At 47.3% G+C, this 524284-nt stretch overlaps 1 protein-coding gene across 1 annotated transcript; it reads left to right on the top strand.

Annotated features, from left to right (window-relative positions):
* Positions 1 to 40958: 40958 nt before the first annotated feature.
* LOC146813683 (solute carrier family 22 member 7-like) lies at positions 40959 to 509499 on the top strand. Its single transcript, XM_085610178.1, has 10 exons — positions 40959 to 42086; positions 290564 to 290667; positions 332714 to 332868; positions 376709 to 376877; positions 411606 to 411729; positions 470021 to 470130; positions 470228 to 470442; positions 473917 to 474025; positions 506962 to 507168; positions 508988 to 509499. The coding sequence occupies exons 1-10, from the start codon at positions 41541 to 41543 to the stop codon at positions 509061 to 509063; spliced, it is 1815 nt and encodes a 604-aa protein (XP_085466304.1). The 5' UTR covers positions 40959 to 41540; the 3' UTR covers positions 509064 to 509499.
* Positions 509500 to 524284: the final 14785 nt, after the last annotated feature.

The raw sequence follows: 524284 nt of genomic DNA, 5'->3' as shown, positions 1-524284 counted from the left end.
TCCTCCCACGCACGAGGGATACCAGATGACACGTGTAAAAAGTTTTTTACACTTTTTATCTTTTTCACACTGATAACCTCAGGTTAGGGTGGGCCTTAGCGCGCCCACACCGCCGGGGTTTACATCTTATGGTGCTGAAGAATGCCCGTTAAAATTACAACACATAGGCAGAAACATTTTGACCACCTCTTAAGCGGACTCTGCTGAACAATCTACTCAGCTAGTCCCACACTTTGTTTTTACTGTGTCGATTGGCCTTTAATAAAAAAAATTCTGGACACAATCGTGATACTTTGAACATTCACTTCTTCACTATTCACCCCACACGAATAACCAGCTCAGCAGTAATTCTGGCATTGTAGCACACCAGGGTGGCACTCGGCCTCTCCTGGTGGGGCCCAATGATGAAGCATGTCACCAACCAGGTTGGTGAGTGAGGGCTTCATAAAGAACCAAATTTAGTTTCTCCTGTCGTGCTCTACATACTTTGTTTCAAGGCACACTCTTTTGTTGTTATGACTAGATTTACCCTGGGGGACTAAGAGTGTTTCCTGATCTATTTCCCTCCCTCTCCTGTTGTTTACAACATATATTGGGAGCGCACAGCTGTGAGAGTTTCCTTAGACACCTCCTTCTCCTTTATTCTCTATTTTTCCACATTATTTTTCATGATGGAAAACCTGGGTCTCACCTATCCCGACTCAGAGGTGGATGCTATTTTGGCACGCCCTTCTCTCTTTGCCGATCCTGCAATCTCGCAGGCTATAACTCACACGAGTGAATGGGACAAATTATCAGAGCAAAAGAAAAACAGAATTCGGACCATCTTACATGGGACAATTTTAACAGAATACCTTTGCACTAACACCGCACCGAAGGGTCTTCTAGTTACTAACGCCCCACGTATCTTCCTAGAAGATGCCACCTTTAGGAACGAATGGGCAATGATCACGTGGCATTGCACACGCGATTGACTGGTGTTAATTATTAAAACAGCAGTGAGACTTTCTGAGAAACTCATGATCGAGATTCAACAAACACTTTAAAACAACCCTCATGGGCTATAAAAAGAGATTGGATGAAATCAACAAAGATATCACAGAGTATAAGGAGGGTCTGAAGCAGGCAAAAGTAACTAAGTTCCAGAAAGATCTGAAAAAATTCACTTTTACTAAGGCCTATCCATATGCCGACCCCACATACACTCCGTCAAGTAGAAATAGTTCAAACTCCTATATCTCTGATGAAAACGCTTCAATATCAAGTGGTTCCAGCAATGGTAGTTACAAACAAAGACAGTGGAGGGGAGGAGCCAGAGGGATGACAAGACCAAACTTCCCACAACCAATATGGCATCCATATGAAATGCCTGGGGGTGGGATACATCCGATGCATTTCCAACCCCCTCATGTCCCAATGATGGGATGGAACCCAGGCTACATGCAGGCACCACCCTTCCAACAAAATACCTACCGCCCGCCTTTTTTAGACAGAGGTCGGAGAGGAAGAGGCAAGAGGAGAGGATCCAACCAAGTCCGGTGGGAACAGGACGACCCAGTGGGCAACATCTCTCGCAGCAAGTCCCAAAAGGCGAGCACGAGTGCCCAGGGAGTCTAATTGTCAACCTCTCCGATATAATCCTTTCCCCTCTAGAGACATAGGTCCTTGAGAAAGGTTTAGGCTTTGTGCCAACAGCGCGTCTGGACAAGTTCAGTCTTCAGTGCGAACTTGTTAATTTCTTCAGAAAGCTGAAACTAAAGGCCTTTTTTGAAGGAAAAGAAGAAGGAGCATCTAACCCTGCTAAAGGAGATACCGGCCTGAGAAATAAATCTACTTTCATACCGCCCCCTCACACAATACCAGCAGAAATCACTGCTTTTGAGCTGGCGGTCTTTTTAGAAATCGAGACCGTTGATGAACCTAGACAATTCAAAAATCTGAGTGCACATGAATACAGGGCACTACATAGTTTAAAATCTAATTCTACTATCACGATTAAACCGGCTGACAAAGGCGGTAGTATCGTGATACAAAACACAGTTGATTATGACAATGAGTGCAAACGCCTGCTGAGTGATAGGACTAACTACCAACCACTCATGACAGACCCTTCTATAGTACTCAAGACTCGGATCACCAATCTTGTGAGGGAGGCAGAGGATAATGGCCGCATGAGTAAACACGAGGCAGATATTTTGACAGCAGGGGATAGCACAGTGCCCTATTTTTACACTCTGCCAAAGATACACAAAAACAAAATGCCTCCCCCAGGACGCCCGATTGCCTTGGGCATTGGCTCTCTACTTGTCCCTCTGTCTCGCTTTTGCGACCACTTTCTCAAACCTTTACTCCAGAAAACTCCCACCTATCTTAAGGATACTAAGAACCTCCTTAATTTTCTTCAAGAACTATCGATTGACACTGAAGCCACTATACTAGTGACCTTAGACATCGAAAGTCTTCATACCAGCATTCCCCCGGACGACACCATCACAGTCTTGGGAGAAGCCCTCGATGGCATAAATTGGGAATACCAAACACCCAAGGAATTTATTCTGGAATGTGCCACCCTGGCACTTAAAAAAACTTGTTTGAATACAAGGGGGACATCTACTTACAGTCAACCGGGACTTCTATGGGCAGCACTTTTGCCCCCAGTGTAGCGGGCCTCTACGTCCATGATTTTGAACGTAGATACATCCTAAGTGCTGCAAATCCCTACTCCTCTTCCATTATCTTTTGGAAGAGCTACATAGACAATATCCTCCTTATCTGGAAAGGTGTGGAGATCGACCTAATGATTTTTTTACAATGGTTAAATACCTTGGATCTTAACTTGAAATTTACTCACACCTGTAGCTCACAATCAGTCGTGTTCCTGGACGTTGTGATCTCGAAGGCCAATGGGTGTCTAACAACCAAAACTCACTACAAACCCACTGCCAGGAACAACCTTCTTAAATTCTCAAGTTTTCACCCAAGACCTTAAGAGAAAACCTACCCTATGGCCAATATCTCAGGGTACGGAGAAACTGTAGTAATCTGGAAGACTTCCACAAGCAGTCCACTGATCTCACAACTAAGTTAAAACATAGGGGTTACCCAGACAAAATTCTAAACAAGGGTTATAAAAGAACGCGCAACCAGCCAAGAGAGGCGCTCCTTGAAGATAACCCCAAAGTAAATAAAGACCTACCTTTGACATGCGTAACAACTTACAGCAGTGCTTCTAATTCAGTGAAAAAAGCAATCAATAAATATTGGGGTATCCTCACGAGCAATAACCGCATCTGGGAAAAAACGCTTTTTTCATTCAAAAAAGGACATAGCCTGAAAGACACTCTAGTCCATACACGTCCTAGAGAAAATCTCACCAAAGATGCAACTATCACTGAGGCATGGGGATTACCCAAAATCATGGGCCACTTTCCTTGCACCAACTGCAGCGTCTGTCACCTGACTAAGCATACTAAGGTCCTTAATTTAGAACCTGGAAAGACGTGGACAGAGCAAGCCCACACCAACTGTAACTCGACCAATGTGGATTACCTGATAATGTGCCCATGTGATTTATGTTATGTGGGCATGACGACTCGGAAAGTGAAATTACGAGTTGGTGAACATCGCAGCAATATCCGTTGTGGTAGAATTTCCACCAAACTTAGTGAACATTTTATACAGCAGAATCATACTGCCAATGATCTCAGATGGACAGTCATCGAACATGTGCACACACAACGCAACACTCAAGAAATCCTTTTTGAAAAAGAACAAAGGTGGGTGTCCTCCTGATTACTTTCAGATGTCTCAAATGTAGCTAAGATTTCTTGTCTCAAACAATTTATCAGATCCACCAGCTGGGTCCCTGAAGTAACTTCTTCCTGTACGGCACGCGTCAGGCCCGAACACACAGCGCCATTCAAAGCTGTTTCAATTGCGTCATTATTTTCAGGCCTTATACCATTTTGAAAATTACCGAATATCTTTTCATGAACCTCTGCAAGTGGAGAAAAACGATTGTCAAGCCTCAGTGGGTTGCCCTGATTTAATGGGGATATCGTTTTCTCCGCTGGTTTTGATAAACTCAGACAATTATGCTAGATGAGGCTGTGCAACTTAAGATGCGAAAGGAGGTCGTAACTTTCTTTAATGATAATAATGGGTCAGCAAAAATTCCGGTAATCTAGGACGCCTTCAAGGCTTTTTTGAGAGCCTTGGGATCCTCGATTATGGCTGGGAAAGATCGTAGCTCGAGGCAGCGAGAGAATTATCTCTTAAAAAACATTCAAAATAAAGAGCTAGAGCTGCAAAAGGCATTGTTAGAATGCTTTAGTAAGGTGTCCGTTTTGACTAAGTAGTTAGAGCACCTCCAACAAGAATATCAGAGTGCCTTGGATAAAATCTTATTAAACAGATGGTAGGTCAGTAAACTTCTGAATTTTTCATATGGCGAGAAGAGTGGTCGTCTTCTTGCCTGGAAAGCTAAAAGCGACAAAGCTCGAAACCAAATAAGTAGCTTAAAAGAGAGCTCAACAGGTCATATAGTAGACACCAACATAATGATAGGAGCCGAAGTATGCAGATATATGGCTAAGTTATATAAAGAGGATATTAAGCCAGGGATGGAAAATATCGAGGAGTTTCTGGAAAATGTTGAACTCCCCCACTTGAATGAATACCAAAGAGAGTCTCTTGCCTCTTAGATTAGCGAAGAGGAGATTCAAGCACAGATGAGAAAAATGGCAAGAGGGAAGGCGGCCAGGCCAGATGGCCTTCCGATAGAGATGTACTTGTCTCCAGGGGCGGCTGGTGACATTTGAAAGTGGTGAGACGTAAAATGATTGTGGTACTGCACTGCGGACCTGATCATGTATCTGATCTTTATTTTAAAAAAAAATAAAAATTCCCATACTAGGCACTCTTCTATTCAATTGATGGGAAAAAATCAAGCCCTGAAGCTGGCACTAGGGCGCAGGTTCCGTTCCTTCAAGTTATGATTATATTTCACTGCATGGTCATTCACCCGGCTCATAGTGCACGCTTTGGAGAGATGTGTCCCTTCGTGTCCCGCGGTTCAACTCCCCACATGAAGCCAACAAGCAACCCCTTACACGAGAACGCGTGCACTGAAGCCTGGACATCGATCACTCAATATTGATTTGTATAGTGCTGCTGGACACCCGTGAGGGTATCCAGGCGTGTGGAGGGGTGGCTGCTGCTGGGGGTGCCTTAGAACTCCAGAACAGGGGCAGCAGGGGTTACCAAGGCATTTGTGGGGCTACTAGAGTCACAGAAGTACCAGAAGAGTTGCAGACATTTAAGACACACGGCCTTCTGCGTGTCCTCACTGAGCTGCTCATTAATAAACAGAACCAGCTGTGGGTTCTCCCATGGCGGGAGCGGGGAGCGCCGAGCCAGCGCCTCCAAGGCTTCCAGGCGCAGAACCTTCAGGGCCCCACTTAGGAGTTTATTCATTTTGTAAACACATCCTTTGTGCTTCCATGTTAACTGAGAGCTGCCGAAGGGATACCAGAGATCCCTGTCTACACCCCTGCACCCCTCCCAAGGTCCTCCTCCCTGTCCACACCCCTAGCCCCCAAGGTGCCCCCTGGCACAGTCAACTGTGTGTCATCTCTATTCTGCCAGTGTGCCAGTCACCACCTTCCCAGCACTGTATGTGTCGAGCGGACCTCCGATGTCAGCAGGGAACGCTAAAATGCCCCAGGAAATAACCTCACAGACGGTCTTCTGTAGGAAGCTGCCCTGGGGTATGGGGGTGGATAGGTAGAGTTACTGCCGGCATGCCGGCAACCTATTCACATTCCCTGCACATGCCACCCCTTTCACTCATCCTGTACAATACTGCCTATAATAAATTAATTTAGCTGGGTGGGAATATTACTCCCACTTGAGGCGTTTTACAGTTTGTGTGGCAGGTTACCTTAAAGTTACTTTAGTTGTCTGGAATTATTCAGGGTGTTAAATCTGTTCGAATCTATTTCAATACATTTTCTCAATCTTACTGACTTTTAATGCCAAAGAAGTACATCGACAACCCCAGGCTCTAATGTGAGCAGGACGACTGGCCACGGAGGTAAACCCCTGGCTCTTTCGGGTCAGAGGGCATTTGCTGGACATCTATTTCATGCGGTGCGGCCTATTAGTGATAAATTTAATTTGTATTGCAGGGTTGATCGGTGCACATTCTATAGATGTGAAATGTACATATAGACTGTCCCCCGATCACCTCTGCATTACAAATTTTAGCATGTCCTTCACTATATCGGGACTATTGGCAAGCCACACACAATAACAGAAGCCAGAACTAGAACCAGCACAGCACTGAGGGTTCAAGTAGTACTCACTGTTTTCAGCTTGATCACGGGGTTTCTCTCGGACCGGGTTGAAGCTGGTTCAAGGAAGGAGGGAAATGCGAACTCAGCGCAGGAAGCAGTACTTGAAATCCCGCCTCTTGTCATAGGGTGACTGTATCAACGCCATCCAGTCAGGGGAGGAGGCGGGATCCTAGAACTAGAAGAATGTTCTGAGTCTACGTCAGAGATCCGGGCGAGCCGAAAATCCGACCGAAGTCCTGGAAAGCCAGCTGCTTCAGGTAGCACCTGCTTGCCCTCACCACTGCCTCACAGACACACTCTGCACATGCGTGACTTGGGCGATATTGAAGACGAACGACGTCCACCACACGTCATGCCCAGAGTGTGTTTGTACACGGCCGTGCTGCACTGCTACCAGAGTGACGCAGCCTCACCAGTCTCCTTTCAGTTTCAAGGTGTCTCTCTAGTCTTCCCCCGACCCCGATCCTCGTTCGGAGGCTGGTGGGGCAACGCATCCGGAGGCTGGTAGGGCAACACCCCATTCGCCCCTATGCACCAGCCGCCACTGCTTGTCTCTTGTAGATAGCATTTTATCTGTTTTTAAAAAGCTCTTTAATACTATCTTGATGGAAGGGGAGGACCCCTCATCATCTTGGGCTGAGGAAACTGTAGTATTAATTCTAAAACCAAACAAGGATCCGTTGCTCGTAGAGTCTTATAGGCCTATATCCCTGTTGAACACGGACTATAAAGTGTTCACAGGGATATTGGCAGCAAGGGTTTCTAAGATAATCAAGAGAGTAGTGCATAAAGATCAGAGGGGTTTCATCCCTGGAAGGCAGCTCAAAGAATTGACCTTTACAATGCTTGGAGTAGTTGGCCTACTTTCGGATTCCCTAACAATCTAATAAAAGCTGTACAGTCATTATATCGCATACCCAGAGCTAGGATTTTAGTAAATGGGGAGTTAACAGACTGGTTCAGTACTATGCGAGGAACAAGACAGGGATGTTCGTTGTCCCCCCTGTTATTCAACACCTACATCGAACCCTTTGCGGCTTTAATTAGACAAGATACCTCCATTGTTCCATTCAGCTATAGAGACTTTAAGGTCAAACTAGCTCTATATGTGGATGATCTTATTTTGTACACGCCTAATCCCAAGGATGCTATCCCCATATTGATGGCTAAAGCAGAACTATTTGGGAAGATATCGGGGTATAGGGTAAATAGAGATAAAAATGAAATTATGGAGTTGAACCAACTGTCTCAGACCTCCAGGGTAAAACATCAGATGTGCTATCTCGGTATTATAATCACCCAGAAGTTAGCCAATGTCGCCATTGTTAATTGGAGAAAGATCAGTCAGGAGGTAGGGAGACTCTTGGTCAGGTGGGCAAATCTCCCCCTTAACCTAGACGTTAGGGTCAACTTGATCAAGATGATCGTTCTCCCAAAGGTCACTTTTCTTTTTAATACTATACCCCTCCCATTCGATAAAGGTGAGAGAGCAAAACTACAGGGTAAGATTGGCAGCTTCATTTGGGCCTTGAAGGGTCCCCGGTATATCGTGGAAAAGGCTAAGGAGAAAGCTGGAGAGGGGGGACTGGCTCTTCTAGACCTGTGGGTATATGGGCATGCTTTTCAATTTAAGAACTTTTGCATGCTGTTAGACAAACCAGATGATTCCGCATTAGGTATCCTTTACGCGGCAATGCTTAGCGATTTGGGGGACGAACAAGAGCAGTTCCTTTTCGAGTTTGGGGACCCAAAATTTCTTTTAATGTCAGACTGAAGATTTTGCTGCAGGCAGTGAAGAACTGGGTTTATATACGGAAAAAAACTTGGAATATGCTACTATTCGGACTATGCACCAATTTGGGGCTCCCCAGGAACCCCAGACTGTTTAGATGATCAGCTTAGCCTAACATTGAGGCAAGCGGGTATCTTACGTTGGGGAGATTTGAGAATAGGCACGGATCTGGTCACCTGGGAAACTTTGACAATATGTACACAGGGTCAATTAACCAGATTTAAATTCTATCAGCTCTCCGCTAGGTGGACTAGGCAAAATTGGGAGGATCAGAGGGATGATTCCTGGTTAAATCAAGCCATGAAAGTTGGTGTTATTAATAAAGAAATTGCTTTGTGGTATCGAACTTTGGTGGAAGCAGAAGATGATATAGATCAGGATATCCAAAAGCTCTGGAGTGATGATGTTGTTAACATTAATTTGAGTGAAGTTTGGATGGGTTCATTTGAATTGCTTCGGGAGATAGTTAAACCTGCCTTTTTTAAACGTAACCATCTTTTTACCCTATATCGGGTCCCCAGCAAAATTAGCAGAATTTTCTGGAACTCAGTATGTTTGTTCAAGGTGTCAAAATCCTTTAGCAGATGACCGCCATATGTTTTTAACCTGCTCAGAGATCCCTAAATTTTGGATGGACCTTTGTGAATTCCTGTCGGATGTAATTGGAATACAGATAGAAGTAAGTCCCTTACTTATATTCTTCGGAAGATGCCAAGACAGTATTTTCGTCTCAAATAAAATGGCTGCAAGACTAATCTTCTATGTCGTTTTAATGGGAAGATGGGAGATTTGTAGAGCCTGGAAATCAGCTGTTTCACCCCTTTTCTTGGAGTGTAAAAACAATGTTATATACATAAGTCAACAGGACATGGCATGTGACCCCAGAAGTCGGGAAAAGATATGGGATATGTTGGTTGATTGGTCTCAAAGAACTGGGGTCCAATGATTAAGCCAATACAGAGCTGTCGGTCCTGGTCCCCTTCTTCTGTATGTTATGCTGGAGAAGGGTAGGAGTGGAAGCAGCTAGATTTCTTGAGTGGAACGACTTCATTCCCGTCCGGCTCTCGGTAAGGGAAAGGGAGTATTGCCAACAAGTAAATTGGCAGAATGAGGACTAAAAACAAGAAAGCTAAAATTAGAGATCCGAGCCTCGGCGGCTGTATACGCTAATTCCCCCTCAAGGAATTCTTTACAAGCACTATTGGATAATAAACTGAAACTAAGGGACATATTTATGAGCCTTTTGCTTCACTAGAGTGTGACTTTTTCTGGCACTCAGGCAACGCAAACTACAAAAGCATATCTATAAGGCCATGCAAAGCCACTTTGCGTGGCTTTAAATGGCCTCAGGGTAATTGAGTAAGGCAAGGCAATAGAAATCGCCAAGTTGTCTTTCACTGCGCTCAGGAGGCGTTCCATGGGCGTTGAGGTGGGTGCATCCACGCAACACCCATGGATTTAGATGCTTCCCCATAGTTACAAAACCATCTGAACCTTACACCTCCCGAGGTGAGTCGTAACAAGGAGTGCTGCCCTAGACCAATGTGAAAGGGCAGAAATGCACCAAATGTATCCAACACGGTGCATTCCTGCCCTAACCCTCTCCTGACACCGTTTCAGAAGCCTAGCGCCAAATGCAGGCACCCTTAGGGTGTCTGTGTTTTTGGCAGCATTGATTGAAGGGGCACCTTCCTGCACAAAAACAACCCTGAGAGGTGTTTCCTTCTTTCTATGTGTGCCTCAGAATGCATCTCTGCCTCACCTTTGGATGCGTAAGGTTTTGGTGCTTCATTTATATGGTTTTGTAAATCAGGGGAAGCGTCGAAATCCATGGGTGCTGCATGGGAACACCCATCGCAACGCCCATGGAAAGCCTCCAGAGCGCAGATTAAGGAAACGCAGTGATCCGCACTGCCTTGCCTCACTCCATATCTTTGAGGCCATTCAAAGCTACGCAAAGTGGCTTTGCAAGACTTCATAGATATGATTTTGGCGTTTGTGCCGCCAGAGCATTACAAAATATGCCCCTTTATTTCACCTCTTTTTTTTCATAGAAAGGAGGAAATATCTCTCAGGATCTTTTTTGCAGATAAAGGGGCCCCTTTTGCACAAAAACAATCCTGCTGTCAACACTTGCACCACGGTGCAAGGGTGCCTGTGTTGACGCTAAGCTGCAAAAATGACGCCAGACACTGCAGGGGGAAATGACAGGAATGTATGTATAAATACAGTGCCTTTCTGCCCTTTCACTTTGTCAAAGGACAGCGCAGCAAAAGGACTTGCTGAATTGTTTTACAGCAAATTACTATAAATGAGGGTCCAAATAGGTTGCTGAAGATGGCTGCGGAGAAGTGTGTTGAAATGAAGACGAATGTAAGGTATGAAGGTACTTCTTCTTTATTTGTCTTCTCACCACCACTGGTTCCAGGCAGCTCTCTGGAGGGCACCTTGGAATGTTGGCCACACATGAGGGAAAAGACCAAGGGATGTGCAGGGTAGGGGGGAACAGAGCGTACCAAGTTAAATAGATTACAACACACCTCCCTGCATAGGGCGAAGAGAGAGCAGAGGGGGGAAGAGAGAGGGGAAGGAGGAGGGAAGAAGCAAGGATGATGGGCAAGAGCAGGAAAGCAGGGATAAGGTCAAAAGCATAAGATACAAAAACCCTAGATCAAAAGCATTAAATACCGTAACATGGAATAATAAACAAGGCCTGCAAGGGAATGCAGGAATACAAGAAAACAGCGTCTTTTACTTAATACAAAAGTCTCTGGTTACACAGGTGAGCTTCTTGTTCTCAGAGATCTCCTGGGACCAAGAACCTCTGTCTCACTCTCTAGATTCATACTGTTGCCGAGATCACCCCCTTGTTCATGAGGGAATATTCTGTCCATGCTCCATGTTTGACCGTTGTCAAGATTGACTACATTCTTCCCTACCCTTGATTTTCTGTAAGGATCAGAAACTCTGGACGCTTCTTTTCTGCGCGCTTTGGGCAAGTCCACACGGACCCATTCTCCTTCTTTGAACCTTTGGTTTTTGGCATGTTTGGTCCGGTCATATCTGGCCTTGTATTTAACTTGATGTTCACCTACTCTCCTGGAGATTTCGCTGTGATTAACCACCCATGTGTCTTTCCTTAGCAATACAGGTGGGGTAAGTTTAGTTTTGGGGATCCTCCCTTTGAGAGAGGTGAACGGTGAATAACCAGTTACACTATTGGGCGAGGTGCGATAGGCCCAAATAGTCTCCATTAAGGCTGAACTTGCTGGTGTCCCCATTACTTCTGCCCTCTGCAGACACTCTTTGAACAAACTGTTGATTCGCTCGACTAATCTGTTGGCACGGGGACAATACAATGCAGACTTGTGATGAATAGTGCCCCTGTGAGAGAGAAACTCTTTCACACTGTCCGAAGTGAACTGCACTCCATTGTCTGTTATGAGGGTGTCAGGTATTCTCTCCTCAAAGAATACGCTTTCTAAGAACTGAGTGAGAATTCTTGTTTCGATTTGATGGACACATTTGTACACCACCCATCGTGTGTGATAATCCACTAGTACTAGAATAAAACGTTCCTTCAGTGTTTTCAGGTTGAGGGGACCTATTATGTCCAAGGCTAACTCCGACCATGGCCGATCGGGCACTTCAACAGGAGAGAGTGGTGGCTTCCGGGTCTGGTGAATTTGTCACTAGGGCTGCAGTCCAAACAATTTTTAACTACATTCTCCGTCATGTCATCCATCCCTGGCCACCAGTATTCCAAACGGATTTTGTTCTTAGTAAGACTGCATCCTAAGGGGCAGATTTACAAGCCCCTTGTGCCTCTTTTACGCCGGCGTTGCGTCACTTTTGTGACGCAGCGGCGGTGCAAAACCAGCGCCATGCTGCGGGGTATTTACAACATGACGCATCTGGGAGATGTGTCACGTTGTAAAGCCCTGCGCCAGAAGTAGGCGTTCCTGTGCAGGGGGAGTGTTCTGTCGCAGCAACGCCAAGATTTCACTCAGTCACTTTTGAGCCCATGCTGTGTCAAAACCCTGCGCCTGCTTGAAGCAGGCGTGAGGATTGACGCAGCATTGTAACAAAAGGGCCCCCCAGAGCATTGCTGGAGCTGCCTCGTGCTTGCAACGCAACTCCAGCAATGCGCCACTTTAACCGGACAGATGCGTCACACATCTGTGCCGTTTTTTTCCCTTGGTACGCTGCATTGTAAATGCGACGCATCCATGGTGGTGGAGCCATGACGCACAATAACTGGCGCATCCCTGCTGATATGCAGCGATGCGCCAGTTATTGTAAATATACACCCTAAGTGTCCTATGTGTGCTAACTCCACTATTTTTTTTCTTAGGTTCTCTGGTGGAATCACTTTTTCTCCCCTGCAAACCAACCCTTCTTGTATGTTTAATTCCAGTCTTACGTCCCAAAACTTGCCCAAATTTGTAGGAACATTACTTTTGTTGTTAGGCCAACCACTTATGATGAGTTCTTTGATGGAATTCATTTCTGCATCTGCCTGCATACAATTTTCCCATTCCTCTTTGTTCAAGCAAGTGAGTTTCAGAATCACATCATCACAGTCACAAGAAACAGAACTGCTTTCCCCCACAGAGGGAGATCATGATAGGAAGTCAGCGACTGTGTTTTGAGCACCTGGCACATAGTTGTACCCTTCAAGTCCCAGGATCCACCTGGTTATCCTGGGTGTGTTTTTTTTGCCCCTTTGTGGTAAATGCAAACATTAATGGTTTGTGGTCTGTCTTTACCGTAAATGGAATGCCCCACAAAAAAATAAAAAAGTGTTTGATCGCCCAAAAGCAAGCAAGTGCCTCTTTCTCTACCACCGAATAGTTGAATTTGGCACCCTTTAGAGAATGTGAGGCAAATGCCACAATCTGTTCCTTTCCATCTACAATTTGGGAGAGACTGGCTCCCAGTCCTTTCTTGCTGGCATCAGTGCAAAGGATTGTGGTTTTGCTGGGGTCAAATCTACCCAGGGATGGGGCAGCAATGATCCTCTCTTTAACAGTTTGAAAGGCATCTTGACAGTCATCAGACCACTCAAAGGGAGCTCTGGCTTTGAGTAAATTCCGTAGGGGTTCAACTTTGGAGGCATAATTTCGAACAAACTTAGAATAATATTCAGAAAGACCTAAAAAGGATTTGAGGTCTTGAACGCACTTGGGGGTCACAGTGTTACGAACCGCCTCCACAAGGTCCAGTTTGGGTTTGATACCATCTTGAGAGATGATGTGCCAGAGGGACTCCACCGATCCCACTCCAATGCGACATATTTCCTTTTTGAGGGTGAGACCCGAATTTCCCAAGTTGGTCAATACAACAAGTACCTTCATACCCTACATTTGTCTTCACTTCAACACTGGCAACTTTTTACTAGTTGGGGACGGTTCACCACCACCCCCAACGCTTACTCCAGGTCAGCAGTTCTGATTCTACGAGATTTAAGTGCGTAATCCCCTCACTTCTTCATCCTATGCTCCTGCCTCACCTTCTCATCTGGCTTCGCTGTGCCTAGTTATGTGCCTTAAGGACTTCCAGCGTCCTCCTCTGCCTGCTCGTTTCATCATTTGGCCCCAGCTGACGTGAATGTGTGTCTATTACTGGATTATGTTAACAGCGCTTGTTCCTGTGGTGTGTTTGCATTCCTCAGAGGCGTCTGTTTAATTTCCTCCTCTCACAATTGAAACTGAGGGGCAGATTTACAAGCTCCTTGCGAGACAATTACGCTGCCGTTGCGTCACTTCTGTGACGCAGCGGCGGCGTAAACCATGCGCCATGTTGCGCCTTATTTACAACGTGACGCCTCTAGGGAGATGCGTCACATTGTAAAGCCTTGCGCTACATTAAACCTGCATCAGGTTTAATGTATGCAGGGTGGGCGTCCCGTCGGAAAAAACCTCGGAAAAGTGACGCAGTGAAATCTACAAGATTTCACTGAGTCACTTTTCCGACACTGCTGCGTCAAAACCCTGCGCCTGCTTGAAGCAGGCGTAAGGCATGACGCAGCATGTTCAGTATTGGCAGCCCTTGAGCATTGCTGGAGTTGCGTCATGCTTGTGACACGTCTCCAGCAATGTGCCGCCGTTACGCCATCAGATGCGTCACGCATCTGTTTATCCTTGCGCCACGATGCGCTGCATTGTAAATGCGGGGCATGTGTGGTGGCGCAAGGGTAAACTTGCGTGACACATCTTTCTTGGCGCATCCCTGCTGATTTGCAGGGATGCGCCAGGAAACATAAATCTGCCCCAGTGTATTTTCATTCTATAGGAGTAGCGTTTGGTTATTAAAGCGTGTGGGGCGCTAAACTATCAACCTGCTTTCAGAGCACCGTCACACTCTTGGGCACATGAGGATATTTGTCAAAAATAGTGAGGACTCACCGAAGTTCATTAAAGCGGAGAAGCCTATCTCGATATTGGCAGCTTACTAACGTTGACGAGCGTTTCTGACTAAACCTCTGTTATGGAATGCTGACGCACTCGATCGATCTACTGTTACCGGTGCAGCTGACAGAAACTTCAGCTGAAGAGAATTGTTGCGCGTTTTGCGTTCTCTCCACTGGGTGGCAGTGTGGCTCCATTGTTCCTTCTCTGCTTTCCAAATTTCAGTGAGAGCGATATCCAAATCAGCTTTGCTTCTTCCTCTGTGTAGCCAAGCATTTCCCGGTGGCTATTGACACTACAATTATTTCACTGTATTCCAGCACATCATTTCAACCCTGACTTCCAGATTTATTCACTTGGTTGCCATTTTGAGAACTTCTACTGTTGTGCTTTCACGCTAAAGGAGCCTATTATTTCCCTTTCTTCTCCATCGTTTCACTGATGGGCACAGGGGACCAGCTCTGCAATGTATAAATTACACTGATGGGCGCAGGTATTTTCATCATTGTCTTGCCTGTCTTTTCACGCTGACAGGCTCAGCTCTGCATATTTCGGTTCTCTCAGCCCTGTTCATCTACAATTGCAGTATGTACTTTGTTGTCTACGTGCTTTGAAGCTCTGCCACGAAATGTTCAGTTATTACTTTATATACGGGCACATATGCAACGTTTTTATTACTTCTATCTTGATATACATTTCCCTGTGAACTGCATATCATACAATTGTACGTTTTATCCAGCTTTGTGCACATTTCAAGTGTGGCAGCTGCTAACATGTCGCAACCCCCACCTTTCCTGAATGAGGGGGGGAACCTTTACTGCCATGGAAACAATGGTTTGGATTATTCGAATCTTACCTAATTGCTATAGGGGGAGAGAAATATTCGCACTTACGTAAACTACACACCCTTTTGCACAACTTGGGCACTGAGGGACATAAAGTTTATGATGATATTTCTGTCACTGCAGAGGGCGAAAGTGATAGTGAGGATGATGAGAATGTATATCTTGTAGCTGGTAACAAATTAGAAAGACATTTCAGCAAGAAAATAAATGTGGTGTTAGAGAGGCATAAGTTCTTTTCAAGGGCACAGGGTAAAAGTGAAAAAGTTAAACCATTCATTGCTGCGTTAAAGGGCTTAGCGAACAGGTGAGTTTGAATCTCTTCAAGAGTCCCTCATCAGGGACCAGTTGGTCGGATGCACCAACAATCCCAAGATACAAGAAAGGCTTCTAGTGGCCAACACTGACCTCAAGGAAGCCGTAGACATAGCGGTTTGTATGGGGGCTATGAAAGGAGAAGGGGGCAAATCCACGGAAGTGAATGCCATAATAAACCTGATACAGGTAAAGATAACAAAATCAAACCGGCCAACACGTTCCCACCCGGGACTAAACTCAAGTGTTATAGGTGTGTGACCCCAAGCCGTCTTGCCAACAACCCCATATGCCAAGCCCGCTCTGCCATTTGCCACAAATGTGGTAAAAGGGGACATTTGTCAAGAGTCTGTCATGATCAGCGCACAAAATCTGTGTTGTCCATTGAACCTGAATCGTCCCCTGGGCCCAAATTTATCTTCCAACTCACTGATAGTAACGATACTGCCAAATTTCCAACGTGCAACATCACCTTAGACAACAAATCCGTAACAGTTTTTGCTGATTCTTGTTCCCCATACACCCTAGCTGATGCCAAGGTATTTTCCCAACTTTTTCACTCATGACATGAAAGCATACAGCCTCCAGACATCCAACCTGGTGGTTACAATGGGGATCCCTTACCCTAAATTGGGCATGACCACCAAGGAGATAGGGATTAAAGGTAGGAATACTGTAGGCAAAATTTATATCACCCAGAAGGGATCCAATTTGTAGGGGTGGAAACACCAAAGGGAACTAGGGATTAAGTTAGATCCCAACAGTACTGATCAGGTTCCGTTGGTAGATCCCTAAGTAGGAGGAATGGAGGTGTGCAATGATTTCCCTAAAGTATTTTCGAAGGAACTAGGCTTACTTAAGGGTTACCAACACTCCATCAAGTTAAAATCCAACGCAAAGCCGGTAGCACACAAAGCTAGACCCATACCCCATTTGATGCATGCTCCACTTAGTACGGAGATAGACAGGTTCCTGTCTCTGGGGGTGATTGAACCCATTGAGTGCTCGCAATGGTTGGCCCCCATTGTCCTCACAATGAAAGCATCTAGTAAAGATATCAGGCTATGTGTTGACCTCAGGGACCTTATTGAGAACATCTGGGTGGACAGGCACCCTCTTCCATGCATTCATGAGGTCTTTACTCTTATCAAAGGTGCAAGTTGTTTCAGTGTTCTTGACCTATCATCAGCCTACCACCAGGTGGAGCTTCACCCTGACTCACGTCTCCTCACCTCATTTGTGACACCTCTAGAAGCATTCCAATTCCTTCTAATGCCTTTCGGGTTGGCATTTGCGGCGGCTGCATTCCAAAGAATCATCTAGCATGTTCTGAAGGACCTTCCCAGAACACTTTGTTTTCAAGATGACATACTCATCAACGGTAAGGATCTGGAGGAACACAATCCCACCCTCGTCGCCAGTGTTGAAATGAAGACAAATGTAAGGTATGAAGGTACTTCTTCTTTATTAGTCTTCTCACCACCACAGGTTCCAGGCAGCTCTCTGGAGGGCACCTTGGAATGTTGGCCACACAGGAGGGGAAAGACCAAGGGATGAGCAGGGGAGGGGGGGAACGGAACATACCAAGTGAAATAGATTACAACAAAGTGCTTTACAGAAACATTATGAAAGAGGGTAGAAAGTGGGCCACTTGCAGGCTGTGTAACTTCACCAAAATTAGTTGTCTAGAACAATCTGTGCAGTTCTCAACACTGAAGGGAAACTTCTCATATTCCCAATGGATATAGCCACAAAATATCAGAAATATTATGAATCGCTAAATACCTGTGAAACCTGTTCTATGCAAACTGAGCTGGACACATTTTACGACTGACTCCACTTGCCCAAACTTGCAGTAGACCAATCTAACACATTTGAAGGAAAGATTATCACAGATGAAATAGCTAGGGTAATTGACAGTATTTCAACTGGCAAGGCACCCAGCGTTTGTGGTTTTGCAGAGGAATTTATTAAAAAACCTAAGGGGTCCATTACGATGGCGAGCAGACAAAGTTCACCTGCCATCACAAAAGAGCCAGGGACCAACTGCCGAAGTTGCGGCGGTCCCGCCATGAGTATTAGGATGCGCCCGTAACACTGTCGGGTGCATCTTGGTCGTTTTACATTGCAGGTGTTTTCATTATGACTTTGTTGGAGCTACATGTCTGTGCGGATGCAGAGCTTGAGGTTGTTGAGAAAAACTCTGTTTCCTTGATCTGTGAAGTGTACTCCATCACTTCTATAGATGTCATCCATATTAATTTTTTTATTTTTTTATTTATTTATTTCAGTTCATGGTATACACGTTGTCTTATACAAAATACATTAGAATCAAAAGATAAGTTATCAGTATTTGAAATTTTACAAAGTCGAGTATAGGCGGATGCAGATATAATAACGAGTTAGCAGCAAAGAACAGAATAAAGCAGTGTAGTGTCGTAAAAAAAAATAAAGAAATCATACCGCAAAACCAAATTACAGAGGGAGAATAAAGTTCTCAGTCTTTCATATAATCAATTACTAGCCCCCAGATTTCCTTACCGAGCTTTTGTTTAGTCAAGCCTTTCACAGCATATAAATTATATTCTAAATAAAAAATATTAAAGAATCTTGCCCGCCATTGTTCGAACATTGGTGCCTCTTTTTGAAGCCACATAGAGGCAATACATAGCCTAGTAATAGCAGTGGTTAAGAAAATTAAATAACGCATTTTATATCGGGGATGTGTTGGTGTAACTTCTGTGTCCATCCCTAGTAGCATGTCCACCACATGGTTACTCCTGATATTTCCAGTAAGAACTGTTCGATATGAAGAAAAAAAGTGTCGAATTCGCTGCAGGTGTAAAAGATGTGCACAATGTCAGCAGCTTCACTACCACACCGAAAACATTTTCCATCATTTAAGCTTCCCCATTTGGCAATTCTAGCAGGTGTATAGTATAGGTTAAACATTGTTTTATAATATTGTGCTCTAAGCTTGGCTGACACAAACACCTTTGCCGCAACGTTAATATATTCTTCAAGGTTAGTGCCTATTCTCCCTAACCTAATATCCCAGAGTAGGTTGTGCTTGGTGAGATCATCCACTTGGGTCTGTTGAAGAATTTTATATAGCACCCCAATGCGAGCCCGCTGTCTTATCCCTTCTACTAAGGGATTAGGTTCGATTATCCCTCCTTTTTTAGAAAGGAAGTCCCGCAATTGCAGATATTTGAAGAAGTCATTTCTGGGTATATCATATTTCCCGGAGAGATCGGTAAATGATGATATAGCCCCATCCAAGTATAAATCCCTGTAGGAGAGTAGGGTCTGCTATCCTATAGTCACCCCGAATTTTTGCTTTTGCTTCGCTGGTTTTTGACGTAGTGAGGCTGTGGATCTGCTAATCAGACCCCCAGCCTGCTGTTCTCTCTGCTAAATTGACACGATGCACTCTAGGTGCATAACCCATTGGAACTGGATCACCCTGTAAGCCCCTGTACCGGTGTACGCTAGGTACCCAGGGCATTGGTGTATCTAAGGCCTACCCGGGGCTGAAGCATGTATTATGCCACCCCGGGCCGGGCCTAGCAATTTGACACAACTGGCTGATTACTCAGCTGGGGTAAGTTGGTGTAACCACTGCTTGCTTAGGTGTAGTATACCTACACCTAACCGTAAATGGAACACGTGGTAACCTCTAAGTCACTCCTATGGCAGGCCTTGACAATACTGAAGGCAGAGTGCTCGGTTACATGTGAGATGGTGCGTTGGCATGAGCTGGGCCCGTCTGCCGTGGTCGGAACTACTTCCTTCTACCGTTTCCAGATATCGTCATACCATGTACCCTCGCGGGTAAATGTTAACTATGGTTTGGCTTTATCAAGACATGTCGAGTAAGGTGTCATACGAATTGGGACGTGGACCCCTAGGCAGTTCCGGCGACGGGGTTAGCATTCCACCCTCCTAGAGGGACACGACATGTATCGATCCTGAAACCCAGGTAAAATCCGACAGAGCCTCAGCTCCACAAAATGGACGCTGCCACCACCGACACAAGTCTGCCCTCCTGATGCTGGGAGTCCTTCCAGCTTGGGAGACGTGGACAAAGGGTTTCCTGCCAGGGGAGGTGCGAGCACCACCCCAGACAGGATTTTGTGTATTGGTCAGGTAGGGCTTGAATAGAACCAGACATGCCGGAGACTCACAAGGAGCCTCGGTGCATACGCCGTTCCAAACCGGTCCTGGGGGCACACCAGTCCCGGGCCTGGGGCGGGCTGAACAAAGGATTGGGGGTGTAACTACCCCCCTTCCTGGATCCACCCTTAGGGAGGGTCCTAACAGGTGTCCGGCCCCTAGAATTCGTTTAAAGGTAGGAGCTGTGTCCTTAGACTTCAGACATCCTGAAATCAACTTAAACATTAAGAAGAAGACGGGAACTTCGACGTTCTGCTGCACAGAAGACTGAAGGAAAATCTCCCCTATGGTCAGGGAGTGACCATCTTGCTAACGCAAGCACCACTAGCGAATCGACGTCTGCTTTGCCGCCGCCTCCCGCCGGAGACCGAGCCCAGAGCCCGACAAGAACTGGACCTCCAGACCTCTCACCACCCGATCCACAGCCCTTACTGAGAAGGAGCGAGTGGAGGTATCGAGATACGTGGAGCCAGCTATCCTGGAAGACACTCGACGAGCTACAAGCGCGACATCAGAGGCTCCCTCCGAGTTGTGCTTTGGGTACTAAGAAGCCCAACACCCGAGCCGCATCTGCACCAAAGGCGAGCCCTCCAGCATCTCCACGATCTGCGTGGGGCCCTTCTGCTTTTGCATCTCGACGCGCCTGCCGGCTCTTGGCCCGTTGGCTAAGTGGCCTCTAGTGGCGCACCACTTTTGAAACTCTACGACGCCGATCTGGTTGCTCCAGATTGGCCCCTGCTGCCCTCCACAAAGAGCAGCCCCTCTGACCTTGCTGGTCAGAACCACAAGCTTTCACCACCTTCCACGACTCTAGCTTTTGCCAAGGTTTGTGGCTTCCTCCAAGTCGCCAACGCCGCCGACAGCGAGAGCCTGCGTGGGACAGCTCGTGACTCGACTCCTTGACGTCATCGACCTTCAGGGACCACGTGGCTGCGGAGACAAGCTTCCTCGCATCACCTGTTTGCTCCCGACATTGCCGATACCTCCCTGGTACCGCGCCGGTCACTGGCTAGTGACTGTGAACATTGTCCCCTCTGCTTTCAGGTCTTCATCACTTCCGGTCCATCCTTGGACCCACCTCATCTCTTCTGGGCCGACCGCCTGCAGCATCCTTGTCGACAGGCACCATCGAGCTAAGAGGCGAAACCCGACGTACTGTGAACCCTGTACCCCCGCTTCCCGTGGGTGAGGTAACATTGGCACTCCGGTGCCCGAGTCTAGAGAACCTTCTCTAAAATGTCTGTGTTTCAAGTCTGAGTTCACCAGTCGTTCAGAACATCATTTTTAACTTTCCTAATCCAGTATATGGTTCGATCGGCCACAAGGGCCTATCCATATAACGTGCAACTTTTGTGTATCATTGTAATAACTTGTTTTAACGATTTGTGCTCCCGTGCTCATAAAGAGTCTAGGGGTTACTTTGAGAAATAAATAACATATATATTTTTAATATATATCTGTGTGGTGTCCTTTCATTGGTATAAAAGGAGGTTACGTATGGTAAAACAGCTCGCTTTACATGCCAAAAAGAGTTTAGCCTAGAAGACTGCTTAGCCTACGCTACCACTAGGGCAGCTGGTCCGAAAAGGTTGACTTTCAACCACACCATAAGGGTCGCTTGGCATGGTACAAGGTGGTCACTTTAATTAGCGAACATCATATACCAGGCCAACTTCTCACAATCCCCAATGCAGGCTATGCCAAGTTCCCTCCATTTCTTAGCAATCATGTCCCAAAAAACAGGCGGAAGAAGTAGAGATGCTGTTGGTGGTGTATAATGCGAGATTTTTGTAATTTTATACCGTTTCCTTATAATTCTCCAAATTTTAAAGGCTGCCATTAAAACTTTAAATCTTGTCCGCTTGTAATAATTAAATTCGAGAGATATAAAGAAACGTTTATTGGCATCTGTGCCTAGCAGAATTTGAAATATTGATGGATATTCTGCAATGTTTGCCACCTCTTCCCCAGATAATAATATACGCATATGTTGAAGCATACAGGCGTAATAATATAATGTGAAATCTGGGACCCCCCATCCTCCTCTTTCTCGGGGGAGTGTCATATAGCGCATAGCTCTGCGGGCTTTCCCTTGTGCCCATAAAAATCTGGCACATATTGACTGTAATTTTTGAAGTTGTGTACGAGTAATTTCAAGCGGGACAGATCGGAAAAAATAGAGAACTTTTGGTAGAAACACCATTTTCAAGACGTTACAGCGACCAACTAGAGAGAGGTGAAGACACTCACATCGATCTAATTGTGTTTTAGTCGCCCTCTCAATGCCAACCCAGTTAGCCTCGACCATTGATTTTAGGCAAGTGCGAAGTTTAATCCCCAAGTATGTTACTTCGGTCATATTTCTTGGGTCGTTAGTAATTGGTTGATTTAAGCTCAGGATTTGAGTTTTGGCCGTATTTAACTTGTAACCAGACGCGGTGCCAAAGTTATTGGCTACATTTTCAATTACCCGTATTGCAGCCATAGGGTTAGGTGTGACAACCGCTATGTCATCGGCATAGGCAAGTACTCGGCAGGATTCCAGCCCACAGGCCATAGAGTCTATTCTTGGGGAGCGCTCAAGCATATTTAAAAATGTGTCTATATATAAAGAGAATAATAGGGGGGAACAGGGACAGCCCTGTCGTGTACCTCTAGAGATGCGATGCAGATCTTTGCCGTTGGGGTTTGATACAGCACACGAATGGCCCTGATGAAATCCGGGTTCAAGCCCACATGTGAGAGGGTTGCCCAAAGAAAGTCCCATGTCACCCGGTCGAATGCTTTCTCTGCGTCGAGAAGAATGAGTCCAAATGCAGCGTGTTTTACATTGGCCCAGTCGATCATTGTTTTTTTTTTTTTTTTTTTTTTTGAAAACCTTTATTGACAGTTCAATAGAGAACAAGTATGGGCCTACAACCCCCCGGGGCCGGCCGCTAAGCAATCAGAGCAAAAACAGGCAAGTGTAAACACAGGCAGCACATCGGGGAGCAGAATCGTGATGCTAATACTGTGAACAGCGTAAGTAGGGCACCAGGAGAAAAAGGTTTTCGTTTTATAATGAAACGAGGCAGAAGGATCAGGTGCAAGACAATTTTCAAACAGCAATTACAGGTATGCAGAGTAATAGACGTAAACGATTTACAGCAATCTATTAGGTCAATGGCGCAAACACAAGAACATCAGGATGAGGAAGAATATCATAAGCAGTTGCGCCTGCAGTCCCCCGCCAGAACTCCCGGAGAGCACCCCGGAAATTGTGGTACACATGGAGCGGCAACGAGTCATAGCAAAGGAGGTGTATCACACTGATCCCAGAAAAAGAAAAACAAAAAGAATCAGAGAAGAAAAAGGAGGCCATAGAAAAAGAGATAAAAGACGAAAGAATCCCCTCCCCCAACCCCCCACCCTGCACCTCTGCAGATGAGTACGGCCCCCCCCCCCAGCAGTGTGCCTGTCGCCCTGGAACCAGACCCGAAATATAGGAGAATAGGGAAAAAGAAGTAGGAAAAGAACCCCACCAGACGGGGGGGTAGAGAAAGTATTAATAAACTGGAGGAGGGCCTTCAAAACATACCCCCGGCTTCTCCCTCCCGCACGGTAAGTTTCCCCCAAAGTGAACAATAAACAGCACAAAAGCGATCTTCTCAAAGAAAGATGGGGAGCATTATGCACCTATTATGCTGTTAGCTATGCCAGGAGAGCACGCGACCCCTGAGCCCGCCCGTCCACTAGATGACCACCCCTGAAGGATCAGCCTTATCCCTGACCACTCTTTGGAATTCTGCCCATGCCTACCCCTCGACCCAGCACCATATCCGACGTTCCAAGGTAGAGGATTGTCCAAAAACGTCCGAGAAACGACGCACACAGGTGGGGTGGAAGTCTCTGAGCATCAACACAGTCCGCAGCATGGAGAAACAGGCTTCCCAGTGCTGCCCCAGGATATGCACTGCACTCAAGGTCCAGGAAGGCAGAAGCAGCCAAAGCAGACAATAGTTGCTGGAGTTGTCCCTGGGTCGCAGGAGGGCACGTACGGGGCGAGGCTACCACATCCCACTCAGGTCCGATGCCTCCAGGACAGATCAGGCCCTCAGCTGGACGAACACATTGTAGCATACTGGCCTGAGTGTCCAGCCGTGCACTAACCTCAGGGGTGGCCGCCAAAGTGTCCTACTGTGCGCAGTGTGGGTAGTCCCTGTGTACGTGCGGACAGGCGGGCCGCCATTGCCCCAACGCCGACGCCACACCGTCGAGCTTACCCCCCAAGACCCCGACACCATGAATCAAGGAGGAGTGAAGAGCACCAAGGGCCTCGAGGAGGTCGCCGTACCCCGGCACAGCTCTCTGCGATCGCGCCGCCACACTCCCAAAAGTCGCACTCTCACAAGCCCGCTGCGACCCAGCAGACAGGATGGTAGGCTTCATCGCAACAAGATGGCCGCCAAGTATGCCCGCCCCTCACCGGGGCCGGGACCCTGGGACAAGCGTCTCGATGGCCACGTCGCTGGTGACCGGGTTCCGGGGGCAGGCGAAAAGTTATCCGTTGCGTGGTCACGGGCAACAGTCGTCCCCACTACGGACCCGCTCCCGTAAAAATCCAGGGGCGGCCCGCAATGATCAGGGCAGGATACGGGCGGCGGCCGGGCAGCTCACCATCAAAGGCAGGGGCAGCCACCGGAGGATCTGAGAATTGCACCCACGGGCATGCACTCGGTCCACTACACTTGACAGTAGAAACGACCACGACGAAATGTAGGCCGAGTTTGGCACCGCTCCGGTGGACCGCCTCCGCCCAGTCACAACAGGCCGCTGTTGTTGAACTTCCACCCGGCCACAGCGTCCACTTGAGGTCCCGGCTCCAGGGCCGCACAGGCCGCAAAGTTCAAATGAAAGTTTCTCCGGCGATACCGCAGCCAGAAACCTCGGAGTCACACAGTCGGGTGCCACTCTCCTTCAGAAACACGACCACGTAGCACAGGTTGAGGATCTCGTGCAGGATATCCGTGCGGGATGCGGAGGTTCACGGAGCCAGGAGTCTACGCTGCCTTCCCGGTCGCCATCTTGGCTCCTCCCAGTCGATCATTGTTAATACACGGTTAATGTGGTTAGTAGTCCCCCGTCCTGGTATGAATCCGTGTTGTCTAGGGGATACCAAAAATATTATGACCTTCGCAAGTCTGTCGGCCAGAATTTTGGCATATACTTTACCATCCACATTAACCAATGATATAGGTCGGTAGGAGCCAGGGAGAGTTGGGGGTTTATCCTTTTTCCTGAAAATTATTATATTAGCTTCCTTCCAAGAAGGCGGAGGGGCACCTTTTTGTGCCTGAAGTATGGTAGCAAGTAGCTCATCTTTAATTTCGGCAAAGAATATCTTATAGAATTCTAAGGGTATTTTGTCTGGTCCGGCAGCTTTACCCGAAGCTAAATTGTTAACCGCCCCTTCTAATTCATCAAGAGTGATAGGGGTGTCCAAAGTAGCAGCCACGGTGGGATCTAGCTTTGCTACGATGTTATCCCGTAAGAGCCGTTCCCCATTGAGCACATCAGGGGCCTCCCCAGTATATAGTTTAGTGTAGTAGTCATGGAATACTTCAAGGATCTCTTTTGATGTTTCCCGAATGATGCCCTGTGTATCTATTATTGTGTCGATGCGTTGCGCTCTCTCTTTTGTTCGTAGTCTCTGTGCAACACAATGTCCCACCTTTTCACCGTATTCATAGCTGATTTCACAATTAAGTTTATGTTTAATTGCTATATCCTTGCTCCATTGGAGATTGATTTTGGCCTTACACCTAGCGACCTCCGTCTGCAGAGGATCTATCAATGAGCCCTGGCTTATACCCTGTGCTAAATTTACCTCAGCATTAACCAAGTTAGTGTACAATATGTGCATAGCTTGTTTTATCTTTTTTTGTCTATATAACCCAAAACTGAGGGTCTCACCCCGTATCCCAGCTTTAAATGAGTCCCAAACTATCCCACAAGGGGCAGAGTTATGATTAATAGTCAAAAATTGTTTTATCCATTCCCTCATATGGCTCACATATTTTTCTTCCATCAATATTTTACGATCAAAAGTAAAGGACCTGGGTTTAACATCAGTTCTGGGGACAGATATATTCAGAATTAAGGGTCCGTGATCTGAGGTAATTCTTGGTGATATTGAGGTTCTGTATTGATCCGAACCTGTGTTTTCGGTATCAAAGTACTGACATGATCGTTGTACCAATGAACCGCAAATGAACCATTTAGTATGTGACAGTGTTTTTCGCTGCGTTACGAGCATGGATTTACTGGGAAACAGGGCATTCTGTTGTTAATTCGTGGTCTCCATTTTAGATACGGCATCCATTTTGTTTCTTGCCCTCACATAGTCAATGGACGATCGATGACCCCGGCTGAGTCACCCTGTCAAGGACACGTAAGCTTTAGTCCGAAGAAAGCTGACGATACATGACTAGGCAGAATCAAGCTGCCTCCTCTGCCTGAGGCCAGTCCTGCTATACTGGTTTCCGTGTCCATTGGCCCGATCATGATTAGGAGGCCGAAAACAGTAGCCCTGCCCGTTTATGACCCACAAGCATCTCCTATCCTACGTTTCTATCTTTTACACCTGGCTCTGCTCCTCTCCTTCTGGGCTTTTACTATGGGGAGGATACAATTTTTATGATGGGGAGGAACGGTTAAAGAATGGAAAACTGTCACAAAGACCTGATCGAATACCGAAACCTTGCAAATAATTATTGTTTGATGTGTGTTTTATTGACTGTTTGGGATACCGGGTTGGGCATGAAAAATATGTGTGTAATGTTGCCTGAAGACATATTTATTGTATTTAAGGAGCGACCCACTTCGTCCAAATCTAACAGTCTCGTAGATTCTGCCTTTGTGTGGTTCCTATGATATCTGTGTCCCTGCAGTAAATAATCCTTGGTCTCTGACGCCACCATCGAGAAGCCCGTGTCTCTGTTTATTTGTGCACCGAGACAGGAAGGAACTCAGGGGTCTTTTGGGTGTTGTTCCCTGACACCTCTGGACTCTAAAAAGTCCGGAACCTCAATTTGGCGCCCAACGTGGGGCGACGTCATCCGGTACAGGTCCAAAGCCTGAAGATTTCGAGGAGCTTCGTGTGAAGATTCCGAAGGGAGGTACCCCGCTTCATCGATCCCTGCATGTCGTAAAAGTGGTCCGACGATCTCTTCCACGAGGGTTCCCACTCCCAGACGGCTACAGAGGACCGCTGCCTTGACTGTTGCCCTGTCTTGGACCCGAGGTGCAGACCTTAGTACGGCGAGACGTAGACGGGTTTTCCTTGGTGACGTCTTCGACATTTCAGTTAAGTATTAAGTGGGTCGCGTTCAGTTTGGTTGTTCTTAGTTGCTCTTGTAAGGATTTATCATTGGTTGCTCTTGTTCGGATAATCCTTTTGTTCTCTGGATACGTTTGTTTTGAGTTTGTAGATTATCACTGGTTGCTCTTGTTAAGATAATCTTTGATTTGGTATTGGTTCATTTGGTAGGCCTAAGTTCTCTGCGCATTTTGGTTAGAATTTGTTTTTAGGTAATAATGGCTAGCAGTAGTAATAGTTTCCTGTCCTGTTTTAGTTGCAACAGGGATTCCCGGTTGGAGGATTCGTGTCTGGTTCCTCCGATTGGAACTCCTACATATGAGCTCTATTGTAAACATGGTGTGGGCCCTATCACTTATAATGCAGTATGGGTCCGTTACACCAGAAAAGATGGTGTCCTTAGTTGGCCACCACACGGTAGCTTTGAAACCGAAATTCTAGACAATCTAGAAATAAAGCTGTTTAAGAAGAAAGCCCGGCCGGCAATGTTTGATTCTTTTCGCATTTGGCGTAAAGAAGCCAAACAGAGAGAAATTAGAAAGACGAAGAAAGAACAGAAAGAGAAAGGGTTAACGTTGATAGAATCTGCTAGCCAGTTGCATGTCAACGAAACCGAGAAAGCTATAGAGGTAGAAAGTAGAAAACATAGTTTGGCGATTGATAAATGCTACCCTGTATTGCCATCAGGACCTGTTAAGCCGATAGAGGATTCTGAACAGGATCCACTGTTGTCTTACTTGTTGAGATCACCTCCACCGTATGCACAGGGTATTACAGTACCGCAGTTACCACCTGTCGTACAGCCAGCTGCTGGTCAGCCTGGAATAGTTGTTCCTTTTCCTTTGATTCAAGCTCCTGTCCTTCCTGTGGTTAATGTTCCTTCGGCACCCCCTCTTCCTGGGTTGCCCATTCCGCCTTTGCCTGTCGTTTCGCAAACTGCTTTACCTACTACTCCTACCCTTACCATTTCTTCTGCTCCAGCCTCCTTGTTCCCGAACTCTGGAAATGTTCTAACTCCACTTTCTGTTCGTCGGAGAATTACTGACTCTGTAACTAATATCTTGACTCCTCTCTATGGGTCTTTATCTGTAACCCCCGTTTCTGACTCTATACAGAGACATAGTCAGCTTCCTGGTCCTCGGGAACGAGAAACGTTAGAATCGACAGCTCTTAGATGGATGTCGAAAATTGTGAAATATGATGCACAAAGAGTATTGGATACATTTATGCAATGGAATGAGCCAACTCAGCGTTACGTCTTTGATGTGATGTGTTCCCTTTTGCGTGAGGAATGGGATGATGATGATTTAGATTCTGTACCAACTGACTTGATAAATATTCAGCAGAAGTTCGCCGCAGGAATGGTGATAGGTTCAGAAGTAAGAAAAGCGGTAGAACTGGTTCTAGCTTATAGAGATGATTCTTCTCTTCGATCTCCGAGAAATTCAGATGGTTCTCCAGTTACTAGGAAAAGGAGAGGACAGTATCCGATGAGGGAAGTTCCGCCGATATGGCGCGAAGCAGTCCAAGCTAATGCAGGACTTGGTATTGCAGCTGCTCCAGCACAGTTCCAAAGAGTGTGGATACACATCCCTTGGAAGCGAGCTGAAGTATTAGCGGTAAAACAGGCATTACCGGATCCGCGTAAGAATCCTGCCGGTTATTACAAAGAATTGACTCAGACAGTTCAAGCATGTATCATGAATTTGGCGGACATCGAAATGCTATTTGGCAATGTAGTGCCACAGCCTATATGGGCCAAAATTCGTAATGAAAATCATCAAGTTGCCTTAGGAGGTGATTGGGCAGCTATTGTAGCGGCAGATACGCAACAAGTTGGTGGTGCTAAACCTGAGCCCCTGATTGCTGAATTACCTGGCAGAATAATCAATTTGATGAAAACGTTGATGCCAGCGTTAAGGGTCAACTGGGATAAACTATCAGCATGCAAGCAAAAGAAGGACGAAAGTGTCTCTGACTTCTTCACTTGGTTTGAAGAGGCTTTTGTAGATCATAGTGGGCAAGATATGAGTACTGAGGGAGGTCAAAGATTGTTTGTTGACAAGTTTGTGTTTAATTTAAGGCCTGAGCTTAGTAATAAGTTGAAGGATTCCGAGAGTGCATGGGCGGTGTCAACGACAGCACAAATAATAGCAACTGCTCAGTATTATGAAAATAGAGAAAAGGAAGAAAAAGAGAAATCAGAAAAGAAAACAAAGGACTTGAAAACTAAAGTCCTTTTACAACAAGCATATCCGCCTCGCTCGAATCAGTCAGATTTGCAGCAGCGAACCCCGTTTCAGCAGCAACAGCCACAGATTCAGCAAGGGATGTCCCAGAGATTCGACTATGGTATTCCTTGACAACAGTTAGCATGGAATCAGTGTGCCTATTGTAAAAAGGAGGGTCACTATAAGAATGAGTGTCCAGTACTGCACCCACAAACTAGTGGTGTCCCAGCTCAGAGAGGTGGTAGTGGGTTTGTGCAAGCTCCTAGAGGTAGAGGATGTGGTACTATGCATCAGCAGACTGATCGTCCATCTAAATATTTTGACCAGCGAAATGTACAATCTATGCAGCCAGGTAGATCTCCACAGTACCATGTTGAGGATTATTATGAAAATAATGAAGAAATTCAGAAAAACGAGTACTAGGACAGCCATAGGCAAAGAGAGGGAGTAGTATCAGTTCCAGTTGATCAGAGTGGACCTTATGTCTCGGTAGCTACATTAGGCGTGGTTGAACCGTTTCTGTTGGATACTGGTGCGGCAAAAAGTTCAATTATGCATACGAAACTCCCTGGCGCACCTTTGTCTGGCTCAACGAACACTTCAGTAGGTTTCTCAGGCGCCCCTGTTCACAACCCTGTTTCTGATCCTTTGCCAATTTCTGTTGGGCCATGTCAACTAGAAGCACCTCTTATTCTAACAACCGGTTGTAATGAAAATCTGCTTGGTTTAGACCTGTTAAAACGCCTACATGCGACATTGTACTGTTCTCCTGCGGGAGTACAGCTCACGTTGGGTAAGAGAGTCATCTCTCCAATGTACATGTCAATGGATAAGCTCCCACCAGAGCTGCGTTCTCTCCCTGATACTCTTTGGGCGACTGGTCCTAATGATGTAGGTCTTTTGGAAATTCCCCCTTATGTAGTGAGTCTGAAAGCGAATGTTAAAATGCCACGAATCCCACAGTATCGGATTTCAAATGAAGGTGAACATGCGCTTTTACTGATTGTAAAGGATTTGATACAAAAAGATGTTGTAGAAGAGACTAGAGGAAATGTCTGCAACAGCCCTGTCCTGCCGATTTTGAAACGAACTGACCCTTCCAAACCTCCAATCTACAGATTTGTGATTGACCTCAGAGAGGTTAATAAAATAGTGATTCCACAATTTCCTGTGGTACCAGATATCACTGCATTATTGACGTTGATTCCTGCCTCAGCTACATGGTTCACAGTGATTGACTTGAAGAATGCCTTTTTCAGCATTCCGATAGCAGAGGAAAGTAGGGATATTTTTGGTTTCTCCTTAGGTGGTCGTAGTTTCAGATTCAAGCGCGCTCCACAAGGTTATTGTGAGAGCCCTTCAATTTACAGTCAAGCATTAAAAAGTCAGTTAGATACCTTTGTACTTCCTCCTGGTGTTGCCTTGATCCAATATGTAGATGATCTTTTAGTGGCTGCTGATGACAAGGAAACTTGCAAAACAGCTACAATTTCTCTACTGCGACATTTGTCAGACTTACATCACAAGGTGTCACCTTCTAAACTGCAATATTGTTGCCAAGAAGTGACCTACTTAGGTCATCTTTTGTCAAAGGAGGGAAGAAGGTTGACCCCAGAGAGAATCAAAGCAATTTCGCAGATGACTGAACCAAGCACACAGAGAGAAGTGCGTGCGTTTTTGGGTATTACGTCATACTGCAGGCAATGGATCCCGAATTTTTCTCTCATAGCAAAACCATTGGTGGCTCTGACTGGAAAAGGTGTTCCGACTCCTCTGCCTTGGTCTGATGAATGTCAAAAGAGTTTCTCTGATTTGCGTGATGCGCTGTGTTCAGCTCCTGTGTTGGGTACTCCTGATTACAGTAAGCCGTTTACACTATATGTTCATGAAAGAGAGGGTTGCGCGTTGAGTGTTTTAATACAACAATTTGGTGACAAACAGCGACCTTGTGCATATTTCTCATCCATGTTAGATCCGGTAGCCAGAGCATTACCAAGTTGTTTGAGAGCTACAGCAGCAGCTGCAGTGTCCATTCGACAGTCTGCTGGACTAGTCATGAACAACATGTTAATAGTTATGGTTCCACATGCTGTGGATACACTCATGAATCGAACGAAAACTCAGCACCTCACTAGTGCTAGGCTATCAGGCTATGAGCTGACGCTTTTGGCAAGCCAGATTCAGATTAAACGATGCAACATATTGAATCCAGCAACGCTGTTGCCGACTACTCAAGAGTCAAGTGATTCAGAGCCCCATGATTGTTGTTTTAGAACTGAGGAAGAGACAAAAGGTAGGATTGATTTAAAGGACACTCCGTTACAAGATCCAGATGGCACTTTATATGTCGATGGCTCGTGCTTCAAGCTCCAGAATGGTGATGTGACGGCCGCGTATGCAGTTACGACTTTGAGTACGATTGTTGAGTCCGCAAGAGTGAGTCAGAATTCTGCCCAAGCTGCAGAATTAATTGCATTTGACAAGAGCGTGTGTTTTAGCTGACGGAAAGAGAGTGAATGTATTTACTGATAGTCAGTACGCCTTCGGCGTCGCACATAGTTTTGGACGTCTGTGGAAAGAAAGAGGGTTTCTCACGTCGCATGGAACTAAGATCCAACATGGACAGTTAGTCAGTGATCTGTTGGAATCTCTGACCTTACCGAATGAAGTTGCGATTGTGAAATGCGGCGCACATCGGAAGATTACGTATGATGTTGGCCGTGGGAATGCGTTTGCTGATGAGGTCGCCAAAGAGACGGCCAAGAATATGATGAGCCGAATGTACGTTGCCACGTCTGCAAGGTGGATTGCTGAATCGGAAATGTGTGAGAATACGATTGAAAGTGTGAAGGCAATCCAGAATGAAGCAACTGAGAATGAGAAGAATGTATGGAAGGAGAAAACGGGTAAAATGGATTCGAATGGATGTTGGATTGATTTGTCTGAGCATCAGCGGTGGATGTTACCTGATGCGTATGTACTTGCGGTAGTTACAATGGCACATGGAATGGCGCACATCAGTTCGAAAGGAATTTGTAAAATGTTAGCTCCAGTGTGGAAGAATGATGGAATCACTAAGTGTGCGGAAAGAGTGGTGAAGAATTGTATGATATGCCTGATGCATAATCCTGGCAAGGGAACCCCAACTCCAGCTGGTCACTTTGCTCCCCCTTCTTGTCCCTTTGAAGTGATTCAGTTAGATTTCATCCACATGGACAGATGTAATAATCTTAAATATGTCCTAGTGGTAGTCTGTGCTTTCTCAAGATGGATTGAGGCATATCCGTTAAAGGATAACACTGCTATGTCTACTGCCAAAATCCTCCTCAAAGAATATTTCTCCAGGTATGGTATGCCACGGATTGTATGGTCGGACAATGGAAGTGAGTTCGTAGGGAAAGTTATGAAGAGTGTGTGTGCTGGTCTGGGAATTTTACAGAAATTCCACAGTGCGAATCACCCACAGTCAGCAGGTTTGGTTGAAGGGTACAATGGTACCCTGAAGCTGAAACTCGCTAAAGTTCAAGCTTCCACTGGTTTGTCCTGGCCAGACGCACTGCCTTTAGCTTTATTGTCCACCAGAGCAACTGTACACTCTCGAGTAGGGCTCAGCCCATATGAGATTGTGTTTGGTCGCCCTGCTAATGTTTGGGGAGTCCCTAGGCCCAAGGAGTTCAAACAAATTGAATATCCAATGTTGATTGATTACCTTTTTGATCTGACTGCTAAATTGAGTCTTATTCATCAACAGGTATTTGAGTCCTTGCCTAAACTACCAGAGAGTCCAGGTCATACACTGAAGCCAGGTGACCAGGTTGTAGTACGGAACTTCGATCGTACTCGGAACCTGCAACCAAGATTTGTGGGCCCGTTTCAAGTACTCCTAACCACGAGAACTGCTGTACACCTAGCTGGAAGGAAGAATTGGGTACACGCCAGCCATACGAAACGTGTCCCTTTTCCACTCCCCTACAACAACTGGGTTAGACAGGGAATTGGTGCATCTGAGACCGAACCTGTTCCTAGGCTTGTCCCCTTCAGTGATGCAGAGTACATGACGGACAAACAGACTGAAAAACAGACCTTTGACACTGCACTACAAACTGTTTCTTTGAACCCTGAACAGAGCATTGCATCAAGTGAACATTTGTCATCTGCGGATTTGAACGATACTGCACCTACCGAACAATTGTTCCAAGATCAGACGAGACCAAATAAACATAAATATAATTTACGTTCTAATTTTAGGAACAATAACATTGCATAATTACCTTTCTATTTGAAACCGTTTTTTTTTTGGTCCTATCACATTTTATTCAGTCAGGAAGTTTGCTCTATAATTTTTGTCCTTCTTGTTTTTCCTTTTTGTTCTCTCACCTTGCCATCTGGGTTACCGTAGGGTCGTAACGTGTGCCTTGTTTTGATTTGCAGGGAACCAGACACAAGGTCGGTTCTTTCTGTTCATTTTGGGAACTCCCAGGGTAGACAGAAGCATTTTTTAACAGGTACAAACCATCCGTTGCGAACGGTAGTAGAAGATGGAGCTTCCTGAACGGCGACGAGTTGATGTTATAAATGCTCGCAAGGCAAAACTGTATAAAATTTCGCATAACAAGTGTTTTATGATGCATTGTGCTCTGACATTTTTAATTGTTTTAATAACTTTGATATGTGGATTTATTTTCGGTATTCAATTGATTTTTGCACCTGTCACATCTACAGTACCTCCCCAAGTTTCTGTTTCTCCGACTGTTGTTTCTCTTCATTCTTTTCATCCTTTTTCTGCCCATGAACAAGCTTGACGCTCTAAATTCATAAATAACACTTTCATTCAACTCTTGCACCAACACCAACTGGTAGTAAACACTACGAACTGCTGGGTGTGTGGTCTGATACCACATACCATGGACAAGGGTATCCCCTATCTGGTTCTACCTTTTAGTTACAATGGATCATTTTGGGCCTTTCAGACCATGTTCGTCTATGCTCTAGAGACCTATCCCCCGCGACCTCCGCGTTCCACTAGATATGACTCTGCTAATAAAGCCTTGATAAAGGGAATTACTGACATGGTTAGAGATGTCAATAACACTCCGTTTATTCCCAAGGATGAATTGCGAGTTTATATGGGTTGGAATACTACAGAGTATGGCATTAGTTTGGGTGACAACAAACGTAAGAGCTCAACTCCGATTTGGGTCGTACCCCACCAAGGTCAGGTCTGTTTACAGGGAAATGGGAGAAATCCGAGAGCTCGACTGGGGAAGAGTGACTGTACTGAAACATACGTTTTCCCATCACAGTCTTCCCCTGCATTCTTAGCTGCTAAGGGTACCTATTTTGTCTGCAAAGACAGAGCGTATACATGGCTGCCTGCTGACTTTTCAGGCTCATGTTATATTGCCCAACTGTTGCCTCCGACATACACTGCTGCACCGGATTATCACAGAACTAGAGTTGTGAGAGATGTCTTTGATAAGGAAGACACCGCTGGCCAAGAAGCAGGAGACTTTTTCAAAGGTTTCCTTCTGTTCTGGGGGCCTATGGCCAACAGTAGAAATTTACGTCAACTAACACGGGTAGTTGAGTCCACCATTACTGAAACTACCGGTGCCCTTGGTAACCTAACAGCTGAGCTTCAAGCGGATCGCCTCATGACGTTACAGAACCGCATGGTCCTTGATGTATTGCTCGCAGATCGGGGTGGGGTATGTAAGATGATCCAATCGAGTTGTTGTGTTTTTATCCCAAATAATGCACCAACAGTATATGAGACCATTTCCAAGTTACATAAGATCGCTGACTCTATTCATGTAGACGAAGGTGATTGGTCACTAATGGGATGGTTCTGGAATCTGTTATCCGCGTGGGGATGGAAGGTTCTGATAGTCATTGGTGTTGCGCTGATATTTTTATTCTCATGCTGTCTCATTGTTCAGTGTGGCCCTGCTTTATGTGGCCTCTGTGCTGCAACTTGCGTAAGAAGACCACCTGTTCTAAGAGACATGCCGCGAGATAGAATAATGCTCCAGCAACATATCAGTGACCTGATGAATATAGAGATGGACTCTGACATAGAGTAAGTTATTGCCTATGTAAGGGCAAAAGGACGGTCTGAGGTTCTGTAGCGATCCGAACCCGTGTTTTCGGTATCGTAGTACTGACATGATCGTTGTACCAATGAACCGCAAATGAACCATTTAGTATGTGACAGTGTTTTTCGCTGCGTTACGAGCATGGATTTACTGGGAAACAGGGCATTCTGTTGTTAATTCGTGGTCTCCATTTTAGATACGGCATCCATTTTGTTTCTTGCCCTCACATAGTCAATGGACGATCGATGACCCCGGCTGAGTCACCCTGTCAAGGACACGTAAGCTTTAGTCCGAAGAAAGCTGACGATACATGACTAGGCAGAATCAAGCTGCCTCCTCTGCCTGAGGCCAGACCTGCTATACTGGTTTCCGTGTCCATTGGCCCGATCATGATTAGGAGGCCGAAGACAGTAGCCCTGCCCGTTTATGACCCACAAGCATCTCCTATCCTACGTTTCTATCTTTTACACCTGGCTCTGCTCCTCTCCTTCTGGGCTTTTACTATGGAGAGGATACAATTTTTATGATGGGGAGGATCGGTTAAAGAATGGAAAACTGTCACAAACACCTGATCGAATACCGAAACCTTGCAAATAATTATTGTTTGATGTGTGTTTTATTGACTGTTTGGGATACCGGGTTGGGCATGAAAAATATGTGTGTAATGTTGCCTGAAGACATATTTATTGTATTTAAGGAGCGACCCACTTCGTCCAAATCGAACAGTCTTGTAGATTCTGCCTTTGTGTGGTTCCTATGATATCTGTGTCCCTGCAGTAAATAAACCTTGGTCTCTGACGCCACCATCGAGAAGCCCGTGTCTCTGTTTATTTGTGCACCGAGACAGGAAGGAACTCAGGGGTCTTTTGGGTGTTGTTCCCTGACACCTCTGGACTCTAAAAAGTCCGGAACCTCAATATCGCAATTGATGCACGATTTAACAGCTCAGGGGAAAGGATAAAATAATCTAATCTAACCAGCTTACGATGTGGGTGAGAATAGAATGTACCTCCTGGTTCTGACCCGCGAAGTGTTCCCCAAGCATCAACCAAGCCGTGATCCAACATCAGATTAGACAAGGCCTTAAAGACTTTAGGCTTCCTACCGCTATATTGTATACCCCCCATGCATAGGCCTTGTGATTCTCTGTGTATGTTGAGATCTCCACATATAATCAAGGGAGCGGGCCAGAGAGCCAATTCTATATTTAGTGTGTCTAGTATCACATCCTCATCAAAGTTAGAGCCATAGATTGAGCATACAGTGTATATCTGAGCACTAATTATTACTGCTGTAATGGCCCATCTACCATGTTTATCTGCCATGGTTCTGCCAGTGCCCTGTATTGTAGAGTTGGCTAAAATTGCTACTCCCCTATTCGTTGTAGATTGCTGTGTACATACTAAAATGGAAAATCCAATCTCAGTTATCAAGTGCTTCCGCTCCCAAGGAATATGTGTTTCTTGTATACAAAGCAGGTCAGGGTGTAACATCCTTACTTCAGTTGCGACTCGCTGGCGTTTGTCGCGGTTGTTAAGACCACATACATTAAAAGAACAAATGCGTAAGCCAGTCACTCCACACCTAGTTGCTGTTGCTGCCATAATCATTCCAGAGCTGGAAATGCTTTAATTTCAGTAAATCAAAATGGTTTGCCATAAGTCTCGTTCTTACCATCAGAATCATCATTAGATTATGTACTATTTGTTTCTCTCTATTCCAACCATGAACTTTTTTATACATTTTCACCCCCCCCCACCTCACTCCCAGGTCCCCACCCAAAGTGCCAGCCCTCTCCCGCAAGGCTTCAGCCGAAGCCCTGTCCCTCCCCCCCACCCTCCCACCCTCCTTCCCCAAAAACAGGGCTATGGGACACAAAGTCCCGGCGATGGAGTTGAGATCCAGCTTCCTCGACCAGCCCCCGGTTGGACATACATAAACTAACTTCTCATATAAAATGATAGAGGTAAGCAAGGGTCGTGCTGTATGTAATCATCCTCTTTTCTTTTTTTTCCCCCCTGTTATAATAGTAGCTAAGTCAGCGGTCAACAATCATTAGTTGAGTGAGTGTAAGTATGTTTTCGCGGCAGCCTCTGAGGTGAAGTATCGTACTTGATCTTTGTTGATCACTTTCAATTTGGCTGGATTTAGTAAAAATGCCTGTGCCCCTTTATTCCTGTATGGAGTGATCAGTTGGCGTAGCTGCCATCTAGCCTCAACTGTAAGTGGGCAATAATCTGGTCTCACAAAAAATTCAATGCCCTTGCCTGTCTTCTTACGATCAGGGCGGGCCAGATCATAAAGAGCCTCCCTTGCTAAAAAGTTGCTGACAAAGATTAATATTGCTCTAGGGCATGTATTGCTAGACCCGGGTCTAGTGCGGGGGGTAAGGGGAAACCTGTGGGCCCTCTGTATTTCAGATTTCCAATTCCAGTCTGTTAGTGTTGGGAAAGCTTCTGTAAATAGTTCAATAATGAATTGCCGCACCTCAGCCCCTTCAGCCCCCTCTGGAATATCAATAACGTGTAAGTTGTTCCGGCGGAGTCAATTTTCCAAGTCCGTTAATTTCCAGAGTGTGTCGTCTTTTGTAGCTTGTAAGCACTCAGTGGTAGCCTGTTGGGTAGCCAGTTCGTCCTCCAACGATGATATGTGAGTCTCGGCTTCTGAGAAACGAGTAGTGAATTCGGTGCAGGATTTTTCAATTCTCCTGACAGAGTTTTGTAGTTTGCGATATGCACCTTGCATGCGCTGGCCCTCGGTTCTAGTTTCTTCCCTATGGCATGAATGCTTTGATAAATATCCGCTAATGATATATTTTCAAGATTGACCGTACTACTCCCAGGCATGGATGTAGGTAGCAGTATTGACATCTCCAAGTTGTGTATTGAAAGAGTAGTCCCAATGTAGGCCCATAGCTGCATCATCCCTTGGGGGGTGAGGATTAGACCTTTGTTCTCTCCCATCTTTCTTCCGTACTGTTTGTGGACTCCTTTTATGTGGCTGGCATGACCTTGATTCCTCTACCGCTTGAATACACCCCCCTAGTGTGCTCATATTGTCTGAAAGTTCATGTTCACCCTCCGAGGCGTCTGAAGTATCGGATAGCGAAAAAAAATCCCCAGAATCAACATCCTTAGCTGCATCCCAAATATTGGAGTTGGCGATTTCTGGGAGGTTAAGTACAGGCTCACGGGAGTGATCGGCTATATTCGTCTGTGCAGCAGTAAGTTCCAACACTGATTGCAATCTCTCTACAGTAAGCAGATCCCTGAGGGGGGTTACTATTGAGGTCAGGGTATTTGCTGGTGATGTAGATAGTGTCCCTGGGTTCAGAATATTGTTAATTGTGTCATCTGTAGGGCTCTGTTGTAAGGATACATTGCTGCGCCCCGTCTTTGTCTTTGGTTGCAACTCACCCTGTTGTGAGTCGTCATGGCAGAGAGTTTCAGAGTCCGCATTCTTTCTAAGCTTTGATTTGCTGGCCAAAAATATGTTAGGAACAGTTTTTTTTACCCCCCCTACCAGGTTTTTCTTTTCAGTCACAGGCAATTCTTTAGTTTTTACCTGTCCACGGCCCCCAGTTCTGGGCGAGTTCTCGTTGCCAGCAATTCCGTCGTTCCCATTGTTTCCAGCTTCAGCAGGACCGCGGGTTCTGCCGCGACCAGCGCGAATCGGCATCCTGGTCTCGTTCCAGTCGCCTCCGCCTCCGCCTCCGCCTCCGCGGTGAAACAGCCTCGAGGGACGCCAAACAGGTAGGCAAAATCGCCACGAAATTGCCGAAGGGATAGTGCACAATCTAAATAGCCAAAGCATCCCGTTGAGATCGCAAAATAATTCTGATGTTTGGCCACAGGAGGGGGAGATTTAGTTAGAACCCAGCCAGCGCCACATTTACAGCCGGGAGCCGAGAAGCTGTAGTCTCACTCAGCCGATACGACCGGCCGCCATCTTGCCCATCCATATTAAAACGTAGATTGTTGCTATAGATGGACCGCATTCTATGATCTCTGAGGTAAGCAGAAACAGCTTTATTGACATTCATCCCAGCTTTCTCAATCAGAGGACAGAATTGATTTGACCACTTCCATTTCTGTCTTTGGCATATATTAGAGTATACAAAGACAGTTTGAGGCAAAAGCAACATCAACTGTGCAAAGGTGTCCTTCATTTGCATTTCCAGCTCAACCCCGGTCAATGTGCCTAGGTCATTGCCACCACAGTGTACAATCATGAGGTCAGGGGGTTGGAGATGCAAAATGTTTTCAACCAAAGGTATCAATTGGTGCCACTTTAATCCTCTCTGTGGAAACCATTTAATATCCACATTTTGCAAACCTAGGTTTTTGTCAATATATCTGTATTCAGCATTCCTTTTGCACCAGAAAACATAGCTGTGCCCTACGATCCATACAGTAACCATTTTGAAGGGATGTCTGGAAGGAATCAAAAGATGTCTGCAGCTGATGTAGCCCAAGTAATTAACAGTGGCTGAGGTGAATGCAAGTATTCTACCCATCACTTTTTTGTATACTTTAGTGTATCACCCCAAGTGGGATGGGTATGCACAGACCTGGGTCCTGTGCGAACTCTGTGATTTAGAATCAAACTATACCCTGCTGATGAGCCCATAAGAAGAGTGAAGTTGATCCTGGGGTGGTTGCATTTCGGCTCAGGGAGGACCTGGCTTGGCAGTTCATGCTGGACTGTTTCTACTTGAAGAGAATCAAGACTGATTTGCACATAGCTGGGTCCAAACGGAAGTGACATGGTGTGACAAATAGTAATGGAGTGCGATGCGGTCGGAGTAATTACCAGTGGCTGAAATTAATTCAAGCATTTGATTCATCATTGTTAAAAATACTTTAGTGTGCGCACACAGCCGGCTTAGTTAGCAAGATGCATGTATACAGCAGGCTCAGTCAGTGAGCAGTGTGGACGCAGCAAGCGAGCAGTGTGCACATAGTAGTCTTAGTGAGGTGTTGTGTGCATACAGCAGGCTCAGTCAATGAGTTGCGTGCAAGCAAGAGGCTCAGTCGGCACCCTATGAGAATATAAGAGTCTGTCAGTGGCTTCTGGGAATAGGTTTAGTGAGTGAGCTACATATATGCAGCACGCTTAGTCAGTGAGCAATGTGCACACAGCACAGCGCTCCCACAAAGGTGATGTTTTTGTGGTGGAGCTGGTTTCACCCTCCTCCCTTTGTTTAACTTGAGGAGCTCTCGAGGCTGGAATGAATTATAATCAATTAAATGTTTGACACACCTGTAGGTTTAGCTTGTCTGCCTGAGGTGTGAACGTCCTTGTTTGTTACCACTCGGCGAAGTCATTAAAATGCGAGGATCCTCTCTGGGGCACTCAAATATATGAAAACCTGCCTGGATCTCAGAGGCAGGGCAGCTCTCTCTGGCATATAATCCCTCCATCACTCCCTTCGATAACCAGACCTCTTAGGGCAGCCCCTCTCGGTCACTGGAATCTCCGCCTCCCATCAGGACTTGGAGCTTCTTAACTCACTGCTGCTCATAGTGATCTCTGACCCCAGTTGTGCAGTGCTGCTCATGGGCTCCGCATCCTCTCCAGACAGCTCCCTCTATCTGTCCTCCTTGAAGCCTACATATGTGCCAACAGGTACTGGCAGCTCTTCCTCCATTCTGCGCTCCTTCTCACACCTAGTACTTACCATCCCTCCTGCTGCTCCTGCCTCACTGTCCAGGGGGTTGAGGGAAGTCCCCTCACCCATGAATGCACCTCTGATTCCCAACTAAGGTCAACCCTTTCAGCTTCTGTCCTCTCTACATCTAGCATAACGTGTTATGCTTGGGATCTTTCACCCCTCCCTAGCCGGCTCTTCCTTTCTTGCCACAGTGGGGCTCTGCTTATGATAAAGTTCCCTAACCTTTCACTGATCCCTGCCACTGCCTTGAGCTCTCCTTCCCTCTTCCCAATCAGAGGCAGTGCAGCTCAGGATGAAGTTTGATGACCTCCTTCTTGATGCAGGAGGCTTTGGAAGGTTTCAGGTCTTGATTTTGCTTTTCTTGGGCTTTGCCCGAACCATCGTCCCTCTCAACTTCCTGCTGAACAACTTCCTGGCTGCGGTGCCCCCCCACCACTGTGCCCTCTCTGATCAGGGTGAGTTTGGGAACCTCACAGAAGAGGATCTGCTCCTCATCAGCATCCCCAGAGAGCCAGATGGGACCTTCAGCTCCTGCAAGATGTACAGAGAGCCCCAGTGGCACCTGCTGGAGAATGCTACCTGGAAGCAACCCCATGACTACATAGGGGGACCACTCAACACTTCATCCTGGGGACCACTCAGAACCTCCACCTGGGGACCACCCAATCACTCAACCTGGGGACCAGCCAACAACTCTCTCTGGAGACCACCTAACAACAGCACTGTGGGACCAACCAACACCTCCAACTGGGAATCAACCAATGCCTCCTCCCTGCTGAGCTGCCAGCATGGCTGGGCCTACGACCACTCACAGTTCACCTCTACGATAGTCACACAGGTAAGAGATGATTAGATGCTAACTGTTATCATATAGTCAAATTAAGGGTGAGATTGTGAGCAGTAAGGTCAATAATGTGAGCATAACAGCTAAAGTCTGAATTAAAAAGTAACACTGCCTGAGACACTAAGGACCTGATTACAATGTCGGGCGGAATCACTTCCGTCTGACACTGCATCGGTCATGGGACCCACCGACACCCAGTCGGCGGTCCCGACCAGCCCATTATGATGTGACCAAACACTGTTCGATCACGATCTTATATATTACAATGGGAGCATGCATTCCGGCCTTAAACCTCCAGAATGCATGCTCCCATTCTAAAATGGGAGATGCAGTTCATCCCTGCACCCTGTGGGAGGCACCACAAGGTGCCTGCCACAAGTTAAAGGGATCAACAGGGGTGCGTACTTGGCCTCCACCCAGAGGCTGTACAACAAAGGGGGCCCTGTTAGACACCTTCCGGCATGGTTTTCATGTCAGATGGACCAGCCTGGATATCATGTCGTAAACCATCATTGTAATCTCAAGGGTGGAAAGGCCCGCCTTTAAGATTATTGACTGCATTCCGACTGGCGGACGGGCTCTTTAAGCCCGTCGAAAGTCAGCCGGAATGACTGGTCAGATTCCTTTCAGACTGCCTCCATTATATTGAGGCGGTAGGAACGGAATCCGAACGGCACATTACGATGCGATTCTAAAGGCTCCGACTGATGGTCGCATTGTAATCGTACCCTAAGTCCTTGTTGAACGTACTGGAATGATTTTACCGCATGGTAAATTCAAATATAGTTTCTACTCCATGTGTCTTGCGATTGCAAGCAAAATCCCTTGAAATAAGGAATTACTGTGTGAGGCTGATTTTGCAGAGGTATAATAGCACCAAATTCCATGCAGCTATCCCATGCAGTTTTACTGCATGCATTTGCCACCTCTTTCGAGCATGTGGTAAATGTCAGTGAGAGCTGAAACATGGGGTAGTGGTGAGTGAGGGGGTAAAGGTAGAGAGTAAAAGAGATAAGGGGACATTTTAACCGGTGGAAGCACGCTTCCCCTTGTTGGAAATAAAAAGTGGCAATAGATGTAATTGCTGCTGCAGCAGAAGTTATGTGATTTTTCCATTCAGAATCTTTGGCTCAGTTTCTTCCAAACCTGGTAAATCAAGGTGCAGAAAAACCCTAACCCTTAATAATCAGGCAGAGCAAAAGTAACGCATGCAAACATGCATTCATTTCACTCTGCTTCACTGGGAAGACACCTTAAATGCCCAGAATGAAGATAGACGGTGTGACACCAGAAAATAATGTTTGAAGAGAAAAAACATGAATTGAAGGATGAGACTGCATGAAACTGCTAAGCCTGGCCAAGAGTGAAACTCATGCTCAATGAACGAGGTCATACTGAAAGGAATGACATGTACACCCAGTGAGTGAGACTGTAATTCAAAGAGTGAGATTTATATTTAATGGGTGTGGGATTGACGCCTTTTCCAAAGAAAAGAAAGCTGAGATCTGTTCACGTTTTACGATTCTGAAAAGGCCCAGACATGATGCTCAAACAGAACGTTTTTTAAACTATCTGCATTAATGTTTAAATGGCCTTTTTGTCATTGTTTACTTCCATTAAGGGAGCTCCAAAACACATTTTAAAGTGTTTCCTTCTTTCATCTACTGTTTAAAGTACATACTGATAAGGGGAAACATTTCTGACCTTAGATGATCTTTCTAATTATTGGAGGAGCAGGGAGATTAAAGTGCTGGTCATGACGCTATAAACCCAGCCAGCTGGCAACCTTAAATGAGTGAGACTCTGGTACAAGGGGTGAGACTTGTATCCAACGGGTAATACTGTGCTCAGCAGAGTGATAATTGTATAATTGTATTCAATGGGTGAGATGGTGGTCCAAGAATGAAACTTATATCCAACAGCTAAAACTTGTTCCAGGAATTAGAGTCAGGCCCAATTCATGTAACTTTGTATAAAAGAGAGAAACCCCCAAACATTAACAGAGGCAGGGCTCCTGGAAGTGGCATTCGCACCTATTGAATATGATAGCGCTCCAAGGGGTTAAACTCAAACCCATGACTGAGATGCTACTTCAAGATGAGAGATTCACTCCCAATGAGGACAGCTGCACTGGACACCCATTGTCTAAGACTGTACTCCAAGGACTGAAATTCCCACAAAATGAGTGAGGCAGCAGACAAGTGACATGGACTCGTAATCATAGCATCAGACTGTAGAACGTGGAGAAGTGTGGCTCAATGGTTAGAGCGGCAGACCCTGATGCAGAGGTCTGGCCCGGGACCAGGGTTCAATTCCTGCCTCGGTGGGTCTTGAACTCATAATTCCTCGACCTGATTTTGCGCCTCGGTGCCTATTCTAATCATGGGTCCCTCATGGGTCCCACACTGCAACTCTGGGCAATAGCTTGCTTAATCTCCACAACAGCCCCAACAGCACTGGGATGCCTGGCTTCACTCTGGGGGTGCCCGGGAGTGGACATTTCACAGGGAAAAGCCAAGAAGAGTTCCCTAGCGTTATGAGTATGAGTACAGCGCTGGGAAACCCTGAAATGGGGCAGCTGTGCGCTATATAAGTGCAAACACATTTACATTTATAACGTCCTGTTAATGTTTTTAAAGTTTGGACATCACACTGTCAGCTGTAGAAACATCAAGGATTAAGACTCTGTGACTGTGCTGCTAGGATTGCCTGAGCTTTCAGGAGTGAGACTCATACCCAGTGAGTGAGTCGTCATACCTAATGAGAACCCTGTGCTGATTCATTCATACTCAAAGCCCTTGTTCACCATGTGTCCAAGGCCAAATACTTGTGACAGATTTCATTCTGGGAGGCAGTAGCTAAGCAACCAGTAAAAAAACAACGTCAATATGGATGCCAAATTCTCCCGAAATCCCAGACACTGTTCTGGCATTGTTCATGAAAGAACTGGCAAATATTAAGGATACAAAACCAAAGGGGATGATGAACGGAGTGTTGAACATTGCAAGCACTCACCCCCAGTTATCTGATCTGGATTTAATCCGCCACCCCAGTTCAGACATGGCCATATGCAAATCAGTCCGACCCTGTGCCTCATGGGAACAGTCCAGCCCGAACTGCCATGCCATGTCTTCCCTGGACTGCAAACAAGCATCCTCGGACCAGTTTCCGGCTAATTAGCCGTCATCAGCCAGGCTAGCTTGAATCCGGTGGCAAAGTGAGCAAGGGACGCACGTCTGGGCATACCCTGCCAACTTAGGGCGAACAAAGCGGTACAAAAGGGGGTGGTGATGGACAGAGCATGAGAACCAATCAAACACTCACACCCAGTCAACAGATCTACTGCTAACCCTCAGCGAAGGACTACGCTATGCTTGCGTAGTTTGCGTAGTTTGAGCAACTACGCACTATGCGAATTGCACGTAGCACAGTGCAAAAACGCGTAGCGTAGCGGTCATTTTTTGCTTGGTCGGGGCCCTCAACGTCAAGTTGGCGACCGCGAGCGAGCAAAATAACATCCCGGCGAGACTTTTTCCTCGTTCGCGATCGGCAACATCAAGTTGCCGATCGCGAGCGTGAAAAATAAACCTCCTGGCGAGATTCTCAACGCGGGGAGGTCAGGTTTCTCATGGCGAGTGGTCGTGTATGCACGCGACCGCCCGCGATGAGAAACTACCAGTCCGCGTTGAGAAAGCTGCAGTTCAAGTACAAATCTACTCGAGTGGCTGAAAACGACCGCTTGCACTGTGCAAGATGCCGTTTGCAATGATTGCACACTGCGGACATGCATCCGGCACTGTGCAATCAGTGCGAACAGCATTTTGCACAGTGCACTACGCAGTTCGCGTAGCTTGCGTAGTGAGAAGTGCACTTTGCTTAGCTACGCGTAGCGCTACTAGGCGAACTACGCCCAGGGTTAGCTACTGCCCACTCCTGTGTATATGCATGTTTTAGGTGAACGGGAACGTAGTTGGAAAACGCAGGAAAAATTATACTTTCTCCCCTGGGGCACTCAATTTCAAATATAAGCTGCGGCCAATCTTGTTCTGCTAACCGGAAGTCATAACCAGATGATAAGTTTTTTCAAAAAAGAGCTTTAACTTTCCTGGGCTTGTCCCCCTCCAGCAGGAGTGTTATTTCATATAACTTATGTGGGACGCTCACCCTGGTGTCTGGTGATTTCACCTTGAGGTAATCATTCAACTCCGCTGTCACGAGAAATTCCTTCAGGTTCAGGCAAGCTATTGTTACTTCTGCCACACTGTCTAGCATCGTCAGAGTCCATTCCACGCTCAGAAGTTGTGTCCTCAGAATTCTGGGCATGTCTGATTTTCAGACCAGCAACTTTCTTTTTCTTAAATTGAGGTTTTGGATTTTGCTTATCTTCTTTTTTAGAAGTAAAGTCTTGAGCGTGCTGCTTGTTTCTGGACTATGTGTGCTCCTCTCTGTGTTCTGAGCCTTTCTTCGAGCCCTGAAATGAACAAGAGGATTGTGTATCAGTATCCTGATACCTGTCAGGTTTTCAAATATCGTCCCTATTACTAATGTTGTACCTCTTTTCAGAGTGCTCCTGTTGAGGAGACCTACCTCAGGACTGAGATCTCTTGTCTTTAGAATTTTCTTTTTTATCCCACTTCTTTTTAGAAGAAGTAGGTGTCAGCCATGTAGTTGAGGTTTCAAAGCTTTTCCCCCCAATCTATCCCTGCCTAATTCTGCATAGGCAGTGTCAATTATTTTGGGTAGTTCATTCTCCTGTTCTAATGGAGCGAACTCCCTTAGCCGTTGGCGGATTGCCACTGATGCTGCTTCCCCTTTAATGTTAGCTAGCATTATTGCTGATACCTGATCGTAGTTGTTTAACCACTTCATCCCTAAATTCGGGAAAGTTCTGCTCCATATTCATTTTGTATTTGTCTTAATACATCTGGTACTAGTGCTAATGAATGAATACCATGTGTTCTGGTATATATGGCAGCAAAGACTGTACCCCATGAGGTGTAATCTTCTAACTGTGGTGTAATCCCCATGGGCAAACAGATTGTTAACATTCTGTGTTTTTAAAATGGTGTTGTATTTGGAAATACTGCTTCTAACTGGGTTATTTTCTGAGCTACCCAGAAAGGAATTTGTTCACGTTTTGTGGGCACTATGCCCATTACCGCGTGTAATGTTTGTTGGGTAATTGTAGTACCTGAGCTCTGTGTTGGAGCTGCAGTAGGTGTGATTACTGCTGGTTGTACTGCGAGTGTCCTCAAGACAAAATGGTCATGTTTCGGTAGAGTTTTATCAACTCTTTGTGTTGAACAGGTAGTTCATCCTGTGACATTGTGTCAATGTCAGGATGTGGTGCATAGGTCGCTAATATCGGCCATGTTGCTCCTGGAATCCCTAAAGGACCAAGCCTTTCTCGTGTTTTTATGTGGGGTAGGGCGCCATTAAACCAGAAAATATGTTCCTGGAAAGTAAGCGGAATCTCAGTCTCCTCAAAAGGAGTGTGGACCGCTGGAATGTCATCATGTGTGTAATAATGAAAAGTTATTGCTGCAGCATCGGCTGCTGGGAATATAACCCATGAGTAGGATACCTCTGTTTTGAAATCTTCGTGTGCCTCGACCCAGTGTTCTCTAGTCTAGATGACCTTACAGGGACTGACCCCGCCCCACTACCATGGTCAGATCACTTCCTGATAAACCTTTCTTGGTCACCACAGACTACCAGACCTACGACGCAATCTACCTGGGCCCTTGGTCGCTCCTGGAACAAGCTCCCCTTAGAGAAATGGTCCCATGAGCTGGAAAGGACTAAACCTATCTTGAACCCGTGCCCGGTCAAAACCAACGAGGATTTTCTGAGTTGGATAGAGGAGTCACTTAACGTTGTCCTCCCAAAGACCAGGATAAAAAAGACTGTTGGGCCCCACAAATCCCCATGGTTCTCTCCTGAACTGCGCACCTTAAAGCAGCGCTGCAAAGTTAAGGACAGACAATGAAGGAAAGACTTTCTACCCTCCAAAAAGCTGGATTACAGGGTAGCCATCCTTGCCTATAAAGCAGAACTAAGAAGAGTCCAGGCATCCTATTGCGAGGGTAGGATTCTAGCAGGGGCCAACTCGCCCAAAGAAACCTTTAATATTATCAAAAAACTACTCAAAGCCCCCCCCCCCCATGAATAGCTCCCGACCCTTATGGCCAACGGTGCAACAAACTTGCCGAGTATTTCAACAGCAAGGTTCAGCATATCTTGGAATCCCTTCCATGTAAGGGTGATGAAGGCAACTCCTCTCACCCTCACACAGACTCCTACCCTGGCCCCTTGAACACATTCTCGAGGCCTTTCCCCCCTTGTCTCAGGAAACTCTCCTCACCGTGGTAAAGAGCGGTTCTCCTATTGATCCAGCATCACTTAACATTCTGAAACAGGTCACTTCAATAATAGCCCCCAATATGACAAATCTGATTAATGCCTCACTGTTCACTGGAATAGTTCCCATTAAATGGAAAGGGTCGAGGGTTAAAGCTCTACCTAAGAAGCCCAATCTGGACCCGGCAGACTTGGGCAACTACCGCCCCATATCCCTTCTGCTAGCAATAAGCAAGGCAGCAGAGAAACACGTCAATCAGACCCTCTACAGATTCCTTGAAACCCACAACCTGCTCCACTCCTCTCAAAAGGTTTCCGACCGTGCCAAAGTACCGAAACAGCACTACTGACAGCAGTAGAGGAAAGCAGGAAAATTCTTGACTCAGGAGGTTCGGCAGCCATACTACTCCTAGACCTGAGCGCCGCATTTGATACGGTGAATCATTCGATTCTGATCCGGCTTCTCAGGAGTATAGGAGTAAATGGCACGGCGCTTCATTGGCTATCCTCTTTCTTGGATGGTAGATCCTTTCAGGTTTTTGAAGAGAACATTGCATTTCAACCCACCTACCTGCTGAGTGGTGTGCCGCAGGGCTCGTCACTCAGCCCTACTCTTTTTAATGTTTATATGGCCCCTTTGGCAGCCATAGTAGCACCCTATGGAATCTGGACGATTGCCTACTCCGACGACAAGCACACCTAAAAACCCATACCCTCTATACCTGCCTAGAGGACATTTCTAACTGGATGGACGCATCCCAGCTCAAGCTTAACAGAGGAAAAACCGAGATTATGATACTGGCCAATATCCTTAGTTTTAAACCCAGTTCCATGTGGCCCCCCAGCATGGCTCCAGCCCCGGTCCCGAAGTTAGAAATTAAGAGCCTGGATATATGGTTGGACCAGGACTTGAGCTTTAGGACGCAGGCTAGGAAGACGGCAGCCCTCTGCTATGGCCTACTCAGAATGGCTCAAAAGGTTCTGCCTCTCCTCCCCTCCGAAGCTAGGAAAGTGCTTGTCCAATCACTCATACTCTCGAGACTGGACTATGGGAATGCTGTGTACTTGGGCGCCCCCAGCTCAGCTGATAACGAAACTCCAATCGGTTCAAAACAGCACCGCCAGACTTCTGACTGGAACCACCAATAGACTATCAGCAAAACCTGCTCTTTGTTCCCTCCACTGGCTCCCAGTGCAGGAACGTATTAGATTCAAGGCCTTGTGCCGAGTACATAAGTCAATGCAGGGAATTGGCCCACCCATTAACTCTACCATGATAATTCCTTATAAAGCCAATAGGAATCTCCGGTCATTATCTAGCAGAGATCCCTAGGATCAAGAGGTCCAGAAGTGGCAGTCGGCTATTTCTTATAACGCCTCCAAACTCTGGAACTCTTTACCTTTACACCTTCGCACAGTTTCCAACCACCTGGCTTTCCGTAAGCAATTAAAGACCATGCTGTTTCCTTAGCTTCTGTCTCCTCTGTGTCAGTTCGCAGAGCTGGGATGCTTCCGGGTATCCATGCACTCTACAAATGTCCTTCCATTCCATTCCATTCCTCTATCACGAATATTACTACACCTCCTCTGGATTGTATCCCATGTTTGAGTAGTTTAACTGTTAAAGTTTGTCTTACTTTGGGTGTAATTTCTATTGCATCCGCATCGACCTCACCAGTCTGATTAGGTCCTTGGTTTAAAACTCCTTCCTCATCCGCCATCGTGTTTAAGACACAGAATAATTGTCCAAGGAAAGGGTAAAAAAGGTGTTATGCACAATTTTGGGACGTAGTCCTTTCAAGCTTGAATAACCAACAGCAAATACATAGGATATCTCGCCTACTCAGCTGTGGTGGAGTTTTTGCCCACTTACTCCAGACGTCTCTGGGTTTTGTAAGTAGGATCTCTAAGAATAAGCACGACTGAACTACTCAGTTTCTACTGTTTGAGTAAGTGCGCCATCAATATACCACGTTGGGCGCCATGTAGTGTAGTCCTAATTGTACCCTGTCATGCAGGACCTACGCTGGCTACGGATAACATATACTGTGGGCCTGGTGGCAGACTGACTCTGTGCACCCCCACCGCATATGTTTGGCCATGGTTTGCATTAGCTAGCTTGCAGTTCTGTTTTCAGAGATATTCGTTTTTGACAACCTTAGAGCACAATAATCTCAGACTCGTGGGAACAATATACTACTTTTCACCCAGTCACTCGTGCATGCTTGTTTTTCTCAGAGAGATACATTGAAGAAACGGTTGAGCGTTCTTACAATAAGAATGTATTGTACCGTTGTTCTTCTCATGTAGAATAAGTGCGCTGTTACAACTGTAACACAGTAGCAGAGATATAGAACCAGCAGTACAGTGAATAAAAAGGAATAGTATTGTTCTACCATTTTTCAATAGTCATGAACACATATATGAATATGAAATTAATTTATAAAATAATGTGCGTACTCCTAAGATGCCTGACTAGATGTACCTAAGTGTACCTAGCATGTGAGTAGGTGCTACAGAGCCTAAGCCTAAGAGCCTATGAGCCAAGAATCTAAGAGCCAAGAATCCTGCTGGGCTTTAGTTGGAACCCCATACCTGAATAGTTAGAGTGTGGGACTTCGTCCTGGACATGAGATGGACACCCCGCAAGGGATCGTCAGATGACTGTCAGCTGGAGCGATGGCATGCTGGAGCCGCTGCGTCTCTGGTCAGTGTGTCGGTCTTGAAGTCTCGGTTCCCTCCTGCTTTCTGATAGCAAGAGGTACTGTATTTATACAGTCTATGTATGTGTGTTACCCATTCTGCAGTATGAGGATGACGTTGGGGATTAAACCTTGTGCGTCGATGGGAGAGGTGAAGTATACCTCCTGGAGAGTGTACTCATTAATTATTCATATGTGCGAAGGATGACATCTTAGCAATATCGATTGGGAAAAACCCACCCTCGGCATGGAACTAGGTGAAAGGTTTAGTCCATAAAAGGCTGCAGTCCTTATAAGGCGTGATGTCGCTATAAAGCATTATGTCCTTATTTGGAGTTCTGTCCTTATAAGGCTCGTTCATATGAAATAACGGGAGCTGATGTAGGGAAAGTGTACAATGTTTCCTGGATTTATATTAGGGTACCAATATGAAATATAACAAACCGGAGACATGAATTTTTCAACAATAAACCCTTTCTAGTGCTTAAAAACCTATAGCCCAAATTGGGATAACTGGTCACCCTTGACAGGGACAAAGTCAAAGTTTGAGTCCAACTGCGGTGAAGCTCCAGTTCGATACACTAAGTGGGAAGCCTCAGTCAAAATTTTACCTTCGAACTAAGGGGCCAATTACAATGTCGGGTGGAGGTGGACCGTCCGACAGACTGGTTCTCGGATGCCATTGTTCCGAGTGACGCATTATGATGCCCAAAACCCATTGCTTACTGACAGACTCAGTTATTCCGAATCCAACTGGATATTCCGATTGGGAAGCCATCGGAAACATTGAATGAAGCCCTTTGGAGCCCCTTCAGAGTCCAAAACTGCCGCCCCATTGCGGAGCGTATTTCCTATGCGCCAAATCTTTCGAGCCAACCACCTCATCAAAGCAGGCGAAAGGGGAGTATTTCAACCCCGAATCTTGTCACACCCTTCCTGCGACCGATACTGTGCAGCTATGGAATCCATTGCGCATTTCATTCCTCTACTATACATCTATGATGAATATTACAACCCCAACCAACACGGTCGTCGCCGCCGGTAAGTAAGACACCTACCCCTGCAGATTAACGTAACTACTCAGCGAAAGTCAATACAGTAGAAAGTGTTCCGTAGCATGTTGTGCACGGCAAATGAGAGAATATCATCATCAGGTAAGTACAGTCAGACTGCCTAATCATGGTAGAAAAACATATTTTAAGTTGGAACAGGAATGCCCATAGCTACATATATGTATGTATAATGACATGAATGCATGAGTACACTACAGCACACAACGAAACATCGCAGGGCAACAGAACTTCATGGTACTCGCAAACGTATGTTCACAGAGACATATGCACTTGCACCATGCCCACACCTACATGCATCCTTTCCCAAGGCAAAATCCAAATATCTGAAATGCATACAAAGACCACAACTTATGTCATAGGAAGTCACATTGCAGGAGATGACATCATTTATCCTAATTACCTTCCCATTTCCCAAACACTGTAGCAAGAGGCACATTATCTAATCTGTGTAGCTTGAAAATCAAACCAACAATACGTATAAACCACACAGGAAAATGAAGCCAAATTATATGGCTGATCAACCAAGTAGTAATACAATCCATCCACTCAATCAGATGGTAAACCTAGGCCTAGCGTATTTACTATCTCACACCTCACTTTACCTGATGCACCATTTGTTGACTGATCAATACATGTCTATCAACAACAAATTGACTACTACAGTCTAACCTGTCCCGCCACTCCCCCATCAGCCCAATCGTACAGTCACATATTCTGCATCCTGATGCGTTCAGCAGTGCCCGAGCAGGTATCCACTAAAGCCTGCATCCACCATTATCTCAGCCTCACCGCAGGGCACGTAGCCAGGTCATCATAGGGAATCACAACTAGAATGAGATGTTGCATGTGTCGAGAATAACAACATGTGAAGGATCCAGCACAGTTCCAGAGCAGGACCCAGGCAGATGAATCCCTTACATAAAACCCCTAGCATGCACCTAGGTCTTCTAGCACGCACACCCAGCTCAAATACATTGGGACACTACTTTCTTGAGCACCCTATGCTTTTCCAGGCCAGGTCTACACCCCCCTGGGGGACCTGTGCCATTTACCCACCATTGTTCACTGAGGCTAGCCAGCAGGGCATGGTATAGGATACCTACATATACAGTCAGGACATGGTATCAAATTATCCCACTTGGAGCCAAAGCACTCAAAAAGGGACAAAGTGATAACAGTCCACACAGAGCAGGCATCAAATCTTCAGGTAAACAAAGGATGGTTCATCATGCAAAACCTTGGAGAAGGAAGACACATATCTCCAAACTAAAACAAGTTCTCACATATAAAAGAGAGAGACAGGGAAATGTGTTTGCAGGTACAATGAATGTCTCTGCACAAAAGTCACAACTTCAAGACATTTCATCATCCAAACCAACACCTTCTATCAGATCATCATCATGTCCTGGACACAAATTGAAATGGATGTAAATCATCTTTAATCAAGTAGGCAATGCATATCTGGTCAGATGGGCATAACGAACATTCATCATTGAGTCAAGCATACCACAACAGGAGCATATCGAACAAAATTGAAAAACACGATAACCACAACAAGATAGAAGATCACAGCGGGATCATGGGCATTTAGAAGGTCAGCAACCCTCATACCTCACAGGCCACCGATGGGGAGTGAGACCGTGGTCTCTAGTACGATAGCCATTTTAAACAATAGGCATTGAAGCATATGTTAACTCTAAAAGACACCCCCACATGTGAACAAAGGAGGAAATGTCCTGCAGACAGTGCAGCTGCCTCATCTGGCAATGTCCGAACCACCTCTGATAGGTCCATGGCCAGGTGTCTGTGACCCTCACCCTACAAAGTCCTACACCACTCCAATGGCTCTTCATGTAACAAATCATCCTACAGCTTAGCCTGTGGAGGCACGCAACTCACTCCCTGTGCTGCCCATTGGAGAGTTGCTGCGCACAAGTGTTTCAGTGTTGGGACGGCAGTGGCCCAGCAATGCATGCAAATGGCCTGGGGTGTGATGAGCATTTACACAGCCATACTTTCATTGGATACTTTGAAAAACATCATCTGCAGGAATATCCCTCTATGCATCCCCTCCAGTGGAAGGAGGTTGAACCAACCCCTCACTGGGCCAAGTACATCTGTAACTCCGCAGCACAGGTTTGCAGCTTACAGCCATGTCGAGAGCATACGTGTCAAATACAAAATAGGTGCATCACATCGTGTGCACAGAGGGCAGGACACTAACATTTGCGCTCAGAAAGCTGAGGTGAGACACGCCCTGAGCCAGAGGTCAAATTGAATGGACAGGATATCGGTAGTGCCCAGTCTATTCTCACTCCTCTCCCGTGGAGGGCTCATAATATATCAGTGACACATAGCCAGCGAGCAGGTGACAGTGGCTCATTCTTCATGTGCTCAAACACATCAATAAATAGGATAACCAGTCTCTGAACTCCGGCCATGAGTTGCAGGGTGTGCCGATTCAGTGTCTGTCACTCTTCACCTGTCCCATCTCAGCCAATAGTGTGCCATGTGCCAGGAAATGGACCCCTTCAATGTCAGGATCTTCCCGCAACTAGAAAAAAGTAATGTGCTCCCAGATCCTGATTAGATCTCCCACTGAGCTCAAGCCTGTGTCTCTTTATGCTGTCAGTCCCTCCCAACAATGCTTCTATGCAAATGAACCAGGATGTGCAGAATAGGAGAGGGAGAGTACAGGATCATGTCCCACAGTAGCCACAGGCCCTACTAGCCCAAAAGCACACTTTCTCCAGGCTGTCAGCTCTGCAGGGGTGCTGTGCTTCAGGGAGCAGCATTGATCCTGCAATCTCATGTGCCCTGCATTTTGGAAACATGCCCTCTTTGTACAACCGCTTACCAAAAAACGGAACACTGGACATTGCAGTGGTCCTGCCAATTAACATTTCTCTTAAAATGCACAGCCTGGACAGCCTACACTCTGGCAGATGCAGCCTCCAAAGAGACACTTATCATGCAACTATTGCAGAACAACCCTCACAGCATGATATCAAACTCCCTGGAGGTGGCACCTGGCCCAGACAAAGCTATGTGATGCAAAAACACAAGACGCAGGGGATCATTAACTTCTCAGAAAGTGAAATACAACCTTGGCATTTAGCTTGAAGAGTGATAAAAAAAACATCTCTGGATGTAATGGGGATATGGCCCTGCTAATATTCACACATATTTTGCATCATCACAGTCACAGATCCATAAGTGCCAAAAAACATTAGGTTCACGCATCACACTATGCTCATCTGCCATCACCTCTTGGGGAGGATAATCTACACAGAGGGCAAAAATACAACACTTGGCCCAGTTATCACGCACACTCAACACACCCTGCAAATCTGATTGTCTCACAGAGATATCTGGAATGTCCCTGCAGAAAGACTGAATATAGAGCAGCATTTCATCTGCATAAATGGATACTACATGCACCTCATTGCCAAGTGGAACTCACCATGATTAACACCCCTGACAGATTTGTGGCAACGTGGCAACATTGTATGGGCAAAGAGAAGTGGGTAAAGGGGACAGCTCCAACAAGTTCCCCTGCACAATCTAAAAAAGGGTGACACTTGACTTGGGCATTTAGCTTTGCATGAAAAAGACATGTGTGTTGTTGCAGCTGCCATGCAATGTTCACTCTTGACAGAGTGGTAAGCATGCATACACAATCATCGGTATTGAATGCTTTCGCCATTTCCAGCACTAAACAGGCTACATAGGGACATCTTCCCTGGACCAGCTACAACACCCTCTTTTGCATAAGAATGTTGAGCATCGTGGATCTATCTTGGATAGAATCCTTTTGGACACCATGCACTAGATGCTGTTGGTGTACCAGCAAGCGATGCCCACTATTGTACTAAGGATTAACAATTCCTTGCCAGCAGGGACACAGGATTTTGTGGCCATAAGTTTAGCTAGGTTACTTTTGTGGTTTACCAATGTGCATCAAAAAGATTGCTGCATTGCTTGTGGGTGTCTCCAATCACACGAGGTGACTGGAGGGAGATACAGTCACCTGTGTTCAAGTACAAGCTCATAGACATAATCAAGACTGGGCAGGAGGCTGTCCAATGCATGAGTGGTCAACATGGCAGTGCACAGAATCTTTCTGAGTATCTCTTGTACCAGTCAATGGGTTGTTGATCACTGGATGTGCAACCATATCAAGTACAGGTAGATTCAATCCAGTCAGGAATCAGGAAACATCTACCTTGCATTCAGATTAGGGGGAACGCATAGGTCACAACAACACACCGTGAAGGATTCAAGGATGGCTGCCTCACTATTGTGCATCTGGAGGAGGGGATCCCTAATCATAAACATCTGCTGGGTTGTTGTTAACCAACAGAGGAGGCAGGACGGGAGTTGCCCTAACTTATCTCCCTCCGTGTGCATTCTAGTTTGTCATGTTGTAAAGTAAAAGCAACGCAGTTGCTCAATCAGATGGGTGTAGTAAGCATGACTAACATCACAGCCTGCAAAAACAACAAATGATGGACAGAATGCAGAACAATGTCATACATTCACCCCAGTACAGAGATCTGGGCCTAAATCCATCGTTTTTTTGCTCAACATGCCGTTCCAGTTTGAACCTAGCCATATGCAAATCAGTCTTGACCCTGTGCCTCATGGGAACAGTCCAGCCCGAACTGCCAAGCCAGGTCCTCCCTGGACTGGAAACAAGCATCCTAGGACCGGTTTCTGGCATTTCAGCCGTCTTCAGCCAGGTTTGCTTGATTTCCAGTGGCATGGAGAGCAAGGGACCCACGTCTGGGCATACCCTTCCCACTCGGGTGACAAATGCAAAAACAACAAATGATGGACAGAATGCAGAACAATGTCATACATTCACCACAGTACAGAGATCTGGGCCTAAATCCATCGTTTTTTTGCTCAACATGCCATCACAGCCTGAACTGAACCATAGTCTTTTGATGACCTAGTGATGTCTCTGTTCAAAGCAAATCCCAGTGGATATTATAGGGATATCCTCGGTGAGTTCACCCCTGGGTCCCCATCTGACTTTAGCATAGTTGTCTTCATGCAATCTAGTTCCAAAGAGAATCTCTGGGAATAAGATCAAAAGCGGCCTTCAGGAAGCTATGTACAGGTGTCCTTTCGTTAGAGTAGTATATTTCCAACCTATATAGAGGAGTCTGAAGACCTGAGTGATTGTGCTTGTTCTTGCTCTAAACCCAGCTCGATGCTGTGATAAATTGTTAGTTTCCCTCTATCCAGTTATTAGGTTTGGATACAGTCTAATTAGCATAGATCTTTTGTAAAGTGTTGATTAGGCTCATGGGCCTATAGTTAGCAGGATCTTGTCTGTTTCCCTTTTTAAAAGATAATTTCAGCCCATTTCCCTGACTCTGGTAATGGGGCTCTTGCCGCCACAGCCTTGCAAAGAAGATTTATGTAAGGTCCCGATACTGCCTTGTCGTGTCTCAGCAGGTCGCTAGGCATTTTATCAGGACCTGGGGCTTTCCCTGGCTTGACAGTGTCAATAGCCACCATGGTTTCTTCTAAACTAAAATACGGGGCAAGATTTTCCGCTTTGGGCGGATGCAAGGGGGCATGTTGTCTGTATTGAATATTTACTTGTAGGTTCAGTAATGGCCTCCGAGTACAATTTAAAACAATAACTATACCATGTACCTGAATCCAAAAAGATATCCATGCTGGTTCAGCATGTTTTTTTGCCCTTAGCTGGCAGTCTCCAGAAACCTGCATGGTCCTTATTCTTAGCTGCGATGATCAAGCCACCCCCCACGGGATCATCCCAATCTCTTTTTGTGTGTGCTAGTAATTTTTGATGTCTTGCCGTTTTATCCCTTAATGCTTCGATATCATTAGATCTCACAGACACTAGTAACTCACTCTTTGCTTTGCGACAATCACGATCCACCACCACCAGCAACAGGTTGCACGCAGAAGCTGGAACAAGATCACAGCCGACCAGCTCGCGACCTCCCTGAGCATGAACCCTTCCACCAGCGCAACGAACCCAAGCCAGGCGGCCACCAACCTCGCGAAGTGGATCAGCAACTGCACAGACGACCTCGCCCCTCTGAAGACCCCGCCTAGCAGACCCGCTAGCAAGAAAGCCCCATGGTTCACCGATGAACTCAAGAGCTCCAAGAAGAACTGCCGAGCCCTCGAGAGAACATGGCGCAGAGACCCGACACCAGACAACATGACCACCCTCAAGCTCGCCACCCGAAAACACCACCAACTCATCCACGCCACCAAGAAAACCGCATTCAAGGAACGACTGGACAACAACGCACACAACAGCAAGGAACTCTTCACCATCGTCAAAGAGCTCTCCAACCCCAACGCCGGAAAGAACGACATCACCCCTTCACAAGACCTCTGCAACTCCCTCGCCTCCTACTTCCACAACAAGATCGCTGACATACACAACAGCTTCAGCACTCAACCGATGCACTCCACGACCGAACCACCGCCCCCCACCACCACCCTCCGCGCCTGGACCCCGATCAGCACCGAAGACACCGCCCGCACGATGAACTCCATCCACTCCGGATCTCCTACCGACCCCTGCCCTCACCACGTCTTCAACAAGGCCAACGCTGTCATCGCACCCCACCTGCGGGACATCATCAACTCCTCCTTCGACACCGCCACCTTCCCGGAGAGCTGGAAGCACGCCGAACTCACAGCTCTACTAAAGAAGCCATCAGCCGACCCCACCGACCTCAAGAACTACCGCCCCATCTCGCTGCTCCCGTTTCCTGCAAAAGTCATCGAGAAGACCGTCAACAAGCAGCTGGCCGCCTTCCTGAGGAAATATGAATTTTTATGGTCAATTGTGTCCCCTATCTTAGACCCCAACGGCTCCATGTACATGCTACAAGTACATGTATGTTCCCTCCAGTTCCAGCTATGAAGACGCAAATACATGTGCGTCCAACGTCAACATGTCCTCTTTCAGATCCGCCATGAATGGGTCGAATATTCCATTCCTAAGTATGATTGGCCACCGACTTTATATGGTTCACTTTTCACATTTTACAGTTCAGGCGAGTAGGCCCTGAATACTGCCATCAAGCCTTTTCCTGCTTCTGCCTCTGAAATGCTCCAGCTTGGACCTGCATCCGTATCCATGAACTTTGTCCTACTCCCTGCGCGGCCAACGGTGCCTGACGCGGCCTGTTGCCTGCCAAAAAACTGTATTCAGCCTTCAAGTTATCTGCTCCGCTCCTCATCCAATGCATTCCTGTCTAATAGTTTTAGGTAAACATCCTTCCAGCTACCGAGCAAAGGGCCCGGCCTCGCTGTCTTTATGCAAGTAATTCATAGCCCCTGTTACCATGGAAGATTCCTGCCCCCTCGCATCTCATGTAGACACATAGACGCTTGTACATGCACTAACAGTTAGTATAGAATAGATTCCGTCCGAGAGACCTTTCCTTTTGGATAAAACAGTTCCTTAAACAAAGATATTAGATACGATTTGGGATTAGGTTGACCTGACCCCCAGACTTCTGTCTCCACATGTAGAGCTAAATGTCAATTCCCCTTCACCCTTTAGTTGCACGTCAATCACACGTCATGCGGCTGCGCGCGCATTTCTGCCAAACATTTCTGCTGACACTGCAGGATTCTCTTATGGATCCACCCACTTGTGACATCATTTTAAATGACGTTTCTAGTATACGCCTGTTATTACGCCCATTTTCATTACGTATGTGTATTCTTATCTGTATAATCAGCTGTTACGCCTCCTGCATCTGTCTTAATGCAATGCTTTTCATATATATATTGTTACTTGTCAATAATGTATTGCTTATCCCTTCCTGAACCTTCGTGGTGATGGAATAAGATTGCCTGGTTCGAACTATGATTCCTTTGTAAGGAATAAAGCCCTTTTCAGAACCTCTAATACCACGGATTCTGCCTCTTATTTTGACTGAGTTATTCTTACTAGACTTTACCGCATAAAAAAATAGTACAGGTAATTTAAATATTTACCACATAAATTGGCGCCCGAATAGGGACACTTTCTCATCTCACGCGCCGGAGGTGCGTTGCAGGCCCGGTCCCCTGCCACAGCTGAACGGACAAAAACGCGTACCCGCAGGATTTCCTGTATCTCCCTCCGGCCAAGCGGGGGTGACTGAGGCTGCGATCAACACCCAGACGAGGCGGTGAGAAGTGCGAAGTATCCCGACCAGAGCCTAGCTGAGAGAGCAAGATCCGAGGTATACAGAGGCCCACCAGGTTCCGAAGTTTCCGAGTCGAGTCGAGTCCAGTCCGGTCCAGTTCAGTTCAGTTCCGAGGCCTTCCGTTCCGTGCTACCCGGTGAGTACCATTGCTGGGGAGGCATTTAGACGTGCACATTAATTTGTGCCGGTCCTGACGGGTTTGGGTACACAGATCCGGTCTGCACTGTTTTAGCAGTGTATCTGTACTGTTTAGCAGTATATCCAGTATGTTCATGTATATAATCCAGTATTATCTAGTATTAGTATTATGTCAGTAGTTAGTTTTCTCTTAATTATCATTGTTCGTTAAATGTTAAATGTCAAATGTTTTAATGTATTTAAAAATTGTGGTATGAATGAGTGTTCATTATTGTGTTTATTGTATTAATTGTGTTCAAATCCAGTTCAAGTAAGAATCAAGTAGCAAGGTTTAAAGATGCCGTTCTTTTCAAAATTGAGACAGATTAAAACTAGAAAAGGAGTACTCGAAGAAGCTGTTCCCATTCCACCTAGGAACACTCCAGGGTATTTTATGTATCATAAACATGGCTTAGATGCCGTGTTATATCTTGACTTATGGGTGGACTACACCAAGGATCTAGCAGAAAGTCAGAGATGGCCCGCAGCTGGGACATGGGATGCAGATTGCATCATGAGAGTAGAAGAAGAATTATGGAAAAAGAAAGCCAGACAGTCACAGAAAGATGCCATTGAACTATGGCGTAAAGAATCGCATAGGCGCACAGAGAAAGCACTCAGACTGGAAGAGAAAAGTAGGGAGAACTCAAATAAAGCCCGAGAAAATATATTAATTGAGGAAGGTACCCGAGTAAAAACAGAACAAGTAGACAGGCAACGAAACACTCTTATGAATGGTATGTATCCTCTCTTGGCCGAAGGTTTACCTAAGGCCACCCCGGAAATACCGAAAGATTTGCCACCCCCATTACTCCCGATTAAAGCACATCCCAAGACCGCAAAAGATATTTTCCTTTCCTCCTATTTAGACGATGTAGCTCCAGAATATGTTAATGTTCCACCACACACGCCACCTGTCGATGGTGCTCAACGCCGAGATCATCCGCCCCCAACTCCGCAACCACAAACTCCTCCGCAAAATTCAACTTTTCCTGCATCCACAGTTTCTACCTTACATCCCACAAATCCTTTTATGCCTAGCACCTCAGAAGGTGCGACAGGAGGTGCGGCAGCAATTTTCGCCACACCACCATTACGAAGCAAATCGTCTCTTAGGGATTTAGCAAACCAACGTACACCACAAATAGCAACGTCCGACATGTTTAAGGAACATCTTGTAGATTGTAGATATGATCCAGTGCCCGGTAAAAATGACAGAATGCTGCTATCATCACTACGTATACGACGAGCTTCAACGTATTTAACGACATTACCAGGAATGATTAAACATTTAGACAATATATATCGCTTTGTCCAAACAGGGCAAGGCCCTGAAAGTATTGACGAAGCCATGGAATACCAGAAAGTGGATGTACAGAGACTACTGTTACGCTTCTTCATAAACTGCTTAATCAGAGACAGAGATAAGTCCGAGGTAGATCAGGATGAAATGCAAGTACTTACCCGATGGGGTCAGAATATATCAGAGGGAAAACATGATAAACAGACATGTATAGTAGCTATGTGCTGAAAGATCCGCAAAGAAGTAGAACGAACACATAAAGCCAGATCGGAGGCAGACAAAACTGAATCAGAGGGAGAGGAGGAGGAAGAATCAGAAATGCCCACAGGACAATTAGAAACGATAGCTTATGTAGGTAGGGGAAGACCTTGTAACAATACCAGATACCTTAATGATCCGATACGTCCGATACGCCCAGAATATAACAGACATTTTCAAGCCCCTATGTTAAATACGAAGTCCCCTGAACACTTATTCCAGGCTGCTGATAAATTACTCCGAGACCGAAGGGGGTATCATATGCTCGATTCTATGGATGAACAAGAATTAGCCAGGTCAGCAGTGCAATGGGCTGACAGTTCTGAAAAATACAGTGATGATGCGTTAGCACACACGTTTTTGAATCTTACCCCAGACGAACAGCGTTTAGCTGGTATATACATGATACAACACCTCGTTATATTGTATAGAAGCCAACGTTTCGATCCTGGTCCCCTACCTGATATATTGATAGAATTACTCACGAATAAATGGAGAGGTTCAGGTACTGATTTAATTAAAGAAATTCTAGAATATCGACACCAGTACATTGTCTTCGTATGCCCAGAACATGTTTCAGTTCCCCCCAAGTTGGAAAGAAAAACGTATCACATAGACAGACAGAATCCCTTACGCGAAGTACACCCAATCAGAGGTGAAGACAATACTTTTAAACGCGTGTTTGTGTACACGCCCATAACTAAAATTGAATTACTAGAAATGAAGAAAGTAGTACCTAGCCATGACAAAGACCCAGCAGGTTTCCACCGTGAGATAAAAGACATGTTACTCATGGGAGAGTATACTTATCCTGACATTATGAAAATATTAAAAGTTTTATTGCCTGCCGGTATTTACGAGAAACTCAAAGAAAAGGAATGGGAGGTGGGAGACCAAAAGATAGAGTGGACAGCATTAGAAAACGAAGAAAAAGCCCGAGCTGCAGGTTCAGGGCTTGGGGAAAAGACTACAGCATTACCAGGATTATTAGTGCAGGTACTACCACGTTTATTAACTACGAAAAAGGAAGACTGGGGTGCAATTTCAGCCTGTAAACAGAAACAAGATGAAGACACTAGTGATTTCTATTCCCGATTTGAAAAATGTTTTGGTATTAATAGTGGCATAAAAGCAAGTAGTGAGTCGTATCCACATCTGTTTGTGACAAAATTAGTTGAGAATTCCCTGCCCCAAGTTAAGAATAGAGTATTAAAATTCGAGAGTACCTGGCAAGGTAACACACCGTCACAAATGTTACAAATGTTACAATATCATCACAATAGAATTAGAGAAGAACAAGAACATGAACAAAGACGTATGAAAGACACGAAAATGAAAATGCTTGTTGCTCAGTCAGTTCCAGCTGACGGTCATAAAAAGGGTACGACACAGTCCAATGATTCAGTAGGTCCTGTTAGAGGGACATGCAACTATTGTAAACAGCCAGGTCATTATATACACGATTGCGCAGTTCTAAAACATAATATCTCTACGGGTATAACGAAAGAGAGACCACGTCCGCCTAGACAGGATCAGATCCAACAACAAGTACCTCAGAATATACAGCCTATGCCAGTTCCACAACAGACCGCTCCACAACCACAACAACAACCACAACAACAGCCACAGCCTATTGCTGCAACGCAAAACACGACACAACAGATGTACCAGTATGCACAAAATGACTATCCAGAGTATCAGCGCTACACATGAAATAGCCTAGAGAGGGAAGTTGGCCTACCCCTTATTGAGGTTCCCATAGATCAAGAAGGTCCTTACGTACAGAGTCAAGTATTAGGGAAAGACAGAAAGTTTCTACTCGATACAGGGGCAAGCAGAACCACTATCCGTCACAGCGAAGTCCCAGGGGTACCCCTCTCAGACTCACAAAATATTTCCCTTGGTTTTTCAGGAAAACCCACTATTAATGAAGTATCGCAACCGCTTGCATTAACAGTCGGTCCATTAACACGGACTACAGATCTATTGCTCACAAAATCATGCCCAGAAAACTTGTTAGGTATAAAAACATTGAAAGCTCTAGGAGCTGTAATATGTTGTTCTCCGGAAGGAGTACGACTATTTTTGCGTGACTTTAAAGATCACTACGTGTCTAGAGACATGGATCATCGGTTACAGAATCTACCTGCACATTTATGGGCGCAAGGCCCCACTGATGTAGGTTGTATGCACATTACACCATATCGAGTCACACTTAAAACAGGAGTAGTATTACCACGAATACGACAATACAAGTTACCACCAGATGCTGTTGTGGCTTTACTGCAAATCGTTGATGAGCTCATTGCACAAGGAGTGGTTGTGGAAACTGACTCCAATGTATGTAATTCCCCGATAATTCCGATTCTTAAACGAACTGATCCAAAAGCACCACCAGTATATCGATTAGTTATTGATCTGCGAGAATTAAATAAATGCATTGTACCACAATACCCCGTGGTCCCAGATATCTCTTCATTGCTAACAGCCATAGATTCAGAAGCAACGTTCTTTACTGTAATTGATCTCAAGAACGCTTTCTTTAGCGTCCCAATTGATCCGGAAAGCCAATATTTGTTCGGATTCAGTTTAAATGGACGAAGTTTTAAATTCGCACGCGCACCTCAAGGATTCACAGAAAGCCCCAGCATCTATAGCCAAGCACTGAAAAGAGAACTTGACAGTATCCACATGCCAGCTAACACTGCCTTGCTTCAATACGTCGATGATCTGCTGATCACCGCCCGAAGCGAACCTGAATGTGAAAAAGCATCACTGACGGTTTTACATTTCCTAGCCGACAAGGGGCACAAGGTGTCCCCTTCAAAGCTGCAATTCTGTGTCCAGCAAGTTGTGTACCTTGGGCACTTGCTGTCCAAGGGGGGAAGACAGCTGACACCCGACCGTATCCAGTTAATTGTTAACATGCCGCCACCCAAGACACAAAAGGAGGTACGGGCATTCATAGGCCTCACTTCGTACTGTAGGCAGTGGATCCCTCAATATGCATTTCTAGCGAAACCACTCATTCAGTTGACAACACAGGAGGCAGCGACATCGACTGTCCTCCCTTGGACTCAGGAACATACGCAAGCTTTTGAAAGTTTAAAGAAAGCTTTATGCCAAGCACCTGTTTTAGCAACACCATGTTACAGCAAACGTTTTACACTTTTTGTTACAGAACGTGAAGGTACTGCTTTGTCAGTACTCACGCAGGAACAAGCAGGATCACACAAGCCATGTGCTTATTTTTCCAGTACATTAGATCCCGTAGCTCAGGCTCTTCCTGCGTGCCTGAAATCAGTCGCAGCAACAGCTTTAGCAATCAGACAAAGCGATGCCATAGTGTTAGGACATCAATTGACAGTACAAGTACCACACGCAGTAGAGGTTCTCTTGAACCGGACCCAAACACAACACTTGACCATAGCAAGACTGACGGGTTATGAATTGACATTGTTCCAGCCACACATAGAAATCAGACGTTGTAGTACATTAAATCCTGCCACACTTTTGCCAGTAAGTGGAACAGACCCATTGGCACATGATTGTATTGAAGTCATTACTATTACGACGAAACCCAGACAAGACTTGACAGATATTCCATTATCAGATCCAGACCTGACATTGTATGTAGACGGTTCATGCATGAGAACAAGTACAGGAGAGTTAGTGGCCGCTTATGCAGTCACAACAGACACTGAAATTATTGAAACGAATTGTATCGATACCTTGTCAGCTCAAGCAGCAGAGCTCATCGCTCTGACACAAGCCTGTATTCAAGCTAAAAATAAGAAAGTCAACATATACACAGATTCACGTTATGCATTCGGAGTCGTCCATGACTTCGGCGTGCTTTGGCGAGAGAGAGGTTATTTAACTTCTCACGGTGCCCACATCCAGCACGGTCCCCTTATTCAAGCTCTGTTAGATGCAATACATCTGCCAACTGCAATATCGATTATGAAGTGTAAAGCCCATACAAAAGTGACTGACATTATTTCTCAGGGTAACGACCTAGCTGACAGAACAGCTAAACAGACTGCTCAGAATCAGACTCATCCAACTGACACGACAAAGACAATAGTTCCGACACCAACACACTGCATGACAGTTAAGGATCCCACCCTTGATGTAATTGATATACAGACACATGCTACACCAGAAGAAATAAAGAGATGGACTGAATTAGGAGGGATCCAAACGGATCAAGGATGGATGACGAAGGGAAAATCTATATGGTTTCTCCCCGACTCAATGGTTCAAGTCATCATTAACACAATACATAGTCCAGCGCACCTAGGAGAGAAAGCTATGCTAGACAGTATTCAACACATTTGGTTCAATAAACACTTGCGAGCAGCAGCTAAACAGAAAGTACGTACCTGCATGATTTGTTGTCAGTTCAATCCAGGAAAAGGCGTACCTGTAGAACAAGGTGGATTTCAAACCCCCGATCACCCTTTTGAAGTCCTCCAGATGGATTATATCCAGATGGAACGATGTTGAGGATTCAAATATGTCCTCGTAGTTGTATGCGCTCTTTCCCGGTGGACAGAGGCGTATCCCGTCTCAGATTACACTGCCCCGACTACTGCCAAACAGTTAGTTCGAGAATTCTTCCCACGGTATGGTTTGCCCCGTGTCGTGTACTCAGATAATGGCCAACCGTTCTCATCCGAGTTAATGAAACATGTTTCACTTTTGTTAGGCTATCAATGGAAATTCCACTGTGTCCGACATCCCGAGGCAGCAGGTCTCGTGGAGCGGCATAATCAAATTTTGAAAATTAGACTGTCCAAAGTATGTAGAGAAAAAGGTGTCGACTGGATAGTAGCTTTACCAGTTGCGCTCTTTTACATGAGAATGGTAGCACACTCTCGAACAGGGCTATCCCCGTATGAGGTGATCTTCGGTAGACCACCAAATATGTGGGGGACGCCTATATCCCGTAAAATAACTGATGTTGATTGTAATATGCTGACAGATTACCTGGCTTCCTTGATGTCTGCACTACAATCTTGTCGTTCACAGGTAGCTGCAGCTTTTCCCGATAACACTGAGGTGAAGCCCCATGACGTGGTTCCGGGAGATCTTGTGCTTATAAGGAACTTCGACAGAAGGAACCCGCTGGAGCCTCGCTGGCAGTCGCCTAAACTCGTCTTATTGACCACAAGGACAGCTGTGAAGATTGAGGGACGTAAAGGGTGGTTGCACTCGAGCCATATCAAAAAATTTCATGGACTATCATCCGACTTGAATTATCAGCCCTGCATTCCCTCACAGACTGATTCAAAACTCCCCCTGGTTGACAAGACAGAAAAAGAAGACTATAAACTGAAACTAAGGTCTAGCAAGTCAGACAATTTGATTGTTTAAGTCCTCTCCAAGGTGAATCGGTTGAATTTGTCTCTGACATGTATCCTCTAGACCGAAATAGAGAGAGAAATAGACAGAAACAGCTCAAGAAACATGCGTACTGTAAATCACTTCGTAGTCACTGCATAGTGACATTGTTAATTATGTTTTTTCTAAGTCTTCTGATTATCATTACCAGTATATTACTACACATGTATTACCCTATTTCCAAGCGTGCTTTCAATGCTACTGCCGAACATTCTTTTAGCGAATTACCCCCGCATGAGTTGTCCTATAGATTTGCGCTGCGCAACAACTCATTCATTAGTATGTTACATCATTCTCATCAGACCAGCAATGCTACAAATTGTTGGATATGTGGTCGACTCCCTCCCTATCAGAAATACAAGGGAGTTCTGCCCCTCTTTCCGTATCCATTCACACACAATGGCTCCTGTGGAGCATGGTTTAGTTTGATTAATTCCCTAGATTCAAATTCAGTAGTTTATCAAGACAACTGGGTTTGGGGAAACCTAAACCTAGTTTTACTTAAAGTCTGCTACCCTAACAAGGAGGGACTTCCCAAAAGAACAGGAACTGATCTAGAAAATGAAGTATATGGATTAGGTAACTTTACACTTAATCTCATGATCCTGAATGTTGAATCCGAAGCCACACCAATCTTGCCCGCTATGTCAGTATTTCCTGTTAGAGGCGAATTATGTGTAAGAAAGAATGGTTCAATACACATGGGCCATAGTAAATGTACCACTGTAATAGAATTCAGTGATAAAGGCAAATCTACGTTTAGAGCTTCTCGTCACTCCTACTTCATCTGTGGTCACACCGCATACATACGCCTACCCCTAGATTGGGATGGTACCTGTTACATTGCATTCCTTCTGCCACCTGTTTTCCTAGCCCCGCCTGATTACCATAGGAATACCCATTTAGTACACAATAGACATCAGAGAGATCTCCCGATTGTCGACTACACCGAAACAGCATGGGAGCAATACACAGATTTCAATAAAGGTTTCTTTCCCTACATAGGTACAGTCACTAATAGTAAGCTGATACGTAGATTAACTAGAACCCTTGAAGCAGTAGTGAATGAAACTACTTCCGCTTTAGGCAACTTAACAGAGGAGCAGTCTGCGATGCGGACTGTTGTTCTTCAAAATCGTCTTGTCCTTGACGTCATCCTGGCCGATAGGGGCGGAGCTTGTAGGGTCATCGGATCAAGTTGCTGTGTTTTCATACCAGAAAACGCGCCGTCAGTATATAAAGCCATAACCCGACTTCATAAGATCGTAAGCCAGATACACCAGAATCCAGGCACCTGGACTTGGTCCGGTTGGTTCTGGAGCGTGTTGTCAGCCTGGGGATGGAGGATCCTATCCTTCCTAGGTATTGGCTTTCTCATTCTATTCAGTTGCTGCTTGTGTCTACAATGTGGGCCAGCGATCTGTGGTCTGTGTGCCACATCGTGTATCCCGCCTTCAAATTTTTATTCAAGATCCCGGAAGAAGAAAGAAGAACAAATGATGCTATATGAACAGATTGATGGATTGATGAAGATGGATATTTCATAAGGGTCCGTAGGGGACAAGGAGGGAATGAGGAAATATGAATTTTTATGGTCAATTGTGTCCCCTATCTTAGACCCCAACGGCTCCATGTACATGCTACAAGTACATGTATGTTCCCTCCAGTTCCAGCTATGAAGACGCAAATACATGTGCGTCCAACGTCAACATGTCCTCTTTCAGATCCGCCATGAATGGGTCGAATATTCCATTCCTAAGTATGATTGGCCACCGACTTTATATGGTTCACTTTTCACATTTTACAGTTCAGGCGAGTAGGCCCTGAATTCTGCCATCAAGCCTTTTCCTGCTTCTGCCTCTGAAATGCTCCAGCTTGGACCTGCATCCGTATCCATGAACTTTGTCCTACTCCCTGCGCGGCCAACGGTGCCTGACGCGGCCTGTTGCCTGCCAAAAAACTGTATTCAGCCTTCAAGTTATCTGCTCCGCTCCTCATCCAATGCATTCCTGTCTAATAGTTTTAGGTAAACATCCTTCCAGCTACCGAGCAAAGGGCCCGGCCTCGCTGTCTTTATGCAAGTAATTCATAGCCCCTGTTACCATGGAAGATTCCTGCCCCCTCGCATCTCATGTAGACACATAGACGCTTGTACATGCACTAACAGTTAGTGTAGAATAGATTCCGTCCGAGAGACCTTTCCTTTTGGATAAAACAGTTCCTTAAACAAAGATATTAGATACGATTTGGGATTAGGTTGACCTGACCCCCAGACTTCTGTCTCCACATGTAGAGCTAAATGTCAATTCCCCTTCACCCTTTAGTTGCACGTCAATCACACGTCATGCGGCTGCGCGCGCATTTCTGCCAAACATTTCTGCTGACACTGCAGGATTCTCTTATGGATCCACCCACTTGTGACATCATTTTAAATGACGTTTCTAGTATACGCCTGTTATTACGCCCATTTTCATTACGTATGTGTATTCTTATCTGTATTATCAGCTGTTACGCCTCCTGCATCTGTCTTAATGCAATGCTTTTCATATATATATTGTTACTTGTCAATAATGTATTGCCTATCCCTTCCTGAACCTTCGTGGTGATGGAATAAGATTGCCTGGTTCGAACTATTATTCCTTTGTAAGGAATAAAGCCCTTTTCAGAACCTCTAATACCACGGATTCTGCCTCTTATTTTGACTGAGTTATTCTTACTAGACTTTACCGCATAAAAAAATAGTACAGGTAATTTAAATATTTACCACACGGTTCCCTCGACCTCTCGCAGTCTGGCTTCCGGGCCAACCACAGCACCGAGACCGCCCTGATCGCAGCCACCGATGACATCCGAGCACTGCTTGACAACGGAGAGACAGCAGCCCTCATCCTCCTAGACCTCTCCGCGGCCTTCGACACTGTCTGCCACCGTACACTAGTGCAGCGTCTCAGCAACGTCGGAATCCAGGAAAAGGCATTGGAGTGGATCACCTCCTTCCTCGCAGGAAGCACACAGAGAGTCCGCCTCCCCCCGTTCAGATCTGAAGCCACCGAAGTCTTCTGCGGCGTTCCTCAAGGCTCCTCGCTCAGTCCAACCCTCTTCAACATCCACATGAGCCCTCTCGCAGACATCGCACGCCAGCACAACCTCAACATCATCTCCTACGCCGACGACACCCAGCTGATTCTCTCCCTCACCAACGACCCCGCCACCGCCAGAGCCAACCTTCACGAAGGGATGAAAGAGGTAGCCGAATGGATGAAGAACAGCCGCCTGAAACTGAACTCGGACAAGACGGAAGTCCTCATCCTGGGATCCTCACCCTCCGCCTGGGATGACTCCTGGTGGCCCCCCGCCCTAGGCAGCGCACCCAAACCAACAGACCACGCACGCAACCTGGGCTTCATCCTGGACTCCTCCCTCTCCATGACCAAGTCAACGCCGTCTCCTCATCGTGCTTCAACATCCTGCGCATGCTACATAAGATCTTCCGGTGGATCCCCACCGAGACCAGGAAGACGGTCACCCAGGCCCTCGTCACCAGCCGTCTGGACTACGGCAACTCCCTCTACGCCGGAACCACTGCCAAACTCCAGAAGAGACTCCAGCGGATCCAGAACGCCTCAGCACGTCTCATCCTGGAAATCCCCCGTCGCGGCCACATCTCCGGACACCTGAGAGACCTGCACTGGCTCCCGGTCAACAAGAGAATCACCTTCCGACTCCTCACCCACGCACACAAAGCCCTACACAACCAAGGCCCAGGATACCTCAACAGCCGCCTCAACTTCCACGCTCCCAAACGCCAGCTTCGATCGACCGGCCACGCCCTTGCCGCCGTCCCCCGCATCCGAAGAGCCACCACAGGGGGACGGTCCTTCTCCTACCTCGCCGCCAAGACATGGAACTCCCTCCCGACCCACCTCCGCCTGACCCAGGACCACCTCGCCTTCAGGAAGCAGCTCAAGACCTGGCTGTTCGAGCAGTAGCGGACCCCCCTCCCCCAGCGCCTTGAGACCCTCTGGGTGAGTAGTGCGCCATATAAATGCTTGATTGATTGATTGATTGTTATACCAGTGGTTAGTTGAGGGGTAAATAGCTGCCCTGGCTGCCTCACGTTCTCTGGGGAGTTTACTCAGGATCTGTTTCAGTTTATCTATCATGGTGCCCTGGATCGGCACTATAGGGATCTCTCATGTAGATAAGTCTATATAATGGGCTAAGACGTCTGAGAAAGTATTTTAGATCCTTGTCATAGCTTTACAATTGCCTAAGATAGACAGCCATTTTAGAGCTATGCGATTATTGCTGACCATCGGTTAGGTTGGGAATTTAGTACTAACATTGTTTCTCAGGGTCCTGGTTTCAAAGAGGGATTCCACTATTGTTAGACACAGTGGAAAATGATCACTATCATCTCTGGCTTCTACTTTTATATCGAGTATATTTGCCCAAGAGTTAACACTAGCCATTATATAGTCAATTCTACTCTTGGTAAGTCCTTTATTAAATGTATGTTCACTTGGTCTTTGGTCCCTGTCCTGAAACTAGTCAGATCAGTTATGCCTCTGTAATTGTGCAGGGTCTGGTAGAGCCAGCCTCCAAAGGCAGGACACCATTTGCCATATCCTCCTCCTCAAAAATAGTTTCCAACCCCACAATCGGTTAAAATTTACAATTAAAATCTCCTCCTACAATTACTTTTGCCCTGGGATCGATAGTACTTAAGAATTCATCAAGTAACTCTATCACTGGAGATTCCTTACTAGCTGGTCCTCTTCTGTTATGAATATTTAGTAAGTAGACTTCAGGTGGAATCACAAAGTTAATGACAATCTACTGCAGCTCTAGGAACTTTAAGGACCTTCTTATCCAATTAACTTAGCCAGGACCAGGGTGCGGAGAGTGGACACTCTCACTGCGGAATAACACATGTCTACCATATTGGTTATAACCCTTTACACAGTATCTTTGAATTTTTCCTTTTGCAATATCATTGCAGTACACAGACTAAGAGGATTGTTAGACATCTTTGGAGAGTTATCTTTGAATATACCCTCCCTGGTGGGGATAGACATACATATAATTTATAGAGATGGGATTGATCCTTCGTCATTGAGGAAGGTGGGCTTTCCAGTTTTTCCTTTAATGTGATAGTAGGAGAGGTCTTTATGAGCTCTGATCTGATGCATTCAAATTTAAAAGAAATGTATCCATTTCGTCTGGAAGTGAGGCCATCATACATTCGTAGATTTCTCCAATTTTTACTGATCTATTTTTACTTACAATTTCCATGGTTTGGGTTTTTTGAAATTTAGATCTACCACCCCCTTTCCTTGATAGAAAATCCCTAATTCTGAGGAATTTAAAGAAATCTCTATAGTCTAATGTATAGTCATTTTTCAATTCCTCAAAAGATTTCAGCCCAAAAGTTGAATAAAAACACCCTAATTGTGTAACCCTGCACTTATCCATCTATTCATACAAACATCATTGAATATCTCTGGTAGATTATTGTTTTTAGATAATAATGTGTAAAAAGATAGCTTCCTAATTCTCAGTAGTTTACGCACGTTGTTCCAAGCTTTATGATTACCAACAAGGGTTTTGAAACGTATTTTTTTTTAAATAGCTATCATATGAGTGCCGCCATAAGTACCCGCTAACTTCATTGCTCATAATAATTTCTTGCGGTGTTGGTATGACACTGTTTGTCCTATTATCTCTATTTATAGACAATAGTTCATTACAGTAGTTCAAAATTGTGGCCCTGCAATACAGTTCAAAATTGGGGAGGGCTAAACCACTTCTATCTTTAGACAAGGTAATAAATCTGAGTGCTCTGCGAGGTCACTTATATCCCTATATAAACCGTGAAAACATGCTTTCTATGGCTTTAAAACATTGTGGTGTACACTCCAAACAAATTGTCCTGAAAAAATATAAAGATTTGGGAAAAAAAAGCTTTTTAATCACATTACACCTACCCCAATAGATAAATGCAGATTATTTAGTCTACTAAGATCTTTTTCTGTATGTTGAATTAATGGATCGAGATTAGCCTTCATTAAATTATCCAAATTTGCCGTTATGCTGACACCCAAATACATAGCTTTCGCCACTACTCGATCATCTCTCATCTTGAGTTCCTCCAAAGAATTTAGCCTCTTCTTCTATTGCCTTTATCGCGGCGACTGGATCACTAGTAACCAACGCTATGTCATCTGCATAAGCTAGTGTTTTAGTGTCCCAAATTCGTGATCATATTGGTGGAATTAACATATTATTTTCGAGCCTGCAGATAAAGGGGTCAATAAATATCGCAAATAGTAGGGGAGAGCATGGGAACCCCTGTCTTGTCCCTCTGGTAATAGCTATCTTCTCTGAGACTGACCCATTTACCATCAGTACAGCTTCTGGTGCTGTATGCAACATTTGAGTTGCTGTAATAAAAGGCTCCCCTATACCACTTCTTGGCCTGGAATACTTTTGGTTTCCTTCCCTTATACCTAAATCAGATGGGAGCGGCCAATGAGCCAGTTCATTTGAGAATTATTCCAATACACTCGGGTCATCCATAACACTTTCGTATATTGTACAAACTGTCATTTTGTTATCATTGTTCTATTGACATTCTGTAATTGCCCCTCACCCATACTTATCAGCCAATGACCTGGCAAACTGTATCTCGCTCCCTTTTGCCAGAATGACGACCCCTCTAGTCCTTGTTCCCTGTGTTGTTGCCGTAACCAATTTATACCCCAGGGTTTTAAGTAGGTGCCGTTGTGACCCCACGGTGTGTGTCTCTTGAAGACAAATAATATTAGCTCCTATCGCTTGTAATCCCACAGCCACTCTTTGTCTTTTTTTCCGATCGTTAAGACCACAAATATTGATGGTGAGAATCTTCAGCCTAACCATTAAAATCTGTATCTTTACCTGTCTGTTTATTATTCTCCTCTAGGGTTACCATCCATTTATGCCATTCCTGGCCTTTAATTTGAATTTTATACCATGATTCAACTTTCTTAGTTGCACAACTTATATCTGCCAGCTGAGATCTCCCTTCCCCCCCACCCACACTCCCACCCTCCTCCCCCACCCGTCTTAGGGCAATCAGGCTCAATCCTGAGCCTGCATGACAGAGTCTGGAAAACTCTCCACCCCCCCACTTCCTCCCGTGCTCATAATCAAAAAGAAAAAAGAAAAACTTGTTGTACTAAGAAAGCAATTCTCCCAAAACAAAAATATTTTTCATATTAAGGCCTTCATAAGAAACTAAACAGTTCAGCCAATAAATATATATACATCCCATCCCATGGACGAAGACAGTCTTGTTTCCAAAAAGATAATTCCTCAATACAATACATGAGATATCTTAATCTCTGCTTCCTTAAACCCTCAAAATGGTATGTCGGATATTATTTACTCTCGGTAGTCCCGGCTTTCCCTGATGTAATCTCCTCTAGCAGTTTCTGTGCTTGTATTTCAGATGTAAAATAATAGTTCCGCCCTTGAGAGATGACTTTTAACTTAGCCGGATTCTGTAGAAAGACTTAAGCTCCTGCTTTTTGAAAAGGAGTTATGAGTTGTCTGAGTCTCCATCTTCTTTCCACGGAGGCATGCACAAAGTCTGGTTTCGCGAAAAAGGAAAAGTTCTCCCGCTTCCTCTTCATTTTGGGGCTAGCCAGATCATACACGGCCTGTCGGAACAAGAAGTTCCCAAAATATATTAAAATAACGCAAGGGTACACCTGAGTATTCGTAGAGCATTTGGATATTGACAAAGGAAATCTATGTACCAGTTGAATTTCCTTATCCCACTCCCAGTGTGCTAGTTCTGGCAAGGAATGTTTCATCAGGGTTATTGTGAATTTCCTAATGTCATTGCCTTCACTATTTTCTGGTGTCCCCAACAGCCTCAGGTTGTTGCGGCGTTGGAGATTTTCTGATTCTTCTAATTTCCATATTACATCCTTCAGCATATTTTCTTGTGAAGAAGCCTGTTCTTTCAGAGTGTCCACTGTATTTTCTAGATCCTCTGTGTGTTTTTCCACCATACTTAGTCTCTCTGCAATCTCTGTGCAAATTATCCCAATTTTATGCATTGAACCTTGTAGCTTCTTCGAGGCTAGCCGTGCTTGGCGGTTTTCAATTTTGACCTCATCTTGGAACGATCTTAGGGATTGAAAGATCGGCAAGAGGGAAGGCTCTGCGGCGTCATCATATGCTTTTTGTGTGGCCAAGCCTGTTGTCTGTTCTCTAGCGAGTTTTCCTTTCTCATTCGAGCTGTTAGAGGGTAACAGCTGTGTTGCTGAGTAGTCCCATCCTAGTTCTCCTTCTTCTCCCAGCGTTTTCATGCGGTTGCTCCTTTTCCCTTCCGACACCCGTTTTGTTCTCTTGGGTATCCTTCTCTCGCCTTCCTGGCTGTAGTTACTCGTGGCAGTGTCCCCACATTCCACATCTTCACTACTACTTGAAATCTCAATATATGATTCTTCAATCAGCGAGTAAAATTTTTCCATTCGTCAGGAAAAAGATATCCCGCCTCTTGGCTCTTTTTCTGAATAGCCCCTTCAATGAGAGCATGTTGCTGCCCTTCGCACATTTGCTCAGGTAGGCTTACCAACTCTGTGGTCTCTCCAGTTGGGTTACTTACGCTTCCCTTGGTGGATCTGTCTTTATCCGGGGGTTTTTCCTTGTCATTATCCCCTCTTTGGTGGGCCCTATGGAGTACTTCAGGCGTTCCTAGTACAGTATTATCACAGCATGACCCCCCAAGAGGGCCTTCCCTCCTCCAATAATCCCGGTGAAATATTCAAAGGAATATTCTGAGGATTCTTTATATTAGCTAATGCTTATGCTAGCAGTTATTACTCATGAGTTGTACTAATATAAATACTCGGAGGATTGTACTACGAGTTAAATCTCTTGAGGTCTAGCTTGTTTGAGGGATGTTATATCGGAGAGTGGGATACTCTGGAGGAGTGCGGCATTAGTTAATAGTTTTGAGGTCTGCACTTCTAACTATTGCTATGGAGTGCCTGCACTACACTCAACTAGTACTATCTGTGGGAGGTGGTGCGAAATGTCATGCACTCATCTGGTCCCTACCACAGAAACAGTGGAGCCGATGCTGGACTTCCTATGCCTCTCAGAGATGTGAAAGATAAACAGAGCAAACTCCTTTGATGACACACAGCATCCGGAGTAAATGTGGTTGGGACAAAATAAGATGAGGGAGACTTGCAGCATTTGATCTGCTCAGCCGCTGTGCAACAATGCATAACAGGATCTGTCACTTCTGAGACCATCTTAGATTGTGAGGTAGATGTGCACTGGACCTGAACCTCAGTTCTTGCGATAACGTGATGCACCAGAAAGAAAAACATCCTTTCACACGCAGTCACAACCACGACCTGCCTTTATAACACAGTCACTACCCAACTGCAACGTTACTATGCATTCCTTTACCCCGAAGTCGTTACAATGACTTCCTTTATGGGGCCCCTTGTTGGACTGCTGTTGGATTTCAAGTCCAACACATTCCATATTGGTGCGTAGACTGGAGTTGGAATATTAAATTATACTATTGCAAAGTCCAGCACTCCCCCTAAGGCAAGTTGTTGTAGCGATTTGCGTGGTAAAGGAATACGTGGTGATGAACGCTGTTGGGATAGTGGCTGTTGTAAAGGCATGTGTGGTAAATGCATGTGGGATTCCATCATACAACCAACTGGAAATAACTAGAGGAGCAATTAGTACACTAATAGATCTCTACATACAATGAACATGCATTAACTTTAGTGACAATACTTGCAGGTTCAGGTTTCATCAGCAGCATGTCATGAGAGCTGAATAACCAAAATCAAAGATTGGAGTGTGTCACTCTCAAGGATCCAACCGGAGCAAGGGTTGGAGTTACTTGAACTCCCAAGGATAAACTCAGAACAAGGGTTGGAGTTACTTGAACTCCCAAGGATAAACTCAGAACAAGGGTTGGAGTTACTTGAACTCCCAAGGATAAACTCAGAACAAGGGTTGGAGTTATATGCACACTCAAGGATTTACTCAGAACATAGCGTGGGGTGCAAGCTTCATGCATTTATCGAGGACTCTGAAGTGCTTTCAATTGGCATTGCTGTTCATCAAAGAAACACAAAGCTTAAGTCTTTAATCCTTGTGCAATAACAGTTCTAGTACCAAGGTTGCAGGAAGGGTCCGGAATATGAACACCAAAGAAGTGCTGGATTAAATCGCAGAGTTCATGGAGGAAAGGTCTCTGAAGGCCTTGCCACTCGGTCGTGCTTACTACTATAGGAGCTTTAGTACCCACTAACCTGATATCAAGTACTTAGCCTAGTTCTTCCACTTCTCATGTTCAAAGAAGGTCTCAAGACTTTGACTCAGGGAGTCATGGGGGTCCCGAGTAGCTGTGCAGGAGGGAGAGAGTAGGAAGACGCCAAGGGAGCTGGAGCTGAACCACTGGTTCAGATGGACTTGGAAGAGACTAGAGCGCTTCTCTGTTCTGGCAGGATTCTTCAAGTGAGTGGCAACGGTGAAGCTTGTTCTGCAGGGAGTGAGGCCAAGCCACGATTCAGGGTTGGGCGGGGTTTATATACCCTCTTGAAGGCTCAATGGATGTAGCTAGATCATGTGTGGCAAGTGGGGCACATAGCCATCTGGAAGGTTCTCGAACCTTAGAGAAAACTCTTATTAATGCACTTGCTTTGACCTTACGGAATAGGCAGGTGCAACTTGTTGATCTGAACCAAATAACAGGAAACAAATGTATTGCTTTCACTCAAACGCCTAAGGCCCCAGTGACAGCAGGGGCAAGGCTTGCCATTGTCTCATGGGATTTGGGTGGAAGCTTGCAGGATTCAATGGAAAACCACACTAAGACCCTGGTAACAGAGCAAAGAGTTCAGATAAGTTATTGGTTTATTGATTTTGAGGACACTTGCAAATATTCAGATGCAATGCAAGCAATGGGGTTGGGGGACACTAAATACTCATGCATAATGGAATCACTGGTTGTTTTGGGGAACATCAGTTGTGGTATCATAGCATGCCATAATGCACGACTGAGGTAATACAACATGAGCCCAATGTGCTAGACCACTTTGCAGTGGTTGCAGGAAGGGGTCATGGCAGGGAGGACGCTCACAGGGGTCATGACACAATGCATGGGAATAAGCCAGAGGTTCGGCAAATAGGTTGAATTACTCTATGAGCAACCCACAGCCAGATCATTCTGAGCCATCCTCTCCTCAGAGAAGTATCCTCCTCCATCCTGCCGCTCTGTTCATCTATACTTCCCCCAATGTAGCTCGGAGTCTACATGAGAAGGCACCCCCCTGCACCAAGAAATTTTTGAAGATCAATAGTGAGGGGGCGCTTGCTAAATACCTGCAGCTTTAAGGGGCCCTGAAAGACAGTTGAGCATTGCAGCACATACCCAAATTGTGCAGACAATGAATGAATGAATGAATGAACAGAGACCTTTAGCACAGAGGAGAAGAGTCAAGTTTTTAATCTGCTCTGCATGTGAAAGGTAAATATTGTGCATGTACAATAACATCATATGATAATCTTTTGCGTTGAACATGTACTTACCTCAGGTAGGACGATGATATCCTTGTCTGAGGAATGCAAGCTGACACAAAGCCTTACCTGCTAGTTACAAGGCCACAGGCGGGGCTATTTGAATTGCCTTGTCTGCCAATGTGACCAAAGGTTTTTTGACAAAGACAGCACATAGCGAAGGCTTGCCTTTCCTTACACCATGCAGCTATTCCAAGAGTGGACTAGGGGGGTTCTTATACATCCGCAGATGGATTGTGCCAAATTTCCAGACTAACATGTAAATGTCCGTCGCATTGTCGGCAAGTATTTAATCCTCTCCAACTATGCAGGAGAAAGTAACCGATATTCATTAATGCAGATTACTTGTCATTTGTATGTGTGATGCATTCAGGTTTGAACATATGACTAACATTCACATTTCAACAGATTGTAATAGAATATGCAGAACAGATAAGTCATTATCATACTACCACTATTTGCCTGGTTCACAAAGGTATCTACACATTTGTGTAAGTTTACACTTATTCATTATGCATTATTCATAAAACTGCATTCTAATTGTAGGTGTACAAGCGTGGAAACTCCGTAGTCTGGGCGGAGAACTATAGACCAGCCTATCTTTTTATGTGAGGAGTTCTCTATGCTGAGTCTGGTGATTGATCCCGCCAGTGCAGAGATTCCGAACCAAGTCCGGCTATTCCACCCCAAGTGAGGAGACTCAATGGTCGTGAAGATGCTACCCATATGTGCCGTTGTGGAAATCGAAATAGTAGTAAACTAAGGGGCATATTTACAAGGAATGTCGGAGCATGGCGTTAAGCACAAAATGCTAATGCCTCACCTGCCATTCCAAAAATGCTGGGATGAGCTGTATTTACGAAGATACAGCAGAACCCTGTGCTTTCCATAGCGCTGGTGGTAAATTAAGCTGCCTAGCGCCAACGCAGGCACCCTTGCACTATAGTGCAAGGGTGTCTGCATTGAGGTAATGATTATTTAAATGCCGGAAGGTGTAAAAACAGTGATACATAAAGGAAATGAGATAGATCCCTTAGATCCATTTAGTGACTGGATCCCAAATTTTCAGACCTTGTTTTTTTTTCCTTATCCCCTTGAGCTTATACATAGCCAATTCTAAATGATAGATGGAGATTAACTTGCATTGCCAGTGATGAAAGGTCGGAGGTTCCATATCAATCCACCGAGAAGTGATACTAAAACGGAAGACGGACATAGAGATAAACAAAAATGCTTCTTCAGGAAAAGGTCTTTTCCCGAATTGATCTGCTTGGACACCAAAAATTACCAACTCAGGAGAAAGTTTTACGAGAATCCGTAGATTATTATTAATAAAGAATTCGATATCTGTGATATAACGAAGTAATTTTTCACATTTAAAAAACATATGGATAGAGTCCGCATCCACCTCATTACAGCGAATGCATCTAGAATCACCGCCGACCTTCCACTTGGCGAGCTTAGCGGGGGAATAATAAAGATCAAAAACAGACATGTAATGCTGGCTTTGAAGGGACCCATTGAAAAGTACCTTCATGGATATTTCGATGGATCTGCCTATATCGACATTTAGTATATCTAGTCTCCTTTGCCATTTACTCTCGACAGAGAGTAAATCATCTTCGGAGTGATTAATAATCATTTGATAGATTGAGCCTATTTTTTTTGTTTTATTAATAGTTTCTAAGATCTTATGACGGTGCATGCATGAGTTAATAAGAAGTCCTTTTGATTCCAAAAAGCTACGAATCTGGAGATACTTGAAAAAGTGATGCTGTGGTAAGCCATATTTAGCTCGGAGAGCCGAGAATGAGAGAAATTGAGCTTTTTCATATAAATCACCTAGAGTCTGTATTCCAGAAAGAAACCAAATTCTGATAGTTTGATCGTGAAATATCAGAGGCAGGGCTGGGTTATTAATGATTGGAGAATAATAAGTAATTTCAGCTAGGCATAAAATTTTATTCCTAAATTGTCGCCAAATTGTAAAACATGCTAAAATAATCTTAAATTTGGTCTTTTTATAGTAGCTGGGTTCAATAATTTTGACTAAGCATTGTGGGGCGGCCTTACCTAAAAGTAATTCATAAACTGAAGGATAAATAGATTCCTCGGTAATAGTGTCCACGAAAAGAAGTGCCCTCATAGATTTTAGACAAATGAGCCAATAATACAGATGAAAATTAGGTACACCCCACCCCCCTTTCAGCCTTGGCAAGAAACACCATTTTAACGCACGTCGAGAGCGGTGATACCCCCACAAGAATCTAGAAATCATTCTATCAATTCTTGTGAAATAATGTGCCTGAAACAGAAGCGGTATGGTGCGAAATAAATACAGAAACTTTGGTAAAATTAACATTTTAATGATATTAACGCGGCCAAAAAGAGAGAAATGGAGGTTGTTGAGTCTCTCTAAGGTTTTATTAGATGAATTCAAGACGGGCTCGATATTTAAGCGTACAATATCATCCACTTTGGATGATATCGTTATCCCCAGATATTGGGCTTCCAAATCGAAGACCATTTCTTTAGGTCGACCAAAACCAGAGTGGATCAGTTGGGTTTTGGCGACATTTAATTTGTAGCCGGATAGCGAGCCGAATTCTTCTGCCAGAGATATAATTTTTGGTAATGCACGGCTAATATCCACGGTGGTAATGGCGACATCGTCTGCATAGGCAAAAATTTTAAATGAGTTGGTATTAATTTTGACAGGTATAATATCTATCGCGAGGGATAAATTACGGAGATACGGTTCTAGATAAAGAGCGAACAACAAGGGAGAACAAGGACAACCTTGTCTAGTCCCTCTTGTTATCGGAAGGCCCTTCGAGACAGAATTGGTTAATCTGATGGTAGCTTTAGGCTGGACATAGAGGGCTTTGACGGAATTAATATATGAAATAGGGAAGCCCATCCAGAGCATGGTGGACCAAAGAAACTCCCAGGAGACCCTGTCGAACGCTTTTTCTGCGTCCAACAGGGCCACCGCAACAGGAGATTCAGATGTCTGAGCCCAGTCTAATAAGGCAATTATTTTCTTAACATGATCTGTAGGGTCTCTTTTCAAAATAAAGCCATGTTGTCTGATAGAGACAAGAGTAGGCATCAATGAGTTCAATCTGTTAGCTAATATCTTTGAATAAAGTTTACTATCGGTGGGAATCAGGGAGATAGGGCGATATGAGCCTAATTCTTCGCTATTCTTACCTTTTTTTAAAAAAATTACAATGGTTGCAATGGACCATGAAGGAGGTGGATTGCCAGCGAAAGCTGAAGAAAAAATCTTCATTAGCTCTGGTTTTAAGATTCCTCTAAATACTCGATAAAATTCTAGAGGAATAGAGTCAGGGCCCATAGCTTTCCCAGTCGCCAGGCCAGTAATAGCGAGTTCAATCTCGTCCCAAGTAACTGGGGTACTGAGACACTCCGCATGTTCTGGTGACATTCCTGTAGTTCGGATCTTATCAAGATATTTTTTTATATCGAGATCCGGAACACTATCCGATTGATGATAGAGCAATTGATAGTATTCGTTGAAAGCGGCAAGTATGTCTTCTTTAGAGGTTTTAGAGACTCCATAGAGATCTTGAATTTTGAGAATCTCATTTACAGTAGCTTTTTGACGTAGTCTGATTGCTAAAATTTTCCCAGTTTGTTCACTCAGTTCGTAGCTTTCAGTGCGATGTTGATTGTGGAGTAAAGCTACTTGATCAGCAATATGGGTGTAAACAAAGCTACGTTTAAGTGATAGATCCAGTTGGGATTCCTCTATGTCACGATTGAGTTTGATACATTCAGCTAGCCGAGTCTCTGCAGATAAAACCATGTCACAATCCTTTTTGAATTTGTTACGCTTTTCTTTTAATTGAAAATTAGAATATTTTAGTGTCTCTCCCCGTACCACAGATTTAAATGTGTCCCAAACTACTGGGACTGAAGCTGATTGATTGTTAAATTCAAAAAAATCCCGGATGACTTTAGACATAAATTGAAAATAATCTGGTTGTAAAAGTAAATTCCGTTGGAAGGTCCAGATTGATCTGTGCCTTTGTTCGGTTGATGGAATGCTAAATTTTAAACAAAGGGGATTATGATCCGACAACAGCCTAGGTAGAATTTCTACCACAATTTTACCCAAAAAGAACTGAGATAAGAAAAAATAATCAATCCGAACGTGTTTCTTGTGGGGAGCAGAAAAGAAGGTGTAGCCATACTCATCTGGATGGAGAGTGTGCCAAGCATCAGATAAAGCATTGTCTAATACCAAAGATCGTAGAGCCTTGAAAGACCGTGGCTTTGATCCTTTATACTTTAAATTTTGTCTAATGTTGAGGGCAGCGTTAATATGAATGTTTAAATCCCCACAGAAAATAATGGGCAAGCTGCACAGGGCGAGTTCGTGATTGAGATGATTAAAAAGCTCGGAATCCTCGAGGTTGGGGCCATAAACCGAATAAATCAAAAACCTGTTCTGAGAAATTAAGAGTTCTGCCATGGCCCAGCGACCCCATTTGTCAGCAACAGTCTTAATTGATATACCCAGATTCCTACGCATGAGTATGGCAACACCACGTTTGATACCAGTCTGCCGGGAAGCCACTACGAGTTCCAACCCTAGGCTCTTTAGCAAGTCTTTTTTCTCCCATGATAAGTGCGTCTCTTGGAGACAAAGTATATCTATTTGGAGCAAATGGATCATTTTGGACAAGATACCTCGCTTTTTCACATCATTGAGACCATTAACATTAAAAGTACAGATATTAATTATCTTATCCATTAGAATTTAAAACATAAGGAAAAAAAAATTGGGAGGCTAGACTTTATCGAGCAAGGCTCTGAGTATAATTGAATTCGAGCCAGGTTGGCAAAGAAGGTAATTGTTGTCCCTAGTTTTGAGGCATTAATAAAGCAATCTGAAGGACATAATATAGCTTGCAAGTAGCGGAACATTTTCATTGTGATTTGCTCAAATTGGACTGAAGTTGAATTACACCACCACCACCACCACCACCACCACCCCCCCCAAACCCACCCCTAGAACCTTCCCCTCACCCCGACACCACCCCCCACCCCCACCCGCCATATGAGGCACAGGGATAGCCAATCCCTGGGGTCAGCGAGTGCCCTCCTGCCCCGCTCCCAGATGACCCGAAAAAAAGAAAGAGAAAAAAAAAAAAAAAAGAGAGAAGAGAAGAAAGAGAAAAAAAAAGAGGGGGAGAAAATTACAATTCAGAGATGAGTTTAAACCAGCTGGGAGAGTCAGCCCAAAATTACTAGGTCGAAACTATAATATTAGAAAGTCATTCTTTTGAGAGTAGTCATTAATCATAGAGAGTCAAGATAGTCTTTTGCGATAATTTCGGAAACAAAAAATCTGGTTTGGTTTTTGAAAATGACTTTGAGTTTGGCTGGATTTTGTAGATAGACCGTAGCACCTTTGTCTTGGAAACCAGCCATTAATTGTCTTAATTGCCATCGCTTAGTGACAGTGGACTGACAAAAATCCGGCCGAACAAAGAAACAACAGCCCTTAGCGGAGCGTTTTTTGTCTGGTCTGGCGAGATCAGAGATAGCCTCTCTTGCCAAAAAGTTATTAAATCTCACCAGAATGGCTCTCGGATAGTCTCCCTCTTTTGGTCTGGATTTAATTTGAAACGGGAAACGATGAGCACGTTCAATGATCAGAGGCCAGTTCCAAGATGTGAGTTCGGGAAATGCCTCTGAGAAGAGATCGCAAATACATTTCCGAATGTCTGAACCACCTAAATTCTCAGGAACTCCAAGCACATGCAAGTTATTTCTCCGAGATTGATTTTCGATCTCGGCGAGCTTGAAGCTGACGTCATCCCGTTGTGCTTTGACTGCAGCGAGCTCTTTTTTTTGTGAAGCAACTTCATCTTCGAGAGAAGATATCCTGGTCTCAGCTTCGAGAACTCTGGCCGTCATGTCAGTACAGATTTTGGAGATTTTGGTGATCCGAGAGCACACACGGAATCGGGGGAGCCTAATGGAACTAAAATAGGATCAAAAACAGAGTTTAAGGAGGTATCTGCAGGTGCTATGGAAGGAGACTGTACCATTACGCTCGAGTTCGTAGCATTTTTGACAGCTTGTTTGTTGAATAATGCAGGGACAGTTTGATTAAGAGCCTTTCTCACACCTCCTTTTTTTGCCAACAAAGATGTTGATAAGGATATGGACTCACCGGGTAAAGCAGAGCTTCGAATTAGATTACCAGCCTCCAACTCCTCTGTCCCGGCATTTTGAGCAGTCTTGTTCTTACCGCTGCGTGTATTGAGAGACTTCACCGGCTGATTGGAGGCTTTCGGCGGCATGATGTATGCGGAGCAGAGCGCTGACTGTCTTGCCCAACAGACCGAGAGATGCCGGGTGAAATCACGCAGCCGAGGTAGCCGGATGACAAGAGGCCACATAAACAGCAGCAGGAACGAATGCAGGCAATCCGGTGCTAGCAACGCGAAACAGAGTCAGGTCAGGCAAGCGGGAAGCCGAGCCAAAATCCGCAAAGGAGGAGGAGAGCTCCGAAACACAGAGGCAGGACCAATGGCACTGAGCAGAATCAAAGTTCAAAACGAAGACAGCGGAGTCGTGCCGGTAATACTACACACTGCTTCGCGCTTCGTGCCTCGCGTCAGTGAGTTATGCGAGTCATGAGAACCATTGTAGAATCAGCCGCAGAGACCACGAACAAAATCGGGTAGTCAACTGTTCTCCCGTCGATGTCAACTCACATCGGGTCAAAAGGCTCTGGGAGCGGGACGGCAGGCAGCTCACACCGCTAGAGTAGCGGTCGCCATCTTGCCTTTCTTTTTTATTAAAGGTGTCCTTTCCTATACAACAACAATCACAAATGGCGATTTAAAACTTCTATGTGTGCTGTATTGTGCAGCTGACAGAAGTTGCAAATTGTCATTTTTTCAATGATAGTTTATGGGCAGTAAGGGACACCTTCCTGTACATAAACAATCAAGCATTTCTCCTCATTTCTCCATGTTAAGGACAGATTTTCCCTGTAAATAGTGGCAGTATTAAAATCCATGGGTGTTGCAGCGGAACGCCCACCGCAACACCCATTGCTCACCCCTTTCACGCTAAGTATAGCATAAAAGGGAGTCTTATTTATAAGGCAGCGTTACACCATATTAAGTGGCTTACCTCTGCCTTAGAAATAAGGTGAAGCCCCTATCTCCACAAGAACCTCATTAAAAGTGACGTTGCTGTGGCGATAGGGGCTTGTAAATATATCCCGTACACCTTAGTCTACTTTTACCTTAGTGAATAAGATCCACTGTCACTGGAACCCAGCTTTCCCCTGCAGATGAGCGCATAAGAAGGACACAACATGTCCTGGGTTGCTTCTGTTTCGGTTCAGAGAGGAGCTGGACCTCTCCCTTTGGAACAGGATTAAGACATTTGCATAAAGCTGGATCTAAAACTGAGGTGGCCATGTGTGAAAAATAACGATGTGGCTGCAATTAATTCAGGCATTCCATCCATCACTTTTTTTATGCTTTAGTGTGTTGGCCTATGTGGGATGAGTATGCCCAGACATGGGTCACATGCATTCTGTGTCATTGGAATCAGGCTATGCCCTGCTGATAAGCCCATAAGAAGGGCAAAAGCAGTCCTGGGTTGGTGTTTTTCCGGTTTGTGGAGAGCCTGGTTTAGAAGTTCGGGATTAACTGTTCCTGTTGGAGCAGGGTCAAGAAGGATTTGCATATAGCTAGGTCTAAACTGCATGGTATGCAAAAGAACAATGGTTTGGGATGAGCCCGAGTAATTACAAGTGGCTGAGTTTAATGCAAGCATCTCATCCATCATTTTTTTTTAGGTCGAGCCTGAGCCAGTGCGCAAGCGCTGATCCGGGGATGATCTGCGGTAGTTCAGTAGGGGAAGGAAGCCCCGCCCAGTCCCCCGCCCATATTTTTCATTGGCTTGTGTATTTGTAAATTCTGTCTTCTGATTGCTTAATAGGCATGTTAGTCCCTCCTTAGTATGGCCATGTTGTAATTTATAACCTCCCATGGCTACTGCCCCTTTACTTCAGTTCTTATACCGTAAGCACTATGGGCCAGATGCATCAAAGGGTTTTGCACATTCTGGTGCCGATCACGATCCGGTAAAAACCGGGTACGAACCGTCGGACGGAGCATATTCTCCGTCCGACGCGTACCCAGTCGTAGAAATGTACATTGAATTACGATTTGCACGGAAACACCATTTCCGTACGAATCGTGAAAAACCCCGACCGAACAAAATAAACCTACAAATGCGATCCAGGAAAGCGCCGACCTGACGTCGGGACGCTCGCAGCCTGCCATTCACGAACCAGGAATTACGATTCGCACCGACGTCATCCCGCACGGTGAATATCTTCTGGCTGCCAAAAACTGCCGGGAAATCAGGACGACGCGAACAAGGACGACCAGTACGCGACGGACAGACAGGACGACGCGAACAAGGAGTACCAGTACGCGACAGACAGACAGGACGACACGAACAAGGAGGAACAGTACGCGACAGACAGACAGGACGACCCGAACAAGGGGTACCCGTACGCGACGGACAGACATGGACCCGAACCTACGTGTCATCCCGGCCCTCATAGCAATCGACCTCCTCTACAGGTTACGACGCAGACGCCGCAGAAGGTCAGAACAACTAAGGGAGGGGGAAAGGGGGGGGGGGGGTGGCAGGACCAGGGCAGGCCACAAGCCCCCCACCAAAGTCACACAGCACACATGCCCTGGACATACCTGACTCCCAGGCCCTGGTCACTACGAGGGGGTGGGGGCATGTCCAGCTAAGCCAGCGACCGCCACAACGGAAGTCCCTCACGACGCGAACCGGCAACACAACCAGACCGGTAGATCCCGTACCCACGGCTGAAGAGCGTGGGTACGAGTCGTACCACGCCCACACCTACGTCACCCCAACAATGGCGGGACGGATCGTACCCACGTGGCAAAGGCCTGGGGACGGGCCGCACAAGCATCACATAGCGTGGGGACGGATATGTACGGACCGTACCCCCACCCAGTATGCATGGAGCGTACCCCCACCCCAACAGTGTAAGTACGACCCGTACCCCCACCTCGAATGCATGGAGCGTACCCCCCACCCCAACAGCGTAAGTACCACACGTACCCCCACCCGCGGTCTCATGGAGCATACCCCCCACCCCAACAGTGTAAGTACGACACGTACCCCCACCCGCGTATGCATGGAGCGTACCCCCCACCCCAACAGCGTAAGTACCACACGTACCCCCACCCGCGGTCTCATGGAGCGTACCCCCCACCCCAACAGTGTAAGTGCCACACGTACCCCCACCTGCGTATGCATGGAGCGTACCCCCCACCCCAACAGCGTAAGTACGACCCGTACCCCCACCCGCGTATGCATGGAGCGTACCCCTCACCCCAACAGTGTAAGTACGACCCGTACCCCCACCCGCGGTCTCATGGAGTGTACCCCCCACCCCAACAGTGTAAGTACGACACGTACCCCCACCTCGAATGCATGGAGCGTACCCACATCCGTGTATGTAATGAGCGTACATATTGTCAAATCGGAGAGGTGGGTGCAGAGTCCACCCAGCAGTGCCCTGACATGAGAGGGGTGGGTGCAGAGTCCTCCCAGCAGTGCCCAGACATGAGAGGGGTGGGTGCAGAGTCCTCTCAGCAGTGACCAGACATGAGAGGGGTGGGTGCAGAGTCCTCCCAGCAGTGACCAGACATGAGAGGGGTGGGTGCAGAGTCCTCCCAGCAGTGCCCAGACATGAGAGGGGTGGGTGCAGAGTCCTCCCAGCAGTGCCCTGAGACAGGAGGGGTGGGTGCAGAGTCCTCCCAGCAGTGACCTGAGACAGGAGGGGTGGGTGCCTATCACTCCCAGCAGAGCCCTGAGACAGGAGGGGTGTGTGCAGAGTCCTCCCAGCAGTGCCCTGAGACAGGAGGGGTGGGTGCCTATCACTCCCAGCAGTGCCCTGAGACAGGAGGGGTGGGTGCAGAGTCCTCCCAGCAGTGACCAGAGACAGGAGGGGTGGGTGCAGAGTCCTCCCAGCAGTGACCAGACATGAGAGGGGTGGGTGCAGAGTCCTCCCAGCAGTGACCAAAGACAGGAGGGGTGGGTGCCTATCACTCCCAGCAGTGCCCTGAGACAGGAGGGGTGGGTGCAGAGTCCTCCCAGCAGTGCCCTGAGACAGGAGGGGTGGGTGCCTATCACTCCCAGCAGAGCCCTGAGACAGGAGGGGTGTGTGCAGAGTCCTCCCAGCAGTGCCCTGAGACAAGAGGGGTGGGTGCCTATCACTCCCAGCAGTGCCCTGAGACAGGAGGGGTGGGTGCAGAGTCCTCCCAGCAGTGACCAGAGACAGGAGGGGTGGGTGCCTATCACTCCCAGCAGTGCCCTGAGACAGGAGGGGTGGGTGCAGAGTCCTCCCAGCAGTGACCAGAGACAGGAGGGGTGGGTGCAGAGTCCTCCCAGCAGTGACCAGACATGAGAGGGGTGGGTGCAGAGTCCTCCCAGCAGTGACCAGAGACAGGAGGGGTGGGTGCCTATCACTCCCAGCAGTGCTCTGAGACAGGAGGGGTGGGTGCAGAGTCCTCCCAGCAGTGCCCTGAGACAGGAGGGGTGGGTGCCTATCACTCCCAGCAGTGCCCTGAGACAGGAGGGGTGGGTGCAGAGTCCTCCCAGCAGTGCCCTGAGACAGGAGGGGTGGGTGCCTATCACTCCCAGCAGAGCCCTGAGACAGGAGGGGTGTGTGCAGAGTCCTCCCAGCAGTGCCCTGAGACAAGAGGGGTGGGTGCCTATCACTCCCAGCAGTGCCCTGAGACAGGAGGGGTGGGAGCAGAGTCCTCCCAGCAGTGACCAGAGACAGGAGGGGTGGGTGCAGAGTCTTCCCAGCAGTGACCAGACATGAGAGGGGTGGGTGCAGAGTCCTCCCAGCAGTGACCAGAGACAGGAGGGGTGGGTGCCTATCACTCCCAGCAGTGCCCTGAGACAGGAGGGGTGGGTGCAGAGTCCTCCCAGCAGTGACCAGACATGAGAGGGGTGGGTGCAGAGTCCTCCCAGCAGTGCCCATGGGACGCAAAGGGTGGAGTAGCCACAGATACCATGGCCACAAATGTCAGTCAGGTGCACAAAAACCCTGCAGTACACGTACCACATGTGTGCGAGGCTGGGAGTATACGCACGCATTGGTCCAAAAACAAAACATGTCCACATGAAGTCATGTCAATAGTCCACAAACACAAGTACAATGACTACCAAGGATGCCACGAATGATAAAGGTGGAGAATGGCCCAGCATGCATGTGCAAAGTTGAAGGACTCCGTCACACACCCAGCTAATGTACACACAGCTCCGCGCCAAAGTCAGGGGACACCCTGCAGGGAAGAAGTCAGGGTACACAGAGGAAGGAATACACCTTGCGGCAATAGCACCATGCAGCAACTGCTTACATGAATGGAGAAAGCTAGCTAACACCGTGTGATGGCACACAGATCCCAGGGTCCCCCCATGACCAGCACACTACTACATTTCCCACACACCCAACACATGAACACCACCCACAACCATGTAGCAACCCCAACAACAGCAATACCAGCAAAGCAGGATTGTTCCAAGGCAAAAAAACAATAGCTTTATTCAGCAGGACCAAATAACTGGTATGTAGAAAGTTCAATATGTACAAAGCCCATAGGGCAGTCCAGGAGTCACAGCTGGATGGGGGACACAGTGGGATGCGTGTCCCCTAGCTTGCCTGCACAGTTACATTCCGTCGTCTTCCACAGGGGTGAGGGCATGATGTGGGGGGGAAGAAACAGGCACCGCAGGGACAGGAGGGCTAAGGGTAGGCGACGTGGGTGCAGGGATGGAGGACTCCACGACAGAGGGTGGGGCAGGGCCAAAGGCGGAGGCCAGGATCTCGCTGCACACCTTAGCAAGGTCCTCCAGGGACTCCCCTGCACCCGAAGGAACCACAGGCCCCAGGGAGGGGGGTGGGTCAGAGGGATGGGTCGCAGCGCCACTGGGGGAGGGTGTGGACAGGGGGGGGGACTCAACCACCCTGACCGGGGACTTCCTTGACCTCTTGCGGGGTGGTGTCACTGTGGGGCTCAGGGACAGAGCGGCCATGAAGGAGTCTTTGGGGGAGATGTGGCCAGGAGAGCTGAGGGGAGGGGATTTGGAGGGAGTGGATTTTGTGGAATGCGGACTCCCACTCTGGCTGCGTGTCACACGTTTGCCCCCCGACCCAGTGGGTGTGCCTACTTCACCCTGTGTGTGCGTGTCAGGAGGTGTGCGGCGGACCTTCCCTGCTGGTGTGGTGCCTGTGTCTGTTGTGGTGGGTGCATGCTTACGTCTGTGTGTATGTGGGACAGGCATGGGAGTGGGAAGTGTGGAAGGGGCAGGGGTAGGGGGTGGGACGTAGCGCTGCAGGAGACCCACTGCTGCAGTCAGTGTGGAGTCTATGGACCTCAGCAAGTTGCGTTGGTCAGCCTGCGATGAATGAATGCCCTCCAAGTATGCCTCCATGTTGTTGAGGGTCTGGCTGTGGGCATGGAGGACATTAAGGATCGCAGTCTGACCAATCTGCAACTGCCGCTGGATGTCCACAGACTCAGCATTGGTGGCAGCAGTGGAGACAGGGGCAGGGGGTGCGGTGCCTGGCAGGAAGGAGACATGCGGTGACCGGGCACGTTGGGAAGGGACACGAGCACGTGGGAGGCGGCTGATGCCAATGGAGGGGGCGGTGACAGGTGTAGGGCTTCTGTCAGATGGTGGTGCAGCCACCGCCCACTCGGAGAGATCATCCTCGGACCCGTCAGCTTCATACTCTGTTGTGCCAGTCGACAGGTCCCCGGGGTCACTCTCCACCGCATCAGTCCCACTCGATGTGCCAGGCGCGATGTCACCGCTGGCACTGGTGCTCGGTCCCTCCGCGCCATCTGTGTCAATGTCTCCAGCGTGTCCCCCGACGATGCTGTGGGCAGGGTGAAGAGACAGAAATTAATCATACACCTGTATACATATGTGACATGAGTCCAATCTACTTAGGGTACAGTGCATAGGCTATTCGGGAGCGCTTTGAATGCACGCTGCACTGAACGCGATCTTCCTAGCGTATTGCTTGCAGTTGCTCTGAGCGGCATTTTAAATCTGCCTGGTTTTGTATCTTTGTTTATTATCTGTTCATTTTATCCCTGATTTTAATGACCTGCCCCTCACTTGCACCTTAAAAACATTTCAAACTCACCGCTGTTTTGCGGACTCCTTCACTGAGACGCCGAGATTATCGAGCGGCCATATTGAGTGTGTATTGGGGTGGACTGTGACGCCTGGCGGCGCCATTTTGGGAGGCTTGACGTTCTAGTCGTCATAAGGACGCTAGACGTCTACATAAGGGGGATGATTTTAGGTAATGGTCTTTGCTATTCGGGAGCGCTTTGAATGCACGCTGCACTGAACGCGATCTTCCTAGCGTATTGCTTGCAGTTGCTCTGAGCGGCATTTTAAATCTGCCTGGTTTTGTATCTTTGTTTATTATCTGTTCATTTTATCCCTGATTTTAATGACCTGCCCCTCACTTGCACCTTAAAAACATTTCAAACTCACCGCTGTTTTGCGGACTCCTTCACTGAGACGCCGAGATTATCGAGCGGCCATATTGAGTGTGTATTGGGGTGGACTGTGACGCCTGGCGGCGCCATTTTGGGAGGCTTGACGTTCTAGTCGTCATAAGGACACTAGACGTCTACATAAGGGGGTCATGCTTGCGCGCAGCGGTATCGCGCAGCGGGGTCGCCGGACTGACGCTGGAGTTACGCCTGAGTTCGGCCCGTCTGCGCCCGTCCGCGCTGAGGACGTGCTGCAGGGCGGGCTGGACTCAACGGGTCAGGTAAAGTTCGCGTATTCATTTTCTGATATGCATGCTCTGAAGCCTCGGCCAGAGCCCTGTCATTACCGATTTTCGCCTAATGGTATTCGACATGCCATAGCATGTCACTCGTGTAAGGTATGTCTGACATTCTGCCGCCCCAACTATGAGGTTAACCATATCCCTCGCACTTCGCCTAATACTCTACCTCTGGGTAGTGGGTTCCTAATTAATGCAAGATCCCTAATTAAAAATAACGTTGCTTTCCATGACTTTGTGACTGCTAGGGATCCCTCTTGGGTATTTGTTACCGAAACATGGGCCTCGGATTCTTCGGGCCATGATCTGTTGTTGGCAATTCCTGATGGTTATGCCCTCCAGAGACTTGATAGAACTAGATGTAGAGGGGGTGGGCTGGCCATTCTCTACAAAAACTCACTCACCTGTAATATAAAGGTCTTATCCGAGTCCTTGGATTCCTTTGAAGCTTTATATTTTTCTATTTCTTGTTCTGCGTCGGCTTCCTTTACTGGCATCCTCATATATAGGCCTCCGGGACCTAGATCCAATTTCAGTAATGAGTTGCTCAGGATCCTAGAACCTTATTTTGGCAGGCCCTCTTTTACCATACTCGGGGACCTGAATTTTCATCTTGAGGATAAGGGCTGTAATGATACTCACGCCTTGCTAGATTCGCTTAACGCATGTGGCTTTTCCCAAATGGTCAGTAGCCCTACTCATCAGGCCGGTCATACTCTTGACGGAGTATTTACCAGTGATCTGAGACTGTCGGTCGATCTACCTGTTCGCCTGGCCTGGTCTGATCATCTGGCAGTACCACTGGAGCTGAAAGCCCCTCTAGCATGTGTGGCCTTACGGAATACCTGTAACAAACAACTTAAAAGGAATTTCAAGAATATTACTAATGAATCCTTATCCCCTTTTATAAGGGCTGGGCCGTCTTCCTCTTGTGGGGAAGCTGAGGAAGCTGCACAAGTACTTGCTAACTCTATTTCTAGAGCAGTAGAAGCATTGGCACCTGCTTCTTTCCGGTATATAGCAAGGCGCAGCCCCTCGGCCCCCTGGTACACTGACACACTAAGACTCCTGAGGCAGTCCTGTCGGAGGCAGGAGAGAAGATGGCGAAAGACATGGGATCCTTCTGAAGGCGAGGCTCATAAGCGCTTGCTACGAGGTTATAAGGCTAGGCTAATAAGTGAAAAGCAGGAGTTTTTCACCAACCTTACTGCCTCCCTTACCTCATCTAGGGAGCTTTTTAAAATTGTGGACTCTCTTTGTTCTCTACAAATGCCTGATCCGGTAGTTGGATCTCAGGAGCTCTGTAATAACATCTCGGACTTCTTTCATAACAAAATTGAGGACATATTCATTGCCCTGGAAGTTCAGAGGAGCACTTTGGGACTCCAACCTCCTTCGGCCCTTCTAAGCTCAGAAGTCTGGACGAGAGATCCTTCTAAGACTCTCTCCTGTTTTCCGCTACTATCCTCTGAGGAGATGGATCTTCTCTTAAATAGAATAAAATCGGCCTCTCCTTTGGATCCCTGACCTTTGAAAGTGCTGAAAGCATGTAAGGAGACCTTAGCACCCCCTTTGATGGAGGTGATGAATAGTGCGTTAACGCAGGGAGTCTTTCCGGCGGTCTGGAAAAAGGCAATTGTAAAGCCCTTGCTTAAAAAGCCCACCCTGGACCCGGAAACGCTTAAGAACTTTCGTCCGATATCTTTGCTTCCAGCACCGGCAAAAATGCTAGAACTCCATCTTAATATGCATTTGTCGGCCTTCCTAGATCTTTCTGGATATCTGGATGACTCCCAGCATGGTTTTAGGAAGTGTCACAGCACTGAGTCAGCACTCACTATGGTGACGGACTATATTCGAGGAAAGGTGGATCAGGGCCAGACCACTCTCTTGGTCCTCTTAGACCTCACTGCAGCATTTGATACTCTTTCTCCCTCGACGTTAACATCTCGTCTGAGGGAGTTAGGAGTGACGGGTACTGCCTTGAGTCTTTTGTCCTCCTTTTTAGAGCAAAGAGAACAAAGGGTTAAGCTTGGCGAATTTCTCTCCCCTGCTAAAGCCTTGCAATGCGGGGTTCCACAGGGTTCGGCTCTCAGCCCGACCCTGTTTAATATCTATATAGCCCCTCTAGCAAGGCTTGTGAAATCGCAGGGGATGGAGGTCGTGTCATACGCCGATGACACCCAAATTATGGTGTCCCTAACCCACTCGAAGGATATCTCAGCGTTCAACTTTAGGAGCTGCATGCAGGCAGTCTCCGAATGGATGATTTTAAACTCTCTGAAGTTGAGCGGTGATAAGACCGAAGTCCTGATTTTTGGGAACAATCAAGATTGTTGGTCTGATGAGTGGTGGCCCCCTTCTTTGGGTTCTTGTCCTATTCCATCTAAATCCGCCAGGAACCTGGGCGTCATATTTGACACTTCATTGTCAATGACCCTCCAGGTTAACAGAACGGTCTCTACTTGCTGGGGGATCATTAAGATTTTGAGGAGAATTGCCCACTATCTCTCTCCTCAATCACGTATGCAGATTGTGGTGGCATTGGTTGGATCAAGACTAGATTACTGTAATCCCTTATATGCTGAAATTAATAAGGGCTTGATCCATCGCCTTCAGGTGATACAAAATGCGGCAGCGCGTTTTGTTCTATCTTCTCCTGCTGCATCTTCGGCCACCTTAGCCAGGAAAAGCCTCCACTGGCTCCCCATCCAATAGAGGATTTCTTTTAAACTTCTGATTCTGGTCTTTGGAGCCTTAAGGGCAGATCCTTCTAATGCTCTGGGATCTCTCTTGACTTCCTACGCTCCCAGCAGGGCTCTTCGTTCTGCAAATATGCACTTGTTGGTAGTTCCTCGTTTTAGGAAAGTCAGATGGGGAAGTAGGCTTTTTCTGTTGTGGCCCCACGGCTGTGGAATGCTCTCCCCTTTGATATCAAGGTTCAACCCTCTATGACCATGTTCAAAAAAGCACTCAAAACCTGGTATTTTTCTAAGGCCTACCAGTAAGCAACTGTGACTGAAGATCCTATATTTGGTTAGGCGCCTTGACGCCCATTGGGCTAAGTTGCGCGTTATAAATCAATTTTCATTTCATTTCATTTCATTTCAAACAAAGGAAGAGTCACAACTACAAAAAAAGGTACACATGTAGGCCCTGCAAGACACAGTTGTGTGACCCACCATGCCATGGAAATAGCAATGGAGAGCATGACACAATAGCAAATGAGATGACATGGAACTTTGAATGAGGAGCAAGGCCCTGGGGACAATCCAGCACTGCATCTGCACCACACAGCGTGGCAGGCAATAGGGATGAGCAGGGCCCACATCCATGAACTAGAGGCACATGCTGCATAGGTCATCATGATAACATGCCCACCCTGACTGGCACACTGCACCTTGAGTGTATGTCCAGACAAACATCACACACTGGCCAGTCCTAGCAAGGAGATATCAGGTCTTGACATGTAGGCCATGCCCTCACCACCCACCCCCTACATGAGACAAATCTGTGGAGACACAGGAAGCACTTACATCTCTTAGTCTGGCAGAAATACACATGGGATGCAAAAAATCAGGATTGCACACAAAATACCCAAGGTGCGCCTGTCCATATAATCATTTACAAATGGGCATCATCAGATGATTGCAACAAGAAACACAGGCAATGGCCACCGTGAGTATGTACTTTGAAAATCAGGTCAGGATGGACAGTGGACACTTGTAATACAGCTCACGTCAATATACATGGTGGAGGGGAAGGGAGGCAGGAGAGCACTGCAATACTGTGGGTATCAGGATCTGCACAGCACCATAAACCCTGGAAGTGTATCCATGGAACAGTGCACTCACAAATGCTGGTGAAACACAACAAACACACATGTACCTACCCCCTTCCTGCTGCTGCATCTCCTGTAGACGCCTGTCCATGTCTGGAAACACCACCGCCAGCACACGTTTCTGGATGTGGGAGAGACGGCGGCGCCCGCGGTTCTTGTGGCTCTCAGGTGAGTCCCCCAGCAGGACCCGTGCGATCCTCCGCGTCCAGCACCGGATATCCTGCCAGCGTTTCCTCACCTGGGACATGCGCCGCCTCCGACCATCCGCACTCCTCACGGCGCTGACGGCGTCCAGCCATATCTGTGCCTTGGCTGAGGCGTCTACCTGTGAGGATTAACAAGTGACACTACATCAATACACCTGGCACATGTCACAGGGACACAGATTAGAACACATTAGCTATTCACATCAAGGCATAGTATGCATCCACCGCATTGCACCTTTGTCATAGGGACAGGATCCTCTGGGGGAAGCCTAAAGCAGGACGTGCCATTGAAAGGACACAGGTGGAATGAGGGCAACCACACTATCTCTTATCCAGGCCCACACTGTGCATCACACCCACCCCTCCTGTCTCAGGGCACTGCTGGGAGGACTCTGCACCCACCCCTCCTGTCTCAGGGCACTGCCGGGAGGACTCTGCACCCACCCCTCCTGTCTCAGGGCTCTGCTGGGAGTGTTAGGCACACACCCCTCCTGTCTCAGGGCACTGCTGGGAGGACTATGCACCCACCCCTCCTGTCTCAGGGCTCTGCTGGGAGTGTTAGGCACACACCCCTCCTGTCTCAGGGCTCTGCTGGGAGTGTTAGGCACCCACCCCTCCTGTCTCAGGGCACTGCTGGGAGGACTCTGCACCCACCCCTCCTGTCTCAGGGCACTGCTGGGAGTGTTAGGCACACACCCCTCCTGTCTCAGGGCTCTGCTGGGAGTGTTAGGCACCCACCCCTCCTGTCTCAGGGCACTGCTGGGAGGACTCTGCTCCCACCCCTCATGTCTCAGGGCACTGCTGGGAGGACTCTGCACCCACCCCTCCTGTCTCAGGGCTCTGCTGGGAGTGTTAGGCACACACCCCTCCTGTCTCAGGGCTCTGCTGGGAGTGTTAGGCACACACCCCTCCTGTCTCATGGCACTGCTGGGAGGACTCTGCACCCACCCCTCCTGTCTCAGGGCACTGCTGGGAGACATCAGGCATTCCCCCCCCGGGACCCCCCTACAGTACATGGCATGTGTGTCACACCTGGACACAATGGCAGAAGTCACAGTCACGAAAAAGGGAGACAGTCTGTGCCAGTGCACACTGCACTCACCTGATAACCTGGTCGCCCATACAGCATGGGGTACCGTGGGAGGATCACATCCACCAAAGCCATGTTCTCCTCCAGGGTGAATGGCTGTGACCTCTCCACAGCCCTTGTCATGGTTCCAGGGAATCAGTAGCAGCAGCTGGGTCGTGGAATACAGAGATGTGCAGGCAAGTGCTCCCTCATGGTACCAGGCTGCCTTATATCTGCCTTGCTGGCCCATCTCATGCACAGGAGTACAGGGTGATTGGTCACTCACATTTGCATCCTATGTTTCCTCCAATCCCTTCAAACCTAGCAGTCTGTAGGTTCTCAATCTGTTTTTTCTCCGGCATGATGTCAGCCCCACAAGCACATTGCAACAAAGTAGATTCATTCCAACTGACTTCTGCTGTGCACCTTCCTGAACTTGGTCTCCATGACAACCAGCATGCATGTAGGCCTTAATGCTTGTCCCTCATGGTCCCCAATGTAATTGTGAGCTTCACACACAGGTACGGTGCGTTCCGGGGCCCTAGGGCACCCCAAATGCATAGCAACGGCCCGTACACGCGTGCCTACGTTCACTATCACTATGGGTGTCCTCGCGTATGCGTACTCATTGTGGTACGGGCCGTACACACGCCTGTACGCTCCCTATCACTATGGGTGTTCTCGCGTATGTGTACCCATCGTGATAGTGAGTGTACAGGCGTGTGTACGGCCCGTACCACAACGAGTACGCATACGCGAGGACACCCATAGTGGCAGGGAGCGTACAGGCGTGTGTACGGCCCGACCGCTATGGGTGTCCTCGCGTATGCGTACTCGTAGTGGTACGGGCCGTACACACGCCTGTACGTTCACTATCACGATGGGTACACATACGCGAGGACACCCATAGTGATAGGGAGCGTTCAGACGTGTGTACGGCCCGTACCACAACGAGTACGCATACGCGAGGACACCCATAGCGGTCGGCCCGTACACACGCCTGTACGCTCCCTGTCACTATGGGTGTCCTCGCGTATGCGTACTCGTTGTGGTACGGGCCGTACACACGCCTGTACGCTCCCTATCACTATGGGTGTCCTCGCATATGTGTACCCATCGTGATAGTGAGCGTACACATGCCTGTACGCTCACTATCACGATGGGTACACATACGGCAGCACTCCCATAGTGATATGTGAACGTACACAGGCCCTCCCAGCAGCAGTATGGCGGATTTCACACATCACAGTGGTGACAGGCAGCACACAGGAAGGAATAGGGCGGACATACTTGTCCATGGATGGACATACTTGTCCATGAATGGACATCAAGGCATTGTCTGTGCATTACTACATGTGTGGGCCACAGGTGTGACAGGCTGTGATGTGGAACATTACTCCTGAGTCGAGAAGGCACCAGATGTATGATGAGATGTGTACAGATGTAATGTGTGACGGTGCTATGTGTGCCAGGCATGCCCTTGACTCATTTTACATGTGTGCATGTTGTACTGCACACTTGGGATGAGCGTCACTGGCATGGCACGGTCAACAACACACGCAAGTGTCCCCTGATGCCCGCTACAGGGGTTACCACACCAGACATGTCACTACCCACGTTGCACGATGTGACTATGTCATGTATGTGTGGGGGCTTCCCAGTATGTTGATGTTGTAGCACCCTCATGAGCTGCAGCTGTTGCAGAAAAAACATGTGTCTGTGTGTAGATTGACATTGCACACTGTTCCGCACACCATGCCACATGTGGTATCGGATGTGAGGTGCGCATGTATGCATGGGACACGGAGTTGCGTGACAAGGACATGTCTGCATCCTCTCAATGAATGCGTGGTGAGTCATGGCATGTGCACCTTCATGGCAAGGTGTGTGGGCTGTCCTAGTGGAATGTCATGTCACCTGTGGCTCTAGTGTTCCGCTACCAGTCTCTGCAATCGCCATCCTACTGCTGCTGATGTGTGGGTGTAGGTCACTCCTGTCTTGCGTCTGGCTGTTCACTTGCACTGGGACACAGCTAATCCCATGGCATGGCATGGGGAGGTTCTCAATCTCCGTGTGTATCTGGGTCTTGGTAGGAGTGTCACCTGGCAGCCATACGTGTCCAGGGCATGTGGCACATACCTGACTCCCTATGTAGCATATGTGTATTAACAGATTAACATGTGCTCAGTACATATAATTTGTTGTCGTTGTGCACTCACTCTTCCTTGTCACTTCCTCATTACTGCAGAGCGCCGCCTCTTGCCCGACCAATTCCGGACTTGGCTGACATGCGGGAGAATGACAGTATCCGGTGCTACCGCTTCCCCCAACCGTTGATTCTGGAGTTGACGGCGAGACTGGCACCACACCTGCAACCGCAGCACAGGTATCCTACGGCACTGACACCCCAGGTGAAGGTAATGGCAGCCCTACATTTTCTTGCCACGGGTACCTTTCAAAATACCATAGCTCATGTTGGTGGTATGTCCCAGAGCATGTTCTGCCGTGTGCTGCATGATTTCTTAGAGGCCATGTTGATTCACCTGGATGACTTCATCAAGTTCCCAAGCCCTGAACAGTTGACTGTGGTCAAGCGTGGATTCTATGCCCTGGGAGGGATGGCCCATGTCATTGGGTCCATAGATGGGACACATGTAGCTTTTGTACCACCACACGCACGGGAGGTAGCGTACTGCAATCGGAAGCACTACCACTCCATCAATGCCCTTGTGGTGTGTCTGTCCAACATGGTGATTTCACATGTCTGTGCTCGTTTTCCAGGATCAGCACACGGTGCCTACATCATGAGGCGTAGCAGGATGCCTGAAATGATGATGCAGCTGCGCAACGAACGAGCATGTGTTGTTGGTGGGTACAGTCTGCCTGTCCTGTATTTTGCTTTGCCTACCAGCATGACCGCTTCACCAGTTCTAACGCTGTCCATGTGCTTCCCATGTAGGGGACGCTGGCTATCCCAACATGCCATGGCTGCTCACACCTCTCCGCAACCCCATCACGCCGGCCCAGCTCCGCTACAACACCGCCCATGGCCGGACAAGGCGAGTGATAGAGAGGACGTTTGGCTTGCTGAAGAGCCGAATTCGGTGCCTCCACAAGACCGGCGGCGCGCTCCCATATGCCCCTGCGAAGGTCTGCAAAATCTTCATGGTCTGCTGCATGCTGCACAACATGGCAGTTGAGAAAGCTGTGCCACTCATCCTGGATGAACATGACCAGGACCATCCACCCGTGGAGGACGAAGGGCTTGGCAATGGGGCTAGTGATGTGGAGGATGTGGAGCCGCAAGAAGACATCCGGACTCGGCTCATACGCGACTTCTTTGCTTAGTGGTGAGTACCAGTGTCTGAGTGTGCACGCATTGGTCCCCGTGTGGCATGTGTTGTGATGTGTGTCTCCACCTGCATGTATGGCATGTGAGTCAGAGGTGTGTGTGGGTGTGTCACTGGAGTGACGGTGGCAGTGATGGTTGTATTTCCCCAGTCATAATTGTGACCTAGCATGTTGTCATCCATACATGTGTCAAGTTAATGCACATGCAAGTGTCTGTGCTTCTTGTGGCTGACTTCTTGTGTGTCTCTCTTCCCCAGGTACTTGCGCATGCCGTCTGCTGCTGGCATCGTTGTGGCACTGCTATTCCTCATGGACACGTCATCGTGTGCAGACTCAGCGTTACAGGCACGGACACGTTTTGAAGTCTCCATAGGGTAAGGGATGCATCAGGGGTGTATTGGGTGTGGCAGTTGTTCACGATGTGTGCACACTGCCTCTGTCGATGTTTGGTTCCTCTGCAGCCATGTGGCATCACCATGGGACACGACATGCAGCTGTGTACACCTGAATAGATGGTCTGACCGGTTGACAGTCATCAGTGATGGGATGGTGGATTGTGATGGTGGCATCAATGTGTGTAACACTGCCCTCTGACACATACGGTTTGCATTGGCTTGACATGGTGTGGGACTTCTACATCAGCGGATCAATGGTGTATGGCAGTCTCTCCGTGAGCAGCTGTGGGTGTTTAGCTGTTGGCCGACAATTGTGTGCCAGTTCCATGGCTATCACGCATTTGTGCTGCTGAAGGGGGGTGCCAGTGTTGGACCCACATGTTACTCCACATGAGGTGTACATGTGGACTTCAAGTTGCCTCTGCAATCCCAAATACATGACTAATAAAGGTGTCCCTATGCCTCCAAGGTGCCTCTTCTCGGTCAATGCTGGTGTGTTGCCACGGTGCATCCAGCATGTCTGGCAGGGTTTCCCCTGCTAGTGGCTATGTGTCTATGTGTCGAGTAGCAAGATGCAAGCTGTGTGTGTGGGCTGAGCCTGTGTATTATGCATGATGTCCATGACTGTGTGGGTATTGTGACATGTGTCATCCCCATGCATCCAACGTTGGCCAGGCCCCCATTCTCTGCATCCACCGGACTCAAGCTTGCAGGACATGCTTCTGCCACCTGTCTACACATACCTGGGTGCACCACAGGACACTGGCCTGGATCCCTGACCTCTGTGCATGACTGTTGCTGTACTCAATGTGTTTGTCAGCACGGTTGTGCGTCCACCCCCTCAGCTGGTTGGGCCCATCACGGGTGTGTATGGTGCTCCATGTCTGTCTTGCCTAATACACTGTGGCCCATGTGTCCTGTGCCAGACTCAGGCCCCAGGGTGTGGATGGTTGAAGTCTAAAGGGAACTCAGGCATGTTAAGACTTTACGACACACATGTAAGGTAATAATGCAACCAGCAGGCTTCTTCTCTTAATGGTGTGAATTTTAATTTTGTTGGGGGGTTGGGGGGGGGGGGGTTATGAAGTGAGGGGCTTTCAGGGAGTTTTGAATCCAAAGTTCAGTAGGGGAGTTGGTGTCCTTGCCATTGGGAATCCTCAGAGTCCATGCCACAGTCTTTGTCAACATTGGTCAGACAGTGACCAGCAGGGCCATGTGGCATAGAATGTCTCTTGATGCTGTGATGCTGTTGCTCCAGTGGGCCAGGTGCCAGGCCAGGTGTCCTGGGAGATGGTGATGTAGCGCCGACCCTCACGGTCCTTTCCGTGGCCGACCCGGCCTCCTGCGGGAACCCTCGGAAGCAGGCCGTGACGATGCTTGGGAAGCTCCGTCGGATGTTTCCTCCTCCCTCCCTGTGGGTGGTGATGTTCGACACCTTCTGGCACAGGGAGGGTTGCCCATTTTGTCGGCCATCCGACGGAGTGTATCGTGAATTCCCCTGTACACCGTCACGAGCTCAGCCTGTCCGTCCTCCATCCTCCGTTGGTGTTGCAGTAGACAGGCATGTAGCTCCGCATGTTGCTGGGCCTGCTGGGTCTTTATCCCCTCGAGGACGGACACAACCTGGGCCATGCCCGTGGTGTCCTGCCGGTATGAGTCCCGGATGTTTCGGACATGGGAAAAAAACGGCTCTGCAGCCAACTGGTCAGGCTCGCGCCTCCGCCGTCCTCCACTCCCACCACCCCTGCCCACTTGCGCCTGGCCTGCCCTTGTGGGCACATCGGGTCTCCGGGACCCCTGAGGGGTGGCATTGGCATTGTCGCCTGCCTCCTCCTGGGTGCCCGGGACACCGTGTCCCTCCTGGCCAGCCTGGCTGCTTGGTGGTGGTGGGGTAGGGATCCTGGGTGTCTCCTGGGATGTGGCAGGAGTGGGGGTGGTGGTTGGCCCAGTTGTACCTGACGCAGGTGCTGCAGGTGGTTGGACACCAGAGGGGCCAGGTTGGTCGGGGTCGTCCACAGAGTGGTGAGAGTCGTCGCTGCTGGTGGGATCGGGCCCCCGCAGATCCGGGTCCTGTGAGTCTTCCCCCCCAGTGTTGGGGAGTGAACCACGACGTTGACCTGTGTGTGAGAGAGACAATGTTAATTTTGAGCCATGCAACATCCATGTTTCATCAGTTTCAACGTTGGAACATTTCCTCTTGCAATTAGGATCTGTCTTGCATTCCACTCAGAGTGCACTTGTGCATGGGTGTTTCCCTTGGGCACCACTTTGTCCCCTTTAACTATGTGTGGCACAGTCTTACTTGCTGCGTCAAGTGTGACTGCAGTCAGCAGTGGAGTGGGCAGGTGTGGCGAGCCATGCATTGGTGCCTTCCGTGTAGCACTGTACATGTGCACATGGAGTGGATCCACACACTTATATATTGCAGGTAGCTGTCGTTGTGCTCGTGAACAGGTTGTGACATGGCCCTGTGTTTTGCCATGGGGAAGAGGGGGGGTTCTGCCACTGGCCACCCTTGGCGACATGCACGCAGTCTACCTGCTGACGAGCAGACATTCCCACACACCACACGGCTGATTTGCTCTCCCTGTGTCTCCCTCCCTCTCTGTCCCCCTCTCCCTCCCTCTCTGTCCCCCTGTCCCTCCCTCTCTGTCCCCCTCTCCCTCCCTCTCTGTCCCCCTGTCCCTCCCTCTCTGTCCCCCTCTCCCTCCCTCTCTGTCCCCCTGTCCCTCCCTCTCTGTCCCCCTCTCCCTCCCTCTCTGTCCCCCTGTCCCTCCCTCTCTGTCCCCCTCTCCCTCCCTCTCTGTCCCCCTGTCCCTCCCTCCGTGTGTCAGCCTCCTCCCTCTGTCGGTGTCCCTGTGTGTCCCTCCCTCTGTGTCCCCCTCTCCCTCCCTCTGTGTGTCACCCTCTGTCACCTCAGCCCAGCTTCCTGGACACACACTGTTAGCAGATCTTTGAATGGCCCTTGGCTTGTTGATGTGAGTTTGTTTCTGATCTCCAGCCACCCATTGGGTGTAGTGTCTGTCTCTGCGCTGCTGCTGTGGTGGTGTGTGCTGCCACTCTTTGACAATGTTGGCTGTTCATTAGCTGCTGCCATGTGCAAAACAGTGCCTTCACCCCCATGTGTTGATGCAATGCGTCCGCCATTTGCTGGCGAGTCTTTCCTGTGTGGGGACACAGTGTTTGTATGGCTATGACCTAGGCCATATGGGCAGAGAGCATTGTTGTCTGCTTCTGAGTTGCACTATGTGAATTTTGGGGCCCACCCTCCCGCCATCCGTGTTACCGTGTCATGTGTTGGTGTCGTCGGTGGCCTGTGACTTGCCATTGTCCAGCTGGGTGCATGGGGCATGGTGGCAGCAGTGGCATGTGCGTGTTCATGGAGTGTGGTTGAGTCATGCGATAGCTTGGGGTGGTTGCGTGCCTGTTAGTGATTTTGGTTGTGGATGACGTTCCCCCCATGTGAGGTGCGTTGTTTGTGCACTCACCCGGGTCTCGGATTCCTCCTAATCCTTCGACTGCCTCCACCGGCTGTATGGCCATCACCCTCTCCTCCCAGGGCTGTTGTGTTCCTCTGTCATCTTGGCTCGGACCCTCCTCCGCAGATCGTACCACCTGTTCTGGCATTCCTGCCTGGTCCTTCTGGTGTCGGCAACAGCATTCACAGCATCGACGATGGTCTGCCACAGGGCAGTTTTTGCTGCAATGCTGGTCTGTCTGACCAGTGTTCCAAAGAGCTGTGGCTCGACTCTGAGGATTTCATCAACAAGGACCTCCAACTCTCGGTTACTGAACTTTGGATTCTTGTTAGTGGGCATGGTGAGGGGTGTGGGGGTGGATGGGGGGGTGTGTGGATGGTTGTGGGTGTGTGGGTGTGGTTGTGCAGGTGTGTGTGTGTGTGAATGTGATGAGGGTGTGTTTGTGAAGGTGGTTGTGTGAAGGTGTGCAAGTGTATGGTGTGTTGAAACTTCGAGTTTGGTGCTGTGGGTTGTCTGTGGGGTCTGGCAGCAGTAAGTCTGTTGCAAAGGCTCATGGTTTGTGTGTGTGGGCCCTTTTTATTGGTCCATTGGTGGGTGTGGCTGTGTTTGAAGTTTGGGTGGGTGTGTTATAAGGAGTGGTGGTGTTTGGGGCCTCTGTTTGTTTTTGGCAGTTGCAGGTCAGTGAATGTGTTTTTTTAGTGTTTGTTGGCCATATTTAGTGGCTTAGTGCCATTCGAATGGTGTATTCTTGTGTTGTTTTGTTTTGTCCTGGTTGTGTACGTGCGTTTTTAGCGTGTGTACGGTGTGTACATGGGCCATTTGGTTGTACAGTGCTGTCCTTGTGTGTGGCTTGGTACAACTCGTACATGCGGTTGTGATGTTGGGGCCTGGGGTGCACTCCGTACTTAGGAGGTTGTGGTGGGGGTGCGACTCTGACGTACTGGGGTGTCCATACACGGTGGTACGACACGTACAGGGGTGGGGGTTCAACTCGAACGTACTGGGGTGTCCATACACGGTGGTACGACATGTACACGGGTGGGGGTACTACTCGAACGTACTGGGGTGTACATATACGGTGGTACGACACGTACAGGGGTGGGGGTTCGACGCGAACGTACTGGGGTGTACATACACGGGTGGAGGTTGGACATGTACACGGGTGTACATACAGGGGGGGGTGTACATACACGGGGAGTACGACTCGAACGTATGGGTGCTGGGGGGAGTGTTGGTCGCGTATGTGGGCACATGTCTCCATGGTTGCTGTGGGAGTTCGGTGCGGACGGTGTTTTTACCATACGGTTGTGAGGTCGGACGCACGGGTAGGATCGTGATTCCTGGGTCGGACTTGACTTTTCACATTTGTACGGTGAATCGTCCGAGGACGTGCCGGACACATTTTCCGACCCGAGGAAGTGTGGGGAATTATTCCCGAGGCGGTTCGTATGGACTTTTTACCATGCGAATCGTGATTGCCAGTTTGTACGGCACTTGTCCGATTCGTACGGTAAAAAGACCGGATACGAGTCGGACGGGCCTTTTTTTTACCGGATCATGATCGGCACCTCTGTGTCTATGGGAAAATGTGTTCATGCATATGGCCCTATATTATTTATTGAGTTTGTCCTGCTTGAGTCACGAGGACGTGCTTTGTTTACTTTTAGTGCGCTGTGCGCGCTTTCATTTTTGAAGGTGCCAGGACAAACCCGACCACTTGTGATGTCTAGACAGCGGTTTTACATTACCTTTCACTTTAGCCCACATAGCGCTTAAAGTTAGACGTGTTGCTTTGCAGCTGCTCTGTTTACTAAAGCGCATCTCTTGAGTTGTACAAAGATCTTGGGAGCCTCTGCCAAGGATGTGTGAGGGAGGCAGGGCAAACGGCTTTACTTCCATGGAAGAAGCAAGGATGAGGTGTGTGCATTACAGGGTTATTCCCGTTCAGGAAGCCGAGCAGGATGCGAGCAGGGCATGTGCACAGTTTTACTCTTTCACTGCAGGCAGGATCGGTCTGTGAAAGAAAGCCGGGGTGTGGGTGCACCCCAGATGTGTAACAATAGCCCCTGCAGCCCCCGCACTGTGCGGGGGAGGCCAAAACTCCAGGGAGCCCCCTCCGGTACCGTACACCGTGGAGGTCCCGGGAGGCTACGACGGCGGAGACCGGTTTCGTTACTGTTGGCCAGTTTTGCATGTTGCAAAATCGGCCCCAAGGGTCAGTAACAAAATCAGCAGCCCAGGGCAGTGCAGGTGTGTGTCTGAGACAGACAAATCGAAGTCTGTCTTTCATTTCCACGACATCAGTCATTGTGGCGATTAAAGACCTATTGACGCGTGCCATCAAGGTCATTTGAACGCTGTTCTTTTACTCTCTCTGCGCCTCGCTACATTTGCACAGCCCCCTTGCTAGATGAAGCCATCCGTAGTGTCACGTGGGAAAAGCCCTGGATACTCCCTTGTGTGCGCTGTGTGGGGTCGCAGATAAAGGGTGGGCGAGCCAACAACTTAACGGAGTGAGCCGGGTCAAGGGTCTTGCTTGGCCCTAGGAGCTCATATACGAGCCAAGCCTTCAAAATTTTTCCTTGTAAATCATGCCGTAAACCTCACGTAAAACATGCCGCTGACCGCGGCCCCCGCAGGGGGCCAATTGGCGGTCGGCGCCTTAGTGCCCCCGGGGCACTGGTCACCCCTCCCCACCCTCTCCCATAGGGAGGGGGCGGGGACGCCGACCGGAGCCCCCCTCCTCGGGCTGGCCAGCAAGTGACGCGCAATGCGTGTCACTTCCTGGCCCTGGTGTGAGAGGGAGACTATTTAGCCTTCCCCCACCCTTCCTGGCGACCTCTTTGTCCCCCACCTCGCCATTTCCCTCCCTACCGCTTACCCGGCGTAGGCGTTGGGTGGGGGGGTTTTCTGCGCGTTGTAATGTTTTCTTTTTTCGTTGCAGGCGGAGTTACAGGGCGATCTGGAAGCAGGCCGGTACAAAGGGTACCTCTGCGCGGCACCATAGGGGGTGCCTGAGCCAAAACCGAGGAGCCTCAGGGGAGGGTCCCGGAAGCCGTGTCGGCGCCCCACTAGTCCTGCGGGCGGTTGTGGGCCTGAACAACCGGGGGCTTGCTAAGCGACGCTCCACCCCGAGAGGGGGGGCGTGAGTAGAAGTTACCAACGGCACGTGATCGTAGAAAGAATCACCTGGATGGCAGCAACGGCGGGCATCGCTCCCGCGCTGCCCGGCTCATCAGGCGGGCAGGCGACCCAGTTGGTTGCCTGCCCTTGGATCGCCCGTAAAATAACCCACCCATTACATATTCTGGAATTATGTAATAAACCTGCAGCATTGTTACCCAACAACAACTGTCTTGTGTGTCATTTGGGTAACCTACTCTGGGGGAGGGGGGACAGCGGGGTGCCCCTGGGGGTACTATGACAAAGTCTTTTCAGAGTTCTAAGACGTGTATTTCTTTAACTTGCAGTTCTTTTTACATCACATTATCTCACTGCACTGACAAAGGTACTTATTTAAATAGATGTTTTTAAAGCACTAACCTAGGAGCGTTCCTGCACAACCCTCGAACTAAAAGGCAAGTTAGTTATGTGCACCCAGTGGGCCGCCCAGATTCTTACAGTTAATGCAACATTATTGTCTAATAAATAAAACACAATTATGTTCTGCTCTGCTGGTATTCTGAACCTGTGCATTGAAGGTGCATTCATATGCGGCAAGGATCGGGAACATGGCATATTTGACAAAGACCGCACAATTTGGTTTAGTGGGGAAGCCAGGATTAATCCCGTGTGTTCTAGTTTCGCTTTTACAAATCAGCCACTGAATCGGTGTCTGTTGCTCCTTTTACCTCAAATCTCAATGCTGTGCCTTCAACTCTTTTTGCAAGAGGATATAGCGAACACGGAAGGCCGAAACAACATGAAAACTCAGCTCATTTTGGGCTCAAGCTGAGCCGGAGCCTTGCATGTGGCTTGAGCCTCGAGTTGCTCGCCCACCTCTAGCAGCAGTTGTGCCGCTATGTTCGTTTGTGTTGCGATGACCCTCACCCCAGCCCTCACGGATCGAGCACGCGCTTCAGAGTCGCACGCAGCGCCGGACTGGCAGTAGCAGGTACCGGACCTGACCCTGGGAGGCTGGAAGGGTGGTGGGCTCGGTTTCATGACGAGGGCTGACTAAACAGAATGGGGGCCGATGGGTGACCGCCACCATTGGCTTTCAGCCTCCAGAGGACTCGAGTGAGTCGGGCACAATATAATCCTGCCACCCCGGGCATATTTACAACCAAGGTCCAGCTTGGTGTAAAAGCGGTCATTACATTGAACATTCAGACAGCGCGCACCACTAAATGAACTCCTTATTTGTCATGAAAAAAGATGCTATTGCTCCCCACGTCAAGTCACTCAATCCTCCTGTGCACGTGCCATTGTGTAACGTAACTGGTGCTCGTGGAAAACGCTTCAATTGGAGTTGAAAATGCCTTTGTAAAACTGCGAAAAAAGGAGGAAATGATCATAAAAGCCTGCATACTAGTTTCGATTTTAAAACCTTCTTCTTACTCACAGATTTCTAGAGAAGAAACCCTCCAGCTCTCTACGTCCCCCCTAGGCCCGGACTGCATGTGACGCGGGCTCCCTCAGTGGTATATGATTGCATCACATATACATTTCCGTAAAGAAATGTTCACCATAATCATTTTGCTTATTCATCGAGTGCACCAAATTTCCCAAATGCGATTCCTGTTCAAGAGACACTAAAACATTGCAAGCCACAAGTATCAGTCCCGCAAGACAGACCCTTGCATTTATTTGTAAACCCATCTCATGCAAGGGGTAGCAAACACCACTAATCCTTATTTGTTCAAACATTTTTACTGATTTTTAAAATATTGTGTATACTGCCTCCCCATTGTATTAAAATGTACATTAATAATTCTTTTGTGCTACATACCTAAACAATGAAAAGGTCCCAAAGGCGAGACCTATTGGCTATGCCAATGCTTGTTTTAATTTACTGTGTGCACGCAGCAGACGTACATTGCAAGCAGTGTGCATACAGCAGGCTCAAGCAGTGAGCAGTGTGCACACAGCGAGCTCAGTCGGCAAGAAGTGTGCATGTAGTAGGCTCAGTTGTGTGCACACAACAGGCTCAGTCAGAGTTGCCTTCATGCAGAAGGTAAAGTCCGCTTTCAGTGTACATGCAACAGGCCGTCACTGGCTTCTGTGCATGGACTCAGTGAGCGAGCTACATGTGTGCAGCAGGATCAGTCCGTGACCAATGTGCACACAGCCGAACTCTCCCACAAAGATGGTGTTTCTGTGCTGGAACTGGTTTCACACTTAGCCACCCCTCCTGTCTCTGTTTAACTTGGGAAGCACGCAATCCTAGCATGAGGCTGGCATAAATTATAATCAATTAAATGTTTGACACACCGGCAGGTGTTGGGTGCCCGCCCCCGGCGCAAATTTAACACGCGCACAACTCAAGATTAACGGATATCCTTGTTTGTTGCTCCTTGGTGAAGGCATCAAAAGGAGAGGATCATCTCCGGGCCACACAAAAACATAAAACCCTAACCAGACCTCTCTGCACATTATCCCTCCATCCCTTCGTTCAATAACCAGACCTTGGATGGCAGTCCCTCTCTGCACATTATCCCTCCATCCCTCCCTTTGAGAACCAGGCACCGGAGAGCAGTCCCTCTCTGCACATTATCCCTCCATCCCTCCCTTCGAGAACCAGACCTTGGATGGCAGTCCCTCTCTGTCACATTATTCCTCCATCCCTCCCTTTGATAACCAGACCTTGGATGGCAGTCCCTCTCTGCACATTATCCCTCCATCCCTCCCTTCGATAATCAGACCTTGGATGGCAGTCCCTCCCTGTCACATTATCCCTCCATCCCTCCCTTCGATAACCAGACCTTGGATGGCAGTCCCTCTCTGCACATTATCCCTCCATCCCTCCCTTTGATAACCAGACCTTGGATGGCAGTCCCTCTCTGTCTCATTATCCCTCCATCCCTCCCTTCGAGAACCAGACCTTGGATGGCAGTCCCTCTCTGTCACATTATTCCTCCATCCCTCCCTTTGATAACCAGACCTTGGATGGCAGTCCCTCTCTGCACATTATCCCTCCATCCCTCCCTTCGATAATCAGACCTTGGATGGCAGTCCCTCCCTGTCACATTATCCCTCCATCCCTCCCTTCGATAACCAGACCTTGGATGGCAGTCCCTCTCTGCACATTATCCCTCCATCCCTCCCTTTGATAACCAGACCTTGGATGGCAGTCCCTCTCTGTCACATTATTCCTCCATCCCTCCCTTTGATAACCAGACCTTGGATGGTAGTCCCTCTCTGCACATTATCCCTCCATCCCTCCCTTTCATAACCAGACCTTGGATGGCAGTCCCTCTCTGTCACATTATCCCTCCATCCCTCCCTTTGATAACCAGACCTTGGATGGCAGTCCCTCTCTGTCACATTATTCCTCCATCCCTCCCTTTGATAACCAGACCTTGGATGGTAGTCCCTCTCTGCACATTATCCCTCCATCCCTCCCTTTCATAACCAGACCTTGGATGGCAGTCCCTCTCTGTCACATTATCCCTCCATCCCTCCCTTCGATAACCAGACCTTGGATGGCAGCCCCTCTCTGTCATATTATCCCTCCATCCCTCCCTTCGAGAACCAGACGCTGGAGAGCAGTCCCTCTCTGCACATTATCCCTCCATCCCTCCCTTCGAGAACCGGACCTTGGATGGCAGTCCCTCTCTGCACATTATCCCTCCATCCCTTCCTTCGATAACCAGACCTTGGATGGCAGTCCCTCTCTGTCACCTTATCCCTCCATCCCTCCCTTTAATAACCAGATCTTGGATGGCAGTCCCTCTCTGTCACATTATCCCTCCATCCCTCCCTTTGATAACCAGACCTTGGATGGCAGTCCCTCTCTGTCACATTATCCCTCATCCCTCCCTTTGATAACCAGACCTTGGATGGCAGTCCCTCTCTGCACATTATCCCTCCATCCCTCCCTTTGATAACCAGACCTTGGATGGCAGTCCCTCCCTGTCACATTATCCCTCCATCCCTCCCTTTGATAACCAGACCTTGGATGGCAGTCCCTCTCTGCACATTATCCCCCAATCCCTCCCTTTGATAACCAGACCTTGGATGGCAGTCTCTCTCTGTCACATAATCCTCCATCCCTCCCTTCGATAACCAGCCCTTGGATGGCAGTCCCTCTCTGCACATTATCCCTCCATCCCTCCCTTCGAGAACCAGACACCGGAGAGCAGTCCCTCTCTGCACATTATCCCTCCATCCCTCCCTTCGAGAACCAGACCTTGGATGGCAGTCGCTCTCTGCACATTATCCCTCCATCCCTTCCTTCGATAACCAGACCTTGGATGGCAGTCCCTCTCTGTCATATTATCCCTCCATCCCTCCCTTCAATAACCAGACCTTGGATGGCAGTCCCTCTCTGCACATTATCCCTCCATCCCTCCCTTCGATAACCAGACCTTGGATGGCAGCCCCTCTCTGCACATTATCCCTCCATCCCTCCCTTCGATAACCAGACCTTGGATGGCAGTCCCTCTCTGTCACATTATCCCTCCATCCCTCCCTTTGATAACCATATCTTGGATGGCAGTCCCTCTCTGCACATTATCCCTCCATCCCTCCCTTTGATAACCATATCTTGGATGGCAGTCCCTCTCTGCACATTATCCCTCCATCCCTCCCTTTGATAACCAGACGTTGGATGGCAGTCCCTCACTGTCACATTATCCCTCCATCCCTTCGTTCAATAACCAGACCTTGGATGGCAGTCCCTCTCTGTCACATTATCCCTCCATCCCTCCCTTTGATAACCATATCTTGGATGGCAGTCCCTCTCTGCACATTATCCCTCCATCCCTCCCTTTGATAACCAGACGTTGGATGGCAGTCCCTCACTGTCACATTATCCCTCCATCCCTTCGTTCAATAACCAGACCTTGGATGGCAGTCCCTCTCTGTCACATTATCCATCCATCCCTCTCTTTGATAACCAGACCTTGGATGGCAGTCCCTCTCTGCACATTATCCCTCCATCCCTCCCTTTGATAACCAGACCTTGGATGGCAGTCCCTCTCTGTCACATTATCCTTCCATCCCTCCCTTTGATAACCAGACCTTGGATGGCAGTCCCTCTCTGCACATTATCCCTCCATCCCTTCCTTCGATAACCAGACCTTGGATGGCAGTCCCTCTCTGTCACATTATCCCTCCATCCCTCCCTTCGATAACCAGACCTTGGATGGCAGTCCCTCTCTGCGCATTATCCCTCCATCCCTTCCTTTGATAACCAGACCTTGGATGGCAGTCCCTCTCTGCACATTATCCCTCCATCCCTCCCTTTGATAACGAGACGTTGGATGGGAGTCCCTCTCTGTCACATTATCCCTCCCTCCCTTTGTTCAATAACCAGACCTTGGATGGCAGTCCCTCTCTGTCACATTATCCCTCCATCCCTCCCTTCGAAAACCAGCCCTTGGATGGCAGACCCTCTCTGTCACATTATCCCTCCATCCCTCCCTTCGATAACCAGACGTTGGATGACAGTCCCTCTCTGCACATTATCCCTCCATCCCTCCCTTTGAGAACCAGACACCGGAGAGCAGTCCCTCTCTGCACATTATCCCTCCATCCCTCCCTTTGAGAACCAGACCTTGGATGGCAGTCCCTCTCTGCACATTATCCCTCCATCCCTCCCTTTCATAACCAGACCTTGGATGGCAGTCCCTCTCTGTCACATTATCCCTCCATCCCTCCCTTTCATAACCAGCCCTTGGATGGCAGTCCCTCTCTGCACATTATCCCTCCATCCCTCCCTTCGAGAACCAGACCTTGGATGGCAGTCCCTCTCTGCACATTATCCCTCCATCCCTTCCTTCGATAACCAGATCTTGGATGGCAGTCCCTCTCTGTCACATTATCCCTCCATCCCTCCCTTTGATAACCAGACCTTGGATGGCAGTCCCTCTCTGTCACATTATCCCTCATCCCTCCCTTTGATAGCCAGACCTTGGATGGCAGTCCCTCTCTGTCACATTATCCCTCCATCTCTCCCTTCGATAACCAGACCTTGGATGGCAGTCCCTCTCTGCACATTATCCCTCCATCCCTCCCTTTGATAACCAGACCTTGGATGGCAGTCCCTCCCTGTCACATTATCCCTCCATCCCTTCCTTTGATAACCAGACCTTGGATGGCAGTCCCTCTCTGCACATTATCCCTCCATCCCTCCCTTTGATAACCAGACGTTGGATGGCAGTCCCTCTCTGTCACATTATCCCTCTATCCCTTCGTTCAATAACCAGACCTTGGATGGCAGTCCCTCTCTGTCACATTATCCCTCCATCCCTCCCTTCGAAAACCAGCCCTTGGATGGCAGTCCCTCTCTGTCACATTATCCCTCCATCCCTCCCTTTCATAACCAGACCTTGGATGGCAGTCCCTCTCTGTCACATTATCCCTCCATCCCCCCCTTCGATAACCAGACCTTGGATGGCAGTCCCTCTCTGTCACATTATCCATCGCTCCATCCCTCCCTTCGATAACCAGCCCTTGGATGGCAGTCCCTCTCTGTCACATTATCCCTCCATCCCTCCCTTCGATAACCAGACCTTGGATGGCAGTCCCTCTCTGCACATTATCCCTCCATCCCCCCCTTCGAGAACCAGACCTTGGATGGCAGTCCCTCTCTGCACATTATCCCTCCATCCCTTCCTTCGATAACCAGACCTTGGATGGCAGTCCCTCTCTGTCATATTATCCCTCCATCCCTCCCTTCAATAACCAGACCTTGGATGGCAGTCCCTCTCTGTCACCTTATCCCTCCATCCCTCCCTTTGATAACCAGATCTTGGATGGCAGTCCCTCTCTGTCACATTATCCCTCCATCCCTCCCTTTGATAACCAGACCTTGGATGGCAGTCCCTCTCTGTCACATTATCCCTCATCCCTCCCTTTGATAGCCAGACCTTGGATGGCAGTCCCTCTCTGTCACATTATCCCTCCATCTCTCCCTTCGATAACCAGACCTTGGATGGCAGTCCCTCTCTGCACATTATCCCTCCATCCCTCCCTTTGATAACCAGACCTTGGATGGCAGTCCCTCCCTGTCACATTATCCCTCCATCCCTTCCTTTGATAACCAGACCTTGGATGGCAGTCCCTCTCTGCACATTATCCCTCCATCCCTTCCTTCGATAACCAGACCTTGGATGGCAGTCCCTCTCTGTCATATTATCCCTCCATCCCTCCCTTCAATAACCAGACCTTGGATGGCAGTCCCTCTCTGTCACCTTATCCCTCCATCCCTCCCTTTGATAACCAGACCTTGGATGGCAGTCCCTCTCTGCACATTATCCCTCCATCCCTCCCTTTGATAACCAGACCTTGGATGGCAGTCTCTCTCTGTCACATAATCCTCCATCCCTCCCTTCGATAACCAGCCCTTGGATGGCAGTCCCTCTCTGCACATTATCCCTCCATCCCTCCCTTCGAGAACCAGACACCGGAGAGCAGTCCCTCTCTGCACATTATCCCTCCATCCCTCCCTTCGAGAACCAGACCTTGGATGGCAGTCACTCTCTGCACATTATCCCTCCATCCCTTCCTTCGATAACCAGACCTTGGATGGCAGTCCCTCTCTGTCATATTATCCCTCCATCCCTCCCTTCGATAACCAGACCTTGGATGGCAGTCCCTCTCTGTCACATTATCCCTCCATCCCTCCCTTTGATAACCAGACCTTGGATGGCAGTCCCTCTCTGTCACATTATCCCTCCATCCCTCCCTTTGATAACCAGACCTTGGATGGCAGTCCCTCTCTGTCACATTATCCCTCCATCCCTCCCTTTTATAACCAGACCTTGGATGGCAGTCCCTCTCTGTCACATTATCCCTCCATCCCTCCCTTTGATAACCAGACCTTGGATGGCAGTCCCTCTCTGTCACATTATCCCTCCATCCCTCCCTTTGATAACCAGACCTTGGATGGCAGTCCCTCTCTGTCACATTATCCCTCCATCCCTCCCTTCGATAACCAGACCTTGGATGGCAGTCCCTCTCTGTCACATTATCCATCCCTCCATCCCTCCATTCGATAACCAGCCCTTGGATGGCAGTCCCTCTCTGCACATTATCCCTCCATCCCTCCCTTCGAGAACCAGACCTTGGATGGCAGTCCCTCTCTGCACATTATCCCTCCATCCCTTCCTTCGATAACCAGATCTTGGATGGCAGTCCCTCTCTGTCACATTATCCCTCCATCCCTCCCTTTGATAACCAGACCTTGGATGGCAGTCCCTCTCTGTCACATTATCCCTCATCCCTCCCTTTGATAGCCAGACCTTGGATGGCAGTCCCTCTCTGTCACATTATCCCTCCATCTCTCCCTTCGATAACTAGACCTTGGATGGCAGTCCCTCTCTGCACATTATCCCTCCATCCCTCCCTTTGATAACCAGACCTTGGATGGCAGTCCCTCCCTGTCACATTATCCCTCCATCCCTTCCTTTGATAACCAGACCTTGGATGGCAGTCCCTATCTGCACATTATCCCTCCATCCCTCCCTTTGATAACCAGACCTTGGATGGCAGTCCCTCTCTGTCACATTATCCTTCCATCCCTCCCTTTGATAACCAGACCTTGGATGGCAGTCCCTCTCTGCACATTATCCCTCCATCCCTTCCTTCGATAACCAGACCTTGGATGGCAGTCCCTCTCTGTCACATTATCCCTCCATCCCTCCCTTCGATAACCAGACCTTGGATGGCAGTCCCTCTCTGCGCATTATCCCTCCATCCCTTCCTTTGATAACCAGACCTTGGATGGCAGTCCCTCTCTGCACATTATCCCTCCATCCCTCCCTTTGATAACCAGACGTTGGATGGGAGTCCCTCTCTGTCACATTATCCCTCCCTCCCTTTGTTCAATAACCAGACCTTGGATGGCAGTCCCTCTCTGTCACATTATCCCTCCATCCCTCCCTTCGAAAACCAGCCCTTGGATGGCAGACCCTCTCTGTCACATTATCCCTCCATCCCTCCCTTCGATAACCAGACGTTGGATGACAGTCCCTCTCTGCACATTATCCCTCCATCCCTCCCTTTGAGAACCAGACACCGGAGAGCAGTCCCTCTCTGCACATTATCCCTCCATCCCTCCCTTTGAGAACCAGACCTTGGATGGCAGTCCCTCTCTGCACATTATCCCTCCATCCCTCCCTTTCATAACCAGACCTTGGATGGCAGTCCCTCTCTGTCACATTATCCCTCCATCCCTCCCTTTCATAACCAGCCCTTGGATGGCAGTCCCTCTCTGCACATTATCCCTCCATCCCTCCCTTCGAGAACCAGACCTTGGATGGCAGTCCCTCTCTGCACATTATCCCTCCATCCCTTCCTTCGATAACCAGATCTTGGATGGCAGTCCCTCTCTGTCACATTATCCCTCCATCCCTCCCTTTGATAACCAGACCTTGGATGGCAGTCCCTCTCTGTCACATTATCCCTCATCCCTCCCTTTGATAGCCAGACCTTGGATGGCAGTCCCTCTCTGTCACATTATCCCTCCATCTCTCCCTTCGATAACCAGACCTTGGATGGCAGTCCCTCTCTGCACATTATCCCTCCATCCCTCCCTTTGATAACCAGACCTTGGATGGCAGTCCCTCCCTGTCACATTATCCCTCCATCCCTTCCTTTGATAACCAGACCTTGGATGGCAGTCCCTCTCTGCACATTATCCCTCCATCCCTCCCTTTGATAACCAGACGTTGGATGGCAGTCCCTCTCTGTCACATTATCCCTCTATCCCTTCGTTCAATAACCAGACCTTGGATGGCAGTCCCTCTCTGTCACATTATCCCTCCATTCCTCCCTTCGAAAACCAGCCCTTGGATGGCAGTCCCTCTCTGTCACATTATCCCTCCATCCCTCCCTTTCATAACCAGACCTTGGATGGCAGTCCCTCTCTGTCACATTATCCCTCCATCCCCCCCTTCGATAACCAGACCTTGGATGGCAGTCCCTCTCTGTCACATTATCCATCGCTCCATCCCTCCCTTCGATAACCAGCCCTTGGATGGCAGTCCCTCTCTGTCACATTATCCCTCCATCCCTCCCTTCGATAACCAGACCTTGGATGGCAGTCCCTCTCTGCACATTATCCCTCCATCCCCCCCTTCGAGAACCAGACCTTGGATGGCAGTCCCTCTCTGCACATTATCCCTCCATCCCTTCCTTCGATAACCAGACCTTGGATGGCAGTCCCTCTCTGTCATATTATCCCTCCATCCCTCCCTTCAATAACCAGACCTTGGATGGCAGTCCCTCTCTGTCACCTTATCCCTCCATCCCTCCCTTTGATAACCAGATCTTGGATGGCAGTCCCTCTCTGTCACATTATCCCTCCATCCCTCCCTTTGATAACCAGACCTTGGATGGCAGTCCCTCTCTGTCACATTATCCCTCATCCCTCCCTTTGATAGCCAGACCTTGGATGGCAGTCCCTCTCTGTCACATTATCCCTCCATCTCTCCCTTCGATAACCAGACCTTGGATGGCAGTCCCTCTCTGCACATTATCCCTCCATCCCTCCCTTTGATAACCAGACCTTGGATGGCAGTCCCTCCCTGTCACATTATCCCTCCATCCCTTCCTTTGATAACCAGACCTTGGATGGCAGTCCCTCTCTGCACATTATCCCTCCATCCCTTCCTTCGATAACCAGACCTTGGATGGCAGTCCCTCTCTGTCATATTATCCCTCCATCCCTCCCTTCAATAACCAGACCTTGGATGGCAGTCCCTCTCTGTCACCTTATCCCTCCATCCCTCCCTTTGATAACCAGACCTTGGATGGCAGTCCCTCTCTGCACATTATCCCTCCATCCCTCCCTTTGATAACCAGACCTTGGATGGCAGTCTCTCTCTGTCACATAATCCTCCATCCCTCCCTTCGATAACCAGCCCTTGGATGGCAGTCCCTCTCTGCACATTATCCCTCCATCCCTCCCTTCGAGAACCAGACACCGGAGAGCAGTCCCTCTCTGCACATTATCCCTCCATCCCTCCCTTCGAGAACCAGACCTTGGATGGCAGTCACTCTCTGCACATTATCCCTCCATCCCTTCCTTCGATAACCAGACCTTGGATGGCAGTCCCTCTCTGTCATATTATCCCTCCATCCCTCCCTTCGATAACCAGACCTTGGATGGCAGTCCCTCTCTGTCACATTATCCCTCCATCCCTCCCTTTGATAACCAGACCTTGGATGGCAGTCCCTCTCTGTCACATTATCCCTCCATCCCTCCCTTTGATAACCAGACCTTGGATGGCAGTCCCTCTCTGTCACATTATCCCTCCATCCCTCCCTTTGATAACCAGACCTTGGATGGCAGTCCCTCTCTGTCACATTATCCCTCCATCCCTCCCTTTGATAACCAGACCTTGGATGGCAGTCCCTCTCTGTCACATTATCCCTCCATCCCTCCCTTTGATAACCAGACCTTGGATGGCAGTCCCTCTCTGTCACATTATCCCTCCATCCCTCCCTTCGATAACCAGACCTTGGATGGCAGTCCCTCTCTGTCACATTATCCATCCCTCCATCCCTCCATTCGATAACCAGCCCTTGGATGGCAGTCCCTCTCTGCACATTATCCCTCCATCCCTCCCTTCGAGAACCAGACCTTGGATGGCAGTCCCTCTCTGCACATTATCCCTCCATCCCTTCCTTCGATAACCAGATCTTGGATGGCAGTCCCTCTCTGTCACATTATCCCTCCATCCCTCCCTTTGATAACCAGACCTTGGATGGCAGTCCCTCTCTGTCACATTATCCCTCATCCCTCCCTTTGATAGCCAGACCTTGGATGGCAGTCCCTCTCTGTCACATTATCCCTCCATCTCTCCCTTCGATAACTAGACCTTGGATGGCAGTCCCTCTCTGCACATTATCCCTCCATCCCTCCCTTTGATAACCAGACCTTGGATGGCAGTCCCTCCCTGTCACATTATCCCTCCATCCCTTCCTTTGATAACCAGACCTTGGATGGCAGTCCCTATCTGCACATTATCCCTCCATCCCTCCCTTTGATAACCAGACATTGGATGGCAGTCCCTCTCTGTCACATTATCCCTCTATCCCTTCGTTCAATAACCAGACCTTGGATGGCAGTCCCTCTCTGTCACATTATCCATCCCTCCATCCCTCCCTTCGAAAACCAGCCCTTGGATGGCAGACCCTCTCTGTCACATTATCCCTCCATCCCTCCCTTTCATAACCAGACCTTGGATGGCAGTCCCTCTCTGTCACATTATCCCTCCATCCCCCCCTTCGATAACCAGACCTTGGATGGCAGTCCCTCTCTGTCACATTATCCATCGCTCCATCCCTCCCTTCGATAACCAGCCCTTGGATGGCAGTCCCTCTCTGTCACATTATCCCTCCATCCCTCCCTTCGATAACCAGACCTTGGATGGCAGTCCCTCTCTGTCATATTATCCTTCCATCCCTCCCTTCGAGAACCAGACGCCGGAGAGCAGTCCCTCTCTGCACATTATCCCTCCATCCCTCCCTTCGAGAACCAGACCTTGGATGGCAGTCCCTCTCTGCACATTATCCCTCCATCCCGTCCTTCGATAACCAGACCTTGGATGGCAGTCCCTCTCTGTCATATTATCCCTCCATCCCTCCCTTCAATAACCAGACCTTGGATGGCAGTCCCTCTCTGTCACCTTATCCCTCCATCCCTCCCTTTGATAACCAGATCTTGGATGGCAGTCCCTCTCTGTCACATTATCCCTCCATCCACCCCTTTGATAACCAGAGCTTGGATGGCCGTCCCTCTCTGTCACATTATCCCTCATCCCTCCCTTTGATAACCAGACCTTGGATGGCAGTCCCTCTCTGCACATTATCCCTCCATCCCTCCCTTTGATAACCAGACCTTGGATGGCAGTCCCTCCCTGTCACATTATCCCTCCATCCCTCCCTTTGATAACCAGACCTTGGATGGCAGTCCCTCTCTGCACATTATCCCTCCATCCCTCCCTTTGATAACCAGACCTTGGATGGCAGTCTCTCTCTGTCACATAATCCTCCATCCCTCCCTTCGATAACCAGCCCTTGGATGGCAGTCCCTCTCTGCACATTATCCCTCCATCCCTCCCTTCGAGAACCAGACACCGGAGAGCAGTCCCTCTCTGCACATTATCCCTCCATCCCTCCCTTCGAGAACCAGACCTTGGATGGCAGTCACTCTCTGCACATTATCCCTCCATCCCTTCCTTCGATAACCAGACCTTGGATGGCAGTCCCTCTCTGTCATATTATCCCTCCATCCCTCCGTTCGATAACCAGACCTTGGATGGCAGTCCCTCTCTGTCACATTATCCCTCCATCCCTCCCTTTGATAACCAGACCTTGGATGGCAGTCCCTCTCTGTCACATTATCCCTCCATCCCTCCCTTTGATAACCAGACCTTGGATGGCAGTCCCTCTCTGTCACATTATCCCTCCATCCCTCCCTTCGATAACCAGACCGTGGATGGCAGTCCCTCTCTGCATATTATCCCTCCATCCCTCCCTTTGATAACCAGACCTTGGATGGCAGTCCCTCTCTGTCACATTATCCCTCATCCCTCCCTTTGATAGCCAGACCTTGGATGGCAGTCCCTCTCTGTCACATTATCCCTCCATCTCTCCCTTCGATAACTAGACCTTGGATGGCAGTCCCTCTCTGCACATTATCCCTCCATCCCTCCCTTTGATAACCAGACCTTGGATGGCAGTCCCTCCCTGTCACATTATCCCTCCATCCCTTCCTTTGATAACCAGACCTTGGATGGCAGTCCCTATCTGCACATTATCCCTCCATCCCTCCCTTTGATAACCAGACATTGGATGGCAGTCCCTCTCTGTCACATTATCCCTCTATCCCTTCGTTCAATAACCAGACCTTGGATGGCAGTCCCTCTCTGTCACATTATCCATCCCTCCATCCCTCCCTTCGAAAACCAGCCCTTGGATGGCAGACCCTCTCTGTCACATTATCCCTCCATCCCTCCCTTTCATAACCAGACCTTGGATGGCAGTCCCTCTCTGTCACATTATCCCTCCATCCCCCCCTTCGATAACCAGACCTTGGATGGCAGTCCCTCTCTGTCACATTATCCATCGCTCCATCCCTCCCTTCGATAACCAGCCCTTGGATGGCAGTCCCTCTCTGTCACATTATCCCTCCATCCCTCCCTTCGATAACCAGACCTTGGATGGCAGTCCCTCTCTGTCATATTATCCTTCCATCCCTCCCTTCGAGAACCAGACGCCGGAGAGCAGTCCCTCTCTGCACATTATCCCTCCATCCCTCCCTTCGAGAACCAGACCTTGGATGGCAGTCCCTCTCTGCACATTATCCCTCCATCCCGTCCTTCGATAACCAGACCTTGGATGGCAGTCCCTCTCTGTCATATTATCCCTCCATCCCTCCCTTCAATAACCAGACCTTGGATGGCAGTCCCTCTCTGTCACCTTATCCCTCCATCCCTCCCTTTGATAACCAGATCTTGGATGGCAGTCCCTCTCTGTCACATTATCCCTCCATCCACCCCTTTGATAACCAGAGCTTGGATGGCCGTCCCTCTCTGTCACATTATCCCTCATCCCTCCCTTTGATAACCAGACCTTGGATGGCAGTCCCTCTCTGCACATTATCCCTCCATCCCTCCCTTTGATAACCAGACCTTGGATGGCAGTCTCTCTCTGTCACATAATCCTCCATCCCTCCCTTCGATAACCAGCCCTTGGATGGCAGTCCCTCTCTGCACATTATCCCTCCATCCCTCCCTTCGAGAACCAGACACCGGAGAGCAGTCCCTCTCTGCACATTATCCCTCCATCCCTCCCTTCGAGAACCAGACCTTGGATGGCAGTCACTCTCTGCACATTATCCCTCCATCCCTTCCTTCGATAACCAGACCTTGGATGGCAGTCCCTCTCTGTCATATTATCCCTCCATCCCTCCCTTCGATAACCAGACCTTGGATGGCAGTCCCTCTCTGTCACATTATCCCTCCATCCCTCCCTTTGATAACCAGACCTTGGATGGCAGTCCCTCTCTGTCACATTATCCCTCCATCCCTCCCTTTGATAACCAGACCTTGGATGGCAGTCCCTCTCTGTCACATTATCCCTCCATCCCTCCCTTCGATAACCAGACCGTGGATGGCAGTCCCTCTCTGCATATTATCCCTCCATCCCTCCCTTTGATAACCAGACCTTGGATGGCAGTCCCTCTCTGTCACATTATCCCTCCATCCCTCCCTTTGATAACCATATCTTGGATGGCAGTCCCTCCCTGTCACATTATCCCTCCATCCCTCCCTTCGAGAACCAGACCTTGGATGGCAGTCCCTCTCTGTCACATTATTCCTCCATCCCTCCCTTTGATAACCAGACCTTGGATGGCAGTCCCTCTCTGCACATTATCCCTCCATCCCTCCCTTCGATAATCAGACCTTGGATGGCAGTCCCTCCCTGTCACATTATCCCTCCATCCCTCCCTTCGATAACCAGACCTTGGATGGCAGTCCCTCTCTGCACATTATCCCTCCATCCCTCCCTTTGATAACCAGACCTTGGATGGCAGTCCCTCTCTGTATCATTATCCCTCCATCCCTCCCTTCGAGAACCAGACCTTGGATGGCAGTCCCTCTCTGTCACATTATTCCTCCATCCCTCCCTTTGATAACCAGACCTTGGATGGCAGTCCCTCTCTGCACATTATCCCTCCATCCCTCCCTTCGATAATCAGACCTTGGATGGCAGTCCCTCCCTGTCACATTATCCCTCCATCCCTCCCTTCGATAACCATACCTTGGATGGCAGTCCCTCTCTGCACATTATCCCTCCATCCCTCCCTTTGATAACCAGACCTTGGATGGCAATCCCTCTCTGTCACATTATTCCTCCATCCCTCCCTTTGATAACCAGACCTTGGATGGTAGTCCCTCTCTGCACATTATCCCTCCATCCCTCCCTTTCATAACCAGACCTTGGATGGCAGTCCCTCTCTGTCACATTATCCCTCCATCCCTCCCTTTGATAACCAGACCTTGGATGGCAGTCCCTCTCTGTCACATTATTCCTCCATCCCTCCCTTTGATAACCAGACCTTGGATGGTAGTCCCTCTCTGCACATTATCCCTCCATCCCTCCCTTTCATAACCAGACCTTGGATGGCAGTCCCTCTCTGTCACATTATCCCTCCATCCCTCCCTTCGATAACCAGACCTTGGATGGCAGTCCCTCTCTGTCACATTATCCATCCCTCCATCCCTCCCTTCGATAACCAGACCTTGGATGGCAGTCCCTCTCTGTCATATTATCCTTCCATCCCTCCCTTCGAGAACCAGACGCTGGAGAGCAGTCCCTCTCTGCACATTATCCATCCATCCCTCCCTTCGAGAACCAGACCTTGGATGGCAGTCCCTCTCTGCACATTATCCCTCCATCCCTTCCTTCGATAACCAGACCTTGGATGGCAGTCCCTCTCTGTCACCTTATCCCTCCATCCCTCCCTTTAATAACCAGATCTTGGATGGCAGTCCCTCTCTGTCACATTATCCCTCCATCCCTCCCTTTGATAACCAGACCTTGGATGGCAGTCCCTCTCTGTCACATTATCCCTCATCCCTCCCTTTGATAACCAGACCTTGGATGGCAGTCCCTCTCTGCACATTATCCCTCCATCCCTCCCTTTGATAACCAGACCTTGGATGGCAGTCCCTCCCTGTCACATTATCCCTCCATCCCTCCCTTTGATAACCAGAACTTGGATGGCAGTCCCTCTCTGCACATTATCCCCCCATCCCTCCCTTTGATAACCAGACCTTGGATGGCAGTCTCTCTCTGTCACATAATCCTCCATCCCTCCCTTCGATAACCAGCCCTTGGATGGCAGTCCCTCTCTGCACATTATCCCTCCATCCCTCCCTTCGAGAACCAGACACCGGAGAGCAGTCCCTCTCTGCACATTATCCCTCCATCCCTCCCTTCGAGAACCAGACCTTGGATGGCAGTCGCTCTCTGCACATTATCCCTCCATCCCTTCCTTCGATAACCAGACCTTGGATGGCAGTCCCTCTCTGTCATATTATCCCTCCATCCCTCCCTTCAATAACCAGACCTTGGATGGCAGTCCCTCTCTGCACATTATCCCTCCATCCCTCCCTTCGATAACCAGTCCTTGGATGGCAGCCCCTCTCTGCACATTATCCCTCCATCCCTCCCTTCGATAACCAGACCTTGGATGGCAGTCCCTCTCTGTCACATTATCCCTCCATCCCTCCCTTTGATAACCAGACCTTGGATGGCAGTCCCTCTCTGTCACATTATCCCTCCATCCCTCCCTTTGATAACCATATCTTGGATGGCAGTCCCTCTCTGCACATTATCCCTCCATCCCTCCCTTTGATAACCAGACGTTGGATGGCAGTCCCTCACTGTCACATTATCCCTCCATCCCTTCGTTCAATAACCAGACCTTGGATGGCAGTCCCTCTCTGTCACATTATCCATCCATCCCTCTCTTTGATAACCAGACCTTGGATGGCAGTCCCTCTCTGCACATTATCCCTCCATCCCTCCCTTTGATAACCAGACCTTGGATGGCAGTCCCTCTCTGTCACATTATCCTTCCATCCCTCCCTTTGATAACCAGACCTTGGATGGCAGTCCCTCTCTGCACATTATCCCTCCATCCCTTCCTTCGATAACCAGACCTTGGATGGCAGTCCCTCTCTGTCACATTATCCCTCCATCCCTCCCTTCGATAACCAGACCTTGGATGGCAGTCCCTCTCTGCACATTATCCCTCCATCCCTTCCTTTGATAACCAGACCTTGGATGGCAGTCCCTCTCTGCACATTATCCCTCCATCCCTCCCTTTGATAACCAGACGTTGGATGGCAGTCCCTCTCTGTCACATTATCCCTCCATCCCTTTGTTCAATAACCAGACCTTGGATGGCAGTCCCTCTCTGTCACATTATCCCTCCATCCCTCCCTTCGAAAACCAGCCCTTGGATGGCAGACCCTCTCTGTCACATTATCCCTCCATCCCTCCCTTCGATAACCAGACGTTGGATGACAGTCCCTCTCTGCACATTATCCCTCCATCCCTCCCTTTGAGAACCAGACACCGGAGAGCAGTCCCTCTCTGCACATTATCCCTCCATCCCTCCCTTTGAGAACCAGACCTTGGATGGCAGTCCCTCTCTGCACATTATCCCTCCATCCCTCCCTTTCATAACCAGACCTTGGATGGCAGTCCCTCTCTGTCACATTATCCCTCCATCCCTCCCTTCGATAACCAGACCTTGGATGGCAGTCCCTCTCTGTCACATTATCCATCCCTCCATCCCTCCCTTCGATAACCAGCCCTTGGATGGCAGTCCCTCTCTGCACATTATCCCTCCATCCCTCCCTTCGAGAACCAGACCTTGGATGGCAGTCCCTCTCTGCACATTATCCCTCCATCCCTTCCTTCGATAACCAGATCTTGGATGGCAGTCCCTCTCTGTCACATTATCCCTCCATCCCTCCCTTTGATAACCAGACCTTGGATGGCAGTCCCTCTCTGTCACATTATCCCTCATCCCTCCCTTTGATAGCCAGACCTTGGATGGCAGTCCCTCTCTGTCACATTATCCCTCCATCTCTCCCTTCGATAACCAGACCTTGGATGGCAGTCCCTCTCTGCACATTATCCCTCCATCCCTCCCTTTGATAACCAGACCTTGGATGGCAGTCCCTCCCTGTCACATTATCCCTCCATCCCTTCCTTTGATAACCAGACCTTGGATGGCAGTCCCTCTCTGCACATTATCCCTCCATCCCTCCCTTTGATAACCAGACGTTGGATGGCAGTCCCTCTCTGTCACATTATCCCTCTATCCCTTCGTTCAATAACCAGACCTTGGATGGCAGTCCCTCTCTGTCACATTATCCCTCCATCCCTCCCTTCGAAAACCAGCCCTTGGATGGCAGTCCCTCTCTGTCACATTATCCCTCCATCCCTCCCTTTCATAACCAGACCTTGGATGGCAGTCCCTCTCTGTCACATTATCCCTCCATCCCCCCCTTCGATAACCAGACCTTGGATGGCAGTCCCTCTCTGTCACATTATCCATCGCTCCATCCCTCCCTTCGATAACCAGCCCTTGGATGGCAGTCCCTCTCTGTCACATTATCCCTCCATCCCTCCCTTCGATAACCAGACCTTGGATGGCAGTCCCTCTCTGTCATATTATCCTTCCATCCCTCCCTTCGAGAACCAGACGCCGGAGAGCAGTCCCTCTCTGCACATTATCCCTCCATCCCCCCCTTCGAGAACCAGACCTTGGATGGCAGTCCCTCTCTGCACATTATCCCTCCATCCCTTCCTTCGATAACCAGACCTTGGATGGCAGTCCCTCTCTGTCATATTATCCCTCCATCCCTCCCTTCAATAACCAGACCTTGGATGGCAGTCCCTCTCTGTCACCTTATCCCTCCATCCCTCCCTTTGATAACCAGATCTTGGATGGCAGTCCCTCTCTGTCACATTATCCCTCCATCCCTCCCTTTGATAACCAGAGCTTGGATGGCCGTCCCTCTCTGTCACATTATCCCTCATCCCTCCCTTTGATAACCAGACCTTGGATGGCAGTCCCTCTCTGCACATTATCCCTCCATCCCTCCCTTTGATAACCAGACCTTGGATGGCAGTCCCTCCCTGTCACATTATCCCTCCATCCCTCCCTTTGATAACCAGACCTTGGATGGCAGTCCCTCTCTGCACATTATCCCTCCATCCCTCCCTTTGATAACCAGACCTTGGATGGCAGTCTCTCTCTGTCACATAATCCTCCATCCCTCCCTTCGATAACCAGCCCTTGGATGGCAGTCCCTCTCTGCACATTATCCCTCCATCCCTCACTTCGAGAACCAGACACCGGAGAGCAGTCCCTCTCTGCACATTATCCCTCCATCCCTCCCTTCGAGAACCAGACCTTGGATGGCAGTCACTCTCTGCACATTATCCCTCCATCCCTTCCTTCGATAACCAGACCTTGGATGGCAGTCCCTCTCTGTCATATTATCCCTCCATCCCTCCCTTCGATAACCAGACCTTGGATGGCAGTCCCTCTCTGTCACATTATCCCTCCATCCCTCCCTTTGATAACCAGACCTTGGATGGCAGTCCCTCTCTGTCACATTATCCCTCCATCCCTCCCTTTGATAACCAGACCTTGGATGGCAGTCCCTCTCTGTTACATTATCCCTCCATCCCTCCCTTTGATAACCAGACCTTGGATGGCAGTCCCTCTCTGTCACATTATCCCTCCATCCCTCCCTTTGATAACCAGACCTTGGATGGCAGTCCCTCTCTGTCACATTATCCCTCCATCCCTCCCTTTGATAACCAGACCTTGGATGGCAGTCCCTCTCTGTCACATTATCCCTCCATCCCTCCCTTCGATAACCAGACCTTGGATGGCAGTCCCTCTCTGTCACATTATCCATCCCTCCATCCCTCCATTCGATAACCAGCCCTTGGATGGCAGTCCCTCTCTGCACATTATCCCTCCATCCCTCCCTTCGAGAACCAGACCTTGGATGGCAGTCCCTCTCTGCACATTATCCCTCCATCCCTTCCTTCGATAACCAGATCTTGGATGGCAGTCCCTCTCTGTCACATTATCCCTCCATCCCTCCCTTTGATAACCAGACCTTGGATGGCAGTCCCTCTCTGTCACATTATCCCTCATCCCTCCCTTTGATAGCCAGACCTTGGATGGCAGTCCCTCTCTGTCACATTATCCCTCCATCTCTCCCTTCGATAACTAGACCTTGGATGGCAGTCCCTCTCTGCACATTATCCCTCCATCCCTCCCTTTGATAACCAGACCTTGGATGGCAGTCCCTCCCTGTCACATTATCCCTCCATCCCTTCCTTTGATAACCAGACCTTGGATGGCAGTCCCTCTCTGCACATTATCCCTCCATCCCTCTCTTTGATAACCAGACGTTGGATGACAGTCCCTCTCTGTCACATTATCCCTCTATCCCTTCGTTCAATAACCAGACCTTGGATGGCAGTCCCTCTCTGTCACATTATCCATCCCTCCATCCCTCCCTTCGAAAACCAGCCCTTGGATGGCAGACCCTCTCTGTCACATTATCCCTCCATCCCTCCCTTTCATAACCAGACCTTGGATGGCAGTCCCTCTCTGTCACATTATCCCTCCATCCCCCCCTTCGATAACCAGACCTTGGATGGCAGTCCCTCTCTGTCATATTATCCATCGCTCCATCCCTCCCTTCGATAACCAGCCCTTGGATGGCAGTCCCTCTCTGTCACATTATCCCTCCATCCCTCCCTTCGATAACCAGACCTTGGATGGCAGTCCCTCTCTGTCATATTATCCTTCCATCCCTCCCTTCGAGAACCAGACGCCGGAGAGCAGTCCCTCTCTGCACATTATCCCTCCATCCCTCCCTTCGAGAACCAGACCTTGGATGGCAGTCCCTCTCTGCACATTATCCCTCCATCCCGTCCTTCGATAACCAGACCTTGGATGGCAGTCCCTCTCTGTCACCTTATCCCTCCATCCCTCCCTTTGATAACCAGAGCTTGGATGGCCGTCCCTCTCTGTCACATTATCCCTCATCCCTCCCTTTGATAACCAGACCTTGGATGGCAGTCCCTCTCTGCACATTATCCCTCCATCCCTCCCTTTGATAACCAGACCTTGGATGGCAGTCCCTCCCTGTCACATTATCCCTCCATCCCTCCCTTTGATAACCAGACCTTGGATGGCAGTCCCTCTCTGCACATTATCCCTCCATCCCTCCCTTTGATAACCAGACCTTGGATGGCAGTCTCTCTCTGTCACATAATCCTCCATCCCTCCCTTCGATAACCAGCCCTTGGATGGCAGTCCCTCTCTGCACATTATCCCTCCATCCCTCCCTTCGAGAACCAGACACCGGAGAGCAGTCCCTCTCTGCACATTATCCCTCCATCCCTCCCTTCGAGAACCAGACCTTGGATGGCAGTCACTCTCTGCACATTATCCCTCCATCCCTTCCTTCGATAACCAGACCTTGGATGGCAGTCCCTCTCTGTCATATTATCCCTCCATCCCTCCCTCCGATAACCAGACCTTGGATGGCAGTCCCTCTCTGTCACATTATCCCTCCATCCCTCCCTTTGATAACCAGACCTTGGATGGCAGTCCCTCTCTGTCACATTATCCCTCCATCCCTCCCTTTGATAACCAGACCTTGGATGGCAGTCCCTCTCTGTCACATTATCCCTCCATCCCTCCCTTCGATAACCAGACCTTGGATGGCAGTCCCTCTCTGCATATTATCCCTCCATCCCTCCCTTTGATAACCAGACCTTGGATGGCAGTCCCTCTCTGTCACATTATCCCTCCATCCCTCCCTTTGATAACCATATCTTGGATGGCAGTCCCTCTCTGCACATTATCCCTCCATCCCTCCCTTTGATAACCAGACGTTGGATGGCAGTCCCTCACTGTCACATTATCCCTCCATCCCTTCGTTGAATAACCAGACCTTGGATGGCAGTCCCTCTCTGTCACATTATCCATCCATCCCTCTCTTTGATAACCAGACCTTGGATGGCAGTCCCTCTCTGCACATTATCCCTCCATCCCTCCCTTTGATAACCAGACCTTGGATGGCAGTCCCTCTCTGTCACATTATCCTTCCATCCCTCCCTTTGATAACCAGACCTTGGATGGCAGTCCCTCTCTGCACATTATCCCTCCATCCCTTCCTTCGATAACCAGACCTTGGATGGCAGTCCCTCTCTGTCACATTATCCCTCCATCCCTCCCTTCGATAACCAGACCTTGGATGGCAGTCCCTCTCTGCACATTATCCCTCCATCCCTTCCTTTGATAACCAGACCTTGGATGGCAGTCCCTCTCTGCACATTATCCCTCCATGCCTCCCTTTGATAACCAGACGTTGGATGGCAGTCCCTCTCTGTCACATTATCCCTCCATCCCTTCGTTCAATAACCAGACCTTGGATGGCAGTTCCTCTCTGCACATTATCCCTCCATCCCTCCCTTTGAGAACCAGACGCCGGAGAGCAGTCCCTCTCTGCACATTATCCCTCCATCCCTCCCTTCGAGAACCAGACCTTGGATGGCAGTCCCTCTCTGCACATTATCCCTCCATCCCTCCCTTTCATAACCAGACCTTGGATGGCAGTCCCTCTCTGTCACATTATCCCTCCATCCCTCCCTTCGATAACCAGACCTTGGATGGCAGTTCCTCTCTGTCACATTATCCATCCCTCCATCCCTCCCTTCGATAACCAGCCCTTGGATGGCAGTCCCTCTCTGCACATTATCCCTCCATCCCTCCCTTCGAGAACCAGACCTTGGATGGCAGTCCCTCTCTGCACATTATCCCTCCATCCCTTCCTTCGATAACCAGAACTTGGATGGCAGTCCCTCTCTGTCATATTATCCCTCCATCCCTCCCTTCCATAACCAGACCTTGGATGGCAGTCCCTCTCTGTCACCTTATCCCTCCATCCCTCCCTTTGATAACCAGATCTTGGATGGCAGTCCCTCTCTGTCACATTATCCCTCCATCCCTCCCTTTGATAACCAGACCTTGGATGGCAGTCCCTCTCTGTCACATTATCCCTCATCCCTCCCTTTGATAACCAGACCTTGGATGGCAGTCCCTCTCTGTCACATTATCCCTCCATCTCTCCCTTCGATAACCAGACCTTGGATGGCAGTCCCTCTCTGCACATTATCCCTCCATCCTTCCCTTTGATAACCAGACCTTGGATGGCAGTCCCTCTCTGCACATTATCCCTCCATCCCTCCCTTTGATAACCAGACCTTGGATGGCAGTCTCTCTCTGTCACATTATCCCTCCATCCCTCCCTTCGATAACCAGCCCTTGGATGGCAGTCCCTCTCTGCACATTATCCCTCCATCCCTCCCTTCGAGAACCAGACACCGGAGAGCGGTCCCTCTCTGCACATTATCCCTCCATACCTCCCTTCGAGAACCAGACCTTGGATGGCAGTCGCTCTCTGCACATTATCCCTCCATCCCTTCCTTCGATAACCAGACCTTGGATGGCAGTCCCTCTCTGTCATATTATCCCTCCATCCCTCCCTTCGATAACCAGACCTTGGATGGCAGTCCCTCTCTGTCACATTATCCCTCCATCCCTCCCTTTGATAACCAGACCTTGGATGGCAGTCCCTCTCTGTCACATTATCCCTCCATCCCTCCCTTTGATAACCAGACCTTGGATGGCAGTCCCTCTCTGTCACATTATCCCTCCATCTCTCCCTTCGATAACCAGACCTTGGATGGCAGTCCCTCTCTGCACATTATCCCTCCATCCCTCCCTTTGATAACCAGACCTTGGATGGCAGTCCCTCTCTGCACATTATCCCTCCATCCCTCCCTTTGATAACCAGACCTTGGATGGCAGTCTCTCTCTGTCACATTATCCCTCCATCCCTCCCTTCGATAACCAGCCCTTGGATGGCAGTCCCTCTCTGCACATTATCCCTCCATCCCTCCCTTCGAGAACCAGACACCGGAGAGCGGTCCCTCTCTGCACATTATCCCTCCATACCTCCCTTCGAGAACCAGACCTTGGATGGCAGTCGCTCTCTGCACATTATCCCTCCATCCCTTCCTTCGATAACCAGACCTTGGATGGCAGTCCCTCTCTGTCATATTATCCCTCCATCCCTCCCTTCGATAACCAGACCTTGGATGGCAGTCCCTCTCTGTCACATTATCCCTCCATCCCTCCCTTTGATAACCAGACCTTGGATGGCAGTCCCTCTCTGTCACATTATCCCTCCATCCCTCCCTTTGATAACCAGACCTTGGATGGCAGTCCCTCTCTGTCACATTATCCCTCCATCCCTCCCTTTGATAACCAGACCTTGGATGGCAGTCCCTCTCTGTCACATTATCCCTCCATCCCTCCCTTCGATAACCAGACCTTGGATGGCAGTCCCTCTCTGCATATTATCCCTCCATCCCTCCCTTTGATAACCAGACCTTGGATGGCAGTCCCTCTCTGTCACATTATCCCTCCATCCCTCCCTTTGATAACCATATCTTGGATGGCAGTCCCTCTCTGCACATTATCCCTCCATCCCTCCCTTTGATAACCAGACGTTGGATGGCAGTCCCTCTCTGTCACATTATCCCTCCATCCCTTCGTTCAATAACCAGACCTTGGATGGCAGTCCCTCTCTGTCACATTATCCATCCATCCCTCTCTTTGATAACCAGACCTTGGATGGCAGTCCCTCTCTGCACATTATCCCTCCATCCCTCCCTTTGATAACCAGACCTTGGATGGCAGTCCCTCTCTGTCACATTATCCCTCCATCCCTCCCTTTGATAACCAGACCTTGGATGGCAGTCCCTCTCTGCACATTATCCCTCCATCCCTTCCTTCGATAACCAGACCTTGGATGGCAGTCCCTCTCTGTCACATTATCCCTCCATCCCTCCCTTCGATAACCAGACCTTGGATGGCAGTCCCTCTCTGCACATTATCCCTCTATCCCTTCCTTTGATAACCAGACCTTGGATGGCAGTCCCTCTCTGCACATTATCCCTCCATCCCTCCCTTTGATAACCAGACGTTGGATGGCAGTCCCTCTCTGTCACATTATCCCTCCATCCCTTTGTTCAATAACCAGACCTTGGATGGCAGTCCCTCTCTGTCACATTATCCCTCCATCCCTCCCTTCGATAACCAGACGTTGGATGACGCTCCCTCTCTGCACATTATCCCTCCATCCCTCCCTTTGAGAACCAGACACCGGAGAGCAGTCCCTCTCTGCACATTATCCCTCCATCCCTCCCTTTGAGAACCAGACCTTGGATGGCAGTCCCTCTCTGCACATTATCCCTCCATCCCTCACTTTCATAACCAGACCTTGGATGGCAGTCCCTCGCTGTCATATTATCCCTCCATCCCTCCCTTCGATAACCAGACCTTGGATGGCAGTCCCTCTCTGTCACATTATCCATCCCTCCATCCCTCCCTTCGATAACCAGCCCTTGGATGGCAGTCCCTCTCTGCACATTATCCCTCCATCCCTCCCTTCGAGAACCAGACCTTGGATGGCAGTCCCTCTCTGCACATTATCCCCCCATCCCTTCCTTCGATAACCAGATCTTGGATGGCAGTCCCTCTCTGTCACATTATCCCTCCATCCCTCCCTTTGATAACCAGACCTTGGATGGCAGTCCCTCTCTGTCACATTATCCCTCATCCCTCCCTTTGATGGCCAGACCTTGGATGGCAGTCCCTCTCTGTCACATTATCCCTCCATCTCTCCCTTCGATAACCAGACCTTGGATGGCAGTCCCTCTCTGCACATTATCCCTCCATCCCTCCCTTTGGTAACCAGACCTTGGATGGCAGTCCCTCCCTGTCACATTATCCCTCCATCCCTTCCTTTGATAACCAGACCTTGGATGGCAGTCCCTCTCTGCACATTATCCCTCCATCCCTCCCTTTGATAACCAGACGTTGGATGGCAGTCCCTCTCTGTCACATTATCCCTCTATCCCTTCGTTCAATAACCAGACCTTGGATAGCAGTCCCTCTCTGTCACATTATCCCTCCATCCCCCCCTTCGATAACCAGACCTTGGATGGCAGTCCCTCTCTGTCACATTATCCATCGCTCCATCCCTCCCTTCGATAACCAGCCCTTGGATGGCAGTCCCTCTCTGTCACATTATCCCTCCATCCCTCCCTTCGATAACCAGACCTTGGATGGCAGTCCCTCTCTGTCATATTATCCTTCCATCCCTCCCTTCGAGAACCAGACGCCGGAGAGCAGTCCCTCTCTGCACATTATCCCTCCATCCCCCCCCTTCGAGAACCAGACCTTGGATGGCAGTCCCTCTCTGCACATTATCCCTCCATCCCTTCCTTCGATAACCAGACCTTGGATGGCAGTCCCTCTCTGTCATATTATCCCTCCATCCCTCCCTTCAATAACCAGACCTTGGATGGCAGTCCCTCTCTGTCACCTTATCCCTCCATCCCTCCCTTTGATAACCAGATCTTGGATGGCAGTCCCTCTCTGTCACATTATCCCTCCATCCCTCCCTTTGATAACCAGAGCTTGGATGGCCGTCCCTCTCTGTCACATTATCCCTCATCCCTCCCTTTGATAACCAGACCTTGGATGGCAGTCCCTCTCTGCACATTATCCCTCCATCCCTCCCTTTGATAACCAGACCTTGGATGGCAGTCCCTCCCTGTCACATTATGCCTCCATCCCTCCCTTTGATAACCAGACCTTGGATGGCAGTCCCTCTCTGCACATTATCCCTCCATCCCTCCCTTTGATAACCAGACCTTGGATGGCAGTCTCTCTCTGTCACATAATCCTCCATCCCTCCCTTCGATAACCAGCCCTTCGATGGCAGTCCCTCTCTGCACATTATCCCTCCATCCCTCCCTTCGAGAACCAGACACCGGAGAGCAGTCCCTCTCTGCACATTATCCCTCCATCCCTCCCTTCGAGAACCAGACCTTGGATGGCAGTCACTCTCTGCACATTATCCCTCCATCCCTTCCTTCGATAACCAGACCTTGGATGGCAGTCCCTCTCTGTCATATTATCCCTCCATCCCTCCCTTCGATAACCAGACCTTGGATGGCAGTCCCTCTCTGTCACATTATCCCTCCATCCCTCCCTTTGATAACCAGACCTTGGATGGCAGTCCCTCTCTGTCACATTATCCCTCCATCCCTCCCTTTGATAACCAGACCTTGGATGGCAGTCCCTCTCTGTCACATTATCCCTCCATCCCTCCCTTCGATAACCAGACCTTGGATGGCAGTCCCTCTCTGTCACATTATCCCTCCATCCCTCCCTTTGATAACCAGACCTTGGATGGCAGTCCCTCTCTGTCACATTATCCCTCCATCCCTCCCTTTGATAACCAGACCTTGGATGGCAGTCCCTCTCTGTCACATTATCCCTCCATCCCTCCCTTCGATAACCAGACCTTGGATGGCAGTCCCTCTCTGTCACATTATCCATCCCTCCATCCCTCCATTCGATAACCAGCCCTTGGATGGCAGTCCCTCTCTGCACATTATCCCTCCATCCCTCCCTTCGAGAACCAGACCTTGGATGGCAGTCCCTCTCTGCACATTATCCCTCCATCCCTTCCTTCGATAACCAGATCTTGGATGGCAGTCCCTCTCTGTCACATTATCCCTCCATCCCTCCCTTTGATAACCAGACCTTGGATGGCAGTCCCTCTCTGTCACATTATCCCTCATCCCTCCCTTTGATAGCCAGACCTTGGATGGCAGTCCCTCTCTGTCACATTATCCCTCCATCTCTCCCTTCGATAACCAGACCTTGGATGGCAGTCCCTCTCTGCACATTATCCCTCCATCCCTCCCTTTGATAACCAGACCTTGGATGGCAGTCCCTCCCTGTCACATTATCCCTCCATCCCTTCCTTTGATAACCAGACCTTGGATGGCAGTCCCTCTCTGCACATTATCCCTCCATCCCTCCCTTTGATAACCAGACGTTGGATGGCAGTCCCTCTCTGTCACATTATCCCTCTATCCCTTCGTTCAATAACCAGACCTTGGATGGCAGTCCCTCTCTGTCACATTATCCCTCCATCCCTCCCTTCGAAAACCAGCCCTTGGATGGCAGACCCTCTCTGTCACATTATCCCTCCATCCCTCCCTTTCATAACCAGACCTTGGATGGCAGTCCCTCTCTGTCACATTATCCCTCCATCCCCCCCTTCGATAACCAGACCTTGGATGGCAGTCCCTCTCTGTCACATTATCCATCGCTCCATCCCTCCCTTCGATAACCAACCCTTGGATGGCAGTCCCTCTCTGTCACATTATCCCTCCATCCCTCCCTTCGATAACCAGACCTTGGATGGCAGTCCCTCTCTGTCATATTATCCTTCCATCCCTCCCTTCGAGAACCAGACGCCGGAGAGCAGTCCCTCTCTGCACATTATCCCTCCATCCCTCCCTTCGAGAACCAGACCTTGGATGGCAGTCCCTCTCTGCACATTATCCCTCCATCCCGTCCTTCGATAACCAGACCATGGATGGCAGTCCCTCTCTGTCATATTATCCCTCCATCCCTCCCTTCAATAACCAGACCTTGGATGGCAGTCCCTCTCTGTCACCTTATCCCTCCATCCCTCCCTTTGATAACCAGATCTTGGATGGCAGTCCCTCTCTGTCACATTATCCCTCCATCCCTCCCTTTGATAACCAGAGCTTGGATGGCCGTCCCTCTCTGTCACATTATCCCTCATCCCTCCCTTTGATAACCAGACCTTGGATGGCAGTCCCTCTCTGCACATTATCCCTCCATCACTCCCTTTGATAACCAGACCTTGGATGGCAGTCCCTCCCTGTCACATTATCCCTCCATCCCTCCCTTTGATAACCAGACCTTGGATGGCAGTCCCTCTCTGCACATTATCCCTCCATCCCTCCCTTTGATAACCAGACCTTGGATGGCAGTCTCTCTCTGTCACATAATCCTCCATCCCTCCCTTCGATAACCAGCCCTTGGATGGCAGTCCCTCTCTGCACATTATCCCTCCATCCCTCCCTTCGAGAACCAGACACCGGAGAGCAGTCCCTCTCTGCACATTATCCCTCCATCCCTCCCTTCGAGAACCAGACCTTGGATGGCAGTCACTCTCTGCACATTATCCCTCCATCCCTTCCTTCGATAACCAGACCTTGGATGGCAGTCCCTCTCTGTCATATTATCCCTCCATCCCTCCCTTCGATAACCAGACCTTGGATGGCGGTCCCTCTCTGTCACATTATCCCTCCATCCCTCCCTTTGATAACCAGACCTTGGATGGCAGTCCCTCTCTGTCACATTATCCCTCCATCCCTCCCTTTGATAACCAGACCTTGGATGGCAGTCCCTCTCTGTCACATTATCCCTCCATCCCTCCCTTCGATAACCAGACCTTGGATGGCAGTCCCTCTCTGCATATTATCCCTCCATCCCTCCCTTTGATAACCAGACCTTGGATTGCAGTCCCTCTCTGTCACATTATCCCTCCATCCCTCCCTTTGATAACCATATCTTCGATGGCAGTCCCTCTCTGCACATTATCCCTCCATCCCTCCCTTTGATAACCAGACGTTGGATGGCAGTCCCTCACTGTCACATTATCCCTCCATCCCTTCGTTCAATAACCAGACCTTGGATGGCAGTCCCTCTCTGTCACATTATCCATCCATCCCTCTCTTTGATAACCAGACCTTGGATGGCAGTCCCTCTCTGCACATTATCCCTCCATCCCTCCCTTTGATAACCAGACCTTGGATGGCAGTCCCTCTCTGTCACATTATCCTTCCATCCCTCCCTTTGATAACCAGACCTTGGATGGCAGTCCCTCTCTGCACATTATCCCTCCATCCCTTCCTTCGATAACCAGACCTTGGATGGCAGTCCCTCTCTGCACATTATCCCTCCATGCCTCCCTTTGATAACCAGACGTTGGATGGCAGTCCCTCTCTGTCACATTATCCCTCCATCCCTTCGTTCAATAACCAGACCTTGGATGGCAGTCCCTCTCTGCACATTATCCCTCCATCCCTCCCTTTGAGAACCAGACACCGGAGAGCAGTCCCTCTCTGCACATTATCCCTCCATCCCTCCCTTCGAGAACCAGACCTTGGATGGCAGTCCCTCTCTGCACATTATCCCTCCATCCCTCCCTTTCATAACCAGACCTTGGATGGCAGTCCCTCTCTGTCACATTATCCCTCCATCCCTCCCTTCGATAACCAGACACCGGAGAGCAGTCCCTCTCTGTCACATTATCCATCCCTCCATCCCTCCCTTCGATAACCAGCCCTTGGATGGCAGTCCCTCTCTGCACATTATCCCTCCATCCCTCCCTTCGAGAACCAGACCTTGGATGGCAGTCCCTCTCTGCACATTATCCCTCCATCCCTTCCTTCGATAACCAGACCTTGGATGGCAGTCCCTCTCTGTCATATTATCCCTCCATCCCTCCCTTCCATAACCAGACCTTGGATGGCAGTCCCTCTCTGTCACCTTATCCCTCCATCCCTCCCTTTGATAACCAGATCTTGGATGGCAGTCCCTCTCTGTCACATTATCCCTCCATCCCTCCCTTTGATAACCAGACCTTGGATGGCAGTCCCTCTCTGTCACATTATCCCTCATCCCTCCCTTTGATAACCAGACCTTGGATGGCAGTCCCTCTCTGTCACATTATCCCTCCATCTCTCCCTTCGATAACCAGACCTTGGATGGCAGTCCCTCTCTGCACATTATCCCTCCATCCCTCCCTTTGATAACCAGACCTTGGATGGCAGTCCCTCCCTGTCACATTATCCCTCCATCCCTCCCTTTGATAACCAGACCTTGGATGGCAGTCCCTCTCTGCACATTATCCCTCCATCCCTCCCTTTGATAACCAGACCTTGGATGGCAGTCCCTCTCTGTCACATTATCCCTCATCCCTCCCTTTGATAACCAGACCTTGGATGGCAGTCCCTCTCTGTCACATTATCCCTCCATCCCTCCCTTCGATAACCAGCCCTTGGATGGCAGTCCCTCTCTGCACATTATCCCTCATCCCTCCCTTCGAGAACCAGACACCGGAGAGCGGTCCCTCTCTGCACATTATCCCTCCATACCTCCCATCGAGAACCAGACCTTGGATGGCAGTCGCTCTCTGCACATTATCCCTCCATCCCTTCCTTCGATAACCAGACCTTGGATGGCAGTCCCTCTCTGTCATATTATCCCTCCATCCCTCCCTTCGATAACCAGACCTTGGATGGCAGTCCCTCTCTGTCACATTATCCCTCCATCCCTCCCTTTGATAACCAGACCTTGGATGGCAGTCCCTCTCTGTCACATTATCCCTCCATCCCTCCCTTTGATAACCAGACCTTGGATGGCAGTCCCTCTCTGTCACATTATCCCTCCATCCCTCCCTTTGATAACCAGACCTTGGATGGCAGTCCCTCTCTGTCACATTATCCCTCCATCCCTCCCTTCGATAACCAGACCTTGGATGGCAGTCCCTCTCTGCATATTATCCCTCCATCCCTCCCTTTGATAACCAGACCTTGGATGGCAGTCCCTCTCTGTCACATTATCCCTCCATCCCTCCCTTTGATAACCATATCTTGGATGGCAGTCCCTCTCTGCACATTATCCCTCCATCCCTCCCTTTGATAACCAGACGTTGGATGGCAGTCCCTCTCTGTCACATTATCCCTCCATCCCTTCGTTCAATAACCAGACCTTGGATGGCAGTCCCTCTCTGTCACATTATCCATCCATCCCTCTCTTTGATAACCAGACCTTGGATGGCAGTCCCTCTCTGCACATTATCCCTCCATCCCTCCCTTTGATAACCAGACCTTGGATGGCAGTCCCTCTCTGTCACATTATCCCTCCATCCCTCCCTTTGATAACCAGACCTTGGATGGCAGTCCCTCTCTGCACATTATCCCTCCATCCCTTCCTTCGATAACCAGACCTTGGATGGCAGTCCCTCTCTGTCACATTATCCCTCCATCCCTCCCTTCGATAACCAGACCTTGGATGGCAGTCCCTCTCTGCACATTATCCCTCCATCCCTTCCTTTGATAACCAGACCTTGGATGGCAGTCCCTCTCTGCACATTATCCCTCCATCCCTCCCTTTGATAACCAGACGTTGGATGGCAGTCCCTCTCTGTCACATTATCCCTCAATCCCTTCGTTCAATAACCAGACCTTGGATGGCAGTCCCTCTCTGTCACATTATCCCTCCATCCCACCCTTCGAAAACCAGCCCTTGGATGGCAGTCCCTCTCTGTCACATTATCCCTCCATCCCTCCCTTCGATAACCAGACGTTGGATGACAGTCCCTCTCTGCACATTATCCCTCCATCCCTCCCTTTGAGAACCAGACACCGGAGAGCAGTCCCTCTCTGCACATTATCCCTCCATCTCTCCCTTCGAGAACCATACCTTGGATGGCAGTCCCTCTCTGCACATTATCCCTCCATCCCTCCCTTTGATAACCAGACCTTGAATGGCAGCCCCTCTCTGCACATTATCCCTCCATCCCTTCCTTCGATAACCAGACCTTGTATGGCAGTCCCTCCCTGCAAATTATCCCTCCATCCCTCCCTTCGATACCCAGACCTTGGATGGCAGTCCCTCTCTGCACATTATCCCTCCAACCCTCCCTTCGATACCCAGACCTTGGATGGCAGTCCCTCTCTGCACATTATCCCTCCATCCCTCCCACACAGATTCCAGAACTTTCCACCACAGAAATGTGAGGAAAATGTGGTTTTTTTGTAAATTTTTTAGGTTTACAAGGGATTCTGGGTAACAGACCCTGGTGGGAGGCACTCAAGCCACCCCATCCTGGATTTCCCTGGGTGTCTCATTTTTAAAATATATAGGTTTGCTAGGTTTCCCTAGGTGTAGGCAGAGCTAGGGTTAAAAATCGATAGCTAGGTATTTTGCAAAAAAGGGTTTGTTTTAACTGTGAAAATGTGGTGTGTCCCCTTTGCGTTTTGGGCCGTTTCCTGTCACTGGCACTAGGCCTACCCACAAAAGTGAGGTACCATTGTTCTGGGAAGACTTTGGGGAATGCGGGGCAGGTGGAATTTCGTGTATCCACACAGATTTCCGAACTTTCCACCACAGAAATTTGAGAAAAAATAGATTTTTGGGACAAATTTTGAGTTTTGCAAGGGATTCTAGGTAACAGAACCTTGTGAAAGCCAGACAATTCACCCCATCCTGGATTTCCCTGGGTGTCTAGTTTATAAAAATGTATAGGTTTGCTAGGGTTCCTTAGGTGCCCGCAGAGCTAGGGTTCAAAATCTACAGCCAGGCACTTACAAAAAAAAGGGCCCGTTTTCAATGTAAAAATGTGATGTGTCCACATTGCGTTTTGTGCTGTTCCTTGACGCGGGCACTAGGCTTACCCACACAAGTGAGGTACCATTTTTCTCATAAGTCTTTGGGGAATGCGGGGATGGTAGAATTTTGTGGATCCATGCAGATTCCCGGACTTTCCATCACAGAGATAAGAGGAAATGGGTTATTTGGACAAATTTTGAGGTTTGCAAGGGATTCTGGGTAACAGAACCTGGTGAGAGCCAGACAAGTCACCCCATCCTGGATTCCCCTGGGTGTCTAGTTTGAAAAAATGTATAGGTTTGCTAGGTTTCCCTAAGTGCCGGTAGGGCTAGGTTTCAAAATCTACAGCTAGGCACTTTGCAAAAAAAATTTCAGTTTTCACTGTGGAAATGTGGTGTGTCCACGTTGCGTTTTGGGCTGTTACCTGTCGCAGGCACTACACCTACCCACACAAGTGAGGTATCATTTTTATTGGGAGCCTTAGAGGAACAAAACATTGTAGAGCAATTGTTATTACCTATTGACTTTCAATGCATTTCTGCCTTCCAAATGTAAGACAATCTGTAAAAAAGAAGTTACTTTGAAAAATGACCTATAATGCAAATGCTTGTATGGGTACCCACAATTTCGGAGATATGCAAATAGCTACTGTTTCTAATCTCTATATTTTGATCCCATTTCAGAAATACATAGATGACTTTCATACCAATTTTTCCCTGTTTATATTTTTCCAAATGAATAAAAAACCATTGCAAGATGCTGCTCAGTTATTGGCTCTGGGTCCCTCTGTCAGGGATGGTCAGTCAAGTACTAGAGCCTGTCTTGTAGGGAGAAGAGGTCTCCATTACCTGTGTGCCAGGATGCGTAGAGTCATCCCAATCAGGCAATTGGCATTGCTGCTTTGTAGAGTTTCCGCTCTCAGATCGCGGAATTTCAGGATGGCCGCCACTGAGGAGTGAGAGGTTGGCGGTCTAGTGTTTTGGGCAGCCTTCGCTCTGCGGCTGTTTAGCTCGCGCTCCTGATCTGCGCGGTGCACTTCAACCGTCTTTTCTGAGGAGAGCAGTCCGCTTTGGTTCCTCAGTCCTGCTCCTCAGCCTAGACCCGTTTTTGGCATTGTTTCGACAATTCTTTTCGTGCTGCTCCATTTATAGAAGCAGCAAGAGTTCCAGAGCAGTGTAGCTTGAAGTTGGGGAATAGTTCACAGAAGTTCCAGTCATTCCCACTTCGAGTCTTCGTTCTAAAATTTGGTGAGAAGTGTCGGAAGGGGTTCCAGTATTCCAAGTAAGTTCGTTTTATTATCTAATAAGGATTCTGGGAATTCCCAAGAGAAGGAACTACGATAGTGTGACTTGTAGCTGTCATAAGAAGTTACTACAAGGAAAGACGACGAGAACTGTATCTTCCAAGATATAAGGTTCTAGAGGTTTTTTAGTAGCATAAAGGAGGACTGGTAGTCACAGTGAATTGCACTATTTCAGTAAAAAGAGGAACAAGCAGTTCAGTGCATTTTGGAAACCAGAGACACAAGACCTGATTTAATCTTCTATGTATGTATGGTTATATGTATAAATATATATATATATATATGAATATAAGGGTACTTACCAACCTAGTTGAATAGGACATCCTGTTAAAATAAAAAAGAACTATAGATAAGAAACTATTTTTTTTTATCAAAAGAAAGAAAGAGTGTGAAGACAACGTAGTTACTGGAATCCTTAAATTTTAAGAGAAGAGCTTCGCGACTGGTGATACAGGTAACGGGCATTTCTGGTAGATGAAAGATGTACATATGAAAAATATCTACAGTAATTTGTAACATCTTACTTTTAATATATTGCAGGAGACAAACCTAGTAGCGCACCAATTAGCGAAGCAAGAGCAGCGTGTTTCAATGCAAGATTCACAAGAGAGCAGCTAGGCACTGTAATTAGACAGGTACTCCTGAGAGTTGCTGTTAGGAAATAAATATTAACTTAATAAGAAGTTGTTGCTATAATCTGCCTTTTGGTTTTAGGTCTATCAGAAGATTTTAGCACAAGACCAGACCTAGAGAAGTGAAGCAGTGCTGTCTCTCTCTTTTTCTTCCAACTCCCCTTTCCCCTCTCTGCTCCTAGTGAATATATATATTATTCGCGGTAGCGGGGCAGGGGATTGAGGAACTGTCGTCTGCTCCTGTGGAACGTCTAAGTTCTTGCTGAGGTACTTGACAGATTGAAGTGTCCGCGAAACTGTATTCCACCTGAGCAGAATGGCAGAGGGGATAGATGTTAAGGCATTAGCTGTGGTGTTAGATAATATACAAAGACAGTTGAGTGATTCTCTGGAAGAGTATAAGTCTCTTAGAGAAGAGGTAAAGAAGTCACAACAGGAGGCCCAGATCCTTAGACAAAGGTTTGATGAGTTTGCAGGGGGTACCAGTTCCGGAGTTAAGGAAGACAAGTCCCCATCTTTTTCCTACGCCCCCTCAGCTGCCGAGTTAACTACACAGGTGATTCATGCCATTTCACCGACAATTCCTTTAGGAGCTCCAGAGAGGTTTAGTGGGGATCCCAATAAGGCCCATATTTTCTTGACACAATGCTCCTTAAATTTTTTATGTAGACCCATAATTTTTAAGGAGGATCAGTCTAAGGTGGCCTTCGTGTTGTCCTACCTGAGCGGAGATGCTGCTGCCTGGTCAATGCCATTGGTGAACAATAATGAACACATTCTTTATGACTTTGAGAAGTTTAAGACGGAATTTTTACGAATCTTCAACAGACGATCAATTTCACAAACTACTGACAATGAACTTTTAGATCTAAAGCAAGGCAATCGGGAATTGGTAGCCTATTTAGCTCAATTTAATAAGTTGATCGTTGAAACCAGCTGGCCTAAAGCTAAGAGAGCCGCCATCTTCTATAGAGGACTGAAAGATGAACTGAAGGATGGGCTGGCACAAATTCCAAGGAGACCTACAGAAATCTCAGAGTTAATCGACTTGGTTCTGCAGATAGACCAACGCCAGTCAGAAAGAAGAGGAGAACGCAGGAAAGAAGTTAGAAGTTTTCCACCTCGGTTTGATAGAAGTAGGTCGGAAAATGTTAAGTCGAAGGAGGCAGTGATAGAGGAAGGACCCATGCAAATTGGTTCCATTCGAGGTCCTTTATCAAAGGAAGAAAGAGAGAAGAGCAGAGTGGGCAAGCTCTGTATGTATTGTGGAGCTTCAGGTCACTTTGTCAAGGATTGTTCTAAGAAGCCCAAGAATAATTCATGGGTAAAAGACCGGCTCCACCAGTAGAAGGAGTTGCCCTGGTGGAAGCGAATCAAAAGACAACTTCCGACGTCCAGCATTTAGCAAATACCTTGCAATCTTCGGCTCCCCATTTAATCCTTTCAGGTTTGATTAGTTTTGGGAACTCAGTAGTTGACAAGATCTCTGTGATGATTGATTCCGGTGCTACAGGAAACTTTTGCGATATTGGATTTGCAAAGTCATTAGGAATTGAATTTCTCAAGAAGGAAAGGCCTGAGTCGGTTCGAGCAGTTGATGGAACCAATCTGTCTTCAGGTCCCATTGTATTTGACACGGAAGAGATCACCTTGAAAGGGGCAAGTCATCATGTGAGTGTTTTGAAGTTCAGTCTCATTGACGCCCCGCAATTCCAGCTTATCTTGGGGTTGCCGTGGCTCACAGAACATAATCTGAAGATAGATTGGGCTAAGAGATCGATAGTCATGGATTCTGATTATTGTAAGGAGCACTGCCAAGAAAGGATTGGTAAAGAGTGTATTTCCTCACCATCTACGCTTTTGGCCAATCAGATCAGTTCCGCATGTTCTGTGGAGGTTCAGGAAATTCCAAAGGAATATTTGGATTTAGCTGCTGTATTTGACGAACAGGAAGCCCAGAAATTACCCCCTCATCGGGACTATGATTGCAGGATAGAACTGATTCCGGGTGCTTCTTTACCCTGTAGTCGAATATATGCCCTTTGTGAGGCTGAAAATCAACATTTGAAGGACTATGTGGAGAAATACTTAGCAAATGGCTTTATTCGTCCCTCTCAGTCGCCCGTATCCTTTCCGCTTTTCTTCATTCCGAAGAAAGATGACAATTTGAGAACGTGCATAGACTATCGAGCTCTTAATTTGGTAACAAGGAAGAATCGTTACCCCTTGCCCTTAATCTCAGAGTTGCTAGATCAAGTTAAGGGAGCAAGAGTGTACACCAAATTGGATTTAAGAGGGGCCTATCATCTGGTACGCATGGCCGAAGGCGAGGAGTGGAAAACGGCTTTCCGAACGAGACTGGGTCTTTTTGAATATCAAGTCATGCCATTCGGGCTTTGTAACGCTCCGGCGGCATTTCAACATTTTGTTAATGACGTGTTGAAAGAATTTTTAGACCGTTTTGCAGTGGTCTACATTGATGACATTCTCATCTTTTCTTCCAACATAAAAGAGCATGTTCAGCATGTGCGAGCCATTTTAAAGAAATTGCTGGAAAACCAGCTGTTTCTAAAACTGGAGAAATGTGTATTTCACTCTACCCAAGTGGAATTTTTGGGGTTTGTATTGACACCTGAAGGAGTCTCTATGGATGGAGCTAAGGTGAGAGTCATTCAAGAATGACCATCTCAGAGGAGTGTGAAAGAGGTGCAGAGCTTTATTGGTTTTGCCAATTTTTACCGGCGCTTCATTCTGCATTTTTTGGAAAAGGTGAGTCCACTCACTCGGTTGCTGAAAAAAAGAGTCAAGTTTGAGTGGAATAATGACTCAGAAGAAGCTTTTCAAGGTTTAAAGAAGGTTTTTACCTCCGCTCCTGTGCTGCAACATCCAAACCGAGAAGCACCTTTCGTTGTGGAAGCGGACGCCTCCAATTTGGCCATTGGGGGAGATCTTTCACAAAGGCATGAGAACACGGGCCAACTTCATCCGGTGGCATTCCGATCTCGCAAATTAACAGAAGCAGAGGCTAATTATTCTATTGCAGATAAGGAATTGTTGGCAGTTAAGGATGCCTTCCAAGAGTGGTGACACTATTTGTTTGGGGCAAAACATGAAGTAACATTGTTTACAGATCATCGCAATTTACAGTTTTTGAAATCTGCTCGAACACTTACCCCTAGACAGTTGAGATGGTCGTTATTTTTTGCTGACTACAATTTTGTCTTGACTTACAAGCCTGGATCTGCCAATGGGAAAGCAGATGCACTATCTCGATTGGGTGTAAGAGAAGAAGTTCGAGTGGAACAAAATGGATTGATAATTCCCTCAGACAAGATCATCGGAACAATTCTGTACCCAGAGTTTGAGAATAAATTGACGAATGCCTTTTCCGAAGAAGAGATGAAGAACTGGATTAAGGAAGGAAGCGAAAGGGAAATGAAAGATGGAAAACTTTATTTCAAGAAGAGATTATTTGTTCCAAGTGATGAGCTACAGAAGTTGGTAATACAACATTTTCATGATGGATTGATGGCTGGCCACAAGGGAACCAAGAAGACCTTGGAGTTGATTCAAAGAGAATTCTGGTGGCCGGCAATGGACGCTCAGGTGGGACAATATGTGGCTTCCTGCGAGCAGTGTGTTAAGGGTAAACCTTTACAGAGGGCTCCTCAGGGGTTACTGCTTCCTATACCCCCAGCTCCTTATCCGTGGCATACCATTTCCATGGATTTTATTGTGGACCTTCCTTCTAGTTAAGGGTACAACACCATTTGGGTAGTGGTTGATCATTTTCTAAAATGAGTCACTTTGTGCCATTGAAATCTGTTCCAAGTGCTACTCAGTTATCTGCTCTATTTACCCAGCATGTTGTGAAGGCACCTAGGGCCCGATTCACAGAACTAACTTAAGACAAAATCCTAAACGTACTACCATTTTGGTATTCACAGAAGGCACTTACTCATTTTGGTATTCACAGAAGTCAGGAGTCCTAACTTTAGGACTCCTAAATGCTTTCTGTGAATACTGAAAGTCTTAAAATTAGGATTTTTCTCAGTTTAGTAGTAGTATAGTTAGGACTCCTAACTTTAGGACTCCTAAATGCCTTCTGTGAATACCGAAAGTCTTAAAATTCGGATTTTTCTCAATTTAGTAGTAGTAAAGTTAGGACTCCTAACTTTAGGACTCCTAATGCCTTCTGTGAATACCGAAAGCCTTAAAATTAGGATTTTTCTCAGTTTAGTAGTAGTATAGTTAGGACTCCTAACTTTAGGACTCCTAAATGCCTTCTGTGAATACCGAAAGTCTTAAAATTAGGATTTTGCTCAATTTGGTAGTAGTAAAGTTAGGACTCCTAACTTTAGGACTCCTAAATGCCTTCTGTGAATACCGAAATCCTTAAAATTAGGATTTCTCTCAGTTTAGTAGTTGTAAAGTTAGGAGTCCTAACTTTAGGACTCCTAAACTGAGAAAAATCCTAATTTTAAGACTTTTGGTATTCACAGAAGGCATTTAGGAGTCCTAAAGTTAGGACTCCTAACTTCTGTGAATACCGAAGTGAGTAAGTGTCTTCTGTGAATACTGAAATGAGTAAGTGCCTTCTGTGAATACGAAAATGGTAGTAAGTTTAGGATTTTGTCTTAAGTTAGTTCTGTGAATCGGGCCCATGGTATTCCCAAGGTGGTGATCTCAGACCGAGACCCTCAATTTGTGTCCCATTTCTGGAGATCTTTTCTAAGGAGATTAAATGTAGACTCCCGTTTGTCTACTAGTTTCCATCCCGAGACTGATGGACAAACGGAGAGGGTTAATCAAGAATTGGAGCAATACCTGCGCTTGTTTCTGATGGATCAGGAGGGGGAATGGCCTAATTTAATTTGGGCAGCTGAATTTGCTTATAATAATGCTGAGCATTCCTCTACTGGTTTTTCCCCCTTTTATTTGAATTCCGGTAGACATCCAAACACGTTGGTAGGAAAGCAAGGGAGGGACTCGCCAGCAGTGGAATCAGTGGTCCAAAGGTTACATAAAGCTTATCAAGTAGCTGCCAACAATTTAGTTAAGGCAAAGAGTTCTTACAAGAAGCAGGCAGACAAAAAGAGACGTCCAAATCCACTTTATGAACAGGGGGACTTGGTCTGGATATCTACTCTAAATTTTCGCTTAAAGGGAAATCGAAAATTTCAGCCTCGATTCATGGGTCCTTTTCGTGTAGAGAAGATGGTGAATCCAGTCAGTGTCAAAGTAAGAATCCCTCCCAAATTAAGGGTGCATTCAGTGTTTCACGTTTCTTTGCTCAAAAGAAGTCCATCAGATTTGAGATCCAAGGGTCCGCCAGTTCCCATTAACATTCAGTCAGAAGAAGAGTTTGAGGTAAAATGAATCTTAGATTCCAAGATCAAGAGAGGCAAGTTGTTCTATTTGGTGGATTGGAAGGGTTTTGGCCCAGAGGAGAGATCTTGGGAACCTAAAACTAATTTACATGCTCCCAGATTGATTAGAGAATTTCACCATAGCTATCCACATAAGCCCCGTGAGGATGAGAGGGGGGTTTTGGTGGGAGGTACTCAGGGATGGTCAGTCAAGTACTAGAGCCCGTCCTGTAGGGAGAAGAGGTCTCCATTACCAGAGTCATCCCAATCAGGCAATTGGCATTGCTGTTCGTAGAGTTTCTGCTCTCAGATCGCGGAATTTCAAGATGGCCGCCACTGAGGAGTGAGAGGTTGGCGGTCTAGTGTTTTGGGCAGCCTTCGCTCTGCGGCTGTTTAGCTCGCGCTCCTCATCTGCGCGGTGCACTTCAACCGTCTTTTCTGTGGAGAGCAGTCCGCTTTGGTTCCTCAGTCCTGCTCCTCAGCCTAGACCCGTTTTTGGCACTTTTTCGACAATTCTTTTTGTGCCGCTCCATTTATAGAAGCAGCAAGAGTTCCAGAGCAGTGTAGCTTGAAGTTGGGGAATAGTTCACAGAAGTTCCAGTCATTCCCACTTCGAGTCTTCGTTCTAAAATCTGGTGAGAAGTATCGGAAGGGGTTCCAGTATTCCAAGTAAGTTTGTTTTCTTAACTAATAAGGATTCTGCGAATTCCCAAGAGAAGGAACTACGATAGTGTGACTTGTAGCTGTCATAAGAAGTTACTACAAGGAAAGACGACGAGAACTGTATCTTCCAAGATATAAGGTTCTAGAGGTTTTTTAGTAGCGTAAAGGAGGACTGGTAGTCACAGTGAATTGCACTATTTCAGTAAAAAGAGGAACAAGCAGTTCAGTGCATTTTGGAAACCAGAGACACATGACCTGATTTAATCTTCTATGTATGTATGGTTATATGTATAAATATATATATATATATATATATATATATATATATGAATATAAGGGTACTTACCAACCTAGTTGAATAGGACATCCTGTTAAAATAAAAAAGAACTATAGATAAGAAACTATTTTTTTTATCAAAAGAAAGAAAGAGTGTGAAGACAACGTAGTTACTGGAATCCTTAAATTTTAAGAGAAGAGCTTTGCGACTGGTGATACAGGTAACGGGCATTTCTGGTAGATGAAAGATGTACATATGAAAAATATCTACAGTAATTTGTAACATCTTACTTTTAATATATTGCAGGAGACAAACCTAGTAGCGCACCAATTAGCGAAGCAAGAGCAGCGTATTTCAATGCAAGATACACAAGAGAGCAGCTAGGCACTGTAATTAGACAGGTACTCCTGAGAGTTGCTGTTAGGAAATAAATATTAACTTAATAAGAAGTTGTTGCTATAATCTGCCTTTTGGTTATAGGTCTATCAGAAGATTTCAGCACAAGACCAGACCTAGAGAAGTGAAGCAGTGCTGTCTCTCTCTTTTTCTTCCAACTCCCCTTTCCCCTCTCTGCTCCTAGTGAATATATATATTATTCGCGGTAGCGGGGTAGGGGATTGAGGAACTGTCGTCTGCTCCTGTGGAATGTCCAAGTTCTTGCTGAGGTACTTGACATCCTCAGGTTCTTGGTGAATCTACAAGTCCCATATATCCCCACAACCAGAACGGTCCACCAGATGTAACCGTATATTGCTTTTAAACATCTGTCATACTTATTTTAAGTTACAGGTGAAAACGTTTGCACAAATGTCTGTTTTTTTAAAACTAATTTTCAATCTTTTCTGTTTTCAACTGTTAATTTCCATACAAAAACCTTGAAGGATCTACAAAAATGACTGCTTTCTGAATCCAAAATGTTGTCAACTTTTCAGAAATGTATAGCTTTCCAGGATCCATTATTGCTTTCATACCCATTTGCCATCGTCAGACAGCATGGGCTCAGCATTGTATCCTACGCCAACGACACCCAGCTCATCCTCTCGCTCACGAAGAACCCCGCAGACACCAGACTCTGCTTCCACGAAGGAATGAAGGACATCGCAGCTTGGATGAAAGACAGCTGCTTGAAGCTCAGCTCAGAGAAAACCGAGGTCCTCATCCTTGGCCCCTGCACCTCCACATTGGACAACACCAGGTGGCCCTCTGCCCTCGGAAAGCCACCCACCCCTACAGACCACGCAGGAAATCTCAGCATCATCCTCAACTCCTCCCGGTCCATGAACCGCCAGATCAACGCCGTTGCTTCCACCAGTTTCAACTGCCTGCGCATCCTCCACAAGACCTTCATATGGATCCCCCCGATTGCAGATGGACCGTCACCCACGCGCTCATCACCAGCAGATTGGACTACGGCAACGCCCTATACGCTGGAATCAACAGAACTCTTCTATACAAACCCCAAATTATCCAGAACACCGCAGCCAGACTTGTCTTCCGAACACCAAGTCACGAGCACATGACCCAACACCTACGAGACCTCCACTGGCTCCCAATCGAGAAGAGGGTCACCTTCAAGCTCCTCATCCACACCTACAAATCCCTCAACAACATTGGACCCAAATACCTCCACAAGAGAGTCTCCCTCCACGTACCCAAAAGGAACCTCGGCTCCGCCGACCTCACCCTGGCAGAGGTCCCTCGCATCCGCAGACAAATAGCAGGCGGGAGGGCTTTCTCCTACATCGCAGCCAAGACCTGGAACAAGCTCCCTGTGAACATCAGACGCTCAAGACCTGGCTCTGCGACTGATCTAGAGCTGCCCCCCCAGTGCCTTGAGACCCTCACGGGTGAGTAGTCCGCTTTAATAGCCCCTGATTGATTGATTTATTGATTGATTGAGATTGAAAGCACAAACAATAGCAAAAATAGGCTATGTCCCAGAAAAATGCCAAAACTGTGCACATTTTTTTGTTTTTCTGACAAAATTCTGCTTGTCCTTGAAAGCTGGGAAAATGTTGATTTCAGCACAACAACCTCCTTGTTGATACCATTTCCAGGGGAAAAGCCAGACATTTTTATCTGTAGCCCTTTTTTCCCATTTTTCAAAAAAAACAAATTTAGCTGCCTTTTGTCTAATTTCTGGGTCCCATCCAAGGGAATCAACAAACCCTGAGTACCTTTAAAATCCCCATGATGTTGGAAGAAATTATTTCGTGTAGTACAGCACAGCAAGGCACCTTGATTCACTGCCATACGTCAAAACAAAAGGAAAGGAATGCAATATAGTGTATTCCTGTCCTTTCTCCTTGCATGGGTGCAGTTTTTGCACCCTAGTGCCAACATAAGCACCCTTGCACCATGGTGCAAGGGTGCCTCCCTTGCATGCAGGATTGAAGGGACACTTTCCTGCACAAAAACAACCCTAAGAGTTGTCTTCTTTCTATGAGTGCTCCAAAATGCAGCGCACATAGAAAGAGGAAAAAACTAGGAGAAATAAACCTATTTCTCCGCACTGCACCTCACCTCGGGAGGCATGCAGATTTGGGGCCTACCCAGGTTTACATAATTTAGTAAATTTTGGGCAGCGCCAAAATCCATGAGTGTTGCGTGGGAAAACCCACTACAACACCTATGGAATGCCTCCGAAGCGCTGAGTAAGGTGACTTGAGTTGCGTTGCGTTGTCTTACTCATGATTTATGAGGCAACTCAAAGCCACGCAGGGTGGCTTTCCGTGGCTTCTTAAATCTGATACAGAGCCCTGCGTCACGCATGTACCACTTTAAGTGGTGCAAATGTGATGCAGGGCTCACACTCACAGAACAAGACCTTGCTGGGTTACAATTGAGTGACATATACTAAATGTAAGGGATGATCTTGCAACCCTGAATTACACCATCAAAAACACCATCAGTAGGCATGGAAGAAGTCTCACAAACTGCCGAAGTGCCCAGGTCAGATCCATTCCAAAGCACTGGAGATTGATTAATTGGTCAGTCAGTCAGTCAGTCAAAATAAGTTTATTAGGCCAGTTGATAAAAACGGCTTAACCTCTTCAATGCCTATGACGAGCTGGTCTCGTCATGGGCCGCGGTTGCGCTGTGCCCATGACGAGACCAGCTCGTCATAAACCCCGCCCGCTAATGAAACGGCCGGCACAGGGCGGGGAAAGGGGCGGGCACTGAAGGGGTTAAAAAGTATTCTGTATTGAGTAAAATCATGGTAGGCTTTAAGACAATGCTTAAAAGAAGATCCAATAAAAACTATAAAACAGTTAAAACATAGTACAAAAAGAGCAAGGATTTCAATTTTATAGTTACAGATGATGCTTGCGTTTTTTTATGGTGAAATGAAAAAACAGAGCCAAACAATAACAAGTAAAGGGATCGGGCAATTGTTTTAAAAGGGATAGGGCTGGTCAACATTGCCTCGTCCCATATGCCCGCAGGATTGGACAAACAAATCTCTTCCTCTCCTCACTATAAAATTTACAAATAAACAACAAATGGAGATCATATTGGATTGATAAAGAATCACATGGGCGAGGCGACAAGGCGTTCATAGAGTGAGTATTGGCAAGATAGCTAGCCAAGCATAAGGGAATATATCATTCATTCATTCAATTTATTTTAGGGTCTAGGTGGTATTGTCTCACCCTTGGTTTGAAACGGTTGGCTTCCCAACTTATTTCTCTCTGTTTTACAGTTAGAAGTTTTTTAAGTTCTGGCCTAGAGATGGTAGTGCAAGTAATTGGGTCGTCAAATAACTTTGGCAAACCCACAGTATACAGACTATTCTTGACAAATTTCAACCATTTATTCTATGAGACCCATCAAGCTTTTGACCATCCAATAGGTTTTCATGCTTCAGTGTTTCTCTCCTCCATTCTGAATGTCACAGAAGAGGGGGGGCAGCATGAATCTGGTCTGTTATAAAAGGGACATCCAGCTCAGAGTGGCAGTTGTAGGAGATAAAAGTTCGGGGAACACCTGTCAAACATTTCCAAAATGTGTTCTCAATTGATTGGAGACACCCCAAACTGCTGCTCCATATGTTGCCACAGAGATTACTTTTTCTTCGTATATCTTTTTTATAGTTTCTATCGGTTTAGACCCCAATTTCTTGACAAAGTTAAAGATTGCCCCTTTGCTTCTTTCCATCATAAGACCTCTATCAATCACCAGGTTGTGCCATGTATGTTTTTTAATCAAAAAGTACCCCAAGTGACAAAATGATTCAACTGCTTCCAGTTTCCTCCCTTCTATATGCCAACTAGGTGGATTTCTCAATCTAGCCCCAGACACAAGCACAAATGATTTTGTTTAATTTACTTTCGGGTCTAGCTTATTCACAAATCTTGCATAGGTGTCCATAAGCATCTGCAGCACATTACCGGTCTGAGCCAGCAATACTGCATCATCCGCATAAAGGAGTAGGGGCACAGGAGCAGAATTTATATTAGGAAGGTCACTGGTGGACCCCACCAGTGCAACTTCCACACCATTCGTATAGAGGGAAAACAAAAAGGGTGCGAGTAAGGGGGAAGGGTCTGTCATGTCCTTTAGGCTAGTTCTGTCATGTAGACCCCCAGCTTTTAATGTTCTACCATAATCCCTGTACCTGACGTACATAAACATGTCCCTAGGCACGGCAGAATTATTCTGTATAAGGGTCACCACTTTTTCATCGTTGGCCAACAGCCAGCTGTGCATGATCACATTTGTTTGGAAAAACATCGGTGATTGTTTTCAAAACAGTTATGATTGTTTTAAAAACATATCGCTTCTAGAAACAATCCTGGAGTGACCACTTTAGTATAAAGGAACCTCACTCCCCCTTACAATTTAGAGGAGGATTCCTGCCAAGCTGGGATGGGGTCCTGCATGCTGAATGTTCGAAACGCAGCAGTCTGACATCCCTTGCGCGGTGTCATCCTCGAAGCAGAGACGGGGTCCTTCGTTCTCTAGCATCAGGTGAGGGGGTTGGAGCTTCCCTACGGGGTTCTTGGCTACATACACATATGCACTATCCATGCTACATGTACAGATCTAGGCTAGGTACATTTAGGCAAATTACTTAGGGTGTGCCTTTTATGAATATGCAAGTGCCACTGTTTTTATCTGAACTGCTTATGTTCATCTTATTAGCACTATGGGAGAAATGAATCTACTATTTACTATATTCGTAATAGCAATCTCTTTCATACGCTTCTCTCTACTGATTCTCGCAGCAAATATGTTTTACACAAGACTTTTGCTGGACTGATAAATACTTAATGAAAACGTACCAAACGCCATCTTGTGTATTTCCTGAGAATAAGCAAGCACGAGTGACTGAGCGAAAAGTACTGTACTGCTTTCCACGATCCCCGAGGATTAAGGGTTGTCATGTTCTGTGATTGCCAGAAACTACCTACACCACTGTGAGATACAAGGGGGGGAGTGGCACTGTAGAGCTTGCTGGTATTATGGCTGACTTAATTCCATGGGGGTGTCCAGAGTCTGTCTGTACACCGAACCCTCAGTTTAGGACATCCAAAATTTGCAGGTCCTGGGGACTCCTAGGAACTACACGACAGCATGATCACTAAATGGATGGATTGTTGTCTTGGGAGAGGAAACCTGTGATCTTATATTTCCAGAGACCAAGATAAAGTCGATTGTTGACTTGATAGATCGAGCAAAAATGTATAATCTAATTGGCCTGTACTAGGATCTACTGAATTTATTATCTCCAAATTATGGATCACTAATATTCTGTTTAGTGCAGTGCCATAGCCATTATGGATGAAGTGACAACTTGGCTCACCTAGGTTGTCCATCATGCCACAGACAGGAAGCTCTAGCCTATTACAAATATGGATGTTAAAATCACCCATCCATAAAATATCTAAGGGAATGCGATGGCTTTCCTGTAGATAGTCAATGTCTTTCTCAATTAGTTCTATTACCCCAGCCATATCTCCTGCAAAGTTATTATTATATAGGTTGATTAAGAGCCAATCACTTCAATGCCGGCCTTCACATAAAAGAATATCGTAGCATGATGATATAGTTGTAAACTTTCTTAACTTAACCCCAACTTTGCATGCTATTAAGGTAACAAGCCCCCCTTTTGCACGGCCTGCTCTGGGCGGTACTGCGGGTGTCTGAAAGGTGCTATAGCTATCTATACTAATCATTTTGAGTTGCCATGTTTCTTGTAGACACAAGATATCATAGTTTGATGCAAGTCATAGCCAATCATGCTCCTGAGTTTTCTGCCTATATTCCACTATATTCATCGAGATGAGTTTTAGGTTGTGCCACTCTGGGCCCGGAGTGGTAGTTATATTAGTAGAGGGTGCAGTATTGGGGGCCTGGGGTCCAGTTTCAAAAGAAAGTCAATCACGGGCTTCTATGTCTAGGTTAGTGGCTCACATCTGTTTTCTATTGGGACTACTAGCCAATCATCAAAATGGCACTTTGGATTTAATGTGGGGTGGGGGCCTGCCTAGATGAGTATTAGTGTGCCCTTAAGGTTTCTAAAAGAAGGCAAGTGGTAGTGCAAAGATCTGGGATTCAGAATGAGGGGCGTCTGGCAATGCATTCAAAAGATGCTCCACCTTCCTATGGTTATTAAAATGTATAACCACACAGTCCCTCTCAATACATTTTGTGCCATGGTCCACCCATTTTACCCGTCTAGCCATTATGATGTGTTTATAAAGCCTGAGATCCGCCATGCTAAATTTAGAAGCCAGTGCAGGGCCTTGTCCATTAGTTGCGTTGTCGACTCATACTGGTGCAGTTTAGGTACGGGCATATTGGCTAGGATAATGACTTATGGGCATGCTGCCAGGAGTAAGTCCAGGCGTGCGCCTCTCGATACGAACTTTACTCTTTCTATAGCCGTAGTTGGTTCCGCGGTACTCCTCTGATGGTCCTCCTCTCCTCACAGCTGAATCCAAGCCTCTCGTGACCCCATCTCCCCTCTTGTGACAGACAGGGCACATGTTCGGTATGATAATTAGCATCGCCATCACAATGGCAATTCAAGGTAGGGTTACCTGATTGGGGTCTGTCTTGGGCTCTGGGTGGCAGTACAAGAGTGGAGACGATATCCAGTATGTGGAAATGTGGATTTTCCTGATCAGTTATGTCCCCTATCTTGGACCCCAACGGTTCTATGTGCATGTTACAAGCACATGTATGTTCCCTCCAGTTCCAGTTTCGAAGACGCAAACACATGTGCGTCCACCATCAACATGTCCTCTGTCAGATCCGCCATCAATGGGCTGGATATTCAATTCCTAAGTATGAAAGGCCACCGACTTTTTATGGCTAAGTTACTCCATTTTTACAGTTCAGGCAGAGTAGGCCCGATTCTGTCCTCAAAACCTTTCCCTGCTCTCTGCCTCTGACAGCTTCAGCTTGAGCCCGCATCTGTATCCATGAACTTTGTCCTACTTCCTGTGCAGCTAACGGTGCCTGCCTCGGCCAGTTTTGCCTGCCTGCCAAGAAGCTGTATTTCACCTTCAAATTATCTACTTTGCTCCTCAGCCGATGCATTCCTGTCTAGTAGTTTAAGTAAACATTCTTCCAGCTACCAAGCAAAAAGGCCCATCTTCTCTGTCCTCATGCAAGTAATTCATAGCCCTGTCACCATGGAATATTCCTACCCCCTCGCATTCAGTGTAGACACTTAGACGCTTGTACACGCACGCACAGTCAGTATAGAATTGATTCTGTCCGAGAGTCCTTCCTTGTGGATAACATAGTTCTTTAAACATAGGATGTTAGATATGATTTGGGATTAGGTTGACTTGACCCCCCAGACTTTTTGTCTCCACATGTAGAGCTAAATGTCAAGTCCCCTTCACCCCCTAGTTACACGTCAATTACACGTCATGCCGCTGCGCGCGCATCTATGCCAAGTATTATCTTATAGATCCACCTATGCATAACATCATAACCAATCATGTTTCTTTTTACTCCTTATTACGCCCATTTTCGGTTACGCACTTACAGTATCGTTTCTCTTATCAATTGTTACGCCTTCTACATTGGTTTCATTGTAATGTATGTTCTATAAAAGCAATTTCCTGTCAATAAAGTATGTACTTCACTTCCTGAACCCCCGTGGTGACGGAACCTGAAGGCCGCGACTCGAGTCGGCCATTTTGGAATAAAGCCCATTCAGAAACCTCTTATACCACGGATTCTGCCTCTTATTATTCTGAGCTATTTTATTTAAGATTCCGTATGAAATTCAGTCCAGGTAAAAGAATATTTACCACATAATGGCGCCCGAACAGGTACACTTTCTCATCTCACGCGCCGGCGGTGCGTTGCAGGCCCGGTCTCCTGCCACAGCTGGACGGACCATAACGCGTACCAGCAGGATTTCCTGTAGCTCCCTCCGGTCAAGCGGGGGCGACTGAGGCTGCGATCAACCCAGACGAGGCGGTGAGAAGTGCGAAGTATCCCGACCAGAGCCTAGCTGAGAGAGCAAGATCCGAGGTATACAGAGGCCCACCAGGTTTTCGAAGTCCCGATGTCCATCGAGTCCAGTCCATTCTCCGAGGCCTTCCGTTTCAAGGAGCTACCCGGTGAGTACCATCGCCGGGGAGGCGTGTTGACGCGCACATAGTTTGTGCCGGTCAAGACGGATTTGGGTACACAAATCCGGTCTGCACTGTTCAGCAGTGTATATGTACTGTTTAGCAGTATATCAAGTATTCCGAAGTATCTAGTTATTGTCGAGAATTCTGCTTGGTGATTAGTTATGCAGACTGTCATCATTGTTGGTCATTTTTTTAATAATGTTTTAATGTTTAATGTTTAATGTGTTAAACGTCTTGCATATTGTGGTATGAGTGATTGTTCATTATTGTGTTTTTCGCATTAAGTGTGTTCAAGACCAGGTATCAGATCAGTTGTCAATATGCCGCTCTTTTCGAAGTTAAGACAGATTACTACTAGAAAAGGGGTGCTTGAAGAAGCAGTCCCTATTCCTCCTAGGGACACTCCAGGGCACTTTATGTATCACAAGCATGGCTTAGATGCCATATTATTTCTTGATTTATGGGTAGATTACACCAAAGGATTGCCAGAAAGTCAAAGGTGGCCCGCAGCGGGAACCTGGGATGCAGAGTGCATCATGAAAGTCGAGGAAGAATTATGGAAAAGAAAGGTCAGACAGTCACAGAAAGACGCTGTTGAGTTATGGCGTAAAGAATCTCATAGACGTACAGAAAAAGCACGTAGACAGGAAGAGAAGAGTAAAGAAAGTTCAAATAAAGTTCAAGAAAATCTATTAATTGAGGAAGGTATTAGAGTGAAATCAGAACAAGTGGATAGACAGAGAAATGCCCTTATGAATGGTATGTATCCCCTTCTAGCCGAAGGATTACCTAAGGCTGCTCCAGAGATACCAAAAGACTTGCCACCCCCATTGTTTCCAATCAAGGCACATCCTAAGGGGCACCCTAGAACAGCGGAAGATGTTTTTCTTTCCTCATATTTAGATGACGCAGCTCCCGAGTATGCTAATTCCGCCCCACATAGACCGCATACCAGGGAGGTCCAACGCCAAGATCCAGCACCCGTATCCCTACAGCAACAAGTCGAGTCACAAGTTCCGGCAAGCACATCTGTCTCCGCATCTGTCCCTACAGGTACTTCCATGGCTGTGTCCACACCTATAGTTGCTGTGTCACGTTCGACGAATCCATTCACACCCGACGCCCCAGATGGGGCCACGGGAGGTGCTAGCAATACTTTTACGCCACCTAGAATAAATAAACTTGTTTTTCAAGAGTCAGCGCATTCACGTACACCCAAATTCGTAAGTGAACGTGCGCTTAAGGAACTTCTTATAGATTGTAGATATGACCCAGTGGTCGGTAAAGAGGACGAAATGGTCCTGGCATCATTACGCATCAGACGAGCCGCAGGATATTTAGCGAAGTTACCAGGAATGACTGCGCATCTAGAGAAAATATATCATTTTGTTCAAACAGGGCGAGATCCAGAATGTATTAATAGAGCTATGGAATTCCAGAAAGTAGAGATACAGGGGGAACTGTTACGTTTCCTCATAAACTGTGTGATCAGAAATCAAGACCGACCGGGGGTAGACCCGAATGCAATGCTTATTCTTACAAGATGGAGCCAGAATATATCAGAAGGGAGACACGATAAGCAAAATTGTATAATAGCCATGTGCCGAAAGATCCGTAAAGAAATAGAACGTATTCATGAAGAAAGATTGGAAACAGACGAGTTCGAGCAAGATGAAATGTCCGAATCAGGGGATTCCGTAAGACAATCGGACACCATAGCCTATGTAGGTAGAGGAAGATCCTGTAATAATACTAGATGTTTTTCTGATCCAATACACTCTGTATGTCCAAATAATAGCAGGACGTATCCGACGCCAATAATAAATCTGAAGTCTCCTGAACATTTGTTTCAAGCCGCAGATAAAATACTCCGAGAACGAAGGGGTTACCACCTCCTCGATTCCATGGATGAGCAAGAATTAGCCAGATCAGCCGTCCACTGGATTGACAGTCCTGGAAAATACGGTGATGAGACCGTAGCACACACGTTTTTTAACCTCAGTCCAGATGAACAACGTTTAGCTGGAATCTATATGATTCAGCAACTCCTTATATTATATAAGAGCCAACATGCTGATCCTGGTCCTTTACCTGATATATTAACTGAACTACTCACGAATAGATGGAGAGGTTCTAGTAACAAGTTAATTAAAGAAATATTAGTGTCACGTAAACAGTACGTCCTTTTTGTAAGCCCAGATCCTTTCTCGCTGCCCAGCAAGGAAAGAATGCCGTATTACATGGATAGACAAAATCCCTTACGAGAAGTGCACCCAATAAAAGGCGAAGACAATCAGTTTCACCGTGTATTTGTATACACACCCATAACAAAAATTGAATTGTTAGAAATGAAGAAAGTAGTACCCAGTCATGACAAAGACCCAGCGGGTTTTCACCGAGAAATTAAAGACATGTTACTGATGGGAGAGTATACCTATCCTGATATTATGACGATATTAAAGGTGCTAATGCCTGCTGGCATTTATGAAAAACTGAAAGAAAAAGAGTGGGAAGTGGGAGACCAAAAAATAGATTGGACAGCATTAGAAACAGAGGAAAGGGCCCGAACTGCAGGTTCAGGGCTCGGGGATAAAGTTAAAGCATTACCAGGTTTACTAGTACAAGTACTGCCACGTTTATTAACTACGAAAAAGGAAGATTGGGGTGCAATCTCAGCCTGTAAACAAAAGCATGATGAAGACACAAGTGATTATTATGCCCGATTTGAAAAATGTTTTGGTGTAAATAGTGGTATAAAAGCAAGTAGTGAGTCGTATCCACATTTATTTGTGACAAAATTAGTGGAAAATGCATTGCCTCCAGTGAAGAATAGGATATTGAAATTTGAGAGTACCTGGCAAAGTAACACTCCGTCACAAATGCTACAAATGTTACAGTATCATCACAATAGAATTAGAGATGAACAAGAACACGAACAAAGACGTATGAAGGATACAAAAATGAAAATGCTAGTTTCCCAGACAGTACCAGCGGATGGTCACAAAAAGGGTGTGACACATTCCGGAGATTCAGCAGTTCCTGTAAAGGGAACATGCAATTACTGTAAACACCTAGGCCATTATGTACACGATTGTCAAGTCCTGAAGCGTAATATAGCTATAGGTATTGCGAAAGAAAGACCACGACCACTCAGACAGGATCAGAATGAACAAGGAGCTACGCAGCATGGACAGTCCATGCCAGCTCAGCAACAGTCTATGCCAGCCTTACAACAACCCATACAGTTTGTGCCAGCTGCACCACCGATGCCTGCTACTGCCACACAAACCACAACACGACAAATGTATCAGACTGCACAGTATGAATATCCTGAGTATCAGCGTTACGCATGAACTAGCCTAGAGAGGGAAGTTGACTTACCCCTTATTGAGATTCCTGTAGATCAAGAAGGACCTTATGTACATAGTGAATTATTAGGTCAAGACAGAAGATTCTTACTCGATACGGGGGCAAGTCGAACAACAATAAAGCGTAGTGAAGTTCCAGGGGCACCCCTCTCAGGCTCTCAAAATGTTTCCCTTGGTTTTTCAGGAAAGCCTATTGTTAATGAGGTATCACAGCCACTTCCACTTACGATTGGTCCTTTGACACGAACTACTGATTTATTGCTTACCAAATCTTGTCCAGAAAACCTGTTAGGTATAAAGACATTGAAAGCCCTAGGGGCTATTATCTGTTGTTCTCCGGAAGGAGTAAGATTGTTTTTACGTGATTTTAAAGGTCATTGTGTATCCAGAGACATGGATCGCCGATTACAGACTTTACCAGCACATCTATGGGCACAAGGCCCTACTGATGTTGGTTGTATGAACATTACACCATACCGAGTCACATTAAAGGCAGGAGTGGTACTACCACGAATGCGACAATACAAGTTACCGCAAGATGCTGTAGTGGCTTTACTACAAATCATTGACGAGCTAATTGCCCAAGGAGTAGTTGTAGAAACAGACTCCAATGTATGTAATTCACCGATAATTCCGATTCTTAAACGAACAGATCCTACAGCCCCGCCAGTATATCGATTGGTTATTGATTTACGCGAATTAAACAAATGCATTGTGCCACAATTCCCTGTGGTCCCCGATATCTCATCATTATTGACAGCCATTGATTCCGAAGCAACATTCTTTACTGTAATTGATCTCAAGAATGCCTTTTTCAGCGTCCCCATAGATCCGGAAAGTCAATATTTGTTCGGATTCAGTTTAAATGGGCGCAGTTTTAAATTCTCACGCGCTCCTCAAGGATTTACAGAAAGCCCCAGCATCTATAGCCAAGCACTGAAACGAGAACTCGACAGTATCCACATGCCAGTTAACACTGCACTGCTTCAATATGTCGATGATCTGCTGATCACCGCGAGAAGCGAGCCCGAATGTGAAAAGGCTTCTCTGACAGTTTTACATTTTCTAGCCGACAAGGGGCACAAGGTGTCTCCTTCTAAGCTGCAATTCTGTGTCCAGCGAGTTATTTATCTTGGTCACTCGCTGTCCAAGGAGGGAAGGCAGCTTACACCAGATCGCATTCAGTTAATTGCTAACATGTCAATACCCAAGACACAAAAGGAGGTGCGGGCTTTCATAGGCCTCACTTCATATTGTAGGCAGTGGATCCCTCAGTATGCATTCCTAGCAAAACCACTCATTCAGTTGACAACACAGGAGGCAGCCACATCGACTGTCCTCCCTTGGACTCAGGATCACACACAAGCTTTTGAAAGCTTAAAGAAAGCTCTATGTCAAGCACCTGTTTTAGCGACACCATGTTACAGCAAATATTTTACACTCTTTGTTACAGAACGCGAAGGTACTGCCTTGTCAGTACTCACTCAGGAACAAGCAGGATCACACAAGCCATGTGCTTATTTCTCTAGTACATTAGATCCCGTAGCTCAGGCTTTGCCTGCGTGCCTGAAATCAGTGGCAGCAACAGCTTTAGCAATCAGACAAAGCGATGCCATAGTGTTAGGACATCCATTGACAGTACAAGTACCACATGCAGTAGAAGTTCTTGTGAACCGAACGCAAACACAACACCTGACCATAGCAAGACTTACCGGTTATGAACTGACATTGTTTCAGCCACACATAGAGATCCGACGTTGTAATACATTGAATCCTGCTACACTTTTACCTGTAATTGGAACAGACCCACTAGCTCATGATTGTGTTGAAGTTATTGAAATAAAGACGAAACCCAGACAAGACTTAACAGACGTTCCATTGTTAGATCCAGACCTGACGTTATATGTAGATGGATCGTGCATGAGAACAAGTACAGGAGATTTAGTGGCCGCGTATGCAGTCACAACAGACACTGAGGTTATTGAAACAAACTGTATAGATACTTTGTCAGCCCAAGCAGCAGAACTTATTGCTCTAACACAAGCCTGTATTCAAGCCACAAGTAAGAAAGTTAACATATACACTGATTCACGTTATGCATTCGGAGTTGTACATGACTTCGGGGTGCTTTGGCGAGAGAGGGGTTATTTAACTTCTCATGGGACCCATATTCAGCATGGGTCTCTCATTCATGCTTTGTTAGACGCAATCCATCTGCCCACAGCTATATCGATTATGAAATGTAAAGCACACATGAAGGTTACTGATATCATTTCTCAAGGCAATGATTTAGCTGACAGAACAGCTAAACAGACTGCTCAGACTCGCACATCCGACATGACAAAGACAATAGTTCGGACACCAATACAGTGTATGACGATTAAGGATCCCGCACTTGATATAATTGACATACAGTCACATGCCACAACAGAAGAAATAAAGAAATGGACTGAACTGGGAGGGATCCAGACAGATCAGGGATGGGTGACAAAGGAGAAATCTGTATGGTTTCTTCCTGACTCTATGGTCCAAGCCATTATAGCTACAATTCACAGTCCGGCGCATTTAGGAGAAAAAGCTATGCTAGACAGCATTCAACACATTTGGTTTAATAAACATCTACGAACCGCAGCTAAACAAAAAGTCCGTACCTGTATGATATGTTGCCAGTTCAACCCAGGAAAAAGTGTTCCCGTAGAGCAGGGTGGATTTCAGCCTCCCGATCATGCTTTTGAAGTCCTCCAGATGGATTATATCCAGATGGAACGATGTCGAGGATTCAAATATGTTCTTGTAGTTGTCTGCGCTCTTTCCCGATGGACTGAAGCGTACCCAGTATCGGATTACACTGCCCCGACTACTGCCAAGCAGCTAGTTCGAGAATTCTTCCCACGGTACGGTTTACCACGTGTTGTATATTCGGATAACGGCCAGCCTTTTTCATCCGAATTAATGAAACATGTTTCACTTTTGCTGGGATATCAGTGGAAGTTTCATTGTGTCCGACACCCCGAGGCAGCAGGTCTCGTGGAACGACATAATCAAATTTTGAAAATCAGATTGTCAAAAATATGTAAGGAGAAAGGTGTTGACTGGATAGTAGCCTTACCAGTTGCATTATTTTACATAAGAATGGTAGCACACTCTCGAACAGGGCTATCCCCTTATGAGGTGATCTTTGGTAGACCACCGAATATGTGGGGGACGCCTATACCCCGTAAAATAACTGATGTTGATTGTAATATGCTGACAGATTACCTGGCTTCCTTGATGTCTGCACTACAATCTTGTCGTTCACAGGTAGCTGCAGCTTTTCCTGACAACACTGAGGTGAAACCCCATGACGTAATCCCGGGCGATTATGTCCTTGTGAGGAACTTTGACAGAAAGACTCAACTGGAGCCCAGGTGGAAGACACCTAAGCTGGTCCTGTTGACCACAAGGACAGCCGTGAAGATCGAAGGAAGAAAGGGTTGGATCCATTCAAGCCACATCAAGAAATTTCACGGACTTCCTTCGGATATAAACAGTCCTCCTCGTGTGTCTTCACCCATTGACTCAAAGCTACCTTTGGCTGAGGCCAGTAGCACAGACCTTTATAAATTAAAACTCAGACCCAGGCCGTCGGCCGATTTGATTGTTTAAGTCCTCTCCAAGGTGAAGCGGTTGAATCTGTCCCCGACATGTATCCCTTGAGTCTGAATCATGAACAATCAAGAACAATGTTGAAACGACATGCATACTGTAAAACACTGCGTAGCCACTGTATAGTGACATTATTAATTTTGTTTTTCTTGAGTTTTATAATAATTACTGCAAGTATATTGTTGCATATGTATTATCCTGTTTCTAAACATATTTCCAATATAACTAATGAACATTCTTTTAGTGACCTACCCCCACATGAATTATCCTATAGACTTGCGCTGCGTGATAACACTTTCATTAGTATGTTACACCATTCCCATCAGACTAGTAATGCCACTAATTGTTGGGTGTGTGGCCGACTCCCTCCCTATCAGAATAACAAAGGAGTTCTGCCTTTCTTCCCCCATCCGTTCACACATAATGGCTCCTGTGGAGCATGGTTTAGTTTACTAAATTCCATAGACTCAGACACAGCAGTTTATCAACACCATTGGATATGGGGAAATCTGAATCTAGTTTTATTCAAAGTCTGTTACCCTGATAAGAAGGGTCACCCCAGTAGAACAGGAACTGATCTAGAAAATGAAGTGTATGGATTAGGTAATTTTACACCTAATCTTATGATTCTGAATGTCGAATCCGAAGTTGAACTAATTCTGCCCACTATGTCAGTACTTCCAGTTAAGGGTGAATTATGTGTAAGAAAAGTTGGTTCCATACATATGGGCCATAGCAAATGCGTTACTACAGTAGAATATAGTGATCAAGGTAAATCTTCATTTAGATCTTCTCGCCATTCCTACTTTATATGTGATCAGACCGCATATATACGTCTGCCTCTAGATTGGGATGGTACCTGTTACATAGCATTCCTTTTGCCACCTGTTTTCCTAGCTCCCCCTGATTATTATCGAAATGTTCATTTAGTACACAATAGAGAGCGAAGAGATCTCCCCATTGTCGATTACACTGAGACGGCATGGGACAAGTATGTAGATTTTAATAAAGGCATCTTTCCCTATATAGGTACTGTTACTAACAGTAAGCTGATACGTAGATTAACTAGAACCCTTGAAGCAGTAGTGAACGAGACTATTTCCGCCTTAGGCAATTTAACGGAAGAGCAGTCTGCTATGCGGATTGTTGTTCTTCAGAATCGTCTTGTCCTTGACGTCATCCTGGCCGATAGGGGCGGAGCTTGTAGGGTCATCGGATCCAGCTGCTGTATATTCATACCAAAAAAAAAATTCGCCATCTGTATATAAAGCTATAACACGCCTTCATAAGATTGTGAGCCAGATACACGAGGATCCAGGCACTTGGACGTGGTCCGGGTGGTTTTGGAGTGTGATATCAGCCTGGGGATGGAGAGTTCTGTCCTTCCTAGGTATTGGCCTTCTTATACTATTCAGTTGCTGCTTATGCCTGCAATGTGGACCAGCGATTTGTGGTCTGTGTGCCACATCGTGTATTCCACATCAAGGTTTTCGTTCAAAATCCCGGAAGAAGAAAGAAGAAGAAATGATGCTCCATGAGCAAATCGATGGATTAATGAAGATCGATATCTCTTGAAGGGCAAGTAGGGGACAAGGAGGGAATGTGGAAATGTGGATTTTCCTGATCAGTTATGTCCCCTATCTTGGACCCCAACGGTTCTATGTGCATGTTACAAGCACATGTATGTTCCCTCCAGTTCCAGTTTCGAAGACGCAAACACATGTGCGTCCACCATCAACATGTCCTCTGTCAGATCCGCCATCAATGGGCTGGATATTCAATTCCTAAGTATGAAAGGCCACCGACTTTTTATGGCTAAGTTACTCCATTTTTACAGTTCAGGCAGAGTAGGCCCGATTCTGTCCTCAAAACCTTTCCCTGCTCTCTGCCTCTGACAGCTTCAGCTTGAGCCCGCATCTGTATCCATGAACTTTGTCCTACTTCCTGTGCAGCTAACGGTGCCTGCCTCGGCCAGTTTTGCCTGCCTGCCAAGAAGCTGTATTTCACCTTCAAATTATCTACTTTGCTCCTCAGCCGATGCATTCCTGTCTAGTAGTTTAAGTAAACATTCTTCCAGCTACCAAGCAAAAAGGCCCATCTTCTCTGTCCTCATGCAAGTAATTCATAGCCCTGTCACCATGGAATATTCCTACCCCCTCGCATTCAGTGTAGACACTTAGACGCTTGTACACGCACGCACAGTCAGTATAGAATAGATTCTGTCCGAGAGTCCTTCCTTGTGGATAACATAGTTCTTTAAACATAGGATGTTAGATATGATTTGGGATTAGGTTGACTTGACCCCCCAGACTTTTTGTCTCCACATGTAGAGCTAAATGTCAAGTCCCCTTCACCCCCTAGTTACACGTCAATTACACGTCATGCCGCTGCGCGCGCATCTATGCCAAGTATTATCTTATAGATCCACCTATGCATAACATCATAACCAATCATGTTTCTTTTTACTCCTTATTACGCCCATTTTCGGTTACGCACTTACAGTATCGTTTCTCTTATCAATTGTTACGCCTTCTACATTGGTTTCATTGTAATGTATGTTCTATAAAAGCAATTTCCTGTCAATAAAGTATGTACTTCACTTCCTGAACCCCCGTGGTGACGGAACCTGAAGGCCGCGACTCGAGTCGGCCATTTTGGAATAAAGCCCATTCAGAAACCTCTTATACCACGGATTCTGCCTCTTATTATTCTGAGCTATTTTATTTAAGATTCCGTATGAAATTCAGTCCAGGTAAAAGAATATTTACCACAAGTATTCCCATCAGGTTACCTTTGTTGGTCCGGTGGGGCATACCTTTAATCACCTTTCAAAAGGAGCTGAAGGCCTTCTTCTATATTTGTTAGCATGTCTGAATTGTAGTGCGAATACTTTGGTCCATTTCTTGGCAAATAACATCCTCTAGCTGGCCAGGGGGTGCTGCTGGTGGAACGGTTTTTTTTGGGATGTCCCTTCCCGCGGGGTTCATCACCGTATTTTTGCAAGGTTTAGGGGCCTTTCGATTGGTGCTACCAAAACTATTAGTACCTATTTTAGCCCTCCCTCTCTTCTGTTCTCCAGGGGGTTCCATTACCGGTCTGCATTCGGTTCCAATAGAATTGATCTCAATAGGGCTCTCCCTCAGGTCTGCCAAAGTTGGGGTGATCTGCTATCAGGAACCCTCCTAGGAGTCGGGGAACCCTTCCCCATGTCCTCATGGATATTTTTTAAGTAACCCGACTAAGAGGATTGGTAGAAGTCTTTGAAAAATAATCTTAGATTATAACCATCCAGGTGGGAATAGCCATGCATATCATTTATAGAGATGGGATTCATCCTTCCTCATTGAGGGAGGTAGGTTCTCCAGTAGTGCCTATAATGTGATAGTAGGAGAGGGTTTATGGGCACTGCTTGGATACCTTCAAAATTGCAGAATTTCATAACGCTTTTTTAAAGGTTAGAAGTCTGCAATTGTTGTGTATGTTAAAAATACCAATAAAGAATAGGATATAAAAAATAGAATCCCCTGTGCTCTAGTGAGATTCCAATTGCCTGAAAACTTGCTGCTAGTACCAGCTCCTTCTGCATTTGGGAGTCAAAGATTCTTGGTTTTCAGTAAATGTGCTATCTGTAAAATCAAAGCAGTAGGTGTGCGTTAACATCAATATTGTGGAGGCATATGCTGCAGTAATAATATTCGGGATGTGTATACTAGTAGCTATTACTCTTGAGATGTACCATTATTATCAATACTCTGGGGACTGCACTAAGAGGTAAAACTCTGGAGCTCTGTTTGAGGCCTTCCATACACTCAGCTGGGAGTATCTGTGGGAGGTGATGAAAGACGCATGGGGGCCTTCCATACACTCAACTGGGAGTATCTGTGGGAGGTGATGAGAGACGCATGGGGGGCCTTCCATACACTCAACAGGCAGTATCTGTGGGAGGTGATGAGAGACGCATGGGGGGCCTTCCATACACTCAACTGAGAGTATCTGTGGGAGGTGATGAGAGACGCATGGGGGGCCTTCCATACACTCAACAGGGAGTATCTGTGGGAGGTGATGAGAGACGCATGGGGGGCCTTCCATACACTCAACAGGGAGTATCTGTGGGAGGTGATGAAAGACGCATGGGGGGCCTTCCATACACTCAACTGGGAGTATCTGTGGGAGGTGATGAGAGACGCATGGGGGCCTTCCATACACTCAACTGGGAGTATCTGTGGGAGGTGATGAAAGACGCATGGGGGCCTTCCATACACTCAACTGGGAGTATCTGTGGGAGGTGATGAGAGACGCATGGGGGCCTTCCATACACTCAACAGGGAGTATCTGTGGGAGGTGATGAGAGACGCATGGGGGGCCTTCCATACACTCAACTGAGAGTATCTGTGGGAGGTGATGAGAGACGCATGGGGGGCCTTCCATACACTCAACAGGGAGTTTCTGTGGGAGGTGATGAGAGACGCATGGGGGGCCTTCCATACACTCAACTGGGAGTATCTGTGGGAGGTGATGAGAGACGCATGGGGGGCCTTCCATACACTCAGCTGGGAGTATCTGTGGGAGGTGATGAAAGACGCATGGGGGCCTTCCATACACTCAACTGGGCGTATCTGTGGGAGGTGATGAGAGACGCATGGGGTCCTTCCATACACTCAACAGGGAGTATCTGTGGGAGGTGATGAGAGACGCATGGGGGGCCTTCCATACACTCAACTGAGAGTATCTGTGGGAGGTGATGAGAGACGCATGGGGGGCCTTCCATACACTCAACAGGGAGTATCTGTGGGAGGTGATGAGAGACGCATGGGGGGCCTTCCATACACTCAACAGGGAGTATCTGTGGGAGGTGATGAGAGACGCATGGGGGGCCTTCCATACACTCAGCTGGGAGTATCTGTGGGAGGTGATGAAAGACGCATGGGGGCCTTCCATACACTCAACTGGGAGTATCTGTGGGAGGTGATGAGAGACGCATGGGGGGCCTTCCATACACTCAGCTGGGAGTATCTGTGGGAGGTGATGAAAGACGCATGGGGGCCTTCCATACACTCAACTGGGAGTATCTGTGGGAGGTGATGAGAGACGCATGGGGGGCCTTCCATACACTCAACAGGGAGTATCTGTGGGAGGTGATGAGAGACGCATGGGGGGCCTTCCATACACTCAACTGAGAGTATCTGTGGGAGGTGATGAGAGACGCATGGGGGGGCCTTCCATACACTCAACTGGGAGTATCTGTGGGAGGTGATGAGAGACGCATGGGGGGCCTTCCATACACTCAACAGGGAGTATCTATGGGAGGTGATGGTTGGGGTGGGCCCTGGCCAGTTTCTCCAGTACGTGAGGCTGTCAAGGAAAGCCAGGGATATTTGGACTAGTTTTTTAAAGCACATGTAAAGAGTGCTCAAAAGTGATAACTTCCATGCAGAGTCAAAGAGAAAATCTGACAGGGCAGTTGATATAGGGGGCCAGTTCACAGGCAAGGCCTGGGACAAGTCGTGCGCACAGGTGAGCGCGGTCTCGGGCAATGCACAATTTAAATTGTTAAATTGCTTGTACCTTACTCAGTTGGTCCTAAGAACAATTTGCCCTGGGAGAAGTGCTGCCTGGCCTAGGTGCCAGACATAGAGGGCCCCATTTCTGCACCTGGCCTGGGACTACCCCCATATGAGGCGTCCCTAGGACTTTCTCTTTTACATTTTAGAGGCAGTAACTTGGATCACATTCGAACTTGGGTCACTACAGGGCATACTAGAGTGATTCCCAATAAAATAGGTAAACAGATGGACCATAAATTTCTGAACCTGGCACTGGCACATAGAAGATTCGCAATGTGTTGGATCGTTAACAAGACCCCACACATTCACTTATGGCACAGACGACAGACCCTTGCGGAAGAAAAGCATATTAAATTGAATAGACAGGATGAGAAGGCACAGGAAGACCTGCAAATATGGGCTGACCTTTTGGACAGCTTTGCGGGCAGGGAGGAGGGAGTGCCGAGTCCCACTGAAGGAGAGAGACCCTCGGGAGGCAGGCAAGCCGCAGTCACTTCTGGTGCCCCCTTCTGGGGCCCAGCACACATGGGAGGTGCTCTGGAATTGTAATCCTGACACTCAGAATTCTCCCGGGAGGCAAAGATGTGCCTTTGGGTGCATGTGGGGGGATGGGTAACTCGCACCTCCGTGCTGGGGATTCTTAAATTCGACTTTAGTGGGGTTTTATATTGGAGGCAATTGTAGCGTCATGTGATCAATGCTATGTGATTGCTGTGCAAAACAAGCATTTGCAATACAGTCGGTCTCACGTCTGTGGAAGTTAGAGCTAGTGGCGTTGTAAATTAATGTCTTTTTTTACTTAGACCGCATTTTACTTACAGTAGACAAGAGCGGTGCAAGTATTTAGCACTAAAGTAAGTGAAAGTGACAGGTGGAGCAGGAAAATACAGGAATTTATTAGGAAAGGAGGAGTTGGGGCATGAAATTGCCGGCAGGAAATAGTAAGAGTTAAGCAAAACAAAAAAGTCGCTAGGAGGGGATATGAGATGGGCAGTAAGGTATGAGATGGAGCAGGAAGTATTTACCAGTGGATATGAAAGGAGAGTAAAAAATACTAACATGAGGTGGGGAGAGCAGAAAGTTTGGGTTAAGAGGGGATTATGGATTTGGGCAAAAATGACGGAGTTAATATTGGATGAACTGAAGAAGGAAAAAAAATGACAAAAAGTGCAAAAAACACAGTCTTTTTAAAAATATAATGCGAGGCTGGAGTAATTTATTTTGCGGCCGGGATTACTTTATAGCCTTATAGCCTGCTTCGGTATGGGCCTTTAACAAGGGAGTGGGACTTTAATAGCCGGTATAGCCCAGCTACGAAGGGCTATGAGGCTATTAGAACATTCTGCCACTAGTGGGCAGACTGTTCCAACAAATAAAACAAAGGCTTCAGGGAGGTTGAGGGGTTTAAATTCCCTTGGGCTCCAAGAGGCCTTTGAAAACAACATTGGAATATTGCTTTGCGGGCCTTCTCCGGTCCGTAAAAGCATGGAGCTTGTCATCAATGGAACTCCCAAAATTCCTATGTTCTAACAAAGTTTAAAACTCTAACTAAGGTGTACAACCGACATAAATAGAAAATATAGGCTTCAGGCACACTTTAACGGCTAATTACACTGGAAGGCTTGTAAGCTACATCTAAAAAAGAAGTATAATGAGGTCACACAACAACGCTGGGAAAACAACTGGAGTATTCCTATCCTGAAGGTGAGCCGTACATTAGCAACGTGCACTTTTTTTAAAGCCTCAACTATTCATATGATAGAAAAATAATGTAGAAGTTTTTTTGACATTGACTTTTTTTACTGCAACATGTGACTATAAACATATCATCCATAACAGACATTAGTGTGTCTTTTTGAGGGGAAAAACGTATTGATTACATTAAGTTCACAAATTAATCATGAGGTATTTTAACATTCGGCAGCATACAAAAATACTTTGCCGGCCAACAACACATGTTTTATTGAAACGTGGACCTAAACCGAAGTACAGTAGCCATCTCATCTCCTGCCTACAGAAAACTAACTCCTCAACCATACTTCTAAAATGCTTACCGGTTCTAGCGGGTGGGTCGGCCCACCCAAACATGAGCCTGGCCCACCCAAACATGAGCCTGGCCCACCCAAACATGAACCTTGGCCGTCACAGCGACGTCAGGGCCAACAGAAAATCGGCACTATAATTTAAAGCGTTCCTCTGAACGTAATTGTTCTTCTTCTTCTATGAGTTGAGTGATTGGGCCTGGGTTCTCTCACAGGCACCCCCAATCACGCATTTCCTTTTAGGAAGGTGGGCTGTGCCCCCGCCCACTCGTGCAGGTAGAGTAGGGGCATAGCGAAGGGGACAAATCCTTTCTTTGGCACCAGGTGACCTTTGCGCGCTGCATGGATAGTTCATACTTCTCAGCGCTGGAGATTAACGGATCGGGCTGTGAGACAGAGTTCCAACGGAGCACGTGAGAGAATGTGTGGCTATTCCGTTTTTTAAAAAAATCTGCAAAGGCCCAGCAAGATACATACTTCATGTATGTACAAAGTTGCTAAGGTCTAGCGGTCCCAATTCCAGAGAGGATTGCCCAATATATGCCGTTTATTTCTTAAGAAGGTTGATTCGAGACACTGGACCTCTATAGCCTCAGAAAAAAGTACATACTTAAAGTTATGAGTAAAAAATGCAGTTAAGGACCAACCTCAATTGAGTTTCACAAGAAGCAAAAACCTTTGTGACTCTTTGAGCCCTTTATTTTTTCAAGCACAACAGAAAACTATGACTTTCTTACAGAAACCTAACGGCTTCTAAACCTGTGCCAACTGCTCGAGATGTAAATTGGGAAAATCAAAAATTCAGAACATCATGATAATCGGTCATTGCCATCATATCAAAGATTTCATAAACTGCGAGAGCAAGAATGTGATCTACCTAATCACCTGTCCATGCGGACAACATTACATAGGGAGCACTTTTCGACCGCTCAAAATACGGATTCAGGAACATTACTGGAATATCCATAAATCTGATGAAAGAAAACCACTGGTAGAACATTTTGTAACAAATCATCAACATAATCGTAATTTCTCTTTCTGCGGCCTGGAAAAAGTAAAACAACATGCAAGAGGTGGCTATCTGCAACGGCGATTACGTCAAAAAGAAAATGCCCTTATCATTCGCTATGGGACTGTGGAAACAGGATTAAATAAGGAGGTATGACGTTACAACGCATGCTTTTACAACGCATGCCGTTATAACGCATTTTTTGCAACGCAAGATCTGTTATAACGCAAGTCCTTACAACGCATGCTTTTACAACGACATACACTAGATGGCGTGCTGACATTAGAAATGTATAATTTACTATTCTAACTCCAGTCCACGTTGCAGTAGGGAAGGTGTTTGGATAGTAAAACTACACTATTTCTAATGTTAGCACGCCATCTAGTGCATTTCGTTGTAATGTCTTGCGTTGTAATGGCATGCGTTGTAACAGATTTTGCGTTGTAATAGTTTTGTTGTAATGGTAGTGCGTTGTAAAAGTTGCGTTGTAAAGGTTGTTCACCATTAAATAAAGATCATGAGTGGCACCACTGGTTGTAAGACTCTCTGGTTCATGGAACTGATATAGGTGATATTTCACTGAAAGGAGATGAATTACAATACACCTGGAGAAGAAGATATCTCGTTGACATTATATTTTCTGTTCCCTCTTCAAAAAATCTTTATAATGTAATTCTGAGATATGAACTCTAGATCTTTACAATTTCAAGTAATTACTTATTCCACAGCATTTCTTTATTTTTGACTTTCTTATGGTTTGTTCGTTACTTTTTTTCTTATGTCCTTTTTCTCTTTTTTTCTCTTTTAATTTGAGACGACGGACCAATCCCTGCTCCTGACTGGACCATCTCCTTTTTTAATGAGTACGATCTCTTTTTTGCTCGTCTGATATTGGCTACCTAAATGAAATATATAAACAAAGTTAGCTTCAGCTGAAATAGTTACATGTTATAACAAATAACGACGGACATAAGCATAACTACCGGCATGGAATGCCATGCCAAGGCAGAAAATCCAAATCTTAGCCTATCTCGATCTACGTGCGGGATAACGTATTAATCATGCAAATATAAAAACGTAGCCTTCCTCCTGCCTTATATATAAGTGTACCCTTCCTGGGCAAATACATCCCCCAAGGTTTATGGTTTGACCTGAGTTTAGCTTCTATCCCCCATTGCTGGTTTTTTGAAATATTACTGCTTAGGGACTACTTTAAAATATCTGGGACATGAATAAACTTCTTGGTTCCCGCGTCTTTTAAAATAAAGAACCCATAAACTATTACAGTATAAAAATCCTGCCATCTATCTTTTTATTTCTATATAGGATGGACGTAATATGTACTATGCCAACACATTTAAAGATGGCGCTTCCCTGTGAGGATGTACACTATTCTGTATGCCCTAAACATGTGATCGGACTTGGTAACCCTTTTTGAGATGGCCGCTGTTTACAACGCCGACTTTTTAGTGAGAAGAACCGTGCTGGGATTACCCCGGGATTACGCCTGTTACGAAGAGACTAAAAGTAAGCGTTTTAAAGGTTTGTCCCTGAAAAGCCGCACACTGCACTTAATAGCACTTTTAGAGAAAACCGTTAATGCTCCTCCTTGTGTTCCCCATTAATAAAAGAAAAGAAGAATACAGCGCATTGCGGTCTTTTCCAAGGTTACTATACTCGGTTTTCCGAAATAAGGCGTGAGCTTGCACCGCACTAACAGGCTCTGCGCCGTGAGGCCCGAAGACAAATACCAGGCTTCTTGGGCTTTTGCTTCCTGTCCGTGTAAAACATGTACAAACCAATCTGGGTAGTAAATATCTTTCGTGCCTAGGTCAGAACGCAATGAATAGCTTACAAACCAGATCGTAAATATATCGACTCTCTGGTTTTTCTCTTAATGTTTGATATCGTTGGTGTAACAAACCAAGTGTATATGCCTTTCTTGCTTAGGTCAGAACGAAACAAATAGTTTATAAATCAGACCGTAAACCTATTGACTCCTTGTCTCCTTTTCGGTTTGTTGTCGTTGGCAGAATAAATTGAGTGCACATACTTTTCTCAAGGATGTTAGGATCTACATCCGTCCTTTTTCTGCTTTTTTCGGTTTAGATATCTGCGCTTCTTTATTGTGAAGTATTACTGAACATAAGACGTCAATATTAACATGATGTGCCTTTATTTGGAATTTTAAGTTATATTTTTGATATGAAAAATGTGCTATGACCCTTTGTATTAGTTTTACTGAAGCATGAATACAATCTAGAAAACAGCATGCTATGAAATTATCACGGGTAGGCCCAAGTCACCCTCTTGTAGACAAAAGTATGTATTAACACAAAAACTTGCTAACAAACACTAAGATGTCACATAGGTTGCCTCTCTTCTGAAACCTGTCTCAGCTTCTCATATAGTATAAACAAAATTACTGTCTAGTACCTCTAATCTCCCCTAAATAGAGAACAAATTCTCTTCTGTTTACTATTGGGAGCACTTTCACTTCCTTTTTTCACATTTCTCTGAACACTTTTATAGTGTCATTGTTTTTTAGATCACGTTTATTTATCCCACATACCACTGGGTGCATGTGGTTAACACACAGGGCCCGATTCAAAGAACTAACTTAAGACAAAATCCTAAACTTACTACTTTTGGTATTCACAGAAGTTAGGATTTTGTCTTAAGTTTGTCTTAAGACAAACTTAAGACAGACTTAAGACAGTCTTAAGACAAACTTAAGACAGTCTTAAGACAGACTTAAGACAAACTTAAGACAGACTTAAGACAGACTTAAGTTAGGATTTTGTTTTAAATTTGTCTTAAGTCTGTCTTAAGTCTGTCTTAAGTTTGTCTTAAGTCTGTCTTAAGTCTGTCTTAAGACTGTCTTAAGACTGTCTTAAGACTGTCTTAAGTCTGTCTTAAGTTTGTCTTAAAACAAACTTAAGACAAAATCCTAACTTCTGTGAATACCAAAAGTAGTAAGTTTAGGATTTTGTCTTAAGTTAGTTCTGTGAATCGGCCCCTGAGATCTTGATAGAAACCTGTCTAACACTGCTTAACTAATATCTTTTTCCAGCCTTGAAAAAGCCCTGGCCCAATTATAGCCACTGGGTGAAACACGTGTCGGCTGTTAGCTCTGTTCAGTGTGAAGAAAGAAACAACACAACAAATAAACAAGAAAGGATAGGATTTGTTTGTTGGAACACCTGAAAAAGAACGTTTTATGCTGTAACAAAAACCTATACTCATTCAAGTACTTTGACCATTCTTACTTCAAATTAACAAAAGGAGGAGGTTTTGACTCATAACTTTACGTACGTACTTCATGTATGCTTCGAGAATGTGTGGTTATTTGTTCATATTTTTAAATTCTGTGAGGGCCCAGCAAGACACATACTTCGTGTATGCTGTGTATATTTAATTTAAATCGTTTGCATCATTTTCATAACTGGCTCTGCCACAAATGCAAGAGAACTACTAAAATGTCCAGATAACTCTTGTGATTAATGATCCTGCTGGAGAGCGATCTTTTGTTTGTTTGTAGTTTTGAAATGCAGATGAACTGTATTTTATGTGGATAGCTCAGTGGACTACTGCCATTGTCACAGAGATTCTTGTGTTACTTGCAGATCAGAAGTTACAGTCCTAACATAGGACAGTGACCAATGAACTGTCATCAAAGAGCTGCATACAAACATGGATGGCCTAATTAGAACTTTTTTGTTTGTGTTGCTATATAGTTAGAAGTTCCTCAGTCTTTCAATAATCTAATGTTGCATAAAAGAGTTTGTTTGGGCAGATATATATTTTAATCAGTAACCACTGGGTATGCTTTGACTGCTGTGTTTGTGCTTCTTCAGACCTAACCCTGTTAAAACATACTGCCCACCAGTATGGATGACGTGATTCCTACACCTGGTAATCCTCATTGGTTTATGTGACATTCCCTATAGGCTGATTTACATACTTGTATGATTCATTGTCTCTGTATAATGTGTGCGTGATGTAAAGTACTGTGAAACCCTATACTACGAGTAGTGCTATACAACAAATTAAATGCATATGAGATCGGGGCTACGGAGAGATGATGGGCACTGTTGGAGGGTGGCAATGAGGGCATCCGAAGAGGAGGTGAACAGGGGGAGAGTTTATGGAGATATGAGGGGCACTGTTGGAGGGTGGCAGTGAGGTAATCCGAGGAGGAGGTCATGGGGGCTACGCAGAGATGAAGGGCACTGGTGGAGGGTGGCAGTGAGGGCATCCGAGGAGGAGGTCATGAGGGGAAGGGTTTCGGAGGGATGAAGGGCATTGTTGGAGGGTGGTAGTAAAGATATTGAGAAAGCGGTCAAAAAAGACTTTCACACCAGCGCTAAAGCCGGCCCTGTCATGGCCTTTCTGTTTTTGTTTATTTAATTAGAAGTCGGGTCATTAGGGCCACCGTGGAACATATTTTAAAGTGTGTGCTAATTATATTTACTGTTATATTTAATGTTTTAAGTTTGAGAGGGATTTAAATAATGTTTTTACCTCGAATGATGAAAAAGGAGCCGGATGGTGGCTGATACGGGGCTGGGGCACAAGGTGCACGAGAGATGGATGGTAGAAAATGGATAATCAGGCATGGAAGGGTGTGTGCTGCAAAGTCCTGGGTCAGGTGGAGGTAGTAATGAAGAGAGATTCTCTCTGAAGGCTGCCAACGAGGGAGGCTGAGTAGTGTTACTTGCCTGATACTCCCAACTCAGTAACCTCCTATTGCCATCAAAGGGACCTTACATGGGATGCATTTCAAAAAGAAAAATGAAATGTCTGTTTAATTTTTTAAGAGTAGGCAGCGGTCCGTGGGACCACTGCCTGCTCTTAAAAAATATTTTCACATCCTTTCCGAGTGGCTTACCACCTATTTGAAGTAGGTGGTAAACTGCAAGTGTTTTGCGGCTTGCTATTAGGAAGAGACGCCCCTTCCTAATACTGTCTTGCACAATAGCGTTTGTACATGCGAGCAGGGCAGGAGAGGAGTGGTGTGCCGACTCCTGAGGGTGCAAAGACTGTTGAGCCACAAAAGCCCCTGGCTGGGCAGCGTCCTGACCAATCACAACGCTGCTTGCAGCGTTGTGATTGGCTTTGGGGAGAAGGCCTGGCTGCCTGCTTTCTGTTCCTGTTTTTTTAAATGAATAAATTAAATTAAACTCCCCCGCTCGACCTCCTCGCGAGACCACCTGCCCAACCCACCACTCCTGTCCCCCACCCCCTCCTGTGAGTCGCGACTGCCACAGTGGCCCACCCGAATGCACCCTTGGCCCACCCAAATAAAAATTCCTGGAGCCGGGCCTGCTTACCACACTCCAGCCTAAAGAAACAAAAAACACATTTCCTTGCAGGGCTGACCCCTTGATGTAGCTCCGGTCTGCAAGGAGCCTATCAGCAGGGGGTTTTATATGTCCAAAGACTATGGTCACAGCAGCTCGGCTGCACAGTAAACGGCCTGGGTAAGGTCCACGGAGTCTGTAGAGTTGATGTGGGGCACAGGGCTTTGGTGACGTCTGGGAGGGGGCTAGCTGGGGGTCCCCACAGACCGGGTTAATGTCACTGCCAGGCTCCTCATGTGGATCCGACGCCATACCAGTGTGTTTTCCGGAGGATTGTTCCACTCCCCGGAGCTCAGGCTGTGAAAGAACCGCTTCTGGTCTATGTCTAGGAGCAACAGGCACGGGTACTGCCATGCCAGGGCCCAGCGAGTCTAGCCGAGTGGTGGACGAAAGTCGAGTCTGGAAAGCAGCGCGGAACCACAGAAGGGCATGCGGCAGCCATTGTTAAAGTTAAAGCGCAGCAAGGCGCGGGGAGGCCGCAGGTCACATGATGACTGTCGATCCCCCTTGGAGGGTGTATGTGTTAGTGCCAATATCGGCAACTGTTGTCACATTACACATAAGTACATAAATAAACCACACGACACATATGTAGGTGGAGAAATATTGCTGCAGGTTTATTAGCATAACCAATATGCAAACATGGTGGGTTATCTTACAGGCGATCCGATCCCAGGGCAGGCCAACCCCTATGCCGCCTGCCCGTCTGATAAGCCTAAATTACACCGTGGCAGTCGCCAATTGGTGCATACCAAATCTTGGGAGGGGCCACCTCTCCCATCAGTGGACCACCAGTCCACTTGCTTACTCACGCCCCCCCCGAAAGAGGTGGGTGGAGCCTCCCGGAAGCGTATTATGGCAGCCCCCGGTGGCTCAGACCCACAACCGCCCGTAGGACTAACGGGGCGCCGTAGTTCTTCCAGGGGACAACGCTAAGACATCCCTGGGTATCCTGGCTTAGCACCACGCTGTGCTGCTGCATGAAGTACCCCTTGGTATCTGCAGACTCTGTATCGCCCTGTAACTCCTCCAAAGCCTTGGGAGTGGCCACCGTCACTACCAGGGCCCCCCACCAAGGTAGACCTATTTACTTACAATCTGCTGCAGCCAAAGCTTCCCCTAGGTCCAGTAGGAAAAGATCCATGCCTAAACTAGAGAGGTGCACCCCATCTCCCTCCAGGCACCCTGTGGACTTGGCGTGTATGAGACCATGCCTGATGAAGCCAAAACCTCTTTGCTCTGTGAAACTGCGCATGGCTCGATTAACTTTCCTCCTTGACACCTCAATAGCTTCCCCCGAACGTGCTCCCCTCCAAACAGTACGTGGTGTCATCTCTGACCACCACAGTTCGCATGACCCCATGATGCTGCTTAGCTGGCATAAGGTGTCCCTCATGTTCTGGAGCAAGGCTCTTCTGCCTAATGTGGTCAGGTCGTTCCCCCCAGGTGAATCACCAACAAGTTCGGCGGATGCCACCCCCCCCCCGAGTCTCTGCCTCAATTTCCTTGTCAGTTCACTTCAACGCATGCCTGGGTAGCCCAACTACGTGATGTCCGTGGCTAGGAAGCCATTCCGCCGCTCTCTGACCTCCGCCCACTGAGCCAGTCTCGCGATGCTTGTATGGCCAATTACCCACACCTTGGTTCCAGATAAATAAAGAAATGAAGTTTTGAACGTATTTATTGACAAATACCACACAGCACAACACTTCAAAATACACACAAAATCCTGCACGGCACACAAGGTGGTGTGGCCTGGGCGCCACCCACAATCCTACTGATCCCAACACTGACTGCGCCCCGGGCAGTGGCCCTAGTCCCCTCATGTAGGGCCGGATATATTGTTTGTAGCACTGCGACTCCCAGCGCCCCACTTTCTTGATCCCTTCTGCTGGCATCCCTTCTAGAAAAGCCGTGGTCGCCGCCCCTATCCTAAAGGAGTGGCTACTGAATTTCTTGTTCCCGTCCACCTGCCCTGATAAGCGAAGGCACGCCTGCATAATGTGATCCACCTGAAATCTAGTGACCCCATCAGAATGTACCAGTAGATAACCCGCTGTCACCGGGCGAAGAGCCAAGTACGCTCTGAGCCTGACTACAGGGCAATATCTGTTATCCCCTAGGCTATGCAACACAATCAACCTCCCCCGCCCGCATTGGTCTGTTTTGGACTGTCTCATGCTAATTCTGATACTTTCAGAATCCAGGTATACGTCCTTTACGTTCAGGGCCACCCCTGAACTGTCTGTCTTAGATCGCGCCACCAGTTCCCCGATCCTGAAAGCCCCAAAGAAGGCCAGGGCGAAACAGGCCGAGAACAGCGTAGCTTCATAGTGTGTGGCCCTGAACATGCAATATATCATCCCCTGAAGAATAGGATACCCAATAGGCGACCTGGAGTCCGGCACGCGTGGCTGCATCCTGGCCCACCCTTGCAGCGCCGCCTTGATCACAAAGGCTTTGGTGGGGTCTGACTGTCCCATTAACTTGGCGTGGTGGCTGATGGCGGACAGGTGACCCATGATCCATGGATGCGACTTCCCCCATCCTTGGCCCACAAGAGGAATTGTTGCACCCTAAGTTCCAACCCAGCCTGTTCCCCTTCCCACGCCCCGGTGATCGCGCAAAACTTCGCCACACAGCTCCTATAACATCTCGCTGTCCTAGGGGCTAAGGACCGTTCCCCCAGTTCCCTCATCCGCAGTCCCACTTCAGCAGCAGCCACAAGTGTGGCGGGAAAGGGGTCCCCTCTTCTCTCGCCTTCGGCCAGGCCTCCCGGAAGCGGTGCCACTGAAAACGAGAGAGAGAATCAGCGGCTACATTCAAAACCCCCTGGATGTGCCTGGCCCTACACTCTATATTGTTTTTTAGGCATGCCCTCACCAGTTCGCGCAGCAGACACAAGACCAGGGGACAAGTGGCTGAATGAGTGTTTATGGCCTGCACCACAGCTAGGTTGTCTGACCAGAACAAGACCCGTTTCGCTGACAAGGCCCTAGGCCATAGATGAAAGGCTACGACTATAGGGAAGAGTTCCAGGACAGTGATATTGGACGTCACTTTCTTCGTGTGCCAAGCATTCGGCCACTTCTTGTCCATGATCACGCCGAACCCTTCCCGTCCTGACGTGTCTGAGAAGAGCACTAGCTCTGCGTTGCTGCACCAGGGGTCGCGCCAGATGACCGACCCGTTAAAGTCGTTCAGAAAGTCCGCCCACATCAGTAAGTCTTCCCGCATGCCCCTGCTCAGCTTGACCATATGATGTTTCTTTTTGACCTGGGATGTAGCTCAGGCTAACCTTCGCGCAAAGACCCTACCTGCGGGGATGATTCTGGCAGCGAAATTGAGTTTACCCAGAAGCCCCTGAAGGGCACCCAGCGAGACCTTCTCTTTCCCTACTGTAAGCCCAATCTGCTGACTCAAGTCCTGCACCTTATCTCTGGGCAGCCTAGCTTCGCCCGCAACAGTGTCTATTTCAACGCCTAGGAAGGTGAGGACCTGCGCTGGGCCCTCAGTTTTCTTGGGGGCCAAGGGAACGCCGAGCTGCTGCATGAGGGATTGGAACTTTGAAAGGGCTGCCCTGCACTCCTGAGAGTCCTCTACCCCTATGAATAGAAAGTCGTCCAAGTAATGGGAGACCCCCATCACCCCCGAGAATTGCTGGAAAGCCCATTGTAAGAACGAGCTGAAGGCTTCGAAGAAGGCACAGGAGACTGCGCACCCCATGGGCATACACTTGTCAAAATAGTACAGGCCGTCCATCTTGAAGCCAAGCAGGTGTTGGCTGCTCGGGTGCACTGGTAGCAAGCGGAACGCTGATTCAATGTCAGCCTTTGCTAACCAGGCTCCCTTGCCAGCCCTCCTGACAAGGTCCAGAGCCACGTCCAGCGTACAATAGGACAAAGAGCAAGCACCCTCTTGCAGCCCATGGTTTACGGAGTAATGAAAGAGGAAGGTCTACATGTCCAATGGGGAGTGAGGAAGGCGCGCTGCTAATTGGCACGATCGGGCTGGAGATGGGTGGGGAGGGCGCAATTGGGGGAGCCAGAACTGACTCAACTGGCCTGCTTAAAGGACTCAGCCGGTTTCCTATCTTGCTTGGCCTGGCACGATGACGCTGTGTGACGACCTCCGCACTTGCTGCATGCATGCTGAAACTTGCATTTGAACCCCCACAAGCATGACTCTCTTGCCTTCCCCCCTGCCACTTCCCCTGCGCGCCCCCCTAAAGGACTGCCTAAACGGTTTAGTGTTGGGCTGGCTGTTCCCAGACTGAGCACCCCCTTCCCCTGTGACATTAATCGGAGCGACTGGGTTCTGTGCTCCCTGGGAACCCATGTGGTCCATCCACAACTGTACTTCCTTCTGGTCCCATTCCATTTCAGGGCTTATGGCCATCTTTTTTCGAAATTCCCTGTCGTAAGTGAGCCACCCTTCTCCCCCCCACTTCTGTGCCTCAGTGTGAATCAATCTTTGGTACAATACCAGTGCCTTGCCCTGCTCTGGGAATTTCTCTAAAATGACAGATTGAAGGATGGAAAAGGCCGACAGCCAGTTGTCTATCGATTTCTCCGGCCACTGCTGGAATCTAATCTTCTTATCCTCTTCTTTCCCCCCTAGCCTGCGCGCATCTTGGCCATGTTGGCCCAGCAGAAGTAACGAAAATATGTCCAGGAATTCTCGCCTCCAAATGAATTCCTTCACTGCAATAGGCACTTCCCAGGCCAGTGAGCTGTGCCCTGACAGTAGTGGGGCGTGTGTGATAGCCTTCTTAGATGTCGCTGTCTGAACCGGTCCTACGTATCCACTTGGACCGGGACGGCCCTGCCTCGTCTAACGGCTCTTGGCCCATGGGCGGGCCACCAGAAATGACCCCCGAGTCGTCCGGGTTCCTGGCTTTCAAGAGGTCCGCAGCCCATGACAGGCCCTTCGTCTTGGCCAGTTCGATAATGGCCGCTAGCTGAGCGTCCTGGGCGGTGCCTTGCTGCGTATCCTCCACCTGGGACGTCATAGAGAAGAGCACCGGGGTACCCTCGCTATCCATCACTCGGGAAAGGGACGCCTGACTGAAAAAGAAAGCCAATGTGAGCTGCAGCCTACCAACACATGCCCGGCCCCCACACCCCCAGATGCTCTTCCGCCGCGCACGCCCCGCACCTACTTACTCTCTGACACAAGGTTAGCGCGACTGTCTGGTCCGTACCAACGAAAGTTCCAAATCTGAATCAAAATTGGGAAAATATTAGCTGAACAGCCCTGGCGTGATTCCCCCGTGCCAAATAGCCATAGGCTAGCTCTACGTGCCCCTTCTGTTCTCACCGGCCTTACGTACACTCGAACTCCCTAGCGATGGGATCCCGCGACTTAGAAGGTCACCGGCAGGATCTGTGTGAGAAAAAGAGAGGGGTTAGAGGCACGAGTAAACACGCCCCCAAATCATTCCGGCTGATCTCAAGCAATTAAGATGGTCGCGAGGGGATCAAGGATAAGGCCGAAGTCACAAGGGGAGCCACGCCCCCCCTGAGGCGTGCCCCGAACCCCCACCTGCGAATTCGGCCACCCCCGCCAGTGTGCCGCCTCCTCTCCCCCAAATGCTGCTCCACCGACCTACGAAAGCAAGCAACCTCCGGCCAGCGGCATCAGCGTGGCAGCCCAGCTAGCCCTCAGCTGCGACCTGCTCTAAGCGCCATCCCACTGCCGCAATGGTGACCCCACATCGCGGACTGAAGCCTGTCACTGCGCTGCCGCGCCGTCGATAGCCCACCGGAGCGCCCATAACATGAGGGGGGTGGGGTGAGGGGGCAACGCAAGAGTTGCACCGAGGGCGCAGCGTGGAATGCTAGCCCCCCCGACCCCACCGCGTGGGGCCTGCCGCTGGTGCGCCCTCTGTGTCGCACCTCGCCCCCACATTTCCGTACTCACCACCAGGAGCACGCATGCCGGTTGCGCGAGGTAAAGGCTGGCGTATGAGATCGGTTTATCCCCCACCCCGGCACTAAGGCGTCCGCACTATTAGGGGGGGCAGCTGCGCAACCCCCCCGGGCAGCCTTGCAGAGTTGCTCATTTCGATTGAGGTTGCCGTCGAATTTATCAGTGGAAAGCTCTAATCCAATCAGACAACCTCATGTTAGATGAGGGAAGGGTCATATTTATCCACCAACAAACTGACACCACAGCACGAAGAAGCTGGATAAGGTGCAACAGAACGAGGTGTATCGGGTCGTGACGTGAGTGAGATACCAATCGGACGTAAATAGTTAGGGATCGAGGCGAAGCCCAACCATTAAGGGGCCTGGGACAAAGCGATCCCGGGGGTGTAGCGAGGGGCGGGCACTCAGCAGCCTGCGAAAATGCGGGAACAGGATTGAGCCGAGACTTATAAAGTGCCCTATGGCCGGGGGGCGCTTTAGGATTTGAGTACCAAAAGGAGCCCCCCCGGTAACAAGTGCGCACCTATCGCCGGCAAGAGTGGGCGGACATTTATATTCGAGGCCCTGTCTTTGGCTATTTTTACGTCAATGCAATTCATCCACCGAGACTCAGGGTGGCAGGCTTCGTAGCACCGGGTGCCAGAGAGAAGCGCGTGACCCCGGGCTTCCCCCCAGACGTGCACAGAGCGGGACCCGCCAGGGGGGGGGAGGAGAGGGAAGGAGCCCGGGCGCGAACGCGAACACCGGAAGCCAACACTCTTGCTCCCAACCCCGATCCGAGTCGCTGCCGGCGGCCTAGCGCCCAGCCGCCCACCCGGGGCACGGGGGCGCAACCCAGGGAGGTGAGTAGAAGGGGGCCTGTGCGAACCCGGCTGGCCACCGGCTTGCCTGGTAGAACAACACTGCCAGGCCATCCCTATTCCGCGAGACCCCCAGGCAATGGCATACCGCCCAATAAATGCACTCGTGCCCCCCACCACACACGCCCCGCGACCGACACGAAAACTCTAGCTCCGGGCACGCCCCCCCCACCCCCTGCCCGTGGTACGCCGACCACAGGGCCCTGTCGCCTGGGCCGGGGCGGGGGGATGCTCACCGGCAAACTCACCGCAACAGATGACTGGACAAGCTGGGCACGCGACGAACAAGCTGCGACCAGCGATGACGAGACGATCGAGCTGCGACCTGCGCAAGGGGAGACAAGAGGGACAAGAGGGCGAGGAAGGGGCAGGGACAGCCTAAATACCCCTGCCCCCTCCCCCCTCTGCCGGAAGTAGCCTTTTGCCAGACGTCTTCCCTGGCCAAGACCCAGGGACTAGACCAGCTACCCCCAGTGCCTTCATGCGGCACTAAGGCGGCCGTCCTTTAAGGGGGGCTGCTGCGCAACCCCCCCGGGCAGCCTTGCAGTTCACAGTGTTTCAGGCCCTGCCTGCCGAACATGCCCGTGGTGAGGGGAAGGGGAGGAGGTGAAGCAAGGAGAGGCACCCAGATTGACCATAGAAAGTGTGCAAGCCACAAATCTTAAAGATGATCAGTGCATTGTTTGCCCTGTGTTTGAAAAGTAGAAGTGCAAGGCACAAAACAAAAAGCTTAAAAACTAAACATGATAAGCATATCGTTGGCCCTGCGTTTGGAAAGGCAAGAGGGAGGGAAAACTGTTGTCAAAGAGAGGAAGAAAATGGGAAGGAGGAGAGCGAGCAAGCCCAGCTGCGTGCATTTCCTGAGCTACAAATAGCAATAAATAACATAAGGAGTAACAATTTTTTAAATCCTCCCTTCCCCAAAGGAAAAAAAACACCTTTTCAAATTATGAGAACATTCAATGCGACTATTCGATTTTTTAAAATTCTATTTGCCTTTCAAAAAAATCTGCAAAAAGGAAAATCATTTTGCATCATTTCAATATATATCAGATATGTCTTTGTCATGTACTTTTTAGGGATGCACCCTTGAAAATAATTTGCTCACTTTATGAAAGCACATTGCACAGACACTTCCCAGGGGCTATTTTAAAGAAATCTGTATCTATTTTTGAAGAATCGTTGTGCACTAGAGTGAAATTTACAGCAACCATCAACAAAACAATGTTCTAATACTTTCAACAACTTGCACAATTTTAAATGCAAGGAGACAAACATTGGGTCACAGTTGTATGTTGCTTTTTTTTCACTGAGATTATGCACGTTTTGACTCATTTCTCAGAGATCAGTATTGTTTTGTTCAGAGCAAGAAAGCCTGTAGGTTTTGTTTTGACGTAAACACATGTTGTTCAAACCTAGATTTTAGTACCAATTCTGCATAGTTCAACGTAGACATTCCAAATGTGCCATCTTTGCTTTGCACAAATTTGTCTTCATTATATACTGAATAAATTGCTAGATGCAAGGCATGGGTAAGGCACCAAGGCATTTATGCAGAGTGACTGACCATGAAAAGAGTTATTAACTCACTATGCTCAATATACCTCACATGGGGAATGATCCACAAAAAAAGACACTCCGGGGCAGAAAGTGGCAATAACTGGCGGCAATGACCGTGTTGATGGTCATCAGTAAGTACAAGAATATGAGGATATTGTCACCCCTTTTTCAGGGGCGTAGCCAGGCCTAAAGCCCCTGCGTTTGCCTCCCGCGGTGGCCTGATCGAAAAAAGAAGGGGAGTGGTGCTGGCGATTCTTGTGGCAGCGACGGCCGTAGGTAAGAGCGGGAGGGAGCGGGGGCCGGCTGCTGGCCCAAAACTCATGCCGCCTGGAGCGGTCCACCCCCACCGCCTCCCCTAGATATGCCACTGCCCTTTTCACCATCCTCTTTTTCTTTTGTTGGATATCTGTTTTGAGAGATCTTCCATGGAGAGGGGATCAGCTGCCGTTACGGGCTGGATTCTAAGGAACCTAGGGGCATATCAGCAACACCCGGCGATAATTTTCGCTCAGCGCTCTTAGCGTGAGGATAATTATCGCCGGGTAACGTGGATTTTTATCGCTGAGATAGCGTGCTATTAGCAACGCTTATCTCCTCAGCGATAAAAATCCTCACGCTAACTGCCTAACGTGAGATTATCGCTGGAAACCCAACGATAATCTCACGCAATGTGGCGTTAGCTTGCTGATAGGGACTCACAAACTTAGCCATGATATCCACCTTCCATAGGATATCATGGCTAAGTCAGTCCTGAAGCAGGCGTAAGGAAAGTAGCGATAACAGGGGTTATCGCTACTTTTCCTGACGCTATGCTTCATAGCGTGGGGCTTGATTATAGGAGAAATGTCGCTTAGCGACATTTCTCCTGTCATGCCAGGTCAGGAACACCCACTTTGCATTTCATTAGAGATGCAAAGCTGGGCATAAAGAATCTCCACGCTAAAGCAAGGTTTCACACGTTAGCGTGCCCTTGCTAATTAGGCGATAAAATTATCGCCGCTTTTCGGCTGAATACGGCCGCAAAAGCGGCGATAATATTTTATCGCCTGCTTGTAAATATGCCCCCTAATTGGCTGACCTGCACTTTAAGTTCCAAAGAATTTGCCTGTCAATTATTTAAATGTTACTCCGTATACCGGTGCAACGCTGTTGTTTCCTTCCATTGTACTTAGCACAGCAGTTTCACCAAAAGGTAAACAACTTAAGTGGGGGATGATTTCAACATATTATTTATAAAGCTTGGTTCCGTCTGACTGGAGGCTGTATGAGCTCAGTGCAAAACTCTCAGGGCCCGATTCACAGAACTAACTTAAGACAAAATCCTAAACTTACTACTTTTGGTATTCACAGAAGTTAGGATTTTGTCTTAAGTTTGTCTTAAGACAAACTTAAGACAGACTTAAGACAGACTTAAGACAAACTTAAGACCGACTTAAGACTGACTTAAGACAGACTTAAGACAGACTTAAGACAGACTTAAGACTGACTTAAGACAGACTTAAGTTAGGATTTTGTCTTAAGTTTGTCTTAAGTCTGTCTTAAGTCTGTCTTAAGTCTGTCTTAAGTCTGTCTTAAGTTTGTCTTAAGTTTGTCTTAAGTCTGTCTTAAGTCTGCCTTAAGTCTGTCTTAAGTTTGTCTTAAGTCAAACTTAAGACAAAATCCTAACATCTGTGAATACCAAAAGTAGTAAGTTTAGGATTTTGTCTTAAGCTAGTTCTGTGAATCGGCCCCACACTGTGCTCCGAGCAGCTCCTCCTTATAACTGCACCTGATTCATCTCCCTCTTTTTGAGATGCATGAGTTCTGAATTAATGCTTGCCAGTGACAAACGGAAGCAAAACAAGAATGGGAGAGTTTTTAATAATACACATTTAATTTAATCATTTTTGATGAAGGTTACAGTGCAAAGAAAAAAAAACCAGCCTGACGTGTTTTCGGGTGCAGCATCAGCTGTGTTTTCTTTTAAAAGGAGGCTGCTTTTTTAAGTCTCGTCTAGCGTTGCAGCGCAAGCTGCTCGCTTTGCGAGGCAAGCAGTATACACTATAGCGTGGAAGCTTTGTGGAAGCTCCGCCCACTCTCCACCCATATTTTTCATTGGCTTAGGTCCTAAATGCTGCCTTCCGATTGGTTTTAAGTTAGTTAGTCCCTCCTTATGACGAGAATGTCATCATCAGTATCCTTCCACGGCTACTACCTTTACTCCTAACGCTATTCTCTTCCTGTGGCTCCCCCCTCCCCTCCCATAGTCTGTGACTTCTCGGTCCCCCCTGAGGGTTTGCTTCACTCTGCACATTTCAGGTTAGTCAAAGTGAAAGTTGCTGGCTTGCAGAGAGAGTGTGCGCAACTGTGGGGGTGAGACCGAGCACTGAAAGCGAATCCGTTTCGCCCGTGCCGTTTCTTTCCCTCTCTTTTGTGTATTGAAGCTCTAAGTATGTTTTTATCAGGCCAGGAGTGTCGGTCGTAGGGCCTCTGAGCTCAGCTGTCGAGACTCAGCCTGGCTCGGCTGCAGAGGCATTCACATGATATGATGTCATCTGACTGCACCAGTCCGTCGGTGTGTCTCCATTTGCCAGCAAGTGAAGTCGGGTGAGTGTAGCGCGGCCATTATGAGTCTTTAGATATTGTCGTCCTGCAGCCTGTTGTGCTGTAGAAATATGGTGCCTAGTCTTAATAGGTACGATAGCATGCAGCATTGCCGGGTGAACGTCGCACAGTCAATGCACTCGCAGAGGCAGGATCATCAAGAGATCATCATACTCCGACTGCCTTTGGTGCGTGTTTTAAGACTCGTCCTCGCGGCTCACTCAGTTCTGTGTGAATCGGTGTTTTTAAAATTTACAAATAATGTGCCAGATGTAGGTAAAAGCACTTCTGTGAGTCTGTAATAGCGAATTTTAGGGAATCGCTATTAAGGACTCGTAAAATGCCATGTATGTAGGAATCGCAGTATTTTTTGCGATTCCTTAATAATCCTTAATTGCGAATTGCAAATTGCGATTCGCAATCAAGGAATACCTTCCCATTCATTCCTATGGGCCAAGAGGCCCATTGAAATGAATGGGAATTGCGCACGCAATTTGTGAGTACCCAATTGCGCAATTTCAAGGGAGCAAGGGTTCCAGAGGGACACCCTGTTGCACCCCTGAAATGTGCATGAGTGCACATGTGCCGCACATACATGCCCTAAGGGCATGAATGTTTGCCATTTTTAAAAGAAAAACGCAAATTACCACCAACTTGAAGTTGGTGGCAATTTGCGATTACTTAAGGCCAAATCGCACTTTCTTTTGTGCTTCTTACATTACATTTAAGGAATTGCTATTTGTGATTCCTTAAATGCAATCGCAAAATAGGGAATCTCAAATTTTGAGATTCCTTATTTTGCGAGGGGGTTTTTGTGTGCTACATTGCACACTGCTACTTTTCGATGGCAAACGCTGAAATTCTGCGAATATCGGCGTTTGCGATCGCATATTGCCTTACTACATCTGGCCCAATATTGTTGAGCATATTTAATTCACAACCTGAGCCTGTAGCTCATTGCTTACCTTCGGCTGGTGCCAGCGGTTGGCTAAACTCAGTTCACATGCAGATCGCCCTGACTGGCAGACATACTGGCAGGCGGCAGCTTTGTGTTTTTAATTTCTTAGCTGCTTTCAGGAGAGATGTAGCAACTACCCTCGCATGGCCCCTCGCAGTGCTCTCTACTGTGGTGAGGGTGTCTTGTGGCACTGCACGATATTGTTGATTTCCGCACCCGGCCGGTCGGATTTCAGGCGCCCTCCACACTCAAGCCAGCAGCCTGGCCTGCAATGGCCGGGCCGAGCCCCATCTGAAATGATGCTTGTTCAGTGACAAACAGTCTTTATTACAGACCTCTTGTCCTCCAGTTACATGTGTTTGTTTTGGGAGCCCGGGCACAGTGTTTGTCCAATCGGAGCTTGGCTACAACAAACGGCGGAGCGCATGAGTTTTTAAGGGTGCCCACCAGCCAGCTGGGGCCCTGCTGACCCCTTTTGAGCTCCTCTGCCAGAGGCCCTACTCCAGTATGGATAACTGGGCCCTTGGAAGAAAAAGGCTGTCTGCACAATTGAGTCAGAAACAGCAGTCTGCCTAACAGAGCTTGACAGCAACGATATATAAACTTCTTTTTTTTAAACGTGTTCTTTTCATTAAGGGCAACTTAAAATAACAACGTGCAGTTACTATGGCTTCAATTGAAATTCCATAGAGCATATTATCAAGCCCATTATCGCCGTTTTAGCTGCCGTTTTCTGCCGCTAAAGCGGTGATAATTTTATCTCCTGTCTTGATAATTTGCCCCTTAGCTTTCCTAGTATTGAAGCCGGCAAGGAAGGGTTGCACCATATCTGTGCAGAAGGCACATTAACACTTTAAGCCATCTAAGCAGGACCTGACACTTTGACTTGCGGATTATAAGTAAATATTCCCAAATCCGCATTCACAAACTGAGTTTGTGACATGAAAATTCTGCACTAGTCTTCAAGGAAGGCGATTTAACCCTTCGTATCCTTGTCAGGTTTCAATCTCGTAACTGCAATTTACACGCCCACACACAGATGCATCACAGCAGCACTTGAATTAACCCACTGAGCTACTAAAACCTATTACCTGCAGAAGGCACAGTAACTCACTGATCTGTTTTACCACCAGCGCGGATATCTCTGTTGCACTAACTCGCAACTTAATTTTGGAAGGGTTTTATCATGTGCCTAGCAGGATGCACACATATATATCTCTGCAGCAGGCATTTTAACCCACAGAGCTATGTCACCAGGATTCCCCAATAAATACATAATCCATCCTGTGGACAGTATTTTAAGTAGATATTTATCTGCAGCCCTTTTCACCTGCTGTTTCTGCTTTTCCTTCCTTTATTCCCTGGCCAGCAGATTAACAGACTACCACAGGCACATACTGGCCGAGAGGAGGTGCCCACTGCAGCCCTAAGGAGAAGGACCTCCATGACAGACATTGGCAGAGCGGCAACCTCGAAGCCCTGAGGCCTGCTGACACCTGAGATAACTTGGTGGGTCAGGCCTCATAACACAATTTATTTTGTTGGGAATTATTGTAATCATGTGCCTAAAGCCTCTGGAACCCTCCTTTGAGGCTGAGTGTACATTCTCTTGCTATTCTACTGTGTATGGATGTCATAGAGAATCCCAGGACCGAGAAGGAAAAGCTGCTTACATGTCATCTCAGTTCTCTGTCATAACTATGACTTCTCGTCCCGCGTCTCCATGGGCACGCGTTCAACGGAGGTGCAACAAACATAGGCGATCGACACACATTCACACACAGTGGGAGAAGAGAGGCACACTCCCCCTCACACACAGCTCACCAACATTGGCCCTCACACATGTCTACATTAAACATCCCTTCCCTTCTTCCAGGCATCCTTCACGAGCTACTCTACTTGACAGGAGTAAATCCAGGCGATATGATACTTTACTTGCAAAGGTGCGCCAATTTACCCCAGTGAATGTCTGCTAATGACTTATTCATGGAGATGTTCCCTTTCCAAGTGCATATTCAGGGCCGGCTTTAGTGCTGGTGGCGCCCTGTGCGACAGTGTTTGCTGGCGCCCCCCCCCACCGAGTGACCACCTCCACCACCGATTCTCTCACTAACACCCTTTAACAGTGACTCGGGGGCATATTATCAAGGACGGCGTTTAAATTATCGTCAGTTTAGCGGCAGAAAACTGCCGCTAAAGCAGCGAGAATGGGCTTGATAATATGCCCTTTAAAATTCCAATAGAAGCCCATGTTCACACCAGAACATGGGCTTCTATTGGAACTCTCAAGGGCATATTATCAAGCCAATTATCGCCGCAGTTTTCTGCCGCTAAACCAGCGATAGTTTTTAAAGCCATCCTTGATAATATGCCCCCAAGTCTCCATAACCACACTCTCTCAGATGCATTTAATTAGTTATAATGCGCCACTCATACCAGTGTAGGGTGTCCGAGCACTTTGCATCACACACACATTACACAAAGACAATCAATCATACCTGTGTAAATCAGTGTATAGGAAATCTTACATAAGCCAAAGGACTAAGGGGCATATTAACTGGCCCCACATAGTGGTAGAAATATTATCGCTGAAAATTATCGCCATGATAACGCTATATTAACAATACATAGCACTATGGCGATAATATTTCAGCGATAGCGGTGTTTACAATGGAACATCGCTGGTTTTCCAGCGATGTTCCACGGAAAACAGCAATAACATTGCTGATACGACCCTGTGGTCGTATCAGCATAATCCACCTACCATTATTAGTATGCCTTAGCCTGGAATTTAACAGACGTTAAATTCCAGCGTTAAGGCCGAGGTAGCGTGATATTTTTTATCACTGCACCTCCTTGTTAATATTGCGAAGCTGCCTTCGCGATATTTTCATGTGTTGTTTTCACAGCCACGCCTTCTTTGCATCTCATTAGCGATGCGAGGCGAGGCAGTGAAAAAACGGGCTCTCCATCAAAGTAAACGCGCTAGCGTGTCCTTGATGATATTGCGATATAATTATCGCCCGAAAACGGACGCTAAAGCAGCGATAATTATATCACCAGCCCTTGCTAATATGCCCCTAAAAGTGTAGGAGTCACATGTCATCCATACTGGTAGGCAGTATGGTTTAAGAGTGCTTGGTGTGGAGAAGCACAAACTGAGTCGAAAAAGAAACAGCATAGTTGGCAGTTTTCTTTAATAATAAGAATCGATTTCTAGCCAAATTAACCCTTTTTGCAACATTAATCAATGTTCTAATAATGTATACTTTGCAGTGGATGTATGACGTTACAACGCATGCTTTTACAACGCATGCCGTTACAACGCATTTTTTACGACGCAAAATCTGTTACAACGCAAGTCTTTACAACGCAAGTCTTTACATCGACTTGCAGTAGATGGCGTGCTAACATTAAAAAAGGGTAATTTACTATTCTAACTCCAGTCCACGTTGCAGTAGGGAAGGTTTTTGGATAGTAAACTACCTTATTTTTAATGTTAGCACGCCATCTAGTGCAAGTCGATGTAAAGACTTGCGTTGTAATGGCATGCGTTGTAACAGATTTTGCGTTGTAATAGTTTTGTTGTAATGGTAGTGCGTTGTAAAAGTTGCGTTGTAAAGGTTGTTCCCCCTTTGCAGTGTATATGCAGTTCTAGGAGGAAAGTTAATAGTTTAATAATTCTATATTAGGACTTTAAATTATAAATTGCAAGTAACAAAAAGATGTCTCTTTTGAAAGCAGTAACCTGCTGATCTGTTTACATCATACGCACTCTGTAATCTAATTGGTACACGTTCTTTGCAGCAGGCATGTTAACCCTCTGCACTAACTTCACCTTAAAGTCAAAACCTCAACTGTACAAAATGCTCATCTCTCTCCAGGAAGATAATCAATCACACGAGTTATCTTGACAGTTTTGTGAGGCCTGGTAATTGCCGGGGGAAAGAAACGCTGCAGCAGGTGCTTCAAAAGCATAATAAACTTTCAAACACGGCGCACCCAGGAAACCAGCACCCGGTGCGGTGGCACCGGTCGCACCGCCCTAAAGCCGGCCCTGTGCATATTTAAATTATATAAGTAATGCACGCTATAAAAACCCAGGCTACATGATACTTTAATTGCAAAAGTGTGCCACTTTCCACCTCTGAATTTCTGCTACTGGAGTATTTGAGGAGATGCTATCTTTCCAAGGGGCATATCAGCAACACCCGGCGATAATTATCGCTCAGCGCTCTTAGCGTGAGGATAATTATCGCTAGATAACGTAGATTTTTATCACTGAGATAGCGTGCTATTAGCAACGCTTATCTCCTAAGCGATAAAAATCCTCACGCTAACTGCCTAACGTGAGATTATCGCTGGAAACCCAGCGATAATCTCACTTAGTGTGGCGTTAGCTTGCTGATAGGGACTCACAAACTTAGCCATGATATCCACCCTCCATAGGATATCATGGCTAAGTCAGTCCTGAAGCAGGCGTAAGGAAAGTAGCGATAACAGGGGTTATCGCTACTTTACCTGACGCTATGCTTCATAGCGTGGGGCTTGATGATAGGAGAAATGTCGCTTAGTGACATTTCTCCTGTCATGTTAGGTCAGGAACGCCCACTTTGCATCTCATTAGAGATGCAAAGCTGGGCGTTAGCAATCCTGACGCTAAAGCAAGGTTTCACGCGTTAGCGTGGCCTTGCTAATTAGGCGATGAAATTATCGCCGCTTTTCGGCAGAAAACGGCCGCAAAAGCGGCGATAATTTTTTATCGCCAGCTTGTAAATATGCCTCCAAATTACTTATTTAAATGATGTGAGTAATCCAGGCAGTGACAGAGAGCAACACGGTTTCCATCTAAAGACAAAGTAACATGATGGAAGCTTTCGATGTAGGTACAAAATGTGACGCGCGCCGTACCCATATTCCTTCTCTGCCACTTACAATGCAAGATAATACTTGATATCTGTCTGTACCGACTTAATCATTTTATTATTTTTGTAGGAAGGTGGAATCTGACTATATGGTTGCCCCCAACTTTTTGCCTGGTATTTGAATGGTTTTGACTAGTCTGGCTGGGATCCTGCCATCCAGGACCCCAGCCTATCTGCTTTCTCCCTTAAACAACTTGGTGTGCATATTAGATGCACTAGTGATTGGATACTGTAATACCTTATGAGCCCCTAGTATATGGTACCTTGGGTACCTAGGGCATAGGTACTTCACAGGCCTACCAGGGCTGCAGCACTTATTGTGCCACCCTGGGACAGCCATACAAACTGACACCACCAGACCACTACTGTTGTCTGGGTAAGGTGGTGCTAGCACCCCTTACAGGGATATAGGTCCCCTGTATCCCACCTATGTACAACACATATACTCTCATAGGTCATCCCTATAGCAGGCCTTGGTAATCCTACAAGGCAGGAGGCTGAGGTATGTGTGAGGGGGGACCCCTACCTGAGTAGGGCCCCTCGGCAACCCTCGTAAAATCATTGCTGGGTTGTTTGTAGTGTAGCCATACCATATACTCTTAACCGCATTATAAGTCTATCGCGATAGCGTGATAACTTGAGACTGGCTACACAGAACCATATCGTGTTTGGTGTCAAACATGTAGGAATCATACCCCCAGTCCAGCCATGGGCATGAGGGCATGATTCCCCCCTGCTAGAGGGGCGATATGGGAAAAGCGGCAGAATTTAGACACCAATTTAAAAGTGCACACGCAGTACAAAATGGATGCTACCCGCCACCCACACAACTCTGGCTGCCTGTTGCTGGGGAAAACCCCAGCCTCGACAGCTGGACAATAGGGCTCCTGTGGCAGGGAGGTGCCAGCACCTCCGCAGACAGGATATGTGGATTGGAACTGGGTGGGTGCACCATAGGATGCCTTTCAGAGTTGCACGTAGGCTGCTACAGCGCCTACATTCTGCATACACCGCCTGGAACCGGTTCAGGGGCATCCTGCCCCTCGCCCAGGTGGGAAACACACAAAGGGGAGAGGGTGTAGCCACCCTTTCCTGCCTCACCTCTCATTGGTGGACACTACTCTGGACACTCTCCTAATCTTGGGGATAAAGGTGAATAACGTGGCCCCAGAGCCTCAGATTAATCTTGGACTTCACAGACTTGACCTTCGACGAGCTGCTGCCCAGCTGACTGAAGAAATCTCCCTTGGGGTAAAGGAGTTACCCCCCTGCTTGGCAGGCACCTGAAACACTGCAAGTGACCCGGTTGGAACTTTGCTGCTCCCACGGACTTCGTCAACGTTCAGCAACCTTGAGGTGGGTTTTCCAAGCATCCCAGAGACCAGTGAGTGTGCACAGCAAGTCTGAGCACCATGGACCGCGTAGGTGCCGAGATTCTCAATACCCCAGGACGGACACCAGCCACCTCTTGCATAGCACACGACCCTGACCAGTGGGGAAGTTGTGCTTTGACCCATTATTTAGCCAACCTCTCAGCAGCAATTGTGCCAAAGATCAGTGCCCTAGCCCCCTCCGGTGACCCGTGGGCTCCCTTTTACACACTCCAAATTGCTGCCTTCCGCGGTCCCTTGTCTTTCGAGTGGTGGGCCCTAGCGGAGGTCAATCTCAACATTTAAGAATTTCTCTGGTTGCTCCAGGCCTTCTCTACCGTCTCTCCAAAGGAGACCTCTCACAGACCTTGTGGGTCTGCACCAGTAGCTGATTTGTTCATCTTGCGTGGGTTGCGGTTGCCAAGGCTTAGTGGATCCAAACTGGACACTAGCACCGCAGCGACCCTCATCCTTTGTGGGAAAGTCGCCCTCCAGAAGCTGGCCTTCCTTGAAGCCTCCCGGAGCCCGTGGCTGCAGATCCAAGCAACACCTCTTTCCACTTGAAGCACCCAACATTGAAGGGCTCTTTCCTTTGAGCTCCCTGGTCACTGTGCCGTGACCCAGACGCTCTCCCCTCTGCTTTCAGGTTTCTCTCTACAAGATCTACAACTTCATTCTTCACGACATCATCGACGCTTTGGCTAGCTGCAGTTTTGTACATTTTCCCATTGAAAATCAGCCCGCGACCCGGCATCGAAAACGACCTATGCACCCGGCTTCCCTGGGGCAGGTAACAGTGGTACCTCGGTACTCTCGTGGTAGTGGGCTCCTCAAAAGCTTAACTCTAAGCCCTTAACTTTGAACTCCTGCTAGAAGTGTCTTTAATCTTTTAAAATCAAACCGCGACATTCTCCATAGGCTATAATAGAGATCCCGATAGCAGCTATTTGCACTGCACGCATCTCCCGGGGGTCCCCTTCCTCATAACCTGGGGTGGATTCTTAAGGGGTCAGCGATCCTAAATGCCCTAGGCATTGTCTGTAGAATTGTCGTTGTTCTTATACCACTTTTTTAATATATGGTTTGATCCCCCCCTGGGGCCCTGTGATTCCAGTGCTATTTATTGTATCTAAAAATGCTTGTTTGAATTGTAACTTTACCTCAGCCTCATAAAGAGACGTGTGGGATTCTGTCTAGAATAAATACATATATTTTATATATATATACCTGTGTGGACTACTCTTTCATTTGGTCATTCAAGAGGTTATCTATGGTAAAATAATAAGCTTAACACTCCTTCAAGACTTAGCCTGAAGGCTGCTCTCCACAGCTACCACTAGGATAGCTTTCTTTAAAGGTTGTCTTTTAAACCTATCACCATAAGAGTCGAATTGGACTGGTACAAGGTGGCCACTATAACTAGTGACCAGTCTATGCCAGGCCAACTTCTCACAGCTGCTCTCCACAGATACCACTAGGATAGCTTTCTTTAAAGGTTGTCTTTAACCTATCACCATAAGAGTCGAATTGGACTGGTGCAAGGTGGCCACTATAACTAGTGACCAGTCTATGCCAGGCCAACTTCTCACAATTTTCTCTTCACCTGCTCTCCCAATCTGTACTATCTTTCACATCTTCCGTCTTCTCAACCAGCTCACCCCTTTTGTACTATTATTCCCATTGTCACCACTCTGTCATCTCTCCTTCTTTGTCTTTCACTGGTCTCTCATCTTACTCGTCTTAACTTATTTTCGATCACTGACTTTTACATTAAAAACAGAGCTTTGGACTGTGCCATTTCCCGCTGAAAGGCAATATTTCTCTCCATGTGTTCCCATACCTGGTGTGTCATGCAGTTTGGTGCTTACTCTCCCTCCATATTAAAGAACATTAGATGTTTCAGCACCCAGGTTAATGTGTTGCATAGCTAAATACATATAGGGTCCCAAAGGTGAGACCGATTGCATTGCAAATGCTAGTTTTTGTTAGGGTCAATGGTTTCTTCTGACCTTATTTTTCCAAGGGTCTTTGATGCAGGGGAGGAGGCAAAAAGAGCTGCAATAAAAGAACTCCACGAGGGGGGAGGGTGCAGCAGAGAGAGAACAGAATTAGCCTGCAAGGAATTTTATGGCACGACCGGAGGCTCCTATTATGCTTTCTTATCTTGCTTTATTTAAAACAGCAGCCAAGATAAGTGAAACACTACAGTTCCCGTGGGTCCAAGCGCGAAAGCTGGCCAATGGGAACTCATGAAAAACGAGATCGAATAACCAGTCACCAAATAACCACTCATAAAACGTCACATCTTACTGCGGAGCTTCCTCTTTTCTTGCTGCTCGCTGTCAGATAAGTGACTTATCCTTTTGCTCCTGTATTATTCACAGTGGTTGTGCACGTATTTTCGAATTACTGCTCAACTGTTATCTCCTGTTTAGCGGTGCTCACGCGCCCTATAGGCTCGCTGATTTCAGCGCGTTTCTCGCTCTCCTCTCCGCCCCCCCCTCCTCGCGAGTGCTTTCAGTGGTTCGCGCTGTTGCACGTTTCGAATTTCGAGCGCTCACGCTCGCGCTTACCGGTCGCCGCCTCAGTCTAGCGTCCTGTGTGCTTTTAGCCTGCCTTTTGCTGCCTGCTTCGGTCGCACGGCCCGTATTTCTCTGCGCTCCCGGTCTCCTCCACACGACCGTCTTACAGAGCTCCGGAGTGTGTCTCTGACTAAACACGCCCCCAGGAGTGTCTTTCTCCTCACGCCCCTCCCTTCTATTGCTTAGTTAACCCTTTGCTGCCTCACTGGTGCTTTTCTTTGCCTTACTATGGATGTTGACAGTTCTCCTGAGCCTATTCAGCTCAATGAGGAAGGCGAGGCTTTTAAAAAGGACCTAAATAAATGTATTAATTGTTCTGTTGAGAATGCAGTGGAAGTGTCTATGAGACGTATGTCCAAAGGTATGGAATCCTCCATGTTAAGTCTCCTGTCCAGAGCTTAGGCCCAATCTGCGGGGGATAGCAGAAAAAGAAAGGTGGTTTCCTCTGCTTCTTTACACGCTTCTCATTCTGCGTCAATGTTGACTGGCGGGGTTTCCTCACGCTCGACTGAGAACTTATAGGCACATGCATCAAGAAAAGCTTTTGCGAGTCCTTAATTGCGAATATTAAGGAATCTCAATTAAGGACTCGCAAAAGCCTATGCATGTAGGAATCGTTATTAAAATAGCGATTCCTTAACATTCATTAATTGCGACTCACAAATTGCGAGTCGCAATTAATGAAAGGCTTCCCATTCATTCCTATAGGCCTCCAGGCCCATAGGAATGAATTGGAGATTGCGTGAGCAATTTGCGGGTACCAGTAGGTACTCGCAAATTGCTCACGCAATTTCAAGGGTGCAAGGGTGTCAAAATGACACCCTATTGCACCCCTGAAATAGTACTGTGCACATATGTTGCACACACACATGCTCTAAGGGCATGTGTGTGCGCAACATGAAACTTTGAAAGATGCAAAAAAGTGCATTTTTCTAAGTTTTAGCAAATTACCATGAAGTCCAGCTTCATGGTAATTTGCTCCCGCTAATAGCGAAATCGCTATTTTTTAAACTTTAATACATTGCATTTAAGGAATCTCAATTTGGGATTCCTGAAATGCAATCGCAATTTAAGGAATCGCTATTTTGAGATTCCTTAAATTGCGATTTTTGCATTTGGGATGATGCATCCCAAATGCAAAAATACCGGTCGCAAAGGGGCAGATTCTGTTTGCGACTGGTTTTGTCGTTGATGCATGTGCCTGTTAGTGCCTCCCAGGCCTCCTGTTCAGGAGGGGATTCTAGGTTCCGAGGGCAAACGCAAACATAAACTGAAGCACGCAGAGTCACCAAAAACGTTGGTTATAGCCACCATTTTGGACACGGATGACGACATGTATGACGCAGATGACCTTTTTGATGTTTTTGATGTCTCTGACCCTCCCTCTCCTCCTCCCAAGAAATTTAAATCAGATTCTTTTACTTTTGACCCAGTATGCGATTCCGAAGGAGTACCCATGTTCGACCCGGCTTTAATTCGCCATCCCAATTCCACTGAATGGGTGCCCTCCTCTCATGTGGGAGAATACATTGCGGCAAGGTTACGCCTTCCTTTGGAGGCTTCGGTTAGATCCAGATTAAAGTCGGAGTGCCCCAAACCCTCTTTACCTGACAAAGTTACCTTGGTCCCTTTCATCGACCAACCCCTTCTTACCTTTTTCTCAAAATTTGGCAAGGACCCTCGCAAAGGCGTGGACAAGGCCTGGTCCACCTGCCAGGATAAATTACTCGATGTGGTGGGTCCCTTGGCTCGCATCTTCGACATGGCCGAATCCGCTCGTTTGGATGCTTCTGAACTTTCTGCAGAGGACGTCTCCATGTGGGTCCAACGTGCTTTTTGTTTACTTGACAATGCTAATGCCGCCATAACTCACGAACGTCGCAAAGGACTTTTATTCAAATTGGACCCTAAATTGGCCAATTTAGCTCCCCAAGACCCCGGTGCTAAGGCCAATGGTCTTCTCTTCGGGGAGTCTTTAGTTAAGGATTTAAGCAGATTCGTGTCTACCTTCGCTTCTTTGGACAAGGCGTAACAATCTATGAAGAAGTTTTTTTCTCCACGGGTTTTTGGACGGGCCGGCAGAGGCAGGAGTCGCTCTTCCGGCCGTTCCTTCAACAACCAAGGCTCCAGAGGTTCCTTCAATAATTATGCCCAGGAGTACAAGCCGCAGTTCTACCCTCAGCGGGGTAGAGGTTCCAGGGGGCGCGGCCAAAGATGCTATCGCACCAACAACTCCAACCAACCAGGTATGTCCTTCTTCCCCTCCCTCGGTGGGAGGGCGCTTATCTCTGTTTCTCCAAAAATGGCAAACTATCACCTCAGACCTTTGGGTTCTAAACACCGTGCTAGGCTATCTTATAGAGCTCTATTCGCCGCCTATCCAAACTGCGTTTCCTCCTCCGCTGGTTTTTTCAAACGACATGGCCGCCCTCATCTCCTCAGAGATTCGGACCCTTCTCCGAAAACAGGCCATTCAAATATTCCCGTTCGATCCTACAGGTTTCCTAAGTTCCATCTTTCTTGTCCAGAAAAAGAACAAAAAATTGCGTCCTGTGATCAATCTGAAATGGTTCAATCAGTTCGTGGTTTATCGCCACTTCAAGATGGAAACTATCTTACATCTAAGAGATACTCTTCGTCCACGCGATTGGATGGTTCGTCTAGACTTACACGATGCTTATCTCTCCGTTCCTATCTATCCGTCCCATTACAAGTTCCTCCAATTCCAGTGGCTAGGCACGACCTACCGCTTCACCTCTCTGCCTTTCGGTCTTTCCTCGGCTCCATGGTGCTTCACAAAGCTCCTAAAACCAGTAGTAGCCTTTCTGCGCTCTCTGGGGATCAGAACGATAATTTATCTAGACGACATTCTTCTCATGAATACGGACAAACAACTTCTACTCTCCCAGCTTGGCGTCACTCAGTCCCTGCTCTTGGATCTAGGTTTCTTACTCAATCTCGAAAAATCTATGCTTATCCCTTCTCAGAGCATCGAGTTCTTGGGCTTCCGGGTAGATTCCGTCGCAGCCTCTCTTTTTCTTCCCCAGTCAAAAGTCTCTTCAATCAAGGCAGAAATCTCCCACGTCCTTCAGACTTCTCTCATTTCTCTGAGGTCTCTGGCAAGAATTGTCGGCCTCCTCTCAGCATCCATTCAAGCCATCTTTCCAGGTCCCCTGCATTACCGAGCCCTTCAACGTCTAAAAATCAGGCATCTTCGCCTTGGTTTAGCTTACTCCGATCTTATCGCTTTAGACCAAGAATCTCGCACAGAGCTTCAATGGTGGATAGACCATTTAGATGCGTGGAACGGGCGAACTATTTTCGCTTCGGCCCCAGATCTTGTGTTAGAATCCGATGCCAGCCTGTCGGGTTGGGGCGCCCGGTGTGGTCCAATATCGACTGGAGGTACATGGTCGCGCGAGGAGTCGAGATTGCATATCAATTGTTTAGAGATGCTTGCGGGCTTCTTTGCAATCCAAAGTCTTTCAAAGAACAGGGTTCGCTGTTCTATCCTCCTTCGCATGGACAATGTTTCTGCGGTCCGCTACATCAACCATCTCGGTGGCACAAAGTCCAAACCTCTTGCAGAATTGGCAAAGAGCCTTTGGGAGTATTGCCTATCAAATCAGCTTTCCTTGACGGCGGAATATCTGCCGGGAGACCTCAATTCCGTGGCAGATTGGCATTCTCGGTTTCTTCGAGACTCCAGCGACTGGAGGCTTCTTCCATCTGTTTTCCAATCCCTTTCCCAAAAATGGGGCCCTTTCTTTATCGACCTCTTCGCTTCTCGTTTCAACACTCAGTTGCCCCGCTTCTTCAGTTGGCGTCCGGATCCTTCGGCCCTGGCTACAGATGCTTTCCTTCAGGATTGGTCACGTCACCTCAACTATACCTTTGCCCCTTTCATCATGATCAACAGGGTTCTTTCCCAAGTACGTCGTCAGTCAACCTCTCTGGTCTTGGTGGTCCCATTCTGGCAATCTTAGATTTGGTTTCCGTCCCTGCTGGAGATGGCGGTGGACTTCCCGATTCTTCTCCCGTCCTGCAAGGACTTGCTTCTCAATCCTCAGGGCTCACAACACGTTCTCATTCTCAACAATTCCCTAGTCCTTTCGGCCTGGAAAGTTTCCAGCCTTTCTCTCCTGACATCCTCATTTCGTAAGAGGCTTCTTTCTTTATCAGTAAAGCCTGGGCCCCCGGGACCTCAAAAGCTTACAAATCCGCTTGGTCTCTTTGGGCAAGCTGGTGTCTGGAACGGCATATCGATCCCCTTTCAGCCCCTCTGAATTTTGTGGTCAATTTCTTGGCCGCCGAAGCAAGTGCAGGTAAGTCCTACAGAACGGTAAACTTATATAGGTCTGCTATTTCTCTCAATCATTCTCCCATCGACGGCAAGCCTGTAGGCGATCATCCTTTAATCTGTCGTCTTCTGAAAGGAGTTTGTTGTTCCAAACCTCCGTTGGCTAAGTATTCTAGTTTATGGGATGTTTCTGTTGTTCTCAAACTGTTTTCTGATTGGCCAGACAATGATGCTCTCTCTCTAAAAATGTTATCCGCCAAACTTACCATGCTGTTGTGCCTGGTTTCCATTAAAAGGGTTTCTGATGTTAAGGCTTTAGATATTTCTTCCCGTCAGTTTTCCCCTACCGGGGTTCTGTTTCACATACATAGACGAACCAAAACAAATTTAGATTCAGTGTTTTACCCTTATTTTCCCTCTCACCCTAAGTTATGTGTAGGCCAATGTTTAAAAATGTATGAAAAACGACTTCTGATCTCAGATCGCCCTCTCATTCCCAACTCCTTATCTCCTTCCGCAAACCCCACCTCCCTGTCTCCTCCGCTACCCTTGCCCGGTGGGTGCGTTGGGTTATGTCCCTTGCGGGTATTGATGTGTCCGTTTTCGGAGCCCTCTCCACAAGGGGGGCCATGGCTTCTAAAGCCTTTTGGGCAGGCTCTCGTCTGGAGGACATTCTGAGATCAGCAGACTGGACCAACGACAATGTTTTTTGTATGTTTTATTGTAAGCTTATTGATAAAGTAGCTACCTTGGTAGTAGATATGCTTTGAACAAGCATAATAGGAGCCTCCGGTCTTGCCATAAAATGTAGATTTTCCTAGTTATTATGACGGAAAGTCTTAATTTTATTAAAGACACGGAGGCGAGTATTATCCCACCTCTTCACTACTAATTTGTGTTTCTCCCTCCCTTCAGCGAATCCGGCTTTGCCGCCTGCATCCTCGTGATGGTCCGATTTCTCAACAGAGATGGTCTCCTACCCGAATCCTCCTTCCTTCAGGTTTGGACCTGTCCTCTACAAATCCTGAAGTTCGTTCCCCCTGGATGGATGTGGCGCAACAACTTTGTTTCTGGACTTTGGCCTTTTCCATTGTTGTTTTGATTCCTCCTTTGTTCAAAGACTTTATCTGATCTGCTCGTCAGCGAAAAGAGGAAGCTCCGCAGTCAGATGTGACGTTTTATGAGTGGTTACTTGGTGATTGGTTATTCGATCTCGTTTTTCATGAGTTCCCATTGGCCAGCGTTTGCGCTTGGACCCCTGGGAACTGTAGTGTTTCACTTATCTTGGCTGCTGTTTAAAATAAAGCAAGATAAGAAAGCACAATACTCGCCTGCGTGTCTTTAATAATATTAAGACTTTCCGTCATAATAACTAGGAAAATCTACATTTGCCTCGCACTTTGTACCACTGTTTCTAGTAAATGAACAGACAGCCTGTTTAAAGAATGCTAAAAACACAGTTTTAACTCCTTGTTCTGGAAAACGCAGCCAAAGCAGCAGTTAAAGTACGGCATAAGTTCAGAACAAAAACATTTATTTACACTGGGCAATGCTGGCTGCAACTTGTTATAGATGACTAAGTTTACACAAATGAAATCAGCAGGAGGGAAGGCAATAGTGATTAGAAGAGGCGAGACCACACCCTGGAATTCCATGCCAGAAGGAGCAGCTCTTTAAGGAAATTAGAAAGATGCAAGAGTTTTAAAAAATACATGATAAAGGTTACACCAGAAATGGCATAAGATCATTGAAAGGAGTGGGAGGCACAGCATGGGAGACAGTAGTAACACAACTGTGGCATTAAGAGGAGTTGAGATGCTATATTTAAATGAAAGCAGCTAGGGCACTGAAACTGAACACACACACACACTAACATAGCAGGAAACCGAGAAAAAAATAGTCCCCCAGAGAACAGATAAAGAACCAGAGCGGAATGAGATAGTACTAAGTCCCTGCTCTTTGGGAGGAACAGAAAAGAGAAAGGAGGGACAGAGAGGCAGGACAGACCACTAGCAAGCAAGGATTTTTAAAGGAGACTTAGATAGACTAATTAAAAGAAATTGCAAGAAAGGGGATGTCAACTTGACAAACGAATGCTTTTTTCGTAAAAGTGCCCCATACTGTGGTTTCACTTTAATAGCGGCCATGCACCTTTCTTTAGACAAGCCGCGTCTAAAGAAAGGGGCGTGGCGGCCATTAAAGTGAACGCAGCATATGGGGTGCTTGTGAACAAATATCAATAAAAAAACATGTGGCGGCATTCGGGCCACAAATAACAAACTAAAGGTTGTTTGAAGAGTTCCACTCAAGGCCAATTTCATTGCATATTAACTGCAGTGATTGATAGCTTTTTTGTCAGCTGGTTATGAGGGAAAGAGACAGGGAAACCTCCATGTTTATCAGCTGCTTATACATCAAACCGGGTGTTTGCTGCAGGAGATGAAGGGAAATTGCATCATTTGGAGAAAGTGGTGAAAAGACAGAATTTCGCCTAGATTTATAAAGAGAGGAGTCGCAGCCGTGAGCGCAGATGGTTAAGAATGGAGCATTGGAATGCAGTCTATAATTTGTCATTCAGCACATTAAGAAAGTGTAATGTGTCATTTTCGATTGCATGCTGCTCAAATGTGTTCTGGAGGTTTTTTCACACAGGCAAAGTTGAGAGATATTTGACATTGGTGAGTCACTAAGTTTATTTGTAGGGGACATTTTCAACAAGAGACAGGTAACAACATGCAGCGCTAGGTCGAGGGTGGGAGGGTGGTATACAAGTGAGAAACACAGCGGTGTAGGGCAGTTGCAGGATGAAGACAGGGGAGAGAACTGGAAAACACGTGCACTCTTGAGTGCTTAAGAAAAAAAAACAATTTCCAATAAAAGTAAGCAGTGGCAGCATAGAAGCCAGCCAATCAGAGAGATGATGAGGTTATGCTCCAGGGGCAGGATAAACACAAGATGGATGAGCTGGGACAAGGCAGGCTAGCAGTCGAATAAAAAGAAAACAATGAGTGACAAAGCCAACCATTAGTAAGCAATGGGAGTGATCCAGCGGTAATTTCACAGTAATTTCTCAATGCAAAACCTCATTTACCTCTAATTTACCGCTGTAAAGGTGTTGGACCCTTGCCACTGTATATTACCTTCAGGAGACTTTACATAAACATGAAAAATCAAAAATGAAATTAATATTTAAGCTAATAAAGAGAGTTGTGAGTATTTTTAAAGGGTTTTATTTTCTAGCTAAAAGTTAAAGTTCTCTGACCCTTTATTCATTAGTCAAATATTAATCAGGTTACAGAATTGAAAATAGGAAAAATAGAATTAATACAAACATATTATCGGTTGCATACAGGAGGAAAAATCCCTAATTCTATGTCAGTCAGAACTCTTTAAAGAGTTTCAGGAAAAATATGATTCAAGAGTGAGTTTGCAAGGCTAATCAATAATTAATAATTGGCAAAAATCTCCCATAAAGAAAAATAAATACATAAGACAAATACATATTTTCAAAACTAGTTAATTAGTCAAAGCATAAACTTAGAGTTTTAGCATTTAAATCTAAACCTTTTCTATTAGCTGCACTCTCTGCCCTGGTCTGTTAATCTGCGCCTCTGTGCTTCAAAGAGTGAGACAGCCCGCCCTTCACAAGAACACAGAGGAATGTGATCTGCCTTGCCAAAATATGACGTGCAAGGACTCTATGAAAGAATATGAGCAAAGGCCCTCACCTCCCTCTGTCTCTCCTCAGACGCAATCTCCTCCCAGGCTGCACCCGCGACGTTCACGTACATAACCCATATGATGTTTGGCCTCATCTGCCCCCTCTCCTCCTCCTATCTTTTCTAGTCCCAAAAAGCTCACACTCCCCCTAAAGCTTCCAAAGCTAACACGCCCCCGAAAGAGGTCATTATTTATACTCTAATTCTTGGCTGACTACACTAATAATGTTGCAGTTTCAGTAGAAACTCGCACTGTGATTGGTTAGCATAGATGCCATGAGGGTCTCACCATCCTGTTCTCAATGCAAATCCAACCCATACCAGTTTTACCACAGGAAGCGTTAATGTTTAATACAGTCTTATTGTTTTACCATCAATAATTATACAAATACGCAACATTAAGGCAGAAGAATGTATCAGTTCATTTCTTCCTTCCTTTCACATCGAAGGATACTTTCCAAAATCACTGGTACATTGGCACGATAACAAGAATTTACAGTTCACTGTGGCATTGACCCATTGTGTCTTCACTTGAGGCACTTGGCAGTATGTAGCTGGTTCTGCGCATGTGTTTCTCATTCAGTACAATTCTCAGCCATGCTGGATTGCCAGGCAGCCATTTTATGGTAGGCCAGAAACAAAACAGACACAAAAAAGTATTAATTCATGAAATAAAATCCATTATGTTTACCTCTCCCATACTAATACCTTGTATTACCTAGCAAAAGTTATTAGTTCAAAGCAGCTTTTCTATTATTTGTGCAATCATGCAAAAATGTGCACTGTACAACATAGCATAACACATGCACCAGTGCAAAGTTTCAAAGCGCATGCAGTTAATACATATTCATAGCAACTTGCTCTAATGTTTTAGATAGCTTTTCATGCTAAATGCTTTTGCACCACGTGTAGTGTTGGTGCATTAATTAATTCACATTATAAAAAGATGTGTTATGAACTGAATATGTATTGTCTAAATATGCAACAAAGCCAAAGTCTCTTGAGACGGAAACAGGGAGTGTAGATTATAAGGGAAAGGAGCTGGGAGGAGAGAACACATTTCATTTTATCTTCAAAGCTAAAAAAGAAAACTGCACTCACAAGTTTCTCTACACTGCAAAAACACATGCTAATTCAGCACAAGCATTTCAGACTGTAAGCATTTTGACCAGGGCTCATTTTGTTTGTCTTTCACTTTGCAAGCACCAAAAGTGCCCCTTTTAAAATGCCTTTGACTAGGCCTCATTTCCTATTTCATGTGCCATGTGTTTTAAATGCAGTCTGTCTGAAACACAAAACAGAGGAATGCTTGATCTTGAGAAATCTAGCTCTATCAGGAGCCCCTGTAAATCATGGATAAAGCCACAGTAGGGGTCTTTTGTAACCAGGCAGTATGCTTTGTCTGTTAGACTTGACCTCAAAATGAAGTCCCAAAATGTACAGCAATCCTCCCCCCTTATCCTCCACTCCTCTTTTCTCCTGTCTCACTGTCTCACCATCCCTCATTGCTTGTACTTTATGCCTTGCTCTTCTTCGTTTGTGCTTCAACTTCGAATCCTCACTCAGCATTCATTGCTTAACTCTCATTCCTCGACTTTCAGTCATCATTTCTCCCTCTTCCTCCCTCACACTTCATTGATCAGGCATCAGGGCTTAGGAGTGAATCGAAAAAAATCAGGACAGAGGAGGGAGTGACCAACTGTGGAAACTGAAGGCTGAGGGGTGAGGAAGGAGGGATAAAGTTTGAAGGAAGTGGCGTGGCGAGCTCCTAAAATCAATGCTATACATGCCTGATTATTGAGCCTTCTACGCATGCTTCGACTTGGAATGCCATCTTGATGATGAGAAATGTGACACTACAAATCCCAGAAACCTTCAAGGTGCTGAACGTTGTCAAGCCTGTAGCCACCCCTCATTACGTAGGCCCATTTTCTCTTTTTCTGTACCCTGTCTGCATTGGAACTTTGATGGAAAGCGTCCAGCTGCACTGACGCACTTAATGCCTCACCTGGGGCGCATGCCGCTACGCGACGTCCACAGGATATTGTCCCTCAGAAGCGCGCGCTTCATTGTCCTCGTGTGGGCGCTTTTGAAATGATGTATTTTAGTGCAGTTGTTTATTAGGCTCTGAGGCGCGTCGCATTTTATGGGGGAGGGCAAGAGTGGCTTCGACACTACAGGTGCAGATGTCCCTATGCTGTGCACGATGCTCAGCCCAAACAGAAAGATTCTTAACCGCTTGGTTCCAACACATGGAGCAGATATCGCTTCCTAGTGGTTTGCTGCTGTTTTACTTTTTTTTTGTATTAACAGCGTATCATCATGTCCTCTTCCCAGCAACAGCAACAACGGCAGGGCTTTAAGTCGGATGAAAAAACTGGGGGTCTCTCAAAGGGGCGTGGTCAATGTAATTGAGGGCGTGGCTTAAAAACACGTAAACTAAAAATCTGTGTTTGCACAGTGTGCCGCCCGACTTGTATTTTGCTGTTCCTGTCATTGCGTCCAGATATTTGATACAACAAGTCACATCATGCCTACAAGTCAAGACTATTGGCTTTGTCAATGGTTTCTAGTTGCATAAGATAAATAAGCAGCAACTATGGCTTGTACATAATATTGAAAAAACTTCCACTTAAAGCCCTGGTAACACCACAATAATGTTGCTGCTCCTAAGTTTCAAAAAGAGAAGGGAAATCCAGAGAGAAAATGACTCTTTAAAGGATTTCTGTTCGTCTACAACGCTCACCACGCGCACATCGACGTGCCTTCTGTCACTGCAGTCCGGAAAAAAAAACGGACCGCCTGTGCCATGGCACAAAACAGAGCCCGATAGAGACCCATTTCGAGGCCCCCATAAAAAAACTGCCGGTGCTCAGACCCGGTGAGACCCGGCCCACTTAGAGCCCTGAACAACGGAAACTCCCATCTATCTAAATATAGAGGTGCCGATCACGATCCGGCAAAAAAATTACCCGTGCGACTCGTATCCGGTCTTTTTCCCGTACGAATCGTACAAGTGCCGTACTAACTGGCAATCACGATTCGCATGGGAAAAAGGCCATACGAGCCGCATTGGGAATTAAACCCCACATGTCTTTGGGTAGGAAAATGTGTCCGACACGTCCTCGGACGATTTACCGTACAAATCTGAAAAGTCCGACCGCGGAATCACGATCCATGCCGTGCGTCCCAAGTCACAACCGGATGGAAAAAACACTGTCCGCACCGAACTCCCATAGCAGCCATGGAGACATGTGCCCGCATACGCGCTCAACACCCCCCCCAGCCCTCCTATGTACGAGTCGAATCCCCACCCGTGTATGTACGACCCGTACGCCCACCGGCGTACGTATGGAGCGAACCCCCACCCCAAGCGTGTATGTACGGACCATACCCTCACCCGCGTACCTATGGAGCGTACCCCCACCCCACCAGTGTATGTACGGACCGTACCCCCACCCCCGTATGTATGGAGCGTACCCCCACCCCAACAGTGTACGTACGGACCATACCCCCACCCACGTATGTATGGAGCGTACCCCCACCCCACCAGTGTATGTACAGCCCGTACGCCCACCCGCGTACGTATGGAGCGAACCCCCACCCCAAGCGTGTATGTACGGACCGTACCACCACCCCTGTATGTATGGAGCATACCCCCACCCCACCAGTGTATGTACGGACCGCACCCCCACCCCACCAGTGTATGTCCGGCCCGTACGCCCACCCGCGTACGTATGGAGCGTACCCCCACCCCAAGCGTATATGTACGGACCGTACCACCACCCCCGTATGTATGGAGCGTACCCCCACCCCACCAGTGTATGTACGGCCCGTACGCCCACCCGCGTACGTATGGAGCGAACCCCCACCCCAAGCGTGTATGTACGGACCGTACCACCACCCCCGTATGTATGGAGCATACCCCCACCCCACCAGTGTATGTACGGACCGTACCCCCACCCCACCAGTGTATGTACGGCCCGTACGCCCACCCGCGTACGTATGGAGCGAACCCCCACCCCAAGCATGTATGTACGGACCGTACCACCACCCCCGTATGTATGGAGCGTACCCCCACCCCACCAGTGTATGTACGGACCGTACCCCCACCCCACCAGTGTATGTACGGCCCGTACGCCCACCCGCGTACGTATGGAGCGAACCCCCACCCCAAGCGTGTATGTACGGACCGTACCACCACCCCCGTATGTATGGAGCGTACCCCCACCCCACCAGTGTATGTACGGCCCGTACGCCCACCCGCGTACGTATGGAGCGAACCCCCACCCCAAGCGTGTATGTACGGACCGTACCACCACCCCCGTATGTATGGAGCGTACCCCCACCCCACCAGTGTATGTACGGACCGTACCCCCACCCCACCAGTGTATGTACGGCCCGTACGCCCACCCGCGTACGTATGGAGCGAACCCCCACCCCAAGCGTGTATGTACGGACCGTACCCCCACCCACGTATGTATGGAGCGTACCCCCACCCCAACAGTGCATGTACGGACCGTACGCCCACCCGCGTACGTATGGAGCGAACCCCCACCCCAAGCGTGTATGTACGGACCGTACCACCACCCCCGTATGTATGGAGCGTACCCCCACCCCAACAGTGCATGTACGGACCGTACGCCCACCCACGTACGTATGGAGCGAACCCCCACCCCAAGCGTCTATGTACGGACCGTACCACCACCCCCGTATGTATGGAGCGTACCCCCACCCCAACAGTGCATGTACGGACCGTACCCCCACCCACGTATGTATGGAGCGTACCCCCACCCCAACAGTGCATGTACGGAACGTACGCCCACCAGTGTACGTATGGAGCGAACCCCCACCCCAAGCGTCTATGTATGGACCGTACCCCCCCACCAGTGTATGTACGCACCGTACCCCCACCCCACCAGTGTATGTACGGACCGTACCCTCACCCGCGTACCTATGGAGCGTACCCCCACCCCACCAGTGTATGTACGGACCGTACCCCCACCCCCGTATGTATGGAGCGTACCCCCACCCGCGTATGTAGGAAGCGAACACAAACCCCACCAGTCGAAGTACAGATCATACCCCAGGCCCCAACACCAGCACCATCACCCAACCTCGCGCATGTACGAGTCGTACCAAGCCACACACAAGGACAGCACTGTACAACAAAAAGGCCGATGTACGCACCGTACAGACGCTAAAAACACACGTACACAACTAGGACAAAGCAAAACAACACCAGAAGACTCAATTCAAATCGCACTAAGCCACTAAACATGTCCAACAAGCCCAAATACAACCCAGTCACTCACCAGCAACTGCCAAACACCTAAACAGAGGCCCAAAAAACTACCACTCCTTATAACACACCCACCCAAAGTTCAAACACAGCCACACCCACAAATGGACCAATAAAAAGGCCCAACACACACAAACCATGAGCCTTTGCAACAGACTCACTGCTGCCAGACCCCACAGACAACCTACAGCACCAGACTTGAACCATTGATATACCTTACGCTTGCACACCTTCACACACACACCTTCACAAACACCCCCTCATCACATTCACACACACACACAAACAACCACATCCACACACCCACAACCATCCACACCCACACCCCCCACAACCATCCACACCCACACCCCTCACCATGGCCACTAACAAGAATCCAAAGTTCACTAGCCAAGAGTTGGAGGTCCTTGTCGATGAAATCCTCAGAGTCGAGCCACACCTCTTCGGAACATTGGTCAGACAGACCAGCATTGCAGAAAAAACAGCCATGTGGCGGACGATCGTGGATGCTGTGAATGCTGTTGCGGCCACCAGACGGACCAGGCAGGAATGCCAATCCAGGTGGTACGATCTGCGGAGGAGGGTCCGAGACAAAATGACCGAAGACAACACCCAGGCCAACATCACTGGAGGAGGGCCGCCCCGCAGACCGGTATACTACCAGCCCTGGGAGGAGAGGGTGATGGCCATACTGCCGGTGGTGGCAGTCGACGGAGTAGAAGGACTCCGAGAGCCTGCTGAGTACAAAAACAACTCACCTCACATGGGGGGAACGTCATCCACAACCAAAATCACAATCATGCACGCAACCACACCAAGCTATCGCATGACTCACCCACACTCCATAAACACGCACATATCACTCGCGCCACCATGCCACATGCACACAGCTGGACAATCCCAAATCACAGGCCACAGAAAACACCAACACAAGACACGGTAACCCGGATGGCGGCAGGGTGGGCCTCAAAAATCACATAGTGATACTCAGAAGCACACAAAAATGCCCTCAGCACATAGGGCCTAGGTCACAGCCAGACAAACAGTGTGTCCACACACAGGAAAGACTTGCCTGCAAATGGTGCACGCCTTGCATGAAGACATGGGGCTGAAGGAACATTTCGCACATGACAGCAGCTAATGAACGGCCCACACTATGAAAGAGTGGCAGCACACACCACCACAACAGCAGCGCAGACACAGACAATACACCCAATGGGTGCCTGGAGATCAGAAACAAACTCACATGAACAAGCCAAGGGCCATTCAAAGAACTGCAAACAGTGTGTGGCCAGGAAGCTGGGCTGAGGTGACAGAGGGTGACACACAGAGGGAGGGAGACGGTGAGAGAGAGGGAGGGAGACACAGGGAGACGGACAGAGGGAGGAGGCTGACACAGGGAGGGAGGGAGGGAGAGGGGGACAGAGAGGGAGGGAGACACAGGGAGACGGACAGAGGGAGGAGGCTGACACAGGGTGTGAGGGAGGGAGGGAGAGGGGGACAGAGAGGGAGTGAGACACAGGGAGACGGACAGAGGGAGGAGGCTGACACAGGGAGTGAGGGAGGGAGGGAGAGGGGGACAGAGAGGGAGGGAGACACAGGGAGACGGACAGAGGGAGGAGGCTGACACAGGGAGTGAGGGAGGGAGGGAGAGGGGGACAGAGAGGGAGTGAGACACAGGGAGACGGACAGAGGGAGGAGGCTGACACAGGGAGTGAGGGAGGGAGGGAGAGGGGGACAGAGAGGGAGTGAGACACAGGGAGACGGACAGAGGGAGGAGGCTGACACAGGGAGGGAGGGAGAGGGGGACAGAGAGGGAGGGAGACACAGGGAGACGGACAGAGGGAGGAGGCTGACACAGAGAGGGAGGGAGGGAGGGAGAGGGGGACAGAGAGGGAGGGAGACACAGGGAGTACAATTCACCCTTGGGTGGTGTGGGAATGTCTGCTCGTCAGCAGGTGGACTGCGTGCATGTACACAAGGGTGGCCAGTGCATGAATCCCCCTCTCTTCTCCATGCCCAAACACTAGGCCATGTCTCAACCTGTGCACGAGTACGACAGCTACCTGCATCATATAAGTGTGTGGAACAACTCCATGTGCCCACGTACAGTGCAACACGGAAGGCGCCAATGCATGGCTTGCCACACCTGCCCACTCCACTGCTGACTGCAGTCACAATTGGCGCAGCAAGTAAGACTGTGTCACACATAGGTAAAGTCTCCAAAGATGTGGACAAGGGACATACCCATGCACAAGTGCACTGTGAGTGGAATGCAAGACATATCCAAAAACCTAGAGGAAATGTGCAAACTTTGAAAATAATGAAACATGGATGTTGCATGGAAAAAAATAACATTGTCTCTCACACACACAGGTCAACGTGGTGGACCACCCCCTAACACTGGGGGGGAAGACTCACAGGACCCGGCTCTGCGGGATGTCGACCACACCGACAGCGACGACTCACAACACTCCGTGGATGACCCCGACCAACCTGGCCCCCAGTTGGCTGGGGACCCGGTATATTCCCAAGTAAGAACCATCCTGAGCACATACCGGCAGGACACCACGGGCATGAGCCAGGTTGTGTCCACCCTCAACCAGATGCAGGTGACCCTCAAGGAGATCAAGACCCAGCAGGCCCAGCAACATGCGGAGCAACATGCCTGTCTACTGCGACACCAAGGGCGGATGGAGGACAGACAGGCTGAGCTTGTGACGCTGTTCACGGGAATTGACCATTCACTCCGTCGGATAGCCGACAACATGGGCAACCCTCCCTGTGCCACCAGGCGAAGAACATCAATACCCACAGGGAGGGATCAGGAGGAGGAGGAAACATCCGACGGAGCTTCCCAAGCATCGTCACAGCCTGCTTCTGAGGGTTCCCGCAGGAGGGCGGGTCGTCCACGGAAAAGACCGTGAGGGTCGGAGCAACACCACCATCTCCCAGGACACCTGGACTGGCACCTGGCCCACTGGAGCAACTGCAGCACAGCAGCAAATGACATTCCCTGCCACATGGACTTGCTGGTCACCGTCTGACCAATGTGGCCAAAGACTGTGGCATGTACCCTGAGGATTTTCTATGGCAAGGACACCAACTCCCCCAGTGAACTTTGGATTCCACACACCCAGAAAGCCCCTCTTGTCATACCCCCCCCCTACCCCCAAAAAAATAAAAACTAACATGCTTAAGAGATGATGACTACATCTTGCATTATTACGTCACATGTGTGTTGTAAACTTTAACCATGCCTGAATTCTCATTTGACTACACACAACCACACCCTGGGGCCTGAGTCTGGCACAGGACACACATGGGTCACATTCTATTAGGCAAGACAGACATGGAGCAACATACACACCCGTGATGGGCACAACCAGCTCAGGGGGTGGCCGTACAACCGTGCCGACAGACATATTGAGTACAGCGACAGCCATGCGCAGAGGTCAGGGATCATGTGGAGTGTCCTGGGGGGCAGTCAGGTATGTGTGGACAGGTGTCAGAACCATGACCTGCAAGCTTGAGTCCGGTGGATGCGGAGAATGGTGGCCTGGCCAACGTTGGATGAATGGGGATGGCACATGTCACAATACCCACACAGTCATGGACATCATGCACAATACACAGTCTAATCCCACACAAACAGCTAGCATCTTGCTACTCGACACAGAGACACATAGCCACAATCACGGAAAACCATGCCACACATGCCAGATGCACCGTGCAAACACACCAGCATTGACTGAGAAGAGGCACCTTGGAGGCATTGGGACACCTTTTTTAGTCATGTCTTCGGGATTGCAGAGGCAACTCGGAGTACACATGAACGGGTCATGTGGAGTAACATGTGGGTCCAACACTGGCACTCCCCTTCTGCAGCACAAATGCCTGATAGCCATGGAACTGGCCCACAAGTGTCGGCCAACAGCTAAACACCCCCTGCTGCGCACGGAGAGACTGCCATACACCATTGATATGCTGATGTTGAAGTCCCACACCATGTCAAGCCAATGCAAACCGTATGTGTCCGAGGGCAGTGTAACACACATTGATGCCATCATCACATTCCACAATCCCATCACTGATGACTGTCAACAAGTCTGACCAGCTATTCAGGTGTCCCCAGCTGTATGTCATGTGTACCATGGTGATGCCACATGTCTGCAGAGGCACCAAACATCGACAGGGGCAGTGTGCATACATCGCAATCAACGCCCACACCCAATACACCCCTGATGCATCTCTTACCCTAAGGAGACTTCCAAACTTGTCCGTGCCTGTAACGCTGAGTCAGCACACGATGACGTGTCCATGAGGAATAGCAGTGCCACAACAATGCAACCAGCAGACGCCATGCGCAAGTACCTGGGGAAGAGAGACACACAAGAAGTCAGCCACAAAAATCACAGCCACTTGCATGTGCATGTACTCGACACATGTAAGGATGACAACATGCTAGGTCACAATTATGACAGGGGAACTTCACATCACTGCCACCATCACTCCCGTGACACATCCACACACACCTGACTCACGTGGCATACATGCAGATGGACACACACATCGCAACACATGCCACACGGGGACCAATGCGTGCACACACACACACTGGTACTCACCACTAAGCAAAGAAGTCGCGTATGAGCCGAGTCCGGATGTCCTCTTGCGGTACCACATCCTCCACATCACTAGCCCCATTGCCAAGAGCTACGTCCTCCACGGGTGAATGGTCCTGATCATCTTGATCCAGGATGAGTGGCACAGCTTTCTCAACTGCCATGTTGTGCAGCATGCAGCACACCATAAAGATTTTGCAGACCTTCGCCGGGGCATATGGGAGGGCGCCGCCGGTCTTGTGGAGGCATCTGAATCGGCTCTTCAGGAGGCCAAATGTCCTCTCTATCACTCGCCTTGTCCGGCCATGGGCGGTGTTGTAGCGGAGCTGGGCTGGAGTGATGGGGTTGCGGAGAGGTGTGATCAGCCATGGCATGTTGGGATAGCCAGCGTCCCCTACATGGAAAGCACATGGACATAAGTAGGACAGGAGAAGCGGTCGTGCTGGAAGTCAACGCTAAATACAGGACAGACAGAGTGTACCCACCAACAAGACATGCTCGTTTGTTGCGCAGCTGCGTCATCATTTCAGGCACCCTGCTACGCCTCATGATGTAGGCATCGTGTGCAGATCCTGGAAAACGAGCACAGACATGTGAAATCACCATGTTGGACAGACACACCACAAGGGCATTGATGGAGTGGTAGTGCTTGCGATTCCTGTACGCTACCTCCTGTGCCTGTGGTGGTACCAAAGCCACATGTGTCCCATCTATGGACCCAATGACATGGGGCATCCCTCCCAGGGCATAGAATCCACGCTTGACAACAGTCAACATTTCAGGGGTTGGGAAATGGATGAACTCATCCAGGTGAAGCAACATGGCCTCTAAGAAATCATGCAGCACACGGCAGAACATGCTCTGGGACATGCCACCAACATGAGCAATGGTATTTTGAAAGCTACCCGTGGCGAGAAAATGTAGGGCTGCCATTACCTTCAGCTTGGGTGTCAGTGCCGTAGGATACCTGTGCAGCGGTTGCAGGTGTGGTGCCAGCCTCGCCGTCAACTCCATAATCAACCCTTGGGGGAAGCGGTAGCACCGGATGCAGTCATTCTCCCGCATGGCAGCCAAGTCCGGAATAGCTCGGAGAAGAGGCGGCGCTCTGCAGAAATTTGGAAGTGACAAGGAAGAGTGAGTGCACTACAACAACAATTTGTTGGTGCTGAGCACATGTTCATATGTCAATACACAAATGCGACATACGTAGTCAGGTATGTGCCACATGCCCTGGACACGTATGGCTGCCAGCTGACACTCCTACCAAGACCCAGCTACACACGGAGATTATGAACCTCCACATGCCATGGCATGGGATTAGCTGTGTCCCAGTGTAAGTGAACAGCCAGATGCAACACAGGAGTGACATACATCCACACATCAGCAGAAGTAGGATGTCGATAGCAGACACTGTATTTGGAACACTAGAGCCACAGGTCACATGACAGTACACTAGGACAGCCCACACACCTTGCCATGAAGGTGCACATGTAATGACTCACCACACATTCATAGAGAGGATGCAGACATGTCCTTGTTACGCTACTGCGTGTCCCATGCATACCTACGCACCTCACATCCGATACCACATGTGGCCTGGTGTGCGTGACAGTGTGCCATGTCCATCTACACACAGACACATGTTGGTTGCTGCAACAGCTGATGCTTTTGAGGGACCTCCAACATAAAGCAAATGGGAAGCCCCGACACATACATGACATAGTCACATCGTGCACCGTGGGTAGTGACAGATCTGGTGGGAGCACCCCTGTAGCGGGCATCAGGGGACACTTGCGTGTGTTGTTGACCGTGCCATGCCAGTGATGCTCATCCCAAGTGTGCAGTACGACATGCACACATGTCAAGTGAGTGTTGGGCATGGCTGGCACACAATGCACTGTCACACATTACATCTGTACACATCTCATCATACATCTGGTGCCTTCTCCACTCAGGAGTAATGTGCCACATCACAGCCTTCACACCTGTGCCCCACACATGTAGTACTGTCCAGACACTGCCTTGATGTCCATCCATGGACAAGTATGTCAGCCCTATTCCTCCCTGTGTACTGCCTGTCACCACTGTGATGTGTGAAAGGCACCGGACATTCGCTAAGGGTGCCTGTGTACGTTCCCTATCACTATGGGAGTTCTGGCGTAGGCGTACTCATAGTGATAGTGAGCATACAGGCGTGTGTACGGTCCGTCTCACTATGGGTACGCATACGCGCGAATACCCATAGTGGTACGGACCCTACACACGCCTGTACGTTCCCTATCACTATGGGTGTTCGCGCGTATGCGGACCCATAGTGATAGTGAGCGTACAGGCGTGTGTACGGTCCGTCTCACTATGGGTACGCATACGCGCGAATACCCATAGTGGTACGGACCGTACACACGCCTGTAGGCTCACTATCACTATGGTGTTCGCGCGTATGCGTACTCATAGTGGTACGGACCGTACACACGCCTGTACGCTCACTATCACTATGGGTGTTCGCGCGTATGCGTACTCATAGTGGTACGGACCGTACACACGCCTGTACGCTCACTATCACTATGGGTGTTCGTGCGTATGCGTACTCATAGTGGTACGGACCATACACACGCCTGTACGCTCCCTATTACTATGGGTGTTCGCGCGTATGCGTACTCATAGTGGTACGGACCGTACACACGCCTGTACACTCACTATCACTATGGGTCCGCATACGCGCGAACACCCATAGTGATAGGGAACGTACAGGCGTGTGGAGGGTCCGTACCACTATGGGTATTCGCGCGTATGCGTACCCATAGTGAGACGGACCGTACACACGCCTGTACGCTCACTATCACTATGAGTACGCCGACGCGCAAACAGCCATAGTGATAGGGAACGTACAAGCGTGTGTACGGTCCGTCCCACTATGGGTGCTCGCGCCTATGCGGACCCATAGTGAGACGGACCGTACAGGCGTGTGTACGGCCCGTTGATGTGCATTTGTGGTGCCCTAGGGCCCCGGTACGCACCGTACCTGTGTGTGAAGCTCCAAATTACATAGGGGAGACATGAGGGACAAGTCTAAAGGCATACATGCATGCTGGTTGTCATGGAGACCAAGTTTGAAAATCGAATTATTCCAGAAGGTGCACAGCAGAAGTCAGTTTGAATGAATATACTTTGTTGCAATGTGGTCCTGGAGTTTACATCATGCTGAAGAAAAAAACACTTTAAAAAACAAATGACTGTGCTAGGTTTGAAGGGATTGGAGGAAACATAGGATGCAAATGCGAGTGACCAATCACTCTGTACTCCTGTGCATGAAACAGGCCAGAAAGGCACATATAAGGCAGCCAGGTCCCATGAGGGAGCACTTGCCTGCACATCTTTGAATTCGTCGACCCAGCTGCTGCTACTGATTCCTGGAACCATGTCAAGGTCTGTGGAGAGGACACAGCCATTCACCCTGGAGGAGAACCTGGCATTGCTGGATGTGATCCTCCCACAGTACCCCCTTCTGTATGGGTGACCAGGGTATCAGGTGAGTGCAGAGGCTACTAGCACAGACTGTCCCTTTGTTGTGACTGTGACTTCTGGCATTGTGTCCAGGTGTGACTCACATGCTATGTACTGTAGGGGGTGTCCCAGGGGGGGGAATGCCTGATGGCTCCCAGCCAGAGCATGCTGTGGTGCATGTCTGCTCTCCTCACTTGCATTGTGTGTACTGTGACAATCACTGCATGTGGCATTACACATTATGCCTGTCTAATCCTCCAGGGTATGTAGCTTCTACAGTCCTCCTGTGATTCTGTGGTTACCCCAGTGTGACAGGGGACTGTACCCACAGATGTGTGTTTGTTCACTGTACCTGTGCTGAGAGTGTCCACATGATGTGTTTGGCCCCTGGACATCGGTGTGTGTGTAAGTCCACTGTCCTGTGGGTGGGTGCATATGTGTAGTGGACCACCCCAGATGCATGAGGCCTTGATATACCCTGGCCATCTGATGTGAGCAGGGAGCAGTGCTGTGTGTCTGACGTGCAGAGCCAGCCCCACACCTGTGAGCCCCCCAGTCTAGTGGCACATGTGCAGAGTGAGGTTTGTAGCTGCATTTGGCAATGACAGGTGAATGTCCTGTGCCTGTGTGTGTCTGTGTACTCTGCTGAGGTGGCGTCAGTGGCCTGTGGCATGTGACTGCTTTGAGGTGCTGCCCAGACGCAGGAGGGGTGTGTGCCTAACACTCCCAGCAGTGCCCAGAGACAGGAGGTGTGTGTGCAGAGTCCTCCCAGCAGTGCCCAGAGACAGGAGGGGTGGGTGCGATGTCCTCCCGGCAGTGCCCAGAGACAGGAGGGGTGGGTGTGATGTCCTCCCAGCAGTGCCCAGAGACAGGAGGGGTGGGTGCAGTGTCCTCCCAGCAGTGCCCAGAGACAGGAGGGGTGGGTGCCTAACACTCCCAGCAGTGTCCAGAGACAGGAGGGGTGGGTGCCTAACACTCCCAGCAGTGCCCAGAGACAGGAGGTGTGTGTGCAGAGTCCTCCCAGCAGTGCCCAGAGACAGGAGGGGTGGGTGTGATGTCCTCCCGGCAGTGCCCAGAGACAGGAGGGGTGGGTGTGATGTCCTCCCAGCAGTGCCCAGAGACAGGAGGGGTGGGTGCAGTGTCCTCCCAGCAGTGCCCAGAGACAGGAGGGGTGGGTGCCTAACACTCCCAGCAGTGCCCAGAGACAGGAGGGGTGGGTGCCTAACACTCCCAGCAGTGCCCAGAGACAGGAGGTGTGTGTGCAGAGTCCTCCCGGCAGTGCCCAGAGACAGGAGGGGTGGGTGTGATATCCTCCCGGCAGTGCCCAGAGACAGGAGGGGTGGGTGTGATGTCCTCCCAGCAGTGCCCAGAAACAGGAGGGGTGGGTGCCTAACACTCCCAGCAGTGCCCAGAGACAGGAGGGGTGGGTGTGATGTCCTCCCAGCAGTGCCCTGAGACAGGAGGGGTGGGTGTGATGTCCTCCCAGCAGTGCCCAGAGACAGGAGGGGTGGGTGTGATGTCCTCCCGGCAGTGCCCAGAGACAGGAGGGGTGGGTGTGATGTCCTCCCGGCAGTGCCCAGAGACAGGAGGGGTGGGTGCCTAACACTCCCAGCAGTGCCCAGAGACAGGAGGGGTGGGTGTGATGCACAGTGTGAGCCTTGATCATTGATTGTGACGTTGCCCTCATTCCACCTGTGTACTTTCAATGGCACGTACTGCTTTTTCCCTCCCCAGAGGATCATGTCCCTATAACAAAGGTGCAATGCGTTGGATGCATACTATGCCTTGTTGTGAACAGCAAATGTGTACTAATATGTCTCTGTGTGACATGTGGCTGGTGTATTGATGTGGTGTCACTTGTTCATCCTCACAGGTAGGCGCCTCTGCTAAGGAGCAGATCTGGCTGAACGCCGCCAGTGCCGTGTGGGGTGTGGAGGGTCGCAGGCGGAGCCTGTCCCAGGTGAGGAAATGCTGGCAGGATATCCGGTGCTGGACGCGGAGGATTGCACGGGTCCTGCTGGGGGACTCACCTGAGGGCCACAAGAACCGCGGGCGCCGCCGTCTGACCCACATCCACAAGCGTGTGCTGGCGGTGGTATTTCCAGACTTGGAGAGGCGCTTACAGGAGATGCAGCAGCCGGAAGGGGGTAGGTACATGTGTGTTTGTTGTGTGTCACCAGCATTTGTAAGGATACAGTTGCATGGATACACTGCCAGGGTTTAAAGGGGCTGTGCAGATCCTGTTAGCCACAGTATAGCGCTGCTCTCCTGCCTCCCTTCCCCTCCTTGCAATGTGTTCCCTGGTCTGTGTGTAGTCACTCCTTCACAAGGTAATGTAGGTTGGCGCTTTGTCCACGTAAACTATGCCTGTAGCATCATGTGTGGGGGTGGTGTGTAACAGGTTTTGGGACCTTGCCTGTGCCCTGTCCAGTTCACTGCATGTGGGTTCCATGTCAGTTGGCACTGATGCTGAGTCCAGACATGGGAGTTAGTCTCTCAAGTGTCATGCCTTACAGCGCGCATGTCCTATGTAGTGGCCTGTGACATGATGTGCATGAGTGTGCGATACGCATAGTGCAGGGATGGTGGCGTGTGTTGCAGTCATTACCATTCAGGAGCATGGAGTTGTGTGGCCACTACTGTCCCCTGGGGCATCTTTTCCTAGGTGTCATGTGTGTCATCACAAAACGTGGACACTCTCAGTGTCTACAGCATAGGTGGTGCTCTGTGCCATTGTCCCCTGGCACCATGTATATTGATGTGAAATGTAGTACAAGTGTCCACTGTGCAGCCTGACCTGATTGTCCTTCTTCATACTCACAGTGGCCAGTGCCTGTGTGTCTTGTTACAATCATCTGATGATGGGCACTTGTACCTAATTATTTGTACAGGCGCACCTTGGGTGTTTGGCGTCCAATCTTGCATTTAGGCTGCCCCTGTGTTTTTCACCCAGACTAAGAGATGTAAGTGCCACCTGTGTCTCAACAAATTGCCTCATGTAGGGGGTGGTTGGTGCGGGCCAAGCCTACATGTCAAATCCAGAATTCTCCTTGCTAGGTCTGGCCAGTGTGTGATGTTTGTCTGGACATACACTCAAGGTGCAGTGACCCAGTCATGGTGGGCATGATTTCAGTATTACCTATGCAGCATGTGTCTCAAGTTCATGGATATGGTCCCTGGTCATCCCTATTTTCGGCAACGCTGTGTGGTGCAGATGCAGTGCAGGATTGTCCCCAGGGCCTGGCTCCTATGTCAGACTCCATTTCATGGCATTTGCTATTGTGTCATGCTGTCCATGGTATTTCAGTAACATGGTGGGTCAACGAACTGTGTGTTTCATGCCCTACATCTGTACCTTGTTTAGTAGATGTTACAGATCTTTATTTTCAGGCTATGCACTGTAACCTATGTAGATTGGACTAATGTGACAGATGTATACAGGTGTATGATTAATTTATGTCTCTTCACCCTGCCCACAGCATCGTCGGGGGACACGGAGGGAGACATGGGCACAGACCAAGCGGAGGGACCGAGCACCAGTGCCAGCGGTGACATCGTGGCTGGCACATCGAGTGGGACAGAGGCGGAGGAGAGTGAGGCCGAGGACCTGTCGACCGGCACGTCGGAATATGAAGCTGACAGGTCCGAGGAGGATCTCTCCGAGTGGACGGAGGCTGCACCAGCAGCTGACAGCGGCACAACATCTCGCCCCGCCCCCTCCATTGCCATCAGCCGCCTCCCACTTGCTCGTGTCCCTTCCCAGCGTGCCCAGTCACCGCATGTCTCCTTCATGCCAGGCACCGCACCCCCTGCCCCTGTCTCCACTGCTGCCGCCAATGCCGAGTCTGTGGACATCCAGCGGCAGTTGCTGGTTGGTCAGGCTGCGATCCTTAATGTCCTCCATGGCCACAGCCAGGTCCTCAACAACATCGAGGGATACTTGGAGGGCATTCATTCATCGCAGGCTGACCAACGCAGCTTGCTGAGGTCGATAGACTCGACACTGACTGCAGCAGTGGGTCTCCTGCAGCGCTACCTCCCACCACCTACCCCTGCCCCATCCACACTTCCCACTCCAATACCTGTCCCACGTACACCCAGACGTCGGCATGCACCCACATCAACAGACACAGGCACCACACCAGCAGGGAAGGTCCACCGCACTCCTCCTGACACGCACACACAGGGTGAAGTAGGCACACCCACTGGGTCGGGGGGAAAACGTGTGACACGCAGCCAGAGTGGGAGTCCGCATTCCACCAAATCCACTCCCTCCAAATCCCCTCCCCTCAGCTCTCCTGGCCACATCTCACCCAAAGACTCCTTCATGTCCGCTCTGTCCCTGAGCCCCACAGTGACACCACCCCGCAAGCGGTCAAGGAAGTCCACGGTCAGGGTGGTTGAGTCCCCCCCCCCTGTCCACACCCTCCCCCAGTGGCGCTGCGACCCATCCCTCTGACCCCCCCCTCCTTGGGGCCTGTGGTTCCTTCGGGTGCAGGGGAATCCCTGGAGGACCTTGCTAAGGTGTGCAGCGAGATCCTGGCCTCCGCCTTTGGCCCTGCCCCACCCCCTGTGGTGGAGTCCTCCATCCCTGCACCCACGACGCCTCCCCTTTGCCCTGATGTCCCTGCGGTGCCTGGTCCTTCCCCCCCCCATGATGCCCTCACCCCTGTGGAAGACGACGGACTCTGACTGTGCAGGCAAGCTAGGGGACACGCATCCCACTGTGTCCCCCATCCAGCTGTGACTTCTGGACTGCCCTATGGGCTTTGTAAATATTGAACTTCCTGCAATCCACGAACATTTGGATCATGCTGAATAAAGCAATCTATTTTTTTTCCTTATAACACTACTGCTTTGCCGGTATTGCTGTTGGTGGGGCTGCTACATGGTGTTGGGTGGTGTTCATGTGTTGGGTGTGTGTGAAATGTAGTAGTGTGCTGCTCATAGGGGGGACACTGGGATCTGTGTGCCATCACAAGGTTGTAGCTAACTTTCTTTGGACATGTAAGCAGTTTCTGCATGATGACATTGTCCCAAGGTGTGTTCCTTCCTCTGTGTGCCCTGACATCTTCCCTGCAGGGTGTTTCCAATGTTTTGTGCTGAGCGGTGTCTACATGAGCTGGGTGTGTGACGGAGCCCTTCAACTTTGGCCATGCATGCAGAGCGATGTCTCCACCTGCATCATTCGTGGCATCCTTGGTGATCACTGTACTTGTGTATGGAGTCTGTTGACATGAGTTCATGGGGACATGTTCCCTTTTAGGCAGTATGCATGTGTGTACTCCCAGCCTCGCACACATGTGTTACATGTACTGCAGGGTGTCTGTGCACCTGACTGACAATTGTGGCAATTGGATCTGTGGGTACTCCACCCTTTTTTTTCTTCCATGTCCAATGCTTGGAGGACTCTGCACCCACCCGTCCTGTCTCTGGGCACTGCTGGGAGGACTCTGCACCCACCCCTCCTGTCTCTGGGCACTGCTGGGAGGACTCTGCACACACCCCTCCTGTCTCTGGGCACTGCTGGGAGGACTCTGCACCCACCCCTCCTGTCTCTGGGCACTGCTGGGAGTGTTAGGCACCCACCCCTCCTGTCTCTGGGCACTGCTGGGAGGACTCTGCACCCACCCCTCCTGTCTCTGGGCACTGCTGGGAGGACATCACACCCACCCCTCCTGTCTCTGGGCACTGCTGGGAGGACTCTGCACCCACCCCTCCTGTCTCTGGGCACTGCTGGGAGGACTCTGCACCCACCCCTCCTGTCTCTGGGCACTGCTGGGAGGACTCTGCACCCACCCCTCCTGTCTCTGGGCACTGCTGGGAGTACTCTGCACACACCCCTCCTGTCTCTGGGCACTGCTGGGAGGACTCTGCACCCACCCCTCCTGTCTCTGGGCACTGCTGGGAGTGTTAGGCACCCACCCCTCCTGTCTCTGGGCACTGCTGGGAGGACTCAGCACCCACCCCTCCTGTCTCTGGGCACTACTGGGAGTGTTAGGCACACACCCCTCCTGTCTCTGGGCACTGCTGGGAGGACTCTGCACCCACCCCTCCTGTCTCTGGGCGCTGCTGGGAGTACTCTGCACACACCCCTCCTGTCTCTGGGCGCTGCTGGGAGGACTCTGCACCCACCCCTCCTGTCTCTGGGCACTGCTGGGAGTGTTAGGCACACACCCCTCCTGTCTCTGGGCACTGCTGGGAGGACTCAGCACCCACCCCTCCTGTCTCTGGGCACTACTGGGAGTGTTAGGCACACACCCCTCCTGTCTCTGGGCACTGCTGGGAGGACTCTGCACCCACCCCTCCTGTCTCTGGGCGCTGCTGGGAGGACTCTGCACACACACCTCCTGTCTCTGGGCGCTGCTGGGAGGACTCTGCACCCACCCCTCCTGTCTCTGGGCACTGCTGGGAGTGTTAGGCACACACCCCTCCTGTCTCTGGGCACTGCTGGGAGTGTTAGGCACCCACCCCTCATGTCTCTGGGCACTGCTGGGAGGACTCTGCACACACACCTCCTATTTCAGGATATGTATGCTTGGAACATACACGGGTGTGGGTTAGCTCCATGCATTCCAGGTGTCGGTACGGGTCGTACTTACACTGTTGGGGTGGGGGTACGCTCCTTGCATTCCAGGTGGGGTACGGTCCGTACGTACACTGTTGGGGTGGGGGTACGCTCCATACATACGGGAGTGGTGGTACGGTCCATACGTACACTGTTGGGGTGGGGGTACGCTCCATACATACGGGGGTGGTGGTACGGTCCGTACGTACACTGTTGGGGTGGGGGTACGCTCCATACATACGGGGGTGGTGGTACGGTCCGTACGTACACTGTTGGGGTGGGGGTACGCTCCATACATACGGGAGTGGTGGTACGGTCCGTACGTACACTGTTGGGGTGGGGGTACGCTCCATACATACGGGGGTGGTGGTACGGTCCGTACGTACACTGTTGGGGTGGGGGTACGCTCCATACATACGGGGGTTGTGGTACGGTCCGTACGTACACTGTTAGGGTGGGGGTACGCTCCATACATACGGGGGTTGTGGTACGGTCCGTACGTACACTGTTGGGGTGGGGGTACGCTCCATACATACGGGAGTGGTGGTACGGTCCGTACGTACACTGTTGGGGTGGGGGTACGCTCCATACATACGGGGGTGGTGGTACGGTCCGTACGTACACTGTTGGGGTGGGGGTACGCTCCATACATACGGGAGTGGTGGTAGGGTCCGTACGTACACTGTTGGGGTGGGGGTACGCTCCATACATACGGGGGTGGTGGTACGGTCCGTACGTGCACTGTTGGGGTGGGGGTACGCTCCATACATACGGGGGTGGTGGTACGGTCCGTACGTACACTGTTGGGGTGGGGGTACGCTCCATACATATGGGAGTGGTGGTACGGTCCGTACGTACACTGTTGGGGTGGGGGTACGCTCCATACATACGGGGGTGGTGGTACGGTCCGTACGTACACTGTTGAGGTGGGGGTACGCTCCATACATACGGGGGTTGTGGTACGGTCCGTACGTACACTTTTGGGGTGGGGGTACGCTCCATACATACGGGGGTGGTGGTACGGTCCGTACGTACACTGTTGGGGTGGGGGTACGCTCCATACATACGGGGGTGGTGGTACGGTCCGTACGTACACTGTTGGGGTGGGGGTACGCTCCATACATACGGGGGTTGTTTTACGGTCCGTACGTACACTGTTGGGGTGGGGGTAGGCTCCATACATACGGGGGTGGTGGTACGGTCCGTATGTACACTGTTGGGGTGGGGGTACGCTCCATACATACGGGGGTTGTGGTACGGTCCGTACGTACACTGTTGGGGTGGGGGTACGCTCCATACATACGGGGGGTGGGGGTACGGTCCGTACATATGCGTCCCCACGTGATATGATGCTTGTGCGGGCCGTACCCAGGCCTTTGGCACGTGGGTACGGGCCGTCCCGGCATTGTTGGGATGACGTGGGTGTGGGCGGGGTACGACTTGTACCCACGCTCTTAAGGCGTGGGTACGGGACGTACCTGTATGGTTGTGTTGCTGGTTCGCGTCGTCAAGCACTTCCATTGTGGCGGCCGCTTGCTTTGCTGGACACGCCCCCACCCCCTCGTAGTGACCAGGGCTTGGGGGTCAGGTATGTCCAGGGCATGTGTGCTGTGTGACTTGGGTGGGGGTTTTGTGTCCTGGCCCTGCCCCCCCTCCCCCCCCCCTTTGCCCCAGGGTGTTGTTCTGACCTTCTGCGGCGTCTGCGTCGTAACCTGTAGAGTAGGTCGACTGCTATGAGGGCCGGGATGACACGTAGGTTCGGGTCCATGTCTGTCCGTCGTGTCCAGGTACTCCTTGTTCGCGTCGTCCTGATTTCCCGGCAGTTTTTGGCTGGCGGAAAATATTCACTGTGCGGGATGACGTCGGTGCGAATCGTGATTCCTCGTTCGTGATTGGCATGCTGCGTGCGTCCCGACGTTGCGTCGCCGCTTTCCCGGATCACATTTGTTTGTATTTTTTAGTCGTTCGGGCTTTAGTACGAAGCGTACGGAACTGTTGCGTCCGTGCGAATCGTATTTCCATGTTGGTATTTTGTTGCGAATGGGTACGCGTCGGACGGAGAATATGCTCCGTCCGACGGTTCGTACCCGCTTTTTACCGGATCGTGATCGGCACCTTAGTGGTGCCTCTAGCCCGTCTATTGGGGCACGTCCCAAGGCCTCCTGGCAGAATGAAAGAGATCATTGGAGCAAGATGTGGTCTATTTATTGAATCGCGTTCTTTACATTTTAAAGGCATGAAGTTGACATTTCCCTACGGTACTTGCATTGGGCTCGCCCTATGGCAAAATGGAAACGCCTCTTTGGCTTCTAAGAGAAGCTTGGTTAAAGTTCAGCTATTCGACTTCGCTCAACTACTTCAGATTGACCTTGTCAACGTTGAACAGTTAAAAGGAGCGTTCTCATAGGTAATTCAATTAAAAAGAAACCCTTCAGGTCTGAATTAGGCGTTTCACAAATTAATGTTGGTCGTTTGGTGGTGATAGAATTTTTGGCTTTAGTAGCAGATCTGTGTGATAACCAGGAGCGTCTTTCTGAGGAAAAATACATATTAAGAAAATCCCATCTGACAAACCTGGTCTAAAAGCAGGTTTTGTAATGCACTAGGACTCGCATTTACGTGAGAACTCTTGCATTGCAAATGGGAGTGTGGGTGGGCGCAGAGCAAGAAGGCGCGAACAATTGGAGTGCAGTCAGGTGGGGTGCGGGAAAGCAGGGGAAAAAAATAGTGCTCAAAATCTAAATAACACATACATTGCAACACTCGAAGTAAAGGGGCCAGTAACCATGGAAGGATACAAATGACGACATGGCCGTCATAATGAGGGACTAACAGCCTATAAACCAATCGGAAGGCAGCATTTAGAAAAGACAAAGTCACAAGCCAATGAAAAAGATAGACGGCGGAGTTGGCGGAGCTTCCAGTCCATTCTCCATTACTGCATGCCTCGCAGAGCAAGAAGCGCATGCGCACTGTCACTATAGACTCGACCTAAAAAAATTGCAAGGTCTGCTAATCTTGTCTTGTGTGGACTGCTGCACTGATAAGCCAGCAGCCTTCAATAGGAACTAAAGATATGATTCTGTACTGTCTTACCCAGTGACCCCTGCTGTTAGGAGTCCTCTCTGAATTAATTTCTTTGCTCAACCTTTATGGCATAATCTCGTTGTTAATAATCTCGTTGTTAAGAACTCTTAGCAGAAAAGTAACAACATTTGGTTTTAATTATTTTCATTCTGCAAGGCTATGTTCTTTTGAATATCAACAACAATGAGAGGCAGTTGTCAACTTTTAAGAAACTCTTGGAAATAGACAACAAACTAATGTGAAACAAAACAGTCAGCCTTTGAGATTACTCCCTATAAATATATAATAACGTAAGCTTTATTATCACATTGCAGAACCTACTAATGTAAACCAAAATGCGTCACAGGAATAATGCCTGTTCTGCATTGAGATAAATTGACTAGCGCATGTAACTCAAGAGAAAAACACAATATTCATAACAGGAAGATGTGAATTAGAATGATTATACTTAAATATTTTATTTCAACTCCATTTTACATGATATTATTCAACTTGGGATAACAACATATTTGTATCTGCTTTAATAATCTATTTCATCATTGTTAATAATTTGAATGTCTTTTGACACATATTTCGACCTTTTATGAAAATTACTCTTGCTCCTAGCAGGCAGAACTTCTCTGTGGTGATTGCCAATGCTTGAAAGTCTTCCCTACTTCAGACATCCAATGCCTCAAGCACTCCCTGCCCATCATCCTGACCTGGATCTCCAGGGATTGTATGAAGCTCATCCTAACCAAGATACAGTTCCTATTATTTGCCAAAAAATAAAAACAAAGAAAAAACAGTACAAACCCGGCTGAATGACAAGAATCTCGACAACTTCAATACCCAACTTTCACCTAATGCCCCGTCACTTGGATTTGCCCTGGACACCAACATTGCCCTCAAGGAACACATTTACAATAAACAAAGAAGTCCTTGCGCCAGCTCGCCCTTCTAAAGTTCATCTGGGAGTTAATTGAAAGCTACTTTCAATTGGGAGAAGTTCCCCATAAATGTAAGCAAGCATAGGGTGCCCACTAAAAAAAAGCCATCAATAGATTACACTGTGTTGGAAAATCTTCACCGCATCTCGTTACTACGCTCTTATGCAAAAATTGAAGAGAAAGTAACGAATAAAAGCATGACCAATCATATTGACAAGAATGACCTACTCCACCCCTCACAATCGGGCTTCAGAGCTGTGCACTCAAGCTGCTCTTGGCCACTGAAACGATAAGAAAATATGCAGATGAAGGACAGACAGATGCACTGACCCTGTTGGATCTAAATGCGGCTTTTGAGACCGTCTCCCACGGCCTCCTGCTCCAAAGGTTAGAGACATGCGGTGTGAGGGGCTTGGCGCTGCGTTGGATGACATCTTTCCTTTCTTCATGGTGTTTCCAAGTGACTCAACACTCGCACACATTCAAGAGAATTCCCCTGTACCAGGGAGTCCCACAAGGCTCAATCCTGAGCCCCACATTATTCAATTTATATGTGGGTCTGCTTGCAGAACTAGTAGAAGGCCATAACATGACCATTGTATCATATGCTCACGACACTCAGCTAATTGTTACACTGTCTCAAAATCCAGAACGGACAGCCCACCAATTCTCCCAATGTTTGGAGGAGGTAGCAGCATGGATGTCCAACCACTGCTTGAAGCTCAATGGAAACAAAACTGAGGTGCTGATCGTGGGAAAGGCCCCATCCATATGGACATCAGCTTGGTGGCCTGAGAAATTAGGTCAACTACGAATGCAGAATGCAGAAGTTAAAAACCTGGGAGTGTGGTTCGACTTCAAATAGATATGTGACAGTCAAATCCGGAAAGTGACAGGTAAATGCTTCGGGACCCTTAAAGCCCTGAGGAAAATCCTCAATCTATTACCTGTCAATGCAAGGAAAACAATAGTACATGCCTTGGTCACATCCCAGATGGACTATGGCAATGTCCTTTATCTAGGTTCATCCAAGAAAATGCTAAATAAACTGCAATCGATACAAAATGCGGCAGCCAGCCTCGTGATAAATCTCCCAAAAAGAACATCTACAATGAAAGCTCTGGCAAACCTGCACTGGCAACCTATGGAGAAAAGAATATTGTTCAGAACAATGTGCTACTGCCACAGAATCCTGTCAAAAAAAGGTCCACGGTATCTCCACATATTGGTAACAGCCTGTACACCAAGCTGGAACATTAGATCCGAAGGTAGGGCACTGGTAACTGTACCGAAAATACAGAAAGCAAGGATGGGTGCACGCTTATTTTGATATCTGGCAGCCAAGCACTGGAACACATTGCTGGCATACATAAGAGTTGAACCCTGTGAAACCACCTTCCCCACTATCAAACCAGAGAAGATCTTCTAGAACTTCTGTCATTTGCCTCTTGGGCTGAGTGGGTTTCTCTATACTGCCTATCTGAGTCTGCTTCCAGCACGGGGACACACCGGTGGTGTAACTAAACGCTTTAAGAATGGATAAAATAAAAAATTAAAATTAAAATAAAGTGAAACCATTTCTTTCAGAAAATGACTTCAGAACTGCTGGTCAAGACTTCTGACACTCATTTCTGAATTGTAGAAATGGGCAGGGCATTTTCAGACTTCACACTCGCACCCCTTGAGGTCATTCTGCACACTGCACAAATCTCATCCAGGGCCTGTAGAATTATGATCGCATCCCCCCATTCTGAAGAACCTCCATTGGCTCCCCTCGTCAGCCCACCATCTTTAAAACCAGCAGCATCATTTATTTCTCTGAAGTTTACATTTAAGAATGAATTCCAAACAAAAGGAGAAAAATTACATTTTTGTTAAGCATTAAAAAAAAAAATGTGATGTACAGAATTCGGATGTATGACGTAACAACGCGAGTCATTACAACGCGTGCAGTTACATCGCGGTCGTTACAACGACTGCGATGTTACTACGCTATGCCATTACAACGCAAGTCTTTACATCGACTTGCGCTAGATGGCGTGCTAACATTAGAAAAGCGTAATTTACTATTCCAACTCCAGTCCACTTAACAGTAGGGAAGGTGTTGGGATAGTAAACTACACTATTTGTAATGTTAGCACGCCATCTAGCGCAAGTCGATGTAAAGACTTGCGTTGTAATGGCATCGCGTGGTTACATCGCGTTCGTTGTAAAAGTTTCGTTGCGTTGTAAAGGTTGTTTACCACAGAATTCATTGAAAGCTATGTAATTATATTTTAATAAAAAGAAGCATTAAATACAATTATATATTCAGAAACTTTTGTTTAATTCTGAAATACTTTTACTTTTAGACTATTAACATTAAAATATGTGGGCCCGATTCACAGAACTAACTTAAGACAAAATCCTAAACTTACTACCAGTTTGGTATTCACAGAAGGCACTTACTCATTTTGGTATTCACAGAAGGCACTTACTCATTTTGGTATTCACAGAAGTTAGGAGTCCTAACTTTAGGACTCCTAAATGCCTTCTGTGAATACCGAAAGTCTTAAAATTAGGATTTTTCTCAGTTTAGGAGTAGTAAAGTAAGGACTCCTAACTTTACTACTCCTAAACTGAGAACAATCCTAACTTTACGGCTTTAGGTATTCACAGAAGGCATTTAGGAGTCCTAAAGTTAGGAGTCCTAACTTTACTACTACTAAATTGAGAAAAATCCTAACTTTACGGCTTTAGGTATTCACAGAAGGCATTTAGGAGTCCTAAAGTTAGGACTCCTAACTTCTGTGAATACCGAAATGAGTAAGTGCCTTCTGTGAATACCAAAATGGTAGTAAGTTTAGGATTTTGTCTTAAGTTAGTTATGTGAATCGGGCCCTGTGTATTTATATTTTTGACTATTTTAAATAATTCAATTGAATGCAACATTATTTTCTATCGTTTTTTAATTCCCTACCTCTAAACTTTTTCTATGGAGGGGTGTAGCAGTACCAGTGGTTGGCCACATGTGATGCTAAATTTACTCCACCTCTAAGCTGCAGTAATTTCCTACTGTTTTGGGTTTCTTTGGCTGTAGTAACATGAGAAATACAGGTCAGTTTGTGAATATCAGCGGGTTTACTCTTTTGTAGGTGGAGGCATGTCCCTTCCTAAATACCTCCCTAAACCTCTCATTACTCATCTGCATGAGGTGGGTGTTGCTGCAGGGTGAGAGGTAAAGCTGGGTGTAGTTGATGTATGAAAATGTTAATTCCTTATGAGTAGGTGAGAAGTGCCATGTAGACATTGAACAACCTGGGGCTGAGTGATGATCCTTGGTGTACTCTGCATATAAGGTTGGTGGCAGTGGCGTTGTATGGTGCTAAGCTGACAGAATGGCTACACACTGTGAGGAAGCGGCTGTTCCGTTGGAGAATGAGTCCTTGTGTGGTTGGATTTGTTGAGGCGTTGAATGATGATGAGTTCGGAGATGGTGACAAATGTGGATGAGAGGTAAAGCGAATGTGTGGCTGTATCTCCTCTGTCTATGATCAGGCAGATGTTGTTGGTGGTGGGAAGAGGGCAGTCTCAGTCCTATAATTGGGTCTGAAACCAGATTGTGAGGGGTCCACAATCTGTTTGCTATTGAGGTGGTCAGACAATTGCTTGTTTAGGAGTTTTCCACTACTTTGGCTGGGTAGGGAGTCGGAAGATTGGTCTGTAGAGGTCATCGTGCTCAGGTGTGCTGAGAGCTTATTCAGAATGGGTAGTATGGTGGCATGTTTCCAGGTCCTTGGGAAAGTGTCTGTGGTGAGGGAGCTGTTGAGTATAGGAGTCAGTGTGGAGCAGATGAGGTGAAGATGATGTGTGGGCAAGTATAAGATGGGGCTCCTGAGTGAATGGATTGAATGGTGGTGGCAGCCTCTGTCAGGGTGACGGTGGGCCAGCAGGTCATCAGGGTTACTGGGGTGTTCATCTTGTTGGTTTGGAGGGTAGTGAGGGTGGATGGACACGGTAGGGAAGCAAAGTTATTGTAATGGTACTGATTTTGTCACCGTAGTAGTGGGAAAGCTGGGAGACGAGATCCTATGATGGAGGACTGTCATTGAGCCAGTGGCAGGGGAAATTAAATCCTTTGCTATGTTTAAAAAGTTATTTGGCATTGGTGGGGAAGTTCTCAATGTATTCAATTAGCAATGAGCATTTGGTGAATCTAAGTCGCTAGTGGTGAAGCCTGAGGGTGGTCAGTGGGTGCGTCTGATGTTTATATTATGGGTTTGTCTCCACCAACATTCTAGTTCTTTCCAATGTGTTTAGAGAGTTGCAGTTCTACCGTGTACCACATAGCCTGAGGTCTTGGGTTGGTGATGGTTTGGAGCAGGGCCAGAGAGCCTATGCAGGAGGTGATCTAGGCATTGATGATGGATTGGGAGTGGTCTTGGTGCAGCAGACATCAAGTTTGGTGCTCTGATGTTCATGTTTCTTTAGGGCCTTGGATCCAGCTGCATTGAGCAGCATTGTAGGGTACTGTTCCGAGTTGGTGGGTAGATGCAGGAAATAGTTTTTCAGGTGAGAGGGTGGGCTTGTCCATCATGATGCCAGAGAAGGTGGTAAAAACAGGGTCAATGAGTTGTCCAGCAGTGTGGGTGGGTTCCTTCACGTGTTGGGTGAGTCCTAGTGTATGTAGGTCTTCCCAGTGGTTCTTGATGTTTTTGTCAGTGTGGTCTTCTGGATCAAAATTAAGGTCTCAGAGGAGGATCAAGGAGCTGTAGTCATGCCTCAATGGGGTAATGAAGTATTTGATGATCTTTCTGGAATTGGATTTTGGACAAGGAGGTGGGTAGAGCTAGAGATGTTGCTGGAGATTTAGATCTTAAAGGCCATGTATTCCAGGAGGTCGCTGGAGTTTGCTGAATTGATAGAGCAGTGGATGTATTCTTTATAGACGATGGCTAGTCCTCCTCCAGGTTTGCAGGTTCTGTACTATCTTTAAGTAATAGGGAATAGCTAATACATTTCCAGCATTTTCATTGTCAAAGTCTCAGTGAGCCATGCTTTGGTCAGGAAGAGAAGGTCCTGGGAGAGGTGGTGCCGGAGACTTATGCTTCGATGGTGTGTTTGACAATCTTGCAACTTGTAAGTGTTTGGAGTGGTAATGCTACTAGGAATATGTGGTAATACCACTTGGGGCAATTTGTAATGAGGGCCTAAGATGGTGCCAGGTGCAGATGCATAGTGTGGAGTTCTACACCCTAACCCAGACAAAATCTGTCTTTATCCTGTTTCTTCCCCATCTGATGGCTGCAGTCTACGGAGGGCTAAATGGGATTTTAGCGCTTCTTGAGTCGGGAGCACTTGCCGGCTCTGGGGCCTCTGATATTGTGACAGTGCTGCTTCGGGCTGCTGGGGTCTCGTGCAATGCAGCGAGTTGAGACTAACGCTGTGAACCCTCCCTTGTGTTACGAGGCTGCTGGCGGTGGCTCCTGATTGTGGGAGTAGCAGAGCTGATGACCCGATGGAGGGCTCCATGGTATTGTGAGGAGTGATGGAGGATCGGCGACCATCTGCAGGCAGTTACCAGGTGAGCCTTCCCTAGACTGAGAGAATGAGGATTGTAGCCTGAGACGATCCGGCACTGTGTATTCTGAGCATGAAGCCCTGATGCAGTTAGCTGTAATCGACGTAACATTCGGCTGGTGGGCCTGCCCGAAAGGGTGGAGGGCCCCAGTATGAACCTGCATGTACAACACTGGTTGGAGACCTCAGTTCTTGAATGTAAAACATCTACATTTTTTCACCAAAGAGGGGCCACAGAGTTTCCAGTCATCTGCCTCCACCAGGTTTTGCACCCTGCGAGGTGGTGGTGGGCATGTATAACTAAAAGGACAGGGACAACATCCTGCAGATAGCACACACTAAGGGTATCTGGCAAGTTGAGAACAGCAAAGTGATAGTGTTTCCTGATGTCACTGCGGACGTGCAAAGGAAATGGGAATCGTTCATGGAGATCAAATGCCAACTATGACAATTAGATAGCAAATACACATTATTGTTCCCAGCGTGCCTTTGCATACGGGATGATGAAAAATCATTCTTATTTCAATCATCTCAGGAAGTGTGGGATTGGTTAAAGTCTGTGGTAGTAGTGCCACCACTTCGGAAGGCACACAATGAGGTGTTCACTTCCTGTGAGGGCTCGCCGTCACACTGACAGAATGACCCGCCACAAACAATCTAAGGAACAGGAAGGGTGCAATTAAGCACATGTGGTGGTGGAGATGGGGCTCGTCAGAGGATCAGGACTCAGGGGCGGGTGCACCCCCGACGACAGATCAACACACCATTGACAAGCTGGTGGAATCCTTGAGAGTGGGACCTGATGTCACCCCATTGACAGCTGACAGGGCAACCTAATGGGGCTGGTGAGTCAGGCGGTGTGTCAGGATGATCTGGAGTATTTCTGCTGTGGCCTTTCATGCTAGTGATATGCTTACTTTAGTGTTGCCATCTGGAGTTTACAGAACATTTGGGGATTTGGCTGAAGTGTTGGTGAAATAATGGAAGGGATCTTCTATGCTGCATATGTAGATTTGAAACATATGTTGGTTTGCAAAACTGGATGCTTGGTGGACGGGGTGCCGGGTGGGCAATGAGGCAGGGATCCCACTGGCTGGGGAGGCACCATGCAGTGAAATGCTGAATGACAGAATTCTCTTCCTGACGTGGAACATCCAAGGCATGGCCACAAACCTAAAATAATACTGAATACACACATACCTTAAAATCAGGCATGTACATTGTGCATGCCTGCAGTAGACACACTTGTGACACACGAACTGCAGAAAATGGTGAAGTGACGGCAGGGCAATGCTAATGAAACCACTTACTCAGGCTATGTCAGGGGGTATTGAATTGTGTAGCACATAATGTACTGTTTGCTGTGAGACATACCAGGATAGACCTAGAGGGTCCGTTTGTGATAATTGAGGGTGACATAGATGGAGCACCTCTGGCATTGGTGACACTATACGCTTGGAAAACTAACCAGTCCCCTTTATTTGCATCGCTCAACCCACCCTCTTGACCATGCTGCACTTTCCAACTATTTAATGCAGTGACTATAACTGAGTCCAAGATCTGGAGCAGGATAGGTCCCACCTTTCGGTTTCAGGAGCACAGGTGTCAGCTAACACTTGAATGCTACAGCAGTGGGCTGTACACGTGCAGGTCACAGAATTGTAAGAAGTACTCCGTAGTGAGCTTACACTTATTGAGGACAGCCTCGGGACCTGGATGTATTTGGTAAGATGGGTAAATGAGTGCTGATGGCTCTGAGGGAGTAGTATAAGGATCCCACTAGGGCAGCAGGCCAGCACAGTAAAGCAGGAATCCAAAAGAACAAGAGTTCAGCAGAGTGGCAGTCCTTCATCAGCACAGCAGTCCTTTGTCCTGGCAGAGTATTCACAGGTCCACAGTGAACTGTCTTGGTGGTGTCTGGCGTCCAGTGCTTATACCCAGTGTTGCCTTTGAAATGGTGGAGACTTCAAAGACATGCCTATGAAGTGCACAGAGGTCATTCCATGCTGCCCTGGCTCCAGACTCACTAGGGTGGTATGCAGCCATTTATGTGTGGACAGGGCACAGTCTATTCCGATGTAAGTGAGGTAGTGTCTAGCTCTCCCTTCCCATCCTGCCAGAGATAGCCCATTGAGACAAACCTAATCTTCTATGGTGTGTAGTAGCTGTGTAGGAGGAATACACAAAATCTGACTGCCAACTACACCCAGTCCTGTGATCAGAGACAGGCTACAGGTACCAAATGGCTGTAGCAAGAAAATGCAAACTTTCTGAAAGTGGCATTTTCAGAATTGCAATGCAAAAACTAACTTCACCATAGGTTTGAATTTTAAATTGTGCTTCCAAAGACCCCAGACTTGAAGGGCCTATCTCTCCCCAATTGGAAATTGCACTTATAAATATGTAATAAGATAATACCAATGATATCCTATGAGAGAGATATATATTGCAGTAGTGTAAAATGATTTTGAGAGTTTTTCACTACCAGGATATATAAAAGTTAAACGTACATTTCTTGCTTTTTAAATACGTTTCATCCTGCCGCCTTGGCTGCTCAGGGGCCCCCTTAGGGTTGATTTATATGTAAAAAAAAGGGAATGTTGGGCCTGGCATGAAAGTTTATTTTATCTGGTTGAAGTGGCAGTGTAAACTGCACACACAGACTCTGCAATGACAGGTTAGAGGGGCTGCTTAAGAGGGTGGCACAATCAGTTCTGCAATCCCACTAGTAGCATGTAAGTTATGGGCTTTGGGCATATGTGGCTCAATTTACTAGAGACTTATACATAAATGAATTATGCCAGTTGGGTATGAGCCAATATTACCTTGTTTAGGGGAGAGAGCACACGCATGTTAGCATTGGTTAGTCCTAATACCAGCAAATTCAGGTCAGAAAACAATAGAAAGAAGTCAAAAGGTTGGGATGCAGACCCCCTAAGGCTGTCAGGTCTAACAGCTGCTGTTAGTTATGGGAGAATTATAATCTCCAAGATGTAGCTCCTAGCCCAGCTCTTATATCTTTTCTCGACCCTGTCGGTGGTATTGCGCACGCCTTCTTTGGGGATCTGCACTCACTATTAATTTAATTAATAGGGGGGGTGATAGATGCAGAGTGATCCTGTCAAAGTTATATGCTCCTCTGTATGAGAGGGATCAGGGAGCACCCAACTATCAACTCTACTACGCTATGGCCCAGATACAATAGGTTGCACATTGGCTGGTGGGCAGGAGAGTAAGGAAGTGCTGGGGGAACTGGGATATGTTGGTATCATACACTACCTAATTTGTGAAACCTTGGTTGCTGGGAAAAAAGATATCTTTACATGGGGTAGAGCCACCATACTCATCGGACCTACCTATCTGGTTCCTCCCCCAGATACCGATTGAAAACCCAACATCCAATGGAGGTCTGGAGGGAGTTTGGGGGGGACGTCCTGGGACATCTTGGGCAAGGACGGTCACTGGTGCACATTTGATAATGTGCACAAAACGTATGGGTTGAGCCTGGGACACTTCCTCTTATTTGGGGCTGTTGGACTTGGCCCTTCTTGCAGGGTCATCCCTAAACTTGTTGCCTTCCTCCTGCATTTTTTCTGACCTGGTGTTGGCTGTTTTATGACTCCGGGCACCTTACCACTGCTGACCAGTGCTAAGGTGCATATGCTCTCCCTATGGTAAAATGTATTATGTGAATTGACTTCCACGATTGGTTTATTTGGTTTACTGTCAGCCCCTAGTAAAGTGCACCAGGAGTGCCAGGGCTTGTAAATACAAATGCCGCTAGTGGGCTGCAGCACTGGTTGTGCCACCCACAGAAGCGGCCTAGTAAAATGTGTCTAGGATCTGCCACTGCAGAACCTGCGCGCAGTCTGGTACTGCCGCGCTGACTGCGCAAGTGCACCCACTTGCCAGTCCCTGAACCTTCCCTTAACTACATTTTAGTCACCCCTTTGGTAGGCCCACGGGCAGGGTGCATAGTAGGCATAAGGTAGGACATGCCCTGATGTGTGTGGCATGTCTTAGTAGTGAATTACGGCCATTTTCGTTTTTCACTATTGAAGGCTACCTGCTCTCCATAGGCCAGAATGGGCTGCTGGGATCGCTACACGCTATGACCCCAGTGGACTCAGAGAGCATGGTAGAAGGTCATGTTTAGTATGCCTGAACTCAGGATAATAAAATACTTCTTTTAGCAAAGTTTATTTTAATATCCTGTGTTTGTAAATGCTGCTTTTAGAAAGTTAGTATTTACTGATCTGACCATCCAGTCCGCCTCTGCGTGTGTGGGTATTCTGCCTAGCAACAGTAAAGGAGCAGGGCTGGGGGATTCCAAGAGACAGGTTGGCTGCCAGGTGGTGGGTAGAGAGATTACCCCCGGATGGGTGGGAGGAGTGCACCTTGACTCTTGAATAGGCCTGTGCTCTGCCACCACAATGCCGGCTCCACCCCCTGTGGAGCGTCTGATGTCTCTGCCCTGCTGCTGAAAAGAAAAAGCAGAGTCACCACAACAAAGTGCTCCAAGACTGGACTGAGCCAGACCCAGGCACCCTGGCGACAGGGAACAAAAGAATTGTGCTATAAAAGAAGGAGCCCTGCTCCTAAGAAATCAGATCCAGATTGAACCACGAAGGAACTCTGCCCGACTAGAAGGACCTGAAGGAAGCTGAAGGAGGAGTAACTTTCCCTGGGGGATTGGCCTGCAGTAGGTGCCTTTCTGAGGAAGGAGAGGAAAAGACTGAAAGAGACTTTGCACTTTGTTTTTCAACTATCTCCAAGGGCTTGGAAGAAGAGCTTGCCCCCTGAACTGAACCCCAGGACCAGTGGGTTCACCGTGTCTCCACTCGTCTGAGAACTCGAGCCGTGTGCTTTCTCCCGCCGGAGTGCTCTGTGCACCTTCGCATCCCTCCTAGGGCCGTGACACCCAGAAGCCTGGCCGCCTCCACTCGCCGAGAGCCCCGCTCTACCTGAGTCGCTCTGGACCCATCGAGTCTGGCCGCCCCGCTTCCCTGTCACCTGCCTGCCACTGGAGCGTGCCCGGTGCCCTCTCGCCCTCCCGCCGGATTTCTAATTGGGAAGTGAACTCAAGCCCCGGACGGCCGCCCGTACGTCGTGACGTATCCGGCCGCCCCGCTTCATCTCCCAGCCTGAGTCGGACCGTGCCGCCCTCTGCAGTGACCTCCCACACAGTCCGTGTCGGAGGCCCTGGGCCGCACCTGTCTACCGAGAGCCGCCCGCTGAATTCTTGATCCGGAGACCCACGAGGTGCAGAACCTGCATCTCCCCCGAAGACTCGTCCAAGCACATCGCACGTTCCCAGGTACAGTGAACTCTCCATCGGACTCGGGGTCCGCAACGTTCTGATTTCCCCGTATCACTGTACCCCGGGTGCACTGCGCATCATAGTGACTGGACCGACTCAACCGAGCACTGTGAAGCGCTCGTAATAGAACAATTCATCAAAGAAAAGGACAGTGCCTAATTATCATCTTGTGGCTCCCATTTCGCAACCGTTATTTATGGTCTTGTACATGCCTGCGTAACAAAGAATCTTTTATATAAAGTCTACGGGCCCGATTCACAGAACAAACTTAAGACTAAATCCTAAACTTACTACCATTTTGGTATTCACAGAATGCACCTAGTACTTCTGGTATTCACAGAATGAACTTACTACTTTTGCTATTCACAGAATGAACTTAGCACTTTTGCTATTCACAGAATAGATTTACGACTACTAAACTTACGTCCGCACTCGGGCCGGAAATTCCGGCCCGGAGGCGGAGCTTCTGGGCCGGAGGTGGAGCTTCTGGGCCGGAGGCGGAGCTTCCGGCCCAGAGGTGGAGTGCGGACGTAAGTTTAGTAGTCGTAAATCCATTCTGTGTCACACTTGGTGACAGTCATCTATAATGTGATTGTGGATTGTGATGAAGCCATCACTGTGTGTAACACTGCCCTCGGAAACATACGGGATGCACCGGGTTGACATAGTGTGGGACATCCCCATTAGAGGCTCAATGGTGAATAGCAGCCTCTCCGTGAGCAGCAGGGGGTGTTTAGTTCAAACCCGTCACTTGTGTGCCAGTTCTATGGATTTCCAGCATCTGTGGTGCAAAGGGAGGTGCCAGTGTAGGTCCCACATGTTCATCCACATGACCTGTGCATCTGTTAATATAGATGCATTTGCCTTGCGGCGAACATGACTAATAAAGGTGTCCCTCAGCCTCCAAGGTGCCTCATCTCTGTCAATGCAGGTCTCTTGCCACTGTGCATGCGGCATGTCTGGCATAGTTATCACAGATTGTGCATATGAGTCTATGTGTAGAGTAGCAAGATGCAAGCTGTTTGTCAGGGATTATAATATGTATTATGCATGATGTACATGGCTGTGTAGGTATTTTGGCATCTCAGTCCCCACAACGGCCACTTTGCTGCATGTGCATCCATTGTCTGTGTGTGTGCCATGTTGAACCAGACACTCCTTCCTTAACATACACCTTTTGCAGTAGTCCTTTCTGACATCCTTGTCTTTGTGTGCAACTTGTGGCATGCTTTTCAGGACATGGCGCCTGCTGCTGCAGGCCCTGCAGCAAGGGCACACAGAGTTTCTATATTTTGCCTCACACACACGCCTCTAAGATGCACCCCCCTTCCTCCCTCCACCCATTCATTTGGGTGTAATCTGCTTGTGTGTGACACAGTTGCGGTGGCAAAGGCTGGACCGTCTGCACATGCTACGTGCACATTGCACGTGCCTCATGTCCTTGCATGTGCCACATCACGCTACGCCATGATGTTGAGGCCACCCACCAAGCAATGTCCATCCAATACATCTGTTGCATGCACTCAGGCATGCACTCATCACCCACACAACACCTTTGCATAATGAGTGTGCAACTCCAACTGCCTACACAGCGCTGGCACGCCTTCCAGGCCCTGTCACACCAACCAGGTCATGTCCCTCCTACTCCCCCCCGGCTCTGTACCCCAACAAGGTCATGGGAGTGGTACTCCAGGCCTCTGCATGTAGTATGGTGTCATTGTGGGACACATGGCACAGGTATCATGTATCAGCGTGTCAGTCTACAATGTGTCCAGGATCCCCCTCTACACCATGACATGCGCACTGCATCTCATCATCATCTGGTGTCCCATTGACAGCCAGGTGCTCCTCACCCTCCCCAAAGACGCAGTCCTTGCCAGTTCTCATATTGAATAATGCATGGTATCCATTGGCAGATGGCTGAACATCGGCCACCTGATGCTGTACTTGTACACGACTGAGGTGTTCATCTGCGGATTGTCCCCTTACAGCTGTGTCCCACCCGCAAGGGCCCTGCACAGGCGCACAGTGTCCACGCACACGAGCTGGTGTGCATCATGGATTGCTTGCTCACATGTACTATGCTGATCACCAGCATCTGTACCTCAGGCTTCAGCACACTCTGCATTATGCACAAGATCCATAGTTCGATCCACCTCAAGGCAAGACAGACGATCCCCCAGGTCAACTACAACATCCGTGTCTAATCCTACCCTGCACTCTACGGACAAGTACGTTACAACTCCCATGATACTTGTCCACATCCAGGGTGCATCTGCACAGCTCTGCTTCAACATCCGGCGACCCAGCCACATCACCGTCCAACAGAGATAGCTGCAATGGATCACTGTCAGCTGCAGGATGACCTTCACAATCCACGTCCACACTCAGGATGCAGCCCACGACCACAACACAACCTTGTGGCACTGTCATACAAGACCCCATTGTGCCATCTCCATGCATCCAACCTTGGCCTGGCCACCATTCTCCACATCCACCTGACTCCAGCATGCAGGACATAGTTCTCCCACCTGGCAACACATACCTGGGACTCCCACCCCAGGACACTCCACATGATCCCTGACCTCTGCGCATGACTGTTGCTCTTCGAAATAGGTCTGTCCGCACAGTTGTGCAGGCACCCCCTCAGCTGGTTGGGCCCATCACGGGTGAGTATGGTGCTCCATGTCTGTATTGGATGATACATTGTGACCCATGTGTGTCCTGTGCCAGACTCAGACCCCAGGGTATGGATGGTTGGAGTTACTTCAAAACTCAGGCATGGTTTGACATTACAACACACACATGTTATGGAATAATGCGAAATGATGGCATCATCTCGTGATTTTGATGATTTTTATAAGTGGTGGGGTATGTGTTTGGGGGGATGAAAAGAGGTGCTCGCCGGGTGTCTGTAATCCAAAGTTCACAGGGGGATTTGGGATCCTTGCCATTGGAAGTCATTAGAGTCCATGCCACAATCTTTGTCAACATCGGTCAGACAGTGACCAGCAAGTCCATGTGGCAGAGAATGTCATTGGATGAGGTGCTGCTGTTGCGCCAGAGGGCCAGGTGCCAGGCCAGGTGACCTGGGAGATGGTGATGGTCTGCTGACTCTCACGGTCTTTTGCGTGGACGACCCACCTTCCTCCGGGGATCCTCAGAAGCAGGCCGTGATGATGTCTGTGATGCTCCGTCGGACGAATCCTCCTCCTCCTGATCCCTCCCTGTGGCTGGTGGTGATCTTCACCTGGTGTCACAGGGAGGGTTGCCCATGTTTTCGGCAATCCGACGGAGTGAACGGCTCATGTCTGTTTGCACCGCCACGAGCTCAGCCAGTCTTGCCTCCATCCGTCCTTGGTGTTGCTGTTGACTGGCATATTGCTCAGCCTGCAGGTTCTTAATCTCGTTGAGGGTCTCCACTACCTGGCTGATGCCCCTGGTGTCACGCCGGTATGTGTCCAGGATGTTGCGGACGTGTGACATAACGGGTTCCTCAGCTGTCTGGTCAGGTTCGCACCTCCGCTGTTCTCCACTACCACCACCCCTGCCCACACTAGCCTGGCCTGCCGTTGTGGGCACATCGGGTCTCCGGGACCCTTGAGGGATGGCATTTGAGGGGTCGCCTGCCTCCTCCTGGGTGCCTGGAGTACCTTGTCCCTCCTGGTCAGACTGGCTGTGTTGTTGTGTGCGAGCAGGGCTCCTGGGTGTATCCTGGGATGTGGCAGGAATGGGGGTGGTGGTTGGCACAGTTGTACCTGACGCAGGTGCTGCAGGTGCTTGGGCACCAGAGGGGCCAGGTTGGTCGGGGTCATCCACGGAGTGGTGAGAGTCGTCGCTGCCGGTGGGATCATCGTCACGCCGAGCCTGGTCCTGTGATTCTTCCCCCCCAGTGTTGGGGGGAGATCGACGGCGTTGCCCTGTGTGTGAGAGAAAGACAATGTTAATGGTGTTTCATGCGACATCCATGTTTCATACATATTCAAGTTGGCACAGTTCCTCTGGGTAGTTGGATATGTCTAGCATTCCTCTCACAGTGCACTTGTGGATGGGTATGTTGCGGGGGACAGATTGATATGTACTCCTGGTTATTTGGCCTGTCTAATGAGTGTTGGGATGCTTATTTGGCTATGCATTGGTCTTGTTGTGTCACATGTCCATTGTGGGAGTGGCAATTTGAGTTGGCTGCCCCGGGGGTGTGTGCTTGTGTAAGGGGGGGTGTGTGACCGGGCATGCTATTGGGTGTGGTGTGATTTGTCATTGGGTCTACCAGGTGATGTGTCTATCCCCTCATGGTGCATGCTGGCATGACAGTGAATGTGAGTTCCTGTGGTAGGTAGGTGGCATGTGGAGTTGGTGTTTGAGTGTACAGTGGTCACAGGATTGCCTTGTGCTGTCTACAGCAGGGCTTGTTCATGTGGCTTTGTTTAGAATCTCCCGGCCCCCATTGGGCAGAGTGTCTCTGAGTCTGCGCTGCTGCGGCGGTGTGTGCTGACACTCGTTCACAGTGATGCCTCTTCATTAGCTGCTGTTATGTGCAAATTGGGCGTTCATACCCATGTCATCCTGCGACGCGGCCACCATTTGCAGGCGACACAGTACAGTGTCGGGACACACTGTTTGTATAGCTCTGCCCTAGGCCATATGGGCTGAGGGCATTGGTGTCTGCTTCTGAGTTGTACAATGTTTTTTTTTAGGCCCACCCTCCCGGCATCACAGACATCCTGTCTTGTGTTGGTGTTTTGTGTGGCCTGTGACTTGGCATGGCCTTGCTTGGTGCATGGGGCATTGAGCCGCTACTGGCATGTGCGTGTTTTTGGAGTGTGGGTGTGTCCGGTGATGGTTTTGGGGTAGTTGCGTGCATTATTGGGAGTTGGGTTGTGGATGAGGTTCCCCCCATGTGAGGTGAGTTGTTTGTGTACTCACCAGGCTCGGCGACTCCTTCTACTCCATGTACTCCCACCGGCAGCAGCGTGCGCATCACCTTCTCCTCCCAGGGATGGTAGTGTACCGGTCTGAGGGGCGGGCCACCTCCAGTGATGTTCCCCTGGTTATATTTGTCAGTCATTTTGCGGCGGACCGTCCTCCGCAGATCGTACCACCTGGCTTGGCATTCATGCCTGGTCCTTCTGATGGGCACAACAGCATTCACCCTTTCGACGATCCTCTGCCACATGGCTGATTTTGCTGCTACGCTGGTCTGTCTGACCAATGTTCCAAAGAGCTGTGGCTCGACTCTGATGATTTCGTTGACAAGGATCTCCAGTTCCTCCCTTGTGAACTTTGGATTCTTGTCTGTGGGCATGGTGTGGGGTGTGGGTGTGGATGGTTGTGGGTGTGTGGGTGTGGTTGTGAAGGTGTGTGTGTGAATGTGATGAGGGGGTGTTTGTGAAGGTGGTTGTGTGAAGGTGTGCAAGCGTAAGGTGTAGTCAAGGTTCAAGTATGGTGCTGTGGGTTGTCTGTGGGGTCTGGCAGCAGTGGGTCTGTTGCAAAGGCTCATGGTTTGTGTGTGTGGGCCCTTTTTATTGGTCCATTTGTGGGTGTGGCTGTGTTTGAACTTTGGGTGGGTGTGTTATAAGAAGTGGTTGTTTTTGGGGCCTCTGTTTACCTGTTTGGCTGTTGCAGGTCAGTGTATTGGATGTATTTGGGCTTGTTGGACGTGTTTTGTGGTGTTGTGCGATTCGAATTGACTCTCCTTGTGGTGTTTTGCAGTGTCCTGGTCCAGTACGAGTGTTTTTCGCGTCTGTAAGGTGCGTACATCGGCCATGTTGTTGTACAGTGCTCACATTTGCTATGGCTTGGTACGACTCGTACATGCGTGAAGCTGGGTGAGGGTGCTGGTGTAGGGGCCTGGGGTAGGGTGCGTACAGGCACGGGCAGGGTGTAGGGGCCTTGGGGTACATGCCGTACATACGGGAACCAGGGGTACAGCGCGTACATAGGGGGGGGCTGGGGGTACGGTGCGTACATATGGGGGGGACTGGGGGTACGGCGCGTACATACGGGGTGCTGGGGGTACGGTGTGTACCCCCACACCCGTATGGACGGTGCGTACCCCCACCTCCATATGGACGGTGCGTACCCCCAGCCCCCGTATGTAAGCACCGTCCCCCAGCACATACCCCCAGCCCCCCCTGTATGTACGCGCCATACCCCCAGCCCCCGTATGTACGCACCGTACCCCCAGCACATACCCCCAGCCCCCCGTATGTACGCGCCGTACCTCCAACCCCCGTATGGATGGTGCGTACCCCACCCCCGTATGGACGGTGCATACCCCCACCCCCCGTATGGACGGTGCGTACCCCACTCCCGTATGGACGGTGCATACCCCCAACCCCCTATGGACGGTGCGTACCCCCACCCCCCTATGGATGGTGCGTACCCTCACCCCCGTATTGACGATGAATACCCCCAGCCCCCGTATGTACGCACCGTACCCCCAGCACATACCCCCAGCCCCCTGTATGTACGCGCAGTACCCCCAGCACATACCCCCAGCCCCCTGTATGTACGCGCAGTACCCCCAGCTCCCGTATGAACGCACCGTACCCCCAGCACATACCCCCAGCCCCCCGTATGGACAGTGCGTACCCCCACCCCCGTATGGACGGTGCGTACCCCCACCCCCAATGGATGGTGCGTACCCCCACCCCCCTATGGACGGTGGTACCCCCACCCCCCTATGGATGGTGCGTACCCCCCGTATGGACGGTGCGGACCCCCACCCCCGTATGGACGGTGCGGACCCACAGCGTACATACGGGGGGCTGGGGGTACTGTGCGTACATACGGGGGGCTGGGGGTACTGCGCATACATGGGGGGGTGTTCGGTGCGTATGCGGGCACATGTTCAGACGTGTACATGAGTGCTATAGACGCTCGCTCCGTACGGTGTTTTTTCCATACGTTGTACATTCAGACGGACGGGACGGATCGTACTTGCGCGCTCGGACTTCAGTTTTCTGATTCGTACGTAAAACTGTCCGGGGACGTGTCGGAGACTTTTTCTGATCTGAGGACGTGTCGGGGAATTTTCCCAATGCGATTCGTATGTATTTTTTCACATCCGAATCGTACTTGCCAGTTTGTACGGGACTTGTACGACTTGTACGTAAAAAAATACGGATGCGATTCGTACGGGGAATATTTTTAATGGATCGGAATCGGCACCTTAGTTGTTAATTTATATTAATTAATTGACTGAAAATTAATTGTGGAAATTGTGTTGTTAATTTTAGGTGTGGGTTCTGGGGTTTATACGAGTAAAGGGTGGGAAGTAACTTTTGTTTAATTAATTAATAATTTGGGGCCCATTGCCATGGCGGGCGGATGGCCACCGTCCGACCGGCGGTGGTGATGTGCCCGCCAAAACACCCCGTATGGCGGGGGATACCGCGGCGGATGGAAAGACCATCCGCCGCTTTTCCGCCAATAGGCAATCATCATGATTGCCTGCCGGGTGGAAAAGTCCTATAATATGGAGGTGGTGCCATCCATATTATGATGTGGGCGGAGACTCCGCCATGGAATGGAATGCGGAAATCGCTTTGGGGGCCCGTTGTGGGCCACTGGGCGGGGTGGGGCTGCACTTGGGGGTACCTATGATACCCCCCTACATTGGCAAACACAAGGTGGCAGGCACCGTGCGGTGCCTGTCACGTTGTGCATGCCAATGCACGACATGCATTTCCTACATTGTGGCGGGTGCTGCTGACAGCACCGCCCACCACAAAGTTGGATATGTGGGATGCGACCGCCAGGGTGGCAGTCGCATCCGAATTGGCGTTGCGGGACCGCCGCACCACTGGCAGCCATGTCCCAGCACCGCTAGGGTGGCAGGCGGACTGGAGTCCACCCACCATCCTAATGGATCCCTTAGTTGTTAATTTATAATAACTAATTAATTGATAATTAATTATGGTAATTGTGTAATTTTTATAGGTGTGGGTTGTTGTGTTTATGGGATAAACGGTGGAAAGTAATTTATGTTTACTTAACTATTAATTAATTAATTAAATATGGAATTTGTGTTATTAATTTTAGGTGTGGGTTGTGGGGTTTATAGGGGTAAAGTGTTGTAATTCATTTTTGTTTAATTAATTACTTGATAATTAATTATGGTAATTGTGTAATTTCTATTAGGTTTAGATTTTGGGGTTTATAGGGGTAAAGGGTGGGAAGTAATTTATTTTTGAATAATTAATAATTAGATCTTAATATTAAGTAATTGATTGAAAATTAATTATGGTAATTGTGAAGTTAATTCTAGGTGCAGGTTGTGGGGTTTATGGGGTAAAGGGTGGGAAGTAATTTATGTTTAATTGAGTAATAATTAGTTGTTAATTTAGATTAACTAAATAATTGATCATTAATTATGGTAATAGTGTTATTTTTTCAGGGGTGGGTTGTGGGATTAATATGAATTAATTAATTGAAAACTAAATATGGAATTTGTGTAATTAATTTTAGGTGTGGGTTGTGGGTTTTATAGGGGTAAAGGGTGGGAAGTAATTTTTGTTTAATTAATCAAAAATGTGTTGAACACTAATATTAATGAATTAATTTATATTTAATTAGGGTATTTGTTTATATTTTTTGTGTGTGAGTTTTATTTTTATAGGGGGACCGTGTGGGAAGTAAATTCATTTTACTTACTTTGTTGTTATATATTGTTAGTTTTTTAATTGAAAATAGATTGTAATTGTGTAACAATTTTTTTATAGTTTAATTTTAAATGTGGGTTGTCTAGATTATAGAGGTATAGTGTGGTAAATTAAATACATTTTATGAGTTTTCTTTTTTTTAATTAATAATATTTCTTTAATTGGTAATCAATTATGTCAGATGAGGAAGTACATTTTTCTTAAATGTAGATGTGTGTTGTGAATGTTGTGGTATTATAGGGTAGGAAATTTAAAAAGTAAATGTATGTAATAATTAATGCTGTTGTTTCTAATTAATGTTTAATTAAAAATATTTTTTTGTTTGGAAATTGTTTTTTTTATTTTTTTTTATTTAATATTTGTAGGTATTTGCTATATGTATTTAACACTATAATATTGTTTATTTTTTAATATTAAATATATTTGTATTTGAATTTCTAACATATTTATACATTTTTTACTTTATTTTGTTTTCTAAATATCTTTATTGTTGTTAAAATTTAGTTTGTTTTTCATTTTGAACTGACTGGAGTGAGAATATTAATTGTTACTCCTCTGAAATCCAACACTTTCCCTACTTTTGCACTCACTGGGGTGGGAATAGTAATTTTTACCCCTCCGCTATCCAACACTTTCCCTACTGCTGCGCTCACTGGAGTGAAAATACTTATTTCTACCCCTCAGCTATCTAACACTTTCTGTACTGTTGCACTCACTGGAGTGGGAAAAGTAATTTTTACCCTTCCGCTATCCAACAATTTCCCTACTTTTACAATTATTGGAAAGGGAAGAGTAATTGTTACCCAATGGCTATCCAACACTTTCCCTACTGTTGCACTCACTGGAGTGGGAATAGTAATTTTTACCCCTCTCCTATCCGACACTTTCCCTACTTTTACATTTATTGGAGAGGGACTAGTATTTTGTACCCCTCCGCTATCCTACACCTTCCCTACTGTTACACTCACTGGAGTGGGAATAGTTCTTTTTACCCCTCCGCTATCCACACTTTCTCTACTGTTGAACTCACTGGAGTGGGAATAGTAATTTCTACCCCTCCGCTATCCAACGCTTTCTGTGCTGTTGCCCTCACTGGAGTGGGAATAGTAATTTTTACCCCCCGCTATCCAACACTTTCCCTACTGTTGCACTCACTGTGTGGTAAATATTTCGTTACCGGTACTATTTTTTATGCGGTAAAGAGTATTAAGAATAACTCAGTAAATATAAGAGGCAGAATCCGTGGTATTAGAGGTTTTAAAAGGCTTTATTCCTATACAAAGGAATACAATTCGAATTGTAGGCATTCTATTCCATCACCACGAAAGTTCAGGAAGGAAGGGCATACTTTATTGACAGATAGGCAGTTTTATAAAAAATACATTACAGTGAAACAGATGCAAGAGGCGTAACAGCTGATAGTATAGATAAAAGGTGCATACGTAGCTAATAGAGGCGTATACATGGGTGTAATTTAATAAACGAGTGATGGTGCAAGTGAAAGACTCTTGCTACGGAGCAACCTACCCAGAATGCAAATGCTTTTTATATATATATCTAGTTCACATAATCAACCTTATTTGTTGAATCCAATAATTTACATAAACATATAAGTTACACAAACAATATTGTTCGCAATAGGATGAATTTTGCAAAGCAACATTTAATTATTGTTCAATTCAATTTTCACAGAAAGTGGTTTACATATGGTCAACAGGTACGCTGAGTCTCAGTTTTTCTCTCATACACACAAACGTTCGAGTATACTATTTTTATCACCAAGGGTGACTGGGTTTTATAATGGTATTCCTTCTTTACCAGTTCGTTCTGATTGAAATAATTCATTAGCAATGTCATTTTCTAAATATACAATGTGATGAAGAGATAACATGGTATAGTTAAATTTAGTATGTTTTCTCTTGATGTATCTGAGTGTTTGTCTGCACTTATGAAGAAAAGATTTTTGGATTTATTGTTATAATTTCGTTTTAGATCTGCCCCTGAAGAAGGGCCACCATACGGCCCGAAATGCATTGGGCGAACATGAAAATGATCAAATTTTTGACCTATGTATAAATTGTTATGAATCAAGTATTATTGTGAATTGAACAATAATTAAATGTTGCTTTGCAAAATTCATCCTATTGCGAACAATATTGTTTGTGTAACTTATATGTTTATGTAAATTATTGGATTCAACAAATAAGGTTGATTATGTGAACTAGATATATATATAAAAAGCATTTGCATTCTGGGTAGGTTGCTCCGTAGCAAGAGTCTTTCACTTGCACCATCACTCATTTACTTCAGGGTCTGCCCAGACAGTCAGCCCCTTTACGGAAGCACCCCTAAAAATTATTAAGAAATTTTTTTTTTAATATTTGAGTGCCTTTCATACAGTCACATTAATTCATGTAATTTAATAAACGTCATCATACATGATGTCACAAGTGGGTGGATCCATAAGAGAATCCTGCAATGTCAGCAGAAATATTTGGCAGAGATGCGCGCGCAGCCGCATGACGTGTGATTGACGTGCAACTAGAGGGAGAAGGGGGCTTGACATTTAGCTCTACATGTGGAGACAGAAGTCTGGGGTTATGTCAACCTAATCCCAATCATATCTAATATCCTATGTTTAAAGAACTGTGTTATCCAAAAGGAGAGGTCTCTAGGATAGAATCTATTCTATACTGACTGTTAGTGCGTGTACAAGCGTCTAAGTGTCTACACTAGATGCGAGGGGGTAGGAATATTCCATGGTAACGGGGCTATGAATTACTTGCATGAGGACAGCGAGGCCTGGCCCTTTGCACGGTAGCTAGAGGAATGTTTACCTAAACTACTAGACAGGAATGCATCGGATGAGGAGCGAAGGTGAAATACAGTTTTTGGCAGGCGACAGGCTGGATCAGGCACCGTTAGCCGCGCAGGGAGTAGGACAAAGTTCATGGTCACAGATGCAGGCTCAGACTGGAGCTTTCAGAGGCAGAAGGCAGGAAAAGGCTTGATGACAGAATTCAGGCCTACTCGCCTGAATCTGTAAAATGTGGAAAGTGAACCACATAAAGTCGGTGGCCTTTCATACTTAGGAATGGAATATCTGACCCATTCATGGCGGATCTGAAAGAGGACATGTTGACGGTGGACGCACATATATTTGCGTCTTCAAAACTGGAGCAGGAGGGAACATACATGTACTTATAGCATGCACATGGAGCCGTTGAGGTCTACGATAGGGGACATAACTGATCACAAAATTCAGATTTCCTCATTCCCTCCTTGTCCCCTACGGACCCTCAGGAGATATCGATCTTCATCAATCCATCGATCTGTTCATATAGCATCATTTGTTCTTCTTTCTTCTTCCGGGATCTTGAGCGAAAACTTGGATGTGGGATACACGAGGTGGCACACAGACCACAAATCGCTGGCCCACATTGTAGACATAAGCAGCAACTGAATAGTATGAGAAAGCCAATACCTAGGAAGGATAGGATTCTCCATCCCCAGGCTGACAACACGCCCCAGAACCAACCGGACCAAGTCCAGGTGCCTGGACTCTGGTGTATCTGGCTTACAATCTTATGAAGGCGAGTTATGGCTTTATATACTGACGGCGAATTTTCTGGTATGAAAATGCAACAACTTGATCCGATGACCCTACAAGCTCCGCCCCTATCGGCTAGGATGACGTGAAGGACAAGACGATTTTGAAGCACAACAATCCGCATAGCAGACTGCTCTTCTGTTAAATTGCCTAAGGCGGAAATAGTTTCGTTCACTACTGCTTCAAGGGTTCTGGTTAATCTACGTATTAGCTTACTATTAGTGACTGTACCTATATAGGGAAAGAAACCTTTATTGAAATCTGTGTATTTTTCCCATGCTGTTTCAGTGTAATCGACAATTGGGAGATCTCTCTGCGGTCTATTGTGTACTAAATGAGTATTTCTATGATAATCAGGAGGGGCTAGGAAAACAGGTGGTAGAAGGAATGCTATGTAACAGGTACCATCCCAATCTAAAGGTAGACGTATATATGCGGTCTGGCCACATATAAAGTAGGAATGGCGAGAAGCTCTGAATGTAGACTTGCCTTGATCACTGAATTTTATTACAGTGGTGCATTTACTATGGCCCATGTGTATGGAGCCATTCTTTCTTATACATAATTCCCCTTTTACTGGGAATACTGACATGGCGGGCAAGATTGGTGTAGCTTCAGATTCGACGTTCAGGATCATAAGGTTAAGTGTAAAATTACCTAATCCATATACTTCATTTTCTAGATCAGTTCCTGTTCTTTTGGGAAGTCCCTCCTTGTTAGGGTAGCAGACTTTAAGCAAAACTAAGTTCAGGTTTCCCCATACCCAGTTGTCTTGATAAACTGCGGAATTTGAATCTAGGGAATTAATCAAACTAAACCATGCTCCACAGGAGCCATTGTGTGTGAACGGATAGGGAAAGAGGGGCAAAACTCCCTTATAGTTCTGATAGGGAGGGAGTCGGCCACATATCCAACAATTTGTGGCATTGCTGGTTTGATGGGAATGATGTAGCATACTAATGAATGTGTTGTTGCGCAGCGCAAATCTATAGGACAACTCATGCGGAGGTAATTCGCTAAAAGAATGTTCTGCAGTTATATTGTAAGCACGTTTAAGAATAGGGTAATACATGTGCAATAATATGCTGACAATGATGATCAGAAGACTTAGAAAAAACAAAATTAATAATGTTACTGTGCAGTGACTACGAAATGATTTACAATACGCATGCTTTTTAAGCAGCATCTGATGATTTCTTTCTCTATTCCGGTCTAGAGGATACATGTCAGAGACAAATTCAACCGATTCACCTTGGAGAGGACTTAAACAATCAAATTGTCTGACTTACTAGACCTCAATTTTAGTTTGTAAAGTTCTGGTTTTGTTAATTCAGCCAAGGGGAGCTTTGAGTCTGTCTGTGAGGGAATACAGGGTTGAATATTCACACTGGATGGTAGTCCATAAAATTTCTTGATATGACTCGAGTGCAACCACCCTTTCCGTCCCTCGATTTTCACGGCTGTCCTTGTAGTGAGTAGAACCAACTTCGGTGACTTCCACCTAGGATCCAGTTGGGTCTTTCTGTCAAAATTCCTGACCAAAACGAGGTCCCCAGGAACCACGTCATGCGGCTTCACCTCAGTATTATCGGGAAAAGCTGCGGCTACCTGTGAACGACAAGATTGTAGTGCAGACATCAAGGAAGCCAGGTAATCTGTCAGCATATTACAGTCAACATCAGTGATTTTGCGAGGTATAGGCGTCCCCCACATATTTGGTGGTCTACCGAAGATCACCTCGTACGGGGATAGCCCTGTTCGAGAATGTGCTACCATTCTCATGTAAAAGAGCGCAACTGGTAAGGCTACTATCCAATCGACTCCTTTTTCTCTACATATTTTGGACAATCTAATTTTCAGAGTTTGATTATGACGTTCCACGAGACCTGCCGCCTCGGGATGTCGGACACAGTGGAATTTCCATTGGTAGCCTAATAGAAGGGAAACGTGTTTCATCAGTTCGGATGAGAACGGCTGGCCATTATCTGAGTAGACAACACGTGGTAAACCGTACCGTGGGAAGAATTCTCGAACTAACTGTTTGGCAGTAGTCGGGGCGGTGTAATCTGAAACCGGGTATGCTTCTGTCCAACGGGACAGAGCACAGACAACTACGAGAACATATTTGAATCCTCGACATCGTTCCATCTGGATATAATCCATCTGGAGGACTTCAAAAGCATGATCGGGAGTTTGAAATCCACCCTGCTCTACGGGGATGCTTTTACCTGGATTAAACTGACAACATATCATACAGGTACGAACTTTTTGTTTAGCTGCGGCTCGCAAGTGTTTGTTGAACCAAATGTGTTGAATGCTGTCTAGCATAGCTTTTTCTCCTAGGTGCGCTGGACTATGTATTGTGTTAATGATGACTTGAACCATTGAGTCGGGAAGAAACCATATAGATTTTTCCTTCGTCATCCATCCTTGATCCGTTTGGATCCCTCCTAATTCAGTCCATTTCTTTATTTCTTCTGGTGTAGCATGTGTCTGTATGTCAATTACATCAAGGGCGGGATCCTTAACTGTCATGCAATGTGTTGGTGTCGGAACTATTGTCTTTGTCATGTCAGTTGTGTGAGTCTGATTCTGAGCAGTCTGTTTAGCTGTTCTGTCAGCTAGGTCATTACCCTGAGAAATAATATCGGTAGCTTTTGTATGGGCTTTGCATTTCATAATCGATATTGCAGTAGGTAGATGAATCGCGTCTAATAGGGCTTGAATGAGGGGTCCGTGTTGGATGTGGGCACCGTGAGAAGTTAAATAACCTCTCTCTCGCCACAGTACGCCGAAGTCATGGACGACTCCGAATGCATAACGTGAATCTGTGTATATGTTGGCTTTTTTATTTGTGGCTTGAATACAGGCTTGTGTCAGAGCGATGAGCTCTGCTGCTTGAGCTGACAAAGTGTTAATACAGTTTGTTTCAATGACTTCAGTGTCTGTTGTGACTGCGTAAGCGGCCACTAACTCTCCTGTACTTGTTCTCATACATGACCCATCTACATATAATGTCAAGTCTGGATCTGACAAAGGGATGTCTGTCAAGTCTTGTCTGGGTTTCGTCGTGATAGTAATGACTTCGACACAATCATGTGCCAATGGATCTGTTCCGCCTACTGGTAACAGTGTGGCAGGATTTAACGTATTACAACGTCTGATTTCTATATGTGGCTGAAACAATGTTAATTCGTAACCGGTGAGTCTCGCTATAGTCAAGTGTTGTGTTTGTGTGCGGTTCAAAAGAACCTCTACTGCGTGTGGTACTTGTACTGTCAATTGGTGTCCTAACACTATGGCATCGCTTTGTCTGATTGCTAAAGCTGTTGCTGCCACCGATTTCAGGCACGCTGGAAGAGCCTGAGCTACTGGATCTAATGTACTAGAGAAATAAGCACATGGTTTGTGTGATCCTGCTTGTTCCTGAGTGAGTACTGACAAGGCAGTACCTTCGCGTTCTGTAACAAAGAGTGTAAACTGTTTACTGTAACATGGTGTTGCTAGAACAGGTGCTTGGCATAAAGCTTTCTTTAAGCTTTCAAAGGCGTGTGTATGTTCTGGAGTCCAAGGGAGGACAGTCGATGTGGCTGCCTCCTGTGTTGTCAACTGGATGAGTGGTTTTGCTAGAAATGCATATTGAGGGATCCACTGCCTACAGTATGAAGTGAGGCCTATAAAAGCCCGCACCTCCTTTTGTGTCTTGGGTGGCGGCATGTTAGCAATTAACTGGATGCGGTCGGGTGTAAGCTGCCTTCCCTCCTTGGACAGCGAGTGCCCAAGGTAAACAACTCGCTGGACACAGAATTGCAGCTTAGAAAGGGACACCTTGTGCCCCTTGTCAGCCAGAAATTTCAAAACCGTCAGTGACGCTGTCTCACATTCAGGTTCGCTTCGGGCGGTGATCAGCAGATCATCGACATATTGAAGCAAGGCAGTGTTAACTGGCATGTGGATACTGTCAAGTTCTCGTTTCAGTGCTTGGCTATAGATGCTGGGGCTTTCTGTAAATCCTTGAGGTGCGCGTGTGAATTTAAAACTTCGTCCATTTAAACTAAATCCGAACAGATATTGACTTTCCGGATCTATTGGGACACTAAAGAAAGCATTCTTGAGATCAATTACAGTGAAGAACGTTGCTTCTGAGTCAATAGCTGTGAGTAATGAAGAGATATCTGGGACCACAGGGTATTGTGGTACAATACATTTATTTAATTCGCGTAGATCAATAACTAATCGATATACTGGTGGTGCTTTTGGATCCGTTCTTTTAAGAATCGGAATTATCGGGGAATTACATACATTGGAGTCTGTTTCGACAACCACTCCTTGTGCAATGAGCTCGTCAATGATTTGCAGTAAAGCCACTACAGCATCTGGTGGTAACTTGTATTGTCGCATTCGTGGTAGTACTATTCCTGTTTTCAGTGTAACTCGATATGGTGTAATGTTCATGCAACCAACATCAGTGGGGCCTTGTGCCCATAAATGTGTAGGTAAATTCTGCAGTCGGTGATCCATGTCTCTGGACACGTAGTGACCTTTAAAGTCACGTAAAAATAGTCGTACTTCTTCCGGAGAACAACATATTATGGCTCCTAGAGCTTTCAATGTTTTTATACCTAACAAGTTTTCTGGACATGATTTAGTAAGCAATAAATCTGTAGTTCGTGTCAATGGACCGACTGTAAGTGGAAGAGGTTGTGTTACGTCATTTATTATAGGTTTTCCTGAGAATCCAAGGGAAATATTTTGTGAGCCTGAGAGGGGTGCCCCTGGAACTTCACTGCGTTTTATAGTTGTTCTGCTTGCCCCTGTATCAAGTAAAAACTTTCTGTCTTCCCCTAATAGTTCACTATGTACATAAGGTCCCTCTTGGTCTACAGGAACCTCAATAAGGGGTAAGCCAACTTCCCTCTCTAGGCTATCTCATGAGTATCGCTGATAATCGGGATAATCTGTTTGTGCGTACTGATACATCTGTTGTGTCGTTGCTTGTGTTGCAGCAATAGGCTGCGCTTGTGGTGGTGCTACGATCTGTTGTGGAGCTGCCTGTTGTGGAGCTAATTGTTGCGGAGCTAACCGAGGTTGTGCATGCTGAGGGATTTGTTGTTGATTCTGATCCTGTCTAGGTGGACGGGGTCTCTCCTGGGTTCTACCTGTGGCAATATTATGTTTCAGGACTGGACAATCGTGTATATAATGACCTGGTTGTTTACAATAGTTGCATGCCCCTTTCGCAGGACCTGCGGAATCACCCTTTTGATGACTGTCGACTGGAACTGACTGTGCCACAAGCATTTTCATTTTTGTATCTTTCATACGTCTTTGTTCATGTTCTTGTTCTTCTCTAATTCTATTGTGGTGATATTGTAACATCTGTAACATCTGTGATGGGGTATTAGCTTGCCAGGTACTTTCGAATTTCAATACTCTATTCTTGACTTGCTGCAGAGAATTTTCAACTAATTTTGTCACAAACAGATGTGGATATGACTCACTACTGGCTTTTATGCCACTATTTATACTAAAACATTTTTCAAATCGGGAATAGAAATCACTAGTGTCTTCATCTGGCTTTTGTTTACAGGCTGAGATTGCACCCCAGTCTTCCTTTTTCGTAGTTAATAAACGTGGCAGTACCTGTATTAGTAATCCTGCTAGTGCTGTAGTCTTTTCCCCAAGCCCTGCTCCTGCAGCTCGGGCCTTTTCTTCGTTTTCTAATGCTGTCCAATCTATCTTTTGGTCTCCCACCTCCCATTCCTTTTCTTTGAGTTTCTCATAAACACCGGCGGGTAATAGGACTTTTAATATTTTCATAATGTCGGGGTAGGTATACACTCCCATGAGTAACATGTCTTTTATCTCACGGTGGAAACCTGCTGGGTCCTTGTCATGGCTGGGTACTACTTTCTTCATTTCTAATAATTCCAGTTTAGTTATAGGCGTGTACACAAATACGCGTGTAAAATTATCGCCGGCACCTCTGATTGGGTGCACTTCGCGTAACGGATTCTGTCTATCTATGTGATACATTCTTCTTCCCATTATGGGAACTGGAACGTGTTCTGGGCATACGAAATTTAAATATTGGTTTCGGGATTCTAGAATTTCCTTAATCAAATCAGTACCTGACCCTCTCCATGTATTCGTGAGTAGTTCTGTCAATATGTCAGGTAAGGGTCCTGGATCGGAGTGTTGGCTTTTATATAATATAAGGAGGTGTTGAATCATGTATATACTAGCTAAACGCTGTTCGTATGGGTCAAGATTCAGAAACGTGTGTGCAAGTACATCATCATTGTATTCGCCGGGATTGTCAGCCCATTGCACTGCTGACCTGGCTAACTCTTGTTCGTCCATGGAATCGAGCATGTGGTACCCCCTTCGATCTCGGAGTAATTTATCAGCGGCTTGAAATAGGTGTTCAGGGGATTTTGTATTTAACATAGGGTTTGGAAAATGTCTATTATATTCTGGACGTATTGAACGTATCGGGTCGTTAAAACCTCTGGTATTATTATGGGATCTTCCTCTACCTACATAAGCTATCGTTTCTAATTGCTCTGATTCTTGCTCCTCCTCCTCTTCTGATTCTACTCTGTCTGTTTCTCGTCTTTCTTTATGTATTCGTTCTACTTCCTTGCGGATCTTTCGACACATGGCGATTATACACGCCTGTCTATCATGTTTCTCTTCTGATATATTCTGACCCCATTTGGCAAGTCTTTGCATGGTATCGTGATCTGCCCCAGGTCTGTCTTGATTCCTAATTACACAATTTATGAAAAAACGTAGTAGTTGTCTTTGGACATCCACTTTCTGGTATTCCATAGCTTCGTTAATACTTTCTGGACCTTGCCCTGTTTGGACAAAGCGATATATTTCGTCTAGGTGTTCACCCATTCCTGGTATTGTCATTAAATATAATGTAGCTCGTCTTATACGTAGTGATGATATGAGCAATTTATCCTGTCTACCTGGTACTGGGTCGTATCTACAATCCACAAGCTGTTCATTAAACATGTCGGATGTCGCTAGTTGGGGTGTACGTTGGAGTGCTAAATCTCTAAGGGTCTGTTTATTTCGCGGCGGTGTGGCAAACATGTCTGTCGTACCTCCTGTAGCACCTTCTGAGGTGCTAGGCACGAAAGGATTCGTTGGGCGTAGGATAGAGATTGTAGATGCGGGAAAAACTGTAGAAACGGACGGACCTGTGGGAACTTGTGTAAGAGTTTGTAGTTGCGGGGATACAGACGAATGTTCTTGGTGTTGAACACCATCGGCAAGCGGTGTGGGTGGTATGGCATTAGCATACTCGGGAGCTGCGTCATCTAAATAGGAGGAAAGGAAAACGTCCTTTGCTGTTTTGGGATGTGTTTTGGGATGTGCTTTTATCGGGAGCAATGGAGGAGTTAAGTTTTTTGGTATTTCCGGGGTAGCCTTAGGTAACCCTTCGGCCAGAAGTGGATACATACCATTCATAAGAGCGTTTCTTTGTCTATCTACTTGTTCTGATTTTACTCGGGTACCTTCCTCAAGTAATAGATTTTCTCGGGTTTTATTTGAATTCTCTCTACCTTTCTCTTCCTGTCTGAGTGCTTTTTCTGTACGTCTATATGATTCTTTACGCCATAATTCAATGGCATCCTTCTGTGACTGTCTGGCTTTCTTTTTCCATAATTCTTCTTCTACTCTCATGATGCAATCTGCATCCCAGGTCCCCGCTGCGGGCCATCTCTGACTCTCTGGTAATTCTTTGGTGTAGTCCACCCATAAATCAAGAAATAATACGGCATCTAGGCCATGCTTATGATACATAAAGTACCCTGGAGTGTCCCTAGGTGGGATGGGAACAGCTTCTTCGAGTACACCTTTTCTAGTTTTGATCTGTCTTAGTTTCGAAAAGAGCGGCATTTTTAGACCTTATAACTAGAACACAGTTTATACAAGAAAACACAATAATGAACAGTCATTCACACCACAATATATAGAACGTATTTAAAACATTTAACACTTAACAGTTTACGAACAATGATAACTAATAGAAAACTAGTTACTGACATAATACTGACACTAGATAATACTTATTTATACTTATTTATATGCAAAACATACTATATATACTGCTAAACAGTACAGATACACTGCTAAAACAGTGCAGACCAGATTTGTGTACCCAAACCCGTCTTGACCGGCACAGACTATGTGCACGTTAAATGCCTCCCCGGTAATGGTACTCACCGGGTAGCTCGGAACGGAAGGCCTCGGAACGGAACTGAAACTGGACCGGACTGGACTCGACTCGACTGGACTCGGAACTTCGGAACCTGGCGGGTCTCTGTATACCTCGGATCTTGCTCTCTCAGCTAGGCTCTGGTCGGGATACTTCGCACTTCTCACCGCCTCGTCTGGGTGTTGATCGCAGCCTCAGTCGTCCCCGCTTGGCCGGAGGGAGATACAGGAAATCCTGCAGGTACGCGTTTTTGTCCGTTCAGCTGTGGCAGGAGACCGGGCCTGCAACGCACCGCCGGCGCGTGAGATGAGAAAGTGTCCCTGTTCGGGCGCCAATTTATGTGGTAAATATTTCGTTACCGGTACTATTTTTTATGCGGTAAAGTCTATTAAGAATAACTCAGTAAATATAAGAGGCAGAATCCGTGGTATTAGAGGTTTTAAAAGGCTTTATTCCTATACAAAGGAATACAATTCGAATTGTAGGCATTCTATTCCATCACCACGAAAGTTCAGGAAGGAAGGGCATACTTTATTGACAGATAGGCAGTTTTATAGAAAATACATTACAGTGAAACAGATGCAAGAGGCGTAACAGCTGATAGTATAGATAAAAGGTGCATACGTAGCTAATAGAGGCGTATACATGGGCGTAATTTAATAAACGTCATCATACATGATGTCACAAGTGGGTGGATCCATAAGAGAATCCTGCAATGTCAGCAGAAATATTTGGCAGAGATGCGCGCGCAGCCGCATGACGTGTGATTGACGTGCAACTAGAGGGTGAAGGGGGCTTGACATTTAGCTCTACATGTGGAGACAGAAGTCTGGGGTTATGTCAACCTAATCCCAATCATATCTAATATCCTATGTTTAAAGAACTGTGTTATCCAAAAGGAGAGGTCTCTAGGATAGAATCTATTCTATACTGACTGTTAGTGCGTGTACAAGCGTCTAAGTGTCTACACTAGATGCGAGGGGGTAGGAATATTCCATGGTAACGGGGCTATGAATTACTTGCATGAGGACAGCGAGGCCTGGCCCTTTGCACGGTAGCTAGAGGAATGTTTACCTAAACTACTAGACAGGAATGCATCGGATGAGGAGCGGAGGAGATAATCTTGAAGGTGAAATACAGTTTTTGGCAGGCGACAGGCTGGATCAGGCACCGTTAGCCGCGCAGGGAGTAAGACAAAGTTCATGGTCACAGATGCAGGCTCAGACTGGAGCTTTCAGAGGCAGAAGGCAGGAAAAGGCTTGATGACAGAATTCGGGCCTACTCGCCTGAATCTGTAAAATGTGGAAAGTGAACCACATAAAGTCGGTGGCCTTTCATACTTAGGAATGGAATATCTGACCCATTCATGGCGGATCTGAAAGAGGACATGTTGACGGTGGACGCACATATATTTGCGTCTTCAAAACTGGAGCAGGAGGGAACATACATGTACTTATAGCATGCACATGGAGCCGTTGGGGTCTACGATAGGGGACATAACTGATCACAAAATTCAGATTTCCTCAACTGGAGTGGGAATAGTCATTTTTATCCCTCCACTCTCCAACACTTTCCCTACTTTTACAATTATTGGAGTGGGAATAGTAAATTTTATCCCGCCACTATCCAACACTTTCCCTACTGTTGCAATCACTGGAGAGGGAATAGTAATTGTTACCTCTCCACTATCCAACACTTTCCCTACTGTTGCACTCACTGGAGTGGGAATAGTAATTTTTACCCTTCTGCTATCCAACATTTTCCCTACTGTTGCACTCACTGAAGTGGGCATAGTAATTTTTATCCCTCTGCTATCCACTACTTTCCCTACTGTTGCACTTCCTGGAATGGGAAATTTAATTTTGGAAGATTTTTAAATAGTTCAATGTTTTGATTTATAATAGATTTGTTTTATTAGATTTTATGTTATTGGTACACACATATATATATATGTAAATGTTTATATAATTTTTAAATTATAAAATAAATAAAAATAAATAGTTTATTAATAGTTTTAAAGGAAATATATATGAATTATTATGTATGTATGTTTAACTTTTTTTTATTATTTATCAAATTTAATTGTTTTAATATTTGGGTGCCGATTCCGATCCGGTAAAAAAAATTCCGTATGACTCGTATCCGTATATTTTTACGTACGAATCGTACAAGTCCCGTCCCACCGGTGAAGTACGATTCGTACGTGAAAAATACATACGAATCGCTTTGGGAAAAGGTCTATGAAACGTACCCGGACAGTTTTACGTACAAATCGTAAAACTGAAGTCCGAGCGCACAAGTACGATCCGTACCGCCCTTCCGAATATACAAGCATATGTAAAACGTCCTGTACGGAGCGAACTCTATACCACTCGCATCCCGGGTAAACTTGTGCCCGGGATACGAGTCGTACAGCCCCCCGCATATGTCCGCATGTCCCCCGTATGTCAGCACCGTACCCCCGTATGTCAGCACCGTACCCCCCCATGTCCGCACCATACCCCAGCCCCATACTTGGACGCACCGTACCCCAGCACTGTACCCCAGCCCCATACTTGGATGCACCGTACCCCAGCCCTGTACTTGTATGCACCGTACCCCAGCACCGTACCCCAGCCCCGTACTTGGACGCACCATACCCCAGCACTGTACCCCAGCCCCATACTTGGACGCACCGTACCCCAGCACCGTACCCCAGCCCCGTACTTGGACGCACCATACCCCAGCCCCGTACTTGTACGCACCGTACCCCAGCACCGTACCCCAGCCCCGTACTTGGATGCACCGTACCCCAGCACCGTACCCCAGCCCCGTACTTGGACGCACCGTACCCCAGCACCGTACTTGTACGCACCGTACTCCAGCACCGTACCCCAGCCCCATACTTGTATGCACCGTACTCCAGCACCGTACCCCAGCCCCGTACTTGTACGCACCATACCCCAGCATCGTACCCCAGCCCCGTACTTGGACGCACCGTACCCCAGCCCCGTACCCCAGCCCCGTACTTGTACGCACCGTACCCCAGCCCCGTACTTGGACGCACCGTACCCCAGCACCGTCCCCCAGCATCGCGTATGTACGGACCTTACAACTACATTGCGTATGCGAGCACGGTACAACAACATCGTGTATGGACACATCTTACATACGCGAAAATGACTCGTACTGAACCAGGACACTGTAAAACAGCACAAGGAGGGTCAATTCGACTCGCACAACACCACAAAACACATCTACAGTACAAAAAACATCAAAATGACTGACCTGGCACATCCAAACAGGTAAACAGAGGCCCAATGAATGCCAAGCCGGGTGGTACGATCTGCGGAGGGCAGTCAAGCAGAAAATGAACGAGGACTATGCCCAGAGCAACATCACTGGAGGTGGGCTGCCCCGCAGACCGGTACATTACCATCCCTGGGAGGAGAAGGTGATGGCCCTGCTTCCGCCGGTGGGAGTACACGGAGTCGAAGGAGTTGCAGAGCCTGGTGAGTACACAAACAACTTACGTAACATGGGGGTAATGGCATCCACACCCCAACTACACCAAATGCACACAGCTACCCCCAAGCCCTCACCGGACACCACCACACTCAAAAACAACGCTCATGCCACTAACATGTGTATGCCCCATCCACAAAGCAAGGCCATGCCATGTCCCAGGCTACACGAAGCACAAACCCTAGACTGGATGTTGTGAGGGTGGGTCTCACAAAACACATTGTTCAACTCTGAATCAGACACCATTGCCCTCAGCCCATATGGCCCAGGGACATACCCATGCACCATGCTCAATGCACAGGGACTGGCAAAGTACTGACAAGGTAGCTGACACTTGGCCCTGCTGTAGGCAGCACAAGGCCCTCCTGTGACCACTGTAAACTCAAACACCAACACCGCAAGCTCAGATATCTAGGACAGGAACTCACACTCACTGTCATGGCAGCATGCTCCATGAGGGGACAGATACATCACCTGGGAGACCCACGGCCAAATCACACTACACCCACCAGCAGGCCCTGTCACACACACCCCTTACACAAGCACACACCCCCGGGGCAGGCAATGGATTTACCCACTCTCACAATGGACATGTGACACAAAAAGATCAATCCATAGCCAAAGAAGCATCGAAGCCAAAAATCTACATGTCAAACACTCAAGAGAACATATCAATCTGTCCCCCGCAACATACCCATCCACAAGTGAACAGTGAGGGGAATGCTAGGCCCATACAACTACCTGGAGGAACTGTGCCAACTTGAATATGTATGAAACATGGATGTCGCATGAAACAGCATTAACATTGTCTCTCTCTCACACACAGGGCAACGTCATGGATCTCCCCCCAACAATGGGGGGGAAGAATCACAGTCCCAGGAACCTGATCCCACCGGCAGCGACACCTCTCAACACTCCGCGGATGACCCCAACCCACCTGGACCCTCTGGTGTCCAAGCCCCTGCAGCACCTGCTTCAGGTACATCTGTGCCAACCACCACCCCCATTCCTGCCACATCCCAGGGGACACACGGGAGCCCTGCCCGCACTGAACAACTGAGCCAGTCTGACCTGGAGGGACAAGGTTCGCCAGACACCCAGGAGGAAGCAGACAACCCCGCAACTGCCATCCTTCAGGGGTCCCGTAGACCTGATGTGCCCACAACGGCAGGCCAGGCTCGTGTGGGCAGGGGTGGTGGGAGTGGAGGCAGGCGGAGGCGAGAACCTGACCAGCCAGCTGAAGGGACCAGTATGTCGCACATAAGCAACATCATGGACGCATACCGGCGTGACACCAGGGCCATCAGCCAGGTAGTGGAGACCCTCACAGAGATTAAGAACCAGCAGGCCAAGCAACACGCCAGTCAACAACAACACCAAGGACGGATGGAGGCAAGACTGGCTGAGCTCCTGCGGGTGCAAATGGACATAAGCCGTTCACTCCGTCGGATCGCCGACAACATGGGCAACCCTCCCTGTGCCACCAGGCGAAGACCACCACCAGCGACAGGGAGGGAGGAGGAGGAGGAGGATTCGTCTGACGGAGCGTCCCAAACATCGTCAAGGCCTGCATCTGAGGGTCCCGTGAGGAAGGTGGGTCGTCCACGGAAACGACCGTGAGAGGCAGCGGACCATCCACATCTCCCAGGTCACCTGGCCTGGCACCTGGCCTTCATGCGCAACAGCAGCACCTCATTCACTGGCATTCTCTGCCACATGGACTTGCTGGTCACAGTCTGACCAATGATGACGAACACTGTGTTCTGGACTCTGATGACTTCAAATGCCAAGGATCCCATCTCCCCCTGTGAACTTTGGATTCTAGGCACACTGTATAGCACCTATTTTTCCCCACAATACACGCACCCACCGAGAATAAAACTAAATTTCTTTAATTAGATGTTGCTGTCATTTTGCATGATTCCACAACATATGTGTGGGGAAATGTCAAACTATGCCTGAGTATTGAACTAACTCCAGCCATCCATACCCTGGGAACTGAGTCCGGTACAGGACACACATGGGTCACAATGTATCATCCAATACAGACATGGAGCACAATACTCACCCGTGATGGCCTCAAGCTGCTCAGGGGGGGCTTGCAATACTGTGCGGACAGACCAATTTGGAAGAGTATCATTAAGGTGTAGAGGTCATGGCTCATGTGGAGGTCGCCGGGGAGGGAGTCCCAGGTATGTTTAGCCAGGTGTGAGAACTATGTCCTGCATGCTGGAGTTCGGTGGATGTGAAGAATGGTGGCCAGGGCAAGGCTGGATGCACGGAGGTGGCCCAACGGGGTCTTGGATGACAGACGCCCATGGTTGGTTTGGGGTCTGGGGTTGTGGACTGCCTCCTGAGTGTGGGTGAGGAGTGTGAAGGTCATCCTGCAGCAGACAGTGATCCATTGCAGCTATCTCAGGTGGACGGTGATGTGGCTGGGGTGCGGGATGTTGAAGCTGAGGTGTGCAGATGCACCCTGGATGTGGCCAAGTTTTCCGGGAGTTTGGCTGTACTTGCTCCGTAGAGGGCGGGGCTGTAGTTGACACGGCTGGTGTCGTGGACCTGGGGGATGGTCTGTCTTGCCTTGGAGTGGATCTATCTGTGGGTCATGTGCATCATGCGGAGGGTGTTGCAGCATGAGGTACAGATGCTGGTGTGTTGCATGGCAATTGTGAGCGACGAGTCCATGATGCACAACATCTTGTGTGCGTGGCCACTGGGTGCTGGTGCAGTTCCCTGGCGGGTGGGACACAAGGAGTTGTCCCAGCTGTAAGGGGACAATCCTCAGATGATTAACTCAGTCCTGTACAAGTCCAGCCTCAGGTGGCTGATGTTCAGCCATTCATCGACGGACCTTATGCCTTCTTGAAGGTTGGAACTGGCAATGGCTGTGTCTTTGGTGAGGGTGAGGAGCAGCTGGCTGTCAATGGCATACGAGATGATGATGAGGTTGTGTGCTCATGTGATGTTGGAGAGGGGGGTCATAGACACAATGAAGATTGACACGCTGAAAGATGAGCCCTGGGCCATGTGCCAGATGACGCCACTGTACTACATGCTGAAGGCTTGAGTCCCACTCCCATGGCCTTGCTGGTGAGCTACTTGGTGATTTCATCCTGGTCCATCCCCTGGATACCAGTGTTGGAGATGTGTGAGCTGACAGTGTGTGAGCACATCGTGCATAATGCTGTGGAGAGGTCAAGGGGGTGGCCTCGCCATTGTTGAGTAGGGCAAAGTTGTCGGTGTTGGTGGCAAAGATGACGGTTGCAATGGGGTGATTACTGTGGAAGACGGTCTTGTGCAGGTTGCCTGGAGCTCTTTGCGTGGAGGAAGTTTGTCAGTTGCTCATTGACTGTCTTCCTGATGACATTTGCTGGCTAGGGAAACACGTTGAGGTTCCTTGAGAGCCAGCGTTCCTGCTGTCCATTATCTAAGAAGGGCCTGGGTCACTGCATGCCTCTATCTACCATGGAATGTGGCTAACTCCAATGATACATACATGACGTGCTGGACAGGGGCTACAAGGATGGGGAATGATGTGGTTGAGATGTTGTGTGGGAAGGGTCCTGATGGAGATCCCCAGGGGATGTTGCACATGAGCCGGGTGTTGTATCTGCTGATGATGGAAGTCCAAAACCTGAGGGTGGTTGGTCCCGTGTATAATAGTGCGCTCTGCCTCTGTGTGCCAAGGCTTGCATGTATGTCCATGTGCTTGCAGTGGTAGAAAGTTGCAAGGGATTGGCTCAGCCTTGCAAGGGTGGAGTGTCTTTTGGATGGCGAGCTGATGTCAGTGCACTCACAATGCTGATGAGCTCCTTGATGTCGTGCGTTTTTTTGGCCTCGGCCCCATCTGAAGGATCTCCAATTGTCCTTGCTGATGATATGGTGATGGCTGTGTGTGCCGTTTTCCAGGGTTGTAAGGCCACTGATGGTTATTTGTGTTGCAAGCTGTGCACAAGAGTCCTGCTAGACGTGTATGAGTCCAGTAGGTCTGCCTTGTCTCAGGTGGCTTAATTGTTGATGTGCGTCACAGAAAAGTCCGTCAACGTGGCTAGATTGTTGGATCAGTTGCTGATCTAGTGTGTGAGGTTGCAGGGTGTGGCGGTGGTGTTGGTTCCAGTCTCCCACACAGCATGTCTGTGTTGATTTACATTAAGCATCTTTGGGGGATTGGTAGCGGGGTGTGTGGCAGTGTGTGGCCCGTCGGAGATGTGGATGCTAATGTGGATGGACCAATGATGGATGCTGGTGTTGTTCTTCTCATCCAGCCAGAAGTTCCTGGCCCACAGCCACATGTATCCTGTGGATGTGAGGGCGTGTGTGATGATGGACGTGTTGATGGCTTTAAGGAATTGTGGATGTAGGCCTGGAGATCTGTAGATGAGTCTTACTCTGAGGGTTTGCCGGGGGTTTGTGCCAAACCGGATTTGTGACCCTGAGTGCGTACTTGGGAATAGATGTCAATTCATCCTCCAGGATTGTTAGTGCCGTCCCTGCGGGTGCTCTTGTATCCGTCTGAGATGGCAATGAAGAAGTAGTGTGCTGAGGATGCTTTCATCCAGGTCACTGTCATGAAGGTGATGTGTGGGCCTGTTGTTTTGAGGAGGTAACAGAGTCCAATGGCGTGCTGGTGGATGGAGCCGGTGTGGAGTAGGAGGGACATGACCTGGTTGGTGTGACAGGGCATGGAAGGCGGGGCAGCGCTATTTAGGCAGTTGGAGTGGCACTCTCAGCATGCGAAGGTGTGGTGTGCGCGTTTAGGGTATGCCTGAGAGCAGGCGGTTGATTTTCGCTTGGGCATTGCTTGGAGGGTGGCTGCAACATGAGACTGTTGTGTGATGTGGATCATGCAAGGACATGAGGGTCGTGCAATGTGCACGTTGCATGCGCTGACGGTCCTGCCTTTGGCACTGCGTGGCCGCAACAGTGGCACAGACAAGCTGATGACAGCCTAATGAATGGGTGGAGGGAGGAAGGGAGGAGCATCTTGGAGGCGTGTGGGTTGCAGAATCTGGGAACTTGGTTGGCCCTTGCCTCAGGGCCCGCAGCAGCAGGCGGCATGTACTGGAAACTAGGCCGAAAGTAGCACACAAAGACAAGGATGTCAGAAAGGACAACTGCAACAAGCGTATGTAAAGGAAGGAGTGTCAGGTTACTCATGGCTCACCCAGAGAAAATGGATGAACAATCACCAAAGATGACTGACACAGGATCAGGAAACAGAAGGCCGAGCTGCGCACAGGAGACACACTCTCAGCAGGCGTTGACGGCCTGTTGGTGGGAGCAACCTGCCCAAATACATACACAACCATGGACTTCATGCACAATAGAGATTATTAGCCATGAAGAACTGCATGCATGTTGCCGAACTACACATACACTCATATGCACAATCTCTGACAACTATGCCAGATATGACGCATGCAAAGTGGCAAGAGACCTGCATTGACAGAGATGAGGCACTTCGGAGGGTGAGGAACACCTTTATTACTCAAGCTCACACTAAGGGAAATGCATCAATATGAACAGACTCACAGGTCATTTGACTGAACATGTGGGACCTACGCTGGACACCCCCTTCACAACACGGATGTTGTAAATCCAAATGAACTGGCACACAAGTTAAGGGGATGAGCCAAACACCTCCTGCTGCACACGGAGAGACTGCAATTCCCCATTGAGCCTGTTATGGGGATGTCCCACACTATGTCCACCCGTAGCATCCTGTATGTTTCAGAGGGAAGTTTTACACACATTGATGCCTTCATCAGAATCCAAAAACCATTACAGATGACTGTCACGAAGGGTGACTGTCAATTCATGGGAATCATGCTACATGTTATGTGCCCCATGGTGAGTCGACATGTATGCATGGTAACACAACATGCACAGAAGCAGTCCTCACACATTCCAAACACGTACCACCCCCAAAATGTCTTGCTGCAATCCTTACCCAAAATGACATTTCCCCATGTACGTGCATGGAACGCTGATTCAGCACATGTTGCAATACTCATGAGGAATAGCAGGAGGACAACGAAGATACGAGCAGACAACATGTGCAAGAACCTGGGAATGACAGACACACAAGAAGTCAGCTAAAAGATCTTTCTCCGCATACATGGTAATATACTAAACATGAACAATGTTGTCACCATGCTAATGTAAAAGAAAGTGTCTCAGTTAAAATGTGTGGAATGACATCATCACTCGAGTGACACATCAGAACACACATCTAAGTCACTTAGCATACAGTCAGCTGGACACACACATTGCAACACATGCCACACAAGGCTCCAAGTGTGCACACTCAGACCCAGTGACTCACCATTATGAGAATAAGTTGCGTATGAGCTGACTCCGGTTATCCTCCTCCTCCTCCTCACTTGCCTCGTGACCAAGCCCTTCATCCTCCACGGGTGGATGTTCCTGCTCATCCTGCTCCAGGATGAGTGGCACTGCCTTCTCCACTGCAATGTTGTGCAGCATGCAGCACACGAGGAACATTTTGCAGACCTTCGCCGGTGCATATGGGAGGGACCCGCCTGTCTTGTGAAGGCACCGGAATTGGCTCTTCAGGAGGCCAAACGTCCTCTCAATCACTCGCCTGGTCTGCCCGTGTGCATTGTTGTACCGGTGATCTGCAGCTGATCTTGGGTTGCGGAGAGGCGTCATCAGCCATGGCATGTTGGGATAGCCAGAGTCCCCTACATGGAAACATCATGTAAATAAGTGGGTCAGGAGATGCCGTAAGAGCCAAAGATACCGCAACACACAGGACAAACAGAGTATACCCACCAACAATACATGCTCATTCGTTGTGCAGCCGCAGCATCATTTGTAGCACCCTGCTACGCCTCATGATGTAGGCATCGTGTGCTGACCCTGGAAAACGTGCACAGACATGGGAAATCAGCATGTTAGCAAGACACACCACAAGGGCATTTATAGAGCGGTAATGTTTACGGTTGTGATAGGCTACCTCCTGTGCCTGTGGTGGTACCAAAGCCACATGTGTTCCATCAATGGACCCAATGACATGGGGCATCCCTCCCAGGGCATAGAAATCACTCTTGACACCTGTCAACTCCTCAGGAGTCGGAAAATGGATGAATTCATCAAGGTGCTCCAACATGGCTGCCAAAACATCACGCAGGACACGGCTGAACATTGTCTGCGACATGCCACCAACATCAGCTATGGTAAATTGAAACGTACCTGTGGGAAAAAAATGTAGGGCTGCCATCACCTTCATCTTGGGGGTCAGCGCAGTAGGACACCTGTGTCGCGATTGGAGGTGTGGTGCCACCTTGGCGGTCAAGTCATCAATCAACTGTTGAGTGAATCTGTAACGTTGCATGGAGGCACGTTCCCTCTTGGCACCCAAGTCTGGCTTTGGTCGGGGGACAGGCGGTGCCCTGCAGAAAATTGTGATGAATGACGAAGATTGAGAGCATAACAACATAAATGTCAATGAACAGAGCACATGCTCAACTGCTACTACACATCTGCTAAATACAGAGGGCCTAATTTATGAACAATGACGCATCACTGCGTGAAAACAGTGATGTGCCACTTTTCACTGCGCTCTCCCTGCGACTCCAAGGATGCGTCATATTTACAGTATGACGCATCATGTCGCAAGGAGTCACAGATACGTCAGTATTTCTGACGTATCTGTAGGCGCAAAAGTGACGCATTGCTGGAGTGTGTCACAAAAGTGACGCAACTCCAGCAATGTGTCCTTTCACATGGGGCAAGCCCCATGTGAAAGGGCCTGCGTCAGTCTTACGCCTGCTGTGAGGCAGGCATAAGATATTGACGCATTTGCACCCTAGAAGTGGCACAGTGAAATCTCGTAGATTTCACTGAGTCACTTCTACGATGCTTACCTACGTGGGAACGCCCACCCTGCATACATTATACCTGACGCAGGTATAATGTAGTGCAGGGGTTTACAAAGTGACGCATCTAACTAGATGCGTCACTTTGTAAATATGGTGCAACAAGGTCCAGTTTTTACGCCGCTTATGCGTCACAAAAAGTGACGCACCGGCGGCAAAAAAGTGACGCAAGGACTCATAAATGAGCCCCTGTGTCTGGTGTGTGCAATACATCCAGGACAAGTATGCTAGCTTGGTGATACACCTATGAAAAGCAAGATACACCCGTTGTTAGAATTGGTGATCTCTGGTTGGCACAGGTAGGTACTTGTGACAAGCAGGAACCCTCTCCTCTAGTCAGGGTAAGGGGTTACACTCCTAAAATAACCCCTGCTCACCCTCTAGGTAGCTTGGCGCGAGCAGACAAGGCTTATCTCAGAGCGTTATAGGTTAAGCATTTGTGACCACATACAGTAACCAAGTGACAACACCACAAATGGACACCACACTAGATTTATATCAAAAACAGTGATCTTTTATATAAAGGCTTAGCACAAGACCAAATAACGACAAAAATGACATACACAGTTCAAGAATATGCTTTTAGAAAGATTTCTTAGGTTAGTGACAAAATCATTCACCTTAGCGTCCGTTTTAACCCACAGTACCTTATGATGCGATAAAAAGTTCCTAGCAGCACTTCAGCGTTGAAAATCAAGGTGTAGCTTATCCGGTAGAAATTTACTCGCTAAGGCACAATGCAACAAAATTCGGCCCGCTAACGAGCGGTGCGACAATTTCACCAGCGGGTATCTTGGTTGAGTCTGCAACGATTTTCGCAGCGATAAAATTACTCACGCTAACGAGCGGTGCGATGATCTTGGCTTGGTCTACGACGATATCACACAGCAGCGGCAGGCTCTGCGACGAAGTTCGCAGCGATATAATTCTTCCCGCTAACAGGCGGAGCGTGGATCTTGGCTGGTAGCGATCAAATTCGGTCCGCTAACGAGCGGGCGATAATTTTTCCAGCGCTGATCTGGCTCAGCGGCAGCAGGTTCTGCGACGATGTTCGCAGCGATAGAATTCTGCCCGCTAACAGGCGGAGCGGGGATCTTGAGCTGGTAGCGATCAAATTCGGTCCGCAAACAAGCGGTGTGATGATTTTCCCAGCGCTGATCGGGCTCAGCGGCAGCAGGTTCTGCGAGGATGTCCTCAGCGATAAAATTCTGCACGCTAACGAGCGGTGCGACGGAAATTTTCTCGCTAAGCCGGCTGTGCATGAAAAAGTGGAGAACTTTGGTTTCTTTCTTCTTGGCCAGCATCCCACAGCAGGCACAGCTCCCAGAGGCCCCAAAACTGGTTCCAGCACTCTAGTAGGGGTAGAACTCACACAGCAGAGTTCAGGGAGAAGCTGGGGGTGAAGTACTTTTGTTCGTGGGACTTCTTAACAGGAGGCCAGCTCTACTCAGGCCCTTTGATATCTTTTTAAGCACAAGTTGAAATAAAGTCTTTGTAGTCTTTCTCCTCTCCTTCAGCAGCAAGGCAACCACTGCAGGCCAATCCCCCAGGTCAGGGACAGTACTCCTCCTTACAGCTTTCCCAGTTCCTTCTCCTCAGGCAGAGGTTCTTCTTGTCAAGCAGGATCTAATTTCTTGGGAGCAGGGTCCCAATACTTATACCCCTAATTCCTTTGTTCCTCTGGGGTAGAGGGGCCTTTGCCCAGTCCAAACCAGTTCCTGAGCACTTTGTTGACATGACTTTGACTTTTTATTCAGGGTGCAGGGCAGAGACATCAGCCACTCCACAGGAGGTGGAGCCAGCATTGTGGTGGCAGAGCACAGCCCTATTCAGAGTCCAGGTGTACTCCTCCCACCCATCTGGATGTCAATCTCTCTATTCACCACCAGGCTACCTAGCCCTGCCCCTCTGGAATTCCCCAGCCCTGTCACTTACACAAACCAGACAGGCAGATACACATCATAGCAGAGGCGGGCTGAAATGGTTAGGCAAGCAAATACCAACTTTCTAAAAGTGGTATTTGCAAACACAGAATATTAAAATAAACTTTACTAAAAGATGTATTTTATTATTCTGAGTTCAGGAATACTAAACTTGATTTTCTACCATGTTCCCTGGGTCTGTTAGGATCATAGAATGTAACAATTCTAACAACCCATTCTGGCCTATGGAGAACAGGTAGCCTAACAATAGTGAAAAAAGAACATGGCTGTAATTCACTATTAGGACATGCCACACACATCAGGGCTTGTCCTACCTTATGCTTATAATGCACCCTGCCCTTGGGCCTACCATAGGGGTGACTAATATGAAGTTAAGGGAAGGTTTAGGGACTGGCAAGTGGGTGCACTTGCCCAGTCAGCATGACAGTACCAGACTGCACGCAGGCTCTGCAATGACAGACCTTAGACACATTTTACTAGGCCGCTTCTGTGGGTGGCACAACCAGTGCTGCAAGCCCACCAGCAGCATTTGTATTTACAAGCCCTGGGCACCCCTGGTGCACTTTACTGGGGTCTGACAGTAAACCAAATAAGCCAATCATGGAATCCAACCAACATATACATTTTATAATAGGGAGAGCATATGCACTTTAGCACTGATCAGCAGTGGTAAAGTGCCCAGAGACATAGAACAGCCTACAACAGGTCAGAAAAAATACAGGAGGAAGGTAACAATTTCAGGGATGACCCTGTAAAAAGGGCCAAGTCCAACACCCGTTGATTGGCAAGTCTACATGACATGCCCTGAAACGAGCTGGGGGCCAGTCTGAGTGAACAGCCAGAGACATCACAGGAGTGACATACATCCACGTAGCTGCATTTAAAGGATGTCATCTCATACAGACAGCTGACGGCAAGCTAGATGCACAGGTCACATGGAATGTCAAATGTACAGATCCAACACATTGCAATGAAGGGGTACACGTGAACACAGAAAACATAGACATTGAGATGACGCAGATATGTCCTCATGTGAAAATATCATGTCCGATGCATACAGACCCTGCTTACGTGGGAATCCACATGTGGCATGGTGTGTGTAGATGTGTGCCATGCCCATCTCCACACAGACACATGTTGGATGCAGCAACAGCAGATGTAGTTGACGGAACACTAACAGCAAGCTCATGGGAACACATGACACACACATGACATAGTCACATCGGGGCACGCTGATTGTGAAATGTCAGTTGTTAGTGTCCCTGTCCCTGGCATCAGGGGACAGTTGCGGGTGGTGGTGACTGTGCCATACCAGTGATGCTGTGCTTAACACGTTTGTACTACAGGCACACATGTGCAAAGTGTGAAGGGGAAGTGTGCCACATAGTGCCCCATCACACGACATGTGTACACAGGTCATCACACATAAATTGTGCAACTACATGAGGAGACATGTGCAACATCACTGCCTGACACACCTAGGCCCTGCACATGAAAGTCTGCAATGACAATTACTTGATGTAAAGCCTTGTGCGAGTCGGAGACCTTCATTTCTTTCATGTGCGCCTCCTATCACCAGTGTAAGCGTGTGAAATGCACCGTACACACGCTCTCAGAGCGTGTGTACGGTCCGTATCATTATTGTAGTGGTGCCGTAGGAGTATGCGTGGTACGGGTGGTACACACGCTCTCAGAGCCTGTGTACGGTCCGTATCACTATAATAGTGGTGCCGTAGGAGTACGCGTGGTACGGGCCATACACACGTCGTGTGTACGGTCCATATCACTATAGTAGTGGTGCCGTAGGAGTACGCGTCATACGGGCCGTACACACGCTCTCAGAGCGTGTGTACGGTTCATATAACTATAGTAGTGGTGCCGTAGGAGTACGCGTGGTACGGGCCGTACACACGCTCTCAGAGCGTGTGTACGGTCCGTATCACTATAGTAGTGGTGCCGTAGGATTACGCGTGGTACGGACCGTACACACACGCGTACTCCTACGGCACCACTGCTATAGTGATACGGCCCGTACACAGGCTCTCAGAATGTGTGTACGGTCCATATCACTATTGTAGTGGTGCTGTACATGTACGGGTATGTGTGAAACGCGCCGTACATGTTTTTTGGATTCAAAAATTGCATAGGGGACAAGTATTAGGCCCAAAATGTATGCTGGTTGTCATGGATACAGAGATTTCAGTTGCAATGTGGCCATCATGTGGGCTTGAAAAGTCAGTTGGGCCAAAAATTACAATGTTGCAAAGTGGTGTTTGCCTTGCTATGATGCTCAAAATTTGAACCATGCAAATTTGTGTCATTGGTGTATGTTTAAAGGGATTGGAGGAAACGTAGGATGCAAATGTGTCTGACCAATCACTCTGTACTCCTGTAAATGAAAGCCCCCAGCAAGACAGATATAAGTCAGCCAGAAGCCATGAGAGGGCACTTGCCTGCACAACTTTCCTGTCGACCACACTGCTGCTGTCTGTGCTTCCTCTGACACCATGTCGCGGACTGTGGAGAGGGCCCGGCCATTCACACTTGAGGAGAATGAGGCCTTGCTGAATGTCCTCCTCCCACAGTGCCCCAGCCTGTATGGGAGACCAGGGGAGCAGGTGAGTGCTGACCCCACTACCTTTGACTGTGCACCTTTTTTGTAACTGTCACTTCTGGCATTGTGTCCAGGTGTGACAAACATGCAATGTGGTTTAGAGTGGGTCCCTGGGGGGGAAGGCTTATGTCTGTCATGCAGGGCATGAAGTAGTTCCTGTGTGCACTCCTCACTTGCATCGTGCTTACTGTGACATTCACTGCATAGTGCATGACACATTCAGCCTGGCAAATCCTTGGTGGCATTTTTGGGCTATTGTCCTGAGGTGATTCAGTGGTCCCCCCGGTGTGACAGGTGAATGTACCCACAGATGTGTATGAGTTGAGTGGAGCTGTGGTGAGAGTGCCCAAGTGATGTGTACGCCCTCCTGGACATTGATGTGTGTGAAGGTTCCTTGTCATGTGGGTGAGTGTCTATGTGAAGTGTTGCACCACAGCTGCATGGAGGAGGCAACAGCTCTACCCATCTGATGTGAGAAGTAAGCCGTGCTGTGTGTCTGACTTGCTGAGCTAGCCCAACACCTGTGACACCCCACAGGCAAGTGGCACATGTGCAGAGTGAGGTATGTATCCGCTGATGCCAATGGCAGGTGATTGATCTGTGCATCTGTGTGTCTGTGTACTCTGCTGAGGTTGTGTCAGTGGGTTGGGGCATGTAATTGCTTTGAGGTGCTTTCCATCAGCCTGGTGTTGCATGTGATGCACAGTGTGTGCCATGATCAGGGAGTGTGTCGCACCTCTCCTGCTACCTGTGTAGTTTCAATGCCATGTAGTGCATTGGGGCTTCCACAGAGGGCAATGTCAAGGGGCCCGATTCACAGAACAAACTTAAGACTAAATCCTAAACTTAGTACCATTCTGGTATTCACAGAATGCACCTAGTACTTCTGGTATTCACAGAATGAACTTACTACTTTTGCTATTCACAGAATGAACTTAGTACTTTTGCTATTCACAGAATGGATTTACGACTACTAAACTTACGTCCGCACTCGGGCCGGAAATTCCGGCCTGGAGGCGGAGCTTCCGGCCCGGAGGCGGGGCTTCCGGGCCGGAGGCGGAGCTTCCGGCCCAGAGGTGGGGATTCCGGCCGATTTAGCTATGGCCGAAATCTCCACCTCTGGGCCGGAAGCTCCGCCTCTGGCCCGGAAGCCCCGCCTCCGGCCCAGAAGCCCCGCCTCCGGCCCGGAAGCTCCGCCTACGGGCCGGAAGCTCCACCTACGGGCCGGAATTTCCGGTCCGAGTGCAGACGTAAGTTTAGTAGTCGTAAATCCATTCTGTGAATAGCAAAAGTGCTAAGTTCATTCTGTGAATAGCAGAAGTAGTAAGTTCATTCTGTGAATACCAGAAGTACCAGGTGCATTCTGTGAATACCAAAATGGTAGTAAGTTTAGGATTTAGTCTTAAGTTTGTTCTGTGAATCGGGCCCTACGTATTTTTGATACAACTTACGCCTGGTGTCCGTTTGTGGGGGATCGTTGTGATTTACTGTGTGTTATTATAAATGCTTAACCGACAGTGCCCTGAAGTTTAGCCCTGACTGCTCGCGCCACACTACCTATAGGGTGAGCAGGGGTTGTTCTGCACGGGTAATTCTCTCGCCCTGAATAGAAGAAGGGACCACTGCTTGTCACAAGTACCTACCTGTGCCAACCGGAGGTTCCCCATTCTAACATTGGTGGCAGCGGTGGGATTTCGAATTTGCATTTATGATTTACATACAGTGAATTATTGATCACCACGTAGAGCAGACCTATAACGCAGCCACAGATTGATTGACAGTTGTTGCTAAAGAAGAATCTCCACTTTTAAGAAGCCATGCCTAGCTCAGTCAATGGAGGCGGAGCATCCTCTATACTCTCTGGAGTTGATGACATAGATTGGGAACAGGAGGCACTGATGAAGTGCACAAATAAAGTCTTAAAAGGATACCTCTCCAAGTACAGAATTAAACAAAGTGGATTAACAAACAAGGATCAGTACATAAAGGCGCTGAGGGCATGGCACGAATCAAAGTTCCCAGAGAATGCACAGGAGGTGATACCCCCAGAAGGTGCTTCTAAGCCTGGCAAAGGCCTGTCACCAGAAGAGGTGGCAGACAGGGCAGCGAACAGAGCCCATGAAATGGAGATGGCAAGGCTTCGAATGGAACTGGAAAAACAAAGGCTGGCCATGGAGCATAAAGTAAGAATGAGGGAGTTGGATCTCAAGGCTAAGAGTTTAGACAACTCTCCCTCTGGTGGCAGCAGTATTGAATTTTCTAGTGCTGAGAGAGTAGTACGCACATCCAGAGATGTGGCGCCTGACTTGAAGGAGGGGGTTAACATACACCAGGAGGTTCAAGGGCATGAGGTAGCTCCAGTAGTGCGCAGTATCCCTGAAGGGAATAGGGTAACTGGCGCAGGGGTTCATGGTCCTAGTGGCGGGAGGGACACTCTACTGACTCTAGCTGAGAGGTGCAGGGAGAGGGGTTTCCCCAAAATTGAAGTCCTGGTGGGTGAGTGTGAAGACCGCCCAGAAGAGTGTGGGTTGTGTGACGGAGACAGTCAGATACTGTCTTGCCAATCTCAGGAGAGTGGCGTGGAGTACGTGTGTGAGGCACTGGATGGTAAGGTGAAGGATAGGTTGGGTTAACCCTGCTAGGGGGCTGTGTAATCCAATTGTGGGAGAGCATATCGTAGGTCCCTATTTTCCAGAGCTTTGCCAATACCTGTGTGAGGGTGAGTTCTCTAACCGCAGAGAGCCCACATTGGAGGCAGACCTTTTGGTGGATTCCAGAGGGTCTGGAGAGGCATTGGGGAGTGACCCCGTGGGGAGTGGCTCAGGTAGCTTCCCACCCAGAGTGGTGGAAGTGGTGCAGAGTAACCCAGCTGGGTCCCATGGTAGTGGGAGGGGTGTAGGGGCTCACGTCCTGTCTCAGTGGAGAAGGAGTAAGTGTGGGGCTGCGTGACCCCAGGTGCCCGAAACCCAGTCTCAGAGCCTGGATGGTTCTTTAAGGGAACACCAGGCGGGGAGCCTAGGCTGTCCTGATGGTCCGCCCGCTGAGGGGGGATCCCCTAGTGTCTAGTGGACGGGGAGTGTCTGTAAGCAGGCCTCCCTCGGTTCTGGTATCTGGCAGTACCGCTCCAGTTGGGAGGGTGCAGAAATCCAGAGTGAGGGGTAAGAGGGGGAAAGAGTCCCCAGTGGAAGAACCAGTGGGTCAGGGGCCAGCCAGAAGGGCTGCGTCACCAGGGAATGACCATGGTGACACCACTTCTGTCCTGGGGGATCTTCAGGCACTGTCAGATGGACAGGGGTCGGGAGATCAGCGCCAGGCAGACTGTCACACGGCACATGAGCTATGTGTCACCCTCAGGGGGGGCATGCGTGCTCCCCGGGGAGTCCTGGTGCGCCAGGCGAGCGTTCAACCGCATGGGTTGGACCCAGGGTTGGGAAGCCAGGTTCAGGTGTTGTCTGACCTGGAGGGTGGGACCACTGTAAGCAGTGTCCTGACTCATGTTGCTTCTAGGGGTACCACGCCAGTTGGGAGTGGGCAGTACTCTGGAAGGGGGTGCAGAGGGAGGGAGTCCTCACCTCTGACCCCGGCTCAACTGAAAGGTTTAGACCCTAGGTTGGAGGGCCAGGTTCAGGGTGTCCCCTCTGACCTGGACGCCCAGTTGCAGAATAGAACCCCTGAACTGGTGGGCGAATTGCGCAGGACACCTGCCCCAGGTGCCCTGGCAATTCTAGAAGGGAGTACCACTCCAGGTGGGAGGGTACAGAGCCCCAAGAGGGAGGACCGGGTGTGGGAGAGGCCACCCCAGTCCTTAGTCCAGCCGCCGGGTAAAGTCCTGGGGCTGGTGGGTCAGTGCCAGGATGTCATACCTGACCTGACAAAGGGGAGAATGGTCAAAGGGTGCCAGGCACCTGGGGCTACTGCCCCCCGCTCCCTGGCGCCACAGAGGTTTGAGGGCCCTGAGAGGCATACGGCCTGGGTCTCATCCCTGACTACTGTCAGTGGCCACTGTAGCATTTTGCTGTCTGTCTGTTGGGACACACCTGTGGGCCAGTTAAGGTTAGGTGTTGCACAGGTGGTGTCCACAGGTGAGGAGAAGGGTTCCCCATGGATTGGCTTGGTGGGCCCTGAGAGTATGGACAGAGGGATGCCAATAGGTTCAGATTGGCGTAGAACTGGAGTCTGCCCCTGCAGTTGCGGGCCAGGTCCTTGTTCTATCGCCCCAAGCAGGGAAGACCATCACGGTGGTGATTGGTCTACCCTGCGTTTTGGCTGGAAGGGGGTTGTGTTGGACTTGGCCCTTCTTGCAGGGTCATCCCTAAACTTGTTGCCTTCCTCCTGCATTTTTTCTGACCTGGTGTTGGCTGTTTTATGACTCCGGGCACCTTACCACTGCTGACCAGTGCTAAGGTGCATATGCTCTCCCTATGGTAAAATGTATTATGTGAATTGACTTCCACGATTGGTTTATTTGGTTTACTGTCAGCCCCTAGTAAAGTGCACCAGGAGTGCCAGGGCTTGTAAATACAAATGCCGCTAGTGGGCTGCAGCACTGGTTGTACCACCCACAGAAGCGGCCTAGTAAAATGTGTCTAGGATCTGCCACTGCAGAACCTGCGCGCAGTCTGGTACTGCCGCGCTGACTGCGCAAGTGCACCCACTTGCCAGTCCCTGAACCTTCCCTTAACTACATTTTAGTCACCCCTCTGGTAGGCCCAAGGGCAGGGTGCATTGTAGGCATAAGGTAGGACATGCCCTGATGTGTGTGGCATGTCTTAGTAGTGAATTACGGCCATTTTCGTTTTTCACTATTGAAGGCTACCTGCTCTCCATAGGCCAGAATGGGCTGCTGGGGCTAAACGCTGTGACCCCAGTGGACTCAGAGAGCATGGTAGAAGGTCATGTTTAGTATGCCTGAACTCAGGATAATAAAATGCTTCTTTTAGCAAAGTTTATTTTAATATCCTGTGTTTGTAAATGCTGCTTTTAGAAAGTTAGTATTTACTGATCTGACCATCCAGTCCGCCTCTGCGTGTGTGGGTATTCTGCCTAGCAACAGTAAAGGAGCAGGGCTGGGGGATTCCAAGAGACAGGTTGGCTGCCAGGTGGTGGGTAGAGAGATTACCCCCGGATGGGTGGGAGGAGTGCACCTTGACTCTTGAATAGGCCTGTGCTCTGCCACCACAATGCCGGCTCCGCCCCCTGTGGAGCGTCTGATGTCTCTGCCCTGCTGCTGAAAAGAAAAAGCAGAGTCACCACAACAAAGTGCTCCAAGACTGGACTGAGCCAGACCCAGGCACCCTGGCGACAGGGAACAAAAGAATTGTGCTATAAAAGAAGGAGCCCTGCTCCTAAGAAATCAGATCCAGATTGAACCACGAAGGAACTCTGCCCGACTAGAAGGACCTGAAGGAAGCTGAAGGAGGAGTAACTTTCCCTGACCTGGGGGATTGGCCTGCAGTAGGTGCCTTGCTGAGGAAGGAGAGGAAAAGACTGAAAGAGACTTTGCACTTTGTTTTTCAACTATCTCCAAGGGCTTGGAAGAAGAGCTTGCCCCCTGAACTGAACCCCAGGTCCAGTGGGTTCACCGTGTCTCCGCTCGTCTGAGAACTCGAGCCGTGTGCTTTCTCCCGCCGGAGTGCTCTGCGCACCTTCGCATCCCTCCTAGGGCCGTGACACCCAGAAGCCTGGCCGCCTCCACTCGACGAGAGCACTGCTCTACCTGAGTCGCTCTGGACCCATCGAGTCTGGCCGCCCCGCTTCCCTGTCACCTGCCTGCCACTGGAGCGTGCCCGGTGCCCTCTCGCCCTCCCGCCGGATTTCTAATTGGGAAGTGAACTCAAGCCCCGGACGGCCGCCCGTACGTCGTAACGTATTCGGCCGCCCCGCTTCATCTCCCAGCCTGAGTCGGACCGTGCCGCCCTCTGCAGTGACCTCCCGCACAGTCCGTGTTGGAGGCCCTGGGCCGCACCTGTCTACCGAGAGCCGCCCGCTGAATTCTTGATCCGGAGACCCACGAGGTGCAGAACCTGCATCTCCCCCGAAGACTCGTCCAAGCACATCGCACGTTCCCAGGTACAGTGAACTCTCCATCGGACTCGGGGTCCGCAACGTTCTGATTTCCCCGTATCACTGTACCCCGGGTGCACTGCGCATCATAGTGACTGGACCGACTCAACCGAGCACTGTGAAGCGCTCGTAATAGAACAATTCATCAAAGAAAAGGACAGTGCCTAATTATCATCTTGTGGCTCCCATTTCGCAACCGTTATTTATGGTCTTGTACATGCCTGCGTAACAAAGAATCTTTTATATAAAGTCTACGTATTTTTGATACAACTTACGCCTGGTGTCCGTTTGTGGGGGATCGTTGTGATTTACTGTGTGTTAATATAAATGCTTAACCGACAGCGCCCTGAAGTTTAGCCCTGACTGCTCGCGCCACACTACCTATAGGGTGAGCAGGGGTTGTTCTGCACGGGTAATTATCTCGCCCTGAATAGAAGAAGGGACCACTGCTTGTCACAAGTACCTACCTGTGCCAACCAGAGGTTCCCCATTCTAACAGGGGCACTGTTCACTCTGTGGAGACAGATCTGATGTGTTGCTAGCTCATGGCCACCAATTCAAGGCATTCACTCATAGTTATGGTGCATTGTGGAGTCAGATTCCGAAGCCAGGGTGCACTTGAAAGTTTGTGTGGGAAACACAACTGGGAGCGGAATTGGCGCAGGCTCTCTGGAAATGATACCTGGAATCGTTAGATAAGATATCAATGAATGCCAGGCTGTGGTACACCCATTTTAATATAGCGCTCCACACTTATCTGACAACAAAGAGGGTGGAGCGCATGTTTTTGGGGGCGTCCTCTGCCTTCGCCCGATGTGCTGTTCCAGAAGCAAATTCCTGCACATGCTACGGCTCTGCCCTGTGATCATCAGGCACTTGGAGGAAGGGTTGTGTGGGGAGTTGACTGAGGGTGCTTCCCCTTTGATCCTGTGCAGACTTTACTTGGGGTGCGCCCAACATCATCGAAATATAAGCATGTTAATGGTTTTGTGAATCTGGCCCTGGTGCTTTCAAAGCATGGTTTTTTCATGGCGTGGAAATCCACAGCGGCGCCCCAGCTGCAGAGATGGAAACTGACCCGCTAAAGTGGGCTAAGATGGAGGTAACTGTCCCATCTGACATCTGGTATCAAATGAGGTGGAACAGAAAAACCGGAAAACAAGTCAGGTGCTCGACCACCGTAGACATGATGCTCACACTGAGGACTGTATTCCTGGCATGAGTAGCTGACGTCTGGTGCTCGACTAAGACATGCAGGGGTTACCAGGAGTTCTATGGATTCCGGGCCTGTGATCCCCCAGAATACGAATGTTTGTCATTGGCAATGTGCACCCGTGGTATGTGCCAGATCACTGTGATAGTGTACATTGTATACATGACTGCCTCTGACCACGCTAATAATTTATGACTGTTTGCTTGCTTTGGATATATGTATTGTTGTATAAAATGCAATAAAGATATTTATTGTTAAAAGTTGCTGATTTCTTTTTGCTGTAATAGATTAAGGTGAACCCCCACCACTTTTCAAACTTGATAACGTTTAAAGTAAGATGTGTTCTAGAGAGCCATTGATTTTGTATGCTTGTTTTCAAGGTTTTAAAATGGTGCCATTACACTTTTGTACTAAAAATGTAGATCACTGGCAAATGGTGGTTGTGGAGAATGATGCTGGCCGTGTGGTTGTAAATGATGTTGTATAAATGTATGCTGCTTGGTGTTTTATTTATTTCACAGGGTGAAGCATTTGTATAAGGTGGTTGCATGAGTGAAGGAAGCTTGATGTGTTGGTGTATGATGGTTTTGTGAGTTTATGGTGATGAGTGTGGGGACATTTAATGGTGTGTCTATGGTTGTATGTTTGTGTGTGTGGCTGTATGAACATGGTTATGTAGCTGTGTCTTACGGGGTTGTTTTGCATAAAAAATGGTGATTGTGTGGGCATACTCAATCTGCACAGTTGATGTGTAAGAATGTGTGATGTCGTCTGAGTGAGTGAGTGAGTGATACAATTATAAAGCGCAACTACTGCCGAGGCATCTTGGCGCTGAGTTGTAATGGGACTGGTGACTGGTATGTGGTGGGCAGAATTAGGAAGGTTTAGTTGGAAACAGGCAAGTTTTGAACATTCTCCTACACAGAACTCTGTTAGGTTGTAGCCTGATTGAGATCAGCATTGTGTTCCAAAGTTTGGCTGCCCTGTAAGAGAGGGTCTGAATACCCAGAATCTGATTTCTATCCTGCATATGAATAATCTTTGATCCCTTATACTCAGCCTTCAATGTCTACAATGTCTTGAGTCGCAGTTTACATTCCATGCAGTCAGGAGTTATAGCCGATAAGCATTGAGGACAAGAAAAGATAAGATCATCTTGGTTTTGTTAAATTTTAAGTAGGTTCTTGAGGCACTGCTTTTACTGTAGTTCTCAAACTGTTTATTTAGTGATCTTGTGGAAACCGAATCTTGACCCAATCTTTCAGTTTTTACCAACTCTTGGGCAGATTTACAAGAAACTGATGCATCTGTAGAGATGCATCAGTTTCCCTGTGCCAGCCTGTGAAACCCTTGCGCCACCACGGATGCTTGAGCCCTGGTGCGCTGTATATATAGCACGGCACACCATGGCGCAAGGAGTGACAGATGCATCAGAAAGTCTGACACATCTGTTGGCCCAAAAGTCAGGCATTGCTAGAGTCCTGTCGCAAGTGTAGCGCAACTCCAGCAATGCATGTTGAGGCCTACACTTATTGTACTGTGTCACTCCTTACGCCTGCTTCCAGCAGGCATAAGGTTTTGACTAGTGGCATCCTAGAAGTGGAACAGTGAAATCTAGTAGATTTCACTGTGTCACTTTTACGAGGCTTTCCTTAGTCGGAACGCCCACCCTGCATACATAATACCTGACCTAGGTATAATGTGACGCAGGGCTGTACAACGTGACGCATCTCCTTAGATGAGTCACGTTGTAAATTGGCTGCATTCTTTACGGTGCCGCTTTATCACAAAAGTGATGCAACTGTGGTGCAAAAGTGTCGCAAGGGGCTTGTAAATCTGCCCATGTGTTTTTTAAACTTTTATTCACATGAAAACTATTTAAATTGAAGGGACAATATTGATGAACTTGTGCACACGGTACTGCATAGTTTTGTTCGTGTGCTTTTGTTGTAACTTGAGAAGGGATCAAAGTTTGTAAAGTGGACCTATGCTTAGTGGCCAAAGGGATAAGGAGGGAAAAGGAGGGATAAGCAAATGTGGTTGGTTGTCACATATCTGGACTGGATGTCACACTGCATAAAGTCTCAGGTTACGTGTGATCCTGTTGTTGGGATCTGCATCGTTCAAGTAGACACTAAGGGGTAACAATTACGCGGTGTACCTGGAGTCCCTGTCAGGAAATGATTGAAGGTCACTCCATCACTAGGAAGGACGGAGCCTGGTAGAGAAAAGGTAACTGAGAAACAAATGTCACAATGCAGGACACAGGTGAGCACTTGGGGAACTATATTGAGTGTCAAGAAACTGATGTTGTGATGAAAGTTTTCCCTATACTTGTCAGACCTTATATGTAACCCAGAAATGCACCTGAGGTTTAGGCTGAATGTGTGATTCTGAGGGTTCTGGGAATGTCATTCCCTACTCTCCTTTACGCCTTTCTACATCTTCTCCATGTGCCCTGTCTCAGGTGGGACTGGCGGTCCAGTGGGGAACGGAATAACATATTAGTCAGCCTCTGTCTTTCAACTTTATTAAGGTTTTGGAGTATTTGTATATATGGCCGTGGGACATGTTGCATATGCTGTGATACAGGTCTGAACGTTTGGAATGTATGGAAGGCAGCGTCCTAATAATTCGGTGCTACATGGAACCAGTCAACTGGGTATGAAGAAGTCCACTCTGTAATCAGTGATTTTAACGCCTACTTGCGCCCTTCTCTTTCAGTGGGACCTCGTGTGCGAGAAGAAATGGCTCAGCAAGGCGTCTTCTACCTTCTTCTTCATCGGGGTTACCGTGGGATCGATTTCAATTGGTTACTTGTCCGATAGGTACAGTAGGATGTATCCATTTTTTCCTAATGTGTATTTCTATGTTCCTACATGGGTTAGCTGATAATTATTTTCTTCTGTGCACTCTGTGATAGGTTTTGCATCCCTGACTCCTTTCCATCACAAACTCAGGGTCTTTGTGGCTAAGATCTCAGTAGATTTCAGATTATGGGTTTGTGGTTTGGTGACTGATGGGGTATGGACAGATGTCTGCTTAAAGGAATTTAACAGGTAGACAGTTGTACTACAGATGGTGGCAACTGGCACACAGTTCAGGCAGCAGTGTGCCAGTGAGATACAATAGGCTGTTGATTTTGGAGAATCACAGATTTGGTTTTTCTATATGAGGAAAACAGGCTGCATTCAACAACAAAAACTGCTTTATTTAAAAGCAGTCCAAGACATGGTGGTCTGCTGAGCCCAGCAGGCCAGTATGCCTGGGAGGTACTGCCATTCCAAATAGGGTCGCAAATTGCGAGAGGCTCATTAATATTCATGAGCCTCTCAATTTGCGACCCCATTGGGAATCACTAACAGTGTGAAATACACTGTTGTACATTGGAAATAGCGCTTTGCAAAATGAGAGTCGCAAAAAACTCGCAATTTGCGAGGCGCTATTTCCATGGTCTTACATCTGGCCCATAGTACTCTAAAGACTTTCTGGTTTTCTAGTAGGATCTGTAAGCAAATAATGCCCTTGAAACTATAGTGTGCACGCAGTTTATGTAAAATCTAATTTGATTACATTTGTAGAGTGAAACCCAAACTGTAAGGGCCCAATTACTAGTTTGGTCTATAGGACTGCCAAACTCAGGCGGGCACCATCGCACCACTAATCCGCCCACTATATTACGAGTACGGCGGTCAGACCATCAGTGGACCACCACAGCTGCCAGGAATCCGCAATCCCTCGCACTGGTGCAGCGGTCTTGAGTCAGCAAGATACTTGGTGGATACTTGGTGGTGCCGTTACGGCACCGCCAAGCATATTACAAGATTCCCCACTGCAACTCTAACCATGGCAGTGAGACCACATTTGGTAGGGTAGTGGTGTGGAAACAAAGGGGGCCCCACAGGCCCCCTGTTGCCACCTCTGGGCCCTTGATTACATGCAGGAGGCACATGGTGTGCCCCCCCGGGTCTATGCACTACCTTTCCGGCACAGCATGGACTTAGAGGTCCATGTATTGCAGGAAAGGGCTTAGGCTTTGGCATTTCAAAGGCACCGCTGTGGGAACACCAAAGGACCATCCATCATAGAACAAGAAAACACGTACCCTGGCGGGCGGGCCGGCAGTCATGTTTGGAAGTGCCGACCCACTCCTGCACTACTGAAATTGTAATCAGGCCATAAGATATGTCCATTGATTTCACATGCTAGTGGCCAGGGTAGGCCCTGACCTGGTTACCTTGCTCACCTTGCCACTGGATTCAAGCTAAACTGGCTGATGAGGGGTGAAACCCCGAAACTGGTCCCAGGATGCTTGTTTCCGGTCCAGGGGAATTTGCCTGGCATTTCGGGCTGGACTGTTCCCATGAGGAACAGGGTCAAGACTGATTTGCTGGGTCCAAACTAGAGTGGCTTAGTGAGCAAAAAAATAGGATTAAACCTAGGTCTGTCACTGGGGGTGAGTGACTGAAAAGTTTCAGCACTCCGTCCATCATTTTCCCGTGATTGCTATGTTTACCCTAAGTGGCCAGGGTATGCCCATACGTGGGTCCCTTGCTCACTTTGCCACTGGATTCAAGCTATTGTGGCGGATGAGGGGTGGAACCCTAAAACCGGTCCCAGAATGCTTGTTTCCCATCCAGGTAGGACTTGGTATGGCAGTTCGGACTGGACTGTATGGTCAAGACTGATTTGCATATAGTTAGGGCCTAATTGGGGTGGCTTAGTGAGCAGAATAACGATGATGGATTAAACCCAGATCTGTGACTGAGGGTGAGTGTCTGAAAAGTTTCAGCACTCCGCCTGTCGTTTTACTGTGTTTGCTAATGATTGTGTTTACCAAACCGTAATGACTTATACTGCCTAATGTCATGAAAATCCATTCAGCTGTTTTGGATACAAAAGTCTAAGGAAAATGCATTGGTAGAAAAAATTATTTTGTGACCCCTTGACCAGTCACCACAAAACGTTGCATTATCAGCCAATGTAGAAGGAAGAATAGGTCTGCAAAGTTTTCTTTAGACTCTGCAAAGTTAATAATAGTGACAATGAGAGGGATTCCTATTTCTGGTAACCCTAACTCTGACTACTATACCAACGGTAACAACTTGTTTTGAAATAAAATGATGACCTTATCACTCTACTGGAGAAGGTGAAGGGACACTGCTGTTAATTCCTTTGTTTGCTTTCATGTCCTAATGTTATACTTGGTAAAGACACTGGAAGCTCTTTAAGTGACAGAGAGGCAGAAAGATGTACCATCAGCCAACCATCTCTAAAAATTAAAACGTCAGCACCCAGCACTGAATTTTAAATAGTGCTTGTCCCAAGACGTGTTTTGAAAATATGAAGCCATTATTTGTGTGTTGAAGACACAGAAGAGTCTTTTTCCATTTTATTCCTTTTGTCTTACTGTTAGAAATGGGATTTCTGGTTGACTAAGGCTTGCGCCAAAGCCAGGCAGAAACCACCACTCTAGTCAGGGCAAGGGAGTTACACGCCAAAGATAACCCCTGCTCACCCCCTTGGTAGCTTGGCACGAGCAGTCAGGCTTATCCCGGAGGCAATGTGTAATGCGTTTGCGCAACACACACACAGCAGCAACATCCCCGGCACACCACAAAAGGAACTCCACAAAAGGTTATATCAAAAATAGCCTTTTGTATTCTCATAACACATTAGAATAGTAATCACTTTATATATATCGTGCCACCTGGCACTAGGTCATATTTACAAGGGATTATTTACACCTGACAGGGCCAACTGGACCACTGTCAGAACCATCACAAAGTGAACTTAGTAAATGTAGAAATAATCATAAACATAGAACACAACCAGTAATTACTGGCAACTTTAGCATCATCTGGTAACATAAACCACATCATGCACAGTATCACATTAGGCGGAAATTACATTCTGCGCCAACCTCACCAGCATAAACACATTATGCAACCATCCCATTTGTCTAAACGCATTAGACCCTCCCCTCCTAAGCATAACTCACATTATGCAATAGGCCTTACCAGCACCAAAGGTTGACTCCTGAGGCGGAACTTTTTAAAGTTATTGGTATTTCCTTTTATTTTAACTTTCTCCCCCTAACCTGACCATCACCCAGGGCTCACCTCACTCAGTTGTTGCTGGCCATCCGGTACCTGCATCGATCCTATTCCTCACGCGAAGCAGGCAGGAGCGGGCGGACACATTGGGTGGGGGTCCGGGCAACGCTCTAGACGTTCCCATTACGTGGGGATAAAAGTGGATGATAGAGCATGCGCGCAGCGGGCGCGCGCAGCGGGCGCACCGGCAGCGCGCCAAGGGCGCGCCAAAGGCAAGCCCGTCTGCGCCCGTCCGCACCCTTCCGGGCCCAGGGGCCAGTTGCCATGCCCAATTTCTCACATACAAAAACAACAATTGATGGACAGAATGCAGAACAATGTCTTACATTCACCCCAGTACAGAGATCTGGGCCTAAATCCATCGTTTTTTTGCTCACCATGCCATTCCAGTTTGAACCCAGCCATATGCAAATCAGTCTTGACCCTGTGCCTCATGGGAACAGTCCAGCCCGAACTGCCAAGCCAGGTCCTCCCTGGACTGGAAACAAGCATCCTAGGACCGGTTTCTGGCATTTCAGCCGTCTTCAGCCAGGCTTGTTTGATTTCCAGTGGCATGGAGAGCAAGGGACCCACGTCTGGGCATACCCTTCCCACTCGGGGTGACAAATGCAAAAACAACAATTGATGGACAGAATGCAGAACAATGTCTTACATTCACCCCAGTACAGAGATCTGGGCCTAAATCCATCGTTTTTTTGCTCACCATGCCATTCCAGTTTGAACCCAGCCATTTGCAAATCAGTCTTGACCCTGTGCCTCATGGGAACAGTCCAGCCCGAACTGCCAAGCCAGGTCCTCCCTGGACTGGAAACAAGCATCCTAGGACCGGTTTCTGGCATTTCAGCCGTCTTCAGCCAGGCTTGTTTGATTTCCAGTGGCATGGAGAGCATGGGACCCACGTCTGGGCATACCCTTCCCACTCGGGGTGACAAATGCAAAAACAACAATTGATGGACAGAATGCAGAACAATGTCTTACATTCACCCCAGTACAGAGATCTGGGCCTAAATCCATCGTTTTTTTGCTCACCATGCCATTCCAGTTTGAACCCAGCCATATGCAAATCAGTCTTGACCCTGTGCCTCATGGGAACAGTCCAGCCCGAACTGCCAAGCCAGGTCCTCCCTGGACTGGAAACAAGCATCCTAGGACCGGTTTCTGGCATTTCAGCCGTTTTCAGCCAGGCTTGTTTGATTTCCAGTGGCATGGAGAGCAAGGGACCCACGTCTGGGCATACCCTTCCCACTCGGGGTGACAAATGCAAAAACAACAATTGATGGACAGAATGCAGAACAATGTCTTACATTCACCCCAGTACAGAGATCTGGGCCTAAATCCATCGTTTTTTTGCTCACCATGCCATTCCAGTTTGAACCCAGCCATATGCAAATCAGTCTTGACCCTGTGCCTCATGGGAACAGTCCTGCCCGAACTGCCAAGCCAGGTCCTCCCTGGACTGGAAACAAGCATCCTAGGACCGGTTTCTGGCATTTCAGCCGTCTTCAGCCAGGCTTGTTTGATTTCCAGTGGCATGGCGAGCAATTCACATATTCACCTGCCACTCTGAAAGAGATGCACACTTTAAATTGGTGCCTCTCACAAGAGGCCTTGCCTCCTCTAGTTGCACATAACCTATTCCTCAAACGGAGTAGTTTTCCCGAACTACAGACTGCAACTGCTTATAACCAGAGACCCCGGAATCAGGTTAAACCTAGAGTTGCACCTATGTCAATTTATTATCTTAATACACGCTCCCTGGTCAAGCATCAGTTGGATATCTTTCTACTCCTGCTTACTGATAAACCTGATGTCCTGCTGTTGACCGAGACATGGCTCACTGCTGACTCTGCCCCAGATATACTGGCGGCACTCCCCCCTGACTATTACACCATCTCTGCCAATCGGTGCTCGGGCAAGTCAGGCGGGGGAGTTGCTGCCATTATTCATATCGATTTCAGGTTTTGTTCCTTGACATGCCTTTCTCTTACAGACACCGAGAACATAGTTATAAAATTGGAATCAGCTAACGACTCTTTGGTCTGTGTTTTATTATACAGACCACCTAAGCAGATGTCTCACTTCCCGCTAGCTCTTAGCGAACAGATAGCTAAACTGGTGACTGAGCATGCCAAGGTCCTCCTTGTGGGTGACTTTAATTACTGGTATGGTGACCCTCAGGAAGGGCCCCAATCGGCAGAGATGTCAGACTTGCTTAGAAATTTAAACCTCTCTCAGTTAGTTTCATCTCCGACACATTCGAAGGGCCGGATCTTGGATCAAATATGGGTAAGTGGCTTGACTGTTTCCATCCCTATAGACTCACCCTGCATTTGGTCCGATCTCCATTTGTTAAAATTCACACTGACACGATCTTCTACTAAGAAAATCAATGCGATTGAAGGAGGCCTTGCCAGGAGGTGGAATTTTATTAATAAAGACGACTTTCTTAACACTCTAGCTGATACAGCCCCACCCCCTGGCCACGATGCTAACACCGCGGAAAACGAAGGTATCCAAATGGTTGCTTGATGCTAGCAATAAACACGCCCCATTAAAAAAAGTTAAATTAGCACGCCGGGCGGAGGCACAAAGATGGTTCTCTGATGACCTTAAGGCCCAGAAATTGGCCTTACGCCAATTGGAGTGACAATGGCGTCTGAAATACTCTTCAGAAAAAAAATTACGATATTCTTCTGCTCGGAAAGATTACAAGGAAAGCATTCTTACTGCCAAAGCAGTCTATTTTTCCGATCGTATTCTGAAATCTAATAAAAACTCTAAAGAAATATTCTCAATAATAGATGAGCTATCCAACCCTGAGCGTACTCTTTTGAAGGCTGTTCCTTCTCAAGCTCTATGCAATTCGTTAAATGATTACTTTATTGACAAGATTGTCTCAATAAAAGCTAGCATCCCCACTCATCCCTCGTCATCAGACCCCCCTGTGGTACATTGTAACAGCAGAACTCGTAGCAGTTTCCCTATCATTAGTAACAAGATCTTTCAAGACCTAATAGTGGAAATTAAATCAGGCGCTCCATCTGATTGCTGTCCCGCGCATATTTGGAAAGACTGCCTTGCTATTCATTCTAGTCCCGTACTCGCATTACTGAATGAATCCATTTCATCTGGCATAGTCCCCTTGGCTTTTAAAAAAGAAGTAGTGGTCCCCCTCCTGAAAAAGCTTGGAGCTGACCCTGCGCTCCTTTCCAATTATCGCCCCATCTCCTTGTTACCCTTTTCGGGTAAATAGGAATTGTCTTACTTAGGATTGCTGACTGTTCACGAACTCAAATATTTCCTCAGGAGCTTCTGGCAAGCATGCGTTGTTACCAGTTTTAATGGACCGTTTCTCAGGTAAAATTGGAATTGTCTTACTTAGGATAGCTGGCTGTACACGAACTCAAATACTTCGTCAGGACTCTCGCGACGCGTAGCTTCTTTTCCCTAAACTAACGCGACGCGATGAAGACACCTCCTACTCCTCCTACAGTTCAGGTGAAGTGCGCAGCTCTCCGCGCGCCTCACCGGTAACTCTCCAATCTGCCAATCGGACTAGAGCGCTGACCCGTTTCCTATTATGGAACACACAGCCGCCATGGTGCAATCGCCCTTGCACCCAATGCTTTTTACACAGTTTGGACAACACGGCAACCATCATTCCTTTCCTGATGTGAGACCTCTTAGCTGGGGACCTGACAGCCAGGCAGAAACCACCACTCTAGTCAGGGCAAGGGAGTTACACGCCAAAGATAACCCCTGCTTAACCCCTTGGTAGCTTGGCACGAGCAGTCAGGCTTATCCCGGAGGCAATGTGTAATGCGTTTGCGCAACACATACACAGCAGCAACATCCCTGGCACACCACGAAAGGAACTCCACATAAGGTTATATCAAAAATAGCCTTTGTATTCTCATAACACATTAGAATAGTAATCACATAATATACATCGTGCCACCTGGCACTAGGTCATATTTACAAGGGATTATATACACCTGACAGAGCCAATTGGACCACTGTCAGAACCATCACAAAGTGAACTTAGTAAATGTAGAACTTATCATAAACATAGAACACAACCAGTAATTCCCGGCAACTTTAGCATCATCCGGTAACATAAACCACATTATGCACAGTATCACATTAGGCGCGAATTACATTCTGCGCCAACCTCACCAGCATAAACACATTATGCAATCATCTCATAAGTCTAAACGCATTAGACCCTCCCCTCCTAAGCATAACTCACATTACGCAATAGGCCTTTCCAGCATACACACAGTATGCATAACCATCCTAAAAATAAACGCATTATGCCATATACATCACCATAGCTACATTATGCAACACCACATTATGCCTAAACACTGGACATACATCACATCGCATTCCAGTAAAACAACCAGTCATGACTGGTAACATTGCATCTTGCCTGAATCTGTTAGGCAAACATAGTAGGCCTGATAGCTGGGCATAAACCCAGAGTGCATAAATAACAATGGGACATAATCATTCTTTTGGCAACACTCCTAGTAATAGACACATTATGCAATTCGGTAGAGCCTGGTGCTCTACAAATGTCACCAATTTGGCCAACTGGCCTTCTCAAAGGGCGTGAATGCCCTATGTTCCAATGTCAGGGCCGGCTGCCAATGCAGCAGAGACAAGTGAGCACAGGCAGTGGCCTAAGCGTTGCAGCTGCCCACTAATTGCTGGACAGCTGTGATAAAAACTGTAGGCAGGGGCACTCCTGTGCCCTGAGTCCTCCACTGGGACTCTAAAACTCGACTGTGCCCAACGTCGCAGGGCGGGCACCCGCAATGTGCCCCGACGCGCCCCCATTGTTGCAGCTACCCTCTGCAAGCAGGGCAGCTTGGAAAAACACGGCCCTGGTACCTCTGTGCCCTCGAGGCCCCCACTGGGGTACCTTAAACAAATGTGCCCCCACGTTGGAGAGGCCAGCAACGGCGGGACCGCTCAGGCACTAACACTGTGCCCTGATGTGCACCATCTCACTGGGGTGCTTTAGAGATACATGCCCAAACGTTGGAGCCAAACGGGCTCTGCACACACAGCCTGCCCCACGCTGCAGCCACATGGGCTCTGGAACGATCACTTGCCCCCCGTGGGAGCGGCCCGCAATGGCGGGACCACTCAGGCACTCACAATATGCCCCTGGAGCCCCCAAGGGCTCCGGATCAACAACCTGCTGCTTCCCGATTGGCCCCACTCACCGGACGGTCCTCTGCCCGCTCCAGTCTCCCGGGACCCGCCACTCTCCTTCTCCAGCGTAGGTCCTCTGGCCGGAATGGAGCTCGCACAGCTACAACCTTTCACATGCGGCGGGGGCAGGTACCGGCAATGTGCCTCGTGCCCCCTCTGCCATCGACACCCAACGCGGCACCCTGCGGGGCTCTCCCTTAGACATGGGAGCCCTGCCAAACCACTTCTTCTCTCGGCAATTCCGTGGGCGCGGGTCTTCCCTTGGGAAGGCTGATGTCCCGCCCCATGACAGGCTTCGTGCTGCCTGACTTCCGGCGTGGCAGCGGTCATTTCACCAGCGGAGAATGCGGGGTGGGCACCCGCAGTAAAAACAGGGACAGGCCATGTGGGGTGGTCCCCCACCACTCAAATACCCGAATAAGCAGGGTGGGCACCCAACACCCTAGGCACCACGGGGGAATCCTTCATGCTGGGATTCCCCCCATCCAGTCGAGGAGCCCAGCGCTGTGGAGCCCTCGTGCTCCTTTTCCTTGGAAAAATGTAGCGCTCACCAGGTGCTAGGTGCCCCAAGAGTCCTGGAAGTCCTTAGGGATAAAGGGGCCACGCAGGGCCCAGGGAGGCAAGCCCTCCTGGCAGCCCGTCCCTTGGGTCCCAGCAGCAGCACACCCCATCAGGATCAGCACCCAAGTACAGAACAACATTATGGGTTCACAGCCCCTTCTTTTATACACCCTTTCGCCTTTGTGTCACAGCACAGGGCTTGGGGATACAAGTTAGAACTGGTATAGGGGAGATCTGGAGCACTTTGTTTTGCCCAGCTCCTCTCCCCTTTGTCAGGTGGGGGCTCAGTGATCAGACACACCACAGGGGGCGGAGCCAGCATTGTGGAGGGAAGGCACAGCCCTATTCAGGTCCCGGGTGCAACTCCTCCCTCCCATCTAGATGCAGATCTCTCTATTCACCACTGGGCTGACTCACCCTGCCTCCTGGAGCCACCCACACCCTTCAGTTGCAGTAAATCACAAGCCAGACATGCAATTCACATCAGGCAGACACACAGCACACAGAAATGCCAACTTCTAAAAGTAGCATTCCTCCACCAGCCACAATAAATCTGCGCACACCATTGAGCAGCATTTATCCTCACGAGTTCATACATACTAAACTCGCCCCTGCACTCCTCTCACACCAGGAATTACCATGGATACACATATCCCCCATGTATTCCTATGGGAGGGCAGGCCAATCTCACCACACGCACTCGGAGCTACCACCATGTCAGAGCTTAAGGCAAAAAGTTCAGGGGTGAATCTGCCAAAAAGGGCCAAGTCCAACACTAAGGTGCCGATTCCGATCCGGGTCGGAAAGCACTCCGACCGAGCTGGATCCGGAGTGTTCTCCGACCGAGCCGGAGTCCTGCAGTCCGACCGAGCGAGTACGATGCAGTCGTATGCTGCCGGACTCGGTTCGGTCGGACTCCCATAGAAGTCAATGGGAGCCGGTCGTACGAAGCATACATGGGCTCCCATTGACTGAATGGGTACGTCTTGCGCAATGGCACCCCCTACAGTGGGTACACGTCGGTGCCATCCGCACCGTACATTTCTGTGTTGGGGGGACCCTTGGGTCTCCCCCTGTGTCCGAGTCGTAGAGCTGCGGGTGACAGGGGGTCTAACGCGGACCCCCAAAGGCAACCACCCGGACAATTTGCGAGCCAAACACTCCGGTTCGCACAGGCTGTCCGACGCGTGCATTGCACTGGCTCAGTCATGACTCGCATCCATTGCACGCCACGGTTAGCTTACGACCGAGATGTACGGAGCGGTTCAGCTCCGGAAACAACTCGGTCGGTGAATCTCATGGAGCTCGCATCGTACTTGCTCGCTCGTACAGCTGTACGAGTTGGGCAGAAACACGTGTACGGCTCGTACTTTTTCCGGCCGGATCGCGTTCGGTGCTCTTCCGACCCAGATCGGAATCGGCCCCTTACTATAAAGGTAAACATACAATTAGGTACCCAAGTCACTGCGATAATTCATTCCTTAGTTCTGAGATAAGTGAGAGAAAACATAAAGATAAGTTAATGTTACATGGTATAAATTTACATAATAAAGTTGAAGTTTCTGCAATATAATTAGTTTTGTTAATAAAGAAACATTACAGAGCTGCAAATGTCTAACGCAATTAAATATGTATCTTTTGTAACTGAAGAAAAGTAGCGCAGTCATAAATAGACCAGGTGCCAGAGATGTATTTAGGTAGATTTATTGTTCATGTAAGATGGTACAGGATTGCCCCACCGGGAGCAGCATCCTGCTGCTCAGCCCCATTCAATCTAACTGATCACTCTTTCAAAGCATGCACACACTCCCAACATTCCATGACATCACACTCATGCAGGCTGAGCAGACAGGACTAGGAAATATAGGATATAACATATCTCCTTCCTTTAGAAACAATTAAAACCACAAGAAACAAATTGCTGGAACAATATCACAATTTGTTACTTAAGAAATAAAATCAATTAAATCACGAAAATCACATTAAATTGGTAAATGCTTACTTAGATCACAATATCAATCAATTAGCATTCTCGGATATTAAAAATCGACAAGATCAAATAAAATGATAAGAGATAAATGAATTCTCTCTAGATCACGTAAGAACAAATAGCATAAATAATTGTGTTTTTCATATAGAATGGTAATGAAACACGTAAGGTCACATTAAAAATTGCACATGTTTCATACAGGGTGCAATCAAACATAAGGCATGTGTTTCAGTGAAAATGCACTCAAAAAACACTTACACAGTACACCCAGAAGAACAACACAACACACCTATCTCCCTCTGCTAACAACATGAAAGAAAAACATGTAACAACGCACAATAACTGATGTGCAAGAGAGAACAAAACAAATATAATGCACGCCAAACATTACAAATTAATAACTAGTGCACTGCCAATGCAACCCTGATGTGCAAAGCAAAGCACCTTCCCAACACAACCCTGACGTGTGAGGGACATTCCCAACGCAACCATGACGTGCGAGGGACACTCCCAACGCAACCATGACGTGCGAGGGACTCCGCCAACGCAACCATGACGTGCAAGGCCAAAACACATTCCTAACACAACCATGACGTGTGAAGGACACTCCCAACGCAACCATGACGTGCGAGGGACTCCGCCAACGCAACCATGACGTGCGAGGCCAAAACACATTCCTAACACAACCATGACGTGTGAAGGACACTCCCAACGTAACCATGACGTGCGAGGCCAAAACAAAATAAATACTACACGGCTACATCTAGAAATAGACACTATACTAGCACACAAGAAATCACTGTACAACTGGAAATGTATGTTAAAATATGCAAAATGTCCTTCCATACCACCCCCGTACCATTCACTATTGCCACTCACACATATAACGCACTACTACATGAGTGGCACGTCCTAACTTATTAATAGTATGCCCACACAATTTAATGGCTACGTACTCAACAAGTTAACTCAAATAAAACATTAGGTGAAAAGCCTCTCTCTCAGACCCACAACTCCAAAAACACCAAAATAAATTTACTCCCAGCCCGCAATGTAAAAGGAACAAAAAAAACTAAAAATCAAACTTGCGTGAAGCAATTCACTAGTTCAAGTATGGGTCCACAGCTCGACTATCACAAATCATTATAGTGCGGAGCCGATGTCGGAAAATTATCAAATTGGAAGATACCACAGTTCAATACTCATGCGCCATTGCCTCATAGTAAAAACAGTCACCTAGGAATTTCCCAGACCACGTACTGGCATCTTCTGCATATGGACGTTTCCTCTGTTAGTTTTGCCGCACTTGGCATGCCGTAGATAGGTAGGCGGACATTCCGAACGTTACCATGACGACCTCCACGTGATGACGACAATCATTGGCAATGCACGCCGAACGTGTTACAGATCACAGTGTGGTGGAAGCAGAATCCACTGGAGAATGTTGACCTGCAAACCTCGCTCCGAAGTTCCAGTCCACGCGCTCAAGTAAGTTTGAATAATAACATGCTTGCTCAGTCACGTTCTGCCAAAGTTCGTTTTAAGCTCTGAATACTAGCGCATGAAACGGCAAAATCAACGCATCGAGTTGAAAAAAAAATAATTTCACTCACATCTTGGTTCCTTTTTTTTTCAAAAATACCAACTAGTCCATTACGATTCACACAAGCCAGCGCGATGCTCACTGCTCCCTATGCATATGAAGACTTGCCAAACGAATGCCCCCAGATTAACTCAACAAAGCACAATTTCTCTCCGTTGAATCCTCCGCTGCAAGTCAGTCCGGCATTCCGACTGTCACAGCACAACACCCCCAAATGTGAGTGTGAAATTCTATTTGTTTAGGGTGTAACTCCGAGCATAACTGTTTCTCTTTTCGTGATTAGATGATCATCTGACACCACCTTCACGGGACCCGACTCATGCCCCCGATTTCAGAATACTTTTAAAATGCCAAACGCTTCAAGGGTTCCGACTCATGCCCCCGATTTAGGAATACTTTAAAATGCAGTCACTTAGCTAAAGCTATATTTAGGGGCCGATTCCGATCCTGGAAAAACCGGGTACGAACCGTCGGACGGAGCATTTTCTCCGTCCGACTCGTACCTGGTTGTAACACGTTCCAAATAGCAAAGTACGATTCGCACGGAAATTCTATTTCCGTACGAATCGTACAAAACACCCACCAACGAAAATAAACAAACAAATGTGATCCGGGAAAGCGCCGACGTGACGTCGGGACGCATGCAGCCTGCGTTTCACGAACCAGGAAGTACGATTCGTACCAACGTCATCCCGCACGGCGAATATTTTCCGGCAGCCAAAAACTGCCGGGAAAACAGGACGACGCGAACAAGGAGCACCTGTACGCGATGGACAGACATGGACCCGAACCTACGTGTCATCCCGGCCCTCATAGCAGTCGACCTCCTCTACAGGTTCCGACGCAGACGCCGCAGAAGGTCAGAACAACACCCAGGGGCAAAGGGGGTCGGGGGGCAGGGGCAGGACACAAAACCCCCACCCAAGTCACACAGCACACATGCCCTGGACATACCTGACCTCCAGGCCCTGGTCACTACGAGGGGGTGGGGGCGTGTCCAGCAAAGCCAGCATCCGCCACAACGGAAGCGTGCGACGACGCGAACCGGCAACACAACAATACAGGTATGGACCGTACCCACGCCTTAAGAGCGTGGGTACGAGTCGAACCATGCCCACAATTACGTCACCCCAACAATGGCGGGACGGCCCGTACCCACGTGCCAAAGGGCTGGGTACGGGCCGCACAAGCATCGAACAGCGTTGGTACGGCCATGTACGGACCGTACCCCCACCCCCGTATGTATGGAGCGTACCCCCACCCCAACAGTATACGTACGGACCGTACCACCACCCCCGTATGTATGGAGCGGACCCTCACCCCAACAGTGTACGTACGGACCGTACCACCACCCCCGTATGTATGGAGCGTACCCCCACCCCAACAGTGTACGTACGGACCGTACCACCACCCCCGTATGTATGGAGCGTACCCCACCCCAACAGTGGATGTACGGACCGTACCACCACCCCCATATGTATGGAGCGTACCCCCACCCCAACAGTGTACATACAGACCGTACCCCCACCCCCGTATGTATGGAGCGTACCCCCACCCCAAAAGTGTACGTACGGACCGTACCCCCACCCCGTATGTATGGAGCGTACCCCCACCCCAACAGTGTACGTACGGACTGTACCACCACCCCCGTATGTATGGAGCGTACCCCCACCCCAACAGTGTACGTACGGACCGTACCACCACCCCCGTATGTATGGAGCGTACCCCCACCCCAACAGTGTACGTACGGACCGTACCCCCACCCCGTATGTATGGAGCGTACCCCCACCCCAACAGTGTACGTACGGACCGTACCACCACCCCCGTATGTATGGAGCGTACCCCCACCCCAACAGTGTACGTATGGACCGTACCACCACCCCCGTATGTATGGAGCGTACCCCCACCCCAACAGTGTACGTACGGACCGTACCACCACCCCCATATGGATGGAGCGTACCCCCACCCCAACAGTGTACGTACGGACCGTACCACCACCCCGTATGTATGGAGCATACCCCCACCCCAACAGTGTACGTACAGACCGTACCACCACCCCCGTATGTATGGAGTGTACCCCCACCCCAACAGTGTACGTACGGACCGTACCACCCCCCCGTATGTATGGAGCGTACCCCCACCCCAACAGTGGACGTACGGACCGTACCCCCACCCCCGTATGTATGGAGCGTACCCCCACCCCAACAGTGTACGTACGGACCGTACCACCACCCCCTTATGTATGGAGCGTACCCCCACCCCAACAGTGTACGTACGGACCGTACCAACACCCGCGTATGCATGGAGCGAACCCACACCCGTGTATGTTCGGAGCGTACATATCCTGATATAGGAGGGGTGGGTGCAGAGTCCTCCCAGCAGTGCCCAGACATAAGAGGGGTGGGTGCAGATTCCTCCCAGCCGTGCCCAGACATAAGAGGGGTGGGTGCAGAGTCCTCCCAGCAGTGCCCAGACATAAGAGGGGTGGGTGCAGAGTCCTCCCAGCAGTGCCCAGACATAAGAGGGGTGGGTGCAGAGTCCTCCCAGCAGTGCCCAGACATAAGAGGGGTGGGTGCAGAGTCCTCCCAGCAGTGCCCAGACATAAGAGGGGTGGGTGCCTAACACTCCCAGCAGTGCCCAGACATAAGAGGGGTGGGTGCAGATTCCTCCCAGCAGTGCTGGGACAGAAGAGGGGTGGGTGCAGATTCCTCCCAGCAGTGCCCAGACATAAGAGGGGTGGGTGCAGATTCCCCCAGCAGTGCCCAGACATAAGAGGGGTGGGTGCAGAGTCCTCCCAGCAGTGCCCAGACATAAGAGGGGTGGGTGCAGATTCCTCCCAGCAGTGGTGGGACAGAAGAGGGGTGGGTGCAGATTCCTCCCAGCAGTGCCCAGACATAAGAGGGGTGGGTGACTAACACTCCCAGCAGTGCCCAGACATAAGAGGGGTGGGTGCAGAGTCCTCCCAGCAGTGCCCAGACATAAGAGGGGTGAGTGCAGATTCCTCCCAGCAGTGCCCAGACATAAGAGGGGTGGGTGCAGAGTCCTCCCAGCAGTGCCCAGACATAAGAGGGGTGGGTGCAGAGTCCTCCCAGCAGTGCCCAGACATAAGAGGGGTGGGTGCAGAGTCCTCCCAGCAGTGCCCAGACATAAGAGGGTGGGTGCAGAGTCCTCCCAGCAGTGCCCAGACATAAGAGGGGTGAGTGCAGAGTCCTCCCAGCAGTGCCCAGACATAAGAGGGGTGGGTGCCTAACACTCCCAGGAGTGCCCAGACATAAGAGGGGTGGGTGCAGATTCCTCCCAGCAGTGGTGGGACAGAAGAGGGGTGGGTGCAGATTCCTCCCAGCAGTGGTGGGACATAAGAGGGGTGGGTGCAGATTCCCCCAGCAGTGCCCAGACATAAGAGGGGTGGATGCAGAGTCCTCCCAGCAGTGCCCAGACATAAGAGGGGTGGGTGCAGATTCCTCCCAGCAGTGGTGGGACAGAAGAGGGGTGGGTGCAGATTCCTCCCAGCAGTGGTGGGACATAAGAGGGGTGGGCACAGATTCCCCCAGCAGTGCCCAGACATAAGAGGGATGGGTGCAGATTCCTCCCAGCAGTGCTGGGACAGAAGAGGGGTGGGTGCAGATTCCTCCCAGCAGTGCCCAGACATAAGAGGGTGGGTGCAGATTCCCCCAGCAGTGCCCAGACATAAGAGGGGTGGGTGCAGAGTCCTCCCAGCAGTGCCCAGACATAAGAGGGGTGGGTGCAGATTCCTCCCAGCAGTGGTGGGACAGAAGAGGGGTGGGTGCAGATTCCTCCCAGCAGTGCCCAGACATAAGAGGGGTGGGTGCCTAACACTCCCAGCAGTGCCCAGGCATAAGAGGGGTGGGTGCAGAGTCCTCCCAGCAGTGCCCAGACATAAGAGGGGTGAGTGCAGATTCCTCCCAGCAGTGCCCAGACATAAGAGGGGTGGGTGCAGAGTCCTCCCAGCAGTGCCCAGACATAAGAGGGGTGGGTGCAGAGTCCTCCCAGCAGTGCCCAGACATAAGAGGGGTGGGTGCAGAGTCCTCCCAGCAGTGCCCAGACATAAGAGGGTGGGTGCAGAGTCCTCCCAGCAGTGCCCAGACATAAGAGGGGTGGGTGCAGAGTCCTCCCAGCAGTGCCCAGACATAAGAGGGATGGGTGCCTAACACTCCCAGCAGTGCCCAGACATAAGAGGGGTGGGTGCAGATTCCTCCCAGCAGTGGTGGGACAGAAGAGGGGTGGGTGCAGATTCCTCCCAGCAGTGGTGGGACATAAGAGGGGTGGGTGCAGATTCCCCCAGCAGTGCCCAGACATAAGAGGGGTGGATGCAGAGTCCTCCCAGCAGTGCCCAGACATAAGAGGGGTGGGTGCAGATTCCTCCCAGCAGTGGTGGGACAGAAGAGGGGTGGGTGCAGATTCCTCCCAGCAGTGGTGGGACATAAGACGGGTGGGCACAGATTCCCCCAGCAGTGCCCAGACATAAGAGGGGTGGGTGCAGAGTCCTCCCAGCAGTGCCCAGACATAAGAGGGGTGGGTGCCTAACACTCCCAGCAGTGCCCAGACATTAGAGGGGTGGGAGCAGATTCCTCCCAGCAATGCCCAGACATAAGAGGGGTGGGTGCAGAGTCCTCCCAGCAGTGGTGGGACAGAAGAGGGGTGGGTGCAGATTCCTCCCAGCAGTGCCCAGACATAAGAGGGGTGGGTGCCTAACACTCCCAGCAGTGCCCAGACATAAGAGGGGTGGGTGCAGAGTCCTCCCAGCAGTGCCCAGACATAAGAGGGGTGGGTGCAGATTCCTCCCAGCAGTGCCCAGACATAAGAGGGGTGGGTGCAGAGTCCTCCCAGCAGTGCCCAGACATAAGAGGGGTGGGTGCAGAGTCCTCCCAGCAGTGCCCAGACATAAGAGGGGTGGGTGCAGAGTCCTCCCAGCAGTGCCCAGACATAAGAGGGGTGGGTGCAGAGTCCTCCCAGAAGTGCCCAGACATAAGAGGGGTGGGTGCACAGTCCTCCCAGCAGTGCCCAGACATAAGAGGGGTGGGTGCCTAACACTCCCAGCAGTGCCCATACATAAGAGGGGTGGGTGCAGATTCCTCCCAGCAGTGGTGGGACAGAAGAGGGGTGGGTGCTGATTCCTCCCAGCAGTGGTGGGACATAAGAGGGGTGGGTGCAGATTCCCCCAGCAGTGCCCAGACATAAGAGGGGTGGGTGCAGAGTCCTCCCAGCAGTGCCCAGACATAAGAGGGGTGGGTGTCTAACACTCCCAGCAGTGCCCAGACATAAGAGGGGTGGGTGCAGATTCCTCCCAGCAGTGGTGGGACAGAAGAGGGGTGGGTGCAGATTCCTCCCAGCAGTGGTGGGACATAAGAGGGGTGGGTGCAGATTCCCCCAGCAGTGCCCAGACATAAGAGGGGTGGGTGCAGAGTCCTTCCAGCAGTACCCAGACATAAGAGGGGTGGGTGCCTAACACTCCCAGCAGTGCCCAGACATAAGAGGGGTGGGTGCAGATTCCTCCCAGCAGTGCCCAGACATAAGAGGGGTGGGTGCAGAGTCCTCCCAGCAGTGCCCATACATAAGAGGGATGGGTGCCTAACACTCCCAGCAGTGCCCAGACATAAGAGGGGTGGGTGCAGAGTCCTCCCAGCAGTGGTGGGACATAAGAGGGGTGGGTGCAGATTCCCCTAGCAGTGCCCATGGAACGCAAAGGGTGGAGTACCCACAGATCCAATGCCCACAAATGTCAGTCAGGTGCACAAAGACCCTGCAGTACATGTACCACAGGTGTGCGAGGCTGGGAGTACACACATGCATAGCGCCTAAAAGAGAACATGTCCACATGAAGTCATGTCAACAGTCTACGTACACAAGTACAGTGACCACCAAGGATGCCACGAATGATGCAGGTGGAGACATTGCTCAGCATGCATGGCCAAAGTTGAAGGGGTCCGTCACACACCCACCAAATGTAGACACAGCTCAGCATCACATTTTGAAAACACCCTGCAGGGAAGATGTCAGGGTCCACAGATGAAGGAACACACCTTGGGACAATGTCACCATGCAGTAACTTACAACATGACTAAAGCTATTTAGCCAATACCCTGTGATGGCATACAGATCCCAGGCTCCACCCCATGACCAGCACACTACTACATTTCCCAGACACCCAACACATCATCACCACCCAAAATCCTGGAGCAGCAGCAACAACACCAATAGCTGAAAAGCAGTAGTGTACAAAGGAAAAAAAATAAGTGCTTTATTCAGCAGGAACAAAATTATTGTTTCCCAAATGTTCAATAATTACAAAGCCCATTGGGCAGTCCATTAGTTCAATCCGGATGGGGGACACAGTGGGGCGCGTGTCCCCTAGCTTGCCTGCACACTTCAGACAACCGTGTCTTCCACAGGGGGGGGGCATCATGTGGGGGGGAAGGACCAGGCACCGCAGGGACAGGAGGGGCAAGGGTAGGCGTCGTGGGTGCAGGGATGGAGGACTCCACCACAGGGGGTGGGGCAGCGCCAAAGGTGGTGGTGAGGATGGTGCTGCACACGTTAGCAAGGTCCCCCAGTGTCTCCCCTGCACCCGAAGGAACCACAGGCCCCAAGGAGGGGGGGGTCAGAGGGATGGGTCGCAGCGCCACTGGGGGAGGGTGTGGACAGGGGGGTGGACTCAACTACCCTGACCGAGAACTCCCTTGCCCGCTTGCGGGGTGGTGTAACTGTGGGGCTCAGGGACAGAGCCGCCACGAAGGAATCCTTGGTTGAATCTTGGCCAGGAGAGCTGAGGGGAGTGGATTTGGAGGCAGTGGACTTTGCGGAATGCGGACTCCCACTCTGGATGCGTGCCTTACGTTTGCCCCCCGACCCAGTGGGTGTGCCTACTTCACCCTGTGTGTGCGTGCCAGGAGGTGTGCGTTGGACCTTCCCTGCTGGTGTGGTGCCTGTGTCTGTTGTGGTGTGTGCATGCTGACGTCTGGGTGTATGTGGGACAGGCATGAGAGTGGGAAGTGTGGATGGGGCAGGGGTAGGGGGTTGGACGAAGCGCTGCAGGAGACCCACTGCTGCAGTCAGTGTCGAGTCAATGGACCTCAGCAAGTTGCGTTGGTCAGCCTGCGATGATAAAATGCCCTCCAAGTATGCCTCCATGTTGTTTAGCACTCGGCTGTGGCCATGGAGGACATTAAGCATCGCAGCCTGACCAACCTGCAACTGCCGCTGGATGTGCACAGACTCGGCATTGGCGGCAGCAGTGGAGACAGGGGCAGGGGGTGCGGTGCCTGGCACGAAGGAGACACTTGGTGACCGAGCACGCTGGGAAGGGACACGAGCAAGTGGGAGGTGGGTGATGTCAAGCGAGGGGGCGGGGAGAGATGGTGTGCTGCTGTCAGCTCGTGGAGCAGCCTCCGCCCCCTCGGAGAGCTCAGCCTCGGACCCGTCAGCTTCATAATCTGTGGTGGCACTGGACAGGTCCTCCGGTTCACTCCCCTCCGCCTCAGTTCCACTCGATGTGCCAGCCAAGATGTCACTGCTGGCACTGGTGCTCGGTCCCTCCGCACGGTCTGTGCCGGTGTCTCCATCCGTGTCCCCCGACGATGCTGTGGGCAAGGTGAAGAGACAGGAAATAATCAGACACCTGTATACATATGTCACAAGAGTCAAATCTACATAGGTTACAGTGCATAGCCTGAAAAGAAAGATGAGTAACATCTACAATACTAGGTACATATGTAGTCCCTGCAACGCACAGTTGGTTGACCCACCATGCCACTGAGAAACTATGGAGAGCATGACACAATTACAAATGACATGATATGGATTTGGACAGAGGAGCCAGGCCCTGGGGACAATCCAGCACTGCATCTGCACCACACAGCGTGGCCGTAAATAGGGATGAGCAGGGACCATATCCATGAACTTGAGGCACATGCTGCAAAGGTAATACTGAAAAACATGTCCACCATGACTGGGTCACTGCACCTTGAGTGTATGTCCAGACAAACAGCACACACTGCCCAGACCTAGCAAGGAGATTTCAGGTTTTGACATGTAGGCCTTGCCCGCACCAACCACCCCCTACATGAGACAATTTGTTGAGACACAGGAAGCACTTACATCTCTTAGTCTGGGTGAAATACACATGGGCTGCAAGAAAGGCAGATTGGACACAAAATACTGCAGGTGCGCCTGTACACATATATCATGCACAAATGGGCATCATCAGATGATTGTGACAAGACACACAGCCACTGGCCACCGTGAGTATGAACAAGGAAAATCAGGTCAGGCTGTACAGTGGACACTTGTAGTACATCTTACGTCAATATACATGGTGCCAGGGGACAATGGCACAGAGCACAACCTATGCTGTAGACTGTGAGAGTGTCCACATTTTGTGATGTCACACATGACACCTAGGAAAAGATGCCCCAGGGGACAGTACTGGCCACACAACTCCATGGTCCTGAATGGCAATGACTGCAACACAAGCCACCATCCCAGCACTCTGCACATCTCACACTCATGCACATCATGTCACAGGCAACAAAATAGGACATGCATACTGTGAGGCATTACACTTTTGAGACACACTCCTAAGTCTGGACTCAGCATCAGTGCCAACTGACATGGACCCCGCAAGTACTAAACTGGACAGGGCATAGGCAACGTCCCAAAACCTGTTACACACCACCCCCACACATGATGCTACAAGCATTGGTCACGTGGATAAACTGCCAGCCTAGATAACCTTGTGAAAGAGTGACTACACACAGACCAGGGAACACATGGCAAGGAGGGGAAGGGAGGTAGGAGAGCACCGCTATACTGTGGGCAACAGGATCTGCACTGCACATTTGAACCCTGGCAGTGTATCAATGCAACTGCGCACTTACAAATGCTGGTGACACACAACAAACACACATGTACCTACCCCCTTCCTGCTGCTGCTTCTCCCGTAAGCGCCTCTCCATGTCCGGGAACACCACCGCCAGCACACGCTTGTGGATGAGGGTCAGACGGCGGCGCCCATGGTTCTTACGGCTCACAGGTGAGTCCCCCAGCAGGACCCATGCGATCCTCCGCGTCCAGCACCGGATATCCTGCCAGCGTTTCCTCACCTGGGACAGGCGCCGCTTGCGACCCTCCACCGACCTCACGGCACTGACGGCGTTCAGCCAGATCTTCTGCTTGGCAGAGGCACCTACCTGTGAGGATGAACAAGTGACACTACATCAATACACCTGGCACATGTCACAGAGACGCACATTAGAACAATTTAGCTGGTTTCAACAAGGCATAGTATGCAGCCAAAGCATTGCACCTTGTCATAGGGACATGATCCCCTGGGGAAGGGCAAAAGCAGTACGTGGCATTGAAAGTACACAGGTGGCATGAGGGGAATGACACAATCAATGATCCAGCCTCACACTGTGCATCACAAGCTACACCAGGATTATGTGCGGCACCTCAAAGCAGTCACATGCCACAGGCCACTGACGCTACCCCAGCAGAGTACACAGACACACACAGGCACAGGACATTCACCTGCCATTGCCTACTGCAGCTACAAACCTCACTCTGCACATGTGCCAATAGACTGGGTGGGGTAACAGGTGTGGGGATGGCTCATCACGGCAGGCACACATCACTGTTCCCTGCTCACATCAGATGTCCAGGGTATACCCATCCCTCATGCAGCTGGGGTGCTACACTCAACATATGCACACACCCACATGACAGGGGACTTACACACACACCGATGTCCAGGGTACGAACACATCATGTGGACACTCTCAGCACAGCTACACTACACAAACACACATCTGTGGGTACAGTCACCTGTCACACTGGGGTGACCACAGAATCACATGAGGATTGTAGAAACAACATTCCCAGGAGGATTAGAGAGGCAGAATGTGGTATGCACCATGCAGTGATTGTCACAGTGTACACAATGCCAGTGAGGACAGCAGACATGCGCCTCAGCTTGCCCTGGCTGGGAGACATCAGGCATCTCCCCCCCTGGGACCCACTCTACAGTACAATGCATGTGTGTCACACCTGGACACAATGCCAGAAGTCACAGTCACAACAAAGGGACAAAGTCTGTGCTAGTGCACTCAGCACTCACCTGATACCCTGGCCGGCCATACAGCATGGGGAACTGTGGGAGGATCACATCCAGCAATGCCAGATTCTCCCCCAGGGTGAAAGGCTGGGCCCTCTCCACAGACCTTGACATGGTGCCAGGGAATCACGAGCAGCAGCAGTGTAGTTGAATGAAAAGATGTGCAGGCAAGTGCTCTCTCATGGGACCTGGCTGCCTTATATCTGCCTTGCTGGCCTATTCCATGCACAGAAGTACAGAGTGATTGGTCACTCACATTTGCATCCTATGTTTCCTCCAATCCGTTTAAACCTACCCCTGTGAGGGGCTAGCATTTTTTTCCAAGTGAGCATGATGTTACGTCAACATCAACTTTGCAACAAAGTAGAATCTTCCAAACCGACTTTTGCAGGCCACCTGATTCTAACATTTCAAACTTTAAACTCCGTCTCCATGGCAACCAGCATGCATCTCTGCCTTTATACTTGCCCTTCATGTGTCCTCTATGTAATTTTAATATTCACACACAGGTACGGTGTGTTCCGGGGCCCTAGGGCACCCCTAATGCATAGCAACGGGCCGTACACACGCGTGTACGCTCCCTCTCACTATGGGTTTGCTTGCATATGCGTACCCATAGTGATACGGACCGTACAAGCGTGTGTACGGCCCGTATCACTATGGGTTTGCTTGCGTATGCGTACCCACAGTAATACGGGCCGTACATGCGCGTGTACGCTCCCTCTCACTATGGGTACGCATACGCGAGCAAACCCATAGTGAGAGGGAGCGTACACGCGCGTGTATGGGCCGTATCACTATGGGTACGCATACGCGAGCAAACCCATAGTGAGAGGGAGCGTACAAGCGCGTGTACGGGCCGTATCACTATGGGTACGCATACGCGAGCAAACCCATAGTGAGAGGGAGCGTACACGCGCGTGTACGGGCCGTATCACTATGGGTACGCATACGCGAGCAAACCCATAGTGAGAGGGAGCGTACACGCGCATGTACGGGCCGTATCACTATGAGTACGCATACGCGAGCAAACCCATAGTGAGAGGGAGCGTACACGCGTGTGTACGGCCCGTATCACTATGGGTACGCATACGCGAGCAAACCCATAGTGATACGGGCCGTACACACGCGTGTACGCTCCCTCTCACTATGGGTTTGCTCGCGTATGGGTACCCATAGTGATACGGCCCGTATACACGCGTGTACGGTCTGTATCACTATGGGTAGGCCTACGGCAGCACTCCCATAGTGATAGGGTATGTACACACGCCCTCAGGGCGTATGTACGGTGCCTGACACACGTGACAGTGGTGACAGGCAGCAGACAGACAGGAATTGAGCTGACATACTTGTCCAAGGCTGGACATCAAGGCATTGGCTGTGCAGTACGACATGTGTGGGGCACAGGTGTGAAAGGCTGTCATGTGGCACTATACTCCTGAGTTGTGAAGGCAATAGATGTATGATGACATGTGTACAGATGTCATGTGTGATGGTGCAGTATGTGCCACACATGTCCTTCACTCCTTTGACATGTGTGCATGTGTTCCTGAACACTTGAGAGATGCGTCACTGGCATGGCACAGTCAACGACACACGCAAGTGTCCCCTGATGCCCGCCACAGGGGTTAGCACACCTGACATGTGAATGCCCGAGTTGCGCAATGTGACTATGTCATGTATGTGTGGTGTGTTCCCATGAGCTTGATGTTGGTGTTCCCTCAAATGCATCTGCAATTTCTGCAACCAACATGTGTCTGTGTGTAGATGGCCATGGCACACTGTTACACACACCAGGCCACATGTGGAATCGGATATAAGGTGTGTATGTATGCATGGGACACGGAGTCGCTTAACACGGACCTCTCTGCATTCTCTCACTGTATGTGTGATCAGTCATGACATGTACACCTTCATGGCAAGGTGTGTGGGCTGTCCTAGTGTTATGTCATGTGAACTGTGGCAATAATGTTCCGCAACCTGTCTCTGCAATCAACATCCTTCATCTGCTGAAATGGGGATGTCTGTCACTCCTGTATTGCGTCTGGCTTTTCACTGACACTGGGCCACAGGTTGTCCAATGCCCTGTGATGTGGAGGTTCACAATCCCCGTTTGTAGCTGGGTCTTGGTAGGAGTGTCACCTGGCAGCCATACGTGTCCAGGGCATGTAGCACATACCTGACTCTGTATGTAGCATATGTGTATTGACAGATTGACATGTGCTCAGTACATAGAACTTGTTGTAGTAGTGGACTCACTCTTCCTTGTCACTTCCAAATTACTGCAGGGCTCCGCATCTTCCCCGACCAATTCCGGACTTGGCTGACATGCGGGAGACTGACTGTATACGCTGCTACCGCTTCCCCCAACCATTGATTGAGGAGTTGACGGCAAGGCTGGCGCCACACCTGCAACCGCTGCACAGGTATCCTACGGCACTGACACCCAAGATGAAGGTAATGGCAGCCCTACATTTTTTTGCCACGGGTACCTTCCAATATACCATAGCTCATGTTGGTGGCATGTCCCAGACCATGTTGCTTCACCTGGATGAGTTTATCCATTTCCCAACTCCTGAACAGTTGACAGGTGTCAAGCATGGATTCTATGCCCTGGGAGGGATGCCCCATGTCATTGGGTCCATAGATGGGACACATGTGGCTTTGGTACCACCACAGGCAGAGGAGGTTGCGTACAGGAATCGCAAACACTACCACTCCATCAATGCCCTTGTGGTGTGTCTGTCCAACATGGTGATTTCACATGTCTGTGCTCGTTTTCCAGGATCAGCACACGATGCCTACATCATGAGGCGTAGCAGGGTGCCTGAAATGATGACGCAGCTGCGCAACGAAAGAGCATGTCTTGTTGGTGGGTACACTCTGTCTGTCCTGTATTTTGCGTAGACTTCCGGCCCAACTGCTTCTCCTGACCTACTTTTGTCCATGTTGTTTCCATGTAGGGGACGCTGGCTATCCCAACATGCCATGGCTGATCACACCTCTCCGCAACCCCAGCACGCCGGCCCAGCTCCGCTACAACACCGCCCATGGCCGGACAAGGCGAGTGATAGAGAGGACGTTTGGCCTCCTGAAGAGCCGCTTCAGGTGCCTACACAGGACCGGCGGCGCCCTCCCATATGCACCGCTGAAGGTCTGCAAAATCTTCATGGTCTGCTGCATGCTGCACAACATGGCAGTTGAGAAGGCTTTGCCACTCATCCTGGATCAAGATGATCAGGACCATCCACCCGTGGAGGACGCAGGGCTTGGCGATGGGGCTAGTGATGTGGAGGATGTGGAGCCGCAACGGGACATCCGGAGTGGGCTCATACGCGACTTCTTTGCTTAGTGGTGAGTTACAGTGTCTGAGTGTGCACGCATTGGTCCTTGTGTGGCATGTGTTGCAATGTGTGTGTCCATCTGCATGTATGCCACGTGAGTCAGAGGTGTGTTTGGATGTGTCACTCGAGTGATGGTGCCAATGATGAATGTCTTACCGGACTCATAATTGTGACCTAGCATGTTGTCATCCTTATATGTGTCGAGTACATGCACATGCAAGTGGATGTGCTTCTTGTGGATGACTTCTTGTGTGTCTCACATCCACAGGTACTTGTGCATGCCGTCTGCTGGTTGCATTGTTGTGGCACTGCTATTCCTCATGGACATGTCATCGTGTGCTGACTCAGCGTTACACGCATGGACAAGTTAGGAAGTCTCCTTAAGGTAAGGGATGCATCAGGGGTGTTGTGGGGGTGGCAGTTGTTTACAATGTGTGCACACTGCTCCTGTCGATGTTTGGTTCCTCTGCAGACATGTAGCATCACCATGGGACACATGACATGGATCTAGGTTCACCTGATTAGATGGTCCGACTTGTTGACACTCATCTGTGATGGTATAGTGGATTGTGATGACGGCATCAATGTGTGTAACACTGCCCTTGGAAACATACGATTTGCATTGGCTTGACATGGTGTGGGTCTACCACATCAGGGGATCAATGGTGTATGGCAGCCTCTCCGTGAGCAGCAGGGGGTGTTTAGCTGTTGCCCGACACTTGTGTGCCAGTGCCATGGATTTCAAGCATATGTGGTGCAGAAGGGGGGTGCCAGTGTTGGACCCACATGTTACTCCACATGACCTGTGTATGTGTAATCGGAGTTTGCTTTGCATTCCGGAATACATGACAAATAAAGGTGTCCCTCTGCCTCCAAGGTGCCTATTCTCAGTCAATGCTGGTGTGTTGTCACGGTGCATACGCCATGTGTGGCATAGTCCTCAGTGATGGTGCCTATGTGTCTATGTGTAGAGTAGCAAGATGCAAGCTGTTTGTCAGGGATTAGAATCTGTATTGTGCATGATGTCCATGACTGTGTAGGTATTGTGACATGTGCCATCCCCATGCATCCAACGTTGGCCAGGCCTACATTCTCTGCTTCCACCTGACTCAAGCTTGCAGGACATGGTTCTGCCACCTGTCTACACATACCTGGGAGCCCCCCCGGACACTCCACTTGATCCCTGACCTCTGCGCATGACTGTTGCTGTACTCCATATGTCTGTCGGCACGGTTGTGCGCCCACCCCCTGAGCTGGCTGTGCCCATCACGGGTGTGTATGGTGCTCCATGTCTGTCTTGGCTACTACATTGTGACCCATGTGTGTCCTGTGCCAGACTCAGGCCCCAGGGTATGGATCGTTGAAGTCATATGAACACTCAGGCATGGTTAGACTTTACGACACACATGTAATGGAATAATGCAAAATGTAGGCATCATCTCTTGATTGTGAAAATATTTATTTGGGTTGGGGTACGTGTTGGGGGGGGATGACAAGAGGTGCTTTCCGGGTGTGTAGAATCCAAAGTTCACTGGGGGAGTTGGTATCCTTGCCATTGGGAATCATCAGAGTCCATGCCACAGTCTTTGTCAACATTGGTCAGACTGTGACCAGCAAGTCCATGTGGCAGAGAATGTCATTTGATGATGTGCTGCTGTTGGGCCAGGGCGCCAGGTGCCAGGCCAGGTGTCCTGGGAGATGGTGCTGTTGCGCTGACCCTCACGGTCTTTTCCGTGGACGACCCGCCCTCCTGCGGGAACCCTCAGAAGCAGGCCGTGACGATGCTTGGGAAGCTCCGTTGGATGTATCCTCCTCCTCCTGATCCCTCCCTGTGGGTGGTGATGTTCTTCGCCTGGTGGCACAGGGAGGGTTGCCCATGTTGTCGGCTATCCGACGGAGTGAACGGTTTATTCCCGTGAGCACCGTCACGAGCTCAGCCTGTCTGTCCTCCATCCGTCCTTGGTGTCGCTGTTGACAGGCATGTTGCTCCGCATGTTGCTGGGCCTGCTGGGTCTTGATCTCCTCGAGGGTCCCCTTCATCTCGTTGAGGGTGGACACAACCTGGCTCATGCCCGTGGTGTCCTGCTGGTATGTGTTCAGGATGTTTCTTACATGGGAATATACCGGTTCCCCAGCCAACTGGTCAGGCTCGCGCCTCCGCCGTCCTCCACTCCCACCACCCCTGCCCACTTGCGCCTGGCCTGCCCTTGTGGGCACATCGGGTCTCCGGGACCCCTGAGGGATGGCATTTGCGTTGTCGCCTGCCTCCTCCTGGGTGCCCGGTGCACCGTGTCCCTCCTGGTCAGACTGGCTGCGTTGTGGTGGTGGGGCAGGGGTCCTGGTTGTCTCCTGGGATGTGGCAGGAGTGGGGGTGGTGGTTGGCCCAGTTGTACCTGACGCAGGTGCTGCAGGTGGTTGGACACCAGAGGGGCCAGGTTGGTCGGGGTCGTCCACAGAGTGGTGAGAGTCGTCGCTGGCGGTGAGATCGTCGTCCCGCAGAGCCTGGTCCTGTGAGTCTTCCCCCCCCAGTGTTGGGGGGAGATCGACGATGTTGACCTGTGTGTGAGAGAGAAAATGTTATTTTTGTTCCATGCTACATCCATGTTTCATTCGTGACGAACTTGGCACAGTTCTTCTGGGTATTTGGATATGTCTTGAATTCCACTCACAGTGCACTTGTGCATGGGTATGTCCCTTGGACACAGCTTTAGAGACTTTACCTATTTGTGACACTGTCTCACTTGCTGCGTCAATTGTGACTGCAGTCAGTAGTGGGCAGGTGTGGCGAGGCATGCATTGGCGCATTCCGTGTTGCACTGTACGTGGGCAAATGGAGTTGTTCCACACACTTAGATGATGCAGGTAGCTGGTGTTGTGCTAGTGCACAGGTTGACACATGGCCCAGTGTTTTGCCATGGGGAAGAGAGGGGGATTCAGGCACTGGCCACCCTTGTGAACATGCACGCAGTCCACCTGTGGACGAGCAGACATTCCCACACCACCCAAGGGTGAATTGTACTCCCTGTGTGTCCCTCCCTCTCTGTCCCCCTCTCCCTCCCTCCCTGTGTCAGCCTCCTCCCTCTGTCCGTCTCCCTGTGTCTCCCTCCCTCTCTGTGGTTGTATGACATAATTTCGAAAGACAAAAATTCGACCTACAAAAATATCGCAACAAAAATATCGTGGTCAAGAATATTGACATCCTATCTACAACATGGTAAGTACAAAAATATCGATAATTTAATATCGATGTCAAAAATATCGTTATTTAAAAATATTGTTTTTTTTTTTAGTTTAAAAATATATGTAAAATAAACCAAATAATACTTATAAATCAAAGAAACATAATTAAATATCTTTTATAATATGTAAAATTTATAATAAATATATATAATTAAATAAAACTTTAATTAAACATATATAAATAATATTGAATATATACACTTACTTAATAATTACTTCTAATAATAATTTCTGTAACATATAAATTATTAAATATGTATTTAAATTACCAATACATCTATACACATAAAACAATAACATTAATAAATATTAAATAATTACATATATCAAATAATAATCAATTTTTAATTTGAATAATTTTTATTATTAATTATATATTACAATAGCTAAAATATTACAAAACATATTAAATATCAGACACAATAAAACTACTAGTCCAACTCCAACAAAAACAACAGTAAGGAAAATGTTGGATAGCGTAGGGGTAAAAATAACTATTCCAACTCCCGAGAGTGCAACAATAGGGAAAACATTGGATAGCGTAGGGGTAAAAATTACTATTCCAACTCCAAAGAGTGCAACAGTAGGGAAAGCGTTGGATAGCGTAGGGGTAAAAATTACTATTCCAACTCCAGAGAGTGCAATAGTAGGGAAAGTGTTGGATAGCGTAAGGGTAAAAATTACTATTCCCACTCCAGAGAGTGCAATAGTAGGGAAAGTGTTGGATAGCGTAAGGGTAAAAATTACTATTCCGACTCCAGACAGTGCAACAGTAGGGAAAACGTTGGATAGCGTAGGGGTACAAATAACTATTCCAACTCCAAAGAGTGCAACAGTAGGGAAAGCGTTGGATAGCGTAGGGGTAAAAATTACTATTCCAACTCCAGAGAGTGCAATAGTAGGTAAAGTGTTGGATAGCGTAAGGGTAAAAATTACTATTCCAACTCCAGACAGTGCAACAGTAGGGAAAACGTTGGATAGCGTAGGGGTACAAATAACTATTCCAACTCCAAAGAGTGCAACAGTAGGGAATGCGTTGGATAGCGTAGGGGTAAAAATTACTATTCCAACTCCAGAGAGTGCAATAGTAGGGAAAGTGTTGGATAGCGTAAGGGTAAAAATTGCTATTCCCACTCCAGAGAGTGCAATAGTATGGTAAGTGTTGGATAGCGTAAGGGTAAAAATTACTATTCCCACTCCAGACAGTGCAACAGTAGGGAAAACGTTGGATAGCGTAGGGGTACAAATAACTATTCCAACTCCAAAGAGTGCAACAGTAGGGAAAACGTTGGATAGCGTAGGGGTAAAAATTACTATTCCAATTCCAGAGAGTGCAATAGTAGGGAAAGTGTTGGATAGCGTAAGGGTAACATTTACTATTCCCACTCCAGAGAGTGCAATAGTAGGAAAGTGTTGGATAGCATATGGGTAAAGATTACTATTCCCACTCCAGACAGTGCAACAGTAGAGAAAACATTGGATAGTGTAGGGGTAAAAATAACTATTCCAACTCCAAAGAGTGCAACAGTAGGGAAAGCGCTGGATAGCGTCGGGGTAAAAATTACTATTCCCACTCCAAAGAGTGCAACAGTAGGGAAAGCACTAGATAGCACAGTGATTCTATGAACATTATAACCAATTCAATAATTTGTTATAAAAAATTAGCATGTTAACAATGTATTTTAAATATAATTATTATTAAATACCAATTATGTAAAATAAATATTTAAATAAATAACTTTAAATTATATCCCACATTATTCCCCCTTTAACACACAACACACTACACATACAAAATACGCAATAGATTTAAATATCAATTTATCTCTTATTTACAATTAATAATACATTCTTTATAATTAATATAGTTATTAATTGACTAATTAATACATATTAACTACGAAATTACTAATATTCACTTATTAATTAACAATACATTAATTAGCAATAATAACAAATAAAATAAAATAATAAATTATTTATATCTACTATATTTAACTAACTAATAACAATTAATTAATAATGATTACAAATAAATAAAAAATATCATTATTTATTTTATTTTAATTACATCCCACCCTATTCCCCTATAAACCCACAACCCACTACACATAAAAATTCACATAATTAATTTAATTATCAATTAATCACTTAATAAAATTAAATCACCAATTAATTACTAATTAACAATTAATTAATTAACAATAACAATCAATAAATATTAATAATAAACTAATTATAATGTATATAATTAACCAATTAATAAAATAATTTTACAATTAATAATTAATTAACAATTAATTAATCAATTAATATTATTAATTACCAATTATTTATTAATTACCAATTAATTATTCATAAATACCAATTAAACAATACATATTAATTAATTAATTATAATTATATTACTTCCCACCCTATTCCCCTTTTAACCCACAACCCGCTCTGATACTAAAACGCTAAATTAAATTTAAAATAATTATTAATCTATAAACATTTATTTTCAAATGTATTAAAATACATTACAATAATCTTTAACATACAAATAAAATACATATTAAATTACATTACACTAAATAAATATCGATATTATTGATATCGAAATTTTTGCCTACGATATTACTTACATCGATATTAATTACTTCGATATTATTGACTTCGATATTACTTACCTTGGGATCGATATTCTGTCCATCGATATTCTTGACTTCGATATTCTGTACCTACGATATTAAAAACACGATATTATTGTAGGTCGAAATTTAAAACTCGATATTTTGGCTAAACACCCCTCTCTGTCCCCCTCTCCCTTCCTCCCTCCCTGTGTCAGCCTCCTCCCTCTGTCCGTCTCCCTGTGTCTCCCTCCCTCTCTCTCCCCCTCTCCCTCCCTCCCTGTGTCAGCCTCCTCCCTCTGTCCGTCTCCCTGTGTCTCCCTCCCTCTCTCTCCCCTCTCCCTCCCTGTGTCTGTCACCCTCTGTCCCCTCAGCCCAGCTTCCTAGGCACACACATTTTGCAAGTCTTTGAATGGCCCTTGGCTTGTTCATGTGAGTTAGTTTCTGATCTCCAGGCACCCATTGGGTGTAGTGTCTGTGTCTGCGCTGCTGCTGTGGTGGTGTGTGCTGCCACTCTTTCACAGTGTTGGCTGTTCATTGGCTGCTGTTATGTGCAACATGTTCCATTACACCCATGTCTTCATGCAAGGCGTCACCATTTGCAGGCAAGTCTTTACTGTGTGGGGACATACTGTTTGTCTGGCTGTGACCTAGGCCATATGGGCTGAGGGCATTGTTGTCTGCTTGTGAGTTGCACTATGTGATTTTTGAGGCCCACACTCCCGCCATCTGGGTTACCGTGTCTTGTGTTGTTGTTTTTTGTGGCCTGTGACTTGGCATTGTGTTGCTGGGTGGATGGGGCATGGTGGCGCTAGTGGTATGTGCGTGTTTTTGGAGTGTGGTTGAGTCAGGCGATATCTTTGGGGTGGTTGCGTGCATGATTGTGAGTTTGGTTGTGGATGGCATTCCCCCCATGTGAGGTGAGTTGTTTGTGTACTCACCAGGCTCTCGGAGTCCTTCTACTCCGTGCACTCCCACCGGCGGCAGCGTGGCCATCACCCTCTCCTCCCAGGGATGGTATTGTACGAGTCTGCGGGGCGGCCCTCCTCCAGTGATGTTGGCATAGTTGCGCTCCTCCGTCATTTTGGCTCGGACCCGCCTCCGCAGATCGTACCACCTGGCTTGGCATTCATGCCTGGTCCTTCTGGTGGCCCCAACAGCATTCACAGCATCGACAACTGTCTGCCACATGGCTGATTTTTCGTGGATGCTGGTCTGTCTGACCAATGTTCCAAAGAGGTATGGCTCGACTCTGATGATTTCGTCGACAAGGGTCTCCAACTCTGCGCTAGTGAACTTTGGATTCTTGTTAGTGGGCATGGTGAGGGGTGTGGGTGTGGATGGTTGTGGGGTGTATGGGTGTGGATGGTTGTGGGTGTGTGGGTGTGGTTGTGAAGGTGTGTGCCTGAATGTGATGTGGGTGTGTTTGTGAAGGTGGTTGTGTGAAGGTGTGCAGGTGTAAGGTGTAGTGGAGGTTGTAGTATGGTGCAGTTGTTTGTCTGTGTGGTCTGGCAGCAGTGGGTCTGTTGCAAAGGATCATGGTTTGTGTGTGTTGGGCCTTTTTATTGGTCCATTTGTGGGTGTGGCTGTGTTTGAACTTTGGGTGGGTGTGTTATAAGGAGTGGTTGTGTTTTGGGCCTCTGTTTAGGTGTTTGGCAGTTGCTGGTCAGTGAATAGGTTGTATTTTGGCTTGTTGGACATGTTTTGTGGCTTTGTGCAATTCTAATTGAGTCTTCTTGTGTTGTTTTGCTTTGTCCTGGTTGTGTACGAGTGTTTTTAGCGTCTGTACGGTGCGTACATCGGCCATTTTGTTGTACAGTGCTGTCCTTTGCTCTGGCTTGATGCGACTCGTACATGCGCGATGTTGGGTGAGGGTGCTGGTGTTGGGGCCTGAGGTACGCTCCGTACATACACTGTTGGGGTGTGGGTACGGTCCGTACGTATGAGGGTGGGGGTACGCTCCATACATACGGGGGGGGTACGGGCCGTACGTACACTGTTGGGGTGGGGGTACGCTCCATACATACGGGGGTGGTGGTACGGTCCGTACGTACACAGTTGGGGTGGGTGTACGCTCCATACATATGGGGGTGGGGGTACGGTCCGTACGTACACTGTTGGGGTGGGGGTACGGTCCGTACGTATGGGGGTGGGGGTACGCTCCATACATACGCGGGTGGGAGTACGGTCCGTACATACACTGTTGGGGTGGAGGTACGCTCCAGACATACGCGGGTGGGGGTACGGTCCGTACATACACTGTTGGGGTGGGGGTACGGTCCGTACATACGGGGGTGGGGGTACGCTCCATACATACGGGGGTGGGGGTACGGGCCGTACGTACACTGTTGGGGTGGAGGTACGCTCCATACATACGGGGGTGGTGGTACGGTCTGTACGTACACTGTTGGGGTGGGGGTACGCTCCATACATACAGGGGTGGGGGTACGGTCCGTACGTACACTGTTGGGGTGGAGGTACGCTCCATACATACGGGGGTGGTGGTACGGTCCGTACATACACTGTTGGGGTGGGGGTACGGTCCGTACGTACGGGGGTGGGGGTACGCTCCATACATACGGGGGTGTGGGTACGGGCCGTACGTACACTGTTGGGGTGGGGGTACGCTCCATACATACGGGGGTGGTGGTACGGTCCGTACGTACACAGTTGGGGTGGGTGTACGCTCCATACATATGGGGGTGGGGGTACGGTCCGTACGTACACTGTTGGGGTGGGGGTACGGTCCGTACGTACGGGGTTGGGGGTACACTCCATACATACGCGGGTGGGGGTACGGTCCGTACATACACTGTTGGGGTGGAGGTACGCTCCATACATACGCGGGTGGGGGTACGGTCCGTACGTACACTGTTGGGGTGGGGGTACAGTCCGTACGTACGGGGGTGGGGGTACGCTCCATACATACGGGGGTGGGGGTACGGGCCGTACGTACACTGTTGGGGTGGAGGTACGCTCCATACATACGGGGGTGGTGGTACGGTCCGTACGTACACTGTTGGGGTGGGGGTACGCTCCATACATACGGGGGTGGGGGTACGGTCCGTACGTACACTGTTGGGGTGGAGGTACGCTCCATACATACGGGGGTGGTGGTACGGTCCGTACATACACTGTTGGGGTGGGGGTACGTTCCATACATACGGGGTGGTGATACGGTCCGTACGTACACTGTTGGCGTGGAGGTACGCTCCATACATACGCGGGTGGGGGTACGGTCTGTACGTACACTGTTGGGGTGGGGGTACGGTCCGTACATACGCGGGTTGGGGGTACGGTCCGTACATACACTGTTGGGTTGGAGGTACGCTCCATACATACGCGGGTGGGGGTACGGTCCGTACGTACACTGTTGGGGTGGGGGTACGGTCCATACGTACTGGGGTGGGGGTACGCTCCATACATACACGGGTGGGGGTACGGTCCGTACATACACTGTTGGGGTGGAGGTACGCTCCATACATACGCGGGTGGGGGTACGGTCCGTACGTACACTGTTGGGGTGGGGGTATGGTCCGTACGTACGGGGGTGGGGGTACGCTCCATACATACGCGGGTGGGGGTTCGGTCCGTACATACACTGTTGGGGTGGAGGTACGCTCCATACATATGCGGGTGGGGGTACGGTCCGTACGTACACTGTTGGGGTGGGGGTACGGTCCGTACATACGGGGGTGGGGGTACGCTCCATACATACGGGGTGGGGGTACGGTCCGTACATACACTGTTGGGGTGGGGGTACAGTCCGTATGTACAGGGGTGGGGGTACGCTCCATACATACGTGGGTGGGGGTACGCTCCATACATACACTGTTGGGGTGGAGGTACGCTCCATACATACGGGGTGGTGGTACGGTCCGTACGTACACTGTTGGGGTGGGGGTACGGTCCGTACGTACGGGAGTGTACATGCACAGGTGGGGGTTCGGCACGTACATACGAGGGCTGGGGGGGGTTTGGTACGTACATACGGGGGCTGGGGGGTGTTCTGAGCGTACATACGGGTGCTGGGGGTGGGGGTTCGCCACGTACATATGGGGGTTGGGGGGGTTCTGAGCGTACATACGGGGCTGGGGGGGTGTTCTGAGCATACGTACGGGGGCTGGGGGGTTGTTCGGCGCTTATGCGGGCACATGTCTCCATGGTTGCTATGGGAGTTCGGTGCGGACGGTGTTTTACCCATACGGTTGTAAAATCAGACGCCCGGAACGGATCGTACTTGCGCGTTCGGAATTCACTTTTGACATTTGTACGGTAAATCGTCCGGGGACGTGTCGGACACATTTTCCGACCCGAGGACGTGTGGGGAATATTTCCCAATGCGAGTCGTATGGACTTTTTCCCATACGAATCGTACTTGGCAGTTTGTACGGCACTTGTACGATTCGTACGGTAAAAATACCGGATGCGAGTCGTACAGGGAAATTTTTTAACGGATCGGAATCGGCACCAATATGTTCCAACATCCATGGATGGTTTAAAAATAACGCTGTTCAGACATTTTCTTGGTGCCAGCAGTTGAAAAAAAAATCTAATACTGCCCGTTTACTCCATGTGGCATGCAGTGCATAACTGAATCCATAACGTGCCTCCCATCAATATATTTCCCAATGACTTCAGATAGTTTCAGGCAGGTTAACACGCAAAGTCCAATAGTTTGTAGGTTGGCAGGTTTCAAACATCAGGTAATTTAAATAGCTTCAGTTCAAAATCACACAGCAAAAAACGTTCATTTTATGCCGTCTGTAGGCATGACTCCCCTATGTGCCTTTCTTAACTGCACAGGCAGGTTTCAAGCCACCCAAGCCACTTAATGTCTAACGCCTAACACATACCTTTGTGGACTGTCTGATGGAAAAGACCCCGGTCGGGCATCCAAGGCGTTGCGCAGGCATAATTTCAGGCTTCTTTTCAGACACTGGCCAACTTCTTTTAGTTCCTTCTTTCAGTTCCTTGTTTCTTGGTTCTTCTCGCGTGGTTCTTTTAAAAATCGTCGCCATTTTTGTAACTGAAGAAAAGTAGCGCATTCATAAATAGACCAGGTGCCAGAGATGTATTTAGGTAGATTTATTGTTCATGTAAGATGGTACAGGATTGCCCCACCGGGAGCAGCATCCTGCTGCTCAGCCCCATTCAATCTAACTGATCACTGTTTCAAAGCATGCACACACTCCCAACATTCCATGACATCACACTCATGCAGGCTGAGCAGCCAGGACTTGGAAATATAGGATATAACAGTATCTTAAACATTTCATTTTTATTTATGTGCTGTTCTCAGGTTTCATACCTGTATACCTTAAACAATATACAAGTATGAAGCTTCATCGTTGAACAGCAGGTGAAAAAACAATCATATAGATTGTAGAAAAAAAACAGAACACAGTATAACACTGTAAATATAACATACTATGCATGCATTCACTACAAGCTGTAACAAAAAAATGTTACTTGTACCAACTCAACTACTGTAAATAAACATATCCCCAAAAAAACATTAAATAATGTTCAAGCAGTCCATTTAATTAAGACATTACCCTTAGTAGGCCGAATGATCTCTTAAAGACTAAACCGTTTTTTAAAGATAAAGAAAAGTTATGAATTTGGAAGTTTAAAAGGCAGTTTAATGTTAAATATCAGGTTACTGTCACTGTGCTCCGTCCATTTCTTTAGAGTTTTTAAGTACGCAGTGTTGTGTCCTGAAGTTTTATGTACTTCTTCATGAGTTTTTTGCTCGTTCTTCCAGAAACTGAAACTTGTCTGGCTTTAAAGTTTGAAATGACAGGGCCTGATTCACAGAACTAACTTAAGACAAAATCCTAAACTTTCTACCATTTTCGTATTCACAGAAGGCACTTACTCATTTTGGTATTCACAGAAGGCACTTATTCATTTCGGTATTCACAGAAGTTAGGAGTCCTAACTTTAGGACTCCTAAATGCCTTCTGTGAATACCGAAAGTCTTAAAATTAGGATTTTTCTCAATTTAGTAGTCCTAAATTTAGGACTCCTAACTTTAGGACTCCTAAATGCCTTCTGTGAATACCGAAAGCCTTAAAATTAGGATTTTTCTCAGTTTAGTAGTAGTATAGTAGGACTCCTAACTTTAGGACTCCTAAATGCCTTCTGTGAATACCGAAAGTCTTAAAATTGGGATTTTTCTCAATTTAGTAGTCCTAAATTTAGACTTAGGACTACTAAATTGAGAAAAATCCTAATTTTAAGACTTTCGGTATTCACAGAAGGCATTTAGGGGTCCTAAAGTTAGGAGTCCTAACTATACTACTACTAAACAGAGAAAAATCCTAATTTTAAGACTTTCGGTATTCACAGAAGGCATTTAGGAGTCCTAAAGTTAGGACTCCTAATTTCTGTGAATACCGAAATGAGTAAGTGCCTTCTGTGAATACCAAAATGAGTAAGTGCCTTCTGTGAATACCAAAATGGTAGTAAGTTTAGGATTTTGTCTTAAGTTAGTTCTGTGAATCGGGCCCTCAGTTTGTATTTTTGATCCATCTACTCTACATCATTGAACCATCAATTTAATGTATTTACCACTTCTGTGTATCTGGTATGTAGACATAAATCAGATCTACAATTTGGACAGGTCATGTTCCAGTTTGCATTTCTTATCAGGTTGTCAAATGGTACAGTTTTCAAATCTGGTTATGTTACAAAAATAAACCTTTCAGAATTTATATTAGTAGTAGATGTAAACGAGAAATACAAATAATCAAGATCCCATTTGTAGCTTAGACCACATAACTCACTTCTTTTTGTTACAAGAGTCCAAGGATAACCATAATAAACTCTTGTGTGTCTTGCTGACAGTTCTGAGAAGATAGTACTCCCGAAGCAGAATGTAGTATATTCCTACCACTATGTAAACGTTGGAGCACACAATATAGTTCTGAGAAGAACCTGCTGCCTCCTTTATGCTAAATTGAATTTACTAGATGTGGTAAAAGTCTACATTCAGAGCTAGATTAGCATAGCAGTTGAAACAATTTTTATTTTCCAGCTGAAACCCTTCAGCAGTCCTAGATACAGCTTTTTCCATAGAATCCAAATTTGCTTCCTATATCTCAGTCAGCAGTATTGTTACTCCATTTTACTGATAGCTGTTAATTCAAAGATTTCCCTTTTTTTTTTAGCAATTCTTCATTGACATTGTTGCACTCTTGAAGTATAGGCATTAAACAGAGCATTAATTTTCCAACTTCAATCAAATTAAACATGCGCTTTGCTGGTGTCTGGTTGGAGGAGATTCGTTTTTTTGATCAGTCAACAGTAAGCTAATCTTACCTTCCTTGGTCAGAACCCCAACTCTGATGTCCTTCATAATATTTCCATATACCTCATCAGACACTTGACACATATTTTTCAACAGTTCATTGTATTTGAAATTCAGACATATGTTTTCATTTCTAGTCCCTCCTAATGCATTATATGTTTGTTCATATAAAAGGGTCTTGAAAACAGGTTCTCCTTTCACAGGGGTTAGCTGCAGGAGGTCACTATACACAACTAAATGCTTTCCGCTGAAAAGAACACCATACTTTGCTCCTAAAATGTGTTGCATTCATAAGTGAATGCAAGCAAGCATTGAGACCATGCTTACCTCATCAATGATTGAAAGCTTTTTTTCTTCAAAAACTCTTGCCATCTCATGACCTGATTCACCAGATAACTTCTGGTTTCCCAGTTTATTATCATGTTCCATAGGTAACATTAGTAGTCGATGTAGAGTAATTCCTTTGAAATTTGTGTGCAGCTAATCCTGTGAGGGCTGTCCCTACACATGACACATTTGATTGTGTTATCCTCTTTAGGTAAGCGATCAGCACTTTAATTAAAAAATTATCCAAGTTCCAGCTTGGCCACAAATATATAATAAAATTGGATGTAAAGGAAAAGCAATTGCAATCTCTGTCTCCTTTACTTCCATATAAATGTCTTTATGTTCATTGTTGAGTTGTGCAGCTGACTGTTCCAGATCTTCAGTTTCCTGTCAAACTTGTTCAACTGCAGTTTCCACCTCGTTTGTTGTGATTGCAGCTTTATTTTGAATAATGCCTGCTCCAAGAGGATCCTGACTCTTGTGGAATCTCATCACTTAGCATTTGCATATCATTTTGAGAGACTGAACACTGAAAACTGTTTTTTAAATCATTAAATGAATCCCCATAGCAATCACACCCTTCAAGTATTTCAAATTTTGCATGCCAAGGTTTGAAAAGTTGAAGAAGAGCCTAATGCAAACACTATCCTTTCTCTTGAGATTGGCAGCTACATTTCCTGTGGTTAATGAAATTTCCCTTTGAATATTTGCTAAACAACCATCACAGACAAGAACAGCAAATTTTCCTTCTTCTATGTTTTCTTCTACATTGCTTCTGTACCTGTATTACTGAAAAATGTCATATAGGCACATGTTTTCCAAGTGCAAACTTCTTCTTGGGTAGTGTGCATTCAATATACTTATTTTTACTGTCTGTACTTTCATGATCAAACTCTGCTAGATACTGAATTTCCGTAAAACACTTTAATACTATGTTTTGTACTTGCAAGTCCTAAACTTACCCAAACTATTTCCCTTGACTTAAAATATAAACTTGCCAAGCTCAACTTGTCTGAGCATTCAGAACAACTAATCTCCCTATGCAACAATATTTTTAAACTGAAGCTGTACAACTTTTTTGTAAGACTTTTTCTGCGCTAATCTCGTGCCACATCTCTTTCATCTCAGTCTTCTCCAATTTGGAAAATATGGAGTGACATATCAAGCAACAACAATAAAGTCTGCAACAAATTGCATGTCCATGTTTTCATTCCACATTTTCAGAAAGACTGCATTGTAATCATTAATGTGTTTGGATGCCTATTTTCTCCTTAGATTGTATGTGTTTTTGGTGACTTACGTGCTACTGCAGACAAAAAGCTGTTCATTCTTCCTTTTGAAATAACAGGTCATGGGAATCTAAAACGACTTCTTGTGCAAAGCTTACTTTTAATTTTCTACGGCAGAGTTTGAAAATGGTGGGACATATCTGGCTATCAGTGCTAGATTCAAGCTAGCCTGGATGATGAGGGATAATACACCGAAACCTATTCCAGGATGCTTTTTTCTGGTCCAGGGAGGACCGGGCTTTGCTGTTCGGGCTAAACTGTTCCCATGAGGAACAGGGTCAAGACTGATTTGCATATCGCTACGTCTAGACTGTGGTAGCATGGTGAGCAAAAGAATGATGGATTTAGCCTAAATCTTTTGACTGAGTGTGAATGTATGATTCATTCAGCATTCCGTCCATCATTTGTTTGCTTAACACTTCAAAAAATATCTAGGCACTCATTTACAAAGAATTGGAGTAGGAAAGCACCGCAAGTCTTTTTGCTGCGCTCCCCTATGCCTATTCGAAAGGACCTGAATACACCATATTTACAGGATATGATACATTCCTGTTCTTGTAGCCAGCACCAGTGCACAATTTGCAGCTGAGCTCTAACGAAGGTACCCTGTGTTGTTGGCATGATTAATATTATTCAGGAGGGGACACCTTCCTGTATAAAAACAATTATGAGAGGCATTTTCCTCTGTATTTTTATATTGCAGAATGCAGCACATGTGAAAAGAAGAAACAACGAGGACAAATGAAAACATTTCTCCCCATTACACCTGCTCTGGGGAGCATATGGTCTTGGGGCAGCTCCAGGTGTATGCGATTCCGTAATTCACGAGGCAGCGTTATTCATGGGTGTTGCATAGGAACACCCACAGCAATACCCATGGAATGCCTCCTTGATACAGAGTAGGGCAATGCAGCACTTTGTGCTGCCTTCCCTTACTCCAAATCTATGAGGTCAGTCAAAGAAAAGCAGTGGACTTTGCGTCGCATCATGGGTATGATTAAGAGGCCTCTGCCACTGAAGCATCAAAAATTGACTCTCTGGCTATGCAGGCCTCTTGTAAATGAGTCCACTTATACCTAATTGCCACTTGTTACAGACTACTTCTTTTCATGTATTTCTACACAGATATGGCAGACGAAAAATGCTCATGGTGTCCTCGGTGACCTCATTGGTGTTCGGGATAGCGGCCACAGCTTCTATCAATTACCCCATGCATGCAGTTTTCCGGTCTCTTTCTGGAGTCTCACTTTCTGGAATTTCGATCATATCATTGGTTTTAGGTTAGTAAAGTTTTGACTACCTGTAGAATGTTTTACTTTACAAGTAATGTACTTACAACAGTTCAGTCTTAATCATATTAATATTTGTGCAACTGAGGTAAGTCGAACTTATATAAACTTCTAAAAACCCAACCACTTATAAATTCACCCAGGCACTCTCATTGTTGTACTCTAATCATTCAGTCAGTACCCAAGTACTCATGCAGTGAGCCAGGCCTCAGCACATGGACTGCTTCAAATGCCTATCCACTATGCATGTAGTCCTGTAACCACCTACACACTTGCCTTTCATACCTTCAATTCCCCAGTCAGTATCCATACACTCCAGCAAACACCCTGTCACTCCCCTTGTACTCCTCCAGGAACCCATTCAGCACCATGTACTAATCCATTCAATCCGCCAAAACCCAACCACTTTTAAATTCACTTAGGCATGCTCCTTCAAGTACTCTAATCATTCAGTCAGTCCCCAAGGACTCATCCAGTGACCCAGGCCTTAGCACATGGACTACTTCAAACTCCTATCCACTATGCATGCAGTCCTCTAACTTCTAAGACATGTATCCCAATGTCTAACTTATCAGACTCTTTAGCATTATATAGCAAGTGTTGGATGGGCCCCTTCCACATAAAGGATGTAGCTTCAACATGACACCTCACCACCACCACATTGCTCATCATGTCTTCATTATCGTAGTTTTTAAGAAAGTAAAGCAATAGAAATGTTGATGGGTTGTAAGAAGTGGGACGAGAAAGATTGAGTTGAAGTCACAGTAATATTGGCAGGTAATCAAAACATTACCTCTTTGGTATTTTCCTTTCTCCGAGCACACAGCTAATGAGGGATATACCCAAAGTAGGCACATGCTTCTTCAATAAATTTCAAACCACTGTTAGCCAGAACATGCATGATTTTGCTTAGGTCATGATGAACAAGGCTAGGTCTAAAAAAAATAAATTTATGAGAAAAGTAGAGCAGCCTATTGTTACAGCATGAACGTCCAATAAGTAATCATTGATAAATGTGGTGGATACATCAAATGCTGCTCTCCAGATCTGCTGTAGGAAAGGTCTTTGCAAATCAACCCTGGGGGCTAATGTGACCCTAGAGAAGCATCTCTCGACAGTTAGAGGACTTGGTAGTTTCACCATCATAGGTCAATGAAATAGCTGCTCTGAGTCGGCAATGCACAGTTGAGGCTCGCTACTCAAAAATTAACATAGAGTGAATGGGACTGCCTGAATTCCGATGCAGGATTAATATAGACTATCACGGTTCTCCAAGCATCCAAAGCAATTAAAGACCAGCTGCTTGAGCTGCAATGAAAGAGCATCAGGAAACTCTGGTGGCCTCACTCGCTGACAAGGTGTAAGTCACAGAAATCTGTCCTCCTGCTTAAAAGGTGTGTCAAGAAGTCCACAAGAAGACCTTTTGAAAGAAGATCTATGGTTTTATCTTTCTCACTGGGAGGCATTCTCACTGGTGCTCCACATTCTAAATTGGTACAGTGCAAAGTGGCTTATGGATGGATTTGCTTATACCTCAGACAATTGGCGCTAACATTTAAGAAGACTTCCCTGTCGGGTCATTGACAGCAGCTGTCTTCATCAAGATAAGTGGGTTCCAATAAAAGAAATAAGATTGTCACATTGGGCATAAACCCTAATCCCTGCTTGAAAAATCATCAGTCCAGAAGTGTTCTTACCTGGTCGTTTGCTGATTAAAGAACACAATTACCTTTGGTGCTAGGTTGATATTATATTTACCAGGAATATGATATTAGCTGATAATTGGTGAGGGCTCTAATGCCTAGAAATGACACACAACAATTCAATAGCCTAGAAGCAAATTCATCTATTTCTGATAGTATTCCTTAGTGTGGTCTAAAATTCTGTGAAGGTTGTGATCTTTGAACCCGAGGATAAGAGGCCATGAGGCCAAGGTTAAACTCTGTTGGTAACACTCAAAGGTGAGTGTAACTCTTGACCTTGCAGCATTACCTAAGGGAAGCCCTAGCACGAAGAGGAAAAAAAAGATTAATGATGGTAGCAGTGTGAGAAATTACGTTTTTGGTGTATTGGGATGTGAGCCCTGGTCAAGCAAAAACCACAATCCCTTGCAGGTTGAACCACTAAAAGTCACTACATTAAACTGGGCTTAACCCTGGGTAGCTTGGCACAAAAAACAGTCAGACTTTAGTTAGAGGCAATATTTTAAAGTTCTTATGTTATGTTAAACTCCATTTATAACGCGCATGGAGACTCTGAAGTGTCCCGGCGTGGAAGCCAAATAAAGGAGACAGATGGGCGCAGACCGGGGCTAGGTGGTTACTTGAAAAGCAAGGTTTTTAGCTGCTTTTTGAACAGCTGATGTTCCGAAGCTCAAAGGGCAGGGCATTCCATGCCTTGGCTGCTCTGACACAGAGGGAGCCACCTCCCGTTCTAAAAAGGCGGTACGTGGGTATAACAGCGAGGCATTGCCCCGTGGAGCGGAGATGTTTGGGAGGCACATAGAATTCAAAGCGTCTCCTGAGATACAAAGGCCCCGCTTTGTAAAGAGCACCGTGGGCAAGTGTAAGAGCCTTGAACAAAACACGCTGGTCTACCGGGAGCCAGTGCAAATCACGTAGAATCTGCTTAGTGCTAGGCCTACCAGGAATACCCAGTAGCGCTCTAGCGGTCGCATTCTGGATGATCTGTAGCTTTTTCAGCTGGTATACAGGAAGACCGATATAAAGAGCATTGACGTAGTCTTAACGCGAAAGAATTAAAGCGCGGGTCATGATTTCTTTAGCCGCTTTGGGTGGTAGGGGCAGAAATCTCTTTAGGAGTTTCAGTGTGCCGAAGCACACTCCGGCTAATTTATTAATCTGCGGCAAAACTCCTCCCCTTGCTAAAAAAACCTTCATTAAACCCCGCTACCCTGGCTAGCTACCGACCGATCTCACTTCTCCCGGCTGTTGCGAAGGTGTGTGAGAAGGCCGCCCACAAGCAGCTCTGTGAGTTTGTTGAGACTTCTGGCGCCCTCCACCCAGCCCAGTCGGGCTTCAGGGCCTCACACAGTACTGAGACGGCCCTGGTTGAGACGGCGGAGGCTATTAGAGAATGCCTTGATTCAGGCGGCAGAGCAGCTCTGGTGCTATTAGACCTCTCTGCCGCGTTTGACACAGTGTCGCACCGCCAACTTCTGGCCCGGTTGTCTAACATCGGTATCTCTGGTTTGGTGTGGGAGTGCTCCTCTATGGGTCCTTTCCTCAGCATTTTAGAGAGGACCTTTAACCCGTGGGTTACCCCATGCCTAAGTCAATGAAAAGGACCCGTAGAGGAGCACCTCAGATTTATCCTTGTTGCATTTAAGTTGGGCCTGCGCTAACCATTTAAAAACTTCCGCAAGGCAATTTTTAGCAGCATCCGGGGATAAATCATTTTTCTTACACGTGAAGAGGAGCTGGGTATCATCAGCATAAGCTATGATCTTAGCACCCAGCTCCTCCGCCAGATAGATAAGCGGCGTCATGTAAACATTAAAAAGGAGAGGACTCAGAGTTGAGCCATGAAGAACACCCGTGGTCAGACTTCTCGGTGTAGAGGAGAATGGAGGCAGCCATACTTGCTCTGTTCTATTCACCAGAAAGGATTCAATCCACTCCCACACCAAACCAGAGATGCAGATGTTATACAACCGGGCCAGAAGTTGCTGGTGCGGCACCGTGTCAAACGCGGCAGAGAGGTCTAATAGCACCAAAGCCGCTCTGCCGCCTGAATCAAGGCATTCTCTAATAGCCTCCGCCATCTCAACCAGGGCCGTCTCAGTACTGTGTGAGGCCCTGAAGCCCGACTGGGCTGGGTGGAGGGCGCCAGAAGTCTCAACAAACTCACAGAGCCTTCTCACACACCTTCGCAACAGCCAGGAGAAGTGAGATCGGTCGGTAGCTAGCCAGGGTAGCAGGGTTTAATGAAGGTTTTTTTAGCAGGGGGAGGAGTTTTGCCTGTTTCCACTCAGATGGAACCATAGATGTTGGACCCGGCCTTGTGGCGTGGTCCGCAACCCTTTGGATTGTGCCCGTTCCCCGCCCCGGCCTTCACGGGCCACCCTTCCGAGCTGCACAGAGACCCCTCATCCCGAGCCGCACGAGGTCGCATACCCCTCGGGGCTCCGCCATTTTGTTGGCATCCACGTGACTCTGTGCGCCAACCTACGTGACCCCGCTCAACCCAGCCTCGGCCCCAGCGAAGCCCCGACATCGAGGCACCAAGAACTGGCCAGGGGGTACCACATGAACACTTCACTGCTCCCCGCGGAGGACAGTATCGATGGGACCCCCAACTGTCCTCCCACACCTAGGTGCGATCGCCCTGCAACCCTCTTGGGCCTGGCGCCTCTCCTGCTGGGCGTTTGGCCGCTCCCAACTCGGCCTCTCCGCCCCCCCGGGCGCAAGGGTCCGGACATCAAAGAGCACCAGACCTATATCTGGGGCGACCGCACAACAGACTAGCAGTTGTATCCCGGAGTCGAGAGCCCTGCTGATCGAATCGCGGCCGAGCCTACGGAGAAGAACTCTTGCTTGAGACACTACCACGAGCCCTGCAGACTGCATCGCGGCTCCATCTTGTTGAGACCTTGAAACCACCCGGAACATCGGAGCCCTGCTGACGCTGTCGCGGCCCAACCTCGCTGAAACCTCCCTCGGAGCACTGCTGACGTCGTTGCGGCTCGAGCTGTACAGAAACCACCTTGAGAGCCCTGATGACATGGTCGCGGCTCGACCACCACGAACTGAACTCCAGAGCCCTGCTGACACCGTCGCGGCTCGACCGCTCCGAGATCCGGAGGCCCTCCAGCGTGAGGATAAGAACTGGGCCCCAGGTACCCTCGTACCAAGCTCCTGCTAAAGACTGTCCCTTTACCCCTTCCCTTCTGAAAGACACTGAGACTTTTGTGGATCCCGCGATCCATTTCTTGTATATATTGAAACCGTAACTTTCCAAGTGCTGATAAAGAATTGCTCGTCTTGATCCAACATACTCGAGCCCTGTGTGGTGGTGTTACTGTGCTCGTACTACCTAGGAGAAGGACCTCTCCTAGGAGGCTTCTCAGCAGCGCTCGGCTACTTCGTGCAGTGTGGGGGGCCCCTCTGGGTGATCTAGCTTCTCCCCCGAGGCCCGCCTTCCAACATTTGGTGGCCAGCGACGGGATCCGAGCCGAACGCAGCACGTACGAACAAGTAACCCACTCGCTACCCATCCAGACAAACGGAAAATATGAGCAATCAAGAAAACACCGCGACCACGGAATTCCAGCCAGAACGGCTGGAGGAATACACGCACAAAGAGCTAAAACAATTCTGCAAAGCCAAGGGCATTGTAACCACCAGCCTAGGTACCAAGGAAGAGATGCAGAAAGCCCTAAGGACCTGGCTAGAAGCCGAGGCAGGTCCCTCCCAGAGTGAAGGTCCCCTGCCCCTGGATGCAGCCGCACCACCCGCACCGACCCCGGCAACCGGGGGGAGAAACAGCCTGGAGTCCGGCCTCTCCGCAGAGGAAATACGAGAGCGGGAGAGGGTCCGGATCCACGAACTAGAGCTCGCACGACTACGGCTGGACGGCGAACTCCAGCTGGCTGAAAAAAAAATGGCCATGGAGCAGCTACGGCTACAGGAAGAAATAGAGGAGAAAAGGCGGCATCGGGAATTGGAAGAGAAAAGACTGACCCTTGAGCACGAGCGGGGTCTCAAGGAGCTCGAGCTAAAGGCACAGAAGGGGGCGACCGACACCCCCAGCAATAGAGACACTCTACCGCCCACCGAAGCCAAGGTACATATCCCTAAGGATGTCGTCAAGGAATACTATAAAAATGATGACATCCAACAATGGTTCAAGGCGTACGAGGTGGCCATGACCTCCCATCGGGTGCCCCGAAAGGACTGGGGTGCCGGCCTGTGGGGTCGGTTCCTGAGCGAGGGCCGAGACACCCTGCTCCAGCTACCCGAAGACGTGATGACCTCCTACGACCACATGAAGGAAGCCCTGCTCACCCGCTACGGACTAACAGCAGAAATGTACCGCCAGCGGTTCAGAGACTGCCGAAAAATCCCCGGTACCACGTGGGTGGAGTATGTGGACTTCTTCAGCCGGGCCCTCGAAGGGTGGATCAAGGGTAGCACAGTCACCACCTACGGGCAGCTGGTCGACCTCATCATTTGGGAGCACCTCTTCAACAATTGCTTCGTGGAGCTAAGACAACATCTCCTCGACAGCAAACTGACCGAGCCGCGAAAACTAGCCGCCGAGGCCGATCGATGGGTCAACACCCGAGTGCCCCGGAACCCGACGGGGGAGTACCAGAGGAACCCCGCCGGACCCCCCCGCCAGCGCGGCGGAGGAGGAGGGTCGAATCGGAACCGAGACATCCCCGCCGGGCCTCCCCGGAGCCCGCCTCGAGGGCCGCCACAGCAACACCTCTCCCCGAGCCTAGCACGGCGGGGAGCAGTACCAGCCAGAACCGGTCCCCGGCCGCCAATAACCTGCTACGGCTGTCAGCAAACTGGACACTATGCCAGCGACCCGGCCTGCCCCCTGAACCGAAGAAGTGGAACCGGCGGGCCCCCGCCCCGACAGCTGGCAGCTGCCGCCCTAGGGGAAGGAGAAGAGGGAGAAGAAACCCTCGACGGAGGGACCACTGAGTGGGAGCCCGCGGCCATGTCCCTGGTCTGCCTGGGGAGCCGAGAAATGGTGCCCCGCACACCCATCCCGAGCAACACCCAGAAATACCAGCAGTGGGTCACCATCAATGGGCGACAGACCGAAGCCCTCCGCGACACCGGAGCCAGTGTCACCGCTGTCCGCTGCCACCTGGTGACCCCCGAACAAATCCTAACCAACGTGCTGTGCCCCGTCCGAACTGCCGACAACTGTGAGAGCCTGTGCCAGATGGCCCTGGTCCCCTTCGAATGGGGAGGGGTGACGGGCCTGCTAAAAGTGACTGTCCGCGACGACGCTCCAGTGGACTGCCTCCTGGGGAACGACCTGGAGAGTTCTCCCTGGGTTCAAGTGGAGCGGCGAGAACACCTCCGGATGTTGGGACTATCCGAATGGGCCTGCGCCACCACCAGATCCATGGCCGCCCAGGCCCCCCGCTCGACCACGGCCTCCGACCCCGCCGAGGCCGCGGGGCTCGCACCACCCCCCGCCACCAGCGAGGGAGAGGTGGACACCGACACCGAACCTTCCCCTGACGAGATCGCATCGCTCAAAGCCATCCCAGAACTTGCCCAATGGCGCCACGATGGGGGCCCCACCCGAGAGCAGTTCCAGCAGGAACAGAAGATCTGCCCCTCTCTCGAAGGGGTCCGACAGCAGGCGTCCGCGCAGGCCAGCGGTGGCCAGACCGGAACACACTGGGTCTATTTGGCCGAGGGCCTGCTGTATAGTGAACAAAAGATTGCCGAACTAGGGGCCAGTCGCGTGCTCGTGGTCCCCCTCCGATTCAGGGAGTTCCTCCTCAACCTGGCCCATGATGTACCTCTCGCCGGACACCTGGGGCAGGACAAGACCTACAGCCGCCTGGTGACCCACTTCTACTGGCCCCGGATGCGGAGGGACGTGGACCACCACTGCCGGTCCTGCCAGACCTGCCAAGCCAGCGGGAAGACGGGGGGTCGGGTCAAGGCCCCCCTCCAGCCCTTTCCCGCCGTCAGCACCCCGTTCGAGCGGGTTGGGATAGACATTGTAGGGCCCCTGGACCCCCGGATCTCCCTGGGCCACCGCTTCATCCTGGTCCTTGTGGACCACGCCACCAGGTACCCTGAGGCTATCCCGCTGAGAACTGTGACGGCCCCCGTGGTGGGCCGGGCCTTAATGGGGATCTTCTCGAGAGTAGGATTTCTCCGCGAAGTGGTGAGCGACGGGGGCACCAATTTAATCTCCAAATATATGCGTTCCTGTGGCAGCAGTGCGGGGTCACGTACAAATTCACCACACCCTATCATCCGCAGGGGAACGGACTGGTTGAGCGCTTCAACCGTACACTGAAAGGGATGATTCAGGGCCTGTAAGAGCCCCTACGGCGAAGATGGGATGTCCTGCTGCCGTGCCTCCTGTTCGCCTATCGGGAGGTCCCGCAGAAGTCCCTGGGGTTCAGCCCGTTCGAACTATTGTATGGGCATCCGGTCCGCGGGCCCCTCAGCCTGGTCAAAGAAGGTTGGGAGACGAAGCTCCAAGATGCCCCGCCTGACGTCTACCGATACCTCCTGACCCTACGAAACCAGACACGCAAGTTCCGAGCCCTGGCTGAAGCCAACCTCGAGGCCAGCCAGGAGGACATGAAGTGATGGTATGATCGGAACGAGCAGCATCCGGGACTTCGGGAGGCCACAGTAGGTGCAAGGCGATGGCAGCTTCACAATCAATTCGTTTGTAAGAAGCGCCCCCCTCCCGCTTCCTGCACAGCGCCTTCACTCAGCCATAGTGTTTGCGCCAAGTGTCCGCTAATGTGTTGACACCGCGTTCCACACACCTTAGCGAGTGTGTAGGTAACCCCATTTTTACTTTTTTCACCACGTGGCACTACACCTTTTGCCACTCACTTCTCACTGGTCCTGATGAAAGCTCCTCATTACTTTTACTAGAGAGCTGAAACATGTAGACCCACCACTTAGTCAACTAATAGATAATTACTTCTCCATTTAGTTGCACCACATATCCTTTTAACCAATACCCTGAGCCGCCAATAATAAATTTTTCTATGGTAAGGATTCTCAGCGGTATTTTTTAAATTTTCACCACATCACACTTTTGCACTACACCAGCTCCGCTGTAGCCAGGCGTCGCAGCACAACCGGGAGGCACTCGGCCACCCGGTTGGGGCCCCGATGATGAAGCATGACACCAACCAGGTTGGTGTGTGAGGGGTCTTTTAACCCACTTGGTGGGTTCCCAAACATTTGCTTCACTTGACCGTACCATACCACACTGGGCGTGTCCTCTTTTGACAAAGCTTATGATCGGAACGCCTCCACCATCGAGTTTGAGCCAGGCCAGCAGGTCTGGGTCATGGCCCCGGTTGACCCTTGTGCCCTCCAGGACAAGTGGACCGGGCCCTTCAAAGTGGTGGAGAAGAAGAGCCCCGTCACCTACCTAGTCGACCTAGAGTCCCCCCGGAACCCCCTCAGGGTCCTGCATGCTAACAGGCTCAAGCCCCACTTTGCCCGGACCGAACTAAGCCTGCTACTGGCGACCGACGAGGGGGGCGAGGACGACTCGGAGCCCCTACCCGACCTCCTGCGGAACAGCACCCACGACGGGTCCATCGAGGGCGTCCAACTCGCCCCCTCCCTGATGCCGGACCAGCGCAACGACTGTCAACAACTGCTGCAGGCCTTCGCAACGCTCGTCTCCCTCACTCCAGGGGTGACCCACTGGTGCGTCCACGACGTCGACACCGGGGACAGTCCCCCTGTGCGACACCGAGCCTACCGAGTACCCGACAGGGTGCGGGCCTGAATCCAGGCTGAAGTAACAAAGATGTTGGCCCTAGGGGTCATCGAGCCCTCCGACAGCCCGTGGGCCAGCCTGGTCGTCCTGGTACCAAAAGCTGCCGCACCAGGCCATCCCCCAGAACTACGATTTTGTGTAGACTACCGGGCCCTGAACGCCGTGACAAAGACGGATGCCCATCCTCTACCCCGGGCCGACGAGCTCATCGACCGCCTAGGGGCCGCCCGCTACCTAAGCACTCTGGACCTCACCGCCGGGTACTGGCAGATCCAGCTCACCCCCGGCGCCCAAGAAAGATCCGCCTTTTCCACCCCCGATGGGCATTACCACTTTCGGGTGATGCCCTTCGGCATGAAGAACGCCCCGGCCACCTTCCAGAGACTAGTAAACAAGGTTTTGGCCATGCTCGAGGCCTTTAGCGCGGCCTATCTGGACGACATTGCCGTGTACAGCAACCACTGGGCTGAGCACCTGGGACACCTTAAGGCGGTCCTGACCGCCCTCCAAGGGGCAGGACTCACAATCAAGGCCAGCAAGTGCCAGATAGGCCAAGGCTCAGTGACCTATCTCGGCCATCAAGTAGGGAGCGGTCAGGTGGCCCCCCGCCAGCCGAAAGTCGAGGCCATCCTGGCCTGGGAGCCCCTCACTACTCAGACAGCTGTCCGGGCCTTCCTGGGCCTCACAGGATACTACCGGTGGTTCATCAGGGACTATGGGAGCATTGTTGGCCCCCTCACAGAGCTCACGTCAAAGAAACAGCCCAAGAAGGTGCACTGGACACCCCGCTGCCAAGCGGCCTTCGAAACCCTCAAGACAGCGATGTGCACTGCCCCTGTGCTACAGGCCCCTGACTACAGTAAGGAGTTTGTGGTACAGACGGACGCCTCCGAGTATGGGATCGGGGCCGTCCTGTCACAGGCCGATGAAAAAGGGCTCGACCGACCAGTGGCCTTCATCAGCCGACGGCTGCTGCCCCGGGAGCAGCGATGGAGCACCATCAAGCGTGAGGCCTTCGCTGTAGTGTGGGCCCTTAAGAAGTCCGGCCCTATCTCTTCGGTACTCACTTCCGTGTCCAAACCGACCACCGGCCCTTGCGGTGGTTAATGCAAATGAGGGGCGAGAACCCCAAGCTGCTTCGGTGGTCCATCTCGCTGCAAGGAATGGACTTTTCTGTTGAACACCGGCCCGGCAATGACCACGCCAACGCCGACGGCCTGTCCCGCTTCTTCCGCCTTGACGAGAAGAATCCCCAAGGAAATGGGTGACTCTCCATGCCTTCGGCTGGGGGGGATGCCTGTTGGACCCGGCCTCGTGGCGTGGTCCGCAACCCTTTGGATTGTGCCCGTTCCCCGCCCCGGCCTTCACGGGCCACCCTTCCGAGCTGCACAGCGACCCCTCATCCCGAGCCGCACGAGGTCGCATACCCCTCGGGGCTCCGCCATCTTGTTGGCATCCACGTGACTCTGTGCGCCAACCTACGTGACCCCGCTCAACAGCGTGAGGATAAGAACTGGGCCCCAGGTACCCTCGTACCAAGCTCCTGCTAAAGACTGTCCCGCTACCCCTTCCCTTCTGAAAGACACTGAGACTTTTGTGGATCCCGCGATCCATTTCTTGTATATATTGAAACCGTAACTTTCCAAGTGCTGATGAAGAATTGCTCGTCTTGATCCAACATCCTCGAGTCCTGTGTGGTGGTGTTACTGTGCTCGTACTACCTAGGAGAAGGACCTCTCCTAGGAGGCTTCTCAGCAGCGCTCGGCTACTTCGTGCAGTGTGGGGGGCCCCTCTGGGTAATGTAGCTTCTCCCCCGAGGCCCGCCTTCCAACAATAGAGGTTTGGAGCGACTGGTTGACAATATTGTTTACTTCAGGATTGACTACCTCTGCCACACCAGCCAGCAACCTGGCTCGGCAGGGATCCGCTGGAGAACCTGATTTAAGAGATTTAAGAATGGCCAGAGTACCTGGCAGCGGAATGGGAGTAAACGCAGTCAAACGGGTGCGGGCTAGATCTGGATCTGAGGCTGTCTGAAGAGGGTAAACCGCCGGCATCTGGAGAGCAGTCCCAAAGCTATCCTGGATGGTTTGAATTTTATCAATAAAAAAGCCAGATAGCTACTCGCAGCAAGAGTTAGAAGCGGGTGCGATCATCTGTTCTGCACATGGTTTCAGGAAACTTTGAACGATTGCAAAGATTTCCTTTGAATTATTTTTAGATTGGGCAATGTGCTCTGCATAAAAGTGGCCTTTGGCATTCTTGACCGTGATGTAGTAGCTGTTCTGAGCCTTCCTGAGAGCTATTTTGGCCAGGGGACAGTAGGCTTGTCTCCAACAACGTTTGAACTTTTTAAATGATTTTTTTAGTTCTTTTAGTTCGTTGGAAAACCAGTGTTGGGACACGTAGTTTCTCGCTCTTTTATGGACCAGAGGTGTGGAAAAATGTTCCACTGCTCTTGAAATCCACTTGAAGCCACCTACAGCTCCCGACAGACCCCCAGAAACACCAGGGCGGGTATCTGTCAGGACTCTACCCAGGGCAACAGGCTCAATGCATGGGGGAAGTCTGACCTCCGAAATCCTCGTAGGCGGATAAGATGGCTTGATGGTCCATGAAATTTGAATTAGGAAAATAATCGGACCAGGGAACAGGGAGAGTATCCTGTACAACTAAGGGAAAGTTGGAGCATACCACATCTAAGGTATGGCCCCCCACTGCATGATGGAGGATTAATCCATTGAGTCAGATGGGCGAGATCCAAAGAATCATTCATATCTCTTGTGTCAGGAGCCTCCCCGCAGTCCAAATGGATGTTAAACTCCCTGAGAAGTAAATAATTGCAATAATGCAGGGCTCTAGGCACAATGGCTTCGTCAAAGGCTTTCAGGAAGGAGCTAGAGGGCCCTGGAGTGCAATATAGCAGCGTGGCCCCCAATAAAAAGTACGGAGAGATTGTGAGGGAGAAGTCCATAGCGTCCTCCTCCATGTTTTATGGTCAACCCTGGCAATTTTATACCCCGCAGGGATAGCCTTGGCAAAAACAGGAGCCAAGAACTCGTTAAGCCATGTCTCTGATATGAATAGCAGGTCTAACTGACTATCCACCAGCAACTCAAAGATGTCAGAAGCATGTTTAACCATGGACCGTACGTTAATCAAGGCAGCTTGAATACACTGAGTGTCCAATGGGGCAAATGGGTCATATCTCGGTAGAGAAATAGAACCCAAGGTGTGATTGAAACGGTTGTTACATGTCGGACAAGTACTAGAAATATTGTCCAGAACCGCCCGTTCATGGCCGCACTTACTCAAGGATGCATCAATCGACACCATTTCCGAGCGGCTCCAGGATCTGCATACAGTAGGCCAATCAGATGAAAAACGGGCAGCATGGCTGGCACTGGCCGCTTCTATGACGCTGACGGGCGCAGACGGGCTTGCCTTAGGTGTGCCTTCGGCACGCCAGTGGCACATCCGTGCAGCGTGCATGATTTATGCCAAAATGCCCCCCGACAACTAGAGTGCGCCTTGAGCAATATGGCAGCCTAGGTTGTCCCACCGGGATTCCGGGGGTTGCGTAATGCGTGTGTGCAGGTAAGCGATCGTTTTTTAAAATGACAACATCAAGTTTTCCAGGTCAGTAGCAGCATCAATTTTTAAAAGCACAATGACTGCAAAGTGCAATTATAGTTGACCTCCTTAAACCCAAGCTCAGCTGCCCTGGGGTCCAAGGAATCCCCAGTTAAGTTGGGGCGTCCATCAACATTTAAAAAATCTTCCAGAGGGAGGAAGCGATTAGAGGTGGTAACAGCAGGAGTGAGCAACTTAACAGGTCTAGACAACACAGGTTTCGCCCCCACCCCCTCACAGGTTGTAAGTGCTGATAAAAATATCCTAGCAGGACAATATTGATTGTACAACCCAGCAAATTCTTTGTAGCACCAAATTTTATTAGACAATGCACTAGGCAATTACAACACAGTCCCCGTTTAGTTGTTTTCTTGCAGTACCAAACCCTGTAAAAGACAAGATGTCATTATTCACATTCAGTTTAAATTCAGAGTTGCAAGGCAGACAGTGACAAACTTTGTTTTTAAGTTCCGAAATATGTTCCTTCTTAGTGGATTGCAAATGCGGCATGCCAGTTAGCATGGCTACATACAGGCGGGAGCTAGATTAAGGAGGGACTTGGTAGGAAATGAATCAATATCATAAACAGCTCCTCTTGGTTAAGAATCAACTCAAACCTCAGATCGATGATGTACCCCGTTAATGGTGATGCCTGTTGTCAAGACCCCCACATCAATCACAGAAGAGGGCTGAACATCAGTAGCAGATGAAGCTACTCGCATGTTGATATGTCCAGGGGTGGGAGCGAGGCTCAAAGATGAGGACCTGGCTAAGTAATTTGCATATATCTGTAGAGAAGTTGGCTGAGCAACATACTTGATCTGAGATAGGGATGGCTGAGCAACAGCATCCTCCAAATTCTGTAAATTGACCATTAAAGGAGAACTACAGTTGGCCACTGTAGTTTTTATGAGATCCAAAAGCCCGGCCCAATTGATAATGTCACCAGCACCAGCTGTGTCAGGGCTGGAAGTCACTGTTGGATAAGTTGCAGCAGCCTCTAGCATAGTAGAATCTGATGGCTTGGAAAGTCCCCCTTGTACTCTGCCAGATTTTATTGGAGTTCTATGTTTGATGTTGCATTTTGTTTTGAATAGGGCGCCAATAACAGGGAAACCATTAACAAAGTTACTTAAAGGAAAAATATGACAGACCCTGCCATAAGCAGGTGCTTGTAAAACCAGCATATTGGGCCGTTGATCTCATAGCACGGACTCAGAGCAACCCTCCTATTCTGCTACCAGATGATGGTCCAGCTGATTCACAGTAGGAGCGAAGGAGGGGCTAAAAGCTTCTCCCAAACTGAGAGAGAGACGTTGCTCTGCTAAGTCGAATTTGTTTGCAAGAAGTCGAGAGTTGTAAGTGCTACCAACTTGCTTAGCTTTAGCATCCACCTGCTTTCTATCCCCGGGAAGCTTGCGGTTTACCATGATTTTGCTAATGGGCATGATAGTAAGCGCATACAATGTGGCTTTGGCCCAGGCGAGGCCCACGCATGTGGGACTGTTTAGGACCTTATGTACCACCACTTATTATTTGCAGCTGCATTGGCGCCAGGGGATTATGGGGTTTGTACTTCCCCAGCTGTTGTGGACGGACACTCGGTGGCTCTCCCCAGACACTGAGGTTGTGGTAAGAGTCCTCCTCAGCAGTAAGATTGCCAGGTTGAGGGTGCGGGATCCCTTATCTTTTCACCCACTGGTGCAGGCACAGCCCCCCTAAGGACTTTTTAGTTTCTTTATGAAGCAGTTTGTTAAAAACTGGTTGACCTTGGCAGGAGTCAACTGTAGAAGATCACAAAAAACTATGACATGCTTTCCACCAAAGAGCAGATAATAGTCAGTTCCGCGAATGCCGTGAGGGGAACGGCTCACCTTTCTGTCCAGCTCCTGTTGCCAATTCACCATGAGGGGAATGGCAAGGCGCCTTCGGTCCACGCCATGAGGGGAACGGCCAACTATAGGACTACTGATCCCAGCAGCCCTCTGGAGCCAGTCCCGCAATTGTGATGCGGTACCGGCGGCGCCATATAAGCTGCACGCACCCCCCGCAGCGCGGGTTCTACGAACGTCGTGAGGGGAACGGCTCACCTTTCTGTCCAGCTCCTGTTGCCAGATGCCGTGAGGAGAATGGCAAGGCGTCTTCGGTCCACGCCGTGAGGGGAACAGCCAACTATAGGACTACTGATCCCATCAGCCCTCTGGAGCCAGTCCCGCAATTGTGACGTGGTACCGGCGGCGCCATATAAGCTGCACGCGCCCCCCGCAGTGTGGGTTCCGCGAACGCCGTGAGGGGAACGGCTCACCTTTCTGTCCAGCTCCTGTTGCCAGATGCCGTGAGGGGAACGGCAAGGCGCCTTCGGTCCATGCCGTGAGGGGAACGGCCAACTATAGGACTACTGATCCCAGCAGCCCTCTGGAGACAGTCCCGCAATTGTGACGCAGTACCGGCGGCACCATATAAGCTGCACGCACCCCCCGCAGCGCGGGACGCGTGTGGGCGTACCCGGGCCAATGGCAGGCCCGTCTGCATCCGTCAAAGACCGGAGAAGGCCGGGCTGAGCCATACCCTTTGATTTATTTTTTATATATCTCCATTACAGCGGTAAGACTATGGGCCCGATTCACAGAACTAACTTAAGACAAAATCCTAAACTTACTACCAGTTTGGTATTCACAGAAGGCACTTAGGGCCATATGCAGGTAAGCCGTGTTTTGCGATTCTCTAATTGCAATTTTTAGGGAATCGCAATTAGAGAATTGCAAAAGGCAATGTCGGTGAATCGGAGTGAGAGCAGGAATCGCTTATCAAGGCGATTGGTCGATATTTCGCTGGTAATAAAGTGAGCGCCCATCAATGCAAATTAGAATTTCCACCTTAAATCTTTGAAGCTACTCTACAGATTTTTATCACGAATCTGATAGCCATCTTTACAATTGGTCTTTTTCGTCTTTAAATTGAAGCATTGATTCTTCACATATATCTAAACCTACTGCTACCGACTAAGATAATGTGGATCTCCTACACATTAAGTGGGACTCGCAGTCTATTTCTTATTCTACAATCATCAAATATAAAGTTTGAACCTGACTTGCTGTCAATTCGAGCCCTGAAGAAGTTCTGTTAAAATTGTCTTTAAAGGAACGAAACGCGTTGGCTGTTGTTGTGTATTTATCAGCTATGAAATAAAAGTTAAACAAAGAAAAAGAGAAATATTTTGGACTCTCTATTCTATGTTTAGTGCACCTCTATTTGTTGTAAGTAGGTAGGATTAGCAAAATATTTTGCGAATCCCACCTATTCCTTATTTGCGATTCTCTAATTGAGATTCGCAAATAGGGAATACCTTGCCATTCATTCCTATGGGCTAAAAGGCCCATAGGAATTAATAGGAAGACATTCTCAATTTGCGATTCTCAATTAGAGAATTGCAAATTGAGAATGCAATTTCAAGGTTGCAAGGGTGTCAATAGGACACCCTGTTGCTCCCCTGAAATGAGCATTGGTGCACATGTGGCGCACATACATGCCCTAAGGGCATGTGTGCGCGCCACATGGCACTTTGAAAAATGCAAAATAGTGCATTTTTCTAAGTAATCGCAAATTACCACCAACCAGAAGTTGGTGGTAATATGCGATTCCTAAAGCCAAAATCGCACAACTTGGGTGCTTCCTACATTGCATTTAAGGAATCGCAATTTGGGATTCCTTAAATGCATTAGCAAAATAAAGAATCGAAAATTTTGCGATTCCTTATTTTGCATGTGGGTTTTTGTGTGCTACATAGCACACTGCCCAAATTGCGATCGCAAATGCTTAAATTCGCCGAATTTCAGCATTTGCGATCACAATTTGCCTTCCTACATATGGCCCTTACTCATTTCGGTATTCACAGAAGTTAGGAGTCCTAACTTTAGAACTCCTAAATGCCTTCTGTGAATACCGAAAGTCTTAAAATTAGGATTTTTCTCAGTTTAGGATTAGTAAAGTTAGGAACTTTACTACTCCTAAACTGAGAAAAATCCTAACTTTACGACATTAGGTATTCACAGAAGGCATTTAGGAGTCCTAAAGTTTGGAGTTCTAACTTTTCTACTCCTAAACTGAGAAAAATCCTAATTTTAAGACTTTCGGTATTCACAGAAGGCATTTAGGAGTCCTAAAGTTAGGAGTCCTAACTTCTGTGAATACCGAAATGTGTAAGTACCTTCTGTGAATACCAAAATGGTAGTAAGTTTAGGATTTTGTCTTAAATTAGTTCTGTGAACCGGGCCCTATATATATATATATATTGACGCGGGACATGAACTACTCCGTATTTTATTAATACTGAACTACACTTATTGAGTAATTATTATCCTGATTCTTAATGTAAGCATCTTTTTTAGGGAATTATTTGTTGAATTATTTTTTGAGGATTTATATGTTGTATTTATGTACAAACACCCATTCTCAGGACACTAAAACAAACAGATAGATCATTGTGCCAATCTTGGGTGTTATTTCATCATACTGTTATACGGCCCGTATTGCCGGATATAAGTGTACCTGCCTTATAATTTGTGTAAACTGCCGATTGATACTATTTTCTTCTTAAGCCAACCCTACTATAAGATACTATTCCAATTATAGAGTTATAACAGCTACAATAGTACCCTTTGTAACATACCCTTAGGGCAACAATGAGGAAGAGGAAAGCAGCCGAACCAATGACAGGGAAATAAAAGATAGCAAAGACGCAAAAATCGGCCAAATCTGCAGCAGAGAACTGTACTCTGGTCGCTATTGACGATTTAATAGAAGAGGTAGAAAATATGTTGACTAGTGGCAAAGAGCCTAGTATCAAGGGAAAAAGTAAAATGTCATCTTACCATAGCAGAAGAGAAAAGGTGGGCCCAGTAAAGCCTAATAGCCCAACTATTATTGTCCACCAAACCCATAATAAAGTACAGTCACAATTGTTAATTATATCAACTTTAAAGTTAGGACTGGGTACCGATATGACACCTTCCTCTAGATCAGATAACACTGATAAGACAGATAGGAACCAAGGAAACCCCATACATAGAGAGGTTATTAATGTAGAGTGCTCGAATAGATACTTACTCTAAGGTGATAACTCGGAGGGAATTCAAGTGGATCAAATGAGCGGAAAAGATGGAACTAGTCCAACTAACTTGAGCATAATTGAGGAACATACACAGGTACAGTTATATGATTCCCATATACTTGTGGTAGATCTTTATAAAAAAAACTTAATGTAGTTCAAGAAGGGGTTTCGACAATTAAAAGAATGCTAGAGGCATTAACTACCCATTTACAAAGACTTTCGGGAGTTGTAACTACCGCGTTGGGGGAGAATAATCAAACAAAGAAGAAATCTCATTGTACCAATATGGAGAATCATTTGATTAAATTACCATCTAGAGTTATCTCAAATCATCCTCCAAATCAAAACTCAATTCAGAGTAAAAACACAATTCCAAAACCTCTCTCTCCATCCATTTTGGAAAGACATGTGGTTAATAGGCTTGACCACTCTAGATTGCCCACACTACAACACCAGATACGACATACTTATGTAAGCCAGAAATTCCATACCCAAATGGACCACCACAGGTTGCTCAGGATTCTGGGAGGGGGTATAGGGGTCCAGAGTGGAAACATAGATTATACCAGGCACCTCACCCCCCAATTAGGGAGGAACCCAATTCGTGTAATGTGTTCCTTGCCAATGTTCCAAGACTAAAACTGGGTAGTAGGGAAGACAGGGATTCCCTTGTAAGCAAAGCTATACATTGGATTAGGAAGGAACGGCAGTGCCTCTCCATAATAAGAACGGATATAAAAAATGCTGAACGGATACGGCAAGATGAAGGACACCTAGATGATATAAGGTTAACATTTCACTCTAAAATTATTGCTGAGAATTTAATAACAATGAACCTAAGAACCCATTCTCTTTTTAATTCTAAAATCAGCATTAGGCAAAACAGAACCGGTATAGACAGCTGTGATATTGCTTTATATACACCTGTGGGGCAAAGCAATATTGAAGCTATAGACTGACTGCACCAAGTGCGGAATCAGCATCCCCCGGGGGGGGACATTGTATTTAATGGTTGAGGCTCAAGGTGTAATTGACGATGATGACCAATTTAACGTGGATATATCCCATGAGGAATATCGTCATGGTGAAAGACAAGCAACTAATATTGTGGAGCCTGAAAGTCCTAAGTGCGTTAACTTTGATGGCTACCCTACTAATCAATCTACATATATAACATCAGTTTGTGATAGTCCCGCTACTAAGTCTACACGTCCAATCTTAAATTGTGTGAAGATGGTGTCTTGGAATGTAGCTGGTCTAGCAAAAAAACTCCAAGAACCAGATTGGCAGGACTACATTGATACATTTGATCTCTGCCTTTTCCAAGAGACTTGGGCAAGGGAACCATTATTTAAAGTAGGTTATAGAACATTTAGTATAGAGGTCCAACAATCAATCAGAGGAAGACCATCAGGAGGCCTCTTAATTTAGATAAGAAACAACATAAATGCCTCTATAGAAATTTTACCTACTACCACAGATGATATCCTGGGTTTAAGATTTTAATTTCCAAACAAATCCTGTTTACAATTATTTAACATATACATAAGACCAAGAGAACGTTCAAAAGAATCACCAATAATACAGCATTTAGAAGAAGCCCTAGATTCCATCCAACCTAATGGGCTTATTATAATTGGAGGTGACTTTAACTGTTGCTATGAACCCTTGTCGGGATTAAATACAATCTTTGAGGAAGAAGATTTAGCTTTGGGTATCCCATCCTTAAGGATGGAAAAAACTCTGGGATGCTCTGTCTCTGCACTGCCACTACTTAATTTTACTGTAGAGAAGGGATTAAGGTCATGCAATGGTAGAACCCCCTCTGATCTTGATTGCTTTAACACTTTTTTGAGAGGTCTGTCTCCATCCCGGATTGACTATATTATGATAAGTGCTGTTCACTGGGCTTATGTCAAGGATTTTAAAGTTAATAACAGAAGAGAAAGTGATAATTTCCCTCTATGATTTGATCTCACAGGGGAATATTTCCAGTTACACTCACAGATCCATCTTGGATTGGGCACAGAGATTATACAGCCCATAGTGAGCAATAGTAGGAGGGCAGTAAAATGGCCTTCCATACTGGGAAGTGTAGAACCACTCACTTGTATTTATAAAATCTTTAGTGACATGGTATTGCTCTACTTAAATGAGTGCCCTGAGATCATACCTATAACACAGATCCATCCAAAAACTGGTAGAAAACATAAAACCCCACTTAACTAAATCGGTGACTGCAAAGACTAAACATAGTAATAAAATATGGTCGTCTAATCCTTGGTTTCATAAAGACTGTGCAGCGACCAAACAATGCCTAATTAAGGCTTTGCGAGCCAAGGATATAATCGCGATTAGGAAAGTAAGAAAAACATACAATAAAGTTTTGAAAACAGGCCGGAGAAACTGGGAAGATGCAAGTTGGGAAGAATTGATAACAGCTTCAAAGTCAGGTGATCAATTTCGATTCTGGCGAATTATTGCAAATGGCAGTAAATCAAGCAACCCGGCTCAAGATTATAATTTGGACCCTAGTACTTGGCATAGACACTTTGCCCATCTATATGCTCCATTGGCCTTAACGATCAGAGATCCTTCATGTAGTATTGAGGATCTCATGTGATCAAATGAGATTGCACCATGACAATTTAGCGTAGAAGATGCCACCTTGGCCATAGCTGCTATTAAGCCATCGAAAGCCCCTGGCCCTGATAAGATACCTAATGATCTCTTTAAACATGCGCCTGAGGTGTGGGCCCCATATATTAATCTCCTATGCAATGCAATCACTAGAGGGCAGCCCATTCCCGAATCTTGGAAGGACGCGGAGATCGTCCCAATATATAGAAAGGGCAGTAGAGACGATCCCGCCAATTATACACCTATCAGTTTGATAGATATATTGCAAAAGGTCTATGCCAAACAGATCTTAGCTAGGCCAAATGATTCGATATCTGCAAACGATGTACTCTCCTCATGCCAAGCAGGTTTTAGAAGAAGGACACGTACTATAGACCAAGTGTTTAGGCTGGTAACTATAGCCTGGAAATACACAAGGCTAAGATCTGGCCATTTATATGTGGCCTTTATTGACCTAAAGGCTGCATTTGATTCAATTCCCAGAGACCTTTAATGGTTAAATTTATTACAGCAGGGGATACCCAAAAATATTCTAGTATAGCTGATCAGGCTCCATGACAACAACTTTGCAAGGGTGCGTTGGGGCAAAGGGAGTGAACTCACAGATGAGATAATAGTTAAGAGAGGTGTGCGCCAGGGCTGTGTCCTGGCGCCAAATCTCTTTCTCTTATATGTCAACAACATGGTTGAGTTACTGCCAAAATCCAAACATGATTCCCCGAAACTGGGTGGGAACCATGTTTGTGCATTGACCTTTGCTGATGACACAATTTTGTTGTCGCAAACGCCAAAGGGCTTGTAAAACCTTTTAAATTCACTTAACGAATATTGCAAATTAAAAGGCCTGGAAATAAACCCAGCAAAAACGAAAGATATGTCTATAAGGCCCCATAAGTGTTTTAAGAACGAAATAAAGTTGGATGGAGCGATCTTAGAGCGTGTCTCTAATTTTGTTTATCTTGGGGTAACCATTAATTCTAAACTTTCATGGAACCCATAGATAACGAAATCGAGATCAGTCTTAATACAAAACTCTGCACCAGTTATAAAGAAACTCTTTGCAACTACGACAAAGGCTATCACTCCAGCCCTAGAAATCTACAAGTCCAGGGCCCAAACTGTTGCCCTATATGGCTCAGAGCTGTGGGGGGGGGAATCCCTTTCGAATTTAACTGTGGGGGAAAACAAGGTATTGAGAAGGCTAATTGCTCTTCCCCAAAACACACCTGTGATTCCCTTAATGCTTGATTAGAGCATAAAAAGAATCGGGCAAAGGGCTGTTTGGATGACCTTGTCATATTGGATAAGAATATGGACCACCGAGGAGTTGCATACATATAGACAAGCATTGAGTGAATTATTGGTCCTTGACACTCATGTCAACTTCCCGTGGTTGGCCCATATCCGCAAATGGCTTTTTGGATCTGAGCCTGAGCAGGTTTTGGGAACAGCCGAGTACGCTGACCCCTGACTCAAAGCGGGAAATCAAGACAATTTATTGGAATTTTATTAGGCACAGCGTCACTTTAAATAGTGGATTTGGTGCACTCACAACAAATTTTCAAAATAACCCCCTGTTTCGAACAATTTCTAGATGAGATTGAACCCCTACTTGCTAAGGTACTGTATCTAAAATGTAGGTACGGCACTCTCCAGATAAAGTCTTTTACATCCAAGTGGGGAACAACTCAGAAAGGGGGATTGTGGGTGCACAGAGTGCCACTTAGGAAGTAAAGAGGACATTGCACATGTCTTATTCTTCTGCCCTGCATATGGAAATCCCAGAAATAAATGGATAAAACCTTTGGGCAGGAAACTATGTATTAGGAAATATACTGAAATGTTGCGCATTTTAAAAACTGACAGTTCCAAGCGTATTGTATTTGGTACTAGTAGATTTTTACTGGCTGTTAATTTTATAAGGATGAGGAAAGGGTTACAATTTTAACTTTATGAATTTTAACAATATGTTTTATTTTTTGAGAGCTACATGAAACTTAAAATGTTGGCTTGTTGATAGTCAATGACAGCATATATTTACAGTGTAGATTAAAAAATCTTTTTGCACTATGCCATGCAAAAGGCACAATACTTTGCACTCTGCACTTTATGGAACTAATCATATTTATGTTATTTGTAAAACACAGTTTTGAAGCACTGCGGAGTAATCCACATGAGAAAGTATCCTTGATGATAAAGTATTGCACCAAGCACTTTGCACTTTATGGAATCAATGATATTGCTGCTAATGAAAGAACCAGAGGATCAATGTACTGTATACATATATATATATATATTCACTGAAAAAACCATAGGTTTCACACACGTTATAGTTAGGAATTAGCATTTAAAAAACCTTGCAAATTCACTGAAAATACCATCGGTTTCACACATGTTATAGTTAGCTGTACATTTTACTGATAAAAAAACAATGAAATTCCCCCGTTATAGTTACTGTAGGCAACTATAACTCACGCGACCGTAATCCTCTGCTGATGCTAATACTGTATTTAGACACTTATTTGCCCATGTCTTCTTCCATTAAATTTTAGCTATACATATATTACAAATATTTTTTTTTCATAAAGACACATATGTCATCAGCAGAGGATTACGGTCGCGTGAGTTATAGTTGCCTACAGTAACTATAACGGGGGAATTTCATTGTTTTTTTATCAGTAAAATGTACAGCTAACTATAACATGTGTGAAACCGATGGTATTTTCAGTGAATTTGCAAGGTTTTTTAAATGCTAATTCCTAACTATAACGTGTGTGAAACCTATGGTTTTTTCAGTGAATTTGTATGGTTTTTTAAATGCTAACTTACTTTACGCCATTCGTGGCGTGCGCGCCGAGTTAACGCAGTTCATTCCGTGCGCGCACAGTGCGCTTCGCGCACCGTGCGCGCACAGTGAGCACGCGGTCCGCTTCGCGCACCGCGCACCCACTTTACGCAGTTAGTGCCATGCACGCACGGTGGTCACGCGGTGCGCTGCGCGCACCGCGTGCCCACATTATGCGGGATGGGCCATGTACGCACGATGCGCTTCGCGCACCGTGCGCACATGGGGGACATATTATGCACATCGTTGTGAAATGTTTTCTTTATTATTTTCACTGGTTTAAAAAGCCATGCTCAAATGGTGCCCTTCGGGCACCATTTGCACATGGGGTGGGGAGAGTATGGATAATTTTTTTTTTTTAACCAAATTTTTACCGTACGCGTACGGTAAGCGTAATCGGCGATTTTTCGAAAAAAAAAAAAGATTTTTTTTGGCCTTGGGGGTTGTTTGGGGGCCCGTATATCACTGCTGGGTGATTATTATCTCAATATACTGCCCCTTTACACATTTTTGGGCTTCATTTATGCTGCCCCACTCAGAGTGCGAGAGAGAAAATGGCGGCCGCCGCTTCCTGGTTTCGGCCAATTCGACTGTTTACTAAGATCTAAGAGCCAATCAGAATCGCGCTCGCGCACGTCACCGTACGCGTACGGTAAGCGCACCGTAAGCTGTCACAGATATATATATTGATTTAAAGGCTATTTTCTCAGAATCTGCTGAACAGATTTACACCAAACCTACAAAAGGCACTTCCTTGACCTGTGGACTACCTCTCTGCCAAATTTCAAGTAATTCTGTTCAGCCGTTCGGGCTGTAGCTGTGTCTAAAGGTCCTATGGAAAAATGCATGGGAAAAATGCGTTTTGGGACCCCCCTTTTATCTCAGCCCCCGCTTGACGAATCCCCCCGAGACTTTCAGGGTAGGAGCGGAGCGTAGCGCCCCACCTATTTTGAAAAATTCGCGAGGATTCGTCGACCGGCGCAAAAGTTATTCAAAATAGAATGTTGCGGATTTCCTATGGAAACGTGGTCCTAACTATAACTACCTACTGGCGACCGCCAGTAAGTAATATATACTTTTTCTTTTTTTTTCTTTATCATGTCTTTGGGCCTGATTCACAGAACTAACTTAAGACAAAATCCTAAACTTACTACTTTTGGTATTCACAGAAGTTAGGATTTTGTCTTAAATTTGTCTTAAAACAAACTTAAAACAGACTTAAGACAGACTTAAGTTAGGATTTTGTCTTAAATTTGTCTTAAGTCTGTCTTAAGTCTGTCTTAAGTCTGTCTTAAGTCTGTCTTAAGTCTGTCTTAAGTTTGTCTTAAGTTTGTCTTAAGTTTGTCTTAATTCTGTCTTAAGACTGTCTTAAGTCTGTATTAAGACTGTCTTAAGACTGTCTTAAGTTTGTCTTAAGACAAATTTAAGACAAAATCCTAACTTCTGTGAATACCAAAAGTAGTAAGTTTAGGATTTTGTCTTAAGTTAGTTCTGTGAATCGGCCCCTTTGTATTTATTGATGCTTTTATGATTCTGTGAATCGAATAAAGATACTTTGAATTGAATAGTCAGTTCTGAGAACCTCTTGTATCCACAAGTGAATGTCAGCTAGCATTAGCTTTTTTTAACCTGTTTTTATTGCTTCAATGCACAGTTATTACGGTACAGGCATGTCATATGAATTTATGATGCTGACTGAATTCACAAATGGGTGTCCGTCTACATGTGGTACATGGGGCTTACTCCCCCTGACAGTCTTGTGTAGCAATTCTGTTCTTTAATACAATGGTATAAGTCCTCTCTCTAGGGGCAACGAGGAATAATCTAGCATGGGATTTTCATCACTCCATAGTGGTAATCATGCTGGGAACATAAGAGCAATGCATCACGCTAGCCTGTGGTGTGCTCCATGCCTGTAGGCGGAGGTGTCAGTGGGGTGCGGGGTTACTTGCACTGCTGTGTGTCAACAATGTGTTACCCTCGTTATTAGCTTGGTTCTCAAGGTGTGCATTCTCTCAAGCATGTAACCCCATTCATACAGGTCGCGATTCCCATTCTCATCTGTGCGCACTGCTCGAAGGCAACATTTTTCAGCTACTCTTCACTCCGTTACATCTGCCTTCCATCTGCTGAGCCTAGGTGGTCCGCATGCCCAATGTATTGCGATGTGGTGCTTGGCCAGTATTAGACCCAAGAGGGCGAACCTTTGTCGTATGTGCACCCCCTTTTCTGTATTACTTGCTGCCAGTATGACTGCAGTCTGTCACATGTCCATTTCATGTGTATAAATGTGGCAGTGCCAGTCCCGCAGCGTGGACATGTTGCAGAGCGATTGTCATTAAATCGTGCCAGTCTTTGTGGTGTTGAGTAAGTACGATGTAGATAATAGAACTGGCTAAGTTTGAACTGTGCATTGCTGGACACCTTGCCTACCTGCGTAATTGCTCTCCTCCACTCACTGTCAGTGAGGGGATAAGGTAAGTCCAGTTCCCATCTGTCTTTAATTGGGGAGACCACAACTGTGCGGTCTTCTTTCAGGGTTTTGTATATCCGCGAGATCAGTCCTCCAGTGGACCCCAGGACTAATAGTAGCACTAATGAATAAGTCTCCTCTGGCTCATCTGGCCAGGAAGACCAAATCTCACGGGGTGTTTGCGCTATTTTGGCGTACTGTAAAAAGTGTCCTACCGGCACATGAAACCACTCCCCTTCCTCTTCAAGGGTTAAGAAGTTCCTGTTCATTAGCAGGTCTTCCACCTTCACACCTCCCCCCTCATACCATTTGGTGATATCCATAACCAATTGAATTCGGAGGAATCCCTGCAACCACTGAGGCAGGAGCTTGTGTAACCGCCTGCTCCCAATCTTCTGTTACCATTCTGACTATGTGCGGGCAGTCCCTCGGTGCCCTCAAGCCTATCATGAGCCATCTCAGTAGGTCAGCACCACTGCCCAGGTCAGCCAGCAGTGCTTTTTCCGAGTTTAGTCTACCTGCGCACCACTGCCCTTCAAACTGTAACAGCCCTGCGTATTAATAGAGCCTGAAGTCCGGGAGTCCCTGCCCTCCCATCTCTGTGTCCAGCTTCAGCAATTCTAATTTTACCCTATTCTGTCCCCCGGCCTACACTAATGAAACTAGGAGGGTATTCAGGGTAACGAAAGTAGATGCCGGGATCTTGCAAAAAGAGTTCTACATTGCGTGTACGCATCAGGGCAGCATGACTGAAAGGGGAAGTCTGTTCCAGAACCAAACTGATTCCTTCAGCCCTGCAATCACCGCCCCCATGTTCAGGGCATATTGGGCTTCTGGGAATATGACTGATTTTTCGTGGTTTATGTGTAGGCCTGACACAGTCCTGAAGGTAGTTAACACTTCTAGAAGTGCTGGTTTTGCCTCCTCTGGCTGCTGGACATATAGGAGTGCATCTTCTGCATATAGGGATACGACGTGTGTGCGTCCATCCACTGTGATACCCCATCTGTTCAGGTCACGCCTAAGCCAGATCACCAATGGCTCCACTGCCAGGGCAAAGAGGAGCAGGGATAATGGGTAGCCCTGTCTTGTGCCCCTTGCAATGGGTATGGTTCCTGATGCTAGGCCACCATTGCGGACCCGGGCGCTGGGCTGGCAGTAGATAAGCTTGACAAATGTATATATTCTCTCCCGAGTCCCATTTTCCTTAAGGACTTCCACAGATATTCCCATCTCAGGGTGCTGAATGCCTTTTCGATATCCAGGGCCACTACATCCACCCTGAAGTAACTACCTGCCATCACGAGTAAAAGGTGGTAAAGGTTCATGTATGTACCTCTTCTCTGCATGAAGTGGCATTAGTCTTCGTGTACTAACTGCGCTACCACCCTGTTGAGACGTGTCACTAGGACCTTAGCCAGTCCAGACCAACCAGTCTACCATGACTGAGCCAGATAATGACTGTAGAAATGCAAGAATTTCATCCGATCCCAAGCTCAACCACATCCAATCTCCCACCAACCACAGATCAACCCCGAAGGCAGCAATATTCAACAGTAAGACAACGAGTGAAGACCAGACCCAGTGATACAGTTCATCCACAACTCGATAACCAAAACAGGGAAGAACAAGCAACATTGGAGATGATCCCTCACTACAGGTCCAGAAGATGTCATGACATATTAAACAGAAGAACCATACTGAAATTGGCCAGCACAATCAACACCCTAAATCATCTGAGAACCCAACATATTGAAGGCATAGATTTTAAACTCTATCTGGAAGAGAAGTCATGGTGGTCTCTAGGAGTAACCCAAAGATCGCCATGGGAGTGAGAAGTCATGGTGGTCTCTAGGAGTAACCCAAAGATCGCCATGGGAGTGAGAAGTCATGGTGGTCTCTAGGAGTAACCCAAAGATCGCCATGGGAGTGAGAAGTCATGGTGGTCTCTAGGAATAACCCAAAGATCGCCATGGGAGTGAGAAGTCATGGTGGTCTCTAGGAATAACCCAAAGATCGCCATGGGAGTGAGAAGTCATGGTGGTCTCTAGGACTAACCCAAAGATCGCCATGGGAGTGAGAAGTCATGGTGGTCTCTAGGAGTAACTCAAAGATCGCCATGGGAGTGAGAAGTCATGGTGGTCTCTAGGAGTAACCCAAAGATCGCCATGGAAGCATGGCTACATAGGGACTGTTTTTCAAAATGGGGCATTGAAATAGAAACCACAGAGACAGAGCGATACTCAGGCCCCCTTCGCCCAAAACCAAAATAACCGCAAAAAAACTCTACCCCTGCTAGCGGGGTACTTAGGAGAACCATGGGGCCAGTGGAATACGCCCCGGAAAGCCAAGTATTTTCTATTCTGCTGCCCCTGGATCCCCAAGTCACATGAAACAGATCTCATTACCATCAGAGTGGGGGGCGCCATGATGATGCCAACCCATGGTTCCAAGAAACAGCCATTTAATGCTTTGCTCTTGGAACGTAAATAGACTCAGCACTTTCCTTCAAGACTTTGACATTCTAATATTACAGGAACCCTGGGCCGTGTCCCCAACTTTAATCACAGGCTTCAAATGGTACCAACAGCAAGCGATCAAAACCTAAAAATAGGGCAGAACCTCCAGCGGTCGATCAATATTCATGGCATCTCACCTACTTTGGCAACAAGAACAGATCGATTTAGGCCAAACCTGGGTTCAATGTGTCAAACTTTTAGTTTCACAAGAATCAACAAAACCAAGTAAAATTTAAAAAATGTATTCCTAATCTGTAACATGTATATTCATCCTTCTCAGAAGCAGGAAAAATAGATTCCCTAATATCCTTGTTAAAATCACTACATTTCACATTCTTCCAAGCTGGCATTATGTTGTCAGGTGATTTTAATATGTCTTGGACACGTGTAATCCTTCAGCCCAGATGGAAACAGCACGCCCCCCGTAATTGCTAATGACTGTAGAACAGACAACCAAAGTAAAACATGTATCGCAGCCCTAATGAACACAGTCATTCTTACTCTTAATGGCCTCCTTCCCCGAGACCAACCTGCAGCCATCACTAGAGTTTCACTTTACACCAGAACCATTCTAGACTACACACTTGTAGATACAGAGCTGTTCCAACTGATCGCTACTTTTCAAATCAGACCAAGACTAGAGAGTGACCACTTTCCCCAGCTTGTCGAGCTCTCCATCTCTCCATCAAGAGAATGGAAGCATCCTGAATATTAGACGGCTTAATCATGCTTACCACACATACGCTTTGAAAAAACCAAATCCCTCCTACAGAAAAAATGAAGCCAAAGCAGGGAGATTAAAAAACACTGGAAAAATGAGTCAATGCATAGCCCAGACATGAAGTATCAAATTACAAAAAGACAATCTGGTCAGCTAAAAAAAACACACCCATCAAACATCTGAACAAAGCTCCTGCACATGAGCAAAACAAACAATAATAAAAACTTCTGGGCAGAAATCAATCTTGTAGCCAAAGGCAGCTTCCGCCATCACAACGCAAACATCTCCGAGGCAGCTTGGATAGCCCACTTGGGTGCGATTAAGTCACAAGCCCCAATTCCCGAATATTACCAAGTTTCAAATACACCATCAAATATGCCGCTAGAAAACCAAGTGGATGAACTATGGTTGAATAAACTCCAAGTTTGGGAAATCCTAAAAAGACAGAAAGCAGACGGGCCCGGGCTCAAATGGCCATCCAAACCCACAATTCAAGTTTGACCAATCTTTCTGGGCCTCATATCTTACTCCATTGACCCCCCAGGACTTTAAAAAAAAATTATGAAGTTTTTTTATAGAGCGCAAACTTGACCCAAATCGGGTATCAGAGCGCTTTACATAGCACCAGTTGCGTTACATGAGGACACATTCATTTTTGTTAAGCACGGGGAGATTTAGTGATTTGCCCAGAATCACAGGATGTTCAGCGTTGTTGGCGAGACTCGAACCCAGTTCCCCAGATTTCATGATGGCCGCTGTGGGAAAAAAAAAAGTCATTCAATAATCTGCTTCCATAGAGGTCCTGTGTAGTCCATGCGATTTTGATTATATAATTCAGCTTGCAGCACTCTGAAGCTCCCAACTGCTGTCATTCAGTTGTGATCAATTTAAAATCCCATAGTGTATCTCCTTCAGGAAATAAATCTTCACTTTTCCTGTGTATCTTGATCCCGCTCGTCGCCAATGTAAAAGAATCTTCCAAACACAATAAATGAAGTTATTAATATCCTTTAATGGAGCTTGTAAATCAGCCTCCACATTCATCTCCATGCATCAATTGAATGCCCCTTGAACATTCCTTCAGTCTTAACATTCTCTTTGGAACTAATGACATCATAGTGTCATTTACACATTACTACAGCCGCCCTAGCCGTTAGGCTAGCTCATCTCCCCTTGCGCCTCGTTCACCACTACCATTGTCGACCTCATCGCACCCCACACCATCACCTCCATGGACTACATCCTCATCGGAGACCTGAACTTCCACCTCGACAACCTCAGCTACCTGAACTCCACGCCCTCTTTGACAACCTCACCAACATTGAACTGAAACAGCTTGTCACCACCCCTACCCACAAGGTAGGACATACCCTCAACCCCATCTTCGCAGGAGGGAACAACATCCGCTTCAGCCACACCACACCGCCCCTCTGGGCAGACCACCACTGCGTACACTTCTCTTTCAACACTGTCACCACTCACGTAACCCTCTCCACGCCTACCACGAAGGAACTGGAGAAAGGTCACTGAGGAGCACATCAACTTGAGCCCCACGTTGTTCAACGTGTATGTCCGCCCTCTGGCCCTCCTGGCTAAAGAGCGCAATATCAATATGGTATCTTACGCGGATTATACCCAGCTGGTATTCCCCTTTTCCAACAACCATGCTCTGGACCAACTAAAAGTTTGTGCTGATGTTCTGGCCATTGCAGACTGGATGGCAAACAACTATTTACAACTCAATTCGGCAAAGACAAAGGTGCTCCTGGTTGGCCGGGACACTCACAAGTGGGACTACCAATGGTAGCCTGCGACCTTGGGCACCCCTCCCACACTGAAAAACGCAGTTAAAGATTTGGGGGTCCTGATTGACACTGCCCTCTCTGCGTGGCTTAAAACCTATTTTAGGATATTTTGACGCTGCCACCCACATAATGATAGTCCAATTGGCTGTCCAGTCAAGCCTGGACTACTGCAATGGTCTTCTGCTTGGAGTAAATAAAACAGTTACTGCAAGACTCCAGCGGGTACAGAATGCAGCTGCACGCACTCTGGTTGCCCTCCCTAGGAAATGTCATACCTTCAATCTCCTTCACCATCTACACTGGCTGCCAATCAAACAGAGAGTCCAGTTTAAAACCCTCTGCACCACACATAAGATTGTACATGGTCAGGGGCCCCAAATCCTGCAGGGACTTTGCACCCCTTATGTTCCTCTGCGTCCTTTGCGTTCCACTGTCCAACATCTGCTGTGCATCCCACGGGTCCGCCGTCGCAGAGCCGGTGGTCGCTCCTTTAAATCTCAGGCCCCCATACTATGGAATTCCAAACCACTGGCTGCCCGCAGCTGCCAGGATCACTGGGCTTTCAGGAAACTGATCAAAACTTGGCTTTTCGCTTCCATCTAGCCACATCTCCCCTGGTCACCTGTCCGCCAGCGCACAGTTGCTGGGGCAGCAATGCGCTCTATAAGTCCCCCTAACCGAACATAACATAACTCCACCCTCATCCACGATCCCTCCCGCCTCTACTGATGCCAACTCTGCAGCCAAGGAACTACACTGGATCATCAACTGCACAGACAAGTTTGCACCCCTCTGCAACCCCAAGAGGCAATGCCCCCTGAAGGCCACCTGCTTCACCACCGACCTCAAAGAATCCAGATGCACCTGCAGATGGCTCACAAAACGATAGCGGAACAGTAAAACCACTGAAGACCAGACCACCCACACGAACGCCATGACAAAATACCACCAACTCATAAGATCCACCAAAAGAACCTTCATCCAGAACAAAATCCTCACCAACTTCAGCAACTCGAAGGAACTCTTCAGCATCATCCAGCAACTCACCAAACCCCCATGGAAGTAACTGACGTCACACCCTCCCAGGATCTCTGCAACAAGCTTGGCTCCTACTTCCACTTAAATATCAAAGCCCCCTAGGACAACTTCAGTCACCTGAAACCATCCTCTCCTCCAGCAACCACAGCCAACCCACCATCACCGCCTGGACTGCGGTTACCACTGAAGATACCGCCATGGCCATGAAGAGCACTCACTAAGGAGCTGCCCTCCGCACATCTTCCATAAAGCTGCCGCCACCCTAGTGCCTGAGGTACGACACACCATCAACGCCACCTTTGATTCCGGTACTTTCCCTGACGACTGGAAAAACGCAGAAGTGAAGCCCCTCCTCAAGAAACCCTCTGCAGACCCGACGGACCTGAAAAACTACCGACCCATCTCTCTCCTTCCCTTCGCAGCCAAAGTCACCAAGAAGATCGTCAAAGCACTGCTGGCAAACTTCATCGAAGATAACCCCATCCTTGACTCTTCCCAATCTGGATTCCACAGCAACCACAGCACCAAGACCACCCTCCTCGCCACCACTGATGACATCCGCCCGCTCCTCGACCAAGGCCACACCTCGCCCCTCATCTTTCTAGACCTCTCTGCAGCCTTCTACTCCATCTCCCACCGCACTCTTGCAGCCAGCCTCCATGACACTGGCATACAGGGAACCGCCCTCGACTGGCTCTGCTCCTTCCTTGCTGGAAGAACCCAAAGGACCAGACTTGCGCCCTTCCTCTCTGAAACCACAGAGATCCACTGCTGAGTACCGCAAGGATCATCGCTCAGTTCCACACTCTTCAACATCAACATGGCCCCCCTCGCCGTCATCTTCAGACAGCATGGACTCAGCATAGTATCCTACGCCGACGACACCCAGGTCTATCATTTTAGGCTCCAAAAATTCCTTTTTATCTTGGGTTTTGCTTTGTACCCTTGTTTTTACACATACCCATTCAGGCATTCTCAGCATTGCTGCACGGGTTTTCTTATCTACCTCAGCCCATGAGGAGTACTCCAAGTCACTTCCAAGTAGCCACTGTATAGGGATAGCAGAAGACACCACTATCCTTTTGAGGCAATTAACCCCTACCCAATCTAAGATCATCAAGGCCTTGGGATGTTCCTTAGCCTGATTGTCAGCGGTGAGGATTGTATAGGTCTGTCCTTGGAGATATTGATCTGGGGACACTAGTGGCTCAGCCACCATGGTGATGCTGCAGCAGTGTCCCTACTGGGGTTTCTACCGTAATCCCATTAATGTTTGGCTCCTGTCTGTATCATTCCAGGTTACTGGGCCCAACTGCCAGGGTTGATGCATCCACCTCTGCCTCTGAGACTAAAGTTGCCTCAGTGGCCCCCTTGACCTGGTCAGGGCTCACCTGTGATCCTATCTGGAGACTCACAGCTGCATTTGCTGCAGGTGGGCTAGAGGCATTCATTTCAGGTCGAGCCTGGGCAGTGCATGCGCTGCTCTGTGAGGCATGCAGCATTGAGTTAGGTATTTCAATCCCTGTCCACTCTCTGCCCATATATTAAATCGGCTTGTGTTGTTGCCCTTTGTAAATGCTGGATTCTGATTCCTTAATCGTCTTGTTAGTCCCTCCTTGGTACCGCATTTTCTTCATTTGAAACCTCCCATAGTGACCGGCCTTTTGCTTTGGTTGCCACACGGTATACTTATTTTTGTCTGTAAGCACTATTTTCTTTAATGAGTTTCTTGTCCTGCAGGCACTACGCACTTTCACTTTTTCAAAGCAGCCCGGGACAATGTTTGTCGTGTTTGAAGTGGCTTCATTGGGTGATAATGCACAAATAATACACCAACATCCCAACCAGGCTGGTGTCCATCATGAACTACTAGCTTCACCTTTTTCAAATAAACCCATCGCAATGAGCAACAACATAATCAAGTCTGTCCGCTGCAACTCGAGTCATCATATATGGAAAGGGAGCTATAGCAATGTTCGCTCACCTTTTCTAGCAGAGCCACATCGAGGTACGCTCCTTCAAGACAGCACGTGTAACAGCAGGTCACAGTACCAGATCTCTCCAATGCTCTCCTCCCCATTAGTGCCTCACATGCCTGCTATTTCTCCAAGTTCACGCCTTTTATTCCTTTCTCCATACATGATCAATCAAAGTACTTGTAAAGCGCACTACTTACCTGTGAGTGTCTCAAGGCGCTGGGGGGGGTGTGCCGCTACTGCTCAAAGAGCCAGTTCTTGAAGAGTTTTCTGAAGGTGAGTCTTGGGTCTGCCGTAGGTGGGTCAGGAGGGTGTTCCAGGTCTTGGTGGCAAGGTAGGAGAAAGATCTTCCGCCGAAGGTCGTTCATTGGATGCGGGGGACAGCGGCGAGGGTGAGGCTGGTGGAGTGGAGCTGGCAGGTGGGGGTGTAGAAGCTGAGTCTGCTGTTCAGGTAGGCTGGTCTGGCGTTGTGGAGTGCTTTGTGTGCGTGGGTGATCCTCTTGTTGATGGGGAGCCAGTGTAGGTCTCTCAGGGGGGGTGATGTGGCTGCGGCAGGGGACTTTGAAGGTCAGTCGGGCGGAGGCGTTTTGGATGAGTTGTAGTCGACGCAGGTGTTTGGCTGGGATTCCTGCGTAGAGTGCGCTGCCGTAGTCGAGCCTGCTGCTGAAGAGGGCCTGAGCCACTGTTCTTCTTGTTTTGGTCGGGATCCCCTTGTAGAACCTGTGGAGCATGCGGAGGGTGTTGTAGCAGGAGGAGACGGCGCTGACCTTCTTCAACATGGAGAGGGAGGAGTCGAGGACGAATCCTAGGTTGCATGCGTGGTCAGTGGGTGTCGGTGCTGTACCCAGCGTGGTCGGCCACCAGGAGTCGTTCCAGGCTGAGGGGGTGGGTCTGACGATGAGGACCTCCATCTTGTCTGAGTTCAGCTCCAGACGGCTGTTCCTCATTTCCTCGTGGAGGTTGGTTTTGGCGGTGTGCGGGTCCTTGGTGAGGGAGAGGATGAGCTGGGTGTCGTCGGCGTAGGAGATGATGTTAAGGTCGTGTTGGTGGGCCATTTGTGCGAGGAATGAGCCCTGGTGGATGCCGCAGATGATGTCAGTGGCTTCGGATCGGAAGGGTGGGAGGCGGACGCTCTGGGTTCTGCCGGAGAGGAAGGACATGGTCCAGTCGAGGGCCTTCTCTTGGATTCTGGCTTCTTGGAGGTGTGTCTTTAGAGTGCGGTGGCAGACCGTGCCGAAGGCGGCTGACAGGTCCAGGAGGATGAGGGCTGATGTTTTTCCATTGTCTAGTTGGGTGTTCTTCTCCAGGTTCCGACATGCGCGTTTGGAGGTCTGAAGCTCATTGGTGAACTAGGTGGCTTTCTTGCTGGTGTGACTGTTGGAGGGTTTCTTGAGCAGTGCAAGGGTGTTGGTGCAGTTGTTGATCCATTGTCTGAGGTTGCGGGCAGCGGCGTCTGGGTCGTTGGGGTTGGTGGGTGGGTTCTTGGCAAGGGTGGTGGTCAGCTGGTCTTCGGTGACTTTGCACCAGAAGCGGTGGGTCAGCAGTTGGGTGCGGTGGCGCATGGTTGGTGTCTTGAAGGTGAAATGGATGCAGCGGTGGTCGGTCCAGTGGAGCTCGGTGGTGTGGTGGTAGGCGACGTGGGTGCTAGTGGAGAAGATGGGGTCCAGTGTGTGTTTGGTGGCGTGGGTGGGTGCAGTGACGAGTTGTCTGAGGCCGAGGTTGGCGAGGTTGTCGATCAGAGTGGCGGAGTTGGTGTCGTTGTTGTTCTCAAGGTGGAAGTTCAAGTCCCCAAGGAGGATGTAGTCCATGGAGGCCAGTGCGTGGGTGCTAGCGAGGTCGGCGATGCAGTTGCTGAACTGTGCCCGGGGTTCGGGGGGCCTGTAGATGACTGTTCCTCTGAGGGTGGTGTTGGGGTCGGTGTGGATCCAGAAGTGCAGGTGTTCGGCGGTGTTGAGGGTGTCATCCGCGTGGGTGGAGACCTTGAGGGTGGACTTGTGGACGATGGCTATTCCTCCTCCGATTCCATTGGCGCGATCCCTGCCGGTGATCTTGTAGCCGTCAGGGATGGCTATGGCGATGTCGGGTGCCGAGGAGTCGTTCCACCAGGTCTCGGTCAGGAAGGCGATGTCTGGGGTGGAGGTGTCGAGCAGGTCCCAGAGCTCGATGGCGTGTTTGCGTGCGGAGCGGGTGTTGAGGAGTATGCAGCGAAGGTGGTTGTGTCCGGTCCTGGGAGGTTTGGTGGCTCTGTCGCAGGTGAAGCTGCAGGGGTGGCAGGAGAAAGGTCCGTGGGTGCGTTTCAGGGCGGCCTGAAAGCAGCGGTGGTCTCGGCCGGCATTGAGAGTGTGGAGGGTGCTGGCGTCGTAGCGGAGTCTGGTGGTGTGGCGGTTGCAGGGACCAGGGGTTCTGGCGCTGGGCCCGGTACAGGCGCAGATGGGCGCGCGGACCTGCAGCGGCTGCATTTAAGGCGAGGTGGGAGGGAGGAGCAGCTTGGAGGCGGGAGCGGGTCAGCAAGTGGGATACAGAAGGCAAAAAGGGGGCAGGGCCGCAGGGGAGCAGCGACGGGAGCGGGGACAACGGCGAGGGGTACAGAAGGCAAAGGGGGGATACTGGAAAAACAGGGGGCACAAAAGGAATTGTCAAAGGGCAATGATACAGTTACAGTACAAATACAAATACCACAAGTATGGCAGAGACAACGAACCAGCAGAGCTGCTCAGCACAGCAGCGGCAAACTCACGAGGCAGGAGGCAGCAGGGGGGAAGGCACGGGCACAACTGGTGGAGCTGTGCGGCGTGGGGAGCGACCTGGCCTGCAGGCAGGGTCAGGGGTAGCTCTCACCACCATGCAGCGGCCGCCATTTAAGGCGAGGTGGGAGGGAGGAGCAGCTGGGAGGCGGGAGCGGGGCGGCGAGTGGGATACAGAAGGCAAAAAGGGGGCGGGCCCGCAGGGGAGCAGCGATGTGAGCGGGGACAACGGCGAGGGGTACAGAAGGCAAAGGGGGGATACTGGAAAAGCAGGGGGCACAAAAGGAACAGTCAAAGGGCAATGATACAGTTACAGTACAAATACAAATACCACAAAAACCACAAGTATGGCAGAGACAAGGAACCAGCAGAGCTGGTAAGCGCAGCACAGCAGCGGCAAACTCACGAGGCAGGAGGCAGCAGGGGGGAAGGCACAGGCACAACTGGTGGAGCTGTGCGGCGTGGGTAGCGACCTGGCCTGCAGGCAGGGTCAGGAATCGCTTGTATCGCCGCACAGCGGCTGCCATTTAAGGCGAGGTGGGAGGGAGGAGCAGCTGGGAGGCGGGAGCGGGGCGGAGAGTGGGATACAGAAGGCAAAAAGGGGGCGGGCCGCAGGGGAGCAGCGACGGGAGTGGGGACAATGGTGAGGGTTACAGAAGGCAAAGGGGGGATACTGGAAAAACAGAGGGCACAAAAGGAACAGTCAAAGGGCAATGATACAGTTACAGTACAAATACAAATACCACAAGTATGGCAGAGACAATGAGCCAGCAGAGCTGCTCAGCGCAACACAGCAGCGGCGATCTCACGAGGCAGGAGGCAGCAGGGGGGAAGGCACGGGCACAACTGGTGGAGCTCTGCAGCATGGGGAGCGACCTGGCCTACATGCTCACATTACATTCTTTTTCAGACTCCCCCTTCAACTTACTATAATTTTGCAGGCTCCCCCTTAACTTACTTATGCTTTTCAGGCACCTCTAAATTCATTTCACCCCGTTTTTCTCCTTTTTCCTTCCTTTTAACTCACTTGTTTTTCATGTTTTCCCTGTTGTTTTTTCCCACCTACCTTGCTTCTTTGTCAGGTATCCCCCCCTCGTCCCTCCTCCTAATTTTTTTGCCTTTCAGCTAATCTTAACTCTTTTGGCTTTCAGCTCTCCCAAAACCCATTTCAACCCTTTCTTCCTTCCTCCTAATTTCTTTTGTATTTTAGGCTCCATATAACTTGCTTTTTCGCCCTAAATAATTTCCCTAGTTTTTCTCCTCGCTTAATTGCATTCTCATTCTGTTCCGGGTTTCCCTGCACTCCCTCCCGGAGCCCTAACCCTCCAGCTGACCCCGCCCAGTTCCACGCCACCTCCTGGGAACCTACTTAATGGAGGCCGCAGTGGCATTGTAAATGACAATGCCTTTTATTTATGTTTTGGTTTTTAAAACATAAATAAAATGTATTGTCATATACAATTTTAATAGCTTAAACTCTCGCAAATGAGAGACCTATTACATTGCTAGGGTCTCCAGTATGGTGTCCAGTTCTCTTGCAATCAAAACACCAAGCCTTCTTGGGATTCCAGTTTTTATCCTATTACCCACCCCTGGACTGTGATGAGTTTCTGGGCCCACCCTCCTGAGCAGGTTTTTGGGGGCCTTACTCAATTTTGTTTTATCTTTTTGGTCTACATCTTTCCCTTGGGGGTCTTTTTGGCCTCCTGTATTTGGTCGCCACCACCAGTGGTAATTTTAGTCACCCTTGTTTTGACCCAGTGGTTTGCCTTCTTTCCCAACTAAAAAAGAGAAAGTGCTTTCTTCCTTTATGACAGGTTTTCCGCCTTTCTCTTCCTATGTCTTTCCAGGTTATGTGTTTTGCCATCTCATCCTCTCAGTAAATGATTAATGCAGAAAAATAAGTGCTGATCCCCACAAATGAGTGCCGGTACTCCATTTCACAGATCTTGAGGAATATCTCAAGCTTCATTCACCAAATCTACTTTTAACACCCTTCTCTCAGTCTAGTAAAAATCTCATCTGAATCAGCGCTATCATGATGTCTCACCAGAGAATAAGACAGGTCCTTCTACCTGATATAGCATTCATAGACAACATAATACAATTCAATAACATTTATAAATGAGATAGGTGCTTCTAAGGAAGAATCACTGTGGTAGGTGCAAGATACAAGTAACAACTACACTAGCCACAATCCCAGAATTTATAATCTAAGCCTCAAAAAGGAAAGTCTTCAGATGTTTGTAAAAAATCGAATTAGAGGGGGGCAGAGTGCATGGCAAAATGGAGGGAGTTTGAAAGATTGGCAGTCAGGAATCCAAAGGACCTCCCCCCTCTTCTTACCTTGCACACCCTCAGCACTTGCAAAAGCTTCAGTGCATTAGATCCTAAAGCTCTGCACTGGTATTAAACTTTAAGCCTTCAGTGGACCCTTCAGATAAAAGATGGGCAGCCAATGATAGACAGACACTTATAGGCACGCCGGAACCTTCAGTATAAGTCGTGCTGCTGCATTTTGGATGACCGGCAGATGATGCAGCAAATAAGAGGCCAGGCCGTGTATAAACAATTCATATAATCCAGGCACTAGATGGAGCATTTTCCTAACTGATTCAAGGTGAAGAAGCAGATAACAGATAAGGCCTTAACCTGTGGTTCAAAGGACAGATTGGAGTCAAATGTAAAACTTGGATTTCTTACACATAAAGAAGGACCTGTGTGGGAACCAAGTTCCAAAGACCACCAGTTATGAGAATCTGAGTAGTGACTGGTGCCAAGAAAAATAATTTAATTTTTTTCTAATTCAATTTGAGACAATTGTCATTCATCCAATCCCACACCACCTTCAGACAGTGCTTGAAAGAATTCAGTGCTTCCACCTCATTTAACTGGAAGGCCAGCAGCAGCTGAGTATCATCAGCATAGCAAATTACATGTACACCCCAGGCTTCCATCAGGCTAGCAAGAGGCGCCGAATAGACAATAAAAGGATCAGACTCAAGGCCAAACCCTGAGGCACCCCCCAGTTAAGTGGTTTAGAAGTTGAAGTGATAGGGACAAGAAACACTTCCTGTCTCCTGCCTTCCAGGTAAGACTTGAGCCAAGCCCATGCCTGGCTTGCGTTTTCAGCACTCTACAACCTGGAATTAGGATAGAGTGCAAGAAAGTGTCAAATGCAGAAGATAAATCCAATAAAACAACCATTGCCAAGGCATACTGATCCACACTGTCCTTTATAGATTCAGTGACTTCAAACAGAGAATATTCTGTGGTGTAACCTGCCCGGGAGCCAGAATATGCATCGTGTAGTAGGTGGGTATATTCCAGAACATGATGGTAAAAGCAAAATAGGCCTAAAGTTACTAAGCACCCTAGGGTCCCAATTTGGTTTCCTCAGTAGTGGGAGCAAGAGGGCCTGCTTCCAGCTCACTGGTACAGCTGCAGGCTCCAGGGGGGAATTCATCAGCTTGTTCAAAATAGAACCGACAAGCAGAGTAGCTTATTTCAGAATGTCAGCAGAACATTGATCAAGAGGCGAGCCAGAGTTAGAATTGGCCAGTATGGAAAGACAGTCCTCCAGGGAGATTGGCTCAAACAGAAAGTAGCAGGCCCAAAGAAGAAATATCATCCATGACAGATGACAGTGCTCTCTGTGATAAAAACTGATCATAAACCACTTTGATTTTATTGAAGAAGAAGAAGTCAGAGGGGTCCTCACATAAAATAGCCAAAGGAGTCAAAGAAGATTGTGTGGCTTTGTGTGATAGAAAGGAGTTAACCACCTTAAAAAGTTCACAAGGTTTACTAGAAGCAGAGGAAATTGTGGAGGAGATAAACTCCTTATGTCTAACAGGAATACTTACGAAAGTTCATCTAAGCTCTCTTGTAGGTAGCTTTCGCCTCCCGATCATAACCTCTTCTCCATTTACGCTCAAGGTGTTTACATGGTGACCTTTCTGCTATCAAAGCAAGCGAGAACCAAGGTGCAGGAGGCCTCAATCTCCTCTTTGCTACAATTTTTAAAGGGACAATGCGGTCAAGGGAAGAGGATTGCCAGCTATTCGCCTTGCTAGATCAGAATCCACGGTGCCCAACAGCTCAATTGCAATCAATTGAATCGCCTCTGATAGTTGCTGCTCCGGTATCTGGTGCCAAGGTCTAGAAACTTTCAGAAACGTTGGCTGCTGTTGTGTGGCACAATTGACAACAATCTTAAAAGGAATCATGAAGTTATTGGATCAAGTAAACTTAGGGGCAGGACTGGTATATACACTCAGGGAGTGAGAGAAAGTCTAAGATGTGTCCCGCTGCATGGGTGGGCTCACACACGTGTTGCTCGAGGTTGAAGCCCTCTAAGGTAGTCAGCAATTATTTGGCCACAGAGCAGCTTAAGTCATCAGTCTGCAGGTGAAAATCTCCTAACATTAGGAAGTTTGAGTACAATATGGAGAGTTGCCCTGCCAGGCTGAGGGACTCATTGGAACAGTCAGGAGATCTGTAAATCAAGACCCAACCCACCGTAAATGAGGGATCCACTAGGATAGAGAAGGAAAGACCTTCTATGATCCCAGTGTTATCCAGTTTGGCTATTAAGCCTCAAAACGTATTATGGTACACTACAACCACACCTATTTTGGCAGTCATGTTAATGAACTCAATTAGGAACCACCCCCTGGATGGCTAAAGTGATGCCAGGTGCGGAGGATTATGTAAGCCATGTTTCCTATAGGAACAATACATTCAATCCTCTGCTAGCAAATTACAAATCTTAAAAGAATGTTTTAAAAGGAATGTACATTTATCTAGGCAAATCAAAATGCCAGTTATTACTTGCCAGTAGGGTTTGTACAGCTTCCATGATCAACACTCTTGAAAGTCATCCGAAAAGGGGAGATTTTAGGAATATTTTTTTCAAATAGGACCAATGCCCTATGGTCATCAACATCTTCAAGCCCTGCTACCAGTAATTGCTCTATGCTAGGCTAGATTGAATTCCTCAAGTCCCGGGCTAGGTGTTTGTGTTTTCCAGGGTTCCACTTGACAGCCCTTCTGGAAATCTAAGGTACCACGTCCCTTAAGAGTTTCTTCAAGAGTAAGAACTTCCAATTTATTTCATGCACAAAGGGATGCAACTAGTGGGTTATGGTCACTGTCTGGACTGGGTAATACCCACATATCGTACTGACCATACTTCAATGTTTATCAGGATAAAACATATGATAGATGAACCCCTGTTACCATGAGAGGTCTCATTTGTGAGGATATCAGAAGAAATGTGGCCATTCAGGTGTCTTAGACCACAGTCAACAAAACAGACCTGAGCCCTTCCCTTTGGGACTTACTCTCCCTATTTCCTCCCATAACCACTTCACAATCTGATATTACCCTTAAAATGAAATCCTCAAGGACGTCTAAAATAGGTTTATGTCTATCCTCCTGCCCTGAAGGGCCATAAACATTCAAGGTATCCATGACCCCTGCCCATTGGGCTATTGTCACCCAGTTTAATATGCATTTTATTATTAGATATACTTAAGACAGCAATGGGACTCATGAGGGTTAATAGTTTCAAGGACACCCATATCACTAGGCCACCCGATGGTAACCCATATTCTGCGTAATTGCTGTAGCATAGTACATAATATAGCCCTCCGTGCGAATTTCTGTGGTAGCTTATGGATCCTGGAGGCAACAGATATCATTCATCCTAAATAATGCTTGCCAATTTAAATCCTCTACTTTAGCAGAGAAACCACGTACATTGCAACTGATAATTCGAGGAGTGTTTACTTCCCTTCTCCCACTAGCCCCACTCAACTGTTTCTCCCTATACCAAAATGCATAATACAGAGCTCCTTGTCCTTCCTCTTGACTTGACGCCATGCCTCGCTGTGCACTGGCTCAATTCGACCAGGGTTTTGGTGCCTCACTTCCACTCCTGGCTCCTATTCTCTTCACGGTACCCTCACGGTGCTTGGATCCTCTCATCCTCCAAAAAAGCTAACTTACACCAGGGGTACTATTTCCCCCCCCAAGGGGCACCAGAGGGTGCAATCTCCACAGCATCTCCGGCAAGGGACAAGCCGCACTGTGCCGGCCAGGCTGTCCAATGTCCACTGTGCTCACCTCATCACCAGTTTCTTCATATTTGAATAACATTTTCAGCACTTCTCTGGTGATTGTAATTTGCAGACTGTGAATGCTACACAGTTCCATAAAACAAGTTAATGCCGTACAGAGGTTTTATATTGATATTTTCCGTCTTCCACATGGACTTCTCTGACTCCTTCAGTTTGTATAATGCCTACTCTACACAGACAAGCCCAGTCACTGACAAACACCAGTCCTATAAACCTCAGATGAAGATACACTCCCTTCCATACCTTCGTGCTCTCACTCAACTTGCGCCAGAGCACTGACAGTCGTCTGATGTATCCACTGTGCCTGGTACACAGTAACCATGTGTTATGGCTGACACAGACATTAGACAGGTGCCCGATGACTGCTCTGTTGCTGAAGTGCTGAGTCCATCTCCCTACAAGGCTAAGCACAAACAGCAGCAGGCCAGGTGCCTATGGGTGGACTGCTAGTCAAGGAGAAAACTGGTGTCAAATGTTGCAGGCAGTCTACAGATGATATTAGCACATTTTCTAGTACCTTTTAAAATGTATTCAATACCAAACACAGCCCGAATCGGACAAGGCCCTAATTATGCTGTAAAGACTGTAAGAAGGATCTCAATAGATACAGTGCACATAGAGAATACCGGCTTCTATAGAATGCCTGCTTCTATATGTTCTATGGACAGAGATAATTCCTGCTTCTATGTCTTCTCTTGCAGCTGCAGAGTGGGTGGACATCAAGCACCGCACCTTGACAGGAATACTGATCACCATGTGCTGGAGCATCGGAAACATGATTCTGTCCCTTGTGGCGTACCTGATCCGGGACTGGCGCTGGCTTCTTGTTGCAGCCACAACCCCATGTGTTTTGAGTATTATCGGTATATGGTGAGTGAACACTGCGATGGCATGAGGATGCATGTTCTATGCTCACCTCACTTATCAAATACAGGGAACCAGAAACAACTCTACTGGTACCCCTCAATCCACATTTAAACCCATCCATTTAATTGTATTTTGATTTTATTGTGGATATTCTGGCATTGGGGGGTCACAAACAGGGTCGACGGCCCACAGTCTCCATTGCACCGGCAATGGCCCTGAAGGCATCAGTGGAGAAAGACCAAGTCCCAGGGGCCCCCTCCTGGCACACAGGGGTCATGGAAATGGTCAAAGGCCCTAATGAGATTTGGTGACACGCGTCTTTATGGGTTGATAGCGCCAAAGGTAAGTAGACATAATATCGAGTTTTAAATATCGATGTGCTATAATATCGAGTTTTAAATGTCAAAAGTAAAAAATATAGTTGTTTTTATTATCTATGTTAAGAATATCTATTTCGGGGCCGATTCCGATCCGGGTCGGAAGGGCACTGAATGCGATCTGGCCGGAAAAACTACGAGCCGTATGCGTGTTTTCCGGTCGACTCGTACAGCTGTACGAGCGAGCAAGTACGATGCGAGCTACAATAAATTCACCGACAGAGTCGTTTCCGGGTCCGAACCACTCCGTACGTCTCGGTCGGAAGCTAACCGTGGCGTGCAATGGATGCGATTCACGACCGAGCCAGTACGATGCACGCGTCGGACAGCCTGTGCGAGCCGGAGTGTCCGGCTCGCAATTTGTCCGGGTGGTTGCCTTTGGGGATCCGCGTCGGACCCCCTGTCACCCGCAGCCCTACGACTTGGACACAGGGGGAGACCCATGGGTCTTCCCAACACAGGCATGTACGGTGCGGATGGCACCGACACGTACCCACTGTAGGGGTTACACTTGTCCGCGATGTACTCATTCAGTCGATGGGAGCCCATGTACGCGTCGTACGACCGACTCCCATTGACTTCTATGGGAGTCCGACCAAACTGAGTCCGGCAGCAAACAGCCGCATCGTATGGTTGGACTACAGGACTCCGGCTCGGTTGGAAAACACTCCAGATCCGGCTCGGTCGGAGTGCTTTCTGATCCGGATCGGAATCAGCCCCTTAGTGTGTTGTATAAAATATTGTTGTTAAAAATATAGATTTTGAAAATATTGTTATTAAAAAACATTGGATTTTGTAAATGTAGTTAGATTTTTATTAGAATATATATGTAAAGGTATTCATAATTTTTAATAAATTGGATATGTTTTATAGAAAAATTGTTTAGGAGTGAGATGTTGGGTTTATAGGGTATAAGGGTGGGGAGTGTTTACATTGTATTGTTTTTTAATTTTAAACTTCTAAAAGTAATATTAAAGAAATTTAAAAATGTCATTTAGGAGCAGAATGTTGGAGTTATAGGGGATAAGGGTGGGGAGTGTTTTAAAACAAAAGAATTTATAACATTTGTAAATTATAATAAATAATTAAAAAAACATTTTAGGAGCAGGATGTTGGGGTTTTAGAGGGCATAAGGGTGAGGAGTGTTTTAAAAAAAAGTATACATTTTTATAACATTTTTAAATTATATTAAATAATTTACATTTTATAAAATTAGCATTGGGATGTTGGGTTTATAGGGGATAGTGGGGTAGTTTTTAAATATAAAAATGTTACATTGGAAAATATTAATAATTTTAGTGAAAATGTGTGGATTTTGCAGCTAATTTTGTGGAGTAATGTTTACATTTAAAAGATATTTGGAAAAAGTGAAAAGCTTCAATAAAATTGAAAAACCTTTTTATTGAGATTTGTTGTTTTTATATTGTATAACTAGTGAAGAATAAAAATGGATAAAAATACATATTTATTTAATGTAGAGGTGTTTTGTGTTGAGATAGGATTATTGTGTTTTTATATCGTTTTTTAATAAAAATAATAATATTAATAATAATTAAAACATTTATAAATGTAAACTTTAAAGATGTTTAATGTTTGGGTTTGACATTTTTAATATTATAAAAATAAAAAGTTAATTTTTTTGAAAGTTTAATATTTACAAACAAAAATAATATTTATATTTTATTTTTCGTTAACATTTTTTATTATTTTGTATCATGTCATTTATAAATACAAGAACATTTTAAAAATGCTTTAAAAAGTCTCATAATTTTGTTCTGGATATGTTTTTAGAATTGACGATAGGTTAATATATATGTATAATGTGTATTATTGTATATGTGTTGATGTAATTTTTGGGGGAATATCATATTTAATGAGTATATTCCTTTGCACTCTCTTTGAGTTTATATATTTTGGAGTTGGAATAGTTGGAAGGTCATCAACATCTCCTTCAAAACAGCGACATTCCCGGAAAGCTGGAAGCATGCCAAAATCAGCGCTCTCCTCAAAAAGCCCAAAGCGGACCCCAAGGACCTCAAGAATTTCCGGCCCATCTCGCGGCTAAGTTCATCGAGAAAATCGTCAACATGCAATTGACCCGACACCTGGAAGACAACAACATCTTGGACCCGTCCCAGTCCGGATTCAGACGCAACCACAGCACTGAGACATCCCTCATTGCCGCCACAGATGACATCAGGCGCCAACTAATCAACGGCGAAACAACAGCCCTCATCCTCTTGGACTTGTCAGCCGCCTTCAACACAGTATGCCGTCGCACTTTAAAGACACGCCTCCTAGAAGCCGGAATCCAAGAGAAGGCCCTTGACTGGACCACGTCGTTCCTCTCAGGCAGGACCCAGAGAGTCCGCCTCCCACCCTTCCGATCCGAAGCTACCGACATCATCTGCGGCATCCCCCAGGGCTCATCCGTCAGCCCGACGCTGTTCAATGTCTACATGGCCCCCTCGCACGAGTGGCCCGCCATCACGACCTCAACATCATCTCCTACGCCGACGACACCCAGCTCATCCTCTCCCTCACCACGGACCCACACACCGCCAAAACCAACCTCCACGAGGGAATGAAGGCCGTCGCTGACTGAATGAGGAGCAGCCGTCTGAAGCTGAACTCGGACAAGACGGAGGTCCTCATTCTCGGACCCACCCCCTCAGCCTGGGATGACTCCTGGTGGCCGACCACAATGGGAACAGCACCAACACCCACCGACCATTCACGCAACCTAGGATTCATCCTCGACTCCTCCCTCTCCATGGCTAAACAGGTCAACGCCGTCTCCTCCTCCTGCTACAACACCCTCCGCATGCTCCGCAGGATCTACAAGTGGATCCCGACCGAAACAAGAAGAACAGTGATACATGCCCTCGTCAGCAACAGACTGGACTACGGCAACGCACTCTACGCAGGAATCCCAGCCAAACACCTACAACGACTGCAACGCATCCAAAACGCCTCCGCCCGACTGATGGTCAACGTCCCCCGCCGCAGCCACATCACCCCCCACCTGAGAGACCTACACTGGCTCCCCGTCGAAAAGAGGATCACCTTCAAGCTCCTCAACCATGCACACAAGGCACTCCACAACACTGGACCAGCCTACCTGAACAGCAGACTCAGCTTCTACACCCCCACCCGCCAGCTCCGCTCCGCCAGCCTCGCCCTCGCCACTGTCCCCCGCATCCAACGAACGACCTCCGGTGGCAGAGCCTTCTCCTTCCTCGCTGCCAAGACCTGGAACACCCTCCCTACCCACCTACGGCAGACCCAAGACCTGCTCCCCTTCAGAAGACTCCTCAAGACTTGGCTCTTCGAACAGTCGAACAGTAGCAGCACCCCCCCCCAGCGCCTTGAGACCCTCACGGGTAAGTAGCGCACTTTACAAGTACTTCGATTGATTGATTGATTGATTGATTGATTGATTGATTACGTTAATATAGTTTGAAGTTGGAATAGTAAATGATATATGTTTAGCGTCCAGCACCTTCCCTTAGTTTTTAGGTCTCGCTGAGACAGCAAAAGCTGTCTCTTTGAGACATTTTGTAAGTGGGCTTTCAAAAGTGCTACCCACATGGTTTTGCTGGCCTAGGGCTTCAGTGCACGATGGCGTGCACGTGCACAGCTGCTCCTCTGCTCCTTGCATTCCCCCCTCCCTTCTCACCCAGCCCTTTGATGCTCTGCTCGATTACTTTCACTTTCGCTGCTTTGACCCTTGCATTCCCCCCTCCCTTCTCACCCAGCCCTTTGATGCTCTGCTCGATTACTTTCCCTTTCCCCGCTTTGATGTTTGATCGCAAACGCGATCACTTTCGCTTGTTTACTTTTGTAACCTCCCAGGAGGGCTGCCCGTTACATGTGACTTTACTCGGTTCGTTTTAGTTTCAGAGCACTCTTTTTTAATGACTTCTTCATGGAGTTGCAGGTACAACAGCTATGCACTTCCCCGACACGCCCCTCTTTGGGCTGCAGCTGCCTTCACCGCCTCCCCCGCCTCCCCCATGCTTGTTATTATTTGCTATTATTTATTTCCTACTTGTTCTTTGGTGTGGATTACATTAGATTCTATCCGTTCCCCCCACCATCACCTCCTGCTCGTCAAGTATTTTGGACCGTTTTTGATTATATGATGCACAAGGGCTGCACGGTTTATTTGGAATGCTGTTCTGTTGTTGCGCATAATATAAAAAAAAGTTCCAAAATCTGAAACTTACTTTTCAGCCCCTCCCACTTATCTTCGGTGTTGTCGTCCTTTACAGCAGGGCCGCCGCAACCACTATTCTGGAATGGGTGGGTAACGGCTAATTCTGCGCCATGTTTCCTTTCACCGTTCGCCGTGCACATCGTCTAGCAGGTACGTGTTTTTCCCCCGGACAGTCAGTCCCACACATATTAGCTCCACTATACAGAGTTTGCCAGTGAAGCGCTACTTCGTATTCTTTCTTTGAACAACTTTGTTTTTGCCCGGTTGAGGAAGTGCACCATTCCTGGAGGTACTGCAATACCTGATTGATGCGTACAGTGGAAAATGTTTAATGTGATCCTTATCAGCTCTTTTTCTTTGCCGTGAGTTTAAATGCTTTACAACTTCCTGCTTGCTTAATGTTCCATGCTCTTCTGCACATGCATTCAGATGGTAATACCCTTGCTTTGAAACACAAAGAAGAGTTTTAGGCACTGCTTCAACAGCGCTGCAAAAAAGAGGACGCATACCATGCATGCCGTCTGCTACCCTAACCCCACCTCGCCTACAGCATTTGATTTGTAAAAAAAAGTTTTATAAGGTAGTGGTGGGGTAACAAGTGAAATGGGCGCTGTAACCACATTTTCTTCCCCCTGACCCCCAAATGTACATGTTACTTGTTAACAGAAAATAAGATGCAAAAAGTATTAAATCTACAAGCAAGAATGTTTTATTTGTATATGTTTTGTCCCAATGCATGTCTTTGATCCACTTGCAATAAATCCAACCGATCTCATGGATTTATGCTCACCACGGTGTAAGGGCCACCTTCTCAATATAATGACCACCACCTTCCTCCCCTTCGCTGCACACCTCTCTCTCCACCCACCTCCCTACAGTTTTCACTTCTCCTGCTCTGCCGCTGGCAGCTGCTCCACACCACTCTTTTCATCCCCTTATTCCCTCTTTTTCCGTCTGTCTCGCTCCTCCACACTTGCTGAAAAACATGACTTCAACAAACGGCTTTTGCCCTCTCTTTCCTCTCCTTTCTTTTATTTGTGACCCTGTGAAATGGATCCAGAAAAGAAAGAAACACTTTTACTGTAAATGGCAACTTTTTCTGTAATTTTTCTATTCCAAAGTGCAGCCTAGGACGGAGAGGGAAATAAAAGGTTCAAAATATGAAAAATAAATAAAAAACTAAATAAAGCAAGACGGATTGGTTGCAAACTGGCCACATTGGTGTTAATTACACCCACACACATTCGCACAGCTTTAAAGAGTTTGCCAGTGAAACGCTACTTTATTTTTCCCGTCTTTCTTTGAACAACTTTGTTTTCCCCAGGTGGGGAAGTAAACCATTCCTGGAGGTATTGCAATACCTGGTTGATGGGTAGAGTGGAAAATGTTTATTGTGATCCTTAGCAGCTGTTTTCCTTATTTTACTTTATAAAATGTGAACCATGGCTGTGTGTACAGGGATGTGGTCTTTTTAAGCCATACTGCTTACGTTTTGTAAGGATATAAGCAATGGACAAACGGTTTTCTTCCGGGTCCTGTCGTCGTGTCCTTAACTTTTCAGGCAAAAACACTCATTGATTATTAATTGTAAAAGCGTTAAGTTAACAACATTGTTCCTGCTCATTTTTCACAAGCTTAACTTAATCTTGCATTCCCTACGAGTGTTTGCTTTTTCCGTTATGTTGTTACTTTTTTTTCCATGCAGCATATTACTCTTGTCATCCCTCCCTTATAACCATTTTCTCATTTTTTGGTTCTCCAGTGCCGGGAGGTCATATGAATGGGAATAGCGATATGCAAATATGATTACGCCACTGCAAATATAAAAAGTAAAAGACGTTGTCATTTTCAACGACAAAAGCTCTAACTTTCACAAAATCGAGACTGATTACATTGCAAATGCTTGTTATTTTATATAAATGGGTATGTGATTTACTGCTTTTAAGACAGAGCCTTTTGTTACTTGCAGTTAATAAACTGTAATCCTTATAATACAGCACAGTGAGGTATGAAGGACAAGTGACTCGTACATCTTATAACCCTCACTGTCTTATGTAACATATCCTTTATAATGTTATACAGACATTAATTATTGCCAATGTATAATCTGTACGTGCGATGTATAGCGCTCTTGACACCCTCCATTGGGTTGAGTAGTGCTAAAGTGCTATAAATAAACAAAACATAATAGTGGTATTTAAATTATTTGTGTAAATACTGGGGCGACCAACACATCTGACATTCTTACAGTGTATCAGGCACGCAACACCCATTGGGCTCACTGGGCTTTAGCCACCTCCCCCCCCCCGTCGTGTGAGACAGCTATGCGGGCTGGCGACCCTCTAATTGCAGCCGCACCCGAGTACTTCACAGGTCTTTAAAAGACCATTTACTTGTTAATGAGGCTTTTGTTGTGTTTTCTCCCCTTCTTAGAGCCTTCTGCCTATGGCTGGAAGAATTAGCCCCCAAAATCATTTTCACCCCCGAAATTTGGCTCTAGTTGCCCACCTGCAGTGTATGCATATGAGGAGAGGAGTTGGCCTAACGGCTAGGGCGGACGACCTCGAATCTGGGGAACTGAGTTTGAGTCTCGGTAACTCACATACCCATTTATATAAAATAACAAGCATTTGCAATGTAATCAGTCTCACATTTGTGAAAGTTAGAGCTTTTGGCGTTGAAAATAACAACGTATTTTACTTTTGTTTTTAATATTTGCAGTGGAGTAATCATATTTGCATATCGCTATTCCCATTCGTATGACCTCGCAGCACTAATTCTGGGCAAATCACTTAATCTCCCTGTGCCTAACAAAAATGAATGTGTGCTATTTAAAGCGCTCTGATACCTGATTTAGGTCCAGTTCGCGCTATATAAAACTCTGTAAAATTAAAATATCTCTTATATACAGGGACTGAACAAAGGCAAAAGAATTCTCCCTTCAGTACCTGTGAAGTGATAAGGTGTGAGCCTTTGTTCTCCCTTTATTGCATCTAGGTGTGAGGCTCCTGATAGCTCCCAGCCAGGTTACTCTAACAAAAAGAATCCTAATGGCCCCTTAACTCGGGCTTTTGTTATGGGCGAAACTGGAAGCTGATAAGCCCCTTCCCCGCCTGCACATTGCTGCTTGGAACAAAAGCAGACAACGTGCAGGCGGTGCTGAAAGTGTACCGGTGTGAAAAAATTACAATGAGATGAGCTCTGCAAATTTCTGTGAATTCAGGAAATGTATGAAAGGAAGGTGGCACTCCGCTGAAAGTGTATACTTATTGGTATTACCGCTGAGCACTCCTTTTATTCATAAGTTATGTCAATTTGCTGAAAGTGGCCAGCTTTGCAACAGAGTAGCTGACATTTACACTTTGAAAATAGTGGGTAGTCCTCATCTACACTCGACTCGAGCCCTGCTTATATCTGCAGATTCACCCCACAAATGAAATCAGCAACATGGAAAACAAGCATTTGCAATGCAATAGGTCTCGCATTTGTGAGAGTTTGAGCTGTTGGCATTGTAAATGACAATGCCTTTTATTTACGTGTTGGTTTTTAAAATATAAATAAAAGGCATTGCCATTTCCAATGCCAATAGCTTAAACTCTCGCAAATGCGAGACCTATTGCATTGCAAATGCTTGTCTTTTTTAGGTCTCGCCTGACCCAGCGCATGCGCTGGTCTGGCGAGACTTATTGAGAGGGCTCCAAAAAGTGCTACCAGCCCAGCCTAGAGCTACAGTGCATGTGCGCGGGCTCGCGCGCCACGCTTGCCCGCGATTACTTTCACTTTCGCGGCCGCTTTGATGTTTGATCGCGAATGCGATAACTTTCATGGCCGCACGGCCGCTTGGCATAACCAATAGGTCTCGCTTTGGGACTTTATAAGTATTTAGTTATGCAATTATTGCATGGCTAAACACTTATAAGGTCCCAAAGGCGAGACCTTATGCTTGTTGTAGTTTGAGGTGGGAATAGTAAATTACATATGTTTAGTCTCCAGCACCTTCCCTGACTGTTTATAGTTTGGAGTGGGATTACTAAATTATATATGTTTAGTGTCCAGCACCTTTCCTCAGTTACTATTGTTTTGAGCTGGAATAGTAAATTAAATATGTTTAGTGTCCAGCACCTTCCCTGACTTTTTAGGTCTCGCTGAGAAAGCGCAAGCTGTCTCTTTGAGACATTTTGTAAGTGGGCTTTCAAAAGTGCTACCCACATGATTTGGCAGGCCTAAAGCTTGAGTGCACGATGACGTGCACGTGCACAGCTGCTGCTCGCACTCCCTCCTCCCTTCTCCCCCTCCCTTTTCGTCAGCTTCAGGCTCCTTTAATGCTGGCATTCCCCCCTCCCTTCTCGCCCAGCCCTTCTTGTCACCTCGGCTTGTTTATTTGCGCGGTCGTGTCACTTTCACGGCCAATGCTTGTTTTTAAATACACATTGGCAGGGTGTAGACTTTGTTTTAGTATGCATACTGCCATCTACTGGCCAACCTTTTATTTAAGTTTGCATTGACGACGCTTTCATGGTTTTCCTGACCTCCTGCGCCCCCGAGTTTCTGCTGTGTGTGCTGTTTGCGTGCTTGTCGTTCCCTGCCAGCATGAAGCTCGCTGAAGGGCTCGGTGACAAAGATGATATTCGTGCAGCTTCTGGTAAAGCGATGGAGGTTCCTGCAGAGTGACATTCCGCTCACAAATTACGGAAATAGCCTCCCTTTCTCGTCTAGGGTGCTTATAAAAAACAGACTTGTTTGAGAGTTATTTTTTTTCTTTTTTTTTTTTTACTTTAAGCGCAAGGTGCGCATGCGGCCAATGCTTATTTTACTTTGAGAGGTTTCCCTAGTAATTTGCAAGTGACTTCCTGCAGCAAGATTTAAGGCCCACCTTCATTTTCCCGCAGCGTTTCAGAGGCATAGATCTGATGGGAACTTTTGGGCTTTGTATAGTGGCTTGTGTGTGTGAAATTCCCCATTTTCCAGCCCTTCCAAGCATTCAGTGACCATTGCCTTTCAGATCATTATTTCCTGCTTTCCCTATCGGCTGTTTGTATGCGTTACGCTGCCCTCTGCACTCTGGCCTTAAGAAGCACAGGGCGAGCTGATTTTCCCCATGGGTCTATCTTCCTTACCAGCTCATCTGTGTAACAGATTGGGGTCTCTCCCTGTGATGCTATAGATCTGAATTAAATTGAGACGAGGGCATGAAAACAAGCCCTACAGAGAAGCCTCTTCACAGTCTGACACGATCTAATGGCAAAAACACACTCTGGTGGGGTCGCCGGCGTTTATTCATGTCAGCCGTTTTCGAGCAGGGCACTACAGATCAGGTTGCAGGTCTGTGTTGGGCCAGTACTCTGGCAGTGAGGTGGTGAAAGGGGTCGATATTCCGGCAGCCCACCTATCAAGACGTCAGAGAGCTGGTAGCCCAACGTCAGGAACAGTACTTCCGGAGCGTTGTGGTTTAGAGAACCATAACAATTGCAGAATTACTCGTCCGGTTGAATAGTCCAGCCTATTTCGCTGCTCATTAGCCATTTCTGACTGGAGTCACAAAATACGCAACAGCTGTTACTCTCCGAGAAAGTGGAGAACACTGATCCCATTACACAACAAGCATTTGGAATACAATAGGTCTTCAATTTTCTATTATTTAAGCTATTGGCATTGTAAGTGACAATACCTTTTATTTGTGTTTTGAAAACCAACACTCATATAAAAGGCATTGTCATTTATAATGCCAATAGCTCAAACTCTCGCAAATGTGAGACCAGTTTAATGGTGTCCGTGCCCCTTTCTTTAGACGCTGCTTGCTGTTTACAGGTTACAGCGAGCCGCATATACAGAAAGGGGCACGGACACCATTAAAGTGAAAGTACGTATGGGGCTCTTTCAACCCCCCTCTCAAAACAAGCATTTGCAATGCAATAGGTCTCGCATTTGCAAAAGTTTCAGCTATTGTCATTGTTCATGACAATGCCTTTTTATCTATTTTAAACACATATATAAATGGCATCATTTACAATGCCAATGGCTAGTGTTGCATTATTATTAGCAATGCCAACTGCTCACACTTTTATAATGCGAGACCTATTGCATTGCAAATGCTTGTTATAGTTTGGAGTTAGAATAGTAAATTATATATGTTTAGTGTCCAGCACCATAGGTGCCCCTAGGCCGCCTCGCATCCATGGGGGCCACCCAATGACAGTTTCCCACTGCCTTTTTGTGCCAGAAAGACCGGCACAAAAAAGCAGTGGAAAACTGTCATTGTACTCCCACGGCCAGAAAAAGGTGGCCCGGGGAGTACTGAAGGGTTTCCGGATGGCGGACGGGCTCTCCGAACCCATCGTAAGCCATCCGGGAAGCCGAGTCGAATTCATTTCCATCAGAATGGCTCGGTCGGAAAGGAATCCGAATGGCACATTCAGATGCGGGCAGGAGGGCTCCGACTGATGGTCGGAGCCCTTCCTGCCTGCATCAGAATAGGGCCCTTAGTGTCCAGCACCTTCCCTTAATTAATAACGTTTGGAGTGGGAATAGTACATTTTATATGTTTAGTGTCCAGCACCTTCCCTAAATTAATATAGTTCGGAATTGGAAAAGTAAATTAAATATGTTGAGTGCCCAGCACCTTCCCTGAGTTGATATAGTCTGCAGTTGGAATAGTAAATTACATATGTTTAGTTTCCAACACCTTAACTGAGTTAATACAGTTCGGAGTGGGAATAGTACATTAAATATGTTTATTATTCAGCCCTTTCCCTCAGTTGATTTAGTGTAGAGTGGGAATAGTAAAAATCTAGTACTTTATTTTGGAGTAAGTTTAATGATAAAAATGTATGTTTAAGTGGTAATAGTATTTTATATATGTGTATTTAAAAAAATATATTTATAACTGGCAATTGATTTAAGATAATTATTTTATTGTAAATATAGAAAACGCAAATTAAAATAGGAATTAAATACAGTACAATATTTATATTTTATTTATTTGTTTATTTTCATTCAAAGTCTCAAGTAAAGAAATATTATGCATTTTATTTTATTTACATTGATATATATATACATAAATATATATATATATATATATAATTATATAGTTAAAAAGAGAAATAATAATACATTTTTTATTTTTGGATAAATTGCATATTTAGTACATATTTCAACATAAACATATACAATAGAGAAGTTGGTAAATACGTACATTTTTTACAAAAAAAAAAGATGCAGTTATCCACTGATTTTTACCTATTGTTTTAATACATATTTCTTCTGTAACAGGTATAGAATATTTATTTATATTGTAAATATGCATTACATAATTACATATAGGGGTCGATTTCGATCCGGGTCGGACAGCACTCTGAGAGCTGTTTGTAGCCTTACCTTGTGACCGACACATTCTGAGAGCCGGTCCGTCCGGGCAATGAAGTATGTTGCGCATAACTGACACAATTTCGTCCCATACGTAGGCTGCGATTCCAGCAGCATTTCCCGTACGAGCCGTACCTCAGATCACCGATTTGAATCGCCCGGAACCAGTTCCCACAGCAGTTTCCGTCCGGAAAAGTACGATGCGCAAATCATACGCTCCGGACAGGTCACTACTAGCAGCACGTCACAGCATCCGGGAGAGCTGCATATCAGGTTCGATTCGCGCCACAACATGATCCACGGCTACGAGACGGACCAATTCTCAATGTGTATGAGACGGCGCAACGAGCAGCAAGTACAAGACGAACCAATGATGAATCCCATCGCGCAGGTCATCCCAGTACTGTACATCTATGTCCGGATCAGGAACAGACACGCACAACGCAGACGGTCAGTCAGACACCCCACAAATAAACGTCATGAACATGCGAAATGCTACACACACATGGGGGGTCAAATCCCTTACCTCAGCAACAGCTAAACCACAGGGGTAGCATGGTCCCCACTATCAGCAGACACCACACCTGGGGGGGTGCCCCTTACCACTCCCCTCCCCACTCATAGGGGCTGTATGCCCTGCACCACTCCCCTCCCCACTCATAGGGGGATGTATGTCCTGTACCACTACCCTCCCCACTCATAGGGGGATGTATGTCCTGTACCACTACCCTCCCGACTCATTGGGGATGTATGCCCTGCACCACTACCCTCCCCACTCATTGGGGGATGTATGTCCTGTACCACTACCCTCCCCACTCATAGGGGGATGTATGCCCTGCACCACTACCCTCCCCACTCATAAGGGGATGTATGCCCTGCACCACTAAACACAACTCATACAGTGCTGTATGCCCTGCACCACTACCTTCCCCATTCATAGGGGGATGTATGCCCTGCACCACTACCCTCCCCACTCATAGGTGGATGTATGCCCTGCACCACTACGCTCCCCACTCATAGGGGGGTGTATGCCCTGCACCACTACCCTCCCCACTCATAGGGGATGTATGCCCTGCACCACTACCCTCCCCACTCATAGGGGGCTGTATCACCAGACCGATGCAAAAAGAACTATTGATGGTCAAAATGCAGAACAATGTCATACATTCACCCCAGTACAGAGATCTGGGCCTAAACCCATCGTTGTTTTGCTCACCATGCCGTTCCAGTTTGAACCCAGCCATATGTAAATCAGTCTTGACCCTGTGCCTCATGGGAACAGTCCAGCCCAAACTGCCAAGCCAGGTCCTCCCTGGACTGGAAACAAGCATCCTAGGACCGGTTTCGGTGTTTCACCCCTCTTCAGCCAGGATAGCTTGATTCCAGTGGCATGGAGAGCACGGGACTCACGTCTGAGATGCTTGATTCCCGTCCAGGGAAGACATGGCTTGGCAGTTCGGGCTGCACTATTCCCATGAGGCACAGGGTCAAGACTGATTTGCATATGGCCATGTCTGAACTGTGGTGGCGTGGTGAGCAAAATAACGATGGATTAAACTCAGATCTGTGACTGGGGGTGAATGTTTTGCCAATGTGCAACTTTCCGTCCATTATCTTGTGTGTTTTGCTGTTCGCCCTATGTGGGAAGGGTATGCCCAGACGTGGGTCCCGTGCTCACTACGCAACTGGAGTCAAGCTATCCTGGCTGAAGAGGGGTGAAACTCCGAAACCAGTCTTAGGATGCTTGATTCCGGTCCAGGGAAGACATGGCTTGGCAGTTTGGGCTGGACTGCCCCCATGAGGCACAGGGTCAAGATTGATTTGCATATGGCCAATTGTGAACTGGGGTGGAGTGGTGAGAAAAATAACGATGGATTAAACCCAGATCTGTGACTGGGGGTGAATGTTTTGCCAATGTGCAACATTCCGTCCATCATCTTGTGTGTTTTGCTGTATCACCAGACCAGCATTTGTGACTACTGCACCCAACACCACAACCAATGTTTTGGCAATGTGGTGGTTGTGCCACTAACAAAAATAGACATGAGAGGCAAAGAATGCTGTGTTTCACAAGAACTCCCTCTGCCATGTGCAGACAAGCATTGGCCATGACCCCTGACAATGCCAACAGTGTACAATTAGACTGTTTGAAAAGGGAGCATCAAGATGCATACACATACCTATACAAACAGACACACAAACTGCGGAATCCTGTGGAGACTGTCGATGTTAGGTGACAAAGTCACATACCATGGCAGCAATGGGACATACCAAACATGATCAATGTGCAGGATGATGATCTAAAAGATGCATGGACACTAGGAACAATCCCACAAACAACATCCCCCAATGGAACGCTAAAGCCACACCAATGCAGAGGCGCAGATGCACAAACACAGACAGGCAGCCACACACTGCATATCATACACAACATGTGTGTGTGTCAGAGTGTCCCCAGGCTACTGCACAACGCATGACGGTGGGCTGAACTACAATGACACACATGTGTGCACTGTGCCATACAAAAGTAAGGGCCCGATTCACAGAACTAACTTAAGACAAAATCCTAAACTTACTACCATTTTGGTATTCACAGAAGGCACTTACTCATTTTGGTATTCAGAGAAGACACTTACTCACTTCGGTATTCACAGAAGTTAGGACTCCTAAATGCCTTCTGTGAATACCGAAAGTCTTAAAATTAGGATTTTTCTCAGTTTAGGAGTCCTAAAGTTAGGACTCCTAACTTTACTACTACTAAACTGAGAAAAATCCTTATTTTAAGGCTTTCGGTATTCACAGAAAACATTTAGGAGTCCTAAAGTTAGGACTCCTAACTATACTATTACTAAACTGAGAAAAATCCTAATTTTAAGACTTTCGGTATTCACAGAAGGCATTTAGGAGTCCTAAAGTTAGGACTCCTAACTTCTGTGAATACCGAAATGAGTAAGGGCCTTCTGTGAATACCAAAATGGTAGTAAGTTAAGGATTTTGTCTTAAGTTAGTTCTGTGAATCGGGCCCTCTGTCTTTGACTGGGCACACCTGGGGGGGCAAGCAGGCATTGTCAGGTAAGCAGAATCACAAAGGATTCATGTGACACAAGGTGGGTGGAACAGCTACTAACACAGCAAGAGGCAGACCCAACACAGCACTATCCTCTAGTACCCTATATTTGTGGTGACATTAGCCTGTACGCCAATCCCACTGTGATGATAAAGCTAGTTTTTCCCCATACTGCGTAGCACAGTCAGATGTGTGTCCTGGGTCATATGTCGGGGCCCACAAACTCACATCACACCTCTATAAACACAAATCACTGGCCATGGCATGCAAACAATGGGCAAAAAGTAGTTATGGGCATAGACATGAAACAAGTCCCATTTTGCCAACTTCAACACCATACACCTTGATCTGCAAGAATGTGCATCAGCTAGGCACACAGGGACCAGTGATATTGCTCATGCACACATGACAATCCCAGGGGTGTTGGGGGGATCAAAGGTACCCACAAATCCTCACACATGGGCTGACAACAACACCTATGAAGGTCTGCCACACTGCACAGCATGCAGCACATCGACATTACATGAAAACTACACAATTCATTCCAAACCCTGCAAGACACCTACACCAATGTTGAACCACAGGAGAGCCACAACGCACTAATGTCGACACCTTCCAACATAGCAGCAATGATCCTGATGATAGGGAGTAGTCACACACACACACACAAGTGGGCTTGTCAATGGCGGATACCACATTGGATAAAACACGCGCTGGACAACAACCCTGGAATTTACTAATGAAACAGCCAGGGATGACAGCCTAATTACCAGCAGTGTGTCATGCACATACATCCCAGAAAAGGCAGGGCAAAGAAGCTACATGAACACAGGCCAAGTCAGCAAGTCCACAAAACAGGTACATCTGTCTGGAACACAAGCTGCGTCCAGAAAAGGGAAGTGAACACACACAGACATGCTAACAAAACACACACCATGTGCCCAGGCAAAGTCATGGAATGACACAATGCCATGATGGGACTGCACTCCTGGGGAAGGTCAGCTGTGCCACATTTTGTCTGTGCATGCTCCTGCCCAGGGATACAACTATTACAACTCAAGAAAAGCAATGGTCACAGAAGCTTGAGTCCTCCCTCAGTCATCTGCACATATGCAATACACATGTAGACCAAGTTGGACAGATGACACAGATGACTTGTGTAACATGGATGCACAAACATGCCTGTCCAGTGGAGATTGTCCAAGTCAGGGAATCTGTCCATGTTCCGAAATGTAAGCACAACCTATGTGCAACAGCGTATGCCAAAGATGTCAAGTAGCAAACCCAAAGATAAAACCCTGGTCACAACATTTTGCCATCATTACACCCTGAAATTGCAGCTAAGGATGTCATGGATACTTAGCAGAAAAGTACACATACCCCATAGACCACATGGAGTACATTACATCAACAACTCATTCTGTTATACCTTTAACACACCTGTACAACAGCAAGTCTATGACACCCATCATCAACATCATGTACATTTGAAGCAACACCACTGGATAACAAAAATTGGCTTTATTAGGCACATAACTCATTGAAACTGTTAAGTCCACAATGTCAAAAGGCCAATGGCCAGTCCATGTCAGGAGTCCTCCCAGGGTGAAATGTGACAGTTTGTCACCCATTGCTTGCCTGCACTGCTACAGGCAGTGGACATCTCCCCTTGGAGGGGCATACACAGGGGCAGGCCAGACACCACAGGGACAGGATCAGGGGACAGCAGAATTGGGCAGGGGAGGGTTGGTGGGTGCAGGAGTGTACCTGGCAACTGCAGCGGACGCGTCTGACACTGTGGGAGCCGTCACCACTGCAGGGTCCAAGTCCAATGGGGTGTGTGGTGACATCAATGCAGGGCCCAAGTCAAATGGGGTTGTCACCGGCACCACTGCGGTGGACAGGTCAGATGGTTGGGACGGGGCCTCCACTGCAGTGCAAAACTCCAAGGGAGTGTCATGGGGCCCAGGTGAGGTTGGCAGGACGGGGGGACACAGTCCCCACATCAGTGGCAGGAACAGGCTGAGCATGTGAGGTGGAGGTGGAAGTGCATGTGGTAGGAGGGGATGGCCTAATCATGTTGGGGATGCTGTATTGGGTGTGGCGGAGGGACCTGTGGAGTGGTGGCCTGGGGCTGCAGGAAGGAGAATGTGACTGACCTGTGGGTTTGGGGGGGTCTTGCTCTTCCTGCTCCGGGTGGATTTGCGGATGTGGACCTCAGTGTCCGGCCGCATGAAGGAGGGTGTCTGTGTGGCAGGGGAACTCCCCCCCTGTGCGTGGTGACTTCCTCTTCCCCTTGTGCGTCTGAGCAGATGGATCGGTGGGGAAGAGGCCAAGGTCACAGAGGAAGAGCTGCTTGGAAGGGGGGGTTGCAGGTGAGGCAGGGGAAGTGCTTTTGGAGGGAGAGGCATCTGAGGTCTGCGGAGTGCTCGTGGATGCCTGTTTGTGCGTCTGTGACCCATCCCCTTTTGTTTTGGACTTGCGTGATTGTGTGCTGCCTGGGTCTGTTGTGGTGCGTGCTGGTGCCGGTGTGTGTGTGTGCGTTGGTCAGGTAGGGTAGTGGGGACTGTGAGTGGTACAGAGGTAGGAGGGGTGAGGGACTGTTGGAGGAGAGACACTGCTGCCGTCTCTGTGGAGGCCATCGACTGAATGGTCCGATGTAGGGCAGACAGGTTGGATGAGATGCCCTCCATGAAGGACAACAGTTGAGTCAACAGAGGGGTGTGGGAATGGAGGACACTCAGCATCGCTGTCTGCTCTACATGGAGCTGCTTCAGTAAGTCCACAGACTCCAAACTGAGGGCAGCAGGGGAGACAGGGGCAGGGGGTGTGGTGCCTGGACCAAAGGAGACATTTTCCCTCACACGGAGGCCTCCACGGACATCTGGGATTGCAGCAGATGGGAGGGTGGAGATGATGGTGGTGGTGGGGACAGACTCGCATGGTGTTGTCTGGGGTATGCTGACACCCGCCTCCTCAAGGGAGTCCTCACTGGAGATGCTGTGTTCCTCAGCAGAGGTGTTTGTAGCTGAGGTCTCCTCTGTGTGGTTCCCCTCACCCTCTGTGCCACTGGGTCCCTCCAACTCCTCTGAAGCTGAGCCAGTCTGGCTCTGCGGCTCCTCTTGGTCCCTGGAGCTGTCTCTTCCAGTAGCTGTCGAAGTATCTGCAATCAATCAGGATAAACAGATTCATATCAGTCACCTGTTTCACCTGACACATCACAGTCAGTACAGCACATCACAGAGTACGGCTTTGCATCAAGTGCCAGATATTGCGAACAGTGGAGACCTCATTTGGAAATGACACCTGTCAGTCTGCAAGTCAACCATGCCTCTCAGATCCTGCCCCTCCATGGACCCATCTGCCTGGGACATGTTGTCTGCCACTTCTCACATGTGTGCAGAAGCACCACATAGACATATCTCTGAACTGCAGGACTCGTGATTTAAATCTGCCTGGACTAACACATGCCATCTCCTGCCACTGACTCAGTACATATGTCATGAGAAGGGATGACAAAAATCATTGTCAGTAAAATGTATATGCTTCCCTCACAAGACACCATGATGTGCACATGTCGTGATGGTCATTGCCATAATAGAGTGCATGCTGTACAACTGACATCACTGCGGGATACACATCAGCAAGTGGGATACCATGGTACGGCCCAGTATGGCTAAGCAGCCAGCACTGGCTTCAGTCTCAGGGGTAGGGCATCCAAAATTAAACACTCTGCACTGTGTCACAACCATTAACATGTATGAGAATGTAAGCCCTGCAGATGTCAAGTGCACAGGGACACCCAATGCTAACCACATCTTCAGGCATCTGATGATCACCTGTAATAAAAATGCAACAGATGACTGTCTGCAAGCACCACTCTGTAAGCATGATGACATCACAGCATGATGGCAATGAATTGAGACTGCCTACACTGTGATGTACTATACAACATAATGCACCGTCAAGTGATTTGACACCTATCCATGAACCCATTCTGATGATCCATTTCCCACACCCCAGAGAGCTGCACAAACCAAAATGACCAACACCACAGGAGTCTAAGAGGCTACGCCACCTCACAATGACACCGATGAAGACACCATATAGCACAATGCACTAATGTTGGGCTGACACACAGGAGTAGAAGAACAGAGTGTACTTCATGTCCGGAGTAGGGATATCAGTCCAGGAACATGTGCAACATGGGATTACCCTGGACACCAGGCATGTGTCCATGCATGTGTAAAACACATGACGTACATTTTTCTGAGGCCCATAAATTCTCGTTGCTGCTACAAGGCTGTGTGTCAAATACCCCTGGCACATATGGTGTGCCAAAACATCAATTGGAACACATATCAATTGCCCACACACAGTACATGTCTTTTTGTCAGGCAATGTGCAGACATATGGAAATCATGTGCCTCACTCATGAAGACAAAACAATGCACCGGTCGCAGATGCTGTTCACAACGTTAAGTTTGTACAACAGCAGGGACACACAACCCAAGTTACACAAGTCACAGCCTGAAAGGGGCACACCTGTGTATCAGATGAGGATGGGACATGACGTAGTTTTGCCACATGACTCCTGTACAAGCAGACAGGAGATCACTGGAAGTGTAAACAGGATGTGGCGTGCAAAGAGCATGTGATACGTTGGACACAGAGAATGCATGCACTTACCCCCTCCTTGCTGCTGTCTGGTCTTTAACTGCCCATCCAGGTCCGGGAAGGCCACCACCAGAATCCTGAGCATGTGGGGGGTCAGTGTCCGTCGTCTGCCCCTTCTGCGAGGAGGCGACAGCTTCAGCTGGACTCTGGCAATCCTCCGGGTCCAGCCACGAAGGTCCTGCCACCTCGTCTGGCAGTTGCAGATGAGGCGTCTGTGGACCCCCACAGCACGAAGAGCCCGGGCAATGGTCAGCCAGATCTCCTGCTTCTGGTGGGCATCAACCTGTGCAGATGACAAGGGTAGAAAAAGTCCTTTACCACACAAGCCACATGTTTGTGCATCACACATTTGGATATACTTATCTTTCTCGCAAGGGAATATGATGGACACAGGTAGTGCAGATATTGTGATTGACAGATGTCCTGATTTTTATACAGGGAAACATTAACTGAGTATTACAACCGTGTGAAAATGTACTTTTCATGCACAGTACCTGTCTACTACAGGGACCTACACACCATGGGGGTATGAACTACTCAGTGAGCATGCTAGACACTGTTGAACACAATTTTATTGGTGCCAGTCAGACAACATACACAATGAATAAGGGATGTGGAGTGCACACTCACCTGCTCCCCTGGTGTCCCATACAGCTTGCTGTACTGTGGAAGGAGGCTGTCCAGCAGGACCTTGTTCTCCTCCTCTGTGAAGGATGGGACCCTCTCCACAGTACGTGCCATTCTTGGAGCCAGAGGATGGAGAGACAGCAGCAGTGGTAACAGAGATGTCGATCTGGAGCATGTAGTGCAGGCAAGTGAACTCACAGGTGAACAGACAGACTTACATCTGTGCTGCAGAGGCAGATTCAGTCCCATGTGCCAAAAGCAATAGGTCCGACTCATTTGCATCCTATGAATCTAGCCAATCCATCACATTGAACGTCTCGTACATGCCTTCCGCATCGTTTGAAATATTCAAAAGCATTGCAATGACGAGTCTGAATCATTGTTGCAGGCAGTCAACGTTTTTTCAAGAAACCGAATCATACCAGGCTCAAATCCGAGTCTGTTCCTATTGAAGAAATTGAGCAAGGCGTGCGTGCACAGCATGCGTGCGGATCGGTCCATCCGCGTCAGTCCACATTGGTGACATTGTGCAAGGCGTGCGTGCGGATCGGTCCACCCGCGTCAGTCCACATTGGTGACATTGTGCAAGGTGTGCGTGTGGCTCAGTCCACCTGCGTGAGTCCACATTGGTGACATTGTGCAAGGCATGCATGCAAGGCATGCGTGCAAGGCGTTCGTGCAGCTCGGTCCACCCGCATCAGTCCACATTGGTGACATTGTGCAAGGCGTGCGTGCGGCTTAGTCCAGCCGTGTCAGTCCACATTGGTGACATTGTGCAAGGCGTGAGTGCAAGGTGTGTATGCGGCTTGGTCCACCCACATCAGTTCACATTGGTGACATTGTACAAGGCGTGCGTACAAGGCGTGCGTGCGGCTCGGTCCACCCGCATCAGTCCACATTGGTGTCATTGTGCAAGGCGTGCATGCGGCTCGGTCCACCCGCCTCAGTCCGGATTGGTGACATTGTTCAAGGCGTGTGTGCAAGGCGTGTATGCGGCTCGGTCCACCCACTTCAGTCCACATTGGTGACATTGTGCAAGACGTGCATGCGGATCGTTCCACCCGCATCAGTCCACATTGGTGACATTGTGGAAAGGCGTGCATGCAAGGCGTGCGTGCGGCTCTGTCCATCCGCGTCAGTCCACATTGGTGACATTGTGCAAGGCGTGCGTGCAGCTCCTTTCCTAGATGTTCAATGCATCTTTCGCATTGGTCACCTGCGTCAATCACCATATAAGTAACTGTTGAAGGCATGCAACACACCATAGCTTGCCATTGACCCATGGGCACAACAACAATACACTCTGTGACACAGTAACTCTAAGTGCATGCCAGGCTGCATTACCTGTGTGTGTATGTGGGTAGACATGTGAATTTGTATGTTTCACTTAGTGGCACCCACTCCCAGGCAGGGCAGGTTGTCATGGGGACAGATCCAATTGTTGGCTGGACACTTAACCACTGTGTTTGATGACAATACATTTCAGTGCATGAGGCATGTACACAGTTCCTGGTGTACATTGTGTATTTCATGTGACATACACCCTGACTCTTCAGTGGAATGGTAGGTGCCTCACAGGGTGTCACAGTGCCACATATGTGATGTTCATCCACAGTATGTGTGCATTGCCATGCAGAGATGACTCAGATTACATAAGCTCAATGTCAAATGTTCACAACATCCCAGTCTATTGTCAATGTGGGTGGATGTTGCATCTGTGTGTCACAGACATCCATGGGTTAGCTGGCATGAAATCAGGGGGCACTTCATGTGTGTGTCATGTGTGCGTTGTGTTGTGCACATGGTACGCCACATCATGATGGTGTCCATGTTGCGACACAAGGTCTCTGTGTGTGTCTATCAGGAACCTGTGATGTGGGGTAGACATCTGTCCTCACTAGTCACCGTGGATAAATGCTCCTGTGGTTTGTTTTGCCGACATGACCATTTCCCATGTGTGCAAGGTTCCTGGGCTCAGCGCATGATGCCTACATAATGAGGAGTATTCTCATCCCAACGATGATGGCACAGATGCAGTACCAGCATTCCTGACTTGTCGGTGTGTACTGACTGCTTAGCATTGTGTGTGTTTGCTAAAGTTGATTCGCACCCTATTTTCACGCTCAACTAATGTGCAATTGTCTCCCTGTAGGTGACTCTGGATACCCCAACATGCCGTGGTTGCTGACACCCCTCAGGAACCCTGTGACACCAGCAGAGATGCGATACAGTGAGGCACATGGTCGTACCGGGAGAGTGATTGAGCGGACATTTGGCCTCCTGAAAAGCAGATTCCGCTGCCTGGACAAGAGAGGAGGGGCCCTCCCATATGCACTTGCGAAGGTGTGCAGGATCATCATTGTGTGCTGCATGCTACACAACCTGGCACTGCGGAAGCGGTTGCCTCTCATCTGGATGACGATGACCAACCTCCGCCAGCCGTGGAGGATCCTGGTCTGGGGCATGATGCCAGTGATGATGAGGGTGATAGTGATGTTCGGAGCCAGCTGATCCAGAACTTCTTCTCATGAATGTCAGTATACAGGTATGTGTTGTCCAAGTATTGTGTCGGCATGACCTATGTTGGTGGTGCACTGGTGCTGATTGAGTGTGACAGTATGTTACTTGTCAGTATGCTTGCTGTGATGTGTCCTTTCTGGTAGTCTGTACTCCCAGTGTTATTAGGTTGTGTCTGGGTAGTTAGTGTTTTGTTTTGGGCATGTATATTGTTGTTTGCTATAAATATGTGTTTTTGATTGTGTTTTCTGTCTGTCCTTCACAGGGTACTTTGGATGCTGTGTGGTGCGGTCTGAACCTCAAGACACAGATCCTTGTTCCAGAGTGCAAGTAATCATTGCCCCAACCAATGATGTGCCACACACCCCTGGACTTTCATCGTTCACCACATGTTTAATTTTCAGATAACTGTCACGTGAGGTTAACGTGCATCAGTTGTAGTATTCTCGCAATGTGACTATTTAATAAAACAGCCCTTCACTTTGAGATGTGCTCCGTGTGTCCACACATCCAACAGTAATTTGCATCCTGTACCTGTGGACTGCTTGCCAATGACCCAGGATGGGTGTTGTATGTGCATTCCACTGTATCTCCTGTTCACCTCAGTGTTGACGATGAGTTAGGAGCCCTGGTGAGTATGTATTGTTTTGTCCTAGTGGTGTGTCTCCCTCATTTGTCACATTCACATGACTCACATTACAGTGTTCCATTGCTGTAATAGTTTGCATGCACAGTGTTCCTCAGCAGCTCATCATTGCCATGGCACAAAGCAAGTAGGAATCACGACAGAGGCAAGTATTATGTGATTGGTAATTTATTTACAAACACGTGTAAGGATGGTGAACAGATTTTGCAGTGCTGTACAATGTGATGGTAATCCAAAGTTCAAAGTTGAGTTGGTAGTCTTGGTAATTGAAATATCCAGAGTATAATCCACAGTCAATTGGTGCATTGTCACAACTTTGACCCTCCATGTCAAGTGGGTGATTTTGATGTAGGTCAACAAGGTCAACTGGTTTGCACACAAAGGACGTTAACAGGAGCAGGTGTTGGGTGCCTGGGGAATATGCATGGCCATCAGCATCTCAATTGCCCTTCTTTGGACGACCCCTCTTCTTTCTTGGGGGACCCTCATGTGCAGGCTGCTGCATTGCCAAGGACTCTCTGCCAGAGTCCTCCTCCCTCCCTGTGGCTGTTGCGGATTGTGTAACAACAGATGTTGTGGGCGCACTGGGAGGTGTGGTCAAGTTGGTGCTGATCTGGCAGAGGCATGTCAGTATGTCCCTATGCACCGCTGTAAGTTCATACAATTTGTCCCACTTGGACTCCACCTGGGCCATGTGGGAGTCCAAGCGGGCATGATGGGCAGCATGCTGTTCTTTGAGTTCCTTGAGGATCCCGACGACCTGTCCAAACACTCCGGTGCTTTCCTGGTACGCATCTATGATGCGTTCCAGTGTGGCTCATCATGCAGTCCAGCCCCCTCTGCAGGCCTTGTCCTCTGCCTGCCCACCCTCTCTCCAGCCCGACCCACACGGGCAGGCCCTGCCATGTCATGCCCAGCTGACACTGGGCCCCCTTCAGTGTTAGCGCTGGTGGTGTTGTCCCTTGCTTCCGGGGTCCCTGTGTACCTGTTCCATTGATGTTCTGGGGCCTGGGCCTGTCCGTGCCAGCATGGGGACTCTGTCTGGTGTCCGATGGGGCAGGAGTGGTTGAGGGGGGTGCTGATGTTACTGCTGCTGGGGCTGCACGATGGCCCACGCTGGAGGGTCCAGGTCGGTCAAGGTCGTCGTCTGAAGAGGACGTAGAGTGATCCACACCGGGGAGCTCAAGGTCCGCCTGAGTCTGGGACTGGGACTGTTCCTCAGGACCTGCTGTGTCCCCAGCATCACCTGTGTTTGGAGGAGACACACAATGTATGTTATGTTTCTACAGACCTCAATGTTTCACACACATGACATTTGACACTGAACATCATTATGAGGGTCTGTACATTACATTGTCCTATGAATGAGACAGACAGAAGTTGATATTGTTGGAGCACTTTGTAATGGCAACCTGGAGCATTTCGATGTGCACGTCAAGCTGTGTGCTTGACCAGATCATGTATTGATCAATTGTCTATAGATGCCCATTGGCACTCAGGTCCCATCACATGCCTGACACTGCTGTATTGTCCCTGTCCACATTTGTGCTTTAACAATAACATACATACTATTACACTTCGGGTATGTTGCGAGGTTGGGGCATGTGTTTGTGTGTCTGTGCAACATGGTTGCAGTACGGTATGCCTGAGATCCATTGTGAGATACTAATTAGGTGTCTGTCTTCCTAGTTCACATCTCTGTTCATACAAGTCATGGGGTTAGCATAGCTAATGAAGTTGTTGCTGAGTTTTGTATGTGCTAACGCCTTCTATCTTGTCAAATTCATCAACAGTGAGAGGGATTGGGCACAGGTGCTCTCTTGCTTTTCAATGCTCATTACAGTGATGGGCAGAGGTGTGTGTGTTACAGTTCAGCTGCTGTGAGTTGCATGCCTCCTCAGATGCAATCCAGGTTAGTCATTGTGTTTGGGGTCTCCATGACAGTGAATGATGTGTTGTATGAATAATGTGTATAATGCAGGCCGATGTGGGATTGAACTGCATCTCACAACTGCACATTTTTTGGATGTCAAAACGCTACAGTGTCAGCTATGTGTGTGTCGATTCTAGTTATCGTCAGGTGTCCACTGTCAATGGTGTATGAGTGATATTGTGTGTGCTTGTTGCTATGTACTAAGTCTACTTCTCCCCAATTGTCATCTACAAGACACAGCTTCACAGCCAGGTCAGGGGACACCCCAGGGACACTGCAGCTCCAGAGGGTGGGAGGATACCTACAGTTCCAATGGCTGTGAGTGTAAATATGTTTGAGTTGGCCAGTGCGTAGGTGTGGCTTGCAGCCAATTCATAGATCATGACCATGTGTCAGCCATCTTGCCAAAGCATTTACTTTTGGAGTGACTGATCCCAAGGGTGCACTTTGTTCTGGCTGAGAAGGTGTGTTTTGAGGCAGCCTTGATTGCATTTTGAGTCATTGCAGGACCTCCTTCACCCACAGAGGCAAGGTAATCCCCCATGTGGCATGCTTCCATTGCAGGGAGTCACAATTTGCGTTCAGGCTGTCAGAGCATTGGTGTCCTGTTGTTTGTTTGCACACAAGTCCCAACAATCCCATGTCCTTCATAAAGCAGAACCCAGTGTGGTAAATCTTTGTGGGATATTTAAATGGATTCTTATTGAATGCATTATACCAGGTGGGTTGTGTGGAGTTTGTGTTAAGGGGTGTGTGTGTGCAAGTACCTGCTGGTAGATGTAGTCAGAGCTGGCAGTCCTCCTCCCCCAGTCCAGATATCCCACCGTGCTGCATGCTTCCATTGCAGGGAGTCACAATTTACGTTCAGGCTGTCTGGCGTTGGTGTCCTGTTGTTTGTTTGAGCCCAAGTCCCAGCAGGGCCTTGTAGTCCCCAGAGCATGGCCTAGTGTCAGCCATCTTGGCAGTACTTTTGCACTCCCTGTGAGGTGAGCATGGTTCAGTGTGAGCTTGGTGGGACATGTGGGTGGGGGACCGTTGGCTGTGACTGCAACTCCCATCATGCTTTCTGCTACATGCACAGTCCCAGCAGCCCAACCTTCCTTCATTTTGACTCAGCTTTCCTGTGAGGTGGTGTGACAGTGGTTGCAAAATGGGTGACAGTGTTTGTTGGTTATTTCTGGTCATGCCTTGCACTATTGGTCTTTAGGTTTGTACATGGTAGGACGTAGTTCCCTATTACTGTGGAATGGCAGGTATTGTGTTTGTGTAACTGATATACACATCACAGGATAGTTGCTATGGCTTTGCTGGCGGTAATTTGTTTCACAGTTCCCTTGACAGTGCTATATGTGTGTCGCCACACAATGTTGAGTGAATTGGTTGTGTCTCACCAGGCTCTGGTATTCCTGTAAATCCATGTATGCTCTCCGGTGGTAGGATGGCCCGCACCTTCTCCTCCCAGGTCCTGAAGCACGTTGGTTTGGCAGGAGGGCCACCGCCAGTCAGCTTGCGCAGGGTGTGTTCCCTGTCGATGACCTTCTTGACCCTCTTGCGCACATCATAATACCTGCTCTGTTTGTCATCCTTTGTGCGCACACAAGGTGCTTGTGCGTTGACCTTGTCGACAATCCTCTCCCACATCTTAGTTTTCTGTGACATGGGGGTCTGTTGGACCGATATGCCAAACAATTGTGGCTCTACCCTGAGTAGTTCGTCAATAATTACTTCCAACTCACTATCTGTGATCTTTGGATTCTTCTTGGGGGGGCATGGTGCTGGGTGGTTGTGGGCATTGATGAGAGGGGTGTATGTGTGTGTGGTGGGTGTGAGTTTGACAGTGAATATGTGATTTAGTTTTTAAGTGGTGGAAATGGTGTAGTTGTGGTGTGATGTGTGAGTTGTGGTGTGTCTCTGCAATGTGGTAGTGGTATCTGCTGCCCTATGCCTGTAGTTTGCAAAGGATCATGGTAGGGCTTTCCTGCCATTATATAGGTGGAGTTGTGGGAGTTGTGGGTGTGTCTATGTTCTTCCATTTTTTATTTTTTTATTAATTGGCTTTGTCATTTGCTTTTTTGTGACTTTTCCTTTGCTTTTGTTGTGCATGATGGAGACGTTTGTTTGACCGTGTCGGACGCTGGATGTGGCTCGTGCGGGCTAACCCGAGTCTGTCACACTGACATTCTGCTGTTTTCAAAGTTGTTGTACGCATCGGACGCAGAGGGGTCTGTTATTTGCTAGTCACTATTTGCTGTGCATCTCGGTTTTCATGATCGTGCTCAGTGCGAGTCGGTCTCAATTCACACGTTTGGCATCGTACTGCGAAGCTCGTGCATCGCGGGTACGTTTCGGTCGCGTCTATTCGTGGTGCGTGTCGGTCGGTAGGATTCACGGTCATTTTATGAGCGACTCACTAATTTTCATACGGGTCGGTCGTTCGGCTCATGTTCCGTGCGAGTGGGTTGTAATTCACACGCGTTGCATCGTACTGCACGGGTCGTACGGCACTGGTCCGTGTTGGTCGGTCTCCGTCCCAGGTCCATGTTGGTCGGTACATTTTACGGCCGGAATCGGAATCGGCCCCTAAGTGTACATTTTTAATAACATACATTTTGTAATAATTTTTTCATTGCATACGTTTTTCATATTTTTGAGCATAATAGCTAATAAATAATATTATATTTTGTATAATATTTTTTAAATTGTAAATATACAAATTTGCAAAAGAAAATATTTTTTAACATTAATCCATTTTTTCACATTTTTAGCAAGCAGTACAATTTTTTTTCTTACATTAGTAAGTTAACATACATTTTTTAATGTATAATAATAAACATTATTTTTGTTCCAATATTTACTATTATAATTTAACAATTTTAAACAGCAAAGAAAAAACATTTAGTACATTAGTAATATTAATTAGTATTTAAAAAAAAATTGTATGACATTTCTAATGTATATCGAGTTTAATGTAGAAAAGTATTTTTCTTATTTCAAGTAGGCAGCCATTTTCTAAGCTAAGTTCTATTTTGTAGGCTATCTGTGTTTTAGGTAATTTCTGACGGGAGGAACTCGCAGTCTCATCGGTTAAGGTACGTTTATTTTAATTACTTTTAGGCTTAATTGAGGAGTAGGGCGAAGGTAGTTAGGTAGTCTATAGTATATGTAATGTCTTCATTTTTAGTTTTTTGGTGAGGTTTAATTTGTAGTTTTGCGTATGTGAAATGTGGTTAGTGCGCTGTTATGTAGCTGTTAGGGTTTGCTATATATGTTTAGAGTATGGTGTCTTTTTTAATGATTTTATTGTATATATGTGATGGAGGGATAGTGTTGCATTTTCCACAGGTTTTTGTCGTTTGTAAGTTGCTGTTGGGAGATGTATGCTTTTTTTTTAAGGAACTGTGTACTAGTTCCTAGTAAACTAATAATTATTTTACAGTGCCTTTATTTTTTTTGGTATTCCTGGAGCGTTTCTTTTTTTAATAAATTTTTGGGGTTTTTTATGGATTCAAGTCTATGGCTATATTGCCGGCTGATTATATTTTACACCGTTGTATTTTTCTATTTTTTTGTAGTACTTTTAACTAAGTATAGGGATTTTTCCATGCTTGGATTTATTTGTGGCAGTTTTGATTCAATTCTTCAGCTACACAAAAGTAAGTTATTTTTAATTATTTAGAATGGGAGGGAACTGTAATTTTTGTCATTGATATTTTTTAATATATGAAATATATTTATGATGTATTTAAAATATAAAATTAATTGACATAATATTTATTTTTTAGATTTTTGAAAACAAATATTTAGTTAGGAACTCAGGGGCTCATTACGATAGCGGTGAATCCGCCACCGGCAGCCTGCCGGTTGCTGATTCACCGCCAACTTGCGCCCCTTCTCCGCCTGCCAAATTATGATGGCAGGCGGTTTGCTGGCAGACGGGAAGTCCATCCTCCATGGGTCAACCACAGGCAATCGTTCCGATTGCCTGGTGGACACAGGAAGCATACCTAGAATGCTGGCGGTGCCTAACAGGCACCGTCCCCCATATTAGGATGCCTCATCTCCACCACCCTTGAATGGAGGTTCACCCACTACGGGCCCCCCTTCAGCAGGAGCACTTTCCTTCTGCACTTGGGGGGCATAGGTGCCCCTACATTTCCCTGCACTATGTGGCAGCCTGCAGCACCTGCTGCAATGGTAAACATGCACAATTCCCATGACAAGTCCGTCCGCCATTGTAACCTGCCCCTCAGTTTACAATTACAATTTTTCTATCTTTATGTATTACTGTTTTAAATTAGGGAGTTAGCTATTGTTACTAGGTATTCTAGCCCTATAGTGTTTTGGTACAGTCTTACTTTGTATTGTAAGTGCTCAAACATTGTTTTAGTTTGTTTAGCTAGTTTTGGACCAAGCTGTGTTACAGACTGTTCAAGTCTTAGTTGTTGGTAGCTTTGTTCTTTTTGTATTGATTGTAATAATGTATATAGGGTTGGTTGGGTCCTACCTGTTGTGGCTTGGAAAGCATTGAGCCATCCTTCCACAGAATTATTAGTTTTTGCTTCTTTGTTTAGGGTACTGTTATATACATTCCACCATGGGATGTGGTATTTGGGCTGTCTTCTGTGTCCAGATCTGTGTAGCCTTCCCACCCAGGTGTCCTCAAAATAGTCCAGAAGGGGATTAAGTTTATGTTCATTTGTTTGTTAAAAAGGTCTTTCTAACAATAGATTGTAGTGTTCTGCCACATCAGTTTTTGGGACGTATGCTAGTGCTATTAGCTTTTTAATTTTATATGCAAAATTGCTATGATTTGCATATTCCACACTAGGGGTCCAATCCCGATCTCTCTAGGAAAGCCCTCCATATGATTCCGATCCGGAGGGCTTTTCGAGCGAAACGTGCTCCGGGAGTCCAAACGAGTGAGTACGATGCAGCCGTATGCTTACAGACTTGGTTCGCTTGGACTCCTTTTGAACTTTATGGGAGCCTGTGTACAGATGCGTACACAGGCTCCCATAGCAAAAAGGGTTGGGTGAGGAAAAGCGTACACCCTGTAGAGGGCATCCCATGGTCCCGACTTCACTGTGCATGCCTGGTTCGGGGGGAACCATTGGCATACCCCCGTGACAGATTCGGAGGGGCCCGGGTGAAGGGGGGCCTGCTATACCCCCCGAAGTCTGATTCCAACAGCCTTTTGGCTCCATTGCATGGCACAATTTGGCTACGAAGGAGTCGTACAAACAGGTTCAGGTCCCAGAACCGATTCAGTCTACGCCTACACGATCTTCGCATCGCACTTGGTCGTTCGGACCTGTGTATGATTAGGTCGGAAACAAGGGCTACAAATCGGATCTGGAAAAGCCAAATCCGATTGGGAGGCCTTCCGAACGACATCGGAATCGGGCCCTTAGCATTGATTTTTGAAGGTGTCTCCATATGCATTGATTAAAGTGGTAATAGCATCCTTGTATTGCTGTGTGAGGGTAGTTTTTCAGGATAGATTTTATCATTGACTGTTCAAAGTCTATGATAATTTTTTGAGGATAGTAATTATTAGTTTCTTGCTCTACTTTTGTTAAGAGTTCTACATAGGTAGTGGTTTGTTTGTTTGGTAACAGGGCATATATAAAAGGGATGTTAGTATTGTGATACAGTCCATGGATTGTGTATAATTGGTAAAATGGTTTGGGACATATTTTAAATGTTCGGTCCATCATCCATGTCTCACAATTCTGTAGTTTAAGTACATTTGTGGGAGTTGCAAATATTAGAATTCTTTTTTTGTTACTTTTATTGTCATAAAGAAGAAATTGTTATGAGTTACAGTTAGTTCAGGTGGTATTTGAATGTCACTAAAAGTTTTTGGGGTAGGTTGGGTGGTAGCTGTTGCTTTTTTTATTCTAGCTATTAGCCTTTTTAACACTGAGACACAGGACAGTTGTCCAGTTACATGTTCTGGAACTCTGGGGAGTATGTCTTTTAGTATTTCAGTAGTAGGTTTTTGAGAGCTAGTTTCTTTCAGAGTCTCTAAAGCATCTCTCACTTCTATTATAGTTATGTCAGGGGGTGGTTTTGATCCTTAACATTTAAAACAGTAGTTTTTGTAGTGGCCCTCCCATAACATGCATTTGCATATTATTTGCTGCAATATTTACTGCAATTAATTTTGTTGCCTGTCTGTTTTTCTTGGGTGTAGACATATCCCATATGGCATAATAACAGTTTTCCTTTCTGGGAAGTAATGCATTTTTCACCTTCAGTCATTCTGGTGTTTCACATGCTATGAGAAATATAATTAAAAATATTTAATGTATTATAAATGTTTTTATTGTAATACACATTTCCATACACAAAATTGTACTTACATGCTTGAATATGTTGAACTTTTTTTGACGCTGAGGCTTTTCTGATGGTGCTCAACTTTAGTGTTTCATTTTATTCCCTGCTGAAGAAAATAATAATTTTAATACATTTGTTTAACAGCATTTTCTGTATTTTGGGGAAGGTGTGGTTAGTGGGCGCTTTGGGTTGGGATTTTAAATTGTTATATTAGTTTAATTGTGATTTATACTTACTTTTTTTGCAGGGTGTTTTTTTGATGATTTTTGTAGCCAGTTGATTGTCTTTTGGAGTTTCTGTGGAGGATAGCTAATTTTAGAAAATAATACATTAGTTATTTAATTATTGTAAAGTTCTTTATTATTATTTTATACAGTTGTAACATTGAATTGATATTTTACTTACTTAGTGAAGTTGAAATCGGTGTATTCAATGAGGAAGTTCAATGTTGTAGAAGCAATCCGCCAGTGATTCCCCTTATTATTGGTTTTGTTGATGTAGAATAAAATAATGTAAACATTTTTTTTGTTTATATAGTGTTTGTTTAATTGTCCTTTCAATCTTATTTGGGTGTTCAAGTTGTAGGTGTTTTTTATTGGTTGTTACTAATATTGTCAATACATTTTGCTGTTGTTGCCTTATATGGGAAACACTGAATAATGTTTAGTTAACCTTTTTTTTATTCTTACTTTATTTAAAAGTATAATAGTATATAATTTGTAATTTACTTTGTATTTAATTTGTAATAATAATTATTTATTTTAAATATTTTGTTTGTAAGGAGTAATTCATTTGGTGGATTTAGTTATATTGAATTAATTTTTTTTAATATACTTTAATTTGTATTTTATTTAATTGATATGTTGTGAGTGTTTGTGATATAGTTTATATATTTTTTTATACACATTCTGTTCTTAAAAATATTTTTAAGGTGTCGATATTTTGTTTTTGGTGATAATTGTGTGGTCTATATTTTTGTTATCGATATTTGTGCCATTTTGTATGTTTATTCAATGATTGTGATATTAATTATAATGATATTTCTTTGATCAATATTAGTGATATCGATGTTAATGTTTGACAATATTTTTGTGACAATATTTGTGTCTTTTTTTAAATAAGTATAGTATATCGATATTTATGTTATCCATATTTGTGTGTCGATAATCTTGTAGGTCGATTTTATGAGAGTCGATGTTATGTCAGTGATCCAGTGTCAAACCTATCTGTCTCACCATCTACCTAACAATGAGCCCAGACCCCACTGACCAGTAACTCTCCCTGGAATCTAAGAGCCCTTTCATGTTCACAGAGGATAATCTGCTCCTCTCCCTTTACTGTGTGTCCAACCCGAGCCTCAGGAATGTCAGTGATACGCATCTGTCTGTGCAATTCATTTCTCACCTTTCTAGCCTCTCCGAGCCCAGGGCTTCAAATATGGAACCCACAGGCCTCCATGGTATGTGCCTTACGCAGAAACACACATGCGAGCCAGCAGACGCATGCAAGTATCATGCGCTCTCTGGCAATATATGCAATCCATGCAGGCCAAGGGTGAGTTAAGAAGACAGTCATGGAACTTCAGACAAGTCGGCCAGTAGGCCCCACTCCATTGACACTGGCAAAGGGCTGTTCACATTACTCATTCTATTGAACACAAAAGGGGTTTGCTGCTTCCACCTTGCTCATGTGACTTAAATGCAGGTAAGGGCAGATCCCTCTGCCTTCCCAAGGGTACTGCTTGGTGCGTCCCTCGAGGTCTAAACATACCGCATTATCATTAGACAAGCCTAGTTCAAGGGGCACACGCATGATAAATTTTTGCATATGACCAAAAATCAGTTGCAGGGATCCTGCTGGCAATGCAGCTGGGACATTCAGGGTAGGGGTGCTCATCGTCACCATGCAGGGGACTTTTCAGTCCCATCAATTGACATCCAGGGCCTGGTCCTAGTTTGGCTATGCCAAAAGCTGGCCCTGATAGTGTCAATGTGATCATGTGTCTATCATGCCCTTAATTATGTTTTTATTTTAATAATCTGATGATGCAGTCAAGCTATCGTGTCTGATGACATGATCACCAGATCCTTGTCAAAAAATATGACAATGGTCCCTGGAGTCAAAAGCATCAGTGGAAAGCTCCCTTCAGATGGAATTGGGGTTGTTTATGTCGCAGATTGACACTAAAATTACTTTATCAAGTTACAGGCACTAAAAACCCAAATTCTAGTGTTAATGTGATCTGTTGAGCTAATCAGGAGGCTGAAAGAGCTGATGGGAAAATGTTCACCTAATAGTAACAAACAATGATTCAGGTCTCACTCCTAGAATCAAATGGAGCCATATGTACCTGTCAAATGGGATTATAGTTGCATCTCGCCCTAGAATGACACGGTACTGGCATTAGTAGGCAAAGGGAGCACAACCTTTGACACCCGGCAACTTTAAAAGCTTAGCGGTCCATTCTGCTTCTTATCCCATCATCCTTTGAAGAACTAGTGCTCTAGACAGAGCCATACAAATTCATCTTGATTCTCCTCCAAATCTATACTGTCATTTGTCACTGTGCTACTGTCTTTGTAATTGTCTCCTGTTCTTGTCTCCTAGCATAAATCTCTGCCTATACCTCATCTACATGAAACAAACTGCAGCTTCAGTTCTGTCTGACACAGTTTTTAATTGTGCCTCATAACTACTTGTCATCTTAGAATTGGTTCAGCTGATCACTGCCCTCTACCAGTCAAGGCCACAATTGTCTTGTCATGATCATTTGCTTACTTCACAACCATTCCTCCTCTCCTGAGTTTCTGAACTACTTGTGATACTGTCATTGTATTCTTCTAAATTCAAACGTATCATGGGGTTTCTCTTTTTGTTTAGCCTTCATCTACGTCTTGCAAGCTCTGAAGTTGCTAAAGTAGTTGTTTACATGCTTTACTTTAGCCTTCCTCTTCACTTTCCATACAGGTGGCTCCCAGAGTCTGCCAGATGGCTATTGACCAAAGGCAAGGTGAAGGAAACTCACATCCTCTTGGTTCGCTGCTCTTCAGTGAATGGTCACTCATACCTGTCCTCTAGGATCAGCACTGAGGTGAGGGGATGTATAATAAAAAGCCATGAGAATCACATGTAGCAGTAATCTTCTGTCAGGGTACTATGTTGTACTTTCTGGTGTCTCCTGCTTAAACCACTTCTAGTGACTATGGTGATGAATGAGGATGAAATGTATATGTATTGAGCCACATCCCTTCAAATATGTCACTGGGCTTCATATCTGAGAGGTACATGAGAACTTGACTGTAGATTGCACAGACACATCTAGGAATGTATACCGGAACCCTATACCAAAACAGGAAAGGATCAAAAGCATACACTAGCCTTGATAAGGTTGGGAACTGGAAAATGTATTAGAGGTACCAAATGTGGCCAGAAGGAATTCAACTTAAGAAAACATTGGCCTGTTGCAAAGTATAGAGAAATTTTAGAGATCAGTTACCTTCTTAATTGGTAGCCATAAGAGGCCTTGAACATTCTTGAGTTTTTTTGAGTGACACAAAATGAAAACTGCCACATTCTGTGCTCTTTGCAGGAGAAGGAGCAATCCCCTTGGGAGCCACAAATGTAGGCTGCTTCTATAATGATGGTGCAACCAAAGTCATGGCTTTTCAACTGATAGAAAGCATCCTGGAGCCTCCAATAGGAGCCATTAGATACTGATTAAACATTGTATTATGTTCAGCAGAACATTTTAGCATCTAGTATTTCGGTACAGACTCACCAGTCTGAGCCAATGCCTTGTTCTCCTTATTCTTATCAGCACATACAGGCAGTAGCAAGCAGAAGGCTTTGTCTGCTCTAATCAGTCAGCTGGGACCGCGTAGGTTACTGTGCTAGGTTAGTAAAGGGAACCACCACCCCAGTGACACTGACAGTAGCCTGGCACATTGGCATGCACTCCTGGCACATTGGTCTAATTAACAGCCCTGTGGTATATTGAGCAGTCTTTCTGGCTCTCTATGCAGCATCCCTGACATAGTGAGAAGCACATTGACATAGTAGGCAACCTTTCTGGCACACTTTCCAAATACATTCATCACATCCAACCTGAAGCCCTTCAAGCTCCAACAAATTGTTTCTGCCCTAACCCACTCCACCGGACAGAGGGGCATTATATTTGCCCTCCCCGGGACATGCTACCATGACAAAGAACTTCCCAGCAATTTGCAGGGGTCACACTACCATTACCATTAGGATCATCATGCCTATTAGTAACAACAAATCAAAAAGAACAACAATCACAAATAACTACATACAATGGACAAATCTATCTCCTAGCACTCAGTTTTCATCCTGAAAGATCACCACTCAACATGAGGCCTCAAAAGATAGTCACAATCCATATACGGGATCTCCACTGCATTGGACAAACAAATGCTGCATTGGATAACCACATTCAGGATTCACCACAAGAAGAAGACCAAAAGAATTAATGACAACATCAAAAGAATTAAAATCCAACTCATCGTACTACAAAGCAAGTGGAGGAAATCAACGGATAGATGAGATAAAATCATACTGTGCCAGTAAAGCAGAACTGAAATATTAGCCATCAGAACCAAAAAAGACAACACTACCCCACATGCATAATTGATTCTAAAGAACTCCACAACATTTTAACCAAATTCTATGTAGAAAAAAAATGATTACAAGCCTTCTGCAACAAAATATCCATGGAACTGAACTCATCATTCAAAAATAATAAAAACAACCTAAAGGAGGCAATAACTAATGCTCCACCCAACACATAGCATACCACTACAAAGTGGGAAAAAAACAGTGTTCCAACTTTCAATACTTATAACCCCCTCTCCGAAAAAGAATTCCACAAAATCGTAAGTGCAAGCACACCATCGGGATAATCTTCAAATCCAGCACACCACAAAATATTTAAAGATATACTTCACTCAGCCAGCACAGAGGACGCAGATAGAAGCATGCTCAACAAGTTAATTTAACAGTGATCATTTCCAGCCAAGATGAAAACCTACTACATTAGGCCAATTCTCAAGTAGAAGAAACTCAAGCCATCCTATCCAACAAACTACAGCCATTTCTTCGTAAGGTATTAAAAAATCGTTTTTTACTCAACTTTTCAGGTTTACTAGGGAAACTGACTTGATATCAAATCAGTAATTTGGTTTCAGACTAGGATAACCTAAACCTCACTGTCCACAAGAATGGAGTGACAACCCTTTCTCATCTGGAATTATCAGTGGCATCTGACTCTGTCCACGACCACATTCCAGTACATAGACTCCATCATATCAAAATATGTGAAAATGCTCTATAATGGATTGCCTCACAAAAGATAGACAAATCTTGGTGTATCTGCCACTTTTCACATCAGCCCTCCTTACCCAATATTGTGACACCCCTCAGTGGTCCTTCAAATCTCCTCTTCTATTCAACATCTGCCTTACCCTCCACCAGTCCTGATTAGACCATTCATCCTCATCTGTTACAAATATGCCGATGATACACATTTTGTTTCGATCCTGCTCCAACAATATCAAGAGAAATCAGAAATCTAAGGGTATCCAGGGATTTAGACCTATCCTCGATGTCATATGTCAACAAGGTAACACTTTCGAAAGCATGAAAGGACTGTCACATCCATACTCTGGATACTAATAAGAAGCTACAACCTTGTAATCTCCAAGCTCTGCTATGCCAACAGCATATACCTTGGTGACCCCTGTTTCATCATACACAAAATACAATGCATCCAAAATGTTGCTGAAAGGCTCCTTCCTACGTTCACCCCTAAGAAAGCATGTTGCCTGTTCTGCAAGCACTCATTGGCTAACTGGAGCTGGATGAGAAATATAGACGGTACTTTTATCATCCACAGACCCTCATGCAGAAAAATAGCAGAATATCTACATACTAAATTCAGGCAATTGAAACAAATTAGGACTTGCACCATGGATCAGTATCGAACCTCATAGGAAGAAATCTATGGAAGGCACCACTTTGTCAGTACAATTAGAAAACCTCCGGGACTCATTATCAGCATCTGTCCAGCATCATTTCCAGTTCAGAAGAGAGGCAAACACATTGTTGCTTCCAAATCACTAAAACATCCCATAATCCTGGGCGTTCACAGAACCCGGAAAAATATCTGTGCCTTCAAGTACAACTAAAGTACACAAATTCAGGACTGCTCCCCCAGCACACACTCCTGAAGTCTGCAAACACGTTAACAACATTCTAGGTTCATGCAATTTATGACAGGGTGACCTGTGTCTATCCTGGGACTTGTACAGTAAAATAAATACATACCTGCTGGCCTTCACTAATTCCAATACTAATGCTAATACTAATACTAATATTAATACTAATACTAACACTAATACTAATACTAATGACAATACCAATATCAATACTAATGCAAATGTAAAACTAATACGAACACTAACATTAATACTAATAATATCACTAATACTAATACTCATACTAAAACTAATACTAATGTTACTACTAATATTAACACTAATATTACTGCTAATCATAATGCTAACAAATATTATTACTAATGCTTATACTAATACTAATGATAATACCGATACAAATACTAATACTCTACTTCTAAACAGTGGCCGTGCACCCGGTAAAATAGACTGCATAATAGTCCTATATTCAAATATGCCAGATCCATTGCTTTTTTTATCAGTCCATATCAACACCAATTCAACAGGCACAGAATAACTGAAAATCGTACATTTAGGGGCCGAATCCGATCCAGGTCGGAAGGGCACCGAACACGATCCATCTGGAAAAACTACAAGCTGTACGCGTGTTTTCCACCCGACTCGTACAGCTGTACGAGCGAGCAAGTACGATGCGAGCTACGTGAAATTCACCGACGGAGTTGATTCCGGGTCCGAACAGCTCCGTATAGCTCGGCCGTAAGCTAACCGTGGCGTGCAATGGATGCGATTTACGACCAAGCCAGTACGATGTATGTGTTGGACAGCCGGTGCGAGCCGGAGTGTCCAGCTCGCAAAACGTCCGGGAAGTCCGCGTCGACCCCCTGTCACCCGCAGCCCTACGACTCGGACACATGGGGAGACCCAAGGATCTCCCTTAACACAGGCATGTACGGTGCGGATGGCACAGACGCGTACCCACTGAAGGGGGCCCCCTTGTGCGAAATGTACCAATTCAGTCAATGGGAGCGCATGTACGCGTCGTACCGACCGGCTCCCATTGACTTCTATGGGAGTCCGACCGAACCGAGTCCGGCAGCATACGGCCGCATCATACTCGCTCGGTCGGACTGCAGGACTCCGGCACGGTCGGAAAATACTCCGGATCCGGCTCGGTCGGAAAGCTTTCCGACCCGGATTGGAATTGGCCCCTTAGTTGTAACAACATCCATCTCAGCAGTCCTCTGGACCATTCCTTTCCAACCTATGCCTGCTGAGGAGCACACATATTATAGAATGGACACAACGTGTGGTAATCATTGTGAGAAATTGTGTTGCTGGTTGACTGGGGTGTGAGCCCTAGTCAAGCAACAGCCACAATCCCTTGCAGGTTGAACTACAAAAAGTCACTGAATTAACCTGTTCATAAATACCAAACTAATTGAGAAGAATAGAGGAAATTCTAATAAATTATTTGACACCAAAACAACAAAAATCCCATCAGTAGAAGCAGAGTTATCATTCTTTAAAGTTTTTAGTGAAATCTAGCACCTAAAAGATGAAAGCACCAACCACAGACATCTAGTCATGTGAGGCCATGTCAAAGTTGAAAGTGATGAGAGCTGTTCGGATATGAGAAGTTGATTGGGCCCGGTCAATGCTTACCTTTGGACTGAGAACAATTTCTGAAGTAAAATGTCTGAGAAAGTAGAGTTCAGCAAGGATTAAGGAGGGATCTGAGGAGGGAAAGTTGTTGTCGGATGGCCCTAGGCTGGAGTTATAGTGAAAAGTTCTGCATTCAGACTTAGTCACCAAAATAGAATGAGTAGAATGAGAAAAACGCCAGGTAGAAAAAGCAGAGGCCTCCGGCCAAAGAGAGTTCAATGAGGTTGGATACCTCTTTGAAAAAGGACCAATGGAACAAAGTTGCTGCTGTGGATAAGAATGTAGCTGGAGAAACCGCAACGTCCATCCAACCGGCAATGCACCTTGGGCGAATATGTGAGCAGATTGGTCCCAGTCTCCACCTGGTTTTCAGAGCACTTTTTGGAGTCAGTTTTGAAAATTGTCCATGTGGGCACCTTAAGAACCAGAACCAAGGGATCAGGACACCTCTTGAAGGTTCAGAACTCACTTACGCTGGGTCCAGGTGCAGGTGGGACTCTGTCATGTCTCTGTGGCTTTAAACAGGGAGCAGAAAAACTAGCTCTTGGAGTCATATCTTGTAGTCCTGGTTGCAGGTGTAGATGCAGGGCTCTACAGCAGGGATGGCCTATGAGTGTTCAAGGCAGGATCCAGGCAGCAATGCAGTCCTTCCAGGCACATCAGGACACAGCAGCACGCTGTCGTCTGAGAGTCCTTCTCTGGGTCCAGTATTGAACTGAAGATGTGGGTGAAGATCCTATTTTTAATATGGGTGGGCAAATCCTTCAGCGCCACTTCAAAGTGATGCTTAGCGGAGTTTTTTGCCTTGTGCGGCTCGCCAACTGTAAAACGGTGAGCACTCACAAGAGAAAAATCATGCACTCGACTTCCTCTTGGTGAGATTGTTCAGTGTGGGTGGGTGTGGCAGGTCGTGACCGCTCACATTCTGAAATCTGCTGCATGCGCTGAGGAAGCTGCCACTCAAGTAGAATGTCTACTCGAGCGACAGAAAGCAGCAGCACCCTCCTGCGTGATGTGGAGTGCTGTTTGTGCTGATTTTAAAGCACAGTACAAACTCCTGGCCCTTAAAATCAGTGCAAGCAAAGCGACTTCACATTCTCTGCCATTGGTGAAACTCCACGTAGCATGGCAGACGTTTTCTTTCACTTTGCAGAGTTCCGTGGAGTAAAACTCCATGAACTCCACCCAGGCCTAATTTCTATACCCTGATGTCCTTGTTCTGGAAGGTAGGAGAAGCTTCTGGAAAGGAAATGGAATTTCCTGACGTCTCTGCCCTGGCTACATACCAGCTGCAGTGACAATACAAGGTTGTTATCCCTTTTCCGTGGGGGCAGAGCACAAGCAATACAGTTGTAAGTGAGACTGTACTCAGGTCTGCCCTCCCATCCTGCCAGCAGTGTGAATGTCTGGGAGGAATTCACTAAGTTTTACTGTCAACTACACCCAGCGATGTGCTTGAAGACAGACTGCAAGTAGAAAGGTCTAAGGTCAGGAAAATGCCAACTGTATAAAAGTGGCATTTTTAAAATTGTAATGAAAAATCTGACTTTGTCATTGAAGAGCATTTATCATTACAATATCATAGGTACCAATCACAAACATGAGATGTCTAACTCCTCTTAATTAGGAATTACAGCTTATTAAATTTAATAAGGGATCCCCAATGTTATGCTATGGGACAGGTTGGCCTCACAGTAGTGCAAAACGTGTTTTGAAGTTTTCACATGCAGGACTAGTAAAACATAAAAGTACATGTCCAACCTTTCAATTTCACTGTTCCCTGCCCTATGGACTACATAGGGCCTACCACAGGGGTGACTGAAAGGTAATAAAAGGGGAGTTTCATGCTTGGCAAGCTGGTTTAAATGACAAGTTGACATGACAGTTTAAAACTGAACACAGGCTGCAATGACAGGCCTCTGGCATGTTTTAAGGAGCTGCTTAAGTGGGTGGCACAATAAGTGCTGCAGCCCCAATGGTAGCATTTCATGTACAGGCCCTGGGTATAGGCTATACCACTCTACTAGGGACTTACATGTTTAATAAATATGCCAATTGGGTATAAGCCAATTTAATAATGTTTTGGGAGAGAGGACACTGCTGCTGCCTAGCGAAAGCTATTTTATGTTTTACTGTTTTGAATATGCTATTCTTTTTTAAACTAAAGTCCACCATTTCAATTGAGAATCTCACCCGACTTGGGCAGAGGCTTGCTCTGTGAATCAGCCAAGTGCCGTGCGAACTTCATGGCACGCCCAGTGGGGGCGACCAATCAGCAAGGCAGGAGGAGGAGTTAGGCTACGAACCGGCCATTTAAGGCTGGTTGCAGCACATGAGCGGGCAGTATAGGACACTGCTGCTGCCTCGCAAAAACTATTTTATGTTTTACTGTTTTAAATATGCTATGCTTTTTTAAACTAAAGTCTACCATTTTAATTGAGAATCTCACCTGACTTGGGCAGAGGCTTGCTCTGTGAATCAGCCGAGTGCCATGCGTACTTCCTGGGGCATACCCAGTGGGGGGTGACCAATCAGCAAGGCAGGAGGAGAAGTTAGGCTACGAACCAATCATTTAAGACCTGTCACAGTGGGATAGCCCAGCGGACATGCGCAGCGGGTTTGCCGGCGGCACACCGAAGGCGCGCCAATTGCAAGCCCTTCTGCGGCCGTCCCGGGCTAGGGGTAAGCCACTATGCCCAATTTTCTATACATCTCTTAAGCAGCTCCACTCTACACATCTCCATCTGAATCCCTCTACAGGCCCCAAACTGATCAATCCAAATATCATGGAACTCAGGGATGTCTTCCCCAAATTTGATCAAAGTCCCCCTGCTATGACAAACAATCAAAGGCAAGACAGTCAGGGGACATATGAACTAACAATTACATACTTAAACACACCCTCACTGGTAAAACATAATCTGGATATATTTCATCTTCTAGATTCAACAAAACCTGATATTCATATACTAACTGAAGCTTGGCTTCCCCCAGAATCAACCCCAGACATTTTGGTTGCTCTCCCTAACAACAATCATAATATTCAGGCCAACCGACCAGTTGATAAAAAAGGAGTTGGGGTAGCCGCTATAATTCGCAAAGAGTTGAAATTGACCATGCTTAACACTTTAGACATTACCTTAATAGATAATCTAGTTATTAAACTAGACTCGCCCTCAGTGCCTTTAATTTGTGTACTGCTCTGCAGACCCACTCAGAGCCAATGATATGGTATGATATGGCGGGCGGCCCGTATTCTGCTGAAAGGACTGACTTACTCAGCGGGTTGAATTGTACTTAACACGGAATATCCACTACACATATTAAAGGACATATCTTAAATCAAAGTTGAACATCCAACCTCGTAGTATCCAATTTGACAGTGTCCCCATGTACCTTTCTGACCATTCCTTACTAAAGTTGTGATCTGTAATGCAATCATAGGCAAACCCTCAACTAAAGGAGGGCTGAGGGCAAGGAAATGGAACAATGTCAACATTAATGTCTTCTGCAGCTCACTGGCATTCACAGCTCCCAATAATAAGCCATGAGATGATCTTAGTACAGAAAATATCACAGACTGGCTAACAGTAATAAGTAACGAACATGAAGACCTAAAAGCTCAAAAGCTGGCACTGTGCCAATCAGAAAGGAAGTGGAAATGGAATTATTCCCCTGATAAGAAAGACACTTACCTAGCTCAACTAAAGGAATATAAGAAATCTATCCAAGTCACTAAGGCTAGTTATTTCTCTGCAAAGATTATGAACTCTACCAACAAATCAAAATATATATTCTCAATTATCAATGACTTATCCAACCCTGATAGAGTCACAATAAAGCCAGTCCCATCCCAGTCACTCTGCGACTCATTGAATGCATTTTTCATTGACAAAATTGCTAAGATCAATACCAGCATCTCTGCAAATCCGGCAAACGTGGCCCTGCCTACGGCCTCGAGAAATCCTAACTCCTTAAATCAATTCCCGGCGATCAGCAGTGAAGCCTTCCTGGAACCTCTGGGCAGGGTTTCATCTGGTTCCCCCACTGATAGTTGTCCACCACATATCCTAAAGGAAGTGTTCACTGTAAATCCTGACCCTGCCCTTGGTCTTTTGAATGAATCACTAATGCACGGCAGTATTCCCAGATCCTTTAAAAAAAGCCACCATAGCTCCCCCTTCTGAAAAAACCTGGGGCTGACCCTTTCACCCCACTTAACTACCGTCCCATATCTTTGCTTCCCTATCTGACCAAGATACTGGAATCCCATGTGGCAAAATGCTTATGCTCATTCATCGAACAATCTCAGTTCCTTGACCCCCACCAAGCGGGTTTCCGCCCCTCTCACTCAACAGATATGGTCATTCTGACGGTATTGGATTAAATAAGAAAGGAAGCTGGCAAGGGCACCCCTCAGGCCCTGGTGCTGTTAGACCTTTCCGTGGCGTTAGACACGGTTGACCATGAAATTTTGGTGGACCGGGTCAGAGGCGCAGGACTCCAGGGTCCGGCCCTTGACTGGGTTAACTCCTTCCTAGAAGATCGGTCTCAATCCACTTGTCTGTCACACTTCATCTCACCTGAGGTGAAGTCCAACTGTGGAGGGCCTCAGGAATCGTCATTATCCCACACTTATTTAATCTATACTTACTCCCTCTGATTCGATCCTTAAGGGAACGAAGGATGAGCACATTCAATTATGCAGATGACCCACAACTTATATCAACCATCAATAACACACCTGATTCCATTTCTGACATTCAGTCTACCATGTTGTACATTAGTAACTGGATGTATAGCATCCATCTGTAGCTAAACCCAGACAAAACCAAACTTATCGCGACTGGTGGCACTCAGAACCCCTGGAGTCTACACTTCCGGCCTACGGAGCTGGGCTCTCCTCCATTCCATCCCCTTCAACAAAGAGTCTCAGGGTCACAATCAACAATGACTTGTTGATTAAGTCCCAGATTGGAATGGGAGTCTCCATCAGATTCTTCCAGGTACGGAAGATTAGGAAAATCAGTAGATCTCTGACTAGGGAAGCATTGATGCAGGTTGTCATAGCCCTGGTTATCTCCCACATAGACTATGCCAATTCATTGTATTTCGGGTTACCAGCATATTTAGTTAACCCCTTCGCTGCTAGGCCTTTTCTCCCCCTGTGCTAAGCCTTTTTCTGGCTCTTTGTGGTAGTGCATGCTTAGGCCCCTGTAGCTTTTTGACCACATAAGGTATCCACGCCAAATGTGCGTCCTTTTCTTCCAACATCATGTGGATTGTAATGGTACCCAGGGTTTGTGGATGCCCCTGGAGGGGTCCCAGAAATTAGCCAAAATACAGCTACATTTTCATTTTTTGGGGAAATAAGTGCTGCAAATAAAAGTGTCTGGGATTTTCCCTGCAAAGGCTATCAAAAAAGGGTTTGTGGGGCTGAAATCACCATTTTCCCAGCTTTTAGGGAAGGACAGACTTTTGTCAGAAAACCAACATTTTTTACACAGCTTTGGCATTTTTCTGGGACATAGCCTAGTTTTTGCTATTTTTTGTGCTTTCAACCTCCTTCCAGTTAATGGTAGAAATGGGTATAAAAACAATATTGGATCCTGGAAAGCTATACATTTTAAAAAAAGTAGACAAAATTCTGAATTCAGCAAGGGGTCATTTGTGTAGATTCATCAAGGTTTCTTTATAGAAACTAACAGATTAAATATAGGAAAATTTTTAAATTAGTTGAAAAAACAGCCTTTTTTATCAATGTTTTCACCTGTAACTTTTTCTAATTATGACAGCTCTTTTAAAGAAATATACCGTTACATCCGCTGGACCTTACTGATTGTGGGGATATATAGGACTTGTAGGTTCACCAAGAACCCAACGAACACAGAGTCAAAATCTGAGTAGCAATTTGCAATGCCTTTTTAATATGTACCGGGTATATAGCAATTATTGTGGGAAAATGTATACATGAAAAAATCTGTATGAAAGACACCTATGTATTTCTGAAATGGGAACAAAATATAGAGTTTACAAACAGTAGATATTTGCACATTTCCGAAATTGGGAATACTCATACTAGCATGAAAATTATCGCTCATTTTTTAAATTGACTTCTTTTGTACACAATGTCTTTCATTTGGAAGGCAGAAATGTATCAAAAGTCAATAGGTAATAACAGTTGCTTTACAAATCTGAATTACCCTACGTCTCCCGAGAAAAATGGTACCTCACTTGTGTGGGTCGGCCTAGTGCCCGCGACAGGAAACGTGGACACACCTCAATTTCGCAGTGAAAAATAACCCTTTTTTGGCAAAGTGCTTAGCTGTAGTTTTTTAACCATAGCTCTGCCGGCACCTAGGGAAACCTCGCAAACCTATACATTTTTTAAAACTAGACATGCAGGGGAATCCAGGATGGGGTGACTGGACTGCCTCCCAACAGGTTCTGTTACCCAGAATCGCTTGCAAACCTAAAAATGTCCAAAAAAACACATTTTCCCACCATTTCTGTGGTGGATAGTTCTGGAATCTGCATGGATCCGCAAATTTCCACCCACCCTGCGTTCCCCAAAGTCTTCTGAGAAAAATGGTTCCTCACTTGTGTGGGTCGGCCTTGTGCCCACGACAGGAAACGGCGCAAAACACAACGTGGACACACCTCAATTTCGCAGTGAAAAATTACCCTTTTTTGGCAAAGTGCCTAGCTGTAGTTTTTGAACCAGAGCTCTTCCGGCACCTAGGGAAACCTAGCAAACCTATACATTTTTGAAAACTAGACACCCAGGGGAATCCAGGATGAGGTGACTTGACTGCCTCCCACCAGGTTATGTTACCCAGAATCCCTTGCAAACCTAAAAAAAGTTAAAAAAAACACATTTTCTCCATATTTCTGTGGTGGGAAGTTCTGGAATCTGCGTGGATCTACAAATTTCCACCCCTCCTGCGTTCCCCAAAGTGTTCCGAGAAAAATGGTACCTCACTTGTGCGGGTCGGCCTAGTGCCCGCAACAGGTAATGGCGCTAAACGCAACATGGACACACCTCAATTTCGCAGTGAAAAATTACCCTTTTTTAGCAAAGTACCTAGCTGTAGTTCTTGAACCATAGCTCTGCCGGCACCTAGGGAAACCTAGCAAACCTATACATTTTTTAAAACTAGACACCCAGGGTAATCCAGGATGGGGTGACAGGACTGCCTCCCATCAGGTTCTGCTACCCAGAATCCCTTGCATACCTAAAAAATTGTCCAAAAAATCAAGTTTTGCCCAAATTTCTGTGGTGGAAAATTCAGGAATCTGCGTGGATCCACAAATTTTCACCCACCCCACGTTCCCCAAAGTCTTCAGAGAAAAATGGTATCACACTTGTGTGGGTGGGTCAAGGACCTGCTACAGGCAGGGGCCCAAAAGCTATTGAGGCGACATCAAAATACAACCTGGTTTTGCATCGGGGTCCCATGAGTTTTTGGCACGGGGCTCGGCAGCCATCTCGGGAAACCTACCTAACCCATACATTTCAGGAAACTAGACATCTGGGGGAGTCCAGCGAGGTATGGTTTGCATGGGTCCCCATCATTCTCCTATCCAGAATCCCCTGCAAACCTCAAATTTCGCCGAAAAATTTGCTTTTTCCAGACATTTCTGTGGTGGAAAGTTGTTAAGTAGTAAAGTTAGGACTCCTAACTTTAGGACTCCTAAACTGAGAAAAATCCTCATTGTAAGACTTTTGGTATTCACAGAAGGCATTTAGGAGTCCTAACGTTAGGAGTCCTAACTTTACTACTCCTAAACTGAGAAAAATCCTAACTTTAAGACTTTCGGTATTCACAGAAGGCATTTAGGAGTCCTAAAGTTAGGACTCCTAACTTCTGTGAATACCGAAATGAGTAAGTGCCTTCTGTGAATACCAAAATGGTAGTAAGTTTAGGATTCTGTCTTACGTTAGTTCTGTGAATCGGGCCCTAAGATACTTGTGATACATAAGTTAGGTTTTATAATACATGTTTTAAAGGATGTGCCACTATTACCAGGATGGAAGTTGAGTACAAGCTTGGTATAAATAGAGGGGACTCAAGATGGCGCCTGAACGAGACGCGAGATACAGAGTAAGGAGTACTCTCCACTGCTCTGGTGAGTACGGGACCAGTTTTTGTTAATTACACATCACGTTTTTTGTAATGTTTAGCGATAAGATAGTTAGATGTATTCTGTGCTTCTAACTTACCTTAGCATGCACAGAATAGAATAGAGTGAGCATATGGGTTTAGTACGATCTACGGACACTCTGTGAATAATGTTGTGTGTCTGTTTACAAGGATGCTATACCATGGTACCTAACAGGTGGACTTTTAGGGTGTCCAAAGATGTTGGGCATTGATATTAGTACAAGCTGTCAAGTTGCCTAGTTGAGGCTCTTTGAAACCATGTGCCTGATATAGAGCTACATTTTGATAGGTATGTTCATGCTGATCTAAACATAGATCTAACAGTTAATATAGGGACAAGAAATCCATTTTTATGACGCACTTGTTTTATCTATAGGACAGACAATTTTATGACCATCTGAACACCCTGGATGGCAGATTTTAGAATGTAAATGGTGAGGATCGACACACTATTGTATTATGAGAGTTCGGTATTCAGTTTATAAAGCTGGAGTGATCAAAACTTGCTATCTTATTGTAGGTTGCACAAGAATTATTTTTTACCAGTACATACATCTGGAAACAAAGAGGGGCCGATTCACAGAACTAACTTAAGACAAAATCCTAAACTTACTACTCTTGGTATTCACAGAAGTTAGGATTTTGTCTTAAGTTTGTCTTAAGACAAACTTAAGACAGACTTAAGACAGTCTTAAGACAAATTTAAGACAGTCTTAAGACAGACTTAAGACAAACTTAAGACAGGCTTAAGACAGACTTAAGACAGACTTAAGACAGTCTTAAGACAGACTTAAGACAAACTTAAGACAAAATCCTAACTTAAGTCTGTCTTAAGTCTGTCTTAAATCTGTCTTAAGTCTGTCTTAAGTTTGTCTTAAGACTGTCTTAAGTCTGTCATACGACTGTCTTAAGACTGTCTTAAGTCTGTCCTGTTCATGAGGATACAGTGATGGCAATTTTTGTCACAATTGTTCCCTTTTTTATACAATTATTGATGAATTGGCACATGATTGCTGTGCACACAGGTGTCATGGTGGAGGTGACACTATGTATACATTTTTGTGTGACTCAAACATATGTTGTTAATTTGTTGATAGCCCTGATGAAGTCAGAGATGCGGACGCATCACATCTGACGAAACACGTGTTGGCTATTGTTGCTACCTGGAGAAGATTGCAATTTATGGAAGTATAATGACCAGTTTGAGAAGTTTCCAAGAATAAAACTACGGAGATGAAAGAAAACTGATTGGACTTTAATTACATAGTACACTTCGTGTAGTGCTCAGGATTATTTGTATTAAACAATAGAGGCCAGTTCACTTTACCACTCATGGACGCTACCAAATATTCTTTTGCGAGTGGTACATTCTAAAACAAGCAGGCACACAGAGCCCAGGGTTAGAAGGACACTCGGGGCAGTACATATGAGTCTCCTTCCGCTTAACTCTTCGCCAACAGACTCTACATCTCCTACTGGGAAAGTCTTTTGAGGGTGTGGGAGGAATGTGATCAGGAAAGTGGTGATGTTTCAATCTAGCAACATCCTCCACCACTCCAACGCTAGGAACACTTGCCTGTTCCACTAAAACAAGGCTGCCTATTACAGACTCTTGAAACTTAGCAAAAGTCATCTTTGACTCAGGACAAAAATCCTGGAACACAACAAAAGCATTAAAGGTTGCCAAGTGGAAAAGATGGATAGCCAACTTCTTGTACCTTGTGCCTTACGTAAGGTTCCAACCTCTGATCTACTCTGTCAACACCACCCATGTTCTTATTATAGTCTAAAATGCACACAAACAGTCACAGGTGCAGTGCTTTCATCATGGATGGTAGTCAGCATATAGACATCTTTCCTGTCTGAAAACTTCACAGCTAGAAGCTCCTCACAACGCAACGCACTGCACTGTCCCCACACAAGCTTTTGACAAACAAGTTCTTTTGGGGAAACCTCTACGGTTAGAGCGGATTGTGCCGTAAGCAACAGTGTCCACTTTGGCCAATTTCCTGAACAACCGCACACCAGTGTAGAAGTTATCTACATATAAATAGTGGCCTTTGTTAAAAAATCCTCTACCAAGTTCCCACACAATTTTCTCAGTCACTCCAAAAGTGGACGGACAACCAGGGGGGTTAATCCTGGATTCCTTACCGGTGTACACCCTGAAATTACAGACATATTCAGTCCTACTGTCACACAGCATATACAGCTTAATTCCATAGCGTGCCCTCTTACTAGGAATGTATTGCCTAAAAACCAAGCGGCCCTTGAACAACACCAAAGACTCATCCACTGCAATTTCTTTCCGTGGAGCATAGATCTCAGAAAATCGATCAACAAAGTGATCAATGACAGGGCGAATCTTAAAAAGACGGTCACAATCATGGTGATCTTGTGGCAACACTAAACAATTATCGACAAAATGCAGCATCCGAAGCAGAAGCAAATACCTAACATGACTCATGACTGCTGGAAATGTAGCCGTTGCCATCAAGGGACTAGTAGACCAATATGAACACATTGATTGCTTCTTTAGCAAGCCCATCAAAAAAGTTAAACCCAAGAACTTCTTCATCTCTTCCAGATTAGTGGGAGTCTACCGGATAGCCCTAGATTGGGGCTTAAGACTGGCACTGTTGTCCCTCAAAAACTGTTCGGCATACAAATTAGTCTGCTCAACAATCTCTGCCAAAAACACATTGTCCATAAACAACAGAAAAAAATGTATCGGCAAAAAGTTTTCCGTATTCACTCTACACCCTGGAACACCAGTAAAGACTGGCAATGCCGGCTGCACCATGCCTGGGGCAACCCAGAGGTCAGCACTTTCAACGGGAAGCTTTGCAGCCCCAGGCTGCAGCCCAAATGCCTCTTGCTGCACTATACCAATGGGAAGCCTTTCAGCCCCAGATGCCTCTTGATGTACTACACCAACAAGAAGCCTTGCAGCCGCAGACTGCAGCCCAGATGCCTCTTGCCACACTATTGGCACATCAATCTCCTCCTCTAGCACAGGCACTCCATCCGCACTAAGAAGATCTTTATCATCCGGTGATTCCATGTGGAGAGAAAACTCACTGCCAGAATCGTCCCCTGCCTCTTCTGCCTCAGATGCAGAGTCACTCTGTAGGACCAGGGGTCACCAGGCCCTAAGGGGGTAACGTGACTCGAGCGGGTGGGCACCCGAAGGCTTAAGTGTAAAGCGACCATACAACACACACATCCCCTGAAGCAGGAAACACACGCAATAACTGACCCCACACAGTAGGTTCAATGGAAATCAATCAGTTTTATCTAAATCAGGTTAGATTCAAAGGCAATTCATTAGGTGCCAATTGGCAACACCTGTATACATTTAACCGTCAGGTTCAAAAGCATTTCATTACACTCAAATGGGTAATACCCGAATACAGTAAAGCGTCAGGTTCAAAAGCATTTCATTACACTCAAATGGGTAATACCCGAATACAGTAAAGCGTCAGGTTCAAAAGCATTTCATTGTACTTAAATTGGCAATACCTGAATACCGTGAGCGTCAGGTTCAAAAGCGTGTCATTACACTCCAATGGGTAATACCTGAATACATTGAACGGGTATGGGACCAAGACGCGACAACGGGTGATCCTGGAGGAGCGTCAAACACAGTAGTTAAATATAACGCTGCGCGTAGCAACTTAAACAGCGTTTAGAATTAGGCAGAGGGACATAGCGCTGCGCATAGCCATGGAATAGCGCTTACGATCAGGCCTAGTACCCTAGTGCGTTACCAGCGTTGGTATCACACTTTACAGTAGGCCTATGATCATAACGATTGACTAACCCTCTAAATCAGGCTTCTGATCATAACGATTGAATAGCACTCTAAATCAGGCTTCTGATCATAACGATTGAATAACCCTCTAAATCAGGCTTCTGATCATAACGATTGAATAACCCTCTAAATCAGGCTTCTGATCATAACGATTGAATAACACTTCAAATCAGGGAAGCCAGGGCGTGTTGAGCCTGGCAGTGAGTTTGGCTGGATTGTTCCTCGCGGCCTTACATGAGGCAGTCCTCGCGCTGCCCCTAGAAGACAGTCAGGAGTCCGCCCAGTCTCTGGCACGCGTGTGGGACAGTGGAGGCCTTGCGGGGGATCGCCCCGGGTGAGGGGCGTGCTCCGGGCCTTTGGGGCCTCCCGCCCTCCTCCCCGGGGGTTACCTGCGTCGCGGGTCTTCCTCCTCCCCGGCGGAGACCTCCCGGCGATCTCCGGGTCGAGGGCCTCCCTCGTGGCTTCTGACACTGGGGGAACAAAGTGCGGGTCTCCCGGTCGGATCGGACGTGACCGGGGAGCTCCGCTGCCATCGCCGGGGCTTCCGGGGTTTTCCTTGGTGCCTCAGGGGCCCGCAGCCGCCAATGGCAGTGCGGTCTGAGGGGGCACGGCCCAACCCACCAATGGGGCTACGGCGGGGGTGGCGCTCGGCAGTCCGCCCCCGTCAGGTGACTGGGGATCTGGCTTCAGGCCTACGCGGCAGCGGCAAGGCGTCTGGGCCCAACGAGGCCTTCTCGGCGCTGGGGGTCGCGACTCTTCAGCTGCGACGGCAGCGGCGGGGCCCTGGGCTTCTCCGCGGGCCCCGGTGACGACAGGGGGCAGTCTTCCAGCCCTGGGACGCAGCGGTGAGAGTACCTCCGATCTCCTCACCAGGGGGGGCAGAAATTAAGGGGTGACTTCGACGCCCAGCGCCCATGGCAGGACTGGCTAGGGCAGTCCCAGGCAAGGTCGGGGAGCGCAGGGGTCACAGCGCTAGTACCTGGTTGATCCCCCGGCAGTCCATCAGTAAGTTCCAGCTTCAAGTTTCAGCATTCAGTTTCAGCATTCAGTTTCAGCATTCAGTTTCAGCATTAAGCTTCAGCATTAAGCTTCAGCATTAAGCTTCAGCGTAAGCTTCAGCATTCGGTTTCAGCATTAAGCTTCAGCATTCAGTTTCAGCATTCAGTTTCAGCATTCAGTCTCAGCAGTCTTAGTGGCGCAGTTGGCTCTGGCGCCCTTGGGGGTTCTGTTGCTTGGGGGGAGGTTGAGTTGGTGACTAGTTCGCTCCTAGTCAAGCTTGGCAGATGGCCCCAGGGTTCCCCTCCCGCTGGGCTAGATCAGTGGGCTAGTACAGGATCCCTCACTCACTTAAAAGGCAGCACCTAAGCCCTGTCACTTTCAGAGGCATAGGTCCCTGACTAGGCCCTACCGCCTAAAACTCCTGCGTGGGTTCCCCAGGTCTGCGTTACTCCAACTGACTAGAAAATGTTCCCTCCCTCTCTTAAGTAGCCCTAGGTCAGGTGACCACTTTCTAAGGCGGCAAAAGTAAAACCCCACCTCCCTTCTAGAAGGATCCAGCACATTCCAGAAGCTTCCCCATTCTAGGTATAGGACAAAAAAGGCGGGCTGGTGTCGCAACATTGTTGTGGGGTTCCAGCCAGCTCCTGGCAGCTAGGGTGCTACTAGAAAGGCCACTCCGCAGTAGCAGGGGCCTGTGGCAGCCATCTTAGGGGAAGGGAGCACCTGCACCTTAACACTGGTTGGCAATGAAAAGGCGCCCGGAGACCTAAGTCCAACACAAAAATGAGGGTGGAGAAAATGAGGCACGGTCAAAAACACAGGGGGAGACCACCCTAGGGCTGACCGGTCTAACACACTCTCTGAACCATGGTCAGAGGAAGACTCAAAAAGCATCCCAACAACCTGCTGAGCAGTAATCCTGCGACTAGCCATTATCCTTACTAAGAAAAGAGACTGCACAAACAAGTCAAAAACAACCAACACTGTGCAAAACAAGTAAGTAAAAAAATGTGTGCCTTTATCACAAAGATCTATATACTCAAAAACTATACAATTCACTTACAAGAGACAGCTACACTCACCGGCACCTACTCTGCAGAGACACAGCAAAAACCAACAATATCTCACTAGAAAGAAAAAAACAAAACCAATTACTCACAAGACAACAAAATACACATCGAGCACAAATGCAAAAAGTTTTTGACACTCAAAAAACAGAATGCCAAACATACTGCTATTATTACACCATTTGCAAAAAACAAATTCATGCAGAGAAATTAAACTCATTTACATTGTACAAAAAAAGTCTCTTACCAAACACATGCAACTACACAAACAGCAGAACCACCAGTAACGAAACCGCAACCTGGAACAGTCTAAAGAGCAAAAACCTTCAACTAGAATAAAAAAGGAAAAATAAAGCATTACAATTAACATTATAACACGCTATGTTACTACCCAAATGGTCAATCGGCCAGATGGGCCTTTAAATAGGGCTGAGAAAAATAAGGGGTGACCTTGCCCAAGGGATCGGGTGAGGTTGTCTGCCAGGCCAATCTGCTCCCCAGGTGGGGCAGAAAACAGCAGACAGAAATTTGCCCCCTTTCAAAAGTAATAAATCCCTAGTGACTAGTAGGGTTTTCTGCCTCCCCCTCCCGCCTAGGGCAGAAAGGCCAAAAAAGGGGCAGATCTGTCCCCAGGAAGCAACCATGTCACTTCCATTACTCACAAAACAAAATCCCTGGTGCCTAGTGGGGTTTTCAGCCCCCCCCCCCCCCGGGGCAGAAAGGGCAAAAAAAATAGGCCGATCTGCCCCATAGGGGGAAGAATACACATATAAAAAAATCTGCCCCCTGGAAGTGACCCTTGGCCAAGGGGTTGCTTCCATTTTAATTTAAAAGAAGTCCCTGGTGTCTAGTGGGGTTTTCTGCCCCCCCCCCAGACAGAAAGGCAAAAAAACCCAGGCTAATCTGTCCCAAGGGGGGGCAGAATACGCATACAAAAACAATATGCCCCCTAGCAGCGACCGTTGCCCAAGGGGTCACTCCTATTTCATTTTTAAAATGAGTCCCTGGTGTCTAGTGGGGTTTTCTGCCCCCCTCGGGGCAGAAAGGCCCAATAACAATGCCGATCTGCCCCCAGGGGGGGCAGAATGCCCATTAAAAAGAAATTGCCCCCTGGAAGCGACCCTTGCCCAAGGGGTTGCTTCCATTTTTATTTAAAATAATTCCCTGGTGTATAGTGGGGGTTTCTGCGGCCAAAAAATGGGCCAATCTTCCCCCAGGGAGGGCAGAATTCCCATTACAAAATAAAATGGCCCCCTGGAAGTGACCCGTGCCCAAGGGGTCACTTCCATCACAATTTAAATAAATGCCCTGGTGTCTAGTGGGGGGGAAGAAAGGCAAAAAAATGGGGTGATCTGCCCCCGGGGCGGGGGGCAGAATATCCAAACTAAGAAAATCGCCCCCCTGGAAGCGACCCTTGCCCAAGGGGTCACTTCCATATAAATTAAAAAGCTTTTCTGCCCCCCCCCTGGGTCCAGAAACAGCCAAAAAAATGTCCGAACTCTCCCCAGGGGAGGCAGAAAAGTCTTAATTTAATATGGCCCCCATAGGAAGCGACCTTTGTCCAAGGGGTCACTTCCTTTTGCAAAAAAAGAACATCACTGGTGTCTAGTAGGGCATTCCTGCTCCTCGATCGCGACACTGTGCGCGATCGTGAAGCAGGAATGCCCTGCATTGAGACATCAGGGGAGAGGAAATACTCTTTCCTCTCCCCCGATGCCTCATGGCATCCTGATTTGGCCCCCCCACCCCACCGGAGACAAAACACCTACCTCCTCCTCTAGACGCGCTGGAAAAAAATGATTTCCAGCGCGTCCAGTGCTTCCTGATGACATCAGCGCACGCTGTGCACGCTGCGTCATGGGGAAGCGTGGGGGGGTTGAGGGTGGCAGCGGAAACTCTTCCGCTGTCATTCCCCTCTGTGGGGGCAAGATCAATGCCCCGGGGTGGGAGCGCCAGCGCTTCCCCCAGGAGCTGTGCTCATGACGGAGAGATTCCGTCATAAGCACAGCCCAACCGATGCTCATGATGGAACCGCTCCGTCATGAGCATCGAATGTGTTAAGAAATTGCAGCTGGTGCAGAATCAGTCTACCAGAGTAATTTTCCAACAACCAAGATGGCAACATGCCACTCCTCTTATGCGGTAGCTCCCAATACGACAACCCTGTGCTTTTAAAATTGGGTGCCTCATCTTTAAGTCTCGAAAAGATATTGGCCCAAATTTCGTCTCTAATTTCATCAAGAGACATTTACCCAAGTGCAGTCTGAGATCTGCCCACATGAACTTGCTGGTCATATCTCCCCATAAATGGAAAAGACTAGGTGGCAGTAGGTTGGCAGTGTTAGCTCCCCATTTCTGGAATGTCCTCCCCCATAATATCAGATCGTGTACAGACTTGTGTTCAGGAGACCTCTCATGGCTCTTTGTTCAGGCATATCAATAGACTCACTGGGGCTCACCTACACCTATACTAGCGCCAAGGAACCAATCGGTGTATGTGCACTTTAAAAAATAACTTTCACATAACTTAACTGGGCACAGCGTTTGCACAGATTGGAAGGCAAATAAGGTTTAAATATAAATTGAGTAAACAAAGTAGCATAGAATTTGTTCCCTAACAAGTAAGCCTAAAGACTGGCACATTTCCCAAACCCATCATGTCGTATACATTTTCATGCAGAAAAGCCATCAACTCAATATGGTGTGAGATGACATAATCGGGATGAATTAACAAAGATACGATTAAAATCATCATCACTATTCTAACTCAAGATATATTAAATAAGAAGGGCCCGATTCACAGAACTAACTTAAGACAAAATCCTAAATTTACTACCATTTTGGTATTCACAGAAGGCACTTACTCATTTTGGTATTCACAGAAGACACTTACTCATTTCGGTATTCACAGAAGTTAGGAGTCCTAACTTTAGGACTTCTAAATGCCTTCTGTGAATACCGAAAGTCTTAAAATTAGGATTTTTCTCAATTTAGTTGTAGTAAAGTTAGGACTCCTAACTTTAGGACTCCTAAATGCCTTCTGTGAATACCGAAAGCCTTAAAATTAGGATTTTTCTCAGTTTAGTAGTAGTATAGTTAGGACTCCTAACTTTAGGACTCCTAAATGACTTCTGTGAATACCGAAAGCCTTAAAATTAGGATTTTTCTCAGTTTAGTAGTAGTAAAGTTAGGAGTCCTAACTTTAGGACTCCTAAACTGAGAAAAATCCTAATTTTAAGACTTTCGGTATTCACAGAAGGCATTTAGGAGTCCTAAAGTTAGGACTCCTAACTTCTGTGAATACCGAAGTGAGTTGGGGGCATATGTATCAAACTCCCCTTTAGCGAATCCTAATTTGCGATATTTTGCGATTCGCAAATTCAGATTCGCTAAACAGGATGTAAAAAATAAATCGCTAATCATTTGCGATTACTTAAAAGTCGCAAATAAATCGCAGAATCCCGTATTGCGATTTCTTAATAGCGAAATTCGCAAATTAAGAAATCGCAAAAACGGGAATCTGCAAGCCTGGTGCAGGCTGATGACATCACAAACAGGAAACTGGAGTGATTGCCTGCACCTGCTCACCTGAGCCACACCCAGAGGCTGCTTGTGGAGTGTGAGGAGGCTTTCCTGGAGACAGCAACCAGCAATGGATCCAAACCAAAAACAGCAGGGCAAGGATGCTGAGAAAAGAAAACGAAAACACAAGTTTTCTGAAAAGGAGCAGGAGGTCCTCATAGAGGAGATGGTCTGCAGCCATGAGCTCCTCTTTGGGAAGAAGGCACTCAAAGTCCCTGAGGCCAGGAAGAGGAAAATCTGGCTCGAAATACAGAGCAAGGTGAATGCTGTTGAAGTCACCACACGGACCATCGAGGAGCTGCGCAAGCGGTGGTATGATATGCGCCAGAGGTCCAAGGAGAGGGTGGCAGCCAGACTCAAGGATGCCACTCAGACTGGAGGAGGACTATCCACTGCAGAGCAGCCAACCCCCCATGAGGAACTCGTGGAGTCTACCCTCCTGCCTGAGAGCGTTGGTGGTGTGGCTGCAATAGACAGCTCTGACCCCTCATCCAGCAGACAAGGTAAGATGCATGCAAAATCAACCTGCACTCCTCCCCATCCCTTGCACACTCCCCCAAATGCGCATAGTAAACTCCCAAAATGTCAATCCAGCCCAGGTCTTACAGCACACCCAGCAATGCATCATGGGACTCGTAGAACTGTATCTGACTGTGTGTCCATGACACCATCAAATTTAAATGCAACATATGTGTTTTGGGGATCATTGAATGAAAATGTGTCAGAGGTTAGCCGTCAAAGAATTGTAACTTTATTGAGTGCCACATGCAGACAGTAACACAAACTCATGTAGTCCCCTTTACATCCACAGCACATGGCATGCCACAAGAAGACAGCGCAGAGGGAGAGGAGCCTGCAGACCCTGCGGACTCCAGCGATGACACAGACCAGCAGCCAATTCAGCGCAGGAAGCGCGCACATGTGCCCCCACTGCCTCCATTTGATGAGGAATTCCCAGCAACAGGCGATGACACCGACAGCAGAGAGGGGAGTCAGGGTGTGACAGAAATGCCCTGTCATGACGCACCAACACCAAGGCAAAGGGCACAGGCCACATCCAGGTCAAGGCCCAGGAGCAGCACTGCAACAGAAGGAGAAGGCACCGTGTTCTCCGGCTTGGAACAGTGCATGCTGCAGGAACAGCGCCTGCAAAGCAAGGCAATGCGGTCAATAAATCGCCAGCTATGCCGCATACATCAGGACAATCGGAACATGGCAGCGGCAACACATGAGCTCTGTGCCACTCTGAGGGACACCCAAGCTGCCAATGACAGGGCTGGACGACGTGCCAATACACGCCTACACAATTATACCAAGGCAGTCAACCGCCTCTGCACCACCACCAGCGCACTCACACGCAGAAGCGTAACCATGCAGGTGGACATGGCACATTGCTGCCAGGACATTGCACGAGGGCTAGAGCAGGTAACCACTGCTGTGGAACAGCTGCAGACAGCCAATGCTGGTGGCAGCGCACTAATGGCCTCTGCTGAGAGTGAGGACACATCAAGTCGCAGCAGCATCACTCCAACCTTGCCAGGTGAAAGACGCAGCAGTGGCAGACATGTAGCAGGCCAAGGGCGCACCATGGGGGGCACTCACCCTGGACGGCACCGACGGAGGTGATCATCTGCGGGGACACTGCCTGCAACACGGGTGCATTAACCCGAAAAGGCTGTTTGCCCTATTACTTGTGCCTTCTCTGCACTGTGTGTACAACATGTGCTGGGGACAATTGCTATTTCTTGCATGTGAAGTGTGATTAAACACTTGACACATCATCAGGCTTTGTAGTCTCATTTCATCAATACTCACCTAAAAGTAGTTTTGTGTGATCTCAGTCCGTCTCTGGCGTCCAGCAGCTGCCCCAACTCCTGCTGCAGGTCTGGCAGGGGGAGCAGGGCGCTCGTCATCTGATGTGTCTGTATCGGTCACATCAATTGTGGTGCCTTTCCTCATTGCCATGTTATGTAGCATTGCACAGCTTGCCACGATTTTACAGCAGGTCTCAGGGCTGTATTGCAGTGCGCCTCCACTTTTATGCAGGCACCTGAAGCGGCTCTTCAGGATTCCAAAGGTTCGCTCAATGACGCAGCGTGTAGATCTGTGTGCCCTGTTGTAGCTCCTCTCACTTGCATTTGCAGGATCCAGGTATGGGGTCAGGATGAAGTCGCGCACTGCATAGGCACTGTCACCTGCATGGACAAAAACACAATAGGTAAGTCAATGTCCCCCCCCTCAAGTGATGTAGTGGATGTATTGATGTGTGCAATGTATTTACCAAGCAGGTACCCCTCCCCAAAGTCTCCAGCACTCAGACGTCTGTGTAGTCCACTGTGTCTGAAGATGAAAGAGTCATGTGTACTGCCGGGGTATTTGGCTACGATGTCTGTGATGAGATACTTAGCGTTGCACACAATCTGCATGTTGAGGGAATGGTAGCATTTCCGATTCCTGTAGACATATTCAGTTTCTGCTGGGGGTGTGATGGCCACATGGGTCCCGTCAATGCAGCCAATGACGTGGGGGAAACGTGCAATCTGGTAGAAGTTCAGTATCGTTTGCTGTAATGCCTGTTGGGTGGTGGGGAAGTAAATGTGATGTGAGAGCCTCAGTAGCATTGCATCTAGGAAGACATGGAAGAAGCGCGAAAGTGCACTCTGTGACACCCCACCAACCTCCGCTATGACCCGTTGAAAACTCCCTGACGCCAGGAGGTGCAGGGAGCACAGGACCTGCACATGTGTGGGAATTGTTTGTGTCCTGCGTGTAGGGTGCTCCAAGTGGGGTTTCAGCTCCTCAATCAGGTCCAATATGGTCTCTGGGTGCAGTCTGTACTTGTCATAGATGTCCTCTTCAGTGTTCTGGAACAGGGTGATGCGCAGCCTGAATATACGTTCCTGTCTCATTCTCCTGTGAGCAAGGGCCCGAATACGCAGCCTCCTGGCTATCACGTACATTGCTGCCATTGTGGGTGTGTTTGTTGCATTGTGGGCTGGTTTATGTACCTTGCACCAGTTTACCACCTGCAAGCAATTGGTGTTAATAGCGATTTCTTAAATTGCGAAAAACGAAAAATCGCAATTTGCGACATTTTCATACATGTGTTTGCGATTTCTTAGATTGCGATTTCTTGTTACCGATTTTCGCTAAGCTAAGAAATCGCAAATTAAGTATTCGCAAGGAAATTCGCTGTTTTCAGGTTTCGCAGCCTAAGAAATTGCTAATTTAGCGATTTCTTATTTTTCTGTGTGGAAGTGTGTCATACATATGAAATAGCGAAAAATCAGTCGCAAACGCTGTATTTTGCGAATCGCAGCGTTTGAGACTAATTTTTCCTTTCATACATATGCCCCTAAGTGTCTTCTGTGAATACCAAAATGAGTAAGTGCCTTCCGTGAATACGAAAATGGTAGTAAGTTTAGGATTTTGTCTTAAGTTACTTCTGTGAATCGGGCCCTAAATATTTAGGAACACATAATTTACTGCACTTAATAAGATCCGTGTGGAAATGGCTGTGCATATGGTAACAAACAAATAGAATAATATGTTCAATCAATGAAGGGCCCACACGAGATCCTGGGGCAAGAGACCTTGAATTGTTACAGAGATAAGAACATTCTCTGTTTCCTCATCAGGAAGGCATAATAATACATTTGTAATTTAGAAACACTTTGACACCGCAAAGAGATCTTCTATTTCACATATTTTTCTAAAATATAAAAGCACCCAGAGACAGGCATGTCAAAATATGTTTCCTCTAAAATAAAAGAGCAAATATTTCTGTAAAGCTGATAATGCAAGCTGGCTATGGCCTTGTCTACAACTGCGGCCCAGTTGTGCTAACTTAAATATACCTGAATTAAGCCATCTATTTTCTGTACCCTTCCTTTGATAAAATCTCAGTCTCAAAACAAAGGTGGAAAATTTAGAACATATACCAAAAATAGTCCTTTCAACAGTGAGTGTGGCAAATCATACAAGCATCAGTAAAATTGCCCTTAATTAAAAGATAACATTCTGTAAAAATATTAATCAAAGGCATTGATGCCAACATAAAAATATAGATGCGATCAGATAAATCAATCATTTCAGATATTCGTAAATATCCAGGAAGAGAAAACGCAATTCATATAGCATAGAGTTCAATTCTATTGTTCAATGAATTATGCAGGCATACAAATATTATCTTTGGCTAAAAATGTAAGCAGGGTGAAAATGAGTCTTCTTCATGTACCTTCATATTCTTAAATGCAGGCAAAATATTCTTATGCAGGCACACAACATTTCTCTAAAACTCAAAAATTCAGTTAAATTTCCCCGTCAGGAAAAATAATTCAATGTTGGTCATCCTCAGATTTATTTCATATGTCAGTCATGGAGGTTCTCATCTAAATTCTGAACTGACATTAACAAATATGATTTACATTTTACACTTCTGTTTGAAAAGTCTTGTTCAATTCCTATGTATTAGACAAAGGAGTACAGCCTTTTTCAACTTCATCTGCAAAGGTGTGGCGAATTAACCCATGCCTTCCCCACTCTTGTGTGAGGCCCATATCTCTTTGGTAACTGTAAAACATTGAGCAAATCTAGAATTTGTGGCCCACTTCTAATCACAGTGCTAGCAAATTTCATAAATCCTCTTAGTGAACACAACTGTCCATACTCATGGACCACTCCTAAACTATACTGACTATCCACATAGATTTTAACAGTCATCAATCACATCACCCAATTGTTCAGCAAAGGCAAGGGTGTGGCAGGATTCACAGTATCGAACGTGTAATTACAATGTTTTCTACCACCAAATCATTTGCTCCTATTTGGTCATGGGCAATTTGTGAGATTCTAAATAGCTGTTCAAGTTGGCAGTGTGTCAATTGTGAACCAAGACTATAAGTGCTGATCCCCATCACAATTGTCTCACTCTTCAACTGCAAACAGGTACAACCCAGCAGAGCAATGGCTACAGGATTTAGTGTTGCAGAGAAGTATGCAATCGACCACTTAGCTGCTCCATGTTAGTTGTAAGAACAGAAGGTACACACTCTACTATTCCAAGATGAAATAAATAAAACGCTTTCTTGTAATTGGATGCTCCTAGAGCAGGCATCTACACAAACTAAGTGGGAGCTCTAGCAAGGCTTATCCTCCCAAGCCACCAACATCATTGTGCCTCAGCCTCTGTTAGGGCTTCGCAATCAAGGAAAAGTTTGGATTCTACTAACAACAGTAGCCAACCATTTCTAAACACATTTGCACTTCTCTCTGTGTAGTGGAGGGTTCATTCTCAGAATCTCAGAAATTCATTCTTTAAACACCTTCCTCACGCTTCCCAAAATAACTGACTTTTTTCAAACCACTGCATTTTAATTGGGGTCACTTTATTCCCTTTTCAGCTAAATGATTTAGAAGGGCAATTGTGTTAAAACTTTCAGTCCTCTTGTTTTAGCTGCAATTATCAGATCATCAATGCATTGTACCAGTACTGAGTCCCAAGGAAAATGTAAACTTTCCAAAGCAAGTATTTGGGAAAAGATTGAGAGGCTTTCTGTGTACATTGTGGGGTTTGAAACCAAATGAGGACTATATTTTGGGATCTGAAAGCAAAATTATACTGACTATTATCATGGGGAGAAATAGAGTGAAATGCTTTAAACAAATCTGTTTCTGTGAACCGCTCCGTACTAGCTTGACTTTGGAACATAATCACTGCTTGATTCGCTACCACAGGACAACATGTAATTACTATATCATTTATTTTTGCAAGCCCTTTACTAGTCTTTATTTGCCACTGGGCATCTTCAAACCCATTATAGATGAATTACATAAACTAAATAGGACTTGTTTCAGAATGTTCAGCTTGATCATGTTATCAATGATAGGCACAATCTCCTGAGTGTGGGGGTACCCTGCATTCAGTTTTATAATGATCTGTACTGGCTCTGCACTTTTTCATCAACCCAATTTGTTTTCCTGCAAAATCCTTAACCCTCCTTTTTCTCAGTTTGTCTTAGATATGAAAGTAGGAACTATTTTGTGAGAACTGGGAATAATTTATCTTCGTATGTTGTGATTTTAATTTAAAATCTACTAAAATCTTTTGTTTTAATAGCAGAACATACTGGTCTACAGTAAACCACACAGTTTACCAGGACTATATATATCAACCTAATACGTTCACTGGACTTGTTTCACTTATTATTACCCCTTTGTTTTTAACACTCGAATCAACTTTAATTGGGACATTTGCTGACAATGTATTAGTCACGTGTTTATTTGAAATGTCTTAGCCTAAACAATTTAGACTTCTTTTCAAAGTTGAATTGGGGATTGGGTAGCATCAATATCAATAAAAATTATATTGGCTGGCCATTTACTACCCCTTCAACAACGACACCTTCCTGGTCTACATCTGAAGCTGCATCAAGAATGCAGTTGTTTATTTTTCTCAGACACCATCATTGTGCTAAAATATTTCATTTAGAAACTTCAGTCATCATCATCATCATCAACTACTGACTACCACTGCTGAAATTTAAAATGTGGCAAATAATTCTGCATAAGCTATTGTATGACAGGGGCTGAAGACATATCCCTTTTGAACTTCCTTGCATTCTCCATGTTCAGCACAGAGACTGGTAGGGCTGGGACCACTGACTGCATCATCCATACTGTGCCTTCTGATTCATATCCTGCTGCATTTGAGGAACAATTAGTGACTCATCTTGACATCAATTTGGAAGAAGTCTGCATTTTTATTTCTAGTGGTCATTCTCACCACAAATGTGGCACAGACCATGACTCATTTGTGCATTTCTATTGATATTACTTCCATTAATAAATCCTTTACATCTACTGTAAGGACCACCATTTCTACCCGCACAAATTCCACACCATTAACATGTTCACCAACATCTTCTAAGCTAACAATAGCACTCGTTGATTGGAAAGTTTCTTTACTACCTTTTTAACAGAACTTCATCTGAGCTACCATCAACTTCTCCTAGGTTGATTTATTTTTGGCATAATAGTAATCATTACAATACTTTGCATAGGCAAGGTTCTTGCCTAACACATTTGAGTTAGCAGTACACAACACTCTGCTGTAAAAGCACAAAAAGCTGAAACAAATTGTGACACATCTTCTTTGGCTGGGTCATCAACTCCACTGTGCCGCCTCTCTTATAATATGCACGCACTGACCCATCTAGGTTTTGTGTTACTCTCATGACTTTCAACCAAATGACTTGTTTCTAGGGAACCGTTCCCTTTACACAAAAATTCTCAACCCATTTGTACTTCTCCATGACAGTTGTAGGGGTGGGTAGATCTCAAGGAATTTCATTTTGCAGAACTCCATGGAGTTACCTAAAAACTCTGCGGAGTTCAGCAAGTGGATGAAATTCAGTACATTGTAAACCTCACACTAATTTTTAGCACCAGGAGCTTGTTCCACGCTGTAACATCAATGTGAATGACACCACGCAGCACACCAGAGGGCACTGCCTCTTTGTGCCACCTGAATAGATTTTCTACTCGAGCAGCAACTTTATCAATGTGTACTGTAACAACCTGCCGTTACTACCTGCATTTTCAAATCATGCCAGGAGGCATTCTAGCACTCAAAAGGACGCAATGTGATAAAAACTCTTGCTGGCCAACCTAATGGTAGTGATCCGTGGGCAAGAAAAACTCTACCATGTGGCAGTTGGCATAGTTTAGCCCCAACTTCATGCTACAAACACAGTGCAGAACTCTGCGAACTCCGCTGGAGGAGCGAAATCTTTCAGCCACCCCTAGATGATTGGAGAAGGCTTCTTACTCAGACCAACTCTTCCTTTCGGGCACTGAATCCTTGTTTTACACAGTCTACAAATCCTTAGGCACCACATTTGAAAACAGCACATTTAGATCTTCCTAAAGCACCTTTGAAAAAGCTACGATCCTTTCGACGGATGTGCACCAATTTTCTGGCTCCTTTCTGAGCTTTGGGAAATTATTTTTAATGTCCACAATTTACTTCTTGACCAAGGTGTATGCACAGATGCTCCGCCTGTTACTTTTCTCACAGAAACACCTTTTCAAACATCACTTTGCGTTCATTATTACTCACACTCTTGCCCGTTCAAAATGTCTTCTTTTATGATTTCTCAAACTCTCAAGGCCAGTAATTTTTATGTTTTTTCATGAGTTCCCATTCTGTAATCATGTCAATGAATACTCTGAGATTCATTCTCAATGGTACAATATTCAGAATTTATATATCACATTCTGTCAAATCTATTTTAAAATACTCTACAAATTCCTTTTCGGTATAAATCTACATGAAAATGTTCAGCCAATTTCTTAAGCTATTCATATGCGCCACAAGTATGCTTCCCTGCTTCCAGATTCAAAAATACCAATTGTTCTTTGTTAAATGCCAAATGTTATCACTATGGACTTTTTCTAAAACCTCTTTAAGCTCTAAAATGTAAATTTCTACTGTGTCCGTCCTACTTTGGGTTGATTGTCCTGCCTGCAAATCACCTTGCCCTGCACTTGGCTCCCGCGTTCCATATTCCTCACCCGTGTTCATGATGCTCCTTTTACAGGGGTGGTCTCATCTCAATCAGCACATTGTTAATCAGCTATTATTTCGGTCAGAATCACACCCTTTCTCTTCCTTTTTTTTAATCCATTTTCAATTTTTTTCTTAAGTTTTACACTCTTTTGTGTTATTTTTGTCTGAGTCTAAAGTAATCACAGTAAACACACCCACAGTTTCCAATAAGATCTCATACATCTCCTTATCCAAAATGGAGTCTTAAATTCCTCCAACAGTTGACAGCTTTTCTGCTTTGACCCTTTAGAATTTTCTGCAGCTTCTTTTCATTGCTGTATAATTCTGTTCATTCAGAGACTCAATCTGCGCAGGTCTCAGTGATGCCTCAAATACTCACGTTTGTTCACATTTAACACGCCATTTGCAGGAAATTACAGCTTTTTTCTGCCCTTTGTGGCATTATGCCATTCTTTGGGTAACTGACATGTTTGTGAACAGGGATTAAGCAGCGTCTCATAGGCAGGTGTACCATGGAGGCAGAGTCTCTCCTCTGTTAGCTACAATCTTTGACTTATCCAGGAGCACACCCATTGTTTCACAATACACACAGTACGAAAACAGCCAACTGTAATACAAGAACATCACTTGTTACTTAGCATGCGTTTAGTTCGCATGCCATTACAACGCTGTCGTTAGTACGACCGCGTTGTTAGTTCGCATACCTTTACTACGCAATTCGGAACAACGAATTGCAGTAGGGGGTGCTGGATGTTGAATAGTATAATTTACTATTCCAACTCCAGTCTATGCGGACACTAGGGAAGGTGTTGGATTTTAAATCCAACACCTTCTCCCCCCTAACGCAAGTCGCTGTTCCGACTTGCGTAGTAAAGGTTTGCAAAGTAACAACGCGGTCGTACTAACGTCCGCGTTGTAATGGCATGCGAAGTATCGCATGCGAAGTAAACGCTGTTTACCTTTATTTGCACCAATTTAAAATAAAATTGGTCAATTACACATAAGCTTAATTTAGGAACGCTTGCAAGTCCTTACTATATCCTCATATAAACTGACTATGTAATCCCATAAATAAACAGAGCCACATTGCAACACTCCTCACCAGTGATGACCCCAACACTTCATTTTGATAGCATTATTATGTCATAGATCATGTTATGTGTTAGTTTAATTAGTTTAGTTTTCTCATTGTTTTTGAACATTTTCCTTATTTCTGTGCCACAGTTATGTGACTAGTAGGTTTGGACTGGCATGTATGATTCACTATAGCTTGCTTGCACTGCTTATGCTCATCTATATACTATCCATGCAATTTAGGTAAATAGCATTAAAACTCAGAAAAAGAGCACTTTTCACTTATGCACAAATGTAACATCAAAAAACTTTTGTAATACTCAAAATACTCTCAAACTATTAGCGCTCTTTACTGGATATCTATATTTCATATCTAAGGCGTCACCCAGAGCAAGAGGCCAGGTGGGACTCTGAGTTGCCACAGGCCACAAAATACAAGCACATGGACCTAGTCCCAATACCTGCTCTGTGCAGAGTGAAGAATATTTAGGGTCAATTTTCCCTGGATATGTTCAAAGTACATTTTTGAGGCTTAGATTGTTTTATTAGTGAGTTTGAAGGGAAATGGAACCCAGCTTTTAAAAGTGAAACTGCCTGTCGTCTCTGTGGGCTTGCAAATGAATCCCTTCTGCACAGCATACATATTTGTCCTATATAGTTGTATTTCAGGAAAAAATATTTATGCTCCATGTTTAACAAAGAAATTATAAGATCAACTGTGGAAGCTGTCAGGTATTGTTTTAGAGTCAGGGAAGACAGTGCAGCAATAATGTTGATAACATTTTTAGATTAGGCCTACAAAGCCTCAACAATACGATTTTATATCCTAAACTGATGTAATTTAAGAAAAAGTATTTACGCCCCATGCTGACCAAGGAAAAAACAAGACCGATTGTGGAAGTCATCAGGCACTGTGATTGAATCAGGGAAGATATGGCAATACCAATGCTGGAAAAAAATTATTATTTTTTTTTTTTTTTTTATAGCTCAGACTTATGTTGCTTTATTTATAGGGTTGTATTACCTATTTATATATCCTGAATTGTCTCTAGATATATTCAATTTGTTTGCACAAACCCTGATGAAATGATATGCTCTTTTCCACATTTTTTGCGCATTTGCCCTGCATTGGAGCTGGTAGGAAAAGTCAGCCGGTCAAACAAGATCCAAGGAAGAGGCTGAAAGTGTTCTGGTCAACAGTGTTGTGATTGGTTGGGACTTAAAAGGACCACTCTTGCAATTATGTAAATGCTAACATTATGCCGATTATGCATGTATTAAGATTCATGTAAACTGCCCTTAAATTAGGAGTACAAGTATTTATCTCAGGATGTTAGTGGATTTTAGAAATTGTATTTAGGAAACAACATCTTTTTTGAGGAAATATTTAGATTAGATGCACTAATTATTAACAAAGTGATTTAAATATTGCACTCCTACCTGGAATTCTATCCCATGAGCCTACGTGCACAGAAACTGATCTCTCTTGTGTCATAATTTTTTATTTTATAATTTTTTAAGTTTTTTCTGTTATTTTCAGACAATTATACTATTTGTGAGGTTTCGTACCATTTATTGTCTTCTTCGATTAATACAATAAACCTTATATGAAGAAAAATCTCGTAATATGACCCTTAATCTGTAATTTGTTAAGGCCTCTGCTATGGGCCAGTGGCGCCTCCGCAAGCATCAATGCAGTGTGTGCCAGGCACCACATGGTACCTGGCACACGGTGCATGGATGTTTGCAAAATGCCTTCCATTGCGGCTTGTGCTGAGGTCTTTTTCCGGACTGCAGTAGAAGCCACAATGATAAAAGGCATTTTTCCAACCCCCTGCACAGCGGCTGCATTTTAATTAGGTGGGTGGAACTGCCAAGAACATGTCAAGCGGTTGTATAAACTGCCATCAAACCGCCATCGTAATAAGGCACCTAAGTAATAATATTTATTAAAAGTGATGTATGGAATTGATAAAATCAATTTATTTATGTGTTAATATAGAATTCATGTTACATTAAATTATAAATTTACAGAAGGGTGTTAAAATACTTTGTAATTAAAAAGAATATTTTTTTGTTTAATTTTTTTTAACTCAAATAATATTAATGTATATATTTAACTATTTTAAATGAGGTCTTACTTTCCGTCCCTCTCGCCATTATTTTCTATACAAGTGGTGTACCAGTAGTGTGATATGGGTGGTACTGGCCTTAATTCAGTTCTGAACTAGTGTCATTTTCTACTGTTTAGGGTCCTTTTTACGTGTAATAACATAAGAAGTGCAGTTTGTGACTAAGAACAGGCTTGCACTCTATGTCAGTTGCTCAGCAGTGGTGTTCGCAAAGCCAATCCACACAACTTGTAAAACGGCAGTTGGACCGCTGAACTCACGGCGGTTGGACCACCACCGCCGTTACCATGGTCCACGGCCTGCTAAACTCATAATCAGGACCTTAGTGTTTCAGATGTAATTGTAATGGGCGTTGTTCTAGGGTGTGTAACCTAAAGAAAATTTGATATAGAGAAAGTGTGAAGTGTGCACAAGATGAAGGAAATACATGTGAAGATGGTGTAAGTACATCAGAAGAAGATATTGAAGTACTAGTGTTGTGTGGTATATTGAAAGAATCATAACATTAAGGGGCCGATTCCGGCCGCAAAACGCATGACCGACACGGACCCGAACCGGAGACCGACTGACATGGACCGGCGCCGTACGAACCGTGCAGTGCGATGCAACATGTGTGAATTACAACCAACACATACGGAATACAAGCCGTACGACCGAGCCATAGGGAAATAGTGATCCGGCTGGAAAACCGACGAGAGTTGCACTGACCGACACGAACCCAGAATGAACCCGACTGACACATACCTGCAATGCCCTATCCTTGCAGTACGATGCAATGCGTGTAAACCCAGACCGACTCGCACGGAGCCCAAGCCGCATGACCGACACACACAGAAAACAGGGCCCTCAAGCAATAGAGATCTCCGTAGACCGACGCCTATGAAACACAGAACAAAGTCAGCGTGAACGAGGCGGAGAAGCCCGCAAGAGCCAACATCAGCATCCGTCTCGGTCAGAAGAACGTCTCCTTCATGCCTACAAAACCCAAAGGCAAAAAGACAAAAAAAGGACCAAACAAGCAATGACAATGCCAAAAAATATCCACAAAAAAAAACCTGGGACAAAGACATACCCACAACTTCACCTCTCTAAAGGACATCAATCACTACCATTATCATTGCAAATAGGAGACACAGCCAGCAGCAAACACCATCACACAGCAGCCACAGACACACTCACAATTCACCCATCACACAACTCTCACACCATTAGCACCTCACCAAAAGCCCACACACATACAGCTAGCCAACCCAACACTAACCCACCCTCACTTGCACCCTCACACACACATCACTCACTGCCACCAACCATCACCATGCCCCCAAAGAAGAATCCAAAGTTCACAGATGATGAGTTAGAAGTGCTGGTAAACGCAATCATCAGAGTAGAGCCACATTTGTTTTGTGCATTGGTCCAAAGGACCCCCATGTCACAGAAAACCAAGATGTGGGAGAGGATTGTGGACAAGGTGAACGCACAAGCACCAATGTTGCGCACAAAGGACGATATCCAGAACAGGTGGTATGACGTGCGCAGGAGGGTCAAGAAACTCATCGAGAAAGATCACGCCTTGAGTCAGCGCACCGGCGGTGGCCCTCCTGCCAAACCAGTCTACTTCAGAACCTGGGAGGAGAAGGTGTGGGACATCCTACCACCAGAGAGCGTCCATGATCTAACAGACATACCAGAGCCTGGTGAGTACACAAACAACATACTCAATATTGTGTGGCAAGGGGACAGTGAAACCATGCACCGTTAGCAAAGCCACAGTAACCAATAGATAATCATCCCAAGATGTGTATGCCAGTCAGACAAACACAATACCTGCCATCTCATAGTGACTTGGAACTGTGTCGTGACATGTACCAACCTACAAACAAATAGAGCAAGTCAGTGGCACAAAGCCAAATAAACAATGTCAGACATTTTGCCAACACAAACACACTACCTCACAGTGCAGCTGACTGACAGGAAGGAATAGTGGGTATGCAGGTGAAGTGAGTGTATCCAAAAGCATGATGGGGTTTGTAGTCACAGATAATGCTCCCCCTCCAAATTGGCCAATCAAGACCTCTATGAAACATGCCCACATCACAGGGAGTGGAAAATGACTGACAAGATGGCTGACACTGGGTCCTGCTGTGGGGAGCACACGGCCCTGGTAGGGCTTGTGTGCAAATCAGAAGCAGGACACCACTGACTGACATCCTGAAAGACAACTTGCACCCCCTCCAATGGAAGCACGTTTCATGGTGGGATGTCTGGCCGGGTGGGATGGAGGACTGACAGCTCTGACCGTACTTACCAGCATGTGGAGACAACCCCCCCAACACAAACTCCACACAACTCACCGGGTAAAATGCATTGGCCCACACCTCAGTGAAATATCAGCAAAAGATACACAGGACTGGGGCTGCTGTGTGAAGCACAGGGGGTCTCTTTGGACTTGTAGCCAAACAAACACCAGGATTTCACAGTCAGCCATCTCTCCATTGCTGTCACACCCCCTCACAGGGAAGCATGATGGGAGTTGCAGTCAGAGACAATCCCCAGCCACCCACATGGCCCAGAAAGATAACACTGAACCATGCTCGCCTCACAGGGAGTGGGAAGGGACTGACAAGATGTCTGACACTGGGCTCTGTTGTGGGGAGCACAAGGCCATGCTGGGAACTGGGCACCAACAAACACCAGGTCTTCACAGTCAGCCATCTTGCCATTGCTGTCACAGCCCCTCACATGGAAGCAGAGTCAAGAAGAAGGAAGTATGGGCATGCTGGGAAGGGGGGTGTAGCCAAGAGCATGATGGGAGTTGCAGTCACAGACAATCCCCAGCCACCCACATGGCCCAGCAAGCTCACACTGAACCATGCTCACCTCACAGGGAGTGGGAAGGGACTGACAAGACGTCTGACACTGGGCTCTGTTGTGGGGAGCACAAGGCCATGCTGGGCACTGGGCACCAACAAACACCAGGACTTCACAGTCAGCCATCTTGCCATTGCTGTCACACCCCCTCACAGGGAAGCAGAGTCAAGAGGAAGGCAGTATGGGCATGCTGGGAAGGGGGGTGTAGCCAAGAGCATGATGGGAGTTGCAGTCACAGACAATCCCCACCCACCACATGGCCCAGCAAGCTCAAACTGAACCATGCTCACCTCACAGGGAGTGGGAAGGGACTGACAAGATGTCTGACACTGGGCCTGAGAAATGATGTGGCTGACAATCACACATATGCACTGGCCAAACAAAACCCGGTTGCACACACAGCCATTGCAACCATATGTTCCAAATCATTGTCTGGGGATGCAGTGTCCAGGGGTGCCCCCTGGCCCGGGCAGGGAAGGTGTGTGTTGCAAATGACAAATGTGGAGACCTATATATGGTACATTGCACAAAACACCCAGGAACTCACATATACATCATTGACAGGGGACATCTGACAGTGAATGGAATGGACACACCAATATAGCCGACACCATAGCATGTTCGCATTCACACTCGGTGCTGTTGTGAGCTGCATTCCACTCCTACATCGTGCTGAATCATAGGCATCCTTCACACAACACACCACTCACTGAAATAGACACTGTAGACAAAAGGTCAAACCTGGACAGCATTGGAGGAGACATGCTACTCACAGCAGCCAAACTGCAACACACACACCACCGGCCCTCACTGTCATGAGCATTGAAAAGCCAGAGTGCTACATTGCCCAATCCATGTCACCATGGAGAACATTGACAAGTCAAATCACATATGCACATACAAAACTCAGCACCAGACTCATTAACAATGGTGACATCACTTGTATAAAATGAGATGGGAACTAGGAACACTGGAAAAAAACACTTCCTCCAAAGAGATCACAGGCATACCGGACTGTGACCAGGTCGTACCAATACACCAATGTGGCACACAAAGACTAGCAAACTCTACTACCACACATGCCCCAATAGTACAACATATCCTCATTGGAATAGCACGTATGTCCTTGTTAAATCTCACATGTGTACAGGGATGACACACCTGTGTCAGCAACGTGATGGCCCTTGAGTAGTAATGGTCATGTACTGACAAATCAATTTAAGTAGCTGGGCATGCACACACTTCGACATGCACATTGAAATGTTTCATTTTGGCTGGGCAATGTGCAACAACAATATCAATCTCTGTCCGTGACAACCCAGAACAAAGCAGTGTACAGGCAGGTGTCCGTTCGTACAGTAGAAAATGTCATGTTTGTGAACCATTGATGCCTGTAGAAACATAACTTACATTGTGTGCTTCTTCCAAACACAGGTGGTGCTGGGGACACAGAACCAAATGAAGAGGATTCCCAGTCCCAGACTCTGGTGGACACTCTGCTCTCTGGTTTGACTCTGTCTTTGTCCTCTTCGGATGACAATGAACAACCTGGCACCTCTGGTGTGAGTCATCATGCAGCACCAGCAGCACCAACATCTGCACCCCCTGTACCCACGCCTCCAGCATCTGGAAGCAGACAGGGCACCCCTGCCAACATGGACAGACCAAGGCCACAGAACACTTACAGCACAGGGACACAGGACCCCCCCGGAAGCTGCAGCAACACCACCAGCAACACCACCCAAGGGGTCCTAGTGTCACCTGTGCGTCCCAACGCTGGTCCTGCCAGTGTGGATAGTGGGGCTGGGAGGGGTGGAAGGCAGAGGTCACGCCTTGCAGAGGGGTCTGGACTGCATGATGACCTCCAACTGGTACTCATCATAGATGCGTACCAGGATAGCACTGGAGGATTTGGCCAGGTAGTGGGGATCCTCAAGGACATACAACAGGAGCAGGCTGCCCACCATGCCCGCATGGAGGCAAAGTGGGATGCACTCACTGCGGTGCATCGGGACATACTCCAATGCCTCTGCCAGATCGCCGCAAACATGTCCACACCTCCCTGTGTGGCCATAACATCTGTTGCCACACCATCTGCCAGTGCCACAGGGAGGGAGGAGGACTCTGGCGGAGAGTCCCCTGCACCGCAGAGGCCTACACCTGAGGATCCCCCCCCAAAGAAGAAGAGGGGTCGTCCGAAGAAGGACATGTGAGACACAGATGTCCCTGCGCATCCCCCAGGGCCTCTAAACCTGTTCTGAACAATGTTCTTTGTGCGCAACCCGTTCACCTTGTCCGATCGGACACAACTCGCCCACATGACATGGAGGGTTCATGTTGGTCCAATGTAGCAGATGACTGTGGACTTTAGTCTGGACATTTCATCTACCAACACTTCCAACTCTACTGTGAACTTTGGATTCAAAACGGAATGTACAGCACCCACCATCCTGTGCACTTTCCTCTCACACGTTCGAAAATAAACTCACCAGTACACCATACTTGCCTCTGTTGTGATTCCAACTTGTCATGTGTCATGGAGATGTTGATCTGCTAAACAACACAGTGCATGCCAAATACTACAACAATGTGATCACCGTTAGGTGAGTCATGGTGATGTGACACATGTGAGGGAGACACACCACTATGGCACCACAACACATACTCACAATGGCCATGTTACTCATCCCACAAAATGATGTTGACCTGAAACACATTGGTATGCACAGACACAACACCTATCCACAGTCAGTGATAACAAGTCCACATTTGAGGTGAGCAAATGTCACTCAGATGTGGGAAGACAGACAACGCACCTAACAAAGCATAGCACAGGTTCATTACACATCAGCAACATGTTTATTCTAAAATAGTTGCAAGGCAATTGTACGTTATGGTGGACACACGGCCACAGAGTGTCTGAGAATTGAAGTCCAGGGGTGTGGGGCACATCACATGATGGCAATTGACTACTCCCACACTGGTGTTGGATTCTGGGTGTTGGGGGTCAGTGTTGACCAAACAACAGGCAAAGTACCCTGGGAAGGACAGACACAAGACACAGTCAAAAGCACAGCAGAACAGGAGAGAAATGCAATACACATGCACAAAACATGCCACAAGAAACTTACACAGAAACAAGTTAGCAGAACTACACTATTGTGGAGTACAGACCACCTAAATGGACACATCACTGTACGCATCCAGTCAAGTGGCACACAGACACACTCAGACAGCAACAGAGCAGCCACAACACATTTCAGGCTAACACCATACATTAACATAACAACCCTGTAAACTCACATTCAGGTGAAGAAGTTGTTGATGAGCTGTGTGCAGACGTCACCCTCATCTTCATCATCACTGGCATCGTGGCCCAGGCCAGGATCCTCCACAGGTGGCGGAGGTCGGTCATCGTCATCCTGTATGAGAGGCACCTTCTTCCGCACTGCCATCTTGTGTAGCATGCAGCATACAAGGATAATTTTGCACACCTTTGCAGGGTCTTATGGGAGGGTCCCTCCGGTCTTGTCCAGGCAGCGGAAGCGGCTTTTCAGGAGGCCAAATGTCCGCTCAATCACCCCCCTGCTCCGACCATGTGCCTCATTGTAGAGCATCTCGGCTGGTGTCACAGGGTCACCGACAAGCCAGGCACGCTGGTCTGGCATCTGTGACATCAGCATTGCAATGCGACTACTCCTCATGATGTAGGCATTGTGCGCAGGACCGGGGAAACGTGCACATAAATGTGTGATACACATGTCTGCAAGACATACCACCAGAGCATTGATGGAGTGGAAATGTTTCCTGTTCCGGTATGCCTGCTCATGTGCCTGTGGTGGTATCAGGACCACATGTGTCCCATCAATAGATCCGATGACGTTCGGCATCCTCCCCAATGTATAAAAGGCATCCTTTATTTCAGGGAGTTGAGCTGGGCTAGGGAACTTGATGTACAGGTCAAGGAAATGCAACAGCACACAACTAAACCTTGGGGCCGATTCACAGAACTAGACAAAATCCTAAATTTACTACTTTTGATATTCACAGAAGTTAGGACAGACTTAAGACAAACTTAAGACAGACTTAAGACAGACTTAAGACAGACTTAAGACAAAATCCTAATTTAAGTCTGTCTTAAGTCTGTCTTAAGTTTGTCTTAAGTTTGTCTTAAGTCTGTCTTAAGACTGTCTTAAGACTGTCTTAAGTCTGTCTTAAGACTGTCTTAAGTCTGTCTTAAGACTGTCTTAAGTCTGTCTTAAGACTGTCTTAAGACAAACTTAAGACAAAATCCTAACTTCTGTAAATACCAAAAGTAGTACGTTTAGGATTTTGTCTTAAGTTAGTTCTGTGAATCGGGCTCATAGTTTGTGACATACCACCAGGCGTAGCCACAGTGTACTGGAAGGTACCAGTAGCAAAGAAGTGCAGGGCTGCCATCACCTTCACCTCTGGGTTGAGTGCTGTAGGGTATGTCCGTCCAGGTAGCAGATGTGACGCCAACTGCTTTGCCAACTCCTCAATAAGTGGCCTGGTGAAGCGGTACCGTCGGATTCAGTCGTGTTTCTGCATGGTTTCAAGGTCTGGGAACGGTCGATGGACAGCTGGTGCCCTGCAGAACAGAGATGCACAAAGGAAGATTGGCGGTTCATACACCCATGTGGCCATGACCAAGCAAAATATCACATGATACATCATGAGAATACACAATGTACTGAGGTGTGTGCTGTTGGGCATGGACACATATGTCACCTACATGGACATCACCTCACATCTCAAGTCCACATGTCCACATAAGTCCCATGTAGTGCAATGGCCAATCATTGGGCTGTGTCAACCTACCTATGTACTGCTGTGACGTTACAAACACACACCACAGTGAAAAGTGAGGCCTGATGTCTCCCCGGCATCACAGATCTTTGCAATGCCGATACCCAGGGTCCCTGTATTGCCACATCAACACTGGCATGACATGGCGTATCACGTACACGCCACAAGGCAAGCATGAGTCCCACAGGTAGTGGCCACTTTTATCTCAGCAGGCCCTACATGTACGCCTCTTAGACACACACACAACATCAAGGTTGCTGCACATACAACATGGCTGTGGAGACTGTCTTCCATTGGGCACATTTGATCAGCCACATCTGAGACACAACATGCACATAGACTGTGGGTGTACATCAGAATTGCGGCTACAGGTCTCCCTGTGACGTACATGTCATCACCCCCAGGACTCAGGGTGTATGTGATGTCCTAAACATATCCAACCTGCAACTGTGTCCATGACTCATGCCCATAACAGTACAGTTGCACATCACAGTGGTAATGTGCACAACACTCAAAGGATTCTGACTCCATGAACACTTGCACAGCCTGAGAGTGGCTGAACAAAAGTGCCACACAACAAACCAAATGCTGCCCCCCCAACACACAGGGAATGCAGCCTTACATGCCATGGGACACTGTGTGGCCAATGCTGTAGTGTGGTAGGTTTGCACATGTGTCCCTGGCAAGTAATTGTGTGTTGAAGCTGTCAAATAGTCACACCAATGAGCTCCGACGCGGGTGACAATGCGTACGCATTGCACGGTTCATGACCGAGCCGTGCATACGCTTTGCCATTGACTGCAATGAGGTCCGACGTGGGTGACTATCATGCATGCGCGTCGGGCAGGCATGGTCCGAGACAGGCGTATGCCTTGGCCATTGAATCTTATGGAGACGGGTGCATGTGTATTTTCAAATTACGCGTTGTACAGTCAGTTGACCGAGCTGGGCGCACCCATTGGCTCTGGACTGTCATGGAGACGGATGCAGATTCAAAACTTGTACGAGTTGTGCGCTGGAAATTCAGTTGGATGCCTACAACAATGTTGCAATTCCTAGGGTTTTATGAAGGTGAAGATTTGAACGATGCGGAAGACGTGTACGAGTCGTACATTTCCATGGATTGGCCAGATTCATAGAATGCAACCGTGTTGGACCTATCACTGGGGACACATGGCACAGAGTCGGCCTCTGCAGCACAGATGTAAGGTTGGCTGTCCCCCAGGGAGCTCACTTGCCTGCACTACATGCTACCGGATCACAACCCTGCTACCCCTGCTGCTGTCTCTGCATCTTCTGGCTACTGCTATGGCACGTACTCTAGAGAGGGCCCCAATCTTCATTGAGGAGGAGAACCAGGCCCTGCTGGACGGGCTCCTTCCACAGTACAGCAAGCTGTATGGGAAACCAGGGGAGCAGGTCCACTGCCTTCCTAATTATGCATGTTGTCTGACTAGCAGTACTAGCAATGGGTACACCAGTGGCAAGCATACTCACTGAGTACTTTCATCCCCCAAAGTGTGTAGGTACATGTAATGAACAGGTGTTCTGCAGCTAAAGTGCATTTGTGCAAGCTTAAACTTCTCAGGCATTGTTCATATGTCAGACATGCAGGTCATTTGTCCTTTTCCATGGGTGCACTACCTGTGTCACTCATTTCCCTTTGTGATGATGACATGCATATCCAAATGTGTGTAGCACAAGTATGGGGCATGTGTGTTAATGGACTTGTAACTTTGTCATACTCACAGGTTGATGCCCACCAGAAGCAGGAGATATGGCTGACCATCGCCCGGGCAGTTCGTTCGGTGGGGGTCTACAAGCGCTGGATCCGCAACTGCCAGAAGAGGTGGCAGGACCTTCGGGGCCGGACCCGGAGGATCGCAAGGGTCCAGCTGAAGCTGTCGCCTCCTCGCAGGAGGGGCGGACACCGGACCCTGACCCCCCACATGCTCCGGATACTGGCCGTGGTCTTCCCAGACCTGGATAGGCAGCTGAAGGCCAGACAGCAGCAAGGAGGGGGTAAGTCCATGCCAAATCTGTGTACTATGTCTGACATGCTAATTGCAGTATTTTGGGCTGGTCACACTTCCACTTTATGTAGGTCTTGTAGTCCAATACTCATGTCCCTCAATTGTGTGATGCACCCATCCTCATCTGATCCACAGGTGTGGCCCCTACTTTCTGTTGCTTGTGTCACTAGGGCACTGTGTCCCTGCAGTCAGCTACGCTTCAGCTTCCGGACAGCATCTGTTTCTGTGACTCTGTTGTGTGTTTCATGGGTGGGTCAATTGTTTACCCAATGCCTGAAATCTGACATGTGATCTGTTTATGCCCTTGATATGTGTTCCAATGGCTGGTCTGACTCGCCACATGTGGTTGGGGTATTTCAAACAAACCCATGCAGCAGGGGACTCCAATTTGTGTGCCTCAGGTGTATGTATATAAAGAGTGTCACACTTGCTTAGCCACCTGACTACTGTCCAGGGCCAAACACTGTTTCACATAGACCTGGGCAGTCATGCCTACTCAAGGCCATTTAGAAACACTCTGTAATCCCTGTCCTCTGTATCAATTTACAGGTTGTGCTTAGTGACATGCGCCTTAAGGTGTTCATAAGTTTGAGGGTCAGCAGGACATCTGCAATGTGACTATGAGAGACAAGACCTGTGTGATATATAGGTGTGTGATCATTTGACAGTGCACAATGGTGTATGCAACTGTGCACTTCAGGCAGCTGGGTTACATGCACAGCAGACTGTGATGTGCTAATGTACAGGGAGTTGTGTTCGCAGAGACTCATGTCTGATTTGTATGATGTGGGGTCTTCTGGGTCCGGGATATGTTGTTTGCAGGGGATTGGCAAGTGCACTTGTCAGCTGCAGAGTTTGCTTTACCCCTGAGCTATGATTGTGACACAGTGCATACTGTTGTTGTCTGGATGCCCTGCCCCTGTGACAGGAGACAGTGTTGACTGACTTTCCAGGCATGCTAGTGCCATGGCATTTAACTTGCTATGAGTGATCCTGCATTGTGTTCAAGTGTGCTCCATGCACCCCATTGTGGCATTGACTATCAGGACATGTGAACATCATAGTGTGTGTTGCTGGCATGCATCACAAGCATGTGAAATGAGTCTCTGCCCATCCCTTCATCCGGACACCTGTACTAAGTCAGTGGCAAGAGATGTGCTGTGTGTATAGTGACATACCCCTACATGTTCACTTGCATGTTCAAAAAATGTGTGGGTGGTGCATGTCGGCACATTGGGGTATTAGCATCCAACATGCAACAGACATATGGGTGCAAGTCGAGGAGGGATATGAGTGCCATGGTTGATGGTGAGAATGACAATTGTATTATTCTAAACAGAGTGAGCACTTTGAGCTGTGTTCAGCTGATGATGCCAAGGCTTACCCTATGATGTGATGTACTCACTGTGGTGTGTGCACTCAGTGCAGGTGACTGATGTTGTTCTCTTTTTTCCTATTCCTATCCAGATACATCCACGGCCACAGGAGGGGACAGCTCCACGGACCAGGAGGAGCCACAGAGCCTGACTGGGACAGAATGTGAGGAGTCGGGGGGACCCAGTGGCACAGAGGGTGAGTGGAGCCACACCGAGGAGTCCTCAGCACCATCCACCCCAGCTGAGGGCCACAGCAGCTCGGAGGATGACTCCCTTGTGGAGGCGGGTGTCAGTGCCACCAAAACCCAGCTAGTGTGGCTGTCCCCCCCACCGCCCCCACCACCACCATCACCACCCTCCCATCGGTTCCCATCCCAGAGGTCCGTGGAGGCTCCCGTGTCCGGGAGCATGTCTCCTTTGTGCCAGGCACCGCACCCCCTGCCCCTGTGTCCCCTGCTGCCCTGAGTGAGGAGTCTGTGGACTTACTTAGACAGATCCATGGAGGACAGACATCGATGCTGAGTGTCCTCCATGCACACACCAGTCTGTTGACGCAACTGGTGTCATTCATGGAGGGCATTTCATCGGGCATGTTTGCCCTACAGAGGACCAATCAGTCTGTGGCCTCCTCCCTGACGGCAGCAGTGTCCCTCCTCCAACAGTCCCGTACCCCTCCTACCCCTGCACCACCCATGATTACTAGCACCCTACCTGTCCCAAGCACACACACATCTGCACATTCTCACAAAGCCACAGACACGGGCAGCACACAAACACCCAAACCAAGGTCTAGACGTGCACACAAGCAAGCACAGGGGACTGATACCACCCTCACAGGGGATGGTTTGCAGACACACACACAGTCATCTACAACCACTCCACAGTCCTCCGATACCTCTCCCTCCCAGCATCCTTCCCTTGCCTCACCTGCAACCCCATCTCCACAGAAGCTCTTCCTCTGTGACTTTTGCCTCTTCCCCACCGACCCAGGAGATCCATCTTACAAGGGGAAGAGGAAGTCCCCACACACAGAGGGGAGTACCCCTCACACCTGGACACCCTCCCCCAGGTGCAGTCAGACTGAGGCCGCACCCACAAGTCCCCCTGGAGACGGAATTGCAAGACCCCACCCCTGCTCCGCAGCTCCACGGTGAAGTCACAATCCTCCATGCCCCAGGCCACCACTCCAGAGGTTCCCCCGCCACACCCTGCCCCAGGTTCCCCCACCCACAGATACACCATCCCCAAAATGCTGAGGCCCACCCCCCCTACCACTTGGTCTTCCACCCCTGGTCAGACGGTTAGTGCCACTGATGTGTGGACCATGTCCCCCCTCTGTCCTGCCGACCTCACCTGAACCCCATTCTGCTGCCATTGAGTTAGGCACTGCAGTGGAGTCCACGACCACCCCGTCTGATTTGGGCACTGCATTGGGGACCCAATCCACTCCAGTTGTGCCGGCACCCACCCCATCTGACTTGTGCCCCACAGTTGTGACTGCACCCACTACTTCAGTCAGCTCCACTGCAGTTGCCAGTGACTCTCCTGCATCTACCACCACTTCACTGCCTCCTTCTGCTGAGCCATGATCCTGTCCCTGCGGTGCCTGGCCTGCCCCCATGTATGCCCCTCCGGGGGGATGTCCCCTGTCCTTAGCAGTGCAGGCAAGCAATGTGTGACAGTTGTCACTCAAGTTCACTTCTTGTCATTTGATAATGGACCGGCCATTGGCCTTTGTTTTGAACGGATGTTTAATTTTTCATCTGCTGAATAAAGCTTTTTTCTTTATCCTTGTGAATTTGATTTAGCTGTACATTATGTTGATGATGTTTACCATGACCTTGCAGTTCTAATGCTGGATTTCAAATGTTGAACACTGAGGTGTTGATGTGAGGTACTCCATGTGGTCCATGAGATATTTATCCTATTCTGGTCGGTATCCATGTCATCCTTTGCAGCTAACTGGGTGTGTCATGATTAACAATTTGTGAACATCTCTGTTAACATTTCATTTGCATGTTCACATCTGTGGCTTGCCCACATGCACATATGATGTGCTTCCCATTGTCCAATTTGTCTATTTCCCTGACTGTGGGCGCATCTCCACTGGATCTGCAGGTGTGGGCATCATTGGTATAGGAGCAACTGGGTCCTCTGTGCAACTTGCTGGACATATGTGTTGAGTATGTGCAGATGACTGAAGGGACACTCCCGTACCCAGGCTGTTGTGACCAGAGCCTTCATTGTGTGGTAACTGATGGCTGACTGACCAAGTGTTCTGCTGAAATGACTGAGACCTGCTAGGACTATGTTTGGCACAGCTGAGCTTCCACAGGAGTTGAGTCCCCTCAAGTAAGTGTGTTGTTCCGTTCCGTGACATTGCCTGGGCCCATGGTGTGTGTTGTGTGAGCATGTGTGTGTGTGTCCACATCACTTTTCATACACAAGCAGTGTTCCCTTGATATGTTCCTGTTCTTGATGCTTGCTGAGTTGTACTGTGTTCATTCCACATCTTTGTCCTGGGCTACCAGATGTGTGGGTGCATGACACAGTATGGTTAATTGGTGTTTCATCATTGGGATTTGTCAGTTCTGAGTGGTGATGATGTTGTCAGACGCAGATGGGACACAGTCAGGGGTCCCCAAGGCACTTGTTTGTTCGCAATATCATGTAGTTGTCCCTAGGTTGTACCTTTCAGTGATTGAGACATGTGTATGTGTGTGTGACTGCTCCCACTTGTCCGGTTAAGGGCTGCAATGTTTGCAGGTGTCAGCATGTGTGCCTTGTGGTTCTCCTTGGCTTCTGGATTGGTCCTGGGACTGTGGCAGGTAGTCCGCAGGTTACGTGAGCTTTGACGTCATGGCCATGTACCGCATACTGTGCAGTATGTCTGTCATTCACCAGGGTTGTAAGCTGTCCTTGTATGTTCAGTCTGTGCACCTTAGTTCCTCCCAACATTACTGTGTTTGTCATGGGTGCATGTGCAATGTCACCTGTCCATGTGGGCTTCACAGATTCACATTGGTGCAGTTCAGGGTGTGTGGTGTGGAGGGTGGACTGATGTAAATGTTTGCATGTATGGGCCCCTAGCTCCCATTTGTCCATGGATGACGGGCCATGCTGAGTGATTTGTGTTTGTGTAGGTGTGATGTACGTTTGTGGCACAGGACACATGTCTGGGTTTCACAGTTTCGACATCTACCTTTGTCAGCACAGTGGAGGTGGAAAATCTCATCTGCTCAACGGGGGGAATACAGAGATTGAGAGTAGAATAGAACACAAGAGAAGAATGAAAAAGAGAGAGGCAGTGGTTCTATCCCTGGTATCAAGGATCCAGTTCCGATGGGGAGTGCCAAGTCTTGCCTCTTAGTTGCCCTCACACACCCCGAAGTATGTCATGCTTCATCATCAGGCTTTTGCTCCTCGTCAGGCCAGCGTTGCAATGCCCGACAGGTCCCCCGAAGGGTCACTTTCACGGAGATCTTTTAAAGAGAAAAGCTGTTAGGTGAGTGCGGGTGTGTGGGGCGGATCCAGATAAATGGTAGTGGAGTGCGTGCAGGAGTGAGTGAATAAAAATACCAAAAAAGTGGGGTCCTGGAGTAAAGTTGGTAACCCACGTAAGTGTGAGGGAACTTGGGTGTGACCACAGGGCTAAATTGCCTAATGTGTGGTGCGTATCTCGACTTTGTAGATCTTCCCAAGGCTAAAAGATACTCTCACGTGTATGGGAGAGATTTCCCAAGGCTTGTCCGTTGGCTGCCCGCACCCTATTTGGGTTGTGTCGGGTGCCGGCTCATTAAGCACCTACCCTCTGCCAGCGGCTGCCTGCAAAAAGGCAGGTTACCAACTTTACTCCGGAACCCCACTTTTATCGTGCACAACTACCACATCAGCTAGGTCATGAAGAAACGCCACTGATCTTGCAGACTAACCAAGCGTGAAGCATGTCGACCTTTTATTAGTTACACGGGCACATTGAGCCCTACAGTAACTCACCAATCTTCTGTTTTTTTAATCTACCAGGGGCACCATTAAAATATTTCCTTTGGATACCCCTAGGTATTTTTATTCACTCACTCCTGCACGCACTCCACTACCATTTATCTGGATCCGCCCCACCCACCCGCACTCACCTAACGGCTTTTCTCTTTAAAAGATCTCCGCGAAAGTGACCCTTCGGGGGACCGTCGGGCATTGCAGTGCCGGCCCGACGAGGAGCAAAAGCCCGATGATGAAGCATGACATCCTTCGGGGAGTGTGAGGGCAACTAAGAGGCAAGACTTGGCACTCCCCTTCTGGGCTGGATCCTTGATACCGGGGATAGAACCTCTGCCTTTCTCTTTTTCATTCTTCTCTTGTTTTCTATTCTACTCTCAATCTCTCTATTCCCCCCGTTGAGCAAGGGAGATTTTCCACCTCCAACTCGGAACAATGTCCTTAATGATTTAACGGTACTTTGTGGAGCACGGACATTGGACCTGAACAGGCTCCTGGTCCCCCCTCTTTTTGTTGACTTAGCACAGTGGAGGTGTCATGCATGCTTGTGTCACCCCAATGTCTGGTCCCTGGGGGTAGTGCTGTTGTGTGTCAGTCTCTTGCTGTGTTAGTTGGTGTTCATTCCTGCTTATGTCACATGTGTCTGTTGTGCTCCCTCTCATCTCACAATGCCTGATTGCCCACTAAGAGGGTCCATTGATGTTTTTTTTTTGTATGGCACTGTGTCCACATCTGTGTCACTGTGGTTCATCCCCCCTCATGTGTTGTGTAGTTGCCTGGGGATACTGAGACACACACACACACATGTTGTGTCAGATGTGCAGTGTGAGGTTGCCTGTTTGTGTTTGTGCATCTGCACCAGTGCATTGGTATTGCTGTTGTGGGCCATTGTCTGGATGTTGTTTTTGTGATTTTCCCTGCTGTCCCTGTGAGTCACATCACATCCTTCTGCACATTCATCCTGGTTGTTAGGTGCCATTGCTAGCATGGAATGGGAGTTTGTGACCTGACACCTACAGTCTACGCAGGTTGTTTTGATTAGTGTGTCTATTTTCGGGAGGTGTGTATGCTTTGTGATGGTCACTTCTGCTTTTGTATCATTGTACACTGTATGCATTGTCAGCCCCCATGGGTGGTGCTTGTGTGCACATGGCCGAGAGTATGTTAGGTTATCACAGCACTGTTAGCCTCACCACATCTCTGTGGGTATGGGACACAACCACTACTTTGCCCAAATAGTGTTTCATGTGTTGGGACCAGAAATCATACATGCTGTTTGGCATTTGCAGCTTTGTCCATGATGACACTTACCTTTTGGTCACTGTGATGAGGGGGGTTTTGTACCCCATCACCACAATGCTCAACATCTACTGTAGTTTGGAAGCACACACTTAACTTTTGTTCTACGCAGTCAGGGGGTGTTATTTTTACATTGCCACAGTGCTAGTGAGTGATGCTTGCCTTGTGTAGGCCACACTCAGTTTTTGGCCACACATGTGATGGTAGTTACATTGTATGTTCGGAGTCATGATCACTGTTGTGGGCATTTGTCACAGACTACACACTGTTGTCATGATGTTGGGGGATGTATTTTGCTGACTTACATAATGTTGGTGTATGATGGATGTGTGGCGCATCACACATCCTATGAGTGGGGGTGGCAGGAGTGCTGGACGACAGGTCCCCTATGGGTGGGGGTGGCAGTAGTGATGGGCAACAGGTCCCCTATGGGTGGGGGTGGCAGGAGTGCTGGGCAACATAAGCCCTATGAGTGGGGGTGGCAGGAGTGATGGGCAACAGGTCCCCTATGGGTGGGGATGGCAGGAGTGCTGGGCAACATAAGCCCTATGAGTGGGGTGGCAGGAGTGATGGTCAACATGAGCCCTATGGGTGGGGGTGGTAGTGGTGCTGGCCATACAACCCCTATGGTGGCCTGTTGTTAGTGGCCAGGATATGAATCCCCTGTGTGTGTTTGCCATTTTGCGGGTACGTGTCGTTTGTTTGTGTGGTGGGTGTCTGACTTACCATCTGCGCCGTCCGCGTCTGTTCCTGATCCGGTCATAGATGTAGAGTACTGGTATGACCTGTGCGATGGGATTCATGATGTGTTCGTCTCGTACACGCTGCTTGTTGCTCCGTCTCGTACCCGTTGCAAGCTGGTCCATCTCGTAGCCGTGGATTGAGTTGTGGCGCGAATCGTAGCTGATATGCTTCTTTTCTGGATGCTGTGACGTGCCATACGTGTAGGGAGTACGCATCGTACTTGTCCGGATGGAAACTGCTACGGATACTGCTTCTGGGCGAATCGGTTCGCGGTTAGGAGGTACTGTCCGGACGGAGAATGAAGCTTAAATCACAGCCTACGTGTCAGTCGGGTTTTTGGCAGTTATGCGCATCATACTTCATCACCAGGATGGACCGGCTCCAGGTACGGGTTGGCCGCAAGGTAAGGCTACGAACAGCTCTCGGAAAACTGTCCGACCCGGATCGGAATTGATCCCTAAATGGTACAAGTACAAGAAGCATGTGAATGTAGTGTAAATATGCCAGAGCGTAAACAATATTGTCCTCCTAAATGTATGGTAACTGTGAATGGTGTCATAATGAGGGCAGATTCATGTTCACCATATACGTTAATAGATTAAGAAATGTGGTAGAAAAAGGATGGAAAGAAATTGTTGGGGTATAATGTGGAGTTGGCTTAGTATGGAGGAAGTAAATGACCCATAATAGGATGGTTCCAAATGATGTGTTTCAAACGAAGAGAGATTTCATGTTGGATATAGCTGGTACAAAAATGTTTACTTGGTTCGAGGAAACAAAGAGCATGCCATTTGGCCTAGTGTCTGCTTCTGCAATATTTTGAAAAGTGATGCACAATGGTTAGGTGAAGTTGAGAAAGTAAGAGTTTTCCAAGAGGACCTCTTAGTGTGATTAGAGAATAAGATAATGCATGATGAGTTATTAGGAAAGGTGTTGTATATTGGAAAAAAGTGTAAATTTGTGTGCTTACGTGTTGAAATCTTTTTAGATATTCCATATCTCATAATGGAATAAAACCAAAGTTTAGGTTGATGGAAGCTATAGAAAAGGTGCGATGTCCAGTCAATGAGGATCAATTGAGATCTTTTTTAGGTTTATAGTAATACTGTGCTAAATTTGTCAAGGTTTTCGCAGATTTAGCACAGTTACTTCGAGTACTTATAAAGAAACATCCATATTACATGTGGTCAAGTGTGTGCCAGCAAGCATTTAAATAAATTTAGAAAAGTATTGTAAACTGTCCAATTTATAAGATCACACCATAGCCTCCACAAATGCAAGCATGCAGTCATTAGGTGAAGGGTTAAAGCAAGTGTGCAATGGAAAAAACAGAGTGTTGTGGCATTTGTCTCATTTGTCTAAAGGACACTAAAACATGACAGAAGTGAGTTATTCAATGCTCGAAAAAAAGCTTTTGCTTGCTGATGGGGGTTTAGCATTTTCAACATTTTGTGTGGGGAAGAGAGTTTGGATTACAAACTGATTACAAGTCATTGGTAGATATGTTTACCACAGAGGAGTGGGACAAGCTTCCCCTAGTAATATGAAGTGGATGTATTTATTGCAAGAGTATACGTTTACAATAAAATATGTTCTGGGGTTGTCTAATGTGAATGCTGGTTGTCTGTCAAGATTGCCTATAGAAGAAGGAGATAAAAAAGAAGAGGAAGAATGGATGGTGGCAGATGTAATAGACATGAAGGTCAAAGATATTTCTGAAAAAGAATGGAGGGCCCGATTCACAGAACTAACTTAAGACAAAATCCTAAACTTACTACTTTTGGTATTCACAGAAGTTAGGATTTTGTCTTAAGTTTGTTTTAAAACAAACTTAAGACAGCCTTAAGACAGTCTTAAGACAGACTTAAGACAGTTTTAAGACAGACTTAAGACAAACTTAAGACAGACTTGAGACCCTCCGGGTGAGTAGCGCGCTATACAAATGCTTGATTGATTGATTGATTGAGACTTAAGACAGACTTAAGACAGATTTAAGACAGACTTAAGACAGACTTAAGACAGACTTAAGTTAGGATTTTGTCTTAAGTTTGTCTTAAGTCTGTCTTAAGTCTGTCTTAAGTCTGTTTTAAGACTGTCTTAAGTCTGTTTTAAGACTGTCTTAAGACTGTCTTAAGTCTGTCTTAAGTTTGTCTTAAGACAAACTTAAGACAAAATCCTAACTTCTGTGAATACCAAAAGTAGTAAATTTAGGATTTTGTCTTAAGTTAGTTCTGTGAATCAGCCCCGGAGGGTTTGGGTAGCAAAAGATGGGGAGATTGCAGATGATCATAAAAATGTGAAGTAGTCAAAATTAAAGGATTGTGTGAATGGTTTGACGTAGTATAAAAATGAATGGTCAGAATTATAATGTCAAGATGCAATTGTAGAAAAAGGAGAAAAGTTGTTTGTACTAACTAAGTTAAGAGAAAGATGGATGAGCAGCAGCTGCCTGAAGCACAACTCAGGGAAGACAGAAGTCCTCATCCTCAGACCCTCCTCCTCTGCATGGGAAAACACTTGGTGGCCCACTGCCCTCGGGAGCCCTCCCACCCCCACAGACCACGCCAGAAACCTCGGCATCGTACTCAACTCGTCCCTCTCCATGACCCGATAAGTCAACGCCGTCGCCTTCAGTCACTTCAACACCCTCTGCATCCTCAGAAATACCTTCAAATGGATCCCCCCGAATCAAGGAAGACAGTCGGCCATGCACTCATAACCAGCAGACTGGACCATGGAAACGCCCTTTACGCCGGAATCAACAAGTCACTGCTCTGCAAACTCCAGAACATACAGAACACCGCAGCCAGACTCGTCCTCTGCATCACTGGCCATCACTCCTCTGCATCACCCAACAGCTGCAGAACCTCCACTGGCTCCCCGTTGAGAAGAGAGCAACATTCAAGATACTCACCCACGCCTACAAATGCCTCCACAATACCAGAGCCCAATATCTCAATGATAGATTCTGCTTCCACGTACCCAAGAGGAACCTCTGATCAGCTGACCTCGCCCTTGCCGAACCCATGCGCATCTGAAGAGCACAAACAGGTGGAAGAACTTTCTCCTATGTCGCGGCCAAGACCTGGAACGAGCTCCTGATCGACATCAGACGTGCCCCCACCCAGCACATCTTCAGGAAGACCCTCAAAACCTGGCTCTTCCACTGACCGGAGCGGCTCCCCTTCCCCCTAGCACCTTGAGACCCTCATGGGTGAGTATTGCGCATAATACTCCCTGATTGATTGATTGATTGATTAAAAGATTGTGGGCATTTTTAATGAGAGTCATGGAGGAATGCCCGGATGAAGGGAAAAACGAGAGAGGATTTTTGGTGGCTGAGGGTAGACTGAAAGGTTGAAAGATCTGTAAGGAACTGTGTGAGTTTTGCTTTTAATTATAAAATGCATGTGGTAAAAGAAGCACCTGCGTTGCCCATGTCTTTTCTGTACAAACCATGGCAAAAAGTTGCAATGGATATTTGTCGGCCATTTGAGTTTGATGATTGTGGGAAGAAATTTGCCATAGTGATGGTAGATTATTACGCTAAGTGGCCCAAGGTGAGTTTGGTGAATGAAGTACAATCTCGTACAGTAATGTAATTTTGTGAAGAGGTATGGAGAAGAGAAGGTTACCCAGAGAACATGTTAACAGATAATGGTCCCCAGTTTATATCAGATGAATTTGAAGTGTATTTGATGCACTTTGGGGTTAGGCCTGTGAGTTTGGCAGTGGGATACCCACGTGAGAATGGCCTAGTTGAAAGGTTTATTCGGGTCTTTAGTGAAAATATACAATTGTTTTTGCAAAATGGGTTGGCTTTGAAGGAAGTAATAAGGAAACTATTGTGGAGTTATCATACTACTCCACATTCCACTACCGTGGAAGTACCTTTGTGTTGTTAAAAGGAAGGAAATGGAGTACCAAAGCTGTACCAGGATGGATGGGAAGGACAGGAAGAAAAGTAACAAATTAGAAAGATTTGTAAGTTATTTAACATGAATTCGACCTCCAGAAAAAAGATAAGTACAAATAAATAGCCCAATGCTTAGGTTAAAAGGTAAGAAAAGTGTGGCACACATAACAGGAAAGGCCCAACATGTTAGGTTTGGTAGGAAATCATACTCTTGAGATACCGTGAGGTGGCATCATAGAGCTGACATAAACTAATCAACATAGCAGAAATGGTTTCACATACAGCAGGCTACTTTAGGAACCACCTAAATAATTAATAAACAATGATCTCAGTTATATGCAAGGGACATTCCAGTGCCTGCTTGAACAATAAGCCATTTAAAATGAAAGACAATGCAGGCAGCACCATCCTTGATTCTTGCAACATAAAGAGAACATCTCTTGCAGACTTCCTCTGAGGCACATGGATGAAGCATAGATTTAGGGAAGAGGTGCGACGCAGCGGCCAGGGCACCTGACTCTGGACCCCAGGGTTCACGGTTCGATTTCCGGCACAGGCGGCAGGTTAGCCCAGCACCATGTGACTCTAGGCAATGGCTCGCTTAATCTTCCTGACGGCCCCCAACGCCTTGACACCCTCGAGTAAATATGTGCTTTACAAATACTGGATTTCATTTCATTTCAATCAGTACGAATATTGAATCCATGAAATGAGCCTATTTCAACAATTTTATGAAAAGGTAAAACAGCAAGGAAAACTTAAAGAAGGATGCACGTAGAAAATGTATTTGTGCAACTCTTTAAAGCCACATTTGTTCAGCTGTCAGTGCAAACAGACAGAGAACCAGAACATATAGTTTTGTGGATTAATTATGCCAACTTAAACACACATAAATAAACATTATTTTCTAAGAAATAACAACTCCCTTAGGCCATTCATTGCTTAAACATCTTATTTTATTTGTTTGCTTTGAAATGCAGTCATCTCCTTTTGTTTTTTATTCATATCTGGGCCATATTTATCTAAAGGTATCATAGTGCAGCAAGTCCCCTTGCTGCACTGAGTTACAGAGAAAGGGCAGGATTGCACCACATTTACCACAATATGGCACATTCTTGCCTTTTTCCAGCGCAGGTGCACAAAAGGCCGCCTAATGCCAATACAGGCCCCCTTGCACCATGGCGCAAGTGTGCCTGCGATGTATGCAGGACTGTTTTTTTGCCAGAAGGAGCACCTTCCTGCTAAAAAAATCTCCTGAGGCAGAATTATGCAGATTATGTTTTGCAGAAATGTCCCAGAATTGCAGAAAATTTAATAGGGAGCAGACTCCATGCTTGTATGCTTTCTCACCTTATACTTAGACTTCCTCTCTTTCTTATTGTGAGGACTTTGTGCTAGTTTGTTACTTGAGTTAGCCTCCATCAGTAGACAATCGGGAGCAGACTCCATGCTTGTATGCTTTCTCACCTTATACTTAGACTTTTCCTCTCTTTCTTATTGTGAGGACTTTGTGCTAGTTTGTTATTTGAGTTAGCCTCCATCAGTAGACAATCGGGAGCAGACTCCATGCTTGTATGCTTTCTCACCTTATACTTAGACTTTTCCTCTCTTTCTTATTGTGAGGACTTTGTGCTAGTGTGTTATTTGAGTTAGCCTCCATCAGTAGACTGGTTGAAAAGCTCTAGCCTAATCTTCCTATTAAGCTATATTTTAGTTCTGGCTATTGGTTTGCTTCAGAGATTCGCTTTATGTTAGCCCTTTCGCAGATTATGTCTTTGACTGTTTTGATTTGAGCTATTTCATGATATGACTAACATTTGTTTTGCCTTCTATAATGATCTTAATGTCGAATAGGCCCATAAAGATTGACCTGGAATCTTGTTATGTTAATATTTTTATTAATTGGCACTAGGTATTAGTCTTAAAAAGATTTATTCGGTATTATGAAAATTGAGACAACCCCAATCCTGCACACGAATCCGCTAATGATTTAAATGATAGTGTTGAGATAGATTTTTGAGGGAGCATGCTAATTAGAAATTCATATTTAATGCAATTAGTAAAACGTTTTGGTGGAGGAAAGCTGTAGAATCCTTGTATTGTTTAGATTACTGTTGGAATACCTATAGATGTTGTTGCTAGGTGAATTTTTATAGGGCTTTGCATGATGAGTTGTCTGACTTGGAGTGTGTTGTCTTGCAAGGTCAAATTTGAAATGAAATTGTTTGTTTTGCAGAAAACAATATATCAGCTGTGATTTCTCTTGAGCATGAATTGAAAATTCAAACCTATATTATATTGCATCACATTGTAATGTTGTGTGAACTTTGGAAGCTTTGTCAAATGTGCACATTGATGCAGAGCTATTGTGATGTTTATGTGGTTTGTTTTATGTACATGTTTTAGGTTTCTGAATTCATTTGTAAAGGTTTTTGGATTTATGTTTAAAGTTGTCTGCTGCATGAGGCATCACACCAGTTTATAAATTGAAGTTTATAAGATCCTTAATAGTCTAGTTGTGAATGAAAACTAATCTCGAGCAGTGGTGTTTATTCTCTGCATGTGTATAGGCATATCGACTCTACAAGTAGGTTGTGACTGGTTGAAAGACATCTTGGTGTGATTGGCAGTGGTAGAACTAAACGAACTAAACGCATGCTAAGTAGCAAGTGATATTCCAAATAACTAAAGGATATAAAGCTAGTTTTAAATAATTAAAATCATTATCCTAAACATCACTAAAGCCTATAAATACACATTGTGTCAGCTGTGATGAGAAAGCCCTGATAAAGCTCTGAGGAAATGGAGAAACACGTCAGCATGTAGTGAGGCTGGGGTCCATGACTAGGCAAAAAATCAAATGAAATACTGTACACCGAAGACTGGATTTGATTTCAGTGACATGCACCCCTAAAGTAAGAGGCAGAGTGAGGATGTTGCAGGGTTATAATGAATGAACAGAAAATAGTGGAAGCATTTCTGGACAAGTTATTTGTTGTGAAATAATAACCCAGAGCCTGTCACTTGTTATTCTTTGTTCTCAGGTACTCAGTAATGTCACAGAAGATGAGAACACCGGTACAAAATATTCATACATAAACTTGTTTAGAACACCTGTGCTGAGGAAAATCTCCATCTGTACAGGAGTGTTGTGGTAATGTTCTTCATTTTAAAAAGATGTCCTTCCATTTTTTGTATTGTTCCAGCAGGTTAGTGCCAGCATATTCTTTGTTTTGTCTACTCGCTTGCAGGTTTGGCGTCGCATTCTCCTACTATGGAATCAGCCTCAACATCACAGGCTTTGAGCTGGACATGTACCTGACCCATTTCCTCTATGGAGCCATTGAAGTCCCATTCAAGCTGGGCATATACTTCTTCATGAACAAGAGCGGTCGCCGTAACTCTGCGGTCTGGTCCCTCTTTTTAACAGGCTTCTTCATTGGCATAAACACTGTCATTCCAGTCTGTAAGTTTTTCCTGAGAGAAAACATGTGTTTCAACATCTTACAATTAGTGAAATGTACCTTCAAAATCCAGAGTTGCAGTACTTACAAGTAAACCTATAGAGCAGTAAAATAGAAAAAAACAATCTAATGACCACGTTTTCCCAAAAACCAATGGTGATACTCAAGTCGAGGTAAACTTATCTATCTTATCGAGAAGTAAAATATACCATGATGAAGTAATGGAATGCCCCAAGGGATTTGTAAGCATTCATACCAAAGAGTGGGGGGATAAGTGGGATTCCTTTGGGCAGGCAGTTAATATAGGAGTATTTTTTATGGGGTTCTTCCAGTGACAGAGGGTTTTTGACTTCTTGCTGATCTGCTATAGAGAGAGTCTAGACATAATGTCTGAAGAGTTAATGGTTAAAGGTACAGAGCCATGTTATTGTCTCAAACTCTTTGAGTTCCAAAATCACAGAAATTGGAACTGCAAAATGGAACTTTTTCATATACTAAACGGTTTTTACTCACAAATTGGGTTTACCAACTCATTGCAAATCGCATATAGGAGGAGGTTTAAAGGGGCATTCCTTTCTATCTGCAAATTGAAAAAAAATGATTTGACTGCAAACTGCGATTGACTTCTCAAAGAGGCTGGTAGCAGATTCTCCAAGAAGAAACTGCCCATGTCGGGCAGCTTCTCCTATGGCAGTCATGCCAGGCAGCCATGCAGGAAGAGGGCAGCATTTTCTGGAATGAAATGAAAAAAAAAATCAAGTCACAAATGTTTGATGTATAAACACAAAACTAACAGCGGCTGACTACAGGTTCTGCACCTTAATCCTTGTCACGTTCAATTTAATGTCCTATGCATCTTCTTCGGCACTTGCCGCCGTTTAGCACCACTGGAGACCAGAGAACACAATTTACTTCAAAATGGAAGGTGCTCCAGAAATAAATTTAATATGGTAAATTTTAGTCCATCATCTTTTTTGAAAATTCTTGCACATAAATCAAAATTAGCCAACGCGTTTCATTCCAGTCACACTAGGAACTTCATCAGGGCTTAATGTATTTTATAGTTATTCACAGAGTTTCCAGTGTAAAACGCTGTATCGTCACCAGGCAATCACCCAAAATAACGGTATAGAATCAAGTCAAGTCCCTGAGCAGTCTTGGTGTGGGCCGCTTCGCCTGCGGCCTTGATTCGTGTGATTGCCAATTTTCAAAAATATAAGAAGATGATGGACTGAATTAATCTTAGGGGTGTTAGAGGGAGAGCTCTCAGTTACAAGTCAATAGTTCAATTATCATTAAAGATAGGGTTGAGACTCCAAGCTAATTTAAAGATTTATTTAATAACCAAAGCAATCGTTACAGAAATTAAAAGTCAGTTAATTAAGGAAATTAACATAATCATAAGTTGTAGCAAAATACGAAAGTGAAACAACAGATCTGTCCTGTTAAGAATTGCTTATAAAGTCTCGCCCGCTCCCAAGTAACATGCATTTTTAGAATGTTTTAGACACTAGAAACACAGAAATTCATTGCATCACATTACATAAAAGGACTGTACTAAAATGTTACATTGCATAACAAGCAATGAGGCTATGAGTTTGTATAACACTCTCACTATCACCTTCTTCAAATTTATTATGATTGGTTAAATGTCTGCGCAATTTCGCTAAAGTGGAGAAATGAACATTAAATAAATAGTTTCTCAAAAAAGCTTCTACATCATTCCTAACAACTAACATACCCTTGTTTTGTTACCTCTTTTGTTAGTTAGGATGCTGGGAAACAGTAATTTAACAAGGTCAGAAAATACAGACCATAATTTGCATCTACAATTAAATATTTTCCTGAAAGAGAATGAAAACATGAACATTTAGGACTTGTGCACGCGAGGCCTAGTCATGCTAATCACAAACTGTATATTCCAAACTGTTATGTTTTGTATGCTATTATGTCTCTACAATAGGTTCCTTTGAGGTACATTGGGTGCTTTAAAAAAGGGTTTCTGTTTCAGAATGCTATGTTTGAAATGGTGATCTGATTCTCTTTGCAGACTACAATTATAGCAAGTATAATAATTTTAGTAATAACATATATGATTCAGCACCACAGAAAGAAAGTATTTTAATGTGATATTTTTAGTTACAATCAGTTCAACAAGAAATCATAAAGTTATATGATCAAACAATTCCAGGACTCGTCATGTTTTTTTTGTTTAATGTATTTTCTTTATTCAATTTCTTCTTAAAAACGTATTTTCCCTGTAGCCAGTACATTTTGTCTTTCAAAGAGGACTTCTGCTCAATCTCCAAATTCCTACAGCATCCCAAAGCAGCATGAAGGTTTGCTAGAGGAATATCGTATGTGAATAGACGTAATTCACAGGACCATAGGAGGTCTTTCCCAACACAAATTGGTTTAATATCAGAACGCTTAATGAGAAAAAGAGGAAAAAAACAAGAAGAGAGTGAGAAAGAGGAACTTTAACAAAGTCAGATGCTCTTGCGTCAAAAAAAGATATTTTGAACAGCTCTGACTAAGTCCACTTTGAAGGATGAAACACGGTTACAGGGAAAACAAGTTTTTGAGTAAAAACTGAAGAAAGAAAATACATTATTTTTCTCTCTAAGCAAATTATTTCACACCTATAACATTTTGTTTAGTAAATCGAAGATCCAAGGTTATTTTCTTATTAGTTGGCCTTCTAGCCAATTTTGTTTCACTAGTTGTCTATTAACCTAATAGATATTATGGGGTCTATTAGGATGGTGGACAGTTGGCCGGCGCCGGGCCGGCGGCGGAAACCGCCGGCCCGGCAGCGGACATCCGCCCGCAATCACTACCCTGAAACCCGCCGGCCCCATTAGCATGGCGGTGACAACTGCGGCGGTGAGAATCTCCGCCCGCTACTTTTCAGCCAGTACCAGTCCGCACGCATGCCTAGTGGGAAGAACTGGACCGCTACAATGACGCTGGTGCAGGGCCAGGCTCCGCCAGCAAGATTATGATGCCGGCAGTAGCCAGCCTTTCTGCGACGGTGAAACTGCCATGGAAAGGCATGTGGAGAATGTCTCCGGGGGCCCATTGCGGTCCCCCAATGTGTTGGGGGGTGCATGGGGGGGGTACCCATGCTACCCCCACATGTCCCTGTACCAGGTGGCAGGCACTGTGCAGTGCCTGCCTCGCAGTGCAGTGACATGCATGAAATGCTCCTTTTCACACCGCGGTGGTGCTACTGGCAGTAATGTTAGTCGCCAGAATCCGACCGCCGCGGTCGGTTTTGACTGCGGAGCATCCTAATTGGACCGGCGGTTATGCCGCGGTCCTTGCAGGCGCTCTTTTCCCTCTACCATGGCGGTTGAGGAGAATTTGTGACCGCCATCCTAATAGGCCCCTTAGTATCCTTTTTACCTATGTCTGTTAGTATGATAAAGTCTTTATACTTTTTCCTCTATACATTTTTCTTTTCCTGATTCCAGCTCTAGGGGCTCTGCAAACAACAATCAGCGTTTTAGCAAAAGGATTCTGTGAAGCTGCATTCACGGCTGTCGATTTGCACACAACCGAGCTCTACCCCACTGTGCTCAGGTATGCAGAGTCAATTCATTCTAGTATTGGCATACATGACTTGAAACCATGGTGGGCACCCAGAACCCGCCATTAATTCCATACAACATGAGGTAACAAAGAGAAGTTAGAGCAGAGCTTGAGAACCTACAGTATCAAACTTTTGGTTGGTGGGCTTTCACATTGTTCAGAATATGCCTCGGGAACGTTAATATTAACCATTTGTATCTGACACCCGGCTTTGATTTGTTCACCTATTAGAGGACTACTTTTGAAATATTTTTTTTAAAAAACTTTTTCCCTCACTCCCCTCAGAACAAAGGAGATTATCTGGTTATTATGAGCAGTTATTATTCTTCCTCTTTTTGAGTAATGTTTATGCAGCCTGGGTGTAATATCATCACTTGTTTGCTACTGTAAAGGTCAGCAGGTGGTTAGGTTAGGTTGTTGAAGAGTTTTTTTTTAGTTGAGCGTAGATGTAATGTCTTTAGACTATGATTGTTGGGCAAGAAATCTAACCCAAATTGTCAATCAAGGGCACAGTATTGATCAAAAGGTTGGAGTAACCCTGCACTGTTGACACAAAAACAGTGTCTGTATTGTCAAATCCATTGCTTAATTTGTAAAAGAATAAGTACAGTGTCCCAAAGTTTGCTCAGAAGCTCACAGCCGGTGCTATCGAAGATTGAGGTGCTGAATATCAAGACTGCATATACTTGACTCTACCTCATTCCTCCTTAATGTGTCATCAGTCACTCCGTGCCTCTTTATTCCACTGTTGAGAGTTCTTTTCCAATGCTGCTCTCTCTCTTTGTCATTGCTTTTCTATTTTCTCTTCCTCCAGCTTACTCCCCTTTGTTTTTTGTGTATCTAGAGCACTCTCTGTTAAGGAAAAGTAAGTGTCAGTGGGTGCCACCTGCAACCCCTGACTCAAATGAAGCAGATCTTGTCAATTCCTGTTGTAGTTGAATAATCAGATCGGTGACAGTTTCTTGCTGTTGTTCAATGGGTCTGCCTTCTAAGGATACGTGATTTTTGGAATTGCTGCGGTTCCTATGTTCATAAAGATTCCGCCACCTCTCAAAGATGTCATAGTATGTGACATGAATGCGGGGAGCTTGCCATGTACAGCCTGAAGGTAAACTATGCTTGTTCACAAGAGCAACAGAAAGCAAGAAATGAAACCAAAGAATAAATCTTCCATCAAACAAACTCTCAAACATATGTATTCCACATGAAGAGCACATTTACAGAGGTACTGCTTGGTACACCCCATGCAAGCAATATTCTACATTCTGACAATAGACCTGCAACCTTAAAGTCACTTAATGAAGAGGTACAAGAGCCTTGGAGGGGTGGTGGTTCATCCTTGCAACTGCCTCATATCCCCACCAACCATGCACCCGCTCAAAAGAACAAAACGCTTTCTGGGGCTAACACCAGTGTCCTGGGGGGGTTTCAGACTCCTTAAGGGGTGCTGGCATTTTAGAGCCTCCAAAGATGAGTTTGAAACCTATTAATTTCAGGGATTTCTAGTTCATACAGCCATTGTGTGAAAGAACAACATATTGTGTGGCATACAGTGGCATCATGTGACTTAGAATGTCTGGAGCAACCACAGTACACCATCACCCACACATCGAAGTTGCACAGTTCCACACAGGCTAGTACGCAGCCCCCTCAAACACCATAAACCCACACACACACAACGCTACTGTAGTACAAATACCCTACTGACACTGTACTAATAACCCATAACATATCTGCAGACCTACTGGGAACACATGGACCCCTGGTTTCTCTCCTTAAAAATGCAGCACCATTCCTACTAGGAAAACTAGAAAATGCATCAACACCTTCATCATTTCCAGTACTCCCAAATTGTCACTTCCTCTTTTTTATGGCTACTTCTCTGACTTTCTGTTCATCTACATCAATACTGTAGGGTACCTCTAAACATGGTAGCATGTGCAACAGCACATGGGACTAGGGATGTGAGGAGTACACAGCACCCAAATTATGGCTACATTCTATTATTCAACCAGTGGGCAGGAGCTGGTTTTGACCTATAAAACCCTTGCTCCACCTCTGAGTCCATAATGCCTTACTCCCATCATATTCTGTGTCCACCTCTGTCCAATTATGAACCCTATACCTACAAATAGGAGCTCAGTTCAAATAACATACTCTTCTTTCACCACATTGAAAATAACTCCACTACTGTCTTGTTCCAGCAGGTTGAGAGGGCAGACATTCTTGAGCGACAAGAAGAAGCACCTCTCCTTCCTCAGCTGGTCGAGAGTAAAACATAAACAAACACTCCAAAGAGGCAGGGAAAAAAAAAACAGTCACATGAGGAGAGCTGTAATAATAAATAAATAAAAAATGAATGGGGTTCCTGCAATGCAAATCCCCTTGAAAGCTACCACAAGAGAAATGTCTACACCCTGGGGGGGGTGAGGAGGGAGGCACTGACTCTGTTACTCTGATTCTCCGGTGGCACCTACCAATCAGGGTAGTCTTTGGTAAGTGCGGATCTCTTACTGCCCCTATCAGAGAGGCAGGAAGAGTCTAGCTTAAAGGAAGTTGATATTTGATAAGGAAACAAAAATATATCTCTCTTGAGCAAAAGCTTCAGAAAAAGAGGATCTAGGCTTAGGGCCCTATTAGGATGGCGGGTGGACATTTGTCCGTCTGCCACTCTAGCAGTGCTGGGACCGTCCACCAGTGGTGTGGCGGTCCCGCCCCACTAATTAGGATGCGACCGCCACCCTGGCAGTTGCATTCGCATTTTTAACATTGCGGCGGACAGTGCTGTAGGCACGTAGTGCATTGCCATGCACAATGTGGCAGGTACCGTGTGGTGCCTGCCACCTTGGGCATGTCAATGTAGGGGGGTACCCCCCCAAGTGCAGCCCCCACCCCCCATGGGCCTGCAACTGGCCCCGTGACTAAAGAACATATACCTTTCCATGGCGGCGTCACCGCCATGGAAAGCCTGCCTTTTACTGCAATCCTCATCTGGTGGACGATGCCTGCAAAGCACTGCCACCATTTTGGGCTCCCTGGCCCGTCCACCAGGCAATCAGGATGATTGCTGGTGGCAGACGGTCTTTGCGTCCGCTGCAGACACATTCCTGTTCCCACCGCCATCCTAATCTGGCGATGGGAAATATCCATTCGATGGTGGAAGGACCACCACCGTAGGGCCGGCGGTTGCCACTGCAGGCCCTGCGGTGGCGGTCCTTCCTCCATTGTAATCAGCCCCCAGTCATAAAATCTGTAAAGTCAGCAGGTAAACGTTATCAGAGAACGTCAGTTGGAAGGAAAATGTAGCTACCATAAGCACACACAGTCAGGTTAAATCCCTAAAGTTTAGTCAGAATTCTGTCTGAATGAAGAAATTATGAACTCAGTCTCCATATCTCAGATGGGATTTTAAATGCTTGTGCTGTTCACACATCTTCCTTGTTTGGCAGTGGCTGTACACTTACTAGAGTTGAATTACATTACTTCCTAAAAGACGTCATGAAATTGTGTTTGCTTTCCCTATTTTTGTAAGGAAATAAAATAACATCCACTATTTTTTAGCAATTTCCATTTCATCTAAACATGTATTTCCCCCAGAGGTCACACCTGCTACTCGTCCTTGCTGGAAGTGGCTCTGTGCCTCTTCTCCACGGCAGCTCCTCTGACCCGCTTGAGGTCTTGGTAAGCGGGGGAAGGTGCAGGTATGTGTAAATGGTATTTCAGAAATGTTGCTAGGTGTGCAGCAGTAAGAATGAGTCCTAACAACTACTTTCAAAGTATCAGGCCAGCATACTTTTCCCTTTCTATCATCTCCTGGGTTTTAATTGAAATGTGGACTATCTGATCTATGTTGATATCTATTTTTCGCATTTTGTTCAGATACCCATCTACTTTAAACTGATATCTAGATTTTCTGTGGTAATCTCATGTTTCACCCGACCACACATAAAGATAATGAACAGGACACCAATTTAGTAACTGGTGTACACTTTCTCAATAATTTTAAATATGACGATCCATTGACTGAATGCAAAGTTCTCTACAAACTTGGAACATGGCTTGCCATGCTTTCCTCCAGCTCAAATGAGATTTCACTGCCAAATAAATACCTTTCTTAATCACCTATGTCTCTCAACTTGAACATTGGCTTACGGGTGGTCTAAATTGTGTTCCCATTCCTCTTCATTAACTCAGCATTTTCTTTATTGTAATCTGGACCCCTTTGCCTAAAACCAGTTCTGCTGCTACATAGTAGATCCTCTAAAAAATCTATAACAAAATCTATTACAAAGTGTCTTGGAACAATGTGCCCAGCTACTTTGAGTAATCTTTTAACATCATGGCCATGCTTCTTTATGGGAACGTACTGAAAATTGACTGATTATACTAATCACCTACTTTCTCCAGGGACTCTGAAACAACTCAACTGTTTTAAAGGAAACTACAGAGGATGTAGCAAATTTGCACTCCTCTTGTACTTTCAACATCACTATCTCTTGGTCTTCTCGGGTGGTATTAACTACATCTTAGTCCTTTTCCGGTTTACCTTCCCCTGGCAATGGTAGCCTCACTTCAATCAGCATAACACTTACGTTGGTAAGATTCATGCAGCTTTTGGGATGGTTAAAAATTATTTTATATGTACTAGTCTGTAAGTAAACATTTACCCTCTTCCTGTAATCAATATGTTGACTACAGTGTTGTGATCACAAACCTAATTCACCACAAAAACATCTACAATGATCTAACACAAGTACAATTAACAATTGATAACCAAATAATGTTATTCTGCTTCTCGCAAGTTCGTCATTCAGTATTAAACTATCCACTCATTATCCTTGTCTTTGCAATAAAACGTGTCAATGCTGTATCTGCTCTTACCGTCAGCCTTCAAGCATTTTTACCCAACCTCAAATGGCCTAACACATGGAAGATTCACAAGCTCCCCCTAGAATAATTCAAATGCCACACAAACATAGTAAACTTCTTTTCAGTGTAAAACACCATTCAAATTTCGATCTCATAAACAAGAATTTCATCTTGAAAAGTCATTGCCCTGGACAACTGATCTAAAACGTCCCTCAAGATTCCTAGAAATATAGAAGCAGCACATGTCAAAGAGTCCTCTCCTAAATTCTTGTACCACAAATGAAATCTGATGGGTTTTTTTGTTCTATAAAATTAGTATTGCCATTTAGTGAGAAAATACATACAATACATCCCGGAGCAACATGGAATATAAAAGGAGGGAATAGAAGCAGGCGCAGAGGGACCATTGAAAGGGGATGTGTGTCTCTCTTCCTCACTACCCCCTTTTTACCTTTAGCCTGCTTCTTTAGCTACATCCTTGTCACAGGGTATGGGGTGAAGTCAACATTTTGAGGGAGTTGAATGGATGGGCCCCGACAACCACACTCTCATTCAGTTTGCCACTTACACCAATATTGATTACAACATTTCTCTTGAGCATGCAGTTCAGATTGATCAATCACTCTGGTAAAATTGGTGGTTATATGTTCCTGCCCACAGTCATTCTTCACTTTTTTACCCTTTCAATTCCACCAGTACCTGTGGAAAACCAGAGCAGACCTAAGCCCTAGACCTGGCTAGAACCTCAATTGCTTAGCGCCTGGATACCCTTCTAGATGATAGAGTGCTGTAAGAATTTTCATCACATAGCATCAAATAAAAATCTGATCATAAAGTACTAATTCGGGCCAAGCAGTTTTTTCAGCTGCGTTTGCACCTCTATGGTGACCAGCCTTAGACTGCTCACTCTGCTGGTACTATCACCTCCAAACTGGAGGAAATTAACCATGCAAAACTATGCAGAAGGGGGTAACAATGTGTCCCAGAGAAGACACAAAAATGGTCAAAGCATGTTATTATACATTTTTTTAAATCACAAAAGTAGGTATCATTTGCACAAGGACAACCCAAAATGAGAGCAACCATTATTTATGGTGTGGTATTTTTCAGACAGATATTATAGCCGACCTCAGAAGCATGCCTTTTCGTTCAAAGTAAGAAGTGAACTAAACTCCAATTTTGGCCGAGTCCAGCATCATGGCCCCTGTAGCCAGAAAACTCTGAAAACCAGTGTAGGATTTGAGTTTCCTAAGTGTATAGTTAGAACAGTTAGACCTCTTAAATAGGTTTAGTAAGTGACCTTGGGTATTGTTGTACAAGTGTGTCTTCACTGTCTATTCTTACCTATCGTGGAAGGTCTACACAACAGCATGAAGATGTAGAGCGTAATAAACATCATAACAGAGATGGCAACCAAGACAACAGGCAAACAGATGTTGTTGGTTGAGGAATGTGCGGTAACTTTGGAATAGCGTATGTTGGTCAAGCACAGAAATGAGCTGGTCATGGGTGGTTGGGGAGGAGAGACCCTTTCAGCTTCTGTCATATGATTGTTTGAAAAACTCAGCTTTCAGCAGTTTCATGAACAGTATGCAGAGCAACTTCACTTATATGTTGGGCTCTGCATTCTCAAGGACCCCTGTATTTGTAAGAGTGCATAGATTGCAACCCTTGTCTCGGGATTCATGATGGCCGGAACAGAAGCCAAAGAGAACTCAATATCACTTTAAATTCCGTGCCCTTCACCAGTCCCCTTCCTCAGCTTCAAAGACGACTCTATTTAGAGGTTAAGGGTGGGTCATGGGGTGAGCTCTATGATGTCATTGGACGGCAAATATGTATGATATCATTTCTGATACACCTACATTTTGGTGAATTGATGTATATGTCTGTAGTATGTTTCATTGTACATGTCAGTACTCTGGCCAACAAGTTTGTCATTCTGCAATTTAGCCACTATGGATCCTATTATGAGGTCTTGGATTTTGCCCTGGCAAGGTACATTGGCTCTCCTCTGCCCCAGGAATTAGAGGTTCACAGAGATTACCAGTGCCAGAGTTTTGCCCTGATTACTTACTAGTAATATTCATTACTCTCAGTCCTACTTATACTCATCACAGTCTTTACTTTTTAGGTGATCACTCCTCCAAGACAGTAAAAATCTAAGCAAAATGATGTAAATGAAGTAGAAGAGGACTAGCATTCCCAGAATCCTCCTATAATGTCCAGCCAGTGTCAAAGGCCACAGAGAGGGAATGGGATGTATTGTACTGACCATGAAGAGGGACACTAGGAGTAAGAGTAATTGAACAATCAGGACATTGGCTCTATGCCCTTGTACTTTTTTTGTTTCATTCATTAATTCTGAGGCATACCAAAGAAACACTCTTTGGGTTTTTAAAAAGATATCCCTTGAAACATCAGTAAAACTACCCATAAAATTTCAATGTATACTTAAACATAATATGAAACAAAGTGAACGGAGCAATAGTCATTCATCTCCAAACACATTACTGAATTAAAAACCTCAAAACCAAACTTTGGTTATCAACAACAGTATTCAGTCTATTATCTTTCACAAATGTATTGTCTGAGGACCACCTTGCCGGCCTGCAGATGTTCTGAATTGAGACACCTTGCAATTCTGCACACAATGCCACTATGCCTGATGTAAATCTGCCCTGTATGGGATCCTGTTCAAATACAATCTGATTGTATTGGAGTGCATCTTTAATCCAGATACTTAATGTATTTTTGATAGGTTTATTCCTCTTCCTTCTTGACCAATAGTCGTAAACTCATGATAGGACTTCCTGAAATTGTCTGACCTGTCAATACAAACAGGAAGTATTCTTTCAATGTGTGTACGGCACGTTCAACCTCGGAAGAAAGTGAAGGAAAGGTAGATGGAAGAATCACCTCTAGTGATAAATGAAAGGATAAATTGGCCAAAAGCTCCCCATTGCCATGACAAGTGGTAAGAGCCAGGCGAAGCAAAACAGGAGTAAACCCGTTAACCCAATTGAGACCGGGCAATTATAATAACAAGGGAACAATGTCTCAACTGGTCAATCATATAAAGAGGACCATTAGAACAAAGAAATTAATCATAACACACAGGGAAAACGGAGACCGAATTGAAAATTGCAGGTTGTTATTTATAATCAGAAGTACAAAAACATAATTACAGTAACCATAACAACCGTGTGAACACTGGAAGTGAAGTGATGGGTGAAAACGGCGCAGTGACACAAGGGTGCAAGAGCAACGTGAAGCGGCGCAAATTAAATTAACAATAAGAGTCAGGCACAATATTTACAAAACATGAATCATTACAACATTATTTCATAATTAGGGCGCGACCCTTTACAAGACCGCAAATAACGTTGAGAGGTCGACGGCGTTTCGAACTCTTTAACTTGAGTTCATCATCGTGACTACGGTTACAATTGCATCGATAAGTACTTCTGATATCCACAAGTAAGGGAATTGCTGGATCTGTCTCAGCAAGGTACAGAGTTCTGGGCGTAATTATGGTGACTCTAATATCCACATGTAAGGCAAGAGCTGTATCAATCCCAGCAGAGTATAGAGTTCCGGGCGTAATTAGGATGGATCCATAGTGAAAAGGTGGTTATAACTCCGGGTGGTAGTAAATGTGCGCTGTGGTTAGGTCGGCAGCTATCGACTGAAATTAAATCAGGGAAACAAGCAATCCATTCAAATATATTCAAGGATGCCGGAATCAATCCGGGTTGCAATCAGCCAAGGAAACAAATGAAGGACATTTATACGGGGGTGGGGGTACGCACCGTACATACACGGGTGGGGGTACGCTCCGTACATACGGGGGGCTGGGGGGGGGGTTCGGCGCGTACATGCGGGGGACTGGGGGGGGGGGTACGGCACGTACCGGGCCCCCTATTCCGCTGGCATCGCGGCGTACTTCGCTTTTCCGGCACTTTTTGGGTGCCGTAAAAATATTGCCGTCCGGACTGCTGTCGGTACGAATCGTACTTGCTGGTACGTGAACACATGCCTAACTCCGTCCGGACGTCACGTCCGCGGTGTCCCGGATCACATTCGTAGGGATTTTACTGTCGGTCGGTGTTTTTTCCGACTCGTAAGGAAATGGTGTTTCCGTACGAATCGTACTTGCAAGTTTGTAGGGTTTTTTTCCCGGGTACGAGTCGGACGGAGAAAAAGCTCCGACCGACAGTTCGTACCCGGTTTTTCCAGGATCGGAATCGGCACGTCTGTATTGAAATTGTTCCTAAAAATGAATAGCAGTCAGGAGCTGGCTTTGCAGCCTGTTTTGAACGTGTTGTGTTCAAAACAAAAGTTACAATTGCAACATGATTAATTTATTGTTGCTAGTTGTTATGTCCTGACAAAAAAAGATTCTAGATGACTCTCACTCTCACACACATTGTCAGGTGATAGTCAAATAAGGTAGAGGAGAGGAAAAAAGAAGAGTTAATAAAGGACCAGGGTCAGCAGCGAGTCTAGAAGAGAGGAAGCGGACAACCAGACAATCAGGGAAGAAATAACAGAGACAATGTAGGAAAGAGCCTCCTTGACATGGTTAGCCCCTACTTTTGCTTGATGCCTGATGTGATTTCGAAATGTAAGTGCACTGGGTCCCTGCTAACCAGTTTCACGATGCCAGATCGCTTTCCTAATACTGTACCACAATTGATTGGCACAACTTCAGCCACCTTTGTAAGTCCTTAGTAAGTGGTACACCTGGCAACTAGGGCATGGGTACTGAAAAGGGCCCACAGGGGTGCAGCACAAAGAGTGCCAACACAGGTACCCCTCACCAAGACCAAGCAAACTGCCACTGCATGCTGCATATCGTGGTGCAGAGAAAACCGAAGAGTTGACATGGCACACAGCCCTGTGTGCCTCATCCTCAATCACTGCACGAGATATAGGTAAGTCACACCTACTGCAGGCTTACAGCTCAAATGCAGGGTGTACTATATATCCCATGTGTGGACATATCTTCATAAGCAGATATGACCCTGCAATATCTGAGCCATTCTTGGAAGTGCACAGGGAAGCCATATAGAGTACATGTGCTGCATACGTGTCGTTACGCGTATTCCAGCTCCATGAAGGCTTTAATCTTCCCTAAGATATTTAGTATCTGCCAAATATCTTCTCTTAATAAATCCTCACTGATGCCAGTAAGAGATGTATTAATAAATGCACACAGGAGCCCCTTTAGAGAGTCCCCTGAAAACCTACAAAGCACTGGTGTGGTCTCTGCCTAGTCATAGCCAGTACTCCACCACCGGACATGTTTCTGACCTCATTGGGTGAGAACCTGTGCTCTTAGAGGCCAGAAACAAAGCCTGTTCTGGGCAGAGGTACTTTAGACCTCATCCAGGGTAGAATAGCCTTCCAGAGCAGGATGCTTCAAAGGACTTTCCACCTTTGAAGTTCAGCCCAGACATTTGGTGGGAGGACAGGTGGAAAAATGTGTTAGATAAGGAGGAGGGTCACACAGGCATCACCACCCCTAGTGTGGGACAGGCAATGTGAACTCCTCCCCTGCAAATCCACTATCTTGGGATGATGGAGCAACAACATATCAGGGCTTGGATAGTGCCCCGCCCCACCGCAAGTGGTCACTTAGAGGGTGCAGGCACCCTAAAGACCAAGTAGGCCATTGGCTACTACCTATCTCCCCCTGTAAAACCCCATAAATTCAAAATGTAGGTGACATCCCTAGACCTGAAACTTAGATTTGATGGACAAGAAGAATGGAAGGACAAAGAAGACTTGACGACCAAGAATTGAAACCATTCTGAAGAAGAAAATTGGCACCAAACCCTGCATGCTGCTTCTAGGACTTCGTCAATCATGGTGTGTCATGTCGTCTTGAACCTTTGCAGCGTTCAAGAAAACCGGAGTTCCTCTAGCCTTTACAGATTTACCAAGCACCTCCCTTGGAGTGAAGGTATCACTTCTCCGCACACTGCAGGCTCCGATCCCACTGAGTCTGGTTTGTCAATGAGCTGCTCTCTGACAACTTTGATTCAGCAACCACACCAAAAGAAGAGCACCAGCTCCAGAGGGTCGAATCTGTCTCCTTACCAAGACCTACCGGATCATCTTGGTACCCATACCCGGGGTACCAGACCCCCAACAGCAAACTGTGAGACGAAGAGTCCATGCCAGACTCCAACAATACCAGAAGCAAGCACCCATTGAGGGACATTGAGACATCTGAGACCCACATCTTGAGTGGCCCAGGTGTCCTGAAATTGCCTCTCCAAGTTGCCAACCTCCTGACTGCGAGGGCTTCTCGATGCATGATGCCCAGCTGACCTATCTGCTCTGCACCCGGCCCCACCGAACCCTGTAACAAAGAACCAGCCATGCTCCCAGTCATGTGCCACTTGCGACCTCCTCCCTCCAGTGGGACCTGCCCGACTTACCTCGAAGCCCTCCTGTGCAGTGTCTTTCCTAGTCCCCCCTTTGTCGTAGAGCACCAGGTACCAACACCTTCATCACCTTGCTCCTGACCAAGTCCAGGATGCTCCTGATCTTCTACTGCTGGAACTTTAGACCTGGTCCTGCTATCGACCTAAAACGAGAAGGTGAACATTGCCTGATTGTAAATACAATTTTCTGGTTTTCTCCATTGATTTCAATGGTGCATAATTGCGCACAAAAGTGACTCTCTGTACACTGTTATTCATTTCAGTACACTATGGTGCCGATTCCGATCCGTTAAAAATTTTCCCCGTACGAATCGTATCCGGATTTTTTTCCGTAGGAATCGTACAAGTCCCGTACAAACTGCCAAGTTCGATTCGTATGGGAAAAAATACATACGAATCGCATTTGGAAAATTCCCCCACACGTCCTCGGGTCGGAAAATGTGTCCGACACGTCCCCGGACGATTTTACGTACGAATCGGAAAACTGAAGTCCGAGCGCGCAAGTACGATCCGTCCCGTGCGTCCGATTGTACAACCGTATGGAAAAAACACCGTACGGACCCAACTCCTATAGCAACCATGGAGACATGTGCCCGCATACGCTCCGAACACCCCCCAGCCCCCAAATGTACGTGCCGAACACCCCCCAGCCCCCGTATGTACGCGCGGAACACCCCCCCAGCCCCCGTATGTACGCGCGGAACACCCCCCCAGCCCCCGTATGTATGCGCCGAACACCCCCCCAGCCCTCGTATGTACGCGCCGAACACCCCCCAGCCCCCGTATGTACGGAGCGTACCCCCACCCATGTATGTACGGAGCGTACCCCCACCCGTGTATGTATGGAGTGTACCCCCACCCATGTATGTATGGAGCGTACCCCCACCCATGTATGTATGGAGCGTACCCCCACCCGTGTATGTACGGAGCATACCCCCACCCGTGTATGTATGGAGCGTACCCCCACCCGTGTATGTACAGAGCGTACCCCCACCCGTGTATGTATGGAGCGTACCCCCACCCGTGTATGTATGGAGCATACCCCCACCCGTGTATGTATGGAGCGTTCCCCCACCCGTGTATGTACGGAGCGTACCTCCACCCGTGTATGAATGGAGCATACCCACAACCGTGTATGTATGGAGCGTACCCCAGCCGTGTATGTACGGAGCGTACCCCCACCCATGTATGTATGGAGCGTACCCCCACCCGTGTATGTATGGAGCGTACCCCCACCCGTGTATGTATGGAGCGTACCCCCACCCGTGTATGTACGGAGCGTACCTCCCCCGTGTATGAATGGAGTGTACCCACACCCGTGTATGTATGGAGCGTACCCCCACCCGTGTATGTATGGAGCGTACCCCCACCCGTGTATGTACGGAGCGTACACCCAGCCCCCCTGTATGTACGAGGCGAAACCCCACCACCTATGGACGGTGCAGACCAACACCGTGGCCGTGTCTGTACGCGCCCTACCCCAGGCCCCTACACCAGCACCCTCACCCAACATCGCGCATGTACGAGTCGAACTAAGCCATAGCAAATGTCAGCACTGTACAACAACATGGCCGATGTACCCACCTTACAGACACCAAAAACACTCGTACTGAACCAGGACAATGCAAAACAACACAAGGAGAGTCAATTCGAATCGCACAACACCACAAAACATGTCCAACAAGCCCAAATGCATCCAATACACTGACCTGCAACTGCCAAACAGCTAAACAGAGGCCCAAACCACAACCACTCCTTATAACACACCCACACAAAGTTCAAACACAGCCACACCCACAAATGGACCAATAAAAAGGCCAAACACACACAAACCATGAGCCTTTGCAACAGATCCACTGCTGCCAGACCCCAGAGACAACGCACTGCACCATACTTCAACCATCAATACACCTTACACTTGCACTCCTTCACACAACCACCATCACAAACACCCCCTCATCACATTCACACACACACCTTCACAACCACACTCACACACCCACAACCATCCACACCCCCACCCCACACCATGCCCACTAACAAGAATCCAAAGTTCACAAGGGAGGAGCTGGACGTCCTTGTCGACGAAATCATCAGAGTCGAGCCACGGCTCTTTGGAACATTGGTCAGACAGACCAGCATAGCCGAGAAATCTGCCATGTGGCAGAGGATCGTCAATCAGGTGAATGCTGTTGGGGCCACCAGAAGGACCAGGCATGAATGCCAAGCCAGGTGGTACGATCTGCGGAGGACGGTCCGCCGCAAAATGACGGATGAATATAACCAGGGGAACATCACTGGAGGAGGGCCGCCCCGCAGACCAGTACACTACCATCCCTGGGAGGAGAAGGTGATGGCCACGCTGCCGCCGGTGGGAGTACACGGAGTAGAAGGAGTCCGAGAGCCTGGTGAGTACACAAACAACTCACCTCACATGGGGGGGAATGCCATCCACAACCCAAATCCCAATAATGCACGCAACCACCCCAAAGCCATCACCGGACACAACCACACTCCAAAAACACGCACATGCCACTAGCGGCTCCATGCCCCATGCACCAAGCAAGGCTATGCGAAGTCACAGGCCACACAAAACATCAACACAAGACAGGATGGCCCGGATGCCGAGAGGGTGGGCCTCAAAATTAACATTGTGCAATTCCGAAGCAGACAACAATGCCCTCAGCCCATATGGCCTAGGGCAGAGCCATACAAACAGTGTGTCCCCACACAGTACTGTGTTGCCCGCAAATGGTGGCCGCGTTGCAGGATGACATGGGTATGAAGGCACAATTTGCACCTAACAGCAGCTAATGAAGAGGCATCACTGTGAAAGAGTGTCAGCACACACCACCACAGCAGCAGCGCAGACTCAGACACTCCGCCCAATGGGTGCCTGGAGATTAGAAACAAAGCCACATGAACAAGCCAATGGCCTTTGAAAGACCTGCAAACTGTGTGCCCAGGAAGCTGGGCTGAGGTGACAGAGGGTGACAGACAGAGGGAGGGAGAGGGGGAGAGAGAAGGAGGGAGACAGAGGCTGACAGAGGGAGACAGACAGAGGGAGGAGGGTGACAGAGGGAGGGAGAAAGGGAGACAGAGGGAGACCAAATCACCCTTGGGTGGTATGGGCATGTCCATTCATCAGCAGGTGGACTGTGTGCATGTAGACAAGGTTTGGCAGTGCGTGAACCACCCCTTTTTCCTTTGCAAAACACTGGGCCATGTGTCAATCTGTGCATGAGTAGATCCGTGCTGCAGGCACAAACCTAACCTTACACCCAGTATACCCACTCACTGTGTTTGTTAGAACCCAGTCACAAATGCATCAGTAACCTACCTGCATTCTCAAATTGTTTGGAAAAAACACCATTTGCCCACGTACAGTGCAACAGGTAAGGTGGGTTTGCATGGCTCGCTACGCCCGCTCACTACACTGTTGACTGCGTTCCATAATGATGCATCAACTAAGAGTGTCACACATAGGTAAAGTGTCGAAAGCTGTGGCCAAGGGACATACCCATGCACAAGTGCACTGTGAGAGGAATGCTAGACATATCCAACTACCCAGAGGAACAGTGCCAACTTTAATATGTATGAAACATGGATGTCGCATTTAACACAATTAACATTGGCTCTCTCTCACACACAGGTCAACGTCGTCGATCTCCCCCCAACACTGGGGGGGAAGAATCACAGGACCAGGCTCCACGTGAAGAGGATCCCACCGGCAGCGACGACTCTCACCACTCCGTGGATGACCCTGACCAACCTGGCCCCTCTGGTGCCCAACCACCTGCAGCACCTGCGGCAGGTACAACTGTGCCAACCACCACCCCCATTCCTGCCACATCCCAGGATACACCCAGGAGCCCTGCTCGCACATAACAACGCAGCCAGTCTGACCAGGAGGGACAAGGTACTCCGGGCACCAAGGAGGAGGCAGGCGACACCGCAAATGCCATCCCTCAGGGGTCCCGGAGACCCGATGTGCCCACAACGGCAGGCCAGGCGCAAGTGGGCAGGGGTGGTGGGAGTGGAGGACGGCGGAAGCGCGAACCTGACCAGTTAGCTCAGGAACCGGTATTTTCACACGTCAGCAACATCCTGGACACATACCGGCGTGACACCAGGGGCATCAGCCAGGTAGTGGAGGCCCTCAACGAGATGAAGAACATGCAGGCTGAGCAATATGCCAGTCAACAGCGACACCAAAGACGGATGGAGGCAAGATTGGCTGAGCTCCTGGCGGTGCACACGGACATGAACCGTTCACTCTGTCGGATTGCTGAAAACATGGGCAACCCACCCTGTGCCACCAGGCGAAGATCACCACCAGCCACAGGGAGGGATCAGGAGCATCACAAGCATCGTCACGACCTGCTTCTGAGGGTCCCCAGAGGAAGGTGGGTCGTCCACGCAAAAGACCGTGAGAGTCAGCGGAACATCACCATCTCCCAGGTCACCTGGCCTGGCACCTGGCCCTCTGGCCCAACAGCAGCACATCATCAAATGACATTCTCTGCCACATGGACTTGCTGGTCACTGTCTGACCAATGTTGACAAAGACTGTGGCATGGACTCTGATGACTTCCAATGGCAAGGATACCAACTCCCCCAGTGAACTTTGGATTCTACACACCCGGCAAGCACCTCTTGTCATCCCCCCAAACACGTACCCCACCACAAATAAAAATCATCACAATCACGAGATGATGCCGTCATTTTGCATTATTCCATTACATGTGTGTGTTGTAAAGTCAAACCATGCCTGAGTTTTGAAGTAACTCCAACCATCCATACCCTGGGGTCTGAGTCTGGCACAGGACACACATGGGTCACAATTTATCATCCAATACAGACATGGAGCACCATACTCACCCGTGATGGGCCCAACCAGCTGAGGGGGTGCACGCACAACTGTACGTACAGACCTATTTAGAAGAGCAACAGTCATGCGTAGAGGTCAGGGATCATGTGGAGTGTCCTGGTGTGGGACTCCCAGGTATGTGTAGAAACGTGGCAGAACTATGTCCTGCATGCTTGAGTCAGGTGGATGTGGAGAATGGTGGCCAGGCCAAGGTTGGATGCATGGAGATGGCACAATGGGGTCTTGGATGACAGTGCCACAAGGTTGTGTTGGGGTTGTGGGCTGCATCCTGAGTGTGGGCGTGGATTGTGAAGGTCATCCTGCAGCTGTCAGTGATCCATTCCCGCTATCTCTGCTGGACGTTGATGTGGCTTGGTCGCCAGATGTAGAAGCAGAGCTGTGCATATGCACCCTGGATGTGGACAAGTATCATGGGAGTTGTAACGTACATGTCCGTAGAGTGCAGGGTATGATTAGACACGGATGTTGTAGTTGACCTGGGGGATGGTCTGTCTTGCCTTGAGGTGGATGGAACTGGGGATCTTGTGCAGAATGCAGAGTGTGCTGCAGCATGAGACACAGATGCTGCTGATCAGCATAGCACATGTGAGCAAGCAATCCATGATGAACACCAGCCCGTGTGCGTGGACACTGTGTGCCCTTGCTGCAGGGCCTGCAGCAGCATGCGCCATGTCAAGAAAACAATGGCACAAGTTGCACACAAAGACAAGGATGTCAGGAAGGAACTATGCAAAAGGTGTATGTTAAGGAAGGAATGTCTGGTTCAACATGGCACACACACACACAATGGATGCACATGCAGTACAGTGGCCGTCGTGGAGACTGACATGCCACAATACCTACACAGCCATGTACATCATGCACAATACAGATTATAATCCCTGACAAACAGCTTGCATATTGCTACTCTACACATAGACTCATATGCACAATCTGTGATAACTATGCCAGACATGCCGCATGCACAGTGGCAACAGACCAGCATTGACAGAGATGAGGCACCTTGGAGGCAGAGGGACACCTTTATTAGTCATGTGTGTCGGTAGGCAAATGCATCTATGTAAAGAGATACACAGGTCATGTGGATGAACATGTGGGACCGACACTGGCACCCCCCTTTGCACCACAGATGCTGGAAATCCATAGAACTGGCACACAAGTGACGGGTTACAGCTAAACACCCCCTGCTGCTCCCGGAGAGGCTGCTATACACCATTGAGCCTCTAATGGGGAAGTCCCACACTATGTCAACCCGGTGCAACCCGTATGTTTCCGAGGGCAGTGTTACACACATTGATGCCTTCATCACAATCCACTATCCCATTACAGATGACTGTCACCAAGTCTGACTATCAATTCAGGTGAATCCAGCTCCATGTCATGTGCCCCATGGTGATTCTACATGTATGCAAAGTAACCAAACATTAACAGGAGCAGTGCACACACATTCAAAACAAATACCACACCCAAAAATCCATGCTGCATCCCTTACCCTAATGAGATTGTCACACTTGTCCGTGCATGTAACGCTGATTTAGCACACGTTGCTGTGTTCATGAGGAATAGCAGGACCACAACAATGCCACCAGCAGACAGCATGCGCAAATACCTGGGGACGAGAGACACACAAGTAGTCAGCCAAAAGAAGCACATCCGCATGCATGGGCATGTACTCGACATGTATAAGGTTGTCAACATGCTAGGTGACAATGATGACTCTGGAAAAACATTCTTCTATTGCACCATCACTCGAGTGACACATCCAAACACACCTCTGACTGACTTGGCATACATGCAGATGGACACACACATTGCAACACATGCCACACAAGGCCCAATGCGTGCACACTCAGACACTGGAACTCACCACTAAGCAAAGAAGGTGCGTACGAGCCGACTCTGGATGTCCTCTTCCGCCTCCTCCTCCTCCACATCACTTGCCTCGTCACCAAGCCCTTCATCCTCCACGGGTGGATGGTCCTGCTCATCCGGATCCAGGATGAGTGGCACAGCTTTCTCCACTGCCATGTTGTGCAGCATGCAGCACACGAGGAAGATGTTACAGACCTTCACGGGTGCATATGGGAGCGCGCCACCGGTTTTGTGGAGGCAACGGAATCGGCTCTTCAGGAGGCCAAACGTCCTCTCTATCACTCGCCTGGTCCGCCCATGGGCGTTGTTGTAGCAGTGCTCGGAAGCCGTGCTGGGGTTGCGGAGAGGCGTGATCAGCCATGGCATGTTGGGATAGCCAGCGTCCCCTACATGGAAACATCATGGACAAAAGTGGGTCAGGAGAAGCAGTAAGACAGGAAGATGACACTAAATACTGGACTGACAGAGTATACCCATCAACAATACATGCTCGTTCGTTGCGCAGCTGCAGCATCATTTCAGGCACCCTGATACGCCTCATGATGTAGGCATCGTGTGCTGATCCTGGAAAACGAGCACAGACATGGGAAATCACCATGTTGGCAAGACACACCACAAGGGCATTAATGGAGTGGTAATGCTTGCGGTTCCTATACGCTACCTCCTGTGCCTGTGGTGGTACCAAAGCCACATGTGTTCAATCTATGGACCCAATGACATGGGGCATCCCTCCCAGGGCATAGAACTCACCCTTGACACCTGTCAACTGCTCAGGAGTTGGGAACTTGATGAACTCATCCAGGTGAACCAACATGGCCTCTAAAAAATCATGCAGAACACGGCTGAACATGGTCTGGGACATGCCACCAACATGAGCTATGATATATTGAAAGGTACCCGTGGCAAAGAAATGGAGGCTGCCATCACCTTCATCTTGGGTGTCAGTGCAGTAGGATACCTGTGTAGTGGTTGGAGGTGTGGTGCCAGCCTTGCCGTCAAGTTCTCAATCAACAGTCGGGGGAAGCGGTAGCGGCGTATACAGTCACGTTCCCTCAGGTCAGCCAAGTCTGGAATTGGTCGGGGGAGAGGCGGAGTCCTGAAGTAATTTGGAAAGGACAACGAAGAGTGAGTACAGTACAACAACAATGTCAATGTACTGAGCACATGTTCAACAGGCAATACACATATGCTACATACAGAGTCCGGTCTGTGCAATATGTCCTGGACATGTATGCCAGGCAGGTGACACTCCTACCAAGAGCCAGCTACAAACGTGGATTCTGAACCTCCACATGCCATGCCATGAAACTAGCTGTGGGCCAGTGTAAGTGAACAGGCAGACGCATTACAGGAGTGACAGACATCCACATATGTGCAGAAGAAGGATGTTTATCGTACAGACAGGTTGCGGAACACTAGAGGCACAGGCCACATGGCCTTGAAAAAAGGACACACCACACACCTTGCCATGAAGGGGTACATGTCAGGACTACTCACACATACATTGAGACTAAGCAGATATGTCCTTGTCTCGCAAGTCCATGTTCAATGCATACATACACACGTTACGTCTGATTCCACATGTGGCCTGGTGTGCGTAATGGTGTGCCATGCCCATCTGCACACAGACACATGTTGGTTGCAGCAACTGCAGATGCATTTGAGGGAACACCAACAGCAAGCTTATGGGAACACATGACACACACATGACATAGTCACATCGTGCAACGCGGGTAGTCACATGTCAGGTGTAATAATCCGTGTACCTGGCATCAGGGGACAGTTGCGGGTGTTGGTGACTGTGCCATGCCAGTGACGCATCGCTCAACAAGTCTGTACTACATGCACACATGTCAAAGGAGTGAAGGGGATGTGTGGCACATAGTGCACCATCACACATGACATGTGTACACAGCTCATCACACATCTATTGGCTTCGAGATATGTGCCACATCTTTAGAAGATAATCCCTCGCACACGTACTAATAATAGAAGTATGAAGGTATAATATGTTTTCACAACAATATTCAATCACAAGTACAAAAGAATATATTAGTCTTTTTCGCTTCTTGGTCGTTCTAATGTGAGTGATCACTCGTGCTGTACAATGGTAAAAAACCTGTGAATTGTGTGTTGTGCATTTAACAAACATAGCTACCTATTTCTGGCTTGATTTGGTATTTGAAATGAAAAATGTCATAAATATCAGCCTGGAGTCAAAAAGCTCTAACTAGTCCCAAAAGTTTTTTACCATTGTACAGCACGAGTGATCACTCACATTAGGTTCGTTAAGTCACACTCCATAAGGATCCGTGAACACCAAACGCTTCCACTTCACTTCCACCTGACAAGTCCAACGCCACAGAGATGTTCACGATCAAAACTTGATTAAGACTCACTCAACTATTTCACCAAAAGCACTTATACTGGCTCTCTCCATCATGATTAGAATCATAGACGTTCATCAATTTACCTCACGCTGTATGATTACTTTGTTAAAGTCTGTCGTGAATTTATTTATTCAATTGGTTTTGGTTTTTTCACACTTCGTTTGGCTTCCAGTTCCACTACCGTGGTGTAGTAACATTGTCATAGATTGCAATGTACCTTGCTTCAGGACAGATGCATTAGTTCTTTTAATCTTTTCTGTAAACACAGCCTTGAAAAAGTCGCGGGACCACATTCCCTTGTAGCGACGAAACACGTGTTGGCTGTTAAGAACCATTGAGAAGACTGGCAATAAAAGAACGACCAAGAAGCGAAAAAGACTAATATATTCTTTTGTACTTGTGATTGAATATTGTTGTGAAAACATATTATACCTTCATACTTCTATTATTAGTACGTGTGCGAGGGATTATCTTCTAAAGTTGTACTGGGCCTTGGCCCATAATTCTGGGAAGTAAGGTGGCACTTCTCACCCTATAGCACCGTCAATTACTGGATTCAGGACAAATAATTTATGTGAATTTTCCCTGTGGCGCCTTTACCTAAAAACAAATACCACCATTTACAGTATCTTAAGATATGTGCCACATCACAGCCTGACACACCTATGCCCGACACATGTAGTACTGCACAGACGATGCCTTGATGTCCAGCCTTGGCCAAGTATGATAGCTCAATTCCTTTCTGTGTGCCTCCTGTCACCACTGTAAGGTGTGAAACGCACCGTACATACGCTCTGAGGGCGTGTGTAGGGTCCCTACCACAATGGGAGTGCTGCCGTAGGCGTACGCCATAGTAATACGGACCGTACACGCGTGTGTACGGTCCCTATCTTTATGGGAGTGCTGGCGTAGGCGTACGCCATAGAAATACAGACCGTACACGCGTGTGTACGGTCCCTATCACCATGGGAGTGCTGCCGTAGGCGTACGCCATAGTAATACAGACTGTACACGCGTGTGTACGGTCCCTATCACTATGGGACTGCTGGCGTAGGCGTACGCCATAGTAATACGGACCGTACATGCGTGTGTACGGTCCCTATCACCATGGGAGTGCTGCCGTAGGCGTACGCCATAGTAATACGGACCTTACACGCATGTGTACGGTCCCTATCACTATGGGACTGCTGGCGTAGGCGTACGCCATAGTAATACGGAGATTACATAGGGGGCACATGAGGGACAAGTCTAAGGGCCTAAATGCATGCTGGTTGTCATGGAGACCGAGTTTCAAGTTTAAATTTTTGCATCAGGTGGCCAGCAAAAGTCGGTTGGAGACAATATACTATGTTGCAAAGTGGTTGTTGACTTGACATCATGCTCAATTTTTAAACCATGCAAAGGCACTCACTGGGGTAGGTTTAAAGGGATTGGAGGAAACGTAGGATGCTAATGTGACTGACCAATCACTCTGTACTCCTGTAAATGAAACAGGCCAGCAAGGCAGATATAAGGCAGCCAGGTCCCATGAGAGAGCACTTGCCTGCACATCCTTTCATTCCACAACACTGCTGCTGCTCGTGATTCCTCTGGCAGCATGTCCAGGTCTGTGGAGAGGGCCCAGCCATTCACCATGGCGGAGAATATGGCATTGGTGGATGTGATCCTCCCACAGAACACCATGCTGTATGGTCGGCCAGGGGTGCAGGTGAGTGCTGAGCCCACTAGCTTAGACTGTGCCCCTTTTCTTGTGACTGTGACTTCTGGCATTGTGTCCAGGTGTGACAGACATGCAATGTAATTAGAGTGGGTCCCAGGGGGGGAATGCCTCATGTCTCCCATGCAGAGCATGCTGTAGTGCATGTCTGCACTCCTCACTTGCATAGTGTTTACTGTGACAATCACTGCATGGTGCATGCCACATTCAGCCTGGCTAATCCTCTTGGGAATGTTGTTTCTACAGTCCTGATGTGATTCTGTGGTCCCCCCAGTGTGACAGGTGACTGTACCCACAGATGTGTGTGACTGTAGTGTACCTGTGGTGAGAGTGTCCAAATGATGTGTTCGTCCCCTGGACATTGGTGTGTGTGTAAGTCCCCTGTCATGTGGGTGAGTGTATATGTGGAGTGTTGCACACCAGCTGCATGAGGGATGGATATACCCTACCCATCTGATGTTAGCAGGGAGCAGTGCTGTGTGTCTGCAGTGCTGAGCCAGCACCACACCTGTGGTACCCCCCAGTCTAGTGGCACATGTGTAGAGTGAGGTTTGTACCCGCAGTTGGCAATGGCATGTGATTGTCCTGTGCCTGTGTGTTTCTGTGTACTCTGCTGAGGTTGCGTCAGTGGCCTGGGGCATGTGAGTGCTTTGAGGTGCTGTACATAATCCTGGTGTAGCTTGTGATGCACACTGTGAGCCTGGATCATTGATTGTGTCGCACCCCTCATGCCACCTGTGTACTTTCAATGCCACGTAGTGCATTTGGCCTTCCCCAAAGGATAATGTCCCTATGACAAAAGTGCAATGAGTTGGCTGCATACTATGCCCTGTTCAAACCAGCAAAAGTGTTATTATGTGTGTCTCTGTGACATTTATCAGGTGGATTAAAGTATTCTCACATTTGCATCCTCACAGGTAGGCGTCTATGCCAAGGGGGAGATATGGAAGCAAGCTGTCAGTGCCGTGAGGAAGGTGGAGGGTCGGAAGCGGCGCCTGGCCCAGGTGAGGAAACGCTGGCAGGATATCCGGTGCTGGACGAGGAGAATCGCAGGGGTCCTGCTGGGGGACTCACCAGAGAGCCACAAGAACGGTGGGCGCTGGCACCTGACCACATCCAGAAGCGTGTGCTGGTGGTGGTCTTCCCTGACTTGGATAGGCGCTTACAGGAGAAGCAGCAGCAGGAAGGGGGTAGGTACATGTGTTTTTTTTGTGTGTCACCAGCTTTTGGAAGTGCGCAGTTGCATGGATACACTGCCAGGGTTTAAATGTGCAGTGCAGATCCTGTTCCCCAAAGTAAACCGGTGCTGTTCTTCCTCTCTTCCCCTCCTTGACATGTGTTCCCTGGTCTGTGTGTAGTCACTCTTGCACAAGGTTATCTAGGCTGCCAGTTTATCCAAGTGCCCAATGCTTGCAGCATCATGTGTGGGGGTGGTGTGTAACAGGTTTTGGGACCTTGCCTGTGCCCTGGCCAGTTCAGTCATTGTGGGGTCCATGTTAGTTGCCACTGATGGTGAGTCCCGACATAGGAGTGTGTCTGAAAAGTGTACTGCCTTACAGCATGCATGTCCAATGTTGTGCCCTCTGACATGATGTGCATGAGTGGGATATATGCATAGTGCAGGGACGGTTGCTTCAGTTGCAGTCATATACATCCAGGACCATGGAGGAGTGTGGCCACTACCGTCCCCTGGGGCACCTTTTCCTAGGTATCATGTGTGTCGTCCAACAATGTGGACATTCTCTGTGTCTGCACCATAGGTTGGGCTCTGTGGCATTGTAAACTGGACTAATTTGTGTTTACGTTAAGTGTGCTACATGTGTCCACTGTACAGGGTGACCTAATTTTGCTTGTGCATACTCACAGTGGCCAGTGCCTGTGTGTGTTGGTACAACTATCTGATGATAGTTGTTTGTCAATGATATATGTGGACAGGCGCACGAGGGGTAGTTTGTGTACAATCAGGATTTATTGCAGGGCATGTTTTTTATCCCAGAATAAGAGGTGTAAGTACTTCCTCTGTCTCAATCATATTGTCTCAGGTAGGGGGGGGTTTGTGCGGGCAAGGCCTACATGTCAAAACCTTAAGTCTCCTTGCCAGGTCTGGCGTGTGTGTGATGTTTGTCTGGACATACACTCAACGTGCAGTGACCCAGTCATGTTGGGCATGGTTTAATGTATTTGCTTTGCAGCATGTGCCAAAAGTTAAAAGACATGGTTCCTGCTCATCCCTTTTCTGGCAACGGTTTGTGGTGCAGATGCTGTGCTCGAGTGTCCCCAGAGCCTGGCTCCTCTGTCTAATTTGATATCAAGTTATTTGCTGTTGTGTCATGCTCTCCATTGTTTCTCAGTGGCATGGTGGGTCAACCAACTGTGTGTTGCAGGGCCTACATATGTGCCTTGTATTGTAGATGTTACTCATGTTGCTTTTCATGCTATGCACTGTGACCTATGTAGATTTGACTCATGTATACAGGTGTCTGATTATTTCCTGTCTCTTCACCTTGCCCACAGCATCGTCGGGGGACAACGAGGGAGACACTGGCACGGACCTTGAGGAGGGATCGAGCACCAGTGCCAGCAGTGCTGTCTTGTCAGGCGCAGCGAGTGGCACGGAGGCCGAGAGGAGTGAGGCGGAGGACCTGTCCAGTCCCACCACCGACTATGACGCTGACGGGTCCAAGGCTGAGCTCTCAGAGGGGGCGGAGGCTGCTCCCACAGCTGAAAGCAACACTCCATCTATCGCCGCCCCCTCCATTCCCATCACCGGCCTCCCACTTGCTCGGGTCCCTTCCAGCCGTGCTAGGCGACCACATGTCTCCTTCTTGCCAGGCACCGCACCCCCTGCCCCTGTCTCCACGGCTGCCGTGAATGCCGAGTCTGTGGACATCCTGCGCCAGTTGCAGGTTGGTCAGACATCGCTGCTTAATGTCCTCCATGGCCACACCCGAGTGCTCACACAGATGGAGTCGTACATGGAGGACATGTCAGCTGCGATGTCTGACCAACGCATGTTGCTGAGGTCCATAGACTCGACATTGACTGCAGCAGTGGGTCTCCTGCAGAGGATCGGTCCCCCCCTACCCCTGCACCATCCTCACTTCCCACTCCCATGCCTGTCCAAAGCACACCCAGACGTCCCCATGCACGCACCCCACCAGACACAGGCAGCACACCACCAGGGAAGCCCAAGCGCACACCTCCCGTCAAGCATGTACAGGGGGAAGTAGGCACACCCACTGGGTCAGAGGGCAAACGGAAGACACGCAGCCACAGTGGGAGTCCGCAGTCCTCACAACCCACTTCCTCCAAAACAACTCCCCTCAGCTCTCCTGCCCCACAGTCAGACAAGGAGTCCTTCCTGGCCAGTCTGTCCATCAGCCCCAGTGTGGCACCACCCCGCAAGCGGTGGAGGCAGGACCCGGGCAGTGTAGTTGAGTCCACCCCCCTGTCCACATCCTCCCCCAGTAGCGCTGTGACCCATCCCTCCGACCCCCCCCCTCCTTGGGGCCTGTGGTTCCTTCGGGTGCAGGGGAGACGCTGGGGGACCTTGCAACCGTGTGCAGCGCCATTCTAACCACCACCTTTGGCGCTGCCCCACCCCCTGTGGTGGAGTCCTCCGTCCCTGCACCCACAATGCCTACCCTTGCCCCTCCTGTCCCTGCGGTGCCTGGTCCTTTCCCCCCACATGATGCCCCCCTGTGGAAGAAATGGATCTATGAACTGTGCAGGCAAGCTAGGGGACACGCGTCCCAATGTGTCCCCCACCAGGAATTGAAATATGGACTGCCCAATGGGCCTTGTAAATAGTGTGCATTTAAACTCAATTTTTTTTATGCTGAATAAAGCATTTTATTTTTCATTTGAACACTAATGCTTTTCTGGTATTGCTGTTGGTGTTGCTGCTCCATGATTTGGGGTGGTGATAATGTGTTAGGTGTCTGGGAAATGTAGTAGTGTGCTGCTCATGGGGTGGACCCTGGTATCTGTGTGCCATCACAAGGTATTTGCAAATAATCTTTGGTCATGCAAGCTCTTACTGCATGGTGACATTGTCCCAAGGTGTGTTCCTTCCTCTGTGGACCCTGACATCTTCCCTGCAGGGTGTTTACAAAATGTTGTGCTGAGCTGTGTCTACATTTCCTTGGTGTGTGACGGATCCATTCAACTTTGGCCATGCATGCTGGGCAATGTCTCCACCTGCATCATTTGTGGCATCCTTGGTGGTCACTGTACTTGTGTATGGAGTATATTCACATGACTTCATGTGGACATGTTCCCTTTTACGCACTATGCATGTGTGTACTCCCAGCATCGCACACATGTGTTACGTGTTCTACAGGGTCTTTGAGCACCTGACTGACAATTGTGGGTATTGTATCTGTGGGTACTCCACCCTTTTCTTTCCATGGGCACTGCTGGGAGTGATGGGCATCCACCCCTCCTATGTCTGGGCACTGCTGGGAGTGATAGGCACCCACCCCTCCTGTGTCTCGGCACTGCTGGGAGGACTCTGCACCCACCCCTCCTATGTCTGGGCACTGCTGGGAGGACTCTGCACCCACCCCTCCTATGTCTGGGCACTGCTGGGAGTGATAGGCACCCACCCCTCCTATGTCTGGGCACTGCTGGGAGTGATAGGCACCCACCCCTCCTGTGTCTGGGCACTGCTGGGAGGACTCTGCACCCACCCCTCCTATGTCTGGGCACTGCTGGGAGTGATAGGCACCCACCCCTCCTATGTCTGGGCACTGCTGGGAGGACTCTGCACCCACCCCTCCTATGTCTGGGCACTGCTGGGAGGACTCTGCACCCACCCATCCTATGTCTGGGCACTGCTGGGAGGACTCTGCACCCACCCCTCCTATGTCTAGGCACTGCTGGGAGTGATAGGCACCCACCCCTCCTGTGTCTGGGCACTGCTGGGAGGACTCTGCACACACCCCTCCTGTGTCTGGGCACTGCTGGGAGGACTCTGCACCCACCCCTCCTATGTCTGGGCACTGCTGGGAGTGATGGGCACCCACCCCTCCTATGTCTGGGCACTGCTGGGAGTGATGGGCATCCACCCCTATGTCTCTGTCCACTGTTGTGGATCGTAGCACGACACCCACCCACCCGCCTGCACCCTTGGTGCAGTGCACTGCTCACTTGGGCATCAACCCCCCCCCAATATACTGGTCAGATGCTGCACCAGGCACTATGACATCATTCGTGGCGTGTGTACGCCATGTATCAATGATGTACTGGTGCCCTAGGGGTAGGCGTGGTACGACCCGTACCCACGCTCTGAAGGCCTGGGTACGGCCCGTACCCAGGCCTTTAGAATGGGGGTACAGTGCGTACCCCCATTGTTGGGGTGCCGTAGGGGTACGCACCGTACCCAGGCTTTCAGAGCGTGGGTACGGGTCGTACCACGCGTACCCCTACTTCACTCCAACAATGGCGGTACGGCCCGTACCCACTTTCTAAAGGCCTGGCTACGGGCCGTACCGGCATTGTTGGGGTGACGTAGGGGTACACGTGGTACGACCCGTACCCACGCTCTGAAGGCGTGGGTACGGTGCGTACCCCTACTGCACCCCAACATTGGGGGTACGGGCCGTACCCACGCCTTAAGAGCGTGGGTACGGGTCGTACCACGCGTACCCCTACATCACCCCAACAATGGCAGTACGGCCCGTACCCACGTTCTTAAGGCCTGGGTAAGGGCCGTACCAGCATTGTTGGGGTGACGTAGGGGTACAGCCCGTACCCACGCCTTAGGAGCATGGGTACGGGTCATACCACGCGTACCCCTACGTCACCCCAACAATGCTGGTACGGCCCGTACCCATGCCTTTGGGACGTGTGTACGGGCCGTGCCGCCATTGTTGGGGTGACGTAGGGGTGGGCGTGGTACGACCCGTACCCACGCTCTTAAGGCGTGGGTACGGTACGTACCACGATTGTTGTGTTGCCGGTTCGCGTCCATGTCGACTTCTGTTGTTGCGGACGCAGGCGTTGGCGGACTCGCCCCCACCCTCCGAAGTGACCAGACCCTGGGTGACAGGTATGTACAGGGCATGTATGATTTGTTACTTGGGTGGGGGTTATGTTTCCTGCCCCTGCCCCCCCCTTTGCCCCTGGGTGTTGTTCTGACCTTCTGCGGCGTCTGCGTCGGTTCCTGTACACCAGGTGGACTGCTATGAGGGCCGGGATGACACGTAGGTTGGGGTCCATGGCTGTCCGTCGCCTACAGGTTCTCCTTCTGCGCGTCGTCCTGATTTCCCGGCAGTTTTTGGCTGCCGGAAAATATAATCCGTGCGGAGTGACGTCGGTACGGATCGTACTTCCTGGTTCGTGAAACGCTGCCTGAATGCGTCCGGACGTCACGTCGGCGCTGTCCTGGATCACATTGGTATGTATTTTTTAGTCGGTCGGTGTTTTGTACGATTCGTACGGAAATAGTGCTTCCGTACGGATCGTACTTGCATATTTGTAATGTTTTTTTACCGGGTACGAGTTGGACGGAGAAAATGCTCCGTCCGCCGGTTCGTACCCGGTTTCTCCAGGATTGGAATCTACACCAAGATAGAGAGCCAGCTTTCTTCAAACAAATAAAAAGAGACTATAGAGAGAAAAAGACAAGTGACAGATGTGACAGGTGGAAAAATAGCAAAGACGCAGCTAAGAGAGAAAGAAATAGAGGGAGAGACAGGTTTGACAAAGGTGACAAAGAACCAGTCTAGAAAGAGGCTGCAAAGAGGTTAAACAATTAAAAAGAGAGACACGTGAGGGAAAAGAGCAAAAGGTGAGAGACAGGCTAGACAAAGTTCACAGATAGAGTTGGAGAGTAGGAGACAAGAGTAAGAGAATTAATAAAGAGAGACTGGCATGAGAGAACTCAAAGAGAGAGAGGGATACATGTCAGTGAGAGAGAAAGGTTAATGATGCAACCAGGATAGAAAGAAGAGCTGAGATTTGGACACATGGGGGAATTAACATTGATTAGGGGTTTTCACGGTCTGCAGTTGTGACCCTGGCATGCACTTTGCAACTCCTGGCACTGCTTTTGCGATCCCCTGGTTTCTGAAATGGCTGAATCAGTGCCAAGAACACAAGGCTAATTGCACTTAAGGGGAGTCAAGACTCCACCTCGTTTTCTGCTCATTTTAGTAGATTAATAATGAATAGTCTATTATTCAAGGTTAGTGTCATAACAAATTTTGCTAGAACATTAAGTACCTTGAAAAAACAAGAGACAAGAGGCCTTTGGCAAAACAGGAACAGTTTGTTTAATATAAGAATGCGGCTTGCAGTATAGTCACATGCATAGTGTCTGAGAACTGTCTCAATTTACAGTCGGTCGAAAATGGGTCTTTGTACTGTTCATTGAATGCAATAAACTAGTTCCAGCTATCCTTTTATGGTAAGGAAGGTGAACCTCTGTCTTTGGAGTCATAAATTAATGTATTGGGTGAGGAATCCAGGTGGACTTCGACCTTGTGTGGACACACTGCAGCTAGTGGGTAATGTGTCCAGATGTTTGGCATGAGGAGCGTGTGATCACTGCATGTGTTGTGTGTGCTGTGTCCTGATTGACTATGTTTTCCTAACATCATATGGCATCTGACTTTATGGTATTTCAGGAACATGTGCACTGCTCTGTCCATGTGTGTTTATTGAGGCCAATCTCCCTGGACCATTGTGGTGTTGCAGCGCCTATCTGTGGGATTGATTTAGGATTTCCTGTTCATGTGTTTGTCTGCCTGCTATGTGCCACCCATCTGTGATCTGTCAATCAGTGACCTCGGGCCTAAGTATTTCTGAGTCGGGTTGATGTGGAGTTTACAAGGGGCGAGTTTGTTAATAAAGATGTACTTTTGTTTTGTACATGAATGTATCGTTATTAAATTTTTCAGTTTAAACACTAACGGGGCAGCAAGAGCTTGAATGAGACCTTCACTGACAGCTGAAGTAAGTTAAGTGCTTTCAATTATTTGTTGGGTCTGTGGACTGGGCATAGAGTGTGTTTGTATGACATAGAGCATGTGTATGTGTGTGCATGTGTGTGTAAGAATGAATTTGAGTGAAAGAGATTGAGTGATTAATATTGAGTGAGGACGAGTGAGATTGAGTGTCATTACTTGAGTTTGAGACACTGTGTATGAGAATGAATAAGTGAGAGAATTACTGGTTGAGAGAGTACGTGAAAACATAAAGAATGGGTGTGAAGACTGTCAGAGTGCGAGGGAGTGTTAATGGGAATGAATGTGAGTGAGAATGAGTGAGTGAGTGAGTGAGTGAGTAACAGTGAGTGAGCATAACTGAGAATGAAGGCTTCAAAGTGAATGAGAATAAGTGGGAAAGAATGAACAAGAGTAAAACTGATTGCAAGAGAGTGAGTGCATAGGAGAGAGTAAGAGTGAATTTGAGGGAGAGGGCATGCAAAAGAATGAGTGAGTCAGAATGAGAATAAATGAGACTAAGTGGGAATGAATGAGTGAGTGCAGGCGAGTGTGTGATGATATATGAGTGAGTCCAAGTGAGTGTGAATGGGAATGAGTAGGAATGAGTGAGGGAATGTAAGTGAGTATACGAGAGAGAGAATGTGGTGCTATCCTTGCAAGTCTCCAGTTGGCGCTGGCATTCTGGCATGGCAGAATGATTGTGCTAGCATAGCAGGTAAAATTCCTAGCATGTTACAGTACTGGCACTAACATACTATAGTAATTCTTGGGATATGGGGAAAACCCATGACAAAATGCTGGCACTAGCAAATGGTAGGTCCACATTGACATTAGGACAACCATGGTCTTCTGGGGGAGCGGCAAACATGACGAAATGCTGACCCTAGGAGACAAAAAGTAATGTTTGCCTTAATGTTCAGCCATGGAATAAGGACAGAGCTAATGGTAACATTGAGGCACTTTTGTTTGGCCTAAGGGAAATCCATAGCATATGTGGGGAGGGGCATCCAAGCCAATAAGCTGGCCCTGGCACAATGAAGGTATTTTTTGACAAGTAGGGGCACCCATAGCTTTATCTGAATTTGTTTGTTAACTCAGGGAGAGCATCTGGTTTTATTGACCTTGCACACCATGAAAGGATTTGAATATTTAATGAGTGCCCTTTCAGAGCACATGCCTTTTTAACAAATGTATGTCATAATTCTGCTTTAATAAACTATTTGACCCTATTACTTTTCAAAATGTTTCCTAAAGTTACTTAGAAGAGGTCAGGCTCACTCGCTTCACTCTTTCTCTACAGGTCAGGGCAAGTGTTACCCCAACCACTTTCAAAGATCACCAGCCACCCGTCAAGAACAGAACGTGAAGGGGAACATGCATCAAGCTTGTTTCCAGTTGCAAATTGGCCGATTCGCAGAATCGTCCCTTTTGCAAATGGAAAAAGGCCTTTTCTGATGCATATACCTTTTTCCATTTGCAATTCAGGGAATCACAAATTTTTTGCGATTACCTAAATTGGGAATGCTTTTAGGGAATCGCAATTTGCGATTCCCTGAATACCAATGCATGTAGCCTTTTCTAAATGCGAACTGTGCATTTAGGAAATGCTAATTATCATCAACTTCAAGTTGATGGTAATTTGTGCATGCTTTGAAAAATGCACAAAAATGCATTTTTCAAAGTGCCATGTGGCGCACAGATGCCCCTTGGCTATATGTGTGCTTCACATGTGCACACTTACTTTTTTGGGGGGAGTGCTTCAGAGGGACCTTAGACCCCTTGGCACATCTGTATTTGCATCCGCAATTTGCGATTACCAATTTGGCAATTGCAATTTGCGAATGCATTATCATACATTCCTATGGGCCTGTAGGCCCATTGGAATGAATGGAGTCACATAAGCTAATAGCGATTCGCAATTTATGAATCGCAATTAGCCAATGTTGAGGGATCACAATTTTTATTGGGATTCCTACATGCATAGGCATTTGCCATTACCAAAAAGGGATTCCTTAATAATCGCTATTTGGTAATCGCCAATCGTGACCTTGATGCATGTGGCCCTCAGAGTCTTGATGAGTACTGTCTACTTTCCTCAGCTCTCACTGGAACCAGGAGGTTACATTTAGATTGTGTAAAACAAATAATTTTAGCAGTGCTAAGCACACTCTTCTAAATATATTTTTTTTAAACTATCACATATTTGAACAAGCTATTGCTATGTTTCATTATTTTTAAAACATGAACATTTGGATAAAACTTTCACCCCTGTGCTTTGCATACATAATTATGTTGTGCAAATGAGCATGAAGCAAAATGCATTGACACTAAGGAACAATTTAAGCTAACAACATCGTTCATAATTATTATATGGTGTATGTCAATTAATATAAGTGAAATTAAAATATTTTGCCTTTTTAAAATATCTTTTTTCTCTTTCCCCATGATTTATAAGTGCATTTCATGTTGTGTTATACAGTAGGAGAATTCAATTATTTAGGCTTCCGCTACTGTTCAGTGTTCTAAGGCACTATATTCTCTTTAGACGAACACATTATTTTTCATGTACTGAAAGGAGAAAAGAGTAAGATTTTCATATCAGCACCCTAAGGCTCATGTGGTATCACTTCCTGGAAAGATCCAGAATCAAAGGTCATGATGATGTCACATCCTGTGATGTTATAAAGGTCAAAGAATTTGTGATGTTACTTCCGCTAGCCTAGGCATTTTGGTGAATCAAGGTCTATGACTTCAGCCCTGTCTTTCACCCTGTTCTTCCAGGCAAACTGGTGTTGGGTACAACTATTTCCTCGCCCGTATCGGTGGAGCTCTGGTACCCCTGGTCCTGCTACTGGATGATGTATGGAAGGTCCTGCCACAGATCATCTTTGCTTTCGTAGTCATCATTTCTGGCTTGGCGGCTTTTGTCCTTCCTGAGACCGTCAACTTGCGGCTTCCTGAGACAGTTAATGATGTCGAAGTGACACAGTAAGGCTGCACCAGTAATTTGCATACATATAGATCTATAGAATGAATATACCTACCAGCTCTAGGAGATGGCTTAGATTTGTATTCTTATTGTTTGTATTCTCCCAATCATTGCAAATTCCTTGTGTCATCTCTTTGTGAAATCTGTTGCTTTAAGGATGGCCTAGGATGAGACCTAAAGAGGCTTAAAGGTGGCATGAAAAACAGCAGTGCTCTCGGCTCCCTTACCTTACCTCTTCTGCCTATAGAGCCTGCAATTCTTCACAAAAGGTTGTTATAGCATCTCAGAATCCTCAAGGCTTTGGAATTCCTAGTTGGAACGTGTGACCATGAACTGTCCTTCAGGTTCTGAGTGGCTGCTGGGAGGGCTGTGGCTGAGGTGTTTACTTGAAACAAATTTTCTTGTGAGAAGGAAGCTTTAACGTTGTGACTTTTTTATTTCTTTCTTCACACCTCCTTACAGTTGTTGTTTGCATCCGGAGACTTAGTTGATAGTGGTAGTGATTGAAATAAGATTGAATATGGCTAAGCGTGAGAGGGATGTGAGGCGTGTTTCATGACCCACCTCTTCTGTTAGCGGAAATCATGGCACAGTTGTGTTAAGGTATGTACAGAAAAACCCAGAGCAGATTTAAAAGTCTCCATTAAATGAAGATAACAGACACAAGTAGTAGAGGCTGTTTTGGACATGGTAGAACAACCATCAACAAAGATTGTTGTAGAGACAAAATACAAGGTGGCCAGTTACCTGCTTAGGCCATTATCTTCTTTGTCTGACTGTCATCACATAGGGGACTCTATGCCTGAAAGATCCAAAATTCTTCGGGCCTCATTTACTGAACATTGGCATAGGACAACGCCGCAAGTATTTTTGCTCCACTGCCTTAAGCCAATTTGAAAGGGCAGGAATGCACTGTATTTACAGGATACAGTGCATTCCTGTCCTTTCAGCCAGTGCTAGAGCATCATTTGGTGCCCAGCACCAACACCGGCACACTTGCACCACGGTACAAAGGTGTCTGCAGAGAGGGGCACTTTCCTGAACAAAAACAATCCTGAGATGCCTTTTACCAATTCTACGTGTGCTGCAGAATGCAGCCCACATGGAAAGAGGAAAAAATGGAATGAAATGAAAACATTCCTCTTGGGCATGTCCGCTCTGGGAAGACATAAGGTTTTGGTGCTGGCCTAGGTTTCCATCATTTTGTAAATCTGGGGCAGCATCAAAATCTATTGGTGTTACGTGGAAACACCCATCGCAGTGCCCATGAAACAACTCCTTGATGCAGAGCAGGGCAACACGGCACTTTGTGCTGCTGTGCCTTACTTCATATCTGAGAGGCCATTCAGGCTGCTTTGCGTCATGTCATAGTTATGATTGAGAGGCCTGTGCCACCGGAGCATCTAAGAAAGTGGCAGTCCAGCTGCACAGGCCTCTTGTAAATAAGCCCCTTAGAATAGAACTTCCGGTCACAGTCAGCTGGCAGGTCTTTGTTTTGGCCACACCTCAAAAATGTTTCGGGGTCCACTGCATGATGGAGGCTGTGGTAGAGTAAATATCTGCAGTGCAACAATTCTCAATTCAATTCTTTAAGAAATGTGTGTTTTTTCAGGTGTAGCTTAGCCCTTCTCCAACACTGCCAATCATTGCAGAAGCAATGACACTCAGGAAGGTGTGGAGATGCACAAAGATGTGACATGCTTTCTGACTAGATGATCTGAACAGACAATATGTTGAATGGCAGTAATTTAAATATGTATCAAGCACAACATTGTGGTTTTCAATTCTCATCTCGGCAACAAATTTATTTTCCTACAGTAAATTGAAACCAAAGCAGCCCAAGAAGAATCCAAACGATGACATCTGCATGGATGGTGAAGTTCTGATGACTTAGACACGCTGTGCCCTGTTGGAGGCAAATGAAAGATCAACATACCCCAGATGGATCACGGATTTTTAAATAGTTATCTTTTTTGGTGGGGGGGGGGCTTCTAAAGTTGAATTTTTAGTGAATAATTGACTGATGGTTGTAGTATGCTCTCTTCACCTTCAGAGCATAAAATGAAGTCTCAGGAACAGTATATTCAATAAATGTAGAATTTATTATCAGAGCAAAGAACCCACGACATATCCCAACAAGATCCAGTCTTCATCTGCCTTTCCACAGAGATTCTAGATCCCCAGTAACATTCTACCTACTGCTCACCTAGATACATTCCATAAAGAAACACAACACATTTACTAATACAATATAATCTACTTACTACACACCCTCCCCTTTTTACACAAACAGAAATTTAAATAATTCACAAACATTACAGATGATACATAAAAGAAATAAAAACAAAAAAATAAAATAACTCAAGTCATGACATAATCACGAAAGCGAAAAGGTGCAGAACGTAATCTTGAACCACCAATATTTCTACCACTTCCCTCACCTTCTCCCCTTTCAGATGTTACACGAGGAGAAACTGGACGTGGAACAATCTCCCTAGAATCACCCTGACACAAATCAGAACGAGAATGAAGGGAGAGGCCTGAACGTGTACCAATATTGTCACAAACACCAAACCAATCCTGATCTGAAATATCTGTGACAACAGGACTATTCTTACTTTCCAAAATGATAGCTGCTTGTTTATCAGTAATTTTTATAAGTGCATTCTTATTCCACCAACCTCTATCTTGCAGCATAGCAGACCCCCGAGATACACCAACAACTTGAACAGGAGATGAAAACTTTGAGTGACCTTTAGAAACTTTAATGGGTTTCCGAATCAAAACCCAATCACCCACAGACAAAGGTTTCTCAACAACATGAAATCTTTTGTCATAGTTTCGTTTGTAACTACTTTGTTTCTTCATAACACAATCTCGAATTTTATTCAAATCAAGAGGAACTTGAGATTGTTTTTCAAGCAACCATGAAGGATTGAGTTTGGAAGTTGGTATTCGGCCCCTTAATAATGTGAAAGGTGAAACACCTGTGGTAGTGTGTGGAGTAGTATTGTAATTCCAAATCCTCTGAAATAAGAAAGAAGGAATATTTAACCCATTGCTGACTGCAGTTTGTACTGCATCTTTCAACACTCTGTTGGCACACTCAACCAACCCATTTGTAGAGGGACTTTATAAAGGAGCAAGAGTGTGCTTGACATCTAACTTTTTTAGAAACAATTCAAAATCATGACTAATAAAATGAGATCCATTGTCAGTTACAATATCATCAGGTGTACCTTCCGTGTAAAACAAATGTTGCAAAAATAAAATAGCAGTGTCAGAATCTGCATTTTTGACAATAGAAAAATAAATCCACTTAGAAAAATAATCAACCGCTACAATAAGATATTTCTTTTCTGAATTGAAAACCGAAAATGGACCAGAATAATCCAAGCCAATTTTCTTCCATGCTGCAGAGGGCCATTCAACAGGACATAACGGGGAATTAGATGACTTCCAATGTTTGTCAGAGCACAAACACTGAACACACTGATTCACATGAGTTTTTACCTGATTGTCAATGCCAGGCCACCAATATGACAGTTTAATTTTGTTAACTGTAGCCGTAGTACCAGGATGTCCCTCATGAGCAAGCAAAATAATTTTATCCCTGATACCTCTAGGAGGAACAAATTTATCTTGTCGCATTAAAATATCATTACAACAAGATAATTCTGAAGCAACCTGTGCAAAATTCTTCTCCTCTAATGATAAACTCCGATCCAGTGGCCAACCCTTAACAAGAAACTTTTTGACATTTTGCAAACAATCATCTTGTTGAAAACATTGCACCCAATCATCTTGCGTGATCTTGTGAGTTTGTATGACATCCTCTACCGAGAAAAACACACTCAAACTCATCATCCGCATGAAAAGTTTCTTGAGTATGAGGAAGCGGAATACGCGAAAGGCAATCCGCGCGAACGTTTTTGCCACCAGGAAGATATTTAATATCAAAGTTAAACTCTTGGAGTCTAGCTAACAACCTGACTAGACGAGAAGATGCCTTATTGGAAAAACTATCCGCAAGCATATACATCAATGGTTTATGATCTGTGTAAAGCTGAAATCGAGTCCCCCAAATATATGTGCGAAATTTTTCTACAGACCAAGAACACGCTAAGGCTTCTCGCTCTATGGTACTATAATTGATCTCAGCACTAGTTAGAGTACGAGAAGCTAAGGCTATTGTGCACTCTTGACCATTGATTATCTGACTCAAAACAGCCCCTAAACCTTTTGCACTGGCATCAACCGTAATTATGCTTTGAACACCATAAGTAAATGGCTTAATTGCGGGAGCACTGACTATTAATTGCTTAACTGATTTAAATGCCTCCTCAACCTCCACAGACCACTCAAACTTAGCATGTTTTTTTAACAAGTTGCGAAGAGGTTGTACCACCAGAGCATACCCTTGAACAAAGCGAGCATAGTACTCACTCAAACCAAGGAATGCTCTTAGTGAGTCCTTGTCTAATGGGGCTGGTGCATTTTTGATAGCATCCAATAAAGAATTCTTTGGCTTAATACCTTCCTTAGATAAATTGTGACCCAAATAGTCTACATCTTGTGTCAGGAATTTACATTTGTCGATATTCACTGTCATACCATTATTTTGTAATTTACATAAAACTTCTTCAAGACGAGTGTAATGCTGTTCCAACGTTTCTGAATGTACCAAGATATCATCCTGAAAGGCTTGAATGCCATCACAATTATCAAACATCTTATCCATTAACCTCTGGAATATACTGGCTGCAGACGCTAAACCAAAAGGAAGTCTCTTGTACATAAAAACACCAAATGGTGTAACAAACGTAGTCAAAGGTTGAGACTTAACAGAAAGTGGAATTTGATGATACGCCGAGCGTAAGTCAATGGTGGAAAAGAATTTGCTGCGACCTAATTTGGCAAGCATATCATGAATCTTGGGTAACGGGTGGGCATCTACAACAATATTGCGATTAAGCATCCGCAAATCCGCACATAGACGAATATCGCCAGAGTGTTTACGAGCTACCACTGCAGCAGAAACCCACTCTGATGAGTCGACAGGACAAATGATATTTTGTGCACACAATTGATCTAAGTGTTTTTTTAGATCATCCCTAACAGAGAGTGGAACGGGACGAACTTTCTGAACAACAGGGAATACTTTCTCTTTAAGTTTGATGGTATGTTCAAAATCCTTAACCAACCCAATTTCATTGCTGAACACCGATTTATATTTGTTAAACAATTTGTCCAGAACAGGGTCATGTAAATTATCATCATTAACTAATAGAACTGGAAAGTCACCCAGAACCACAGGTTCCGGATGACCCGGTTTCAAGAAAATACCCAAACTGGCCTGATCACGCCAACCCAAAATGTCTCTGCCATCCAAAGCCACATAAATTTTAGTATTGATCACCCTACCTTTAAAATTAATAGTGTCATTGAAATACCCTCTCATTACGATGTCGTACTCCCCGAAGGCTTTTGGGTTAACATCAGTAGCTAACAGTTTTATGTTTGTCCATAGCCTGTCAAATGTTTTTTCATCTAAAATCGTAATGGGAGAACCCGAATCAGCCATTACTTCCATTTCAACTTGACCAATTAACACTTCACAATTATGCCCTTTAATCTTTTTCCCTTCAAGAGAATTAATATGAATTGATAAAGAAGACACATTTAACGCATCACATATGTCGTCCTCATTGTAAATATAGTTCACCTTACTTTTGTCTTTTGGCAACCTACACATAGTAAAGAAATGACCAATTCTTTTACAATTATTGCACCTTTTTCCTTGAGCCGGACATTTTGGATTGTTACCAACATGAAACTTGGACCCACACCTGTAACAAAAAATGTTATTTTTACGTTCAAATACTTTTGTGTTCTTTAAACGATTTGCAACCACATTGACTTCTATTTGGTTACCCTGATCCATATCAACATTCATGACCTTAGTGTTACAAGATGCGTTAGAAGTCTCTGCTAAAATCTTGGATGATGTGACGGAACATTCAATACTCTTAGCAATAGTAACAACTTCATCTAAAGTAGGATTTTTACAAGTTAATATGCGTTCCTGTATTTTTTTGTTGTAACAATTAAAAACAAGTTTGTCTCGAAGCGCTGTCTCTAAATAGGACCCAAATTCACACTTTGTAGCTAACACCCTCAAAGTAGCTAAATAATCTTCAATGGATTCTTCCGCAGACTGTTTTTGTTTAAAAAAACATGTCTTTCAATCATTATTGAGGGTTCATCTTTATATTGTTTACCCAAACGAGCTAAAGCTTCTGAGTAAACATTCCAAGAATCGTCAGCTGAAGGATTCGTGACAGTAGGAAGACTATCGAAAACTTGTTGACCAGCATCTCCAAGATGATTAAATAAAATGGCTCTTTTCCTAGATGGAGAATATTCAAGTGCATCAATGGCTTCCAAATAGTTTGTAAAAACTCTTAACCATTTTGGCCAAGGAGTGGGTGGCTTACCCGCAATCTTTAAAAAACACGGAGGAGCCACAATACTTTCATTAGATTTTGCCATAATGCAACAGTTATATTAAAAATTCAAAAACACAGAAAGAAGAAAACAAAACTTGAAGACAAAAACACACCTGAGTGTTAATCCGTTTTGTAGCCAATGCTGATAGTGATGACGAGTACCACAAGTAATTTTAAAAAAAAAAACGAGAAAAAAAGATGTTTTGGTGAAATACACGAACCGAATAACGTGGCTGTAATGTTTTGCAAGGCAAGCGATCCCAACCTTACAAAATGGCCGCCAAAACGTGATGATGCAATCGCGCATAGACGTCACTTCTTTGTTGCCGCTTCCGATTGAGCAAGCTGTCAGCAGTTGAGATGCGAGCGCGAACCTCCCAGAGAATCAACGCGCTGTTTGAATGATGCTGAGGCGTAACGGGTAAGACAGCCAGCAAAACAAATCAATACTGATACTGTCGATGTACTCACAGCCTCGCATGCGAATTTCAAGCAGGATATCAGCGTCGGTGGGTTTTTCCTTTCCAGCTGTGACAAACTGCCACTTTTCCAAAGTTCAAACAGCTCAAAATACTACAAAGTTTCACAGATCCCATCCAGTGCGTCGCCAAAATATGTAGTATGCTCTCTTCACCTTCAGAGCATAAAATGAAGTCTCAGGAACAGTATATTCAATAAATGTAGAATTTATTATCAGAGCAAAGAACCCACGACATATCCCAACAAGATCCAGTCTTCATCTGCCTTTCCACAGAGATTCTAGATCCCCAGTAACATTCTACCTACTGCTCACCTAGATACATTCCATAAAGAAACACAACACATTTACTAATACAATATAATCTACTTACTACAATGGTGCCTGCAAATATGGTTTATTTGATCTTTTTAATTTGTACATAAAGTATAAGTAATTCAGCAAAAAACACTTCACAACAAAGTTAATGTGCCTGTTGCAAGAAAGAGTGAGGCACAAAGTGGTGGATACTCTGTGTGGACTCTGGAATGATCTTTGCCCTTCAAGGTTGGGTTGGGAAACTCTTTATTTGGTACCTGGGAATGTGGGGTAGAGAGGTGAAGTTCATTCTTATCCCTCATGTCTGGCTAATGTGAGCTCCCAATATTATGGGCTTCAGCATCTGATTGAAATGTAGGCCTATGAGTTGCTTTAAGTAAGGATAGTTTGCAACTGGCCATTAAGGGCTTTATGTTTTATGAGTGTTTGGCTCTGCTGAAGGAAGGGGTACCCATAAAGTGTACAAACATCCTTAGCAGGGAAGACTACTCTCTCCCACCCATTGATAGTTGGTAGAGCCTGATTAAGTGCAAATACAAACCATTTTGACTGTGGTTCATTGTTACATCTGCTCTGTAAGAAATCAGGTTATTAGTTGAAAAGGATGTAAGGTTTTACTGGGAATCAAGTACCCCATTGTAACTTTTGACTCTCATGATAGTGAAGCAGAGGAGTTCAAAGCCTACTCGGGGAAGGAGTTGAGGGCTTGTAAAACACTCACTGAATTATTGTCCAGTCAGCACTTTTTCTTTCAGAAAGGAAACATATTTTTATTACACAAACACTACTGAATACAGTGTGTTAAGTTACAAATATAGACATCAGTGAGATGAAAATACCTTTGGTGACACCTTCATATAATGTTACACCAAAACTAGCACTAAACCTAATCAGCACAATGCCTCACCCATACTAGATGCAACATCACACTATAACGAGGGTTTCATTATGCATAAAGGTTTACCAGCTTTGTCAGCATCTCAGCACATAAAAAAGTGACCACGAATTACATTAGAATCATTAGAAATGATACTCATAGCCAATATCATTAATTAGAATGTACGACTATGTATTGTTTACCCCAGCATAATCAATAAAGCTATTTAAGTTCAAATACATCTCTGTGGGTCTTTATTTAACTTTAAAAAGGTCACAAAAGCAGTGTTAGAACCAACCACAGGGGATCTCTACTCCCTCCCCCACCTCCGTCACTAAAAGCCCAAAACAATTGATCATCAAAAGCGAAACATCCTGTGGGGATAAATGGGTAGAACCCTTTTGCTACATGCTCAATCCCTCACAACTGGAATATCACACTGCCCTCAAGCACTTTGTAAATGCCGCGTGCATATCTGGCCATGTATAAGGAAGTAGTTACCCTTTCATGGTGCAGGTCATTGTACCCTCAAGAAAGTGGATTATATACAGTGAACAACTGTTGCCCTCTGAAAATATATGTTATGCCTCACATTCGATGCTGCCCTTTCTGGCTGTACCTTGGTTGTTGTGATTATCTGCAAATGTACTGTGTGTATCCCCAAAATACTTTTGCCAGCTCAGGTAGAAGAGGGGTGAACCGTACAGCTGTCACAGTCTGGCAGATACAACACAACCTGCAATCAGTATCCTTTGTTGCTCCTCATCGCCATGGCTTCTGAGATATCAACAACCCTGCTCATGGTAAGAGCTGCCTTATCATCTTGAAGCTGAATAATAAACACAAAAGGTGCATTTGAAGGATCTAAGTTGCCTTCAGCCCCTAATTGTCTACTTGATTGTCACAAACTCTCATGTTTCTTAGGTGTAAGTTTGCCTTCGAATCTGTGCCTGTGAATTCAAGTCTGTAAACAGACCTATATAGGTGCCACCCATGCGCACTGACATCAGTTGCTTTCTGACTCGTTCGCAGATGCACACTCACAATCACATCACATGTGAGCAGTGTGCAGATCGCTTGGATGGAATCCTATTAAGTTAAACAAGCCTAGTTCGCAGGCAGAGAGGCGAGAGAGATGGTGAGAAATGTGTGGTTAAATAATGTCTCGACCAGAAAGGGCTTTACCAAAGGTAAGTAACTTGATTTTCTGAAAGAGATTAATGACCATGGATAATTTACCATTCAAATAGATAACAAAGCACCTTCCAGAAGGCCGATCTGTGAACTGGCTCAAACCAAAAAGCCCTGAAGGACCGAATGGGCAAAGTGCCCTTCCAGTGGACCTGGCTCTCTAGAGAGTAGTGCCGCAGTGACTCCCATGGAGCAGCCTGGGAAATGTGCAAGAGAGGCGCTTTGCAAGTCAGCACAGTGGCAGCAGCTTTGGCTCGGGTAGAATGCTCCCAGAAGTCTACGGGGGCTGCTTTTGGGGGAATGCATAGCAGATCTTAACATAGAGTACAAACCCAACTGAGAAGGTCCTTTTCTTCTCAGTCTTACCTTCCTTTGCTTCAGTTAATTCAGTGAGGAACATTTGTAGCCGGAGTTCTTTGGTACGATCAATGGAAACTGAGAGCTCTTTCCAGATCCAGCTGGTGAAGTGTCTCCCCCTTCTTCCAGGGGTAAAGCAAAGCAAAGAACACTGGAACAGGGATGCTCTGGCCAACTTGAAAGGGAGTCACTACTTTCAGATGGCAGGAGCTTTAGTCCCCAAAACCAGTGTTTGTTGGTAGAAAGTGGTGAAGGGCAAGTTGACCAACAGAATCTGTAACTTGCTCACCTTTTGCGACAAGAAAAACTGACTTGGGACTGAGGTACCTGAGAAGACAGCTGTGTAGAGCCTCAAAGGGTGCACAGAAATGAGTGGACTAAATTTAGATCCCATGGGGAGCGAACATTGCAACTTCTTGAGGAAACGCATCACAACTGGTGATTTGAACAGTGAGTGCTGGTCAAGCAACAATGAAATGTGTTTACGACACCAGCAGATTCTTAATTGCATTAGCCGAATTCAAATGATATTTATGTCATCCTGAACACATAATAAATTCATAACACTCATGTTTAGGTTAATGTTTAAAATAATGCATAAAACGTAGCATATAATCTTATGTGTGTTGAAAATTCAACGAGACTCACCCGGCAAAGCGTCTTGTCTATATATAATCCACCTTGGTGCAAAATGGAAAAATGATATAAAAAGATGAGAAGGGGGCAGACTGTTCTTTGGATCACCTTCTGTCATTTAGTTTCAGAAAAAATTTGAATATTTTTTTCCTCTTTGGTCTGGAGAAATGAGTTGAACTCAAATATTGCCCCAGCAGAGGTCGATTGGCTGCATAGCAATAAAAGAGAACATGGACGCAATGTTGAATGATGTCCATCTATCTAGTCCCTCCCGCCAATGTTTGATGATATATTCACCCCTTTATTGGATCACTAACTTGTTGTCGATCCAAATGTTGGAAGTGCAACTTGCCCAACATGTTGCGCATATTTCACAATTGGAAATGACAGTGCTCAGCATCAGGCTTGGTGCATGCACATCAGTTGTAGCAGTTGCTTTACATTGAACAGCTCCATTAGCAATGGAATGCTCCAGAACAGATTCTTGCAAACAGTTTAATCACCAAAAGACTGGTTCCACTTGTGAAGTATTCAGACTGTGAAAAGACAAGATCCAATGCTCCCTTAAGGCAGCCATCCATTCAGACCCAAGAACACTAGGGTTTCTCAACACTGCACCTCTGTAGGATAATTCCTTTTGAAATTCATATTGGAGCTTGGGCTGGCTTCATTTCCTAACCAAAAGGGAGATGAACATCACCAAAAAGACTGGAGAACAATGAATAAAAATGGAGAAAATTAGACCAAATGCATTCTGTAAACTAGTAAACAAGGAAGATCCAATGGGTTTGATGAAATGTACTATACTGCGGTAGAGGAATTAACGATAGTGTGCACAAAATTTGCTAAGTGAGTAGGATGCTAGGTTTGTAGGAGTTTTTCAATCTCTGACACAGAACTGTCTACCTGTAAGTCAAACGTTTCTGCTGCTGAGGTTAAGAGGAACTCTTTCTGCATTAATAAGACAACACTATTGTTCACAGCTTATCGAGGTGCATATTATCCATTTTTGATCTGGGCCAGGAGACATCTTCAAATAGTCCTTTGGAAGGAATACCCCCAAACCTTTTGGGGATTTCTTATATGGTCAACAAATACAGCTGGCCTTAGTTCACACTACTAAATGTCGTTTGAGAAATAGGTGTTTAACCCTGGGTAGCTTAGCACAGAAAGCAGTCAGGCAAAGTGGAAAGTATGTATGCAACAGACAAACAGTAATAAATTAAAAACACAACACAAAAAATCCCAAACCAATTTATTTGACACCAAAATGACAAAATCCAATCAGTAGAGCCAGAGTTTTTTTTTTAAAACTAGTGCCTAAAAGCCAAAAGCACCAATTGCAGACATCTGGTCATGCAAGACCGGGCCAAAGTCAAAAGTTAACGATGACTGCGCTGTAGCTCTCTTCGGATATAAGAAGTGGATTGGACCCAGTCAGCCCTTACCTTCGAACTCAGAAGAAATTGTGACAAAAAGTATCTGAGAAAGTACAGTTCAGCAGGGCAAGGCTGCAGGAAGTGTCAGAAAACTGAACTTTGTCATTAGATGGCCTTTGGTTGAAGTTGTGGTGAAGATTTCTACATTTAGACTAATATGCTGAAATGGAAGTTGAAAATCTCTAGTGGGACGAGGTGGAGGGCTGTAGCCAAAATCAGTTCCACAAGGTCGAAGACCACTTTGGCGACAGACTGCTAAAAAGGATTTGAGACCAAGCGAGAAGCACACACATAGATGTGTGCTTCTCACTTTGTTTCTATCTTCTTAATTTTAGGGTCTCTTGGATGATTGTTCCTGAGAGTGAGCACCTTGTTTGTGGGAACTATACAGAGTGCAGTAATACTATATCGCAATAGTCTGGTAGCATTTGTTTTATAAGCCAAAAAGAATTTGCTGTTGTGGAGGAGAATGTAGCAGGAGAAGCCGCCAAGTCAATCCGATTGGTGATGGACCTCAGACGAATAAGTGCACAGGTTGGTCACGGTTTCCTCCTGGTTCTCAGAGCCTTTTTTGATAACATTTTGTCTAAATCCTAAATTATGTTTTTTGGCCATCTGGGCAATATTAGCCCAGAGCCAAGGGTTCTGGACTGGCTGTACACCTCTTCAGGGTTCAGGACTGAGTCAGGCTTGGGTCAGGTGTGGGTTAAAGTTAGTGGAAGTATTTTATGTCCCTGGGGCTCTGAACAGGAGGCCAGCACACTAACCTTAAAGTCAGTTCTGATAGTACTGGGTGCAAGTGAAGATGCAGGACTCAACAGCAGGACTAGGAAAGAGAAATGGGCGTGTCCTCCAAATGCTATATTTGTATTTGATTTCAGCAAATTGTGCTTATATCTTGATGTGAGGAAAGATTTATTCCATTCACACAAATGTTCCTGTTGCAGTATTTTTTATTATTTATCACATTTATTTTCATGAAGAACATATAGCTAACATGTGTTTCAACCTGAATAGGCATGCAAATCGCTGGCGTTTTCAAAGCTGTGTGTTTCGCAAATTAGAAGAGAACTAAAAGTCATTACTATTCACCTGACAATTTTCTTTGAAGTCGTACTCCAGTCGCGATTGTTTGTAATGCCAAAATATGGATTAACACAGGACTAAATTACAGCATCTTATACAACCAGCATTCATTGGAAGGCCAAGAGTGTGTCTGGCTTTGCTTTGGTATCTCAACAGGAGGACTGTCCTCTGAGGGAACAAAGCAGGCTCCAGGCAGCCAGGCAGCAAAACAATACTTTCATGTACAGCAGCAGCGCACAGTAGCTTTCCTCCAGAGCTGTTTATTTTTTATCTATTTACCTTTTGAATCTCTGAAACCATTCAATTGCCAAGCTGCTAAATCGACTTTGTACCCTTGCACAGAGAATGATGAATCAGACACTGTTAGTGTGTGAACCAATGGATCATACTTCTGTAGTGCAAGGCATGTATTTCTGTTGACTGCACAGTGCAATCACTTAAACTTTTGGGGGCACATTTATCAATATTGGACACAGTACAATGCAGAAAGACAACCTGCTGTTCTGTGCTGTATCAAAATGAGATGGCAAGAGGGTGCCTTATTTACCATGATATGGCATATTCCTGCTCTTCCTCTGTGCTGAAGAGCTAGTGGCTGCCAAGCGCCACTGCAGGCAGGTTTGTTATTGTGCAAGAACAATCTTCTGAGACTTTCTCATCTTATTATGCACAACACATAGAAAGAGAAAAAACGTGAAGAAATGATCATATTTCTCCTTGTTATGCTCCACCTGGAAAGACAGAGCATTGTGATGCATTCTCAGGTTTATTAGTCTGTGTAAATCTGGCTATTTGCAAAAAACCATTGGTGGATGTGTGGGAACAACTCACACCCCACCCATACCCATACCCATACAAGGCCTTCTCAGGGCAGAGTGATGCAAGGCTGTGACTAGCACTGCCTTGTGTTACTCCAGATTTACCGAGCTCCACAGGGCCACACAAGGTGGATTTGCAAGGCTTAGTAAATCTGACCTAAGGATTGCGTTGCCTTGCAACACTCTACATAATGCAAGGGCAACACAAGGTCTGCATAAATCTAGCATTTTTTGTTTTTTTCAGTGCGAACTCGACCCTAAGGTATCAGAATGCTTTACATGAGCACCAGCTAGTTACAGAGGGACACATTAAATTTTGTTTTGCACGGGGAGATTAAGTAATTTGCCAAGAATCACAGGATGTTCAGCGTCCCTGCCGACACTAGAACCCGGTTCTCTAGCTTCGAAGTCAACCGCTCTTGCCATTAGGCCACATCCTCTCTTTGTGTGTGTACACAGTGATAAACATTTGCTGTTCTCTAATATTGCCTGCACTGTAGTAGGTAAGCTGTGGAGTATTTTGGTTAGTACCAACCGTAGGCTGTGTAAAGCCGTCCATATAGAACATGACCTTACAGTCCTCAAGAGGTAGGATATTGGTAGTTTTGGTATATTTTTGTGTGTTGTAGAAATTCTTGTGTTTGGAGAGTCAGATCGTACACAAATTTTACATCAATTAAAATTAAAGACTAGCCCCACTGCAGTGCTGTACCATCGTTTATTTTGTACTGTTCTTTAAATAAAAAAATATATATGATAATGAAATGAAATGAAATGAAAAGGAAATTTATAAAACGGGAGACATTCACCCTAGGTTATCATGGCGCTATCACCCTAGGGTATCATAATATTATATTAGATTAGAATTATTGAATGACTGCTAGTCTCATACTCTGTGGGACTCAGTAGTCCCAGAAGAAGCTGGTGTGTTCCTCCTACAGGATATGTAGGTCATGATACAGACAAATTCTCTATCCACTTTTGGCTTAACAACAATGAGCTGGGCAGGACAATGGAGAACAGTGCAACCCTTTCCCGGTACACCAAGAGGCGGATACCTGAATTCTCGGGGATGATCAAGCAATCCTTATAGACATGCCATTCAACAGTTCTTGTCTTTTTGGGGACAACGTGGATTCGGCTGTGGAGAGCTTACTCTCAGCAGGGCAAAAGAGCACTCCCAGGCAATCTCTTTTCCTCTGAAACATCCATACCAGCAGTGTTGCCCCCTCAATGAACATGGTATGGCTCGCCAGCAAATCCAGTCAGTACAGAGATCTTGCCACAATCCTTTCACTGCCACAGCACTCAATGGCGACTTCAATAGCAGAAGCAGCTCCGTCTTCCACCAGTCCAGCTACTACAGCCTCCAGACCTCTTTAGCGTGCCCGTGACGGCACACAGCCACCATCTCCAGGTAGGCTTTCATTTATTTGCCAGGGTGGCAGGCAAACCTTCAGACAAGTGCACCTCACCTTCCATCTCCAAAATGGCTGATGAGGGACCATCTGTCTCCATTCCAGCAGGATGTGTTGGCTCCTTTGGTCAATGAAATCATAGAGTTGGTGATGACATCGGAAGTTGGTTGTGGTTTTCATTTCTGCCACTTCTTGAGGCAGAAAAAAATGAAGGTCTGCCTCCCATTTCGGATCGCCACACTCTAGATGCCTTTCACTGAAAGGACAAATTCAAGATGCTCACCTTGACCCAGGTTTTGTATGCCTTTGATCCTGGAGACTGGATGATGGCATTGAACCTGGAGGATGTTTTGTTCCACTTCACCATCTTGCAGGTCCATATCTGCAATTCACAGTGGGCCAGCAGCATTTTATGTTCACTGTGCTTCTCTATGATCTCATTAGCTCTCCTTGGGTGTTCAAGAAAGTGATTGTGGTGACTACAGCACACCTTCCGAGGGCAGGGGTCCTGACTCCTGCACACACTCATCCTTAATTGAAATCATCATCAACACAGTGCAGTTACATGCCTGTCATTCGGAGGGGGAGAGCCCGGGTCAGTCAGGCTATGATCCAGATTATTTCAATGTTTCAACCTCTGTCAGTGTGGATGACTCTCAGACTGCTGGAACTGATGGCATCCTGGAAAATAAAATGTCCAAAAGGGATGACAGGTAATCTTTAATGGTGCCCAGAGCAAGACCTTACCAGATTAGTGACAAGACTTTGGAGAGTTTGGCATGTTGCGGATTAATCTGGTTAGAAGTGCACCAGGACACAAACTTATCCCAATATCAGGCGTATATAAATTTGGTTGAGAGACGCCTGACTGCGAGAAGATGACATCAACAAATTCCGGAACGAAGGTCAAAAGAACTCAATTCTTGCTGCTCAATCTGCAAGCATGGGCAAGTATGTTGTGCAGGATTGGGTGAGGACCTCTGTCCGAATGCTATGGCTCATTTAGCTATCTTTCTATTTTTATCATTTGCTTGTTTGCATATCACGTTATCTCTTTTTATTAGCAAATAGTTTTAGAAATGCACAGAAGTGTTAGTATCATGTCAGATTCCCATCTAGCCTGACATCATTTTATTGTTTTTCTTTTGGGTGCTCCCATAACCACATGAATGCTTATAGTAGAAGTTGACATATTATGTATGGTTTTAGCTGCAGGAAAAGTATTTCTATATGAAAATCAAGATGACACATTTATCATCAAAATTGTTTAGTCCTGTTGATGCTTCAGTGTCTGTAAGTACGGTCTTTTTTATAAATATTAGATATAAATGGTGATCGGACAATGAAAACCTTAGGTGTCTGCCCATTACTTCTCACTGCTTTGTACTAGAACCATCGGGCCAGATATCATGCCAGCTTGCAACTAGGACCGGGCGGTGAACTCTGCTCCACTTTCAGAGTTTGCAGAAGGTAGGCACTCCATGCTCCATGGAGGAATGCTGAATTCCTGAATTCTGCCTTTAAAGTGCTAAGCAGAGGTTATTTCCAGTTTGCTTACTCAAGATTTGTTTTAGCAATTGAGAGCGAGTGCCATAATACTGTCAGGCCACACGCTCGCATGGCTTCTGGCAGTGGCTGCATCAATGTAGTGATGAACTTGGTCATGCATGCACCACTGAAGTAGCTTTTGTGCTAGGTTTGCCTGGGTGCCGGCTGCTCTAGGGCCCAAAATCCATAGCTAGGCACATTCCCTATTGTATAGTGGGCTTTCAGCCCCCCCGGGGGCAGATAAGGGACTATTGCCCCGTATGCCTCCCTAGTGGGTAGAAAGACTGTATTACATTTTCTTGGGGTGGGGGCATTCGCATGCCCATTCTGGGCAGCCCCACCCTACGTCAAAAATAAATCCCTGGTGCCTAGTGGGCTTTTTGCCCCCCCCGGGAGCATATCAGGGGCTATTACCACCATCTGCCTCTTAGGGGGGGCAG

Source organism: Triturus cristatus, chromosome 6 (assembly GCF_964204655.1).
Source record: "Triturus cristatus chromosome 6, aTriCri1.1, whole genome shotgun sequence".
Lineage (NCBI taxonomy): Eukaryota > Metazoa > Chordata > Amphibia > Caudata > Salamandridae > Triturus > Triturus cristatus.
Note: the sequence above shows the minus strand (reverse complement) of the source record. Positions and strands in the feature narration are given on the sequence as shown.

Coding starts and splice junctions, on each gene's coding strand:
- LOC146813683 (XM_085610178.1), top strand. CDS start 41,541: ATGAAGTTTGATGACCTCCTTCTTGATGCAGGAGGCTTTGGAAGGTTT. Junction 42,087..290,563: donor CCTCTACGATAGTCACACAG/GTAAGAGATGAT, acceptor CTTCTCTTTCAG/TGGGACCTCGTGTGCGAGAA. Junction 332,869..376,708: donor GATCATATCATTGGTTTTAG/GTTAGTAAAGTT, acceptor CTTCTCTTGCAG/CTGCAGAGTGGGTGGACATC.